Source organism: Diceros bicornis, chromosome 27 (assembly GCF_020826845.1).
Source record: "Diceros bicornis minor isolate mBicDic1 chromosome 27, mDicBic1.mat.cur, whole genome shotgun sequence".
NCBI lineage: Eukaryota > Metazoa > Chordata > Mammalia > Perissodactyla > Rhinocerotidae > Diceros > Diceros bicornis.
In genome coordinates, this window is record NC_080766.1 from 37,687,623 (window position 1) to 38,264,338 (window position 576,716).

The window sequence follows — 576,716 nt, forward strand, 5'->3', positions numbered from 1 at the left end:
ATTGAAGTTTATATATGTATAACTAACTATATATAAATGAATAATTGATTCACAACTTACACTGCATTATGAAATGTTACAAACAAGCCTCCAAGAAAGGCAGAATTACCAGATGTAAGTGTATAAAACTTGACACAGTTTGTTTCTCTTCGTCATCTTCCCTTTGGGAGGTGGGTTGATGTGACATCCTATCAGTAGCTCTCAGATGTCCCATGAGAATGGCACATGGTGAGTTTATTACCCAACAGCAGGACTGGGGCGTGCTCCTTCTAGCGCCATCTCAGTCTCACGTGGTCTTTCGAAAGACTAGTGGGGTCGTTCTCCTGGGCATGGGCCGCCTGCCTGGTCTGAGAGTGCGCGGGTTGGGGAGGCCCCGAGGTGTGGAGGCAGCGGTTGTCAGCTCTAGAACTGGTTCAAATCCTTGCTCTTATCCTGAGCAGGTCGTTTGACTTCTGTAAGCCTCACTTTCCTCTCTTGTAAAATGGGAATAACTGTAGTATCCACTCTCTGGTTTTTATGCAGGCTTCAGTGAGATAATGTGCGGAAGAATCTTCGCACAATATGGGAAGTGCTTGATAAATATAATTTATATATAATATATAAATAAATAAAACTAAATATAGAGCTTGAGTCCACAGCATGAATGGATCTACTTTTTCTCTATAATGAGTGTGACAAACGCCATGTGGGGAAGCTAGGTGAGGAGTATTTCCTGTGAATGATCACACAGGATATTTTCCAGTTCACCTTTATTTCTGGAACCTGCAACTGGATGGTAACATTCCTTTACTGCGTTGTTTTGCTACTGCACAGCACCTAATCTATTTTAGAATTTTGAGGTTGTGTGTTTTGTAGTTTACTTTGCTACGACGTATGATATTTAAATATTTTGTAAAGGATGATTTTTAGTAGAATTTTTCTCCACAACTTCAAGGAGGCTGGCGGAATAACTTTGGAAAGGACCTATTTTAACAAGCACTGTCATTAGACCTGGTCATCACGTGTCCAGTGGCCTCTCCACCCGCCCCCCCCGAACGCATCTGTTACGTTTTTAGCCTTCAGAGATGTGACTTAGATCAGAGAGAAAGGAGGATACGTAAATCAGTTCCCAAGTTCAGAAACAGTGATAATATCGGGGAAGCTTTCAGAACTTAATTGGTTCTAACCCACGTTTTAAAAGCATTGAGGGGCTAGCTGCTGCTTTTCGGTTTGTTTTTATTTAATTTACTTTGTTGATATGTTAGGGGACTCTACATCCTCTAGCTTGGGGTCCCTCCATGTAATTCCCTTTGCTCTTCATTCCTAAGGTATCCTCCCTTCCTTAGAGCAAATGTAAGGACAGAAATTCTTAGGACAAAAAGACTGTTCGTTTGTGTTGGAATATACATGACTGATGGTACCTCACAGGAACACTTGCATTACAGTGTCCTGTGGCTTTAGCTGGATAAAGACAAAAACAATGGATCTGATAATGTGGTTTTAAGGGTTCCCCTGAGGGAGATAAAAATACTTTGGGGAGATAAAGTTCCCCTTGCTCCTAAAATTCCAGTAACATAGACAACTTTCTACTTGTAAACCAAATTGGGCTGGCTTTTGTGCCTCTTACTGGCTCTGGGTCTTTCCCCTGATCTCTTTGCACATCTTTGCACTGTGGACATGCCTTTGACATGATGGGCCTGGCCAGCGGGAGTCCCAGCGCTAACTGCAGACCCTGGGATCAGAATAGGGTCGGGCCTGAGTCTCCCACAGCCCTGGATTATCGCGAATAGTGCTTCTAGACCTGAGTGATGCTCTGCTGTTTAGAGAGTGCTTACACAGCTTTCATGTAATTCTCACCACCACCCTCTGACTCAAGTCTGACTTTCAGCCGGGTCTTACTCCACATGCAGGAATGTGGGCACTGGGGAGACTGCTTATCTCCTTCTTGTAGACACTTTTCTGAAGGTATCTCCCACCCACAGTATAATGGCAGTGACTTCGCCTCTGTAGTAGTCTGGAAGAATTCAAGTCAGGAACTTGTCCCATAAGGCTTCCCACGTGGATGCGAGCTGTGGTCTCTCTCCCCGGTTCAGTTTGGTCTTCGGATCAGAGTTCTGCCTCGATTTCACTGGAAGAGGGGGCTCGCAGTGAGTAGATAGAAGAAATGAAGCAGTCACGCTCCTTTAGTGGTCGACTAAAACAGCGTGAACTTGAAATATCTCCCCTACTTCCTGCAGAAGACACTCCAAATCAAAGAAAGCAAGCAGTAGTAATTCTGGAAACGGAATTTAAAAACGGAAAGTCCTCCTTGGAAGAAAAATAATATCTTACTAGCAGGGATCCTGGGGCAGCTGACATGAGGACTATATGAGTGAAATCATGAACCCCTGTCATGTCAAGAACCTGAGCCACATCCTAGGGATGACACCAACAAGCACGTCACTGTTCTCAGGGGCGGGGCAGACAGACGGCGAATAACTCCAAATGAGCGAAGTGTATACGAGTTGGGGTGTGAACAGGACCCTATTCTGGCCTAGGGGTTGAGGAGGGTTTCCCTGAGGAATTGAGGTTTAAGCTGATATCTAATGGGAGAATGGGAATTTCCAGGTGGTGGGGGGAATGTTCTAGAATCTGGGAGAGGGAAACTGTGTTCAAAGCCTGGTGTGCTGAGCACGTGAGAGTTCTCACCAGTGTCAGTTCCTAAGTGGGCAGAGTCCGGAGCTATTTAGGAGAGGGAGTCGGTAGACCCTGTGAATTGACAGGATAGAGTGAGGGATGGCGAGAGGGCGGGCGTCAGGCTTCCTCGCAGCTTTTCAGCTTGAGCAACTCGGCCAAGGGAGGAGCCGTTTACTGGTGTTGGGAACATTCGAGGTAGGGCAGATATGCCAGAGAGTCGTGCGTTCAGTTTTAGGATTTTGAGTGTTAAGGACTTACAGAACATCTAAGTGGAAATGTCAAGTAGATAATTTGACGCAAAAGAATTGACTGAATCGGGAAAGTCAGGCCTGGGACAGTGGATTTTTGGTCTTTCTCATTATAGGCAAATGATGGTGACTGAGACCACTTAAAGGGAGACGAGAGGAGAGCCTGGGCACTTTAGTAAGAGAAACCTCCACGTTCTGAAAAGTTAACCATCACGCCTTCCTTGACCCTTTGGATGTTTTAGATCTGTCATAGAGGTCTCCAGTCCCTCACCACTCAGCATGGTCTGGGGACCGGCCACATCAGCATCACCTGGGAGCCTGTTAGAAATGTAGAATCTCAGGCCCGGCCCAGACCTGCTCAGTCAGAATCTGCATTTTGACAAGGTCCTCAGGTAATTCACACATGTGCAAGCTTGAGAAGCACTGACCAACAGTGAGAAAACCTAAGAGTTTAAGCAACTTGTTCAGGATGAGGCAACTGACCAGTGAGGGTCTTTGGCTTCTGGTCCAGGCCTCTCTGCAGGTTTCCATGCTGACCACAGCCTACAGCTGGATGATCCCTCCAGCTGTTGTGACCGCCAGAGCAGAGTTATGGGTGAGACTAACTTGATATCAGCTAATGTAGACTCCTGGCAGATGGGCTAGCTGAGCTTAGTTATTTAAGAATGACTGTATTGTCCTAATGAACCACAACGGTGCCTAAAAAATTTTTATTTTGACAGGCCTTTCATGAATTTGGAAATGTTGAATTGAATTGTCTCTGATTTTCTTTTCATTTAACTATGTAACTAAAATAGCTTCCAGGAGGCTCTGAAGAATCAAGACAGAGATTCTGCTGCTTCCTCTTCCTCCTCTCTAGATCCTGCTCCTTTGCCCCCTTTCCTGCTCCCAAGGTCATTTTCGCCCCTTCTGGTTTCCAGGGTCCATAATTCCTGTCCTGGCTTCGGCTTTCCCCAGCAGTGTTTCAGGCTGGTGTCTGTGGCACCAGCCCCAGGAGTGTCCTGACACAAAGTTGGGTGACCCTTTGCAGTGACAGCTTCTCCCATGTGCAGCCACAGGCCCCTCTTGTCTCTCCCATCTGTCCCCGACTCCAGGCTCCATATTTTATTCTTCATCAAGACAAATCCAGGGGCCTCACCTCTAAGAGAAAGGCAGGCTATCCAGGACCCTCTGAACAAAGGTAAAATTGGGTTGTAACTGGACAGTCACTACTTTCTAGTGATTATCAGGGAAGCCTACTTTTCGTCTCTCTGAAACATTTCAGCTTGCTTTCTCGTTGCTGTTGTCACTTGCATTTCCCCAGTTGTGGCTGGCAGGAGAGCCCTTGGCACATCCTTCCGGGGCCGTGGGCCCTTCAAGAACGGGGCTCTGGAAAAGCAGGGATGATTTTGGCCTCTGCTTCCTGTCCATTGCCATAGATTGGGTGTCCGCAAATTATACTCACCCTCCCGATTTGTATGGCTCACCCAGCTAAGGATGGTTTTTACATTTTAAATGGTTGAAAAACATTAAACGAATAATATTTCATGGCATGAAAGTTATATGAAATTGAAATTTCAGTATCCATAAATGACATTTTATTGGAATACCACCACTTTTTTTATCTGCGTACTGTCTATGGTGGCTCTTGTGCTATGATGGCAGAGTTGAGTAGTTCCTACAGAGAGCACGTGTGGCACACTCGTTTTGAACCATTTTATTTTTTACTTACCAAGGTACTGTACTTGGCTATTTGCAATGTTTTCAAAACCAAATGTTTCTTTTTGTGTGCTTTTAATCTTCAATACTTGGTGTAAAGATGTGCCACTTTATCTATGAAATGGAGTTTTGTGTACCAATAAATTCTAGTTTAGAGACAAAAAACTACAAGTTGCAGTGACATGATTATAACTCAACAGCATTTCGAGTGCCACTTGTATTTCCATGCCCCAACGTTTTATTTATTTTTTATTACCAGTGTATACCCATCATGCCAAAACAGGGAAAGAGGAAAGTGGACTTCAAATATCACTGTACTTTTTTTTTTTTTTCAGAGAAACCCATTTTTTTTTGCTAGGAAAGATTCACCCTGGGCTAACAACATCTGTTGCCAATCTTCCTCTATCTTTTTTTTTTCCCCTCCCCGAAGTCCCAGTACGTAGTTGTATATCCTAGTTGTAGGTCCTTCTAGTTCTATGTGAACTGCCGCCACAGCATGGCTACTGACAGATGGGTGATGTGGTTCCACGCCCGGGAACCAAACCTGGGCAGCTGAAGCGGAGTGCGTCAAACTTTAACCACCCGGCCGTCAGGGCTGGCTCGAATATCACTGCACTTTTAAGGCACGGTGGAGTATGGATGATGATGATGTTGAATTAGGTGGTCAAGTGCAATGATATGGTAGCTGTCATAAAGAATACAATATATATTGGCATTACTAGGCTAAACATTCGTCAAAATATTTCTAACTCACAATAAAGCAATGGTCAGAAAAGTTAGAAAATTTGGAATGGAATATCTCATCACGGAATTTCTTCAGGAAAATGAGGCTGCAACCAAAGTCATATGTTAGCCAAGCAAGGAGAACCACTTACCTATGGTGAGTTGACGAAATTATGGTTGATGCAGCAGCTGAAGAAACATGCCCAGAGAAGGTAAGCTTGTTCAGGACTATCAGCCTTTCGATGGTAACAGTTGCTCCAAGTGTTGAGGACATTAGGAGCAACGTCAACAGTCAATTAAAAAACAAAGCAATTGATTTTGAGTGGTTTTCCCTGACCTGTGTTATCAACAGTGCTCCGTTGTTTATTTGAGGAGCCAGTGCCGAGTTGGAAGTAACTGAAGAATTAGCCTTTAGCAATAGTCTTGTGGAACAACTACAAAGTTGAGAACACTAATTCAGTACAACCTGAAGTGGAATCTGTTAAGATGTCTTACAGCTGATGGTGGAAAAAATATGTGTAGAATAGGAAAAGGCTTAGTAGGAGAAACGTTCAAAGCTTGTGAGAATAAAATACATTAAAGCTTATGATTATTCATTGTATTATTTAAATCAACAGGTACCGTCATGTGCCGCATAATGACGTCTCGGTCACCGAGGGACCGTGTGTACGATGGTGGTCCCATAAGATTAATATGGGTGTGTATTAAACTATCTCATCTAGGTTTGTGTAAGTACACTCTATGACGTTCACACCATGACGAAATCACATAATGACACATTTCTCAGTAGATGTCCCCATCGTTAAGCCGTGCATGACTGTATTCTGTGGAAAATGTTTGAATCTATCATGTGTTATTGAATCAGTATTGTCAATAGGGAGCTCCATTTGTTTGTGTGGACTTAACTATCAACAGTTCCATGAATTTTTGTCAGAAATAGTAGCCGAATATCCTGATGTGGTCTATAATACAGCAGTTCGGTGGTTTTAGTAGCGATAAAGTTTTATTTCAAATTTTGAGCTCAAGACCAAGATCGAAATTTTTCTGAATGAGAACTACCCTCAACCACTATTTTCAAACACTGAATAGCTTTGCAAATTAGCTTCTGCTGCAGACTTGACAATGTTTCTTAATGAATGCTATCTAAAATCGCAAGGCAAAACCATGTTTATATGTGAAACTCATAAACTCAAAGTCATTTCAACGAGAGCTAATGTTGCTGGAATCACAACTAATATTAAATTGCTTCTTATACTTCCCATGTTGTCAAAACTTAAAACAAAGGCAAGAGTTCCATTCCCACACACATTTGTAGCAGATACATTATCTGAGTTCAAACTACAGTTCCAGCGGCGTTTTATAGAACTCATTACAAACCCAAAAAAAGTTTCCATATTTCAAAATCCATTTCACTGCAATTGAGGAGCTTCCACCTAACCTTCAATCGAAGCAACTAATCTGCTAAAAGGCAAACATCAAGAGAAGAATCTAATAGATTCTATAAATGCCTTTCAGATGATAAATATGCTCAGTTAAAAATCCTGTGCTCATAGACTGATACCAGTATTGGGAAATGCCAATCCATGTGAAAGCCTCTTCAAAGATGAAACGTGTAAAATCTCACTACAAATCAGCATTAACAGATAAACATGTGCAATTTGATTTTGATGAGGCGATACTAGCTTTGAACCTCAATTAAGTGAAATGGTACCCCCCAAAAAGAATTCAAATCATTCTCATTAGTAGACTTGTATTACAAAAAAATGTACTCAATTATTATTATATTTGAATTTCACCATTTTTTTCTCTTTTATTATACAAATTTCTACACAATATCCTAGATTTTTGCCTCTTGGTCCAGAAAACATTTAACACCTGGCCTCTTAAAGAAAAAGTCTGCTGACCCCTACAATAGATGGAGCAAAGGAGGAGTGAGTGAGTTTAGCCTCCCGGTCAGTACCCCAAAGGGCAAGTTTGGGGCAGGGATCCAGGACCCTCTGGTATTAGGACCTTGTGTCCCAGGGACAGTCTCTGTTCCTCAGAGTCTTTGGGCCGTAGGAGGCCCAAACCTTTGTGCCTTGGCCTGTTGGTGCGGCTGCAGGACGTGATGCAGAGAACCACCAAGGGGACAGCTGCGTGTCCAGCAGCAAGGAGTGCTGGCCCAGGGACCAGTTTGCATCCCGAACCTCATCTGCTGAAGATGTCGGCCCTCAGATTCCTGATCTCCACTCACCAGTTTGCCTGCACAAAGGCGATTGAGAGGTTTATGTTTTCCTCCTGACACCCACCAATTCTCTGATGCTCTGTAGACAGACACCAACTGGGTGTCCAACAATTCAATTCTGACATTACCTGGAGTTGGTGTCAGATCCCACAAGTTAAAGGGCTCTGTCCCACAAGATTGCAGCCACTTCAGAAGCCAGCCAGTTGCAAGTCCTGGGCCACCTGTTCTTCTGACTGACCAGGTCTAAATTGTGTTCCCATAACCCCTTCTCAGGCTCAATAATTTGATAGAACAGCTCACAGAACTCGAGAAGGCATTTTACCTACATTTATTGGTTATTATAAAGGGTGTAAATGAACAGCCAGATGAAGGGTTGCATAGGGTGAGGTCCGGAAAGGTCCCTCCGGAGCTTCTGTCTCACGGAGTTGGGGTGCACCACCCTCTCGGCACGTGGATGTGTTCGCCAACATGAAAGCTCTGTGAACCCTGTTTTCTGGGGGTTTTTATGGAGGTTTCCTTGTGTAGGCACGATGTGTTATTAACTCAATCTCTGGCCCCTCTCCCCTCCTTGGAGGTTGGGGGGTGGGGCTATAAGTTCCAGGCTTCTAATCAAGGCATGGTTTTTCTGGTGACCAGCCCTCATCCTAAAGCTATCTAGGGCCACCAACAATCGCCAGAACAAGAGATACTCCTATAACCCCTGTCACTGAGGAAATCATATGGGATTTAGGAGCTCTGGGTTAGGAACCAGGGACAAAGACTAAAATCTTTCTAGAATACTCCAGCAGTCATTATTTAGACATACCCGTAGCTCTGGGCATGTTACATGTACTGTCTCATTTAATGCACATAACAACCTTGTGGGGTATGGATTCTGTTCTTACCCTCATTTCCAGATGGAGAGAATTGAGGCCCCAAGGAAAGAGATCTTGCCAGAGTGTCCATCTGTGCAGTAGTGAGGCCAACTCCTGACCCCAGGCAGACAGACTCCAGAAACTGCTCCTAACCCCTCTCATTTGTAAGGACTGTCAAAATTAATGCCCTGCACTGGGAGTCATTTCTCTATTCCTAGGACAAAATAAGTGTTCAGCAAATAGGCTTTGGAGCCAGGCAGACCCTATTTTGAATCGCAGATCTGTCATATACCAGCTGTATGGCATTAGGCAAGTTGCTTAGCCTCTCTGAGCTTGTTTTCCTCAAGTCTAAAGTGGGGATAACAGCACCCATCTTGGAGCATTCTTAGTGTTGGATGTAAGTACGTAAACCCTTGTGTGGTGATTGTAACACAAAGGGCCATCCAGGAATTCTGAGGCATTCTGTATGGTGTGCTCATCCAGGCCCAGTTGCTTGTGCATTTTGGTACTTACTGAGCCCCATTCTGATCTCCCCTGTGACAGGAGTGGTAGGGGGCCCCCAAACAGTCAAACTGCCTGATGTTGGAAGCAAATTCACTGCCAGTGTCACCAGTCTGTGGTGTTTCTGGCAAGATCAGAGGGAGGAGGAGGGTTAATGTCTGGGACTATAAAAATCCCGGAATCACCAGGTGGCATTTTACTGGATGGCAAATACAGGGTCACCACCACCATCACTAGAATATGTAGAAACCCTATTACAGCACAAAGTTGGGGTTCTCTCACCCGATGCGCATAAAGAGCCAATTATTACGGCATCAGCTTTTGAGAAAAGAATACAGCTTTATTGTGGTCTGCAAGGAGACGGGAGGCAACACTCTCAAATCTGTCTCCTCAATCCAGGGCTTGGGGCAAAATTTATGGGATGGAGGGCAGGGCAGTCTGAAGTGTGGAGATAGATGATTGGAGGTAAGGAGAAGTGAGGTAATTGATGATCTGCGCAAGCGTGGTCAAGCTTCATGGCTCTTCATAGGACGCGTGTTCACAAGATAGCAGTGTTAGTATGATCTGAGGGTGGAGTTTTCAGTCCCTTGGCATCAAAAGGGTCACTTATCGGGTGTTCACACGGGCCCAGTTAATGGGCTGGTGGTCTCAACTGAGCTGAAGTGGACAAGGGGGACTCTTGGATCCCAAAAAACCACTCTTAATCACCTTGTTGATAAGATGGGGTCAGTTGAACTGGTGCTAGTAGGTCCGTGGTTACAAGCCCTTTCTGGGGCTGGTAAAAATCGACAGGTTGTGCAATGTGCGCATGGCAGTGCGTGCATTCTTGTTCAGCCTCCTCTCCGTCCGCGCTGTCCGTGTCTTGGCCTGGCCTCTCATCATCGCTGTGGGGCCCGTTGATTAAGTGCTCTTGATGTGCTTGTCTCCGTGCTGAACGCTCCACTTCTTCCTGGCTCTGGGCCTTTGGGTGGGGTACACAACCTCTCTGGATCTCTGTTTCCTCATCTTTAACATGGGGATGAGAATATTACCCACCCTGTGCGTTATTAAGGGATTAGATGAGTTAATACACCTGAAACTCTTACAACAGAGCCTGGCACAGAGTAGAGCTTCATAAACGTCAGTTCTTATTAGTTGTTCTATCAGCCTGGGAGATGAGGACTGTTACCTGAGGTGTTAGTTTTGGAGGCAGGGTTCCAGCCTGGGTTTGCAGACTGAAGCAAGTTTGCTCACTTTTACCCCAAATTGCCTCCAAGCCCAGCGCCTCCCCCATCCTAGTCCTGTCTCCCTCCTCCTGTTCCCCAGGTCCTGATAGCGTTCCCACATACAAACATGGCCCTCTTCTATTTAAAATCCTACTCCTGTCACTGGCAGGATATAATTTAAAGTTCTGGAAAATTCCTTCAAGAGCTGCTGCCCACCCGCCCCTAGCTACCTGCAGCCTCCTGAGTTCCAGCCTCAAATGTGCCCCCTCCAGCCTTTGTTCCTGGCTTGACCTTCTGTGATGCCCTCCTGGTCCTCACCAGCGTCCCCTCCCTCTGTGACCCGCGGTCCTGTCTGTGCTGCGTGGCACCTGTGTGTCCCCCAGTCACCGCACCCAGTCCCTGTGTCAAGGTTAACAACGTCTGTCTGCCTCTCTTCCCAATGGCGAGCTCCTGGGGGGTGGGATCTGCTTCTCCTTCCTCTCCCCTTTCCCCTCTCCGGTGCGTAGTGCAGAGTAGCTGCAGGATGTTGAACGAGTGAAAGGGAGCACTTGCTTCCTGGAAAGGAAGAGAATCTGGCCAGACCAGTTAGGTTGCTTTCCAGAAGCTTTCTGAAGTTGTTTTTTGCTAATTGAGCTGGAAGTGAATCCCTCAGCAGGAAATCACTTGGGGAATCCAGACGAATCTGTCTCTGTCCCAGGCGAGAGGCCGAGATAGGGTGCAGGTGGCTGGGCATGGAGCTGGCCTGAAGGGGGCCAGAACCGGCATTTGACCACAACCTCAGACTGGGAAAGGGGGTGAAGGAAAAATGAAAAATAGGTGAGAATTGCACCAAGGGAATTTTGTTTTTGGAACCTAAAGCCATTTTTTATAAAATGGCCAAGGTTTTTTGGCTCTTCAAGTATTTAATAAACGGTTATATGTTTTATAAGCCTAAATTGGGAAAAATCCAGCATGATGAAGAGTTAGGGCTTGAGAAGCGTCCCATCTGGGTCCCGGTAATGCTCTCCTGCTAAGCAGGCATGGGACTGAGGCCCAATGTCACCCCACAGGCCACGTGTCACAAGGCAGCTTAGGGGTTTTTAAAAAAGAAAATAAACTCTCCAAGTTAAATATTTAAACCTCAGGCTAGAAGGTGACAGCAAGTGTCAGTATATTGTCAAAGGAAACTTCTAGGAGCTTAAAATTACCTCTAAGATATTGACTGACTCAGACTTTCTAGAAAGACCCAAGCCTGCAGGGGACCAGCTGGATGCCCATCTGTGACACCTCCTGTCAAGCTGAGTGGTGACCTTTGCCCTGAAAGAGGTGAGTCTGCGTCTTCTCTCCTTCCCTGGACTGACTTCCAACCCTGAGAAAGGATTTGTTCTTGCATAACCAGTTTCTCCCAAGCCGCACCAGCCTGGGAATAAAACAGGATTGTGGTGACAGAACAGAATTTCTCTGGTTCTGCCCTCGCACCCCGTCACTCCATGCCCAGCACCCCAGTGCTCCCCAGAGCTTGTGGGACGAGTCATATTCACAGTCCTTCCCGCTGCTGGAATGGCCCACGTCTCCAGGCATCCTGGTCTGCTCTCCAGTAGGACCTGAAACCACCTCCTGCCTATGCCGTCCCTCCCCGGCCTGGGCCTCACATCTGTAAAGGCAAGAAAGTGGTGGAGCCCCCTGGCCCCCATGTTCATTTCCCGGGGCTGCCCCAGATCCCCCAGGGCCGGGGGCTGGAAAAGCTCTGGGCACACACCCCCTTTACTCCTCCCCGACAGTCCCGCTGGTTTGCTGTCCGCAGGTCTGGCTCCTGGCCTCCCTCTCCTCAGGAGGAAGTATTTTCTCCTTTCGTTTTGCAAGTAACCCCCGGCAGCTGCCCTGGCTTGCTGACCGGCGATCCTGGCCACTTTGCTCGGGCACTAAACTGCATGAAGCACAGCTGGATGAGCAAATCCACTGGTTAGACTTTGATTCGGGAGCCATTTTTGTCATTTTCCAGAATGATATTTTCTCTGACAAAATTCAAACTAATTTAATGTAGTTCCTAACTGTGATGAGGACAAAAAGGCAATGAGCTTCCCAAACTAGAAGTATTCAGCGACTTCTTATGTTCCTACAATAATATACCAACATCACTTCAACTTAAATTTTTGCTAAAAACGTGATATTTCACCCCAAATTTCTTCAGTATGCATCTCTAAAAAAATGACGATTTCTTGCTTAACCATAATATATTTGTCACTCCAAACAAAATTAGCAATAATTCCTTACTGCCATCATATACCCAGTCCACAGTCAAATTTCCCCATTGTCCCCAAAATATGCTTTACTGCTGGTTTGTTCAAACTAGGATTTAGTCACGTCCAGATTTTTAATTTAGTTGTTCTGTTTCTTAAGTCTCCTTAGATCTACAATAGTTCTCTATATTTTGGGCAGTAGAAAAGTTTTCCCCATTCTAATATTTTTAATGGTTTCATTTTTTTTTTTTTCCTCAAGGAAGATCAGCCCTGAGCTAACATCCATGCCAATCCTCCTCTTTGTGCTGAGGAAGACCGGCTCTGAGCTAACATCTGTTGCCAATCCTCCTCCTTTTTTTTTTTTCCTCCCAAAGCCCCAGTACATAGTTGTACGTCATAGTTGCACATCCTTCTAGTTGCTGTATGTGGGACGCCGCCTCAGCATGGCCGGAGAAGCGGTGCGTCAGTGCGCGCCCGGGATCCGAACCCGGGCTGCCAGTAGCAGAGCGCGCGCACTTAAATGCTAAGCCATGGGGCCGGCCCCTAATGGTTTCATTTTTTACATTTAAATCTTTGATCCATTTGGAATTTATTCTGTTTTATATTGTAAGGCATGGATTCAATTTTACATTTCCCCAAATGGCTATCTGGGTGTCCCAAACCATTTATTAAAAAGTCCAAGATTTCACGTTTATCATTTTTCATCAGTAACTGTCATAATTCATTGGGTTTTCTGGACTTTCTAATGTGCTGCGTTAGTTTGTAAGCCTATCGACATGCCACAACTACACTGTTTTAATGATAGAGGCTTCGTGGCATGTGTTAGTATCTGGCAGGCTGGTACCCCCAATTTCATCACTCTTCTCCTGAGGGTTGTCCTGGTTATCTTTGCTTGTTTATTTTTTCCATATGGATTTTAGAAAAAATATATCTAATTTGAGGAGAAAATTCTGTAAATTATGAATTGACTTGGAGAAATTGACTTCTTTTGACGTTGAGTCATCTTATCCAAGAACATGGTATGTCTTTTCATTTGTTAAATCTACTTTTGTATCTTTCAGGAGTGTTTAGAAGTTTTTCTTATAAAAACTTTTACACAATTCTTTCAAATTTTACAATGAGGTATTGTTTCTTTTCTGTTTCTACTGTAAGTGGGATTTTCTCTTCCATTATATCTTCTAATTGGTTATTATATGAAGGCTATTGATTTTTAGGTTAATCTTATATCCTGCTATCTTACTAAATCTCTCATTTTTTTAGTAGTTTTGTTGCACAAAATTGAGGTTCTCTCCCCAACTCGTATTAAAAAAAGCCAATTAATTACGGCATCAGCCTTTGGGAAAAGAGATCAGCTTTATTCTGCGAGATCGATCTGCAGAAAGAAGAGGGGGCGTGTGCCCTCAGATCTGTCTCCCCAGTTCAGCATTTGGGGTGAAATTTAAGAGGTTAGGGAGAACAGGCTGGCACATGGATATTCTGGTGGAACAGGTTTTTAATTGGTGGCCTTCAAGCATTTCTGGTAAGGTTTTAAACATTTATGACAGGGTTCTAAACATTTATGATGAGGTTCTAAACTTTTATGATAGGGTTCTAAACATTTTTGATGAGGGGGGGGAGGAATTTTAACACTGGTTCTTCTCGAATGAGGGACCCCTCGCTTCTGATGAGAATCTGACGTTCGAGATCCGATCGTGTCCTGGTCCTTGGGTTCCGTGGGAAGGAGGCCTTTGGTTCTGTGGAAAGGCAATTGCTAATCACTCTGTTGATAAGAGATGGGGTCAGTTGAACTGGTCCTGGAGGGCCTGCGGGTACAGTTTGTCCATGGAATCTTTTGTAGTTTTCTAGTATACAATGACATTGTATGCAAATAGGAATATTTTGTATTTTCCTTCTATCTTTTTGTTGTTCTCTCGCCTAATTATATTGGCTAATAGTTGGTTAAAGTGGTATTTTTCAGGTTTCTCCACTGTAAATTTACCAGTTTTCCCTTTGTAAGTAATAAGCATTTTGTGGGAGATACTTTGAGACTATGCGTGTTCATTATTTAATGCTGTATAACGAATTACCCCCAAAGTTAGTGGCTTTAAAATAATAATCATTTATTATCTCACAGTTTCCTTGGGTCAGGAATTTGGAAACAGCTCAACGGGATGGTTTGGCTCCGGGTCACTCAAGCTGAGCTGAAGTCCATCAGGGACTGAAAGTTTCCCTGGGGCTGGAGGATCTCCTGCCCAGATATCTCCCTTCCAGACTGTTGGTAAGCGGCCTCAACTGGTCACTGAATCCAGGCAGGAGCCTCAGTTCCTCCCCATGTGGACCTCTCCCTCGGGCTCCTACAGTGTCCTCATGACGTAGCACCTAGCTTCCACCAAATCAAGTGATCCAAGAGTGTAAGGTGGAACCTGCGAACTCTCCGTGACTTAGCTTGACACTCCGCCATTTCTACACCATCTTCTTGGTCAGCCCTGAATGTGGGAGGGGCTACTCAGCAGCATTCGTACTAGGACTTGGGGATCCCTGGGGGCCATCTCCATGGCTTTTGGTTCCTCTGGGTTCTGGGCACCACTTTCTCAGTCATCCTTCCTTTTCCGTGAACGATAGCTGATGTTGGCTGCAGAATTGTGTTCTCAGCCTGCGTGTCAGTCAGGGTCCAATCAGAAGACAAAACCACACAGTAATTTGTACAGAGAAAGTTTAGTATAAAGGATTATTAACAGGAGTCTGGGGGAATTGGCTAATAAGAAGACTCTAAAGAATACAGGAACAGCTGATACAGGCAGCAGTCACCATACCTGGGACTGAGAGCGAGCCCCTCCCAGAGCTGACCTCCAGACCTCACCGGAGAGGGTGCGGGCATGACTCACCGGATTACAGAGAGGTTTGCCGAGGTGCCTCCCCAGCAGAACTTGCTTGAAATCCACCCTCTGCTGTGGGAAGCTGTCCAAAGGGAGGGCGGTCCCACGTCTCAGAACCCTCCAGGCTGCCTCAAGAGGTGCTGCAGATCCCTACAGGAGGAGGAGCCTGGCTGGCAGCTCTCTTGTGTGAAACTGCTTGAGGGAAGGTGGTTGATGGGCACCCCATTGTTGGCACTCCACCGTGAAGCCACTGAGGGGGTGTGTCCAGGGAAATCCATTCGTGGCTCTCTCACCTGCTGGCACTCTACAGTGAACCACCCGGTCAGGGGGTGTGCTGTGGAAGCCGTTTGTGGGGAATTCACTGCAAGCTGCTGGGTTACCTGGGAAGCCATCCAAGGAGAGGTGCCTTGCCAGCACTCATTAATACTGAATGAACCAAATTCTTAACATGGGGTCAAGTGTTTGTTTAATTTTGTAAAGAAGGAAAATAAAGATTCTTAGTTTCAACCTGACCACCCACTCATTTGCCCAATTCCCAAAGTACTAGTTGCACTCTAGCATAGACTCTCACAAATAGCCCGAGGGTACTGATGGCCATATTTAAAGTGTGCAATTTGATCAGTTTTGATGTCTGTTTACATGTGTGCAACCACCACCACTGTCAGGATAACAATCCCATCTCCTCCAAAACCCTGTTCCCATTCGTGGTCCATCATTCCTTCTGCCTCATTCCTGGGCAACCACTGATCTGCCCAGAGCGCTTTTAATTGGTTAAAACAATCTGAAAATTTATATAGAAGAATCAATGCCTGAGAGAAGAGCCGAGAAAGGCATGGTGAAGAAGAGCGACACGGGGCACTTGTTTTCCCTGATGTCAGAACATTCCAGAAAGCCAGTGCAATCACAGCGGTATGGTATTGGTTTAGGAATAGACAACTAAATCAGAGGAAGAATGGATGAGCCAGGAATCCAGCCCACTATCTGTGATGGGAATTTAAGTCATGACAAAGGCAGCAGTTCCGTTCAGTGGAAGAGGTTTCCTGGCATGGTGGACACTGCGTGTTCTCAGTCTAATGGGGGCTGACGCACAGAAATAATTATTTTAACATATAATGGGCACAATTCAAGGTTTTACAGGTTCAGAAGAGGAATGGAGTGGGTAACAGAGAATGTAACACTTGAGAAGGATTTTGAATGATAAATGAGTTTGTTTGAGGAACAAGGAAGTCCCATTTTGGACTCCTGACATCCAGAACTGTGAGGTGATACATTTGTGTTGTGTGAAGCCACAAAAGTTGTGGTGATTTGTTCCAGCAGCCACAGGAAACCAGTACCAGCAGCGAGTAGATCAGATTGGTGGCACATCAAGTCCAAGATGGAGTGGGTGAAGGCACAGTGGGGGCAAGATCATGGGGTCCTCGGATGTCACCTCAGGGGCTTGATGCCACAGGAGAAGGCAGTGACTCCTGTTTTAGGATCATCACGTTGGCAGAAGGGTTTTGAGGCAGAGAGGCAGTTCGGAGCGCATTCTTCCTTATCCATTGATGCATCTCGGTAAGCTCACTCTTTAGAACAGTCTCCCAGAGGACGTGTTGATGGGTATCAACTGTCATTGTATGTGAAGGATTACGTCTTCTTTCTATTTCAGGGTTTCTACCACGTTTCCCTTGACCTCCCCTTTTGCAGCCTGGCCTGATTCAGGTGTCACAAGGCAGGAGAGCCATGGGCAAGAGGGAGCTCCGAGTGAGTAAGAGCTGCCAGGAGAGGATTGGTGGAGGTGGCGGTGGGAGCAGCAGAGGCCATGCAGGGGGTACTGAGGGCCCCTCATACATCATCTGTGACAGTCGCTGCCCATCTTGATCCAGAGTCAAGGTCAAAAGGCCATGCCCCGCTCCTGTGGGGGCTGTTCCGTGGCTGTCAGCTCTGCTGTCGTCCAGGGTATCTGTGCATGGAATCCTCCTTTACTGGGGTAGCCCAGGGGTCTCTTCCTAGTGACCAGAAGAGCTGAAAACATTCTAATTATCCTCATTTATTAGTATTATTATAATCATTATATGTAAGTCTCTTGTTTAAAGTTCATCTGACCCAATTTAATTAATTCCAGGGCTCAGGCAGGTCAACTCATGATTATTGTTGTGTTTGCTCAAAAGGATTTTTGTTGCAGACAGTGAGCAACATGAGTGCTTGTTATTCGGTGACCAGTGGAGCTCCATGAAAGGCCCCATTAGGTCCAGGAGTTACTGTGTTGTGCAAGTATTAGTCTCTAAGTTGTAGTGGGCTGTGGACAAGGGCGCACGGCCTATTAAGAGGCTGCTATTTTTAAACCAAGTGAAATTCTCACTGTGCTCGTGTCTTGTGGTATAGGAGCTGGACGGACACGAAAGCCCTCCCAGCCCTCCTGACTCACTCCAGGTGACCCTTGTTGACAGCTGTGTGCTGAGACAGTGGGCAGTGGTGCTGTCATAGGTTCCGAAGCAGGTGGCAGGGGAAACTGAGTGCATGCTGCCTGCATCTACAGATCTTGTTTGAATCCCTCTTTTGTGAGAACGGAAGGGAAAGACGGTTGTAAGATAATGAGTTAGGATTTCTGTGTTCCCATCTGTGATCTGTTGGATGATCAAGGATGTACAAGAGCCCTCCCCTCCTGATGCATTTCAGTGTGTCTTTTGAGAAAATGCAAGAATTGAGGATTTTGTGTCAATCTGTGTTGCTGAAGGGTCATTCCTGTCGAGAGTAGTTAGAACTGGGGGGTGGATGTAGTAAAAGTGGAGAAGCTGAAGGCAGGGGAGGGGGGTGCCCTGGCCCTGCCTGTGGGTGGGGATGTCCGCTCATATGTAGGGTCCGAGGGTCCCTGCTGGGGCAGGATGCTATCACAGGCACCCTGAGGGTCGGTTCTATCATCCTTAGTACTTGGGAGGAATGTTGAGAAATAAATTGGTAAAATAAAGTTGACACGAAGCTTTTCCATGTCAGATATCCAAACTGCTCTGTGTTTCGGGAAGTCCGGTAAGCCCGGGAACCAGGCCTGAGATGTGGGAGTTTGGGTCCGGAAGTCAGAAAAATGTTGAACATTTGCATGGACAGCCAGACACAGGGAAAAAGCTTCTTAGTATCCGTGTTGTCTGTAATTAATATTTGAGCATCTCATTGAAAAAACTGCAGGGAAGGGAGTTGCTGAAATGTTTCTGTGGAAGAAGGGACAGTAAGTGGAGGAGTTGGCGGAGAACTCACTATGACTAACGTCCAGACTGCTTTCCACAGTGAGCTGTCCACACTGTCAAGTGTGTTGCCTTGGGTGTGCTATGAATATGGAAGTGCAGGGGAGGGGGCCTTCCCCTCAGGGCCTCTGACCTGGAGTCTCCTATCGACCTGTAGCTTGTCACCTCCCCATCCTGGGCTCAGGGTGTTGTGGGGACCGAGCATTCTCCCTTAAGACTCTTGGACGCGTTGCCTTTGGCTCAACACAGACCAAACGTGCAGCCAGCTCGCCTTTGGAGGGAACGTTCTTAAGATGCAGCTCTAAGGGGTTGGTGACCAGTGACAAGGCCATTAGAAAGAGGACACAGTGAGGAATTGAGCTCACTCAGATTGGCTTTTTATTTGCTTCCTTACTCAAAAGTATTAGCCATTTGTGGTTTCAGGGTAATAATTCTGTTTAGTGCAGTAAACAATTGTTTAATGCCTACTATCTTATGTCCTTAAGTCTCAGATACTGTCAGTGGTAGTAAGATGGACTGTTAATTTACAACAGTTGTGTGGGAAGAAACGCCATGACGTAAATGGACCCACTGGCTGTGGGACTAGTTCTCATATTAGAATCACTGTAATGTGAAAAAAATAAGTGTGTTTTTTAGAATCAAGGGAATAAGTTAAGTGTGATGAGGGAAAAAAGCGTTAAGAGGAGCAATAAAAATAAGGATTCTCAGTATCAAGACCCCTTGCTTCGTCTGATGACGTGTTAGGTAGACCCCGGTAGGTTACAAGTAGCAGAGATGCCTGGGGTGTCCTTCAGGCGTGGGAGTTTCTTACACAGGTCCTAAGGGACAACGGGTGAACGGGTGCCTCACGTGCTAGGCGTGGGAGCCACAGGACCCTGGGGACCTGAAGGCAGGTAGGGCCTGGGCAGCTCTGGCTGCAGCAGAGGCCGTGTGCCCAGCTCCCTGTCGCAAGACTTCCCCGCGGTGCCTCCGTGTCAGCTGCCCTGCCACTCCGGACCCTCTTTTCCTCCTCCCGTGCTGCAGCCCCCCGGAGCAGGCCCCTCACGTGGACCTGGCCTGGCCCCTGTGGCATTGGAGTTTGTGGCTCCTGAATTAATGTCTCCCACCCTTGTGGGGCCAAGCTCTTGTGCTGGCCACCTCAGAGGTCCCAACTGGCTCAAAGACCAAGTCCCTGTGGCTAGATGCCCCAGTGGCAGGTCGTGGGATCAACCTACCTCAGGGTGCGGCTTAGGGCCAGGCCCTCTGAACATTAGGCCCTCCTTTCCCACAGAGGGGTGAACCTTGATGACTGGTTGTCCGAGCTTGGGTTGCTGTAACAAATTACCGTAGGCTGAGGGGCTTAACCAAGAAACTTATTTCTCACGGTTCTGGGGCCTGGGAAGTCCAAGATCAAGGTGCCAGCAGACGTGGTGTCTGGTGAGAGATTCTTTCTGGTTTGCAGATAGCCGTCTTCTCGTTATGTTCTCCCATGGCAGAGAGAGATCGAGAGAGATCATCTCTCTCTTATCTCTTCTTATAAGGGCACTAATCCCATTCATGAGGGCTCTACCCTCACGACCTAAGCACTTCCCACAGGTCCGACCTCCTAATACCATCATCTTTGAGTTAGGATTCCAACATATGAATTTTGGGGGGACACATTCATTCAGTTCATAGCACACTGGTTGAGCGAAGTGTGAGACGGAAGATTTATTCATGAAAGTTCTTGTTTTTCCCAATTATAAAAATCATACTCTTATTAAAATAAAACCCCCCAAAGAAAGTGAATAAATGAGGAGAAAGTGAAAATTTCCCAGGAATTTCTTTAAAATAGTTATGATTAATAATATGGAGTATATGCTTCTAGAATTTTATATACAAGTATAAAAATGGGATACTAAAAAAGATGTTTAAAATGGGGCACTGCATAGGTACTATACTATACTACAAAAAATGGGATGTTAATACGAAGTTTTCTGAAGCTGTTTTGTTTTTCATTTGTCAATGTCATGAACATTCTTTTCAAAGGAGGACATATACCCTGATCTTGTACTTCTAATAGTGTGCTATTCCTCTGGGATGACATAACCTAGTCTATTTAACCAAGCCCCTGTTGATGGACATAGATTTTTAATGATTTTTTATTTAGTAAGTTATTAAAAGCCACAATGAAAATTTATATATAGTTATCTTACGTACTTGTGCAGTTATTTTTGTAGGATAAATTCCTACAAGTAGAATTTCCAGGTCAAAGTGCATGCATACTTTACATTATAATGCATTTTTGCAAATTGCGCTTGAGAAAGGGTTGTACCTTCCTCTAAGACAGTGTATCAGAATGCCTCTTTCCCTCTCCTCTTTGTGTCATCTTTGCTTTAATTTGCATACATTGGTGTCAGGAAAAACATACTCCCTGTGCGTCCCTCCTTTACTCTCACACTACTACTGTTACTGCACAAAATTGGGGTTCTCTTGCCCAATGCACATAAACGGCCAGTTAATAATGGCATCAGCCTTTGGGAAAAGAGATCAGCTTTATTCTCCGAGATGGATCTGCAGGGAGAACAGGGGGCGTGTGCCCTCAGATCTGTCTCCCCAATTCAGGATTCGGGACAAAAGTTAAGAGGTTAGGGAGAACAGGCTGGCACATAGAAATGCTGGTGGGACAGGTTTTGATTGATGGGCTTCAAGCAGTTATGGTAGGGTTCTAAACATTTATGATGAGGTTCTAAACTTTTATGGTAAGGTTTTAAACATTTGTAGTACGGTGGGGAAGGAATTTTAACACCGAATCTTCCTGAATGACGGACCCCTTGCTTCTGATAAGAGTCTGACTTTTAAGTTCTGGTCACGTCCCAGTCCTTTGGTTCCATGGGGAGGAGAATCTTTGGTTCTGTGGTCATTTCAAGTCAAGATTTCTTCTTCTGTGCATGCTCTGGCTATGTGATTTTGCAAATTTTCTGAAAGACAATTTCTTAATTACTCTGTTGATAAGATGGGGTCAGTTGAACTGGTCCTGGAGGGCCCGAGGTTATAGTAGCACATGAAAGGAGAGAGAAAAGATAAGTGTACTTTTGTAAGTTTCTTACATTATATGGGAAGTAGTATAATAGTGATTCAAGTAGATTGTGGTATGTTAAGGATATGTATCATAATCCTACAGCAACCACTAAAAACTAATTCATGAATAGCTAAATATGCATAGAGGAGAAAAAAGTGAAGCATGAAAAAATACTTGATTAATAAAAAAGAAGGCAGTAAGGGGAAAAGGAAATAATGAATATATAGGAAAAATAGAAAACAAACAGCATTATAATAGATTTAAACCCAACTGTTTCATTAACTGCAGTAAATATAAATGACATAAAAACTCCATTTGAAAAGTAGACATTGTCAGATACATACAAAAGCAAGATTCAGTGTTATACTGTTTACAGGAGACACGCTTTTAATATAAAGTCAGAGTCAGCTTAAGGGTTAAAGAAAAAGATATGCTATGCAAATCCTAACTATAGGAAAGCTGGAATGGCTATATTAATGCCAGATTACCAGACATAAAGAAGTATGAAGAGACATGATGAGGGGGCATTTTGTAATGATAAAGGGCAATACAACAAGAAGACATAACAATCCTAAATGTGTGTGTACCTAATAATAGCTTCAGAATATATGAAGCAAAACCCAACAGAACTATGTGGAGAAATTTCCAAATCCACAATTATAGTTGGAGATTTTAGAAATCCTCTTTCTGTAATTGATATAACCAATAGTGAAAAATATTAGTAAAGAGAGCCAGCCCAGTGACGTAGTGGTTAAGTTCCGCACGCTCTGCTTCCGCAGCCCAGGTTTGTGGGTTCAGCTCCTGGGTATAGACCTACACCACTCATCAAGCCATGTTGTGGAGCGACTCACATACAAAATAGGGGAAGATGGGCACAGATGTTAGCTCAGGGCCAATCTTCCTCAAGCAAAAAGAGGAGGATTGACAACAGGTGTTAGCTCAGGGCAGATCTTCCTCACCAAAAAAAAAAAAAAAAAAAAAGAAAAACATATATATATTAGTAAAGATAAAAAAGATTTGAATAATCCTATTGACCAACTTAACCCCTAAGCATTTACAAAGTGCTAAAGCTAGCAACATTTGAACACACATTCTTTTTTTTGAATTAATTACTTAGTTTTTTTTGAACACATATTCTTTTTAAGTGCATGTGGAATAGTCACTAAACTGGACCATAGAATAAATCTCAACACTTTAAAAAGTATTGAAATAATACTTTCTTATCCCAATAGAATTAATTAAAAATATAGAAAATCCTCAACTATTTGAAAACTAAGCAACATACTTTTAAATAACCCATGGACTAAAGAAGAAATCACAAGGAAAATTAGAAAGTAGTTTAAAGATACTTTTAAAAGGATTTTAGAATTTTTCAAATTCAGCTAAAATCATGCATAGAGGGAAACTCATAGCTTTAAATACATATATTAAATAAGAAGAAAGGTTTAACATCGATGGTCCATAAGGCTAAAAATAAAGAAAAAAAGTAAACCCAAAATAAGTAGAAGGAAGGCAATAGTAATATGAGCAGAAATTAATCAAATGAAAAATGGAGAGATTGTAGAGAAAATCAATAAAATAAAAAGTTGGCTCTTTGGAAAGACTAAAAAAATTTATAGACTAAAGAAAAACAAATTATTAACATCAAGAATAAAAGTGAGGCATCACTATAGATTTGAAAGACATGAAAAGGATAAGGAAATATCATGAACAGTTTTCTGCTAATAAATTCAGAATTTTTTTCCATATGGATATCCAGTTGCTTCGGCACCATTTTCTGTAAAGACTATCCTCTCTCCCATTGAATTACCTTGGCACCTTTGTTGAGAATCAATTGACCATGTAAATGTGGATCTATTTCTAGAAGCCGATGACCTATTTGTCTACCTCTCTGCCAATTCACACAGTCTCAATTGCTATATATTAATAGTAAGTCTCAAAATCAAGTAGTGTAATTTCTCCAACTTTATGCTTTATTCTTATTTCTCAAAATTGTTTTGGATATTCTATAATATTTCTACAAAAATTTCAGAATCACCTTGTTGAGTTCAAAAATTGCTTTTCAAAAAGTGATGCCACTGAATTATACAATGATTATGAGAGGAAGCAAGAGATAATTTGAGAAAAGATATGTTACCGCACAAAGGTCATGATCTGCTCACCGCAAGACAAGAGCCAAACGTCAAGAGGCAAGATGGTGGAAAAGAAAGGGCAGTTTATTACAGCTTGCTAGCAAGGGGGAAGATGGCTGACTCATGTCTGAAAGAACCATCTTCAGGGGCCACAAAATCTTACAGCAGTTATATGGGTTGGTGGGTTATAGGGGAGGAGATTAGGAATATTGACCCTTGAGTATTACAGACTGGGAGTGCCACACCAGATCTTTGATCTTTCAGTTTTCATTCATGATGGCTGTCAGCATAGACTTTCTGTTCGGGGGTCATCACATTCCTAAGGAACTCAAAAGAACAAAGTTTTCATCTTATTGCTCCTGGGAGGTACAAGTAGGGGTTGTAAAATCTACAGAGTAGTTAGATCTCCTGGAGGGTGCATATCAGCTGGGTTCGTTTGTCAGATGCCATTCAAAGTTACAATAGGGTTTCTTTTCTACAATATGGCTTCCCGTACGTCAACCTTGTCTTGAGCCAGTATCAGATACAGGGCTATGGATAGTTTCTGAGAAAGATTTGAGAAGGTCAAAGGCAGGTCAAAGGTCTACGGTGAATCACAACACATTCACTCCACTGACTTCAGTTATGTAATGAAGTGGAGGGGGTCCTTCCACATTACTTATATTTATTATAGAATTATCTAACACAACAAATGTAAAACAAATCTATCTAAACTAAACCTTTTTCTCTGAAGTAGGGTTGGGAATCCGCAGTCCCTTAATGTTCAGGTGGGGTTGTTATAGGTGTCCTCTCTCCAGGATGGCTGTGCATCAGATTGGATACTGTGGATCTGATCCTGTCTGAAGACTCTCCACAGGGAGAGATCCAGAGCTTCTGGCCAAGGACTAGACCTACAAGGGTGGAGAGAGTGGCGGGACTGCAGCATTCCTGCACGGGAGCAAGTGTTCCTGTGCTCTGAAAGCTCAGAGATTTTATACATGCTCCGTCAACCCTATCTGTTGGTCTTAGACGTGAATAACGTTATTCTGACCCTGGTTTCCCCAACCATCTAGTTGTAGGTTTAAGTGTATGCCAATTACGCATTCCTAAGGGTTCATCCTGATAAGATGGGATAGACCTTCCCTGGACGTAGGCAGCTCTTGTGCGTTGGTACCCATTAGGTGCTGTGGCCAGAACTAAGATTTGGAGTCTCAATTTATACTCTCACATTATCCACCTGGATTGAGATCATTGCATTACTATTTCACAATCTAACTGAGCAAAGATACTGCAGCCATTGAAGACTCACCCTGAGAGGTGCACCTGGAGAAACACTGGGCTGTTGCCAAAGACAGGGCGGAAAAGTATATAGAAGGAAGAACAGTGCCCTCTGGCTGCGAGGACAGCCTGGTGCTCCTGCAGGAAGGTGCCCTAGGACCCAGGACCCCAAGTCCTAAGCTGGGGTTCGCAATTTTCATGGCGTTCTGGGGGGTGTGTCTTGCCTGTTTTGCATTTCAGAAAGAAAGGAGGAGAATGAAATAGATTCGGTCCACAGCAAATTCCAGGCCCATTTCTTCAACCATTATGATACAGGGGCTGTTCTTCTGGAAGCCCTTTGAATTACAAAGGCAGGAGGTGGTGGAAAGCCAAGAATGAGGGGCCTCCTCCAGTGGAGCTAGAGCAGAGAAGAAGGAGGCTTTGGGGGAAGCTGTGCTATGTCCCAGGATATACTCTTGTTATTGCCTAATATTTTTAATATCATAGCCTTCTGGTTCACACACTTTATCTCATTAATCTTCAAAACACTCCAGGGAGATAAGTAGGATTATTCCCTTTTTATAGATGAGGAGCCCAGAGTGATCAAGTGGCTTGTCCTAGATCCCACAGCCACAGAGTGGGAGGACAAGGCTGTTGGGGAATTTCGTGGACGTATGTTCTGGGGCTGCCCCGTGTTCTCCTCCAGTGCAGGGAGGGATGCTGACCTGACAGGGCCATTGATCTTGCGGGAGCTTCCCGAACTACTCCAGCGCGAAAATCTTCCAGAAGGATTCTCCACAGGGCAATGAGGCAAGAAATTTATGGCTTGGCCTGATTAATGGGCCAGGCAGTTAAGAGTTCTTTGCCAAGCTATGAGCATAATTTAAAGGATCCAAGGCCCCATAACTCACATCCTTAAAGGGCTCTTAGAACTAGAGACATGTCGGATCATTGAAAACATCTCTGCTCCTCATGCCGGAAAAGACCGGCGTGTTTCTGAGTATTTCAGTCAAAGAACAAGGAGTCTGGGTGAATATCCACAGCAGAAAAAGTAAGGAAAATATTTGCAGGTCATAAATTTCTGGCTGATGTTAACTTTGTTTTCTGACGGGCTTGGTATTTATTTAGCCACGCTCTCACTCTTCATGCCTCTCTCACCACCTCGTAAATACCATCCTCTTAGCCGAGTCATTTTTCATCATATGGAATTGAAATATTGCCAGGAAAGCAGCTGCTGGGATCATAGAAAAGGTGCTATAGGAATCAGAGTGGCAAAGAGTCCTGGAATGGGAGTAGAAGATGTCTCCCGGCCCTTCTACTGGGGGCTGTGTGATTTTTGGAACATCACTTACTTCACCTGAGGTTCCTCTTTGGTGAAATGAAGAGTTTGGATGGATCGTCCTCTCTGGTTTGAAAGTTCTGTGAATTTCTTGCAATCATGTCAACCACAATATTTTCTTATTCAACATCTGGAAGTAATGCTCCCTCTGCTAAACCCCCAGAGCATTTTATCTACGTGTTAAAAAATGACATTTATCACTTTTTATCTCAAGTTCTAGTTATTTATGAACATTTCTTTTCTTCTTTTTTTTCCTCCCCAACTGAGTGAGTGCTTTTGGCAAGTGTCTTTTTCATCCTTGTACCCACAGCCCCAGCAGAGCACCTGGCACATGACTGCCATCCAGTAACACTCTAGTGTGAACGAAAAACGAGTGAATAAGTGAAGATGGCCTCTAGTCACGATTTCTTCTTAGGTAGGATGACTCGATTTAGAGCTTTTCTTACAAAAAGTACATTCTTTCTGTTTGATATAATTTAATATGCATGTTTTAAAATGCAGCATTAGAAATAAATTTCAGTTTTGCATCAGTTTTGCAAGATACTATTATTTTAGAAGAATCTTATTAAAATGTTCCCCTACAGAGTCTCTTCCATACAGACTTGAAATCAAAGCAACACGTTTCTCAAGTTTTCTGGAAGATGCTGCTCCACAAATTTTATCTCAGCTGCTCTCTTCTCCCTGCCCCAAGTTGATCATGTGGATCACTGTTCAGCAAGGGTCCCCCTCTCACTATGGACACAATATACCCATTGATGTTGAGCCTGACTGGGTCGGCTGGCTTTGGCCAATAGAATGTTAGCAAATGTGATGCAAGCAGACGTCTTAAATGTGCCTGCGTGGTTTTTCTTGACTCGTGTGCTGCTGCTGTTTATCATGAAACGATCATGGGGAAGAGACCAGAACCCAAACCTCAGCCTAGATCAGCCAAAGCTCAATCAACCTGCAAAACCATGATTACACTCAATAATAAGATACTGGGTACTGGGGTTGTTTGTTATGCACCACGATTGCAGCAATAGTTGACCGTTACCTCTGATTTCTGATTTCATCCTTGTGTGTGTTTCCTTTCCCCACAGTTCTTCATCATGTGTGTCTTTGTGGAAGAGAGATGGAAGCCCTGCTCAGACAGGTAGCCACAGGTCCATCGAGTAGCTGACTTCTGGAGACACAAGCCCATGTTTTAAGAACGGAGTTGAGTATCTCTGATCCTCTATGGTTGTGTCCTTACTTAATTTGTTGTGCTTTATATTTGGAGCATAACCTCTGGAAATTACATGATACACTAACTTTTCTTTACAATTTAACGTGTGTCACGTAGCACATTTTATGGAATCGGAAGTTCCAGTTTGCTCTTCCTTATGAAATCAACGGCTGAAATAAACACTTTATATAGGATTAAAAAATTAAAGTTGACTTAAAATAAGGCCATTCTTCTTGTGGTTTTTAATGAGGTGAAATTCACATAACATAAAATCAACCATTTTAAAGAAGAGCGTTATTCTTAATCTACACTAGTAAGTGGGCAGCTCCTTTCTTCATCTGAAATCTTATGGTAAACTCTAATTCAGCGTATGCCAGAGTCAGAGGGGGAGGAAAAAGGAGAAAAAGCCAAGAGAAGTGAGAGGACAAGGAAAGAAGGGGGACTGAGAGGCGAGAAGACGGGAAGAGAAAGAAGCTCCTGCGTGAGCGTTGCGTGGCTGCCCTTCTGCTCTCGGCCCTGTGCTCTGCTGGCTGGGGTGGGGGGTGGGGCACGCTCCAATGAGGACTCAGTTCTGTGTGTTGGGTGGGGGGTGCTGATGCTCCCCAGCATCCGTCAGTTAAATCAGTTTCTAATTGCATATAACCTTGGAACTAGTAGAGGAAACATGGAACTGACAAACAACAAGGGGTTATTTATTTATTTTTTCCATTTCTGCTCTTTTCTCTTTTGCGTCTTTAGGAGGGAGGTTGAGACGTTGAAAACCCTTGACTTTGACCTAAGTCTAAAACTTCTTATCTCTTTGCTCAGGCTTGGGGGCGTTTTTCTTTTCTTTTCTTTTCTTTTTTTCTTTTTTGTGAGGAAGATCAGCCCTGAACTAACATCCATGCTAATCCTCCTCTTTATGCTGAGGAAGACCAGCCCTGAGCTAACATCTCTTGCCAATCCTCCTCCTTTTTTGTTTTTTTCCCCCCAAAGCCCCAGTAGATAGTTGTATGTCATAGTTGCACATCCTTCTAGTTGCTGTATGTGGGCCACTGCCTCAGCATGGCCGGACAAGTGGTGCATCGGTGCACTCCCAGGATCCGAACCCGGGCCTCCAGTAGGGGAGTGCGCGCACTTAACCGCTAAGCCACAGGGCCGGCCCGGGGCGTTTTTCTAACTTGTGAGACTTGAATCGATTTGACTAGGGTGTTGTATAATCCTCCGTCACAGCGAGCCCTCCTCCCTGCTACCCCCCTGGGCACCCTGTGATCTGACCCCTGTCTAAGTACGTAAGCATGAGTCTATGGCCGTGGTCTGGGGACTTCTGGGAGTCCCCAAGACACTTCAGAGGCTGTGCAAGGTCAAAACTATTTTTCATGATAATTCTACCATGTTATGGCTTTTGTTCACTCTTGTGAATATAACCTGGGATTTTCCAGAGGCTCTGTGATGTGTGATATTGCAGAAGATCGAATGCAGAAGCAGACAGGAGCCTCCAGCTGGCTTCTCTTGAGCCAGACATTCAGAAGTTTTGCAAAAATTTAAAATAATAATGCCACTCATGCAATTTTTTTCTTTTGGAAAAAATATTTTTCATAAAAATATGTTATTTACATTAACATGTAATGAGTTAAATTTTTTTTTTTTTTTTTGGTGAGGAACATCAGTCCTGAGCTGACGTCTGTTGCCAATCTTCCTCTTTTTTGCTTGAGGATCTTTTGCCCTGAGCTAACATCTCTGCCTATCCTCCTCTATTTTGTATGTGGGACACCACCACAGCATGGCTTGATGAGTGGTGAGGAAGTCCAAGCCTGGGGTTCTAACCTGCACACCCTGGGCTGCTAAAGCAGAGTGTGTGAACTTAAGCACTATGCCACTGGCTCCTGAATTTAATATTTTAAAAATTTCTCCATTCTAATATTGATAAATATTGATAGCTATCCCCCACATAAACAAAAGCTCTTTGGGGTCTTTAAAGGGATGCTAAGACCGAGAAGCCTGAGGACGGCTGCTCTAGGGTCAGTGTATCCACACTTTCCCACCACGCATCCGTGCTCAGCATTGTGGGAATAAAAAGAGAGAAGATGGCAGAAGGAGCTCCTGGGCGGTGTTGGGCCTCTGTTCTGGGTGGGGGTCTGAGTGGGTCTGCACCGTGGGACTTCCCCATTGTGGGTCTGCTCTTGTGGGTGCTGAGCCTTTCCAGTGCTGGGCCTTGCAGACCACCTTCCCCAGACTATCCCTTCAGGCCCTTCCAGGTCCCCGGCCCCAGCAGTACCCTGAGACCCTCAGGAAGTGGCATTCGCACCGACGGACTGAATTTACAAACGGGGAACAGAGACCATATGTATAAAAATGGAACGTCTGCAGCAACCGGCCCAGAATATCCAGGACTCGGTTAAAGATTGCCAACTTCTCTAATTTTTGCCCCTACTTCCAACTCAGGGTCAACCAGCGAAAGCTAAATGTGCACTCCTAACCAATCACACAGGATGCTTGCTTCTAGTTAGCTGCCTCCGGCTTCCCCGTGCCAGCAACCTCCCATCAGGGCCCACCTGAGCCTTCCCTCGGGTCCACTGGAAAGCGTTCCCACACTCTGCTTTGCTTCCTTTGAGTCTCTGCCAGAGGCAAGTGGTATGGGTTGAGTTGTGTCCCCCAGAAATTCATATGTGAAGTCCTAATCCTCAGTATCTCAGAATATGACCTTATTTGGAAATAGAGTCATTGCAGATGTAACTAGTTAAGATGAGGTCATACTGGAGTAGGGTGGTCCCTAATACAACATGACTGGTGTCCTGATAAAAAGGGGAAATTTGGACACAGATCTGCACACAGGGAGGATGTCATGTGAACATGGAGGCATAGACCTGGGTGATGCATTTACAAGTCAACCAAAGGTTGCCAGCAAGCCACCGAAAGCTAGGAGAGATGCCAGGAACAGATTCTCCACAGCACCTTCAGAGGGAGCATGGCTCTCCCAATAGATACCATCATTTCAGACTTCTGGCTCCGGAACTGTGAGAGATCAATTTCTGTTGTTTAAGGCACTCAGTTTATGGTACTTTGTTACGACAGCCCTGGCAAATGAATACAGCACGTGATGGTGGCCGACTCTCTGGCTGTAGCAAACTCTGAATAAATAATAGCCTTTGCTTGCTCTCACTGGGTGGTCTTCGTCTATTTCCACAGCACCCACAGGCCTGCTGTGGAAAGGACAGGCCTTCGGATGGAGTCAGCAGGACCTAGGCTTTCGGTCAGGAGCATGGAGAGCGAAGCTGATGGAAGCTTTTTCTCAGGCTGCAGGTATTGGGCCTTAATACAGCCCGTGGGACGTCCTGACACAGTCTGATAGGCTCTGGACTGACCATCGGGTGGGCCTCATGGCTACTCTGCCATCATCTCTGTGGCTTGTTACCAAAGAGCTTCCCATGAGGCAGTGCGGGGCCTGGGCCTGGCTCAGGGAGATGGTAGGCAGACCACCGAGCAGGCCTCACCTCGACCCCCAGGCCCCGGGTGCTTACAAGGTGGCTGAAGCCCTGGAAATCTGTGCTGCTGTTTCATTCCTATTGTATGAAGCGTTTGGGGCTCATTCAAGGTATCTATCTGGCCTTAAACTTTGTGCTTGGGGAAGAAAAGCCTCTCGCTTCACACGGCAGGCGGAGGCTGACTGGAAACAAGTTATTTTGAGATCAGCACAGGCTGTACAGATAACAGTAATAGTATTTTATTGCTGAAGTAGTGTGAGAAATGTTGGGGCGGGGGGAGAAGAATGTAGATGAGTTTAAAAATAGCAAGCTGCAATTAGCCAGGCATGGATGTCTTCTAGAAGGCATCAATTACTACGGCAACCACACATCCTAGATTTTCCAGGACAGTCTCCATCCCGTGGAATCTGATTCTTTTCAGTGAAGGTGATCTGTTAAACGTCTAAATGCAATTTAATGTCATGGAGTTATCCGACGTTACACATAAATTAATCCACAAATCCAAACAAATGCTTTATCATGACATGACTCGTTTTTGTATTATTATGTGGTCTTTTCCTATAGGTTAAGAACTAGTTATGAAGATAAGAATTCAGGAAGGCATGTGTCAGAAGTGGGGCAGCTGGAAGAGTGTGAAGGGGAGAGATAGACATAAGCTTCTTGGTTGGAAAGCTTGACATTTTTTATTGGACGTAAATCCAAGGGGCCAGTTCTCAGGTTTTTGCTATATTTGGTATGTCTTGTCTCGTGGAGTACCAGATCATTCTGGCATGTATGTCGTGTTTACCCATGAAGCAGTGGATGTGTGATGAATGGGATGTGCACAGAGACATCCTTGCAGGGCCCAGAGCCCAGAGCTTGGGGCCAAAGAGACCAGAGCACCTTGGGGTGGCACCAGCATGCCTGGGGTCACTCTATGGGCAGGGGAGGTGTGCATGTGGATAAGAAACCATCTTTCGTTTTCCTGCCTCAGTTCTCAGAGGAGTGATGGTTGTGTTGGCCTATAGATGGAGGGGGTATGGAGGCCACCAGGAGTCTAGGAGGCAAGGACACTGGGGGTGGGGGTGAGGGGCACCCCTCATCCCTGATGGACGGTCATCTTAGCACCAGAAACCTACATTTTGGAAAACTTGCATGTTTGTTGCTATTTGTATTTTCAATAAGGATTCCCCTTAGTTTTCTGCAGCATTAGTTTTATTAACATTTTTTTTGCAAATATCAGCTACTTTTGATTATACTCAGGGGATAAGAGGAAAGAGACTTTGATCTAGGATTGGAATTTTGATGGGCATAATGGAAATCAGAATTAAAAAAATCCACCTCCAAAGGGAAGGTGAATGTTGGAGGGAAAAGCCGGAGAATCCTGGCGGTGAGCTGAAAAATACTCCCCTTTCTCCCAGCATCTCCTCTAGACCTCTTCTCTGCTTAAAGTTTGGAGGGGTTTGTGCTTTGGTTTTAAGAGGAAGCTGTTCTGTGCCCTTTACAGCTGACTGCACGCTGCCGTAGAAGGTGGCATCTTAAAAAACATGGCTCCAACACTACTTTGTGGTTGTAAAACAGTAAAACAGTTTCTCAAAGCGTGCTTTGTGGACCACCAGCATCCGAAGCTTCTGGGGGACTGTAAATTGCATAATTCCAGCTTCCTCTTCAGATGCACCATCTGAATCTGAATCTCTGGGTCTCGGGACCTAGGGATCTGCATTTTCAACACACACCTAATTGATTTTTAAGGACACCCAAGTTTAGGAACCACTGCTGCAAGATCTCAGAAGGTAGAGCTGAACTCTGAACCCAGTCTTACCTCTGCGGTCCCTAAATGGGGAGGATCGTTTCAGAGCTCCCAGGCCACATGCCTGAATTCCTTCTGCTTGAGTGGCACAGGCATGTGCATGCCTTTATAAGGCTAATGCCCTGCCAAGAGATAACCACAGGTGGACGTGCCCTCCATGAGACTCAGAAGACGTGCACTGGTTCCAAAGATAGCCACACCAAGTCCATGCTGATGACTCTATGTCTCTGTGTGTGCATGGCTGCACAGCCTTATATAGAGAGCAGAGGCCCCAGGAACGATCTGCAGGAGAACAGTGCGTTCATCGTGCTCCTGAAATGTGCCATGTTCTCAGAGCTCTGATATGTGAGGTCACCATGTGTCCACGTCTGTCTCTGGAGGTTGCCCAGCCCAGTGTGGTGAACAGCTGATAAATGCTTGTAGCAAGCAGAGCTGGGCAGCTGAGCCGTAACTTTTGCAGATGGGAGCATACATCTGGAATGGCTTCCTGTGGCAGTGGGACTGTCGTTAGCATTATCGACAGATGCAAAGGATAACACAGAACCTCACTGGGTTCTGGCAGAGATTTACCAGCGGTGCCATGATAGGTTAGTCACGGTAAGTCTCGCCCAGCTGTCACTCCCTCTTGCTCAGATGTTATCATCTTAGTCATTTCTTGATTCCTCCATCTGGAACAGCACACTCTTTCTTCCTTCACTCTGCTTTACTTCTCCTCAAAACACTCACCAGCCTCCGGCATGAATGCCTGTGTTCATCGTCATCCCCCTACTGGACTCGAGCCCGCAGGGAAGGCTCCCAGGCTGTCCTGATCATCACAGGATTCCCGGTGTCTAGCGTGGTCCTGGCACTTGAGAGGTGCTTGAAGAGTGTTTGTTGAATGAATGGATGATAGACAAGATATCTCAGAGGAAAAGCCCTGGGCTTCTCTCCCTCTAAGTGGGACTTGCTCACCAGAGCAGGAAATCTCCAAGTTAACACTACAAATGAGTCTGAGCGATGTCAGGGTGCCTGGCAAACCTAGATGGATACAACAGGTGTGTAAATCTGCAGTTGTGGATTGTAGACTTCTATGCCTCATCAGGGGGGTGAATCTCATCCACATGGACCCTCCAGCTGGTCTCCAGTGTCCTCCAACACACACGGTTCTCGCTGCCCTCTCAAGGCTTTTGTCCGCTCATCCCTCCCACTCATCAAAAGTCCTCCAATTCTTCGAGGCCAGCTCGAGCCCAGCCATGCGGGAAACACACTTCCCTCTGATGACACCAACCCATCCTGATCTTGCTGACTCCACCTCAGTGCCCAGCTCTGCCCGGCTCTGGGTCTTGAGAGGTGGGAGGCAAGTGGGATTGATCGACCCCTGAGTGCAGGGGCCCGGGCAACTTAAAAATCCCTCATAACACTTTGTGTGTGGGGGGCACACAGTAGGTGCACACGGAACCCCTGTTGACTGTTTAATTGTTCAGGCTCCATCCCTAAAGGTACTACAATCAGTTTTCTCCCATAGTCGTCCTCTTAGGTTACCAGGATGTGGGGGAGCCCTTGCTGAATTTAAAAACTTTTTTATCAAAGTAACAGATGCATATAGTCGAAGAATTACATAGAACTGAAAGGCACAGAATGTGAGGAATTGTCCCTCACTCCATTCCTCTCCTCCCCTAGTTGTGCTTTGCAGAAAACCCTTTCAACTCTTTTTAGCTGTTCCTTCTGGTCATTACCTCCTGCGTTAGTTTCCTACGGCTGCTTTAAAAATTATGACAAACTTGGTGGCTTAAAACAACATAAATTTATTATCTCACAGTTCTGGAGGCCAGAAATCCAAAATGGGTCGTACTGGGCTAAAATCAAGGTGTCAGTGGGGGCTGCGTTCCTTCTGGAGGCTCCTGGGGAGAATCTGTTTCCTTGCCTTTCCCAACTTCGAGAGGCCACCTGCATCCCTTGGCTCGTGTCCCTTCCTCCATCTTCACTGCCAGCAGTCACATCACTCTGACCTTGGCTTCCATGGTCTTGTCTCCTCTGACCCTCCTGCCTGCCTCTTCCATCTTTTAAGGACCCCTGTCATTACATTGGGCCCACCAGGATGATCCAGGTTCATCTCCCCACCTCAAGGTCGTTAACGTCATTACATCTACCAAGTCCTTTTTGTCATGTAAGGTAACACGCTCATAGGTTCCAGGGATTAGGATGAGGACATCTTTGGGGACCATTTCCCTGCCAACCACACCTCCATATGAGCTTATACTGTTATTTCCTGAGACACTCACCTTTTCTGCATTATCTGTTGATTTTCTCTGACAAGAAGTGAGGATTTCACTCTTGGCTTTACCCCACTTCCTCCCCTTCTACCCTCAAGATGTTAGTAAGACAATGTCACCATTGTTCCCTGCAGAGCCAACTCACGTCCTGTGACTTCATTTCCTTTCTTGGAGAGCATTTTCTCCCCTGGACTTCTGGTTGCCTTTATCTCTGTCCTGCAATTTAGTTTGATCATATTCCTGTGTTTCTCCTGGAACCTACCCTCCGAGAGCCCTCCGGCCTCGGCTCCTTTAGGGCCAGGCTGTCCTCTGGGACCCTCACAGAATGGTGGTTGGGTTTCAAGGGTGTGCATTCTCAGAAAAAGAGAGAGAGAGAGAGAGAGAGAGAGAAAGTGGAACCCCTCTGCCTTTCTGACCTGGTCTTGGAAGCCGGCACTGTTGCTCCTGCTGCATTCCAGCCATCAAATTCTCTTCATGAAGGCCCTCCTAGTTTCAAGGGGAGGGGGCAGTAGACACCATCTCTTGAGGGAGTATGGCAACATCCTGGAAGAACAGGTGAGACCAGAAATATTACACTGGCCGATTTTGGAAAATACTCATCTACCATCCAGCATCACACGATTTTTTCCCAAACAAGAAATTCAGTCTCTAAGAGAGAGACTGGTGCTAGCTGAATAAAAAACGATCTTTTACTCCACTCCATTCCTTTTCACTGAGTGACCAAACACATACATGTGGTTTTCTAGAGCACACAAGCCATGTCATCATGAGCCTGTAGGAGACCTTTCCTCTCATGTTATTCCCTTCCCTGTGCTTTTCATTTTATATGATCTTACCTTTTTTCTTTGCTTACTGTTAGAAAAGTTGCTTTTATATCTATTTTCTTCGGAGATACATCCAGAAACAGCTGCACTTCCTAAAAGTCCCTTAGCAATTTGTTTTAACCATCTGAGAAAATATAAAGGGTTTTTGACAGAGAGACTCTTGTTTCATGAGAAGGCTGGTGTTAGGACAATGGCCACAGAAACTGCGACCACTTCCTGTCACCCGCTTTGGCTGGTTCTTCTTGTCTTAAAAACCAGTCTTTTGAAAATAAGTTATTTTAGGCAACCTAATTACAGTATGGTATATAACATTTGGCCCAGCTGACCCAAAGCAACATTAAATCAAAACCTCAGATTATTTAGGCAAAAAGCAAACCAAATAAATGACGGGTAGACTCAGTACTTACAATATTAAAAGCATCATGCGATAGCAAGCAGGGGCTGCTTGCAAGCCAGGGTGCACACGGCCCCTCTGTGATTCTGTACTGTGAGTGCCCTTGAGGTCAGTAAAGGAAGCCCTACTTCTGTGAGACCTACTGATCAGGGGCTGCTCGGACGTCTGTGAGACCCCACTGGCTCATCTTAGCTTAGGTCCTGATCACAGAATAGACTGTGTGTTTGGTGCATGGGGAGCCTAAGCCTGATCAGTATCCTGTGTGACCCTCTGCCATGGAGGGTATCCGAGTGTGCTTTCCACTCTAGGCCACCCTGTACAGTACTGCATGTCATGCACTGAGCAACTTCAGGGACACCATTCTCATTAGGGTCATCCAAGGTCTTTTCTGGCAGACAGCAGTAAGGTATCTAGAGGAAGGGGTGCCTTTTCCTAATTGATGCAGAGGTGCATGCTGCCTGGGAGGGGAAAGAACATTGTGGCTGGAACCAATTAACTGGGGTACAATTCTGCCTCTTCTGCTCACTGGCTGCGTGACTACCCTGTGGGTATCAGTCAGCTCGGACTGCCATAGCAAAGTGCCACAGAGTCTTAAACAACAGAAATTTATTTTCCCACTGTCCTGGAGGCTAGAAGTCTGAGATCTAGGTGTCAGCAAGATTAATTTCCTCTGAGGCCTCTCTCCTTGGTGTGTAGACGGCCGTCTTCTCCAAATATTCACATGGTTCTCCCTCTGTGCACGTCTGTGTCCTAATCTCCTCTTCTTAAAAGGACACCAGTCATATTGGATTAGGGCCCATCCTAATGATCTCATTTAACTTTAATTACCTCTTTAAAAATCCTGTCTCCAAATAAGGTCATTTTCTGAGCTACTGAGGGTTAGGACAACATATGAATTTTTGGGAGGACACAGTTCAGCCCATAACACTATGCCTCAGAGTCCTGATCTCTCATCTGGGGGTTATAATGATAACCTTCTTGAGGGAAATTATGTGAAAGTGCTTTGTAGTCTGTAAAGTGCTGTGCAAATATAGTGTTGTTACTTCCTTCATCCTAATGACTTGTGCCTGGATCCCATGTGACCATTTAGATCTGGCAGAAATACCAGGTAGTCAGTCCCCTAGAAGGTGGGAAGAACCATAAGAGGTCATGGGGTTGGGGCATGAGATGGTGGCATGCTTTTCCTGCATTCAAGAGCTCCCTTCCCTGCTACCCTGGCTGTGGATGCTGATGCTTACCCAGTGGACATTTAGTGGCACCTGCTCTGCACCATGCCTCTGGGGTGCGGGGTGTGGAGGAGGAGGGCAGGGGAGGGATGGCCCATACCATGATGTAAAAGGCCCCAGGAGTTCTGGAGGCACTGGCCCTCCATGTAGTTGGAAGTGATGGCATCTTTATTGGGGGACCAACAAGGTTACTGGCTATAGGGAGAGGGCCACTTGCTCTCTCTTCACTGAATCACATCAGATTGATTCTGATCAGATATCCACGCAGTGTTACTCCCTGAGCAAGCATCTTCTGGTGGTCGTGGGGGCACTGAGCATGGATTTAATTTCCTTTGCACCATATGTTTCAGTTTGATGCTATTTCTCAAAATTTATGGAGGTGCTCTTGCTTTCTGAATCTACCCTTTATTTCTAGAAGGGTGAGGACAGAAGATCAGATCTCTTCCTCAGATGGTAAATGACCAACGCCCCTTCTGCAGCATCCACACTCCCAATCTGGGGCTTTTATCTGAAATCAGCAGGAGTCTGAGCGGATGAAGAGATATGAGTCAACGGCATGTCCAAACAGAATAAGTTTTCCCTTATTAATAATGTTTAATGCTCATGTCACCTCGGGGTTCTTAGTCTCTTCTTTAGAGCCATACACCGTTGATTTATTGACTTGTTTTCCTTTTTCCTTTGACTTAATGGCTTTTTCTCATTATTTTCTGAATATGGCTTTGTTTCCTGGACTGGGAAACAGAAATGGTTCTGATGAATCCTAGGAGAGGCCTGGTTGTGAAATCTTACTGTCTGCCGACATTGCTGCTCAGAGGGAAGTTTGGCCAGTAGAGAGCGTTGGGATTCCTGTTCATATCCCTGGAATGTGGCCACTCGTGGCTGTGAGCATTCAGTAGGTTCATGTGGTCTCAGAATCCCACCAAGGGCAGAAGAGGCCCTTCTAAGGCTCAGGGAGTATTAAGCGAGTTGGAAAACCAGGTCTTCTAACTTCCTGAGTGGTTTGCACCCAGTGGAGAGATCCCTGTTAGAGTCTCTCCAGAGTCCCTCCCCCTCTTTTGTGTCCTCTCTTCCCTCTCCCTGGGGACCCAACGCTTTAATTTACCTCCTCTCCTATCAGAAATGCAGGAGTGTAGTTCATCTATTAATGAACCTAGACAGGATGATTCTTAATCTCAGAATTGCTAATGGTGGAATTTCAGGCATTTCTACTGAGTGTTTTAAATGGAAGGGGGGCCTCTGACCCGCCTGTAGGTGGCTGAAGTACATTGGTTTGAGCCTGAAACAAATGTTCATTTGACATGAATGAAGATAAGTTGGGGCAATTTTAATATCCCCTTAGGAGTTCCCTCAAAGAAGCGTATCTGAGGGACCCCATTTTTCACTGTGGCCGGCTCTGTGGTTAAGAAGTGGCCGCTTCATAGCCAGAGCATTCTCATTAGAGCTGGAGTCCACGGTGGGCCTCCTTCCTCCAGGCCCAGGCCCAGCAAGGCACAGGGATGAAGGCTGGGTCCAGGGGCAGCACCAAGGCCAGAGCCTTGCAAGGGGCTCCGTGGGAACTGGTGACCGGCTGTGTTCTGGAGACCTGAAGGAGGCTGGGTTCTGCAGCTGGCACCTCTGGGACAGGGGATCAAGTGGGAGCCCATTCCCCGACAAGCCCACAGGGCCCTTCAGCCCAGCCGTTCCCCTCTGACCTCCGGGCCCAAGCGCAGGCCCGCGGCCGTCACTCAGAAGCAGCGCGTGGGCGTCCAGGCTGGAGATGCCACCCTGCTGAGAGGCAGAGCCTGGCTTTGTGCAACCTTGGGCGACTTCCTCAAACCCGTCTGAGCCTCAGTTTCCTCTAAAATGGGGACGCCGCAGCCGCCCCGCAGGGCAGTTATAGGACGGGTGAGGCCGTCCGGGGAGAGGCTGGCGCATTCGTGGGATGCGCAAACACGGGCGCTCCCATCACCACGTCTCATGAGGTCGACTCCGGCTTTCCTGCTGGACGTCCCCTCGCGCCTCCAGATTTTCAGTGGGTGGAGTGGTGAGTGGTGACAAAAACGCTGAAAAGCCGGAAAATCACGGGATCCGAAGCCCCCACTGCCGCCCGTGAACCCAGTCACTGCTCCCGGCCCCAGGAGGTGCACGTCCAGAGGCCTGGAAGCGCCTGGATGCGACAAGATGGAGCCAGGGCGGCGTGCGGCCCCGCAGCCTGGCGGTCTTGGCGGGGAGGGGCGAGCAGGCCGCAGCCCCCTCCGATGCCCTGGCCCTTGCCCTGGCGGGCGCCCTCCACACTCCGTACAGTAGCCACCACGCTTCGCCGCCTCTGCTCGGGGGCGCGACTCCAGGCGGCGCGGGACCGAGAAGAGGCAAGGCAGTCCTGGCTGCTCTCGCGAGAAAACCCTCGCGTGGGGTGGCGCCACCGGCCTGTCGCCGCCTTGGGCGGAGCTGCGAGGCGGAAGGCGGAAGAGCCTGTCCCCGGCCGACGGCCACGTGATCGCGCGCCCGCGGCGCCGATTGGCTGGACGATGCCGGGCCACGCCCCGAGGGCGGGCCCTTTGCTGCCCGCGCCGGCGCTGCCGCAGTGGAAGAAGAGTCCTCAGGCGCCCTTGGGTGTGGCCCCGTTGGGCATGTTGGTGTCCAGGTCGGAGTCGGGGTCTGTGCTGCTGGGTCTCGGGTGGCGGGACACCTTAGCCGTGCTGAGCTTCGCGTCCTGCAGGACTCTGTCCCTTAGCCCCCAGCAACGTGCAGGGCAGCTCTCCGGAATGGGGCTCTCCAGAGGGCTCCAGGGGTGCTCTAGCAAAGCAAGCCAGCCACGCGGGTCACATCCTCGCTGTCCCCTCTGTCGTGGTGCCTGAGGCCGCCCAGAGGGCACCCTCCCAGGAAAATCCTTGCAGAGGCCCTCTTCCCCTCCCCGCAGTATCCGAGCGGAGTCCCAACTAGCTTTTCACTCTGTTTAACCTGGGGAACACAGATCCGACCTCAGGACAACCCCTCCCCCGCCCCGGATTCCCCAAGGTGGATCCGCAGTGAGACCTCTGCGGTGACTCATAGGTGCAGACATTTCTCTCCTTCCTGGCAGAAGGTGGCAGGCTGCTGCTGGCCTCGTGCCTGTGTCTGGCAAGTCACAGATGTGACTCCTGAGTGAATTCACAGAGCAGCCTGCTCAGGATTCCCACGAGCCCTGCTGAATGACCGGCGGGTCCCCGTCCTCCGCATCCTCCTCCATCTCTGCAGCGCCAAGCACAATGTGAGCGCCGACTCACGGAGACCTGCAGAAAACAGGGAACCCTGCCCAATGGGGCTCACAATCTAGAAGGGGAGAGAACACAGGCCCTTCAACAATTATAGTGCAATATGCCGCAGTCTCCACTGCCAAGTGGCCCCAGTTAGGCATTCATTTGTCAAATACAATGACCCTATGAGTTTGATGTTATCTCCATTTCACTCAAGAGGACTCTGAGACTCATGAGGTTGTAAATTACTCAGGATAACACAGCTGGTTTGTGGCAGAGTTGGGATTCGAGTCCAGAACACTCTGACCCCAGAGTTCAGGGTCTTTCCCAGTCCAGCCTTTCCACTGACTCCTAATTAGCACAGAAAGAGCTAGGGGGTAAAGCTCTTTACTTGGCCTACAAGAGTCCAGGACCACTTTTATGGTTCCATTTGAACTGGTCTTTTAGGCAAAGCAGACTTGATGGATGTGGAGGAGTGGGAAAATGTTTCAGGCAAAGGGAACAGCGTGTACAAAAGTGCTTAGTACAAAAGAACAAGGCTTACTCCAGTGGACTTTGAAACCCACATGTGTTGTTTCAACTTCCTTCTCGTGCTTTACTGTCACATTCCCAGCCACTGCTTGGCATCAGCTGGTTGTCCTTTTGGGCACCTCGAGCTTAGAATTTCCCAGGCTGACTACTTCCCCTTCCCTGCCACATGTGGTCTATCCTTCTGATCTGGTCTCTCTGGTTAATGACCTCCCCCCACCGCAACATTCTTGCAGGAACAGGCTTCAAACACTAGGTTGTCTCTGAAGCTCCTCACAGCTATCGGTCTGCCAAACTCTGACAGTTTCCATTTCCATTACCTTGTAGTACTTGGACCATTGCAGTAGCCAGCAAACTGGTTTCCTTGCTCATCCACACTGGCATAGTGCCCTGAGGATCTAGTGCAAAGGAAACAGAGATGGTAGTCTAGAGTGGGAGAAATCTGTATGGGATCAAATTGATTATTGTCGAAAAGAAGACAATTTCATTTACAATGAGAGACTTTTCCTGTGGCAATACCATGACCTGGAGAAGTGACTTTCCAGTGGATCCTACACGTTTGATGTTTGTAGTGATGAAAATCTAAGACTTAAATCATTGAGAAGTACTAGCCAGAGTTCTGAAAAGCATTTCTAGAGCAAGGACATCAGAACCACAGGGTCCACTAGGCCATCATTTGTGAGGTGACACTATTGGGGAAGATAGTTGGGACAGCGTGGAGGTGTCCTGATGCCCTTCCCTAAGGTCAGGGGTTAGAATAATGCAGGAGAGCAAGCCTGTACCTGCTGTGAAGACGAGAGGCTTCCACCATGCTGATGGGGTGGATGGGCAGCCTGGGTCTACCCTAAAAGACCCCTGATCTTTAGAAATGGCAGAGGGATCTCGGCTTTGTTGAGTTATGTTGGGGAATGATGCTGATAGAACAGGAGTAGCTCATGTGTACAGCCAGTCAGTGCATACAACACTAACAGCAAACTTGTCTAGTGCACAGCATCTCCCAGGGACCATGCTGGGGAGAGAGGGTTACAATCACTTTCCATAGATTAAATATACCTGGATGTTGACTCTGAAGCCTGGCCAACACCCTAAAGAAATCCACAGAAGGGCATTCCTTTAGCATCATCATCTAGGGTCCATGCTTATGTTTTCCAGTGACCAAGAAGCAGGCATCTATAGAGGACTTATAGCTGAGAGTTTTCTCTGTCTCCTATCTTCACAGAATGTAATTCTATTCAATGACTCCCTTCTTCTTATGGTTTAGTACATTTGTTAATGGCATGGATGACAGAGTGTAAACCCTGGCACCCATCCTCTCCCACGTCACTAAACCTTTCTACAATCTACCACCCCTTATGTACAATCTTAAAATCCAGAAAGCTCTGGATTTTAAAGAAAGTGTTCCATAACTTTGCAGCAAACTCTTTTGGTAGCAAATGCTTGACCTGAACTGAGGCTACGTGTAGTCTTTATTTATCTTACTTAGTGTGAATTTTTATGTTTTGCTGTGGAAATGCTGATGTGTTTGATTACAGGGTACTGCTGTGGACTCACTGGGGCTGCTGTGAAATATAAGATCTGCACACCTTATTGTCTTTTGAAATCCAGAACATTCTGAATTACCCCAAGAGTTTCAGGTAAGGGATTTTGGACCTGTACAACCTTTATGTCCCAGGGCATGCTGAGCACAGAAACTGTGCTCCTTTGGGCCCCACGAGACCACATGTCTGAGACCAACACTGTGCCCAATTCAGCACAGGTCTCCCTAGGGATTTACCACGTGAATGAATGGGTGCTTGTAAATTCACATGCCTGCTCAGATTTACATGTGCCTAGATAATTTGCTCATCGGTTAAGACAGAGCCCACTAAATGTCCTTTGATCAATTTAGCCCATGCCCTGAGAATTTTGTTGTTGTTATCGTGTTCTCAAATATTTTTGCCTGAAGAGTTTTCCTGTCTAAGGACTTTTCTTACCTAGAGTAATGACTTTTCATTCTTTCTGTTGAAATTGCTCTCAAATCTTTTCTGAGAGAGTTGCAAACACACTGACAACTCCCAAATGATCTGATACGGGATCCTTAATAGGCCTGAGGGTGTTCACCGGATAGAGAAGTCCGCCCTTGCTGATCAGTGGGTTCTGTATTAGAAACGCACGTGGGTGTATGTTTGACAGGATCTGCCAGGAACTGCAGAATGACTTGCCTGATCTGGAAGAGCGACTCTCAGATATTTTACACGTTTGCAGGTATTTTAAAACAGTTTTGTAAGATGCAAACTTTACACTTACAATACTTTGGGGTTTTCCAATATTTATTGAAAGAAGAGCTCAGTCATGTTTCTAGTGAATTTCAGGGGTGCTCCATGACCTCCCAGTCCCCCCACCAACTTCTCTCTGGTCCTGAAACTCCACTCCCTCTGGTCCCCTGATGCAGATGACTGGCTGGTGTCCCTTAGGTTCATTCTCCGGGACCCATTCCTCCCCCTTGGTCTTTGGCCAGAGTCTTTCTTCTGCCAAACCAAATCTGCCACTTCCTTCAAGATTCTGTTCAAAACTCTCTCTTCCAAGACACCTTTCCTAAAAACTGGAGTCCATATGCTCGTTTTTCATTATCAGCCTCCCTTATGCCCTTGGTAAAATGAAGTTTGACAAACACGGCTCTATGGCAAGGAACATTTACATTCATCTACCTTGTCTCTTCCCTTGAATTATTCGCTTAAATTCCTGGGACTGAGTTTGCTGGATCAAAGCATATAGACGTTTTTATGGCTGATAGAGTCCATTCATTCAAAAAATATTTGTTGAGCATCTGTGGGGTGCCGGGACTGTGCCAGAGCTGGCGGTGTGACAGTGAATGAAACAGCGAACTCTCAGCCTTCCTGGAACTGACGTCCAGTAGACAGAAAAGACACAACCAACCAAACAAGTAGATATATAGAATATCTGATAGAAGACAGCAATGGGGAAAAACAAAGCAGGGTAGGAGGATTGGAAGTGCCTGTGGGGGTGAGGAGGGATAGGGAATTGAGGGGTCAGGAGAGGCCTCAGTGTTGGGGTGATATTTGAGCAGAGACCTAGAAGAGAAAAACGAGTGAGCCATACTGATAGATAAGGGAAGAATGACTCAGGCAGGGGAGGAGTAGGTGCAAATGTCCTGAGGCAGAAAACACTTTCAGGGACTTCCATTATGTGTGTACATGTTGGGACACTTGATGGTGTTTCACAGGTCTCTGAGGCTCTGTTCATTTTTTAAAAAATTCTCTTTTCTTTCTGCAGTGGACTGAATGTTTCTGTCCCCCCTAACTTCCCCAATTCATATATTAAAGCCTGAATCCCTAATGTGATGGGTATTTAGAGGTGAGACCTTTGGGAGGTAATTAGGTTTAATTGAACTCATGGGGATGGAGCTCCATGATGGGATTGGTGCCCTTATAAGGGGATGAAGGGACCAGAGCTCTCTCTGCCATGTGAGGACACAGCAAGAAAGCGGCTGTCTGTACACCAGGAAGAGAGCCCTCACCAAGGACCCAAGCATGCAGGCATCCTGATCTGGGACTTCTGGCCTCCAGGACTGTGAGAGATACATGTTTGTTGTTTGTGTCCAGTCTAGGGTATTTATTAGAGCAGCCTGAACGGACTAAAACACCTGCTCTTCCTCAGCCTGGACAATATCAACTGACCTGTCTTCAAATCCGCTATTGAGTCCTGCTAGTCAATTTTTCTTTGCAGTTATGGTACTTTTCAGCTCCAGAATTTATATATATGTATATTTTAAATAATTCCTATCTCTTTATTGATATTATCCATTTGGTGTGACATAGTTCTCACACTTTCCCTTCCTTCTTCAGACATGGCCTCCTTTAGTTCTTTGAATATGTTTATAATAGCTGATATAGCATCTTTATTTAGTAAAGTCAACACCTGGGCTTCCTCAGGGGGAGTTCCTGACTGCTTTTTATCCTGTGGGCCACACTGCCTGTGTCTTTACATGTCTAATAACTTTTTTGTTGAAAACCGGATGTATTAAATACTGCGCTGCGGTAGCTCTGGAAATCACACCTCCCAGGCTCTGGTGGCAAGAGCTGCTGTTTGTTTGTTTACTGACTTTCCTGAATTAAGTGTGTAAGGGCTGTGTTCTTCATGATATATGGCCACAGGGAGTTCCTAGGGAACTCCCAGACAGGAGAAACAGTGACAATGTCTGGGAATGGGGCTTTTTGGGGAGCTCCACGCCCCGACTGCCCCAGCTGGGAAGAGGAACGTAGGCCTAGGACAGGTTAAAATGCTGCAGAACTCACAGTTCTTACTGAGATTCAGTCATTTTTCTTGAATAAATCTCCTTGAATTGTTGCAAGCCTCTGGTTAATTTCCAGAGTTCTGAAAAAGTTGATTTTGACAATTTTTTCTGTCATTTGTAGCCAGGTCCGATTTCAACATTTGCTTGAAACTTACTTTTATAGTGCTTACATCCAGATTTGCAAAACTCTTGGCTCATTGTTCACTAGATTCCATCTTGAATCAACTCACCCGCATGCTGTCAGACCCTTCAGGTCATTGCCTCTCTGTGGTAACTCTTGCCTCAATAGAACGGTGGCCTTTTCCCAAGCCTTTATCACATCCAGGCATTTTATTTTCCATTTTCAGCTGAGACATGAAGACAGAAAGGGACTGTTTTCTGATCATATAATCATCATGTTTTCCATGGCTAACCAACTGGAGATTGACTGAAACTTAAATCTAGACTTCTGGGTCAGTTTTCTTGATACAACTTTTTAAAATTGAAGAACAGATATAAAGAGCAAACACTTTATTGGGTGTCTGTGTATGTGTGTGCAAAAATCCCAGAGAAGTCAGAGGGACAGATAAAGGGAGTGAGCAAGGAAGGAAGGAAAGCACACCGGGCGGTGTGTTATTCACCTGTCTTAGCTTCACCAGAAAGGCAACTGGTTGGTTGGCCCTGTGGACTGTCTCAGAGGCTCGATGGACATGTGGGTTCTCAGAACCATCCTTCAAGAGGGAGGCAGGGAGACTTTATCCACTGGATTGTCCTGTTCTGGCTCCCATTGTCAAAGGTCCCTTCACAGAGCATCAACTTCCCACACTTCCAGGAAGCCACCCAACCGAGGAGCCCCAGGGGTTGGAACCTCTCCTGGGGCGCCGTCACCCCTTCTCTGATCAGCTTCACTTATTTCTCTTAGGGAGCATGTGCTTTTTGTTCTGTCTTTCCACGGGGTCCTCTGATTGGTGGTGGAACAATTGTCATCTTCTGCTTCAGAAGTGGTCTTGGTGGGTGAAATGGTCCCCAGGATGCTTCCCACTCAGCGATGCTGTCACTTTCATTAACATGACGGACACTCTTCATCCTGGGGTGGAAGAGTCAAGGGCCATGAAAGCAGCACTGAGAGAGTAGGGCTCTGGGGAGGGTGAGAGTAGCCAGGTCTCACTGGTGAGTTAATCCTCATATACTTGGCTCTCCTGTCCTGGTCACTTCTGCCTCTTGTCCAGGGGACCCCCTTGGGCTGCCTTCCTTGAGGCACAATGGCTCCATCATGGTAGATGCCTGCCTGTCTATAAGGAAGTGTGTTCCCATGGTCTGCATCTCTCCCTTTGTTCACCTGCTTTATCTCCTACTTCTCTGACCTTTTCCCCTTTCCTTCCTTCTTAGCTCAGCTCTGGAAAGAAGCTTAGACATCATTTAGACAGTGGTTCTCAAACTTTAGCAAGCATTGGAATTACCCAGAGGTCTTGTTAAATGCAGAGTGCTGGGTCCCATCCTCAGAGCCCCAGTTTCTGACCTGGTAGTCTCTGGTGGAGCCTGAGGATCCGCCCCACCCCCCTTAGCCAGATCTTCAAAATTGCTGCAGCCACTCCAGTTCTACCAGTTACGAGGAGAAGTGTGACACGGGGAAAGTGGAAGTGGACAGAGACAGTGGTCTACTTCTTGGATCCATGTGTTGATGTCAATTCATTAGTTTTGGAAAAAAATTTCAGCTCATATCTCTCCAAATAGTTATTCTAACCCATTCTCTCTGTCTTCTTCTCTGGGACTCCAATTATAAGTATGTTAGACTGTTTGATATTATTTCATATTTCTCTCACCCTCTGCTTTTTTTACCCCTTACTTTTCTCCCGCTGCTTCAAGCTAGAGAATTTCTACTGGTATATTTTCAAGCTCCCTGATCCTTTCTTTTGTCCATCCAGTCTACTCGAAACCCACTCACGTGAATTCTTTGCTTTGGTACTGTATTTTTTATTTCTACGATTTCCATTTGGTTCTTTTTTGGGTTTTCATTTCTCTGCTGAAATTCTTTATGTTTTCACCATTTTGCTGATATTTCCCTCTAAAAATGTTAACAACTATGTATTAATAAATTTAAAGCCTTTGTTTACTTATGCCAATTCTGGGTCATCTGTGGGCCTGTTTCTATTGACTATTTTTTCTCTTAATTATGGGTCATATTTTCTGGCTTGTTTACATGTCCTGTAGTTTTTTGTTTTTTGTTTTTTTTTTAAATTAAATGCTGCAGTTTGTGTATAACAGAGCAGTGTAGACTGAAAGAAATCATAATTTTCCCAGGAAGTACTTGCCGTTTTGTGGGTCAGGGGTCTTGGACTAGGATCTGATCTTCAATCTAATCATTGGTTGAACTGAATTAGGACTCAGGTTGCCACTTTAGTTAACTTAGTTCACCTCTGGTTTTAAATGTCTTGAGTATAGGATCACTCTCCTTCCAGCAGGGCTGTGAGATCTAAGCACATGACACCACAAAATTTCTCTTTGCTTTCTTATGTCATCTCCTGACTTCCCAGCCACATTTACTCAGTAAGTTTCTGTGTGAGAGAATTGGCAGACAGTGTTGTCCAACTCTGTGTTTGGGACTCCTCCAGATTCGAGTGTACACGTCAGGTGTTAAACACCCAGTTTCTCCTCATCTCCAACAGTTTTCTCTGCCTGTAGCAGACCTGCCCCTCTGCCCATCTGTGCTCCCATACTTGACAACTTGCTCCAGGAATGGAAGGGGCCACTGGTTTGTGCTCATCTAAGGGCTCCTCTCTCTCTGCATTTTAGTTTATTTGGACTTCTTTGAATCTACAGCTCTTCAATGGCTTTAAGGAAAAATACAATTTAAAAGCTTATCCAGTGCTTTCTCATTGCTGTGCTGTGCTGGTGGTCTTTGTGATCTTTTACATCCTAACGAGAAGTGGAACCTCTTCATTTCCTTTTGATTTTGTAAAATTCCCTCTTTTACGTTTTATGTTTCTTGAAAGCCATTGTTTTGTTTACTGGTTCTGATGTCCCTTCTAATTTAGTTTTCAGTTCTGAAAATTTTTCCCTTGTACTTTCTCTTCTGTTCTGAGTTCTATCATCTGTCCTTTCGAATCTTATATTTCTGAATCATAATCTAATTATGATTTAAGTTAAACTTTAATAACATCTATCATTTTCTTAATTCCTTTCACCTCATTTCAAATATTAGGTTACATTTCCATCTGCGTTGTGTAGCATATCTTTCTGTTATGCTTTCATTGTCTGTAGGGAGAGTATTATGCTCTTATTCTCTTTTCTCTTATAACAACTTTATATCAGGCATGATCCTTATATGAATTGGACATTCCTACATGAATTGATCCTTTTCTATTGCTCTTCTTGTTTCTTAAGTGAAATGAGTTTTTCTGTATTTAGAGGAGTGACGGTTAGGTCAAGATAGGTTTTCTAGCTTCCTGACTCTAGCACTCCCCCTTCTGCTGCTTTTGCAAAATAATAATAAAAAAAAATATTTTCTGAGGTCTGGTATTCTGATCCTCTCCTCTACTTTTTTCTGTGCTATCTCTTTTTTCTGCACCATTTGTTCCTGTTCTTCTTATTGTGGAGTTTGTCTTGAAAGGTAGCTTCAGTGTGCTAGTTTTTTTTTTTTTTTGGTGAGGAAGATTGGCCCTGAGCTAGCATCGGAACCAATCTCCCTCTGTTTTGTATGTGGGATGCCACCACAGCATGGCTTGATAACCAGCCCCCTCCCAAAAAAAAAAAACCAAACCCAAACACCCTGATCTAGTTCCTTCACACCTTGTATTTTCTCTGTTATGGGCTGAATTGTGTTCCTTCAAAATTCATGTGTTGAAGTCCTAACTCCCAGGACCTCAGCATGTGACTGTGTTTGGAGATTGAATCTTTAAAGAGGTCATTAAGGTTAAATGAGGTTATATGGATGAGCCCTAATCCTATATGGCTGGCATCCTTACAGGAAGAAAAGATTCAGACACAGAGAGGTACAGAAGGAAGACCATGTGAAGACAGAGGGAGAAGACGGCCATCTATAAGCCAAGGAGCGAGGCCTCAGAATGAAACCAACCCTGCCGACACCTTGATCTCAGACTTTTGGCCTCCAGAAATGTGAGAAAATACGTTTCTGTTGTTGAAGACACCCAGTCTATGGTACTTAGCTATGGCAGTCCCAGCAAACTAATTCTGTCTCTCTCTCTCTCTCTCTCACACACACACACAAACACACACACTGCTTGTGAGACCTGCTTGTGAGAATTTCTCACTGCTCATGAGAATCTGTTCCCAGTTGACAAAACCTGGAGTTGGAAGACTATACCAGGGCTCTCTTTCCACTCTTGATATCTAAGAATAGCTCCCTAGACTTTTCACTTCTTTAAAAACTCATTTTGTGGAACGAACAAGCTCCAGTGATTTTCAGTTTATTTTGTGATCTTGGCTCAGGCAGAAGGAGGAGGTGAATGACCTTTTATCTGTTTTCTTATTATCTGTTCTTATTATAGCTGCACCTAAAAGTCTTTAAATTATGCTAAATATATTCTCTGCATTCTCTCTCTCTCTCTCAGAGTTTCACTCTCAAGGCTTTCTGGAGAGGGAGCATGGTAGAAAGAAAGGAAGCTTTGTTGGCAGAGAGAGGTAGGTTCAAACGCTATGGCTGCTGCTCACCTGTGGGATGTTGGGTGAGGCACCTAACATCTCTGAGCCCTTGGTTCCTCCTTTGTAACTGTGAAATGATGTCCCTTCTTGAAGGACCAGCATGAGGGTTACATGAGATAAAGCTGTAATTTGCTGCCTGGCACATAATAGACACCAAATAAATGCTACTTTCCATTTTTTCTCTTCCTTCTCCCAACCATAGTTAGCCAGAAAAAGCCAATTATGGACCAAAGGAAATTCCAGTGAATTGAATGTATGTTTAAATTTGTGTAAATTAGAAACATTACTCACTGCGCTCCAAAATAAGTGTCATCAGCAGGAGTTCAAAGAGATGCTGCTTCCAGACTCAGGAAGCACACTGCTAAACTGTTCCACTAACAGCTTTCTGAGAGTGGTCCTCTCTGCAGATACAGGCAGCTTCATGATTTCTATATGCACTGTATTTATTCAGCAACTGGCAAGCTGGTGTCCCACCTAGTGGTCAGCGGGAGGTAGCCCATTTCAGAAAGAGATGAGAAGACATTTCGTATTATCTTCTGCGGGGGGGAAGCCTGAGGAACTGTTATCAGTTCATCTTTTTCTCTCCATTGACAGAGGCTCGGGCAGGGTAAAGCCCAAGGTGTGAGACGTGGCAGAGGGTATAGGGTGTGCACACGTGCATTGGCAATGGTGGGACGGGTTCCACTTGAGAGAGAAAGAAAGAGTCATTAGATTAAGAGGCATACCTTTGAATGTTTTCTTAAAATGTGAAACATTTCAAATATGCAGAAAAGTTCATAAAAACACAACACATTTACCACCCAGCTCTATTGAGTTCTAACGTGTTGTCACACTTGTATCCTATTTCAGAAACAAAACAGCACAAATGCTGGCAAAGCTCCCAATATACCCTACCATGATCCTTTCCCTTACCCGTCCCCTACCCAGAGGTAACTACCATCTCGAATTTGATGTCTGCCTTTAATGGCATTTAAAAATTCTATTAACATCCCATGCGCAAGTCCATGTTTTCAAAATTTATTTTATTGATATCATATTGCACGTATCTTTTTCTATTATAAACAAATAATGCAGTAAGTCTCTCGTGCCATTTTCCCTATGGACTGTCTGCAAGAGTTTTCCTATTTTTTTCCTAGAAGTAGATCTGCTGGATCAAAGAGCAAGTATTTTCCTTCCAGAGGGATTGTACCAGATTTCCCTTCAAATACCCATGTGTAATTGGTCCCACTGCTCTGTAACTGCATTGATACTGAAATTGCTAGACTTCTAAATATTTTCCAATTTGATGGTTATGAAAGATTTCGTAGTGTTTTAATTTGTATTTTCCTAATTAGTATTTACATTGGGCATCTTTTTTTTTAGATTTATTAATTTTATTATTGATGTCATAATAGTTTATAACATTGTGAAATTTCATTTGTACGTTATTATTTGTCAGTCACCATATAAATGGGCCCCTTCACTCCTTGTATATTGGGCGTCTTTTTATGTGTTTCTTGGCCTTGTTTTTTTCCTCTTTTGTGAATGTCTGTTCATATCTTTTGCTTTTTATTTTCCTATTGAATTTTGTTCTTATTGAGTCTCAAGAGTTCTTTATATATTACAGATATGAATCCTTTTTTCAGTTGTATGTTTGCAAATATCTTCTCCCAGTCTATGACTTATCTTACTTTTTTAGGGACATATTTAAAATTGAGTTATATAATACATACTAAAAAAATGAACAGATCATAAATGTAGAACAGATCGTGTAAAATGAATTTTTACAAAGTGAAATCATCCATGAAATGATCGCCCAGATCAAGAATTAGAATATAACTAGCCCTCACTTCATGACCCTTCCAAGCTCTGCCACACTCTGAAGGTAAGTACTGCGCAGTCTTCTAAGTAATTTCGTCTTGTTTTGAACTTTATACAAATTAAATCTTATGGTATACACTCTTTTGTTTCTTTCACTCAACATTAAATTTGTGAGGTTCATTTATAATATGCATGCAGCAGTAATTGTTTATTTTCCATTGCTATTTAGTATTTCATTGTATGCATGTACTACATTCATGAATCCATTTGACTATTAAAAATATCTAGATAATTTTGGACAGTTATGAATAATGCTGCTGTGAACATTCTGGAACATGTCTTTTGGTGCACAAGGAGAGAAAATGCTAGGCCCTAGGGCATGCACATGTTCACCTTTAGTAAATACTTCCTGTAATGATACTGTGGGTGCCACCCAGACATTCTCTTCAAGACCGAGCACTCATTCCCTATCTGTCTGGCTGCTGATGGCTCTCAGCTGAGACCCTCTGCAGGCATTGCATTCAGCAGAAGGGAGCTTCCTGGCCAAACAATTTACCCCTAGCTCAGTGGCAGCCCAGATGCAATGACTGGTAGATATGGGGATAGAAAAGCCCAGCTGTCGTATTAATTCTGGACATTTCTGAAGGGCCATCGCAGCTTCAGAGCTCCCCAAGGGATCTCCTGAGGTCTCCATTACACAGTTCAATAGAAACAGTGCGGGTGAACACCTTCCCCTTGTTACCAATATAACGGGGAAAGCAACCTTGTATTCCTGGAATAAACTCCACTGTTCATGTATTATTATTTTTATATTTTCCTGGATTCTATTTGGTGTTCTTTTGTTAAAGATTTTTGAATCTAACTTTATGAGAGATATTGGGTTATAGTTTTCTTTTCTTATCTTATCTTTGTCATAAAATGAGTAGAGAAGTGCTTCTTCCCACTATATTTCTGAAAGAGATTGGTATTTTATTTCTATTTGATATAATTTACTAATGAAGCCATCTGGACTTAGTAATGTGTATATATATATATGTTTTCTATTTCTTCTTGTGCCAGTATTTTTGAAATATACAACTATAATTGCAGCTATGTCTATTTCTTCCTTCAGTTTTCTTATTTTTACTTCATGTTTTTTTTTGGTGAGGAAGGTTAGCCTTGAGCTAACATCTGTTGCCAATCCTCCTCTTTTTGCTGAGGAAGATTGGCCCTGGGCTAACATCCATGCCCATCTTCCTCTACTTTATATGTGGGACACCTGCCACAGCATGGCTTGATAAGCGGTGCATAGGTCTGCACCCGGGATCCGAACCTGCGAGCCCCAGGCCGCCGAAGCCAAGCGCATGAACTTAACCACTACAGCACCAGGCCGGCCCCTACTTCATGTATTTTTAAGCTTTGTAATTGGGCATGGTCACGTTTGATATTGCTATGTCTTCTTAAGTAATTGCTCCTTTTATCATTATAAAATTTCTCTCTGTATCTCAGGTAATATCCCTGGTCCTGACATCTACTATGTCTAATATTAAAATAATCATTTCAGCTGTTTTATAATTAGTATTTGCTTGGAATACTTTTTTCCATCTTTTTACATTTCACCTATTTGTGTCTCTATATTTAAAATGCATTTCTTGTGGATAGCATATAGCTGAGTTTTGTTTATTTTATCCAATCTGATAATCTCTGCCTTTAATTGGAGTGTTTAGACCATTTATATTTAATATAATTATTGATATGAATGGGTTTAAATCTACCATCTTGCTATTTATTTTCTATTTGTCCCATCTGTTCTTTTTTCTTCCCTCCTGCCCTCTTTCTGTTTGAGTTTGTGTTTTTGTTGTATTTTTTTTTTTAATATTTCATTTTCTCTCCCTTACTGGCCTCCATAGTCAAGCTATCTGAAATTTTCATTACTTACCCCTACATTGCTATCCTCCTTCCCTGTTTTATTTTTCTTCTTAGAATTGGCGCTATTTAAAAATACCATATATCTTACCTATTTAGCTTGTTCATTATTTGTCTCCCTGAGTAGAGTGTAAATCTAGACAGGCAAAGATTTCTGTCTATTTTGTTCACACTGAACTTTTAGCACCCAGAGACATTGCCTGCCACAAAGTAGGTACTCAATAAATATTTACTGAATTGAATTGAATTGCTAGACAAAGGTCTCAGTGTCCCATTTCTGCATGAAAATGTCAATGGCCACCTTAGTTGATCCTCAGAGGAGTGGTGTTTACAAAATTGACTTCCTCACTGGCTTTTGAAAGTGAACAACTGTGTGGTTAGGGACCATTTATAGCCGATGCACCTTCTTACAGATCAAATTTGAATTAGACCTCTCCTTTCCTTTATGCTGGAAGGTGCTGATCACTTCCTAAATTTCCATCTCCTGGATTGGTCTCTTTAGGTTTGTAACCTCATCACCAGTGCACACCTGGCTCAGAGCTGTCAATCAAAACAGTGTTTGAATGAAGAAAGCATAGTGACTCATAAATAATGACTTCAGGAACAACAACAATGCAATTATAAAAGATGATGTGGTCTGTAGAAAAGCAAATTGAAATTTTGAGATAATGATGTGGATAACATAAAAAATAAAACCACAATTAATTTTACCCAGGTTATCTAACTGAAGGAGGCTAGTTTTAAACCCCACTGTCCTTATAAGCAAACCTGATGAGCTCCCCATCTCAGTGGAATAAGTTTCTGGGGTCCCAGCTTCTTCACCTTAGAACATCACATTATTCCCATATCTTATTTCTTAGAGGCAGTTAATTTGCACTTACCCCACAGAGGTAACAAGTGCAGCTGGGGATTACAAGGCTGAATTTTATGTACATTACAAACCAACAAATCTGTCAGCCCAACACAGGTGACATTCCTCTCCTAATTCAGGGGCAGGAAGTCCTTGACTTCCTGGAGGTAAACACATTTTTTCCAGTTCCCAGAGGGTCTTAGAAATTGCCTCCTGGAATATAGTAATGTGAGGCATCTTGACAAATAAAGGCAGCAAGTTTTTTAGTATTATTGACAAAATTCTTCTTCATCGAGATAAGCATATGGCCTGCATTATGCATTTCAACTTTTATTTTACCAGTTGGAGGAAGGAAAACTAAGCCACATGTTTCCTGTTGTCTGTGGGTTTTCCCAGGCCTTCCTGTCCGAGGCTCCCTGACTTTAGTTCCCAGGCCTTATAACCATACTCTGGAAGTCTTGAACCTTTCCTTGCACCCTTCAGTGGGCCTTGGCATTCTTAAACTCATAACTGTCCCACCGTTGAAGCACCCCTTGCCTGCCAGGTCCCCTCAGAAGGCAGCACCCTCATTCCTGGGGGCTCCAGCACCTGTGCCTGCCCCCACTCCAGCCGCCAGCCAAGAGGAAGGAGTTGTGTATGAGAGCACAGGTGACAGGTTCCAGTCCTGAAGCCCGCTGGATCTGTTTCTCCTAGTTTGTGTTTGCTTGAGTTGCTATTCCGAGACCTTCCCCAAACTGAAGTCATTTGGACTTGGCCAGTTCCTGAGTCAGCAAAAGATGCTCATTTTAATCAAACTCTCTTGGCTGTCAGAAGACGTAGTTCAAGCAGAAGTTAGAGCCTCTGTAACTGAGAGGGAGAGGGCGAGATAGAGATGGAGGGAGAGGGAGAGGGAAAGAGAGAGGGAGGTCAGAGACACATACACACACAGAACTAGGCAGAGGGAAAGAGAGAGAGAAGGAGGGAAAAGAGAGAGGCAGAGGGAGAGGGAGAGACAGACACACAAGAAGAGAGAGAAAGAGAGAGAGATGGAGAGAGAGGGAAATAGGCAGAGGGAAAGAGAGAGAGGGAGAGGATCTGGCAGCAGGCTCTACTTCTTTCCTGATTCTAAGGATGCAGCGGCCTTGTGGACTTTTAATGGGAAAACCAAGTTTGCAGTTGCCCATACAACTTTTTAAGACCCATTTTGCCAGCACAAAAACAAACAAGACAACAATAATAATTATCACAGCAACTTACTATTATGTACCATCTCTCCTTTTCAAAGTCACTCTTGGGTGTCTAAGTTACCTGTAACCAAAAGAACAAAGGGGTACATGACACTTCTCAGTGGGATCTCCTGCCCCCTCACACGGGAGGTGATGCTGAGGCAGGAGGAGATGCGCTTCCATCTCGAGGTCTCTGAGGAGGAACTCATCAGCACTTCAGATCCCTGACAGTGGAGGAGCCTGAGCCAGGACTGCAGGCCCCTCAAGACAGTAAGTTTAGGGCTGTGTTTTTGTGATGGTTAATTTTGTGTGGCTATGACTGGGCTAAGGGATGCCCAGATAGCTGGCAAAACATTATTTCTGGGTGAGTCTCGGGAAGAGATTCACATTTGAATTAGTAGACTGAGTAAAGAAGATCACCATCACCAACACAGGTGGGCACCATCCAATTTATAGAGGTCCCAAATAGAACAAAAAGGCAGAGGAAGGTTGGATTTGCTCTCTACTTGAGTTGGGACATCCATCTTCTGCTTCCCTCTGACCTCGAGGTTCCTGGTTCTCAGGCCTTTGGACTTGGACTTGTTTGCACCATCAGCTCCCCTAGTTCGCAGGCCTTCAGACTTGGATTGAATTACACCACTGGCTTTCTTGATTCTCCAGCTTGCAGACGGCAGATCGTGGGACTTCTCAGCCTCCTTAATCATGTGAGCCAATTCCTATAATAACATATATATGTATGTATATATGTATATGTATATGTGTGTGTATATGTATATGTCTCCTATTGGTTGTGTGTATATATATATGTGTATGTGTATATATATATATATATGTCCTATTGGTTGTATGTCTATATCTCCTGTTGGTTGTGTTTCTCTTGAGGACCCTAACACAGTTTTCCTCTCAACCTGTGTAGACACCAAGGACCCCAGCAAATCCCCACCTCTCCAGGATTCCACAGGGCCATGGCTCTATGATTTAGAGCTTACGAGAGCAAGTTGGTAGAAACAGGTATCTCAGATATACAGTACCTTTTGCAGGCTCATTCCTATGTGATTCCAATCAGGTAAGATGCTCTTGGAGGAAAATGCTCATTACCGTCCAACTGGCAGAGCCCAATCAGAACTGGGGAAGAAACAGCTGCAGGATGATGCCAGGCGTGGGATGAGCACTGGGTCCTCCTACTGATGCATCAGCCATCCACAGGGCAGGAGGGATGTGGCCCCGGGTCCGGAAGTGGGAAGATAAAGGGCAGAGGAGGGAGGAGAAGCAGTAGCTTCTGTTTCCTAATAACGAAAGAAATGAACTCGATTCTCTGGCAGAGCCAGAAGGCTGTATTATACCTTCCTTATTTTACAAGATCTCTCTTAATTTATATAAAGATACATTAAAATTGGTGTTGCTTCTATTGCTATGTTTGAAGTCCCCATTAGTATAATGTAACCTAGGGCAGCTGTTGGTAAACTCAGCATTTCAGGCTTGAAAACTTTGAAAAGTAGAGCAATAGTCAAGCCTATGCAGTCAACTCTTATCCTACCTAAGAGTTCTGAACACCTGACCTTGGAGAATGACTGTTCCCAAATGGCACCTGTCCACTAGCCCACTAGGTAACAGAGGTCTCTCTCCTTGCACCTCATCCCTGTTGCTCTTCTCCATCTACTCAAGAACCTGCTTCTGGTTGTTTGGCGGTGGGTGTGGGCAGTGTAGGGAAAGGAATCAGACCTCGCTTTGAATCCCTACCTGTGTGCTGGGGTATGCCGTGGAGAGTCTTGGAGCCTCCCATGAAGGGTGATCATGCCTGGCTTGCAGGGTTGGGCTAAGGATTTGTGGCATAATAAGAAAGATGTTTGGTCTTTGTCCCTAGTTTCTGGCACAGGGCTCCTTGGAACCCTCGGAATTTTCTGAGTGATAAAAATAATAGGACCATCTTTTGCTCTAAAGAGGTGACTCTTGTTGGGGCCTTCCCTATATAGCTTCAGGATGGAGGCTGGTCGCCAGAAAGACCATGCCTTGATTAGAAACCTGGAACTTTCTGCCCCACTCCATGACCTCTGGGATGGGAAAAGGGGCTGGAGGTTGAAGTAATCACCATTGACCAGTGATTTAATCAATTGTGCCTACAAAATAGAACCTCCATGAAAACTCCTACACAATGGGATTCAGGGAGCTTCCATGTTGCTGAACACATTGAGGTGCTGGGAGGGTGGCATACCCAGAGAAGGCTGGAAGCTGCATGTCCTTCTCCCAAAAGCATTTCTTCCATGTGGTTGTTTCTGACTTGTATCCTCTGTAATAAATTGATAATAGTCAGTAAAATGCCTTCTTGAGTTCTGTGAGTCCTAGAGGATTATCACACCTGAGGAGGGGGTCTTGGGTACCTCTGATTTATAGCTTGGTCAGAAGATTGGGTGGTCTGGGACTTGTGACTGATGTCTGAAGTGGGGGCAGTCTTGGGGTCCTGAACCCTTTAATGTGTGGGATCTGACACTAACTCCAGGTAGATGGTGTCAGAATTGAATTGAATTGGTGGACACCGCATTGGTGGTGGAGAGTTGGAGAAGTGGTGTTGGAAGAGACACCACACATTTGGTGTCAGGAGGAAAAAACCCCTCAGCATTGTACACAATATACGTGTGGTGCCAATCACGGAGTCAGCAATTAACAAATTCGTTCATTTATTCCACAAATGTTGATTGAGCAAACTGCTTCATTCCAGATACTGTTTCAGGCACTTGGGTGGTGAATAAAATATAAAACTCCCTGCCCACTTGGGGCTTAGATTCTAATAAAAGGCACAGAAAAAATAAATAAGTGTGTACCAGGTCAGGTAGTGTATTAGTTTCCTAGGGCTCCCTTAACCAATTATCACAGATAGGGGCTTAAACAACAGAAATTTATTGCCTTGCAGTTCTGGAGGCCAGAAGACTGAGATCAAGGTGCCAACAGGGTTGGTTCCTTCTGAGGCTGTGAGGGAAAATCTGTTCCAGGCCTCTCTCCTTGGCTTGTAGACGGCCGTCTTCTCCCACTGTCTTCGCATCATCTTCCCTCTATTGGAATCTGTGTGTCTAAGTTTCCCTTTTTTATAAGGAAGCCTGTCAGATTGGATTAGGGCCCACCCTAATGACCTCACTTTAACTTGATTACCTCTGTAAAGACCCTACCTCCAAATAAGGTCACACTCTGAGGTAAATGGGGGTTAAGACTCTAACATATGTTTTGCGGAGGAGACAATTCAGCCCATCACAGGTAGGTATTGGAGAATATGGGGGGGCCAGGGTGGGTGGGTTTTTGTATATAGAGAGGGTGGTCAGGGAGTGCTTCCCTTACAAGGTAATATCTGAGCAGAGCCCTGAAAGTAAGGAGCAGGCCCTGCAGATGTCAGGAGGGAGAACTGCCAAGGCAGGTGGGAGGCCCTGAGACCCTTGCTGGGGGTTTGATGAGCAGCAATCAGGCCAGTGGGGTGGTGGAGGTGTCTGCTCTGGTATGAAGGACCGTATCAGTTTCCTGGGGCTGCTGTAGCAAAGGGCCTCAGTGTAGGCAGCATAAAACAACAGAAGTTTATTCTTTCACGGTTTTGGAGACAAGATGTCTGAAATCACGGTCTTGGCAGGGCCACACTCGCTCCCCGCTCTCTGTGGTTGCCAGCACTCCTTGGCATTCCTCGGCTGCAGCTGTATCACTCTGATCTCTACCTTGTCATCTCATGGCTGTCTTTCCTGTGTGCGTCGGTGTCGTCACTTGGCATCATTCACTGTGTGCATGTCTGTCTTGGTGTCTCTTCTTTTCTCATAAGGACACCAGTCATGTTGGATTAAGAGCCTGCCCTACTCAGGTATGACTTCATCCTAATGTACATCTTAATTCCATCTTCAAAGACCCTATTTCTACAGAAGATCGCATTCACAGATAGCAGGGGTTAAGACCTCAGCCTACCTTTTCTGGGGGCAGGCTATAACCCCCACAAGAACCTTGCCCTTATTCTGTGTGCAGAGGGGCCACTAGGCAGTTGGCATTCCTGTCTGTCTAAGACTCTGTTCAGTGCTCTTTCACTCCCAGAAGCAACTGCACAAGATAGAGCATTTAATCTTTTTAGTGACGCATCCCTTGCCTACTTTCAGAAAAGCTTGGATGCATTTACAAAAGTAAATGCAAAGGGGCTGGCCCAATGGTGTAGTGGTTAAGTTCGTGCACTCCATTTTGTCAGTCTGGGTTCACGGGTTCAGATCCCGGGTGCGGACCTACACACCACTCATCAAGCCATGCTGTGGCGGCATCCCACATACAAAATAGAGGAAGATTGGCACAGATGTTAGCTCAGCGACAATCTTCCTCTAGTTTGTATGTGGGTTGCCGCCACAGCATGGCTTGATGAGTGGTGTGTAAGTCTGCACCCAGCGTCTGATCCCCCAAACCCCGGCCGCTGAAGCAGAGCATGTGAACTTTGCCACTACGCCACCAGGTCAGCCTAATTTTTAAATAAAACATAAAAGCCGCAGGTTAGATGACGACCAAGGTCTTTAGCTATAGTTTAGTGAAGTTGTGGAACCTCCCCAGTGTCTGTTTCCTGTATTGACCCTCCCTTGGCCTTGCAGGGAAGTCAGCCCCCTGGGGACCAGCTGGGGGTGCAGCGTTGGTTCTCTGTGAAAGCTGAAAGCATCGCATTATATCTTAACCCAAGGAGGGCTTCCTTTGTGGAGAGTTGCAACAACATGCTTCCTAATGATTTATTTGAACACAGGGTTTGCATTTAGAAGCCAAGAGGGAGGGATTGCTAATGGAATCAGTAGGTTAAGCCTCAAATGTCAGATGCTCGATGAGCTGTTGTCCTGCACTGAATTGACCTCAAATCACTGTTAGACCGACTACACCTGTCACATTATTCCCCCATTCTACGTCACCCCAACTCCTGCCTCTTCTTTCCCTCCCACATCCCAGCAGTGCCACATCCTGGCCAGTCTACCTTCAGCACCTCCTGTGTACATCGCTCCTTATCCTCGCCCCAGCCACGACCCCAAATGGCCCTTTGTACCCATTTCTGGATGGTGGCACCAGCCTTTATTGGCCTCTCAGCCTCCTCTGCTCTCAGAGGAATCTTCTTAAAACACAGCGTGAGCCCGTCAGCCCTCCTATAAAGATTGTCAATGGCCTCATCCCCTTAGCCTGGTCTCAAAGGGTGAGTGGAGTTTGGAGTCAGACAGCCCTGCATCCTAATCCTGCCCCATGTTTATCCTCTCCAAGCCTCAGCTTCCCCAAGTGTAAATTAGCCAAGTTGGCTAAAGATGTCACCAAGCTGAGATCCCGCAGGCTGGCTCAACCCTATAACATCGAGTAAGGGCGCCAGGGTGCCTTGGGCAGCTTTGCTCTGCTACCCACTCATTCTGACACTACAGTTCAACACTCAGGGGACAATCTTACTTCTTTCGATTTTAGGTTCTTAGCGGGTGTACCATCATGCCCTATCTACGGTGTTGTAACGTTGCCAGGATTTGGGAGTTTTGGGCAATCTGGATTGAACTTGATGATGAAATGGTGAGCCCTGTGATTTCTCAGACGCATGCCATCTCATGCTCCATCCATGCAGAGATGGAGCGTCCATCTCTGGGAAGAGAACTCAGAAAGCAGAAGGTTGCTGCTTCTTTCCATAAGATTCTCAGTCCCTTTTAACCTAATATGTGTAAACTTCTCATTTTAGGAGCTGAATTAGCTAACATGAGAGCAACTTTTGGGAAGAAATGATAACTTTCAATCATGCCTAAAATATTCGTCTCGGGTGGTGATGAGCAGCAAAGGACTGCTAATGAACTCATTGGAAGTGGTTGCTCGAAGTTTCCTCAGTCTTAATAATGCTGACATTCTTAATTTGGGGTGACAGATGAGATTGACAGGCATTTTGACAGCCAGACCCACCAGAAACGATTATTTTACAGATAAATTATTGCCATTCAGGCATTCAAAGCTTCCAGAAATTTCTGTTAGCTAATGGACCCGGGGTGCATGGAAATCTTAGTTTCACACATCGGAGGGGTCTGAACATACACGTGGGGGGCACCCAGGTTGCTTTGCATGGATGTTAGATCAGAATGTAGACTAGAATCTTGGCTCCCCTGCTTATTAGCAGTGAGGCCTGGGACAGGTTACTGCAGCTTTCTGACCCTCAGTTTCCTCATCTCTAAATGGAGGATAATTAAACCTAGTCCATCAGCTGTCATGGAGAACCTCATGAATTAATGTACATGATGCACTTAGTGCCCGGCATTTGGAGGCATAGTAGCTGCTGTTTTTACTCAATGCACCAGGCACTCACCATGAAACTTCCTGTGTTAACCACGGTCATGTGGCCAGCCTTCTTTGCTTTGTCCAAATGACTCTCTTAGAAGGATAGATGAGAAAGGGGCTTAAGACTCCAGAGTCAGAGGAAGTTGCTTGCTCCAAGCAGGGTCTCCAGGAGACTGATGATATTAGAGTCTGGAAAGCTAGAAGGTCAGAGTGTGGGCTGGCTTTCTCCTTTTGCATGTTTCAGGGGGAAATATTTAACCACTGCGGATGCGTTCCCAAACTTTTCAGGGTCGGAAAAAAAATGGAGCTGCCTTTGAATTTGCAGTTGGGCAGACTCCATCCTCTGTGCTGTGCAGAGGGGTGGTCAGCCCCTCCTGCTGGGGCAGCGTCAGGGAGGACGGGGGCTGGTTGCTCCAAGCATGGTTTGACTTGGTCTCAGTTGGGTGATGAGGGTAGAAAGATGGGTTGTGGAAGGCGGACCCTGGGCTGAGACAGTAGCCATGGGTCCCTCTCCTGTCCCTTCTCCAGGGTTCTCTGCTTAGGTTCTCTGGTGGAAATTCCAGACGGTAGCTTGGATTTTTCCAGTGCAGTAACTCAAAGGGTAATTGATGATGATATTTCTTGACGTAATTGTTGAATGTTAGTATAGCCCAGGCCCTTAGCTAAGCTTTTGCCCACAGTATCTCATCCATCCTGGTGATACCACTCTAGATAGGTCCTGCTGAGGGTGCTGAGGCCCAGGGAGGTTGAGTAACTTGACCAGAGGTGCACAGAGCGCAGCAGACGTGAACCTACCTCCTTTGTGAGCCCAGAGCAGGTGTATGTAACCACTGTGCTGTGTCTGTCCTCCAGGGCTTTCTCCCTCGGTCAGTTCCCCCAGGAGGCCTCTGCAAACTCAAAGCAGACATCGACAGCTGGCCCTCCTTCCTGGGCCATGAGCCGCCTGGACCTTTTGTTTAAGGAGCTGATGGGGTCCATATGCACGGGTGCCACAGAACACCGTCATCCTGAGTGTGAGTGAGAGGTGCACGCAAGCATGGTTGGAGGACCGATGCCAGGAGGTCTGAGTCTTGCTTCTTACTGTCACTGCTGGAAATGTGACGTTCAGCCACCTGCATCTCCTTTGGCCTCCAGCTATGAAATGAGGGATGGAACTGTATCCTTCTGGTATAAATCCTTAGAATTCTAGATCTCTGTGTGCTGTAGGGTTTCAGGAGAAAAGGAGGCCATACATGACTAGGTGGAGTCAGGGATGCATCAGGGTCCTCTGCCAAGTGGTAGGTTGCATGGTATGCTTTCCAGACTGATCCGGGCTTTGTACCCTGCCCACCCCTCCTCCATGAGCCCTGGTTCTGCACCCTGGATGCACCCTGGTCCTACCCCAGGTGAACCCTGGTATTCCTGGTTGAGCCCTGCTCCTGCCCCTTGCACTGCCCCTGGGGAACATCTGGAGGCCTGTCATGTCCCAGTGCCACCTAAGCAGGGTGAGTTGGCCTAGCAATCCAGTGCCCAGGCTCACAAAGTCTGGATGCCTTTACCTCCCTCTCGATGAAGCTATTCCACTTGCCCTGCTTCCTCCCAGGAACGAAGAACTCCAGAAGGACCCCAGACGCATTCTCCGTCATGGGGGCCCATGCTATCTGTGGGTGAGAAGGGGGCAATTGCCTCCCACAGAGACCCCTCGTAGGCCTGTGCTCTGGCTTCATGCAGACAGCCCGGGACCCCCAGAGGGCTGATTGTAGCCAGAAGGGAAGGAAAACAAGTCTCAATGCTGTGTGCTTTTTCTTTTTAAAATGCACTGTGACGAGTGTAAGTAAACCCAAAGGCAGGCGGGAAGAACAGATAGCACTCCGCGGGCTCGTTTCTCTCTCTCATAATGCTCCTACCTCTCTGACTTGTCTAGTCATCTCATCATCTCCCTCTGAAGGATGGCAGCATGCAAAGTTTAGCACCTTTTCAAGTGCCGTAGATGTGGTTTCCGTTTAGATTGCATTCCAAGTTATGCAACATGTCCCCTTGGGTGGATAATGCCAATTCCTGAATCCCTTGTCCCCTGTCCCTTCCATCCCTCTCTATCTCCCTCATTCCCTCTCCTGGAGTCACAGAGGAAACTCCACCTGGGTGCCCTTTTCTCTCAGTGGCCACTGGGAATTCAAATGTGGATTTCAGTCCCTCTTCCTTTGAAATGCCCTGTGATCTGGGGACAGTAGCCTGGACAGTATGAGAAGACCCCCCTGGAGGCCAGCAGCTTGGGCTTGACCCTGGCATGGCCTCTAACTGACCTCTAAGTGGGCATGTCACTTCATCCCTTGGAGCTTCCATTGCCTTGCCGTACAGTGGGGTCATAATAGCTCCTGCCTCCTCTGTGGATGTGGGACAGAAAAGAGAAATGCTCCCTCGTTCATTCCCTGTGAAACACCAGGAACGGTGCCTGTTGTATGGAAAACTACAAAGGTGAACTCTTATTGTCCTGCTGTCTTCCTGCCAACTCAGGGCGCTACAGCGGTGTCTTCTGGGTGGAGCCCAGGCACAGATCCAATTGCTTCTATTCCGATTGGAGAATTATGAACCTTGCACCTCCCGAGATCAGGGAAAACATGGTAGGTTCCGGACCCGGTGGTGTGGCTAACCCCATCTTCGCTGTCATTCTTTGTGTGTGTGGTTCTATTTCCAGATCTCCTTTCTTTACTGATTTGACATGTGAGGGTTTGGGCTTTGTATTCAGTTCCTAGGGCTGCTGTAACAAATTACCACAGCCTGGGTGGCTTAAAACCGCAGACATATATTATCTCATGGTTCTGGAGGACAGAAGTCCAAGATCAGGGTGTTGACAGACCCATGTGCCCTCTGAGGGCTCCAGGGGAGGATCCTTCTGCCTCTTCCAGCTTCTGGTGGCCCCAGGCATTTGTTGTTCTGTGGCTGCATCACTCCAGTCTCTGCCTCTGTCTTCACTTGGCCTTCTTCTCTCCGTGTGTCTTTTCCTCTTTTTATCAGGACATTAGTCGTTGGATTTAGGGCCCACTCTATGATCTCATTTCAATCCTTAGCTAATCTTCAAAGACTCTTGTTTCCAAAAGGTCACATTCTGAGTTTCTGTGTGGACGTTAATTTCTGGGGCATACTATTCAACCTACTACGGGTGTTAATGTTGGGGTCAGCATTGGGTAGCAAGACATTCATGCCACAGCAGCCTGGAAGCTCCTTCCTCCGGGCCCTGAGACTGGCCCTCTGACATTGACGGGCCTGGAGAGTGTTCCTCTTTTTCCTTCCTCCAGCACCCAAGGGAGCTCTGTGGTTCTTTCTTGCTCTCCTCTGGCATTTCCTTGATTCTTTTTGCAGACTTATCTTTTGAAATCTTCCTTTTTTCTCTCATCTCAAATAGCCTACAATTAAACCAAAGCCATGGTCTCAATGCTGTGGTTCCTGAAAAGGTAAGAACATTTTTTTTTTTAATGTTAAAAATTTTAAAAACACACACAAAATATATATTTTTTATGAGGAAGATCAGCCCTGAGCTAACATCTGATGCCAATCCTCCTCTTTTTTGCTGAGGAAGACTGGCCCTGGACTAACATCTGTGCCCATCTTCCTCTACTTTATATGGGACGCCACCACAGCATGGCTAGACAAGCGGTGCGTCGGTGCGTGCCCGGGATCCGAACCTGTGAACCCCGGGCCACTGAAGCAGAGTGCGTGCACTTAACTGCTGTGCCACTAGGCTGGCCCAAAATAAAATATTTTTAATTTGAAAAGATCATAGAGATAACCACAATATATAAACCAAGTAATTGGTGGGGGTTGCAAAAATGCTCAAACCACCATCTTTCTGTTCTGTCCCCTCTCAGCTCTGTTATCAGTTTCTGCACCCTCTTGGGCTTTGTAAGGATTTCATTCTGCCTGCTTTGGGCATGTGTAACAGACTTCCAGGTCTTGGCAGCCCTTAGGGACCAGGATCTGGCAAGCAATTATGGCCAAGCCTCCCTTCTTTTCAGGAACTCGTGGTGTTTAGTTCATATGCCCTTGTGGGCTTGTGCAGAACATCAATGCTTAAAGGCAGAATTTGTCACCCACAGACTTATCTCTTTGTGTGCAGAAATGTTCATTGCAGGTGAATGAGTGTCCCTTTTGGCCTGGCCCCTGGGGATGGAGGCGTAGCTCAGGGTATTGGTGGCAGTATGGTTGGGGGTGGGAGGAGGTTCCACCTAATTTGTTTCTCCTGGGTCTTTGGCCCTGGCAGCCTCCCTTTAGCATTTCAAAAGTGGGCAAGGCCCTGGAGACTGTTTGTTTGGATTCCATTTGACATCAATTACCTTGGTCAAGCTGCGTCCCAAGGCCATCTGAGCAGCTGTCTAAGTGCATTTCTCATCTCAGGCTTCTCCCATTCAGGGCTTGTTAAGGCCCATTAGTCAGTTGCTCGTCTCGTATGAGTAAGGATCGTTTCATAGGGCAGCTCTTTGTGGTTCAGCACAGGTAAAAACTCCGGAATGGCATGAATAGAGGTCTTGACTGTTGTGTTGTCAACAGGGAGCCGCTATAATGCTCTAATTGGAATGTTATTAATATGATGAGGTTCTGTTTTTCTTGTTGCTATTTTTTGTCGGAGGAGGGATGTATGAACTTTGGGGGAGGGAGTGGAGGAGGTCCTCGGTGGGTGTTGCCCAGAGAGGTGTAGAAGGGGCTGGTGACAATGTCCAGTCTGGGCAGAGAGTTAAACCTTTCACCACGCCTTTCTAAGCCCAGCATCAGTCTGAGTGGAAGAAAATCACAATGTGCTTCCATGTGGCAGGTTGGATTTTTCTAAGGTGACCGCCATGGTGTAGTGAACTTGCCCTGCCCCATGGTGGAGTGGAGTCTCTGCCCCCTTGAATCTGGCATACATATGGGGACTGTGACTGCTTGGGCAAACAGAATGTGGTGACAAATCGCTCAGTTCCTGGTGCTACCCTTCACTGAGCAGCGGAGGCTTCTTGTCTCTTGGAAGCACTGTCCTGTAAGAAGTGGGATACCCGGAGGCATCTGTGCTGTGAAAAGCCGAAGTCTTGTGGATACCCGGGGCCATAAGCTGCCGCATGGAGACAGAGAGAACCAAGGAGTCCAAGACTCCCAGCTGATGGCTCACTGATCTGACACACACCATCCCAGCACGCCCTCCCCAAATTCCCGACCCACAAAATCACGAGAGAAATAGATGGTAAGTAACCATAGCTTCAAACAGAAGCGTTTTTGTTTGGGGTGGCTTCAAGTAACACAACACATGACTGGGACAGTTTGTCAAGACAAGGCTGGTCCTGCAGCCGGGTTGAGGAGGAGGTTGTAAGAAAAGTTGCCTAGTAAACAGGTAGATAAACATTTCAGCTACTCTTCCAGGTGAAGGTGAAGAGAGGCGTCTAGTGGGACCCAGCAAGGGTGTACGATCCCTGTGCAAGCCTGGATGAGGCTCCCATCTCACCGCTTCTGGGTGGGAGCAGGGCAGCTGGGACAATAAACACACACGATCCACATGCCCACGGTCTCAACGTTCATTTCACCACTTAGCAAATGTCTACTGAGCACATACCTATTAGGAGCGCTAAGATAGGAGGAGCCGAACAGACACAACCGGAGCTCTTAGGGACTCGTAGTGCAGTGGCTGGTCCCAAGAAATCCCAGAGTGGAGTCACGGCCCAGACATGGGGTGGTAGTGGAGTGTGAGGAGGCATGCTGGGAGTTTGGGTCCCTGGCTTATGCACCTTACTAGTGTCTTCAGACCTGCTCATGTCCTGGTCTGCCTGCACCATCTCTGCCAGCTGATGCTGTGTTGCTGGGATGCCCCACTTGATGGCCAGCTTGAAGAGAGACCCAGCCACGCCTAGTATTAGTGGAGTGACCCTGCTGAGGAGGCCACTGACACCCCATCAGCTAGTTTCCTCCATCATTCGCCAGCGTTGAGCCCCTGCTGGCCTTGACTTCTTGGCTCATGTTCCACTGCCCCCTTCTGGCTCGAGCCTAATGACCTTGTCACCACATAGGTTATGATGGTTGGTTCTGGTTTCAATTTCTTCCTCTCAACACAAATGGACGTATACGCTGGATCATCTCAGAGTGTTTAATATGTAACTGGCAGTATAACTTTCAACTCAATATTATAATTGCGTGAATATAATTGTAGTTTTCAATGTAATTTTGGACTAAGTATTATAATCTCTGAGCCTCCATTTTCTCATTTAGAAAACAGGACTAATATTACTGATTTTGCAGGGCTGTAAGGATTAAATAACATAATATACATGGAAGACCCTGCACCTCTATGTAAATGTGATAATGACTGGTTGTTGTCATTGTTGTGCCATGATACAACCAGAGTCCACAAAGGAAAGGAGTCATCTGCTTGCCTAGAGTCTATAAAAGTGGAAAAACAATGTTTTTTGAGACTGGCCTGGTGGGAAGGGAGTTGGAATGAGACCTACAGTGTATCGACTGTGGCCTTCAGCAAAGCTGCTCTGTTGTCAGTTTACCCAGCTCTGGTAATGACAAGCAAGGGTTTGAGGAGCTGGTCTTCTCATTTTCTTCGGGATTCCTTGATGCTGGAGTGCAGGAAGGCAGAGCATCCTTAGTTAGCCCCTAAGTCTTCCTTCTGGAGGTGACTTCAGGATTTTGAGAAAAAGAAGCATCAAGTTGTGTTTTAGGAATACTGTAACCCAAGCAATTGTTGAGAAGACTCAAAATAATGTATTTCTTTATAAGAGAAGCAAGATCATATTATATGAGCAAAACTTGCAAGAGGAAGCGTGCACTGTGCTGGCTAAAGAAAGCCTAAAGTGACATTCAGGAAAGCAATAGCAGTGGGAGAGGCTGGCTATTCAGGGTCCCCCCTCTACTGTGCTCTTCCAAGTCCCATTGGATACAATGTCCATTCCTCCTGATGGGACCTATCCAAGTCAGGAATGTGGACGCATTTGCCTTTCTGTGGGATAACAATTGCTTGGGTTACTGACCTCAGGTGGCTGAATTGTACCCTACTGGTTGTAAATATCTGAGTCACAGGAATGAGCAATGATCAGACAAGAAGACTTCTTTAAAAAATGTAAACTAGGAATTTCACAGATATCACCCATAAGGGTGTTCCAGGATGTGAGCAGTGCAGCATGTTTTGTCTAAACGTCAGATGATGTGATTTGGTAGAATAAACGGTTCTATCATAGGTGGAAGGAAGCACCAGATCATTCCTAGCTGGCAGAGAATGAGATTTTCAAGATATAATGCCACTATGAAAGCAATAATAGCAGTTTCTGTGGCTGCTGTAGTCACCTGAATGGCAAACTATGAATGTCCTACTTTTTCTATTCCATCCATCCATCCACCCACCTGACCACCCATCTACCTGCCCACCTATCTACCCATCCATCCACTCACCCATCCATCCATCCATCCACCCAACAAATAAGCATTGAGCACCAACTAAGTGCCAAGCGTTATGGAGGGTGCTGAGGACAAAGATGAGTGAGATAGTCTTTGGCTGTAAGGAGTTTGTTGTCTACTGGGGAAGACAGACAAGAAAAATTAGTACATAGTGCAGTGCTAGCTGATGAGCTCTGAAGACCTAGGTTCGGAAGCCTGCTGGGGTCACGGGGAGTGAGGGAAGGATGTCTGAGCTCCCCAGGTGGCTCTAGATTCACATTCCAGGAAGAAAGAATAATGTTTTCAAAGTCTAGGCAGCCTAAGAGGGCGTGCCCAGTCAGGGGAATGTAGGCATTTGATAAGGAGGGCTAGTGGGCTGGAATGTTAGTTGGCGAGGGACTCGGGGCCCAAAACCTGCCAATTGCTATCGGCCTAGCTGAGGAGTTTGGACTTAATGCTGCGCTGCAGTGATTATTAATCTGTGCTCCAAGGACGGGACCACAGGGCACTTGGGTTCGAGGGGCAGGGCTCTGAGCCTCCACCCCTACTGCCACAGGGCAACTCCACTTTTGTCTGATTTAAATATTGAGCTTCTGCTTGAGAGTTCCTTCAGAGTCAAATTTCTGCAGCTTAGTTTGAAAAGTAGATGAGGGGGCTCCAGGTATGGCTTTGACCAGGATGTGGCTTTAGATGATCCCTCTGGGGTAATGTGGAGAGTGGTTCCAGGGGAGTCAGCAAGAAGCGGAGATGGAGGCTTTTCTCTGGGACACCTGAAGGCATGGGTGGTGGGTTCCGGTTGGGCATGGTGAGTGCTAAGTGGGACAGAAGCACAAGGGGTAGGAGCATGTAGATGACAGGTTAGTAACGCTATAAGACACAGCAGGGGGGCTCGCATTAGGAAAAGTGGGATGAAATAGTGATGGTGTCCTGAGGGTTTTGTCTCACTATCCGGCAGCCTCTGGGAAAGAAGGCCATCTAGGTATATTTTTACACGATTTCTTTTAGTCGTGTTAGTGTGAGGTGACCAGCATGTCATCTGAAAACTGGGTTGAACTCAGAGGCTTCCTTCATCCTTCCCTAGAGAGGGCTGGCTGGCCAAGCCATTGGGTTTCTCCAGGGGTGAGGAGTCAGAGCTGAGGTCCTGTAGTCAGGCAAAGCTGACCCCACGCGAAACGGAAAACTGAGAACATGAAAAACGCTCTTAGGAATGTTTCTTTAGTTCAACATTAAACTTTATCATGTATTGTTAAACTCCTCTGGTTAAGGCACTTAGCATTGTGGCAAGTGGTGTGATGAATTACTGTGCAAATCCCTGAGTCCCTTTCTTTTTTTAAAGTTCCATGAGGTGCAAACTGCAAATGGGTATCAGATGGGGCTCATCTGGGTGGGCAGGTGTGGGAAGGAGCTGAGCTGACCCATTGCTGGGATCTGGCCATAGGCAAAGCATGGGGAGAGGGGAAGAGAGGGAGAGAGAAAGGGAGGGAGAGGGGGAGGGAGAGGGGAAGGAGATCATTCCAAACCCATCATACTATCCTTGGATTGTGTGGTGGGAGGTCCGCCATCCTGAGCGGTCCTGTGACAGGATACAGCACTTCAAAAACAATTCATGTTCCCACCTGTAGAAAAGGCTGACTTCTGTTCACACACACACATAAAGAAGAAACCAAGGCCGTATCAAATTTTTCTTTTTATTGTTCCAATCAAAAAAAAGAGGAACACTTCAATATGTAAACATTTTCCCTAACACAGCAAGTTCTTAAGGATATATTTTTTTATTCTAAAAAAAATTTGGCATTGTAGTGATTTCTCAATACATAATTTGTGCTTTCTCATTTAGCATGCTTCCTTCTCAGTGTCCGTGCACAGACATACTTGGAGTTGAGGAAAGGGAGTTACAAAAGGACCAAAAGGTGGTTCAGGAGCCAAACCAGTACTTGAGTCCTGCCTGGCTTTCCTTCTCAAAAAGCACGGTGGGAAGGTTGGCTACACCAACTTCAGAGGCAAATCTTAGTTCCTTATCATGAGGAAAAGTCAGAAGCCTTGGTAGGAGTTTTTGAAAGGTGCATTTCCTAATTTTCTTTCTGTTCGTCTCTAAAACATCATTGGTTTTGCTCAGATAAAACTTTATTTTGTGTATTGTATTGTTGAATATCTATAAATCTCTCGTGCAGTAACCTTTGTTTTCTGATTTTGCTGGACATGTAGTTTACTATTAAATGCTATTGAAATTTCACTAAGTTCTATTGAAATTCCACCAATGCTTTATTCTGTTTTTCACAGATTCACTGAACCATTTCAAAGTGCTTGACAGTTTTGTAGAGGACATTTTGCTTTTTTCCAGTGAAAGTTATTCTTTTTTTTTTTTTAAATTCAATCCTAAGACTTAAGAGCCTTTTACGTGCTATGGTGGATTTATCAATAAATGCTGCCATGCTATTCCTTCCTTAGTCCATATTCCTTAGCCTGGAATCTCAAGTCTTCTACAATTTAGCACCAGTTTTGAAAATGCATATTTTATCAAATGCCACTGTAAGCCGTCCCACCCCATCTAGGCTGGCTCAGGCACCACCCCCGAATCCTGCTTTGTGCATGTCTGTCTTGGGATCCTCTCGCGTGCTGGCTCCTCACACTGAAAAGAAGGCCCTCCCTCCTGAATCTCTATCTTCCAGATCCCACCCAGTCTCAAGGAGTGTCGGCACACACGTCCCTTCCTTCCCTGGGAAACCACTCCTGATTGCTCACATGGAAGTTGATCTGCTGTCTTTAAATTTCAAAACAGTTGTATGCTCTCTGTTAGGCCATCTTATTCCTAAAACTAGAGTAAGTTAATTTCCCTCTTTATGCCCCGGTTTCTTCATTTGTAAAGTGGGAGTCAGTATTTGCTCAGAGGGCTTTTGTGTGGTTCGATGCACACAGCACAGTGTTGTTACGTGGTAAGAGCTGGTAGCCATGACGTTGTAGGCTTGTTGAGGGCAGAAGAAGATGTCACTATTTATTAGAGTCTTCAGAGTAACTTGCTTAGGACATGGCCCACTCTACTACAAGTGTTCATGGGCCAATGCTTAATCAAGCCAATGTAGATTTAGAACAATAAAATATATGGCATCAGCCAGCTTTCAGAATATTTTGAGTGGAGTTCTGTCCTGGTCTAGTTTTGGCTGGCAGCTTAGATCCCTGAGAACGGAAATGCAAGTGCATGCCCGCTCCCCATATTGGTGAACTTCATGAGCTTTGGAAACGAAAAATTTTATTTCTCTGTTGGATGTGAGCAATTTATCAAGAACTCAAGTTCTTAAGAGAATTTCTGGGAACAATGTTAAAGATCAATTCTGTCTGTGCCGTGTCTCTTTTTGGAAGACTCGTGTTTTCTAGAAATGGATACTGGAACTGGAACACCAACATGTACCCCAACGACACCCCAGCCTGATGACTTGGTCCTGACAGTGGTTGGGCTTTGTTTTGCCTAAATAGTTCCTGACAGTTCTGTGTGATGGTAAGAATGAGAACTTCCAGGTCAATAGAAACATGAATGTCTACACACATGCAACTCTCAAACCAGATTAAGATTTATCAATTTAATAGAGTCAGGGTTTAAAAGACTATTGAAGTTTAGGCACTGCTATAGACTTTTGAACTAGTGAACTTTCCAGCATAATTTTCTCTTTAATTTAGGAAATGGCTCACAGAACAACCTTGTATTTTATTGGGTCATAGTAGATATTTTGGGCCTTAGTATTGTGCTGTTTTCTTAGAAAAGGCAAATACAATGAATTTTCTTTCAATTAATAGTGGAAAAGAGTGATATGGCTGAAATAAAGCAGTTGAATTAGAATGTTATTATGGTTTAAATTTTTTGCATCCCTAATTATGTTCTGCTTGGTTTAGTATTAATTTTTTTTTTCCTTTTGGCTGTGGTCCTAGATGTATACTTCAGGGAAAGTAGAGCATGATTCAGGTTAAAAGCAAGTTGCAATAACCTGCTAGAGCTGATTGAGCTGTTCATGGATGAGTTGGCAAGATGTAACCACAAATTTATTTTCTATCAAAGATACTAACCTTCCTGGGGGCTTTTTCTACTGTAGAGGAGACTATAGTGCTTGTTCAGTAACACTTTGTTTGTCTAGAAGGCACTTTACTCACAACTCGTCTATTTGCTATGGGGTTTAGTGGTGGTAGAGGAGAGAAGAGAAGGATGTGGTTGGTGAGGGGGTGCTGAAGGCAAGTCTATGGCTGGTAGTGAAATTTCACTGCTGCCAGCAAAGGAATCAGTGAAACTATTTAATACATCTGAGACTTAAAGCTAAACGATCTTGGGCCATTTAGTGTAGGAGTGGTGTAGACTAGAACTGATGGTGGTATAGACTGGAACTGATATTAGAACATAGAAGCAGAGACTGTGGGATTCAAATACTTGCTGAAAAAGATGAGGAAACTAATAGCAGACACATTTTTCTTACGTTCACACGGAACATTCACCAAGATAAACCACATTCTGGGCCATAAAACACACCTTAGCAAACTTGAAAGACTAGAAATCATACAATGTCTGCTGTAGACCACAATGGAATTAAACCAGAAATCAATAAGAGGAAGATAGATGGAAAATCTTAAAATACTTGGAGATTTGACAGCACACTTCTGAATAACACATAGATCAAAGAAGAAATCTTGAGAATTAAGAAAAATATTCTGAACTAAATGAAAATGAAAATGCAATTATCAAAATTTGTGAGATGCAGTGAAAACAGTGCTTACAGGGATTGGGAAGGAAGAAATAAAATTGTCTTTGTTTGCAGATGATGATTATCTATGTATAAAATACAAAGAATCAACCAAAAACCCTCCTGGAACTAATAAGCCGTTATAGCAAGGTTGCAGGATACAAGATTAATATGCAAAAAGCTAGCAATGAACAAGTGGAATATGAAATTAAAAACGCAATACCATTTACAATATCGTTTACATTAGCACCCCCCAAAATTAAATACTTAAGTATAAATCTAACAAAATACGTACAAGATTTATCTGAGGAAAATTACAAAACTCTGATGAAAGATATCAAAGAAGAACTAAAGAAATGGAGAGATAGTCCATGTTCACGGATAGGAAGACTCAATATTGTCAAGATGTCAGTTCTTCCCAAAGTGATCTATAGATTAAATGCAATTCCAATCAAAATCCCAGCAAGTTATTTTGTATATATTGACAAGTGGATTCTAAAGTTTGTATGGAGAAGCAAAAGACCCAGAATAGCCAACTCATTATTGATGGAGAAGAACAAAGTTGGAGGACTGACACTACCCAACCTCAAGGCTTACTATAAAGCTACAGTTATCAAGAAAGTGTGGTATTGGTGAAAGAATAGACAAATAGGTCAATGGAACAGATCAGAAAGTCCAGAAACAGACATCTATAAATATAGTCAACTGATCTTTGACAGAGGAGCAAAGGCAATACAATGGAGCAAAGACAGTCTTTTCAACAAGTGGTGCTGGAAAAACAGTATATTCACATACAAAAAAATGAATCTAGACATGGATCTTGCACCCTTCACAAAAGTTAACTCAAAATGAATCATAGATTTAGATGTAAAATGCAAAACTACGAAACTCCTAGAAGATAACCTTCAGGAAAACCGAGATGACCTTGGGTATGGCAATGACTTTTAAAATACAACACCAAAGGCATGATCCATGAAGGAAAGAATTGATAAGCTGGTCTTCATTGAAATTAAAAATTTCTGCTCTTCGAAAGACACTGTCAACAGAATGAGAAGACAAACCACAGATGGGAAGAAAATATTTGCAAAAGACAGACCTGATAAAGGACCGTTGTCTAAAATAGACAAAGAACTCTTAAAACTCAACAATAAGAAAAAATGGGCAAAGACCTGAAAAGACATCTCCCAAAGAAGATATACAGAAGGCAAATAAGCATATGAAAAGATGCTCCACATCATATGTCATCAGGGAAATGCAAATGAAAACAATAATGAGATATCAGTGTGCACCTATTAGAATAGCCGAAATCCAAAATACTGACAGCACCAAATGCTGGTGAGGATGTGGAGCAACAGGAACTCTCATTCATTGTTGGTGGGAATGCAAAATGGTGCAGCCACTTTGGAAGACAGTTTAGTAGTTTCTTACAAAACCAAACGTAGTTTTATCATATGATCCAGGAATCATGCTCCTTGGTGTTTACCCAAATGAGTGGAAAACTTTATGTCCACACAAAACCTGCACACAAATATTTACAGCAGCTTTATTCATAATTGTCAAAACTTGGAAGCAACCGAGACGCTCTTCAGTAGGTGAATGGATAAATAAACTGTGGTACATCCAGACAATGGAGTACTATTCAGCACTAAAAAGAAATGAGCTATCAAACCATGAAAAGACATGGAGAAACCTTAAATGTATATTACTAAGTGAAAGAAGCCAATCTGAAAAGGCTACATACTGTATGATTCCAGCTATATGGCATTCTGGAAAAGGCAAAACTATGGAGACAGTAAAAAGATCAGTGATTGCCAAGGATTGGGGGGAGGGAGAGATGAATAGGCAGAGCACAGAGGATTTTTAGGGCAGTGAAACTTCTCTGTATGATATTGTAATGGTGGATACATGTCTTTATACGTTTGTGAAAACCCATAGAATGTACAACACCAAGGGTGAACTCTAATGTAAACAACAAACTTTGGGTGATAAGGATGAGTCAATGTAGATTCGTAGATTGTAACAAATGTACCACTCTGGTGGAGGATGCTGATAATGGAGGAGGTTGTGCATTTGTGGGGATAGGGGGTATATAAGAACTCTCTGTACTTTCCATTCAATTTTGCTGTGAACCTAAAAGTGCTCTAAAAAATAAAGTTTAGCAATTAAAAAAAAGAGAGAGACAAGAAAACTGTTCCAGAGCAGTTCAATGATTTAGCGAAGACCACACAGCTCGTCTGGAGATGGAACCAAGGCCAGAATTCCGGTCTCCTCAGACTGAATCCAGGTTTCCTACAAAACGATGAAAAGAAGGGCTACTTTATGACCTGTTACCTGTGGGTTCAGGAAGCATATGGTACATTTTAGAAAGAACACCACAATGATGGTGGGGGGAAAGTGATGGTTATTCTTCAGGCTTTGGTTTTCTGGAAATTCGCTTATGTGGACCAGCTCGTACCTGATTAGGAAGGATAAGTGTGTGTGTGTGTGTGTGTGTTTATGTGTGCATGTATGTGTATGCATGTGTATATGTGCATGTGTGTATGTGGGGAGGGGGTTGCTACATTTGTTAGTTATGAAGGAGTGGAAACGCTATCACTGCATTGCATAATGTTCAGAAGAGTCTTCTTTCTTTTAGAAAAGGAAAAAAACTATATAAAGACACAAATAGAGAGGAACCATGCGGTATCAGGCCACATGTCTTGTTGATGCCTGTTGTAACAGAATTAGAAAATAAGACTGAAGTAAAGTCTTCCAGTGTGGTTGTTCATGTTGTGGAAAGTTCTCATGTATTCTCTAGTGCCCTATCTGGACATGGCCAGCTGACCAGGTAAGCTGCAGACTCTGGGATTTGATCTGGCCTGACTTGCATAGTGTGGGCATGACTCAGAGATATGAACACTAATGTCCTCATCTTGAGCCCCACCATGTCCAAAATTTCCCTAAGACTAGTGTCCAGTGGGATTGCTGCAGAGTTGTTCCTGGTTACCAAAGTTTATTCCTGCAAGATTCATGGGGCCAGACTGAATTTAACTCTGAAAGCTTCAGTGCTAATTTCCACTTCACCTTTTATGCCAACGTAGAGGCATCTATGCTGAGGTTCAAAGCCAGATGGAAGATGGCAAGTTCAAGGAGAAATAGTATTCTGGGGACTTTGCATCTTGGGGGCAAAAATGAACAGCTCTGATTTGAAATAAAATTTTCTAAGACAATCCGTAAGTAAATTTTTAAAATCACTTTTGTCTGTACTTGGGCTTATTATTGAAACGTGATTTAACTAGTTGTTTGGACCAATCTTAATTTTTTAGGCAGAGTTTATTTAATGATTAATAAAATGGCAGCTCTTGGACATTCATTACAGCAGATAATGTGAATTTAGTTTTGGAATCTTTTTTTTTTTTAAGGCAAATGTGATTTTGGTGTGGGCGTGTGAGTGGTCTGGGATGATGGCTTAAAGAGCAGCTTTTTTAGGAGTAACTTGGCCACCTAAGTTCATGCCATCCTAGGAGGAAGGGATAGGAATATCCTATACCTGGTGTGCTGAAAGAGTACCTATTTGCCTAGGCACTGCCCCATATCTCTTTGGTTTCCCCCAAGCCTGTCTGCAGGTGGAGCAGCCCTCAGGAGCCTCAGCCTCCTGGGGCCTCTGCCAGTTCTCCTCAGAGACTCCATGGAGAGGTCCATGCTGATAGGCTGCAGGTTGCCATGGCAGCAGCCATGCATGTCCTGGGTAACCAGGCACCACGTGGATGCTAGTATTTTTTTCCCAGAGCACAGTTTGTACAGACAGTGGGGGAGGAAAGACTACTTTGCCAATACAGGCAGATATTTGTGTCATCATTTCAGAATCCTGTACACATGTGCGAGGTCACCGTTGTCCCTGTGTAGCTCTTGTTTTAGATGTGGAACCACTGGGCTGAGTAAAGACATGCAGGACCATCTTTGGCAAGCTGGCTAGCCTAATCTTATACTTGCAAAGTACAAGAAGATTCCCCTGGAAAAGTCCAGCTGTTCCTTAGGCACAAGACCTCACTTTACGCTCTGCTTTGTCATGGGCTGATGTCATAATGCCCAGCCATCACTCATGGACTCTCAAGGTGTCTAAGGGGCAGGAACAAATATTCTACATTTTTGGTCTCAGGTGATCAAACTGTGAACATATAACATGCTCAGTTAAAACTGGGGTGGACAATTAAGTGGTAAGAGATAGAACTAGTCAATAATAGGTTCTTGGCTGCCACTCAAGAGTGGAATGAACACCCAGAGGAAGGTGCCATGGAAGATAACTTTTGGTGGTGAGCTGAGGGGTGAAATTCAGAAAGAAGAGCTGGGTAGAATACTTGGATGATAACCTGCAGTAACATTAAAGCTGTGTGGGCACCTGGGGACAGCATGAGCTGTGTCTCCCAGTGTTGGGGTCCAGAGGAGACTCTTGATATTGTTGTCCTCATTTGGTGGCTCTGTAAGAGGAAAGAGAGGGTATGTGAAATTTCCTGTCCAGGGCGGCATTCACGTTGGTTGTATATGTATGTGTGTGTGGTTGAACAGATCCCTACTTAAAAAGAGAGAACAGAGGTTATCTAGAGAGATGGCTGGGATTGTCCGATGAGCCAACCGAGTTTGTGCTCATGCATCATGATACCAAAAAGTGAGAATTTCTAGAGGTTGAAGAATTAGATATGTAAAAGAAAAAAAAGAATGAGGTAATCACCATGGGGAAATGAGAGCTTTTTTTGGACTTCCTTACACTTACTCCATTTATGTGTTAGCATGGTTTGATTTTGACTTATGTATGGGAGGGTCACCCCTGTGCATAGGGGATTCAAGAGGTCTTACTTCAGTTCTTTTAGGGAGACTCATCGTCCCTGACCCAGGTGGGTGCTCTGTGGGGTCAAGAGTGCTGATTAAGATAAGCTTGAAAGACACAGGGTTCCAGCAGACATTTCTGGGGGGTCATTGTCTAGATGGGCAGGAGCTAGACCTAGAGGGAGAGGCTCACCCAGAGTGGTGGGCATGGCCGAGCCTTCTGGACTACTGAAGGCTGAGCCAAGCGAGGGTGTTGCTCATGCTCACTCCCACAGGCAGCAATGCTGAGAGATGATGCCAGACTGGCACCTGCTGTGGCTGGATCTGAGAACAGTGCTCCTTCTCCATCTCTAAGAATGCTGGCTGAGGACCCAGAGGTTCCCGTCATGCACAGCTATTGGAAACCCAGCTCTCCGCACTCCAGCTGATCCAGTTCTGCTAGTTGTGTTTAGTGGTGATAGATCCAACACTGATCTACTCCATAAGGCATTCAGCTTAGACTGGAGTTTTAGTAGCTAAAGAGGTCTGATCTTAGGCTCCTGGGATATCTTGCTCTTTTGGATGGATATTTTACGATTTCTATCAGAATTTTAGAAATGATGATGAATTTACGTGTTTATTTCACTAGTGCCTGTTGGTAGCAGATATTTACATTGCCTGAGAAAAACAGCCCTTCATATTCTTATAAAGATTGGCTGGTTGATATCACAGTATTTATGATCAGTGTTAATACAATGGGTGCAGAGTCTTAATCTTGAAATGGTCAATTCCACTTTGACAGTAGGAACATTTCATTCTCTGATATCAAGATCTGTTCCCTATGTAGTCACAATTCTCTGGCCGACCACAGAGCACATTAGGATTCACATCTAGGGGGTAGTGTCTAAAAATAACTATAAATACCATTTTCATTAGTGATAAATTTCCATCACTTAATCATGTTGACCACCTCAATGAGTTAATCTTGCATGCCTTAAAGTATTTTGCCTTCCTTTCCCCATGACTCTCCTATTTGAATTAGGTGGATGCATGAAGCTTTCTTTTACCAAGGCAAAGAGGCCAAGTAAAAGTTTGACTCCTTTTACATTTATTTAAGTTTTATGGCGTTGAACTATGAAAATTTTTTTTCTCCCCCTTAGTTATTATGCTGTTCCATGCAGTTGAAGTGTTGCAAGCTTTTTGCATGATCTATACTGCAGATACCATTACTACTTAGTTTCAGACACAGGACCAAACCCATCTCAGTTTCCATCATTTCTCTGTTGGCAATACAACATCACAATGATTTGTTACAAAATTTTTTCTTTCCCACTTAATTTCCAGGAAAGCACTCATAAGAAAACTTGATATATTTTTCAATAGAACTAAAGAGATAAAAAACCTCGCTTGGCCGACCTATGTCTGGTTTTGGAAATGCTTCCTTAGAACACAAGTGAGTTCAGCTTAGTAATACTAAAGAATGTCATTTGATACTGACTCGTCTCCAAACCCCATGGTCTGGACTTCTTCCATGCAATATTTCTGTAATTACCAATCTTCACATTGTGCTTTGGACTCAGAAAGCAGCAAACAACTCAACAACCCTTTACTCCTCTTCTGTTTCTCCCTGAGCTCTTTTCAAAGAACCTGTTGGTTTTCCAAGAGAAGCATTTAGTTCTTTAAATAAATATAGTTCTTTAAAGTTGAAGCCTGTTAAACTTTTAGTTGAGTGGCTACAGGGAGTCAGAACCAGTGTAGTTAAACAAGAGCAGTAGTTCAAAGTTCGTCCTATCACGTTGATCAACTGTAGGCTAGAGAAAACTAGCAGGAAAACAGAGAGAGACAGCTTAGCAGTCTATTTAGTTCTCCTGCAACAGAGTATAAGAGAGAAGCCATGTGGGGGAGGCGGACCTGGTTAGATGAGTGGCACCGCTGCAATTTAGTTCACCCCACTGAGCAGAGACTCCTGACCCAACTATCCACATGTTTAAACACCTATGGGTACCAGGAGAGCAATGGCTCAGTTGCTGGTCTGGGAATTCCCATTTCTTTATTGTTCACGAATGAGTAGTTTTACTGTATCACTTTCTGAGTTGACTACTGAATCCTGGCTGGCTGTTTGCTTTATTTACCACTCCAGGGGGATGGTTATGAAAAGGAAGGAGTCTTTTTTTAAGACCCGACTATATGACTGGGCTCTCAAAGTCTTGTGAAGCAGTTGTCCCTCTTACCAAAAAATGTGTTATTTTTTCCCTGAACAGACCTATGAGTGACTGCAATAGATTTATACTGGAAAAGAACATCATTATTCTAATTTGCCAAGGAATCTCTTAACGGTACAGTACAATACTCAATAATTAGTACTTAAAGGTACTAATAGTACTTAATAGTACAGTACAGGGGTCAGCAAACATATCCTATAAAGGGCCAGATAGTAAATATTTTAGTCTTCTGGCCATATGGTCTCTGTTTTAGTTACTCAACTCTGCTAGCGTAGTGTGAAAGCAGTCATAAGCAATAAATGAATGGGTGTGGCTGTGTTCCAACAAAACTTTATTTATGGACACTGCAATTTGAATTGCATATAATTTTCACATGTCACAAAATCTTCTTCTTTTGTTTTTTTCCCCCTCAGCCATTAAAATGTAAAAATCATTCTTAGCTTGCAAGTGGTGCAAAACCCACAGTGGGCCAGAGTCTTTGAGCAGATTTGGTTTGCCGACCCTTTTTATAGTAAAAAGATCCTGTGGCTTAAGCCTCAGCATCTGGATTTGAGAGCAGGATCTATGATTTATCAGCCTTGTAACCTTGGGGAAGTTATTCAGTTTGCCCAAATTCTAGTTTTCCATCCATAAAATGTAAATTATAATACTCAGTTTCTCATGCTGGATTATAATTCAATGAGAAGCTCTGAATGCTTCAAAACACCACACAATGTAGGGTATAATGTTGTTTTGTTATTATTTTAATACTGTGCTTTGTCGAGACTCAGAGTAGGCTGACAGAGTTTTGACTTCTAGATGACACTCTGCATCAGAAGCTCTCCAAGACATTAAGGGAAGAAATATTAGAAAGAGATATGTTTTACTTCATTTTAAATTAAAGGATAACGTTTTCTTAAATACAGGTTGGCCATAAAGTCTAGAAACAAGATAATATTATTTTACTATAATGTAATACAATATCAATGAATCATCTACTATGTATATGTTGCCTATGTTTTTCAACTTTATAGCCATCCATTGAAAGTAAATCATAGAAGATAATGTTTATCACATATCCATAGGACAATTAATTTTAAACTACATTTTTGATTCTTCTGAATCGCATCGAGTATCATCCAAGTCAAAGAAAGAAAGACTGAAAACTGGTCAGACTATTGGCAAGCTGTCTTGGAAATGACTATGACTATTTTAGTTTTTTAAATCTTGAATCACTCAGCTAATCAAATGATTTCACATTCTTCTGGTGAGTTCAAGTAGTTTTCTAATGGCATTTTTATGTCTGTTTCTCTGTCCACCAGCTCCCACCTGGATAAACAGTTTCTGAACATCCCAAAGATACTGGCTTAAATCTAAATAAAAAAGCAAAGGGGAAAAAGTAAGAAAATGTAGAGAGGGAAAGCATAAGAACGTTGCTCTGGAGACTTCAAAATTTAGACTTTTAAATGAAGTCATAAATAATTTTTAATTAGAGTGCAATGAAAAATAGACATTTCAGAGCCCTAGTTTGGTTAAACCTGCAAGAGAAAATTGTGCTTCAGAAATAAGTTGACATTTTTAGAGACAGTAGCTGGATTTCTGTTAGGGAATGTAAGATACTGACTGAATCAATGGATCTGGAACTGGAAACCTAAGGAAACAGCAAAAGAGAGGGACAGAGGGAAGAAGACAGTGGGGGAAGAGAGAGTTCCTTCTCATGGATACAGAGTGGCTATATGTTGGACCAACCAGGCTGGAATGCCATGTTTTAAAGGAATGGAAAACCAGTGACCTGACATTACAGTGATTGCAAATGTGTTAATCCAAAAGAGTATGGTTCACCCAGGGGACAGCCAAAAATATAAGCAATTTTATTAGTTACATAAAGTTGACTTATAAACAAATAGGTGTTCTTCCAGTTGGAAAGCATGTTGGAGAGGGTGGAAGTGAGAATCTGAGGGTCTCTGCAGCCCCTGGGGAGGTCATGCTTCCAGCTGAATCTGCTCTTTTCTCCAGATTGGGGTCACCTGTGGGAAACTATAACCCTTTAGTTCAAAGTTCTTGTTTGGCTAATGGATCCCACCATGATTTTATGGAAAAGGGACTCAAATACGCCCACCAAACAGACCAGAATGTCAAGTTGAGAAGAATCCTCATTCATTATGGACATTGTTGCATTAAAATAGGCTTTTTCATTTTCGTAGCACTTAATTTGCTAACAAAGTGACTGAGTGAATGAGGACTGGATGTTGTGGAATAGAATGGGTAGAAATCGTGGGGTCATCTTTGTTGAACTGTCCTAATGAAAAACACCATTCAATACTTGCTGCTCAGAAAATTCACTCTTAATAAACTTCCTTCAGTTCCAGATTTTAACAGTTGACACAAAATACACTGTTAAACTGTGTTATCAATAACTGTAGAAAAATAGACATGTTTGATAGGGACATTTTAGTAAAAGGTTCTTCAGGAGCATCCTGGTTTAAAGACTCAGAGGCTCACGTTACAAAAACGAGATTTGGTTCATGTTCTGTCTTCAACTACATTGACACTAAAGACAGTGAGAAACAAGGAGCGAATTCACACCTGGGTGCCCTGTCACAGGTACAGAACTAACAGTGTGTGTGTGTGACCAAGGGGTTGTCAAGGCTCTTCGTTCAGTTGTGCTAAAGGGCCCTGAGCTGCTTTTCCAACCAGACAACAGGGTGTGTGTTGTCCTTTAAGCCTTAGTAACAGATTAGAAAAAGCCCATTGAGTCTTCAAGAGCTAAATTAGCAGACTTTTTGCAGCCCCTGCTTGGTCTTGCTTTGTGCTACCATGCCTTCCTTGCCCTGCAACTCTGGTGATGCTGCAGGGTCAGCGCCCCCAAGCCAAGAGTGCCCTTCATAAGGCTACAGCGAGGTAAGGTGACAGTACCTCCCCACAGCCTGGCAGGAAGTGTGTGGGGGCTCCCTCCTCCCCCTCGACTACAACCTCCTCCTTAGGTTGTGTGGAATGAACAAATGATTCAACAGATAGTCAATGCAAAAAGTGGAATGTTGGCAAACAGGCAGGGGCTATGGCCGGCAGTTTTGTTTTCTGTAAAATTAGTGCCACAAAGCAATTGTCCTGATACAAGGTGTCAGAAATGGAAGAACGGAGACCTCCATGTTAAACTGAGGAGCCACTTTCCTTATGATGGGGACATGCTTTTTAGTAGACAAGGTCGCCAAACTATAGCAAGGCTTGTGCCATCTGGTCAGGGAAGGCAAGGGCAACAGGGAGGGATAGCTAGTTTGAGTCTTTCAACCTCCATGGTGCAAAGCCTCAAACTAAGCACAGCTGTAGGAGCTGAAAATGAACTTGGATCTGGTCAGTGAATATTTATGATGGACAACCGTGTTAGGAAACAAACAATTTATAAATGTGAAATTAATGTTAAAGATCTGTTACAGTGCAAAATCTCCACCTGCCCCTTGAGGTTTTCTCTAAGATTCTCTTCCTTTTCTTATTTTTTCATTTGAATTTTTTTCATTTTGAAATTTAGATTTTCAGTACAAAATACCCTTCCTTTCTTCCTTCCTTCCTCCCTCCCTCCCTTCCTTCCTTCTCTCTTTTCTTCCTTCCTTCCTTCTCTCTTTTCTTCCTTCCTTCCTTCTCTCTTTTCTTCCTTCCTTTCTCCCTTCCTTCCTTCCTTTCTTCCTTCCTTCCTTCCTTCCTTCCTCCCTCCCCCCCCTCTCCTTCCCCCTCTCTCTCTTTCTCTCTTTCTTTCTTCTTTCTGTCTTTCTACATTTATCTTTGCAGATTGAAATGAATTAAGGCTGCAGTTTTTTGTTTTCTTTTGATTGGGAGACACTTTGGATTTGATTTCTAACCTGTGGCACACTCTGGAGAAATTTCTTAGTCACCAAGATTGTTGATCTAATCTTTGAATATAGAACTCTGGCCATTTCATAATAATAAAAGAATAATAATAATAAATACCTATGCAAGAAATGCTGATGGATAAGCCCCCAGGGACAGGAAGAGTGCCAGATGGAGTCAAAGTGTGTGAGGTGAGTGATTACAGTATGTATCGCCCACTACATGCCTTCATGAATTTCATGGCTTTAGACCCGAACTATCTTCTGCTAACTTACTATGTCTCATTTATTTTTAACAGTCTGTAGTTTCTCGTGATTACAGAATGGAATAGCTGGAGAATCAATGGTTTTGCAGAAGGAAAGTTTCTCAAACTATTGTACTACAAAGGGTGAGAGCTCATGTGAACACATCATTGGTGACATGCCAGAGAATGTCCTCCTCCTGGAATTCCCCCCAGGCTAGTCAGTGAGGCCCTTGTTATCTTAAAAAATAGACCTCATTTTTGTAAACATTTCACAGTATATCAGTGTATTGGTGGTGGATTTTGCCATCTACTGGACCTCCCAACTTCTCCCAGACCTATGGCTTATTGGATTCAATGAAAGGATCAGTGAGGGAACAGTGAGGTGCCCAAATGGATTCCCATCTGGGACATGGAACAAAGGCCATGCACTAAAGGGCCAGAGGTCAATGGGACCAATGAAATTCAGAAAAGGCATCAGAACAGAAATGCTTACTGTATGTTGGGAATCTTTTTTTTTTTTTTTTGCATCTTATTTCTAAAGTTATGTATCTAAACTTACATTAATTATACATCTATGTACAGTATTTAGAAGTTCTGTTCTACAGTACTTTTGTACATGCTGGGTTTTATTACTAACTGCAAAAGAAAATAATTACATAAGGCATATATATGTACAGTGCTTTGTCCTCCCCTCACCTGGGTCTTATAACAGCCACGCCCGCATGGGACAAGCACCTCGCCCTGTCGATGAAATTTATTGGGATCTGTAAAATTGAGGGCTATACTCTATGTCTCACTGCACGGATAAGTAGGCACCGGAGACCTTCCTTATCGTATCCCAGGTAAAATCTTTGATGCACTCTTTTGAGTGATCTGGTATTGTACGACACATGCACACTAAGTCGCTTATATCTTCTAGGAGTTGGGTGTGTGGTATTTAGGGAGGAGAGCAGGCTTGGGCCACAGATGAGGCCACATTGCACCTTAACCAAATCCATGTCTACCTTGTCAATCTGAATAACTGAGAGAGGGCAGGTAGATATTTTACACCTTGAAGATTTGTTTTCTAGTAATGCCAAAATTAAATAGAAATAAAGAAAGAACAAAGGAAGAGAGACAGAAAAGAAAGAGAATGAGACACAAGGAAACGCTGTGTTGGGGGAAAGGAGAAGGAGTTGCCCGGCTAGGGGCCTACACTTTGGATTCGTTCTCTAGGTTTGCCACATCACCATTCCTTTCTGTTTGTTCCTCGAGGTTTTTCTCCTCCTCCTCCGTCTCCAGTTCTGCATGTTGGTTGAGTTTGCTGGATACAGACCAACTCAGGGGCAGCTCTGCCCTGCTGGCTAGCTCAGCCAGCTCTTTGGCACTGAGAGATGGAGTGCTGGTCTCATAGGTCTCATGAAAACTGTTGTAGTCGACTTCGTAGAACCCGTCCTCCAGCGTCAGGACAGGTGTGAACCGGTAACCCCACAGGATCTCACTGGTGATGTAGGAGCTTCGAGCTTGGCATGTCATCCCTGCAGAGGGGAGAATGTAGGCTTTAGTACATGTGAATCTGGGCTTTCCATTGCCAAGGGGACTCAGTGAGCTGGGCAGGGCTGCTGCATGCAGCTGTTCAGACTGTGACCTGCATAGGGCTCCACAACTAAGGAGGTGTTGTTCATGTTGTAGACGTATGCTAACATGCACAAGAGCATGTGGTGGAGATTCCAGGCCTCCCAGTGGAGTCCTGGGAGCAACGTGAGAGTTCTGGCTAGCATCAAGCCACATTTGCCCTCAAGACCATGTACACACATGGGAAAGCATGTGCACACATGCACACGTGCACACTCACGTGGTTGTACTTTGTCTACTCTTTGCTCTGGGAGAACCCTGAGGTCATGACTCTTGCTTCTCACTGCTTTTAGAGGCTTTACCTGAGTCCTCCAGGGACTCGAGCTCTATTGCCATAGACTTGGAATGAAGTTTGGCTTATGGAACTACACCTATGGTGCCTTTAAACTGGAGACCAAGGATTAGTGTTACCCTCCCACCACCATGCCATGTAGGCCACCACTGTGGCCGCCAAATGAGGTTGGAAAGGATGCCTGCCTGAGTTTGCACTTCCCCCAGGCCCAGTGGGGATAGTTGTTCTCCAATGCACAGAATGCGCAATAATATAATCCTTTAAAGGCTTTCCCCCCTCTTCTTAAATATAAGAATCTTTTTTCCTAATTTGCACAAAAATGCCATATGAGGTACTGGCAGCCCAGGAGTCAGGAGTGGCTTTCTTTTAAATGTGAAATGACAGAATGAGAGAAACTCCACCCATCTCCTTAGAAAAGAAAACTAGGCAACAGGCTTGGTATAAAATATGGGGAATGTCATTGGTGCATTTTTTCTGAGGTCAAGAGGTTCTCTTATGAAACTTCTCAGGATACAGAAGCATTTGTTCAGGTCATTCCCTGAGGGCTGACTTCTCCATTACCTAGGTCGGCCCAGTGCCTAGGCCCACAATTCTTTTAGGGGCCCACGAAAATTTTTAATTTCTTTTAAAATCAGAAGAAAAAAATGAACTTATAGGTAGAAGAAAATGTTAATATATTCATCTTTATACTAATAGAGTTGTAAAATATAATTTTTAATTTTTATAGATGGAATAAAGGGCTCACAAAGGTAAAACTACCTGGGACTCACAAAAGTCATACTGTGGCCCTCTGGTCATTCATTCAGGGAAGCAGTCAGCCAATCAATTAGTGTGTTATCTGTTGGGACAGCTAATAAGATACAGCCTAAGATAATTAGGCAACTGCTTTGTGCCAAATGCAGGTGGGATAGGGAGAAGAGGACACATGTGGGTGTTTACACAGAAGAGTTTAGAGCTACAAAATGTTCCCACAGCATTGCACTTGCTCCTTGTGGCTAGAAGAAACTGGGATGGCAGGAATTTAGGTGATGGACCCAACTGCAGCCATCAGAGCCTGAACCAGCACCACCATCCCTCCAGCCCTGTGCTCTTAATCTCCAAACTGAATGCTACTTGTCTTCAGTGGTTCCCTGGCTGATCGAGAAAAGCCTCTCCCCGCTCCCCCTATGCCTCTAAGACAAGTGTTACAGGGCTTCTAGGTATTGAAAAGAAAAGAGCAACACTGCCTTGCTTTTATTTCTCAAACAATGTTTCTTTCTGAGTTACCAACTCTTTACCTGTGTTTGGGAGTGATGGAGGAAGACAGGTGATGACAGGTATATAAGGAATTAGAATGAGGCAGAAACAGGAAGTCAAGGGGAAAAGGTGATAAAATAACTTTATAGCTTTTTTTCATAAAGGAAGTACATGTTTATTGTAAAGTGCCTAGGAAATAAACATAGAAAAATAGAATAAAATCCACAAAGATGTTCATTTCTTGTTGTATAAATAACCAAATAGAACTACAAATAAAAAATACAATCACTGAAATTAAAATCTAAATGAAGTTTAACATCAGATTGGAATTGCCTGAAGAGAGAACTGGAAACTTGGAATCTAGGTATGAAGAAACAACACAGGATGCAGCCAAGAGGACATCATTGGGAATAGTGGAAAAAGGACCTCCCCAAACCCTCTCCTCCATAAAAGCAAAGAGAACACTGGCAAAAACTGACAAAACAAACTCTTTCAGAAGTCTGTAAATTAACTCCAGGTGTGCTTACTTGAGAAAAATTGATGAATTGCAGGAAGAACCCTGAGCTTCGTGGAGTTTTAACTGCCCCTTGCTCAGCTTCGAGGTTGCCTTGAAAACCAACAGTCTGCAATCATGGTGAAAACCAGCAGCCTAGCCCACTAGAGGGGTCAGAACAGGGGTGGAGCTCTTTCAAAGCCCCAGTCTCAGAATTGTCATTATTTGATGTATCTGGAAGTTCCCTGGAAAACCCCACTTGCAAGGCTTGTCTTTGTTTGGCCTGGCACAGATCTCACCCAGTGCAAATAGCTTTCTCCCTTGGGTCATTTGTCAGAAACAACCAGTGGCAATTGTTTAATATTGCAGCTGCTTGGGGCAGTGATAACAGTTGGGGAAAGCAACAAGCTAACCAAAAAACAAAAGGAAAAGCTGGAGAAAGATGTCCATAGGAGACTTTGAAAAACTCTGACATATTCTTGAGAATCTAGACTACATGCATGTTTAGGGTTGTGCACCTGCCCAGGAAAGATCTGAGAAGAAACTGAGCTCTCACTTCTGGCTGACCTTGAGGCTCTGAGCAAGCAGGAAGTGAAGGTTAAGGTGGAGTTGTAAAGTGCCTGCCTGAATGTTGAAGGCATGCCCCACCATGCACACAGAGCCTCTTAGCAAAGACTGGGAGACTTATTGGTTCCAAGCATTTCGGGAAATCTTTGTTCAGTCATTAGCTGATTACTGAGCTAACCGAGCAGAAACTTCAGGAGCTATACACAAAAAGTATACAGACCTTACAGAATCTCAGGAAAGTCACTAAATAAGCAAATAACCACAAGAACAAAAAACTCTGGAGAGGAGGAGAATCTGATTTTCAAGGTTGCCACATTATATTATTTAAAATTCCAGTTTCCAACAAAAATTTATGAGACTGTGAAGAAACAAGAAAATATGGCCCATACACAAGAAGAAAAGCAGTCAATAGAAACTGTCCAGGAAGAAGCCCAGACATTGGACTCACTAGAAAAAGGCGTTAAATCAGCTATTGTAAATACATTAAAAGAACTAAAGGAAATTATGAGACTGATGTCTCACCAAATGGAGTATATTAATAAAGAAATATAAATTAATGTAAAAAACCAAATATAAATTCTGAAGTTGAAATGTATAATAGATGAAAGAAAAATTTACTAGAGGGACTCAACATCGGATGTGAGCTGGCAGAAGAAAGAATCAGTGAACTTGAAGATAGATCAGTTGAGATTATCTCCAGTCTAAGGAACAGAAAGAGGAAAGAATGAAGAAAAAGGAGCCAAGCCTCAGAGACCTGTGGGAAACAATCAAGCATACTATCAGATGCATGATGGAAGTCCCGGAAGCAGGGTAGAGAGGGTAAGGGGCAGAAGGAATATTTGAAGACATAATGGCCCAAAGCTTCCTAAATTTAATGAAAACCATTTATCTACACATCCAAGAAGTTTAAAAAACTTCAAGATTAACTCAAAGAGATTCATACTTAGACACATCACAATCAAACTGTTGAAACACAATGACAAAGAGAAAATCTTGAAAGTAGCAAGAGATAAGCAACTCTTCACTTGCAAGCGATCCTTAATAATAGCAACAGCTGATTTCTCATCAGAAACTATGGAAGACAGAAGACAGTGAAAGGATATATTCAAGGCACTGAAAGAAAAAGACTGTATACCAAAAATTCTATATCCAGCAAATTTATCCTTCACAAATGAAGAAGAAATTAAGACATTCCAAGATAAACAAAAACTGAGAGAATTCATTTCTATCAGATCTGTTCTACAAGAAATACTAAAAAGAGTCCTTCAGGCTGAAATGAAAGATCAGATAGTAACTCAGATCTAGAAATAAAGGATACTGGTAAAAGTAATTACATAGGTGATTATAAATGTTTTTCTCCAGTATAATTTTATGGTTACTCCATTTTTATGGCAATTATACTATTCCATTATATGGATATACAATAGTTTATTTATTCAATAAAGCAGAGTGATTCACATGTATGTGGTGGGGCTATTTGTTGAGGAAAATGTTAAAAATATTGACTTGGTTTAGTGGAAGTTGTCTTTGTGTACTGTTATGGACTGAACTGTTCCCCTCAAAATGCATATGTTCATGTCCTAACACCTGGTATTTCAGAATTTGACTGTTTTTGGAGATAGGGTCTTTAAAGAGGTAATTAAGTTAAAATAAGGTCATTAGGGTAGGTCCTAATCCAATATGACTGGTGTTCTTATAAGAAGAGGAGATTAGGACACAGACACGCACAGAGGAAAGACCATGTGAAGAGAAAGGGAGAGAATGGCCATCTACAAGCCAAGGAGACAATCCTCTGGAGCAACCAACCCTGCTGACACCTTGATCTTGGACTTCCAGCCTCCAGAACTGTGAGAAATAAATTTCTGTTGATTGAGCACCCAATCTGTGGTACTTTGTTATGGCAGCCCTAGCAGACTAATACGCTTATTGAATTCCATAGGGATAGTAAAATACCTTTCCATAGTATCAATTTAATGGGATCATTTAATTTATGTAATAAAAGATGAATAAACAGGATTTAAATAATGCTCATGGATGCGTTTCAAATTTTTGTTCATTTTTTGCTGTCCTAGGTCATTTAAAAAGGGATAAAAAAGAATATTAATGTATTTGTCTATCAGTACAATATTAAAAACTATTCCTAAGGTAAATTGATAATTTTCATTTGCTTCAGAAAGATTCTTGTCTTACATATTGACATCAGTCTCAGTCCATTTTTTAAAAAATGTGATTTTTTACTGAATTTGAAAAGTAATCAAATAAAACCAACTGGGTTAACATCATAAGAAAGGTGGAGCTGCCAAAACTGTATCAGTGTGTATGCATGCTATATTTGTTTTCCATGTCAGAAAGATCAGCATAGAGTCCCCCTGAGGCAGGCTTGTTTAGTGAGTAAAGTACTCTCTGGAAAAAGAGATGCTTATTTTGGTGAGGAGCAGAGCGTGGAAAATACGATCGCCAAGTTCTAGTCACACCCTATTCTCGGGGCATGCTGGCTGTCTTGCCATTTGCATTCATATTTTTATGCCTGTGTTCATACTATTTGCTTTATCTTGAATGCCCTTCCCCCAGTGGAATCCTGCTCGTCGTTCAAGAGCTTACTAATTTATTATCTCCTTTCTAAAGCACTCTGTAACCCACCAGTCTCTAGTTGGAACTATTGAGCCCAGGGTTACTATAACACTTCAGTTACACTCTATGACAGTCTTTATTACATTGTTTGCAGTTAGTTCTAAGTGTCTATTTTTCTTGTTGGACCGTGAATTCATTGAAGTTCATTTGTTTATTTCCATATTCCTGGCATTTAGCACAGTGCTTCAACATTGGAGGTTCCCAATACATACCTGTTGTTAAGTGAAAAAAGTGGACTTTTAGGAAACTATAGAAAAGCAACTTAATATTGTTGATTGGAATGTCTGAAATGCACTATGAAATAAGAAGATGGCTTGTGAGTCCTTAGAAAGGAAATGGGAGAGTTCTGCTTCTAGAATTATGTCAGACTAGCCATGAAGGACCCTCAGCTAAAATACAAACTGGATACTGGAAAATGACAACATCCATAATTTTAGTAGAAAATAAATTCAACAAAAACTAAGGGATGGGACTTCTGGTGCTAGGGAAGATGAAGTAAGTACAGCCTATCTCTCCTGCGGATTACAACTAAGACCTCCAGACAAAATACAAACACCTGAAGACTCTGGAAAGTTAACACTAGCAGGAAGATTGGGAAGGAGTACCAAGACCTGAAGAATGACTTATTTGGGGATAAATTTCTTGTTTTTCTTTCTGTTTTTTCCTCTTTTATCATCTGACTTTAACTTGAGAATGCCCCAGTGTGGAACTGGGCAGCAGGTGCTGACAACAGAATCTGAGAGAGAAACCCTGTGTTTCTGACCAAAGGACTGGTTCAAGGTGCCCCTCTGAGCTGGAGGATGGGAGTGGTGAGTCCCTGTTAATTTTTTTCTCTCTGCGCGCAGCCCTCAGTGCTGCCCTGTCGAGAACGGCTCTGCAGTGCAGTGGTGGCACAGCCACTTAAATTCTGGGGGAAAATCTTTCTGGCCAGTGGACGAGGAAAAGGAGACTCTGTGGACCAAATGGTTTGTGGCTGTGTTTTCCTCTCTTTTCTCACAGGTCAGGGTCTGAGAGTGACCCCAAGTGTGTGAAACCATGCAGCAGCATGAGTGGCTAACATGTGGAGAGAAATCCTGTCCTTACAGACAGAACACTGAGCAGAGGGGATCCGGGAGCTGAAAAGGGTGGGGAATCTCACAGAGGGCAGAACTGGAGAAGAGGATCCCCTAATTCTGTGGATGAATTGATGCAAGTCCTGAGCTTTACATGCACAGGACAGCTAACATAAAGAAAAGAACTTAAAAAATTACCATGTGTTTCTAGAGCAACTAGAAGGATGTACAGCTATGACATACACCTATCTACTGGGGCTTTGGGGAGACAAGAGGAAAAAAGGAGGAAGATTGGCAACAGATATTAGCTCAGGGCCAATCTTCCTCAAAGAAAAAAAAATTACCATGTGTTTCATAATATATAATCACACTTCTAAACAACTTCAGTCAAAAAAGAAACCGTAATGGAAATTTAATAATACTTGGAATTGAATGATATTGAAACTCCAAATGTCAAAATTGTTGGATACATGGAAAGCGAGAGAAATGTGTAGGCCTAAATGCTTATATTAGAAAAGAAGAAAGTCTGAAAATTAACGTGCAGAAAATCCAACTTACTTAAGAAATTAGAAAAAGAACAACAGGTTGAATCCAGGGGAAATAGGCAATAACGATCAGTGTATAAACTAATGAAATAGAAAACAAATGAACAACAGAGAGGATCAATAAAGGCAAAAGTTGGTTTTTTGACAAGCATCTTTTCTGACCACAATGGTATGAAACTAGAAATAACTATAGGAAGAAAATCAGAAAAGCCACAAATATGTGGAGATTAAACAAAATGCTACTGAACAACAATTGGGTCAATGAAGAAATCAAAGGAGAAATCAAAAAATACCTGGAGACAAATGAAAATGAAAAAACGACCTGCCAGAATTTATGGGATACAGCAAAGTATGTATGGGATACAGTTCTAAGAGGGAAGTTTATAGCAATACAGGCCTATCTCAACAAACAAGAAAAATCTCAAATAAACAATGCACCTAAAAAAACTGGAAAAAGAAGGACAAATAAAGCCCCAAATCAGTAGAAGAAGGGAAATAATAAAAATCATAGCAGAAATAAATGAAATAGAGACTTAAAAAACAAGAGAAAAAATTAATAAAACTAAGAGCTGTGAACAAAGGTAAACAAAATTGACAAACCTTTAGCTAGACTCACCAAGAAAAAAAGAGAGAAGGCTCAAATAAGTAAAATCAGAGATGAAAGAGGAGAAATTACAATGGACACCTCAGAAATACAAAAGATTATAAGAGAATACTATGAAAAGCTATATGCCAACAAATTGGACAATCTGGAAGAAATGGAGAAATTCTTAGAATCATAAAACTTTCCAAAACTGGATCAAGAAGAAATAGAGAATTTGAATAGACCAATCACCAGTAAGGAGATCAAAACAGTAATCAAAAACCTCCCCCAAAATAAAAATCCAGGACCAGATGGCTTCCCTGGTGAATTCTACCAAACATTCAAAGAAGACTTAATACCTATCCTTCTCAAACTCTTCCAAAAAATTGAGGCGGGGGGAAGCTCCCTAACTCATTCTATGAAGCTGACATTACCCTGATACCAAAACCAGACAAGGACAACACACAAAAAAAGAAAATTACAGGCCAATATCACTGATGAACATTGATGCAAAAATCCTCAACAAAATACTGGCAAATCTCATACAACAATACATTAAAAAGATTATACACCATAATCAGGTGGGATTTATTCCAGGTATGCAGGGATGGTTCAACATTCACAAATCAATGTAATACACCACATTAATAAAATGAAGAATAAAAATCACATGATCATCTCAATAGATGCAGAGAAAGCATTTGACAAGATTCAACATCCATTTAGGATAAAAATCCCTGAATAAAATGGGTGTAGAAGGAAAGTACCTCAACATAATAAAGACCATATATGACAAACCCACAGCTAATATCATCCTCAATGGTGAAAAACTTAAAGCTATCCCTCTAAGAACAGGAACCAGACAAGGATGCCCACTGTCACCACTCCTATTTAACATAGTACTGGAAGTCCTAGCCAGAGCAATCAGGCAAGAAAAAGAAATAAAAGGGATCCAAACTGGAAAGGAAGAAGTGAAACTCTCACTATTTGCAGATGACATGATTTTGTATACAGACAACCCTAAAGAATCCACCAAAAAACTTTTAGAAGTAATAAATGAATACGGTAAAGTTGCAGGATACAAAATCAACATACAAAAATCAGTTGCATTTCTATACACTAACAATGAAGTAGCAGAAAGAGAAATTAAGAATACAATCCCATTTACAATTGCAACAAAAAGAATAAAATACCTAGGAATAAACTTAACCAAAGAGGTGAAAGATCTGTACACCGAAAAGCTATAAAACATTACTGAAAGAAATTGAAGAAGACACAAAGAAATGGAAAGATATTCCGTGCTCTTGATTGGAAGAATTAACATAGTTAAGATGTCCATACTTCCTAAAGCAGTCTGTAGATTCAATGCAATCCCTATCAAAGTTCCAACAACATTTTTCATAGAAATAGAACAAAGAATCCTAAAATTTATATGGAACAACAAAAGACCCTAAATAGCTAAAGGGATCCTGAGAAAAAAGGACAAAGCTGGAGGTATCACACTCCCTGATTTCAAAATATACTACAAAGCTATAGTAACCAAAACAGCATGGTACTGGCACAAAAACAGACACACAGATCAATAGAATAGAATCAAAAGCCCAGAAATAAACCCACACATCTATGGACAGCTAATCTTTGACAAAGGAGCCAAGAACATACAATGGAGAAAAGAAAGTCTCTTCAACAAATGGTATTGGGAAAACTGGACAGCCACATGCAAAAAAATGAAAGTAGACCATTACCTTACACCATACACAAAAATTAACTCAAAATGGATTAAAGACTTTAATGTAAGACTTGAAACTATGAAACTTCTAGAAGAAAACATAGGTAGTACGCTCTTCGCCATTGGTCTTAGCAACATATTTTCAAACACCATGTCTGACCGGGCAAGAGAAACAATAGAAAAAATAAACAAATGGGACTACATCAAACTAAAAAGCTTCTGCACAGCAAAGGAAACCATCAACAAAATGAAAAGACGACCTAACCATTGGGAGAAGATATTTGCAAACCATACATCTGATAAGGAGTTAATCTCCAAAATATATAAAGAACTCATGCATCTCAACAACAAAAAAACTAACAACCCAATTAAAAAATGGGCAAAAGAACTGAACAGACATTTCTCCAAAGAAGATATACAGATGGCTAACAGGCACATGAAAAGATGTTCAACATCACTAACTATCAGGGAAATGCAAATCAAAACTACAATGAGATATCACCTCACGCCTGTCAGAATGGCTATAATTAACAAGACAGGAAACAACAAGTGTTGGAGAGGATGTGGAGAGAAGGGAACTCTCATACACTGCTGGTGGGAGTGCAAACTGGGTGCAGCCACTATAGAAAACAGTATGGAGATTCCTCAAAAAATTAAGGATAGAACTACTATAAGATCCAGCTATTCCACTGCTGGGTATTTATTCAAAGAACTTGAAAACACCAATGCATAAAGATACATGCACCCCTGTGTTCATTGCAGCATTATTCACAATAGCCAAGACTTGGAAGCAACTTAAGTGTCCATCAAGGGATGAATGGATCAAGAAGATGTGGTATATATACACAGTGGAATACTACTCAGTCATAAGAAACGATGAAATCCAGCCATTTGTGACAACATGGAAGGACATTGAGGGTATTATGCAAAGTGAAATAAGTCAGAGGGAGAAGGTCAAATACCGTATGATCTCACTCATTAAGTAGTAGATAACAACAACAACAACAACAAACTAACACATAGAGACAGAGATTGGATTGGTGGTTACCAGAGGGGAAGGGGGGAGGGAGGAGGGTGAAAGGGATAATTAGGCACATGTGTGTGGTGATGGATTGTAATTAGTATTTGGGTAGTGAACATGAGAACATGATGTAATCTATGCAGAAATAGAAGTATAATGATGTACACCTGAAATTAATACAATGTTATAAACCAATGTTATTGGAATAAACAAAAAATTTTTTAAAAATGTTGGTTTTTTGAAAAGTCTAATACAATAGACAAGCCTTTGGTGAGATTGGTCAAGTAAAAAAGACAGAAGGCAAAATAAATGGTATTGGAAATGCAAAAGGAGACATGACTATAGAAAGAGCAGAGACTAAAAACACAAAAGGATATTATGAATAACTTTAAAAACTTAGATAAATGGGTGATCTTCTGAAATCATATAACTTTCTGATACTTATTTGAGAAGAAATAAAAAGCTGAGATGTCCTATTACCAATTATGAAATTAAGCCACAGATTAAAAATTTCCCATAGAGAAATTACAAAGCCCAGACAATTTTAAAGATGAGTTCAATGAAGTATTCTAGGAAGAGATCATGAGGATTTTACATAAATTCTCCCAGGAAATAGGAGAAGGATCATTTCCCAACTCATTCTATACAGCAAATAATCTTGATAATAAAGTCATACGTATAGTACAAAGAAAACAAAATAAAAAACAAAAAAGGAAAATGACAGGTCAATACCATTCACATGTATAGGTACAAAGATCCTAGAGAAAATATTAGCAAACCAAATCCAAAAGTTTCTAAAAAAATGATACATCACAACCAAATTGAGTTTATTTTAGGAATGCAAGGGTGGTTTAATATTAGGAAGCATATCATGGAATTTATCATACTAACAGATTGAAAGCTTATTTTAATATATGCATAAGGGCCGGCCCCGTGGCTTAGTGGTTAAGTGCGTGCGCTCCGCTGCTGGCGGCCCGGGTTCGGATCCCGGGTGTGCACCGACGCACTGCTTCTCCAGCCATGCTGAGGCCGTGTCCCATGTACAGCAACTAGAAGGATGTGCAGCTATGACATACAACTATCTACTGGGGCTTTGAGGGAAAAAAATAAATAAATAAAATTATTTAAAAAAAATATATATGCATAAAATTTGTTTGATAAATTCAATGCCCATTCATGATAAAACTTAATAAACTTGGAGTATAAAACTAAAGGTATATACCGAAAACCTAAGCAAATATATCCTTAATGATAGTGATCAAAAGTTAGGATTATTTCATTTAAAATTAGAACCAATATATAAATGCTTGCTATCTCCTTTCTGTTCAACATTATACCAAAGGCTTGCCAGTGCAAATAAGATAAAACAAGGACATAAAACGTTTTAAATCAGACAGAAAGAACAAAACTTTCATTAATTGCAGATGGTATAATTGTAAACATGGAAAATCTACAAGAATGGTCAAACTTTTAGAATTACTAAGAGTGTTCAGCAAGGTGACTGGATTACAAAATTTGTACAGAAAACTCATTTACATTTCTACATACCAGCAACAAACAGAAAATATAGCAACAACAACAACAACAGCAACAAAATCTCACCATTTCCTCTATCAACAAAAAATATATAGGAAAAAATCTAATAATAGAAGTACAAAACCTTTATGAAGAAAGTTATAAAATTTATTGAGAGACAGTAAAGAAGATTTAAATAAATGGAGAGATATACCATGTTCATGGATAGGATGATTAAACATCCTAAAGATGTCAGTTTTTCCCAAAATGCTTTATAGATTCATTGCAATTTCAATAATATAATTCTTAAAGTTTTTTTAAAAATGGAATTTGACAAATGGATTAATAACCTATGAAAAAGTGCAAAAGTGCTCTGTCTAATGGAGTTAAACAGAAATTCATGATTGTGTTTCCCACTTTTCAACCAGTTGTTCATGCATTTTTATTTCCTTGACAGTGAGTTAGAAATTGGGTCTAAGTAGAGTAGGAGACTGTCTCCATGGAAGTCTTGAGTGCTTTCTATGCAAATAACCATGGAAAATTCCACAATTGTGAGTCAATTTAGAGGCGGGCAAGACTAAACTGGGGAGACATGGCAGGTAAGACCTATGCTTTGAATTTTTCTTCTTCTTCTTCATTATCATTGTCAAGACCATCTTCATGTAATATTCCTAAGTAGTTACTAAGAGTCAGGGGATTTTCTAAGCCTTTTAATTTCTTTGTTTCATTAAATCCTTGTAACAACCCACAAGTAGATGCTATTATTATATCCCTGTTTTATGGATGAAGAAACTGAGGTGCAGAGACTCCCCAAGTCACATTCCTGGGGAATCTGGCCTCACAATCTCAAAAGAAATGAATAGACATTGGGTGGTGCAGATGTCGCTGCAAGATAGCATTGAGTCTAGGCGGGGGTGGGGGAGGAAGGGGCCTGTTGGGGTGTTGTCAGGTCCAGGCATGCATTTGGCTTTATGCTTGGGGACACTGCTTGATTTCCATAGCACCGTTGTCTGGTCTAAGTTATTTCCCCAAAGCCCGAAGGTGTGTGTGTGTGTGTCTTTTAAAAATCATTTCATTTTGTAATTTCTCCACCAAGAGCTTCTCTGTTTGGATCTCTGGTTAGTCTTCCAACAGTTTAACTTGCAGAGAAGGAGATAGAAACAGCTCATATTTTTTGGTGGCATTTCATTCCTTGAGTTAAGACTATGTAAGAAGTAAGGAGGTGAGGAGAAGGGAGAGCATATTTTTGGTTGGGAGTGCAAGGCCCACTGCATCTAGAAGCCAGGAAACCAAGCTGAGGCACAGTTCAGGAATCTGTAATAGGAACTGGGCAAACACAGGGTCAGGCCCTGCAAGATGGGGATGTAACTGTCAAAGCCCTATTTTTAGATTCACAGCAGCAAATTATGACGGGAGACGTTTTGTGCAGAATATCAATACTATGAAAGCCATCCTCAAGAGAGAGCCCCGTGGAAAAAGCCAGAGATATTCACTCAGTAGACAGATAATACATCAAAATTGCCTGAAGAATATGATTCCAATAAAATAAAATGGATATAAACCACCTTCACCATTTTTCAAATACTGTAAAATTAATCTATATTGCCAATAATCAGAAACAAAGAACTGACTGTAGACACTTTGCATTTTTATGTCAAATACCAGGCTACGTGATGTGATGTTTTCCTTTACTCCTTGTTCTCATTCTTAACGAGTACTGCACTGAATTAGCACAGTAATCAAGTGTTCTTCACTTATGTTTATAAGTCTTCATGTGGGAGAACAATGTTGGTGATTTACCGGGCCCCATGTCAAAAAGAAGCACGGTAGTGTAATCCTGCCATAGTGTAATAGTGAGTTTAATTTAGTAGGTTCGGCCAACTGCTGATCATTTTAATAACAATGAACCCGGTCTCATGCTTAGTTTAAAAATCCCTTCGATAAACAGTTGTGCTTCTTCTGTACCCAAATATTTGTTGGAGGTCCAGTGACGTTTTCCTCCAGTTATGTAAAAACAAATGGAAATGTGTATTTTTTTAATGTCTAGAAAAATACATTCTACATGTTTACTCCTAATTCTACTCTCACCAAAGTAGTTACTAAATTCACTAAGTAGTGAATCAAGTAACAAACGTTATTTATTAAATGTTTATTGTGTACCAGCCACCAAACACTTTATGTGCATCAACCATCCGATCCTGACAACAGGCCTCTTAGGTGGCTGCTGTTAACGATCTCTATTTTACCTATGCGGTAAAATTAAAAATTTCCTTCCAGTCCTTTTTAATTCTAGAATGTGCCCACTGAGCTAGGACAATCAAAGTACTGTGTTCAAAAGTTCCTTGAATTCATTGTTTTTTTCTATGTGGCTATGTTATCTACATTATATCTAGTTAGGTTCATTTGTTTCTATTTGTATTTCCTTTTAGGATTTATTTTTGTCATCTTTAAAAAACATTTGTAGGGGCCGGCCTAGTGGCGCAAGCTGTTAAGTGTGTGCGCTCCACTGAGGCGGCCCGGGGTTCGCCAGTTCAGATCCCGGGCGCGCACCAACGCACCGCTTGTCAGGCCATGCTGTGGTGGCGTCCCATATAAAGTGGAGGAAGATGGGCACGGATGTTAGCCCAGGGCCAGTCTTCCTCAGCAAAAAAGAGGAGGATTGCAGATGTTAACACAGGGCTGATCTCCTCACCAAAAAAAAAAAAAAAAAAAAGTTAAAAAAAAATTTGTAAACTATTTAAAAGGTTCAAAAATTAAGTCAACACGAAAAGATATATTCAGAAAAGTCTCTTTGCCATCTCTACCCATTCTGTCCCATTCCCAGCCACCTCCTATATGTGGCCATTTTCATTAGTTTCTGCTTTATCCTTCCTGTGTTTCTTTTTGTAAAAATAAGCGAACATAGAAATAGGCATGTTCTCATTTCCCATTATGACCCTGTGGAGGGAATATGTTTCAGGACAGGAAACTGAGTGATGGTTTCCTTCTGCTCAAGTAATTTGAAATCACTGGATGTGCTCATTCCCTTTTATGGTGCATGGGCTCCTCAATGATAGAGCAGAACCCACAGTGGGCACTGCGGGTAGACAGGCCCAGGTTGACTCTGGGCTGCTCAGAGTTGCAGTGTGACCTGGGATGGGCTACTTAACGTCTCTTGACTCCCTCATCTGTCATAACTGGGAAAATAATGACCAGAGTGGAATCACGATGACGTCTGCAAGAAATTTCACATGTGAAAGCACTTAACACAGGGTTCTGCTGGAGAATGCCACTGGCAATTCTCTGAGTTTCCTTCCTTTCCTTGGTCAAGTATAAAAGCAATAAGGATAAAGGCTGACTTTTCTATAGAATCAGCAGCATTGATCAGTAGCATTTGTCCCTTATATCAAGGGTTTTGTTGTTTGTTGATTCTTTCAAATGGAATAAAAACCCTACAGGGAATGATCTGGAGATGTCATGTTTCAGCTTCCTATTGATGTCAGGGTTTACTTTTTGCTTTATTGTTCTTTGAACATTTCAGAACACTCTTTGGTGCTTGATATTTGAAGAGTCACTCTTCTCTTTAATGTCTCCATTATTCTGTATTTTTCAGGCAGTGGTTCTTAACTTTTTTTAGTCAAGCACCCTTTTGAGAATCTGATGAAACTCATGAATCTTCTTCTCTTAAAATACACATACATACAAAAGTTTGCAAATGGTTGGGTGCTCATGGATTCACTAGAGCCCATGGGATCCCAGGTTCAAACAAAACGAAAAGAAGCAAAAACAAAACAAGGAAACAATTCTTCTTTAGGGGGAGGTGTGTGCATGCATGTGATGAGGAAGAAGTTTAAGGAAAAGTGGAGAAGGATAGGAAGAGAAGATTTACTTAAACTAAGTGGGTTATAGGCTGCTAATGTGCTTTCACAGTGGCCAGTCCTCACTGAATTGCAATTGTCAATATTTGTTCACACGTTCTCAAGTCTGGGCCTGGGGGTTCTTGTGGGCAGGAGCTCTGTCTTGGGCACCACTTTATCTCCATCCCCTAGTACAGCGTTTGGCAACAGTGTTTGGCAATGTGCCCAACAAATATATGTTAATGGCTAAATGAATGAAAGGACCCAGGTGATAATAATTAATTAATTAATTCATCATATATTTGTCGAGGACCTATTATGTGTCAGACACTTTTGATGGGTTCTGGGGGGTATTATGATGACATGGTCCCTGGGTTCATATGATTTTCAGTCTACTGAGAATGAAATAAACATCTAAATAGATGTAAAATTACAGCTGTGATAAATGCAATAAGGAAAAGGCAGATTCTTCTATAAGACCATAAAAAAGAGGCCACACTTAGTCTGGTGTGGCAATTAGTGAATGTGTTTCTGAAGATGCGACATTTGGGCTAAGATTTGAAGGATGAGCAAGGGATGGGTGGCCTAGAAGTACACTACAGCAGAGGAAACAGCACTGGCAGATGGGGGCTGTTGTAGGGTCCCTGAGGGTGTCCAAGAAACTGAGAGGGGACCAATGTGTTTGGGGCACAGGTGAAGGGAGTTTGGTACCAAATGAAAGTATTGCTCTGGCTGCAGAGGGGAGGAGGGAAAAGTATACGTGGGGAGAATAGATAGGAAGCTGTTTCAATAGTACAAAGAAGAAATTATGGTGTCAGAACTAGCAGAGAATCAGTGGATATGGGGAGACTGAAATAGACTCAAGATATATTTAGGAGGCCAAATGGATAGACCTCTGTAATAAATTATTCACGAGAGTGAGTTAGAAGGAAGAGCCAAGAATGATGCCCAGATTCTGGATTGAGCAATGGGATGCATTATGGTGCCATTGGGAATCTTGAGTGCAGAAGGATTATGTGTTTGGGTTGGGGCATGTTAACTTTATTGTGAGTTTGAGACATGCAAGAATATTGAGTAGGCCAGTGGATTAACCAGGTCTCAAACCCACAGAAGAGGTCAGGGTTAGATATATATATTGGTATGCCGGAGACATATGGATGGAATTGAAGCCTGGAGGAAGATGAGATTGCCAAGGGAGGGGTATGCAATGAGAAGGAAAGGCTGAGGATGAGACTAAGCCTTGCAAAAATTTAACATTCAATGGGCAGGTGGAGGAGGATGAGCCTGCCCAGGATACTGAGAGAGAGACTGGCTAGAAAGATAGGAGGAAAGCCAGAAGAGTGGAAGGTGGAAGAAGCCAAGTGAGGAGAATGTGTAAAGAAGTGCAAGTGGTTAACAGTGCCCAAACTGATGAGATAAAATCGCCCAAAACTGAAAAGTGTACGTTGAGTTTCAGACATGGTGGTCATAGTCAATTTAGTGAGAGCTGAGGGGTAAAGGAGCCAGTGAAGTGGTTTGGGAAGTGAGTTTGAGGTGAGGAAATGGCGTGAGTGAATTTAGAAAGTTTTTCAAGAATCTGGCCACGAAGATGAGGAGAGAAGGCAATTGTCAGCAAGGGATATGGGATTGAGTAAGTTTTTAAAGAGATGAGACATCTGATCATGTTTAACTACTGCTGAAAAAGGCTTTGGTTGAGTGGGCAGGGCTTGATCTACAGGTAGGAGAAGAGATAATCAATTGCTTTTGGTTCTGAAGAGATGGATGAGGCTGTGAAAGCAAGGTGGAGGGGGCCCTCTGTCCTCACAGACCATGGGTGCTGGTCATATTTGTGATATGGTGGCAAAGAGCTGAGGGAATTTCTGTCTGCAAGTTCCTATTTTCTTTGTGAAGTAGGAGATGAGGGGGAAGGGGGAAGATTTGAAATTTTCTGTGGAGAGTGGGAGAGTGGGTTATCAAAGAAACAGAGAAGGATTTAGACACATGGGTGATCATGAATTTGCAGTGAATATTTGTTGATTATATACCCCCACATCCATTTCCTTTCCCCCTTCCTAATAGTACTCAGAGTTTTATTAGGTGCCCCCCTCCACTGTAGCCCATGAACTTTGAGGTCCGACTTGGCTTAAGCTTATTGATATAGTCCATTTCCTTGGACACAGTCTTTGGTTCTGGAAGGTACAAGAGGCCTTAGTGGTTCAGGGTGAATTTAAAGACCATTGCATAAACTGATTGGCAGAAGTTGAGCTCTCCTCATGATTGTGAACCAGGCACATACAGTCCTGATGGCTGCTGGCCACCATATTGGGACTGTGAGAGCAGACAGCCAGGGAAAGATGACCAGGAGCAGACACATTATCTGTCCATGGGCTTTGCACTTATGCGCGGCAACAGACTCCATGATTGTTCGAACCTGGTTCTCGCCAGCATTCTAAAACAATCCGTCTGACCCCAGCACCCATTTACCTTCTTCAGTCAGACTGCTGGGGTTAGGGCATGGCTCCATTGACCTGCCAACTAGACCAAAACCAAATGGAAATTAATATATTCATTTATTCAACAAGAATTTATTGAATGCCTTTAAGGTGCCAGACTCTGTGCTTAGTGATGGGGATTCAGTGGTGGGTCCTTGACCTCAGAGAGTCCACCATTCAGTGGAGGGCTACAATCGGTCCAACAACCCACCACCATTGACAGTAAATTCTCCTTAAATTGGAATGAATGAATGAATGAGTGATTAAGCTTCCTATTATCACTAAGACAATTCAGGATGATTGGTCCATATTCTCCTGAATGGCATATTGCCTTAAAAAAACCCCCAAATTTCAATTCCCCATCACAGGTGTTCTTGATGTTCATTTCAGTCTACTTTTTGTTTTATAAAAATACTGATTTTGAGCGTGTTGCGAAGGAGATAATGAGAATTTTCTCTGGGTCTAGCCCTACCTAGAGGTGACATCAAACCCCCTAAGGATAAACCTGTCCTGATGTGAGTGTCCACAGCAGGGAGAAAACCTTCAGGACTCATTGCCCATTGGTTAAGGAAACATCACCTTAGAGATGATTCCTGCAGTCGGGATTTTCCTGGAGGGGCACATGGACATGCAGAAGGAAAAGAGTTTGGAATGTTAATGGATGTATTTTTATTCCTGATGGTCTAGGTTTTTCCTGACTGCCCGTGTCTTCCCACCCACTGAATCAGTGCTCTTCATGGCTTCATCGTGTGGGTGGAGAGAGGCTGGAACAAAGAGGTCAGCTCTCAGCTTTGACACCCTTTAAATTACACATGTTAAGTCCAAAGTTGCAACAGTGGTCTGGAAAGCAGGGCTTTCATTTACAAGAGCAAAACTTTGTTGAGAGAAAATAAAAAGGAGTGGGAGTGCCAGAAGCCATGGCTATGAGAATTGAAGTATCTCTGCACCACAGGGAAAGCAGTAAAAGTGAGACCAGCCGGGGAAAGAGACAGGGGGTGTTGGGGGATATGACCAGGGTTTGGATCCTGCCCAGGTTTCCAAGAAGAGGCTCAGCAGCCCCTGCCCTGGGCCTGACCTAGGTGTGGGAAGGGGGCCAAGAAGAGGAAAGAACCCCAGTTTGTGGGGGAACCGGAGACATCAGGGACGTGAGGCCCTTTTCTGGAGCGCTGGTGGATTTCAGGCATCACTGAGCACCCCTGGTTGGCTGGGCTCCAGAGCAGCCTGGCCACCAGCGCTGGACGAGTGTCGTGAGGGGAGTGTCTGGGTGGTGGCCTGGAGCAGGCTCCACAGTGAGTGTGTGTGACTGAACATGTGTGCACTCGCGCGTGTGTTAGTGTGTATGCACAGGCGTTTTTGCACCTATGCGTGCTCCCCTTGTGTGTGCAAGTGCGTGTGTTCACGAGTGTGTATACAGGAGTGTGTGTGGGCAGGAATTCCCACATCCCTCCACTGACAGGGTGGGGGTGCTGGCAGGACGACTGGGGAGAGGCACCCAGCAACCTCTAACCCAGGAGCCTGGTGGGCACCTGGCCATGAGCAGTGACACCATGTGACACCTCAAAGACCTTGAGGGGAGCAGCAAGGAGACAGAATGTACTTGGGCACACCTCCCCTCCCCCAGGCCAAAATGATGTGTAACCCACTCCAATTCAGATCACTCCTAGGGTGGGGGAGGGGAATGTCTTGAATGACAGTTTAGATCCGAATTAACCGCATTTAAAGCTGGAAGTGACTAAGTTATCTTTAATTGGCAAATTTAAGTTTTTTCCTACTAGTAAACAGAAAGAGGGCTTAAGAGCAGAGTTAATTTCCGTTGCAGAGAACTAAAGTCAGATCTATCTCTACTTATCTGAGTGTCCTGTCTATAAGCTATAAAATCTCCTTGAACATATTTTTAAAAGTTGACTTAAAATTCTTAGAACTTCTGCTTCTCACATTAAGCAAAAAATGACATTTATAACTAAAATGCCTTCACCTTGGAGGAAAAAAGTGGACAGAGCCTGTGATTCTGAGAATGCCCTCTGGTGAGTTTTCCACGCTTGGGAAAGCCGATGTGATTCTACTATTCTTTACATAGCTGAACAAAAACATTTGAATTCAACTAGCTTTAAGATTCTAGTAAAAAAAACAGATATCCAAGTTTTGAGTTTGATAATTAGAACAATATAGACATATGGGAGGGGGGCTCAGTTTTAGCAAGAGACTTAGGATCTTTCTGATGGTAAAGGATGTCCAGATGGGCTATTTGGATGGACCTGTGGGCTGCTGTTCCAGCACATTAATTCATTGGTGTGAGAAGCAAGTATTGCACTTTTGAGAAGAATAAAACTTATGTGAACCACTGACTGTATTGTCTCTGTGGCAATCAAGAGTTAAAAATAGTAGAAGCAAACAGATGATGACTTCATACGACTCATGTAGCGCTTCATAAATCGAAAATTCAGGAGAAGCCACTAACATGGGTAGGCAACAGATTGACAATTATGTCTTATAAGAATTGCTTCAGTGGCCTTGGAGCTCCTGCTACAAGCAAGGTTGTTGAATTGGCTCTACAGCTGGGCCTACCAGCTGTCTCCCCCTTCTAGGTCCTCGTGGCTGTCAGGGCCCTCTCTCTGGGGCTCCAAGGTCCTCTGTCTACACTCTCTCCCCGGATGATCTCATTCACTCATGTGATTTCATGTGCTGCCGACTTTCAACCACCAGCCGAACCACACGGCTGATCTCCAGATCCATACGTTCACTTGCCCACTGGGTGTCTTCCCTTAGATGTCTCATTAAATACCCCTAATTGAGCACGTGAACACGTATCACTTTTCCCTCTAAACCTGCTCCTCTCCCCAGGTTCCAGATTCCAGTCAACAATAGTGCTACCTGGACAGAGTTCTCTCCCTCCCCAACATCCACTCCCTTACCCCTAAGTTGCATCTACCTCTGAAATATCGCTTGAATCTTGGCTTCTCTCTCGCCACTGCCACCACCCTGGCCTGTGCCACCCTCATCCAGCAGCAAGTCCTGCCTTCAGCTTTTCCACCCTCCTCTTTTTTCTCTTCCGGCCACCAGAGTGGCTGTGGAACAAAGCAGATCTGATTATATTTGTGTCTGGCTTAGAGCCTTTCAGTGACTTCTTATTACTCCTGGAAGAAAATCCAAAATTCTTATAGCAGTCTCTCCGAGTTTCTGCTCCCCCTGCCCGACAGCCATCCTCTTTCCATCTGGCCGACTTGTAGACCTTCCTCAGTAGCCATGTCGCATCCTCCAGGGGGCCTTTCCTGATCCTGCACTGAGTTAGGTCTCCCTGACACATGTGCCCATCACACCCCACCTGTCCCCCTTGAGACCCCCACTGCATCTGTAATTCTTTATAAAACACCTGTATTACCTGATATAACATAGATGCCGTGACAGCAGGGACTGCGTTCATCTTATGTTTCTGGAACTGTGCCCAGAGTGGGATATGGTAAGTGCCCAATAAAGATTTGGGAAACTAAAGACATGAGAGGAAATTACAAAGTGTAACCAGCATTTCTTACGCTGGTAACCCTTACAACACACAAATCCAGTTGGAGCGAGAATGCCTTCGCTGATGAAAAATATAACGGAATAGTTAGAGGCTGTGTATGATCAAGGCTAAAAGGGGCAGCCCAGGGAAAGTTTCCAAGTTTAAAGGCTGTGGGGCTCGCTCTGGGCTGGGGCTGGCTGGGAGGGCTTCTGGATTAGGATGTCTGTAGGTAGGCCCTCAAGAAGGGGCGGGAGGGCACTTCAGGGTAGCAGAACTCATGATGTGTCTTGAAGTCTCCATCTGTCACTTGCAAATAAGCTCTGGACTCAGTGATGCCATTTAGAACTAGACACTTCAAGAAAAGCTAAATTTGGCATCTTGTGGAACCGTTGGTATCCTGGTGACCTAGGTCTCTAGATCACCCTTTGCCGCAGATTTGCATCTAGACAATTGTCTGCAAGTGAATAGGGGCTGGTTGAAGGCAGCGCATTACCAGACAGAAAGAATGTCAACCTATTTGCATTTGATCTGACAAAGAATACAAAGCCATTAACACCTATCAAAACAACTTTTAGTTTCCCAGACGGAGATTTGTCTCTGCCTGTAAGATGCATGTGTACAATGTGATTGTTCTTAGCAACTGGGTGATTTGCGTATGTTAAAGGAACAGAACTTGTGAAGCTCCCTTCTGACTTTCCTTTAGGTCTGTGAATCCATCTGCTCTCTCAGAAGTGTGCAGACACTGGAGAACTTAAACGGAAACTTAAGTCTAGCTTAGGTCTGGCCTAGACATAGTTCACTTTTATTGCCTTTTCATAATTGTTTATGTTTTCATTAATTTTGTACCTTGGGAGCCACCTTTGATCAATTCTCAGAGTGATACAATTTCCATGTTCTCGGAGGACCAGTTTGTACTCAGCCTTGTTAATAGCTTGTCAAAAGGAAATGCCTTGAGAAAGACAAATACTGTATGATCTCACTTATATGTGGAATAAAAAAAAAAAACCCACCCAACTCATAGAAAAAGATCAGACTTGTGGTTACCAGAGGCAGGGGTGGGGGTTGGATGAAAATCATCAAAAGGTACAAACTTCCAGTTATGAGATAAATAAGGCCTAGGGATGTAATGACAACATGATAACTATAACTATAACTAACACTGCTGTATGGTATATTTGAAAACTGTGAGGAGAGTAGATCCTAAGAGTTTTTATCACAAGGAAGAAACATTTTTTCTTTTTTTTTTTTGTACTCATATGAGATGATGAATGTTAACTAAACTTGTGGTAATCATTTCACAATACATGTAAGTCAAATCATCATGCTGTACACTTTAAACTTAGAGAGTCCTGTGTGTCAATTATATCTCAATAAAAGTGACAAAAAAAGGAATGCTTTGAGCATGTTTTAAATTCTTCTTAAAGTCAAAGGCATACTCGCAAAACAACAGCCAAACTCCCTGCCCTCCCTCCTCTCCTCAAAATTGTTTCCGGAAAGCTTCAAAGGTATTGTTGGGGAAGAGGGAGAATCTCTCTCTGCCCTTTCCCTTAAGGTTCTTATTGCTGGACAAATAATTAAAAAGACAGGTTAGCAGGAGAAAATAATACCAAGTTTAATAACATGTATACATGGGAGAAACCAGGGAAACTGAGTTTCTCAACACAATGGCAGAGATTCTCGTCTTAAATACCATCTTCAGCTAAAGACAAAGGAGGATGTTGGGAGTGGGTGGTGTTTTGGGATTTCAGAGGGGAAGAAGACAATTTACATGGAGAGGGAAATGTAAATGTTTGTCAGACAATGCTTTGCAGGGCCACCTATAGAGAATGTGGCTGGAGAGACAGGAATTATAGTAATCAAGAGTATGTATATTTAAGTCTTCTTCTTCCATCCTGATAAGAGTTTTCACAGATAAGGTCCTCCCCCCCTCTTCCCACTACACAGGGGGAGATACCTTTACAAATGTAAATATTTGGTAAACAGAACTTGGTTAAGAATGGGCTTAGCAAGGACCCTGCCAGTCTGTCTACACCCAGAGTTAAATTCCTTTAGGCAGTTTGGGGGAGGTCAAATGTCTGTCAGAGAAAATAACCAAGGTAAAGAGATATATTTCAGGGTGGCCAATTTTGATCTCCCACAGTACCCTTTCCACAGGGGGAGGAGACCTGATGAGCAAGGGAGGAAGCAGCAGGTATAAGAACCGACTGCAAGAAAACAGGTGTTTTTCTTTTGAAAAATGGACTTTAAAGGATTTTTAACTGAAAGCAACAGATTTTTAAAAACAAAGAAGACCTTTGCAAATAAGACTGACTCACAAATCCAGTGCCAAGAAGGTAATTAACAGAGACACGTATTTATAAAAACAAAGGCATTTTCTTATAGGCTGTCTAATAACTGTGATCCTAGGTTGAAATATTGGGCAAATTTTAGAAAAGCGTAGTTGGATCCTGCATGTTTGTAAAGGTTTGGACCTTGATAAGAGTGAATTGGTTGAACCACATTGGATAAGTAAGCCTTTGTCTGAAGGTTTCCAAGTTATTGGGCCTAGGCTGCCTTGGGACTGTAGAACCCGGAGAGCAGGTGGGCACCCAGTCATCTCTCAAGGCATTGGTCTTCTGGGGGCAGCTGCTAGGCTCGAAAACGTCATGTGGAGAGGCCCTTGGGAACCTTTTCTAGAACTTCCCCATAAATCTAATCCTATTTTACTATCAGAAATGTCTCAAGATGTCCAGAGTCTAGCAACAACATACAGCTTTTCTTGTGATCTCTTTGAATTTCTTGTTCTTCAACAAACAGTGAACAGTTCATGAAATTGGGATAAATTCTTCTTATGACTCTATTAAGGAAACTGCATCCTTTCTTCAGATTTGGAATCTTTCCTGACTTGTCAAAAATGTGGTTTGGTTTGTAGAGTGTAAGGCGAGCCTTCGGAGTGAGCACATCCTCGTAAACATATGTGTAATGCTGTGAAAAATAAGAACCTGCTTTAGTTTAAATCTGGGTTTGAAGTATTGATTCAAAGTAAATATATCAAGTCATCTCTACATGACTCATTCCAAACCATTTATGGTGAAAAATGTAACCCAGGAGGGATTGATGTTTTGAATACAGGTTTTTGATGTTTAATGAGAATTAAACATCTTCAAGGAACAAATGAAGACTTGGTGTGGCAAAATAAACCCTCACCACACTCATCCTTTGGCTCATGAATCTCCACCAGGTGTCCCAGTTCTAGCCTGACTGTTGGATTTGGGTAGAGACAGGATTATCCCCTCACCTCGTATTGACACCTCTAGCTTGTTTTTATCCTGGAGTGATATGATCTTCTTGCAGATCATCATTTACTTGGCTCTGCCTTTTAAGGCAAGGAGGAACTGAATAACAACACCGTGTTCCTCTTTGAGCTAATCTCTGCCATCTCATCTCACTGTTCCTTTGGGAGGGAGGGCAGTGTGTTCCAGCCGGTGTGCCGAGAGATGTTCAGCAGAGTTCCTGAGAGAGCAGGAACAGCAGGTACCAGGATTCTGGGTCACAGCATTTTTGCAATGAGTTCAGACTAGTTGTAACAGCAGCACTGGCACAGTAGTGGAATAGATTGTGTGCATGGGTCAGATCGAAGGGGAGGGATAGAACCACTCATCTGTCCCAGTTGGAGGAAGACAAGTCATGTATTAGATGGAATAATGCATGAGTGTCTAGCACAGTGCAGAGAACATGTTCCTATTCAATGATACCATTTATTCAGCACAGACTATTATAGTTATCCTTATTGTATCCTGAAGGTGCTGATTTGATTCTTACATTTTGGTTCATTTCTGTGGATCCCGTGAGATTTTTGGTCTTTTTAAGAGTGGCCTATTAAATATAAAGACCTGGCCAACGGGTGTGTGTATGAGTAGGTTCAGGATGGGATGGAGGAGCAGTGTTTGTGGCTGCTTCAGAAACAGCTTGGTTACATTAATGTATTAACCATATCTTATTATCTGTAGTCTGATGCTTTGACATCTGGGGCCTTGCTGACCCTGAAGGGCCTGCCCCTCCCAGGTAGCCAATCCCCATAGACAGTAAACAACTTGCCTGTGAGAGCGATTTTCAAATACTAACCAACCGGCCCAGAGCCCACACTCCCAACCACCTCCTTTATGGGGCTCTTATACTCCAGGGCCACTATCCACCTGCCCTAATCACCTGAGGCACAGATATCAGACAACCAAGGGCAGCTCCTATACCCAGAACCCACTGAAATGATTCAAACTGGACCACCCTAAGCCTGCTTACCCTGCATTGCCCCTTCCTTCCCACAGAAACCACAATAAAGACTCTTGCCACAGTTTTCCTGTCTCCCTCTGCCCCCTGACTGACCCTGGTGCTTCCCCGTGTGGTCCTGCGTGGTGTGGTGTGCCCTCTCCTCTTGGGATCTGTGAGGAACAAACTGTCTTTGCAATGGCAGTCATCTCCTGATCCGTCTGCCTTACTGGACCTCAAATTTTCTATTAATACACTATATTTTAAAAGAGTCAACGTCTGGTGGAAATAGAGGGTGGGGTCTGTGGCTTGGTTTACATTGATGTAGTGTGAGGAACTAACAGCACAGCTAACAGTGATTATGTTTCCTAAACCTCAAATTGGGACATGTAGTCTGAACAAGCATGATGTGTCAGATGTCATGTGTGTCATCTGTAACTCTTTTGAGGCTGCCAGGAGTCCCTTCCGGTCTGGAATAGCAAGGGTTGAGCTGGGCGGCTGCTTCCACAGACCCTCTTCAGACAGTCCTGGGAGGAGTCAGGGGCTCATAGGGGTGGCATCTTTGAGTATGTCCTCTGCCTTTCTCAAATCCTTTCACAAGAATTAAAAGGCTTCCCAAAGGAGCTAGGACTTGAGGTTCAAGGCCAGGAAGGGGCCCCCAGAGGAAGGGGCTTGCCTGTGAGGGTGGAGGCTGGATTGCTGAGATCAGGCCACACTCTCTGCAGAGCTGTGGGCTGTAGTCTTGAAAGTAGCAAGATTTCCTCACTCAGACCTCCATGAGCTGCCCCCTGCTTGCTCAGCTCTTAAAATGCACCTCAGAGGAGCGATGCGGGAAGCCACCAGCCTTTGAGGGTCAACCTTTCCTCTGGCTAGTAGCACACATCATGCGCATCAACATTTGAGTTGCTAACCCTGGAGAACTGGTCCATGGTCTTAGGGGGATGCCGTCTTGCTAACATTTACACTGGGAGATAAAAACTCGAATAGTTTATTTTCCTTTGTGGATAATTTAACTTCACTCTTCTAGCATTTTCTCCTAACCAGATTGTCAATAGCTGCACATTTGAAGTGACTTCTCTTGGAATAGATGGTCTCTATTTCATTGTCCTGCTTCCTGGATCATGGATGTCAAGGGACCTTTCTCAGCCCAAAAAAATGATGAAAATCACCCTCCTTTCCTATTTCTTGTTACTTCCCAGGGTGGGCCATTTCTATAGTCATATCAGACTGGATTCATTTTTCTGGGTTCTTAAGGTTTTTGATTTTAAACTGGAAATATTTGTCAGGTCATCTACGAAAGGAAGTTTATAAATCACTGTGTTTCTCCTTTCCCTCCCCTTGACTTATATTTCAATTTTGCAGGCTAACCATGATCTGTTGGGGAAGAGACCGGAGAAGTTTTGACCCAAGGAATGTTAGCATGTAGATTCCCAGGAGGAGGGTTTGTGGCCTCTTTTCCTCTGGCACCCACCTCCAGTTTTCACTAATTGCTCAATACTGTCCCACAGAGTCGGCATTCATTACAATTGTTAACTTCTCAGTAGAAGTTATGAAAGAATATAGAATGAGAAATTGATGGAGACGTAAAGAGGAATTTTTTGGAAAGTCACAAAAGCCCTCCACAAGAATCCTATGATGGAATCAATCAGAAATTGGGATTTCTATAGTGGGAGGCCGTGGGGATGACAGTAGCCCATTGCCAGAGGCTGTCTGATGCATCCATGGAGATGCAGCCATAAACCCCGATCGCCTTTGGGAGACTGCACTTGCTGATGTTTCTGAAGGGGCTGTTTCCAAATGGACCAGTCCGGGTTCTGATTTAGCCCCATTTACCATAAATGTTCCTTTGATACTGAAGCACACAACTGGGAGAAGCTGAACTTCACTTATTTCCTATATGTTTACTCTATGTCACTAAATAGGAGGGTGACAATGTGGCATGAACATGATTCAGTGAGTGTTTTCTATATGTGTTAAGGATGTGCCCCTACCAAGAGCTTCGTGAGCTTCCGATGGGCTTTGTGGCTTTGTTTGTGTCTCGCTGGTGGCCCTTGTGGTGGAGAAGGGTTTGGGGACTATTTCTTAGTTCATTGGAGGTCCTGTATTCCACTTTACAACTCACGACACTTCATAAGGACTCCACTGTGAAAATACTGATAATGGGTGCAAACGAATATGTGTGAAAGTAATGAATTATGACATGATCTGCATGAATCGGAAAATGTATAGTGGAAGGCCAACTTTGAAAAACGCTAAAACGTTTGCATAGAAGGATGTCAGCTGGCGTGTTCAGCCCGGGAAAGGAGCGGAGACAATGCCGAGAGGAAGAGCATCCATAGGCATTAGTATCAGTCAAGGCAAAGGCCCTGAGCGCAGAAGGCTGGGCTGTGGGACCCCCGTCTGGGGAAGAGATCCTGATGGCCTGGCTATCACTTCACATTCACACTTACATCCATTGAGTGACTGAGCCATTGGCCATTGGCCATTTGCTGGATCTCTTCCACATGGGGATTCTGTATGAAGCATCTGCCTCTTTGCTTCCCTGCCCAGGAAGCCAGGATGAGGCTCAGACCTATTTTGTCATCCCAGGATGACTCAGATATTCATGGGCACTAAAAGAGCCAGCTGGCTAAGTCCTTCCCTCCAGGTAAAAGGATGGGGAAGAGGAGAGAGACATTACATGCAGGAAGCCCTGAACCTCCATCTTCGCTCAGGTTTGCCTGTAGGAAACAAATGGGAAATATTTGCCAAGCAGGAAAGTTAAGGAAAAACTTACTTCGAGTTTTAAAATTCAGACGCATCATGACCCTTTCTCATTTCCTGTTTGTTCCTGCACAGTGGTTGGCGTATCTTATTTTCCCTTCCAGATTCCCTTTCCCTTATTTTCCTTTCCCTTTATACCTCGTGCAATATTTCAAGTGCCTTGAAAATAGTAGGTGCTTAATAAATTAATGGACAGATGGAAGCATGAAAGAACAAGATGAGACAGACAATCGAGGAATGGGCCACTGAGGTCTGGAGTGGAGGTGAGTTTGCCCTGGTGTGCACAAGGGTTGGCGGAAGAGGGGTCAATAGGAGATGCCACTGGGGGTCCTGCAGGTACTCATCCTAAGCCCAGGTCCCAGAAGTGGTGCACTGATGGGCTCCATCCTCTCCAGTCTCCATCCTCCCGCCTGCAGGGCACACCAAATCCTCTGGACCATCTCATCAGGTGCATTCACTTTCGCAAAGGCTTACTCAACTCTTTATGGGACAGTTTTTATCTATGGACAGTCTCCATGGTTTGAAGTGTTTACATTGGACACGGCTCTCCCTTTCTGCTCGTTTCCAGCTCTCCTTTTTAATGAAGAGGCAGAGTAGACTTTTGGTTGCATTATTTTTCACTTGACCCTTTTTATAGTGTCTTTCTTCGGCTACATGTTTAGAGCAAAGTCTTCACTTTTTTTTTTCCAGTTAAATATTTAGTTGGCTCTGAACTGTCCATGCATTCCTCCATCATGGAGGTGGAATCCACATTTTAGCTGGCAGTCCTTCAAATGTAATTTTAAGATGTTTATGATCAATCTGGCCTGGGAGCTCTCTGTACCTCACTGATTTAATGATCTTATAAGAAGTTTGTGTTTCACAAAAGTGACAGTGTCACTCTCTCTAACAGGAAGAAATGGAAGGAATGATTGCTGGGTCAGGGAGAAAAGCCAGTGGCTTGCTTGGTTTCCATCAACCCCCTCTCTCTCTTTCTCTCTCTCTCTCTCTCTCTCTCTCTCTCTCTCTCTCTCTCTCTCTCTCTGTCCCTGGGGACTAGGTTAGCCCCTGGATGCTTGTAGATTGAATATCTTCAAACCACCAGGTGAAGCACAAAAATATTGCCAGGATTCATGGCATGGTATGAAAGGGAGACATCTTCCTACTTGATCTCTCTCTGGACTTGGCAAACGAATGGGTGTCTTCACTTGTGAAAGTAATCAAGGAACTCTCATTCCAATCTGTCCAGTGTGTCTGCACTGTAGAAAAGTAGTGTGCAAAGATGTGGCTTTGATTCTGCCTGGCCCGTAGATAAACCTGACTCCACTCTGGGCCCACCTGGAATGCCTGGTGCCAGTTCCCTCCTGCCCTCTCTCTGCGCAGTCTGTTCCCACAACGGGGTCTGGTCAGGGAGGAGGCGGTCCATAGTCCTTGTTGGGAGCTTGGGCTCTGGCAGTAAGCTACCCCTGCCTGCCTCTCACTCTCTGTGTGACTTGGGGCAAGTTACTTCATCTCTCTGGGCCTCAGTTTCTTCATCTGTAGAAGAAGAAGAGTAATACCTCCCAGGTTGTCGGGAGGTGTACCATACAAGACATGTAGTGAATTTTTACCTGACCTATCGTAGGCTCTCAATAAAGATATAAACTGGATGGCAGCAGCCTCTGCACTTTTGTGCTTGCTCTTCCTCTCTTCTAGAATATCCTTTCTCCTCCTGTGTCTGTCAAAATTCTATCCAATGCCCGTATGAGATGCTCTGAGCACTGCAGCCAGCTGTATTCTCGGGAATCCTGATGCATTTATTGTCTGTACCATTCACTAGGTACTTTTCCTGTTCTGTCTATTGCTTTTCACATGATCTTTTTTTTGGTTTTATTTATTACTATTATAAAAAAATTAGAGTGTAAGTCTTATTTCCTCAACTAGGCTGTAAGTCCCTGGAGTGTAGTCAATATGTATATTTTTAACCCCCATTTCATCCCTTAACCAGATAACGTGAATAGGATTTTGTATCTTTTGCAAACCATAGGCTCAACAAGTACTTGGTGATAACATCTAAATAATATCTCAAAAATGGGATACTTAATTGATTCTATTGGCACTACATGAGTCCTTTGTTATTTTGAAGTGTGTCATAAACCAGGTGATATATATATAAATCAGAGAATGCTCAAAAGCATTCAGTAATTCAGCAAATATTAGCGCCTACTCTATGAGTCAGGCACTGTGTTGGTTTTGGGAAGAAGAATGAATAAAATCTTCCAGCAATTCCACTTCTGGGTATTTATCTGAAGGAAATGCAATCATTACCTTGAAAGGATATCTGCACCCCCATGTTCACTGCAGCATTATTAGAGTGGGCCCTAATCCAATATGACTGGTATCATTATAAAAAGGGGAAATTTGGACACAGACACCGACACCAACACAGACACACACACACGCACACAGGGAGAATGCCATGTGAAAATGAAGCCAGAGATGGGGAGATACATCTTCCCAGCCAAGGAATGCTAACGATGGCCAACAAGCCACCAGAAGTGAGAGAGAAGATGGAACAGATGCTCCCTCACAGCCCTCAGAAGGAACCAACCCTGCCAACACCTTGATCTCGGACTTCCAGCCTCCAGACTGTGAGACAATCCATTTCTGTTGTGTAAGCCCCCAGCCTGGGGTACTTGGTTACGGCAGGAAACTAATACACATGGGATTGGAGAACTTCAGTCCGCATTTGAGATGTTCTCCTCTTTCACAGTCTCTCCCCTCTTCCCCTATTTGGCATTCTGAGCCAAGTTTTCCTTTAACTATCTTGCCTTTCTTATTCTCGTGTGCAATATTTTTCATTCTTAACAGACTACACTAGGTAAGACTATATGACCTGTATTAGATACGAAAATACTTTCCATAGAAAGTCAGAGAAACATATTCTTAGATATAACAACTTCTGGAAAAATTATGTGAGATGACTCCACACTATAAAAGACAGTACTCAAGTACTAAAGTAACCCCACTCCACCACAGACCCCATGACTATGAGGTGGCTCAGGCATGGAGACCCAAAAATGGCCTGGAGCCAGGCACAAGAGATGCCCAGGTAGGACTTCTGGCAAGGACGTCCTTGGGCAACTTTCACCACCTCTCAGAACCTGATATTCCACGTTGTGGGGTTTTTATGAGCATTAGAGATCGTGGACGTAAAGCATCAAGCACAGTGCCTGGTTTGTTGGCTCATTGTCCATCTTTTCGTTTTTCGATTCATTCATTCATTCATTTACTCACTCATTCACTCACTCATGGGGTTAGTGAGAAGACATCTCTCACTGCTGCTGTGTTCTGAGCACTGTGAAGGTGCTGGGAGCATGAAATGGGAGCCGAGTCCCCCATCCCCGCTCAGGGCACTCAACAGACCACAGCTGCCGTGAGCTCTTCTCTGTTACCCTCTGGTTCTTCTACCTTCCTGATTTAACATTTCTCTGCTGGATTGAAAAATGGGAAAAAAAGTTTGGCATCTCCTAATAACTCCTCCTGGCTTTCTCTCCTTCAGTGACAATCACAGATCCCCGTCCCACTGTCCCTGAATGCAGCAGGTGCAGGAGAAAGGGCACCGACTGGGCGTCAGAGCCTTGACCAAGTGTGTCCGTGGGCGGATCCACGTGGCCTCTCTGGCTTACGGTCAGAGCCTGTCCACACCTCCCTCCCATTTTCATTTGTGTCCTTTGATCTTCTCAGCCACTCTGGGAAGCAGCAGGCTAAGTAGTTCTTGCCACTCCTGTTGTACTCACGAGCAAACATATGAGATTAAGTGACTTGCCTGAGGGATAGGGGGAATTCAGGGAAGAGCCCGGATGCAGTGGGCATTTGTGGTTCGCCTCCCCAGCATCTACTTCCTCATCCTCTCCATACAGTGTTTGCCTTTGGGGATGCAGCTGTCTCCCTGGGGCTCTGGGCGAGGAGTTTGCAACCAGGCCTACACTAATCCATGTGGACATTCCCAAGGTCAATCACAGTGGTTCTCAGAACTTACGGGATCTACAAGGAAGAACCACAGCCCTTTCCCATTGAACTTGAACTGAGAAGGTATGAGAGAGGCTGGCAGAGACAGAGGCAACACAGAGGAAGTGGAGCTGAGAGACGGAAGAAAGGAAGGTCCTGGTGGCATCATCTGAGCTCTTGGGTCAAGTCACATCTTAGCCCTCCTGGTCATTTAACATGTCTCCTTTGTGTTCCAGCTCATGTGAGTGTGTGTATTTGTGGCTGTCACTGGCAAGGAAGAGGGTAAGTGATGCTCAGCGCCAGGATGTGAACCTCTCAGCTTCTAGACCGACACCCTCCACAGTGGTAGCCAGACCACTTTCTGAAGTAATTACACTGTCAATCTCTGAATGTGACACGCAAATCAAAGCTGCTATTATTTTTAAAGCTGAATGAACTCACTGGCTGTTCTTTATGAGAATTTCAACAGTCTCTTTATTCCAAGGGAGAGCTAATTCTAGATTTTGTGTGGATGTCTATGTAGGCTGTGTGAGTCTGAATGTGAACGTGTGAGTGTGAGAGTGTGTGTGTGTGCCGTGTGAGAGAGAAGGTGGGACATCGGTGGGATAGGATGGACAAGATGAATGATGTGAAAATTCCTTGCAGAGTTAAAAGTCTTACTCAAACATAAAGTGATCTTCGATTGCTGTTCAATTGATTCTTGGCCTCTGAAGTCTCCATTTAGCGCAAGGGACTTCCCTTGGTTCTTAGTGATGACTGAGGAGTTCCTGTCAGCAATGACTCACAGTGGGGGCAGCATTTCTTCCTTAAAGATTGTGACCTAGAGCCCAGCCTTGAGGTGGAGGAGAAACAAGACAGAACCCAGAAGGAGGCCGAGCTCATATGACGGGACAGTGTTGGGAGCAGAGTTCTAGAGGAACGACCTTCCTCCACCTGGCCTCTGCTACTGTCACCGTCTTCTTCCAGTCCCGTTTCTGTGGTTGGCTGACACCACTACACAGATCCAGGTGTAGGTCTCTCCTTCTCTAACACACACACACACACACACACACACACGTGCGCGGAGCCTTGGGAGGGCTACACAGGACATCGTGTCACACCACCACCTTTTTCAGCGTTCCCATGGCATATGGGGAGCCCTTGCTGGACCCCCCTGGACTTAGGGATTTTGCTGTGATGGCCGTCATCATGGCAGTGCTGGCGGGGATTGAGACGGGCACACCACAAGCCCATTGCATCAATGGCAGCAGGACATGGCACCTGGATGCAGCGTGATATGGCTGTGCCCTCCCCAAAGGACGCACGCCTGCTCCCCACACTGGCATCTGCTGCCCACTGCCCCCTTCTCCTTGCCCCTGCATTACAGGAATGATGCTTGCTCCTGGAGGCCAGTGCCTTCATCTGATTGTTCAGGGGCCCTTCCATGGTGTGTCCAGGGTCTAGGGGATCTTGAATATCTCCTCCCAGGAAGGCACTGCCTAGTTTGAGCCCGCCAGCTTCAGACCCCTCATGACAGCTAAGGGGCCTGCCTTGATGTCGCCACTGGCTCACCTCTCTTTGCTGGGCTCTACTGAAGGTGCAGCTGCAGACCTGGGCTGACTCCAAGTGGTTGGTTTGTAGGGTAGATGATGAGCTCTTGCTTTGGCAGCCCTCCAGCTGGGCTGACATCTGGCCCCAGAGGAGCAGGGAGTGGTCGAGGAGGAGCTCTGGGCAAAGTCGGCACTGGACCCAAGAGCAGTTTCATCTTTGCCCTTGCCCGGCCCACCTGAGTGGATGCTGGCCTGGAGAACAGACCCTTGGTCTGGCTTCTGGCTGGGATGCTGTCTTGGTTGGGTGTGGGGTGAGGACAGAAGAGATGCTCACGGAACTCTTGGCCCCCAGGCCTCTCCTCTCAGGGGAGGTACAGGTGGCTTTCGAGTTTTCTGATCATTGTTGGAAAAGACTGGAAAGAATGGGGGTGTTTTCTTCTCTTTCAGCTCTGGGAGTTGTCGAAGGTGCTTGTGCCTCCTTCTGGCCCCAGAGAGAAGTTCCAGGGAGCATCGAGGATGGCTGTGCTCTGCTCTGCTTGAAGGTCCAGGGGCATGGTAGGAGGCTCCTTCCGGGGTTGAGAAGGTGGACTGGTTGCCCCTGTCCTGGTACCTGCACTGGCCTTCCTCCGTTGGGTGAGGAGTCCTAGGGCTCCATCCACCCCCATCCCTCACCCCCAGCCAATCCCCAGGTATCTGGGACCTGAGAATGCCCTTCCCAAATGGCCCTGATCTGGCTTCCAAGGTCTGCATAGGCTAGAGCCGCAGAGTTGACTGTGTGGGCTCCCCTGGGCCTGAGGGGCTGTGGGTGGACTTGGATATACCTGCTGGGGTGAACCCATAGGCGCCCCCGAGGACCCCCACTGGATGAGTTAGGATATGGGGACAGAAGAGAATAGGTGGGCCCTGGTGGCTCCATTTGTGCTCCTGGTCTGGCCCCACAAATCTTAGGGGTGTGCCTGGGATGAGGCCCAGCCACTGGGGGCCTGGGAAATCTCCTCTGACGTGAGGATAGGTGGTTCTGAAGTGGACGAGGATCTCCCCCACTGTCCCCAGGAAATAGCCCCACACCTCCGTTAGCAGCAACAGAGCCTGCCCAAGCTCATGGGAACAATAGGGCCCTCCTGCCCTCCTCCTCTTCTCCTTCCTTTAAAGAGACCCTGTCCCCTGGGCCAGGGGTCTGTTGGGGTGACCTTAATGAACGAGGGGGCTCCCCTAATTTTCTAGATTTGGCAAAAATCACACTCCTCTAGTCTTGCCATATAGTTCCTGATGAAAAGATAGTTAAATGAGGTCATCATGGAAAGACAGTTAAACAAAGTGACCATTTCTCATAACTGACCCATCTAGGCCACCACCTGGTTTGGAAAAGTCCCTTCACCATGAAGTGCAATTTGGGGGGAAATGGCAGCTTTAAGTCTGTGTTTTATGACAGTGTCTTTCCCGTGATTGTTTCACAAGCTGGTGAAGTGGTGAGTGGGGATTTGAACTCAGATCTGCTGGCCGTCCAAGTTCATCGCACCACGCCTGGCTGGACCTAAGTTTTTAGGGTCATTTTTGTAACTTGGATGCTTTCTCTTAAAACGGCGTTCTGTTCTTATAAATATTTACAGACTACTTTATTCCACATGGAACGGAATTGCTTTGAACGTGGTGAGAGCAGGGGACACAGCCGTCTGCAGTTAGGGCGCAATTAACTGATTTCATAGCAGCCACAGCATGACTGAGCACTCATTTTCGAGATTAAGTGAAAAATAAAAGCGAGATCAGAGCATCGCAAGCATATGGCAGGAATGCACAGCAAATCAAACAGAGACGGAAGCATTTGGTCCCCGAAGACAAGCATGACGTTGCAATTTAGTTTGGATGAGAAAACTGAGATCTCTTGGAAATGCCTTCGCCTGAGTGTCTCTGTCAAGTTCCCGCTGCTGTGCAGCCATTTTAAATTGGTCCTAAAATATCTGCAGTGCAGAACATTTGAGAAGAGCTTTTCATTTGCTAAAATGTTGCAGCAAGCCGGCAGAAGTGCTGTTTGTGTGCAACTTTCTGATGGTTTAAAAAGCTCTGCAGAAGTGGGTGGTGGTGATAGAGATTTTTTTTTGGCTTGTCTGCAGAATGGATGGAAAGAGAAACTGTACCCAAATACTGTGCTCATTCCCAAGGGCACACCAGGCAAGGTAAACACCAGAGGCGGGACTGGTGGGAGGGGAAGGGATGCTGAGGCCAAAAGAATTCTCTGTGCACAGAATCCTTGCCCATCAGGGGTGGAAGGGACTTCACAGTTCATCCCCACTCCTCTTTCTACAGATGGGGAAACAGAGGCAGCAGCTGCTGGCCCATGGGCCATCCAGCTAGCTAGTGGCAGAACCTAGGGCTTATCTAGACCCTCCAACTCCCAGGCCAGGCTTCTCTCCATTCTGCTCCTCTAAAACTTCAAGTATCTGTCTAGAAATATTGACTCCCACATGTCAAAACATAAAACTCCTTGTTCTCGCCTCCCAAGCGAGTAATTTATTTTCAGTGTTTACATTAGCTGGAAACTGAGTTGAGAATGCTCCTAACTCAGTTTTCAAATGAGCTGTATTTTAATCAAGTTCCCTGGCCTCCAATGCTTTGCTGCTCTGTAAGGGCTTAGGTTGGTTAGAACCCACTTCACCGGAGTTCCCAGACCCCTGGTGGAGCTCAGAGGAAGAGTTGTAGGCAGGCCCCGGTTTTGGTTTTCCCCCGGTGCTCCTGGAAACCGCAGCACCACTGGATCACGCTGTTCCACAAGAAAAATGTGTAACTGTGAGGCTGCACTCCTGACCGTGAACTGGGCACCAGATAAGTCATCGATGTGAACCAAAAAGATGTGATCAGGGCGGGCAGAGGACCCTTGAAGAGTTAACCCCGGGCTCTCAGGATGCCGTCACGGACAACGAAGCCCTTGTTCTAGGTGGGGTGGGGACAGTGGCCACCCCCTCACACATGGGCAGAGCTTTTGTGATCCCAAGTGCTAGGGATGCTATCAGCACTCCTTGGCGTGTACAGGTATGAGAAGATGAGAATGGAAAAAGGGGAGCATGAGGAAGAGGAAGAGGCGGGAATAAGAGAGGGAAGAGCAGAGGAAGGACTGGAAACCAGCCCACCTGCAGGGGGAGAACTTGCTCTAACCACTTAGCGCCTCAGCACCTACCCCAGGGGAGGGCACCGAGTGGCACCCGCAGCTTTCTCACCGTGTGAGACTCAAAGGAGCCAGCGTCTCCAGCCACACTCATACAGAACCCACGGGGGCTCTCGCAGGCGTGGTGCTGCTCCCTCAAGTTTGCGACTTCGGGACTCGAGCTTGTGCGTTTTGGCTTCTCCCAGCCCTCCCCGACGGGCAGGGATTAAAAACCTTTGGTAAAACTACTGAAGCACTTTCATTTCTGGCAAGATGGCTGTGTAGAGAATCCAAAAAACTATCCCCCTCCAAGATACTGAACACATGGGCTGCATGATAAAATGTGGGAACCAGTACAGGGGAAGCTGGAGAGAAAGGGAAGTCCCGAGAGGCCAAGAGGAGAAATGGGAAGGAAGTCCAGGTTGCTGTGTGAGGCCGCACCGGGCAGGCGCTGACCCCATGCCTCCCGAGGCTGCTCTGTGTCCACCGGGGCATGTGACTCCCCCGGGGGGCTCTGTCCAGGTACCCTTTCCCAAACACATCTGCCGGGGCACACACCTGCCATCCCTTTTCCCTGCTTCTTTCACAGTTGGTCCCCTTGCACTTGACCAAGAAGGGCCACATTCCACCTGCACCAATGCCCCAGAATTCAAGAACATCCCGAGGCCCCAGACAAAGGGGTGATAGGAAATATCAGTGCCAGTGGACACCCTGGTAATTGGGGCGCCAGTGCCAGAGGCGGGCTTCCAGGTGCTGCCCTGAGTGGGAAGCACCAGCTGCTTGGTGGTCTGGCCCAGGTTGCCATGTTCTGAAGTCATGTGTGTGCGCTACCAGAAAACGCCTGTTTTCCCTTAGCCACCTTGCTCCTTCCATCCCCTACTATGGTCACAGTATATATTGTACCCAGGAGGACAAAACAAAGACTCCTGGACAGTGGTGCCTCATGTCACCCAAGCAGCAGACATACGCAAGGCTCAATGCCTCATCCGCTTCCCTGAGTTAGAAATATTCGGGATTGGGAGAAGGCAGGCTGGGAGACCCCAGTGGCTTCAGAGCATGCCCTCTCTGCATTTTCACCATCCTCGGAAATAGAAAGAGCTTGTTAGCAACGAGGCTGACCGTACACTGGGTACTGACACCAGGAATCGCCCACTTTGTCTTTATTAACCCGCTAATCTTGGTGACTCCTGTCTTTCACTGGTGTCTCAATCTGTGGATCATTTGTATGATTTTAAGGACGAGAAGGTGAACATGTCCACACTGAGCAGATCATTACAATGTCTTTGAGAGAAAGTAACATATATCAGAGGTAAGAGAGTGTTTTAGAGTTTCTTCAACTTTTATTGAGACTTACAGGGGAAACATTTTCATTATCTTTTGCCAGAATTTTATTGAATACCCTATTCAACTTTTCCTTGGTAAAGGTCTATTGAAATGGATAATATTTCTGTTTTTCTAAAATTTTTTGAAAGTAGGCTAAAAGAAATGCCTCTGAGAATAACTGATATAATTAACAGCTATTTGATACGTCTTGATAAAGCCCTCCCCTTTGTGTATAATTCCTTGGATCTGAGAACATGATTGACTAGAATGATAAGTGACAAATCCTTTTGTAAGTCGGCTGGTTTCCAATGATTTGCTTTCAAAAAAGCTGAAACAGGACCTAACTCATTTATCAGCTTATGGATCATTTAAAATGGTTTTTGATGATAAATCAATGTGAGCTTTTTAAAACAAATGACTCCAAAGAAGTTCAAAGAACTGAGTAACATGCCGTATCGATACTTATTCTATCCCTTATAGGTATTTATAGGAAAAATGTTTACCAGTAATTATAGCTAAACTAGTAAAAATTGGAATGGAAGTAATGCTGAAACCTGTCAGATGACCAATAAATAACATTAATCTATAGCTACATGTAAAAAATAAAAACTCCACCTATGTCCTTAAGAGATGCATTTTTAATAATAAAAATGGCTATTTTTACTTAATAATTATTTACCAAAAATTAATATATTTATGTTTTAATCTTTTGTTCTACTTATGTTGTAATCATAACTATCTAAAAGAAAACCATTTAATCCTTGCAGTCTTATGATTAGAGGAATTTTTTAAAAATTTGTTGATATACATATTCTTGTGGCAAAGAAGTCTGAGATTGTGATGAAAAAAAGATTTTGAAGAATAAAAATGTAACATATTAATATAATTCTGTGGGGGAGGTGAAATGAAAATATAAGTTCAAGGAAAAATATGACATTGTAAAATTTGAGGTATTTAAAGAAAACCTTGTCTTGTATCTTTAAAGTGGAGGATGATGAGCATTGAATTGCTGGATATTTATAGTCCATGGGATATATTTAAATGAATTATGTAATCATTTTATAGTTAATGTCAATATTTACAATATGCCAAAAAATCTTCTGCAATTACTTAAACTTATGATAAAAATCTTAGATGTCAAATTAAAACTATATGAGAGGCCTAATAGTTTGCCAGAATTTCTAAGTATGTGAGCAAAAAAGTTGGATAAAGTCTCCTTAGACCACTGACCTAGAGCCCTCAACTAATTCTTCAGTAAAAAGACAAAGATGGTCCTACTGAATTTTTAAAAAATCCAACTACATCCTGTTTATAAGAGGTATTCCTAGAACAGAAGGCACAGAAACGTTGAAGAAAAATAATAGGAAGAGATATATCACGCAGATAGTAAACAAAAGAACACTTGTGTAGCTCTATTAATATGGGACAAAATGGATTAAGACAAAAAGTATTGCAAGAGATGAAAGATCACTTCATATTGATAAAATGTTCTACTCATCAGAAGAGATGAAATGCTAAATTTATGTACATCTAATAACATAGTTTCAAAAAAAGAGCAAGAAGAAATGGACACATTCACCATCATAATAAAGGCTCTATGAGTAACTAATAGATTAAACAGACAAGAAATCAGTAAGAAAACATGTATGTATAAAAAGAACACAATTAACAAGCTTAACATCATGAACACACGGCAAACACTGCACCCAATGGCTGGGATTGTACTTTTTTTAAGCACATACAGAATATTTATGAAATTGACCACGTACAAAGTCAGCAAACAAGACTTGATAAATTCCAAAGAAACTATCATTCAGTTCACATTCTCCAACCATAATGAAATTAAATTAGAAGTCAATAACAAAGAAGACTAATAAAATGCCATACTTTCGGAAATAATGTCTAAACAATTTATCAATTTATGGATAATTAATAATCCAAGATCATAGAAATTAGATAGCTCTTGGAATTGAACAACAATGTAAAAAAACTCTACATATAAAAACTTGTGGGATGAAATTAAAGGGACTCTTAGAAAATTAACCCTAAGTTATATTAGAAAAGAAAAAGAAGACAGAAAATTGAGTGAATTATCCAATTTAAGAAATTAAGGGGAAAAAGTAACAGAATTAATCCAAAGAAAAAGAGGTAAAGAGACAATAAAGATGAGAGCAGAAAGCAATGAAATAGTAAACAATTATAAAGGAAAAGATTAAAGCTGATTCTTTGGAGGGTTAATGAAACTGACCAACCCTGACGAGGAAAGAAAGATAATTTAAATAAAAAGTATTAAGAATTAAAAAGTGTACATAACTAAAGATTCAGTAGAGATATAAAAATATAATAAGAAATATTATGAAATTATACCACTAAATTTGAAAATTTAGATGAAATAGACAAGTTCCTAAAAATTATATAACTTCCCCAAACTGACTCAACTAGAAATAGAAAAACCTGAAACTAAAATCGTAAAAACTGTTAAAGAAACTAAGACAGTAGTTAAAAGATTTCATAGAAAGGAAATACTAACTGGAAAAAACCAAATGGCTTTCCTGTGGGTTCTTTCAAACATTTAAGGGATAGATGACTCCAATCATGCAGAGATTGGGAAAAGAGGGAATACTCTTTTTAAGCTTTGGTTTAGTCATCTTTTGAACGGGATAACAACAGTACAAACCTCACAGGAACCTTGTGAGGATTAAAGGAGATGATGAAGGAAATCACTCGGGGGAGTATGCATTAAATAAATGGTAACTATGATTATTATTATGGATCATGCAACAGTAAAACAGGGGGCTAATACAGGGAGATTGTTCCCAAGAGAGTCTAGCTGACAAGGCAGCCCACGGTGGGGAAGCCTGCAGTCATCACAAGAGTCATTTCCTTGAGGATGAGGTAGTCATTACTCACTCCAGTTTACAATAAACCTTTAGCAATTGGCAGGATGCAGACAGACCTCATGGGAATCAGAAGTAGTTCTGAACTGTCAAGTGAAATAGCAAGATTGGGTGGGAAGGTAATTTTAAATTATTCCACCTCATTTCAAAGGAGGAGATGGCCACCCCGGTGGGTGAGCCTCACTGCTAGTAAGAGTTGTAGCTGGGATTCAGACGTATGAACCCTGCCTGCCTCTCTCAGCGGTTCATGATGGGGAGGAACAAGACTAAAATAGGGTTTAGATGGACCCAAGTGTCTGTGGATGAAATCAATTCATCCATCTAACAAGCATCATGGACAACTTTGTACTTCAAAGTTACTGCCTTTTAGTAATTTAAAGTCTGTTTCAGAAACAAGATATCCCGACAGAGTTGGCCAGCAGTGAGGGTGATGTGTGAGCTGGTGCTAAATGTTTGGTGGTTTAGTTATTCCGAGAATGGAAGTGTCAGATGTGGTTAGGGAAGGCTTCCCGGAGGACGTGTGAGTTGAGTCCAGAGAATGCATTGATGTGGGTGGAAGGAGGAGACAGAAATGAGCACATGAGAGTGTGCAACGATGCCCAGGGACTTAGCTAGTTGCTTTTCATGTGTGATCTTATTTCATACCCCACCGCCACCTGGAGACCCCAACAGCAAGATATTATTACTCCCCATTTTGTAGGGAAGAAGACTGCGGCTTGCACAGGTTGATTCTCCACAAGCCACACAACCAGGAGTGGAGGGATTCTAACGCAAGGCAGAGGCTCAGAGGAAAGGGAGATGATGGTGTACGAAGGTTAGATCCTCCAATGAGCAACGTTGGCTGCTGTGACCCAAGAGCCCCTAGTCTTGGCTTCCTGTTGAGTAGTCCCAAGCACCCACCTCAGGATTCTTTGGGCTGACCCCAGGCTGAGCTGGGCCCACAATCTGGACAGGATGACATGGCTTGGGGGTGAGATGAGGGGAATGAGCTGCTAAGAAGGTGCTGAGTCATCCAACTTGACCACCACAAAGCCTGTGTCACCTCAGAGACACACTTTCCTCATCTGTAAAATGGGGATCCAATACTAGTACTTCTTTCATTGTTTTCCCCTTAAAAATCAAATGGGACAACATAAGCAGAGCACCCAGACCAGAGCTGGGTGTTTAACAAGTGCCAATAAGTGCTAGTTCCTTCTGGGTCACCCCTCCTATCTCTAGGTCAGGGGTCCTCAACCGCACGCCATGGGCATTTTGAGATGGATAAATCTCGGTTGTGGGGGCACTTGGCAACTCATTCCTCTCAGCACATAGAGCCCCAAGCCATGCCCATCCAATCTGGACCAGGAGGTCCCGCTCAGCATTGGGTCAGCCCAAAGAACCCCAGGGGGAGGGCGGCAGAGGACTTGGCAGAACAGGAAGCAGAAGGGGCTCTTGGATCAACATGGTAGGCTGTCAAGCAGCACCCCAGCCTCTACCCAGCACCCCTCATCCCTTGTTGTGACAACTAAGATGTCTCCAAACATCACCAAATGTATCTTGGGGAAAAACTCGCCCAGCTGAGAACCACTGTTCCAGGTCCATCTTGTGTAGCCGGGCCAGAGCCAAACTGGGCTTGGGCACAGAGAAATAAGCATGCCTGGGGGAGGGGTGTTTCTCACCCCCAGATGCACATCAGAGATCCCGGGAGCTTCTCAAAAGAACGGGTGCCTGGGCTCCACCCTGAGATTCTGATGTCATTGCCTGTGGGTGTTTACTCAAAGCTCACCAGATGGTTCTGACGCAGCCATAGCTGAGAACCACTGGTGACAGGCTCCCAGTGGACGGGAGCCCATGCTCCTGGGAGCCTGACCTCAGCTACAGGCGTGCTGCCAGTTCTGTGTGTGCTGGAAACGCGATGAGCACCTGCTGTTGTTAGGACACTCCTGAGGTCAGGAGGGGGTGTTGAGATGGCTTCCTCCTTCTCCTCCTCCAATCCTGCTTCTTTCTAGGGAGCAGCCCCTTGAGCTCATCCATCCTCCCTCCTGGAGCTACAGTCATCATTTTCTCAGGCACAGGAGTCATCTCCAAGCCTCAGAAATGAGGATGTGTCTCAGAGTAGCACTTTTCCTGGTCCAATGGCTTGGCCCACCTGTTTCTGTGCTTGGATCCAACTCACTCATCTCACACCCGTTACGGACTGGATGCGTGCTGGGTACCATGACACAGGGATGGGTCAGGCATGTGCATAGTAACTAGATACATGGGCGTGTTTAATTTTAGAGGTGTGTCAGGGCTAGAAGGGGCGGACAGAAGGGAGGGATTCGCTGGGTGGAAGTGATGCAGGGAAATCTTCAAAAGAGATAGGCTGGGCTTTGAAGGATGAATAGGAGTTTACTAGGTGGATCAGTGGAGGCAAGAAGAGAAGAAGCTCTCGCTGAGACTTGTCCTGGCTGCACTTTGGAGACACGTGGAGGAGCCTTGGAAGGGAAGGTGGCTGAAGAGCAGGGTTACTTGTCTGCTTTCATGCTGTGACTTTCAGCTCTGTGGTTTCCCTTTGTGATTACAGCATAGTCCACTCATGTGAAGTCACCTCCTCTCTAGCCAGGGGACACGGAGACAGCGAAAACAGGCTATTCTGCAGTGTGGCGCTGGGGAAGAACCCATGAGTCCCTGAATATGCCCAGGTGCAGGCTACGGAGCTCACTGGCCTCTCTCCCACCTTCAACCCAACCTGCCCCCACATGGCCTCTCACCTGAGTTATTGTAGCAGACTTCCCCCACTACCAGCTGCTGTCCACACAGAGGGTCACCAACTTGTCCAGGCTTCCCCGTGACTCTCCCAGATTTAGCACTGAATGTCCTACCACGTCCTGGGAAAACCCTCAGTCCCAGGCAAACCTGGACGCTGGGCATCCCAGCTCACACACCAGCCAGACGATCCTTCTAAAATGCATGTCACACCTCGCCACTCCTTGCTCGCACCCCCGACGTCTCCCCTCTCAGAGCGAAAGCCGCAGTCCCTACACTGGCCCGCGAGGGCTCTGGGGTCTGGTGCCCGGGTCTCGCTCTCCTCTGCTCTGCTCACTGCCCTCCTCACCAGCCACACGGGCCTTCTCTAAGTTGCCTTTCACCCCAAGGCCTTTGCACTCATGTCCTCCCTGCTGGGAACACTCTCCCTCTGCTCTCTCCGTGGCTCACACCCTCTCCCGTCCAGGCCTGCTTTAACATGACCTCCTCAGAGAGACCTTCCCTGGGTCCCTGGTCCCCATACAAGCCATCGCCCCCCGCCCCGAGCCCTGATGCCTTTTCCTTCGTGCATGTCCCACCCCTGACATATTTGCTTTCTGGCTTAGTCCCTCTCTCCTGTTCACTTGCACGTAGACGCATGAAAGCAAGGGCCTGGTTACTCACTGCCGTGTGTTCACCACCTGGAACACTGCACAGCATGTGCTCAATTCATGACAAGTGAATGAATGAATGAAATCTGGACAACTTGCTCAAGTAGCGTGGCTAAGGAGCTGCAAGGGCTGCTCTTTCCAAACAGCCCTTCCCTGCCCCCTAGCCTTGTGGATGGGCTCAGGTAGGCCTGCTCCCGGCTCCTGTGTTATGTCTTGGATTTAACTCAACGGACGCCCATCGCACCACTCTAAGTGTCTCGTTTGGACTGAGCCCTGGAGCCATGAACAGTGTTGTGTTCATCATCGTCTAACTGTGTCTGGCAATAGTAGGTGGTCAACGTTTCACTGTTGGTTTCAACCAACAGTGAGTGCAAACCCCAAAGTCCTTCCCTTTGTTTCAGAGTTTCAGAGATGATAGCTATACCTCAGAGATATAAATGCTGCACAGATCAAACCTCAGAAGGAAAGGAATAAAGCTGGGGGGTGTTTTACAGCCAGTGGCTGTGCTGGTTTTAGAAACTGCCTGTCTGCCCCAGCACCGGGAGTTCGTGGCCAGCTCGGCCCAGCTGTGCGGCCGCTGCACCACCAGGTGGCGCTGGCGCTTGCGTGTCTTTCAGGGACGTGCAGACCGCCCAGGTGGCTTTCTGGTCACTGCTGACAGTGCTGGAGAAACAGCACCGGCCGGCATCGCAAACGCCGTGTGGGAGAGTGCCACCCCCGGGACGCCTCGCTGCCCCTCTGCTCTTCGGAGGAGCCCGGGAGGGGCTGCTCCTCGTTCTTTCCTGGGACACTGGACTTGAGAGAGGGAGGGCTGTGGTGATGACTTTAGCCCCAGGGGCGCACCTTAGTCCCTGAATGCCTCTGCTCTGGCCCAACCTGAGCAGAATTTTCAAGCCCCGAGGAGAGGACGTGTGATAAGTGGAGATCGTGACCTGGCAGACCTCTAGATTCTGACCCTGGAGGCTGTCACTACGGGCTTTCACTTCTCCTGGAAGCAATTTCAAACCAACAAGTGGCTCTTACACGACTGGAATGTGGAGGTCCACCCCGGAATAGTCCATCACTGGGTTACCTGATCCCCAAATTCCTATTGCTAGGGACATCTTTAGGGTGAATGCCCCTGCAGTCCCCACGTCCATGGGAGGCGGTGCAGTAACCCTGGTGGTGCATTTGTCAGATTTCCTAACCTTAGCGTGGCCCTCCATCCCTCACGTGTGGTCCTTGGACCAGCAGCATCAGCATCCCCTGGGGGCTTGTTGCAAATGCAGAGCCCAGACCTATGGAATCAGAGCCTGCATTTTCACACCATCTCCAGGTGATTCCTGGGCACCTGAGAACTTGAGATGTGCTGGTGGAAGGTGGGTGGGAGGGCCTGTGGTCTGAGGGCAGTGAGCAAAGGCTGTGGACCTCATCAGCCTGGGGCACTGATCGCCTGTCAGTGGCTGAGAGGGAGCGCTGAGGGGCTTTCATCCAGGACTTGGTCCTGCCATGGGTCAGGCGTGTGTCTTGTGACCTCAAGACACGCATGGTCGGGTAGGCACGATGGGCTCTAAGCTCCTGAGGGCAGGATCTGCACTTTGCTCACCATTGTACCCCACTACCAGCCAGTCCTGGGCGCCTGATAAATCGTTGTGGAATGAAGCATGCACGTGGACAACCCCAGTGTCCTGTGGGAGGGTCCCAGGTGGGAGTGCTGGGGCCCTAGGGCATGTGCACCTGGTGCTGGGCAGCTGAGGGCGCTGGCACATTGGCAAAGGGTCTGGGCCAGGGCCAACCTGCCTGGGAGGTGACAAGTGAATGAACAAAACACAGGAAAGCAGAGGGGTCTACATTCCTGCTGGAGCAGTGGTTCTCAGCGGGGCAACTTTGCCCACCTGGGGACATTGGGCATGTCTGGAGACACTTTTGATTGTCACAGTTGGGGGAGGGGTGCTCTTGGCATCTAGAGGGTAGAGTCCAGGGATGCTGAAAAACACCCTACAACGCACAGTTCGGCCCCACAACAAAGAAGCCCCAACGTCAGCAGAGCCAAGGTTGAGGAATGGTGAGAGAACACAGAGGGGCTCTGTCCATGCTGTTGATTTCTAGTCTCACGGTGGCTCTGCCTCCCCGTCACGACCTCTACCATCCCCAGCACTGGGATCTGAGGACTTATAGAAGTGACTGCAGTTCTGATCCTAGCTGACTGTAGGGACAGGGCTCCTGGCCAGGCTGATGTTGTGCTCGGGAGCTCTAACCCTCCAGTGGCGGAAATCCAGAATGGGTTCAAGTCCCTTCCAGATGTCAGGATGCCGGCAGTGCCCACCGCCCTGCTGGCCTTGAACTGTTTCCTCTGACAGCAGGACCTGTCCCTCCTGTGGCTTAAGGCAAGATCTGACCTGCTGCAGTGTGACAGGCTGGGGGTGGGGGAGGGAGAGGACTCCTGTAAACACAGCTAGGAGATGGTGGCTTTTCCATGGCAACAGCTCAGGGCTGGGTGTGCAGCCCCCGCCTGCCCTGATCCTGCTGCACACTGGGTATGTGCAGCCCCTGTGTCCTACCCAGAGAGCAAGTTGGCCAAGAGAGTTTATTTTTAACCCTTTGGGGGAAAAAGAATAAAAACAATCTCAAATAGCCTTACTTTGCTTGGGAGAACCAAATCCTTGGGTTTGCAAAATACTGGTGCTTTTATTTGCCCTTTCCTTTCTTCTCCTGTCCTTTCCTTTCTTCCTCCTCCTGTTTTGTTGTTGTTTGTATTAAAAATTGATGCTTTGTCTTTCATATGGTTTTATCCTGATTAGACTATTTTCCATAACATTTTTCTTTAGTAAATTTCTCCAGAATATGCAGTTAATTTTATTTTTATTTGACTATTGTAAGCTCCATGAGATCAGAAGCCATCCATCCACCGACGCGCCTACCCATATACCAACCCACCCAACCATTCATCCACCTATCATCCATCCATTCATCCATCTTTCCATCCACCCATCCACTCATCTATCTACTCACCCACCCACCTATTCATCAACCCATTCATCCACTCATCCATCCACCATTCATCCCTCCAGCCAACTATCCGTCCATTCATCTGTCCATCCATCTACTCATCAGCAAACATTTGCAGTGCCTGCAGTCTTCCTAGCCCACATGTCTTACATTCGCAGAGATATCCTTCCAGTGGAGGCTAGAAATTCACAATACAAAGTGTTAAATGCAATTTGAGTGGTATGTACAAAGTCCTATAGGACCAGGGAGAAGCTGACTAACTTGGGGGGTAGTCAGGAAGATCTCAAAGAGGAGAGGGCTTATCAGGAGAGCCTTGGAGGATAAGTGTAGGGCCGTGGGATCAGCATTAATCTAGAGGGAACAGCTAGTGAGTGGTTCATTGGGACTGAGGCATGGGTTGTTGAAGTGAAGGTGGGGGCAGGAGAAGATACCGGACAGGTAAGTTAGGTCTACACTGTGAAAGTCCTTCAATGACATATCAAGGAATTTGCATTGAATCCTGTAGACATTGGGGAGCTATTGAAGATCGGAGCAGGTGAGTCGTGTGGTCAGCATGTGTTTTCCGTAGATCCCTCTGGGAGCAAGCATACCATGCTGGGAACTATGGCTTCTCCTCAGCAAAATCACAGAGAGGTGGGGATGCTCTCCTAAGTGTCTTAAAATTCTCTGGGAGCTTTAGAAACCTGTGTTCTGAGCTTGTGGCTTGTTGCACAATTCCCAGCAACACCCAGAAAGCCTCCATGATAGGCGGTGGTGCCTGGTCCTGGAAGGGATACTAACTGTACTAGCCACAGAGTTTTGCACGTAGGGTTGGGAGACCCATGTTATACGGTAAACTCAGAGATCACGACCATAATGGTGAAGCACATGGCCTTTGGAGACAGACTGAGTGGTCCAAATCCTAGCTCCACCATTTACATACTCTGATACTGCCCCTTCAAGAGCGGAGCCTAATTTGCCTCCCCATAAGTGTGGGTTAGACTTAGTAACTCATTTCTAACGAGTAAGGTAAAGCAGAAGCGATGGTGTGTGACTTCAGAGACGAGGTCATTGAAGGCACTGTGGCTTTCTCTCTGTCTTTCTTGGATCACTTGCTTTGGGGAGAATTATCTGCCATGTTGTGAGGACACTGAAGCAGCCTATAGACAGGTCCAGGTGGCAAGGAACTGAGGCCTCCAGCCAACAGCCATGTGAGGGAGCCATCTTGGAAGTGGAACCTCCAGCACCGGTCAAGCCTTCAGATGACTGCAGCCTTGGCTGCATCTGCAACCTTGTGAAACACTGGGAGCCAGAACCACCTAGCTTAGTAGCTCCTGATTCTTGACCTACGGAAACTGTGAGACAACACAGGTTTGTTGTTTTCAGCTACTAAGTTTTGGGGTAAGTTGTTTTGCAGCAATAGATAACTAACACAGAAGCTATGTGCCCTTGGACAAGTTAATGAAATCTCCTGTGCCTCTGTTTCCTCACCCAAATAATTAGGGTGATATTAATGGTGTCTACGTCATAGAGGATCAGTAAGCATTTTGTAAATTAATTCATATAAAGTACTTAGAACAGCATCTGGGCATGCAGTAAGTGCTCAATACATGGTAGGTAGTTTTAACTATTATTGGTGGTAATTGCATGAATTCAGGCAAAAGTAGAAGAATGAGGAAGAAATAGAGATCTTGCTGAATGAATGGAAGATGGAAAAATCAACACTCATCTTAACCATTTGGCAAGCTCCGCCAGCCTAAACTCAGCATAAGGATTAGGATGTTCACTGGCCAGTGGGGTTCCAGGGAACTGACTCCTCACTGTGGGAGGACCTTCTGTGCATGGGGATTGCACTAAACTTGGCACTCGTTTATCTAAGTGAATTCTCACTTTTGCATTGATTCAAGACATCACACCCCCCTTGCTAACTTGGTTGAAAGAACTCTATATACTAACCAAGCTTTACCAAACATTCTCATAACTCATTTTTGAAGCAACTGAGAGGATCCAGGAGCATCGGTGTCCAGGGAAGCCCTGAGTCAGCAGAAGTGCCAGTGACCATTGTGACTATTTTTATTAAAATTATTATTTGATTATAGCTAGGTATTTGTATGTGAATAAATGGCATACAGATTTTTCTCTGATACAAAAGCTAGATGTGTAGATCCCGTTCACTCTCTCTCAACTGTTTTCCTCTATTGGCCAGAAGTATACGTAAACAACAGCTTGTTTTCAGTTGTTGTTGTCTCATTTTTTTCTCTTTTGGGGTGAAAAAAGGTTATGAAGATCCCAACTTAGCACAGAAATTGCTAAGAAAGCAAGCCCTTTCAAGATAGATCAGAGAGAACTGTGTGGCCGAGAATGATGTGTGTAAAGGTGACAGATCTGTCCACACCACAGACCACGCATGACCTTGGTTGGATTAGCCAGGGCCCAGGTGAGCAACTGACTGGTGAATTTCTAAGGGCAGCTGCAGGAAAGGCAGACCAGCATGCATAGCAACACTGTGTGCTGGCTTCCAGAATATCCAGCTGCTGTCAAGGACATACCCATTTCAGTCCTTGTGACAGGACTGTTTCTCAGACTTGTGCTACCCGTGACCCTCCAGCATGTTTCACCCACCCCCCACCCCAACCCAAAAGTTCTGAGGCTGTGCCAACATCCAGGGGTGCTTGCTGCCTGAGCCACAGAACTGCCGACCAGCCAACTCTGAGTTGCATGTGGCTGCCATTGAAACCCGGGGTATCCATACTGTCATGGGTAATTGTACATGTCAACTTGACGGGGCCACGGGGTGCCCAGATGTTTGGCCAAACATTATTCTGGGTGTGTCTGTGAGGGTGTTTCTGGAAAAGATTATTTGAATTGGTAGACTGAGTCAAGCAGATTGCCCTCCTGAATGTGGGTGGGCCTCATCTGATCTACTGCAGGCCTGAACAGAACAAAAAGGCAGAGAAAGAGAGAATTTGCTTCCCTGCCTGTTTTCGAGCTGGGACACTGGTCTTCTATCTTTGGACTGGACTTGGATTGGAACTTACACCATCCATTGGCTCTTCTGGGTCTCTAGCTTGCCAACTGCAGATTGGGACTTCTCAGCCTCGATAACCACATGAGCCAATTCCTTATAATAAATCATATGTATATATATTATGTTTCTCTGGAGGGCCTAGACTATTACACATACTGCATGCAACACTGCAGCCACCATCTCCATGACCCTTCATGGAGTTTCTTTGACTCACACTTCCAGGACCTCACTGCTCACTGGAGGGTCCATTCTCCAGAGGGGCAGCACTCACCACTGCCAGCCAATCTTGTGTTTCTGCAGAGGTTCCCATCAAGGGCACTGGGCTGAGGATCGTATCGATTGTGGAGGCAGCTATGGCCCCGAGAGCTGAGAGCAAGATTTCCAACTCGTTTCAAGGAATCTGTCTGTCAGCTCTCGAGGAGTAAAGAGCTCAGGTCACCACGGCCCCAGTCAGAGGTAATGATGCCATGGTCCACATTCGCTCTTGTCTCTCTAACTCCCCAGGCGTCGAGAGCTCTTATGCTTTGCTTTTCCTGGCATTTTTCATTTGATGCCAGCAACTTGAAACTCTCAAATTAGAGGGGGAAATCCCAAGGTGTAGGCAGGGATAATGTGATCTAATGAAGGATGATCTAGAAATAGCCTGATGGTAATTTGATAACTTGCCAAGCCTCTCAACATAGTTCTTGTGTTGGTTTCGGTCTGGGAGGAGAGTGACGGGCGCCTATCGGTGAATTCAGCATAGGATCTCGCATCGTCCTGGGCTAAATATAAACCTGTAATTTGATCAGAAGCTTCTGACAGGTGTGTGCACACGTCTGGTGGCTTCGCTCTGATCTGTCCCAGGAGGGCTGGCTTCCTTAGGAATGTCTGCACGAAGTTGGATTCTTCATAACGTTTTTTCATTCCAAAAGGAAAAGCATGAGTAATGTCTTCTCATCTTGCTATTCATTAAACTCTCTCTCTGTGAATGTCTATGTGGCTGGTGAATTATGCTAGCGAAATCAGCTGGCAACAAAAACAAAAAGAAGAGAAGGGAAAGAGGGGGTGACCGAAACCAAGTTTTCTGGAAGGCCGAGATTCTGGGCAGCCACCTAGGCCCACTGAGAACACCCGCCATGGTGCTCCCGTGCAATTCGAGGTCCAGGTGTGCGATGCTGGCCTTGGCTGACTGTTGAAGGTGATGAGCACCCATTGCTCTATTTCTTTATTAAGGGGAAAGAGGGCTGGTGTGCCCACATGCTGAGGGACTGGCCTTGCCATGCTGCATTCTTGTCCTGCTGGTTCCTTCATTCCACAAATACTATTTGTTTAGATGGTCTGAGGAGACAGCAGAAGGTGAGGGGTTACGTGGAGGGATGGTGTATTAGTTTCCTGTGGCTGCTATAACAAATTACCAGAAACTGAGTGGCTTAAAACAATAGAAATTTATTCTCTCACAGTTCTGGAGGCCAGAAGTCCAAGATCAAGGTGTCAGCAGGGCCGTGCCCCCCTGAAGGCTCTAGGGAGGATCCTTCCTGCCTCTTCCAGCTTCTGGTGGCCCGAGGTGTCCCTTGGCTTGTGGCAGCATCACTCTAGTCTCTGCGTCCGTCTTCACGTGGCCTTCCCCTCTGTGTCTGTGTTTCCTCTTCTATTTCTTAGAAGGACACTCGTCACAGGATTTAGGGGCCACTTGAGTAACCCAGGATGATCTTATCTCGAGATCCTTAATTACATCTAGAAGACCCTGTTTTCAATAAGGCCACAGTCAGAGGTACTGGGGCTTAGGACGTGAACACATCTTTTTGGGGGTCACCCATCAGCCCACTACAGATGGGTTGGTGCCTGAGCAGTGGCCAGAGTGGCCCTCTGTCGACCCAAGAACTACTGAAGAATGGTCCATCTGTCCCTGCAGCCTGCTTGGAAGGTGCTGCAACCCAGCAGTTTCCACCAGCTCTGGAGTGATGGGGAACAAAGGCCGGGCTGCCTCTGGAAGCAGCAGGCCCTCGGGAGCAGGGCTCCAGCCAAATCAGAGCACCACGTTCAGGCCCGCCTTTGTTTTCCCAAGTGGATCCAGCTTGCTCCCACCCACTCACTGCTCTCTGTCTCTGGCGTCAAGCTAGGGAAGCGTTCCTGGAAAAGCATGTCCTCTGAATCATATTACCGTCCTGATTTACATTATAGTTTCTTCAGCTGTGTGTTCCCAGAGGGAGGAACTCGGCTACAAGATGCCACCAAAAATTCACACATAAGCACAAAGCAAGCCTGAAAGAAAAATCCTATTTGCAGAAAAAGAAGGAGCCAGCATTACAAATGTGGATTCCCCGGTGACAGAAGTGGCCGTGGACGCCAGTGCCATGTGGCAGCTGAGGAGCCCCCATTCCCGGAGGGATTTTTTGAGTTTCTTGCTTTTTAAAAACAGCATTTAAAGAGAGCAGCTTTAATCCATCCTTCTTCAGCGTTCCCCGAAACCATCATCTTTTCCTATCCCTCTGCCTCCTTCTTTTAGCCCGTTGTGCAGGTAATAATCCTTCCCAGCTGAGGAGGTGCAGATGCACTGTCGCTTTAAGGGTCAGAAGGGTCTGTTTTCCCAGCTCAGCATGTTTGCTTGTTTGCAGGAAGAGGAGAGGGAAGACCAAAGTCTGTGGACCAAAGCCAGCCCCAGGAAGGGAGATGGGTGGAGTTCTGGTGTGGGGAGCTGAGCGTGGGTGGTCTGGACCTGGGGCTAGGGCCCTTTCCTGGGGAAAGGGAAGGAACCATTACTTGGGGAGGTGGAGTAATGTGAGCTGGTTGCTTGTGGTGCCACACTGCATGGAGTGGCTGTAAGTGAGGCCAGGAGTGCAGTTCACTAATGGCCTGTGATGCAGTGACCTCGTCTGTGAGGCTGACCCACACACGGGAAAGATATTCTGAATCCTACCTGCCCTGACAGCAAATGACCTGGTCTCCAGTCATAATAAGAAATCATAAAACATTCCCTATAATTGTTGCATTAGTTTGTCAGGGCAGCCATAACAAAGTACCACAGACTGGGGGCTTAAACAACAGAAAGTTGTTGTCTCACAGTCTGGAGGCTGCAAGTCCGAGATTAAGGTGTCGGCAGAGTTGGTTCCTCCTGAGGGCTGTGAGGGAGGGATCTGTTCCAGGCCTCTCCCCGCAGCTTTGGGTGGTGTGCTGGTGATCTTTGGCATTCCTTGGCTTCTGCCGCATCACCCCGATCTCTGCCTCCATCTTCATATGGCGTTCTCCCTGAGCACGTGTCTGCCTCCAAACTTCCCCTTTTTATAAGGACGGCGGTCATACTGGATTAGGGCCCTCCCTGCTCCAGTGTGACCTGATCTTAGCTAATTACATCTGCAATGACCCCATTTCCAAATAAGCCCACATTCTTAGGTACTAGGGGTTGGGACATCATCATAAGAATTTTGGGGAACACAATTCAATGATAACGATTGTGAAAAATTGTGTGGGCATAGGCAGCCTAAGGCAGCCTAGACTGATATTTGAAACAGTCACTATAGCCCAAAGGCCCGTGTTACTTATTGACTTTTGGGTTTTTTTGCTGAAGAGCGTTGTGCAAAATCATGAAGTTCAAAGCTGAGGAGCACTCAATCAGCAGAGAAAAAATGGATTATTCAGTGGACAGTGTTAGAACCATCAGCTGGTTATTCAGAGCAAAATGCAAGCTGGCTCCTGGCAGAGTCCAGCTGGATCAAAGATCTCAGTCTAAACATTAAACTGTTAAAAGGACTACAAGAAACAAAGCAGGATGATTTTGTGTTAATAATATAGGAATAGGGAAGGCCTATTCTTATAACATAAACTATTCCTATATTCCTAAAACATAATCAGTCCTATGGCATAAAACTCATATCTCATAGAGGAAAATATTGATAAGTTTTACGACATAAAATAAAATATTCTGCAGGAAAAGATAAAAAAATAAAACTACGATTAACAAAGAAAGCCATGAGACAAAGGACAGACAGTGAAAAATATTTGTAAAACGTAACTAACAGAAGGCTAATTTCCTTTACATAATACAAGCCTTTCCAAATCAATAAGAAAAAGATGAAAATCCATTAGAAAAATGGGCAACGAGCAGAAAAAGAAACACCAATAAATATATTAAAAGATGCTCAACTACACTCTAAGAAATATAAATGATGCCTACTTTTCACTTATCCCACTGGCAAAGATCAATGAGTTGTTCATATCCAGTGTGGGGGAAAGTTGAGTATGCAGGCTCACTCCCCTCTGGAGGTAGAATCGTAGATCGACACAACCCTATATAGGGCAATTTGGCAATATCTTTAAAAATAAAATAAGCATATCCTCTTTAATCTCGTCAATCTCACTTCTAAGAATCTGCCCTGTGGAAAGCAAAGAGGTTCCTTGTAGTTATTTGTAATGGAAAAAATGTAGGAAGCTATCTAAATATTCATCAATAGAACACTAGTTATATAAATGATCATACACCCATAAAATGGAATATTATTTTGCAGTTTAAAAAAGTGTGTTAATATGGTAAAAAAGATTTACAGTACACATTACATTTTAAAAAAGCAATAAACCATGGGCCAAAATGCATGCTCCCACTTATGTAACAGAATATAAATATGTAATAATGCTTGTGTATGTATGCTTGAATAAGTATAGAAGGTTTCTGGAAGGCATACAAGTGAATGTGAGCAGTGGTTCTCCTGGCAGAGGGATGAAGAACAGAGGGTGGGAGGGGGATGTATTTTTCACTATACATTCTTTTATGCTGTTTGAATTTCTTGCCACGTGCAAATATTACTTTTAATGTAAAAACATCCAAATTACAATACAAAAATGAGGAACAAGAAATTGATTCTTCTCTGGCAATTAAGAGATTTTGCTCCGGGCTTTGCTTTCCCTTAGCAGGTAGCTGAGGACAGTGACAGGCAAAATTTCATTGCTTTAGACTGAAGCAAATAAACAGAGATTCATCACCCAAGTCAGACTGCAGGACGTGCAAGACGAAGGCGGCTGTCGTCTGGAAGGAAAGAGTTACTATGATTTAAAAAATATGCATTGACTCTGGTGTTTCTAACTTGCGACCTCCAAACAGACTCTCTCTTGTGTTAGATGCTAATCAGGACGTGAGTGTAGACCCGGACCTATGCATCTGATCATAGGCCTCAAACTCCTTTGCACCCAGGTGCCAGGACACAGACATGATACGGAGGAAAGGGGAGGAATGTGAGTGCTGGGGCAGGGGTGGTGTGGCCTGCGACAAAGCCCACAGTGCATGCCCTTCCTAAAGGCAAGCAAATTCAAGCTCCTAAGAAATGCTCTGCCACGTAAAGCTCCTTTCTGTGGAAAGTGAGGCCCAGAGTGACTCATGTGTGGTCCACGCTGGCTAGTGCCAGGGCTGCCAGCAGGAGCTCTCTCCTCCAGTCCATGCAGTCCTCTCACTGCATACACCTTTAGGAGCTGAGAAACATGGCAGCCAGTAGAGTTGTCACTGCATGCTCACTCCGCGGAGCCTGCGTCCACAGCTCCCAGAAGGGCAGGGTATCAGCATCCTTCTAGGACATAGGACACAGGGAGGCCCCTTAGGGCTGAGGGCATCATTCACTCACACCACTTAAAACAATGGCTCCAGGCCCTTAGAGGTGCTTCAGTTGTTGGCTTTGGTTAAAACAGCAGGCCAGGAGTGTCATCACTTGGGACAGCCTGGGCTGGGGATATTGGCTGCTGGAAGCACTGAAGGCTAACAGTTGGGCCCCAGCCAACATCACAGCAATGTGGGATTATATGCCACACGATGGATTTTCCAGATGACTGAAGTTTTTGTCTTTAAATTGCAATATAAATAGACAAACACTTCTCAATTGAGGCCAGAAATCTTTCTACATGGTGGCAAACACTCCGCTTTCTTCACAAGCAGACTACGCTGAGTATAATTGAAGTGTGTTCTTCATGTCTCTATGCCATCTTGCCATACCTCCATGCCAAACCTCAAATATTGTTCTGCTCTTCAGTGCAGACCTGACATCAAGAGATTGGAAGGTAGGTAGGAATGTTAGCTTCTCTCATAAATAGTTCCAGACAGCTACACGTTTGGGCTTTTTTTCTTTGACTTATAGTTCTGGGCTTTTTTTGCTCACTGCCAGACCCAACTCTTGCTGCTTTCAATGTGCCAGCTTTTAGCAAATCCATCTCCTCCCTTTATTTGCTGCTTTCAGTCTACTCTGGTCTGGGAATCCAGTCAACTGAACTTGTTAGGATTTCTTATTAGAAAAAATAAAGACACAGGCTTTGCTTATCTTCACATCAGTCTTAGCTACTGTGCTAAAATGCATGATGTTTAATCAATGGACATTGTGGTATCCTTCGTGGTTGCCTATCTCCTCTAGTTGTATTCTGGAATCTAGATGGATCAAGTTGCTAGGTAAACAAGCGCCAGATGGTAGAAAAGTTTCTTTGTTCTATTTATAGCATATTCAATGATTCTGGATAATTTAATTTTTTTGTGGTTTTTATTCACTGAGTCCTACCATCCAAGATGGAAGGCACCCCTCTTGTTTGACCTATTTCAGATGTAAAACATACGAATGAGAAATAGAGACCTCTCTAGTCTTTAGCTGATATTTTTGTAAGGGCTTGGCAGACAGGTATTTTTTTTTCCCACTTCTAAAGATAATTTTACAGCTAAAGTGTTCTAACGTATCTGAATTATATGTGATTGGATTCCCAGCTCATCTCGTTGAGATTCGACCTACGAAAGAATTGGCAGCTAATAAGTAGGATGAGCGCTTTTTCTAACTTGACATTTTTAGAAGTTTGAACCATCTGTCATTTTACAGGAGAGTAGAACCTCTGAGCAACAGAGATACACAACTATTTTAAAAGCGATGTTTTCTTTTTTTTTTTTTTTTCTTGATTGTCTACTACATTTCAGATTCTATGTTAGGCTCTTTTATATCATCTCACTTAATAATCATCTAAACCAAGCCAGGCAGATTACCCCTCTTATCAGATAAAGGAACTGGGGTCCAGGTAAACCAGATGTCTTGGTCAAGGACACAGCTAATGAGCAGCAGGGTCAAGACATGAGAATGTCTTCTGATCACAAGTCCAAGGCTTTCCCTGGGGAGCCTCACCCTCCTTTGTCAGCCTAATGGAGTGTATAACATGACCCATTGCTGGTGATAAAGACTATCCTTGACCCAACTTTAGTCAGGCTCCTCTGAACCCTGTTCCCAACGAGGCCTTGACATTTGGACTTCCCTGTTTGTCTGTGCATGGCCCAATTTTAGCAAAAGTTCTGCTAAGTGGGTTTAGCCAGAATCCCCCACTCTTGACATCTGATCATCCTCAGTATCTGATTGGGTTCCTCACCTTCCACTGTCTTCCAGGTGATGTCTGATCACCCTCTTCTGTCTTCAGCAAGAATCCTGTTAGGTCAGTTTAGCCAGAATGCCCCCCGACCCCTGATGTTTCCTCTTAGTATTTTTCCATCCACCAATGCCCCCCCCACAATAGCTATAAATCCCTGCTGGTCCATGCTGTATTTGGAGTTGAGCCGGGTTCTACGCTGAGATCTCTTTTTCTCTATTGCAATAGTTCCTGATTAAAATCTGCTTTTACTGCTTTAGCTACTGTCAGGCTCTGGTTTTTCTTTAACACTGGCAAGGGTTGTTCTGGGATATTGAATTTTAATGGCCAAAGAGGTGGGGATGAGGGTGTCAGATAAGACACCGGAGATTATTGATTAGTGAGACCTGTCTGTGCAGATACTTGGCTGGAAACCAGACTTGGTTGCTTAGTAAGTATTTTCTCCTAGCCCTACTATTTTAGGAAGGGTATTTAATAGACACAGTGACATTATGGGTGGAAGAGTTGGCTGAAATATCAGACCCAAAGAAAGCATGATAGAGGTCAAATGGATAAATCTTTGAATATATATTGAACTAATATAATTCAGTTAAATATATATATATATTTATATATCATTAAATATATGTATTATAGATATACATAAATGTGTATATATGTATATTTGTATGTGTATTTGTATATTTGTGTACACATATGTATGTGTGTATGTGTAGTATATATTTCTCCTTTTCTTGAAAGTATAATTAAAGGGCAGGAGGGATTGAGAAGTCTCATTTGCAGATGAACTCTCAGGGTCTATAGCTTTTAAAAAGTGATCCTTTTCTAGTGGACAGAGCCATAGAAATAAAGAAAATGATGCTCTCCTACCCTCCACCATCCTTAGTGAGATGAAACGACGGATTTTCTGCTCTGGAATCACTTCAAAATCACAAATATTAAAAGGTCTGATGGGTTATAAAGGAGAAAGGTGACAATGAAAATTGGTAGGCAAAGTATGTTTTCCTGTTCTTCTCATTTCCCCCTTCAAAGGTGTTCCACTGTGTTTTTCTCTTTCCTTTTAAGGGGCTCAGTGTTTTCATCCGGTTTCTTTGTTATCAAAACCTCTCAAGAAGAAGGAATTTATAGCTTAGGTTGAATTTTTCAGGGTGTTATCTATTCAGATAGCCAACCACAGTCCCTAGTTCATAGTACACAGTAGGCACTCAACGCATCCCCATCCTCCATCCCTCCCTTCCTTCCTCCCTTCCCTGCTCTCAAGAATTACCCGGCCCATGCTGCTGTATCCTTGGGAACTTAATTTCGGATTAACAATTTGGAAAGATGAAAGACATCCACTGCCATCAACTGGAGACTGTTCTTATAAAACCCTTTCCTTCTCAATATAGTATTATGCAATTTAAATTGGGTTTAATCAACATATAATTACTTTAAAATATCCACGTGTATGAAAAAATTACCAGTGACTGTAATTTTTTATGTCATCATTATAAATTATTCTATATCCAGAGGTTTACCATTTTCCATTTATCATTGTTATTTTTTACATCCAAGGCTGTCCACACTACAGCATACACCTGGCAGTAACCGTTTCTCCCTTGAATCTTGTTTAAGTCTGTAAAAGTTTAAGAAGTGTAGACCGTAAGACTTTTAATTAAGTGTCTGTCTGCACTGAAATAACTGGGCACTCCGTGGGGTAAGTTTTTGGCTTCAGCAATTGTCTACAGTAGAGCTACACGTCTTCGCGTTTATAATAGGCATTGGTAGGATAGAAGGCCATTGCTGTGGGAATCTTAGGAAACCTCAAGATTTTTGAATTTGCCAAAGGCCTATGAATATTTTTCTGAATTTGGGGACAGGACCACAGTTACCAACAACAGCACCTGGCCCAGTTAACAGCCTACAGCCGTAGTCAGAATACAAACATGAATTTTAAAAAATCCACAGAGCCCTTTGTTTTCCAAACAGAAAATGGTCAGAAGCACGCATAAATCAAAGTAACTTCAGGGAGAAGCTTTGGCTTACTTTTCAATTTCAAGCCAAGCACTCTTAAGCCACATCTTTGAGGAGGAAGGATGAAGATGGAGAATTGTGTGGTGGCGGAGAGTGCAGTTTTATTAGCCCTTAGCCCGTTAACCACTGCGGGAGTGTGGGCAGCTGGTCAGGTATGGGGGTTGAGGTGATTTCAAATCATGCTCTCTAACCTTAAATTTCTGACTCTTTTGATGTGGGTGAAGAGTTGGGCCACCAAACTGGGTTCTGACCGCTTGCTTTGTGCAGACTGCATGGAGCCCGGCAGCTCTTGTTGGAAGCTGGAAGGAATTGACACCCATTGGGTGGGAGCACCAGCCACACTTGACTTCTAAAGAATTCTGCATGGATGTCCTGTTCCACATCTGATTCGCAATTTTGCCTCTGGCTGAAATAGCCTCCAGGAACAGCTTCAGCCCACTGCACTTTGCTCAGTTTTTGGCACCAGTTGAAATCCGATAATGTTAGTGGGGTGTGGTGAGACATGGTTGGAGGCCACTTAGCAGGGGAGGATTCTGTATAGTTACTAGCACACCTTTGCTTACCCAGAAAGCACAGCCATTAGAACTCCACGGACCCCACAGGATCCGTTAAGTTAAACAGCGGCAGCAACATAAATGTATTCATTTATCCGATGCCCTTTTGCTATGATCCACCACGGTGGATCAAATACCTATTTTGAGATGTTTTACTGTATAATTAAAAGACAACTTCTCTAACCCCAGCTGATTGCCTACTTATTTCATGCAATTTTTGATGTAGTTGAATTTTAACACACGTTGATAGTCACTTGGTGTTTGTGGCAATGGAATTCGATGTGTCCACTTCCAGAGATTAAAAAGCATTGAGCGGCACTCACATTTCCATTTAACTTTTGTGTTTCAACTTCCTCTCCCTCTACTTTTGAGAAATAAATGCAATGCACTATTTTTTTCTCCTTTCAGAATAATTTCCAAGGAGCTGTATACGGGGTTTGAATTGTGTTTAAAGCTCGTTGGTTTAAAGCAGAATAAGAGCAAGTATAACCTCGTCAGCTGTAGCAACCCCAATTCCCACACTTATTGGTTGTATGGAAAATGCCCCTGTCCATGAGTCCCATTTTAGTAGAAAAATCTGGAAAATTATAGGACTATGGGGGCCAACATGAGTCATGTCTTGATTGGACATACTACCTTCTCCTGGTTTTGACAGGACTTTGAGGCCCAGTGTTCAAGCTCTTCCCTCTCCCCAAAACGCAGTTTAGAACCTGGCTTTCAAAGGAATCAGGAAGATGGGAGAGCACTTACAATTCACTTTCAAAGAGATATAGCATATCGACAATTTGACATTCTCTAAGAGACACATTTCCCATTGAGATCCACAATTACCCAGTGACATGCCAAGAAACCATCTATTTAGCCCAAATTGCTGAAGTCGCTTCCCTGAAATAAATGGTTATTTAGTTGAAGTTAGAATAAAAGAGCTAGATTAGATATGTTAAATTTTACTCTTAACATAGACACCAAGAAAGGATAGCTTTTTATACAAGTCTTTATTTGTGTTGTAAATAACCACAATGAAACTAATTCTGTAAGCAACCTTGTAAACACGGTCTCATTAATGACTAGCTACACTCTGTTTATGTTCCCTCTTGTTTTCCAGCTTTTATTAAAAGAGTTAATGGATAGGGAGAAACATTCTTGTGACACTTTCTATTTTGACAGCAGGAAATTAATAACATTAATTCAATTAGGAAATCTATCAGATCAGCTCTTTAAATGTCATAATTTTTCCTTCTGAAATAGATAGTACTGAGGGCTGTGTTGTAGGTATTTTCTCACTTCTTGAAGATAGAATTGATGTTTTAGGCAGTGCTCAGGAAATGACTAGTTTAACAACCTATAAGTAGTGGAATAAATACTGTTGTCTCTTGATTGTTGTCACCAATTGTGGGATGATATCTCAACTTCCTCTTTGACAAGGAGGTGTTCCTAGGGTCTGCCTGAACTGAAGAATGAGGGAGCATGTAGGTCCAGGCCATGATGGATGGGCCCACAAGACAGAACCTCAGGTGAGGGCTTGGAAATTATAGCCACAGTACAGATAGCCAAATCCCATGGGCAAGAAGAAGGTCTGAGAAGAGGCCAGGCGAGTTGGGCTGTGTGGCTCTGGGGCTGGACAGGAGATGGGTAGGGCAACTCTGTGGGTGGGTGGGAGCTTTGCGTGGGGCCAAAGCTAGGGAGCAGGCACTTGCCCTGAGAACTTGGAGCCCCTCAGACAATAGTATGCAGGAAAGATTGTGGGAGGGTGGGTGACGTAGCATAGTTGATAATGCAAAATGAATCGATATGTGATTTTGGAATAAAAGCAGAAACATTATTGGCTGAGCTGGAAGAGAGCTCACAAACCCACAGATGAACGATGCTACCTAGATGAACAATGCCAGCCCCTGGGCAAACAGCACCCTTCCTGTCAGAGGGCCATGGAAGGTAAGTGTAGAGAAGGTTCCAGAAGGAGAAAGGTGCAAGCTGGGGGACAGATGCGATGTGCCCTGGATTCCAGCCTCAGGTAGCCGTGTGCCCTCAGGTTTCTCCTGAAGGCATTTTCTGTGATGATAACTGGATCCATGGATGGCCTGCTGTGTGTTCATGTCACTGGTTCTCACCAGGACAGTGATGCAGCACCTCTACACAAACCCTTGAGCATCTTACCCTGGATGGCTCTTTTCTCAACGATAAGTTCAGATGTTCCAATAAAGAGAGAAGGAGTGTGGACAGCTTTGGGGAAGGGACGATGGGGCACTTTAGGATTTTTCCATACTGCCTGATTATGGAATAACGAGCCAAGTTTTAGTACATTTTGCTTTACATAATTTTAGACAAAAGGACAATTAATCAAGTCATAGGCATGGCCCTTATTCCATTTCAGCCAGCAGAATGGTGGGCTCTGCATTCTGGGTGTCAGTGGAGTAAGGGGAATGTCTGTGAAGGCTGCAGACTCCTAGTGAGGATGGAAATGCTATGTCCATTTATTATGACTCTGATTTGGTCCACAAAGAATATAAGCAATTTACATAGTGTTATGGACTGAATTGTGTCTCCCTCAATCCATATGTTGAAGCCCTAACCTCCAATGGGACTGTACTTGGAGATAGGGCCTATACAGTGGTAATACGGTTAAATGAGGTCATAAGGGCAAGACCTTAATGAATTAGGACTGGTGTCCTTCTAAGAAGAGGAAGAGAGCTCCCTCTCCAAGCACACACAGAGGAAAGGCCACGTGAGGAAACGGGGAGAAGGTGGCTGTCTGCAAACCAGGAAGAGAGCCCTCACCAGAAACCCAATCTGCCGCCACCTCAATCTGGGACTTCCAGCCTCCAGAACTGTGAGAAAATAAATGTCTGCTGTTTAAGCCCCCCAGCCTGTGATATTTTTTATGGCAGCCTTGGGTGACTAACACAAATAGCATATAAATAGCAACCATCATGATGGGGGTGATGCTACGAAGGGAAAACCAGCTTGGATGAGGTCATAAAAATCAGCAGGAATGAGGCATTATGAAAATGTACACCATAACGCCATGCAGCCTTGCTACACGTGCCACAAATTTGGTTCTAGGCATTACTGCCACCTCAAGGGAGACCTGGCTAGTTGTAGAATTTATAGCATCCATCACATAAAAGGAAATCAATTGCTAAGCAGAAGTTCAACTATTCTTAGTGTTATCACATGGTGAAGTTTCTCCTGAGAATTTGCAATAAGGTGGTGGGGTGTGTGTGGCGGGAGAGCTGTGATCTGTAGTCAACACCACGTTCTAGCAGACACGGGTCAGTTTCACAGGGCTGGTTTTACACCAGGCAGCTCAATAAAAGCCTTCTGTAGTGGGCTTCTAAGTACAGGGTCATTCTCTGCTCCTCTGGTGGGTGCAAAAGCTGGGTTTTGGACCCTCTGAAAGAATGTAAGGACTGTGTGATTGCACGCAGGCTTCCCAAAAAAGTCTCACTCTAGACCAACGTTCTGATAAATATTGGAGGTGATGAGCCTGGGATTTCCCCCTGACATGTTCCTGGAGTGCAGTGTTTTTGAGCTACTGGTTTAGCTCAGATACATACACTTAGCAGCCTGTGGAGCCGGGGAAGAACTGACCTTCTCTTTTGTAATTGGAGGAGTCTAAAATGAATATCTGCTCTGCACACCTAGGGTTTAGGCCTTGGCTTTTAAAGACCATTACCTACTAAGAGGAATGAGGAGTCTTTGGAGAAATGTCTGATTCCACAGCTGGGACTGAAAAATTACCAGGTGAGCCTGGAACATCTTTTTGTGCCAGAATGGAAGGAAGAGCACAAAAAATGACGGGGAAAAGTTCAAATGACAAGAAGCCTGCCTGAAGGGGATCCCATTTGTCAAATATGGGATAATTGGAGCATCACAAATAAATAATGATAGTAGCATATTGTAATTCATTGAATAAAATGAGACTCAATGAGTACATACTGATATAAATCAATAGATAAGTAATAGAGGGAGAAAAGCTCTTCTTTAGAGTTGAAAACCAATATGTAAATGTAGAAAGAAATGTGGAGTTAGAAAATCACCTATTGGTAACCATCCTAGTAATAGTTGATTCAGGCAAGAATCACCAATAGGTGCTAAAATGAAAGTTTGAGGAGGAACAGGGTGTTTACACCACCTCAAAGTATCTACCCACAAGGTACTTTTTACAAAGTGAAAAATAATAATTTTACAGTGGAGAAACCTGGTAGGTATCCCCTTAACCAGTGGTTGAAGTTAACATCACCCAAGTTGGGAAAAGCAGACATCATGTGCCTCCTGATATGATGCACTGAGAAGGACACAGCATCCCTTCTATTGTATTCTTGTCAAAAACACATAACTTGAATCTAATCATGAAGAAATATGAGAAAAATCCTAATTGAGGGACATTCTATAAAGTAAGTGGCCTATACTCTTGAAAAAAGTCAATGTCATGAAAGTTAAAGACAGACAGAGGATCTCCACTAGATTATAGGAAATTAAGAGACATGACAACAAAGTATGATCTGGGATTTTCTTTGACAATAAGAGAAATTATTTGGAAAACTGGCAAAATCTGAATCAAGTCTGTAGATAAGATAATAGCATTATATCAATATCGATTTTTTGATTTTAATGATTATACTGTGGTTTGGTAAGATTGTCTTCACATTTACAAAATATATGCTGAAGAATTTAGGGGTAAAGTGGCATCATGTCTACAGTTTACTTCCAAATGATTAAAAAAAATCTAAGATGCACATACATGTATACCCACATATATCTCTGTTGGTATCTGCATCTAGATCTAGAGAGAATGATGAAGTGAATGTCGTAGAATGTGGAATATTGTTCCTGCTGTTCCTGACTGGTGATATAGCAGTAAGGCTGACAGGATCGATTTGAGGATCCGAAATGGGTTAGCTATGTTGAGCATCTATAGCTGAACTCATAACCAATTCTGGTCCCGACTCTTGTCAAATTGTCATCAAGAATTCCTGGCATGGTTTAGATCCACAGGGGCAGGTCAGGAGGTACGTTGACAGGTCTCTGAGCTGTCACCAACATGCATTGCAGTGTTCATGTGCCCAGCATGGTGCCAAGGGGACAAGGGAGAGAGAAGACCAGATTAGGGTCTTACCACTATGTACTTACTGTCTACTTGGGAGATGACAATGACACTTGGGAAAGTAGGAGACAGTGCAGGACCTGATTAGAGGAGGGAACACAGGGCCGGCTGCATCACCTGAGGCCCTCATGGAGGAGGTGGCACTTGTCTGACCTTACACGGTGTGGAGAATTCCGATTGGTTGGGGAAAAGGAGCCACAGAAAGTAGTGTGGCAAAGACAGAACAAAAGTCAGCAAGGAGAGAACTTGAGTTTTTCCTTTGTGTGTTTTCTAGCAAAGTGCATTCTAGGGAAAACAATTTTTATTAAGAAAAGTTCCTATGTGCTACTGTTATTCAGGAGTTTGTTGTAATTATTCTGATCTGAGATCCTGAGATTAGATAGAAATACCGTCAAAGCACATCTGTGGGTCTTTGGGAGGCCTTCCCACCTCCCACAGTTGGTTCGGTCAGTGACTAGAAAGGTTGAACAATATCACTTGAGTGCCGTGTTGACGGCAAGCTGTTCCGTATGATTGGAGGCGTTTCCGATGAGTTTGTTAAGGACATCTTTCTGTGTAGACGGAGTCCCGTAACTGGCTGATAGAGGCAGGGCTGTGTCGTGTGGATATGTAATTTATAGCAAAAGTTGAGTGTCTTCATTGGTGGCCACATTGACGTTCCATTCGGCTTCTAAGAAAATGGAGGTGGAGGCAGAGGGGAGATTGGACGAAGAAAGGCTTTTTCGGGTTGGAATGGAGGTTAGGTGGATTGGAGTTTAGGACTTTCAACCTCCAAATGAATTGATTTAAGAATAAATGTTGCAGTGAGAAGAGTTGGGAAATTTAGTTAGTGGGAATACTTTTCACCCAAAGAAAAACTGAGCAAGCAAAAAAAGCAGTGGGAGAGTCAGTGCACACACTCGTGAAACAAAAACACTCACTTTTTTTTTCTTTAAAACACGATGTTAATAATAGTACTGTTTACTGATGAGTCTGCTTTTGAACAGAAGTTCCATTTTAGCTCTCTCTCAAAAGTCAGGAAACCTCTGCTCCCTATTATATTCTCATTTTGGGGGGAATGCAAATGCCAAGTGCAGATGCAAATAACTTCATTTTTTTCGTGGATTGTGGCTGCTTCTCCTTCTCCCAGGTGGTGTCATGCTTGCTGCTGTCGCTGCCAATGATTACGTGGAGCACACCCAAAGTGCAATTCTGGCTGGGAGTATGAGAGGAAAGATCCTGTACCCACTGGCCCACCTCCCCATTTAAAATGTTCCTCTTGTAGACATAATTCCATTTTGTATTGTAATTTGTTTTTATGTCAGTCCATCATCTAGAACAGGGGAGAGCTAACAGTGCTTTTGACATTTTTAAATGGTTGAAAAAACCCCAAAGAAGAATAATATTTTATGACACATGAAAATTATAGGTGTCCATAAATAAAATTTTATTGAGACACAGCCACGGTCATTTTTAAACTTACTGCCTGTGGCTGCTTTCGCACAGAGTCGGCAGAGTTGAGTGGTTGTGACAGAGGCTGTCACAAAGTCTAAAATGTTTACTACCTGGCCCTTCACAGGAAACATTTTGCCAATCCCTTGCTCTAAAATGCGAGTTCCCTAAGGGCAGGACTGTGTTTTTCTAACTTTGCACAGATGCCAGGCACATGGAATGTTCTGGAAAATCCTTGTCTGCAGACTGAGTACACCTCAGCCTAGGATGCCTTGCCTGTGGAGTTTTTACCTTCAGAGAGGCCTCTGAGAAGACTTCGGAGGTGTGGTGGGGTCCAGATTCAGCATCTGCCTTCATCTTTCATTACTGTATCGGGTGAGGGTTATATAGTGAGAGACCCCTTCTTTATTTATGGATTAGAAACTTAGGTAGAGGGGTCACCCTTCGCCACTCTGCTCTTCTGAGAGACTTGCTTGTTCCCTTGGCAGGGCAGAGGAGATTTGCGAGCAGAACCAGACATGAGAGGGAAATTTCCATGCAAGGAATGAGAGGGCACGAAAGCTGTGAGGGACACTTGCTCTGGGAGTCGACTCCTGGCCCTGGCGAGTCTCCAGTGGACTAGACCTGCTTTAAAAAGGGGCACAGGGCTATTTCTACTTGGCAGAGCCTCCTGTGTGTTTCGAGACCAAATTCTGGGACGTTTGCCTTTAGGATCTCCTCTTTAATCTATTTGTACTTATATCAGATGGAATTTATAAGATGCATGGTGAATATTGCATGGGGGAAGAATCCTGTAGAATAAACAGGCTCTTTTAATCAAACATGTCTTTAATTTTTAAATTAAACAGCATAACAGCCTACATAGGGAAGGCAGGTGTTGCCCTCGGCAGCTGGTGGAATGTGGTAACATGGCGCCAGGTGAAAAGAAAATGCGTCAGAAGATCTGAGACACTCTAGGAAGGTCAGACCTTGCTTTTTACAAAATCATTTATGTATTCATCCTTTTTATGGAGCACCTACCACATGCCAGATTATGCTAGTCATTGGGAATAGGAAGAAAGAGATAATCTTTATCCACAAAAATGTAGAGTCTGTTGGCAACACCCAGCCATGCGATCGATCATGCACAATGCAGTGGGACATCATGGAGATTTGTAGAAAGGTAGAGTAGCAGAGAGCAAGGCCTCCTGAACTTGCCAAGCAGTCAGAGAGGTTTCAAGGGGGGCAGCGTTTGCAGACAGATTTGGTGGGTGCGTAGGAGTTATGGGGAAGGTAAATGAGGGAGGATCATCTAGGCAGAGATAATGTCACAGCACATGTGCAGGCCAGAGGCAAAATGACCCACAGTGTATTCAAGAATTGCAGAAGCACGTGAACGTAGTGGAACAAGTGACAGGGCACCCGGACGGGTGGCATGACTGTGACATGAAAGTGAGACAGATCTTTATTCTTCAGCTACTTGGAAGCTACTGAGAATGTTTGAACTGGGGAGTGAGGGGATGGGATTTGCAGGTTACAAAGTTTATTCCGACAATTGCGAGGAGGGGAATTGCAGAAATGAGAGTCTACAGTTAGGGAAGCTGGAATGGAAGCAGTGTAAGAGTTTAGGGGGAGGGAGTTGTGGCGTGAACCAGAGCAGAGGCCAAGATGCCGGACAGGAGAGGACGTTTGGATACTTGAGACAAGTATGAGATGGAATGAACAGGCTTAACCAGGGCCACCACGTACGGTTCTGCAGGTTGTGCACTGCACAACTCACTACATTTAGAGGGTTCAGATTTGTATATTTATTACACAAATTTCCCAGCAGATGGCAGTAGAGTGTCTTAAGGAGGGATGCCTTGTCCTCATTTGCACAAAGCAGCCCTATGTGCTAGCAGCAGTCCAGGGCTGGGGGAACGTTGGGAGTAAGAAGACTGCGGAGCCCAAGGGACGGAAAAGCGTAAGATGACAGCCAGTTTTCTGACCTAAGCAACTGGGAGACTAGTGGGGTTCCATTCATCAAGGTGAATGGAGCAGGAGAGGGAGCAGATCTGAATTTAGGAGAAGTTATAATTAGGGAACCTGAGAGCCAATCAAATGGAGACGTCCAGGACACCGTTAGCTGTCTGGGTCTGGTGCCAAGAGGCAAGGATGGGTTGCTCTGGGAGGATGTGCAGAAGGAAGTGATGAGGGCCCAGGATAGAGCCCTGGGAGCCACATATTTTCAATGGTGGGTAGAGGAAGGGAGCCTTGAAGGAGACTGAGAAGGGGTGGTTGGAACTGGTTCCCAGAGTGATTCCCATTGGCAAGAGGGAGAGCCTTCAGGCTGACCAAGGCCAGGTTGATTTTTTTTAATGTAATTTTAAATGACTCCAGACTTTCTTTCTCTGGTGCTTAAGGGACCAATCTGGTTTGTGACCATATAGGATATTTCATTCATTCATTCCTCCATTCATTTATTCTGCACCTACATATTTATCCAGTGCCTACTATGGTCTAGGGACTGTTCTAGGTGCTGGGAATATAGCAAAGAGCAAGACAAGCCAAAGCTATCACGGAGCTTACATTCTAACTGTTAATAAACAGGTCGACAAGATAACGTCAGCTGGTGACAAGTTCTACACAGTTGACAGATGCACAGTGATCCGAGCTGGTTTCTATCAGGTGGTCAGAGAACACCTCCCTGTGCAAGAGCTCTGTGTTCAGAATGGAAAACCCATGTGGCTGCCACATGGTGAGTCAGGTGGGAAAGTGGTTGGAGGGGAAACCAGGCAAGCAGGCTGGAGCCAGTCAGAAGGGCCTTGTAGACCATGGCAAGGAAGCTGGATTTTCCAAGTGTAGAGGGAACCCACTGGAGGGTTTTAAGCATGGGAATGACTTGCTCTGGTCCACATTTTATTAAGAAGACCCTGGCTGCTGTGTGCAAAATGGACTTTTGTACAGTGGTCAAAGTAAAGCTGGGAGACCTGGTTGAATGCCATTGCCTCTACAGTATGACAACTTAATCTGGGGTGGTAGCCATGGAGATAGACATATTTTGAAGACATATCTACAGAACTTCTGGATGGTAAGGGAAGGAGATGAATCAAGGATGCTGCTGCAGTTTTTGATGTAAGTCACTGCATGGTTGATGATGACAATTCATGAACATAGGGAAGATGGAGAGGGGAACAGATTCTAGGGGATTCTAGAATCTCTAGTTTCTGCTTTGCCCATGTTAGTTGTACAAGCTCGTTAGGCAACTAAATAGGGATGCCATGTATGCAGCTGGATCTTTGAGCACAGAGCTCAGGGGAGAGGTTAGGACTAGAGAGAGAAATTAGATGTCACACGCAAAAAAGATGGTAATTAAAGCCAAGATCCTGACTGAAATCACTGAGAGGAAAAATGGAGAATGGGACTTTGGATGGAATGTGCTCTGAGGTTTTGGGAAAAGGAGAAATAGCTTGCAGAGGAGGATGGAAAAGAGCTTTCATTGAAGAAGGAGGAAAAGCAGAAGAAGTGATGAATGCCAGGGAAGCAAGCTTGGGGGAGGAGGCAGTGGTCAACTGTGTTGGTGCAGAGATGCCAAGTAAGACAGGAATAGAGCTGTGGCCTTTGGAGTTGGCAGGATGGACACTGTTGGTAAGTTTCAGTGGTGTGCTAGGAATGGAAGCCCATTCGGATGTGAAATAAAAAAGTGTCAATGGAGATGACAGACAATTCTTTCTAGAAGTAATGTGGGAAGCAGTGTCGAGAAATGGACAGGACCAGAAAGGGACATAGTACCAAGAGAGGTATAGTTCTGTTTTTGTTTGTTCTTGAAGATGGGAGATATTAGAGAATGTTTTTATGTTGATGGAAATAAACTATAAAGAAAAAAATTGATGATGGAGGAAAGAAAGAAGATGGTGCAGCCTACAAGTGGTTACGTAGGTTGGAGGGATGGGATCCAGACTTGGCCCTGGATTGAACAGGGCTCTACAGTAACAGGAAGGAAGACAGACAGTGGTTAAGGCCCAGGTGGGGTGGTAATATGGCCCTGTGAGGCTGCCAACGTTCCAGTCTGATTGCTTCTGTCTTCTCAACTAACTGGGAAGCCAGGTTGTTATTTAAAAGGGAGTATTGTTGGAGGATTGAAGAGAGAGGAGAAAGTGGAAATCATGATTTTGGTGGATGGGAAAATAAACACACTAAGCATTTAAATTTAAATGCATACTCCTTGGATGCATCTATGGATTTTGTTTCATCATCAAATGAGACTCTAGGGTGAGACATGTCAGAGGTACTGAAGGAAACTACGTTTTTGTCTAACATCTCTGTCTCCTGTCCACTGGGCCACCGCCTTCCCAGGTTATGGATGATCACTGCTCATGACATGCCCCCTTCCACTTGGTTGAGCATGTATCAGACTGAACTCAAGGAAAGAAATGCCACTGTGTCATTCTACCCTTCAATGCGGCAATAGAAGACACTTTGCTGACAGGGCAACCCAAAGTGCCCACAGCTAGCCTCTTCACTGTCAGGAACGGGCATTTCCAGCCACAAGTGAGGCATTTGCTAACTCACCCACCAAACACAGGGTGTGACTCTGTGCCAGATCCCCACAGCAGCAGAGGCTGTGAAGTTGTATTGGAAACATCCCTGCCCTTCCTTGCTCTTGGCCTGGTTTGTCGATGGCCGGTCAAGCTGCCTGTCTCCTCACATGTAGTCGCGACCCATCTGTTGCTGGCCTAACGAACGTGACCTCTTTTTTCCCCTGGCCTTGGGGGCTGACATGGGGTTTGTAGGCCAGGTTGAACCGGCTGAGGTCCCTCTGGGTGACCACAAAGGAATCATGCTGGAAAGACCCAGGGAGGTGTTTGGAAATCTTTCTTGTCCCATGTTGGTCCTTGTGGATTCTCAAAAGCTTCTGAAAGAATCATGGGCCAGCATCATTTTTGTTTCCCTTAGGTTTCAACCTTTTCCAACTTTGCTTGGGGAAACAGACAATATATATAACCAAGTATCTAAAGCAAATAAAGGACTTGATTACCACTTTAGCTCACTGAGTGTATTAAACATACTTAATTTTGGGCCAGTGTGAATGTAGCATTAGTCCATTTGAGACTCAATCTTTAGTCTTGTCTTCTCGGTGCTCCCTGCTGTGTATTTTTTGCTAATGTCATTACCCACCAGCCCCTTCTTTATCCATCAGCTTTCACAGATTTCTGTCAATATTTATCCTATATAAAATATACTTGAGAAAATGTAAAAAGGAAATGTACTTATTTTGAAAATGTTTAATTCAAATCTTCTAAAGATGGCTTAAGTGACCAGAAAAAAAATATCATCATCATCATCAAACCCAGAAGAGGGTCTTGTTGGCTGTTTTGCAGTGAAATGGAAACCCCAACAGGGTTTAATTAGGCTGGTCAAAGCCTAAATCTTTTTATTATAGTGCTTTTCAAAAGGGAGTTCAGAGTCAAAATTGATTCTTCCCTTTCAATGGTAAATTTTATTTTTTCCTCCCCGGGGGTGGGGAGCTGGCTGCTTGGTTGCACATTGGGTTATACTTGGCATTTCACAGACTGTTTTGGATGGGGTTGGCCCAGAGCATCAATGGACATGGTTACCTGGTAATGTTGAATTGGGTAGAATCTGAGAGGATGAGCCAGTAGGTGTCCTTTCAAAAGACTCACTGCCAACTGTTATGCAAGAGCAGATGGCCCCTGCTTGTCTCCTGCGGTCTGGTGAGGTGAGCCTGATGGGGAAGCCAAGGCTAGTAAAAAGAATATATTATGGAGCCATAATTGTCAGTGCACTAATGAAATTTAATCAACCACTACTACTTTAAGTGTGCTCTTGTGTACTCTGGAGCGTGCCTCTGGAGAGGCACAGGAGCAGACAGAGTGGGAAGGTGGGCAGCCCTGAGACGGAATCCTGGCTTTACCACTTCACTACCTGGGTAAACTTCGGCAAGTTACTCTCTCTCCAGCTCCCCACTTGAGAGTCAATCTCCCCGTTTGTTAAACGAGGATGGTAGCTACCTTTCAGAATTGTTTTGAGGATTGAAAATAATCTATGTAAAGCATTTCATAAAGTAATTGGCATCCAATAGGCTCCTAATGAATGATGGTTGAGAATAGTACGATTCATAGAATTATAGATTCACTCTCTAAATTTATTGAACATTTACTATGTACCAGGTCCCATGATGAATGACTTGCGTGTATTATCTCATGGGATCTTCTTGTAAATATAAGGCTCATTCCCATTTTTCAGAATAGAAAAAGAGCTTTGGTGAAGTTAAGGAACATGCTGTGCCCAGTCACATGCATAGTCGGGAGGGGAGACAAAATTTGAATTCAGTCTGCATGACCTCAAAGACTTAACCAGTGAAGACAGAATTTAAAGAAGGGAGGAGAAGTTCTGCAAAGTAGCTAGCCACAAATTCATTTCATGGCAAGTCTGGACCTATTAGCAGTATCCAACAACCAACTTGTTAAAATGTTAGCGTGACATTTTGTATCAGGCAAGGTAGACTAGATTTTACCTTGGAAATGAACAACCCAAATTTCAGTGGCTTAACCCAACATAAAGTTATTTCTCAGTCAGGCTACAAGTCCCAAGTGACTTGGCAAGGGTCTACTCTTCAAAGCCAGTCAAGGTCCAGGATGACAGAGGCTTCACTGTGACACGTGCTTCAACGAGAACCATAGAAGTGGGAAGTGAACATCACACGTTAGCTTGTAAAGTTTCCACCGGAGTGATATTCATGGTTAACGCCTATCCTGCTGAGATGAATGTGAGTCACAGGGCCATGCTCAACGGGAACAGAGAAATGTGATCCTAATCTGGAAGATGAAAGCTGCACGTACGTGGTGAACAACACCAATGACCACCACACATTTTAACCCCTAACTTACAATAAATTTTCAACTCAGTCCACTGGTTTTCAAAACCACTTGGGTATCTGTGGTAGACTGTATTATTTTGTTCTCAATTATTTATTCCAAGTCCCTGTGAGAGAATTATATTTCCCCATTCCACGGACATCGGGCACTACCATATGACTTGCTATGACTAATAAATGGTGAGTGGAAGCGATGCATTCTGCCATTTCTCTTTTTCCCTCCCTGCCATGAGAATGGCCTGTCCTTTATAGGGCTGCTCCTTCAATCTGCATCCTGGAGTAAACAGGATGTGAAAAGAGCCGCAGCTGACATGTAATGTGAACGAGAAATAAACCTTCATGTTTTAAACCCTTAGAGTTGTTTGTTACTGCAGCACGACTTAGCCAAAGTAGACTGCTACAGTATCTTCATCATTCTTGGTAAAAAGAGAACAATGGGATTGGCAGTGTAGAAATTCACATTTATTGTCCACTTTGTTGAAGTATATCTATACATTAAAACATAAGTATCTGTAAGGACTTATTATGTAAGTAAATATTATTTAGTTGAGTTAACAGCACAAAAATACATCCTGCAAATTGGGGCATTGACTGATACCTCAGAGTTCTTATGAAAAACCTAGGAGAGGAATTGGGAACATAGAAATATTGTTTTCAAATGCAGACTATTGGTCCTGTCCTCACTGAGCAGTTGCCTTGGAAGACCTGAGAATGAGCTATATTCATGTCTATTTTGGGCAGAAATTATAATGATGAAATGTTACTATCTATAGCAATGCAAAGTCTTTTCTGAGTCTGGTGATCCTCATTAATTCAGATCCCATTGATTTGTAATTCACCGTAGGTAACTGGGGCAGAGGCCAGGCAGGCATTTACTCTTGTGTTGTGAGCATGCATTTCTTGCACTGGCTGTTAACAGGTTAACATTTGCCATTTTGACTATTGAGAGTGCCGTCAGAGGGTAGTCCTTTGTTACTCTGTAGAGGGCCAGCAGCGAGGTGCCTGGAAACAATGGAGCCACTCACTGGGATTGGCCCTCCCAACTGCCTGGCTTCCCATCCTCACGAAGCTTTGCTCTCTACTGCCTTTCACCTGTGCAGTCTATGGGGGAAGAAATAATCTGATCTGATAGAATTGGGAATATTGAAAGGTCACCAGTGAGGTAGGTACCATTATTGTTCCCATTTTAGAATGACAAAATTGAGGCACAGAGAAGTTAATTAAGCAGGCCAGAGAGTATAGCAGCTGTGGTTTGAACCCAGGATGGTCTGACATTATAAATGACACAAGGAAGCACAGATAAGCCAAACTATAGCTAAGAGAGATTGCTTTTAAAAAAGAGGTGTACTAAATAATTTATGTAACAAACCAGGTTTGTAAGTGGGTTGGTGTAGGACAGAGGAGCAAGGGCGTGCTTAACTGGGGAAGAAGCACTTCTGGCTGTTTAGTTATTTAGCAGAGGTTGTGTGTGAATAATTTACATGGTTTTCCCTAAAGATCCTCTTCCGGTCATTAGAAATTGTTGGGTAGAACTGTTTCACTGGCAACAAGCTGTCAGCACTCATATTACTGAATGCCCTACAAAATAATAAAATTATATTTATTTAAGGATACACTAATTAGAGGTTTCCCACTCTTTGACACGCATCTCTTAATTTCAATGGTGCAATTTCTTCCCAATATGAGTATTGACTTTAGAGTTTGAGTCAGAGCTAACTTTTAGATGCTAGTCCAATTTTTCTCTCGGGTTTGAATTCTAATTTGTATATATTGTGTAACCATCACTGCCTTCTACTGAACATCTATTTTAGTAGCTCCTTATGGCCTATTTGGAGAAGGAAGAACAATGAATTTTCTGGTACTGGTGTCGTAATAATGAAAATTTTATAATTATTCAGTATTTTGTCTTTTCAACCACAATATATATGGTGACCTCGAAGCACTGCCTTCTAAATTATGGGATTCTGAGTGTCTCCTAAATTATGGGAAACGTTTAACAGAGTTACAGTACTCTTCCTTTTAGAGGGTGGTGGAAAAGTTTAAAACTATGTGTGTGCTTTACAGCACCCAGCTTCAGATTGTTAGGACATTTGCTGAACCAGAACACAGTGTCCCCAAATTGCTGAGGATCACAAAAAGTTTGCCATATTTTGGGAGCAGGTGTCAGTTTTTATCCAGTCAGTGACACTGCTGGGGTATATTATATTGAGGTGGATTTTTTGGAAGGAAGCCCTGAATAAATCTCTTGAACCTAAAGCTTAAAGAAGAAAGAAAATTTGGATTTTTTGATGTTGATGAACGGTAGATTTCTATCTAGGAAAAACAAATTCACTTGTTTTTGAATTTTTTTCTATTACTCCTCATAGAGATTTACCAGGAGATCTTCACTCAAGTTCTTAGCACTTCAGATCTCATCAATGGACTCTTTTCTCAGGCCAGGTAGTTGGAGTTATAACTCTTAAGAGAAAAATGGTAAATCCAGAGATAACAGCTTGCTAATGAAGGGATTAGCAGTAACTTTCAAAAGGAGAAAATAAGATTTCAAAAATGTAATGGCTACGAAAGATCATTACTAGAAACAGCTTAAGAGTACTGTAATACTAACCCTCAACCATCTTATAAGAAATGTCACCTTTTCAAACGCTGTGATCTCATATTCTGCCTTATTATAGTGAAGTGGCATTTTGATTACAGCAAAAAAATGGTACTTGGAAATCAGATCTGACAGAACATTATATTCTTCCAGGGGTATTCTTGTAGACGACGCTTAATTCATTTTGATTTCAGAACTGTTTTGTGGCTCGTCTCATTTTAATATATGGTTGTTAAAAATTCACGTGAATGCATAAAGAATTTTAAAATGAATTGACAACATTGGAGACCAACATAGAAACCTTAAAGAAAAAGAGGAACTAATGGTGGGAGAAAAGGGAAGAGATCCTGTCTGCACATTAAACACCAGTCGTCTTTTTTTGGGTGCATTTCTCCACAGAATCCTCAGGAACCAACAGAATTCATGACACAAAGAGCATTGAACTTGGAGGCTGGATGACATCATCAGTGGTCTTGGGTTTCAAGTTCCTGCTCTGCCAGTGGTTATTTGACTTGAGCCAAGAAACTAGTATTGCTGGGCCTCCATTTCCTCATCTGTAAAGTAAAGGTTGGACAAAGACTCCTTTCAACTCAAAAATCCTGTGATCTGTGATGTGACTTATGCGACTAAACTCTCCTCAGGTGAATAACGTCATTCTAGAAATGGAACTCAGCTTTCCTCTGGTGAAGGACGGTTTGACCTCATCTACTTCCGGTCTGGTGTATACTCCTCCTCCTTCTTGGTAACCCACAGACACGAGTCTTGGAGAGTCAGCCCTGCTTCCTCTATAAAGTATTGTCTAACATATCTTCACTAAGTTGGCTTCCTCCCATCCTCCATTTTCCCCAGTTTTCTATGCAATATTTAAATCTTTCACAAGTTCTCTTCTTTAGGGAAAACTTGAAAGAAAAAAACCAAAACACAGAGACAGAAGGAGAACTCATACATTAAGAGACTTAAAAGAGATCTCAACCAATCACAGCATATTAACCTCGTTTGGGTCCTGATTCAAACAAGCAGATTTAAAAAAAATTACAAGAGACGTTTATGAGACAACTGGAAGTTGGAACAGTTAGTAGATATTGGATCTTAAGAAATGATCATTAATTATTTTAGGTGTCATAACAATGTTGTAGTTATGTTTTTAAAAGAGTCCTTATCTTTTAAGGACATATAATGAAATATTTTTAGATAAAATGATATGATGCTAGGGGCAAGTTAGTGAGTGGTGACATGGAACAAGTTGGGCTGTGAATTGACAATTATAGAAATTGAATGATGGGTACATGGGAGTTAATTATACTATTTAGTTTACTCTTGTATAAGTTTTATAGTTTCCATAATAAAAAATGTAAAAAAAAAAAAAAAAGGCTTAGTGGGGATTCATCCTAATGAGGCACATTTGCTGAGGTGTTAGAAAGGGCTGCTTGTCATAGTTGCATAATCACTGGGGGTAAATATGGAAGTTCATCAATCAGAAAGGCTATGGTGAGGAGCTGGCTGGCAATGGTCCCAGCTCTGTGTAGCTGTCATCTAGCCTCTAGGCCAATTTGCCCTCTATAAATAACAGTCTCTATGAATGCTTTACTATTTTAATGCACATTTGCCACAGCTGCTGAGCATGTTTGTTTACGTAGCTATGAACCCTTCTGTAAACATCACTATCTCAAAATTGCCCATGTGTCAGGAACATAAAGGGCCCCCTTTAAAAATATATTTGCAGGATGAGACATGGCCAGTTCCCAGATGTCTGAGTGGCTGGTGTCAGAATTTTCCAGGTTTGATTCATTTTCAAAAATAGAATCACATGACTGGAGGGTTCTTGAGAGGTCACCGTGCACATCCCTCTGACGCTGGGCAGGACCAGAGAGAAGCCATCCACCAAGGATGTGGGTCTGTCTTTTGTGGGTGTGAGTCTGTTTTTTATGAGACTAGAGAACTCATTGAGTGAAGGACTGGGGCCAGGCATCAAAGGTGGGCAAGACTCACATCCTGCCTTCAAGGAGCTTACTTTCTTTTTCTAGAAATGAGCCTGACTCTGACTGATGTGACAAAGCAGGCTTGCAGTGGTACAGCTGGCATTGGAATATAGTGTATCAACAGAGCACCAACTGGCCTGTGCTGTTCATGAGCACCCAGTAGACTGAAGGACCCCAGCGGCCAGCCTACTGCAGGATAGCTCAGATCTCGAGAAAACACCATGTAGGATCACTGTGTGCCCACAACATGCATGACAGGAAGAGGGCACTGTGTCGAGATGGCTGCATGGGGCTCATCCTTGAAAGAGGTCCACTAAGTGAGATCACTGATAATAGTTTAAGGTCAACTAAGACATTTTTGAAAGAAGGGATGAGTAAAGTGGAAGCCATTTTGTGTCAGCTTGCTGTTTCCATGGCTCCTGATTTCCCATGTAGCTCTACAATGAATAACAAGATCCTTGTGAATTTGTTTTCCTTAATGTGCATTCAGTCCACTTTTATTTTTTTCCTGTGGCTTTGGCTCAGTGAAGCATTTCCTCCCCACCCCCCACCCCGCCCAAGGGCCTGTTTAATGCCTATAAATCCCAATTGTGCTTTTCATTGAGAACAAAAAAGCATACTGCTTAAGAGATCAGATATGCTGGAAGTACTAAATTGCATGAATCTCATCAGGAAAGGCTCAAGACATGTCCAGCTTCTAGACAAACCCAGAACTTTCTAGAACACTCCTCCCTCCACTTTCCAGAAATCAGAAAACTTTTTTTTTTTTTTTAAGAAATTAATAGTGGTTGCATTTTCCCAGGAACAAGGGTAAGTGTTTTGATTCTTTTTGCTGGCAACTACCCAGTTTTCTCCAAGAAAGTGGTAGAAAGGCCGCGGAATGCTCAGAGGCAAGTCTCACTGTTAATTACCAAGAAAACAATGTTCCTCTTTTCGGAAAGGCTCACTCATTACAAGCTGTCATCAGAAAGACAGGTTCTGCCCCAGGGAGAATTCTGACTCAGGGACATCACAAAGATAATTCTCTTAACTCTGCGTTCATTTATTTTTTGAGTTTAGGCTTTCCTTTGAGGGAACATGAAGCTGCTGCAATTTGAAGCTCAGATTAACACCGGTAACCAGAGGGTACATCTCCAGTGGCTTTTGCTTCTTCAGCTCAAAGACCCAATGATAACAAGGCTGGTCCATTGCCCTCCCTCATGTCCTACTGGGAGAGTTTACAGTGAGAAATCTAATATTAAAACCATGTCACGAATGGTCAGTTTATGCTGCCAGAGGCTGTACCTCAGTGGCCACCACTAGAGGGATCCAGAGTCCCTGTGCTCAGCCGAGGTGGGAGAAGTTTCCAGTCTGTGGGAAAATGACAGGGCTCCCTGTTTGAATTGTTCCTCCTCCTCTAACCCTCCCTCATCCTCTCTCTTCTCCCTCCCACTCACACAACTATTGCCTCACGAGTACACTCAAAAGTCAGGCTCAAGGTACAGGCAACCCTGTTCACATGTGCAGTACCTGTTTAGAATTTCACAATAATTATTTTTTTATTCTTTAAAGCCATTTTTGAATTAGGTCCATATTCCTTTTGTTCTCTGGAAGGGAGCATACTCATATCATTGAGCACCATGCAGAGCCTTTTGCTCACATTTTCATTGTTTGCTGCATTTAAAAAAGCTTTTGCAGAAGTTTCCACCACCATAAGAGAAATCTATTAGAGGTTATAACCTTCCTGTTGGACATAGAGACATGGGACCAATGACTTTCATTTGAAAGGATGACTGGGGTCAGGTTATGGGTTGATGAAGAATTTGGGGCCAGGCTGTTGACCATGCATTTTCGGATGACATAAAGCAACCCTGAGCCTCAAGTTGAAGACTTCAAAGCACAGAAGGGCAGATTGTATAACTAAAGAGGATCCAAGGCTAATATTAATAACTCAGAAGAACAGTAAAGAAATTAATGAATTAGTGTTCTAGTTTATACTTCTCCTGTGGGGCGCTATTGTTAGCTTAAGTCAGAGTTTATGGCTCTGCTTTGTGGAATGTTACAGATTAACATGGGCAGAACCTGCTTTGCTTTTGGGATGTATAACACATGTCAAGTTCAGATATGAGTGAAGACTTCAATAAAAACAGACCATTTCTCTATTCTGAGAACAGATCATCTTCCCTAAAACACACCAATGATTAGCCATTAACAGCAGAAGGGTCAACAGGATTTTGATGAATGGATCTTCAATTTTTTTTCTTTCCTGCTATTTACTGGGTCTACAGTATTATGCCTACTTGTGGTTCAGCAGGTAGAGTATGGAGAGAGACACCAAGCACTCACTTGATATAACAGAAACACCAATGCTATGGGTCTTGCAAATGCCTCCCAAAGGAGGCATGAAATCGCATTTTTATTAAAGCAATTTGTCAGGCTTCCTTTGAAAGGCTTAACTTCTTCCTCCTGGCTTGGCAATAAATAACCTCAAGTATTAAACTAAGTGATGTTTTAGAGCTATTTAAGAGGTGCTTTAGACACAGATGAAATTTTAATTTAAGTAAATATGTGGAAATTTAAAATATGTGTTGTTTTGAATAACTGTTTATTTTAATTTTCAAAGAGCTTTTAAAAAGCTAAATGGTTAGACTTCTTGATAGATATACTTAAGGTTATAGGACACATAGACATACTATTTCATGAAGCAAGGGGATGTTGTTAATAGTGAGTGAGGCTCAGTTTTCCATATTTTGACAGAAATAAGAACATCAGTCCCAGTTTAAAATGAGCATTGATCCCACAGATATCCCAGGATGGAGCATGCCTTACCTGTAGCTTCCACCATTCCTTCTAGGATGACCACAATTTCCAGTTCCTCTTTGGGCAGCTGGGCTTTGGAGATCTCCCAGAAAGGACTCTGTTGGTTAATTTCGTGGCTGATGATGAGTGGTGACACCAGAAACAGACGGTCATCCCCGGTATAATAGCCTACATTGATATCCGTCTGGTTCAAGGGGATGAACTCCCCCTCCGAAGTCTGTTTGGATTTGATCAACTTGGCTCTTATGGAAGCTTCCACAATGTGGGAATTCCTAAGATCCCCTACTCGGAACATCAGGCACAGTTTCCCATCTCGCATGGAGATCACTGCGTGGGTAGAAAAAACCAGGGTCTCTGCCCTCTTCTTGGGTTGCGATATTTTTACAAACATGCATCCTACCATGAATGCGTTGACAATGGACCCCAACACAGACTGGATTAAGAGAAGAATAATTCCCTCTGGGCACTTGTCCGTGATGACCCGGTAGCCATAACCAATGGTGGTTTCTGTCTCTATTGAGAATAAAAAAGCAGAGACGAACCCATTGAGGTTGGTGACGCAGGGAGTCCATGAGGGGTCCTCTATGTGGTCCATGTCTCCTCGGATGTATGCGATTAGCCACCAGATCATCCCAAAAAAGAGCCACGTCACTGTGTAAACCATGACGAATATCAACAAGTTGAATCTCCACTTGAGGTCTACTAAGGTGGTGAAGATATCAGTCAGGTATCGGTAGGTCTCCCTCACATTGCCATGATGGACGTTGCACTTTCCATCTTTCCGCACGTACCTCTGGATTTTCCTTTTGGTCCGGTCTCGGCTGATGTGTCTTGGCAGGTCGTCCCTGGCCTGCTTAGGCAACTTTGGCTGGTGAATGGCCACAGGGCTCTCAACATCCTGATCCATGGAGTCGCCCTCCAGGACGTTAGCTGGTGGTTTGGAGAAAAGAAAAGAAAAACCAAATGAAATGCTGGCTCTTTGGGGATCATGGAAACCGTACTATGTGTGGTTGGTATATGGTAGTGAAACCAAATACCAAATATGTAGCTATTAACAGAGTAGATGAAGCCATTTTTATTTGTTGTCATCTGGACAGGCCTCTAGTTGACTTGGACTCCTGTGCTCTTCCATCTAGATTGTGTAAGTACTTCACCACCCTTCCCACCAGGACAGAGCTTACTGCTGTAAGCAGTAGATTGTTTCCCTGCTGGCAAGTTCTAAGAGGCAGCTCTCACAGCAAGATGTGTCCCCTCTTTATCTGACATGCCATGGCACTGGAGAGGCAGTGCAGTCTGGATAAAGAAAAGTGGATTCAGACAGTCTTGATTCTACCACTTATTTATTGTGGGCTCTTGGACAAGCTACATGTTATAGACTGAATTGTATCCTCCCCAAAATCCATATGTTGAAGCCCCAACCCCAATGTGACTATATTTGGAGATAGGGCCTTTAAGGAGGTAATTAAGGTTAAATGAGGTCATAAGCGTGGGGCCCTAATGCAACAGAACTAGTGTCCCTATAAGCATAGGAAGAGACACCAGGGGTGTGCACACAGAAAAGGCCATGTGAGGACACAGTGAGAAGGCAGCCATCTGCAAGCCAGGAAGAAAGGTCTTCCAGACCAACCAAGGTCACCAGAAACCAACCCTGCTGGCACCTTGACCTTAAACTTCCAGCTCCCAGAACTGTGAGAAAATAGATTTCTATTATTTAAGCCCCCCTGTCTGTGGTATTCTGTTATGGCAGCCGAGTAGACAAATACACTATTCGAATTCATTGGGCCTCAGTTTCCACATTTACAAAATAGTGTTCACGATACCCAATACGTAGGATTGTCATAAGGTTAAGTGAAGGCACATACATGATAAATAAATAAATATCCCTTTGTAATAAATTGTTCTTTTGCTACTCTTCTTATATCTGGGGCAAAAATTTTGAGCGAGGTCTGTAAATTGTCAATCAAATTCCAAAGTTTAAAAAAAAAATTCTGGTTTTTGTTGGTAAGTATGCATACATTATACCCTATTGGCTGATTCAATGCCAAGGTTAAAAAAATAAACTTGTGGGGAAATGTTCTCTCTCTTTCTATGTGCTTACACGTTTGATTTGGTTTGTGCTTCACCATGTAACATCTGTAGTTTTGGCTTGTGGTTGATTTCTCTCTGATGGCCTTCATGATTAACGCATTGGTGCAATCATTAGTTCACGATGCTTTAGGAAAACTCTCCTACAATCTGAGTGCAAAGGGAAATTTGGAACTGATACTGCTTTTAAACACATATACACCACTGTATGAAATTACTTGTTCAGCCAATAATTTTAAAGCTTTCTACAAGCTTTATAAGATTTCTTTCCCAGGCTTTCATTCTGTGTCCTTTGACTCTGCCATGCATTTCTTCTGTGGTAACTATGCTTTTCCCTTGGTTAATGGAGAAATTCAGTCTGTTGAGAAAACATTTATCTGAATAAGAAATAGCTGGGGATGGGACTTGAGTGGTACCAACTTAACTTATGCATTAACCTTGCTCATGGTTGGTTAGTTCCCTTAAAAGTCAATCCCATAGATCCGTTCTTATATTTCAGCACGAGGAAGAGACGGCGTCTGCTCTGCAGAGTCTGCTGTTTGGTTTGATACCTTTGACTTTTAGATCACAGCCCTCTATAGCCCTTCATTTGTAAATGAGAAACTTTGCTGTTTTCCCCTTCTTCTTTTTAGGACAGATGCCAGCACAGGAGTCAAAGAGAAGCAGCTGAGGTTGGGACAAGATGGAAGTGGGTGGAGTATCTGGATGGAAGTCAAAGGCGATGTCCCTGCCCATTTCCAGCACCCTCTACAAGGTGGGATATTTTTGGCCTAGAGTGGTCACATTTGAGCTCACACAACTAATTTTGCTCTGAGTGGGTGTCTCTAAATATGACTTCATGGAGGACAAACTCTGGGCTCAAACCCTGCCAGGCTGGGGAGGCCTTGTCCGCAGACCTGGTCTATGGTCTTGCCTTGACCAAGGTGGTAAACGCTTCGACTGCGCAAAGCCACCCTGAGCCCTTGTCTCTTTGAGTCCTTCAGTGGAAGAAAGTTTGTCAGATTAGCTGCTTTTTCACAGTCTTCAGGGATATTTCATACTTTAAAATGTCGTGGAGGAAATCTACACCCACTCCCATCCCCCAGTTTGAAGCTGCCTTCCGCCTTTTCTGGCTCAGCTGTAACCTTCCAGCTCTAGGTGTTTGTCCTGAGCTGGAAGAACCTGTTTGAACGGTTGATGAGCAGGTAGAGTTAAGTGCTCTGGGCAGCCCTTGGGAGCCTGCCAGTTGATCCTCCAAATCGTTTTTTTCCCTTTTTCTAGCTCAGGACTGAACCACATTTCCTGGCCTCCTTTGCATTGGGGGCGGCCACGTGCTGAGTCCTGGCCCATCTAGAGTGGGTGTGCCCTTCTGGGCCAAGGCCTTCGATAGTTGATGTGCCCCCTCCTATGCCCTTGTCCCTTCTACGGGGGATGATGGAGTCACGAGGTGGAGGGGTCTGAGTCCTCAGCTGGTGGCAGAGAGTGGCTATCCAACTAGAAATAAGAAAAAAAGTAATTGCGTTTGAGCCATCATGTACTTTGTGTCTGTTATCTAATTAAGCCTTATCTCTAATGTTATGGACAGCCATACTGACACGGATAAGCAGATAGAAGCATTATCGGGGGGACTGGTGTGGGAAAGAGCAGGGAGAGAGGAGGAGAGTGAAGATGGAATGTTGAGTTTAGTGTCTATAATGAAAGAGCATGTGGGTAATGGAATGCCTGTGTTTGGTGTTGGGGGAAAATGTAAATACCTATGCTACTTCAGTGCCTTTTAAATACAAACAAAAATGAAAGCAAACAAAGAAAGCCAAACCTTCTTGGGAGTGTGGTGGGAAGGTGGCCTCAGAGATGCTCCTGCAGGTGAGGCAATGGTGCAGGCAATGTACATCCATGGGAAGATGGGGAAGGGGCTCAGAATAAGTCACCCCAAATATACCACTTTGGCATATGGATTATTTTGAATTAAAGGTACTTAAGAAACAGCTGGTGCAAGAAGGACACTCTGACCCTCCTTTGTCCTGAAAGCAGGAGATAAATCTCCCAGGTGAAAGGTACCCTCCCTGTACCGGGAGGGTAGAAGGCATCCTTATCAGCAGAGACAGGGAATTTAGGGCAGAAAAGGCTGTATAAAAAATCTCATTAAACTAATCCATATCTTCCTAGTCACTTCACCTCTACTACCCATAGCCCAAACCCCTTTGTCTTGCCAATTCTTCACAAATTTATTATTTCTCTGTCTAAATGGTATAAAAGCTTCCTGCTCTGGTCACTTATTCAGGTCTTCATTCTCTTGTGAAGGCTCCCGTGTACATGAATAAATTCAATAAAATTTGTATGTTTTTCTCCTGTTAATCCATCCCATGTCAGTTTAATTCTTAGGCCCAGCCAGATACCAAAGAGGGTGGAGGAGAATTTCTCCTCCTCTAAAATGGGGAGATAAGGCTGGTCCATCTTAAGAGAGATAGGTTGGGAACAGGCACAGAGTTCAGAGAAACCAAAACAGCCAATGACATGTGAGAGTACCAGGAGAGTAGAAGAGACTAAGATAGGAGGCCCAGGGGGCAGGAGGGGCGAGGCCTGTGAGGAGGAGGGGGTGGGTGTGGCGTCGGCAGAAGAGGGGCGGACCCTCGAAGCTGTATCCAGAGCAATGGCAGGGAGGATCTGAGGAGGGAGAGGGGGCCATCCAGGTCTGGGCTGTGAGCACGCCTCTGCACCACGTCCGCACGAATGCAAATACGTGCTGGGGAAATACAGAGGGAGTGTTAATGATGCCTCTTAACGCTTCTTCTTTCCCAGGTGTGAATCTGAGGGGGTGATCTGAATTGCATTTGCAAGAGCATTTTGAGCTGCTCAGCAGGGCGAGCTGCAGCTGCGGGTGGGAAAGCAGATATTCCTCCCCACGTTCCTGCAAGCCGGTAGCACAAACGGCTCTCACCACCCTCGACCCCCGCGGCCCGCAAGCCCGCTGGGTACTTTGCCCTGGAACTCCCCACCATGCGCATGCGCGTCGGCCAAGGGGTCAGATCCCTCCAGCGTCGCTCTGGTCCTCCAGCATCGTACACGTGGCTGGACCAGAGATCATGTAGAGGAACTCTCTGGTAACTGTGAAGCCCTGTGCAGCGTGTAAGAGGGTGGGAGGAGCGGCGCCGAGGATCTTGATTTACTTGACTCTAGTTGCTTTTTTGGATATTGGCTTTGAGTAAATGTGGGTCTGTGTGAAAAAGTAAATGTGGGTCTGTATTTTTTCTTCCTATATGGTTTCTTTTTTCTTTCTCTTTTAGAGAGATGATCAATTTACATAAAACTAGCGAAAGTACAAAATAGCCTGGTGTTGAAGTTTAACCTGAAAGAGATAATAACAGGTGACAAAGCCACAGGCTGGAAGGGGCTTGGTCCCTGAGTCACTGGAATCATGTTGTCAAATTTTGGGTGCAGAGCTTGTGGGGGGAAGGCTGCCATGGTGGCCCTGGACAGTATACATGTTCTCCTGATGAGAAATTCTTGCATTTCAAATTGTATGTGAATTTTATGGGTGAAATCACCAGTATCTAAGAAAATGTTCAAAGTGTACTTCGAGAATTTTTAATGTCATGGGGATAACCTAACAGAAAAACAGGATAAATCTCAAAAGCATGCGCAAGATCAAAGATTGGAAGGAAATGCATGCAGATGTTAGGGTCATTCTGGGTGGGGGTGCTTATGGGGCTTATTTTCCTTTTAAACGTTCTGATTTTTCCAAATTTTCTAGAATGCATTTATATTACTTTTATAATCAGAAAGAAAAAAATGTATTTTCAAACAGAATATTGAAACTCTTCTGGCGTGTGGTTTATGGAATTTAGCACACAAGGAACTAGATAATTATAAAGTACTTGATCTGAAGATGTCCCATCCCATATATCTGGCAACTTAGAAACAGACATTTGCTTTACCTGAATCTAAGAAAATCATAACTAAACCCTATGGGTCCTGGTGGGGGGAGGAACAGTGGGCACGCAGAATGCCTGTGGGTCTGAGACCACTGGAGGGACAAGTGCTGTATAGATTAGAGGCAAGGCTCGGCAAATTTTTTCTGTAAAGGGCTGATAGTAAATATTTTAGGCTTTGCAGGCAACGTAGGTCTCTGTTTGAAACCCTTTGAAACAACCCTTTGAAAATGTAAAATTATTCTCAGCTCGTGGGCAGTACAAGAAGAGGCTGAAGGCTGGATTTGAATCACTGGGGAGTAGTTTGCTGAATTCTGGGTTAGAGGGATGCCAGTAAGAAGGAGAAATGGCTAGGCGCTGAATTAGGGAGTAGCTGTGAAGATGAAGAGGATGGATCCCCAATGGATTTGGGGTCGAATAAGAAGCAGAACTAAAGTAATCTGGAGATTAGTGACTGCAGAGAGGGATGGCAGGATGGTTGAGACATGGGGCCGAGGATGAGGGCGGTTTGGGCTGGTTCAGTTTCAAGTGTCTGCAGACACCCAGGTGAGCTGTCCTGTGGGAAATCAGGTGTGTGGGGCTGAACAGTGACCTGGACGAGGTTCCAGATTTGGAGGTTGTCAGTGCAGACGAGTGGAAGTTGTAACTATGGGGATGGATGAAAGTTCCTGGGGAGACTGAGCAGAGTAAGAAGAGAAGATAGAAGACGGGATACTGGAAAACAGTTACATGAAGAAGTCAGAAGACGAGGGGCTGAGAGATGTGAGGAGAAGGAGGAGAAGGCCAGGGCAGGAAGCCATGTGGGGCTGGCATCTCAGGGGGCAGACAAAAGGGGCATTATTTTGCCCATGCTGTGGGGACAGCCGTATGCCCACTGGGAAGAAAAGTGATAAGTCTCTTCCTTATTCTTTACATCAGAATAAATTCCAAGTGGATTAAGGATTTAAATGCAAGAAAATATAAAAACTCCAGAAGGAGTAGATGTGAGTATTTTTATAATTCTAAAAGTTGAGAAAGCCTTTCTAAGCATGATAGAAATCCAGAAACTATTTTAAAAGACTGGTATTTTTGTCAACAGGAAAATTTTAAACGTTTGTAAAAAAAGTAAGAAAACAAACCAGGAAAAATATTTGCAACACATAACATATATAACCCTGATTTACAAAAGCAATCAATACCCCCATAGAAAAAATCATCAAAGGAAATGAATGAGTTTATAAGAGAAGAAATACACAGAGCTAAAAAGCATATGGAAAGACCGTTCAACCATGGCAAAGTAAAAGCAGTGCAAATATAAGAACATATTTTACCCCAAAGTTGGCAAAATTAAAAATAAACGACAAAAACAGTATGTGGAGTGTGTGTGTTGGAAGAGACAGTGGAATTGAGAACTTGTGTTTATTATCGGACATGTAAACTGGCAAAGTCTTTCTGGAGGGCAGGGTGACAGTAGGTATCACAATTTAGAAATGAGTAGATGCCTTGGCTTAGCAATTCAGGGTCTAGGCATTTATTCTAAGGAAATAATTTCACAAAAGCTCAACAGTTGTATGCAGGGGACATATGGCAGCCTCTTTTATAGTAGTGAAAAATTAGAAACAGCCTAAATGTCTATCAACAGAAGACTGGTTAAACCTATTGTTGCATACATAATCAATGGAATACTATGCAGTCATTAAAAATGATTTTCCAATATTTTAGGGTCTTCACCTCTTTGTGCAAAGATCACCTTCTTAATGAAGCTGCTATTTGCCCCTCTTTTGAAAACTGCAATCACTGCTGCCCAGTGATTTTTTTGCTTTTAACCATTTTTAAGTTACAATTCTGTACAGTTGGAGTTAAGTATATTCAGATTATTGCACAACCATCACCACCATCCATCTCCAGAACTTTTCCATTTTCCCAAACTAAAACTGTACTCATTAGACACTAACTCCCACTAACTCCCTTTCCATCCTTTCCCAGCTGCTGGCCCCCACCATTCTAGTTTCTTTATCTACAAATTTGACTACTCTTGGTACCTCATATAAGCGGAATCATATAATATTTATCAATTTAAATAAATTTGGATTATCACATCATTCTTGTGCTATTTAATTTTTCTGTAGCACTTTTCACCTTCCAGCATGAAAAAGGTTATTTGTTATGTTAATTTTTTATGGTTGTTGGCCCCTGTCTGAAGGTAAGTTCCCCGAAGGCAGAGATCCATGTGTGTTTTATTCACTGATGGATCTCAGGCCCTGGAAAAATGCACGGCACATAGCAGGCCCCCAGCACCTATTCATTGAATGGATTGGTATGTGTTTATTGGCCTGACAGGCTGTCCATGCTATAGTGTGAAGTGAGAAAGCAGAATAAGAAACATGTAGTCTACTTTGCACGTATTGCCTTCTTGCAATGATGTGTGTGTGTGTGACTGTACGTGTGTGTTTGTGTGTGTTGAAGAATGTCGTCCAAAATGCTAATTTTGATCCATCTCTGAGTTGCAGTTTGCGGGTGTTTTTGCTTTCTCTTTCTATTTTTCTATATTTAAATTTTCTCTTAATATGCTTCTATCATCTAAAAAATCAGTAGGAAATGTAAAGCTATTTCTGTTTTGAATAACCAAAACAAATGCTGCATAGAGCTGCTGAGCGAGGGCTGTTGGGCTTGGCAGCTGGGATTCACTAGTGTAGTGGATTGAGCAGTGTCTCCCCATGATTCATGTCCACTCCACACCTCAGAATGTGACCTTACTTGGAAAGAGGGTCTCTGCAGATGTAACTAAGGGAAAGGTCAAGATGAGGTCGTACTGGATTAGGATGGACCCTAAATCCAATTAGAGCATCCTCATAAGAGACAGAAAAGGACACAGAGACACAGAGAGGGCTGTGTGATGACAGAGGCAGGGTTTGGAGTGATGCTACCCCAAGCCAAGAATGAGTGGAGCCGCCAGAACTGAGACAGACAAGGAGGGATTCTCTTCTAGAACTGTCAGAGGGAGTGTGGTCCTGCTGACACCTGGATCTCAGACGCTGACTCCAGAACTGTGAGAAAATACATTTCTGTTGTTCTAAGCCATCTAGTTTGTGCTCACTTGTCGTGGCAGCCACAGAAAACTAATACAAATGGTGACTTTGGAGAGGGTGGTGTCAGTCGAGTGGTGGGGTCTAAGGCTAGACGGCAGTGGGCTGAGGAGTGATTGATCTGGAGGCGGGTGATGGAGAAGAAGTGCAGACAATGTGCTTAAAGACAGAGGGAGCTGGAGGGAGCTGACAGAGTGGGCCTCGTCTGTGTGTGTGTGTGTGTGTGTGTGTATGTGAGATGTGTTTAAGTGAACTGCGGGGATTTCGAGCATATTTACATGCTGAGAAGAAGCCAAAGGGGAGAGGTCGACCCTGTAAGGAAGGGGCAGGGGTGAGTGAGGTGTTTAATGAAGTGGAAGTCAACACAGAGTACTGTCAAGAACAAAGCTGGAGGGATAGGCAAATACAGAAACAGGGAGAAAACTTCCTCCCGAGAGGTGGGGATGATATGGGAAGGAGGGGAGGAAGATGGGAAGGGAATGTTGGAGACATCTTTCTCAGGCTTGTGTCATGAAGGAGCTTCAAACTGGCTCATTTTCCAGTGTGAATTTCAAGAAAACCGTATTTCAGCAGACTCATTGAATTGAGTCTGCATCTAGCAATGCAAGTAACCAAACCCAGCATAATCGCGGATCAGGCAAAGCTTTCTCCGTCCTGACTGGTCAAGAAAAGCACATGTAAATAGATATTCCTACACCCATGTTCACAGCAGCATCATTCACAATAGCCAAAAGGTGGAAACAACCCAAACGTCCATGGACAGATGAATGGACAAGCAAAATGTGGTACATACATACAATGGAATGGTATCCAGCCTTAAAAAGGAAGGACATTCTGACACAGGCTACAACAGGGATGAACTTTAAGGACATTATGCTGAGTGAAATAAGCCAGACACAAAAGGACAAATACTGTATGATTCCACTTATATGAGGCACCTAGAGCAGTCAAATACATAGAGACAGAAAGTAGAATGGAGGTTACGAGGGCTGGGAGGATGAGGAATGGCAAGTTAGTGTTTAATGGGTACAGCTTCAGTTTGCGAAGATGAAAAAGAGTTCTATGATGGATGGTGCTGATGGTTGCACAACAATATGAATGTACTTAATGCCACTGAACTATACACTTAAACGTGGTTGAAAGGTAAATTTTATGTTATGTATATTTGACCACAATAAAAAAGCAAACTGTGTTAAAAAAAAGAAGAGCATATATATTTTCTAAATGAGAGGGGAAGATTAGCTTCTAAAATGCATTCCTGTCTTACTTCTGGAAAACGTTTGTGAATAGCAATGGATTGCAGGCTCTGATGCTGCAGACTGAGGACAGGGTAGGACTTTGTTATATTCTCTACTGCATTTTCCCATCTATCCTCGCATTTTACCACCGAAACACATTTGAGAGACAACTCAGAGCTGTAGTTACAAGTGGTGCCTCAAGTTCAAAATCAATAATTTCCTTTCAGCACCTTGCTCTGATGCTTATCTTCTTGCAGAAGTCCTTATCTGAAGATTTTTCCTCACTGGGGACAGGTGCGATGCTTGTCATTTACATCTGATGTGTCATGGGAAAGGGAGCTGGTTTTTATTTGTCCTTCACCGTGAGCTATTGTGACTGTGGGAGACTGTCATAACCAGAAATCCAGACTGCGAAGTTCAAAGTCATAGGTGCGTGTGGAAGAACAGCTCCTACATTCCCCTGAGAACACATGAGAGCTACTGAAGGGCAAAGACTCCTATTAAAATTTTAACTTGGGGGCCCCACAACATGAACCTAAATTTAGAATCTCTAGTACCCACTGCAAGGTCAGAGGACCAATGTCGCCAGCTCTGCGCATGGATATGACTTTGTAAAAAGTGCAATTTCAATGCTCAAAGGAGAGAAATGACAGGTCACTTTGGACTGGATGAAGGAGACTGACATTCAATACTCTGATTTCTCCTCTCAAAGGATTTCAAGAACCAGAACTTATGACAGAATCATTAGGAACCTCTCAGGACCACCGAATACGGTTGTGCAGGTTGTCTACTGCACAAGGGTGCCCAGAGGAGGGGATCAAGAGGGCTGAAATCCAGTCTATGCTCTGCCTGCCAAACCCCACGGCCTTTCACAGGCCTGAGTCTGTTCAGAGGAAAGGACACCTTTTGTCACTCGCTCAAGTCATGCTATGGGCTAGCAGCAGTCCAGGAGCCGTGGGCATCTTTGATTTCATCCTTCTCATTTTGTATTACACACGAAGAAAGTGAGGCCCAAGAAAGCCAATTGACTTGCCAGGAGGCGGAGCCAGAGCGAGCTCCAAGACATTGAATTCCAGTCTGGGCTCTCCCACCTTCACTGTTCTCTGATGTGGTGGCTGCTTTGGGCTTTTCTCTCCCTCAGAGACCTTGGATTCAGTGGTTTCCTTCTGGAGCAAGAATTCCTCCACTGCTCTTGATTATTCCAGTGTGGGGCTCAGAATCAGCCAGATCTGGGGAATCCTTGCTCTGCTGCCTATTAGCTGGGGGGCCTGGAGCCACAGGTTCTTCATTTGCAAAGCAGAGTGAAATGCCTCCCCTGCTGGGTTGATGGACAAATTTGATGACCTCACGTGTGTTGGGCAGTGTAGCCTGGGGACAAGGTGTTGGGCTTTGGCGGCAGGCAGGCCTGGACTGGAATCCTGCTCTCCCACCTCCAATCTGTGTGCATTTTTTCAGGCCACTTCAGTCTCTGAGTCTCAGTTTCCTCTATTGTAAAATGAGAATAATAAGACCTTCCTTGAAGGGTTACTGCGAGAAAGAAAGAAATCATGCAAGTATAGCACCTGTGCATAGCAGGCATTGAACAAAAGGCAGCAATTATGATAGCGTCTGGGTCGAAGAAGGCACACAATTTGTAACTATAGTAATCACTACTTTTATAGGCTCAACATTGTCCTGGAAACTGTGGGAAATTCAGAAGCAATCTAAGACACAGAAGGGTAGACCCATCTGGAAGCTAAGACCCTGCTTGGTAACACAAGACCTGCATACCATCCTATATCAATGTGCAGTTGCATTCCACATTGTGGACAAGGACCAGGAATGTTCTAGCATGTCAGAGACAGAGGTTGGCAGTGGCTGGACTGATTGGCAAGGGCATCATGAAGGAGGTGGGAAATGGTCATGGCCCTCAAGTGTGAAAGGAAGAAAGCCAACCCTTATTGACTGTCTACTGTGTGCCAGGTACTGGGCCAGCACAACAGCCCATGGGAAGTGTCGACCCATCTTACAAATGAGGTGATGGAGGTCAGTGGGGTTGAGTCACTTGCCAAAGCTTATACATCTAATATATGGTGGAGATAAGACTCTGTCAAGTTGGCCCAATTCTGAGGCTCATATTCTCTCCCTCTGCCATTGCAGATAGAGGAGAGGCAGTGTGTGCATATGTGCATGTGTGTGTGAGCACATGTGTGTCGTGTGCGTATGTACAATGTGAAGTAAAGAGTGGCGACGAGAAGGATCTTGCCTCACTCGTGTTCCAGTGGCATGTATCACCCTAATAGAGTGGAAGAAGTAGAAATAAAGGAGTGATGGATTTGAGGGGCTGTGTCTGGGGTGAGGGTCAGCACTAGGGTGGAGGTGGTGGAGATGGAGGAGAAGAGGCTGGGTGAAAACAAAAACTTTCTAGGACTTAATGCATCAGATTATAGTCTAGTTAGGTGGGAAAATTCTGGTGTCTTTGTGAAATCTTGATTTGGGAAGGAGACTGGCAGTTGGAGGGCGGAATGAACACTAATTGACTCTCACTATGTGCCAGCATTGAGCTCTGCAGATTCACATGATATTTCGGTTTATTCCCTTCCTTCATAAATGTGTGATAGACTGCATGGTTGATTAGAGAAAGGCTGGACACCCTGCCCGAGGTGGCACAGCTAGAACTGTGTTTGGTCCAGGGTGTTTGACTCCAAGTCTGGGGCTCTTTCCATGAACCAAACAGCATAGAAACACAAAACACCTCAGTGGTGTTGAGAGGGATGGATGGGCTGTTTCAGAGAATGAGAGTATAGAGGGACCACTGAAGAATCAAGACCCCAGATACTGAGGGGGGCATCCGCAGAGAGTGCTGGGAAGGAGCAGAGGGTGCAGGAAAAGAGAGGAAGGAGTTAGTGGAGGTGAGGGGGCCCTGCTGACGGGGAGGGGCCGGGTCATGGAGGCCAAGGTGGTGCATTCAGCAGAGGAGAGGCCCTTGGGTTTGGCAGCCGGGAGACCACTGGTCACTTTGAAGAGAGTGGTCAGGATGAAGGTCAGGCTGCAGGGGAAGAGAGTGACGATGGGCTGAAGCTTCAAGAGACAGTTTGTCTGTAGGCAAAGGAAGGAGGTGGCAGAATGGCTGGGAATAATAGCACAAGACCTGGTCTTTCCAAATAAGGGAGAGAAGGAGCCAGTGGAAATGGAGCAACGGGAGATTCTGGAGGGAAGCCCAGGTATGGGAGTGAACAAGATCTCTAGGTGTTGGGAAGGAACGGAAATGCAAGGCCCAAGCCTTGCCCTCAGAGAGCAGACCAGCCCCTTCCTGTCTGCTGATGGCACCGTGCAAGGCACAGAAGAGATGACAAGGCTGTGCCCAGCTCAGAACTGTGACAGCTGTTCCAGTCTTTTCTTCTTCCTGTCAATGGACTGTGGTCATGCCCCCTGGAGAGCCCCCAGAATAGATCTGATTTTCAAGTCTTGAGGAGAGCCGAGGAGGGGCTGGGAGAGGTGAGAAAGTGGTTTCTTGGTTCCCTAGAAGAGATGAGACACAAGACCCCCTCCCTTAGGTTCTAGAACTGTGAGATGCCAGATCTTCTACAAAGGGTTTGGTTACCTCTAGAGTGAGGAGAGGGGAAGCTTTTTCAGAATAACCAAGCCCTCCCTGACTGATGGGCAATACATTTTCTGGGCCATTACCTATACATTCCCTGGAGCGGACCAATTTGGCTTGCTCAGACCACACCACGTCGTGGGTTTTCACAACAGAGAAAAGAACAGTCCATCCAATGCTCCCATCAGCCAGAGTTCCAATTTTAGACAAGTATTTCGGCCCACTTCCCACAAGCCCCTTTCTGTTAAGAATTCTAGTGAGTGGAAAATTGAATTTCATTTCCTCTGGTGTCCCTCTCCTGGAGCTGACAATAACTGGGTTTTGGAAGGAGAAATGTCCTGGCTAATTCACCCTGAGCAGTGACCATGTAATTGAGGGTTCAGGATAACTGATCCCCACAAGGAAACACCTGTTAGGCTGCTCTGTGTGCTACCAGCAAAAAAAGATGGGGCCCGCAGAACAGGCACTCGGAGTGTTTTCTCTGCTCTAACAAGGTTTGTTCAATTTTATGAGAAAACTGCTATTTCCCTGCATTGCTTTCTGCCTTGACTTCACGTTTATGCACCATCTACAGGCATCATGTCGTTTAACTTTGCACTTGAAGTTGAAGTGTTAGCATTTTGAACAGATTAATGCCAATTTCCTCTTTTCCTACAAAGGCTGTATCCTTGGAATGCATTTCAAGGATTGCACTAATTCCTGCATCAATAAAATAGAATTACTTTTACTGAGATGAAGTTTAAATTCCTAGCGAAACTTGATTGGAATGCAAAAGGCCTACATTTTGCATTTCATTAAATCTGTTTTTTTTTCTGGAGAAAACTGCAGTTAGTATTTCAGAGTCCTTTGAAGAGAAGTCTGCTCCCTTTAGTCATTGTCTTAGCACTCAGAAATGGGCATTTCCATGGCCAGGGTTTTGTGCTGGGGATATGCACTGGATTGGGAGTCCAAAGAGCGCAGTCCCTAGATTACCACGTGGTCCCTTATCTTGGGCTATAAGCTAATTTCTCCATACCTCAATATCTTTCCTCTAGGGACAGTTGGCAGACAACTTACCCTACCAGCTTCCGCTTGATAAATATTCACTACGTACAATTTGTTTTAGGATGAAATAAGAAATTTCTTTTAAAAGGAAGCTTGATGTATTTTTGAATGGTCTCTGTCCAATGATGTAAATTGCATCTTCTTTTCTCTGGAAAGTAGATGAAACATAATTTTGGCCCTAAGTTCTCAAAAGGCTTCAGCAGCTTTCAGTGGATGTGAGATCAATGTCTCACCATCTACTCGCACATGTGACTGCGTTCCATGAGGCTCGTATTCCCCGCTCGTTTCAGAGAAGAAGATGACTGTCTCCTCCTGCATCAGACATGTGGGTGTGATCCGTCTGTCACCTCCACCTTAATTTTCTGGGTAGCGGGGTTTTCTATAAAAGTGTACTGAATTCTGGGTTCTCGTCACAATGGCCCTTGATTGAAGCTGGCCTCTGCCTAGTGGGAGGGCATTCAATCTCACTGGCTTCATTTTCAGCAGTCTCTTGCATTTTAGAGCTTTTGCATTTGTTTGAATCATTGTGTATTGCCCGCCCCAGGCTCTGAGGTGCTGACGAGAAGAGGTCTGAATCTTTAGGACGGATGTGGGTTTCTGGTTCTTTATGTTGCCAGGTTCCAGGAATATCATTTTTCTTCTCAAAATTGTTTCACTGGCTGGGGATGCTTCATAAACAGCATGTGGTGAGTTTCCCCCCATTAGGGCTGAGAGTGGGGGAATGGTTTCAATGTGTTCCCGTCGGGGAGGAGTTGAGTGGAATGTGGCTCCATGCATGCAGCTCCCCCCTTCCTTTGAGGCCTCAAAAGGCTTTACAAAGGGGAGCTGGTCCAAGGATTCTACAGGGGAAAGAACAAGATGTGAGGAATCCTCAGACCCCCTGAGGTCCCCTCCATGTCCAGGAGACTCTCTACACTGGGCTAAGTCCAGTGGTGCGCTGATGAAGTGGCTCTACAGAAAAATTTTTTAAAAAAATCCCTCATCTGAGGATTTGCCAATTTCTGTGGTGTAAAAACTTCCACCAGGGCTGATTTCAAACTATCAGCTATTGACCAGCTCTCAAAATTCCCGAATATTTAACACTCAGCTCTTGTGAGTTGGTAGCAGCTTACTTGAGCCCCCTACTGGATCAAATCCTACATCCTAGAAGTGGGGCTGAAGGGATCCTGTTTTGTTGAGAGGTGGTGGGGAGTGAGGAGGGAGGGGAAGGGAAATAAAGGGATAATAGGTTTAGAAAATGTTGCCTACTCTGTCTCCCTCTTGGAGAGTTCTAGAACAAGTTAGTATATTAAGATTTCTGAGATATCCACATATATATATTACAATTTTATATGTATATATATATAATATATAATTGCTTAAATTTGTTTCCCCCAGAATTCCTCAAGTTCATTTAAGCTCAAGACAACCTCTGCACATATAGGCTCTGCAGAACATGTATTTGAAATACATTTGGTTCGATGGTCCCTGGAATGAAGATGGGAATCGGAGACTGTCAGGACCACACTTTACATTCTTCACCAACTGCTCAGGACAGGCCCACCTTGCTCTCGGCTTCCCTCTGACACAGCCCAAAGATGCAGCCTGTACACAGATTCTCAGTGTCCCCTATTGTTCTCGCACCCACGCACCCCACTCCTCCCCTCGCCTGGCTTAGTAAGGAGAGACGTGACTCAGTCAACCAGCATGAGGGAAGACGAGAGTGACATATTATCCAAATAGAGGAAGATTCTCTGACACAAATGGGAGGTTAGCTTAGACTCTGTTGCTAGACTCCGAGGGGAGGATGAAAGGAAAGCTTCTAAAATAGAATCACGTAACCAGAAATGGGGGCAGCCCAAGGCTGGGAATTACCTGCAGACTCCTTGTGGTGCATTTTTTACCTTCACCTGGGCCGTTTTTCCCCATGGGCTTGAAAAAGGAATCATTCTGTGTTCGAGTGTGGTGCTGCCCCTCAGGACGCAGGGAGCCCCCAGACCTTGGCACCCAGGCTTTGGGTGTTTTTGTGTGTTTATCCCCCTCCAGGCTTTTCCCCGAAGCTCTCGGCTCCATGGAACTATGATTTGGCAACTAGGGAGGCTGGTGCCTGGGCCAACGCAGTGTCTAGACTAGGCCCCAGCCCAGAGGCTCAATGCAAGTCCCTGAGCCTCCCCAGAAAGAAAAGTGTGGGGGCTGTGGGAGGAAGGGGTGCTTGAAGCCTGAAGTGACTTAAAATCCTTGACGTGACTTGTTTGGTGGAAGCCCACAGCTGGAGGCAGAAGACACAGGGACATCTGCTCTGAATGAGGCCCAAAGCAGCCTCACTGGCGGAGGCTGAGGGCGAAGCCCCATCTTTAGAGCAGCAGCTAAAGCTACTGTTGGAGTTGGATGGAATTCTTAGAGGAAAACACGGCACAATCAAACGCCCTTCCCTGAGAAATGCTTTCTGTCCCTGCTGTGAAGTTATTGTCCATTCCAATGTCCCATGGGCCACCCACGGCTGGGTTTCCAAGGGGAGAGGGAATGGTGTCGCGGAGCTCATCTATGGGATACGCCATTTGTGGTGCACTTGGGGGTCAGGACTCCATAAAGGAAGGATCTTCCTCTTCTCCTGGTTCTCACTGGCTTCCCAGGTAGCTTAAGCCTTGGGTGAACTTCATGTGGAATCTAGAGTGAAGTGCAGCTTCGGGGCTCGCCTCAAAACAGATGAGCTGAAATATGCCTCCCTGACGCCTGAAGTGCAGGCTTAGCGCCCTGTCGCTACCATTTTGTTCCTGTAACTTCAAATGGGTGCCCACCATATGCCAAGCACTGTGCTAGGCCCTGGGGGTCCAAAGATGAATACAATATCACTCCCTGCCAGGGGAACTCCATGTTCTTTTGTGGCTGGAAACTGGTCTGAAGTCAGGGTGGGAATGGGGGGAGATATTTTTTGGAATTAGATATTCTTTTAAAAGTTGTTTTGGAATAGGCAGTGACAACTTAATGGGCATAGAATTTCTTTTTGGGGTGATGAGAATGCTTGGGAACTTGATAGAAGTGGTGATTGCACAACGTTGTCAGTGTACTAAATGCTACTGAAATGTACTTTAAAATGATGAGTTTTTATGTTATGCAAATTTCACCTAAAAAAAAAGTTGCTTTGGATGGTAAACATCCAGAAGTCAACCTCTTCCGAAGGTCAGGTCCCCCCATCTGCCTAAGGCTGAGAACCACACAGGCAGGTGGGAGATAGAGCAGGTTAGGACATCTGCCCAGGGCCGCTGACCTTGTGGGGAGATGGAGAGAGGCAAGGGCACCAGGCAGGTGGATTTCTCCATCATGCTCCCTGTTTACATACCACTTACCTCTACAGTCCGCAGGGCCAACAATCGCACCCAAAGCCAGGCTGGAACATCTGGCAAGTCATTAATAACAGGTGACTGTGTGATGAATGCCTACGAGCTTCCACCGACTTGAGCATTTCACAGTCACTAGACTGGAGGTACCATCCTTAATAATACTCTTATGCAAATTAGACACGAGTTGCCACACTGGGCAGTTGCAACTGAGTGGGTGACACAGAGTTTTTCTTCTGAGATCAATTTCCCAACAAATTACTTCAGGTGCACCACATTTTTCCTTTTGTGAATTGGACTTTTCCTTTTATTCTTCAACACTCTCTTCCCGTCTTGGCATGGATACACCACGGGCGGAGCTGCAGAGTTTTCTTAGAAAGCACTCCTTGAGGCCCCCCCTCTATGTCAGGGCCTGATGCCAAGAGGAGACCTGTTTCATTTTGCCTCTTTTTGGTAGGTTTGCTAGATGAGGAAGTCTCGCTTGGGGTTAGAAGGGCCAGAAATAAGCTGGATTTGAGCCTATTGTTCATTCGCTCCTTGAGGTGATTCTCTGCTTTAACCTGCAGGACTTTGTGGATTTCCACCAGACACTGGGAATATTTGGATTTTCCTTCTTCTCCCAGCTCAGGCTGCGTGTCTCTCTTGGAAAATTACGTGCATTTGTAAAGTGAAGCACAAGGAAAGGCAAGAGGGTGATTTCTCTGCAGTTCTTTGCCAGTTTTGTTGTTCGGTTGGTTTTTTTTTTTTTGGTGTCATCTTGCTAAAAGGAAGAAACAGTTTTCCCAGCAATAACCTTGCATTTTGGAACAACTTTAGGCAGCTCTGGGCACAGTTCATCTTGAACTGAGTTTTCTGCCCTGGAAGGGAGAAAAGTCTGCAAAGGGGGCTGTTGATTCTCTCCTGCCCACTCGTAGCCTAGTGAGCGTGAGGACTGAGTGGGCTCTGGGGACAGGATCTGAGCACTAGCAAAGACTCCAGGCTGGTCATGTGTCCACCAAGCCTCACGCCCTGGATGGTTTCTGTACAGAAAGGGGCAAATTACTGCATAACAAGCCAGTATAGCCCTACAGTGGCTCTGCCTGGGGACTCAAGCCCATTCTAGCCCTGGGTTTTTCAAATCTACATTTTAAGCCAATTGTGCATGAACTTGGGTTGAGATGGAAGGATCTGTGGCTGAGATGCAGTTCTCCTGCAAGATGCCTTTGGTAGAAAGGGAGAAAACCCTCACCTTCAGCGTAGGGAGCTTGTCATTGGGCTCTGCACCTGGTCAGCTCTCGGGGAAGCCTGAGTGGAGAGATGGGTTCCAGGACAGTGGCTTCTGGGGCTTTCTAGGGCTGTGTTTGTTCAATGTTCACATCATGCTCCTTTTTAACAGTGAGACTGAGCTCTTTCTGATTCTCTGCCCACACAGACAAGTGGCATGGTGACAGGTGGCCCTTGGGGGTGACTGTGATGCCCCATTTGGTGTTCTGTATCTCCTGGAGCCTGCTTATTAATAGCCCATAGATTACAAATGGCCTTGTGCCTCCCTACCCCTGTGCTCTGTTTGCTGCAATGCTGTTTGGGTTTCATGCATTTGGGATATGTTCCTTTTAAAATTACATTTTCTCCTGCTTCTGCACTCCTCCCCTGGGGCCCATTGGCACTGCTGTGTGCTTTGCTCAGCCTCCCACTGAATCATTCTTGCCTTTCAGTTCTCCAGCAAAGGTTTATTTGATTTCTTTAAAGTCCCTTGATTGAATTCTCAACACAAGTACATACACTGAAGTAATCACATCTGCTCTTTTTTAAAGGAAAAATAGAAATCTGTGTTCTTCTCTCAACTTTGCCTTGCCTGTGGAACACAGCATTTGCAAATGATGTGTCCTTGAAAAGTCATGTTTTATCCAGTTCTGCAAATTTTTGGCTTACATCATAAATTCAGAGATGCTGGTGCTCCCAACCTTGAACCCAATATTCCTATTTGTGTTCTTTTCCCTGAGCTCCAAGAAATATTCCTCAAATAAATTCTCAGGTGGACCAGGAGAGATCTTGTTTGTGTGTTTGTTTTCAATGGACCCTGCATTGACTTGGATAGCGCTGTTGATGACACAGTATGGCACGATGGATTATGTGCCAGTTAACTGTCCTTCCAGCACTGGCCCTCTCTAATAACTTCCTGATACATACAAAACACAGAGATCCTCGTTAGCCTGCAAGCTCCTTCTTGGATGGGCTGATAGGCTCATTTTGTCTGGAAAAAGTCAGTACATTTTGCTGGAGGGTATTCTGTGGTGGTCACCAGGGAAAGGGACAGGAAACTCCCTGGTCTCTTATGATCTCGCAGATCTGCACCAATATGGCAGCCATTGGCCATGTATGGCTATTGGGCACTTGAAATGAGCCTGATCTGAATTGAGATGAGCTGTAAGTGTAAACTTGATGGGAGATTTTGAAGACATAATGTGAAAAGTAACAATGTAAAATATCTCATCAATGGTTTTCATATTTATTACCTGTTACAATGATAATACTCTGTATGTATTGGGTTAGATCAAATATATCGTTATGTTAATTTCACCTGCTCCTTTTTACTTTTAAATGTGCATACTAGAAAATTTAAGACCACACATGTGGCTGGCATTATATTTCCACCGGACAGGGCTGCTATAGAACATCCAGTACTCAGCAATGCCCACTCCTTCTAGTGTGTTGGAAATGGAATTGATGCCAAGGAGCAGCCAACTTATCGGCCTAAGTCAGAAAAAAAGTGTTGCCTATGGAAGGAGCTAACTCGAAGTCTCTGTAATTGGGAAAAAAGTTAATAAAAGTTTGGAACCAAGTACAACTAATTGAAAAAGGGTTGGGAGATTGCTGAAGTCTATGTGTAAACAATTTTCTATCTTAGTTTGGTAGCTGTGGCCATTTAGCCAGCTCGTTCAAGCATGTGCTGGCTTTCTGCACAATGACAATAATCTAACTTGTACATGGCTGGAGAAACTAGACATTGATGTCATCTTATGTCAATGCTATGCACAACAAGGTGGGGAGGGAATAGCTCATGGAAAAATGGACACTTGCAAATGGAAAAAGTGAGGTAAGAGAAGGTAGTATGTCTTTTGGTTTAGGTGAATGTATGATTTATCTATTTATTTTTAATTTTTTGTTCTTTAAAAATTCCTTAGAGATTTTTTTTTTTTGAAATAACAATAATTACCAGGCATTGACATCTAGTGCTGAAGGAATGAGTCAAGGTCCCAGCTTTCAAGCACCGGTGACATTGCCCGTGTTAACAATCATGCAGCTTGTCACCTTGCTCTATCCCACCAAGTCAATTACTCCAGAGCAGCTTGTCAAGGATGCTGGCTGGGACTACTTTAAAGTGTTTTCAAGAAAGTGGAAACTCTAGGATCATCAGTAGTTCTTCTCCCATTGCCCTTCCTCTAAAGCCCGCAAAGACCGTGGACTTCAAGAGTTATCTGTGTTTGGTTTCAGTCTATACCTTTGGTTTAGGTCTTTGCCTAATCTACTGGTAGACTGCACTGCTGAAAAGTATGACTGATAATCTGATGAACATTCTGGTTCTTGCTTCTAGGTCTCTGACTCCTTCTCAGTGACTTTCCCCTCCTGCCCTCCCACTTCAGTGTTGGGGTCCCCCAGGGTTTGTCCTCAGGCTGCTTCTTTTCTCATCTCTCACTCTTTCTTGGGAAGAGGTCACCTGTGGCTGAAACTCTCCTTACATTTAGATGGCTCTCACATCTAGCTCTCTGACTCAGATCTTTCTCTCAATTTCTATGCTGCTATATTGAGTTGCTTGCAGGACATCTCTACCTGCATTTCCCATGGGAACATTAAAATGAACATTTTCAAGATGGAGCTCAAAACCCCCGTGCTGTCTGGGCTAAGTATTCTCCATCTGCCCCTGCAGAGCCTCCCTGAACCCTTCTTGATTCTCTACATCCCAGGAGAATGACTCTTATGGATGTACCAGGTCTCTCATGTCCTCTGGCTTCCTGGTGGGTTTAGCTCGTGAGAGGCACTGGCAGGAGATGGGAGGGCAGGTGGAGCATGGAGCCTTCCTGTAGGCCCTGGAGTGAGTTGAAACAGACTGAGCTCCTTTTTCTACCACCACAGTCCCATCCAGTGGCCCTCTATCCCACAGCTCTTTTTCCTCCCTTTGCACCTTTAGGCTCAGGTGGCGATGGCTCCAGCTGTTCCCAGCTCTGGGGTGCCTTCCCATCCCTGGTTGCTTTCCCCTAGCCTTTCATATTTCCACAGAGTCTCTCTTCTAACCCTCCTCCACCCCCCGACCCATATGTGCCTTCTGTGTCCTGCACACCCTGACACACACCTCTCCCGTGCGTTCCTTCCTCCACTTGACTCCACGGATGGCACCAGCATCTGCTTAGAATCCCAAGTTAGAAGCAGGAAGCATCCTTGCATCTCTCTCCTTCACCCCACTGCCAGTAGACACCAAATCCCATGCCTTCTCCTTCCTAAAAGCTTTTCCTCATGGCCCCTCTTGACTATCCCCACTGTACCAGAACTGTTTGGATTGTGAAAATGAAACTGAGGATGAAGGAGTTCAAGTTTCCGTGGATTAGGATGAAACTGCTGTACCCACAAGGTTAACATGGGAAACATAGTAACCAAAGTTTCTGAACTTGCCTTGCAGAACAGCAGGGGGACCAATGATAAGAGAGTAGCTTGCTGACAGCCTTCCATCTGACTAAGCATTATTGAGAAGCTAAAATGACTGATTGTAAACTTCACACATCATAGACTAAAGATCCACTGCATGCAACACATAGAACTCCCCCAAATTTGCACATGTGGCCCACGAAGAAATGTGAAAAACAGTCGTCCCTGCCACAGAGACCTCTTAAAACTTCGGTCCCCAAGGCCACATGCTCCCCTACCCATCTTGTTCTCAAAAAGTGCTTTGGAAAAAGGCTTAGAACTGCACCTAGGCAAGCTAATATGTAACTGGTAGAAAGATTAACTTGTTAGCAGAAAATTTACGGCCTCTGCCCAAACTGTTCCTTCTGTCCCAGATCAGGAAGTAACTGAGGTTTTCTTAGATTCCTCAGGAATGTTGCATTCAGCAGATCCACTACAGAGAGGTGCCCAACGTTCTGTGGTCATCTGTCACCTGACATTTCTGAGCCCCCTCCCCAACCCCATTTGCCTTACGTAAGTCATTTCCAAGTCAGTTCCCTTTAAGATGGGTTTATTTTTTTAGGACGATAGTCCACCATCTTCCGATTTGCTAGCTTATCGCTTATTAAAGTTCTTTCTCTACCACCACTTGCTTGGCCTTTTATCTTGTGGTGAGCAGATTGAGCCCTTGATCCATATCAAAAATAAACGAAGACCACTCAAATGAGAAAAGCAAAGGCATTTATTTTGAGCTGGCTGCAGCAAGGAGTTGGCCACCACCACTTCATCTTGGCAGAGACTCAGAAGCAGGCAGAGAAGTGGGAAAGCTTCAAAGTAGAGAAAAGGAGAGGCTCAGGTGGGCCCTGATTGGAAGCTGTGGGTCTGGAAGACTGTAGGCGGTTAACTAGAAGTGGGGGCCTATATGATTGCTTAGGGGTACAGATTTGGCTTTCTGTAGTTGGTACTAAGTCAAAGCAGAGACAAAATTTAGGAAAGCTGTCAGTTATTAATCAAGTCCTGGCCATTTTGAACTGATTGTTATGGATGTCATTGTTTGGCTTCCTGGATTGTTACTAGAGATAGTGGCTTGGCTTTCTACACATCTGACTTATAGCAGGCTGGCTTCCTGCATTGTCTATTGTAGATAAGGAGTTGGTTTCCTGGGTGGGTTGCTGCAGGTTGTGGGTCAGAGTTCTATTTCTACATATAATCTTGTCATTGTCCATTTGTATATTCATTCTCTTAAGGTCATTGTCAGTTTTTAATAAACGACCACAAAGCTTTTTTTGTGTGTGTGTGTGAGGAAGATTAGCTCTGATCTAGCATCTGTAGCCAATCCTCCTCTTTTTGCTGAGAAAGATTGGCCCTGGGCTAACATCCATGCCCATCTTCCTCTACTTTATATGTGGGACACCTGCCACAGCATGGCTTGACAAGCAGTGCATTGGGCCATGCCTGGGATCTGAACCTGTGAATCCCGGGCCGCTGAAGCGGAGCTCACACTTAACTGCTATGCCACAGGGCCGGCCCACCCACAAAGCTTTTTTTGTTCTTGCTTATAAAGATAATATCCTCATGTAGAAAATTTTAAGCAACTCAGAAAAGTATAATGAAGAAAGCAAAAACTCACCCCATACCCTGCCAGCGGAGGTAACCATTGTTAACTTTTCAGTGAACATTTTTCCAGCTATCTCTGTGCATCAGCACACATTCACACACACGTGATCAGCCCATGCATACTACTTTGTAGCCTCTCATTGGTTTTCATCTGGATCGCTGCAGTCATCTCCAGGTCTAGATCCCCGCTCCAGTCTTTCCTAACTCTGCTTCCTGCGTCACAGAGCTTCAGAATGGGCTCTCACCAGTTCAGATGCGATCACATTCCTGTCCTGCTTTAAATCGTTCAGACGTACCACTGATAAAGTCCGAGCTCCTTAGCAAAACTCCCCATGCCACTGGTGATGTGACCTTCTGCCTGAACCTTCTATTTTTTCTCCACACTGGAAAGAACTCAGGTTTCTCTAAGGTGCTGTGTCTTTTCATATGACAATTCCATTGTCTTCCATGCTCTTCCTCACCCCCCACAACTTACCTAAATCCTCAGGACTCAGCTCAAACTTCCCCTCCCCAGGGAGCTCCCAAGATGGTTGGTTCCCATCCTCACCACCCAGTGCCAGCCCCAAGGGCAGCACTCAGCACGTCATATGACAGTGGCTGGCTTCCGTGACACTCTGCCCTGACAGATCCTGAACTCTCAAGGGTAAGTGGCTATATCTCACTCATTTTCCCCACTGATCAGTGTCTGTGATGGTGTCAGAAACACGGTGGAGGTACAGCAGACATCGCCTGAATGAATAAGCTAGTGGATGGATGAAATTATATGAATGCGTGTGTGTTTCTGCGCACACATCTGTAGATGGACAGGTCCCACGTCAGGCTGATGGACAGTACTGAACTGAAAATGCAACACCTACTTTCCACAGGCCAGCCACTTAAACAATTTACAAAAAACTCTCAATGATTACCTTAAAATGTGGCCAGTAATTCTTCTATATACTTTGCCTCCATTCTTATTCCTCCTGCCTATAATCCCACACAGACTTTTTGAGGAGTAAAATGCTATATTTATGAAAATGTTTTGAACTTTTTGCAGGAAAATTCACTTTTCCCCACATCAACGAGGGAGCCACACTACCTTATAAATAATGGATAGCACAGATACCTATTTTTCCAGTTGAGAGAACTTAAGGAGAAATGACTGGGAAGCAATGAAGATGATCTATGATTCATTGGAAACAGAAAGAATTAGAGGTCCAAAGAGCTAAGAATGCAGATCAGGTGCAGGCCTCTTCCGGGGTTTCCCATTCATCAAGCCACGACCTCTTGGGAAGGGGGAAGGGGCAAGAAAAGCGGCAGAACCCCATTCCAAAGCCTTTCCCGAAAGCCTATACTTCACTTACAGCAATGATTTAAGTGAGAGAAGTGGAGATTAAGTGGTTCCTGAACTAAAGACCAGCAAGAAATAATTCAAGCATTGTAGGACTCGTAATTTATCTCCTATGCAATGTTTTTTAGAGCGAGTTCCTGAGATATTCAAGACTGGAGACCAGCTTACTGGGGATATGTGTTTTAAGGGATGGCAGCAGGAAGAGGGTATTAGGATTTTGCTGAGTTGCAGGCATCACAAATTAGCACCTACGCTTTTTCAAACCTCTTTGTATGGCATGTAGGGGGCAAAATAATGGCCCTAATGATGTTCACATCCCAGTTGCTGGAACCCATGACTATGTGTGTTCCATGCCAAAGGGAAACTGAGGTTGCAGATGGAACTAAGGTTTTTAATCAGCTGGGGTATTGTTCTGGGTCCTTAAAAGTGGAAAAGGGAGGACCAGAGAGATGGCAGCATAAGGACCTGGCCCAGCATTGCTAACTTTGAAGATGGAAGATGGAGCCACGAGCCAAGGAATGCAGGTGGCCTCTAGAAGCTGGAGAAGGCAAGGGAACAGATTCTCTTCTAGAGCTTCCGTAAAGGAGCACAGCCCTGATGACTCCTTGATTTTAGCCCAGTGAGACTCATGCTGGACTTTTGACCTTCAGGACTGTAAGATAATACATTTGTGTTATTAGTCCAACAACTTTGTGGTGATTTGTCATGGCGGTGACAAGAAAATTCAGGGCAATGGGCAAATTCGGTTCAATTCAATCTAAAAACACTGAACACTTGCTACACATCGGATCCTGTGTTGGTGAATGAGGACACAGCCCACCCTTGTGGGCTCGCAGCCTTGCAGATGAGATAGGTACACACGGCCACTAGAGCAGTGATGGAGATCCCAGTACGATGACGTCTTAGTCAACTCAGGCTTCTACAGCAAAATACCACAGACTGGGAGTCTTAAACAACAGACATTTATTTCTCACAGTCCTGGAGGCTGGGAGTCCTAGATCAAGGCACCAGCTGATTCAGCTCCTGGCGAGAACTCTCTTCCTAGCTTATGGATGATTGCCTTCTTGCTGTGTCCTCACATGGTGGAGAGAGAGAGAGAGAAAAAGAGAGAGAGAGAGGGATAGCTTTCTGGTATCTCTTCTTATAAGCACTACACCCATTCATGTGGGCTCCGTCCTCATAACCTAATTACCTCCCAAAGGCCCCACCTCCTAATTCCATCACCCTGGAGGTTAGGATTTCAACACATGATTTTTGGGGGAGACGCATTTCAGTCCACGGCATATGGGAATGCAGAGATGGTGGACTAATTGTCTGGGATGTGGTGTGAAGGGGGAGGTTAAGGAAAGCAGGGAATTTTTAGATGGAAAAGCAAAGTCTTAGAAACATTCCAGACCCAGGGAGTGGTTTAAACAAAGCATGGGGTTGCAAGAAAGCCACTTCCCTCTTTCTGCACAGCAGTCTAGTGATCTGGGATTGTGGAGTATGTTCTCTGAGATGAGACGGTAGGGGAGAAGTGGGGTGTTTACTGAGTGTACTCTGTGTGTGCAGTTCAATCTGCCGCAAAACGCTGTGAGCAGAAGCCATTGTTATTACCATTGTTATGATATAGGGAAGAGGAGTTTCCAGAAAGTTCAATAACTTGCCCAGGGTGTCTGATCTCCTGTCTCATGTCAAAGCCCGTATACTCCACGATACTCACTGTACTCGGAGTAATTCCCCCTCTGATTAAACTGTGGAGAAACAAGAGAGACCATGAGGTCTCCTGTGACTCTAAACTTGGTGCTTAAAACAGAGCCTGGCACATAGTAGCAGCTCAATAAATGTTTCTTGAAGAAATGAGTGAGTGGTTTCCTTTCCTTCAAGACTGAACATTTGGAATGGTAGTCTACAACATTTACATGCTCCCTAAGAATACTTTATTCTCTCTGATTGCTTAAGGGCTTGTTTTTTTTTCTTAAATATAAACATCCTAGCACTCAGTCCAAATAGATCTCAAGCAAAAGTTTTAAGTTTTCCAACTAGAGGATTTTGTTCACCACTGGAATTGGTGGCAAAGCCCTACATTCTTCTATATTTTGATGAATTTTGTAGCCTTGCCCAGATAAACCTAAAATCTCTACCATTGCATGGGTTGGTGTGAAATCAATGAAATGTTTGAACATGTGTGCAGAGCACTGTGTTAGGCTGGGTGGAAGTTTCTGGAGTTATAGGATGTGGTCCCAAACAAGCAAAATGAGAGGAAGAGGCACAGTGCAGGTCAGGAGACACAAGAAGGCAATTGCTGGAAAGACAACTGAGAAATTGGCTCTCTTTTCTCCCTCTCTGAAAGGGGCAGGTATTTGCCCCTCTGGAGAGGGCCAGAGGGATTTGTGTCTAGCCTTAGAGGAGTTCTTTAAGGGTCTTTTGTGTTCCAGTGCCTTGGCTCTGGGAGGCAAAGAGTTGGGTTGTTCTAAAGCAGTGAAGCTTTGGGGTTTCCTCAAGAAAAGGTCCCCAAGAAAAGCTGGCAGAGGCCTTACTAGGGGCAGGGAGGGAGCCCCAAGACCTGGAGAAGGGGGCTGGGTTTGAAGTGCAGGGACCTGAAGGTCCACACATTACACAGGGAAGTGCAGGAGCTCTGAGGGAGTGGGTGATAGGCAGAATAATGCCTCCTTCCCCCAAAGATGTTCATGTCTCAATCTTTAGAGCCTGTGAATATGTTATGTTATATGACAAGGGGGAATTAAGGTTGGAGATGGAATTAAGCTTGCTAATCAGAGGACCTTAAAATAGGGAGGGTATCCCGGATTGCCCAGGTGGGCCCAATGTAATCTCAAGGGTCCCTGTAAGTGGAGGCAGAAGAGGGACAACAAGAAATGGCAGCACAAGAAGGATCCAGCCCCACGTTGCTGGTTTTGCAGAGGCAGGAATGGGGCCACAAGTCATGTGGGCAGCCTCTAGAAGTTGGAAAAGCCAAGGAAATGGATTCTCCCCTAGAATTCATAGAAGTGATGCAGTCCTGCTGAAAACTGGATTTTAGCCCAGTGAGACCTGGACTTCTAACCTACAGAGTTGTCAGATAATGCATTTGTGTTGTTGAAGCCACCGAGTTTGTGGTGGTTTCTTACAAAAGCATTAGGAAACTAACACAGGGTGATATGAGGGTGCCTGGAGACTAAGCCACAGTGCTGAGACTATAGGAGACACAGAGAAGGTCTTGGTGGCATTACTGGATGTGGAGGAGTGAACTTCATGCTCTCATGGTCTTGTGTCTTTGAATGGATCATGAAGATGGTCAGGAGGCAGCTCAAACCAAGAGCAGAAGCCCCTTCACACATTTTGTGGACTGTATAAGCCTCTTGGGTTGTTTGTACAACCCCGGGGAGAGGTGATGTCCTCGATAACGGCTGATACAGGATGGCTCCCCAACCTTGGGCAGCAGTAGCTCAGAGCCAGACTAATTTGATCTAGGAAAATCTAGAGTTGTGATGTGTCTTGCAACCTGAGTGTTGTGAGCAGATTCACAACTACTAAGCTAATCAAGACTTTTCTAAAAGAATACGTTAATTTCTGCAGAATTGTACTTGTCAGAGCAAGCTCACAAAAGAGATGGGTTTTTAGTTGTGTTTTGGACAGGGTGGGAGTGGGGGGTCGGGCAATGGGACCAAGCTCAGCGGCTTCAAGGATGGGAGGAGAGAAGACTTTCAGAAATGGATGTCAGGAGTTCATCTCTAGAAATCTCCATAGTGTTTTAGGTTTTCTCAGAGCTTGGTTTTACGTTGGTGAGAATATGACAAAATTTGTATACTGGTGGTAGAAAATGGATGAGTTCATAATCAAAAGGGTCGGCTCTCAGCAGAAAGTTTCCAAGGTCCAGTTTCTTTCAGTAATTAGACAGGGTCTTTTGCTTCTCCCATTGGCTGTTGAGTCCCAACATGCTGGTTGGGTGAGACAGCTGCTCCAGGAACTCGCACTTTATTCTTTTTCTTCACTTTACTCAAGTTCACACCTGGCTTTGTAGTGTACAGGACAAGTCCAGCGGGTCTGAGTACCCCCACTGGGGTTTTGTTGACTTAAAACTTGGGAGCCCATGAGGCTGCAATGACCAGGGAAAAGTGTGGAGATAAAACTGTGGGAGGGACCTAAACATTTCCTATTCCAAGGTGATCTTTGCATTGTGCTGTTTTACTAGAGCAATCAATCGTGCGTGGGCAATGTGTATATAACCCTCAAATTTCATACATATACATCGCACACATGTATACACACTACAGACAATTTCTGATGGGAGACACTAATTTTAGAAAGATATAGATTAATTTCTATAATTTCTAGTTTTGGAGCTGCAGGATGGGTGGTTTAGATGATAGGTGGGAGGTGAGTTGGGTACCACAGCAGCAGGTATACAGACTCCCATTAGCTGATCACAGAGCATCTTTGCCCAGAGAGAGATGGGTGGGAGTGGGCATTGGCATCACTTCAAGGAAGCTGGCTTTGCACCAAGAGCAACTTTGCTTGGGAAACAGTTGAGCAGAGAATGAGTGTGTGTGGGTAAGGCTAGGCAAACACAAATATAACCCAAATAAACATCCTCTACAAGTGGACAGAATGTGGCACTGTGCCAGGGACCCTGCAGGAGCTGCTTAATCAATACACATGAACTTGATTTGTGACTAGGCTGTGTGAGATGGAACTTTTAGAGTGCCCACGCCTAAAAGCTGGCTGTAACTCTCCGTGCTGTGGAGACAAAGTAGAGATGTCAGGGCTATCCTGGCCACCTTCCAAGAGGATTTAGACTCCAGTGTAAAGGGAAGCTTCACCTTTAAGCTCATCGTATTGCAAGGAACTAGAAAAGTTAGGTTTGTGGGTCACGAAGTTAAGTGACTTCTACTCTATGAGATTAAGGATTGAATCTACAAGATGTTGGAGGGTGAAAAATGGCCTTAGGCAAGCCCTCCAGCTTGCTGCAAGGGTATAATCTATTGAAGCAGCGTGGGATGCAGGACCAACCACTGCCTTTAGAGCCAAAGTGCCAAAGACTGCATGACATTTGGCAAAGGGCAATGATCCTACCTGCCTGGTCTTTTGCCAAGAGAGCTCCAAACCAGTGTGAACTGATTACCAGTAGAACATTATTTTAGGAGAGGTAAGGGGTGGGCTAAAAAGTCAGAGATCTGAATCTTTATCTGTGGGGTAAAACATTTGGATTTATATGTTAAAAATAGTTTGCTGCTTTATTGGTAGCAGAGCATAGAAACCTACATTTATGCAATAGTTTTATTAGAAAGTAAAACTTGGTAAGAACCGGAAGATTGTCTAAAGCTGAGATCTCGTTACACACCCAAAAAGCCCTTGTTAAGGGTTTAGAGTTAATAAAATGAATAAAACTAACCACACAGACTTTGAAAGGAGAGAATCCTGTTTGTACTTGGGTTTCATGATGTCCTTTTGGTAAAGCTACTAAACACTTGAGGAGAGACCGTCTTTGAGAGCTATGAAAAAATAGTCATTTTTAGAGGGGGCTGCTTAAGCAAGTTCAAGAAAAAGTGAGACAGAACCAGACACACAGAGAGACTGCAATGACATTTACCTTCAGTCTCATGAAAATTTACTAACTGTCCAATCTCTCATTAGAATTCTTCATGCCTAAAATAATTCACGATGTGGCTGTAGTGTGAGCTGTTCTGGGCTGCTGGGCATTTTTTTTTTTTAGCAAAATGCGGAAAGTGTTACCTGCTGAATTGCTAAGGTGCTCGGGCTTGTTCCCATCTCTTCCCTTGGTAATGTTGGACCCAGGGAGAGTGGGAGGGAGGTGGCACACTTATTGTTGTTGTGATGATGTGCCTATTTTCACACCTACACATAAGAGCGCTCTGGGAGTGAAGTGCAAGGTTGGACATTCTTGTGTTTGGAGTGAGTTTGCACTTGCCCAGTGCAGTGAGAAGTTTGAGAATCTTCTTTGCTTAGCAGACCCAGCAGGCTGGAGTTGTAGAGAATTCAGCTGTTCCAGGATGCTCCAACTTGGAGGATGACCTCTCCTTTAAATGTAATGCTTATGGTGCCACAGGAGAGTCCTGACTGAAAGCAATTCAGGTGTTGTATACTGAGTTTAAAAGTGTGATTGTGGGGGCCGGTCCTGTGGTGTAGCAGTTAAGTGCACGAGTTCTGCTGCTGGCGGCCCGGGGTTTGGATCCCGGGGTGCACCAATGCACCGCTTGTCGGGCCATGCTGTGGCGGCGTCCCATATAAAGTGGAGGAAGATGGGCACAGATGTTAGCCTAGGGCCAGTCTTCCTCAGCAAAAAGAGGAGGATTGGCATGGATGTTAGCTCAGGGCTGATATTCCTCACACACACACACACACACACACACACACACACACACACAAAAGTGTGACTGTGGCACCTTTTAAAACACTTCCTCCCAAATCTTCGATAGAAGGGAGAATGATGTGCAAAAATGATGAACACATCACAAACCAATACAATTTAAGCTCTCTTACAATATGAAGTCTTTGAAGACAGGAACTGTGTTTTGTTTTCTTTTTTTTTTGGTGAAGAAGATTAGCCCTGTGCTAACATCTGTTGCCAATCTTCCTCCATTTTGTGTATGGGAGGCCACCACAGTATGGCTTGATGATCAGTGTGTAGGTCCCCACCCTGGATCCAAACCCACGAACCCCAGGCAGCGGAAGCAGAGTGCAGGAACCCAACCACTACGCCACTGGGCTGGCCCCAGAAACTGTCTTTTCTTGATTTCTATACCCTCAGGCCCCAGCACAATACTTGACATATAGTAAGTCTTCAGTGTATTCTTGGTAAATGAATGAAGGAAGAAAGGAAGGGAGGAAAGAAGGAAGGCATTCCCACTGTGTGAACAAAATGCATCAAGTTCAAAAGAGTGTATTAGCGCAGTTAAAGAATGGGCAGCAATGGAAAACTATCTACAATGTAGAGTAATCTTGCTCCTTTGCAAATTCAATTCAGCCTTCAACAGCTGCTGGAAGCAATGTCGCTTCAAGAAGAGCCCTCCAGGAGTCGCAAGGATCTCTTGCTCACCAAGTGGGAAGCAGAGAAGCATTGCACTGCAAAGCAGGCTGCTCTGTGTCCTCACGAGACCTTGCACACCAAAGCCTACCATGCACACAGCCCCCTTCAGAGAGATTTTCCAGGGTAAGCTGCTCTGATTCATCCCAAGTGGCCTTGCTACTCTGCTCACAGCTGATTGGACCAGAGATGGACATCTGACCAAAAAGGTAGCTGTGATAGCCTCACCAGCAGCCTATGAGGTGGCCTGACATGGAGCTCTGTCCAATAGGAGATGACTATGCTAGATGGTGGCCATGACCTGTTCAAATCTTGTCTCCCCAGAACTCTGAATATGAGCTAGGTTGAGAAGTCGTAGGTGGCACCAAAAGCTGAGAGGGACACAGAGAGAAGACAATGAGAGGAGGCTTTGAGGGAGGAGGAAGGAGAGGAGAGGAGAGCAAAGCCAGGAGCCAATGTGGGCAGGCAGAGGAGCAGAGGTGGAGAGGTTGTGTCCAAGACACGGTGGACACGCATCTATTGGGTCACCAGAGCCACCAGAACCCAATGGTGTGGATAAATCCTGATGACAAATGAGGCTCAGTTCCCAGGAAACCTGCCTAGGTGGCCACAGGCGTATTTAAACAAACTCCATGACCCCAGGCAGCCTGATAGGCCTCCTGAAACCTCAAGGAGCCTCATTTCCGCATCACTTCTCCAGGCCTCGGGGTCCATGCAATGAGCCAGGCTGGTCTAGGAGATGCTGTGCCAAACCTGTGATTTTAGGGGAACTGAGAAGACTCTAGGAAACTTTAAGACTTTGTCTCTGCCGGGGAAGGAATTTATATTCCAGTTGGGGATGCAAGAAAAGGTGGTATATATTAAATTGGGGAAGTGGGAGGAAAGATAAGGACTTCCAGGAGTCAGAAGTGGAAGAAGACAAAGTAGGAGGGGTAGGGAGCAGGGAGGAGGCCTCTGAGAAGGCCGTCCCTGAGCTGGGGCTGAGGGTTGAGTATGGGTGGGAGGGCTAGGTAGAGAGCACCGTGCAAACAGATGCTCATGAGTGGCAAATGCCTGCACCATGGTGGGGAAGGCAGCCTGGGTCTCTGCACCTCCTCTGGGGCTTCCTGATGCCCAGAAGTGGAAGCATGACGCTCTGAACTTCTAAAACAACCAGAGTGAACAGTTAGGGCCCCAGATGGCATTTCCTGGCTTGGGTGGCAGCTGTAATCTTGGATGTTCCCTAGTGCCCTGTAATCAGAACATTGAGGGCACGTCTGTGTTGCTTCCTGGGGACCACAGACTTCTGATGGAAGATAGACTATGATGTGAGAAACTTCAGCCAGGCGTAAATTGCAAAGTGCTGCAGAGTGTCCTGTTCACACAGCGAGGATATGTCCTAGCCTTATAAACAGAATAGAACCAGAGGGCTGAATCTGCAGACGTGGACAGTAGACTGCCGGGTAACCATGTAGGAACACAGAGTTCTCGGCTGGGCTCTGCTTCTGGGGCTGAAAAGGAAATCTGGAGAGAAAGCAGATAAAGACCTACTTGGACAATGTTAAGGAAGAATGCTCTTCCTTGGAGGGCTCTCTTTTCTGCTTTCTCCTGTTTCTTTTCACCATTTGAAGTACCTGTTATCTGCAGAACAAGGGAACACTATCACTGTGTTGCGTTTTACAGGGGAGTCTTTGTGGAGTAAGAGACTACACTCAAAAGAATCACAGGGCCCTCCAATTGTCAAGGCAGAGGCTGGCCTCAGTCCTCACTCTCCTCGGCCTCACTGCCCTCATCTGGTGGGATGCTCTCGCCTTCCTTTTCTGGTTTTGTTCCACTGGGAACAGGGCTGGACCCATGAGCATGTGCTAAATAACTGCGAAGCATGGGGCCACTCCCTTGGCTCTGAGACAGTTTTCACGAATGTTTGAAAACACCTGGGGCCGGGTAATACATAAGATACTGCAACCAGCAGAGAATTAGACATGGGTGTCATCTGCAAGCCATCCTCTAGGTTTCGCACATGAGACGGACATCACTAGAGGAAGAGAATCTCTAGGGCAAGGAAGGCCCATGCCAGGCAGTTACTGAGGATGTGTTCTTGGTTTTCTTAGGACGGTGAGGCTTCCCCAGACAGGAGGGCTTCTGGGATCCCAATGAGACCTAGCATCCTAACTCTCCAGTGTTGCTTACTTGAGCAAAATGAGTAGGCTTTGTAAGAAACCAGGAGGTGGCTGAATAAGTCAGAGGCCTTTATCAGGCTTTTTCTAGCTCCATAGTTTGTTAGCAGAACACAGAACAGGTCATGATAGCTAGAAGCCTGTGGTGTGTACCGATGTGTCTTTCTAGTGCTTGGTACTTAGTAGGCACCTGATCAGTGTCACTTAGTTGAATACATAAATGAAGGTTTAAAATGAAAGAAGAAACACACTGTGTCTTATCTCCTGTGGTTCTGACTTATATGTTTTAAGACTGTGCTGTAGTAGATAGGACACTGGACTTAATGCCATCATATGCCTCAGTTTACTCACCCATTCAATGGGTTGTGTGAGATTCCAGTGATAACGCATATGAAAGGGCTGTGCACACCAGGAATTGCAGCACAGATGGGAGGTGGTATGTGCTGCGGGTTGAAATATCCTGGCTGGGTTTGCCTTGCCCCTAATTTTGGTACATTTCCTGCATAGGATAGGAGGAAAGGCCTAGACGTCTTCCTTTTAGGGTTAGGAGCAGCTGGTTTTCCTGCTGGGGGCTATCCCTAGGACTTGAGCCACAGTCTCAGTGCTGAGGGTTACAGGGTTTCTGACCACAGGGCTGGCATGTGTGAGCACATCTGAGCAGGGGTGCAGTTGGGATGGGAGTGGTTGAGGTATCTTAGGGCTTCCAAAGGTTCCTGAAGGACTGAGGCTTCTCAACCTCAGGTTGCGAAGTGACAAAATCTAGCCAGTTCTAAGATGTGTTCAACAAAACACCTAGACTGCAAGTTGGCCTGAGAAACAAGTCTTAATTCCTTAAAGACCCATGTGAGACCCACTTGTAAATCTAAGACAAGAAGCATGTAACTGGCTTAGTTGATTGAAAGTCAAGAAAAACAGAATTTTCTAATGCCGTGGAAGGAGCAGAACAATAAAGAAGAAATAGAATCAAAAAGAACTTGGCTGACTTTTATAGTCCCTGGCTTCCTAGTTCTGGGACATCTATGTTCAGTGGCATAAGGGAAAAAAAGTACACAAACACACATGCAAAGACTCTCAAGGGGGCAAGAAAAAGCTGTGCTCCAGGGAGAGAAGGTACTTTTCCGCGACTTTTTTCTTTGTTATCGAAGTCCTGCAAATCTTCAAATGCTACCTAAGAGCTTTTCATCTCTGTAGTTGAAAGCCTTTTTTTTTTTTAAGCAAAACCAAAAGTAAAGCAGAGAGAGGCCAGATTTTCTTGAAAACAAACACACTGGCTTTAGAGAAGCAAGTCTGTGCGCACTTTGTCAGGATCAGCAGTGAAAGGACAGAAGGCCCTGAGCTGTCCATGGTTTAGATATTCACAATTGAGAGAACTGTGGAGGTGTCCTCTATCTGCCTCGGATCAGAGAGGGAGCCCAGCCACCTTGAGTTCCTGGTCATTTCATGAGAACCCATGTCAGGGAGAGGTGGGTGCTACCAAGGGGCCCGCTTCGGAGTGAGAGGATGGAGCGGAGGATGTGGTGTGGGCCCTGGGAGCTGAGTGTTGAGCCGAATGGAGGCTGCTGGTCCACCCAAGCGCGTCTTACACTGCACCTGCTGGCCCTTGGTGGAGCCATCCACTTCTGGAGACCTCTGGGTTGGGTGAACGCTTCACCCAACGCATGGACTGCCTGAGGTGTTTATTCAGTGGCTCTAAATGGTCACTGAGTAGAGATGGAGAGGGAAAATAAATACTCAACAGGGTTAGTTTCATCAAAATGCTTTTGGATTAAAGCTCTTTTGGGTTCTATGGATTGACAGACGGCACCACAGCACCCTCATTTAGAAACAAGGATGGTGGCATACATCTGGAGGCTATGCCTCTAGAGTACTCAGTGAGATATGCTTGTCAAGCTCCTAGCTCTCGACTCAGTGCCTGCCGGCTTCCTTGATGACCTGGGCAGAACCTTCATTAAAAATGAACAAAAGTAGAAAAACCAAGTCAAAGAAAATAAACAATACCAGAGGTAATTGTTCATTCCACTTCAGAAATGAAAGGCTGGACATTGTTTGATAATAAACATGGGGAGCAGGAGACCAACCCTTGAAAGACTATGTGGGCCACAGACCCCACTCTCAGAGAATGTGTCCTAGGAGGTGGGCTGGTTTGGGGCCCTGGGAGAAGACAGCTGATGGAAATAGAGGCACAGTCTGGGCTGTGGGGCTCTAACCGTCAGAGCTGCACCAACGTCTTTCTCCACCCTGTACCCAAGAGGGCAGCCTGCTGGCATCTACCACTCCTGTCCTGCTCTGCAGCTATGAGCAGTGGTAATGCACCGGGTAGAGTGTCTAGTCCATAGTGAGTGCTCAATAACAGGAAGATAATCTCGTTTAGGGTCAAAACAATCATTCCATATTACAGAAAAGAGAAAAACGACCTTGACTTGAATGAGGTCACACGTCTGGTAACTGGCTGGCTTGAGCCCAGGTCATCTGACCTGAAATCCAATTCTATCACAAAATGCTCCCCTTAGCGAATGATTCCTAATTAAAACAACAGCAACAACAGCAACAATAAGGCTTCAGCATCTCAGATCTTGGGGTCAGGTCAGCTTTTGATCCCTTGTCCCTGCATTAGCTCACCCCCTGTGAACAGCTCCCTAGCATTATGGGCTGGGAAGTTGCAGGATCCAGGTCCTAAAGGGGCAGGAAGAGAGTGTGGGGTGGTGAGGGAGGAGACCCTCGGCCCCGTTCTGGGGGGCCGTGGTGGAGGGAGTAACCGGGAGGCTGGCTCCAGCTGTCTTTCCTCTCAGCGCCCCTGGACAGTCAAAACATGAGGGTACAGAGCAGGGGGTTGCCGCAGAGGTGGCTGTTTGCAGATATCTGCAAGAGTGATGGAACGTGACTTCCCGGAGGTCCTGTAACTGTATTGTCTTTAGACTCAGAAGCCGTTCTGAGGTCATTACGTTTGCGTTGGTGAGCATGTGTGTAGAATAACAGCAGCTGTTTGGGGAGAAAGTATCATGTGCCAGGTACTATAAATAGTATCTCCTCCTTCAGTTCTTAAAACAAGAGCATGCGCAGTGGCAGGCTGGGAAACCAGCTCTCTGGAGCGAGGTATAGAAAAAAGACCTGGTTTGTAGTGTTGGCCGATTTCCACGGTAGGAATGCTCCCACCGCGGCTGACTTCAAGCTTATCAGCAGTTTAACCACCAGTTCACAAAACCCCTGAGTATTTACCAGGCAGCTCTCATGAGCCAGAGGAGCGGCTCTTGCACATATGAGGTAAGTAAGGGGCTTTACAGACATAGGAGGTAAGTATTAGAGATTTTATAGGTGAGGAAATTGAGGCTGAGAGGTCACGTGGCTCGCCCACGTGGGTTGGCGAGAACTGAGCCCCAGTCTGAGCCCTCTTCTTCACTGACCCCTGGCCACCATCTGACCCTCAGCCCAGTGATGAACTGGTCTGTGTTCAAGGCAGGGGAGGTTGTCTGTCAGTTCGGCTTCTAGCTCTACCAGGTCAGGTGGGGCCAGCCGGCCTGGGACATGATTTGTTCTAGCCACATCCCGTGGCCCCACGGCTCCCTCTCACCTTCCTCCTGTCTGCCAACTTGGAACTGGCTTGTTGCTGGTGCCTCTGTCTTGTCCTCAACGATCTTGATGTCTCCTGGTGCCCTCTCCCTGCTCACACTTCTCTGGAATGTGCTACTCTGTAACAAGGGGTGAACCGGCACCAAGTGGCAGAACATTTGAGGACTTGGAGATAACCTCAGGGGGAGGAATGCCACCAGGAAGAGAGTTGAAATGCTGCTTCTCTATCCCTGTTCCAGCAACACTCACCCTTGCTCATCCGGCTCCAGTCCCCAGACCTCGCAGATGTTCCAGAACCCCGAAGGTCTTTCTCTCCGTGGGCCCTTGAGCTTGCTGTTCCCTCTGCTATTTTCATCACTGGCTTCTCCTCATCCTTTAGAAGGTCTTCCTGGATCATCCCATCTAAATAGCTCTCCTGGTCTTCTCCGTATAACACCCTATTTCTTTCCTTCCTGGCATTTGTACTTAGTGCCACATCGTGTGTTGCCCACCCTATGTCACTCTTCCAGTGGCTTCCTGGGGAGGAGGCAGACACTTGGCCCATGGAAAACAACTCATAAAAGGAACAAGTAGAGAGGCTTCCTGCCCAAGTTAGTAGAAATTAAAAAAACTAAGGACAGAGAAATTAAAAAAACTAAGCTGTCCACAGGGTCACCAGTCCTGAGTTGACAGGCTGGCTGGGCCTGAGCCCCAGGGTGGCAACGGGCTCCTCCTCCCGGCACTGGCCATGCAGGACTGCTTGCTACTTTGCTGGAAGCACAGCTTGCTGCTTTCATGGGTCCCCTGAATAAGAGGCCAAGAGGACCCCGGCGAGATCGACACTTGCATGCCACCAACGCCCGCAGCCATGTGCACCCGTTGACAAGAGCTGAGAGGGCTCCCCACCAAGATGCAGAATGGGCCCCTGGGAAAGCCAGCGGGCAAAGCCATAGCCTGGGGCACCTTTTGAGGCCCAATGTGAGAAAGAGCCATTCACCCTCGGATTCTTGGGGACTCATCCAGCTGCGTTTTATAATTAGTGCTGCTCAGCTATGGTCCCTGGCCCTGCTTGCACATTAGGAACCCTGGGGGCAGATTTTAAAAAATTCCAGCATCTAAGCCCCACCCCAAAGCAATTAAACCTCAGTCTCAGGGGTGGAGCCTGGGCAGGGTCCGTTGGCAAAACTCCCCAGCTGTTTCTAATGGGCAGCCCGGGGTGAGAAGCAGCAGCTGAGAAGAATGACGTTCAGATCTCCTTTCAGCAAGGGAACTCTTTCTTCCACCGGAGTCTGCTCAGAGGAGGAAACGTGGGCAGATGAGGACAGGGCTGCTCTGAGTGACGTGCAGCTCCCTGTGGTTCCCTGGGGTTCTGAGAAGCTCCGAGTCATCGAAAACCACTGATCTGTGGGATCCAGCGATGGACTGAAATCGTGAGAGAGGAATTTCCCAAAGTTTCTGGGACAGCGCAAGGCCGGCTGTCACCCACCCCTGCCTGTGTGCCACTCCCAAGGGTCAGAGCCTGCCACCCCGTCTCTGTACTGCTCCCCACAGGAGGGGCCCTGCAGACCCCTTCTCCTATCCCCAGGACTTGAAGGCAAGGGTGGAGATTGGGGGGGGATTCGAGCTGACTGTCTTCATGTGATAAGGAGATGATTCTCATCTGAATGGCCAGGAAAACGTCATTGCTGCCCCTCTTACATCCTCCTGCCCAACTTCCCACTCCTGATCCCCTAAGGGCCTTGGAGCCCATCCTGGCCCTTCTGGCTGCTCTGTGTGCCCAGGCGTGCCAGCAGGGCATGTGGCTCTGGGTGTCATGAGGTCCTTGCCAGGCCCACTCCTGGGACCTTTGCCCACTGGCAGAGGAAAGACTAAGGGAGTCTGCCCCTCCCTCACTTCCCCTCACCCTGGTCCTGACTGAGGCATGGTGGAACCCAAGGTATTGGGGAACTGCATGGGCTAAGCCCCAGTGCAGCGAGGCTGCCCGGGCCCCCGGACCCAGGCACCCTGGCCCCCTCTGCTGGAGAGACTTGCAGAGAAGAGTGACTTCTGGGCACAAGGGGGCCGGGCACTGGTGTGAGCTGCCACCTGCTGCCCACACCTTCTGTTTCCTGGCTCAAAGCCACCTGGCTCTTTGTCTTTTGGAAGAGCCACTCTCTTCATTTCATATCAGAGTTCTGCTGCAGACCAACCGTGCTTCTCTGTCTCTGAAGCCAGGTTCCTCCGGGTGGGGATGTTGGTCAGCCCCCAGGATGACCACTGTCCCCTGCCAACACCCCCATGACTGGCAAGGGAAGCAGGCAGAGGCCTGTGTGTGGCAGCAGCTGGCTGAGATTCAGGGTCACCAAGTATTGGAGGGCGGAGTCTGGAACAGCTGGTGGACGAGTCTGCCCAGGGCTGCCTCTGCTCCTCTATGCTCTGTCCCTGTGGTCCCTTCAAAGATTTGAGCCTGACCCACAGGGATTCCTGGAGGCCTCATATCACATCATATCCAGCAGGATGCCACTAGCTGTGACCCCTGTGCTGGGTGGAGAGAGGCCGGGGTAACTCATGGAACTCTGCTCCCCTCATCCCTGAGCACCCCAGGTGTCTTCACCCTAGAGCTGTGTGCACACCACCTGCAGGTATGGAGGTAGACTGAGCCTGTTTCCAGGAAGGAGACATTTGCAAATGGTCCTAACATGTGTGGATGCTGTTTCTCAGAGCCAAAACCCAGGTCATCCCCCTGAGTGTGACAACCCCCTGGACAGAGAGGCCGGCTGTCACTTAGGGCATCTGCGATCTACACGGCCCTCTGGCCTAGTGGTCATGGACTGGCCTCCCCACCTCAGCTGTCCTGGAGACCTTCGTGGTCAAGGGTGTGAAGTCTGGTTCTTGGGCCCCGTCCTGTCCTGCCCAGCCAGGCTATCTTCACAGGGTCCACAGGGCATCTGCAGGATGAACAGGGACAACCAGACCTCTCAGATGAGCCACGCCCATTTTACTGCCTCGGGAGGAGAGAGGGTCTCTGAGTCCCTGTCCAGAGAGATTATTTTCCAGTGGCCAAATGCTTGACTTGGCCTCCTGCAGGGAACCAGCAGGTTGCCATTATCCCTACACAGGGAGGAGCCTCCCTTTCAGTCACCATGCATGGAATAGCCAGGCAGACCCCAGATCACCTTTTGCCACACAAGAAGAGCAGTCATGTCCAGTGTTTTATTTCTCTCATGGCTCGTGTTGGCTGAGAAACCCATTCCTGCCAGGACAGACCAGCCAACTGACAGGTTTTCTCTGAGCACAAGGCTGCCCTCCCCTGATGTGAGTGGGATATAAATCAAGGCTGGCACAGCCAAATTCAGGCTCCTGAGACTTCCCTAAGATCTTCCGAGGTGCCATGGGGAGGGCAGAAGGGATGGTCAAAATTTGACCTCCGGACTTCCTGGCTAAACCATTCTTTTTCTGTGAGTTGCTGAATAAAAGTGTTTCTTAGTAGATATGACATTGGGGGTCTTCCCATGTGCCTCCAAAACCATCTCCTTCTCATCACCCCCTGTGTTATTTGTGATGATGTGTTTGATGGGTTGTTTGAGTGACAACTGGCCCACACAGTGGAGTATCCACTGCAAGAGGGGAGGGATGTGTCTCTATGACTCACGACTGTATGTGTGATATCTGGTATCTGGACAGTGCCTGGCCCACAGGAAGTGTTTAATGAATGTGGTTTAAATCAATGACGAGTCTTTGTTCATTTGGAAACATTTCTTCCCCAACTCATGTCATATACCACTATACACTCAGAGGCCATGATTGACAGGAAGTGCAGCCAAGTCCTTGATCGACAAAGTGGATTATTATAACACAGGTTGTGTTTCAAATGAAGTTGGATCATACGTCAAATGCCATCTATGGAAACTGACAGACACTATCCCTTTACGAAGACGCTGATGAGTGGGGTTGAGGGCCTGGTGTTGTGAGAGGTGTCATGTCATGGAAATGAGTAGAGAAGCAATTGGCTTGAAGGGACTTTCTTCTTCCAAAGTAACAGGTTGAGAAAATGGAACCCTGTGAGCCATTAGCAGAGTATCTGGGAAGCATGATGGATGAGGGAGAGAGCAAAGGAAGAGGGAGACTTTAGCTTGGGATGTTCAGAAGAACATTTTGAAGGAATTTATTACTTTTTGATGGGACTTTCTGAAGTGAGTTTCCAGGCAGTCTGCTGGCAAGTTGATCTGTAAGGGTGAATGTGTGCTTGGTCACCCTGTGATCTCGTGATTTCAGAACATGCCTTCACTGAGGGGAGAGCTGGGGAGAAGCAAATCATGCAAACAAACCAGAAGCTCTGCTCCAAGGTGCAGGCCTGGAGGCACCACAAATATTTCACTCTAAAACTGCACCTTCTCATAGGGTGGGAACAGTGGTTGTTGGAGCCAGCAGTACTGGCTTGCGAGAGCTGATTGTTAAATTTTCAGGAATTTTTATGAGCCTGTTGTCAAACACAGTCATTGTTAAAAATTAAATTATGTAAAATTACAATTAAATTAATTATATTAAAGGCAAAGGCAAAGATGTTCAAAACTCATCGCCTTCCTCATTATTTTACTGTGTCTATGTTCTTCAGGTGATTTTTGTCTATTGTATCTGTGTGGTGGAGATACTGCATGACGGCAGGCTACTGCGCATCTCTTCCCAATCTTGTGTTGGTGACATCACTTTGATAGCTGGAAATTGGCCGCAGTGGGAGTATTGATACCATGGAAAATGTCAAACACAGTCAATCAAGGCTTGGTTTATTGTTTCGTTGATTGAAAGATCAGTGATTTTGAATTGGGGGCAATTTTGGCAATGTCTGGGACACTTTTGATGGCCACAAATGGGGGTGGTGTAGGTGCTACTGGCATCTAGTGGGTAGAGGCCAGGGATGCTGTTAAATATCCTATATGCACAGGACAACCCCCACAACAAAGAATGATCACAGTCCCTGGTCTGAAATGTCAATAGTGAAGTTGAGAAATCCTGGTCTAGATTCAAGGTAATAATGTAGATTAAACATAAAAGTGTGTTATGTCTGTACCCATTTCATTGTGAATACCACAAAAAAACTGAGGAAATATTCTTCCAGTATTGGAAAACTAGTTTTCAATTCAGCAAAGAAGTTGCTCAAGTCTTTAATGAATTGAGTAAAGTTCTGACGTGCATCTTTATCTTCTCTGTTTCCCTAAATGAAGATCTCAACCAACATTCATGTTGGAACTATACTCATGTCAATTGCAACCATAGGTTGGCTGCAGAAACAACAGTTCAGCAAAATTCAACAGAAACATTCTCTAAGAATCAATTGGCTATGTGGAATTTATAATAAAAATTATTACATATATTATTCTTTGTAAATTGTGTGCTATACATCCTTTAAATCAGTAACATTTCTTATAAATATGTGTGTACATTATTTTTCCTGGAGATCCCGTTGATAAACATTTACCAACACACCATTGGTTAGAAGCTGCAAAGTTAGCTGATGTTAAATGTAATGCTCTCCTTCTGTGTCCTACACAACGTGTTCGTGAATTTTGCATCTAAAGAAAGCACAGTGCAGTTCTGGGCAGCTGTTTTCTGGGAGAAGCTGGAGTAGGGATGAATGCAAATGTGTGCCTGGGCTGGTTCTGTGGGTGGGTGGAGTAGGATGCTCTTGCAGTGTGATTTGGGCACACTGAAAGCCTACCGGACACCCTTCAAGCAGCCACTCCACGGGCCTGTCTCCCGTGTTTGACATGGGCCTTTTGGAGACAGGTGGGTTGTCACTAGGCTAGAAAGGGATAAGTGCAGGGACAGAAGGCATGGGGCTGGGCAACACAATAACTGCCTAGATTTTTGGCAGGATTTTGATTATGCATTTAATCCATTAGATCCCATTACAGTCCATCTGGGCAGCAGAAGGCAGAGGAAATGGCAGACTGGCCTGGTAAACTTTGATAGCAGGAATGGGATGGGAAACCCTGGGTATGAGACGTCAATATGGGACACTCTGAGAGACCCAGAGGAGGGCTCCCAAAGGAAGGGAAGAGGCCAGCTTTATCTGCTTTTTGGTTGCACCAAAGGAAGTGAAGACTGAATCGGGACAAATGGGATCTAGCTCTCATAAAGCCCACTTTGATATCCTGAGGGTCACCCCATGCCCAACATACCACATCTTAGTGCTGGGCACTCTGTGTTTGGGATCAGGATCATTCTGAATCTCATGCCTGATAGCTTTTAGAATTATGGGACACACATCTACATCCAGGTGAGAAAGAAGGGACATGGAGAAATTCAAGTTGCCTCATCCTCACCCCAGAGAAATCCTAGGTATGTGTCATTGTTTGTGTTCACATATTGGCTTTCAAATCTGTGAATGACAAGGCAGGATGAGGTAGAAGCATCAAAAAGAGAGTAGAGTTGGGGTATGTAAGATCTGCAAGGGACTTTCAAACCCTGTAGTTCAAATCCCACCCCTCATGGAGAAGGAAGCAACCAGATCAGTTTAGCGACCTGTTCCAGGGGAGGGGCTGGGCCACACTTGGGAGTCATGGCTGCCAACTCCACCCTGTCACCACTTCCCAGACACAATGAGAAGGATGAGGAGAGGCAGGAAAGTCAGAAACCTGGATGAAAAAGATAGTGGTCAAAAGGTTTGTTTTTCCTCTCCCTCCAAAAACTCTGAAGTTGCCTTTAAAAAAAAAAATTCTGAAGTTGCCTTTTTAAAAATTCTGAGATGAGAATTTAAGATTATTTTTCATGTTTCCATTGAAAGAGTGGATTGATTAGATTTCAGTTTAAATTGGTGTTTGTATTTTATACAACACAGCTTGGAACATGATCTGTACTTAGAGGGAGACAAGAAGTCTGGAGGTCTGGTAAATCATATGTGAGAGCTGAAAACCTTTCTGGAAATGTGGGCTTTCATGCAAATCTTATTTCCAAAGGACTTGGGTAAAATTTTTAAATTAAAATACTGTAGGTGAGTGTGTATGGATTTTTTATTTTCAAGAGTCTGTATGAGTCATCAGGGTGTCTGACTTTTTCTTCTCAGCCATATGTCAGCCTAATCCTCCCTCCTGAGCTGGTGGTTAATAGGGTTGATTCTAAGGCCACCCCATCCAGGTCACTGTGACATGGCAGTCAGGGACAACTACTGTGTGACAAGTCAAGCAGGGACATCTACCACGTGACCCGGCAGTCAGGGACATTCGGGGAACCCTCTGAGGGACCATGTGCTTTGATTTTGGCTTCTGAATTTGCACACGAATAACAGCACAATAGGAGGACATGTAAGCTAGTTCAGGAGTCACTGCACTTGTATCTCTAAAATTTCTGGCAGTCCCTTCTACTTACCAAATCATCCAGCAAAAGGAAAAATTAAGGAAGAAGAAAAATGAAAAACTGAACAACCAAAATAAAACAGTTGAAATTACAAGACGGAAGGTGGTGTTGGCGTTACAGTACACACCGAATTATGAGCCTTCTCAATTTTCCTGCTGTTTTGTAAAAGGCAGGAATGGATCTTTAAGATGTGCCATAGGCACTGTGTTATGAGTTTGTCACACTTGATTTATTTAATACGTATACACTCTTTGATGTAGGTATTATTATCTCCACTAAGCATAGGTGACAGGCTCAGAGTGGAACTGTCTCAGGACTTCTAGTATGAAGAATACTAAAAGCCTGGAATTTACAAATTGGGCCTGGAATTCACAAATTGTCCTGGAATTCACAAATAGGGCCTTTCTCTATGCCTCTATCCTTTTTTTTTTTTTTTTTTTTTTTGGTGAGGAAGATTGTCCCTGAGCTAACATCTGTGTAAGTCTTCCTCTATTTTGTGTGTGGGATGCGGCCATAGCATGGCCTAATGAACAGACCCCACGCCTGGACCCAGAACTCACGAACCCAGGCTGCCAAAGCAGGGTGCGTGAACATAACCACCAGGCTGGCCCCTCTCTATGTTTTTTAATTCAACTGCCTCTTAGCACAAGGTGGATGATTCAAGCACATGGCAAAAAATATTTGAACGGAAACAAGCATTCAACTTTGGAATTGGTATGCAAAAATATTTTTGGGAAGCCCAGCTATTTGAAGGTGAATCCACAGCTCAGGTGGAAGTTTACCTGTATGCAGGTGTAGTATTTAGGAGGAAATATCAGCCATGATGAATCAGCCTGAGCAACTCAATCCTAGGAAGTGATTATGAAGGTAGCATAGATGGTAACTGATTTAACCACATTTTGGTTAAAGACACTGTTCAGCTCTTCATCTCTGGACTACTCTGGTTTCCTTAACACAATTAATGTAGTTACCTCCTTTGTGGGAACCTGGGATCATCGGGCCCTGATGTAGTGTACCATGGTTGGGTTGTTCCAAGGTCAGACCGATGCTGACCAGCTGACTAACAGTGGTGATGTGGTCCCCAAAGGGCACAAGACGATGTGGGGTGGAGAGATGGCACTAGGCTGAGGTTAAACTGCATCGATGCTATGTTAGTTTGGACAGCCCTGCATGCAAAAGTTGTTTCCCCTAAGAACTTGTGCAGTGTTAGAGGAAAACTGAAATCTCTACTCCTCCTGAAAATGCATGGTCACAATCAAAGGTGCTAATGCATGTATGCCAGCCTCTGACTGTCAATGAACACCTCCTCAGATGTACTGCCTTGCTTTCAGTTTCATGCAACTGTAGACTGTCTTAGCTGAGAAAGACTTAAGACCTGATTTGATCCTGTTTTCAATTTCTTTTTAGTAACAGAACTTTTTTTCTTTTTCCAAATGCAATTTTACATAGAAACCCAGTGTTTGCAATAGATGAAAGCCAAGCATCTCTGGCTGAGGTGGGAGCTAGGACCCAAAGCCTGATCCCTTATCTCTTCTTTCCCCTGGAGAAATTCCAGAGCTCAGAGATAGAGTTTGGAAATTGCTGTAAGTTAGGGAATTGATTGGGAAGCTATTGGATCCTGAAAATTGGAATAGGGACATACGAGCAGATCCTTATGAAACTGGGGCTGTCAAACCCCTAAATCCTGCCCAGTCTTCTTTGCCAGTAGAAGCAGCCTTTCTACCACTGTCTGAGGAGGTCCACCTTGCTTTCTCTGAAGAATCTGTAATGGCCTTTTCCCAGGTAGTTGCCTTGCAAGACACTGCTGATTCTCTTCAAGATTTACCCTCTCATTGATATAGGCCAACTAGGCAGAAATTTTGGATTCAATATTTTATCTTGAGGGTTAGAAGGGACTCTCAAAGTTTATTTGTTTGGCTGAAACATGGACTCAAAAGTGGCCTAAATGAAATGAAGTTGAAAGGTCAGAACTGCCTCAGTATACTGTTGGGGAAGCCAACCACAGGCTTAGAGAGACTGGAATGTTAAAGAGGAATTATCATACAAGATCAGCTCACTCACTCAGGGAAAGTCCACAGAGAGTCCACATATCTTTCACCAGGAGTGTGAGAAATAAATTGGTGTGGGGATCTGCAGCATCCTTGATGAATTCTGTGCTCACTCTTCTCTGTAGGGCAGAAATTACAGTGGTCACTGCTACCATTGAATGGAGATCCTTAAGTGCAATGAGGATAATTGGATCCCAGGGTGGCAGGGACCAAGTGTTGGCACTTAATTGCAAAATACAAGGTGGTCATGGTTACAGTAATGGATAGCAGAGTCAATGCAGTAATCATTATCGTCTGACTCACAGAAACCTGTGGCATTGGCTGGTTGACCACGGTGTCTCTAGAAAAAAAACGAACAGTCTACTAAATTCTTACTTGATCTTATAAGTGGAAGAGTTCTAGGTCTAGGGAACAGAAGTCTAATTTGACTCACCAAAACAGTCATGGGTCCTCAGTCATTTCCTAGATTTGGGCCAATTTATAGACTCAGAACCTCTTTAACGAAGAGGAGGCCAGGTCCTCTTGAGTAAGGATCCCAGCACATTGCCAAAATTTTATACTGTTAATCTTTCTCCCAGCCTTCCCCAGAGGGACCTACAGCCATTTACCAGGGTTATTATGCATTAGGGACAGGAAATAATTAGACATTTTAGAGTTTACTGGATAGTGGGTCTGAAATGACACTGATTCCAGGAGTCCCAAAACATCACTGTGGTCCACCAGTCAGAGTAGGGGCTTGTGGATGTCAGGTGACCAATGTCAGGTCCATCTCACAGTGGGCTCAGTGGGTCCCTGAACCCATCCTATGGTTATTTCTCCAGTTCTGGAATGTGTAGTTGGAATAGATATACCCAGCAAGTGACAGAATCTCCACATTGGTTCCCTGACTGATGGAGTATGGGATATTATAATAGTCAAGGTCAAGTGGAAACCACTAGAATTGCCTCTACCTACAAAAATAGTAAACCAAAAGTAATATTGCATTTCTGGAGGGATTGCAGAGATTAGGGCCGCCATTAAAGGACCTGAAAGATGCAGGGGTGGTGATTCCCACCACATCCCCATTCTACTTGTCTATTTGTACAGAAGACAGATGTATCTTGGAGAAAAAAAAGTGGATTATCATAAGCTCAATCAGATGGTGATTCCAATTGTGTCTGCTGTTCCAGACGTGGTTTTGTTACTTGGGCAAACTAACACATCCCCTGGTACCTAGTATGCAGCTACTGATCTGGAAAATGCTTTCTTCTCTCTACCTGTTAATAAAGACTGCACCAGAGACAGTTTGCTTTCAACTAGCAAGGTCAGAAATACACTTTCACTGTCCTACCCCAGGGACATATCAACTCTTCAGTCTAATGTCACAGCACAGTCTTCAGGGGCCTTGATCACTCTTCCCTTCTAATGACATCATACTGGCTCATTAAATTGATGACATCATGCTGATTGGGCCTAATGGGCAAGAAGTAGCAACTACTCTAGACTTGTTGGTAAGATACATGCCAGGGGTTGGGAAATAAATCCCATAAAAAGTTCAGGGGACTTACACCTTGATGAATGTCTAGGGGGTCCAGTGGTGTAGGGCATGTCCAGATATCTTTTCTAAGGTGAAAGATAAATTGTTGCATCTGGCCCCTCCTACAACCACCAAAATGAGGCACAATGCCTAGTGGGCCTATTTGGATTTTGGAGGCAGCATATTCCTCACTTGGTGCACTACTCTGGCCCATTTCCTGAGTGACCTGAAAAGCTGCTATTTTGAGTGAGGCACAGAACAAAAGGCTCTGCAACAGGTCCAGCCTGCCATGCAAGCTGTTCTGCCACTTGGGCCGTATGATCCAGCATATCTGATCACGCTTGAAGTGTCAGCAGCAGATAGAGATGCTGTTTGAAGCTGTTGTCAGGCTTCTATAGTTGAATCACAGTGCAGATTCTTACCATTTGGGTAACTATACTCCTTTTGAAAAAAATCTGTTGGCCTACTACTTAGTAGAGAAGGAACACTTAACCATGGGCCACCAAGTGACCATGTGAACTCAGTTGCCCATCATGAATTGGTTATTGTCTAATCCACCAATCCATAATGTTGGGCATACACAGCAGCACTTCAATATCAAATAGAAGTGATATATGAGACAGGTATATACAAGAGTGGTATAAACTTCAATGAGCGCACCTGGTTGTTCATTTTGTCTGGAAGCAGAAATGGCCAGAGGTATGAGGCTATAGAGATTCATGGGCTGTGGCCAATAGTGTGGCTGGATAGACAGGGACTTGGAAGGGACATGATTAGAAAATTGGTGATAAGGAGGTCTGGGAAGAGGTGTGTGGATAGATCTCTCTGAATGGGCAAGAATATGATGATATTTGTGTTCCATATAAATGCTCACCAAAGGGTGACCTCAGCAGAGGCAGATTTTAATAGTCAAGTGGATAGGATAGCCTGTTCTGTGGATACTAGTCAGCCTCTTTCCCTTGCCGCTCCTGTCATTGCCCAATAGGCTCATGAACAAAGTGGCCATGGTGGCAAGGATGGAGGCTATGCATGAGTCAGAAACTCACAAGGCCAACCTGGCTACAACCACTGCTGAATGTCCAATCTATGAGAAGCAGATTCGATGAATGCAGATCCCCCAGTATGGCACCATTTCATGGGGGTGATCAGCCCACTACCTGGTGGCAGATTGATTATATCAGAATACTTCCATTGTGGAAGGAGCAGCACTTTGTTTTGACATAAGTTGATACTTAGTCTGGATTTGACTTCCCTGAGCGCAATGCTTCTGCCAAAACTACAACACATGGATTTAGAGAATGGCCCATCCACTGTCGTGATATTTGACACAACATTGCTTCTGATTAAGGAATTTACTCACAGCAAATGAAGTGTGGTAATGGGCCCCTGCTCATGGAATTCACTAGTTTTACAAGTTCCCCATCATCCTGAAGCAACTGGCCTGATAAGGTGGTGGAATGGCCTTTTAAAGACTCAGTTATAGCACTAGCTAGGTGGAAATACCTTGCAGGCCTTGGGCAATGTCCTGTAGGATGCAGTATATGCTCTAAGTCAGTGTCCAACATGTGGTGCTGTTTCTCCCATAGCCAGGATTCACAGATCTACTCACTATTACTCCTAGCTATCCACTAGCAAAATTTTTGCTTCCCATCCTCTCATCCTTAGGCTCTGCTGTTCTAGAGATTTTAGTCCCAAAGGAAGTAATGCTTCCACCATGAGACAAAACAGTTACATTGAACTGGAAGTTGTGACTGCTGTTGGACACTTTGGGCATCTCATGCCTCTGAATCAACAGGCAAAGAAGGGGGTTAACAAACCGGCTGGGGCAGTTGATCCTGATTACCAAAGAGAAATTAGATTGTCACTACACAAAGGAAGTAACAAAGAGTATGTCTGGAATACAGGAGCTCCTTTAGAGCATCTCTTAATACTACCTTGCCCTGTGATTCAAGTCAATGGAAAATTACAAAACCCAATACTTGCAGAACTGATAATGGTCCAGACTCTTCAATGAAGAGTTGGGTCACTCCATGAGGCAAAGATGGTGGTCTTTTATATCATATCAACATGGCTAAGCTACAGTGCCAGTTATTCACTCAGAAACCAATTTTAAAGTTGCTGTGAAGGTATTCTGTAGATGTGATTAAAGTTCAGAATCAGTTGACTTTAAGTTTTAAAGCAGATCATCCTAGATAATCTGGTCATGTGACCAGTTGCAGAAATGAGATCTGTAATAGTTATGAGTATTTCTTCCTAATTTTTTTGCTAATATATTTGGATATATAGTAACCAAATATTTTCCTTTTCTTCCTCCTCTTATTCCCTTATCGTCTAACATAAGATGTATTAATAATAATTAACTTTCTGTCTCAACATTTAAGGTACAGAATATCCAAGAAGACAGAACATCACCCAAGGGTTTTACATCTTTTTCTGGGGAGAAGGTAAGTGTGTTTTTGGTTGTATACAGGATATTTGTTTCATATTTGGTGGAATTATGACTTTGTTACGGTCTTTATTTGGAAATTAAGTATGGTTGAAGGAGATATGTATGGCTTCCAAGTTGACAAGGAGTGGACTGTGGTGGTCTTTTAGATATATCAACATCCAGTTATTCACTCAAACACTAATTTAGATGTTGCAGTGAAGGTATTTTGTAGATGTGACTAAATTTCATAATCAGTTGACTTTAAGTAAAGGAGATTATCCTAGATAATCTGGATGGCCTGATTCAATCAGCTGTAAGTCCACAAAATCAAAGCTGAAACCTCCCTCAGAGAAGAAGAAATTCTGCCTGTGGACAGAAGCTTCAGCCCATGCCTGAGAGTTCTAGCTTGCTGTACCCGATGGCCTCCCCTATGCATTTCAGATTTGCCTCCACAATTAAGTAAACCAGTTCCTTGCCGTAAATATCTTAATATATGGCTCCTACTGGTTCCACTTCTCCAGTAAACCTTGGCTGACACACTTGATCTAACCTTCTAGTGGGTGTGCGGATGGGTATCTGCCCGTCAATCTCAGAAGTGGGGCTCAAAGCATTGCTGGATCCGGGAGACTTTCCAGGTGGTTAATTCTGATGTATAGTAAATAATATTGTAATGACCATCTAGTTTATAATTAATGGTTTTTGGTTGAGTTAGATGTAGTTCTATGTGAATCACTTTCAACTTCCCAAAGTATGCTTTTTGGGAAAAAAGAGGCAGAGGTTTCTCTGGGCAGATAGGTTTGAGAAATAATGTTCAAGAGATCTCTCTATTTCAGGATTTCTCATAGCCTTTACAATGCCACTGGGCATGGGCGGTCCAAAAGAGAACATAATCCAAGGTGTCTACTAATCTTATTTGAATATGGAACATTTTTCCTCCCTGCTGGGTATTGCAACACTAGAATTACATGAGAGCTATTTTAGGAAACACTTATCCACACGTCTATGGTTCATAAATAAAATTTTGAATGGGAAGTCTCTTATCTTATTAGCTTGCCTTTTACTTCACCCGGGAAAAATTATAATTAGACCATGATTCCACTTTTTAAGACATTTTATAATGAAAACAAAGAACCAAAAACTAAAGAGTGCTCCAAAACTATATTTGAAAGAGGAATTTTCATATCCTAATCTCACCAGGACGCCTAGTGGAAACAGAGCATGCTGAGAGAATTTATTATTAGTTATATGTATTATGTTTATACCCAGTTGGTGAAGTAGAAATCTTCTACTTTGTACATTTAGGATTGCTTGTTAGACACACACACAGACACACAGACACACACACACACACATGCACACTTTACAGTAGAAATTCAACCAGTTTATGGGTTACAGCAGATGGAAATTACCTGGTTTTTATTCAGGCACTTAATATTGATTTTAGAATCATCATACTCTTAAATTCTCTATGATTTTTGCAACAGTGAAAGAAAGAAACTAAAGCAATGCTGTGAAGTTAAATATTCTAAATGAGCTTAATTTTAAAAGACTAAATTATAAAGCTGAAGAGACTTGGATAGAATGTCCTATAATGATGCTACCACCTTAGTATTTTCCACTTTTTATCTGTATAGCATATGTTTCTCTTGCTCTTTACTATTTTCCAGCCAAATTTTGAGGAGTTTTATTTGGCTTTCTTATTTTTACTTTTACATTTTTTACATTTTACATCTTTTACTTTACAATCTAAAAAATTTTATTCTTCACCAAATCTGGTAAAGTACATTTAAAACAATATAAATACACAATTTACATATTTCAGTATATGAAGGTATCTGTTGTCAATTCTTTATGCTATGCCATGTATATGCTATACCACAGCATTAACTCAACAAGGATACTGTGAAATGATTGCATCTTCTCAGGAAAAATGGTGAGTTCCTTTTGAAATACCTTTTTCATCCACAATACATTAACAAAGTCATAATTAGTGAGAAAACCTATGTTTTTCTGTGCCCATCTATTGCTCTAACAAGCTGTTTAGCCATGCCAGGGCAGTCTAAGGGCCTTATGGGTTTGTGTCCCTGGGGTGTTGTTGCACAGTGGACTGTACACAATAGGCACTAAATAACTGTTTGTGGAGGATGAGCACTGTTGGTTGTTTCCTTCAACTCATGTTGCCTAGGAGGGTTGCCTTCATGGGATGGGCCTCGAAAGGTTGGGCAGTGGCAGGTGGGTCAGAGGCTTTGGGTCTCAGTGGACATTTCTGTAGCATGCTGGGTTCCATCCTGGGCAAGTCACTCCCCCTTCTTGCCTTCATTTTCAAGGGCAGGCGCCATGTCCTATCTCTCTTTATCTCCCCAGGACCAGGATAGTTCCCAGGAAGGAACATGTAGTCCTAGTTTCCCCTTCCTGTGAGTAGAGAGTGGAGCCAGGATGTAAAAGCACTAAGGCTGTCCTTCATCCCACCCCTTCACCTCTCCCATCCCTCCCTAGACAATGCAGGGCGGTGCATCCATGTGGAGGTGGGTTCTTTGGAGGGGAGGATAGATTGTCAACTTTTCTTTGTAATTGCATTCTTGACATGGAAACTGGAATCTAACATGTTGCACGCTGAATTCATCATCTCTATTTCTTTCCAGCCGCCCCATGTGGGTACCAAATTGCCCCCTGCCTACCGCCTGCATCAGGGCTGACAGCACTGGGAATATCGTCCCCTCACAGTCCTGGAGTTACTGCTGCTCCATCCCTCCTGAGTTCCCCAATCCGGTCTTGCATTCCTGAAGAGCCTTTCTGTAGCTCTGGTTTGCAGCATCCCCTCCAATAGGCTTCCTTCCCCTCTGGCCACGCTCTCTTTATTTCACATGGGGGCTCCCAACATTCCTGTACCCTCTGGGCCCCTCTGGGTCACCCTGGTGTGGTGATTTTCTTAAACACTGTTCTTACCACATCATTCCCTGCTTATCAAACCAAATCTTATCTCTGCGGCAGGACACTGAAGATTTGGATTACCCATGTCTTATCGTTGTTTATAGCATAGCAGTTAAGTACAAGGATTCTGGAGTAGGGAGGCTGGGTTGGAAACTCAGTTCTGCCCTGATAAATGTGTGACCTTAGGCAAGTTTCTGACTCCCTCTAGGCCTCAGTTTCCCCATCTGTAAAATGACAATAAAGTATTTATTTTATAGGATTGTTAAGATGCTAAATAATTGTTTGCGGTTAGAATTTTAGAACACAATAGCAAACGAAGTCACGCTGCCTGCCACTCCTCCACATCTGCTCGGTCCTGCCCTTGCCATCCTTTCCCAGTGAACAGCTTCACCTTCCCCAGGTTCTCTCCGATTGGCCATGGTCAGCAATGACCCAGGTCTTGCATTTTGACCTTAGAACCTGTGCCTGGTCTGTATTCCTTTATCCTTGGATTGTTGTGTTTGCTACTTGCATTTTGTCTTCTTATAGACATTGTCTATGTGGTGCATCCCAGCACTTAGAATAGGGCTAAGCGCATGGTTAGCATTTTTATTAAGAACTAAGTACTAAGTATTAAGCTTAGTTAATTAAACGTGAAGAATTGGCATCTCTTTCTACAAATTGAATTGCATTTTTAAAGATTAACGTAAAGTGGAGTTAACGGCCACATATCAGCTGTCACTTTTGGGAATCCTATAACACAAATCTTGTCTATTCATTTGAAAGAAATTAAGCATCTGGTGCAGACTTCTCAATCTGGCTCTTTCACCAGTGTTTCTGGTATCCATTGATAGAAAGTGATGCTTAGGGGTGCTTGGAAAGGAATCTCAACCATTACAGAAGAAAGGGAAGCAACGGGTCCCCACATGTGGAAACAGGAACACCACCCTTGACAGTAGCCCGGCACACCCGGGGCTCATTGTACCAGGAACCCAGGGCATCCTCACTCTCTGCCGGTCAGAGACCCAAGAATGATGCCTCCTTAGAAGAATAGAAAAACCTTCCTGATGTTCTTAAGCATCAAGCTGGTAGCAGACATTTGAAAAGAAGAATGGAAAACATGACCCTAGGCATTAAAGCCATTCTGCTTTTTCCATGCTGGAAAAAGAATCGTGTTTGATCTATAGCAGAGGTTTTATTTGAGCAGAAGCTTCCTAGGGGCATCTACTGACACAGGATGCTGATCAGTCCGATTTTGTATGCCAGGGCTTGCGTGAGTGAGAATTCCCAAAGGAAGGACCTATTCCCCTCACCCATTGCCACTTTGCTTTCTCAAAGCCATTATTTCCATATACCTGGCTTTTGAGCCTCCTCTAAGATTGTTGCACTAGCCCTACACGCATAACGACCTCTTCCTAGAGAACATCTGTTCCTAGAGAATATGGAAAGAGAATGTATCACAATTCTGGAAGGGTTCTTCTTTTCCTTTTTTGTATTTCTCCACTTTTATAGAACGAGCTTGTATTATCTTTATGATGGAAAAAGAAGTCTATATATATAGAAAGGCACCAACAGCATTGCTTCTGTTCATCAGCTCTTGCTTTTGAATTGATGTTAGAGAATTCTGTGCTCGAGAAACTACTCTGGCTGTCTCATCCATCCCAAACTGTTTGGTGAAACTTTCAAGCCCCCAGACTCTGGTCCTTCTCACCATATTCCGTTTTGTGTTTCAACACTCATCTTCTGTTTGAATCAAGACAATCCCTCCCCATCTTCTGCATCCCCTCCCCTCAGCGTGAGTGTCTCTTTGCCCTCCCTTGCCCATCCCTGGCCCCCGACCTGGAGCATACCATCCTCACTTCCACCTCTGTAAACCCCCCGATCCGCCTACTAAAGCTCATCTCTGATTCATGACACTTTCTTGAACCACCTGGGTCCATCCAGACACAGCTGTCTTTTCTCTGAATTGTTACTGCCCTTATTATCTGCAGTAATAATATACTTATAGTAATAATACCTTGCATTTGAGAAGCTCTTTGATGTTTTCAGAGCACATTCACACTTATTATTTTACCTTAGGGCTGGGATTAGGGTGAGGAGAATGAGACACTCACTCTTACGGTTGTGCCCAGGACCTCTGAGTTGGAGTCTACCTTTGTTTAAAATGTTGATACTTTGTTCACCGTGAATTTTTTTTGCATTCATTTTAATTTTTAAATATATTGCATTTAAACACTATTTGTCTAGATTCCTGAGTTTTTTCTTTTTTGCAGGTGAAGATTCACCCTATGCTAACATCTGTGCCAATCTTCCTCCTTTTTTTCTTCCCCCTACAAAGCCCCAGTGCATAGTTGTGTGTATAGTTGTAAGTTATTCTAGTTCTTCTATGCAAACTGCTGCCACAGCATGGCTACTGACAGATGAGTGGTGTGGTTCTGCGCCTAGGAACTGAACCTGGGCCGCTGAAGCAGAGTTTAACTGCTAGGCCATCAGGGCTGGCTCTGGATTCCTGGGTGTTTTGGTGCCCTCTTAAATTTTGCACCCGAGGCCAGCGCCTCACGTTCCCTACACCAATCCTACCCCTTCTTCATTCAGTTCTTTAACAGGACTGTGAGGTATGTGTGGGGTATCACAGGCCCATTTCATACATAATGAAACTCCTCTTTCACTTGATTCCAAGCTTTGTGAGGGCAGCTCTGTAGTGCACCCTCTCCAGTCTTCCCAGGTCAACATGTAGAGGTCCCTGCTGATTGGTTTACTTAAAGTTGTAGCAACGCGATTGGGAGAAGCTGGTTATTCGGCCATGTGGGGACCTCGTACCTGCAAAAAGCCCAGTCATTGCCCCTGACCTGCCCGTGAGCTTGTCTGCCTGTAGACCCCACTGCACATCTAAGGAATGAATTTTCTCTGCTTCAGAAGTTTGCCCCTCATTTGCTAGGAGAGTCACCGTGGTTGCCTGAGAGAGAAGAGTTTGACTGAAAAAAACCCACTCAGGGGACCTGAGGGAGTTCAAAGATTGGCTGGGTCCCAGGAACTTCTGTTTCAAGCAGGAATGAGCTCCTTAAGAAGAGGCTAATATTTCTATAAAAGAACATATGTTATTGATCGTGGGATGACTGTGACCTTTTAAGATTTGCCTATACAGTTGTGTGGCACCGAGATGAACTTTTTGGAGTCACAAATGAAATTGCATATACTTACAACCTTCTACTCTTGAAATAAAAATGTAACAGTGGGTGCCTTTGAATGTGGTTCTGTTGGATTCAGTGTGATTCAGGTTGGCCATGAGTGGGAGATTTCTTGTGTCATCTCTCTGCACAGGTGTGTGTGTGTGAGGGGGGTTGTTAGAGAGGGATGGGGAGTCCCTGACTGCCTGCTGTTCCTCTGTTGGTCTGGGGTCATTCTGCCTGTTTGAGGATTGGAGACAGAGTATGGATCAGAGTGATTACCTTGAGAGAATAAGATAAAGAAAGAATGTGAATATTATTCAGCACTAAAAAGAAATGAGCTATCAAGTCATAAAAAGACAAGGGAGAATCTTCAATGCACATTACTCAGTGAAAGAAGCCCATATGAAAAGGCTACATACTGTATGATTCCAACTCCATGACATTCTAGAAAAGGCAAAACTATAAAGACAGTAAAAAGATCAGTGATTGCCAGGGGCTGGAGGAAGAGAGGAATGAATAGGTGGAGCACAGAGGATTTTTAGGGCAGTGAAATTATTCTGTATGATACTATAATGATGGACACATGTCATTATACAGTTTTCCAAACCCACAGAGTGCGCAACAACAAGAGGGAACCCTAATGTAAACTGTGGACTTCAGTTGATAGTAAAGTATCAATATTGGCTCATCAATATTGTTACAACTGTAACACGTGTACCACACTAATGCAAGATGTTACTAACAGGGAAACTGTTTGTGGTGGGGCTAGAGGGAGTAGAGTATAAGGGAATTTTCTGTACTTTCTGCTGAATTTTTCTGTAGATCTAAAACTATCCTAAAAAATAAAATCTATGAATTAAAAAGAAAGAGAGAAAGGAAGAAAGAGAGAAGAACAGAAAGAAGCCTGTTTGTCTCATTTTCCAACAAAGTGCCTTAGCTCCAAAAAGCGTGTTAGGGAGAGAAGAACATGGGGATGGCGTGAGGCACGGCTTTCTCACGTGTTGAGTCTATTGCACAGCACGACGAGGCCCAGAACAGCTGGATTCCCTTTTCTAACCCACCACCCATCTTGCATTTTGTCAAATGGAGTTTTCAATAATGTGGGTCATGACAGAAGCTTCCTGATGTGGCAGATGTTCCCCCGGGGATGTCAAGTTTGATGCTTCTCTTTTGCAGAGTATCTGGGCTGCCTTGATTGTGTGACAATTATTTTCATGCACAAGCATAATCCAAACCTTGGCAGAGGCAGAGGGGTGAGGAGCAGACAGGGAAGTGTTCTCAGAGCCTCGAAACGTTAGATTTAGAAAGAAGGAAAGCGTTTACATCCTTGAAACAGGAGCACTGAGAGGTCACTCTCCCTGCTGTAGTCATAGCTGGAATTTACTGCTACAAAAAGGGATAACTCCCACTTATAGAGGGGCCTCCAGTGCACTAATGAAAATTGTGATGACGATAAACATGATGACAGTAACATCTACCGATGGTTCCCATGAGCCATGCACAGTCTAAGTACTTTACAAACATCAGCTTATTTAATCATGATAACCACAGAGGTAGGGTTTACCATTATCCCAATCTACAGATGAGAAAACTGATACTAGAAAGATTCAGTCACTTGGATAAGATTGCATAGTCAGTAAGAAGCAGAACAGAATTCATCCAGTCTTCCAGCTCAAGATTCTTTGCCCGAACATGTAGCTTCTGATTGGCTCTTGCCAATAGGTGACAGTTGCGAGCCCAGCACTGCCCAGCCCGTACGGGCAGAGAGCACATGATTTTTGCCTGGAAACACCTATATACATAATACAAACATTCCTGCTGTGGTGTCGGGAATAAGGGCCTCCCAAAGATGTCTACATCCTAATCACTCGAACCTGCGAATATGTGATCTTGCTTGGCAAAGGGGACCTTGCATTTAGTTAAGTGCCTTGAGATGGAGAGATTATCTTGGTTTATTTGGATGGGCCCAACTTAATCACTACGGTCTTTATAAGAGCAAGGCAGGAAGGTCAAAGTCAGAGAGAGAGAGGGAGAGAGAGAAAGAGGGAGTCACAGAAGGTAGAAGCTGAGGTTAGAATGCTGACAAGCCATGAGTCGTGGAACGTAGGTGGCCTCTAGAAGCAGGAAAAAGTAAGGAACCAGCTCTACTGACACCTTGATTTGAGGACTTCTGACCTCTGGAACTGCAAGATACTAAACCTGTGTTGCTTGAAGCCACTAAATGTGTGGTAATTTGTCGTAGGTGCAACAGGAAACTAATACACATACATAACACACACACACACACACACACACGTAATCCACGCACACATATGTACAGACACTTAGGGCTGTGCTTGCTGACTCTGACTCCCAGTCCTTTCACCGTCCTCTCAGGCCTGGCTCCTCAGTGTGGCTAGCCTCCCTTCATGCCCGTAACTCCTCTCCCCGCCCTCTGGCGTTGACCTGGTTTGGATGGTAAGTTATACGGTTGCCCCATCTCCACCCACCTCTTGGTTGCCTGCATGTGACTTAGTCCCTGAACATTTTTAATTCCAGGCTGGCTTCCTCCTGCCACCCAGCACATCCCTGATACCACCTCCTTGAATCACAGGATTGCACAAAAAACTGTCAAGCCCAACCCCTTAATTTTACACAGAAGGATGCTGAGTTCTCAAGAAGTTAAGAGGGATCTGCTCAAGGTCACGTGAAGTCAGTGCCAAGCTCATGCCTTGAGCTCAGGAATCCTCTAGTGATGCTTCCATGAGAAGACTCTTCCCCAACGAATCACAGAGCTCAGGGATCGCTGGATGGGGGTGTTGACCCAACAGGATCCAACCACAAAGGAGGTTCTGCATCAAAACATCTGTGTAACCTGCCAGGCCTGACATCTGAACACTTGGAGTTCTGTAGTCTCCTGACTGAAGATATTGTTTCCCTGCTCAACAATCTTTGCTATGGTTATGGACTGAATGTGTGTGTCCCCCCAAATCCATATGTTGAAGCCCTAATCTCCAGTGTGGCTGCATTTGGAGATGGGAAATGGGACTTCTCAGGAAATAAATAAGATTAAAAGAGGTTATACAGGTGGGGCCCTGATCCAATAGGATTAGTGTCCTTATTAGAAGAGACACCAGAGGGCTCTCTCTCTATCTCTGTCTCTCTCTCTTCACTTACAAGCACCAAGGAAAGGCCGTGTGAGGACACAGCGAGAGGGCAGCTGTCAGCAAACCAGGAAGAGAAGTCTCACCAGAAACAGAATGGGCCGGCACCTTGACCTTGGACTTCTAGCCTCTAGAACCGTGAGAAATAAATGTCTGTTGCTCAAGCCACCGGTTGTGGATTTTTGTTATAGCAGCATGAGCAAGCTGATACAGCTGTCTCCCTTGGAGTCCACGTTTGCCCAGCGTCTTAGCCCCTCAACATGTGCCCCTTCCTTTCCAGCTTTCTCTCACCCTCCCACTCACAGCTGTGCTTCCATACCTAAACCCTGCCCCACCAACAGACAGAGCACCGATGTGTCTAACCGTGGCCTGGCCGGCACTGTACTTGCTGGCTGTTGGTGATCTTTTACCCCAGAGCCACCCCTCCCAGCTCCACAAGTTAAAAATCCCAACCCCTCTATAAGGACTTGCTGCAAGACTGCTTTGTCCACGGGCCTTCCCACCCTCAGCTAGACCCATGCCTCTGGCTCTGATGCTAGAGGAAGTTTGGGCTTCACCATGGCCATGTGTAGGGGAATGAAGAGTGTCCCCCAAATTCATGTCCACCCAGAACCTCAGAATGTGACCTTATGGAAATAGGGTCTTTGCTGATGTAATTAGGCTAAGGTTCTTGAGATGAGGTGATCCTGGAGATAGGGTGGATCCTAAATTGTCCTTATAAGAAGAGGAAGGAACACAGAGAGGGAGGGAAGAAGCCATATGAAGACAGAGGCATAGAGTGGAGTGATGCTGCCAAAAGCTAAGGGACAGCAGGAGCCGCCAAAGGCTGGAAGAGGCAAGGATTCTCCCCTAGAGATTTCAGACGGGGTGCAACCCTGTCGACAATTTGATGTTAGACTTCTGGCTTTCTGAACTGTGATAGAATAAGTTTCTGTTGTTTTCAGCTACCAAGTTTGTGGAATTTGTTATGGCGGCCCCAGGAAACTAACACCCCACAGTGTTCCAGGTATTTGATTTCATACCTGCCCTCAGGACAGGTGCCTCCTTCTAGTTAGCGTGGAGCCTCCCTTAGCATCTTGACACCCAGTGAGCTTGGAAACTATTACCCTGTGCTGAGTCACAATGGATGTCCCCAGGCCACTCTCTGTCACCGGTCCTGCTGCTCAGAGGTCCAGAGTCTGGCTCTGTGCCTCTCAGCACAGAGCGTGTGCCTGCCCAGCTCGGGGGATATGCAAATTGCTGGCAGAGCCAGATGTTGAAATTCCCAACCAGCACCCCAGTTTCTCCATCTGCTTGTTATGACTTGTCTCTTAGAAATGCTCTCAGGATTCTCATAAAACGGTTCTTCTAGGCGAATTTAATATTTTCCTCCAGAAACTCACTGTATGTTTCTTAGCTCTTCTAAGCCTCAGCCATCAAGGGGACATGTGACTCTGAGCACAGTTGGGACTATTATATGGGTATATCTCCTAAGAATCCCCAGACTCATATTTACCCCCATTTTTAATTTTTTTTATTTTTTGGTGAGGAATATTAGCCCTGAGCTAACATCTCTTGCCAATCCTCCTCTTTTTGCTGAGGAAGATTGGCCCTGGGCTAACATCTGTGCCCATCTTCCTCTACTTTATAAGTGGGATGCCTGCCACAGCATGGCTTGATAAGTGGTGCATGGGTCTGCACCCAGGATCTGAACCTGCGAACCCCAGGCCGCTGAAGCAGAGCGCATGAACTTAACCGCTATGCCACCAGGCTGGCCCCATCTACCCACTTTTGAGAGCAGGTGTTTTAGTAAAACTAGAGGAGCAGAGGAGCCACCTCCTGAGACCGCAGAGCCCCAGGGCAGCAAATTCCCCTGAGATTGTCAATTGTCCCCTGGATAGCCCGAGGGGCACTGATGGAGGCTGAGATCCAGCATGGGGTCCTGTAAGACCATGGGTAAGAACCAGTGGATTCAGGTTATCATTGTTGATATGGCTCTACATGCACCCAAGAGTGAGGAGGACCAGGAAAACTTAGATTACAAGTGAGTTCTGAGCATTACAGAAAATGTTCAAAACCCCCTTAGAAGATTTTAGACCAGCACTGTGTAAGCCCAGGGAAACCTGCTCTGTTGACAAGGAAACTGCACGGCAATTTCCAAAGACCCCCGTTGTACTCCCATAATTAACAGGCATCCATGTCTTCACATCCCGGAATGACAGTGCATGGAAATTGCGTTATTTCAGCGCATTGGGTTTTCGCCATTGTTACATTTTGTTTATATGTTGTTAACACAGGATAGCTTGTGCATTAGTCAGGACGCACTATTAACAAATAAAAACAATATCTATCATTGTTGAGTGCCTACACTAGAGAGTAGGAAGGGGATGTGCAAAGTGCTTTATATATTTGTCTTAGTCAGCTGAGACTGCTATAACAAAATACCCTAGTCTGGGTGGCTTAAACAAAGACGTTTATTTCTCACGGTTCTGGAGGCCGGGAAGTGTAAGATCAAGGTGCTGGCAGATTCAGTTGTTGGTGAGTGCCCTCTTCCTGACTTGTAGGCTGCCCCCTTCTCGCTGTGTCCTCACCTGGTGTCCTCTTCTCTTCTTATAAGGCACTAATCCCATCGTGGGGGGGGGGGGCGTCTACCCTCATGACCTCATCTAACCCTAATCACCACCCAAAGGTCCCACCTGCCAATACCATCACACTGGGGGTTAGGGCTTCAACATATGAATTTTGTGGAGACACAAAACATTCAGATAGTCCAATATATATATTTTTAAATCTCCAAAACAAATCTTTGAAGAAGGTTTGTTCATTTTACAGGTGAAGAAACTGGGGGTCAGAAAGGTTGAATTTCCTTGCTGAGGGTCACACACTTAGGAAGTGGTGGAGATTTGAACCCAGGTCTGAGTGGCCATCATCCTAGGATTATGAACTAGGTAGTACATATGTGACGACTCCCTTTTCCCTCTTCCCTCTTCCTTGCAGACACTGCTAATGATCATGGCACTCTCTCCTAACCAGCCCTGATGTGGCCTTACAACCCTCTTCAGCCCAGCCCTCCAAGCAGTCAGGTTTAGTCAACTGGAGTTGGTGTTGACATGGGAGACAGAACCTCTTTGCCTCCTGGTGATGTAACACTTCCCATCTTGATAAGATGCTGGCCCATCGTGCTTAAACCAGAAATATGAGCTGCCACAGGGAGGAAGAGGTAGGGAGGAGGGTCTTCTTTATTAAAAAAAATTAAAAAAAAATTATTTTAATGTGATCAGAACACTTAACATGGGATCTACCCTCTTAACAAATTTTTGAGCATATGGTACAGTGTGGTTAACTGTAGGTACAATGTTGTACAGCAGATCTCTAGAGCATATCCATCCCGCTTCACAAGGGGTCTTCTTGAAATGTGGCCAGCACTCAGGTGGATCAAGTCAGAGGGGTTGGCACCTGGACCTCACATGCTCCTTCCTGTTCCACTTGGGGCATCAGAGTCTGGTCGCCTTGCCTGCCTCACAAGTCAGCTGAGCAATAGGTCAACAGGTATGAGGGCAACTGTGGGGGCTTCGAAGGCCATGAGCAGAACCTGAATCTACTTCTTCACCCTCTTCGCCACTTGGCTGATGCCACCCGTCATTCTGGCGTGGAGGAAAGAGACTGAGCCTTAGAATGAGCTTAAGCAGAGTTTGGTTCTTGGGTCTGCCACTTACTAGCGCTGTAGCCCTGGACATTTTATCTAATTTCTTTAGTTGTGGTCCCTTCATTTTAAAATGAGGCTGTTGTGCGGACTAGATGTGACGATATGAATAAAGTGCCCAACAGATCTTGGCAGATGATAGGGACCCAGTAAATGATGGATAAACCTTTTAGCTATGAGTGTTGACAGTTACTTTCTCTGTGTCTATATTTTATTTCTTTGAGTAGATGGTAAGTTTCTTACAAGTAGGGCTTCCCTCAGAGCACTTTCCAGAGATTGCTTCACACATAGCAGGACTTAATAAACAAATTCCCTGAATTATGGCTGACGTACTACTTTTTAATTCTGATCTCAGTTGACATGGATTCTGTTCTCTTTTGTCCTCAACCTTGAGTCCAGGCCAGCATCTCAGAAAATAGTTTAAAAAACAACAAATGAAGCCAGCCCTGATGGCCTGGTGGTTAAAGTTTGGCGCTCTCACTGCTTAGGCAGGCCAGATTTGGTTCTCAGGCGCAGAGCCACCTCACTTGTCTGTCAGTAGCCATGCTGTGGTGGCGGCTTGCATAGAACTAGTAGGACTCACAACTAGAATATACAACTATGTACTGCAGCTTTGGGGAGGAAAAAAAAAAGAGGAAATTTGGCAACAGATATTAGCTCAGGGCAAATCTTTCCCAGCAAATAAAACCCCCAAATGAACAGGGGTTTAGAAATTTAACATTTCCCATCATCTGTGTATGAAACGAATTGTCTACGGCTGTATAAAAACTTGCCTGGGACCTCCCTGGGAAGAGCTGAGCCTGGATAGAGCTCGGGGTGGAGGGCGGGTGAGCACAACAGCTTCACATTCTGCACAGAGCCCTGCATCCCTCCACATAGTGGTTCTCACGTCACACCTTTCACATGCTTATCCTTCCTCTAACAGGGATTTTGTAAAGCCTACTAACTATTTTCACACTGATGAATACTAAAGAATATCAAGAAACTTCGTTTTGTTCTGAAAGAAGGAGATGGTTTCTGGCAGCCTTCTCCATTCTGAGCCACATACATGGAATTTTTATGTGGCATATCCAAGAGGAGGGTCTGCTGGTCTATCCTGGAATCCCCAAATATATGACCATATTTCTTTGGGACTTGCAGTGAATTTTAATGGACACAGTCATGTTGGGGGTAAAACAGAAAAGATGGTGCCTAATGCTCATGGGAATCTAATACTGATTATTTTTGAAAGTATAAGGGAATTGGCCTACAAAAAAATCAGCTCACAAATCTGAAATGGAGTTAGAACGAGCTGGCAGAAGATCTAAGAGGAACATTAATTAAAGATACAAGCTTGATCCCAGTCATGGAAAGGTCAGAAATGTTTTCCTTAAGGTTGTGGGTCCATCAGCAGTGACTTTAATTAAGAATAATGGGATTGGAGAGCCTCTGCCCTCATCCCCGTGTCATTACCATCCCAGGTGGAGAGACCTCTTCTTTAAGGTCACGGATAGAAAGCTAATGTGATTATGGCCTGGCTTTCACATTTCTCAAGTACCACAGAAGATGAGAAGAAAGATCTGTTATTGCTCAAGGCATTTGCTCATGCAGTTTTAATACCATTCAGTGCTTATTGATCACTTAATGAAGCTGTTCATGGATTTCCAGTTTTCCTCCGTAGTCCTGCATTAATTTTAGACAAATAATATTCATCAAAGGGCTTTGATGAAAGGTGAATGTGTGAAGATTTAACAGAGTTTGGGCCCGATTCCAGTAGCTGGTCATGGAATATTGAGCTTCTTTTTGGTATACTGTAGAATATTCACTTTAATTTGCTTTGGGAGTGGGTATTAACATAACTCAACAAAATACTGATTTGGAACATCTTTCTTATTCTTACCTCCACATTTGTTCAGCATACTTCCTATAATGTGACCAATGTACCTGTGATAGGTTGTAAAAATGGCCACAATCCTCCCCCTGTCTCTGTATTCATCATCTGTGCAACGTGACTTTGCAGCTTTGTCCAATAAGAGGTAATGTCTGCTTCCCCACCCCTTGAATCTGGGCTGACCTTGTGATTTGCTTTGGCCGATAGAATGTGGCAGAAGTGAAGCCATGCCACTTCTCTTCCTCTCTCAGAGACCTGCCCAGGGGCCATGTGAGGAAGCCCAGGCTAGCCTGCTGGAGGATGAGAGGCCATGTGGAGCAGAGACAAGCCATCTCAGCCAGCCTCAGCCAACTTGGTAGCTGACCTGGTTGAATGTATGAGTCCCACCAAGACTAAAAGAAGAATCATCTAGAGAAGCCCAACCCAAATTGTCGACACACTGAACTACTAACTTCTGGGGATTTTGTTATGCAGCAAAAGTTGACTAATATAGTGCCTAAGAGAGGTTCTTTTGTTAATTTGTCAAGAATCCCTTAAAGAAGATAATGACCCTCACTGTAGAGTCATCATCAAAAAGATTGAAGCTTCTTTTGGAAGCTTTACCATTTCACTACTGTCAAGAAAATCATGGTAAACAGTTGCATCAACCTTGGCATAGCATACACAGCCAATTCCAGACTCTTTCTCCCCAGTCACCTCCTTCTCACTTCCGAGTCTTCCTCGCAGCAAGGATGACCTTGGGACATAAGTAGAAGTCAGTCAAGGAGTTCTTTCCTGAAAAAGGGACATATATTTTTTGCACTCCTTTTTCCCTTCTTCCTAGCAGAGATGCAATGCTTGGATTACAGCTGCTACTTTCTCCCCCTGCTATGAACTGAATTGTGTCCCCCCATAATTTTTATGTTGAAGTCCTAACACCACAATGTGACTATATTTAGAGATAGGACTTTTAGGAGGCAAATAAGGTCAACTGAGGTCATAAAGGTGGGGTCCTAATCTGATAGAATTAGTGGCCTTGTAAGAAGAGGAAGAGAGAAACATCTCTCTCTCTTTACATAAGCACACACGGAGGAAAGGCCATGCGAACACACAGCAGGAAGGTGGCTGTCTACAAGTCAGGCAGAGAGCTCTTCTCAGAGCCCACAGTGAGAAGGCAGCTGTCTACAAGCCAGGAAGAGGGCCCTGCCCAGACCCACCATGCTGGCACTCTGAGTTTGGACTTCCAGTCTCCAGAACAGTGAGAAAATAAATTTCTGTTATTGAAGCCACCCAGTCTAAGGTATTTTGTTATGGCAGCCCAAGCAGACTAAGACATCCCCTGAGATGACAAGCTTGAGGATGAAAGGTTAACTTGCTAAGGTTGGCAGAGATGAGAGGAAGAGCCTAGGTCTTTGGATGGCATCTTTGGACAGTTGAATCAATACCAATTACTTATACCACTGATTTCATATTATGTGAGAACAGCATATTCCTTCCTATGGTTTAGTCCACTGTCCATAAGCTTCTCTGTTGTTTGCAGCCAAGAGCATTCCTAAGTGATGCAGGTAGATATAGCTTTCTTTTGGCTGAGGACTTTGGGTGTCTTGGGCCCCTGTGGGCACATATCCATCGGTTTGTGGTCCTAGTGGAAGACTAATGGCTCTAAACACTTATGCAGCACTCATGAACTCAAAGGCCACTGCAAACCCAGGTGTGAGTGATGGGGTAGGGGAAGGGCTGGAGGTCAGTCCAGGGTGGAGAAGGACCATCTGAGGTGCTGGTGAGTCTGGGCTGGACTACTGCCTAGTCTCAACTGTGACCAGTCTAGCTTTCCATCTCTGATGACTGCATTTGAAATCAGCGACTCTTTGTGGCTTCTTGGGGTACAAGGTTGCAACTCCTGGAATTGTGACCAGCAGACATGTCTTCAGCTTTGACCGCATCAGGGAAAGGATACCCATTCCCAAGATGTTCTTATCAAAAGGAGATGAAGGGAAATGGGGAAGCAGGAAGTAGGGAGTGGTGCCGGTCTGCATTTAATGCTGCACAAAACTGGAAAACGGTAACTAACATTGACTGTTGCCCTCTTTTTGCCAGGCAGCATCACTGAATATTTTACATGGATTCTCTCCTTTAGTTCTCAAAGCAGCCCTATGCTCTAGGCACAGTTGTTATCCCCACTTTATAGATGAAGAGCCTGAGGTTTAGAGTGGTTAAGTAGCATGCCCCAGGTTGTGCAGACACAGATAGAAGAGTCAGGATTAAACCGTCTAGCACCTTCACGCTGCATAGGTTTATACGACAAAACCAAGTGACTTAGAACTGATGTGGATTTCTGATACCTGTAGGTGACCTACATATGACTCAGTGGTAGATTGTGGCTCTAGTCTCTTCAAATTGCAAGAGTAACGTTTTGCTGGATAACGTCTTCATTTTTTCCTATTTTGCAAGCATTTGGAGAAAACTTTGTAATCAGGACAGAAACAGTGAGGCTAATCAAATCAAAATCATCTCCCCCCCTTAAAGGATCACACTGGTGTTTGCTAATGTGAATCCTTTCTGTTCAAAGTTTAATACCTCATCCGAGGGTTCACAATTACATTTCCATTATTTCCCACTGTTTATCACAGTTGGATCACAAAAGCCAATTTATGTTGTGATTTCTCCCTTGCTAGATCTTTACCGTCTATTTTTAAATCCAATTGGGTGCCTCATCGCAAAGTGTTGGCGCTGTGATGCTGTTGGAATGCTGGCCCTGAAAGGGACCTTGTCCTCCAGCCACACCGCGTCCTCTGGACTAGCCATAAGGTCACGGGAAGACTCTGTCCTTGAAAATATCATCAGCTCTTTCTCACTCCTCTAAGGCAGTTTCTGATTAACTTTACGCTAAAAACAAAGCAACATAGATCTTCTTGTGTATTCTAAAATGAAGCGAAAGGATAGCGTTACTCCCAAATTCCTCCTATCTGGGGTTTGTGAACCCAGACTCACTCCTAGGAAAGACAAGTGCTTTTATCATCTGACTGTCATTCATTGTAGCTCTCCTGGTCCACACTGGAGTGACCTGGCCGTTGAGCTGGAGACCGGGCTTGCCAGGGCTCTGGGTGGGGACAAACATATTGTCTTTTGACAAGAAGAAAGAAAGGTTTTGATTATACCTTTAGAGATGGGCCAGCAGCCGGGCCAACAATATTTTTATTGGCATAAATTACTTCTAATAAAAGAAAGAACCAGGGTACATAAAAGAAAATATAATTCTAGAATGGCTTTGACCACAGCTGTCTAATATTTGAAGAAGTTTTTCTTGATGGGAGATTTTATTGCCCAGCTGTCTTTGTTTTTTATAGTTCTCCAAGGTGACAGGCAGATCAAACAGGCCTATCAGCGTTGTTTTTCTAATCTCTTGGCAAAGACTGAAGTATTTTCTTTTTTTAGCCTGCATTAAAAACATTCCTATTTCCTCCCACCTTATTTTCTTCGTATGAATTGGGCAGAGGCTTTTAACTGGTATTAGAGAGATATGACTTTATCTATCAGTGGTTGAGTTGTAATGTGGTCTGTTTAATTGCCAATGAATACATGGAGGTGTGCATACTCCTAGGCCAGCAAGTTCATCAGAAGATGAAATAAAAGAAAGCAAGTGAGGAAACACTTCAGCCCATGAGCCACGAATGCTGGTGTATCAGCTGCCACCCTCCCATTTGCTGCTCTATGGTTAGTGGACCTTTGGCATGGACCCCGGGTCTCCAGCAAACTCTGCCCCACTGTAGGTGGTATTCTGGTTCTGTGGCCTCAGCTCCTACACTGGCTGAGCCACCAGCTGCCCGGATCAATCACCAAGTTAACTATTTTTGTTTTCTTTGAACTCAGGTCCCCTCTCTGCATTTATCCCTGTGGCCGACTGTGAAAAGCACAACACTGCCTCTCTTTGTCCATCTCTTTGAAGAGCATAATGTTAAAACTTTGCAAGCAACAAAGTAAACCTTTGTGCAATATCGTGGGAAGAGCACAGATTCTGGGGTCCAGTAGGGTAAGGAGGGGGAACGAGAGGGAGTAAGTAGCTAAGATTTATTGAGCACCTACGACATGCAAAGTTATCTCATTTAATCCTCACGATAGGTTTAGTTATTACTGCATTTTGCAGATAAGGAACAGGAGTCCTGGCGAGGGTTAGTAATTTCCTCCAAATCACCCAAGGACACCAAAGCCCCCGCTCTCGTTCCTCTTCCTGCTCCCTTTTCATCTTCTTGACCATGAGAATATCTGTCCACTTTAATCAAGGGGCATTTTTCAGCCAAGTTTACACGAGACAAAACACACAAAAGCATATTTGTAAACTCTGAAGCACTCTACAAAAGCTACCTGCCCTTGCTTTCCACATGGAAGTTCTCTTGGTTCCTGGTGGTTCAGCCACTTCTACAAAGTAGGCTGAGCAAGGTCCTATGATGTATGAGGTGTGGCTAAAAGGCAAGGTCACAAAGCCATGGGCCACTTCTCCGAAGGTGTGACTGTCACACGAGGTAAGAGTGTCCTGTGGGAGAGTTTGCTTGTTCCTTTTAGGATCACTGGGAGACTTACTAGGAAAGGCCTGTCAACTCCATGTTGGTATGCCATTGGAACCTGGAAAGAGTCATTCTTCCCATTTATTAGGATGGGATGGCCTAATCCTGAGGAAGCTAGGATTTAGGGTTAGAAAATCTTCATGGTTTAAGAGTTATTTCTAGAATGTTCTCAATCCATTAATGAACTGCTCCTTCTTTTTGAAAGGCTGGTTTCTCATGACTTGTCAAACAAAGTAGATTATTTCAGTTATACATGAAGGAATGGCATAGGCTGTGAATGGGTGTCAATGCAACCAGAGGGGCCGCCCCATGAAGGTGACCACATTTGTGACACTGTGAGTCACCTTCCTCTCCCCACACCCCCCAGTAGTGGGCTGAGAAGAGTTGGGCTTCACAGGCAGACACCGCAGAATTCAAAGCCACCACTTCCTGGGCACATGTGCTCTGGAGTGAAGTATGTGGTCAAAGGAGCAAGAACGGAGTCTCAAAGACTTACTAAGTCCAAGCTCGCTGTAAACATGTGGAGTGCATGATCTCATTTACTCCTGGCCGGAATCATGCCAGGGAGGTGCTTGTTCTGGAGAACATGATCCTCAGGGAGGTTGAATAGTTTGCCCAAGGTGTGCAAGTGGGAAGTTCAAGAGCTGGGGTTTAAAGTCAGGTTAGTCTGATTCCAGACCCTAAGGTCTTAAACATGTTGTCACCCAGCTTAGGCAAGGGCTGGTGCCTAACTTGCCATTTGAAGTGAGAGTTTGCTAAAAGTAAATTAATACCGCCCTCCTTTATCATAAATGGAAGGCAGGAAATGATACATGTATGAGGCAATTAAAGGGTAATTTATCCATTAAAAAAAGAACGAAGTGGGGGTTGGCCCCATGGCCGAGTGGTTAAAGTTCTACGTGCTCCACTTCAGTGGCCCGGGTTCGCGGGTTCCATTCCCAGGTGTTGACCTACTTCACTCATCAGCCATGCTGTGGAGGCATCCCACATACAAAATAGAGGAAGGCTGGCACAAATGTTCGCTCAGGGCTAATCTTCCTCAAGCAAAAAAAAAAGGAAAATTGGCAATGGATGTTAGCTCAGGGCGAACCTTCCTCACTAAAAAAAAAATAAAAAAGAAAGAAGTGGTGTAGTTGAGTGCATTCCTTTTCAAAATTTTTTGACACTATCTCACAGTAAGAAATATATTTTTCATGGTGACTCAGTGGGCACAATCACATATGTGTGCGCATGCACGTCTGTGTGTATAGACCCACACCAAAATTTCACGGAACAGTGCTTTCCTCTTTACCATGCACTCTGCCCTGAAAGATTTTCTGTTCCTTTTATCTCTATTTCATGTTTTTCAGTGCTACTTACATTCCTTAAATTCATTTCATTTCACCCTCTGTAGGCCGTGACCCCTAGTCACAGACACTGGTTAATGGGGGCTGTGTCTCTGGAGCAGACTGTCTGAGTTGGAAGTCCGCATCTTCTATGTCTTAGCTATTTGGCCTTCAGAAATCTCCTTAATCCCTCATGCCTCAGTTTCCTCATCTATAAAGTGGGCATAATAAAATAATACCCACCTCAAAGAGTTGTTATAGCAATGAGGTAAAATGCTGCAGATGAAGAGCTTAAACCAAAGACTGGCGAAAGTAAATACCTAATTAATGTTAGTTATTATTTCCTAATTATTACAAATGACTTCAATAATGTATTTATTTTGCTAAGAGGGGCATCTGTATCTGAAAACAGCAGATATAATGACCTTTTAAGAAATTAAGGCAGTGGGCACCTACGGGGGGACGCAATTCTGTCTATGAGTGAGTTAGAAGTCTAGGTGATGATCACGTAAAACCCCACCTTTCTAGGACTTAGAGGCAAATATGGCTAATCTGAAGTAGGAAACAGCAAAACTAAAATTCGAACGTAACTTTATGTCTTAGATTAAAGCATGTTCATAGTACAGGTAGGAAGTTGCAGAGAGAAGGTTAAATTATACTCAGCCTACGTTCTACATAAAGAAGGTGGGGAAACGTGTACCACGTTCTAGAAAAATTTCCATCAAGATAATAAAATGAAACCAAAGTGTTGGCACAATTAAGGGGTAAATTCTGTTCTCTGGAGGACCGATTAGTGTGGAGACATTTTCCCCATGATGCCTGTGGGACAGCGAAAGGTCGCCTTATGGAACCTTTCCCATTTGTGATTTACAGTTTGTGCAGAATGAGACACTGGGGTGAAGGAAATGAGGACAAGCAGAGGCTACATTAACCCTCAGGGTGGGCCTCTCTTTTTAAGAAGAGAATTTCCTTGGGGTAGGCCCTTGAGAAGGTGAGATCACCACATGAAATTCAACCACAATTTTTCAGGGCTGAAAACAAGAAAAGAAAGAAAATTAAATAATCTCTTTGGGTCTTAAATAATCTTCGGAGTGGGAATTATTTTATTATGCCCACTTTATGGATGAAGAAACTGAGGCATGAGGGGTTAAGGAGTCTTCCTTAGGCATTACGGTACATAGGCATAAAACCTCTGGGATTTCTTCCTGTTTTGATGTAGTATGATACAGTCTCATCTCGCGCCTTGCATTGAAGATGTAGAAAAATTATAGGTTCTATGGGGAACTGAGGTGAAGGGACGACCCTTTAAGAACATGAGAAAGACCACGAGTCTGCTGTGACAGAACAGAACTGTGACTGGCCACTGTTCATGCTTTGGGGCCAGAAAGTAGAGTTGACGTTTGCCCTTGTTAACCAAGACCGCATCTAGATCTTTCTTCATGTGTTTTTTTATGGACACTGCATGGAGGTGAAAAGGCTAAAATGTGACCAAGACAAATGAGCAAACCTGATGTCATTTTTTCTTAGCTGGATCAATGGCCTTTGCTTTGCCCTTTCTTGGGAGCTTGGTGTGTTAGAAACTAAGCAAAATTAAAGTGATATTAAAATGGATTAAGCCTGTGACTCCAAGGAAAGATTGACTTCAGTGTCAAGGGGTAAAGTGGCTGGTTGTTTGAAGTCTAAGGTGGCAGGTTCAAGGCCAGTAGCCTGACCTGAGTGGCCACAGACAGGACCAAGCTTCATTTCGTTTTGAGGTATTTGGGTCTAATCCTCTTTCCTATACAATATGATGTACTTGGATAAGACGGTCTCTGAGATCCCTCTTGGTTCTAATACTGAGATTTAAGGTAGTCAAAGTAGGACCCTCCCCACTCCCTACCCCCACCCCTGGCCTCAATCAGGCATCCTCAGAGATCACTTTCCCACATGTGGCTTTCATTACCATACACCACAGTCCCTATGTTATTTGTTTACATGGTTGTGGTTGGCAGGAAGGTGGCCTCTCTGGATTCTCCTTTGTGTCTTTTGTAGCTACCATGCAGAAGGCTTTGGGTGTGGGTGAAACAAGGGAGATTTCTTGTATAACCAAGACAATCTGTAAAACCCACCACCTGGAGTGAATGGCAATAGAATACTAAGTTTCAGAGTCAATAATTTGCCTGGTTGCATTTCCATGATATGGAATTATAACAACCATAAAACCAAGATGGCGACACTATTGACTTGCCACCAACAGGTATTTCTCCACTTGTTTTTTTTTTTTTTCCTGCCAGTCTACCATCCACAACAGAGTTTGCGAGTGCAAGATACCCACCTTTCCAGCCTACCTCACAACTAGGTGTTTTCCAATACTGAGGGGAAGTCAGCAGATGAAGTGGGTAGAGAAGTGGGTGGGAGATGAGAGAGGAGAAGACTCTTCCTGCTCCATCCTGCCTTGAAACCTGGTTGAGGCAGGATATGATGTGTGGAACTGTGGCAGCCTTCTTATGTCCGAGAGGAGAAAGCCAAGAAAGACAAAGGGAAGTGGACCCATCATAGCCCTGAGAATCTAGAGCTGCTGAACTGGCCTAGTTACCTTGGGACTTCTTGTAGGTGAAATTTATTAGCAATCTCCCAATATGCAAGTCCCTTTAGTCAGACATTCTCTCATTTGCCGTTTAGAGCCTCCTAATTGCTAACCTATAGCAAACTCTTATGAAATAACTACTCTATACTGGGCCTTGTGCTCAGGGCTCCCTGTTTTACCATTCTAATAATACAACAATCCCATAAAGTGCGCCTATTATTAGCCCTGTTTTAAAGATGTACAAACGGAAGCCTAAAGACAGAAGTAAGTGTCCTTTGAACATGTGGTTGGCAAATGACTGAGGCAGGATTTGAGCTTGTCCTTCCAAAACTCTTACTCTGTGCTTGAGGCACAGGTGGTGCAGGCAGCCATCCACACGGGTTCTGGAGAGACCCAGAAAAGGCTCTGTTTCTGTCTTGAGGTCTCCTCCCCATTGGCCTCATGTCCCATGAGTCTTATCCCTGGTATCTCCTTAAGGAGACTTTTGGGGATCTGTGCACTTGAATGTGGTTAAATCACAGGGCTGCCCCAAGAGAAATCGAACAAAACTCATATAAGAATGTTCGTAGCAGCATTATTGACAATAGCCAAAATGTGGAGACAACCCAAATGTCCATCAACTGACGAATGGATAAATAAAACATGGTCTATCCGTATGATGGAGTATTATCCAGCCACAAAAAGGAATGAAGCACTGATATGTGCTACAACCTGTATGGACCTTGAACACATGCATAATGAAAGAATCCAGTCACAGAAGACCACATGTTGTATAATTCTACTCATATGAAAGTCCAGAACCGGGAAATCTGTTGAGACAGACAGTAGGTTTGCGGTTGTTTAGGGCTGGCGGTGGGGGGACAGAAGGGACAGAGGTGATAGCTAAAGGGCATGGGGCTTCTTTTTGAGGTGATAAAAATGGTCTAAAATTGACTCCAGTGATGGTTGCACATATCTGAGAATATACTAAAAACCAATCAATTGTTCACTTTAAATAGGTGAATTGCATGCTATGTGAATTATATCTCAATAAAGGTGTTAAAAAAATCCTTTCAGTTAGTCATCAAACATAGGTGGCTCAGGCTCCTGCAGCTTTGAGGGGGGAAAGAGAATAAGAGAAAATGGGGGATGTTCAGGAGAAGCTGGAAGCAGGGAGACAGTCAGCCCAGTGGGACAGGGATCTGGGCAGTGACGACGATTCTCTCCTGGACAAAACTCTACTCAGCCTTCTCTGAGCTCTTGAAAATGTGGTTTTATTAAGAAAGGCACCCAAATGCCTTCATCTGTTAAATCTTGGACTCCTCTCCCCTACGATAGTACCAAGAGCTGCTGACAAATTTATCCTAGGCATTGGTAGAAAGAGGCTCACTCCTTACCCATAATCCTTAGCCAAAGTCCTAGAAGAAATTAGAAGTGGAGCATTTACCAAGAGCAAAAGGAAGATGCGGCTGGAACAAACTGTGCCCAATTCTGCTGGAGCAGAGACTTCTTCAGAGGTGCCTGGGCAGAATGTGAGCTGGCAGCACACCAAGGCGCCCACTTATTCCACACTGGAGGGTGGGCAGGGAGGATGGAGCGTGAGAAGCCCTCATTAGGTTGAGGAAAGGCCGTGAGGGGAATCCACTTGAATAAAATGGGGACCGAAACTTCACGCTGAACAGTGGAAAAAAAAAGATATGGTTGTTCAACTTTGTCTTGAACACTAAAGCAACAACTATGAACATAAGTTTATATTATCTTCTATTCAACATGATTTTGGTTGTAATTACAACTATGCATGAGTTCTGAGGAAAAGAGCAGGAATTAAGTGTGTATTTTTCATCCGGGTGATTTTGCTGACAACACTGCATGTTGGTATGATCAGACAGCCTTTACGCACCGAGCTTATCAGGAAGGTCATAAAGAGGGCCAGTTCTACAAAAATATGCAGGGGCTGTATTTCCCCAACGGCCTCTGATAAACTTTTGATGCTCATCATTCTCTTTGAAGGCACATACTATTTGCCGTCTTTTGATCATTTCCTCCCCTTTGGTTGTCAAGGGCCCATCTCTGCCAGATCATCATACACCAGTGACTTCTCCAGAGATGGGAGGAGACCCCCGACCTGATCACGTTCAATGGACTTCATGAAACTGTGCACCTATTGCAAGATCTCACAATTCCCTTTGTAATTCACTTGTGATGGGTCAGCAGGCAACATCTGTGACTCGGAGAGAGACTGGTCTACAAAGGATTTAATATCTTGGTGGGGTGTTGATGAGGAGTGGGGAAGAGAGGTGTTGGTGATAAAAAAGGAAGAGCTGTGTTTAAGAGAGAACCAGTTGTTAAAAGTAGCCAGTTTTGGGGGGAGTCTTCTTGTTTATGACAACTTCTGCTTCCTCACTCAACCTTCCCACTTCTCAGATAACCAGAATCCTTTCTACATTATCTGGATATTTGAAACTAACCCTTTGGCCTCAGTGTCCTGAATTCTTTTGGTGTCAAAGTACACCCCCATTTTGCTTGAGTAATCTTGCAAACAGTCCCAATTTTCTGCTTCATTTATTGTCTGTGGTTTGATACCAAAAGAACATTTTTTGAGCATCCACCGTGTACAAACCCTAAGACAACAACTAGGATTCTACAAGCCCACGTGTTTTCTCCTGGACACCATCTAGAGAACTCCATCCTTCTCATACTCAATGCAGCACTTTGGGAAGTTTGGTTATCAGTCGCCCTCCTGTCTTCGGTGTAAACTCAGCCCATTATCACTTGCCTCTACAACTGTGGTTGTTTATGTGCAAACGTCCCTTGGCCCCACCACCAAAGGCGGAGCTGTAGGAGGGCTCACCTCCACCTGGTTCCGTAACTAACTCTCGTGCTTCTCTCCAACACTGAAGTGGGGATGCATACCGTCTTCCTAACTCATAGGGGCGTGGTCAGGACAAAGGAGATAACTAATGTCGAACAACATACATTTATTTGGAATTTTATTTCTAAAAGCCCATTCATTTAAATTATCTCAGAATTATTCCTCCCAGACACCTTTTGTGGTAGGTATGATAGATATTGTCTCCAAAATGGGCTAATAAAATAGTAGCTATAGAGGCTATGCTCAGAGAAGGTGCGATTTGCCCCAAATTACGCAGCCTGTGATTGGTGAAGCTGGAGTTGACGACAAACTTTCAGTTCTTTTCATAGACACAGAGCAGGTTTAGGGCTTGGACATCACTATATTTCAGGGCCTATTACTGCCTCTGGTGAGAAGGGTAAACCCTGGCAGAGATGAAGTGTCTAAGCATCCTTCCATTGTTTACTCATCAGGTGGCCTTTTCTCAGTCTCCTCCCTAAGCAAGAAGCAAACTCTTTTGCTGGGAAAAAGTCCCCGAATCCCCTGGTGTTCAGGTCTGGGAGACTGTGGTGGGCTGAATAATGCCCCCTCAAAAGATGGCATGTCCTAATCCCCAGAACATGTGAATATGCTAACTTACATGGCAAAGGGACTTTTCAGATGAAATTAAGTTAAGAATCTCAATATGGGGAGATTATCTTGGATTATCTGGGTGGGCCCAATGTAATAAGGGTCCTTATAAGAAGGATGCAGGATGGTCAGAAGAAGGAAAAGGTGATGTGATAAGAGAGAAAAAGAGATTGGAAGATGCCACACTGATTTTAAAGATGAAGAATGAGGCCATGAGCCAAGGAGTCTGGGAGGTTCTAGAAGCTAGAAAAAGGCAAGAAAATGAATTCCTCCCTAGTGCCTCCAGAAGGAACTTAGCCAGGCCTACCCATTTTAGATTTCTAACTGCAAGAACTATAAGAGAATAAATCTTTATTAGCATTGTGTTGCTGCTGTAACAAATTACCACGAACTTGGTTTAAAACAACATACATGTAGATGTTTTGTAGCTAGCCCTCTGGAAAAGAATGTTTTAATCATTTAGAGGTTCGTATAGACCATTGCAAGAGAGACCTACTCAGAACAAATAAATAGGGAGAAGAGAAGAGGTGTCTGCAGAGTTGAAGGACCAATTCCACAGTGCAATAATAATGTGCATGTGCAGACACTAAAATTTCCCACCCAAAGGCAAATGGGATCTGCTGCCCCCAGCAGACTCACTCAGACCATTCATCTTGACTTGTTTCACCCAGGAGTCTCAGCAGGGCTTTCAACTCTACCAGACTCTAAGAATCTCGAAAACCTCTTGAAGGCAGTGAGTTTCCAATAGGCAACTTTCTTGGTTCATTGTTGTCATAGCAGAGGGATCTCATTAAGCTTCAAGCCTTTGACTCTTTTTGTTTTTTGTGAGGAAGATCAGCCCTGAGCTAACATCCATGCTAATCCTCCTCTTTTTGCTGAGGAAGACCGGCTCTGAGCTAACATCTATTGCCAATCCTCCTCCTTTTTTTTTCCCCCAAAGCCCCAGTAGATAGTTGCACACCATAGCTGCACATCCTTCTAGTTGCTGTATGTGGGACGTGGCCTCAGCATGGCTGGAGAAGCGGTGCATCGGTGCGCGCCCGGGATCCGAACCCGGACCGCCAGTAGCGGAGTGTGCGCACTTAACCGCTAAGCCACGGGGCCGGCCCCAAGCCTTTGACTCTTATATTGAAGATTGTATTTTTCTCTCCAGGGCCGGTTGGAAGAGCAGGAGTGTGATGGGGAGCACAAAAAATCAATCCACAACTCTGCCAGGACTGTCCTTCCACCCCAGTGGCCACAGAGCATCTGAATAGACTGTGAAACTGAATTTCTTGTTTTAGTGCTTTCCTTCAGGCAACAGTTCTGGCTGAGAGTCTATGACCTCAAATCCACAGTTCCCATAACACAGCATTTGAGTGATCTCAAAATGTACTTAAGAGAACAAGACACCATTCCACCATAGAAATGTCTGTGGGATGCGGGGGCCAGACTGGGAGCAGAAGATTCATGGGTTATGGTCGGTCTGCCTGAATCACAATTACAGCATTTGTCATAATTCCTGCCACTCTAATTGGCTTAAGAGTCTCTTCTTAGGACAACACTTGACAGAATTTCATCGTGAGAATTTGCTTTCTGAGGTGATTTTGGGCAGACATCGCCACTGTGGCTGGTGAATGCTCCCTTACATTAGTGGAGAAGCGCCCCCTCCCCCACAACCCCCTGAGCTCTGGAGGAGCTGGAAATCCTGGAGCCTGGATTTCTGAGCTCCCCCACGTTAGGCAACAGACCAGAGGCACAGCGACAAGACAGTGGCATCTTGTTTGTTTCAGATTAAAATGAACAGATGACATCTACTTTCTACTGGAAGAAATAACAATGTTCTACCTACATCTGTTTCCCTCATAGCATTTGTGCTGGGCTCATTTTTCGACTCTGTCCTCTCCATCGAATTCTTGACTTCATGGTGGCCAGGGGCGTGGAGGAAGGAGGTGAGACCTCAGTGAGTTGGGGCTCCTTTTGGGGGAAAACTCTTGCTAATGTTGTCTGCCCTTCACTTCTTTCCAAATCTCCCTCTTTGGATTTTATTTCTGGGCTCAAAATTTGTGTGAACAAAAGTGCTGTGTACCCAATTAAAAAGTGGGCAAAGGATTTGGATAGCCATTTCTCCAAAGAAGATATAAAAATCGCCCATAAGCACATGAAAGGATGCTCAACGTCGTTAGTCACTAGGAAAATGCAAATCAAAACCTCGGTGAGGTACCACGTCACGCCCACCAGCGTGCCTATAATCAAAAAGAAGGACAATACAAATGTTGGTGAGAATGTTGGGAAATTGGAACACTCGTTCGTTGTTTGTAGGATTGTAAAATGGTGCAGCTGCTTTGGAAAACATTTTGGCAATTCCTCAACAAGTTAAACATAGAGTTACCATAAGACACAACAATTCCACTCCTAGGTATATATCCAAGAGAATTGACAACATATATCCACACAAAAATTACTACATGAATGTTCACAGAAGCATTATTCTTAACGGCCAAAAAGTAGAAACAACCAAATGTCCATCGATTGATGAATGGACAAATATTATGTGGCATATGCATACAGTGGAATATTATCCAGTTATAAAAAGGAATGAACGTGGATGAACCTTGAAAACATTATGCTAAGTAAAAGGAGCTAGACATTAAAGGCCATGTATTGTACAATTCCATTTATATAAAATATCTATAACGGGAAATCCACAGAGACAGAAAGGAGACTAGTGATTGCCAGGGGAGGAGGAATGACTGCTAATAGATACAGAGTTTCCTTCTGGGGTAATGGAATGTCCTGGAATTAGGTAATGGTGATGGTTCCACAACTTTTTGAATATATTAAAAACCACTAAACTGTACACTTGAAGTGTGAATTTTATGGTATGTGAATTATATTTCAATAGAAAAATTATATGAGAAAAAAATCACCTCTGAGAAGTGATAATGGGGTTCCACGGCAGTCCTACTCTTCTGCCTGAATTTTGAAAATTATGTTATTTTAATAAAGATAATGATGACGGTAAAAGGAAAAATATGCTTTGCCAATCTCAGGTGTCACCTCCAATCTGTTGGCCTTCAGTACCCAATGGTCACTCCCAGAGCACACAAGCTAAGGGTCACTTGTTGCCCTTTGCACTCTGAGTGTGATCAGTTTGCTGTCTGAGCCCGTCTCTCTGATTGTGAGCACCTTGAGGGCCTTGGTCACTGCTGTATTTCTCCTTTGTTGTGGGTTCAATTGTGTCCCCCAAAAAGATACAGTCAAGTCTGAATCCTCAGTATGTGTGAATGTGACCTTATTAGGAAATAGGGTATTTGCAGAAGTAATCAAGAGAAGACAAGGTCATAGTGGGAAAAGGTGAGCCCTAATCAGATGACTGGTGTCCTTAGAAGAGGGAAATTTGGACACAGAGACGTGCACAGAAGGACGACAGTGTGAGGACACACAGGGAGAATATCATGTGATGCGGAGGCAGAGATTGAGGTGCTGTATTTATAAAACACGGGATGCCAAGAATTACCAGCAATCACCAGAAGCTGGAAGAGACAAGGAAGAACTCTCACCGGCAGGTTTCAGAGGGAGCACCGCCCCGCCGACACCTTGATTTTGAACTTCTAGCCTACAACACTGTGAGAGAATTTGTTACGGTCGCCCCAGGAAACTAATATAATCCTCTAGTGCGGAGCCTGGCACACAGAGACCCAAGCACGATGGCTGAGGGAATGCACCTTCTGCTTCCACACGAGCTGTCATGGCTGAGGTGGGGAGAAGCCCCAGCAATTGGCCAGTAAAAAGTTGAAATGTTAGTCCTCTTTTTACAGGTGAGGGATCCAGAGAGAGAGGAAGTGGTTTACCCCAAGCAGGGAGCAGAGTGGCGGAGGTAGAATTCAATTTAGATCTTTCAACTCTTAGTTAATGAAAGAAGATGGAAAAGAGAAATGAGCCTAATCAAGAGTCTAATTTGAGTCAGGAGCTCTGTTCGTGGTCTAATTTAATTCTCTCCACAGCCCTGTGTGACCAGAATTCTTCTCCACGTTTCTGAAAATTAGGCAACTGACATGAAAACAGAGATTAGGACGCACGTCTGAGATCACAGTAAAGGACAAAGCCAGAATTCCACCCCGGGTCTTTAGATTTCAAGGTCTTGCTTCCCCCGATCTTGCTAAGGGGATCTATTGATCAGACAGCTTTCAAACCTCAGGAGGGCCTTTCAAGTTGATTTGGCAAATGATCAGGATCTAGTTACCTTATAAACTCAAGTTTTGAATGAAAAATTCAATATCCCCATTTTCTGGTCACTGACTATAACGATTTTGATCTCAAGTCAAAAATATGAAAATTTTCTCTTATCAATAGAACAAAGATAATATTTTAATATATGCAATATATTTTTGCCTTTTTGAGAGAAATGAATTGCTAAGATGAATACTATAACCAATCAATGAAACATGCATAGCTAAACCTTAAACTTAACTAAGAGGTTTTTGTATTCAATTTTTGCAGGTGAAGTGGCTGATAAACATTTCTGTAAAGGCATATAAGATAATTGTAGGTTATGTTCTTTTACTATTTTGGGAGTAGTAAATGGAAATAACTTTTAATAGGATATGCAAGACTTTTTCTTTTGCAGCATAATTTCTTTAAAATATTCTGTAACAACTTAGAAAGATTGTTTTTCTTTTCTTTTTTTTTTTTTTGTGAGGAAGATCAGCCCTGAGCTAACATCTGTTGCCAATCTCCCTCTTTTTTTGCCTGAGGAAGATTCTACCCGAGCTAACATCTGTGCCAATCTTCCTCTATTTTGTATGTGGGTCGCCACCACAGCATGGCTGATGAGTGGTGTAGGTCTGTGCCCAGGATCCTAACCTGTGAACCCGGGCCACCAAAGCAGAGTGCACTGAACTTTAACCACTATGTCGTGGGGCCAGCCCCCTGAGTTTTTTTTAATGTAGCATAGCTTATCCTACCGTGATTAGTACAATATCTTACCATCAGAAATAACAACATAACATTTTAGTAAATATAACTCCAGATATCTCTTTATGAGTAATGCAGGTATGCCTAAACACACACAGACACACACACAAACACAATTTTTTCCTAGTAGGATCATACTATACACAATATCTGTTTCACTCAACTATTTCTGGGGCAGATATTTCCATATTTTGTGTTCATTAATATATATTATTCTTGTAAAGGGCTTCATGCTAGTCCATTGAATGATTGTATCACAAACTAATTAGTCTTTCATTGAAAGAAATTTAGTCTGTTTCCAACTTTTCATTAACATAAATGACTTTGAGATGAACAACCATGCGTACATCTCTTTGTGCACTTGTCCAATTATAGCATCAGAATCAAGTGTAGGAAAGAGCATCACAAGAGTGAGATTTGAGCCACATTGCTACACTGCTCTCTAAAATTTATGATAATCCACTTGTCAGCTAACAGGCAGAGAAAAGCAGCTGTTTTCCGCACTTTCATCCACCTGGTATTGTCCAACTTTAGAATCTTGGCCAGTATAACAGGCAAAGAGGGCTCACATTGGTGATTCATTTGCATTACTTTTACTACTGTTGTTACCGACCTTGTTTTCACACATGTACTGACCCTTGAGCATTTGCATTTCCTCTTGTGTGAATGATTTGTTTGCGTCTTTTGACAATTTTTCTACTGGGGACTTTGTCTTGTTCATACTCATTTGCAAGAGCTTGTCTTTTTCTCTTCGTATTGGTAGGTTTTCTTTTGCAGGTGAAATGTGCTTTGAAACTGACATAACCACCAAACACTGGAATTTAGATGATCTTTGGGGGCTTAGGAGGGCTTCCTGTCAACCTCAGACTTGTCAGGAAGCAACACATTTATAGCAGTTTCGTGGCTAATACAGCAGTGCTCCCCTAGAGAGAGCTGAGAGGTGATTGTGCGATGAAAGGGGAGACACGGGGAAACCAGCCAAGAGACATAACATTGGTCAAACATTTTGCAAATAGAAAGACATCTCAGAGGGATGAATCGCAATGCTGCCAACTCTGTGAGATGATTAAATGGCAGGACTATTTAGATTGCTCAGGTGGAGAGAAGAGAATAGTCTCCTGCATTGGAAGAGCTGAGACACTGAAGGAACTCGACCAATTTGGGGTCACTCCTCCGCCATGAAATTGGAAAGAACATAAAATTACATTCTGAATTATAAATAGAAATGCTTTGCTGGTACAAAATTTTCTGATGAAATCATATCAGGGCTTGTCACTCTAGCACTTGAGGAATCCTCCTGGCTAAAATGACTCCCTGAGCCCCATCACCACCCTCAGTCTTGCTGGAGACTCACACCCCGGGGTTCCTCTCAGCCAAGAGCGTTGAGCAGAGTAAGGCATTATTCAGTCTCAAGAGTCGGGTTAGCTGGAAGAAGAAAAAGAACAGCATCCATCTAACCTGGTGTTAGAGCTGGGAATTTAACCAAAGGTTTATCTTACTCTGCTGTTAAGGAAATGGATGTGAAAGTCAAGGAGGTCCTGGCGCCCTGTGATGTGACTGCCGGACCTCGCCTCCTCAGCCTCACAAGCCATAGGGGGCAGATGACAGGGCTGAGTCTCCAGACTGGGGTTCTTGCCAGTTGGTCCTTCGAGGGAGGTCACGGAAAGTCGGAGCTCCAGGGAGCCCATCGAATCCAATCGGCTTTGCCTGAGACAAAGCAGGTCTTTAAAGCAGCCCCAGAAGGTTAAGAAACAAAGCTGGTGAGTGTGCATTCCGCTTCCCATAAACTTGGGGCCTGGGTGGAGGGTGAGGGAGCACTAACAAGGGCTTTGGGCTCCAAATGAGCAAGCGGCTTAGAGTGGGCATGGGTGTGGGGCTCTGGGGAGCAGAGAGAACCCCTCTGACTGTGTCAGGTGAGGGCTCTGAAGAGTACCCAGAGCCCAGACTTTGTGGAGCAGGGATCTTAGTTCTCTGGAACTGCTCCTCTTGGGGGTCTGGTAAAAGCTTAGAGCCCTTAGCTTTACCCCCAGCATGTAAATAGACATGAGCACACACAATGTTTCAGGATATTTCCAGTGATTCACTGAGGCCAGATGGACCCCCTGCACAGGGCATGAGAGGCGGCGGTGAGACCCCGATGGGAGCCAAGGCAGAGGGAGGAGGGGGTGGCATCCTGGTGAAGAGGGGCCCCCTGCACGCCCACCTCCAGTCCCCCTCTCCTGTCTCCTCATTTGAAAAGGTGGTGGCCACACTGGCTTCAGAAGTGTGCAAAGCCAGGTGCAGAGGCCAAGCCCAGAGCAGTGCTGGCTTCCCTGCCCTGTGTGCCGTCCTAGAGGGTCTCTGGGGAGGATCCCGTGCTGGCGTCCCAGTGCCCCCTGCCCCCTCAGAACACCTTCATTGCCCCTTGCTCTGGGCCAGGCACTGTGCTGGACGCCGCAGGGACCACGGACAGATAAGGGTCCTCATGTTTCAGGAGGGTGGGCTGAGATTTCTAATGCTCAACTCTAAAATGCCTAGCAGGGAGTTGGGGGGAGTTATAGAAAGGGCCTGGGGGTGCTTCTATGCACTAAGTACCCACTATAGATAAAATAAATAATTTTCCAGTCATATCTGTGTTGCTATTGTTCCACATGATCTATGCTGTGCTGGTAACAATTACACCTTCAAGGATCAAGTTGGTTTTCAAGTTGTGTCATAATGTATCTTCTCACCTTTCCCACGCTCTTGTGGGAATTATGAACTGTCTGAGGTTATAAAGTCATCTCAACACTGGAAAAGGTTAGGCATCAACCTGAACCTTGGCGGCAGGGTTGGCAGAGGGTCACCTCCGTGGCTCTAGCAGTGACATCTGCTGCTGATGAATCCCTTAATCCGGGAAAGGATGTGGAGGGGGCTGCCCATGCTGAGCGTTGGGGGTGGGAAGGCACAGTGGACTGGTTTGCTGCTCTGGCCCTGAGAGAAGCAAGCTCCTCACTACGCCAATCTAACTCACACAGCTGTGCTGAATCCAACCAAGAGATGCCACTCTGACCCCGGCCACTGGCCACACATGCTTCCACAGGCTGCCCCCTTTCTGGAGGTTTCTTTTGCCATCCCTTCAGATCCTTGATCCTTATTGCTCTGTAGCCTGAATGCAGGAGTTCAAATTCCAATCTCCTCACATTCTAGCTGTGTAGCTTTGGGCAAGTTATTTTACCACTCTGTGCCTCAGTTTCCTCATCTGACAGTCTATTAGCACCAACTTCACAGAACTGTTAAGATTAAATATATTAATACATGTAAAGCACTTAGACTAAAAATAAAAATATCTCATAGCATCACAGCAAAGTGCTACAGTATGGAAGCTAAGCAACTGGGGTTAGAGCTAGGTGGCCTGGGCTTGAATCCTGACTGTTCCTTCCTACCTGTGTGATCTTAAGCAAGTTTCTTAACCTCTCTGTGCTTTAGTCTCCTCACCCACAGCATGAGGATAGCACTGTATTCATCCCAGAGGGTTGTTGTGATGAATCATTGAGAAAATAAAGTGCTTGGAAAAGCCCCTGACACATACAAAGTGTTGTACAAATACTAACTTACTAATTTTGTTTTATAGATAAAGAAACAGAGAGATTGAGTAACTTCCCTGAGGTCACACAGCTAATAAATGATGGTGCTGAGACCATGGGGAGACTAGATCCCCAAGTAAAAGGGGAAATGCTCCTACATTTCTCCAAAATATTTTCCTTATTGTGAGAACTAGAGGAGTTTCTACCACAGGCCTGAGATTCCCATTAACCTACACACAGCGCTTTCCAAACCAGCAGACAACAGAACCCCATCCTGGTTCAGCAATCATCTGTGAGGCATGGCTGTTGCTGCTGTAGTTTTGGTCTGAAGTGGATTTGCTGATGCACGCAGACAATCCCTCTGGGAAGGGATTCCCTCTCCCTGGCTCACGGGGCAGCGTTGTGGCTTTAGCTCCATGCCAGCCCAGGCCTCCCCGCCCTCAGAGGAAGTCTTACCCACTCAGGGACAGCCGTCTTTTCAGAAGGCCCAGCTGCCTGTGCCCAGAATGCAGACAAAAGGGCATTCGCTTTTCATGCTCTGCTAAACCCACAATTCAGAGGTTACAGAGGCGTAAAAAGGGATCTCCCCCCCAAACATTCCTCAATCCTATCCTTATTCTTCAAACCCCAGTACGCTCTTTCAATTATCTTACAATTCTTGCTATATATAACCAGTTTGTCTAACTGGAAAGTGTGCGTGCGTGTGTGCATGTGTGTGTGTGCAGGCATTTGTGTGTGTGTGTATGAGTGTACATATGGTTATGTCTGTATGTGTATGTGTGTGTACACGCTGAGCGCCGGGGCAGTTTCTTTCCTTTCTGCAGGGAATACCAGCCAAGCTCCAGAACATCTCCATGGAAACCAGCCTCTCAATCCACCGGGTTTCCGGGTGTGGAATACATCCTCTGAGAGGTGGGAGGAGACTGATGAGGCAACTTAACGGAACACACAACCTGCCGGTTTAGAAGGCAGTGTCCCTTCCCCAGGACTCCTAATAGCTAGTAGCATCCTGATGATGACGGAATCCCATGTTTTTACCCCATGAAAGCTTAAGTGTGCGCGAGCTTTGGTCGCCATGCAACTTTTGGTGGGTTCACCACCCCCTGTCATGCCATTAAACGAAGGACTTTATCGTAACCTCATAATTACTCCATCATGATAAGACTCCCCTCCCCCAACCTGGGTCTCTTGTGTGGTCATGCCATGTTTCCTGTTGTTCTTTGTTCACAATGATCTTTTTCAATTCACTGAGAAACACGAGGAGTGACTTCAAGAGGAGTAGTCCCGTTGTTTTTTTTTTTTTTTTTTTACCTTTCCCTCAACTTTTTCTTCCTTTTCTCCATTACAGGATGGATATTAAGGCCCTAAACCAAATATATTCTTCCTTTTGCATTTCTGAAAGGGGTCAAAATAGTTATAAATCCTGCAGGTAAGAGGGGTAAATTGTTGGATATTAGACTTCAAATGTTTGTTAGAAACTTATAAATATTAACAGATGGGATAAAACAGATATGTGATGAGCCAAAAAAAATTAAGTACAGACATTTTCCACAGGTATATTATGTTACTTCTTCCTTCATATGAAAGCTATTTTTTGTATCATTATAATTGTCTGGATCTTTGAACCATTTTCCAAATGATATGATCTCATCCACACTGGGCCAACTAGATATTTGCCTCAGGGGGTTATTGTTTTAGTTTTGTTTATAGTTTCTTTCCTCGTTCTAGATCCTTCTGGGAGCAAATAGTGAAAGATCCCAAATCTCTTTCAATTTGACCATTTTGCCTAGAAGACTCTGGGAAAAAAATGTAGGATGAGATCATTTCAGAAGCAAATTGTGCTAAGTTGTCTGTGATTTTAGGATTGAAATTGGAATATCTTTGCCTCAAAACCTGAGGCTGTTCTTTTCTTTGCTTCTTAGACTTGTTAATTTCCGGCCTTTAAACACCATCATTCCTTATTATTATAGTGATTACGGCAAGAGATTGCGGTCTGAGAATGTTTGGAGATTGAAATTCCATTCAACAAATCTGAAAGGAAATTATATATTTAAGGAAAAAAAACTGTCTGAAACCATATTCCCTCTCAAATAATGTACTACTTATAAAATTATGTGGTTATGTTTTTAATAAATTTGTCGGTCTTCTTAAAACTTAGCCCTTTCTTGTATTTTTATGCTCCTAGTTCTCATGTAAGTAAAGATTCCTAAAAGAAGGCAAGTATGCCTTTCAGAATTGCCAAAAGTTGATTCATTTATCTTTTATATTTGGCTGTCAAGAAAGCCAGGTCACCAAGAAGGACATTAGTTAAATTCTAAGTAATTTCTCTACCAGAAAAATCTGGAAAAAATGATGAGAGGAAAAATAGATTGAAAAACCCATCTACTTTTCTAATTTTGTGTGAATATATGCGATATTTCTTCTGCTTGAAAAAAATAAAAGGGACAGAGATAGCATTAGGAATTCATAATTCATAATTATGGATGAAAATAAGTTACATAGTTAAGTTCTGAAGGAGGTTTTCCTGTTTTGGTTCCCAAAGTTAAAGTGTCAGAATTTTACCTGTTTGAGTGTGTTTCTCATTGTTTGGTAAGGGAAAAATTGAAATATGATATATATAAATGGATATAATCTGTTTCCACCCTAACTGGCTGTACTGCAACTCAATTCTGACACCAACCACCTGGTGATGGGTTCAGTTCCCCACAACACTGCCCTTATTTAAGACGCCAGACACACTTTGGGGGTCCCCAGGCCACCTGAACTTCTGACTTATATTTCTGACCACACTTCTGGCTATAAATTCTGGGGTTTCCATAACCTCTTCGGGTTTGATAATTCATGAGAATGACTCACAGAACTAAGGAAAGTGCTATACTTTTGATTACAGTCCTGGTATAAAGGATACATGTAGGTAAGGTCTGTGAGGGAGAGAAGAGCTTTTGTGCCCTCTCCCTGTAGAATCAGGGCACGTCACCCTCCGGGATGTCAATGTGCTCATCAACCAGGAAGCTCCACAGAGCTTGGTGTCCAGAGTATTTATTGGGGTTTCACTACATAGACATGATTCACTAAGTCATTGGCCACGTGATGGAACTCAATCTCCAGTTCTGATGACCAGCCCCCATCCTGAAGCTACCTAGGGGCCCATGATGAGTCATTTCATTAGCAGAACAAAGACACTCTTATCACTCAGGAAACTCCAAGGGGTTTTGAAGCTCTGCACCAGAATACATAGAAAATTGATAAGACAAGTCACTCACAATGTCTGCTCTTGCTGCTTTGTGTACACCATCAACAAATTTGTCACTTTCCCTCTGGCGTTGTTGTCAAGTGCCTAATCCTTTATCTGGTTATTTGTCTTGATTTCTGCCAAAATACATCAAAATGTCATGACACTTGAGTTCTGCCCATCTTCTAAGTTGCAGTTTTAATCATTTTTATTCTTTTACTCCACCTCTCCCAACTCTGACTTTTATGTAAAAAATTGTTCCCTCAGTACAGAAATTTGGAGGCTTCTACTTCAGGCTTGCTTATTCTCTTTGTTTTTTTTCCCCCATCTCGGGCCAATAAATTAACCAGTAGTTTACTTCAGTGTCCTCACCAACAAAATGGGATTTTTCTCTTATGAAAAGAACTATGGTGCCCAGGAAATTTAAGGATATAATAGTCTTTGCATTTTGGGGACTCCATGTTTATGAGACAGGCTCCAAGCAGTCTAGACTCAAAAATGCATATTCTAACTTAGGTCATAAATTGATAGGGCAAATGGAAAGTACTTTTGTTTTATCAAGTAGTTTGGCCACATAAAAGCTTGTCGCATGCAGTGATTTATTGGTCTATGGACCTTTCTGCTTCTTAGTCTCCACAAGCACTGTTGCATGCTTTTGTGAAGATGTGACTAAATTTGTTCTGTCTCTAGGATATCAGGACATAATATGGAAAGTATTTTTTTTTAAATTGAGGTGAAATTCACATAACATACAATTAACCATTTCAAAGTGAACAATTCAGTGGCATTTAGCACACTCACAATGCTGTGCAACCACTACCTCTATATAATTCCAACACATTTTCATCACCCCAAAAGGAAAACTCCCACTCATTAAGCAGTTATTCCCCTTCAGAGGGTAATTATTTTTCAATGAAATCTCTGTTTTCAGTTATCACTTAACAAACATTTATGCCTACTGTGGTAGGGATATGTGTTGAGTACTTTTTTTCCCTTGTCATTTTCTCATTTTTCCTAAATGTATTGTTCTTGGTTGTAGGAAGATTCTAGTCAACTGGGTCTGGTTAATCAACTAGTAAATTCTACTCCATAGATAGTCTATATCCCCCATTTTATTCGGCAAAAGGGTGGACACACAGCAAATACACAGGAAATGTTGAATGACAGCATTTTGTCACAATCGTAATGGATTAGAATTATATTGTCAAACTGTTGTATCATCTTAAAGATTTCTTTAAGCAAGCATAAATCAGGAGCAACCAGAGATGTGGTTTCATATCTGAGTCAATGCAAGGATTCAAACAGGGGAGGAGAATCAACACATGGGAACTGTCACACTATTTGTTAAAAATGCTTGTTATTCACAGAGTTTCAAATGAGACCTTTTGAACTGAACTGCAACTTGCAGCTACTATTCGTGGATGAACATGTCACCCGAAAGTTGCCCTTTTGAGAGGCAGTTGTAAGAACTATCGGATGCATGTGGAGGCTAAGTCCCTTGTTATACAATGTCTGGGAGTTGGGGAGTGGATCTCAACACCATTTCACAATGAAGAGTGTGTAAGGATATGGCGGTCACCCACCTCCTTGTGGGTAGGGAAGGCGGGGTACCCAGGTGGCCAGTTCCATTGCCCCCAATACCACTCAGCAACCAGCATCCCTGGACCAGGGGCTCCTACAACTTGGGAGCTCTCATTTCTGAAAACCCACAGAGCTTCTTTGCTTCAGCCTCTAAATGACCACTGGCTATTGTTTTACTTGGGGGTTATCAGCCCAAGGAACCTCCTTAGTTGTGTTTTCCTCCTCAGCACTGAGAGGCATGTTTTTGCTGACAGGATGCAGGACACGAGAAAATGCCTTTCTTCACTTTGGATGTTGGAGTCCATGGCTTTGCTCACATAGACCACTGAGGGGGGATTTCTCAAAGAACTCTAAATCTCTATGAATTCTTCTCTCTTTTATAAGCATGTAAATCCCACACAGGTCTTAGGTTCACTGAGGGATGGCTGCTCTGTCAGGAGCCACAGAGTCGAGCCATTTATAACGAACATTTAGACTATGTCTTATACGACAGCACAATTACTTTAGTGGAATTGGCATAAAAAAAGGGGCCCTTATACAAAATAGCGCGTATTTTTGTTCTGGTCAATTTAGAGGGTCAGTGAGTATCAGGACATTTCAGACTTTCCAACTGATAAATCCATTATGTCTCATCCAGGCCAGATCTTTTCTCTTCTTAATCTCACATTTAAGACCTTTGTAATTTTTATAATAATACAACTGTTAGACAAATGTAATTCTAAAGCAAAACCGTCATTCGACTAATATCTCCCCTTGTTTATTTCCTAGGGCTTCCATAACAAAATACCCAAACTTGGGTGGCTCAAAACAATAGATTTTTACTCTCTCACAGTTCTGGAAGTGGGAAGTCTGAGACTAAGGTGTCAGTAGGGCCCAACTCCTTCTGGAAGCTCTAGGAGAAAATTCTTTTGCATCTTACAGATTTTGGGGGCAGTTGGCAGTCCTTGGCTTGTCGCTGCATCACTCTAGGCTTTAAAGCCAGCATCTTCAAATCTGTCTGTTCTGTCTTCCATCTGCTGTGTGTGGTCACATCTCCCTCTGCTTCCCTTTTATGAGGATATATGTGATTGCATCTAGGGCCCACCTGGATAATGCGGGATAATCTCCTCACGTCAAGATCCTTAACTTAATTACATTTGCAAAGACCTCCCCCCACTTTTTCTCCATAGACGGTAACATCCACAGGTTCCAGGGATTAGGATGTGGATCTCTTGTGGAGGTCCATTTTCAGCCTACTGCAGAAGTTAATTAGATTTCTTTACTACAGGGGGTTTATTTATTTTTATTTTTATTGTGGGTAACATTGGTTTATACCATTATATAAATTTCGGGTGTACATCATTATATTTTGATTTCTGCGTAGATTGCATCATGTTCACCACCCAAAGACTAATTGCAGTCCAACACCACACACACGTGACTACGGGGCGTCTTAAAGCCTTTATTATACTAGTAGGCATTGGGTATCTCAAGGGGAGGGACAAGTACTTCCTAACATTGTTGAATCACCAATACCTCAAGTCAACTCTGGTTTTTAAAAATTTATTCTGAGGATATCATGGGACTAATGTTCGTAGGGATATATTTCAGAAAAGGGTGGTCTACAGGATAACTCACAAACTTCTTATCCAGCTTTCAATGCCTACTGACCCCATCTACCACTCCTAGACTTTTCTCTTACTATTTCCCTACTTCAAATGTCCAGCTTTAGTCAACATGTCCTGGTCATTGTTCTCCAAACACATCTGTGCTCTCCTGCCCCCAGTGTTTTCTCCTAGGAGGATGACCACCCACCCCAGCCCAATCCCCTAAGCTCCCCACCAACCCCCTAACCTGCAGCACTGTTACCCCCTTCTTCTCTCCTTGTTAGAGCCCTGTTTGTTCTCTAAGGACCCCCTTTCCCAAAGCCTTCCTGGATCCCCCGTGAAGGAGTCTGTCCCTTCTCAAATCTCAGCTTCAGTGTTGGGATACTCTGGGGTCAATAATAACCAAATCCAGAAACGTGCAAATCACTATTATTTTGTAATGAGCAGATTCAGGGTTATCCCTGTAATGACCTTGTTGTCGTTCTAATATGGAAAGACAGGGAGGTGAATTATAACATAAACTTGGGGTTCCTCCAGGAAGTGGGTAGTTGTGAGTTGAACTTCATCTGATATCGTGTCATGGTTAAAAAGAAATGAAAGGTGGGGTCTGTAGGTGTATCCCGCTCACTTGGAATTTTATTATCTACTTCTGTATCACAAGACAAGAGTTGTCTTGTTGTCCAAAGTAGTGTTTAACTTTTTGTGCCAGTCTTAAGGCCATGGCTCTTGTTTTATAGCTTACGTCTCCTCCCACACACACCCACTGTGCCTGCTGGTAAGTACTTATTGATTACTTATTGGTTATTGGTTACATTGGTAATTACTTATTCCTTATTGGTTAATTATTTGTGATGTGCTCACACTTGATTTATAAAAAAAATTCAGATTTCTTTTTAAGAGGATGCTGGGAAGAATGGTGTAAAATAATTTTGAGGAACACAACTCTTGATTTACTCAAAAAATTACTTCTTCCTTTCTTGATGGTCGTGGAGTAACATGTACAAGCCAGGCAGGAGAAAATGGTAATAAAACCTTCTCCATGGGAGAGTCTTAGAGATGCATCTGACAATGACATTTTATTAAATCTATGGAAAGAGAATGTGGAATATACACAGGAGGAGAATATTCCAGATTAAAAAAAATCCAGATTAGCATCATGGACTTAAAAAAAATCCAGATTAGAGGGCAGCTCGGTGGTGTAGTGGTTGGGTGTGCGCCTTCTGCTCCAGAGGCCTGGGGTTCGCAGGTTTGGATCCTGGGCGTGGACTGACACACCACTTGTCAAGCCATGCTGTGGCAGCGTCCCATATAAAGTAGAGGAAGGTGGGCATGGATGTTAGCACAGGACCAATCTCCTTCAGCAAAAAGAGGAGGATTGGCATCTGATGTTAGCTCAGGGCTAATCTTCCTCACACACACAAAAAAATAATCCAGATTTGTTTCTTCCTGTCCATTATCTTATGAAAGTGTTCTTGTTGAGAATGTGTGCTGGAGAAAGGACTGCAAAGACATGTCCCTGTAGGTTAGGGGCTCAGGAACGTGGAGGAGAAAATAATTTGGGGAAGAGAGTTATTTCAGAGTCAGAGCTTTCCTTTGATTTAACTGGACATTTACTCCTAGGTGACAGCTACGGCCATAGTCTGAATAAATAAATATCCACTAAGAAAAAATCCCTAGTGACCAAGCAGGGAGTGATGTTTGTTTGGGTTTGACTTCAGGAAATCAAATGCGAGGTTTCTCTCTCTTAATTCTGTGAGCTGGACCATGTGAGTCCAGGGAGTGAACACCATCAGTATCGCATCCATTCCAGGGGACAGTCGATGATGTTGGAAGGGAAGTGTCTGCATATTGAGTTGAAAGGATTACTGATATTTGCAATGAAACCCATAAGTAGACTCTTTGGCAATGATGAAAATTCAAGTGTGAGGTGCAGTATTACTTGTCAGAACAAAGGTACTACAGGTAACAAACAACACATAATAAAATCCCTGAAGTAGCAGAAATCCATCAACAAGAATTCTTTAGTATCTAATGCCAACTTATAAAATCATAGAGCCATGTCATAACTTTTGGATCTTTAAGAGAGTTGAATATATACAAGGGGACAGAAATCAACAATATGAATATTCTTATAATGGGCTTGAGAACAGTAAGTAAAGTGAGGTGCAGGGATAATAATAATATTTATTTTTGCTTTTTTTTTTTTTTTTTTTTTGCTGAGGAAGATTTGCCCTGACCTAACTTCTGTGGCCAATCTTCCTCTATTTTGTACATGGGTCACTGCCATAGCACGGCGGATGAGTGGTGTAGGTCTGAGGCCAGGAACCAAACCTGGGCCACTGAAGTGGAGTGCACTGAACATAACCACTAGGCCACCAGGCTGGCCCCTGTTTTGGTTTTTGAGTGCCTGATATGGGACAATTGCTGTGTTATATGCTTTATATGTATTATATATTAGCTTTCATGTATTATATACTAGCTTTCAATATGTGAATATATATTCTATATATATATTAACTTTCAATGTACCTATTAGCTTATACACACACATACATATTCAAATGCAATTATTTACACATATTTATGTACATGAATATACATATTAGCTTGTATATACATATGCATCAGCTTTACGTATATTATCAACACACTGCCAGGTAGTTGTTATGCTCAGTTGCAGAAACTCAGAGAAGAAGGGTTAAGTAATTTGCAGGTGGGCTCGCAGCTAGGAGGTGGCTGAGCCGCTGCCATCAGACCCTAGGAAGATCACAGTGAGTGATAGACTTCTTCCTAGAAGGGCTGCACTCGCCATGCATGTCAGGGATGTTTTGCTAATTGTGTAGAAACCTTTGTGAATACAGTTCTGGGCTGGAGAGCAATTCTCTGAGTCCATATTTAAACATCAAGATGCCTCCTCCTCCTTTAACGTCTTTGAGCCTGAAATTTAATATCTTGTGAGGGAGATTAAATCAAAGCAGAACAGCACAAGAAATGTAGGCAGCGATGCCCTTACTGCTGCACACCCCTCTCTCAGCCCTTTCCTCCTGGCGAAGCCAAGACTTGGTGAAGTCTGGGAAGTGACCTTCCCCCACCAGCACCATCCACCTTCACCGGATTTTGATCTGCTCCAGAGCCAGAAACCAGGGTGCTTCCCCTCCCTGCCGCCCCTCCCCAAACAAATTTGGGGGGCAGAGGGAGGAGTGGGGAGACCATGGGCTGTTGCTGCTCAAACACCTGTCACCAGCAGGAAGGGCAGGGCTGGGGCAGAGAGAGGGGACAGCAGCCCTGTGAAAGAGAACAAGTGGGTGACAGATGATTGATGGAAAATTCCCTGAAGGGATCCATTCCCTTTCGCTGGGAATATAAATGAAGCAAAGAGGGCTGCACCGGGTCAAAAGCAAATTCCTCCGCCCAGATGTTTCCATCAGCCCAGGTCTGAGCAAAGACCCGTGTACTCCGGGGTGGCAGGGTCCCTTCTCCAGCCTGGGTGCCCTGCTCTGGGGAGCTGGAAGCTTCAGAACTCAGTGTTCTCCGCTTCTTCCTCTGACCATCTGCTCGCTCGCATCTCTTGTGCATTAGCTTGGGCTCAGCGCCTCCTAAATACACACACATCACATTCTCCTGCTCTGGGTTGGCCACACTTGCTTGCCCAGGTGGCCATCTGTCCCCCACCCTCTGGGCTTTCTCACAGCCATGGGTCTGGGCAGGAGACCCTTCTCTCTGCAACCTGAGGGCACAGAGGAAGCTTGAGACCCCAAATTCCACCTCCCAGCCTGCTCCGGGCTGCACCATCCCCATGGACATATCCTCCTACTCCCCCTCTGTCTTCCTTGATGAAGCCTGTTGTTCCCAGAGGCACGGAGAAGGGGGTCTGTTGACTCGAGGAGGGGGAGGAGCCAAATGGTGGGAGGAGGGAGGGGAAGGATCACGAGGAGGGTGGCAGGTGGTGGGAGGGTGGAGCAGGCTCTGGGAGCCAGGTGGCAGCCAGTGGGAGGAGGGAGGGAAGGACAGCGAGCTGAGCCGGGGTGGCAGTTGGTGGGTGGCAGGGAGGGTAGTGGAGGAAGCGTGAGGCGAGAGAGTTTAAAAATGTATTTGTTTACTTTTTTACTTTGGGCTGGAGCAAAGGCAATGGGGCAGGCGTGTTTCATGTTCCCTAAGGAAGCTGTGCCCCCCACTTGGAGAGTGGCTCTGTACTCAGCTCTGGAGTGGGAATTGGGGCTCCTCCACAGCCCCGGGGCGTCACCTGAGCACCCTCCTTGGCTTGGCAGAGAGGGCAGGAGGAACGAGGCTTACTGGGGTGTGTGTGGGTTGGGGGGTGGTTGATGGACAGAGAGACAGCGAGATTTGGAGTTCATGGCCCCAGCGGATAGTGGTGGCAGCCTGGCTTGGGCGGCTGCCTCCGAGTTGCCAAGCTGGGCTGGTAGTGCGGTGACTCATGCCTCGAACATCTGCTTTGCATGTAATTACCTTCTGTAAAAGGAGTGGAGACCCAGGGAGGACCAAAGTCCCTGTGATTCTGAATGAGTGAAATGCCAGTGAAATGCCACTGACACTGGAGCCCCCTGAGATGGGAGCAAGTGGAGCCGGTGAAGAAGGTCCCAGAGGATGTGGCTGCCCCAGAGCTGGGCTTTCCATCCTTAATGACTCAGAAAGGCAAAATGAGTAAGTAAAATTATTATTGAGGAAGTCATTGAGCAGGTCCTAAAAACTACTGTTTTGGAAGGAATGACACTCCCACCAGCTTCCACCAGAATCGGGGTCTCCACCTCCTTTCCCTGTTCACGTTCCAGCTCCCCCGTTTCTGTCAGTCCCAAGGGCGGTTGTGGTATTTCCAACTCTCCTCTTGAACATTATCACATTGAAAAAAATCACTTCGTCTATCTGAGCTTCAATTGCATCATCAATAAAACAGAAATACTAATGGCTTGGTTGTCCCCAAAGTCAGGTGGCTGAGGCAGATGGACTCTCTTGGGGGCCACCAGGACTGGTTCAGGTTGACCATTCCTGCATTAAGTGTAGTGGAGGGGGGCTGTAGCATGGACTGATATTGGAGACGGAAGCCTCGGGAGGGTCTGCGATTGACTAGCAAATCCCTCCACTGCTGCAGAAAAATAAATGACTGGCGTCTGCTCAGCTTTCCTTCTTCCTCCTGCTTTTATCTAGAGCAGTGATTCCCAGCCTCTCAACAGGGGGTGACTTTGCCTCCTAGGGCAAATTTAGTAACGTCTGAGGGTATTGGTTGTTACGTCTGGGGAAGGTGCTACTGGCATCTAGTGAGTAGAGGTCAAGGATGCTATTAAACATCCTACAATGCACAGAACTTCACAGTGAAGAATCACCCAGCTCCAAATGTCAATGGTGCCCAAGTTGAGAAACCCCCATCTAGATCTTCCTAGTGCCAGAGATAAGATGTGGGTGTCAGAGACGAGTTTCTCATTGACCAAGTCATTGACATCATTCAGAAGGTGGGGGTCAAAGTGATCTTCAAGATCTTAGAAGGAAGGGAAATGAGTTTGAGAAAACAGATCTAGCCCTATTTCTGTTTGCATGAAGACCAGTAATAATTTACACAAATGTCAAGCACATTAAGCTGCAATTTACCCACTTATTTTGCTGTTTTGGACATTCCTGTGTGTTTCTACCAGGAAAATCCTTTAGACTACAAGCTAGACTCAGAGATAGCAAGAGAGGAAATTGTATTCTTATTTGAAGCTGGCCATTAGGGTGAGGGGCCTTGGCAGTGAGTGCAGGAGGCAGCTAATGGACACCACAGAAGGAAGGAAGTCCTCACCTTGAGGGACATAGGAGGGAGGAGAAGGGGTGATCAGGCAGAGCGTGAAGCCCACCCCCAAGGAGATGTGGGTCACACCATTAGGCTGCATGAGGGTTATAGTTCATTTCAGACCCTTCAACCTCAGAGCCAAGATCTCTGATTCCAACTGAATTCAGCCATAATCTCAACCAGGGAGCAATTATCCTTGAATCTGAAAGATGTTTTCCGATGAGGACAAGTATGGTGAAAAAATAACAGATTTTCAGAGGAGTACAGGCAGCAGAGAGCCTGTTGGCTCTCCTCTGCTTTGGATCAAAGGAAGCTTGTCTGCCTAATGGTGGGACTGAAATGATATATTGTGTGGGGACCAAATGTGCAACACGATCTTCTGCAAGGATCTGCATCCTGCTGCCCCTCCAAGCCGGCCCCTCTTGGCATCTGCTCTTGTGCCTCCCTCCCCTTGTCCTGCAGGTAGCCCAGGAAAGAATGCACAGAAAGGAGGCTGCAACAGTCAGAGTTACGAGTTGAGATGACAGAGCCAATCTGGTGAGTGTGAGCGAATGGGGATGCTTAAGGGAGATGATGGAACTCCCAGAGTCACGGGAGAAGGAGAGAACCAGCCTGTTGGTTGGGCTTCCAGATCCTATTCCCAGAAGTACATGGCAGAGCAGCTCGGTAAGGGAAGGGCTGCTTCTTTCTGTACCTGTACTGGTCCATATCCAGCCCTGTCACTCATCTGTATCAGTCCACCTGCAGGAGGGAGGGTCTTGTACCCCACGGTCTCAGGCTTGCACCCCATCTTCAAAGGAGGCTGGGAGATGTGAAAGGAGGGGAGAGATACCTTGAAGAGATACCGGGAGACCACAATGACACATGCCCTCTATCGAGTAGGAAGGCAAACGAGAAGAGAGGCTTGACAGGAGGGAGAAGGACAAGACAGCAAGGACAGGTCGAAGGCAAACTGCCAGGGGGAGGTGACAGTGACAGGGTCCCAGGGCTCAAGAATACTACTCAGCCATAAAAAAGACAAAATTGTGCCAGTGTGACAACATGGATGGACCTTGAGGGTATTATGCTAGGCAAAATAAGCCAGACAAAGACAAATACTGTATGATTTCACTCATATGTGGAAGATAAACACATGGATAAAGAGAACAGATTAGTGGTTACCAGAGAGGTAGAGGGGCTGGTTGAAAGGGGTAAAGGGGCACATATGCACAATGGCAAATAAAAACTGGACTGTGAGTGGTGAGCACGATGCAGTCTATACAGAAACTGAAATATAGTGATGTACATCTGAAATTTACACAATGTTGTAAGCCAATATGACCGCAATAAAATCATTAAAAAAAAAAAATGAAGACCTGAAACCTCCCTCTTAAAAGGACCTTTTGCTCCTGGTTCAAGACATAGCAATGCTTCCCTCCTGTCACGGGAGCTCATTTAGATAGCAATCAGAAGTAACGAAGCGATGATTTCGGTTGTGTAATGGCAGGAACCGAGTAGTCAAGAGCAATGAGTTGGACTTTGTTGGGTTACTTTTGAGACGATGCTGTCTCTACCTGCATGAGACTGAGCCTGAGAGACAGAATTCTGTATGTAAAGTGTCTTGAGTTTTATTGGAAGGGAGAATGTACGTTTTAAAAAGCACTGTCTGGTGGGCTTTGTATAGCTTTAGTCCCAATGATAAAGTGTCATTTAGCTCCCTAACGACCTCATAGAAAGAATAGCTCTGCCCTGCCTGGAATGATCCCCATGGCTCTTAACTCCCAGTCCAGCTCCAGGGTCTGTTACCAGCCATGAACAGAGCAATGTCTGGGGACCACGTCTGCTTGGACCTGCGACTATTGCTCTTTCCCATTGGGGGAGGGGGCGGCAAAATTGTGCTATGTTGTGTTAAAATCCTACACCCTGCCCAAGAGGCCTGGAGCGGGGCACCGGCAATAGTGTGCTTAAGAGAATGGGTGAGCATTTTCCCCGTGGGGATAAGCAGCTTACAATATCCCAGCAAGCAGGACAGGCCTCATGGGTTTCATACAAAAGGGAATCATGCTTCTGCTTTCTCTCTGTCAGGAACCCTAACACTGAGGGACAAATGGGCTCCCCTGGAGAATTCTGGTACATGCTTCCCTAGGATCCTTCTCTCGGTTGTTCCAACCTGAGCTTCCTCTTCTTAGGGGGATGGTCCTGGAGCCACAGGGGCAGTCATTCGCACTCTCGTGGACTATTCTGGTTTCCCCTGGGCCCATCCTGGCCCGTGTGCCCTCACATCCCTGCCTCATCTTCCCCTCTCAGCTCTTTATCACAGGGGCCCCCGCTGGCCATGTTTCCTGGTTCCCTTGTCAGCTGACTCCCAGACGGGCTTCCTGGAGGTCGGAGGAAAGTGAGAAGCCAAGACAGTGCTCTCCCTCTTCTCAGCCTCAGGAGGAATGTCTGGCAGCAGTCACACCTGTGGCTCCAAGTTTTCACCTCCTTCCATCCCCCTGAACTAGGGGAGGCAGTGGTCCCCTGCCATTGCTAGTAAGTGGATTGTCTCTCTGTCCCTCAGTCTGGCTTCTCAGCATTTCCAGCACACAGTTCAGTCCCTCTGTTTTCTGGTTAGAGTTGACCTTACATTCCCCTTCCAAGCACAGGACAGATTTGTACACCCCACCTTTGGAAGTTGGATGTGGCTACTGACTTGTTTTGGCTAATGCAATGACAGCATAAGTGACATGTATTACCTCTGGGTGGAATTTTCAGGTGCAGTGTCAACAAGCGATGCTCTCTCCACCCCATGGCAGTGAACGTGAAAACACAGGTGAAGGTAAGGTGAGGTGAGATGAAGCCTCCGACTGCTGGGGGCCGAGGCGACCTCAAAGTACTGAGTGCAAGGCTGACCAGTTTGGACAAGTGGCCTGAGGGAGAAATAAATATACACGTGCACATATGTGTGTGCATGTGTGTTAAGCTGCAGAGATGTTTTATTGTTACTGCAACGTGACCTGCCTCTCCTTCTGATATACTCACACCTGCCCCATTTGCACTCTTGAGAATAGGTGATTCTTTTCCTAATGGCATGCTAATGGAGTGCTAAAAATGACTCCACACAAAGCCTGTGTCCTACCATTGTGCATTTCCTCAAGTCAATACATTCCAATCTGAACCCATTGTATCAGCTCCTCAAATCACTCTACCTCCCACCTGCATTTCCATCCATGGGGGGTCATGGAAGCTTCACCAGCCCCCTCCACTAAGCTCAAAGCAAGGGCAGCGTCCCCACATCCTTCCTTCCCATCTCCACCACATCCCACTGGTCACCACCTCTTTCACGCATTTCAGGTGCATCCTCGTCTGGCTCTCAGCTCGTTTGCTGTACCAGCTCCTGGCTGCTTCCCTGTACTTTGCCCCAACCTGAAATCCACCCCACGAGGCCTTCGTGCAATTGTTCTAAAATGCTGATGTCTTTAAAAACCTTAAGTGCTGCCCCATCACCCACAGGAAAAAACCCAAGTGGCACACTGGTCCTTTTATGATCTGACTCTTGCCTACATGCCCAGCTATCTGCAGTCTTGCTGCCCCAGTTCCTTGCTGCTGCCACATCAATGCTCTGTTCTTCCCCCGGCCTGCTATGTCCTCACACCTCTGTCCTTCCCATGCTGGGTCTTGGGTCTTGGGTCCTGGCCCTCACAATCTCACCAGCTGTCTGGTGGAACTTGCATATCCTTTGGGTGCCTTTATGATGCATGCCCACGTTGGAAGTCTGTGGAAGGAGAGCCTTGCTAGCATGCGCCTCCAGCTGCAGTACTTGTCAGGGGCCTCTACAAGAGCGTGTTTCTCTGTTCTGTAGCTGAGTCTCCTGCCTCCTTTGCCCCCAAACGTTCACTTGGTGCAGTCAGGGACCTGGTTTTCTTGTCTTTCCATGCCTTAACACAATGTCGGTGATAACAGCGGCTCCATAAGGAGGGAATAAATGATTAAAAAACCACTGCGATTTAATGGAGCTAATTTAACATGCGGGGATTGTAATTGGTTCTCTTCATTTCATTTGACAGTAGGACGTTTCAAATCTGGGCTAAATTCGAGCCATTTCTTTAATCGTAGGATGAATTCCCTCTACGTCAAGGCAGACAGCCAAGACCTCTAAGCGCCTCGCAAAGCAAGTCCTCGGTTCTGGGCTGTGGGAGGAACCGCGACCCACTCTTTCTGCCCTGGCTAGGAAAGGACGGATCTTTCTTGTGCGGATGGATTATGGTGGTGATAACCATAGGGATGACCTGGGTAGAAGGACTGGTGGGGAAGACTAGAAGGGGTACTCTGGCTGGCAAAGGGAAAGCTTGTGGCACGAGAGGCTGGACAGATGGCAACAGAATGGAACAGGCATGCAGGGAGTCAACTCCTCCCACAGCAATTCACAGTGAGCCGGGGCGGGACACATGCTCCTCAGGTGGCCACCATCTACCGCTGCAGTGATGCACAGCAGACATACGATTGGTGCGGAGAAGGAGGCACAAGTGCCACTCCAGGGGGACTCATGAAGGGGCCTTGCAGCCTGGAGAAGGCGTCAGAGCCAAGCCTCTCTGCCTGTCCCACCCTTGCAACTCCATCACGAGGCACAACACCAGGTATTTGATCCACAGCATGAATGACCCGTGTGGTGAGAATTCCTATGCTGCATTGGACATGTTCCTGGACGTGGAGGATGATGCATCAGTAGGCAACGACCATGAAATGAATTACCTACAGAAGTTAATGTAAGAACAATCTATAAAGGCGCCCCATACAGACCATGATTCCAGAGCCCCCTGGGCTATTTGCACACCTCCAATTTGTCACTGTCTGACTCAGATTCGAGTGACTGGGATGGAGCCTGCCTGCCCCAATGTCACTTCTAATGACAGCACAGTGCAGGATTTGGTTTCCTTGTTTGGGTCACCATATGTCTATGTATAGACAAGGTGGGGAGTCTCCACTTGGGTCAGGCTTTCAGCTCGATGTTAATTAGGGAATGGTGTAATAAAGTGCTGGCTATTGATGGGCAAGCTCAGGGTAACTCCCTCTAACGTGGGCCTTTTGGCTGTCCGCTTTGGAACTGGGCTTCTGGTGGTTTAAGGATGAAAACATCCACTTCCAAGATGCAAACAGAGATTAAAATGTCAGGGGGCAGTGGAATAAAATCAATAGCCTTTGGAAGATTCAAAGTCCACAGCTGGTAAATGCGAGTGTGCAGTTTACTAATTTTAGACTCCCCTGAACCTGTCTCTGTCAAGACCTCTCCTTGCCTCCCCACCTTCTGCCTACTTGTCTTCTCTTTGCTCCTTGTGATTTTGTCCCTTTCCTCCTTAATGGCTCCTTCTCTGGGTCTTTTTTCATATTCATTTTTTCTATGTACTTTTCTTGTGTGTATTTTTGCTGTCTCTCTATTTCTTCCTCCACCTCTGTTTTTCTTCCTTTTTCCGTTTTTTTCTTCCATATCACGTCTCCTTCTCCTTTCAACAATGTGACATAAAAATATTTTGAAGTATCATTTTGTATTTATTAAATAAAGTTGCTTTTAATTAAACACTTGAAAACCTGTTAATACTTTTGTGTCTCTTGCTTGCACTTTAAAAAAATAACTAAAATTGTTTTTTTTGAAATGGTTGATTAATGGAACTTGGTAGAAAGAAATGCTCCTCATCCCTGCTCTAGAAGTTGGAGAAGATACCCCATCCCCATTATGGTTCTTGCATATCCATCGACAACATTTGGACCCCTATGGTGATACAAGAATCGATATCAGTTCTAGTTAAACATAGAGATGTTTTAGTAACCAGATGGTTTTTGCTTGGCAGTTTAACAAGCAAAGTGTTTACTGGCTCTGGAAACCCATTCAGTGCACTGTGTCCCAGGCATTTGTGGTTCTGTTTATGTCCCTTTTCTCCGGTGGCCATGTATTTGATACTCCCATCGAATTTATTCTGTAATGATTGTATGTTAATTCTTTGCTTAGCCTACTGACAGAATCTCCTTACGCAGATTACATAGATGTAGATTTCCTATGTAGAATGAATGTACAGTTGTATATAACATTATTCATGAATTTAATTTTGATGAAATACTTATTTATGTTGACCACATGATTACCATTTCACAGCAAGCACTGAGAAGAATTATAGCACTTCTTATACTTCATAATGTTCTTTATCTTTGTAAGGATTAGTGAATTGGAATGTGGGGTATGATTCCAAGGTCTGTTCTCAAACTTTAAATTTCCTTGTGCATTGATCATATCTATGTGATCTTTTTCATAAAGACAAAGCAAATTAATAGAATGGCTGTACCCTTTCATCTACGCAATGGTTGGAATTCAATTTTGACAGAATTTTCTTGAGCCAATAGATTCACAGATCAAAGTCATTAGTATTATTGCAGAGGCAAACCTGAAACCTAAACTCAATAAATCAATAATCCAGTGAGAGTTTTACTTAAATGCATTTGAATCCAATAGAGATGAAAAATTAAAATACTTTTATTGGAAATATTGACCAGTAGATCTCTTATAGTGCCCTTAATTCAATTAATGCAATTCAGGTGAGTTAAAAAAATATTCACTGAACTAGAATATCAATTTCTAACATGAATCTTATCGTAAAAATTGTTAGCATCACAACTCATGTGCAACACTATCTAGTTTAATCCATCCATACACTCTAGACTCTATTCATTGACAATGATGCTAGGTTCCAAGCCACTGATCTTTCTAGCATTCGGAGAATCTGTGGGTTATTTGTACTGGTGAATTTGGGTTTAGAGATTAGAACTAAATCTGCTAATGTTCTGTGGATTGTGAATTAGTTGGTGTTGTCCAGATTAGCAGACATTTGGTCCTGTCCAATATGTCCATGTGCATATTTGGTCCATGTCAAAATGTCCTTGATATCTGGTCATATTTGGTCCTGTCTAAAAAATCCATGGAGGCTTTGGGTCCACACAAAAAGGTCCTTGATATTTGATCCTGTCCAAAACCACTTGGCATGGACTAAAGAAGCTCATGGACATTTTGGAGAGGACAAATTGTCAAAGACCTTTTGGAGTGGACCACATGTCTGCTGGACATTTTGGATAAGACTAGATGTCCTACAATGACAACATAAGCACGTCAGTTTTGCTGTGGTACTGGTGACCTCACTATGTCATTCTAGATCTGAGAAGAGCACATTCTGTGATTTTAAGATCCTTTCTCTCACAGAGAACCAGTTTGAGGTTCTTCAAACCAAGTGGCAAATCCTTTGAACATTTTTCAGGCTGTATGACTAGAGGTAGAAAGAAGGGTGGAGCAGGGAGAGGGCAGGGGATTATACAGAAGTGAGAGCAGAAGAGAGGCATGTAAGTATTGCCAGGTGGTTGTTCTTCACCTAATCCCTTTGAGTCATCCTTTACATGGTGAAATTAGCATGCATTCAAGACATACGAAATTAGGCAGAGATTTTGGGTCAGGAATTAAAGAAATGCAATGTAAATAACTTTTTTGCATTATCTTTTCTTGGGGTGGGGTGGACCTTTGGGGATAAGGGTTCATTGACTACGCTACAGAAGAACACTTGTATTTTTTTTTTTATTATCTTTTTTTTTTTAATTTTTATTTATTTTTTATTTTTTGTTTATTGCAGTAACATTGGTTTATGACATTGTAAAAATTTCAGGTGTTTGAGGGTATAATGCAAAGTGAAATAAGTCAGAACACTTGTATTTTAATAGTCTCATGATTTGAGGAATAGTAGAAGTAGGGGCACAGGTAAATGTGGGCAAGATTAATGGCTAATTTTGCAGGCCAAATTTAATAAGGTGTTCATGGCTCTAATGATAATGGAGAAGGGTTTGCAAGCTTCCCTTGCAACTTTAGGTATGAAATCTATCACCAGGAACAGTGTATATTTTCAGAGGAAAATATTCTGCATTGTCTGTTTATTTCACATCCACATGGTCTTTAATATTTAAACTTCAACATAGGAAATTGCATTTCTCATTTTGCAGGAGGATTTATTATAACTAATTCTTCTTTCCTTTTAAAAATACTTTGTGTATCCTGTTTTTTTTTTCTTTTTTTTTTTAGTTTAAGAGCTTAGAGCATTATACCACTGATATACTCAAATCATTACATGTTACTTACAACTCAAGCACTCCACTTTTTAATAATTCTGTCTGAAATTTCCGAACTACTCCTGAAATATTTAACAGTGGTAAACCATTCTTTCCTGTCTGTAGATTATCCAGTCTATGGAATATCTGCACATAAAACTTCAGCTGACTTTGACCAAGTCCCACAAGGCAAATTTGCAGACCCCAATCCCCAATACAGTGTTACAAATAAAATCCTTTTTGATTCTTCAGCTCTATACTTTGGGTAACAATTTCAGCACAGAATTCGACCCCATACAAGACGAATTTTGAATCATGCATAACGTAACATCAACACAATGCACTATATGTTAAATAAACCCTGGCTATTGCAAGAGTGAAAGAGAGAGATCGGATAATCACAAGGGGATGTGGTTTTTGCAAGATTTCATGGTTTCCATTCAAAACCAAAAATAAAGAATAAATTTCAAGTTACTCACTCATGGATTCTGTCAGCTTGGCCATCGTTGTGGTTTCTTCTTTGTGCTTTTTCTGGAGATGAGAAGAAAAGACAATTGTGTATAAAACACATCTTAGATATGAACTGACACAATGGGACTGTAACAGCTCTATCTCTTTCCTTTCTTTTTCCTACATCAGAATTTGATCACCAATGATGACATGAATTTAAAAATCTCACATTATAGCTACATGATCAGTCAGTGCCCAAAAAGAGATTTTTAGGACATTAAAAAACTTGCCACTGCTCTTGGAAATGAGCGCTGTCGCCCTGATCTTGGTTATATATAATTGGTGACGCACGACCAGTTCTCAAAACCTCTTTGACACTGGATTTTTGACATCCATATGCCAATCTTCTGCTCTCTATTTTCTTCCTGTTGAAGCTTTTTCAGTATTTTTGGAGCTGACATTTTCAGTCATTTGATTTCTTTTTTTCCTAAAAGCTAATTAGATTTTATATATTTTTCTTTGTCTTACTTTTGTGAGTTCCTGTAGTCTTTTGAAAGTCATCATGTTTTTATTTTATTTTATTTTATTTTTTGGTGAGGACGATAGGCCCTGAGCTAACATCTGTTGCCAATCTTCCTCTTTGTGCTGAGGAAGATTAGCTCTGAGCTAACATCTGTGCCTACCTTTCTCCTTTTTGTATATGGGACGCCGCCACAGCATGACTTGATGAGTAGTGCATGGGTCTGTGCCTGGGGTCTGAATCCGCAAACCCCAGGCCGCTGAAGCAGAGCACACGAACTTCACTACACCGCTGGGCTAGCCCCCAAAATCATCACTTTTGATAAGAGTATAACTTTACCTATTTTAGGCTGAAAATATTTTGTTTCAATCAGTATATAAGCTATAACCCACTGAGTTTGAGAGCCAGAATGATACGTGCATAAATTGAATCTGTCCTAATTAAAAAATTACTTTGGAGATATTAAGAATAATGGTCATCTCTATTAAAAAGTTCTCTTCAATTTCTTCATATGCTTTAATTTCCTTGGGTTCCTAACATGTAGTAACTGAAACATTGGCCACTATTATTCTACTTTTTTGCAGCCTTATTCCTTTTTTAATTATGAAATTAATACATGCTCATTATTTAAAAGCTCATAAAATATTAAAAAATTATAAATCAGAAAATATAGTTCTCTCATAATGCCAACCCCAGAGGAATCTACTGTCATATTTTGGTAAACACCTTTCTATTCCCATTTCTATACCTGTGAGTATACACAAAAGGAAATATGATCCCAACTTCATGTATATAAATATCTATACAGTAATCCCCCTTATAGGCGACTTCACTTTCCTTGGTCAGTCAACCGTGGTCTGAAAATAGCGCTATGTCACAATGCTGACGTCGTTCAACTCACTTGATCTCATCACATAAGAATTGTATCATCTGACGTCATCACAAGAAGAAGAAGGATGAGTACAGTACAATAAGATATTTTGAGAGAAAGAGAGACCATATTCACATAACTTTTATTACAGTATATTGTTATAGTTGTTCTATTTTGTTATTAGTTATTGTTGTTAATCTCTAGCTGTGCCTAATTTATAAATTAAACTTTATCATAGGTATCTATGTATAGGAAAAAGCATAGTATATGTAGGGTTTGGTTCTCTCTGTGGTTTCAGACATCCACTAGGGGTCTTTGAATGTATCCCTTGTGGATAAGCAGGGACTACTCTATTCTACATACAATTTTGTAAGCTGCTCTTTCACTTAATGCCATGTCATCCATCTTTCTTCATTGCTAGAGGTAGAATACATCATCATTTTTTTAATGACTGCATAACATTCATCATGAGTTATACCATAATTTCCTTAACCAGATTCCATTTAATTTGCTTACATATTTCCACTGTTTTATGAAATGTGGTGATGAACTCACATCTTTGTGCACTTGTCCTATTAATTGAGGATAAATCTTAGGGTTAGGTATGACTTGGTCAAAGAGTATGAATATTAAGAATTTTGACCATATTGCTCAATTGTCCCCCATGGAGATTAGATCTGAGTGTATAAAAGTGCACATTTCCTTACAGTCTTGCCAACTTGCCAATGGCATTAGTGCTTTTCTGCCCTCATTCTTCACCAAACTGATAGGCAAAAAATGGACTCTTCTTATTTTATGCTGTTATTTTTCTTTCTCTGACCTTTTGCATATGAACCACCCCAGCATTCCTTCACATGCCATCAGTATGTCATTGACTCTTAGTTTCATGCTGTGGTGCTCCAGCTCCTCCGCCATCAGTATTTTAGTTCTTAGAAGCCAAAAGTGGCATTTATTTTTCCCCATGGCCATAGTAGAGTGCTCAGCACATCCCAGCTGTTTGGCTAGCACTTGAGTGGCTGTGTCACAGCTTGGGTGTTGAAGTACAGTTAACAAAATCATTATTCATCCTCCTTGTGCCGCTATTCCCAAACTGAAAGAGTCTGCTTTGAGTGTCAACAGACAATTTTGTATACCACATGTACATTTCATTTTCCCAAGCTCTGTATTTATTCACAGCAATGAAATCAGGGCACTGCCTCTTACTTAAACTAATAATTACCCTTGAGAACAGAAGGAGCTAAGGAAACGTAATCCACCATCCTACCTGTGTGGGCATTGAACCCATGATATTTAGTCTGCCGTGTGGCTTATGTCAAGATGCAGAGAAACAACACGGCTATTGAAGAGGCTAAGAGCGTCATGTAGCAGAGAAAACCAAACCGGCAAAGAGAAACTTATCACAGCAAGGCTGGTTTGCGGGAGTGTGCACAGAAGCTACTTCAAAAGCGGGTCTCCCCGAGTGGTTCATGATAATTCGTGCACAGAAGCCACTGCATGGTGAGAATTCAGTGAAGTCTATTCCTGACCTGTAGGAACCTCGTTTTGTCTCTGCCTGCTCTGTCATTAACTCTCCACCTCAGCTCTTAGCCTAGCTCTGCTGCTGATTTGGCCCCTCTAGTTCCACTCTCTCTCCTTGTCTCCTGGTCTGTGACTTGCTTCCTCTTCATTCTCTGGCTCTGTGCTCATCAATCCTCATTCTGGATCACTGACCTCTGATCACCCTCCTCAGACGGCCCCAGTGATGAGTCTCCCCAAGCCACAGGCTCCCAGATTCCAGGCATTATATCCTTACAAAGCCTTGTCAAGTTTGTCCGTCTTCTTGTGTGCGTGTCACCTCTTTACCTCTTGTGACCCAAGGACCCTACCATCTTTTGTACCCTGGTCTTGCTGGTGGGTTGTCCTTGCAGATATTTTTATTCAGATGTGTTGGGTATCCTAGTCCTGGAGAAATCACCTACTGCCTGTATGAGCATTTTTCTCTTCCCAGTAGTTAAATGGAAACTTCTGACGTAGGTGGGGGAGGGGCCTTTAAAAATCCTAAATTTAGCTCTCTCAGTTTGACTCATCTATATCACAACTTATGGTGGAAATCATGACATATGTTTCTGTGTAAGTAGTTTAGTCATTCTATGGGATGTCTTTAAACTCCTTGTGTCCTTCCCTCATTATCAGAAAGTTGAAGTTTGCAGTTGCATGGCATGTGCCCCGATAAAGCATTTACATTCCATTCTCGGTCCCAAGCAAATTCTCCTCCTTTTTCTGAAGCCAAGAGTTTCCTCCAAAGTAAATTTGCTAGTTATTGGGTTTACAATACTGACAAGAACTTTAGAATTATAACCTATTAAACCTGGAAGAGATTCTTTTAGAGATGTCAAGTCCAACCCTATAGTGATGCGGTTGATGAAACTGAAGCCCATGCCAAGAAAGGAATTTCCACCAAGCTGGTCTCTTCCCCTTATCAACAACCTCTACTCTGCCAGAAAACTCAGGGTCCACTGTACATGAACATATGGAGACAAGATTCCTTATACAACAATCCTGGTCCTGTTTTGGAGTTTCCCAGATTTGCCTTCTCTGTGTTCCTTCTTTAAGCAGTCTTATCCACAACAATGTCTCTATTTTCCACAAAGGGCTGATGACTTCCTAATTTGTATATCCAGCTCTGACCTCTCCATTGAACTCTTGTCATCTACTAGACAGCACCACCCAGATGTTCAGTGTCTGTTCCAAACCAATGTGTTCAAAGCTGCTCTCTATTCCCCACAGACTTTCCACCAGTCCCCCCACCCTAGCCCCTCACACCTGGGCGTCCTCTTCCGTTCTCTGTTTTTGGTTTATGGGATCACCACTCACATTGTGCCTAAGCCAGAAATGTGGGAACACCCCACCTCCTTTTCCTTCCTCACCCTTGATATTTTATGTATCTTATTTATTTATTTATTTTTTTTGTGAGGAAGATCAGCCCTGAGCTAACATCCGTGCTAATCCTCCTCTTTTTGCTGAGGAAGACCGGCTCTGAGCTAACATCTATTGCCAATCCTCCTCCTTCACCCCCACCGCCCCCAAAGCCCCAGTAGATAGTTGTACGTCATAGTTGCACGTCCTTCTAGTTGCTGTATGTGGGACACGGCCTCAGCATGGCCGGAGAAGCAGTGCGTTGGTGCGCGCCCGGGATCCGAACCCGGGCCGCCAGTAGCGGAGCGCGCGCACTTAACCGCTAAGCCACGGGGCGGGCCCTATTTTATGTATCTTAAATCTGACTTCCCTTAGATGCTGTCTCTTAAAGGGACTATTGATGTTGCTTCCACTTGCCTCCATTCTCACTTGCAACACTGAGGCTTTATCTTGAAACAACCACGAGTGTTCTATTTAAAATGCAAACTTGACCCAGGCACCCCCTGCTTGAAATCTTCCAGTCCTTTTCTGGCAAGTAAGCATGTGATCCTTGTCTTTTAGCCAGGGCTGGTTATCTGGAAGGTTCTGTCTTCTTCACTCATACTCTAGTTACAGGTACCTTCCTATCTTGGCAATCACTGTTCCCTCTGCCTAAACATCCCAATTTCTGTTTCTTCTTTGTGCTCCCAAATTCATCCCTAAGAACTCCACTTGGTACCATCAATCTCTACAGTTTTCCCTACTCTTCCTGGCCGTCTTTCCTGAGTTTTATTTCTAAACACGTTCAGGTTCAAATGTGTCCATATATTACACTGCACAATTTATTATGGGTATAAGAGATTCTGAGACCTTTGGAAAAGTCAAGTCCCGCCTCCCTGTACCCTCATCTGGAGGCTCCCATTGGCGAAACCATCAGGACTGGGAGGTAGTGCCTGGTAGACCAGGAGTCTCTGCCACTGAAAAGCCCCATGAACCTGAGAAAGTCATTTTACTTTTTTGGCCACAGTTTCATTTCAGACATGGTTTGCTGTTTGCTGAGGGCCCCTCAGCAGTAGTCAGCAGCAGTCAATCATGTGAAGAGGACGCCTGTACATGCTTAGCTTGGGAGAGAATGTGAGTATTGGTGATATTTTAAGATGAAAAAGACATGTTTGCTTCAAGAATTTTCTTTAAGAAATATCTTTCCCCTGGGAGCCAAGGGTTTTGATATTTGAGATAACCAAATTGTTTTCTCTTTGTAAAATTAAAAGAAAACGAAGAATATGGGAATCTTACTGGTCTGGAGAAAAGAGCTTACTTTGACCTGAAAATTTGCTGTTCTTATTTTCTGTGTCTTTGCTGCTTAGATCTTCTCATTATTTTGAGAGAGAGAAAGAGAGAGACAGAGAAATGTAGAATCTGGAAGGAAGCCTGGGTCTAGAAATGTTTTTGTCTTGGCTTTACTACTTCTTAATCATGTACTAATTCATTTCTAGGAGCTTTAGTTTGTTCATCTGTAAAGTGGGGTAGATGGTGTCTATCTGCGTCCCCTCATTCTTAGGCCTGTTGTCAGAAAGAAATGAGAAAATGTGTACTAATACACACAAATGTTATATCTCTGTCTGTTTGTAATCATCATTCCCTTTGGCTACTGTGTGGGAGCCAAGGGTTACAGCCTGTTCTTGCTGTTCAAGGGCAAATACTGACTTCTGGCATTTGTGCAAAAAATAACAAAGCAAATTTCCCCGAATCTAGTAAGACCCAAGGCTGCCTGCCTCCCAGGGGACTACTCGTCATGAGTGTCAACAGCTGGTGACCATGCACCCCACACCCCCATTTCCAAAATCCTCTACCAGAATAGAAGGTTCAAGAACCTTGGCATGCCTCTTTGAAGAGCTGGGTTCTTTTGCTCTAGGAGGCACTCCACTTATAATTAATGGAATAACAGAAACATTGAAAGTTTTGGGGAATCATGATGACATGTTTGAGCAAAATATGCCCACAGATGCTGAACAAAATCCTAGGTGTCTTGTTAAAATCATATTGAACTCCTTGGGTAGAGTATTGATCCTCAGGGGCAGTGGGTATTTAATTTTCATATTGTTTGACTGTGTTCTCTCTACCATACCTGGGAATGCAAATAAAAGCCCAGTGGCAGTGGTTTCCTTGGTCTGTGTGTGTGTGTGTGTGTGTGTGTATGTGTGATTTATACCCACACTCTGTTTCAGCTAAGGAGAGTGTGGCTTTCTATTGGGACCATGCCAGATATATGCTTCTCTCTGACTGAAATAACAGAGGAGTTTTTAATGAGGGCAATTATAACCGAGTTTGATTGTGGCTCAGAGCTATGACTAAGACACTGTGTGTGTGTGTGTGTGTGTGGGTGTGTGTGTGTGTGGGTGTGTGAAAGAGAGAGAGAGAGAAAGAGAGAGAGAATTGTGAATGCAAGGCTTCTAGAGAGGGTGGAGGAAGTACTTTTCTGCTGCACGGGGCTCCCTCACACACTTTTCTGCTGGCAGGGCTGAGTGAGGTCAGCATGTTCAGCACCGAGGCTACCTTCTTTTCTGCTCCCCAGAAATGGGCTTTTAAGGATGAGGAGGCAACTCATCATAGTTGATGTATTTCAAACCAGTCATATTTGCATCTTGGATATTTTTATCCCTCTAAAATATGTGTTTATAGTAATCAGAAAACTGATTTTTTTTGAAGTTACAACCATTTAAAGGAACATTTATATGAAGTGGGAAGTGAGAATGCTATTTTATGTACTTGTATCCTCAATTGGACCTCACCTCCAGGTTGAAACAGGGGCCCTCAAGTTTCCCACGTTGTTCTTAGGGTTGTCTACAAATGGGCCAGCTGTGGCCCTCTCTGTCTTTCCTGACATGATGCCATAGCAGGTCACCTGAGGACTGACTTAAAAGGAAAATGCCACATCCTCAGATAGCCAATCAAGTAAGTGTTCTTATAATATGGTACCATGTATATTGCCTCGAGTTGCTGCTGAAAAATACAAGCCAGAGGATTTAAGAACCACTGATTAGCTTTTTGCCTAATGAAAAACTAATGGAAATGAGTGGTCTGTATGCAAGTATGGTTTGGGACAATAAAAATCATAATTTCTAACCTTTATTTCACATTTGTTATAACCTGGCACTATAAGTGCATCACTAGACCATCTCATTTAATTTTCACAATGACTCTATGAAACAGGGACTGTCATCCCCATTTTGCAGATGGAGAAATGGGGTACAGAAAGGTTGAGCAAATTGCCCCAGGTCACACAGCCGGTAACGAACAGAGTTGGGTGTCAAACTCACAGAAATTCTAACTCACAGAACCAGAGCATGCTCACAGAGGAAGAACTTCAATGTGTCAAGAAGTGAAGGAGAGTGATGGGGAAAGGGGAAGAGCAAGGAGAATATTCCAGGTGGAGAAGCAGCACACGTAGAAGTGGGGAACCTTGGTGCCTGAGGAACAGCAGGTGGCAGGTGGACTGAGGCCACGTGTGAGAAGAGTAGCAGAGAGCTAGCTCAGAGAATCAGGGCATAAACCATGAAGGGCCTTGATGCCAGGCTGAGTCGCTCAGGAGGGAGACTCGGGCTGGAGTTGGGGTGGTGTTTGAAGCTATGGGAGGAAGAAGGAGGCCAAGGCCTGAACCTGTGTGAGCACCTTGGGGAAACCCAGAGAGTGTGCTCTCTCCTGGAAGCCAAGAGACATGGAGGTTTGAAGAATTAAAAACTTGCCCATCTTAATGTGGTACAATTTCACTTAAGATAGTTTTTATCCTAGATTTACTCAGTGAAAGTCTCCTAAGGTGATCTGAAGTTTTCATAATTTGGGGTAAAAAAATCTGAAGGGGAGCGTTTGAAGGAGGGGGTAAAATTCTTACCAGTCAGGCCATGCAGGGTGCTCTTGGTGATACAGCCTCCTTGGCAAAGGGCTGAGAGTGCTTGCCTCACACAGACACCCTTTCTAATGTCCCTTATGTACACATCACCTGCTTGGTTCCCTATGATGCCCAACTGTGGCCATGTTGACCAGACTAGAAAGGGTCTTGATGCCCTGAGGTATTAGGATGTCTTACAAAAATTAATCAAATCAGATTTAAGGTTGTGCATGTCATAATATCTCCTCAATTCACCTGTGCTTCAGGATGAGTCTTAGGTGGGAGGAACGGGCTGGGAGCATCTCCCTGGGTGCTTTCTTGGAAGCATGTTGAGCACATGAAATTCTCCTGCCAAGAGGAATGGGTTGTGGGGCTAAGAGAAAACTGCTGGACCGCCTGGCTGCAGAATTTCTCCAAAGCCCACCTCTGCTTGTGTCCTCCCCTGCTTGAAACCCCATGGACTACACTCCAGACTCCCCACATCAATATCCAGGCAATGTTTCATGAATGCCCAGTGTGGTCGGTTTCTTGGAATATTGATGAGTGACTCATTCCTCCTTTCCTAGAGCTCCTGGAAATACCATAAAATATAGGACAAGCATTATTACCAAAGTCATATCAAAAAGTTTCCTTTAAAGAAAACACTGACCTAGGCTGCAGAGAGCACCGAGGATATCTGGGCAACTGAAGCATGCAGAGTCTGTTTACTACCGGCAACTATCAGCAGACCTTTTCCCAGAATGCATCTGTGCTGGGTTTGGCCACTGGCCTCCCAGGACTCAACAGCAAAGTGCTGAATCTTGGAAGCAGTGGGGAATCGCCTCTCAGTCTCATTTCACTCAATCTATTGCCTCTCGTCTGGGCCAGCATCTCTCTGAGGATCTTTTCTAGCCTCCAGGGCTATCTTCCAGAAATCTTAAAACTTACCTGGCTGACGCTTCTCTTACTTAGTTTCATCAGAGGCACAAGCTTTGCTAAACTCTCTCTATTCACAAGAGGAAAGGAAGCAGATGACATATCATTTCCTTTCTTTTCCCTTTCCTTTTCTGGTTTGCCTACTATCCAAGTTCTGGGCACACTGAGTACTCCAATAGCTGCTCCATACTTCCAGTTCTGCCCTGTTCCATAGCAAATCAGGATCCTTCCCTTCAAGACCTGGCTTCCACCTACCTCTCCAGGCCCATTTCCCGTCACTCCTTGCTTCTCAACTATAGTCCAGCCAAACGAGCCCCTTTTGATAACTGAACAACTTGCATTGCTCCATCCCTCTTCCTGCCTTCTTCACCTGCAAACTCCTGCTTGTCTTTGAGGACTCAGTTCAGATTTGACCTCCTGCTTGACATTGTCCCTGGCTACCCCTTGCCTAGTGACCATTCTCTCTACACCCCAGCACCTGTGCAGACTTCTGTTGTAGGACTTGTCATTCTTGGAGCCATAATTTCCAAAATAACAGAGCAAGAGACAATAGTCATGACCACTTCATGAATAATTGGAAAACTAAAAAGGATGACTCTCTTTGTTTCCAAAGAAGAAAAAACAAAATCCCCAAACATAACTAAAGAATGAATAGAATGAATAGAGCATCCTTGAGCAGTCATGAGTTTCCTGACATGGGATGCTGACTGATCATTTGTCTAGAATGTTCCACAAGAATTTCTGCTCCAGGAAGTAGTGTAAGGAAATGACCTGTAAGAACCCTTCTAAAATTGTTTCAGGGATGTGGTCATAGTTCAAGGAAAAAAATCCTCAATTCCTTTCGTTTTTGTTTATATGGAGTTGTTTCTTTTATTCTATCAAAGGTGAGTGATGGGGGTACTGATGGATGTGAACTGGGAATGATGATAAGGATAGACTGGCAAAATAACTAGTAACAGGTTAGTTACTTTGACATATAAGAGATGTTTAGAAAATAATCACCTGACCAAACAGATGATCCTATTTGAAGGAGTCACTCAAGTCCAATGGTGAGATTGATATGGTCACTAGAATGCCTTATGTTTGTCTAATGATACAATGTGGTATTAGGGAGCCCTGTGCAAAGATACTGTGGCAGGCTTTTGGTTCCCCAGAGAAACAATTGTTCAGTGCCCAAGACTTTCCTGCCTTTTAACTTCTGCCTATAGTTTTCATCGGCAGGAATGAATCAGCTTCCTCCCCTAGGGCTGTGTTGTGCTGCCGTGAGACAATTTGTCATGTTCCCCCTCAAGAACTGGTTGGGTTGTAGTGAAGAGCAAGGGATTCATTCTTCATTCATGGCTCAGCCTTGTGAGGTTACGATAATGAACAGTCTTTGCGAGGGCCATGAGCAAGTTTTTAGACAGGAGATTTCTTCAGTGGTAAAATTTAAGACTAAGCTGCCCAACATTGGAGCACCCATGTGGAGATCCCTCAATTAGATGGAGAACCCAATGGAGCACGATAACAGCTCCTTTCCAAGCCAGGCCACTCTTGGGCACTGTCAGCATCCAGGGAAATGGTGTGGATGCTTGTTCTCAAAACAGAACACCATCCCTGCTGGACTGGGTCACAGGGGAACAAAAAGGGCAGCTGAAAGCCCCCGTTATTGGAATCACCCAGAAGGTCAGCCTGTTACTTATGCATGCAAGAAATGGTATAAGGGACAAAGAGATGTGATTCTTTAACCTCTCATCTGTGTCAATAGTTATTAAAGATACTAAGTCGCAGGAATATTTTTAAAATGTTATTTTGCAAAATCCAATTTCATAACCAAATGCGACATTTACTGGGCTGGAGAACGAGAAGCACTTATTGATAGAAATCATATCATTTTCTTGTGCTTCTTGCAGTGTATTTGCAGCTTGGATTTCTGTTGGGGCTGAAGAGGGAAGGGAGAGAAGGTGACCCCTTCATTAGGTACCTCACAACTGGTTCTTGGCAGCACAGATCTCTGAGAAGAAAGAAAAACTTCATTCCAATCTCCCTTTTTTGTTGTTCTTTTGTCCATTCTTTCTCTCTATTTAAAATTAATTTCCTGATTTCAGCTTCTGGGAAGATGAAGTAGATGTACTTTTTTCTATTCCTCCCACTAAGTAGAACTAAAAATCCCTGTACATTATACATAAAACAAACTCAAAAAGTGGAGAGAAGAAGACAGACCAACCAACGACCTTGGGGCCTGAGGAACAACACGGTGGTGGATTCTCTGTTTTTTTGATATCCCATACTGGGTACTAGAGAAGCTGGTAACTTGGAAATTTCAATGGATACAGATAAAAACTCTCCAAGAAAAGTCTGCCCTCTCTCACCAAAGGACCAAGAAAGAGGCAGCCTAGAAAGACAGAAAACTTTTAGACAATAATCACTCTACTCCAGCCAAACACCTTAGAAAAAACTGCAGCCCCACCCAGAGAAAAGGATGAGTGGAGAGCCTAGATGACCACCCTTGCCAGGCTGTAACAAAGCACCCCAAACCTGCCTGGGGGTGTCAGAGAAAACAAAGTGGGGACCCCAGTTTGATCCTTGCTAAGAGGTAATGAGCCCTCCCAGAGACGACACGGTGACCCTGGACTTCTTTCCAAATTCAGCAGTAATGAAGCAGCCTTCCCCATCCCCACTAGGGTAGTGTTAGAAGAATCCCCATGTAGAGTCAGGACTTCTACTACCACTCAGCAGTAACAATGCCACTCCCTCCAAGTGTAGTGGAGACCACATGGGAAGCATTAACAAGATGCCCCTCTTGTTCCAACCAGAATGGTATCACTGGAGGCCCAGTGGGGAAGCTGAATTCTCATCCTCATCCAGTAGTAACAAGGATCCTCCCCCACCCTGGTGTCAATGGAGACTGACATCCACTAGGCAGTTATGAGGTGGTACTCTCCTTCACCTACCTAAGTGGTATCAGAGGAGGCCTTCTGTAATATGAGATTTAAATAAGATCCAGAGTCTTATAACACAACACCCAAAATGACCAGATTTGAATAAAAAATTCACTTGTCACAACACAAATCAGAAAGAGATCAAATTGAATGAGAAAAGACGAACACTGACATTGACATGACACAGATTTTAAAATTATCTGAGGATTTTAAAGCAGTCATCACAAAAATGTTTCAACAAGAAATTACAAACATGATTGAAACAAATTTTAAAAAGTCTCAACAGGGACCGGCCTGGTGGAGCAAGCAGTTAAGTGTGCACGCTCCACTGTGGCGGCCCTGGGGTTCGCCGGTTTGGATCCTGGGTGCACACCGCTGCACTGCTTGGCAAGCCATGTGTGGCGGTGTCCCATATAAAGTGGAGGAAGATGGGCACAGATGTTAGTCCAGGGCCAGTCTTCCTCAGCAATAAGAGGAGGATTGGCAGATGTTAACACAGGGCTGATCTCCTCACAAAATAATAATAATAAAAAAAATCTCAACAAAGAAATAGTAAGCCTTAGCAAAAAATTTTAGAAGGTAGAGAGAAGAACCAAATAAAAATTTTAGAAATAAAAATTACAATACCTGAAATGAAAAAGTCAATGAGTAGGCTCAGAAGCAGAATGAAGGGGACAGAAAAAGAAGCAGTGAACTTGAAAATAGAAAATAGAAATTATCCAATCAGAACAATAGAGAAAAATAGACTGAAAAAAAAAATGAACAGAGCCTTAGGAAGATGTGGAGTTATAACAAAAAGTTTAACATTTATGTCATAGAGTACCAGAAGGAGAGGAGAAAGAGGGTGGGACTGAAAGGTGTTCAGAGAAATAATGGCAGAAATCTCTCCAAATTTTACAAAAAAATTAACCTACAGATTCAAGAAGTTGGGTGAATCCCATGCAGGACAAATCCAAATAGACTCACACAAAGACACATCATAATCAAACTTCCGCAAACTAGAGAAAATCTTGAAAGAGTCCAGAGAAATGACACACTATGTACAGGGGAAAAATAACTCAAATGACAGTGGATTTCTCATCAGAAACCATGGAGACCAGCAGGTGGTAACACATTATTTTTCAATTACTGAAAGAAAAGAACCATCAACCTAGAATTCTATAACAGCAAAAATATCTTTGATGAAGTAAGAGAAAATCAAGGCATTCTCAGAAGAAGGGAAAAAAAACTTGTCAATAGCAGACTGGTGAAAGGAACTTATCTAAACAAAGAGGAAATGATAAAAGAAGGATTTTTGGAGCACCATGAAGGGAGAAAGGACATGGAAAAACAAATATATAGGTAAATACAGTAGATTTTCCTCCTCCTCTTGAGTTTTCTAAATTATATTGATGGTGGAAGCAAAAATTATAATACAGAGTAATGTGATTCTCAGTGTATCTAGGGGAAATATTTAAGACAATTATATCATAAATTGGGGAGGGTAAATGGTCATAAAGGGAAGTAAGGTTTCTATACTTCGCTGGAACCGGTAAAATGTTGACATTAGTTGATAAGTTATGTATATGCAATGTAATGCTTAGAACAATCACTGAAAAAGGTAAACAGAGACATACACTCCAAAACGCTAGAGATAAATCAAAACTGAATTCCAAAAAATTGTTCAAGTAGGCCACAGAAATTCAGGTAAAAGTAAATAGAGAATCCAAAAACAGAGAGAACAAATAGAAAATGAAAAACAAAATTGCAAACTTAAGCTTTAACATGCTAATAATTACATTAAGTGTAAATGGTCTAAATACACAAACTAAAAGAGTGTATAAAAAGCAAAACCCCCAAGTATATGTTGTGTAAAAGAAACTAACTTCAAACATAAGGATATTGCCACTAGCAGACCTATTCCAAAAGAATGGTTGTGGGAAGTGATCTAAACAAAGAGGAAATGGTAGAAGAAGGATCTTGGAACATCATAAAGGGAGAAAGGACATGGAAAGAGCAAATGTAAATACAATAGACTGTATTTCCTATAATGGTATAGATAGGTTGAAATTTAAAAGATGGAAAAAGATATATAAAGCAGGTTTGGCTATATTATATGAAGTAGACTTTAGAGCAAAGAAAATGCTAGGGATGGAGAGAAATATTACAAAATGATAAAGAGTCAACCAACCAAGAATAAATAGCAATCCTAAATACATATGCACCAAGTAACAGACATGCAAAATATGTGAAGCAAAAACTGATAGAATCGAAAAGAGAAAACACAAACCCACAAATACAGTTGAAAACTTCAACACCTTTCTCTCAACAATTGCTAGAACAACTAGAAAGAAAATGAGCAAGAATCAAGAGGAACTCAGCACCACCATCAGCCAATAGGATCTAATCAATAGTCACAGAACACTCCACCCCAACAACAGCAGAATACACATTCTTTTCAGGGGCTCACAGAATAAATACCATGATAGACCATACCCTGGGCCATAAAACAAACCTCAACACACTTAAAAGAGTTAAAGTCACACAGACTATGTTCTCTGACCACAATGGAATCAAACTAAAAAAAAAAACCAAATCTTATTTTTCTCTATTTCTTTTTTTTCTCTCTACCCATTTTTTTCTATTCCTTTTTTTCCATTTTGTGCTACCCCCTTCCTGTAACCTGCCCCTCTGGCTTGCCCTCACTCCAGTGTTGCAGTAAGAATGCAGTTCATGGGAAGTTTTTGGAGTGGGATGCGGCTTTCATGCCCCAGGGCTTTAAAGGAAAGAGGGAAATGGACTTTTCTTTCTTGTAAGCCTCTCTATTGGAACCCTCTCTCTCCTCTTGGAGAATTACCACGACCCTCACCTTGCTCTGTTCTGACTACCCCTCGAACCTTTCCATATAAACCCAGAGGAGAGAGGAGGATGGGTGAGATTCTGAGTGTGTGTCACTGAAAATGGGCTTGCATCGTTTGTGCAATTTAAGCAGTTTTGTGACAAAAAGATTAAATGGAGCAGAAAAAAATAGCTTTCCTTTTGCTTTATGAGACCTAAACATTCAACTGTAAACTTCTAATTCAAAAGGCAGAAGTTGAGAGTGACTGCATCTGCTGGGGAACCTCTCTCCCTATGGACCAGCCATTGCATAACCATGTGCTATGTTCATATGACCCTCTCAGTGTTGCTGAGCCATGAAATCCAGCTCTGCTCAAACGTGGTGAATCTTTCTCAGAACGAAGTATTCCCAATAAACGAGCTGCTCGCTGACAATTCAGTGGTCCCTAATTGTTTGATATTTCTCCATAGGAATGGAAAAATAAATCCAGCCACCATTAGTTACAAGATGGGCTATTGGCCAAGCATGGCTGGGAGCCTTGGTCTCTCTGACAGGCAGCAGCTGTTCAGGCTCCCTGTCCCGAGGACAGCAGAAGGCAAGGGGGAGGGAGAGGAGGCAGGATTCAGGCAGCTCAAGGCAAAAATTCTTTCCTAAGGCTTGATCCTCTCTGGGACTGGTCGCTGGGGCAGATGGTACTTGTTTTCTCCATCAGTCAGGGAGCCATGGCCAGGAGCATGGGGGATGGGGGTGTCCAAACATTGTTTTTTGAACCCCTTCAGGCTCCATGCATTTTAAAATCACATAATTCTGCTTTCTAAATATCACAGAGGCAATTCTCTACAATGTTGTGGCGTTCACTGGGCCACATTCCCTAGTGTGGGAGTGAGGATAGAACTACTGTGCTTAAAGCAGCAACCAGCTTGAACACTTTCATTTCCTTCTTGTGGCTTGGACCCTTCCCCTGGAGACCCTGCTGTCATCTCTCTTGCACTCTCACTACTCCTTGCTTTCACTTCCTGAACTCAGGGTGACTTGGGCTTCTGGTCCCTACGTGGGAAGTAGTTTAAGTACGGACAGCCTCTCTGTTCCTGGCTCTCTATTTCTACCTAGATAAGCAAATCAGCCCATGGACCAGGTGGACGTCAAATCAGTGAGGATAAAGTCCTTGTTCTCAGGAGATACATGCTCAAATACTTAGAGGTGAAGTATCCTGACATCTATGACCAATTCTCAAATGGTTCAAAAGGGAGAGGTCACAGAAATAAGGCAAATGTGACAAATGTTAATAGTCGAGGAATCTAGGTGAAGGGTACAAGTGTGTGCATTGTATTACTCTTGTGACTTTTCTGTTGGTTTGAAATTTTTCAAAACTGAAAAACAAAATGGGAAAATCAGCTCCGTGAAGATAAGCCACCTCTCTTCAGCCTCAGGTCACGACAGCGGTCTCTGCATTGGGGAAGAATGTGGCTAGGATGCTGATACGGATAAATACAATGGTTACTTGATTTCCTTCCAGTTTGAGATCGTCTTACATAATTCATCAGTCAATACTCTGCGTAGGAGTAGCACTGAGTGGTATCCTAAATGCTCCAAATTCATTGCTTGTGGGCTCTTTCCAAATCTGGAGATGCCTACAATCCATTGCAGATACACTGAATTGAAATCTCTGGGATCAGAAGCAAAGAATAGGTATTTCGTTTTTTTTTTTTTTTTGTGAAGGAGATTGGCCCTGAGCTAACATCTGCCAATCATCCTCTTTTTGCTGAGGAAGACTGGCCCTGGGCTAACATCCATGCCTATCTTCCTCCACTTTATATGGGACGCCACCACAGCACGGCTGGCCGAGCGGTGCATTGGTGCACACCCGGGATCCGAACTGGCGAACCCCGGGCCGCCGCAGAGAAGCGTGCGCACTTAACTGCTTGCACCACCGGGCCGGCCCCAAGACTAGGTATTTCTTTAAACCACTCTTTCTAAAGATACCTAATTTTGAGATAGTAGGGCAAAGGCTTCTCTGCCTCCTTCAGAAAATAGCAAAGAGATCAGGAAACAGAAAAGAAATCTTCAATTTTATGAAACTAGGAAATGTGTGTAATCCCAAACTATCTATGTGGGGGGATATGATGCACCATAAGCAGCAGAAATTGGGCCAGGATGAAGACAGTGAGAAAGGATGATCGACACTGGAGATCTATGGCAGAGCTGGCAGACCCCCGCCCTCTCCATCCTGGGGACACATCCATCCCAAGGCATAACCAATGTTTAGAGCAATAAGATGAAGGCATAGGACTGGCGGTGGGAGCATCCCTGGACAGTGTGTCACACCACAGAGGGGCCAGAGGAAACAGAAGGAAACGAGAAAATACTCGGATCTGTAAGAAGCAGTTTTTCTATGTGACTGAATGAAGGAGAAACTGTGATGGTTAACATGTCTGTGGCTGCCAATATTTCCTAGCTGTAGTGACGTAAGGACTAAAATCTCTAACAAAATCCAGTATCACAGCTTCACTTTGAGCCAGAGAGATTCCTGAATTTGCAAGGCTCTCTTGGCCCCTCTCAAGACTGTTCTTTCACAGATAGCTGATCCAGGAAGAACTCCTCTCATTCATGAGAAATGAGCAGAGGGTCTCTCCAAAATATCGCCAGAAAAAAAGACAAACTGGAGGCTGTCGTGGAAACACACAAGGAAACATTTTGTAACAGAGTAGATGAAAAATACAACAAAATGATTCTCCATAAACTCAAAGAACTAGTGAAAAAATAATCTCAGTATTTCAAGAACTAAAAACAGACTCAAGAGCTGGAGGAATAAACAATAAAACAACAGAATTAAATTATTTGACCTAGAAGAGGAAAGTGAAGTGACTATACCAATAGAAGCCACATTTGATTTGGCCAAAAGAGAAAAGACGCTGATGGAAATACAATCAGGGACATGGAGTACAGACTTGAGAAAATAAAGCAAAATAAAAAGAAAACAAACAAACAAAAATAGTTAAAAAAAAGATTGAACAGAACATGATGAACATAGAAGACAGACAAAGGTGACAACATAAATTGTGTCCTTGGAGAAGAAAACAGAGTAAATCCATAGAAAAAATATTTGAACATGTCATTTAAGAAAAATTTCACATAAAGCTCAATTCTTAACACTGATAGGGTATACAATATCCTGGAGGAAGAAGGAGATTCACAGACATTGATACATATCTCAATATGGTTACTGGACTTCAAAGAAAAAGAAATAATTCTACAGGCTTCAAAGCACAAAGAACGCACTGAGAAGGGGAAGAACCAGACTGCCTTTAGACTTCTCTCTGGAAACTCAATGGTAGAAGACAGTGGAACATGGCCTAAAGTCCTTAGGAAAAGAAAATGAGACAAAACAATTTTAAACACTGCCACATTAGTGTCCAAGCAAAAAGATACCTGAGAGATATCTTTTAAAGGTGCAAGCGCTCAAGAAATATAGTTCTCCATGAGCCTTATTTGATGATCTCATGAGGACGTCAAACCTCAGCCGCCTAAGAGAAGGACGGAGAAACAGTGAGAAAAGTTTGTGTGAGTGACGAACCCATTTACATATAGATCTAAGGATTATACAGTCATGGAAATTACGATTACAGAGAAGAACAGAGAAGTGGAAACCACGGCAGTGTTAAAATAATGGTACAACTAACAAAATCCAGGTTGTCGAGAGGAAGAGAAGAAGAAGGTAGGGAAAGATAGCTAAGTTCCTTACTTTACACAGCAGGAGGATCAGATATGTTTAAAGCTGAAACATCAAGTAGAGAAGTATAAGAATATTACTTAAAGAAATAAAAGTAAACACTAGATGAACTAGGAATAATAGCATCACCTGAATTTAAATATCGTTTACAGTGGGGAGGCAATAGGTTCTATCTAAAGAACAGAGATATAAGTGTAGTATATATTATAGAGAACAAAACGAGATGATTGGTCTGCCAAATTTGCAAATAATTCCAAAAAACACACACAACAAAGCAAAGCAAAGCAAACACAGAACATAAAATGAAAGAGAAAGAACAATAAGGATATTTTTAAGATTTGAAAGCTTAATGTAAATAACAACTCTAATAAACAAAAGACCAAAATATAGCTCTAGGTAATTATTATGGAAAAATCTCCAAGATATATGGTTAAGTGAAAAAGCTATTTATGGAAGATAGTGTATGGGTAGTGCTCCACTTGTGTTTAAGAGAATACGTGTATATACTTCTAGTTTTTACAGGATGTGTAACTAAGCAACATGTGGGCACACACACTCGTGAGTAGAATATCTCTGAGGGACACACATGAAGCTGGTGACTGGCGGCAGTGGTTGCCTCTGGGACAGAAGGCTGGGAACTGGAATCTAGGGAGGATTTTCTCTGTCCATGACGTTGTGCTTTTTATTTTAATTATGGGGTTTATTACTTTTTTCAAAATGTACTTAACACTTCTAAGCTCCACAGGTAATTCCGACCTGCTTCCGGGGCTGAGCAGTCCTGGTTTTTCATTTTAGGGCTTCTGACAACCCAATGACTGTTTTATTGTATCTCAGTGGTCGGGAGAAAGATGGTGATTGCTCTCTCTCTATTTCATGTGAGGTTTTGGCCGAGCAGCAAATGGTCTTATTGATTTATTTGTGTCTGAAATTTCCTGTTTTCAATAGAAGGTTACAGTCAACTGAAAGAAGGTAAAAACAAAATCTCAATTACGATTGTAGAATGTACTGGGGATTTGGATTCTCTATGATGCCATTTACATGTTTGTCTTAATGCTAGAGGGTCTCCATTTCCACTCCCCTGAATTAATAGAACGGCTTCTTAGCTTATCTCCTGGGCTTTGTCTCTTACTTCAATTCTCACTCTTCCTCATTTTTCCCCCTGCTGATCCCTTCCACCTTAGCTCCCTGTAGGCCCTCCATCAAGTACACTGTGCTCTCTGGCTCTGAATGTCTGCAGTAACATGGCCCCAGTCTACCCATCACACTGTCCAGGTGGGCTGTTTGCCACATGTATGATCCTTATTTCCATCTTGGCTCCTATTGTCTCCCGAGTTGGGAATAATCCCAAACACCCCTCCTTTTCAGTACTGTGTTGATTCCTTTGTCTCCTGAACCCTATTAGACTCATGGTTAATATCTCACAAGTTAGCCTTTAATTGTCCTCCAATGACCTCGTCTGTGATAATTTTTGTCCAACTTGAGTGTAAACCCTTCAAGGGGGAGGCTGTGGGGCTCTATGTTCTAGGTAAATCCCACATCTGACCATTTCCCATCATCTTCACAGGAGGTGCCTTAGTTCAAGGTACTATCACTTTTTATTTTATTTTATTGTTGTTATATTGGCTTATAACATGGTAAATTTCAGGTGGACATTATTATAGTTCAGTTTCTGTATAGACTCATCGTGTTCACCACCAATAGTCTAGTTTTTAATCCATCACCATATATATGTGTCCCTTTACCCCTTTCACCCTCCCCCGACTCCTTCCCTTCTGGTAACCACTAATCTGTTCTCCTTATCTATGTGTTTGTTTATCTTTCACATATGAGTGAAATGATATGTTATTTGTGTTTCTCTGACTTATTTTGCTTAGCATAGTACCCTCAAGGTTCATCCATGTTGTCACAAATGGCATGATTTCATCTTTTTTATAGCTGAGTAGTATTCCATTGTATATATATGCCCCATCTTCTTTACCCATTCATCTGTTGATGGGCATTTAGTTTGCTTCCATGTCTTGGCTACTGTGAATAATGCTATGATGAACATAGGGGGATGTAAATCTTTTTGAGCTATCGATTTCATGTTCTTTGGATAAATACCCAGTAGCGGAATAGCTGGATCATATGATATTCCTATTTTTTATTTTTTGAGAAATCTCCATACTGTATTCCATAGTGGCTGCACCAGTTTGCATTCCTGCCAGCAGTGTATGAGGATTCCCTTTTCTCCACATCATCTCCAATACTTATTTTTTTTTCTTATTAATTATAGCCATTCTGATGGATGCGAGGTGATATCTCATTGTAGTTTTGATTGCATTTCTCTAATAATTAGTGATGCTGAACATCTTCTCATGAAGGCACGATCACTTTTTGCGTGGTCTATTGTTGACTGGTCTCCTTGCTGTCCTTCTTGTGCCGCCCATAGTTCAGTCTCTCCATGGCAGCCAGAGTCATTGTTGGCTTTGAGCATAAGTCAGATGGTCTCACTCCTGGGCTTAAAACCCTTCAAGGGCCATTCAGAACACTTGTGACACAATCTGAGCTTCAGACGACCTGCAAGTCCCTGCAGGATCTCCAAGCACGCTCCCCATAACTCCCTCCCTCCTTCTCTGGTTTTGTTGCTCTTCTTTCCACACGCCAAGCTCATTCCTCCTGGCGCCATTGCACTTGCTCTTTTTTAGTCCTTGCAGGCCTTTCTCTGTCACATCATTCAGGTCATGGTTAAAATATCACCTCCTCCAAGGCCTTCCCTGACACCGTAGAATAGAGCTCCTCTCCACCACTCATCACTTTTTAACCCTTTCCCTGCTTAATTTATCTTTGCAACTTTCATCTTCACTACGTATGAGAATGGAAAATGTAACCTGGGGTCAGAATGCCTGTGTTAACATCTCAGCTCCACTACTTAAGCTGTGTGACATCGGGCAAGTCCTTAACTTCCCCTTGCCTCACTTTCCTCATCTGGAAAATGGGGGTAGTGTGATACCTAGCTTATGAGACTGCCGTGAGAAATGAAAAGCACTTAGAAGGGTGGCAGGACTACGTAACTGTTTGTTATTGTTATAAAATCGGTATTTATTTACTAATGGCTGCCTGAGTCCGCACCCTAGACCGTCAACTCTGGTGGATTAGTTTGCTAAAGCTGCAGTAAAAAGCACCACAGACTGAGTGGCCTTAAACAACAGAAATTTATTTTCTGACAGTTCTGGAGCCTAGAGGTCTGAGATCAAGGTGTTGGCAGGGTTGGTTTCCTCCGAGGCCCATCTTCTTGGCTTGTAGATGGCTGTCTTCTTCCTGTGTCTTCCCATGGCCTTTCCTCTGTACCCATCTGTGTTCTAATTTCCTCCTCTTATAAGGACACCTGTCATATGGGATTAGGCCCCCCCCCCAAGGACTTCATTTTAACTTAATTAGCCTTTTTAATACCCTATCTGCAAATATGGTCACATTCTGACGTATCATAGGTAAGGACTTCAGCATATGAATTTTGGGGAGACACAATGCAGCTCATACCATCTGGAAGGCAAGGATTACAACCTGGTGAACTCTGTATCTCAGTAGTTAGAAACGTGTTAACACATTTCAGTTTCTCAATAACTATCTCTTCAACGAATGGGAGTGTCTCTTACCTCCTCTCTCTTACTACATCTGGTGTATTCAGTTTCTCCATAACTATCTCTTGAAAGCACGAAGAGTGCCTCCTGTCTGTGTCTCTTGCTCTGTCCTGTGTCCATGAAGCACAGGGCAGCTGAACACTGAGTAGAGGATGCATTTAAGGAACGTGCTGAGTGCTTGAGAAGCACCAAACTGGTGCTTAAATGACGCCTTCACAGTCCAGTGGCAAATAGGGGTCCAATAGCCTCATTGAGGGGTCGATCTTGGGCTCTTTGGTGACTTAGGGACTGGAAAGGAAAGGGAGGAACAGAGTACTCTGAGCTTTTGGTAGCAGGGCTGCAGGTCAGCATACAGTTAAGTTGGTGGTTCAAGCCCCACAGCAGGACAGATCTTCATTCTAATCAAACAAACACATCAATGTGCATTCATTGGTCCTGCGCCTCAGCAACTTGACTGGAACCAGCTTCCAATCATACATAAGGTGTCAGAATCTCCAGTGGCTGGAATTTCTCCTGTGAGTGCCGTAGAAAAGGGCTATATTTAACTTATTTACAATAGGTAAACCTCACTCTATAGTATAGTTAAATTCCCCAAAGTTTGGTTGTGAATTTTAAATCCAAGTCCACCTATTTGCATAATGTGCAGGGTGGGAGGGGTCACTATTTAAAGTAAATAGCCAGTGTGCCTCTTTGGCAAGCAAGGAAGCTTGCTAATTTATCTTCTCTGTTTTGTAAATGTGACCTTATACAAGTATATACATACACATACACCCATTTTTGCCTTAACCTCTGTGAGGACCAGTGTCTAACTCGATTTAAAAAAGGAAGGCTTTATTAAGTAGCTCAAACTGTGGAGAAAATTATGATCCTAGTTTAAGCTAAAATATCATGGAAAACCTGGAGACAGAATCTGCCAGCTTTGGGAATCCTGCTTGAGTCTGGGCACTAACCTGGTAAATTTTGACTTTGCCACAGAAGCTGTAGAGACTGTGATTACAAGGTGCCAGGTGTGGATTGTCAGGGAAATGTGAAGAAATCAGCTTTCTTCCTCTTATAGTTGTGCTGTCTGCTGGGTTGATTTTGTTGAACGTATTTTGGCGGTTTTGTGAAAGAGTTTAATGCCCTAAAAATGTAAGTTGCTTAGTCATCCCCACAGACAGCCTGGGGGTTTAATAGGAAAGAGCTAGGGCACATATCTTGACTGGCATGTGACATCATTTGTTGCCACTATAAAAAAAGCAGAGTTGAGGCAAAGATGAAGGGGTCAGATTTACACAAGAATAACCACAGTCAGGAGATTTTCCAGGAGGCAGAACAGAGATTCTTAAAAAGGCAAAAAAGATTCTGACAAGGCGAATTCAAGACAACTAATAGCAGAGCGATACTCATGAGGAATTCAGACACTTGACGTCAACACTGGGAAGAAACTGTTGTAAAGATGAATCCAGTAAAATTGAGGGATGAAGCAAAACATGTTTTGTATTCTTTAAAGAATTTGCTTTATTTTCTAAATAAATCTATTATTTGATTCATTGATATTTTAGAGGAGTAATTCTTGATTTGTTAGTTTGTCTTTGTTTAAATTAGTAAGAACATGAGTTAATAATCTTTTATTAGGTTATTTAGGTTCAAAGTTTTTGAAATTCATAGAATATAGTGCTGGACTGTGCCTTCAAAAATAACCAAGACAGTGGCCTCTGATGAGGAGGAGAGACTGAATGGCTTTTTGGCCATATGCTATACCCTCAACATCTTCATTTTGATGGAGATACCACAAGTACCAGCTTAAATTTATTGTAGATCTGGTTTAGTGTGGGTGCAGAGACTTGAAAAAGGCTATGTCTATTTTATTATTGTGTCCTTGAGAGTTTATTCTTCAGGAAGTATATCTGGTGCCAGATATTCATATTTTTAATGTTTTGGACTCAATTTTGCTTTATTCACAGTATGTAGTTGACATCTAAAATAGATTTTTGTGCATAAGGAAATAATATTATTAAACTAGGTTTTCACAGGCACTTTGCTACATGTGACAAAATGCATAATTAGTAGGAATTAAGAGCTAAAGGATTTATAAACCCATTATACATAAAGGCTCCGCTTCTAAAATAATGTTCAGCTGATGCTTATATGCACTGCTGTGATTTGTGTAAGAAACAAATTGTTCTATGGTTCACAAAAGTCTTATTGCCATGTATTATTTCTTAGGCAATTAAAAAATATGGAGCTTGTTATTTTGTTGGCAGGGGTGGGCGGAGCTTATATTATATTGACAGTTTAGAGGTTGAGCATAAACTGCCTGAAATGATTGGAGAAGAGGAGATCCTCTGCAAATGTGGGCTTTTCATAGTCAATGAGTCACCCGGCATCACAGCGGTGTGGAGGGCTGAGGCTGGTGTGGAAAGAGTCTGCATCAAGGCATCAACCCATCCTCATGTTTGACAGAGATGCAGGAGAGGAACGTCAGATTCTTTAATAGTTTTCCTGTTTAAAACATCAGCATTCAAATTAAATATTTGTTTGCCTTTGTTCAATACATTGCAAAACAAGTCAGGGAAGAAGTGAAACCTAAACTGAGGTAAACAACAACTTACCCAGACTTGTAAGCTCTGCTTATGATTAAGTATCTAAAAATGCAAAGATTTGAAAATATGACCAGGATTTGGGGGTGGGAGGGAGTCAGACTCTTCTGCTGAGGTCATGTGATTGAATTGCCTTAATTGGGACTGTCACAGGAAAGGTCTCTTCCAAGGCACCTGCCCCCAGCAACGTTCCCCTCTCAAAATGGAGAACATGACACTTTGTTTTACTTTTACTGAAGTGAAGGCATCAAGGGGTGCTTTCAGGGTCTTTAGCATCTCCATGATTCCTTCAGCCTCCAGTCTCCCCCAAATAAACAGAAAAGTCAAGTAGAAAAAAGACACTTTCTCCGCTCGTGAAGCTTCGAGCATGCTGGTTTCCTTGCCTTCACTGCCGTGATCTAGACTCCAAGTGTCTCCTGGATAGAGCCTTAGCCCAACTCCTAACCTAACTTGTGCACAGAAAATCTCTATAGGAGTGTTAGAAAAGCTGGAGTCACCATTGACCAGGTGATTGATACATAATTAGAATATTTGAATTCAACTGTACATTGAAAGTGTTGGAAAGTGTGTGTCAGGTGAGCAAGAGCTGCATCTTCAATGTGATGCTGAAATAGCTAAGACATTCTACTTCAGCGGATGTGAGAAACAGAAGTGGCCATTGTCCAGAAAAAACATGAAAGAGGCATTGTGCAAACATTTTCAGAGGACTGTGGATATTCTTCTTTGACACCCACCTGCCACCCATGTCTGCCTCCAGTTCTTGGCCATTTTATAGGGGACACGAAGAGAAGAGGAAAGAGAGAGGGGCAGGGTAGAGGAGGAGCAATGTGTCTGACCTTTCAGAATTTGTTCACTCTGTAGAATGAGGATCCCAGCTCCTCTGTTGGAAAGCCAGAGGTAGAACCAGCAACCCTAGCTTATCGAATGAATCATTCCATAAAAGGAGGAGTTAGCTTGGAAAGAATCTGTCCACATTATCTTAGAGAGAGTTGGATGGGCTTTAAAGAGCAATACTCTTGCTGACACTTTAGCATATAATGACTGAGGACCTTGACCATTCCTTGTCTGTTTGGTTTTTATGGCGTGTCCTATAATTTAGTGACTGAGTTAAAAGATCAAGGCCCTGTGTTGAAGGGAGTGATGATATTTATGTTGAGGGTAAGTGAATTTTATCACACTAGGACTTATTTCAACAGTGGATTCTCTCAGTACCTTAGAGATGAATGCGTGAATATCCTCCAATTTGATCAAACTCCACTCTCTTCTCATGCAGCCTGATGAGGTTAGTAGAACCATACGGTGGAAGTGTTAGCTGTAATTTTTCATAATTAAAGAAATGGAAGGAGGAAAAAAACCCTTCAACCCAACTGTGTGGAAGCCAAATTTTGCAACATGCAATACTCCAAATTGAAGGATAAGTATTTCCCCTTCTTAGGAGGCATATGCTCACAATCTTTGAGCTTCAGGATAGGGGATGTGGGGAGTAAGCTTCTCGTTCTGTTTGGTTGGTATTTGCACGTCATGGAATTGAAGTGAGCTTCCACAAACTTGGGTTTAGAATTTCTTCCTGACTCCGTGTATCACTGTTCTGACCCTGAACATGTCAGAGGACAAAGGAATGAAATACTTCTGCTGTTGGACTTCCAGTTCTTGCCCTCTCCTGCCAGGTCTAACAGCGATGTCCTCTCTGCTAGTTCACTCCCGCTGTGACACAGATTACATTAAGGTAATTCCTTAAAGCTTGAAGATGTTTTATTAAGAGTAAACTTGAAGATACACACTACATTTCCACTTAGTTTCCAATACACATGTCAATAAAACCCTTCGCAAATATAAACCATCATGCCCTGACCAGCTCACAGACCAGGGAACCTCAGTAGAATAGGTCTGCCAATTTTACAAATGAAGGAACGGATGTACATGGAGGCTGAGTGGCTCCAGTGTTAGAGCCAGGTCTAGAACCAGGGTTTGTGACTATTATGAATCAAGTGGTTTTTTTTTTTTTCCACCAGAGCACAACTTAGTTTGTGTCATTAACTCAATTGTTCATTTCCCCAGTGGTGTGTCAACTTGGCTAAGCTACAGTTCCCAGTTGTTCACTCAAACGCTCATCTAGGTGTTGCTATGAAAGTATTTTGTAGATGTGATTAAAGCCCATAATAATTGACTTTATCCTAGATAATCTGGGTGGCCCTGACTCAGTCACTTGAAAGGCCCTAAAGATAGGGCTGAGGCTTCTCTGAGGGAAGCAATTCTATCTGCGGATGGCGGCTTCAGCCTATGCCTGAGAGTTTCAGACATCCCTTCTTGATGGCCTGCCCTTTAGATTTCTGACATGCCTAGCCAGCCCCTCAATCATGGAAGCCAATTCCTTCCAATAGTCTTTTACTATATATCTCCTCCTGGCTCTGCTTCTCTAGTTGAACTTTGACTGGTACCTCAAAGGAGCAATTGTAAATAAAAAGTAGATCTGACGTGCTGGGAGCATATCATGATGTTTCCATATATGGATGGAAAGAGAAAGTAAGACTTTGGGTGGCCACAGGCCATTGATTCTTACTTCATGGAACCAGGAGCCTGATTTTTCAAATACTTTCAGGCAGCTCTTGTTGAAGGAGCAGATCTGGCCCCAGCTGGACATTGAGGCCAGGGTTGCATTCTAATGTAATGACTGATTGAACTATTGGCTCACTGCCCACCAGCCATTGGGTGGAAGCGGGAGGGTGGGCAGGAGAGGTGTAGATCAGAAACTCAGTACAGAAAGGAGTTGAAATGGTTGATTGGTGACTCCTGGGAAACCAGAGCATCAGCAGGTTTACTTGCCACCATGCCATGGTCAAGATGCGAGGTCACAGGATGAGCTGGAGACAGCCAATGGCTGCCAGAAAGACAATGGATGCCGCAGGATGGGAAGCCAAGCTCTGTGTGCATGGAGAATAAGCAATGAAGATACTGGAAGTTTTCAATGGAAAACTATGCATTATTTAGAGCACACCTTCTAGATTTTCTGATTCTAGCTGTTCATTGCTATGAAGCTACTTTTATTACTTGTAAGTTATAGAGAACTGATGGCAATGCAATTATAATTACCAATGCAAAATAGTGCTTATCTATAGACCTGCAAACAAATTCTGTCAGGAGGAGGTTCAATTGATCTCCTTCCCCGTAGAAAAAAACATTTCAACATTCTTTTACTCCATATAAATTTGTAGATCTTTGACTTTGAAACTGCTGTGACATCTGTGTGATTTCCTTATTTAATTAACGAGTTAAATAAAATGTTTGGCATATGTTCATTTTATGTTTGTATGAGAGCTGCGATTTTATCTTTTCTCAAAAAAATTTATCCTTTAACAACACCTCAGGTGTCTTGGGTACACACAGGGAGGGATGACACAGGCTTCATCGTCTTCAAAGGCAAGGGACAAGAATCTGCCCTGTCAGGAGAGCCGGGGGGTCACAGACCCCCTGGGAAGGTCCATGCAGTCATGCTTGCAGCAAGGACAACATGAATAAAAGTAAATGTTTTTATTTTGATTTTTAAATTAGGGTAAAATACAGATCCTTCATCTTGCCCTTTGAGATTGATATCAAGAGATGCTTTATAGTTTTTGGAAGAAGAGTTAAATGCACTCTCTGTGTCTCAGATTTATACAAACATTTGTTTATGTGTGTGTAATTTATATCTTACCTGCTTCCAAAAACCACATTTGAAATGGATCAAATGGTAAAAGGAGAGAGAATAATAGATTGTGTAGCAGGTCAGACCTTCCCTTGCAAAGAGCAACGTCATCCGTAGAACAACAGAGCAGATGGTGAAAAACCATATCATAAAAATAACAGAAGGCTACATGGTAAACATATTACAACAACAAGCAGGCAACTAATGAGACTGATGAGCAGAAAGGAAAAGACGGGGGAGGGGGATCATCCAAGGTCACTAGCTCTGAGATACTAACGGACCTTGCACTTTGGATTTATACGTCAACAGTCTCCAAAGAGCCAAGGGTGGTTCTCTTTCAGGGGACAGGAGAGTGCAGGCCTGGGGCAGCAGAAATTGCTAGTTCTCTTGTGTGGGTGGAAACACTGGGGCAAGGATGGGGACTGTCCCTTCTCTAAGACCTCATAGCCAACTGGGAGAGGGAAAATGGAAGCCCAGGTCTCCCACTTCCATGATGTCCTTTCAACTTGGCTGTGTTGTCTCCAGCGCCATGGTGATGGTGGGGATGGCAACATCAGGGGTCGACGAACATTTTGTGAACAGTGCATTAAATGGAGTGGAGGGAGGCACAGGCTACCTCTTCTTAATGTATGTGACTGTGACTAGAGAGATAATGACTGCAAATTTCAAAGTGAGTTGTATGAGATCTGTGATTACAGAGATTTGTACTGTCCAGATAATTCTAAAAAAACTTCCTAATGGCCTTTGTAAGGAAAATATCACAGAATTAAATGGAATGTGTATACTCTAAAAAAATAGTGTACCTTCAGGAAGTAAATCACACACTTTTATCAAGAAAAGCATTTGGGAAACAGATAAACTATTAACTCTCTTACTATCTAAGGAATGCTGTTAAGAGAAGGATCCAGACTACAGCTGAGCTCAGACAAAGGAAGAAGGAGCATCCCCCAGCATATGTGAGGAAAATACAAATGGAACTTGAGAAGTCCTGAGGCAGTGGTGGTCCACGTGTTTAGACAAAGGGAAGAGGGACATAAACATAAATAGTAGGGCATAGACGTTGGTCAGTCAGAAAATTCAGAGGACCAGTCTCAGAGCCCTAGAAATAGACCAGTCAGGGAACCATCACTGTGTGAATTCACACAGCTCGAGACCTGTGTACTATCCTACCCAGAACAAACATGGGCTCCCACGATAGGAGCGGACAGGATGGAGAGGGAAGATGAGCTGGCAATTTTCAGATAAAACAAAAATGTCCTTCAGAATTCACAGTACAGAAAATTCTTGGAAGTTGTTTATGTGGGTGACAAGCTGTGTGTTTGATGTCTCACTCATAGTTTAGAAGAGGGAAAAATGCAAATAGGGAACAATGATGGAGGGCCCTTTTGCACCGTTGTGCAAGAAATTCACTGTGGCCCTGGGATGGTTTCGTGGATCCGTGGGTTGAGCACTAGGCTGTGAATTGTTTCTTGGGATTATCAAACCAGCCTGAGTCATCGCCTGGAGGATTCGGGAGTAAATAATGAATCACACGCTGTGGGGACCTGGAAGGAACAGGAGTTCCTGCCCGGGAGGAGCTACTATTGATACAAGGCTGCTGTTGACATTTCCATGTCCTCCAAGACACATTTCTCATACGGGTGACCCCTATGCTAATCTTAATAATGGCTAACATTTATTGAGCACCAACTATATGCCAGGCATTGCTTTCCATGTATTAACTCGTAGAAATAATCCAAGAGCTGTTTTTACAGACTTGAGTGGAGAAACTCGTCAGGTAAATTATCTAGAGTTCATGTTTTAAACCTACAACATTTTCCTGACTTGTCAGTTTCAATAATTCTTGAATCTGGTTAGGCTGGATTCTGATAGGAACATTTGCCTCAGGCCTTCACATGTTTGTACCATTTGGATTTAGCTCACTCTGCTCATTTCAAACCCCGCCAAGAGTTGGAACAATTTACACATAATGATGTAGGTGGTTGATGACCTGTAGCGATTTGAAGGAAGTAAACAGGTTTTATCTAACCCTTTATAGCCTCTCCCACCCTTCAGGTAATGCGGCATTTTTATCCTTTTACATGCCTTAAATCTACTGTGTCATTTGTACTTCCAAATAAGGCAGCAAAGTCCTATTTAGGATCCTTTAAGAGGTGAGACTGGAAGCCTACCCATCGTCTTCCATTAGCATGTTGGTTGACCAGATGGCTGTGGCCCCTTTAGTAGACACTAAGTGGTAATATCTGAGCTCCAGGACACGGCAGTTTCAATGAGGGACTGTGTTCTCCTGAAGTCAGGCTTGAGGAGTGAGGCGCTATGGATAATAGGAGTCAAAAAGCGAAGCTTCAGCACAGGCAGAGGTGAGCCAAGACAGAATGGCACAGGTACCCAGGGAAGATGTAGGGAAGAGAAAACGAAACCACAGTTCTCCAAAGTGGGAATCGTACATAGTAACTTATATCCTGGAAGCGTGGGAGGCAAGAGCCTTCCCTAGATGCTGAGTTATCCCCACACTGTTGCTCCTGTGTGTTGTGATAAGTAGAATGGCATGCAATTGATGGCCTTTCTCTGGCCTGCTGAAACACAGATGGATATGTGGCATTATACGTCTGGTGAGATAAATTAAAGATTTGAAAGCAATAGTGCCAGCAATAGCCACCATTAAACAGAGATCTCAGGAGCAGAACAGACCTTTTAAGCATCTGTTTTACTTGAAGCCCAGTATTTATCTCTTTGGCTCAGGCCCAAGTACCTAGCTGGCAAGGACCCAAACCCATCGCAGAGTTGCCTCTTGGGATCTAACAAATCCAGTCTGCCAGAACTGAGAGCTGTCTCTCTGAGCTTCAGAGCTCTGTTAGAATAATTCTGAGATATTCCAGATAGTGCATTAAAAAAACTGAAACAATTCAAGAATTTTTTGTGTTGTTTTGTTTTCAAAATCAGCTCTTAGGAAGGGACTTAAATGCGTTATAAATCATTTCAGAGAGAATGTGTACCCAGTACAATGTATGCCTGAATGTTTTGGTTTCTTTATTATCAGGTGTTTACATTGAGGAAGAAGTTTGTAAATTTTGGAGTGACTGGTCAAGGGTGTCCTTCACTAGAATCAAAGGGTGATCTGAGGAAGCCATCGTCCAGCATGCTTCTTTCTGTCCCTACATCCACTGCACCTGGTGCTCGGCTAGGTTCTGCTTCTGGCACGCAGCTTGGCCTGGACATGCATGAGAGCCTTGTAGCATGATCTGGGGAATTCCTTTTCCATCTCACAGACTCAGACACCAATTCCAAGTCTTGGGAGGTGTACCATTATCTCTGTCTCCCCGGATTTTTTGTCATACTCAGGGCTTCTTCCTACTTTGCCAAATCTTCTTTCTCATTCACTACCTTCCATTTCCTATGTTCATTCTCCCTCCTAACATTGAGGGCTCCACTGACTGCCACTGGCTATCCACCGACACATGAGTTTAATAACAGTGGAGGGGACAGTCTTGAGTTGATGGAACTAACACAGAATGACAGGATAGGTGGACTCAGGTAAGCCGTGGGTCTTGGTCTGAGGACATGGCTTGGGGGACATGACAGCAATGGTTGTCATTGGATGTGAGTTGTGTCCACTTCTCTGATCCTGGTGTTCTCCTCTGCCTTGCACCATAATCTCAGACTAATGCTAGAGCTCAAATGGAAGCCTGGGGCTGAGTGTTCTGGGTGGATGGGAATTGTGACGTGAAATGCAAGGCTGATGTGGACCCTGTGCTCCTCCTGCCCACTTGTCTAGAAGAATGTTCAGGTGGAGGACTGGGAGAGGGCCAGAGGAGGGCCAGAGGCCAAATCTACTCTTGACAAGAGGACAGAAGCTTGGGCAGAATCACCTTCTGGGCTCTGAGACTTTTTCCTGAATAACAGCAGGATTTATATCTTGGGTATTCTTGCTACTTGACTCATGGTTCCCTCCTCAAATCTGGAAGAAGCCTTTCAGAGAACAATATGCTTCTGCAGACAGATGAGTGAACTGGCAGACAGATGCGGGGACTGCTAGATAAACAGTGACGGAGAGAGGTGAGTCTGTAGCTTGAAATGTGTCCAGAGCAACAGCAGTTTGGTGTTTGGATGTATTTCCCATTCACAAAGTATAACCACCTGTTTCTTCTTTTACTTTTTAAGGAAAAGCTTTTAAAAAGACTATTAAGAAACATCAAAATGATTCTTGGGCATCAGGCAGCTGTTAAAGTGTTTTGATGGATTTAGAATAAATACATTGGAAAGATAGAAATTTCATTTTTCTTAAATTAGATGTGTAGATTTTTAAATAAAAGGCAATTTCCCCATGAAAATATAGTTTAGCGCTTTTTTTTGGAGGGGAGAGGAGTTTAATTATTAAACAAACAAATGTTTACATGCAAATCAAAATAAATATGTGTAAGGCACGAATATCCTGAGGGCTGCTTTGATCAATCAATATGGAGTTAGGCGGACATCTGAGGCTGTCCTTTGAGAACTAAGCTGGTTAGTTTATACTTAACATGTGAACATACGTAATACCTGCAGGAGTCATCAAGGAAGAGTATATCTTCCAGGTTAAAGCAGCAGAACCTCTGCCTAGAAGCCTAATCAAGGCTCCTGGGTGTTGAAGGGGCCATAATGGGTAACGTTCCTAGAGAGGATATGGGGATGAACCTAAGGGAGCTGGTTGCCTGGCATCTGGACCATGAAGCTCAAAGGGCAACTCTTCCTTTGTGTCACTGGCATTAGTTAGGGAACAGGGCACTCTGCCTACCAAAGGAAGGTTTCAGTCTACCCAAGAGACACGATCTGTAGAGGCACAAGGTGAATGACTGATTACCACAGCCTGATAACATTCATTCATTCACTTCATTCGACCAGATTCTTTGGCAGGCCTTCTGATTATAACTTGGCTCCTTCAGTAGATTCTCCTCCTGGCAGTGATGTTTCCTCAGTTGGCTTTCTGATTTACATATCAGTCTGCTGTGTGTTTAGTTCATGTGAGTTTGGCTCCTTGTGCTCAACCATCTTCACAGACAAAATGAAGTTGTTGTTCCTGGAGCCTGAGGGCCAGATCCTGGAACACGGTGATGGTTCAATCATCACCTGCCAGGCTCGTCCAGGACAACATCACCATCCCAATTATGCAGGCACCAAAGTTATTTATATAATAATACCAAGAGTGATGATGATGCCTACCATTTATTCTTGGCTTATCATGTGCCAAGCACTTTTTTTATTCGTAAATGATTCACTTTATGAATTCTTCCAGTAGATCCCCACAGTGACCCTACGGGACAGATACCATTATCAGTCTTAGATGAGAAAACTGAGATTAAGACAGGTAAATGATTTTTCCAAAAATCATGTGGCTGGCCATCAGTGGAGGTGCTTGGACTGAGGCCAGGCAGGGCAGAATCTATGTGCCCAACCACACACTGACTCGACCTCCTAAAGTAGCTCGTGAAATGTACCAGGCCTATGTAGCTAGGAGAGCACTCTTAGGATACGCAGTCACTTAATTAACCTTGATCTATAAGTTTTTTATTTATGCATTCAAGAACCTTTTTAAGAACCCACTATGTAGGGACTGGAGGTAGAAAGATGAGCAAATTATCCACCCTCCCACTCTCCTTTTCCTCTCTCCTCAAACTCCAGCACCTTCTCCCCATCCTCACTCTCAGCGGAAGACCCAGCTTCCTCTTTCACCTGGAAAGCTGATGCCTGATGAGGAAAGGCCCAGGGTTACCAGATCCCATCCAGCACCTGACGGCATCTTTGCCTGTCTCCTCTGTCCTCGGTCCTGTTATGGCCGTGAACTACCCAGTTCCCCAGCCAAGGCAGCCCATCCCCACACTATACCTTAGATCCTGCACTTTAGCCTTATAACCGATGCCATGGCTCAGTGTTTCCCTCATTTCTTAGCATTTTCCAGCTCTTTCCCATTTGCTGTCATTACTCCACCCTGAAAAGAACAACTTCTCTTGTCCTTACACCCCATCAGCTTCTACCTCCATTTCTTAGCTCACTTTTACAGCAAAACTTCTGAGAAGATTCACCCATATTGCCAATTTCCTCACCCTCCATATCTCAAAAACTCATTCTCATCAGGGAGCTGCCATCTCCCCCCAATGCTCCTGGGAGCTGCTCCTGTTCAGGTGCTCAATGGCTCCCTCAAGTAGAGATCACCACTGGTAAATGAGTCCCCCTCCTGCTGACCCATCAGTGGCAGGTGACACACTGATCTCGCCCTATTCCTGGACAGATCCTCACTATTGGCTTCTCACTGCTGTTCTTTTTCTTTCTTTGCTGGTTCCTCATTATTTGGGATGCTCCAGGGCTCAGCCCTCAGACCTGTTCTCTATTCCATTCTCACTCTGGTTTTAAATACCCAACTATGTGCTGATGCTGATGGCCAAATTCGTAATTTATATCTCCAGCCTGGAACTCTCTTGAACTCCAGACTCATACATCAGACATCCATCCTTCCTATGAATTCCGAATGGCAAGCTCTCCCCTCCAGCCCAGTGTTTTTGTTCTCCACCCGACCTGGAGAGCCGGAGGTAGAGGGTCAGGGGTAGATCCCCCTTGGGGCCAGGCCACTCCAGGCCCCCCGCCTTTTGCTCTGGGCTTCCCTGGGGTTCACCGACTGCTCGTTTATGCTTCTGAGGTTGCTGCCAGATATGTGGCAACTAACAGTTCATTGTTTCGATATTCCCTTATTACCAGCCTCACACTTCCATGCTTATGTGAAAGTTACAGCTGAGTAATTTTCTCTGAACCAGGCTCAAAACTTCAAATGATAACCTCGGCCATTTCCATAGCAGCCATCTCAGGGCCAGTGCCCATCAGCAGCTTGTGCCCCACGTCTGGCGGTCCTCTCAGACCCTAACTAATTTTTTTATTACTAAATAATGCAGAGCCCTAATAGCGTTGCTGGGTGGTTTATATAATTAAAAGGTAATTAGTAAAGATCCGTAGTTTTGACTGTGTGTTGAGTTTGGAAATAATGAAGAACCAATGGGGATGATTGATCATATCAACTAACATTTACTAGGCGCAGGACCAGCTACATAATTTGCGGGGCCCAGTGCAAAATGAAAACAGAGGGTCCCTTGCTCAAAAATTGTGATGAATTTCGACAATGACAGCAGAACGTTAACCCAAGTGTGAGGCCCTTCTGAGTACGGGGTCCTGTGCAAACGCATGGGATGGTGGTCCATGACCGGGCACCGCCTGTGTGAGGCTCTGAGGTTCATGCTTCACACGTACGATCTCATTTCACTCTCCACAAAACGCTTCGAGACAGAAACTCTTCTTATTTCCATTTTACAGATGAGCAAACTTAGGCTTTTGGAGGTTAAATTACTTGCCAAAAGTTACCAGACTAACAATCGGGAGAGTCAGGATTCAAATCCAGGCAGTGATCCCAGAGAACAATCCTCAAAGGTACATCTATCTATCTATCTATCTATCTATCTATCTATCTATCTATTTATGAAAACTCAACACCCCAATCACAGTTGCACATGCACATGTCTGTGGGTTGGTAATGGAACATACATGCACTACGAAATGTACATGGGTAGACTCGTGTGGATGCAGTCTGACAACCCAGAAGCAAACGGCAACTTGGCCAAGCCCAAGTTCAGAGCAGGGAATTGGATAATTTCAGGCATGAAGTCACATATTTTGGAAAGACCAAGCAAGAGCCCAAACACATCAGACCTGAGGCAACCTCGGTTCAACTACCCCAGAAATCATCGAATGCAAGTGCTCAATGCTTGACCAGTCTTACCTGTAATTACCAACAGCTTTACCAGTTGGTTTATCTTGTGCGGTCCAAGTCTGAGTCAACTTAACACTTTTATTCTTACAAGTCATATCCCAAAGTGCTCAGCCCTTGAGTTGATGGGACATGGTTTAATAGAAACTGTTTTGCACCTGGGTGCCATGCAAACACTATTTGCACATACTATACTTTACAACAGTGACTCCACAGTGGCAGCATTAAATAAAAAGGCAAACAGACCAAAGCCTGGTTTGAAAACAAACACTGACTCAATTATGATGATTAAACCATGAGCCCCTCTCTTACTCACCTTTCCTTCCCAGGTATCTCCAGGCAACTCTGAAAGTCTAGAGCTGGAGCAACCTTCTTCCCTGCCGTTGGCATTATCTGCAATGTCTATCATGCATACACCAGTTGACGGCTGATGGGAGAATGAACTGCATGAGAATATTCCTGTGATTTTTATCTGATGCGTCAAAACGGCTTTCTGAGGGATGTGCATGGAGAAAACATTGCTGATCCGTGAGATGTTCCTTCCCCCAAATATGAAAACTTGAGGATCAAGTATGAAATACAGATGAACAATTTGTTTTCCAAATGAAAGGAAAAGAGCTGGGATGTTTTATTAACTCATCAAACCTAACGTGGAGTGAGTAACACTAAGTTCTGGTGAGGCTAACCGGCCACTGAGATTTAAACTTAAGCTAAGTTTGCTCTTCCTTACAGAAGGTGGGACAGAACTGTGGCTGGACCCCATGTGTTTCCACCCATCCCCAGCCAGACTGGCCGGAGTTGCCTCCCTTCCTCCCCTTCTGCAGAGGCTTATTTCCTGGGACTGTGGATTTGGACACTGTTGTTTTCATTTGAACTTAATAGAATCCCAGGTTTCAGAATGGAAGTGGGCGTACATTGTCTGTCTCTTTCTCTGGCACGCACCAGAAGTTCAGATACTTAATTTGTTTGACATTTTGCAAGATACAGCACAAGTTGGAGAAGAGAAAATTCAAGAGAAAGAAAAGACATCACGAGATCTTCTTAAAGAAAGCGTTAAATCAAAGAAATGACTGAAGTCTGAAAATACCCTCCATTGGAGAGGATGGCTGAACGGTTTCATTGAAGGACTGAGAGCTTTTTGGGTGATTTCCTGTCTGCTGTCAATCTGCGTGGTGAGAACAATAAGCACTCAGCTTTGAAGAGCTGGGCCTCGAGGGAGAAAACACAGCAAAGTGCCAGATTCAAACTCAGTAACCTTCGAGAATAACTGAATTATTCCTAAGCATGGAGTTATAATGGCATACCCCATTGTGACTCTTGCTGCGTTTATGGGGATATTTTTTAAAAAGAATTGCCTTCTTTAGAGAGGAACAGAGCTAATAAGTATCTCTTATAAATATGCTCTTATTCTACTTCTTTCCTTAAACTGTGCCTTGAAATTCCAAGCAAATAGCTTGGTGGGGTTGCAATGATTTGTTCAGCAGCGTTCTGAGTTAGGCAAGTGGAGAAGCAAAGCTTAGTACACAACAACTCTGTAGTCAGCTCTGAATGGGTCAGGCTGCCTTCCAGCAGGCTTACTGGTCAATCAGCCTCCTCCTTACCAAGCAGAGCTCAGCCCGGTGGCAAGAAGCCAAGACTGGCCAGGATGATGGAAGCTGTCAGCATCAGGCCCTTTCCGGGGGCTGTACCCAGCATCTCAAACCAGGGAACCTGTGTTTTCCGGTTATGTTTTCCTCTCAGTTGAAACCCTATCAGGGCACTTAGTATGTCAAGTAAACTATGCTTACCATTGAATCACAAAGGGATGGGGGTAGTGGGAGATGGAAGAAGGGGAGGTGGAAGTGGCATGTTGGGCGGAGGTCAAGGGAATATGGAGGACCAGCACTGATGCTCATTGTAGGGCTGTCTTCTCTCTCACACGCCCACTCTGAAAATGGCAATCCTCCATGATGCTCCCAATATGCTCACTTCTGTCACCCATACCACCTAGTTTTATAACTGGTTGTGTCTATACTTGAATCTAGTACTAGATTGTGAACTCTCTGAGGACAAAGACTATCTATTAATCGTCTTTCGTGCTCACATATGGCTCTTCAGTAAGGTTTGTAGAAAGGATAATTGAGAAGCCAAAAGGAATCTGATCTTCAACAAGTCAGCTCAACATATTTTGATTACATCCTGCTATGGGCCAACTACTGATAATCAGGTGAGTCCTGAGTGATGGGAAGTGAGCAAGAACAAGACACTGCCCCTTCCCTCAAAGTGCTCACAGTCCAGATAGGGCCATAATAGCTTATGACCAGCTCTATAGAAAATTTACACAAGTCAGGGTGTTAGCCACAGTTGACTCTGAGGAGACAGGAGCATGAAATGTCTCCAGAACAAAGTTGGGTTGCATTGTTGGACTGCGGTGGCACTTATATTCCCAATGGCTTCCTAGTGATGCTCTGTTTAATACTAAGCTCTTAATTACAAGGCTTCCCTGTACTGGAACAAGGCAGTTTAGCGGGCAATGGTGAGAGGGTCAGCTACGACAAATATTGGCTGCTCCTGACTCCACCGCTGGGTCAGTTAAGTACAGAACAGCTTTAAGCTCATTGTGCCATGGGTCAACTGAGGTTACTGCCAGGTACAGAGAAAGACCTATTGCCCAAGATAACATCTCCCTGTCTCCTTGCTGAAGCTTGGGCTCTATTACTTGTTTTGTAGCATTGCAGACAAAGTGACATCATAGAGCTTGAAGCTGATGCTCACTTGTTGGAAAAAATGTCAATGCCTGCCTTGCAAAGAGATGTGTGTATGTGTGCACGCACACGCATATGTGCATGTTGGGTTCGTAGGAGAGTTGGGTAGTAGTTCTAGGTTGGATAAGACCAAGTTAAAAAAGAAGCAGAACTCTCACAAGCTTGGATTTGAAGCTGGCCTGGTCCTTGTAGAGCCCCAAGCAGCAGCAGAATGATGTTTTGACTAATGTATAGGCTTCTTGGGGTCCTGAAATTTCTTATTTCAAAAGGACAAAATAGGGGCCGGCCCGGTGGCGCAAGTGGTTAAGTGCGCGCGCTCCGCTGCGGCGGCCCGGGGTTCGCTGGTTCGGATCCCGGGCGCGCACCGACGCACTGCTTGGTAAGCCATGCTGTGGCGGCGTCCCATATAAAGTGGAGGAAGATAGGCACAGATGTTAGCCCAGGGCCGTCTTCCTCAGCAAAAAAAGAGGAGGATTGGCGGATGTTAGCTCAGGGCTGATCTCCTCACAAAAAAAAAAAAAAAAAAAAAAAAAAAAAGGACAAAATATAGGCATTGTCCAGGAAAAATGAGTCACACCAAGTTCTGTCAAACACCTCATATATCACCTTCCACTTCTGGAGAGAAACAATGAAAGTCAGTCCTGGTTTGAGGGAAACCCAGACTTTCGTGTACAGGGAGGCCTTGGAACACTCCACGGCTATGAGCCATGTCATTATCTTCTTCCCACTCAAGGGAAGTGTAGAAGGTGGGGAGGATGCTCCTCTGGACTTTAAGTCCCCCCAAAATGTAAACCTGTTTGGGAAACTCATGGAATATGCTCCTGCCAACTGGAGGTTGGCAATAGTGAAGGAAGAAGAGGCTGGTGTACAATCAAGCAAGGGTTAGCCAGATTGTTCTGAGTTCCATGTTACACCAGTCCTTCGAAGATTAATAGATAATTCACAATAATGGAGTTCCTTGGGCAAATACATTTAGAAAATTCTGGGTTCAACAAAATAAGTGTTTTTACCTGGGTCTCTCCACTCGTGGAGCATTTCCCAAGATGGTTTGACTCTGAAGTCTTTTTTGTAGAAGTCTTAATGATAGCTCATGGACCTCATGCTCCAAAGAAAATAGAGTGAGAACTTGGCTCTAAGTTTTCAGAAGGCAAACTCCAAAAGAATTCAGAGAATGTATGGATAAGAACCCATGAGCAGAGACGCCTCAAGAGGGAGGAGGGTTCTGACGAGATGCTCAAACGAGGAATGAGCATCAATGAGGAAGAAGATTTAAAGCCGATACTGTTCGTGAAAACTTGAGTTAACTTAGAAAATCTGGGGGGAAGGCAGGTAATCTTCCCTCTGTACTTTTCTTTTACAGATTCATTAAATGTTTATTAAGCCCCTTCTCTGTCTCAGGTGCTGAGCCTAGTGCTTGACACACACTGTAAATAGGACACAATTTTATGTTTGCGTGTGTATTTGTATGCTTATGTGTGTCTGCATGTGCCCTCAAGGAGCTCCTGGTCTGGTTGGGAGGACAGAGTAGGAAATAAGGAGTCTACCGAAGCAGGTATCATTTCTGGTGGAGAAATATGTGTGCATCATTGACAAGCTGGAGCACACCCAAAGCAAGGCAGCAGAGTGGAAAGGTTTGGGATTCTGGTGTGGAGAAAGGTTGTAGAAAGCAAACATATTTAGTCTGTGTCTTAGTCAGCTTGAGTTGCCATCACAAAATACCATAGACTGAGGGGCTCAAACAACAGACATTTATCTCTCAGTTTTGGAGGCTGAGAAGTCCAAGATCAAGGTGCCAGCAGGGTTTGGTTTCTGGTGAGATCCTGCTTCCTGGTTTATAGACAGCCAGCTTCTCACTGTGTTCTCACATGGCTTTTACTCAATGAAAGAAAGTGAGCTCTCTCTCTCTTCTTCAAAGGCCACTAATCCCATCATGAAGGCCCCACCCTCATGACCTCATCTAACCCTAATCACCTCCCAAAGTCCCCATCTCCAAATACCATCGCATTAGGGGTTAGGGCTTCAACATATGAGTTTTGGAGGGACCCACCATTCAGGCCATAGCAGGCGGTGAATGAGAAGACAGTTGGATCCTGAGATCTGTCTTCAGATGAAGAGTGATAGTGCAGGGCTAAGACAAACAGGAAGAAGTTTCAGAAATGTGCTCTGGTGGGGGGTCTCACAAGGAAAGCTGCTTAAAAATAATAGAGCTTCCTTGTGAGGTAGCAAGCCCCCCATCTTTGGAGGCATCCAAACAGAGGCTGGAGGTTTTCCCTTATGATTTTTGCAAGTGGGTTTCCTATACAGGTGAGAATTCAGTTAGAAGCTCCCAGACCCTCCACTTCTAAAATTTTATCTGGGTTCACTTTATAATAAGCTTTTTCTTCATTTTCTATTCTCCACTGTGTGCCCAGGTTTCTCCATCCTGTTTCCAAAGTGGAGGGGGCAGGAGGGCTTTGCTGCATTGGGTGGACAGAGCGTGCTGAGTACGTAGTACGTGTGCTCAGAGTCCACACGACAATCTGGGATTTCTTGGTGACAGAAGTGCTGGGGAAATGGGGCTGTTCTGTTGAAGTCTAGTTTAATAAAACCTATCTGCTGAGGGAGATGAAAGCTACAAGGCATGCGTGGGTGGTGTCTGAAACCCAAAGCATGGCCGGGCACGGGCTTTATCACACTCTTTAGGATTCCTGTCACTGCGTTTCTCCCCAGGCGACCTACAATCAGAGAATCCCAATCACTGTCTTTCTACTCTCCCTGGAGACAGGTGTCCCCAGACTTCTCCCTAGCAAAGTCATCCATTCATGGAAGGGGGCAGACAGGTGTGGTCCTGCGTTTCTTCTCTTGGCCAAGCTCCTCATGGTTTGTAGAAAACAGCAAGAGGCAAAGCTTCTGAGGACAGATGAGCTCCTGCTGACAAAGGAATCTGTTGGTGGGGAGGAGGGGAGGGAGCCAGAGGGGACAGTTACCACTTCCAGTACATATTCTATGGCCAACACTCTATTGGGACTACTCTGTTGAAGTCTGACCGTAATAAAAATAGTCTCCGCCTGAGGGCATCTCGGAGTTTGCACACTGCCTTCCTGTACTGAATGTTTCCCAGGCCACAAAGAAAAAGTAGTGTCATTATTCCATAATCATAGGTCCTGATGCAAAGTCTTCATGGGGTCTATGGGGCCTGCGTGTGCATGAGCCTGTTGTGTGTCTATGATTGTGTGTACACACATGCGTGCATGTATGCAAGTTTGTGTATATGTATGTGCATGCATGTGTGCGTGTTTGTACACATATGTGTGCCTGTAGGTGCATGTGTATGTATATGCATGTAAGTGTGTGTTCACACGCTTTACTCCTGTGTAGGCCCATACACTAGATAATAGAAACAAGACGCTTGGGTCCTAGTTTCCAGCTCTGCCTCCAAATAGCTGGGAAATCTAGATGTCTCTCCACCTCCCTCGGCCTTTGGAAAAATCTTTGGAAATTCAGTCCTGCCCTGGAATCTAGAGGTTGGCAAGCTTCTTGTGTAAAGGGCCAGCTATTAAGTATTTTAGTCTTTGCAAGCTACATGTAGTATCTATTGAATATTCTCCTTTATTTCCCCCAAACTTTACAACGTGTCAAAGCCATTCTTAGCTCAGGCTTTATAAAAATAGGTGGTAATGTGACCCTAGTGGGCCCCTGCAGGTGACCTCATTCAGCTCCAACAGGGCTGGGTCCCCTGGCCAAGTGAATTAGCTGCCACCAGCATGGAAGTTTCACCCTACTGGGGAGTTTGTCATCTGACGGTCCTGCTCAACCAAGCAGTCAATACAGGGGTGGTGGGGACATGGCTCTGATTCGGGGGCCAGGAGGTTGGCACTATCTTTGCCTCTGTTCCTAGCAGAAGAGGCTGAATGCTCATTCTGCTGCTTCCTAGTTGTGCGGCCTCGGGCAAGTCATGTCATCTCTCCAGCTGTTTGGGCAATTGTGTTCGAAACTGTTCAGATTCCTTTCAGATTTGGAATTGTATGATTTACCCTTAGTCATGCTTGATAGCTAAGCCTTTTGAGTTCCTTTGTAGGCAAGCATTCAGCTCTTCCAGTCTCTCCAACTTTGCAGCCTAAGTGAGCCCCTGTGTGCTGTCCAGGCCTGTAACCTCAGAAGATTGGCAGCCGAGGACGCTGCCTGTTTGCTGGAGGTCAACCTGCAATCCACAGAGGTGTAAATGCTTGTTGGTTCATCCGTTGTTCATCTTTGTACGTCATAGGACGTCTGTGGTAGAAAGATTTTCCAGGAGGGTGGCATCTATTTAAAATTTCTAAAGCAATGAAGCCATGTTACCCCTTTGCTGGTGTAGAAACCTTTCTACTCAGGGAACCGCTTGTCAGGACTCTTGATTCCCAGCTTGTCTTGGCTGAGCAGGGGCTTGAAGTGTCAGAGCAAATACGCCGGGCGCGTCCTCAGGGCTCTGTTAATGTATTCCTACACCTCAGCATCCACCTCTCTTAAGAAAGCATCTGGATGTGCAGTGATGGAAACGCCTTCCATGGCTCTGGAGAGTCAGTGTTCACTTGTTCTTGCCCTCAAGTTCACAGGTGCGCTCGACAGATTGAAGGGTTACATGCGAATGAGCCTCATCTACATCTCCACCACTTCCTCTCCGAGCTCTCTGCATCTCCAACTGCCTGCTTCCTCTGTTTCCATTACTGCCGCGCGTCCTCCAGGGAGCAGCAACTCTCTGCCCTTGCCTTTCAACTTTTTTCTCTAGTCCACTGTCTACTCTGTTGCCAGATTAACCTTTCGAAGGTGACAATTTGCCCACTGATGTCACAAGTTGCCCTTTACTCAGAAGACTTTCATGACTGCCCAAAGCCAAAAGTAAAACCCAAACTTCACTAAATCTCAGGCTTCCACACTCTCCCTGTCCCCGGTCTACCTTTCCATGTTTATCTCAGAATAATTTATGCAGAAATAGAAGTATAATGATGTACACCTGAAATTTATACAATGTTATAAACCAATGTTACTGCAATAAACAAAAAATTAAAAAAAAAAAAAAAAGAATTGTCATCACAAATAAAGACATCTGGGTCTTGTCCCGGACACCTGAGCTCCATCAGTAGGGACTGGAGCCCGGTTACGGGGCTGAGAACCACAGCCTGCCAGAACCCTGCTCAAACCAAGCCAATCTACTCATCGGCCCTTGAATTTGCTAAATGACAATGTGTGTCATGTCTAAAGTCAGAGTCGAATAGTGACCGTCATTATTTATAAATAACCCAAACTATGCTACGTGCTCTCCTGCCTCCCAGCCTTCTGCTGCAGTCTCTTGCCCCCACTTTTCTCTTGTTATTCTCTTCCTTTAATGCCAGGCTAGAGTTTCCAGTCCTCAGAGAAACCTCCTTCCTATTCATCTCTGTGTCCGTGGCCCTTGTTTTTTCTGCCATGCTTCCTAAGCATAGTAGATGGTTCCATGTGTTAGATTCCACACATCCAGCATATCCATCTCATTCTGCCCATCCCAGCCCCCACTCAACTGCACCTGGACAGCTTGGCAAGGGGATGGGTTAGAATTAATTCTAACTAATTGAATTGAGAACCAGTTCCTGGAAGAGGCCCCTTCAACACACAGCAGGGCTCACTGGGTCTTCCATTCAGGGTGGGACTGGTGAGGAGCAGAGGGAAAGTCTGAAACAGCCACCATTGGTTGGTATCCCACTGAACCTAGAAGGTATGGACAAAGGTGCTTGTGTCTTATGGTTAGCAGAAATCCCACGTGGTCCCCAAGATCCCTACTCTCTGGTGTACACACACTTTCTCCCAGTTATCCACTCAAATGCTAAACTAGATGCCTCTGTGAAGGGATTTTGCAGTTGTAATTAAAGTCGGACTTTAAGAAAGGGAGATGATCCTGGGTGGGCCTTACCTAATCAGGTGAGCACTTAAAAGAGACTGGGCTCTTCCTTACAGGAGAGAGCTGAAGCAAGAGAAGGATTCAAGGGTGAAAAGGCACATGGAGGGGGTTACATGGCAAGGAACTGTGGGCAGCCTTTAGGAGCCAACAAAAGAATGAGAACCTCAGTCCTAAAACCTCAGGGAATCGAATTCTACTGACAACCACGTGAGTTTCTAAAAGGACCTGGAAAGGAATGCAGCCCCACTGACACCTTGATTGCAGCCTCATGAAGTCCTGAGCAGAGGACTCTGCTAAACTGTGCCCAGCTTCTGACCCACAGAAACCATGAGATAACAAATGGGTGGTGGTATACACTGCACCGTTTGTGGTAATTTGTTACACAGCAATGGGACTACTGCATTCTTTCTCCTCTCCAAACCATCCTTTCTCAAGATTGTTTTCCTTTGTGATTTATTAACACTCTGCCACCGCCAGGCTCATGAATCATGCACAGGAGTCCTGGCAGGGCTGCCATCTCCTGGCAGATGAGGTAACATGAGGGGCATGGTTTATTATGGGTAAGACATTCTCCCAGAATGGAGTGGGGTGGAAGGAAAGAGGGCCCTAGGTAATTCCTACAGACTCTTTTTGCAACCTGCTGCCAAAATTCCTAACCTGCTGGCCACAGCCTTCCAAAAAATTGAAAAAAAAGGTTATTAAAAAAAAAGACCCTTTATCATTTGTTATCAGAGCTTCAAGATAATCTAACACTACATCAGAGCCCGGGTCACATTTTTTTTTTTTTTTTTTGTGAGGAACATTAGCCCTGAGCTAACATCTGTTGCGAATCCTCCTCTTTTTGCTGAGGAAGATGGGCCCTGGTGGGCCCATCTTCCTCTACTTTATATGTGGGTTGCTGCCACAGCATGGCTTGATAAGCAGTACATAGGTCCACGCCCAGGATCTGAACCCACGAACCCCCGGCCGCTGAAGCTGAGTGCGCGACCTTAACCGCTACGCCACCGCTGGGTCAAGTTTTAATGGTGGGCTAGGGTATGCAGCTGCTCACCCTCTTACCGCCATACCCTTGGTTCCCAGTCCTGTCTGGTGACACCCAGCCACTTGGGCAGCGTCTCTAGTGTCCCCACTCTGCTGCTGACCGGTGGCTTTTCCCTGAGGGCGAGAGCAGAGAGTGAACAAGAATGTGGGTTTGGGGGTGGGTCATCTGGGTCTTTTCAAGTTCCTTAAAGAATCTCCTGTAATTAGAGCTAACCTGTCCCAATTTCAAATCAAAAGGTAACATGATTAATAACCTCTAAAAATAGTCAGCGAAAGGCACTTTTAATAAGGCATCACGCATATAGGCTACTTTTAAATATAACCTATGATTAAGTCTGCGAATGTGCCGCTGGAGGAAGCTGCAGTCAGAGCCACTCCGAGCAGAGGAGAGCTGCCTGCCGCTTCTCCATTTTTGCTTTGCTGCACTTCTGCCTCCTTCAAAGTCTAACTGGATTCCCAGCCATTTCTAGAACCTCTGGCTTAAGCTTCTTGAGGACTGGAATCATGACTTTCAGGTGTCTTGTCCCCAGCCCCTAGCACTGTGCTGATCTAATTAGTTAAAATTCACTCACCTTTTTTGCTGCCTAATCCAACCTTGAGCTTCTATTCTCCCCTAAATTCTACTCTCCCTCTGCCCAGGTTGACAGCAGGCAGTGTGCCCCCTCCCCCTCTTACCCACAAAGCAGCTTCTTTCATTTCCCACCCTCTCGGGTGCTCTGAAGTTCCTGGGCTTGCTTGAATACTCAGCCGTGGTCTCCTTGTGACTGAGGAGTCTGTCCTCCACTGCCGGGACCCTCGGTGAAGTTCTGTGTGTGGGAAGCTTCCAAAGGGAAATAACTCTTACGCCAACTTTGAGGACTAAAGGAGGATTATTCTGTTTTATAATCATGCCTTGCCCCACGGTTGGCACTGTGTTTACTAAGATATGCTCCCCCTTAGTTATTAATCCTAAACTGGCTTGTTGTAAAACCAAGCCCCCTTCAAGTTTGGTTATAATTTTCAGTGGTTGCTGTCACTATTCATTCAACAAATTTTTATTAAGTGGCTACTCTATGCCATGAACTGTTCCAGGTACTGGGAGCACAGCAATGAATGAATGAGATAAAGTCGTCACCCTCATGAAGTTTACATTTTGGTGGGAGATAAAGACAGGAAGTAAGAGCTGCATGTTATCGATGTAATGTAAATTTCAGGAAAAGGCATGTGCTATAAATTAAAGGAGGGCAGGAAGATACAGAATGATGGGGGGGTGGTGGGTATTTTAGGGTGAGATTGCCTCTCTGATGAGATGACATTTGAGAAGAAATAGGATGCACGTTTCCTGGGAAAAATGTGATCTAGGCACTGGGCAGTCGGCGCTCGGGCGCTGTGTGGGGCTGAGATAGCTGGCTGGGTCAGCCAGGCCAAGTGTTCATCTTGTTGCTGCCCTGCCTGGGTTTCTGGGGACGGGGTAGAAAATCTGGTGGAAGGGATGGGGTGAAGTCCATGGAAACTAAGGTAGGCAGTTCTCAGTCCCCTCCGTGGCATGCCCGTGAGAGACAGGGTTGGCCCTTCTGGGCTCAGCTGGATTGATGGGGGGAGGGACGGTGAAGGTATTGCAGGCAGCACCTCTACAGGATACGGTTTTGGGGAGCTGGTAAACCTTTATGACTCCCCGCAACACCTCCCTTCCTGCCTGCTCCTGATGCTTCCAGGGCATTCTCAGCCATTCCTCCTTGTCCTTTGTCTTCCCCCATTGAAGCCACAGGTTGAAGCTCCCTGGTACAGGGAAAGATGACATGAAAGAACACTGCAAAAACAAATGGCAACTGTCTTGGCTTTGACATCTGAAACAGTCTTGGGAGCCAGGGCTTCATAATGCCAGAGCCGGACAGATTTTTCTTTAAGTTCTCCAAAGTTTGGCTTCAGAGACCAGGCACAAAGTCTGGGGATTCGGAGGAGCATAAAGTTTATAAATTTCAGATTTGGAAAGAAGATATGATGACATAGCAGCAGTTCTCTCACCAAATAGGAGATAAGAACCCCTACTCCGGTGGTGGGAGGAAGGTGGAGGAGACTTGGCAAGGTGACGAGGAAGTGTGGGGCCACACGCAGCAGTGTCCTTGAGCTTGGAAACTGGAGGGAGCAGAAGATAAATCTGGAGATCACAGTGCAGAGGAGATTTGCTCCTGGTTTGCTCAAGTTGGCCCAGAGAGCTTGCAAACCTGTTAGAGAGTCCCACATCTAGACCTAGACTTTCACTGGGAGATGGAGGGCCTGGAGGGGTATGGGTCAGCAGAGACCATGTGGTTTGGATGAGGAGCCAGGCCCTGTGGGGACCAGGCAGCAGATGCAGCAGAGATGGAGATCATCACTGTGTCAGCCTTCCGCAAACCCATGTGCATCAGCAAGGGAGAAGGGAGGAGCTGTGTGGGCAGTAGCCCCAAGCACAGATGTGAACCGTAAGTGACTGAGTTTACCGTAAATAGGCAAGAGTTTTTCTGCCACTTCCCAGAAATGGGGGCTTGTGTGGGGCGCAGGTCTAGGGAAGTGAAGTTTCCCCTCTAAACACTTTAGTTTTGCAATTTTGAGAATTATATCTGTGATTTCTTACAAATTATTTCAACAGGCAGAAGAGCCTTCCATTTCTCAATGAGAAATAGGGCTCAATGTGCAACAAGTTCGCTAGAATATCCATGTTGGGGTCCTTGGAGAAGGCGGGTTAATGCAGAAGGAGGGGCAGAGGGGTGGGGCAGGGCTGTGGGGACAGATGGCTGCACCTCAGTATTTTGCTCAGGGCCGGCTCACCCAGAAAGGAAGATTCTGGGTAGTGTATCTGTTTCCCCAGGGCTGCTGTAACAAAGTTCCACAAACTGGGATGGCTTAAGATCACAGAAGTGTATTCTCTGACAGTTCTGGAGGCCAGCAGCCCAAATAAGGTGTTGGCAGAGTGGGGAAGGCTGTGGGGAAGACTCTGTTTTGTGCCTTTCTCTCAGCTTCTGGTGTTGCTGGCAATCCTCGTCTCTCCTTGGATTGTAGACACATCACTCCAGGCTCTGCCTTTATCTTCATATGGCCTCTTCCCTCCCTGTCATCACATCATCTTGCCTCTTCTTATAAGGACATCTTTCATACTGGATTAGGGCCCATCCTCATGACCTCATTTTGACTTGATTACATTTGCAAGAACTCTGTTTCCAAATAAGGCCATTTTCATAGGTACTGAGGTTAGGACTTCTGCATATCTTTTTCGGGGACACAATTCAACACATAAGAGTGAGCTAGCTTGCAGAAATCTGTTTGTTTTATTTGCTTCCTGGTCCTGGATGCCGGATTTAGAGAAATCAGACTGTGGAACTTAACATATTTCTCAAAAGCGTTTTATAGTCTATTCACATTTCTAAGGCAAAGAACTTAAATCTGTTCATAAACTCTTCAGGAAAGGCTCATTGCTTCCTGAGAGTAGTTAATGGACTACATACCATCCTTCTGCTTCCAGGCCCCTCCTGTGTTTCTAGAAGACACAGCTCCAAGAATCTCGACCTGTGAGATGTGTATGTCTGTACAGACGCCCACTCATGACTGGACACAAACTTCCCATGTGTGACACACACCCTGAGACTCCTGATTTTTTGGGTTGAAAAGAACCATGCAAATGTAAATCAGGCACAAAGGAATAAAACTTGGCAGCTCTGTGTGTCAAAAGGTTTTCCCCTGCACATCCCTCAGATATGGAAAGCCTACTATGTTGGTGCAATTCAGGAGAATGCTGACTGTAATTCTACCCACCTCCTCCAGTCCAAGCAAGTAGCAAGCAAAGCGGATCTCCTGTGAAGCTGTAACCTACTGCATTTTTCCCAAAAAGCTTTACAAAATCGAATAAAACAAGATGGCATATGGGGGCAACTTTATAAAAATGTTTCCTCTAAAATAATGTGTACTGAAAGTCTGTTAATAAATTCTAGAAATTTCTCCCTGAAGTTAAACACAAGGAATTCTGAGGCTATACCCTGCTCTCCTGAATCTAAGTAAATAAAGTTCAGTTATCCTAGAAAGGTGATTTATACAGGGAATGAGAGGAATGGGAGACATGGGCAGGACGTTTTCCTCCTTTTTGTTTTCATAGAATAGTTTTGTGGGCTGGAGCTCTCAGCAGTGGGCTGGAGCTCTCAGCAGTATGCTGGAAAGATTAAAAGGTGAACACTAGTTTTTCAAAAGCAAGTTAGGGGGGCTTACTCACACATACACACACACACACAAACACACTTTCTCTCTCTCTTTCTCGTTCTTTCTCTCTTTGTCTCTCTGTCTCCCTTGTACAGTATGTCATTTTAGTTGTAACAAAAATACATTTTCTACATTGGTCAAAATTTGGCCTCACACTTATGAAGGGTTCATACTAACTGGAAAACCAAGGATTATTAAGCATTGCTTAGAAATGTGTCCCTAAAAGCTACAAAAGAAAAAAACTTTAATACGTATTTTAATTTTGTATAAAGGGAGGTTGATAGGTTGATTACTTATAGGCTGTTTGGATAAGAGGGACTATTTCTAGGGTTTCTTATACCTACTTAGAGCTAGAAATACCCTTGGGGGCCCAGGTTGCAGCTGATTTTTGCTCCCAGCTACCCACCCGCCGAAGACTCATATTAATTTAGAGATTTGAATACTCAAATACAAAAGTTGATAATTTAAGATAAGTGCCTCAGCTCTGGATTTTACTCTTTTTTCTTGTTGTTGTTAGTGGTGGTATGGTAGGGGTGGTGGTAATGGTGATGGTGGTAGAGGTGGTGATGTTGATGGTGGTGATGGTGGTGATGGTGATGGTGACGGTGGTGGTGGTGATGGTGGTAGCAGTGGCAGTGGTGATGGTGGTGGTGGTGATGGCGATGGTGGTGGTGGTGGTGTTGATGGTGGTGGTGGTGGTGTTGATGGTGGTGGCAGTGGCAATGGTGGTGGTGGTGGTGATGGTGATGGCGGTGGTGATGGTGATGGTTATGGTTGTGATGGTGGTGGTGGTGATAGTGATGGTGGTGGTGGTGATAGTGATGGTGGTGGTGGTGATGGTGGTGGTGGTGACAGTGGTGGTGACGGTGGTGATGGTGATGGTGATGGTTATGGTTGTGATGGTGGTGGTTGTGATAGTGATGGTGGTGGTGGTGATAGTGATGGTGGTGGTGGTGACAGTGGTGGTGACGGTGGTGATGGTGATGGTGGTGGTTGTGGTGGTGATGGTGGTGGTGGTGGTGGCAGTGGTGGTGTGTGGGTTGAGGGTGGTGGGTGTGGGATAAGGAGGAAATATAGAATAGTAGGGATGGGGATACATATTGCATGACTTCCATATAGTTCTTGGCAATCAGAAAAAGATAAAAGATTTTCACGTTGGGAGCTTAAGAATTTGCTGGTACCTTTTTAAAGCATCTTGATGATTATTCTTTAAACCAAAGGTTCTTAACCCTGGTGGCTCAGTAAAACTATGCATGGAGATTTTAAAACACACCAATGCAGAGACTGTTCCTTGCTGTGATTCTGATTTAATTAGTTTGGGGTGAGCAGCAGACATGAATATATTTTAAAATCTCCCCAGGAAATGTTAATGTGCAGACAGGGTGTCAAACCACTGCGGGACAAACAGAGCATCCCAATTAGGCACAGGTAATGGTAGAGGGAGACTCAGGCGGTGCCATCTCCTCTGAAGGAACAACCTTGTCATCACTCTGGTCGATAACAAAGCCACTCACTTCATTCCTTAATAGTTATTACAAAACATTTCAAAAATACCAGAAAGGACACAAAATACCAATGATTTCCTCCAGATTTAATGGATATTAGTATTCTGCCATATTTTTTCTGTATCAGTTTTGAAAATGTGGCTTTTTAAAAAGTATCTGGTAAATATGACTGAACTGGGAAATTTGGAGTATATTTGGGCCAGTGTATTTAGAAGGCATGTTGCTGATTTAGGTCCCCACTAGGTCATTTATACTTTAGAATAAGGGAGAGAACTGGGTGGAGGCAATGGTAGAGACTGAAGGGTGGGCAAAGACGGGGAGACAGGTAGGGAAATGGGGTGCAGAATGGGCATAAGGTTCAGGACATCTAAGGCAACCCCCACCTCTCTGGTTCCTTTCATAGCTTTTCATTAAGTTCCTGAGACTTGTTTTTAATCTTATCCCTCTTTTTGCAGAAAAGTGTAGATTTCTTTGCTCAGAGCCTCCTCCAGTACACCCTGTATAGATGGCAACCTGTGGGCTCTGTGACCGATGGCAGAGGGAGGTCTTTCTTTTGCTCTGCTCTGCCGACTGCCCTCTCTTATTCGGAATTGCTGCTTTTTGACGTTTCCATCCAACAAGCACTACCTTGGGTTCTAAATTCTATTCTTAGGAAGCAGCGGAAATTTCCTTGGTCCTTCCATTTGCAGTTGGTTATTTTAAAAAGATGGTAAAGGTAGAATTTAATTCTAAACTACGTCAATAAATAACCTCTTCCGAGTTCCTGTAATCCACTTTGGCAGAGAGACGCCACATACATAACCCAGAGCAATGTCAAAAATAGACACAAACAAGCCGAGCTCAATGCTGGCCTCTCCCCTTCCCTTTCTTCTCTTGGATTCTCTCCAACATCATGCCCTCTGAAATCTTAAAGTGATCTGTTAAATTATGGTGTAATCAAAACCCTGTCATCCTCTATTACTTTTTAACTTCAGGAAGGCTTATAATTCTTGCTTAACCATTTGAAAAAAAGAAAACAATATAAAAGGGATGGGCTGGGAAGCTCAGTTCTAGAAGCTTATTCATCCTTCCTTGATGTCTGTCTACACTCATAAAAGAAACGAGGCAAATAAGCAAATAAGTGGAAGTTACTTATACCCTTGCAGCATCAGCATCACCAGGGAGCTGGCCGGAAATGCAGAATCCCAGGCTCTGCTTCAGACCTAATGAGTCAGAATCTGCATTTTACAGCACAAAATCAACACTTGTACTTCTTAACTCCCACAGGCAATATTAACTTACCTGCCTGGAAAATTTAGCTTACAACCTTTGACATCACTCTTGGATCCCCTATATGTAAGATAGTTTTAGGGAAAAAAAACCATCACTAGATCAACATTTTCTCCAAATTTCTTTTGTTAACTTGGGAGTGATGATTCCAATTTCATGTTTTCCAAAGAACCTAGAGGGGCTGGCCCCGTGGCATAATGGTTAAGTTTATGCACTCCGCTTCGGCAGCCCAGGTTCACAGGTTTGGATCCCGGACGTGGACATGCACACTGCTGATCAAGCCATGCTGTGGCAGCGTCCCACAAAGAAAAAATAGAGGAAAATTGACACAGATGTTAGCTCATCGACGGTCTTCCTCAAGCAAAAAGAAGAAGATTGGCAACAGATGTCAGCTCAGGGTGAATCCTCCTCACCAAAATAAAGAAAAAGAACCTAGATATTATCACTTTATTTTTAAATTATGCTCACAATGTCATATTTGCTATTTTCTAACTAAAATTATACGCGCCAAGCAAGGAAGAAAAATACACACAACTTCCCTGTTATAGCAGATCAGCTTCTTTCTAAAATCCAAATAACAGTCCTGGTCTTTAGAGATGAGTAAGAGAAGGGCTTTACCTAAGTGTTCATAAGGTAACATGGCTTTGTCCTCAAAGACCCTGAGGATCAAGAACCACTAGGTTGAGCTGCTCCAAAATGGTAAGGGCTGAGAATCAGGCAGGAGAGAGTGGGGAGCAGGTAGTCTTAACATAACCCCATTAATGGCCCCTTTGGGGAGTCTGCTCCCATGGGGATGCAGTACCAGACTCTTGAATACATCCAGCTTTGTTTCTGACTGAAGAAGACATCCCTGCTTTAGTAACTCTTCTCCCCATGACCCCCTCCCACGACCCAACATCTCTGCGCCCTCTAGGCAACCCCCCCACCTTCCATTGGTGCTGCCCCTTCCACCCTGTGGACGTCACGCTTTGAACAGCGCCTATAGTTAAAAATGCATAGCCCTTTCTGTCTCCATCCCTCCCCCGCTGTGAGAGGCGGACTTTCCAGTACATCGTCCTTCTGATTGCTTCTGTAAGGGGGCAGGGGAATTGGAAGGAAGGTATCAGAGACAGAAGGCTCTGAGGTAGAGACAAAGGGTGTCAGAGACCGCCCCCCACCAAAAGCCTGACGGTGATGCTCCCCGTTCCAGTTCCCCAGTTGAAAGATGGAAATACCAGGTGAAGCCTTAATGTAGAATCTTATAGTTTCTCAGGTGTTCCCAAGGTGAAATCATACCCCTAAAACCAGGACCGTTTCTCACAAAAGTCTGATAAATATCTGTTGGCCATGATAATGGCTGGTGTTTCTGAAGCACTTGCGATGGCTGGTGACCTCATATGCCTGTTTCCACTTGAAACAATGAGGCTTGTGTGGGGCTTGGGGCTTCTTACCAGCCTGACAGAGGGGTTCGGTTGTGCCTCAGCTAGATGGTGGCTGGGGTGTCCAGATGTGGGACATGCATTTTCTTGTGGGCCTTGAAGATGCACAGGTGACCTATCTTGGGCCTCAAGATGAATCTCGAGACCGCAGTATGGCTAAGAGGGCAGAACCCTGCCCTGCTGTGTCCTGGAGGAGACTGGAAGACAACATGCGGGCTTGGGGGTGAACACACTCATCCGAAGCCTTGACGGAAGACTCAGGATTTCTCTCTGGCAGGAGCTAGCGTCTGTCAGGGGAGCAGACAAGCTGACAGCCTTTGGAGAGAATAAAGCTGGGCCCCAGTGGCAGTGGGGAACACCATGCTGGAAGATAACATCCCTGCCCAAAACAGAGGCGAGCAAAGACAGTGCCGGGAGCCCAGGGTTTGCCTCGGAAAATGCACTTGAGCTTCAAAAAGGGAAAGAAGTGACTAGTGTCTGCCGCTGGGACCGCTGGGAATTCATCTTGGAGCTGAGGCACCGCTGCCCAGGCTCTCTCAGAGGGAGGGCCAGTGGGCTGGGATGAATCACAGAGCCAGGAGGGAATCCGGTTACTGTGGAAGCTGGAGACTCGCCTGCAGGAACCAACTCTGTGGCTTCATCTTGCTAAGGGATTTAAACAGAATGTCTAAATGCTGGGACTGACAGTTTTTGGGAGGACCAGGTCTTCTCCACTCTAGGAGGCTACTTTGGCTTCAAAAATCTTTTGCAGACAGCTCTAAAAGGAGGCCTGCTCTACCGTCACCTTGCAGACCCCTGGTTGGGGTGTGGACCCATCCTGTCTGTGTTCGGCGCTATCCAAGGTGCTGCCCAGCAAGGAGGAAGAACAGTTAAGTGAGTCAAAGGAATGTGTGAGGACGGTAACTCTCCCGATGAGAGCCAAACTCAAGCCCTGATGATGGGGTGGGGGAAGCCCGGGCCAGTGCTGCCCATGGCTGGAAGAATGACCTGCCACACCATGCCGAGGGTGCTGCCCACGTTAAACCACCGTGTGCATGTTTCCTTACACACTTAAGCCCAGTAAGAAGCCCTTAGATGTAGATCACAAAGAAACTGCCTCCTGGGTATGGGGATGGGGCCAGCTGGAGGTGCTAGGAAACGGTAGTTCTAAAAATAAGCTCTATTATTAATATAATATAGCTCTAAAAAATAAACTCTCTGTGTTAATATAATATATATTATTATTATTATATCACAACTGTCTATCTCACTGACAAACTAAATATTGCAACTGACATCACCATTGGATAAATACAATGATTATTTGTCTAGGAGCAAAGTTGTCCGTTTCACTGCCTTGTCTAAAATCTTGCTTTGGCTCCCCACTGGGATGAGATCGAAGATCCTGGTCTGGGAGCACCGGGTCCCTCACCACCTCCTCACACCTGTTCCCTGGGCTGCACCTCCTTGTCACACTGCTCCCTCATCCCACCAAGCCTATGTCCTTCCTCACTGCTATCTTGATTGCCTGTGTTCATCGGAGTACAGCTCTGCTTTTAACCCTTGGTTCCGTCAGACATCTGTGCAGACTCCACAGCTGCATCATACCCATCTCAGGGACAGCCCCAGCACTGCAGCTGTGGTACTCTGCTCCACCCATCAGTATGAAAAGCCCTTCTCAGCTGGTTCCTGAGCCTTATCACAGTGCCTAGGACCCAGTAGGACCCAACTTCTGTTTGCTGAGGGAGTGAAGATCAAATGAGATGACAGATGGGACAGGACTTCCTGAGCTGGAGCTCATGAGAAAGTATAAGAGAAGATTCCTGTTATTGTCATTAAAGCAAACCTTGAATGCTGGGCTGCGATATTTGCTATTGTGGGTTCTCAATCCTGGCTGCCCTTTTAGTTCACATGGAAGGCTCTGAAGACATACCAGTGGGGTACTACAGACCTGTTACAGCTGTATGGCTGGGCTGACCCAGGGTGTCCTAGAGCATTGTTTGTCCAAGTATCTTCGGTTGCTGATTCTAGCTTGATATCCATGGAATCTGTTGTTTTTCATTTGAGTGGTCATCAGATTGGCTCTAGAGTCTTTACTGTTCACGGAAAATTCCATTCCAGATGGGCCACTGCAATGTGACTTTAAAGAGTTGTTCCTAGTGGATTTCATTTAAAAAAATTTAAAAATGCCGATAATGTGTTACCGTTTTTTTTCTGATTGCTCTAGAAAGGCTATTGATGGTGCATAGAGTTACAGATTAGAATCCACAAACTTCACACATTGCTGAGTTGGCTTAAAAGATATTTCCTTCTGAGCTGTCTTCCCATCTGTAAAATGTGGCTAATGCCAAAGCATGGGATATCAAAGGTATTGGAAGAAATGAGTTGTTAAAATACCTATGAAATTGTATCTTTTAAAAGTGAAAGACGCAGCCAGGAAAGAGATTTCTTTTACTATTAGTTCACGTATAATTTATAGATGTTAATGACGATTGTCATCGCTTTTTTATTTCTTTGGTGAAGTTTTGAATGCAGACAAAACTTTCAACTATCCTGTTTTGACAAGAAAGTATTTTTCAATGTTTTAAAATACGACAGGTAAAAATCTTAATAGTAAAAAAAATCAAAACTTTTTTTCCTTATGTTAAGAAGTAAAAACCTTCACCCTCTGATGAGTATACTTTTCTTATGTTTTAAAGAGGAAATCAGCTAATAAAAGGAGAGATGACTGTCTATGGAGAAATATTAAGCTGAGATGCTCCTGGGTTGGGGTAGAATGGTGGCGGCAAAGAAGAGATTTTTGTCTTTGTGTATAATCTCAGTAGAAATCCTGACATCTCTTTAATGATATTCTTGCTAATTCACAAACTAATAATAGTTTGTGAATTCAGAGGGAAAAACGGTTTTGGTCCTGAAATATGGCCAAGTAGACTACGGAAGCTATTGGTAAGAAACTGCCGTTAGCTGGATTGTTCTCTCTCTCTGTCTTTCTCTCTCTTTCCCTCTTTCTCTCTCTCTTTCCCCAACTTCCCTCTCTTCTCTGCCCTAAAATCTAAAAATTATAACTGTATTTCAAGAAGCTACTATGCTAGCACAGCTTTGCTAACTTGCTTAAAAAACTCTTCTAGGGGGCCGGCCCCATGGCTTAGCAGTTAAGTGTGCGCGCTCTGCTACTGGTGGCCCGGGGTTCGGATCCTGGGCGCTCATCCACACACCACTTGTCCGGCCATGCTGAGGCAGTGTCCCACATACAGCAACTAGAAGGATGTGCAACTATGACATACAGCTGGGGCTTTGGAGAGAAAAAGGGGGAAAAAAAGGAGGAGGATTGGCAATAGATGTTAGCTCAGGGCCAGTCTTCCTCAGCAAAAAGAGGAGGATTGGCATGGATGTTAGCTCAGGGCTGATCTTCCTCACACACACACACAAAACTCTTCTAAAGAACACATCTTGGATACTCACAGCCAGCTTGAATACTGATTGAAGAGTGGATCTTAAAGGAGTCTGGGAGATTGTTGAAAGAGCAGAGGTGAGAAGAGTTAAAGGCCAGATGTCAGGACTGCTGATTCTGATTACAAACCCTGGTTATCTTGCATGACCTACCACGTGTACATGGCTTTTGGTTCACCATCTACTAAACGGGACAACAGCGTGAGACATTCCTTACTGGGTTCTTGTGAGAATCAATTGGCTTATAATGGCTGGGACATTATTTCTGAAAACTCATCCGATATGAGTTCCACCAGAGGAAAGTTTTTGCCCAATGTCTGATATTAGAATTCCTTCTTCATAATTGGCCCAGTCTTGTGGCTGAGTGAGTCAAGTGAGCATCAGTTCTCATAGCTGAGAAGGACCTGGTCCAGTTTCTTTGAACATCCTTGCATCCAATTAGGTTGCTTATGTGGTCAGTGGGTTAGAGAGTGCTCTTTTATTGGTCTCTGGTAGAATGTAAATAGATGCAGCCTTTCGGGAGGGCAATTTGGTGAAATACAACAAAAGCTTTAAAAAAGTGCCTACCCTTTACTCAGTAATTACATTTATCATACTTTATACTAAGGAGACATTGTAACATGGTATGTACAAAGATACAGTGTGAGTAGGATGTTTATAATAGCAGTGTTGACAACACAAAAAGGAAAACAACCCAAATGTCCCAAATGAAGGAGGTAATAAATACACACTAAACGTGCTTTAGAATTACTTACAGTGCAGCCAATGATATTCTATTTTTATTCAACAATATTGACTACTTACTATGTGCTGGATGATGTTTGCAACGCTAGGAATACACCAATGCAATAGTTAATTTTATGTGTCAACTTGACTGCACTACGGGGTGCCCAGATTATAAACATTTCTGGGTGGGTCTATGAGAGTGTTTTGGGATGAGATTAGCATTTGAGTTGGTGGGCTCCGTAAAGTAGATTGCCCTTCCCAATGTGGTAGACCTCATCCAATCCATGTAAAGCCTGAATAGAACAAAAAGTGGAAGAAGGAGCAATTTGCTTGTTTTTTCCTGCCTCACTGCTTGAGCTGGGCATCTCGTCTCATCTTCTTCTACCCTCAGACTGGAATTTACATCATCAGCTCACTTGCTTCTCAGACCTACTGGCCTGGACTGAATTACATCACCAGCTTTCCTGGGTCTCCAGCTTGTAGACAGCAGATCATGGGACTTCTCAGTCTCCATAATTGCATGAGCCAATACCTTATAATAAATCTCTTCATCTATATCTATATCTATCTATTGCAGGAGACAGAAAATAACCAAAATCAACACCTAATTTATGCAGCATGTTGGAAGAGAACAAATACCATGGAGGAAATTAAATCAGGGAAGGAGGGTGTGGTGGAGAAGGGTGGAGGATCTAGGCAATCACAGATGTAAAGAGAGTGGTAATGGAAGCCCTCCCTGAGAAGGTGGCAATTGTGTAAGGATTTGATGGAAGAAATGGAAATCTGGAGGAAGAACATTCAGGACATATGAAACAGGGAGGCCTTGATGTAGCGAGTACTTATCATGTTCAAGGAACAACCGGGAGCCATCAGCAAGGTGGTTGAAGTGTGGAGAGTGAGGCTCACAGCAGAAGGAAATGAGGCCAAAGAAATCTACGCCCACCCATAGCTACTGACTTGGAGAGAAGTCAATGATGTACCATCAGGTAAGGAAAGCAGGCCACAGAATAGTGTATATGATGATCTGATTTTAGTTACAAAATGTAAGTAAACCCATATATTTCCCCTCTGTGCTGTTTCTTCCCTCTCTCCCTCCCTCCTTCCTCCCTTCCTTTTTTTTTTAGCTTATTTGAATTTTCACACATTTCTACATTGAATATAGCTTACTTGTGCAATGAATAAATGAGAAATGTCCAAGTAAAATAAATGGACTGTGTTTTATTATCTTTAGTCAAGCTGTATGAGTACAGGCTTCATTAATGTCAAAATTTATTTACTTTTCTGAATTAGCTATAAACATTCCTTACTTTGTAGAAATGTTAAAACAACCAGAGGGTTAAAATTGACAAGTTGCTTTAGAGGTAAGTGTTATGTCAGAGATAGAAGATTGGTTTCCAGAAGTCAGGCCAATCCAAGATACACTTTCACTACATTCCTATTGATAGAAGTTTCACCAGGGTGGATCTGAACAGTGCCACTTGTAGGGAAACTACATATGTAACTATATGGCTATGTAGATATACATGCGGAGAGCTTGCCCCACCCATGCACATAAGCCTACATGCAATTTGAAGCTCATTTGTACTCACAAGATTCAGTATTGACTTTGCTGGAACACTTTGAAGATTGAAGGTGCTTCAGGAATGGGGTGGTCTGGTTTAACTTAATTGTTTGGATTATCTATTCAACCCTGGAGTAAAAAGAATTCCAACCTAACATTATTAGGATTTCAAAAATCCTTCTAAGCCATGAGCTCACTTTCCTATGTTGGTGAGTGTACCATGCTGGACACATTTCAGTCTTTGATGATGTGGGTGCCCACAGTGTTTCTGGGCGTTATTCTGCCTGTATACTTACTGGTCCTTTAAAGGTCTACAAATGAAGCTGTAAGTAGCATCTGCCTCCTGAACATGTACATTTGGCATTTTAAAAAAGTGTAAACTCATTAAATTGCTTATTATAATTTTCCATATCCTCTTAGAAGGAGGGGATAGAAAAAATAGCTTACTAATTTATTGAGTATATTTCCCCAAATTATCCCTATTTTATAGCTGGAAAACCTGATATATAAAAAAGTTAAATAACTCATCTAACAGAGCTCAGCGTCTGTCAAAGCTCATCGTACAGAACCTCATGACTCAAAGCTAACTCCAATCTCTCAGGTTTCTTGAAAGGAAATGTGGTTTTGGCTAACGGCACAGGGTTTAGGTTTTGAAGATCTTTAAAGCAACCCGGAAGGAAAATACCAACACTAACAAGTTAGAAACCAATGACCCAGAAATGACTGAGCTCCAATTTCTATATGACTCAGAGAAGTGAATGTTACTCGCCTTGTCCCATCTGAAACACACATTTATTCCTTTATCTCCATCACTCAAAGTTGTGTTTGAGTGACATCTAAGATGGATGTTTTCACTAGCAAAAATTACTAAGAGAAGAAAAAAGCTCTTTTCCTCTTACGTCTGCCCTCTGACCTTCATATATAGAATTTGGGTGCTTTATTTCTTGTTCAGCGGGTCCTCGCTGAACTTTTAGAGATGGCTGCAGTTTGATTGCATGGAATAAAATAGTCTGTATTCATTTTCCAAAGGAAGCTATTTTTTAATAGTTTCCAATAGTTCTATTGGAATCAGAGCACATTAGGCATTTTAGAAACATTATTCAAACACCATCTATTGAATGGCTCTCTGCACTCACAGAGGGAATGCAGCAATGTCCAGGTCTAGCCCTGTCGGTGAGCGTGTTGGACCTGGCAGGGAGGTAAACCATGCAGGAATGCATCAGCCTATAACGTGGCTGCGCCAGGAGGCACGGAGAGTGCCCACAGTGAGAGGGAGAAATCTCAAGCATGAGAACATGACTTTGAATTTGGGCGGCATTTTCAAACATACTCTAATCGACATCTCAAGTTTAGTGACCTGGACATATAACTCAAGGAGTCACCTAGTTTATCCTTTTGCTTTCTCTAAGATGACAGCAAAGAAATTACCCTCCCTCCCTTTTAAACTTATTCCAGGATGTCAGAAGCTCTGATTTCAGCAAGGCCCTCTTGCCTACATCTCAGGCCCATTGTCTCCCTCTCTCTCTTTATTAGAAACTACTGTCCTTTCCCCCCTCACTGTCTGAGATTCTTCTCTTGTGCTAAGGGCTTCCAGGATCTACTCAAGTTTTTCCTTTCTTTGTCAGCTCGATGGGATTTCTCTTGTTTTTTCTCAAGTAATTAGTCATTAATGAAATCTTGGGGGTGCTGTAAGGGCACAGAGTGATTTGATCTGTTTTGTGGTTGGAATATGAAGCACAGATGACTCAACCAGGTCCACTATGTCTGAAACCAGGCATGAGAAGAAGCCAGGATGGGTCAAGAAGCCAGGGCTTGTTACTTAGGTGAGAGCTCTGTTGACTGCCCTCCACATATCCAAGGTTGCTTTATTTTAGCAAAACCAACAGCTCATCTGGAAATTTAACAGAGAAAGAAGAAACTGGAGTCCAGATTCCTCACATGAAGAAAGGAATGAACTAGAACAATACTTGCACATTGCAAGAGCTCGAGCAGTCAAATGAGTATTACAATTTTTCACAAGGACACCCAGGGTCTATGCTCAGTCCTAACAGCCTCCTGATCCTTCTTTTGCAATAAAAGGACAATCTACTTTGGATTGGTTGAGGGTAACCAAAAAAAGTCTAGTATAGTTTAACAATTGCTTAGTTTAAGAAAATCTTATTAACTAGTGACAAAAATTGGAGGTTTATTTGAAAGTGATTGGTAGATTTCAATTAAATTCTCCTATCCCAGACTAGTTTTGTGTGTCACTATAACCACAGAGTCATCTTCTCTATCCATTGCTCTAAAATTCAGGTTTTACACACTTTACGGGTGGGCTATTGTGGATGATTTTGGTACAGTTTTGGTAATTATTTATAACCAGGAATTTTCAAGTGAGATATACTTTCTGATCCGGGAACCCCATGTAATAGCCATTACTAACTTTGTGCCCAATGTGACCTCTTTGTTCTCCCCATAAGAGCCAAGTCTCACAAAAGATTCAGCATTGCTAATTTAAAATAAACTCCACTTATGCACTCAATAGGGACAAAGAATCAAGACTCTTATCTCAATGGTGCAAGCCAAATAAACTAGTTCCTGAAAAATAAAAATTCATTGAGATCAAGGTGTTTTAGCTGGTTATTTTTATTTTGAGGTCTTGTAAAAATGATCTTCATGTATTTCACAGTTTTAGAGCTGACCCACACCTCACATTGTGCAGAAGTACGTCATATCTTCGAGGCATTCTCAGACTAAGGCAGGTCCACGTAGCCCATTTTCTATTTTCTCTGGTGGTAACTCAGTGGGAGCTCTGGGTTAGTGACAGGTACTGAGAAGCCTCACCTAAGACTCCATGTTTCCTGGGGCTTCCACTCATGTGCTTCAGAGCCAGGCTAAATCCCCAGAGACTTCCACAAAGACTTAAGCGAGCTTTTCTCCACGGGCAGAGAAAATGTTGTAGTTTGACATACATGACTTGGAACGATGATGAGATGAATATCAAGCAACACTCTTTTTGTGAATGAGAAAAGAGTCCTGTCTCCTCTCTGCTCCATATCGCAAAATAGAACGGTCCCATCATCTTCAGTATTAACCAATATCCCATTCATAACCCTGTGCACACTTGTCCCCCACAGAGCCTCAGGAAGGACAAATCCCCAAAGGTATGCTCTAAGACACTGGCAACCAATTGCTTGCACTAGAAGGTGACAATAAGCCGTGGCTCTAACCTCAGCTCTAACTCACTGCTGCAACCCTCACTCATCCTTCTCCCCAACTGAGTTGTTTATTCACTGGAACAAGCTGGACATTCCACATCTGCACTGTGGTCACGTGCAAGACCTCTTGTGCATGGAGTGCGATGTTAGAGCTTTCTTTGGGCTGAATCCATCATGATCCTGGTCTATTGGCTCATGAGTGATTTTCTGATGACAGCACCACCGAAGGCACTAAAGCAGGGCCATTTTCTATTGCTAGTTTACTACTGTGAGCATGCTTCGGTCTTCTTCCCTTCCTATCAGCACCCAGCTGTCTGTTGACCCCAGCATTTCCTTTCAAGTCCTCCTTGAACTGCCAGATTAAAATCTCTTGTGTATCCACCCCCTCACCCCCAATCAAAGCAGTTGCTTCTCAAAGATTTATGACCTCAAGTTCCATGTCAACGCATGGCTCTTTGTTTTTTCCATGACATGGTAGACCATACCCCTGCCTGATCAAGCCCCACTGCCAATACTCCCCGGATGCACATGGATTCCTCATTTGGAAAACACTCCCTTTCCTCTTTCCCCACCAGAACCCTACTTCTTCCAAGACTCCTTCACGTTCCACTAGATCCTTAGATGTTTCATACTGACATGAGCCTTTATTAATGTTCCCCTCCCTTACTTAAAGTCTGGCACTCTTTCATTTAATGCAATGCTTCTTTGAGTTGTACATTATTGTTTCATTGATCCTCTTATTTTCTTAAAGTCTAATGCCTCTGAGGCTGGAATCAGCAGATTTTTTCTTTTTCTCCCTCTGTCTTCTTTACATAATAAATATTCATTAAAGATTTGTTGACTGACTGGTCTAAGGAGCCATGGAGACACAGGGTGTAGCTATTAAAGGTCAATTTCTGGAAACATGCAGATGGTCAAGAGATGTTCTTAAAAGTGAACATTATATAACTATAATTGTTCTTCACTTGACTGCATGAAGGTTTTCCATGATAAGCCCTCTATTCAATTTTCGTAATGTGGCTTTTCTCGAGAGTACACCATTCTTATTTCACTGATAGTGTCTTTTATTTGAAGGATAATAGATGAGACTGTTAATTTCAAATAAGAACTAGGAAACTTCTGGAGGATTAAGTGGAATTCTAAAAGACTAAGCAGTTTATTTACACAATGAGAGCAAAAGAGAAGCTTGCTTCCTGCCCATAATCTTTGCCACTTGGTGTGATTGTGCATATTTTATCTGTCAGAACAAAAGCATTTTGTTACTGTCTTTTTCCCCTAGACACTGAGTCCAGGTTGGATCTGCTTGTGCAGCGGAAAATAAGGGCAGGCATTCTATCACCAGCTCTGGCTTTGTATGGCTGCCAAGTGAGCACACACTTGGAGGTCTTCACTATGGGAAGAAGCCTACAAGAGGGGCAGCTGTCTCAGAGTTCCTCCTCAAAGCAGATTTGACGAAAACCTAAGCCAGTGGTTCTGGAACTTTCTTGTGCATCAGAATCCCTGGAGGCGATGTGCAGATGGTGGGCCCCACCTCCAGAGTTTCTGATTCAGTGGGTCTTGAGAATTTGCATTTGTAACTAGTTTCCCCGGTGATGCTGTTGCTGCTCATTTGAGGACACGCTCTGGGAACCACTGACCTAAGCTGACTTCAGCTCTGATTCTTCCTCCTGCCCACATACACCCACCTGTGGCCAGAAAGGAGACACGAGAGTGTTGGGGCTCAATACTCCTCAGCTGCTTATAAGAAAGGGGGCTACCTAATTCAGCCTCCTTCCCGATGGAGGAATCCCTTTTATGGCAGCACATCTATGACAGGTTCTTTATTTGCCTCCCTATTTGTATCTTCTCTCCTTATATACTTCACTGTGGTGGGCTTGGTCACCCCAGGGGGGCTGATGAAACTCAAGGAGGAGAATCTATATTTAGGGTATTCACTGGGGAGACTTGAGGACACAGCAGAAAAGGAGGGGATCCATTCCTTCCTTCCTATTATTGAAACTGGATACCTTAAGAGTAGGAATTTTATTATTAGCACCATATTTTGCACATAAGAGATGTCTACAAATCTGCAGTGTACTCTGGCTGATGTGTCATGGGATCCTGACTCTGAAAGGAACATGAAACTATTTACAAATCAGAAAGTTCAGAGTGCAGTGAAAAGCTTCGATGAGATATTTCATTCTCTATCTATTGATTGAGGTAGAGTTGTATTGACAACATAAAGCAGAAAGGTAAGTGTTTTCTGAGGGTGGGGAATCCCATAGACCTGTAGCCTAGTCATGTGGTCACTGCGTTCCAGGCCTGCTCTCATTGACCACACATTTCGTGTATGGACCACAATGTCAATTTGCTGCAATGTGACTCCTTTCTTTTATAGAGAAATGATAGTTACCCAATAACAAAACCATGGCCTCATAGAGCGATGAGGTGCCATCTGATTTGTTGACTGAAACTGAAGGTCTTCACTGCCCTCATGGGGATTGGAAGTGTTTTGTGATGTCAGAGACTCAAAACACACACACAACAACCCCATTACTTAGCTCTCCCAGCTTCTCTGTGCTTTCTAGTGATGGGGAGTTCAGAGCCGTGCAAATGCAGAGGACAGATTTTATCACCTCCACCCAGCTCTGACTATAGAAAATTCCTTCTTACGTTGAACCAAAATACGTCACCTGTAACATCTACCACTAGGTCCTAGTGTATCACTTAGAGACCAGCAGAACAATTCCAATCTCTTTTTCATCTTCAAATATCAAGATACCTGAAAACAACTATCAGGTACCCGCCCCCAAGTATTCTCTGGGGGAAACATCCCCAATTCTTTCATCTATTTCTTATATTACATGGTTTGGACTTACCTACCACTCTGACTACTCCCTTCTGCACATGACTCAGTTGGGTTATATCCCTTTTAGGTGGAAATGATAGAAGGTGGCAGTGAAATACACCATCTCCTCAAAAAAACTCTCTTCATTAAACAGAAGTTCCGCTGTAAAACATTATTCACCTTGGAATGGCAAGATATTTAAAGTGTTCAAGAGTTCGCTAATCCAGTATAACTGCCCCACGGAAGGATTAATGCATATTAGTGGTATTCACTATTTCAGGTTGGGAACCTTGGACCCTGCATGAATGGACTGTGGTTTTGGCACCCAAGTTAGAGGAGTGGGAAAAACAGGAGAGAGCTGGCAGCATTGTGGATCACCACTATATTTCTTTTGGCTCTTTCCCTCATAGCTTTCTCTTATATCTCCCCCTGACATTTCTCTTTTCTAAATTGTAAGTTTAGCATTAAAACTCGTCTCTCCCTTCTAGTGAAAAGGTATAGATTTTAGATTCCATGGGCACCTGTTCTCCTTGAGGCAAGCAGGAGTTCTCAAATACTACTTACAAATACATGGTCTATTTCCAGGAGAACATGGACTACTGTTAGATTAATTCAACCCAAACTTAGGGCATGTGTCTAACATATAGATGTTTACATGATTCAAAGCAAAATGCAAATTGCTAGTCAACAGCAAGTACCAGATATTGGAAGACAGCATCTAATTCTTCAGCATTCTTAGACACAATGTGGGTGTAATTGTCAGGATTAGAAACTTGCTCCTGAGCATGAGTTGTGAAGTCAGCTCTCCTTCTTTGTGTCTACTTTAACAGTTCAGCTACCAGAAGTCAAACAATGTGGATTTGCATCTCTTTTGTAAGCATCAAATACACCCACTTCAAAAGTCAAAGATCTCAACTGATTTATTTAAAAATATACACTACCAAAGAACAATTCAAGGGCTCAACAAAATAATATTTCCACCAGAGATCTTTTCACCACTGGGGTAAACCATTTGCTCTGCTCCACTCTATTCTTGACCCCTACTGGCTATATTTCTTTGATGCCAGACATTTATATTAAAGCAGCCAGATGGGCATGTATAACATTGGGTATATATGCCAAAGACTCAAATGTGTTCACCCTACCAGTTTACCTTCCTCCTAGACACAGAGCTAACTACGATTTCCTGCTACCCTTGCAGTTAGGTATGGCCATAGAATATTTGCAGAAGTGATACGCATTACTTCCAGGCCTGGATCATTAAAAATCTCCTGCATAATCATCTACTCTCTCTTCCCTATCTGCCAGCTGGACATCAACACTCATGAGATCGTGGAAGCCAGGTGTTAAAGATGATAAAGTGTCCATCATCCCATACCTGGTTCCTGTATGGCATTAGCCAAGTAGATTTACTGGAATGAGAAATAATCTTCTATTTTGCTAAGCTGCTGAGATTTAGAGATTTTCTTCTGCAGCAGCTATCTAATTAATACAGTCCACATCGCCTCACTGAGGACCAAACTTAATGACACATCGTAATAAATGAATAACAGCATCTATTATTCATAAAGTGCATACTTTGTGCTGGACATTTTGCTAAGAACCAGACATTATCACATCAATCTTCATAACATCTCTGGGGTAGACATGATTATTATTTTCATTTTGTAGATAAGCAAACCAATAGCTTAAAGTAGATCAAGGTTACACAATTAGTGTGGTGGGTTATACAATCGTCCCCAATTATTCAAATACTACTCTCTGTAAGAAGTTCTATGTCTCTACCTGTTGCGTTATGACTTGCAGTGCCTCACTGTGGGAGAAATATACATCTCCATCTCATTGGCCCTTGGCTTTGGTGTGACATGTGACTTGTTTTTGGTCCATGGAATGTGAGTGGACAACTTGTGCCAAATCCGAGCAGGACTTGCAAGAGCCATTGCTTAATTTGACATTCTCCTTTCCCTCTGACACTAGAATGCAATGTCCCAGATCAGACTGGTCTTTCAGCCTGAATTCCAGAATGAAGAAGACAAACCAGGGCAGAGCCACTACTGACCAGCAAAGGCATGAAGCTTGGTGGAGAAATAAACCTTTGTTTTGTAAGCCACTGAGATGTTGGGATTGCTGTTACTGCACCAAACCTAGTAAAAGCTGACTAATATACCTAGAGCTTGATGCAAATACAGTTAGTTAGACAACAGAGCCTGCACTCTTTTTCACTGAGTAACATCTCCCAAGCGCATTGTCACACTCACACAAATTCCTGTTAGATGATATGAGAGAAATTTAAAGCATCATAAAAAAAAAATCAATTCTCATCCTGGGTAGGAAAAAAGTGGGTGCCTGTAAATTTAAAGAGGAAACTGTCACAGCACCAAGATTCAAACTTTACTCATAGATTTGTCTCTCATTTGCATATAATATGTTCATATTTAGTCCCACAAAACAATTGTTGACAAGGATGTGGATCTTATTGCCTATAGATTCACTTGCTTGTTCATTTTGTAAAGTTTTCATCAGGGAAACCACTTCTCTGTGACTGGGAATATGACTGGTGGTGAATATTAGTCACAATCTATTCACTAGAAGAACCACCAGCACTGCATGGTCCCTGGTCCTAAGCACAGCCATAGCGAGGAAATGCAAAATGTGAGACTGAAGGGGTTATTGAGATTAACCTGTTCATCTGTAAAGACATGAATTAAATAGCCATTTGGTTAAAATGTAGGGTTAAATTTTCATAGGTTGTAAGTAGGAAAGTTGATTGATGGTCTCAATGCAGTTTGACAAAACAGAGATTTGAATGTCCATTTGAACACTGTGCACAGAGCAAAATCATCCTCTGAGGTTTTGTTTAAATAACTATCAAATTCAGTAATAAATAAGTAAATGAATATCTACAATTAATTAGCATGGATGGTTAGATCAAGGCTACACTTTGGGGAATACCTAATATTCTTTTTCAAAGGACATTGTCCTTCTTTATTTGAGGGAAATAACTTTGTGTTACTAATTAGTGTTAATAAAATGATATCAAGTATGTGTATATTACAGTACTTTGTCAGAGGAGAGTCAGATTGGCATTAGAGCACTAACTGCAATTATGATGATCTCTCCTTTCTGTAGAATCCTAATTGTTTCTAGTACTAATTATTTAAAATGTATTTTTACTTGGACTGCAAATGACTGCAGTTTATTTTTCTATCTCCCTCAACACTTTAACTACAACTAAAGAGAAAACCTTCATTCAACAAAAGTGTCTTGATGAGTTTTCAACTTAACTACCAATTCCCCTTTTATTGATATTACCAAATTTAATACTTTTGTAAAAATCCAGAGTGAATCAATTCTCTTTTGGTACTTAAATGACAATTATTGAAAATAAAGGAAAGAAACAATAAATGCCATCTCAATAAACTATAAACCCAAATTCTTTGAATTTAAACATCTCAAGTCCACCAACCACAAAGTTTTAATACAGTGAATTAAAAGAAAAAACCTTTCTTTGAAAAGTATCATCACTTTAAAGTTGATAAAAATAAACAAGTACCTTTTCCCCTAGCTTCCTTCCTTCTTTCCCTTATTCTGACCCTCTCTGGTCCATTTCCCTTATTAATCTACATGTTACTTACATATCATTTGATTAAGGAAGAGTTAGCGAGAAAGAGGAGAGCTTCATCTTGCCTACCTGCCTATCTTGATAAAGAGAGTTTATCTTGTTTTCATGAAGATTCATATAATCAACATTTGGCCCTTGAGGAAAGCAACACTTTCTACCTGTGAAAATCAGTGAATGGGTTGGTTAAGCTTTCATAAGGCTATATTTACTTATTTTTAATCTCCAATGAATTTTTTCTATTCCTTAATAAACATCTATTCTCATGTCTTATTTTCTTTTTAGCATGTAAAGTAGAGATAGTTTGTGGGAAGATAGAGAGGAATATGAGAGTGAATTAAAGCATTTTTGTACACTCAAAGGAAACAGCCTATGTAAGTCCTATGTATTAAGTAAAGACCTGGGTCGTACAAGTGAATATATTATTTACTCGTGTTTAAGAAATACCAAGGTGAGGTATAAAAATGATTTTTTAAGAAATTACAAAATGGTTCCAAGTGCACATGGATAAATTTTAATTGCTTTCCTTAACAAATCTTACTTGAAATGGGTAAACCAATTATTTTTGAGTATGCTATTGACTGCCATGAGGATATAACGACACTTTGCTCAGCACTTAGCCACCCAGGAAGACAGCAAGTCCTAGTTGGGTAAATTAGCACTGAATACATGAGCATGGAATCTACCAGAACTAAAGATTATTGATTGAGCAATTTCCTATACCTAGATTATTTACATTCCCATCTTTTTTTTTTAAATTCCTGAGAGAAGTTGAACTTTAGAACTCACAAATGCGTTACTTTGTTTAATAATCTATATTCTTACATGGCTTTATCTTCATAACTAACCTCTACTTCCCTTCTGCTAATAATATCAGATGGAGCAAAGCCAGGGTACAGCTGCTTTGGATAAGTCCTAACGATACTCCACACATCACTTCTCTCTACTATAGGTAGCAACTCTGCTGTAAATTAAATCATGGATAAACTTGTCAATATCCACCAGGAACTAAAATGTAAGAAATAGTGTAACATCAAACCCTTTCACCCAGGTCTGAAATAGATTGGTTCTGCCTTCACCAGTGATCACACACACACAGAAAGACTGGAAGGTACAAACACACTGCTTTAACCACGTCCTGAGTGCTCTGCACACATCATCTTTAGAAAGCAATGACATGCCCACAGTTGGAAAGTGCTGCAAGGAAAACCAGGAAACATCTTGTTTACCTTCATAAATAACAAACCAGCAGCAGCTTAAGACCACACATGCAGAAGTGCATCTTCATAAGAGAAAAGCAGCCAGGGATATTGTAGAGGCATTGTTAGCATTTCCAAGCAGTTGCCAAACCCTGGGAACTGCAATTCAAACTCTGCCTTGCAACACCTGGATGCCACTCTTAAAAGCTTTCTACTTGAAATGCGACTGCCACCTTCCTCTATTATTTTTCTTCATCAGTATCACTACAGGGGGAGGGGGATGTGGGGATCCACGACCAAAGATGAGGAGAGCAGGACAGAGACCAGCTTCGCCTAAGGTGAAGACAGAATTGGTGAGAGCGACTTACCTGTTTTCCCGGTATCAATGTTGAAACGGAACTCGAATGATAATAAATCCTCCCCTCTTGCACAGTGTCTTCCTTGTTTCTCTTAAGAGAAGTGAGTCTTCCTCTCAGTTTCCTATGCCAGCAACCCTGGAAATGTAGCTGCCCTGCACACACTTGGGCTTGGAGGTACAGTCACTGGGTTTCATTGGGTTAACACACCCTCTTCCCTTTCCTGGAGCTCATCAGCTCTGCTTAGGAGTCTGTCAGGTCTGGACTAAGAATACACTGTTTCTCCACCCTCCCGGGTCTCAAGACCCCTAGACAGAACCTGGTTGGCTGGTGTCTCACGGACCAGGGTGCTCCCACAGCACCTTTAGTCTGCCATCTATGCCGGATGAAAAGTGAAAGAGGAGAGGGAGAGGGTGAGGAATGAATGGACGCTTTTGAAGCCAAAGGGACTCCGTTGAAACTAGACGACTCTCGTCAGGAACTGATCGGGGTGTGTGTGTGTGTGTGTGTGTGTGTGTGTGTGTGTGTGTGTGTGTGTCCCTTTTCTCCCTTGAGGACGGGATCTTTCTCCATTCTCAGTTCAGCGAGAATCGTTTGCTGTTTCAGTGTTCTTAATTTTGAATAGCTACTCTGATGCACCGCCATGCGTGAAATGGACGATTTGCAAGCTTCTCTGTCCCACGCAATTTTGTGGATAACAGATATCCAGATTCTGCAAGGGCAAGGGAATCTTTCCTTTGTAGAAAGTGATTGACTGACTTCCTGCAACAGAAGGAGCTAATATTGCTCCTTGGGGCCCCGGCCGGGGAGGGAGAACCTCGGCGCCTGTGCTCTGGCCTTGGTGCTGAATCCGGAGCCCGCTGCCCCAACCATCTCAGCGGTCCCTGGGCAAGTTTGGGAGGTTTGCAGCGCAGAGGCCAGTTCTAGGCGCCCCCTCGCGGGTCGCCGGCAGGAAGATGGGCAGAGCCGATGCGATGCCCTGGGACCCTCCACAGGGCGCTCGGCTGGCTTATTTCTCGGCCTGGAGCTGGGAAAGTTTTGTCCAACGTTTTCTGTAACTGGAGCTGCCTTCTCCCCTCCCACCTGGGTCGCCATGGAGACTCGAGCTCTTTCTCCAGGCAAAATGGGCGAAGCTCACTTAGCTTAGCCCTGACTGGAGCAAGCCCCTTTTTCTTTCTAAGCAGCTTCTGGGCATCCCCCTCCTCCGTTTTTCAGCAGAAGAGAGGGAGGCAGGGAAAGATGCTAGCTGGAATAGGGCAATGCACCCTGTTCTGTAGGGGCTCCCTGGGACCATCAGACTTTGGATAAAAGCAGGCAGGAGACATTCTAAACATATAATGAATATCCATCTCCCAAACACTGGAGATTTTTTTTCCCCTCTCTTCCTTTTTTTGGGAGTGGAGGCGGGATTCTTTGGAAAATTCTGGTATTTTGTTTCACCACTAACCTCACCCCATTTCTGTGGCTGTTTCTATTAAGATATGTTTCCTCCTAAGAGTCTCTCCATATTGAGGCTGGTACAAGAGATATACCTGTGGATCCACCCAAGGTTTTATTGGGTTTGGGGAATGCTAATGTTATATCTGTTAAAAACTAATCCAAGCTTAACGTCTCGATGCAAATGAAAATATACCCAAGAGGAAGCAAAGTCCGCAGATTCATCCAACCCCTTGAATATCATAAACATCTCATTTTATCTGGAGTGCTTTTTTTTCCTTTTCTTCCAATTACAAAATAATTCAGTTTACTTTTAGAGTTTCCCATTCACTGTTTGTAGTCATCATGTCACATCTCTTGTTTTATTGACACAGAGCAGCTCGGAGATATTGTTTCCCATTCTCTGCTTGTTTCTCCCCATCCTTCACTTTTCCTTTACCTCCTTCTCGTGTTCTCTCTCTCTCTCTCTTCTGTGCAAAGAGGAACCACAAAGACAATGGGCTTTTCCCAACTGTAAATGACTACACCACAAGCCGTCCCTGTCACTTAATCAGTGCATTTCATCTCTGCCAACGGCTGTAGAAATTATGTCTGCAATAACTGACTGGATTTCTCCGAGCCCAGGGCATGCAGACCCCTTCTCTCCCCGCCCCCCTTGCGAGTTTTCAGTTGCTAATGAAAACCGTATGAAACAGATTTCCCTTCTGTTATGTAACCGGCTTCTCCCTCGCCTTTCCCTTGACTTGGGCATCATGTTTCTCATCGGAGTGGAGATGCATGCAGCGGCGGCGGACACTGGGGAGGGGGAGATGGGGACCCGAGGGCACGGAACATCTTGCCCAGATTGATGCCAGCTTCTCGCCTTCGAGCAACTCAGCGCACCGCTTACCTTGCTGCGGACGGGGTGGTTTCACTCAATCATGATCTCCTCTCTTGGAACGGAGCAAGATTTTAATAATTCACTACACGATGGATGGCGAGGGGAGGAAATAAAAAAAGAAAAGGAAAGGAAAACTGGAATCAGATGGTCAAATTTCACATCAGCCCCGGGAGGCTGTTAGGAGACTCCATTCTCCTCGCGTTGCATCCAGCTCCGGGTCTGGCTTCCCAGTTCCCGCTGATCCCCACCCCTCCGCCTGCCCAACCTCTCCGGCCAGGTGCGGCCGTCTTTAAAGTGGCTCCTTCTGGCCGAGAGCGGAGAGGAGGGCTGGGCGCGGGGGCCAAAGGAGGGGCGGAGGGGTGTGCGTTTGGGCAGGGACGGGGGAGGGAGACTGGGTAGAGGGAAGGGGGAAAAGGCAAGAGTGGCGGAAAAAAAAAAATCCCCAGCTGGGAGAAAAGTGATGGACCACGCAGGGAGACGTCATGAAAGCCGCAGATTCAATGAATGCTACTCAATTCCAGCCGACTGGCTGAGCCCCGCTGTCACCGCACGAACCGACGCGGTTCCGAGGATAAAAGTGAGCGCAGCGCCGCGCGCTGGAGAAAAGCGGCCACACAGCCGGCTCTAGAGAGGCAGGGGGCGGGGACCCGGAGGGATCCAGCGGGAGACCTGGAGACGCCTACCTGCCGCCCATCCTCATCATCGTTGTCGCGCCGGATGGACCAGGTTGGCGGGTTGGAGGTGAGGGAACACTCCACCGACCCTCCCCAAACCCGAGCAGGCGCAGAAAACAACCAAGCCAACCCTCACCCCTCCAATACGAAACTGGCAACGTGGGAAGCTCCATGCTGGGGAAACCTTATGGGTTTAAGCCTCCCGGTTCCCACCTTTCCCCTCCAATGTAAGTTATTCCCGGAAAACACCCTGGAAAGCAGGAAAGAGCCGAAGCTGGGGGATCAGGTTTTGTCTTCTGGTTGGAGGGGCTCCTTCTTTAAGGTTTTGTGAGACCAAGAGAAAGAAGGTCTTGTCGCGGTCTCCCTCTGGGCCGAAATGAAGGAGAGTCAGCCCAGGGCGCGGGAGCTGGAGCGCTCACCGTCCTCGTGGCCGGGAGGGGGCGCAGCGACCAGCTGGGCGGGAGCGGAGGGACTGCGCCCCAGGGCTTTGCTTGTACCCTACTCTTCCATTTAGTCCGTCCTGTCCACCGCAACTGGGACGGGGTTCTCGCTGCTGCTCCCACTCCCACTTCCACACTCACCCTGGTATCTGTGTTCAGGAGCACTTGGAGATAAAAGATGGCCTTTTTCATGCATAACCCAGGTTGCCTTCAAAGTTGACTTTGCCAAGCTTGGACAACTGCATATTCCCTCCTTCGGTTTTTAACTTGCTTTGTATTGTTATTCCAGGGAGCGCCTTACAGTGCTCCCCTATGCACCCCTTCTTTTTCTTAGGGTCATCAGAAACAATATTTCCACATTTCCAAAAGCTTTCCACAACTTGCTTCTACCTCTGCACAGTCCACTCTTTTATGCCATCTTTTCCCTAGGGTTAAATGGGTTGACAACTAAATTACGAGAGCCGTAAGTACCATTGGCTAATAATTTTGTAATAGCCCTTTCCATAACTGCTTATTCTTGTGCCACTTTCCTTGCACAAGGCACAGAATCTCCATCTCCAAGAAGGTGACCCTATTCCAGAGAAAGGGCTGATCGAGACCTCTTATTTCTAAGACTATTTTATTCTACATCCATGCATTCTAATTAAACAGCAGTTCAGCCCCTCAAGCATGCTGTCTGCTCTCTAAAGACGTCTTTGGTATGGAGAGGTGTTTGTCTCAGTTTGCATCATCAGCTGTGTACAGATCAACCACACACACAGCTTGTGAGCTCCTATTTGTTGTTGATTTTCCCTGGGAGGTTGTAATCTCACTTGCTTTTACTTCTGAGTCACATCAGAAGATATTAGTGTATGCTCCAACTGTGTCAGAGACAAAGATAAACAAAGGACGACTGGACTCAACAATCCCTGAGGGATCCTGGAGTAAGGATGCAATACGTAGGATTTTGGTGGACACAGCCCTAAAACATTAAAAGAACTCACATTGACTGTAGTTGTCTAAAGAGCATTCTATTTAATCCGTGAAGCTGCTAAGGATATGCCTGCTAATTTTGATTATATACATTTCTACCAGTAGAAGGATTTCACAAAATTTCTTTCTGACAAAACATCAGACTAAATAAGTAAGTCAAGAGAGGGTAATAACCTATTTGTCTCCTTTGAACACTGTGAAAGCTCCCCTAACTTGACACAGCTGCCAGGCTGATGTGGGCCGCAGCTATTCCTGAATGGGGTAGGAGCTTGTGTTCAATGAGATGGGTCACGTAAGCACAGCATAGGATTTGATTAATGCCAGAGTCAAGAGCAATCGGCTTAACTGAATTCATTTATTCCCAAGAGCGCTCACAGTGATCAGCATGGGTGTCACTAGAAAGAGTCTCGGTGACATCGAAAAATCAGGCAAGCTGTGCTTCAGAGCTGTACATTGAGGCTCCTCTGAGCTCCCAAGAGTCCTGTCTCTCAGGCCACACTGTGTTCAACATGTCTGGAATGTCACTTCTACTTCTATTTTGTGATTTCAGATAAAGGCAAGGCCTGGGGAGAGGCGGCTCTCAAGACTTGAGCTCTTTCCGTCTCTGGGTAGGTCAGTGCTGCAAAGCTGACAGGGACCGCGGCTTCTAGGATTGAGTGATCCTTTTATGTAAATGAGCTGGATTCTCCCTCACATATCAAACTGTGATAGAGGATTATTAGCTAGCAAAACTGACAAACTGAATTATCTCAACTGGGTGTCATTGGCTGCGGGTAATCTCATTTTTCTCCATCATTGATTGGGGCAATTTACAACCCAATCTATCTCCCTCGCCCACACGCAGCTCTGGCCCAGCTTTGGGCAGGCTGACCCTCTAACTGAGGTGGGTGGCTGTTTCTGGTCTCTGTTTTGTTTTACTTCTGTCTACTTGTTTTATATTTAAGATCTTAGGCTGTTGTGGGGACCCAGTTTCTCTTCCATTTCACATCCCCATCCACCTTACCAAAAAAAACCAACAGAAAGAACATCTTTAAAATGCAAAGATGGGTGTATAATTTATTTATTTTTTGGTGAGGAGGATTAGCCCTGAGCTAACATCTGCTGCCAATCCTCCTCTTTTTGCCGAGGAAGATTGGCTCTGGGCTAACATCCGTGCCCATCTTCCTCTACTTTATTTGTGGGATGCCTGCCACAGCATGGCTTGATAAGTGGCATGTAGGTCTGCCCCCAGGATCCGAACCTGCAAACCCTGGGCCACCGAAGTGGAGAGTGTGAACTTAACCACTATGCCACCGGGCCGACCCCTCGTGTATAATTTTTAAATAATTTATTTTAACAATAAAATGACATCTTTAAGAGTGTCAAGAAAGGGAAATTTTAAAATTATTCTATAGCACCATTTCCAATGGACTAAATCAATTTCATTCATGTTCTTATTTAGGGAATATCTATAAAGAGCTATTGTATTTTCATTTCAGATTTTGATTATAAATTTGGAGATACTTTCTTAATAAATATCTCCAGGTCTACAAAATTAAGTACTTTTCCTAAGAAGGGGATTTCAGATGGTTTTTAGCTCCGTAGCATGCTAGGGATTTCAGTGCTGATCTTTAGCACTTTTATTCTCCAATTATTCAGTTATTACTTTCCTTTTTTGGGATACATTTTCATCTCCTACAAGTTTTTCTTGCTTTGGAATTCCATTCACTATTCCTAGTAATCTTAAATTATAAGGGCTTATAAACATTTTGAAATTTACATTTTAATTTTTGTTCCATGACCTGATGAATGAGTGCAATCTGAAGACTCATTTGATAAATTTTTTCTTATAGAATGCTTTATTAGTTCATCGTTTAGTAGATATCATTCTTTTTAATCACTGTGTCCCCCAAGGAATTCATTAAAACCCAATTTAAAAAAAAATCACAATAGCTTCAAATATAATATTTCAAAAGACCACGGGAGGTGATGATTACAAACTGTTGCATAAATTAGTCTTCTTGTACCTCTTACTGGAAATAATTTTAATTAACATGAAATCTGTACAACAGAAACATTGAAGGCCAAAATAAAGGAATTGAATTTGTAAGATGCTCTTTCTGTGGTTAACCATTTGCTAAGATGCCCAGATTCTTTGATTTTTACTGGCATTCCTAGCAGAGGCTATGAGTTGAGAGAATGAGATAAAGGTCCTTCTTTTGTATGCAACTGTCTGTGGGTCATCTCCTACAGCCACCCTGCACACCCAGCAATCGGTAATGGACTGGACCTTGCTTGCTTCCAGTAGAGGTGGAGCTCCCACCCAGCATGCTCAGGCTTCCTCTGCTCTCCCAGTGGGGCCCTACCATCCTTCCTTCCTAGAAACACAATCTAGAGTCCAGTTCCAAATTCCGGATCAGCCTTGGTGGTTTTAAGCAGGATTTGTATACTTAGGCTGCCTTGGCGTCCAGCGTCCATGCTAAGTGATGGGTTTAGCCAAGGGACTCCTGCTTTATTATTTTCTTTGTAAAATGGTAGAGCTGGTGGGTTCTTCAGGGAGCTGACTCTGAGATAGAGTCTAGTGTGCTGGGTGTTTATTAGGGACAATTCTAAGGAATGTTATGTCCGTGAAATCAACACCTATGGAAGGAGGGTAAGGAAGTATGAGTGGCAGAGGGGGAAGCAGAACTGACACCAGCCTTGGCTGATCCCACGGGGAACTCTAAGCTGAAAGGGACTGTTAGAGTTAGCCTGTATTGAGTCAAAATAGCCCCTGCCTGATAGGTCCCTGGATGTGGGTTCTAGGTAGTCTGCATTTGAGGGCTAAAAGCTATCTTCTGACAGCCTTCTAGCAACTAGGCCAACAAGTCCTTTCTTGAAGGGGGATCTTGGTGACACACCTCTGTGTCCACTGCAAATGAGGATGATCACATTACCTCCTGCAGAGGGTTCCTGTCACTGTTATAGGACCTAATCTATGTCAAAAGTGGAGCACAAGGTCTGGCAGATAGTAACTGCTTTATAAATGTCAGCTTCTTAATAATGGATGATGCCTGTCATTTTTACGATTAAGCAAACTCAGGATTGTGTTTTCAAGTAGCTCCATATTTGTATCTACCTGGTTTCAAGTCCACTGGGACTTCAACCCAGTTTCAGATCCCCCCTCAAGCACCAGTAAAATGCTAAGAATGCTTCTTATTGTTTGTGATTAGTCAATGAGCCCCATCCCTGAATCAATTACTGTGGCAAGGAGGATGCTACGCTAGACTGTTGGTATCTAGCATCTATTTCCACCCACGTCTGGTACCATGACTCAGGAACAGGGCACATCAATTAATGTTCAGAAAGGGATCAGGTATCAGAGCAGAAGTCAGGACACCCCCATTGTACCACTCTCCAAAGCAGGAGAAACCCAAGGCTCTGACATCAATTCCTTCTCCTCCAGTCTGAAAGGGAAGGGGTCTAGAGAATAGTCAATGTTCAGTAAATGTTCCACAACCTTCTAATTACAATACAAAGAAGTTTGGTTCTGTCTCTCTCTGTTGAAAACAGATAGTGATAAGAGTTACCTTTTTGTGGGCTCACAGGAGACTTCGGTAACCATGGACAATGGGTTCGCTTTCCCTTGCTATAATAATTCTTAACACTCAGTAATTTATTTAGGTAGCTATTTCCTCTTATTTTCTCTTTATTTAGAACTAAGTAGAAGAAGTGGAATAAAGAGTCAGTAAAAATTCCAAAGAGTCCACAAGGAAAACAAGTATTGCAGTCTGGAAGGTACAGTGATGCTTCAACTTAACACTGGGATCTGTGGAATTGATTGCTTGTGGCAAACGAAGAAGAACAGATCTCATTTGAAGCCTCAAGTCCCCAAGTTGCTGTTACTACTTGTATTTATCTGCTGACTCAAGACCCACCCAGCGGCAGGAAAGAGAACCACTGGTAAAAAAAAGACAAAATAAAGATGATAGAACCACAAACTATAGAATTTGGAAGGCACCTTGGAGATTAGCTGGTCCCTTTTCAATATCCAAGAACCTTTCTAGGACCCCAATCAAGACGTCCTAGGCTGCCTTTACCATCTAAACATGTTGATTGATTTCCACTTTCCATCTCTTGATTTGGCTGCTCATTTTGATCACATCAAAGCCCTTGACGCTAACTCTCAGATCTTTAGCTTGTTTCCTACGTTTGACCTCACTGGAATAATTTCCCCTGTCCTCGAAACTGTACGTTCTCAATTTTGACCCCTGTTGACTCATTCCTTGTCCTAGTTCCTATCTTCTCAATTCTGTCTCATGCATTAAAATTATTAGTACCACCGTAAACATGAAAGGCATAAACTTATTGCCTGTAGAGTTATATGATCCTTTTCAAACAAATATAATTCAGGAGATAAAAATGATACAAGATCATAAGATAATACTGGGATAGATTTTTGCCCAGATGTTTCATGAGGTAACAAAAGAATAATAGAGCCTTTAGAAATTTAAGCAATCTTGGGCGAATTACTTAAATATTTAGGCCCTCTAAAATAGGAATAATAATAATACATTGTATTAGTTTTCTATTGCTGCATAAGGAATTACTGCAAATTTAGTAGCTTAAAAAATACACCTTTGTTAGCTCATAGTTCTGTAGGTTAAAAGTCCAGCGGGGTGTGAGCAGATTCTCTACTTAGGATATCACAATGCTGAAATCAAGATGTCAGCCAGGCTGAGTTCTTTTCTGGAGGTTTTGGGGAAAAATCACTTCCAAGCTTATTCTTGCTGTGGGCAGAATTCACTTTCTTGCAGTTCTAAGACTGAAGTCTCCATTTTCCTGTTGGCTGTTAGAAGGAGGCCGTCCTTTGCTCCTAAAGCCTGCCTGCATTCCTTGTCACATGTTTCCTCCGTCTTCAAGCCAGCACATCGAATTCTTCTCATATTTCAATTCTCTGACTTCTCTTTCTGCTGCCAGCCAGAGAACTCTCCGCTTTTAAAAAGTTTCATGTGATTAGATCAGGCCCACCTGGATAATCTCTCTATCCTAAGGTCAGCTGATTTAGGACCTTAATTATGCCTGAAACATCCCTTCACAGCAGCACCTAGGTTAATGTTTGATTGAATAATTGGGAGAAGGTGTGTGTACACCAGAGGCCGGGAATCTTGGGGACCTCTTAGAATTCTGCCTACCACATACCTCCTTCATAAAGCTTTTATTAAATGAGATAGTACATGGGTAAGCCGTATATTAAAAGTGAGGTCTTGATGGAAACACCAAGAAACACACATGGTTTTGCTGATCAGCTGATTTACCTCTTTGACGTGAAGGAGCAGCTGAGCCTGCAATTGATCCACCATTCTCTGCCTTCTCCTCCAGCTTCTCTGACTCCTGGGCCTGGTGGGTGTGTTTAGCTTGGTGATGAAGGACTTTTGCAGGACGCTCATGTCACCAAGGCCAGAGGCAAAAAGAACTGACATGAGGTTCAGTTCATGCTTGTGAGTTCCAGCCTGTTTGTACCACATTATGTCATTGCTATACTCCCCACATCTCTAGCTGGTGCAAAGGGCTAAGATCTTAGTAGTAGCTACCTTTTTCTATCATCATCTTGTGTTCCCCTTACTCTCTGTCAGCACATGGACAGAATGGACTTTACCTGGACAGGTAACTCCAACCTTTATTGGTTAGAATGGGGGAACTTGGTGGTACTATCATTATTAAGTTGCCACATTTTTCTAGGACTATTGAGCAAGGGAGTAATAAGAGGTGCCCCAGTGAATTCCTGGATTCAAAAATAGGCCTCCTTGCCCATGCTATGGGGTACCGACTCAATGTCTCTCTGGTAATCAGGATTGGTTACAACAATCAAGGACTCCTTTTCCACCCGTTGGTTTAGTAGCATAGGGAGTCCCAAAAAGCCAGGGTGCCATCCCAGCTTCCAAAGCATCAGAGCTGTTACTATGTTTCTTGGTAGATGCCTTTCTCCCTTGGACACTAGGACCTCCAAACCAATGAAGCCAAAGCAGTAGGGATGAGAAGCAAACAATGTTTGGTAAAATAGTGATGGGGCCAGTCCCTCTCTTCACCCCATTGGTTATTGGATGTGCGTTCCATACCTTCTGGCTATGGCAGTGGCAGCACATGTACTGGTTGCCAGTTTAAGGCGTTTACTACATCCTATAAGACAGAATCTCAACCTCACAGGGTGCTGTCTCCCAGCTGGCGCCATGACAGAGCCTTCAGAAGACCATTCCACCATTCCACCAAGGTAGCTCCTTCTTGGTGATGGGACACATGATAAGACCAGTGAATTCCATTGGCTTGAGACTATTGTCACACTTAATTTACCACAAAATTGACCCCTGTTCAGAGGGACACTATGGTAATGGATAAGGGAGAAGTTGTTCAAGCAGTGAAGGCTTGTTCAGTGGAGGAGGTTCAGTGTGGTAAATCGACTACCAACGGCCTCCTGGTTCTCTCAAGGAATGGTGCCACATCAGGTCCTCTGCAGGGGATAGTGGCTTTGATATAAGACACAAATATCTTCATATTCTATGCTTATTCACTGAGGCCCATACATGTACTTTTTCCCCTGACCTCAGTATTACCAATTTTCCAATTCTGGTGACGTGAATCAGGGTACAATTATGCGCTGCACAACAATGTTTCAGTCAACAAGGGACCACATGTATGATGGTGGTCCCATAAGATTAGTACCATACAGCCTAGGTGAATAGTAGGCTATACCATCTAGGTTTGTGTAAGTACACTCCATGATGTTTTCACAATGACAAAATTGCCTAATGATGCATTTCTCAGAATGTATCCCCATTGTTTAACAATGCATGACTATATATCTGTTCTTCAGTCCACCTTTCCTTCTCCATTACATATAAAATTTAAAACACCACCCATACACCTGCCCGTGGAGGGATTTCCCTTTTCTGAGGGATTTCATCTTTTCTGAGCACTGTCCACTTCTGTTTGGTATAAACAAATCAGGCCCTGGATTTTTCGTCCTTCTTTAACTGGTCATAAGAAACATCCTATTAAGCCATAAAAATGTGTTGATGGAAAAGAGGCAGAGCAATACGATTGGGTAACATGGAAATCTGGCCAACTTTCTTGTGCAGTTTACTTGGACCTTACAATCTGTTTGGACCCCAAGTCTTATATACCTGTGCTAGATTGTTACACTAATGGTCCCTAATGGCTACACCAAGTCCAAGTCATGTCTGGGTGTCCAAGTTCTTGTATATTTCTCTCTCACACTGACTCTGCTTGGACAAGTGACTTACGTTGGCCAATGGGACATCAGCAAGTATGATAAATGCTTGTGTATTGGAGCTGACCCTCTTGGAACACTGCCCTGAGATTGTGTCTGGCCTCCTTGAGAATGAAAGACCACAGGGAGAGAGAGGCCCAGGCTTCTCAGCTGTTCCAGCTAAGCCCAGGCCCCTGCTGACCCTTTGGCTGAAAAACTAAGGAAAAACCAGCAGGAGAACCAATCATATGAAATCAACAGAATCATAAGAAATAATAAATCACTGTGGGTTTTTTGCTTGTTTCAATTTTAAGCCTCTGTATTCTGGGGTGGTTTGTTATTCAGTAATAGGCAACCAAAAGGAAAATCGGTACCTAGAAGTAGGGTGGTGCTGTAATAAAAACCTAAAAGATGAAGTATTGACTTTGGGACCAGGCTGTGAGCACAGGCTGGAAGGGAAGTGAAGCTGCTATTGGAGGCTGAAAAGAGGGCAATCTGAGTTTTGATGTAGCTAAAGAATTTACAAAGCTGTCACCAGCTGTAACTTGGAAGATAGAAAATGTACTTGAACTTAATGGATCTGGCTAAAGGGATTTCCAGGTAGCATATTGAAAGTACCAAATGGCTTCTTTTAGCTGCATATAATAAGGACCGTTTAATAACAAGAGAGAGCATTCCATTTGTAAGCAGAATTAGGGGAAATATAAAAGTGACAGAACTCGCTGGTTGGAAAATAAAACTTTCTCATTCTTAGTTTCTCCTACTGGCAAGTGAGTCTCAAACTAAGGACTAGTCACAGGGTAAGGATCAAATGAAGGCTGTGACTGTAGGATCTCTGAAAGATTTGAGGCGGTGCCTGGTTGCTTCTTCGGCTGACAAAAGGGCATTTAAGAATCTTAAGGGCATTATCCTCCAGAAGTTCTACATGAGGCCGAAAGTAGAGAGCATCTGTCTTGAAAGAAATTATGACTTTAGCTTGGCGCACAGGGTGAATATCAATCATGTTAGGAAGCTCACAATGTTTTTAAAGAGTTTTGCCAACTTGAACGAAAAGAGTCAGAGTCAATTCAAAATGCAAAGAGGCTCTGGACTTACTTTGGGCAGGAAACAGTTTGAGAGAGATACTCATGTGCAAACACTGGCCATTTCACATGGGAAGAAAAGATCTCTGAGAAGGTAAAGCTAAGACCCCCAGAGAGGGGAGCCCAGAACCATGAAGTATTGCCAGGGGCAGAACTGGACTTTACTCGTGGAGCACTTCTTGCCCCAAGGAGGCTCTTACAACACATTTTTGGATATATTTCAGAATAGCTGTGGGCCAGTGAGTGCTATATTCCTCTCATTACTTCACTTTTGAATGGGAGTATTGATTGCAATGATCCTATTCTTGTCTCAACACTGTATGTTACATGTATGGGGGAGTGTCTAGATCAAGAGTTGTTGATCTCAAGAAGCCTTGTTTACATCAGAATTTCATGCAGATAAAGAGATCATGGGCCACATACCTGATTGGGTAAGACTTTAGGAGTCTTGGGAAGGGATGAATGTATTTTGCCCACAGGAAACACATGAATCATTGGGTCAGAGGGTTGGGGGAAAGGAGCTATGGAAGGTTGATCATAGGGAATTCCCCATGATGCCACAGGTGCCAGTTGATGAAGAGGTGAAGAGTAGTATCAACTATCATAGTAGTCTCGGTGATTTGCTTGGGCAGATTTCTCATACTTTCCAGACCTGATTGGACCCATCTCATACATACACATGGTGCATTGTTACACCAATAGTCCCTAGGGAGTCACACCATGCTCTTGTGCACCTGGTGAAACCAGCGGAAGAGTGCAGCAATGGAGAGCTGATACAGCACCATTTCCATTTTACCATGGAATGCTGCTATGAACATCCAGTTTTGGGTGGTTCAGTGGATCAGATACATCCAGTTAACGAGGAATGGTTTAAGTTGCATGGTTACTTGGTGATCCATGGTGGACATTCCATCTTTACCAGAGCCTCAAATCAAGCAATGAGTTGCTTGTCAAATGGAAAATTGCTGTTAGTAGAGGAGAGCATGGCTTTACTCCTAGAGCCTAAGAGTCTGTTCTGTGATTCTCCTATAAGAACTTTCCAGAGTCTCTATATATTTCTCTGATGTCTGTAGCCACAATGCAGGGCTCTTCCTCAGAGAACCTGACCTCCACCTCCTCCTTTCATAGAGCTGACTTATGTCCGGGAACTGGACAAGAGGCTATGAATCTTCACCAAGGAGTTAGGATTAGATCCACCCTCCAGATTAGAGTTTTTCTGATTTTATAGGCAGAGCAATAACATCAGGAAGAAGATCTGTTTCATTCCTAAGGATCCCATCACCAATCAGATCCCTGTAGGCCAAAACATTGATCACCACTCCATTCCTGAGGCTTATAATAAAACGGAAGTTCTGGTCATAGCTTTCAAAGCATTATTATTCCCATGTAGGTTTACGATTTGTTTTATTTTGGATCCTTTGTTATTAGTGAATTCTGGGAACTCTAGATAACCTGCTTATCTTAGTAGGAACAGAAGGAATCTTGGAAGAATAAATTCTTAATTATGAAATGACTAACTCAGAAGACAAAGAGAGAGTTGCAAACATCAGGAGACACTAGGTAATGAATTCTGTTATAGTAATATTGGAAATTCTAAAGGTTTGGGGGTGTTGGATTCATGCAGGTACTGAAGCAGCTAGACTTTTTCTTATAATAGGGCAGTCTTTAAAAGTGTGCATTAGTCTTTGTTTTTTTGTTTATTTGTATATTTTGCTTTATTAGCCTTTATACCTGAGAACGGAGAGTAATAGGATACATGTCCTGCTTCTTTTATGTGACCACAGTTCTTAACTCAGTGTGGGACTCTAAAGAGTATTCAGACCATACTTATTAACAAATCAATTCAGACCAATGGGAATACCTTATAATAATGGAAATAACTTTGGAGCATATTCACCTGAAGGAAAGTGAGAAGGAAAAAAGAACCCCACTCTTTTAGGTAACTGTTTATAAACCAAATAAAATGTGAAATAAATTGCTAGATGGTGAAGTGCCCAGTGGAATCAGGCTCCCATCATTAAATGACTTTTGCTCATCACTGGCTTACAAGGATCCAGGAATTAGGACTAAGTCGAATGTGTGGCTTCTGCAGTGGTACCACAGTTGAAGACCTCAGAGTCCAGATTGTCACTGTCCCAGAGACACAGATCCTGACCGTCCAGTTCCTGGAGGAAGCATAAAATTATCTTTCTACATTTTTATTCTGTCCCGATTTATGTGTTTTTCCTTTACATGCTGACTTCACAGCCACAGTTGTATGATATGATTTGAAACAGTGTTAGCTATAAATCACTGGATTTGTAGAAATGGGGAATTCTAGTTTAGTTTCCTTTTCCTTGAAATGAAACAAATCATACACTGCTCCTTTACCTCGAATGATAAATTCTGTCAGAACTGCAAAGGAGTTAGAATTATTAATTGGTCTATTGAAATATTCATGGTGTTTTGGGATGAAAAAATATACTTGGGGGATGTGTTTTGAAGCAGCTCTGTTTTCTTGATAATTGAAAAAAGCAACACAGTTGTATAAGAAAATTCCCCACTCCTCTTAAGCAATTGACTGCAATCTATCAAGCAATATTTTCAGATGGAATTTAGGTGCTGTTATAGTGTTATATTTTTAATTGGTATAATAGGTCAGACTTTTTCCTTCCCTCCAATTATGGCTATGAAGAAACAAGGCTCTTGGATAAGAAATCAAGTCATTATTAGCAAAGTCTTTTCAGAGGGTCTCTGTGCGCTGAGGGAAGAATTGTTTCCATGGATGTGGAGCCATTTTTACTCTGCAAAAATCCAGATGGAAACCAACTTAGTGACCTCAGATAAGGGAATTGTTCAGATTGCTAGAAGGTATTCTTCCTCACTGTGTAATTAATGTTATCCCTGAGAATGAGTGTTTGCCTCAGAGGAAAGTGTGTGTGTGTGTGTGTGTGTTTGTGTGTGTGCATGTGTAGTATTGCCACAATAGATAGATGTCAATGATAGAAGCAGGTATGTACGCAACTTGAGCTGACACCACCCCTGAGGTCAACCCTTGAGGGGCCTAAGCCCCTTCCATCAGACTATCTACGGAACCTGGAGGGCTGAGGACCAGCACTAACATCTGGCTAGTACTGAACCCCAGGCTAAATGACTCAAGTTCAGGAAATGCATTAATAATGGTAAAAGAGGAATTGATGACCTGTGGTGCTGTGTGTGTTAGATGATTTCCTTTGGGTAGGGGTGATGTTCTCCAAGCGGTGGAAGGACATTCAAGAGGGGAAAGTTTGACAAGAATTTTTGGAGTGAAGTACTTTTCTGATGGCAAATAAATCGCTTGAGAACCACCCATGAAGATACTGTTTTGAGCATACTTTAGATGCTTTCTCTCTGAATTCTGGGAAACATCTTATTTAGCACCTACGCTCCCCCGTCCCCTCATGTGTAGTATTTTCTTTTGTAAATGATCCCAGCCTTTCAGTAGAGATTCAGATATGCTGGTATAGACATCTCAGTTTTAGACAGATGAAAGGACAGTTGGACCATGAAAATAGTCGCTTGCTCTCTCCTCTTTTGACATCTGTGGAGGAGGAAGGAGTGGTTTCCAAGTGCAGACCATTCTCCTGGTCCCAGAATTCTATGTGGTGACGGTAGCCAGGCACAGTGGCCTTGAGGAGTGAAGTTGTGGTGCTGAGGGACAGCTTTCAGGGGACAGCTCAGGAGGATTCAAGACTTGTTCTTCTCCTTTCCAGCCAAGACACATGAGGACATATGAAAGAAAAGATCTCTGAAAGGTGTTGAGAGTGGAAAGTAGATTGACTGATGTTTGGTTAAATCCAGGGTAACTAAATCAGTTAGCTATTGTTGCATAAAAAAACTAATTGATGGAGCCAGCCCTGATGATGTAGTGGTTCAAGTTTGGTGCTCTCATGGCTTCGGTGGCCTGGGTTCATTTCCTGAGCGTGGAACCACACCACCTGTCTGTCAGTTGCCATGCTGTGGCAGTGGCTCACATAGAAGAACTAGGAAACCTTACTAGTGGGATATACAACCATGCACTGGGGCTTGGGGAGGGGAAATAAAAAGAAAGAGGAAGATTCGCAACAGATCTTAGCTCAGGGTGAATCTTTCCCTGCAAAAACTCCCCCCAGACCCCTGAATGGATGGTGATAAATATATGTGTGGATCAGAAAAAGATTTAGTTGGACAAATTTACAGAGTTGTGAAAATATGAGGTGTACGGCAGCATTCTATGTATATATTCTTATTACCAGTGCGTAATCATCATGTCAAAATAAGAAATGGAGAGAAAAGTTAAGTTTGAGTGTGGATTTTTTTTGTTATTGAGTTAGATGGCAAAGCACTGTTTTTGTTTTTATTTTTTATACAATGAATATAGCTGTGCCAAAAGAATACAATACACATCAATATCACCAAGCTGAGCACTCAATTAAGTGAAATGTTACCTCTTCTAAAAAGAATTCCATTCTTCTCATTAGTATCCTTATATTGCAGGAAAAATTGTACATAATTGTTAGTATTATATTTTGAATTTTGTCAGTAAAACTTTTGTGGAAATTTGTTTTCTCTGTTATATAAGTACCAACATAATATCTTTGGTTTTGCCTCTTAGCACTCAACACATACAATATTTCTACGTAGTCCTTTGCAGACAAAGTTTGGTAACTCCTGACCTAAATATATATAGGTATATATCATTCTTATGAATTGGAATAGTCAATATTTTTAATATGTCAATTCTTCTCAAATTGATCCATTGATTCAATGCAAGCACAGGCAAAATTTCAGCAGAGATTTTTGTAGAAATTGAGTAGCTGACAAGTCAAAGAAACTGGAACATGCAAAACAATACTGAGAGAGAAGAAAAAAGATGGAGTATATATACAACCTGATTTCAAGACTTACTATAAGGCTATAGTAATCAGGACAATGTGATATTGTCAAAGAAATGGCATATATATTAATGACATAGGATACAGAACCCTGAAATAGACCACACACTTATGGCCAATTGCTTTTTGACAAAGCTGCAAAGGCAAGTCGATCAAGAAAGCATAGTCTTGTTTTAAATGGTCATGGAATAATTGAATATTGTTGAGTAGATTGCTATGTGCTGATTATCAATCCCAAGGGAGTAAGGTACTGTGGGTCAGTTACCAGTCCCACGGGAGGACTTGAAACACTTCTAATCCATTGCATCTTTGTATCTGAGTCGCCAAGGAAAACACAAGGCAGTCAAGCACTGAATGGAACAACGCCTTACTTACCTAGAGAAGAGACTGTGCAAGATTAGCTTCAATAGTGGGTGTCAGCTCCCCATGTCAGCAGGTCTCACCCAGTGGGTGACTTCAGGGCAATTGTCCTGAGTGCACCCCTCTCATGCTGCAATGGAAGGAACCCTGTCCCCTTCCCTCGGAGGTTAGATATAGCAGTGGGATTGGACAGGTTCCATATCATGCACACACTCTAAAGAGACAAAAGAGTACTGATTGAGCCTGAAACAAGGGAAGATATTTCCACACAAGGTGATAACCCCACACAGGCTGTGTGGGCTCTTTAACTCTTGGTAAGGAAGTGTCCCAGGTCCAAGGCCCATTCTAATGAAGCCAAGTGGGGGAAAGACTGTGCTCATGAGACTGCCGTTACCAACAAATACCCATCTGCAAAAAAAAGTAAACCTTGACCTAAACCTTGCACCATACACAAAAATGAACTCAAAATAGATGATAGACTTAAATATAAAATCTAAAATTATAAAGCTTCTAGAAGAAAATATAGAAGATGTTTGTGATTTTGGACTAGGTAAAAAATGTTTAAATATGATGCCAAAAAACATGATCCATAGAAGATAATATTGATAAATTTGAATTCATTAAAATTAAAATCTTTTACCCTTTGAAAGACACTATTAACAAAATGAAAATGCAAGCCACAGACTGGGAAAAATTCTTGCAAAGTGTATGTATATGATAAAAAATCCTTTATCCAGAATATATAAGAAACTCTCAAAACTCAATAACAAGAAAATTCCAGCAACTGGTTTTAGAAATTGACAAGGTGACTCTAAAATTTATATCATACTTTATACTGTAAAGTACCTAGACTAGCCAAAATGATTTTACAAAAAACAAAGTAAGAGGAATTACACTATTTTATTTGGAGCTTACTGTAAAGCTACATTACTTAAGAAAGTATGGTCATACAGATAAATGAAATAGAACTGAGAACTCCAGAAGTAGACCTACACTTACACAGTCAATTGATTTTTTGACAAATGTGCCAGGGGGATATGCCAGTCTTTTCAATAAATAATGCTGGAGTAACTGGATATCTGTATGGGTCTCACCTCACACACATATGAAAATTAATTCAAAATATGTTATATATGTATATGCTAAGACATAAAGCCTGAAAACTTCTAGAAGAAAACTTAGGAGAAAATTCATATGGTCTTGGGTTGGGCAATGATTTCTTAGGATATAAAGAGCACAAACCACGCAAGAAAATATTGAAAAATTGGACTTCATTAAAATTTAAAAATTTACTCATCTAAAGACATCATTAAAAAAACGAAAAGACAAACTTCAAACATATATCTGACAAGAGACTTGTATCAAGAATATATATAAAAAAGTTTATAACTCAATAGTAAGACACACAATCCAAGTACAAAAAAAGGAGCAAAGATTTGAACAGATGCTTCACAACACAATGTACACAAATACCAACAAGCACATGAAAAGATGTGACCATCCTTGGTCATTAAGGACATAATTTAAAACCACAAAGAGATAAGTAGCTAAAATTAAAAAGAATCACCATACCAAGTGTTGGTCATCTGGAACAACTAGAACCCTCATATACCACTGGTGGGAATGTGAACTGGTACAACCATTTTAGAAAACATTTCACAGTTTCTTAAAAAGTTAAACATACACATACAGCAATTTCATTCCTAGTTACCTATCTAATAGAAATGAAAACACATATCCACACAAAGACTTGTACATGAATGTTTATTGCAGCATTGTTCATACTACCCCCCAAATGGAAACAACGTCAGCGTCCATCAACCGGTGAGAAGTGAAAATGTGGCATACTATTTAGCAATAAAAAGGAATGACCAACTGTCAACATGCAACTACATGGATGAATCTCAAGAACATCATGCTAAGTGAAAGAGGCAGGCATAAAAGACTCCATATTGTGTGATTCCACTCATATGAAAGTCCAGAAAAGCCAAACCAGTGTGTTAGAAAGCAGATCACTGGTTACCTGGGACTGGGACAGGAATTGACTGCAAAGGGATGCAGGGGAACCTTCTGGGGCAATGAAAATATTTTAAACCTTGACTGTGGTGATATTTGCACACCTGTATACATTTGCCAAAACTCATCAATCTGTACATTTAAAATGGGTGAATTTTAAAAGATCTTAAAAGTTCTCATCACAAGAAAAAATAATTGTCACTATGTGAGGTGATGAATGTTTAAACTTATTGTAACTATTTGGCAATACATACATTTATCAAATCATTATGTTGTACACTTTAATACAATGTTATATTTCAATTACATCTCAATAAAATTGGAAAAAATAAAATGGGTGAATTCTATTGCATGCAAGTTATACCTCAATAGGGCTGTTAAAATTATAGACCTCTCTAAAAAAATAAAATAAGCCAAAGTAAATAAAATAGTTCAGCATTGTGATGGTCTTTTTTTTTTTTTTTGGTGAGGAAGATTGCGCCTGAGCTAACATCTGTGCCAATCTTCCTCTATTTTGCACTTGGGATGCTGACACAGCATGGCATTGATGAGTGGTGTGTATGTGCGCACCCAGGACCCAAACCTGCGAACCATGGGCCACCAAAGTGGAGTGCACAGAAGTTAACTCCCGCGCCTTGGGGAAGGCCCTGTGATGATCTTTAGATGTGTCAGCCTGATTGGTTAAGTCTCCATTTATTTAATCCAGCACTAATCCAGGTGTTGTTGGGAAGGTATTTTGTAGATGTGATTAAAGTTCGTAGTCAGTTGACTTTAAGTAAGGGAGACTTTGCTAGACAATCTGGGTGGGTCTGACTCAATCAGCTGAAGACTTTAAGTGCTGAGCTGAGCCTTCCTTGAAAGAAGAAGAAATTCCACCTGTGGATGGCAGCTTGAGCCTGTGCAGAGAGTTCCAGCCAGTTCTTGTTGTTTTTTTTGTGAGGAAGATCAGCCCTGAGCTAACATCTGTGCTAATCCCCCTCTTTTTGATGAGAAAGACCAGCTCTGAGCTAACATCTATTGCCAGTCCTCCTCCTTTTTTCTCCCCAAAGCCCCAGTAGATAGCTGTATGTCACAGTTGCACATCCTTCTAGTTGCTGTATGTGGGACGCGGCCTCAGCATGGCTGGAGAAGCGGTGCGTGGGTGTGCACCCGGGATCCCAACCCCCGCTGCCAGTAGAGGAGCACGCGCACTTAACCACTAAGCCACGGGCCGGCTGAGCCAGTTCTTTCTGCCAGTCTCCTCTGCGAGACTTCTAGCCTGCCTCCACAACAGTGTAAACTACTGCTTTGCAATAAATTCCAAATGCAATATTATTTTGTCCCATGAAACTTCTTGGAGTTGTAATTTTGCTTTGATTTTGATTACGTGACTGACGTCTGTCTTGAAGGGCAAGAGTATTGTTTTCTTCATTCATCACTGATACCCATCTGGTGCCTGACCTATAGCACGCACTCCATAAATATTTGCTGAATAAATAAAGTATGATCCTGGGAATGCATTGATATTTGTCAGACCATGTGTTCCAAATGTCAGCTTGGAAAATATTGTCATGATTTATACCGTAAAAGAGGAGTTGGCAACATTTTTCTTAAAGGGCTAGATAGCAAATATTTTTAGCTTTGTGGGCCCTACAGTCTATGTCTTAGTTACTAAACCCTGCCATTGTAGGGCAAAAATAATCATAGGTAATATGTAAACCAATGAGTGTGTCTGTGTTCTAATAAAACTTTTTGGGGCCGGCCTGGTGGCCTAGTGGTTAAGTTCATGCATTCTGCTTTGGCAGCCCGGGGTTCACCGGTTCGGATCCTGGGTGTGGATCGACTCACTGCTCATCAAGCCATGCTGAGGCAGCATCCCATATAGAAGAACCAGAAGGACCTACAACTAGGATATACAACTATGTACTGGGGCTTTGGAGAGAAAAAAGACAAAGAGGAAGATTGGCAACAGATGTTAGCTCAGGGCCAATCTTCCTCAAACAAACAAAGAAAACACAAAGAACTTTATAAAAACAGGTGACCAGCTCATGGGCTATAGTTTGCCCACCCTGCATAAAGTTCTGTTTATCCAGAGTAATAGAGGAGTGTTGTGTAATGCATCATCTGATCACCATGTAAACTATTACAGACCAAGGTATTATATTATAATAAGATAAACATCATAATTATACTGAATATGATGAATATGATTTATCTGATGGTTCATAAGGTACCCTAGCTTTGCCTCCTCCCCACATAAAAATTCTCGTTGCAAAATACAAGGAATATAGATGCAATAAACGCAAAGGTGTAGAGATTGACCTAAATCACCACCAAATCCAGGACAGTCTCTGCAAACTTGTTATATTTAATAAGCATCTGAAATTTCATTATTTATAAGGCTTTGGTTTCTTTTGCATAAATATATAGGCTTTGGGTCAGAGTTCTAACACTCAGTGGTGAAAGCGTGACTCTAAGGCAACACTTACTTGCCTCAAGACCCAGTTTTGAGAATTAAAGAAAGCACTGCATGAAAATCATTTTTATTACAAAATTCTGGGAAATTATTGTTGTTGTTATATTCCCTATATCCCATTTATCTGGTGGTAATATTCTTTCCATACATATCAATTTTCTAGAATCTGACCCTAAATGTGCAGATAAAAGGCCTTTCATATGGGAACAATTGTCCCCAAAGCCTTTGGTGCTAAAGTCGTGCACTTTACTCATTCCTTATTGACTTTTACTTTATGTACAATCCTAACAAACTTGATTATTTAGACTTCCAGCCCACAGCAGTGAGAACAAGTGAGGTCTTGGGAGAATACCCACTAACAGCAGAAATACTGCTGATAAAAAAACACAATGCTGTATTTAATTAATGTACTGTTTTAAATAACCATGATTCATCAAGAAAATTCTAAATTATGTTCATTGTTCTCTTTTTAGAAAGAAGGGAACCATGCTGTGCATTTTAGGATAATTTCCATTCAAATAGCTCATTTATTTAAATTAATTCTGATACTAGCTGAGAAAGTTTTGATTATCTGGAGATAACGCACATGTAACAGCAGCTGATAATGCCAAATGACCAAGATATTAACGAAGGGCGTGTACCTATTTTTATCTTCTCCACTGTAAACATTTTATTCATGCTGTTAAATTTATTTGTATAACATATAACTGCCTTTAGAGCCAAGATTCTGGCAGGTATTTTCCACAATAATAGGTGTCTTTAGGTCTTCTGCAGAGAACTCCCTCAGACAGTATGTGGATTTTGAAATGAAAGGGTTCATAGAAAACATTAATCGTTGCTCCTGCTTACAAAATTCCAACCAGAGAAGGGCTTCTGTTCAGAAAACAGAAGGGGAATCATAAATGCCAATTGGAATCATCAGCCTAGATGTGTTTAGACATTCTATCCCCCAAGGTAATGTGTGAGAGACTGTTTGTCATTAGCCCTAAATACTGTGTTATGAGCTGCAGGCTGGGTTGCCAGTTTGTTGAGAAAGGTGGGAAACCACACCTGTCCTCCTGCAGAACAGCAACTTAAATGGCGCTCTGGGAGGCTCAGAGACCTGGTCTTGGGCCAGATGCTGCTATGAAAGCAAAAAAAAGGTGAAGAAGTTCATGGTTTAGGCTGGCTACCTTTACGGTGAGAACAAGATCCCTGAAATGTGTAGGGTGCCAGCAGGATAGATAAACACCCAGGAGGTGAAACCAGTAGATCCAATTCTGCAACCAGGCTACATGTGGGCAAAGTGAGAAGTGGCCCATCCTCTCCTGGCCCACCGTCTCCAGTCTTTGAGAACAGGTAACACCTACCTGTACATGTATAAATGACTCCAACATTGTAAGACTGAAGAGTGAGGCAGGAACCCGACCAGACAGGGTATGTATATGCCATGGTTACTTAGTTGGTTATCAAATGTGGTCCACTTCCTTCCAGAGGTGGTTAAAAACATAGACCTTACAATCAGATCCAAGCTCTACACTGTAGTTGGGTGACTCAGGCAGGCACATTTATATCTCTAATTCCAGTAAACTCATTTATAAAATGTGGTTCATAATAGTACCTACCTGTAAAGTTGCTATATGAGATTAAAAGAGACAATTTTTTAGCATGTTCGAGCACATAACCCAATGTGTGGCACAGAACACCCAATACATGGTGGGAGTTGTCTGTTTATATGTGGTCTAACTCTGGACTCTCTATTATGTTCTATTGTGTTATTTATCTATCTTTATACCAGAACCACATTGGTTTTGGTTACGATAGTTTTATAATAATTCTTTGCCCTTCTTCTTCAAAGTTGCTTTGACTGTTCAGGATCAGTTTATCAATTACTGCAAAAAAGTTTTCTGTTATTTTGATTGAGATTGCATTGACTCTATAGATCAATTTGGGGAAAATTTACATTTTAACAATATTGAATAAAAGATGCTTATCTCTCCATTTATTTATGTCTTTAATTTCAGTCAGCAATGTTTTATAGTTTTCAGTGCAGAGGTTATTCATATCTTTTGTCATATTTATCCCTAATGTTTCTTATTGTTCACTGCTGGTATTTAGAAAAACAATTGGCTTTTGAATGTCATTCTTCTATCCTGAAACCTTGCTAAATTCATTTATTAGCCCTCGTAGCTTTTTTGTATGTTCCGTAGGATTTTCTACATATGCGATCGTGCTGTCTGTGAATAAAGACATTTATACTTCTTCCTCTCCAATCTATATGCCTCTTGTTTCTTCTTGCCTGATTGCACTTGCCAGAACCTCTAGTACAATGTCAAATACGAGTCACGAGAGTGGACATCCTTGACTCATTCCTGACCTGAGGGATAAAGCATCCTGACTTTCACCATTAAGTATGATGTTAACTGTGTGTTTTTCGCACACGTTTTTGTCAGGTTGAGGAAGTTCTCTTCTGTTCCTAGTTTCCCGAGTATTTTTTTTTTTAATCAGGAATGGATGTTGGAGTTTGTCAAATGCATTTTCTGCAACTATTGAGATGATCATATGGTTTCTCTTTTTTCAGTTTGTTAATATGGTGAATTACATCATTTTAAAATATTAAACCAATCTACATGCTTGGGATAAATCCCACTTCATCATGATTGTTATCCTTTTTATATAAGCTCCATTATGTTGGAATCCATAATCCTCGAGGATCATGAATCTTGATTAATCCAAAAAGCAAAGAAAGAAATGGTGGATGATATTTTTGTCTGGTCTACTTAATATACAGGAGGGTGGCTGGCCTTGAAGAGAAAGTGAGCAAACAAGCTTTTCCCATCTCCCTTGTTATCTTCATTGGCAGCGATTCTCCCTTTAAGGACTCTTCCCATTGATTGATATGATGAGCCTATGATGGTCAGTAAACGATAGGGATGTTATGACTGGTTATCTTGTAATCAGTGGTTCTCACATTTTGACGGCCTTCAGAATCCCCTGAAAGGCTTGTTAAGACGCAGACTGCTGGACCCACTCTTAGAATTTCTGATTTATTCGGTCCGCGGTGGGGCCAGAAGGAAGAGAAGCCTGCAGGACTACCACATTCCTGAGCCCACAGACTGTCAGAAGCTAGGACTCTCTACGGAACAATGTCTCAAATCAGTGAAACTGTGCAGGTTTCATACTTGGTAACCATGGTTATCACTGGCTCTCTCTGCCCCTTTTGTGATAACACAATGAGAAAAGCTTCAAGCCAAAGGAGTGAGCAGTAAATAGGGATGGAGCAGCCTTCTCTAACCACCTGGAGGAGGTCTGGGTAGGGGGTGAGGGAGAGTCAGCAGAGTAGGGCAGGCCTCTTGAATGGTTACCCAATTGGTGGCTGGTGTAAATAAATGAAATGAAATCCATGCACACTGCCTCCTCTGAGCTCCTGGTGGCAGGGGCGGAAACCCCAGCACTGGGAGACAGCTGACCCCTTCTTCCAGTGTGGGGACCTCAGGAAACTGGCTTGAGTTGTTAGCGGTTGTTATAGCCTGCTGCCTCGGTTGTGACCTCTGGCCCTTGCTGACATAGAGAGGGTGGAGCCCACCCCCAGGGGTTAGGATGGGCAGGCAGGGGAGCCCCCAGAAGGCCATGCCTGGGCGGGGAGGCAAGTACAAGGGCCTTGGCTCAGCATCCAGAGTTTCCTGTCATCTGGCAGCTCTCACAGAGAAGGACCACGCACAGGCCCCCAAATGAGCCACCTGGGCCATGATGCTGCGCTTGGCTCTTTCCTTTTACAGCACAGACACTGCCTGTCCCTGCTTTTATGAACTGGCTACCAATTTCCCATTTCCCTTCCGCCTTGTGTGATGCTGAAAATCTCTCAAAGGAGATCCTAGGTCTTCTGTTCTAGAAACAGCTTGTTCTATATATACTTAAAAGTAAATCCCTTTTACTCTGACAACAAAAGTCAACCTGGGCCACTGTTCCAGATTACCTTGAGTCCTTTTAATTTTTCAATTCTTTCCCAGTTCATTCGGCAAGCACTTAATGAATGTCTCCTGAATCTTAGACACTGTGTTGGGAATCAATCAAAAAGCCGCTGACCTCAGGTAGCTGAGGGAGCTCACAGTCTAGCCAGAGACCTGGGCATGGGCAGATAATACTACTGTAATGTGTAGGAACTATGATAGAGGTAAGTTCAGGGAGCTCTGCTCTGGGAACACAGAGGAAAATCTAACCTCACCAGGAAGGCTTCTTGGAGATGGTGGTCCCTGAGATTAGCCTGGAATTATGAACAGGATTAGCCTAGTCCACAGTGGGGATAAGACATTCCAGGAAGAGGAAAGAGCATGAACGAAGCCATAAAGGCAAGAAGCAGTAGTGCGGGTGGTGTGTGTATGCATGCATGTGCATTCGTGTGTGTGTGTGCATGTGTGCGTTTGTGTATGCATGTATGCATCTCTGTGTGTGTACATGTGCGTCTGTGTGTGCATGTGTTGTTTCTGCACGTGTGTCTCTGTGCATGTGTGAGGGTGTGTTCATGTATGCATGCGTGTGTGCACGTGTGAACATGTGTGGATATGCGTGCAGATGTTTGTGTGCATGTGTGTGCACACGTGTGTGTGAGTGCATGTGTGTGAGCTCATGCATGACTGTGGTGGAATTGGCCAAGGAGAGGCAGAAGTAGGGGATATGAGTAATTCCACATTTCTGAAAGGGCAAGTGCAAAGAGTGGCAGGAAGATGAAGGTGGAATCAGGTCATGGAAAGCCTGAACACCACACTGGGGAGCCTGGCGTGGGGTTTTCCTTCCAGGGACTCTCTTGATGATATTCAGGGAGTGAGCTGTATGATGAGAACAGGTCAGAACAGGTAGCTTCTTATGCCTTTGGAACAGGTCGGGCTCCCCAGAGGCAGAGCCTGAGGCAGGGATTCAAGAGCCCTGGTTTATAGAGGCTGTGGTCACAGCAGAACGAAGCAGGATAGGACAGGGGAAGATGCTAAGCAAGGCTGTGGGCCCATGTGGACACCTACTTCAGACCTGGGGAGAGACTGCCCCTCCCAGGCCTATCTCATTCTTGGGGGTAGTATACAGCTTGCCTGGAACACACCTGTCACGGGCAGACTGGCTGATCCAAGGCCATGCCTCCACCCACCTTCTTATCCAACTCTCAGACATCCAGCCTATATTCCTCCACCCTAAATCAACCCAGGACCAGGTACCAGACAGTTAGAGACACCCCTATAGCCCAAAGCCTGCTGGAATTATTCAAACTAGCCAATCCTAAACTGTTTACTCTGCCCTGCCTTGCCTTTCCCGTGGAGACCCCAGTAAAGGCTGTGGCCTAGGTCTTCCCCTCAGTCCTGCTTCTGCTTCCTGACCCAAACCTGGGGTCCCTCCTGTGGCCCTGTGTGGTGAGCTGTGCCTCTCATTTCTAGGGGAACTGTGAATAACATTTTTTTTTTTTGGTGGGGAAGATTGGCCCTGAGCTAACATCTGTTGCCAATCTTCCTCTTTTTTTCATTGAGGAAGATTAGCCCTGAGCTAACATCTGTGGTAATTTTCCTTTACTTTGTATGTGGGATGCTGCCACAGTATGGCTGATGAGTGGTGCATGTCCACACCCAGGATCCGAACCTGCAAACCTGGGCTGTGGAAGCGAAGCTCACAGAACTTTAACCACTCGGCCACAGGGCCGGCCCCTGTGAATAACATTAAACTTTACTGTCATTAGCATTGTGCTCTCCGTGTTGTCATCCAGTCATCTTTATAAATTAAGACTTGCTGGGCACAGGACAGTAGGATTCTTTGCTAAAACTGGGCTTGGCAAGGATGGACGTGGAAGGCCAAGATTGGGCCTAGTTGAAAGGGCTCAGAGGAGCCTGACTAAAGTCTGGTCCAGGACTGCCTCTTTGTCACCACCATACCCCACAAACATCCCAAGAATGTGTTTCTGAGCCTTGGGGCTTAAAAAGCAATGGGGCTAATAATTAATAATCATAAAGTAAGTTAGCCTTGAGACCCTGGAAACATAATATGAGGCAGACAAAACCTAAATGCATAGCATCCCTGACCCAAATGACTTTGAGGAAGAGCAGGACTCTGACAGTATTCAGGAATACCAGAGATGTCATATTACCTCAAGCATTATTCAGAATAATGAGGTGGCATGAAGAATGAGCATCTAAAGGGGTTGAAATACCATAATATAGCCTTTCAGGTGTATATGATCTTAACTTAAAAATTTTCCAGTTTTAATCCCATGTTATGTTGAACTTCATGTATTTCGAGAAGCAGGGTTTGCTTGTTAAGCAGAGCACAGGGCATTGATGGCAAAAGGGCAGCCACAGTCTTGCCATGGGGAGGAAAACGTATTCCAAAGAGCCACGCAGCTTTGTTGAAAATTTCCAGAGAAGGCTTAACTTTAAACAGCAAGAAAATAGTATGATGTAAATAATATCCACCTCTTCCCCAAATCTATTTTTTAAAAAACACCCTGAAAACTCTGTCTTAATCTTCATTTCTTTTTTTAGAAATTATCCTTCTCAGGTTGCATGAGAAAAATAACTTATACTGCACTTAGTCCATGGGAATAAGAGCCTGTGATGGGGTTTATTTGCTGCTTTCTATTACCCCTCAGCCAAACAGCATATTATCAGTTGTGTACCCAAGGCCTCCAGCGGTCAGGCAAGTCATCACCACTAATTCACCCAGCTAGTGACTGAAAAATGTTGAATTTAAGCATTGATGTTTCCAAGATGCATGCACTGATGCATATTCCTACATGAAAGAAGCCAATCTGAAAGGGCTATGTACTGTATGACCCCCACTAGATGACATTCTGGAAAAGGCAAAACTATGGATACAGTAAAAAGGCCAGTGGTTGCCAGGGGTTGGGGGATGGGGAGGGATGGATAGGCAGAGCACAGAGGATTTTTAGGGCCCTGAAACTATTCTGTAAGATACTATAATAATGGATACATGTCATTATACACTTGTCCAAACCCATAGAATGTTCAACACCAAGGGTGAACCCTAATGCAAACTATGGACTTTGAGGATTATGATGTGTCAACGTAGCTTCATCAATTGTAACAAAGGTACCACTCTGGGGAGATGCGGATAGTGGAGGAGGCTCTGTGTGTCTGAGGACAGGGGGTATATAGGAAATCTCTGTAACTTCTGCTCAATTTTGCTGTAAATCTGAAACTGCTCTAAAATGTAATGTCTGTTAAAAAAACGTAAGCAGTGTATTGTGTCCATGGATACTGGCCTGTGGAAGAAAGCGAGACTGGCCTTGGCTGAAACCCGCAGGAGATTTGCTTCTTCTTTACCTCCCATGTTGTCATGCATGGACTCGATGGCCCAGCCCAAGTCTGTCCCGGTACAACCCATTCTCCATGGTAGTTATGTTCCCTAAAGTTGTTGTAGACACTGAATTAGCAAATAATAAATCATTGTTCCTGAAGGATATATAGGACTAGGTTCCTGTGAGCCTCTGGTCACATTTTTATCAACCGATCTACCTTGATTTATGTATGATTCTATTTAAAGACTCTTTATTTAATATATATTGTTGATTCATTAACATTGAACTCATGGCCAACAGCACCATCACTCCTGCCTCAATGAAGCTTATCTAACACGTATTTTCTTCGTAAGACACATCACAGCCTCCTTGCACTTAGGGACACTAAACAGCACTACACATGGAGACCATTTTAAACAGAAAAACCACCAGCAAAATGCACAAAAATGAAAAACAAAAAAGTGGCACTAAATAGTCTGAGAAAGGGACACTTGTTTACAGCATGAGAGCTGAAACAAGAAAGCAGTGTTACTTTGTTCAACCTCAGCTGGGAACATGCATGTTAGGAGATGCAAATTTTTCACATGCCCACATATTAGAGTATCAATTTGGGGGCTGCAAATAAATTTTAAGGAGTAGGAGAATTTCCAAATACTGAATCTGTGACTAATGAGGCTTGACTGTCTATTCTTTTGGTCCATTAAGGGAACCTTGGCATGAGTCTAGCTTGGAAGACTCAGAAAACTTTGGTAACTTGAGAATGAGGTTAGAACATTGTGTGGGGGTTTATTTGGAGATGAGAACGTTTTGGCTCCATGTCTCTGTGGGCCATGGAAGGAAATCCAGCCCACACCCTGAGAAGGTCAAGGCTCGTGGCTTGTATTGACACAGATTCCTGCTCATTTCCCTCTCTGTTAGCACAAGCGTCCAGATCAGAGAGAAACCACTGCGTTTCTCTGACTGCCCCTCAGTCCTGACATAGCCCCCACCCCCATGCCCCTTCCACCCCCTGCCCGCCACTACTTTTCATTTGTTGAAGCCTGTTACTGTCTTGACCACTGGGGAGCTTTCTTACATACCAGTGACCTTTGCTTTGTCTTGGAATGTGATCCTAATTCACCTTATCCAGACTCTGCTCATCCAGGGTGGCTAGGAGAGCCCATCTGTAATCCTGGCGTTCCATCCCACACCACCTCTCGGAAAGACATGAAGTGAATACACTGAAACTAAAGTGAGACTTTGAATAATATACATTGATAAAACAAATTGCAATCAAGTAAAGGGACACAAGGAAACTTTCGGAGATGATGGATATGTTTATTACCTCGATTGTGGTGATGGTGTCATGGGTGTATGTATATGTCCAAACTCATCAGGTTGTATACATTAAATATGTGCATTTTTTGCATATCAATTATACCCCAATAAAACTGTTAAAAAATTTCAATCAACAATTTTTTTGGGATAAGTATGTCCCGTGCAACACTTGAGACATTCTTATATTGAAAAATTATTCATTATTTATCCGAAATTTAAAGTTAACTGGGACCTTGTATTATTTATTGCTGAATCTGGCATTCCCTTCCTCTCAGGAACCCTACGGGGCACTGGCCAGAGCTGAGAGTGATGTGAGAATCAGGGAACCACTCTGCCAGTGACGGGCTGTGAGGTCTTGGGAAAGTTACCTCCCTATGGGCCTCAGTTTCCCCGTCTGTGAAGTGGACATGATTTCTAGTATCTGCATCTCTATCCTTTCATGAGTTTGTCACTGAGGACCAGAGTCTGGGCCCCCATTTTCACATTCGTTTTTCTTGCCTGATAATTTTTTTTCCCCCCAAAGCCCCAGTAGATAGTTGTATGTCATAGCTGCACATCCTTCTAGTTGCTGTATGTGGGATGCAGCCTCAGCATGGCCGGAGAAGCGATGCGTCGGTGCGCGCCTGGGATCCGAACCCAAGCCGCCAGCAGCAGAGCACACGCCTTAACCGCTAAGCCATGGGGCCGGCCCCTTGCCTGACAATTTAACAGTTTATAAGGTCCCAAAGAGAGCTCAGCAAATAAATGTGAATGTACATATTTATTTCTGAGTAAAACTTTTCTGTTGCTCAAAGAAAGCCCACCCATCTGGGCCAAAATACCATGCTGCCTTGGCAGGAAAATAAATTTGCTGAAAATCATTAAAGCACTTTCTGCCTCACCTCCCTGCCAGGCCCTGGTACACTGGCTATTTAGAGCATGTTCTCTGAGAAAACAGGATGCCGAGGTGCAGGCCCAGGGCTGTAAATCACCCCTTTCAGTGGAGTGACAGGCTGAGTCACCACGCTCCACGTCCTCATCAGACTTTGCTCCTGTGCACATGGGGTGGCTTGTGAATTAGGTCTCCGGGCTGCGGGATTTGGGATGGCAACAACAACAGATTGGTTCTGTGCCTCCAGCAGAGCAAGGCAAACCCGGGTCACACACCGTGTCTACCTTCTCAGCCATGGGAAGTGCGTTTCCCCCCAACCATATTCACAGAGTTGGCAACCCCTGGCAAATCTGTGGCCTGCATTTCTATATTTGAACAGAGGCACCCGCCTGGTGGTGGCGGGTGTTGGCAGAGGCAGAGTGGAACTTGAAATGGGGGAGGGGAGTAGACGCTGTCATACATCTGTTCCAGCAGCCCTCATATCAGAAGCCTCAGACAGCGCTGCCCTCCTGGTCTGACCACAGGCCCACATCTTCTGGGAAGATTTTGAAGCTGGGTACCTGAGAGTTACTGTAAATATTCAGTAAGAACACGATTACCCTTCAACCTTGTTCCCAACACAGACACAGATGAAAAGAAGTTAATCGTGTTAATTTGCTGTTTTCTTGTTTAACCTGAGGGGCGACTCAAGGGTCGCAAGGATTTATGAGCTTCTTTTGAAGAAGAAAAAGAATGCCTTTAAGGAAGTTATGATCACCAGATAACCAGCCTCCAGCTGCTCCCAACACCCAGAAGTCAGGTTGCCCAAAGGCTTATCTGGAGTGAAAGGATCACGGACTTCCCATTTGTTTCTCTGAAACTCTACCTCCCAAGCCCCATAGCTCTATAAACCCCCCTGCTTTCTTCTTTTGTGAAGGCAGATTTGAGAGAACCTATTCTCTGCCTTCTCTACCTCCAAGCACCTGTGTCTCAGTGATTGGCTTACTGTGCATCTGGCACACGAACTTGAGATTAAGAGGTTCAGTATCAACTTCTTAGCAGCTCTGGTCCACAGAGCAGGCATCTTCTGCAGGTGGAACTCCCACCTGTGTGTGGGGGCTGGGGCACTGCAACCACCAAACAGTCGACACCTGGCTCTGTTTTTGTTGGCCTTGAACCTAGTTCCAAGACGGATTTGAAGTCCACAGGATCCCTGAAGGCTATAATTAGCAAATGCTCTCTGACACCCTGTCTGTCATTCATCTTAGGTAGTGAACAGGTGGGGTAAGATAAACAAATAATTTTTTTAGTATAAGTATATCTCATGCAATATTTGGGACACATTTATACTAAAAATTTTTTTGTTGCTAACTGAAGAATGAACCAGTTGTTTCCACAAGCTTTTCTTTCTTTCTTTCTTTCTTTCTTTCTTTCTTTCTTTCTTTCTTTCTTTCTTTCTTTCTTTCTTTCTTTCTTTCTTTCTTTCTTTCTTTCTTTCTTTCTTTCTTTCTTTCTTTCTTTCTTTCTTTCTTTCTTTCTTTCTTTTCTTTCTTTCTCTTTCTCTCTCTCTCTCTCTTTCTTTCTTTCCTTCTTTCAAGGAAGATTGGCCCTCAGCTAACATCTGTTGCCAATCTTCCTCTTTTTGCTGAGGAAGACTAGCCCTGAGCTAACATCTGTGCCCATCTTCCTCTATTTTGTATGTGGGACACTGCCACAGCATTGCTTGATAAGTGGTGCATAGGTCTATGCCCAGGATCTGAACCCATGAATCCTGGGCCACCAAAGCAGAGCAAGCAAACTTAACCACTATGCCACCAGGGTGGCCCCCAGAAGCTTTTATTTTGATGAAGCACAATTATCAGTTTGTTGTTTTTGTGTTGTGTTAGCTAAGAAATCTTCGCCTTGCTCAAAGTCACACAGATTTGGATTATGGTGTGGGTCTGAGATCTATTTTGAGTTAATTTTGGTGTATGGTGCAAGGTACACATTGTTGTTTCTGTTTTTGCATATGGTGATCCAGTTGTTCCAGCACCATTTGCTTAAAAGACTATCCTTTCTTCACCAAATTGCCTTGTTCCTTTGTCAAAAATGAGTTGTCTATTTACGTGTGGGTCTAATTCTGGGCTCTGTTCTGTTCTATTGTTTTATTTGTCTAACTGTATACCAATACCACATTGTTTTGGTTACTGTAGTTTTATAATAATTCATGAAATCAGGTAGCATTAGCCCTCCAACTAAAGCAGCAAATCAAAGCCCACAGGGGCAGGATGATCCTGCACTGGTCCAGTACTGGGTGGTCTTCAGAAAGGAATGCTGAGCCCTGTTTTACATTTAAGAGACCAGAAGCCTAACAGAGGAGGGACTGGCCCAGGAGCTAGTACATATTGGAGAAGAATGTAGAACCCAGCTCTCCTTCCTATCAGAACCATAGCAAAATGCTCTTCCCATAATCAAATAATGATGATAATAATTAGAGCTGCCACATTTTTTTGAGTACCAGCTATGGTGCTAAGCATTTTATGTATGGTATTTCATGTAACTCTATGGCTATAACTTGATGTGCACGTCTGTGATGCAATACTATTATTATGGACATGTTGCAAGTGTGCCAACTAAGGCACAGAGAGGTTAAGTGATGTGTGCAAGGTTGTACAGTTACTAGGTGGCTGGACTGAGATACAAATCCAGGGAAGTTCATGGCAAAGCCTGTGTTCTAAACCAGTAGTTCTCAAAGTGTGGTCCCTGAACCAGCAGCATCAGCATCAGCATCACCTGGGAGCTTGTTCTAAGTGCAAATTATTACACCCAGGAGATTCTGATGCAGACTGAAGTCTGAGAACTACTGATGGAACTAGTCCATGTGTGGCCTCTGCTAACAGGTAGCTTATGTATGTTTAAATCTCAATTGAGATAGAAACAACTGCAGAGGCTGGAGTGTGTGTGTATCTATGGTGCTCTGTCTTGGTCATACTCAATGGCAATGACTTTGGGGGAGCGAGTAATATATGGAGAGGGCAGTATCACATACAGGTGAAGGGCATGGGCTTGTGTGGGTTGGGGGCTGGGTTGGTCAGAGGCCCGGGCAACTGATTTAACCTCTCTCATCTTTTTCCTCCCCAGCAGAATGCTGAAAACAATATACCTACCTCCTATGGGGGCTGTAGAGATGAAAGAAAGAACTCAGGAATGTACCTAGCATAGGATTTAACCCATAAAAACAAAGACTCAATCAAATTATATTTCACATTATTATTATTTAGGTCTGTTTAGATACTTACTTCAAGAACCGACCATAGACTGCAGGCCTTCCGTGGAATTCTTGGTGTAGGTTTGGGCATCTCTGCCTGGTAGGGTTGCCATATAAAATACAGGATGCCCAGTTAAATTTAATTTCAGATAAACAATTTTCTTTTATTAGTATAACCATATCTCATGTAATATTTGGGACATACTTATACTAAAATTTGTTTTTTCTTGCTACTTGAAAACTAAACTTAACTGGATGTCCTATAATTTTATTTGGTAAATCTGGCAGCCTCCACGACCTGGACAACAGTGGGTGTTTCAGCAGAAGGAATTCCTCTGGGTAGTGGAGGACAGACATCTGTGTGGATTCTAAATCCTGTGTGTTTGCTTTTGGGTTGGGGGCTCAGGACGTGTTTGTGCCTCCTACAAAGAGGCAGCATGGCTAGAGACCAGCAGAACGGCTCTCACTTCTTTCCCCTTTTACAATATTCAGCCACATGTTATGAAACAACAGAGAGAGATCGCAAAGAATAGGGCGGTTAAGGGACCTGTTGAAAGTGACTACAATCTGGCCTACTCCTGCTGCAAAACAAAAGCAAACAGGCTGCTTTGTTCTGGGAGATAAAGAAAGAAAAAAGCCCACCAGCAACAAAACAAGCCCACAGATACATTTAACCAGAAGTGTATTTATTTAGTCCTCCCGCAATGCCCTAATATGGGGCTAGATGTTCTGTTTATAAATCTGTAATTACAAGTAACCCGTGTTGCAACAACGATAAAATTGCAGGAGATTTATGTGAGGATTCAATGGCATTAAGTGGAGAGTAGAGCCGTGAGTATTACTTAATTAACCTGAGAATATAGGCTTCTGTTAAAAATCCACCTCTTCCAGGTAAGCCCGTGTTCCAGGAACAGTGGAGTTTAAACATTTAAAGCCTGTAAATTATTGATGGCAGCAGCCAGTATTTCTGACAAGCAGTAAACTGGACGACTGAGTGTCGGGAAGTTGGAAAGCATTTGATCCGCGTAGGTGGAAATGTTCAGAGTAAAAATAGAATTGTGGTAAGTTCTTTTCCAGAACTGTAAGACCATCAGAGAGAGAGACCTATTGGCAGCTCTCCCTGCCTCTCCTGGTATCCTTTCTCCATCTCCTCCCTTCACACCTCTTGGCTGTGTCCATGCCCTAGTCCTCAGTCCTCTGCTCTGTCACAAGATGGGAGGAAATCAAGCAGGCTGAGAATTAAATGGACATCTGAGCAGAAGCCATTCAAGGCAGAAATGAAAATTCACAAAGGATAGCTTACATTTCATCCCCATCCATTATTCTCTTCCCTCCCTATTCCAATGGGGATTTTGTTTTTAATGCTGATTTTTTTCTTCCTCGCTGGAATGATCTTACGAATTTTAGCTAGTGAAGTAGTTGAACTTAATTTGATGGAAAAGAAATATGCATCTGTTTTCTTAAAAGGAACAAATGTTTGCCATTTCTTGTTTATGAACTCAATAAACCAGGCTCCACTGGGGAGAGAAGTGGACGGGAAGCAGCAGATGCATGGAAAAAAGGACATAATATTGATAACGTTGTGAATGAAACGTTAAAAGTGGGCAAATTAAAGCAATCCTTCAGCAGAAGGGACATATGTATGGCTAGAAACTCATATGCACATGTTCCAACCTCTTCTTTGGAATCGCGCTGAATGGTATTGGGAAAATTTTATGTGAAGCTCATGTTTTTAAAGGAATCATTGTATGTGCTCATACATGAGTAAAATACAAATGAGGACACCATGCAGCATCTCACTTCTGGAAGCTTTTTAATCAGAAAATGCTGTTCTATACCTGTCTCAGGGGTGGATACTATAATCAAAGGAGAGGATGTTAGGAGAGGATGTTATGACTTTAAAATGCAATGTGAGTCACCCAGCAATTCCACTCCTAGATATTTACCCAGAGCAATGGAAGCACATGTCCACAAAAAGATAGGCTCAAGAATGTCCACAGCAGCCAAAACCCAAGAAACAACTCGGATGGCCATCAACTGGAGAACGGATGAGCAACTCGTACCTTCATACAATGGAATATTATGCAGCGATAAAAAGAAACAAACTTCTGACGCCCAGAAAAATGTTAAGTCTTAAAAACGTTACGCTGAGCAGGTGAAGCCAGACATATGTCAAATAAGAAACAAATCTGGACCTTGTATGGAGAGACTTTAGTCAAGAGGCTGTTACAAGAGGGGGAAGGACCGTTGCCTGGGGACACCCTTCTGACCAGAAGATCAGAGAGCATCTCAAAGATAGATATAAGTTTTTCTTTGCAGAGAGGAGGGAATAAGGCTGGGAAGAAGCAGGTAGGAGGAAGTGGGGTGCACAGGGGTGCTTGGACAGTAGATCAGGAATGTTTGACCCTGAGACCAGCCTGTTTTCGGGAGGGGCAGTGAAGGCAGGCTGTTTTCTGGGAGGGGCTGTCTGCTGGCTCAGGCTCGGGGGGCCGACGTTCACAGGCCTGGGGAAAGAGAGTCTCTTGACCCACATTAATAAGGATTTTGTTCTGATTGGTTAGTGGGCACAGGCAGCCCAGCTAATCATTTATAAGGCAAAGAAGGGGTATTTGCAGGGTCTGTGTCTGGCCCCGTCATACATAAACAAGAGGCTTCTGGGAGTCTTATTAAGTCATTTGGGGAAGGATGCTCTTCACAGTAAGCTGTTTCCCAGAACACAAAAGGGTGGAGGACTCCCTGAACCTATGCTGTTTTCCAGGAGCACAGGGCTCCACTAAAATTCAGCCTTGTTTGGGGCTGGCCCAGTGGTGTAGTGGTTAATTTCAGTGCTGCTCCACTTTGGTGGCCCAGGGTTTGTGGGTTTGGATCCCGGGCACAGACCTACACCACTCATCAAGCCATGATGTGGTGGTGTCCCACATACAAAATAGAGGAAGATAGGCACAGCTATTAGCTCAGGGACAATCTTCCTCAAGCAAAAAGAGGAAGATTGGCAACAGGTGTTAGCTCAGGGCCAATGTTCCTCGCCAAAAAAAAAAAAAAAAAAAAAAAATTCAGCCTTGTTACATGAAAGAATATCATTCCATTTATATAACATTCTAAAAAGGCAAAACTAACTACAGTGATAGAAAGCAGATGGGTGACCCCCTGGTGGGGGTGGGGATTGACTGCAAAAAAGCACAAGGAAATTTTGGGGGTGATAGAAACATTCAAAGTGTTGATTGAGGTGATGGTTACATTGCATATACATTTCCCCAAATCCATGGAACTATACACTTAAAATGCGTGCATTTGGTTGTATGTAAACTATGTCTTAATAAAACTGATTTAAAAAACTGTAAGGTGGTTAGATTATAGTGACCATAGCTCTCAGCTCTCAGCTCACTTGCCTGAGAGCCAGGCAGGTCTGGGTTTGAATACCAAATCTGTCACTTGTGAGCTGTGAAAGGCATATCAGACAATTGTCTATCCTCATTAAGCATCATTTTCTCCTCTAGTATCCCTCTCCTAAGATTGCTCAGAGCTTTAAAGGCAGGCACCTGGTAAGAACTCAACCATATTAGCCATGATTGCTGTTACAATGGTGACTGTGCTTTTCCCTTCACGTGTGTCTCCCGGGCAACGGGATACAGTGGAGAGCGAATGGAATTTCCAGGCAGAATATCTGGGCTGGAGGTTCTTTAGCTTCAGTGTCTTCAGCTGTAGAACGGGGAAATACAGTAACCACAGCTCAGCTATATTCCAGTGTGCTTACGAAAATCAAGTCTGAAAATCGGTGTGAAAGTGTGTATAAGCTAAAACACTATCACAAGTGCAAACAAGCTAATAAATAGGGTCAAGTGTGAGTTTTCTTTTTCTTCTTTATGCCTCTCTATTTTCTGATTTCTTTCTCACAAAGTAGGTGAACTATCCTTATAATCAGGAAAACACGTAATTTCCATTCAGAAACAGATGCTAGAATAAATACTTAGATATTTATTTGAAAAATAGGTACAAAGAAGAGATGATTATATACTTTATCTTTTAGGGAGGTCACTTTTGAAAGTGAAAGAGGATGCTATCACTAATACACCAGGACAGCTGGCGTAAACCAGGACTGTCTGGGGAAAACCGAGATGTTTGGCCATCTCTCTATAAAGGGTATGTAAACAAATATTCATTCACAAACGCCTCTTAAAAATAAATAATGTACCACCTAAGAGTGCTTCCCTTGGGAAGTAAAGATGCCTGGATGATTCAATGTGTTTCTTTAGTCATTAAAAAAATATCAAGTATTCTACTTCAGACTGTTGATTAAAAGTTGTTGCTAAAAATACCTTGAAACTGTTTGCATCTTGACCATTGTAATTAAGATTAATTTGGACAAAAATCAATGGTTGCTAAATTTGTGGAAGAATGTTTGCATGGTCTCCAAATGTTTCCCTATCGATTGCTTATTAATTGTAAGGGTAAAATTATTAGTTGTACAATGGAGATACTAGACAACTCCTTGCCTGGGTGATGAAAATCAACATCTTTCTAGTCTGTCTTAGTCTGGAAGCTCCACTGAAACCTGTCCCCCATGGGTGACCCTGATAGTATTTGAAATACCAGTGGCATAGCTTTCAGTATCACAGCAACATGCAGCCGCCACAGTATGACAACTGACAGATGGGTGGTGTGGTTCCCTGATCGGGGAAATGAACTCAGACTGCAGTGGTGAGAGCACCCAATCTTAACCACTAGACCACCAGGGCTGCCTACATATACATATACATGCATGCATATAATATGCATGAAAATATTATATATGTACATACATAATGGTGAAATTTATTTGTAGTCAGAGGAGAATGAACCTATTTTCCATACTAGACAGTGGAGAGCGTTTGGCCAAGCTTTAAAAGGAATTCTACGTTGAAGAGTGACTTTTGGTTAGCTGTGGAAATGGACTGTTTTTCCTCCCCAGAAGACATACTCATCAAGGTTAAGTTAACTCACCGTGGAGTTAAAAGTGGACACTTCCCTAATGTCAGGAAGGGAGAAATGGAAGGTTGTCATAGTCTAAGTTGCTGACATTCTGTGCACACACATGCACACATACTTGCCTACACCCATGCAGGAATCCCAAGCTGTGTTATGTGGGACTGGGGCCGTGATTCTTTCTAAGACCTCCTCTCTTCCAGGCTTCTCTTCTTCCCTCCATTCTTCTCTCCTTCTCTTCTTTATATTCCTCTCATATTTCCCTTTTTCTGTTTTGCCCTTTTCTTGTGTTTATCTCTTGCTTCCTTGGTGTCTACGTTTATTCGTTTGAGAGTCTAAAACAAGGTGAGAAGAAAACTAGTTTGTAACGTAGAAGTTGTTTATGCTGGAAAAATCTGCCCTTGTTCAAAAATAGCCATCAAACTTGGTTCACATGAAATACAGGACTTGGAAAAATACGTTTCTACTTAACGTGTTGGTGGTGACTCTTTTTTTTTTTTTTTTTGGTGAGGAAGACTGACTCTGAGCTAACATCCATTGTCAATCCTCCTCTTTTTGCTGAGGAAGATTAGCTCTGAGCTAACATCCGTGTCCATCTTCCTCCATTTTGTATAAGGGATGAGGCCACAGCATGGCTTGATCTCAACCCACAAACACTGCGCCACTGAAGGTGAGCACACGAACCCAACCACCATGCCACCGGGCCAGCTCCTTGGTGGTGACTCTTGAGGTCACCACATCAATGAACTGCTGAAAACAGAAGGAAGGGACAGCAGGGAGGCGTGGACTGTTGCTGTCCATCGAGAGAGTTTCTGGCATGTTCCATTGCCTCCATCAGCACACATAAGACTTGGCTCTCCCTCTCTCTCACTCCTGCCATGGGTGAAATGTCCTCCTCACACCCAACTTCCACTAACAAGCTCTCAGTTTGCTCCAACCTGCCATCATGTCCTGCAGAATTCTGAGCATAGAGAAAGATTTCCACTCATGGTGAGTTTATGGAGAACTTGGTCACGTAGGATGAGAAATGGAGCCTGTTATAAGCTGATACTAACGAAAATGGCTGATTTTGTTGTTTTGTAGAAAAAGTTTTCAAATCTTACATCAGAGTGTTTGATGAGTATTGCAATGCACTGGAATGATGGACCCACATGCTTTTTAATTTTTTTTCTTCAGAATAAGTTTCATATAAGATGTACTTCAATAAATTGGTGGATTTATTTGGAGAAAACATTCCACATGCCAATTGAAAAAAACCCATAGATATGGGAGGCTGGCCCCATGGCATAGTGGTTAAATTCAGCGTGCTCTGCTTCAGCAGCCTGGGTTCTCAGGTTTGGATCCTGGGCGTGGACCTACACCACTTGTCAGCCATGCTGGGGCGGCGACCCACATACAAAACCGAGGAAGACTGGCAACAGACGTTAGCTCAGGGCGAATCTTCATCAGCTTGAAAAAAACACAAAACAACAACAAAAAACCCATAGATATGAAGATGGAATGTAGGAAGAAAGGAGAAGTGGAAGAGGCACTTTACAATACTTTGGATTCCAGTAACTCATATTTTGTACATAGAAGAGAACTAATTTTGAATTATATTCTTCTATTATTATTATTATTCTTTTATTATCAAACATTGGTGACGAAGAGGTAAATTTAGTGGATTTTACTATGGTAGAAAATGAAAATCTTCCAAATATCTTATTCATCCTATTTACTCAGTTGCTGCCTATTTATATTCATGGCTACAGAACCAATTTTGGAGTTGACTGAATGTGACACTCAGTTCAAAATGATAACTTGAGTGTCCACATATCTGATCACCGAAGCATAAAGCCAAGTGTAATGCCTATTATTCAAAACAGTGTGCAAGGAAACCAATTACTCTGCAGACATAAGTATATATTAAATGTCTTCGTACCAATGTCACCCACGTCTGGTGACTTTCAAACGCAGTTGTATTAACACCACATGCTTACATTTGGAATGTATTTGAGGCATAACAGCTATCATTTTCTTGAAAGTGCAGGGTTTCCTTCCATTGCTTTTCCTTAAGTGTGTTCCAGGGTCTTGCTCATAATTTTTGGTTTCCTGAGCGTCCACCCTGAAACCGACTTTTCCTCCCACATTTATGGAGCACACGTAGCTGACCAGTTAGTACTTTACTGAACGACTGGGACAGTCACCTCACTGTGCTAGGTGACTCCTCAGACACTAAATATCTGATCGGGGACAAGTCACTCGTGGCCAGAGTTGGGAAGACATCCTGCATGTCCTGTCTCTTCACACCAAGTCCCATTGTCTTTAATGTGGATGGCACCTGAGTGTACTGGGGACACTGGGACTAGGTTGGACAGGAGAGTCAAGTTTGGATTTAAAGTCTGAATAGCTGGGCTATATATATTGGAAATAATTAGAACAACTCTGTGTTAAGCTCTTTACGTTTTTATCTTATTTTAATACTCACAAAAACCCCATGAGGTAGCTCCTGTTGTTATCATAAGAAGACCTCATGTGAGCCAGAGATTGAGAACCAGATAAGGCACAGGGGTAGAAGGATTGGGCAAGAGTCTGCAGAAACGAGGCAGAAGGGAATGGTGGGCTATCTCAAATCTGGAGTATCTGGGTTCATGGGCCAAGGGAACAGAGAGCCGTCAGGAAGAAGTGTGAGCGAGGAGAGGCCCAGCGCGATCTCTGATTCCAGGGCTGGGTGGCCCTCTGCGGGTGGCTTGTAAGGATGGAGTAGGGGGCTGCTTCCAGTGGTGTAATTGACCGCTGCAAGGGTAGATGGAGAAATCAGCAGGCCATTAGCTCACCTGAGGAGTGGCCAGGATTCACAGCGTTATGCACACATCCTCAGGCTCTGGGAACAATGGAGCTTCCCAGGTCTCCTCCACAACTCGGACCCAGCCGTCCCTGGACTCCAGCTGACTCATCTGCCTGGCCAAGGGGCCCCCTTCAGAGGGGCTGATGAGCAAGCAGATGCTGGTTTCTTCACTGCCTTGCCATCTCAGTGCATCACTGCAAAGCCAGGAGCTAATGTCCTCAACATTTTCTTTGGTGTTAAGAGACAGCTGAAGCTTTCCAAGAACAATGATGCTATCGATAGTGTTTTGCCATGATGACCTAACTCCTTGCTGATCAAGATATGACATTTCTAAGTACTATGTGTTTGTGTAGCTGGTTTTCATTTCTGAATTGTCTAGGGAGGGGATGACAAATCTGTGGCATGACACTTCCTATTCTTACAGTCAACTGGATGACGTGACAAAATGGTGATGTCATTCCAACTCAGCTTCAGGATCTTTCTCAACAGAAAAGTTTGGCCAGCCTCTTCCTATTGATTGTGATAAAACCCACCTGCCACCTTCTGGTCTGGAGAATGTGATGACAAGATCTGAGTAGCCAGAAATTGACTTTTAAAAAACATTGGCTTGCAGGGGCCGACCCTGTGGCCTAGTGGTTAAGTTTGGCGCACTCCGCTTCAGGGGCCAGGGTTTGCAGGTTCAGATCCTGGGCACGGACCTGCACCACTCGTCACATCAGCCATGCTGTGGTGGTGACCCACGTACAAAATAGAGGAAGGTTGGCACAGATGTTAGCTCAGGGTGAATCCTCCTCAGCAAAAAAAAAAAAAAAAAAAAAAAAAAAATTGGCTTGCAGTGGCTTCTTGGACTACAGTGTTTCAACATTTAATTGTCAGTAGATATTTTATCATTGATGTGGGCATAGTTTCTTGAATATACTATTCCTGCTGATTGTACCCTTTCTTAGAACATCCTTCACCTCCATAGCAGCTCTCATTTCTCATGTAAAGGGCATGGAGCTGGGTATGTGTGTACAGCGCAGGTCTGGGAATTGTCATGTTGCATTTGCTGGTGTGGAAGGGATGCCCCTTTACCCCCATGCCTTTCTCCAGGGTTGTGCTGTGAGGTCCAGAGGCTTCTCTTATCTTCACTGCCTTTGTGATCACCCCAAGCAGAGAAGATTCAGAATCAACTATAATATTATTAGAAGAGCACTTCTGTTCTAGGCATTCTGCTAAATGCTCCAAATCCATTTTCCCATTTGTTCCTCACAACAACCTTGCAGTGTAGGTAGTAGTATTTCCTTCACTGAAGAGATGGGGAAACGGAAGCTTAGAGAGGTTAAACAACTCATCCAGAGTTACACAATAAGTGGCAGAGGCGGGATTAGAATCCGGGTCCATCTCACTCCAACGTCCATGATTTGCTCTATAATCTTAAACTCAGCTTGTTTGAAAAACTCATTCTTGTGCTTCGGGAGGAGACTGGGCCATGCCATCATTCATGGGACCAGTCTGCTGGGATAGCCTCTTCTTCTCATCTTCCTGCATGCCAGGCATCCCAAGGATGGTCCAGGACGTCCGTACATATTGACTGGGTTAGAACTGGTATGAATAGACCCAACCAGAGTAAGAGGCGGGTCTAACATAAGTTTTGTGTGATGGGGAGGGTGGAACAGCAGACATGCAGCTTTGGAAACCCCTGGCTGCTGCTTTATTTGGGGCATGCTTACTTTGTTCTCTTTCATGGCAAAGGAACACGTTTTGGTTTATTTTAGACGGGGAGAGATTGAAGGAACTGAGGGTGGCTGTGAAGGGGATTAAGAAACTTAAAGCTAGATTCAGTTTGGGCTGGATTTTGGAATTCAAGAGGTTAACAGAATCTGAATGTAGGAGAAGTTATCCTCTCCTCCTTGCTCAAAATATTGTGCTGTTGTGTGTGTGTGTGTGTGCACTAAAAAAATCAATGTGAAGTCACCAGTGTTAATATTCATAATAAAACTTAATGTCTGTGAGGCTCTAATGGTCCAGATTCCCTTTTTTTTTAGTTATTAACATCAATTTAACCCTCAGAGAAGTTATTAGACTCGCCCTCCTCTGCCATTGCTATCGTAATAGGAATAAAAGCCATTTTCCTCTGGATGTAAATTCAGCTTTTAAAAACAGATCCTCAGTAAGACTCTACCTGTTAACAATCCCAAATACTAAGTGATCACAGCCTTGGCCAAGAAAATGAATATTAATAAGACCATGTCCTGGTCATTGGTACAAATGCCGCGGGCTTCAGGCAGAATTACTATTAATGATCTAAATCATAAGCTTGGGTTGGAAACAAATAATTTTACTCAAAACCTCATTGCCGAGATTATGAGGAACATTCTTCATTTTATTTAGGACATGTTGACAGCCTGATAAAGGACTCTGGCCACCCACCATATTTCCTCATCTGATCAGCGCCTGACCCTCAGGAGTTTTCTTGGTCTGGTGGCAGAGGGGCTACCACGGGACTGGTATAGCTGTCAGGGAGAAACAATTTAAACTGTTTTAATTTTGCTGTGGTCCCTGAGTTTGAAACTGCCTTTCAACGTAAGCCAGTCTGGGAACCTGTGCCATCCTCCGCAGTCAGCCCTTTGTTCCCAGAACATCTGCTAATGTGTAGCTCAGTGCCAGCTCAGACTGGCACATTACATGCTACCCAAAGATTAGGGGGTGACATGCTTCTTCTGGGCTATACCTGATTGTTTTTAAGCCTAAAATTTTTAAAGCACCTTGGTAGAATTTCTGGGACACCAAGAATGCTGACAACGATGAGCATGTTCTCTACTCCAGATAGTATTACTGGACGTTCAGCTATGGTGACATTAGTTGCAGCCCTCTGCTTGAGAGATTATTTTTTGATTGGATATGGGTAGCCCTTCTACAGTTTTAGTGGGGTGGATGTCGATGACTTTATCCACTAGTGGGTGGATGCTTCAAAGGGCCATGTCCTGATCTTGTTTTTGACCTGCCTTTGGGCTAGGGTGTTGAACCTAATCCTATAGCTCCCTTTCCTCCCTTGAGCTGGTTCCACTGCAGAGCCTTTTCTCTTCTGTGGGGTGCACTGTAGTAATAAGGGAAAATTCAGCACCTTTTTGTTAAGCATCATTGAAGCATTACGTGCTTTTTGTGTAGCAGAGTGTGTAAATTATTTTCTGAAGAAAGGACTCACATATCTCAGGGTCACTTAAGTATACTCTGACAGTTTGCTGGTTACAGCAGCTCCTCAAAAGAGAGAGGAGAACAATGACTAGTTGTGGAGCAAAGATTAGGGAGCTTTGGGACTATAAAGGGAATTTGAGCAAGGATCTCCTGGCACACCAAGCCAAGTCATATATTGTTTGGTGCTCTGAGAAGCATGTGTCAGGATGGGATTAAATGCACACAGGTTTTGTTAGGGGAAACTACTGTGTGAGAGAAAATGGAGAGGTAATCAGGGAAGGCTGGGAGGATGCATCCTGGACTGCCATGCTGTGGTCTCTGGAAGGTTCCACAGGGCAATTGGGGAGCAAGCCTACCTGGGTCATTGGCTGGGAGCACCCCAGGGGGAATGGCCTTGTGCAAACATGGCAATGATGGATTTCAAAATGCAACATCTTTAGGCCTTGGTCAATTACACTTCCTGCAATTGGGGGTGGGTAAGCCACCTTCAAGTGGCTGCCATAGTTTACTCCTTTGAACTTCCACCTCCTTAACTTAAAACAGAGAGCTTTCCTTCGTTAAATACAAATTTTGTTCATCATCTAATCCACTGTGGGCCTGAATAGAACAAAAAGACAGAGGAAGGAGGAATTCTCTCTCTCTACCTGACTGCATGAGCTGGAACATCCGTCTTCTCCCGCCCTCGGACTTGGACCAGGCCTTGTATTATCAGCCCCTCTAGCTCTTGGGCCTTAGGACTCAGACTGGAGCTCACACCATCAGCCCCACCGGCTCTCAGACTTCTGGATTGGACTGGAACTACACCACTGGCTTTCTCGGGCCTCAAGCTTGCAGATGGCTGAACTCTCAGCTAATTTTTTTTCTATTTTGACACCAACACCAGTATCCAATACACAGTCACAGTACGGACATCTCAAAATAAACTCTCCTTTAGTTTTCAAGGGCTGTTTTTCTGGGCAATATAATTTATATGTAGAGTAGGCAACCATATTTGTGACTTAATTTCAGAGGCATGATAAATATCCCCTACCTAAAATCTTTACTTATCTTATTAAACTTTAAAAAACTCTTGAAATTGATTTCAAGTTTGATTGGATTGGTTTTCATAATGAGGGACTGGGAGCATACTGCCCTTTCCTCCATAATTCCTAAAAGATTGACAGTAGATAGGTTAAGACTGAAGAAGGATTCCACAAGCCAAGATATGACCATGCTATACTTCCATAGAAGTTGAGAGCTGCCTACAGGGCCTTCCTTATCTGGATTGGAAGAATAGGGAGCAGGTAGTCTCAGGGGAAACCTAAAGGGTGGTTTGTTGGGGTAGGACTGTGTGTCACCAGTCACCATCACTTCTCCCTTATCCAAAATACTTGAGCTCCAACAACATAATAGAGAGACAACAGACTCAATAAATAGAATAGTGTATGCCTAAGGAAATGGAATTAATAGAGCAATCAGGATATATAATTAATACATCAAAGAGGTAAGATTTTTTAAAAAGAACTAATTAGATAGATATCTTAGGAATAACTGTCAGACTGATGTAGTGATATTTTTAACAAGTGCTTTCTTATACCTGGAAAACAAGATGAGATGGAGTTGGTTTAAGGAAAACAAAACAAAATGAAGCAAACAAATCAAAATAGGTTATTTTTTTTGTGGGGGGAGGATTCCACCATCCCATTCACCCATTCATTCATTGAACACATATGTTGAGAGCCTTCCATGAGTCATACACTGTTGTAGGCACTGGGATATGATGAAGAACTAGACAAATGTGGTCCTTGCTATCATGGAGCTTATAGTGGAAGGACGGAAGTAGATAGACAATCAGTTAATCAATGAAGGAAACTACCAATAGTGATGTCTGTAGAGAACTGGAGTGATACAAAGGAGAATGACTGTGATGACTACTCTGGATCCATAGATCAAGAAACTTAAGTGACATCTGAAGGTCAAGAAGGAGTCAGCCATGTGAAGGCAAAGAAAGAAGAGGAACAGTGCATGCAAATTCCCTGGTTGGTCTGAGGACCCATTAGGCTGACATGCTTGAAACCTAGTGGTAGAAGGGAAGAGGGTTATGAAGTTAGACTGGGAAGACTGATAAGTGGCCAGATCACAGAGGGCTTTGGGAAATGAGAGAGCGCTCCTTGCACCATCCTATGCTAAGTTGTCATTACTCTAATATTTTTCATTGTGTGAAGCTACTATTGTGACAAATGCAAGCTTAGTGGAAGTAAAACTCACCACAGGCCACAGAGGACTTGAAGTAACAAGTTTTCAGGATTAAGTAATGAGAAGAACACCACTAGATGAGGACAGAAGGACCTCTTAATTTAACTTAAAGAACGAATGACGGCTTAAAGTAAAAGCAATGCATACAACCGCAATGGCAAAATTAAAAACTGCTGATTATTAAAGGAAACCAATAAGGAAAAGCAAAGGCAAGCCACAGAAAATATTAGCAACACGTATATTTGACAAAGGATTTACATCCAGAACATACAAAGAACTCCTGCAAACCAATATGAAAAAGAAACACAATCAAATAAAAAATTGGGCAAAAACTTGAACAGACACTTCACACAAGAAGATAGAGGAATAGCCAAAAAGTACATGAAAAGATGCTCAACAACATTAGTCATTAGGAAAATACAAATTAAAACCATGAGCTTCCATTTCACACCCACTAGAATTTGTTAAAATTAAAAAGACTGGTAACATCAAATGTTGGTGAGGGTGTAGAGCAACCAGAACTCTCATACATCATTGATGGTACTGTAACATGGTACAACCACTTTGAAAAACTGTTTCACAGCTTCTTATAAAGTTAACCATGCACCTTCCTGATGACCCAGCAATTCTACTCCTAGGTATAGGCCCTCCCCAAATGAAAACATTTATCCACAAAAAGACTGTACAAGAATATTTGTAAGTTTGTTCCTATCAGTCAAACTGGAAATAATCCATGTATTCATTGACAGGAACATGGATACACAAATTGTGGTCTCTTCACATAAGTGATTACTACTGATGCAGGCAACAGCATGAATGAATCTATAAAATGTTTTGTTGAGAGTAAAGGAGCCAGTCACGGGGAGTATCTGCAGTGTATATATGGTGTATATACAGAACAGGCAAAACTAACCTGTGCTGATAGAAATCAGACCAGTGGTTACTCATCAGAGTGGAGAAGACTAGACAGTGACCTGAGAGGGCTTTCTGAAGTGATGGAAATGCTCCATCTTGTTGGGGGTGGCGGTTATATGGGTGTATATGTGTTTAAAAATTCACCAAATTATACACTTATGATCCATGCATTTTACTTTTTTGAACTTTTACTCCAACTGAAAAAAAAAAGGAAAGACTAGGAAGAGAGAAATTAGAGAAAATGAGAATATTTTGCTCTTTCAAGGAGTTTTGCTTGGAGGAGAACAGAGAAATGTGGTGGTAGCTAGAGGAGAAGTAAGGTCCAGAGGTTGTTTTTGTTTGTTTGTTTTTTGCTTTATACCATGGGAAAAGTTACACCATGTTTGCATGCTTGTGAGATAAATTAGCAACAGAGAGGAAAAATGAATGGCTCAGGAGAAAGTGAGCAGAGCTACAGGAGTGATATCCTTGACCAGGTAAGAGGGAGGGAATCTAGAACACAAGTTGGATTGTTGGCCTTTGCTAGCAGTTGGGAGAGTCTACCATGAGCACAGATGCGAGATTAATATCAGAGAATTTAAAACAAGGCCAGTCTTCAATGTGGAGTTTTCCTCCAGTCTTAGCCCTTCCAGGGCAGTTGAGCGATGAGCGTAGACTTGGATTTAAATAGTGTTTTGGTTTTGCTAAGTAAGTAAAACAAAATGAGAGGGATGGTGAAGGAGAGAGGGAGTAACTATCCTGATGATCATGGACTCCTTGTTGGGGACAGTAAGGACAAGAGGGTGGTGAGGGACAGGAAAAGGTAGGATTAATAGATTGTCGGAGCCATTGGGGCTGAAGGATTGGAGGAGCTGAATTAGTAGAAGAAATGTGTTGGAAATGCAAGGTAGTGCTGAGAGAGTGAAAAAATAAAATTATTGGGAATGACGAGGTCTAGGAAGGGAGAGGTTGAGGATGAGTGAAGGTAAGATCTTTGCAGGAGAAGAGGTAAAAGAGTACTGGAAAATTTATCTCCATGGATACTGAAACCTCAAATAATTACATTCTCAGGAGTGCTGATGAGAATGCCAGTAAGCTAGGAGCTAAACTCTCAAGGAATAAGTGGCAGTGAACTGGGGGTCAGTTAATGATGCTGACAAGCAAGACAAGTAAGTAGCATAGTCTGATGAGATGAAACTCAAAGCTGGGTGTTTTGATGGATGAGAAAGGAAGACAGTCTGGAGGGAGGGAGGGAGCAGCCGTGTCAATGCTGCAGATAGATCATGCCCACATCTAGGCAGGGTGGTGCAAACGAGGGGTGCAGAAGAGAAGACACAGCACTTGATGGGGCTGGCAGTGTCCTGGTTGGGGAGCAGGTTCCCATGAAAGAAAGAGGATGCAGAGACAACAATGAGGTAAGGACGGACTTCGGTATTATGGTGCACTCCATCTAGCTCCATATATCTTTGAACTTTGATGGCATTTTGCTTCTTCTCATTTTTATCCATCTGGAAGGATCACACAGCTCTTACGGACATTAACATGTTATCTGGTTGAATATGTCATGGCTTTGTCCAAATGTGTGGTCACACAGTTCTAAGACTTGTCAAATACAAGAAGGATGATCAAATGACAAACAATGAGCAAATCTCATTCCACATGTGTTTAAAACAGTCTCACACTTATAGCAAAGTTACAAGTATGTTACAAAGAAGAGAAAGAATGACGTATGTGTACTGTATTGATCTGGAAAAATGTTCAAGACATACCATGAAATGGAAAAAAAAGGTAAGTTGCAAAATAGTCCATTTGCATGAAAACCTTTGTCAATAACAAATGTGTAGAAAATTAACGGGATATTCCCAAAAGTATACCTATAGTTATCTCTACACGGTAGCATTTGAGGGGACATCTCATGTCCTATTTTTTAGCATCTAACAAAGTGCCGAGGGTGCCAATTCTGGATCAAAGTGCCTGGATTCGAATCCTGATTCTTACACCTGCCAGCTGTGTGGCTTTGGCCAAATCCCAAACTTCTCTAAGCCTTGTTTTTCTTCACCTATAAATTAGGAATTAATAATACCTACCATTGTGAATTGTGAAGGTAACATATGAAACTCCTGTGAATTATCATAGTAAGACACAGAGAAATCGCTCAAATTAATAATTGCCAATATGACTAGTGTATTTTACTCAACAGACATGGATTGCTTCTATATTCAGAAAAAAATAGGTTTTTTTTTTAAGGAACTTAGTTGGAACATAGCCCTGTAGAGATGTAGCCTCAACTCTGCACAGAAGTGGCTGAAATTAGTAAAAGAATGAACGGAGCGATCGACGTTGGTGGAGAACCAAATGGATTCCTGTGGTTATTCATTGATTTGAATCTAAAATCAATGAAAGCTTTCTTTTTAGTTCACAGAGAGCCAAGCAAGCCAATTGCTTTTTATGATGGTATTTTATTCCTCATTTTAGAAATTCCTGATGTCTCTTGTGTGCAGTAATTTATACCTTGTGGTATGGAAGGCAGGTCCTCTGAGCTTCTCCACCTGCGGAATTCCCTGCCTGCTGAAAACCAAGGTGTGTGGCAGGGCTTTCAACCCCGGAGAGGAGGCAGGTGACTGAGGTGAGAACCGAAGTTGTAGCCACTCCTATCCTCAAATTCACCCGGTCACAAGATGGGCCAAAGGATGGCATCTCCAGGGCTAAAACAGAGACTAGATGAGATAGTCAATGGGGCAGGCTAAGACATACCGACACTGGACCCAGGTCCCTTAAATGACAAAAGATGTCTTGATTTTCAGTCCCACATCCCTACCCCCTAAGAATCAGGGAGGAATTCCTTTCCATTTTGCATCTCAAATCAGAGTAGGAAATGGCACCTTTCTCTATGGAGACCTGGGATCTGGAGGCAATTCTATTTATGGAATAAATTTTGGACACTAAACAACTCTGTGCTCTGGGGTACCAAATGAAAATTTCAATTGTCTGATCAAGCTTGAAGCCTTAGATCTAGGCAGACCTCTCTCTGTTCTCTCTTTCTGTCTCTCTCTCCCTCTCCCTACCCCATTCCTCCGTGTGTGTGTGTGTGTGTGTGTGTGAGTGCACGCGCGCGTGTGTCTTTCTCTCTCTCACTCTCTCTCACTCCCTCTGTCATTTTTCCCCCTTAGGGAAAGCCTGGTCTATGGTCACAGCCCTTGTCTCTGAATCACATGCATTAAGAAAATGTGTGTGCAATCCTTTTAGTAATTTAGACCCTACGCTTTTAGCTCCTTGGACATCAGTAAAGGCATTTCAGTTCAGATGGTCACTTGGGAGGGGGCTGGATGGAAGAGAGGAATTCCCAATATGTAAGAATGGTTTGAAACAACAATTTCTCCCCAGTTCTTTGTCTCTGCTTGTCTATCTGTCCTCTACGTTAAACAAAACACATAATCAACAACCCCTCCTGCAAATTATGCTCCTGTGGCTGCTGGCATGTGCCGTGGTGTGTTGTTTTACAGCCTCCATGTTTGTGTGGATGTCCCACATTGTGGCCTTCTTGTGAGCACAAGGACTGTGAGTATTTAACTCAGCCCAGGGTAGAACACTGGCTCATGTATTTTGAATAAAAGTCTCTAATTACTTTTCTTGGTTTACACTCAGGAGCCATTTTTCTTGAGTCCTGTATGATACTAAATTCATTTCCTCATCTCTCTTTAGCCAAAACAGCTTTGGGCAAATATATTCGGTCCCTTTCATCTAATTATGGAAGAAAGAAATTATGAATCTGAAGGCAGTGTGATTTCCTGCCCTGGGTAAACTATCAACCTAGGACACATTTATATGCTTGCTTGACCTCTAATCCTTAGAAAAGATCGAATTCATGTCACCCAGGGCCAATCAAAGCTTATTTTTCTTTATGTGTGTGCCTCTTGGTGTTATTTTTCTGTAATGCAGTTTCAGTTTGTACCTTGTATTAGCTGAAACTATTGTTATAGAAGAAACGCTATTAAAGAAATAAAGTGATTCCTCCAGTCTTAGATATTGTTGTTAATATTAGACTGATTGTGGATTTGTAAAGTTTGAGCTTTTTTCTCTTTTCTCCTGTCTTCCTCTCTTTATCATCCTCTCTCCCTTCCTTCCTTCTTCTATATTTCTTTCTTAGAAGGAGTTAGACATACATTTCAGACAAAATATTAGATAGCCCCAGGACCGTCTTTGGGTATTACTTATGATTTTAGATAATTTAGATGATTTTACTGTTTAGATGCAGAAACAGATCCATTCAGTGCCATTCTATGACCTCACAACCGAATCACTGTGCTGGCTTCCTCATCTGATATCCTGCCTTCAATTTTTCCACCCTGTAAGGAACCAAGCACACAATAGTGTTAAACTTTCTAAAAGATCAGTTTCATGAACAACTCAAAGGTTCCTTCAAGGGAATCCTTATTACTTGATGCACAAAATCCTAAGTCTTACCTTCCATTGAAGACTTGTAATGACTGACTCCCACATTCCTGTCCACTCCTATATTCCAGAGCTGCTTCATCTGGAAGCAAGGATGGGCTCCTGTGGTCCCCACCAATCAAGTACATTTCTAACTTTAGACATGTGCTCACACTTTTCCACCCCTGGAATGCCTTTGCTCCTTGTCCCAGCAAATCCTATCCCACTCATCAAAAGTTCAGCCCTTTTTTCTAAAAAGCCTTTCCTAATAGCTTCCGTTCTCACTGAATCTCACTTTCCTGACATTCCTTCAATGTTTATTACTTAAAACATCCTCAGGTATGGGAAGCCAAAAAGGACCTATACCCACCCATATACTGTCTATGTTGACCTTGACCTGCCTTTTCTATGCTATTCTCTTCATCAACATGCTTTACCATGCCAGGAAACTCTTTCTCAGGAGATTAAACATTGCATTTAAATTTTTTTGCAGGAAGTTCAGGAATTCCTTAAAAAAACTTAAATGAACATAAAACTGTTAGACTTTGTAATAGATAACATCAGGCAACTCTTTATTCTTCAAGACTTCATGAAATGCTCTGTTCAAAACCTTCCCTTTTCTGTACCCACCAATCTAAACTATTAGATGATGATCATTTTCTCAGTCCTAATTAACACTCCCCTGCTTGGAAAGATCCTTCTTAAAGCAAACCCTAAACCTCATCAATATCCTTGCCCAATCCTCTGCTAATTTCTATGCAGACTCTGTCACGACTGTGGCAGAGTTAAGAGTTAATAAGGCTTTGCCTTATTAACAGATTGTTTTGAGGGAGTCAGTATTCAACAGATACAATGTGAATTCCCTTTTTGTGGTCACCCTGCATAAACAGGGTGAATCTTGTGCCCAAAACTTGGTTTGGATGTTAAGACTGATGAGACCACACACATCAAGAAGGTATGATGAGTTTATTACTCACATAGTGAGGGTTTCTGGGAGTCTGGGGCAGGCTTCTAAGCAGGTCTGATAATGGCTTGAGAGAGCAGGATAAGCTTTTATGGCTTTTATGGTGGGCAGGGGATGGGGCTGGAGTGAGGGTTCCTGTTCATGGGCTAGAGCTTGCATGATTTGACGTTTTCACTGGCACCAAAGGATGGAGCATGTGGACTTTCTTAGCTGCCCTGATGTGGGGCAAAAGAGAAAGAGGGTGTGATGGGGCCTGAGAGCTGTCTGCAGTCAAACACCAAAAGTGGAGTCCGACTCTGTACTATACCCTTTTTCACCCCCTCCCATTTTTCCCTCTCTATCACCTTCAGAGTCTAAAGAGTCTCATAAATACTCTACTCACACATGCAAAGGGTATTGAGGGCATTAAAAGACATTAAAAGTTGTTATACTCAATGTTTATAAGAATTCAGTAGAAATACTAGTATGTAGTACTAATTTAAAAAATAAAACACTAAGCTATGCTGTGGTGGACAGACCCTAAGGCGATCCCCATTGACCTCACTTCTGGTGTTCATGCTCTTGCACAATCCCCTCCCCTTGAGTGTAAGCAGAACCTATAACTACTAGATTATGGCAAAAGTCAAAGTATTTTGAGGATGTAATTAAGATTCCAAATCAGTTGATTATGAGTTAATCCAGAGGGAGATTATCATTGGTGAGCCTCCTCCTCTCCCTTTGTTGGCTTTGAAGAAGTAAGACACCATGTTGTGAGAGAGTCTATGGAGAAGGCCCCATGGCAGGGAACTGTGGGAGGCCTCTAGGGGCTGTAATCGTCCTCTGGCTGACATTCAGCAAGAAACTGGGGAGTTTAGTCATACAACTGCAAGGAGATACATTTTTCTGACAACCCAGGTGAACTCGGAAGTGAATTCTTCCCAGTCAAGCCTCCAGATGAGAATGCAGCCCAAGCAACATCCTGATTTCAGCCTGGTGAAACCCTGAGCAGAGGACCCAGCTAAACCATGCCTTAAATCCTGATCCACAGAAACGGTGAGCTTATAAATGTATGCTGTTTAAAGCCATGAAGTTTGTAGCCATTTGTTATGTAGTAATAGATAATTAATACATATGTATTAAAGTAATAATTTATTCTCTCAAGGTAAATAATGGAAACTTACTATCAAATTGCATTAAAAACATAAGAATAAGGGCAGTTAGTGTATTGAAAAGAATGGCCTTATTATAAAAAAAAATGGATTGGGCCACTGTTTCAGTACCTTGTGCATTTCACTCTCTAAGGAATACTGTCTCTCCTGATCGGGTTTTCCCTTGCTGTCCAAGTCCTCATTACCTTGCCTGTAGTGTAGGCAGACAGCCGGGAGCATCTGGCCTCCTGACTCAGTTCACAGATGTCACAAATTTTATCTCCCTATTATGGGAAGACTCTCTAATTACACACTGACTATTGGATCCATTCCAGTCTGCGACTTTCCAAATTATCTGCATCAGAACACAACCCCTAAGAACCATTTCCAGGTATATGGCACCATAAAACATCACCTAAATTAACTTGGACAACAGCTTCATACCCCGTAGCTGAATATTTGCTAGCTAATATTTGCACAACTCATTACTACCCATTTTGCGTGTTTAGATAGCTTATTACTCATTTTCCCTTCTAATTAGCTTTTTATTTAGATGCTGTCTTTTCTCTGCTATCTGGCACAGCCCTTCAGGCAGGGGCTCGGGGCAGCCAATTACTCTGTATTGTTTATGGGATGAATGATTTGCCTGTGGCTGCCTTCCAGGTTGCCTGAGGCAGTGACTATGTATTCTGGAATAAGTCATAGCTAAAGGTTTTCTTTCTCATAAGACTCTCTCTACCTGCTTGGGAAAATAGTAAGCTCTTCCTCTTTCAAATTCTTTTATAGTTTGCAAGGGCAGCCTTCTCAATCTGCCCAACACTGTTGTGATAGATGCTACAGGGAAACATAGCTTGAAGCTTCCTTTGCCTACTCGAAATTGTATATATCCTTACTCTCATTCAAGAGCATCATTTCTAGGGAAGGTCTAGGGAAGAACACATGTTCAGTAAAATTATGAGTGGGCGTAAAACCCACTTTGTGACAAAGCTTCTTTTGTGACAATTTATTCTCTGTGGGAAGCCCTTTGGCATCTGTATTAGTTTGCTAGGGCTGCCATAACAACATATCACAGACCAGGTGGCTAAACAACAGAAACTTATTTTCTCACAGTTCTAGAGTTGGAAGTCTGAGATCAAGGTGTTGGCAGATTTGGGTTTCTTCTGAGGCCTCTCTCCTGGGCTTGCAGATGGCCACCTTCTCGCTGTTTCCTCACCTGGTCTTTTCTCTGTGCGTGTGCAGGTCTGTGTCCTAATCTCCTCTTCTTATAAAGACACCAGTCGTATTGGATTAGGACCCACCCTAATGACCTCATTTTAACTTAATTACCGTGTTGAAGCCCTATCTCCAAATACAGTCACATTCTGAGACAGACTCAGGGCTCTCTGGCTTTCAGAAGAGATCTTATTTCTATACCAAAGGGCTGGAGTAAGGGGGATCCTTTAAGGAGGGGAGCTGCCTCTTTTCCCTCATAAGTGGAGAAAAATCATTTCTCTTTGTCCTTTGCCTATAGGGTATTAGGCCACCTGTGTAGGATATATTCCCATTGGCTCTTATCAGGCTGACTCTTGGGTAAGCACTGGGGCGGGGGGCGGACACATATTCTTTACTGCAAGGTGTTTAATAAGAAATCAGAGTCTGACCTAGAACATCTTCTGTACACGTTTAGGATAAAATGAATGAAAATGAATATTAGAAACCCAACAATAGGACACAGTCTCTCCTCTGTCTCATTCTCTCTTTCTCTCTCCTCATGGAGGAAAATCTTTTTTGAAACCTCTCTTGCAGAATTTCCCTTAGATCTCATTGGCCAAAAAAACTGGATTATAAACCCAATCCTAGCTGAGAAGATGTGTCTCTGGCATTTGTGGTCTATATTTTGGAGCCAGGGTTGGCCAGAAAGGGGAAGTTGTTGTGTAGGCAATCAACATCGTTTCCACGTATTGTTGATATGAACAGTGACAGATGTGGTCTTTCAACAAAGTCTATGTTTTTAGTCAATTTTAGAAAATTCATTACTTTTTGTTTATGGCTCAACAATACTGCATTTTATTACTGTTCCAATTTAATTTGTATGATATTGAAAATTACATGAGGAAAAGTTGTTCCAACAGAAGAATACAATATTGATGGAAATAGCAGTGACACAATTACTCTTTTGAAAAAACATCCAGGCTGGTTGCGGTCTTTCTGTGCTCTGAGCTTGCAAGACAAGCCAAGGATACCCTTTCTCTCATGGCAGCTGAGTTCTGCTTGTAGCTAAGGTCAGTTCACTAACCCAAAATTAACTTCTAGCAATTAAAATACTATTACTGTGTAAGACAGATGTATGTCTGCCTACCAAAATAAAATAATTCACTTGATTATTTGTGTCTGAGGGAGCTCCAACGGGTGCTATGATTTAAAGATCTTTGAGAGTCTCCCTGTTCTCTGATTGTGATTATAAGTGCATGAAAGTCACCAGGTTTACGTCATCCTTGGCAATGGCTGTGTTGTTTACAGGGAAGACTATAGAGAAGGTTTCACGTCTTTTCTGAAGAACTAAAATAAAGACACTGGTAACCTAGGAAACACACACACACACTCATGCACATTCTCTCTCACACACTCAATACCCTCACATACACACGCTCTTACACACTCACACACTCTTTCTCACCATATTCCAAGCCACCGAAGAGAAGGACAAAGCTGTGGCTTGACGTATTCAGTTGGAATATATGCTAAATTTCTCCAGCTCCTTTTTCCCTCATTACTCAGATCTGAATATAGTATAGCAACTATAATTGGGACAGATTAGAAGAGAACAGAACTATCATCTCCTTTCTCTTAAAAACATAATTCTGTTCGTACAACTTAATTTAAAATTTATTATTGGATGCTTCAGATCATGTCTATGATCTCCTAAGACCTTTAGATTTTGTTTTTTAATCCTCATTGTTGTTGTTAAGCCATGTCTCCCAAATTAAATTCAAGTAGGTAGTTGGGTCTTGGACTTTAGCATAGGACATTCTGCCAATCTCTCTCTCTCTGCCTTTAGCTGAGTTCTTCATCTCCCTCCTATGCTCTAGACTCAAATTCACCTGCTAAACTAATGGCTTCTTTTGTATTTCTAATTGATATCTACAGCATCACATGTTATAATTATTGCTCACCAACTGTCCATGTGCTCACTTAGACAGAGCTCCTGACAAAAATGCTAAAAGAGGAAGTGATGGGTGTCAGTTCTAAGCCAAATCCTGTAAAAGCTCGTGCCTGACCTTTCTGCTTTCCACACCAACGTGACCATGGATGCCTTGTCTTCCAGAAGTGCAGAAGGCGTGAGTACTAGTTATGTAATTAAATTTTTCATTATTTGAATAGTTTTATGTGCATCTACAGATGCACATAAAAGTCAAATATACTAAAGTAGTCAAATATACTAAAATTCTTTATATCGAGCCTAATTGCTAATCATCATATATCTATCTAGTCTTTCACTAGTTACATGTATCATGGGATTTATTCTTAGTAGAATATTTTAAATTAATGTTGGATTTTAGTTAACACCAATGGACATTTTCTTCTCAAAATTGAAAATGTTTCTGGTATAAGAGTTGGATAAATATGTTAAGCAGTAAATGATTTCTTTGATTTGTTTTTGGATCTCCTCCATGATGATAAGAATTCCACTTAAACTTTTTGGCTGTCTACAAAGAGTCATGAATTATAAGAGCTTAAGTGTTAGCCTCTTTCACTCGTGATTATGATTCATCAATAAAAATGCTATAGAGTAACATTTTCTAGATTGATTAACATCACATAAAAGACTTTATTAGGTTGTGGTCATCTATGATTACATCACATAGTATGAAGCATTGCTTGGGCAAAAAGGTGATGATTTCCAATTTTCTCAAATCATTGCATAATATTCTTCCACCTAAATAATTGCTCTCTGCATTGAGGGAAAACTAGGAAGAAAAGAAAATAAACTCTTAATACTTAGCTTGTTATCCAAAGTTCCATCTTCATATTTACTTGTGGGCTGTCTATACAAAGTTCTCTTTTTTATACCCAGTCTATCGAAGATGATGGAACTGAATTTGCTGAATTGATGGGATAGATGAAATATGAGAAAAATAAACAATGCCTTCTATTGGTTGTCTTTGAGGATCTTCATTGGGCCATTGCATTACTGCTAAAAATTGGTTAGGAATAGTGTTTTGGAAGATTTAACTTTGTAAGGCAGCCAACAGTGTACTATATTTCTATCTTATTGTATCAGAATAAATTAATAACCTTATTCACTAAAGTAAGAAAGACTAACACTTATTGAGTATTTAATCACTCTTCATGTATGAGCTCATTAGTCTCCAGCAAATCATTTGGCTTTGCAGCCAGCACATCCTTGCATAGGTGGTTCTTGTTCCAGTTCCTTCCTGTGTTATACCTACCTTTTATTCCTTGTCTGTGGCTGTCTTCCTGATACAATGGCAGAGTTGAGCTGTTGCTGCAGAGATCATATGGCCACAAATCCTAAAATATTTACTATATGGCCTTTACAGAAAATGTTTGCCAACTCTAGTTTAGGTAAAATTCATGGAGTCCTGAACGAAAATTGGTATTATTAGCATCACTCTATTTCCTAGTTTTCATGAAATGACAAAAGACTTCCCCCCATTATCTTTGACTTCTATAAATCTCAATTCAAACCAAATAATGCTCCTCACCATGGTGCATATTGTTTCTAACTCATTCAACCTTATTTTGAGTTAAAAGATGAGATAAATGTCTGATTACCACAGTGATGAATACTATGGGAGTTTTCAAAAACATACAACAAAAGTACCATTAGATGGTAGCAAATGTTTTAGGTTTCAAGCCTGTGTAATCTAGGACCAGAACAAGGGAAGATATTTTGATGCACATTCTTGGAAATAGGTTTTGAAAATCACTGAGGCATAAGACAGGCCACCCCAATTTGCCTTTACTGGAGAACAGTGAACATTGCCAAGAAGTGCTCAGCATCCCTCTGTCTTTTCATCCCCCAGACAAATTTAGCCTAATAAAAATGACCTAATTCCCACATCTATACTCTATTACTTTTAAGCTTTTTCCCCTAAGAAAAAAGAACAATGATTTTTTTTTGCAATTGCTTTAAAAAGTGAGTCTGATGGCAAAATCTACAACAAAGTGACTTTTCTTCTCTTAAAGTCATTTATAAATGATCTCATCTTATGATCACACATTTTGCATATTATTAGCAGAATATGTGGGTTTAAAAGAGCATCTGGAAAGCAACGAGGAGTTCCAGAGACTTCAGCCGCCTTGGTAGAAGAGATATTCAGTGGGGCTCAGGAGGCCAGAGCTTGTTCAAGCTGGATCTTCTGAAGGGTCAGAAGAAACCTCTGAAGATGGGCATGGAATGATAGGTTTAAGGAAGAACTTGCCTGAAGGACAGTGTTTCTCTGGAAAGGATATCTAAGGATGGTTGGGGGACTCTAATCTTAAAAGTTCTCTCAAAATAGGATCACAACCACCTTCCTCGGAAGGTATAGCTATAGATTCTCTTAGAGTCAGGGTAGGGTTGGGGTGTATGGATACTTTCAGATGGGTGGCTCTGGACTAAGCTGTAGAAACCAGACTGAGTTGTCCAGATGTGTTGAACTTTTAACAAGAAGGTATAAATACACCTTGGTTCATCACCAAGGGGAGAGACATGGTCTCTGCGGTGGAAGGTGACTACTGGAGTAGATTTAACTCCTTTTTGTTGTTGTTGTTTTGGTTTGGTTTTGAGCTTTTATTTATTTTTTTGGAGGTAACATTGGTTTATAACATTATATAAATTTCAGGTCTACCTCATTATATTTAACTCCTAATATCTTAGTTTCCTAGAACCTCTGTAACAAGTTACCACAAACTGGGTAGCTTAAAATAACAGAAATTTATTCTCTCATAGTTCTGGAAACTAGAAGTCCAAAATTAAGGTGTCAGCAGGCTTGGTTCTGTTTTGAAGTTTCTGGAGGAGAACCTACTCCATAACTCTCTCTCACCCTTCTGATGATTGGCAACAATCCTTGGAATTCTTTGGCTTGCAGATGCATCATTCCCATATCTATTTCTGTCTTCACATGGCATTCTCCTCTCTGTCTGTACCTTTGTCCAAATTTCCCTCTTCCTATAAGGAGACTGATCAATGGAGTACGGCCCGCCCTAATCCATTATGACCTCATCTTAACTTGATTATATCTGCAAAGACCCTATTTCCAAATAAGGTCACAGTCACAGATCCTGGGGTTAGGATTCCCTATTTGTTTTGGGTACACAGTCCTGCTCACTACACTTAGCATGGCTTTATCATGGGGGCATCTCCTGGTGAGCCAGAAAGTTTATCCTATAGCTTCTGTAAAAACTCCAAACACATCATATGCTCTGCATGTTTGTTCTTCTGGGGCCCAGTACAGTCTGGGAAGTCCCTCTCCCTTCTTCCCTGAGTGACAGTCTCTGTCTCACTCTTTCTTCCTGTCTTCCCTTACTTCTTTCCTCCACATGGTTGGGTCTGGGGTCTGGTTGGAAGCCCCCGAGCCGCCATCAGCTCTTCTCTTTATCTTGCCCTCTTGGCTTTAGAGAGAGCAGGGGATGTGAAGGGTGGTTTGAAATTCTAAAGACTTTACTAAATGACTTAAAATCTTAACCCATGGGTTGTGGTCTATATTTTGCAATAATTAAGAGGAAATCATGGGTGGTGGCAGAAAGTCTAGGACGTGTCTCCTGTGGAAGGGTGTGTTTGGGTTTCCACACTCTTAGTCTGAAAGAAGATAAAGAAAGCTGGGAGGAGAGCCAGCTGCAATGAGCATCTGCAGAGCATTCCAGAACCTGTGATTACTCCAAATGGCACAGCATACACACAGACACCAAGCCATCAGTAAGCTCTGTACATAGGCATTCAGGGAGTGAACAAAAGAATGGTTGATTTAGAAATCCGAACCAGTGGGTGAAGTCAGCTTCCCAAGCAAAGGCTGTGATGAGACAATGTGAGGAGATTTGCTGTAGTCTTATCCTTCACAGAAGAAGAACAACCTTAAATTTTAAGCTAATTTAAGGTTGGGATCTAGAAGCTGGTGTCATCTCAGCTCTACCACTTACCAACTGTGGCTTTTGGAAAGGAGCTGGTGGAGATCTATCTCCACTTTATAGATGGAGAGGATGTAGAGAAAGGTCTCAACCCTGGGTCACAGTGGGACTGGGACCGCCTGAGCAGGGTCCCCTTAGAGCTATTTCTTCCCTCCTGCTGCCTCATTTCACAGGGAGAGCTGAGGAGGCCGTGTAGCTGCAACTCCTGCTTGATCATGCCTGTCTCGATTCTTAGGGTAAAACAATAGCAAGGCAGCATTAAACAGAATGCTTTTTGAGGTCAAAAAGTGAAAAATGCAGACTAAGTATTTATCGGATTCCATGGAAACTAAAACATAACCAACCCAAACCAAACAAATGGAAAAGGAAAAACTAGAACATCCACCAGTTCCTTCCTGGACCCCGTCACCAGCAAACAACATGAAGTCAACCGTGCTGAAGTCAGCCTGTGTTTGAAAAACTGAATTCAACCAGGTGGGTTAGCAAGTAGACTAAGCCTGAGGCTGTTACCTCCAACCTTGCATTGACCTGGACCTGCGGACCACACTGTTCCTTCTCATCTGTGAAACGGGCATAAAACAGATGTCGTCCTCACAGGGCTTTTGTGCAGGTAAAATGAGTTACACACACAGAGCTCTGAGAGCATCTCTTGGCCCATAGTGAGTGCTTATTGTTATGGTTGTTGTTAAGTGCAAAATCTCTTCATATTCCTCACACGTACCAGTCTCTTATTTAAAGGATTTCTACCCACACTTCTTTTGTGTATTACGTTTGTTTATTGTTCACATTGTAAAAGTAATGTTTGCTCTCAGTGAAAAATTTAGAAAACATAAATGTAAAAAAAATTGAGCATACACACTGTTCTTTTTGTTGTATTCTATTTTAATCTTTTAAAAATGCATGCACATTATTATTTTTGTAAAATTGGGCTCATACGACTGTTTTGTGTGCCTATTTTAAAATTCAGTATTATGTTCTGAAAAATTTCGAGGTCATGAGAAATCCTTTGAAAATAAGCATGATTTGACGCAGGCACAGGGAGGACCCACATGAAGATGAAGGCAGAGATCCGGTGATGCATCTACAAGCCAAGGAACAGAAGCTAGGAGAGAGACCTGAAAGAGATTCTGTCTCATAGCCATTGGAAGGAACCAATCCTGCTGATCCCTTGATCTAGGAATTGTAGCCTCTAGAACTATTTTGATTCAAGCGTAATAGAACATCACACCATCATGATGGGGCTTGTTAAGAGCCAAATGGATGGAGCATTGCGTTAATCTCATTTGTCAATAACTTCAGCTGTTATCTGTGATATATTTACTTTCCAGCACACCCCAGCCAAGAAGGTAGGTATTAAGTTAGTGCATTCTTTATCTTTCATCTTCCTGGCAACGTAGACAGATTTTATAACTAGAAGATCAAACAATCAAACATAACAACAAATAAGCAAGCAAACAATCAAAACTAACAGTCGCCAGAGGCTTGGAAGGTAACATCTGGATGATCTGGAGAATCCTGATGAGAGAGAGAATTTTGTGGCGGGTCCAATTGCATTTGTTTTTACGTGACAAGGTGACTATTTAAAATTCCATCCCTCCTCTGATGTGAATCAATAGTCATATATGGTGTGTGTGTCTTTCTGAGCTTTTTAGTCTTTTCCATTGGTCTATCCTGTAGAGGTTTTGCATATCCTTTAGCAGATTTCTGGATATTTGATTGGTTTTTATTAAGAACATTTAAATTTTATTTTGAAACTCTTTGTCATTGGTATATGGCAATACAATTGAATATATATATATATATATATACACACACACACTCAAAAATATATATATTCAAAAAATAAATATATATATATCCAGCAAATTTTTAAAGTATTACAAATCCTATTAAATTATCTGTAGACTTATTTGGATTTTTTACTTATCTTATTATCTGTGATCAAGGAGGATTTTGTTTCTTACTATACCACTCTTAAAGCTTTCATTTTTTTCTCTTGCCTTGATGCAATGGATGAGACCCCCAGTAAGATGTTGAATAGAAATTGTAACAGTGGGTATGCAACCGTTCTGGATCCCAAAGCAAAGTTTTCAATAATTTATCATTAGGTGTTTCATAGGTACACTTTATCAGAAAAAAAAAATGATGCTGCCTTCCTTTGCTAATTTGCTATGAGTTTTTTTTTTTTTTTTTAAATGACTTGGTGTAGATTTCACCGGAAATTTTTTTCTGCATCTGCTGAGATGATCGTATTATTCTTTTAACTTATTGATGTGATAGATTAACGTTAGTTGACACACAATCGTTAAACTGAATTGTCATTCCTCAAATAAACCAATTTGTTCATGATGTATTTAAAAAAAATAAGCAAGATATTCATTGTTGCATTGTATTCCATTGTATAGATTAGTGCTTCTCAAACTTGAGTGTGCCTACAAATCCTCCAGGGTCTTATTAACATAGACATGCTGATTCACTGGGTTTGGGCTGGGGCCTGGCGGTCTGCATCCAGTTCCTATGTGATCCTGAGGCTGGTCCATGGACCATACTTTGAGAAGCAAGTCCATAGATATAGCATAATTAATGTAAATAATCTCTTATTTATAGATATGCCAATTTATACTCTTTTTGGCTCTTTTAAATAACTCTCTGATGACTCATGTATTTAAATCTCTTCCTAATTTCCTGGACATGGAACTGGTAATTCAAAGACTCTTAAAACTTATTGTCCAACGCTTCTGATAAAGGATGCATACATTATGATCCCACGAACAAGATTAAGAGCTCCTCTACCTAGCAACTGAAAAGCTTCTAGAAGCTGACTGTAAGTCCTTCTGATTGTAAGTCCCCAGTGATATTAGTTTTCTATTATTAATTTTCTGTTGCTGCATAACAAATTATCACAAATTTATCAGCTTAAATCAACATGCATTTATTATCTTGCAGTCCTGTAGGTCAGAGTTTGCACGCTGTGGCCGGATTCTCTGTTCAGAGACTCATGAGGTCAAAATCAAGGGGTTGGCAAGACTAGACTCTTAACTGGAGGCTCTGGGGAAGAATTTGTTTCCAAGCTCATTCAGGTTGTTGGCAGAATTCAGTTCCTTGGGTCTGTGGCACTGAGGTCGCCATTTCCTTGCTGGCTGTCATATGGGGACTGTCCTTAACTCCTATAGGTCACCTGCATTCCTTCTCACACAGCCCTTCCATCTTCAAAACAGCAACGACTGGTGAGTCCTTCTCGTACTTTGAATTTCTCATACTTTGAATACCAGCAGCTGAAGAAAACTCTTTTAAAGGCTTGTGGAGATTCATTGAGCCCCCTTGGATAACCCAGGATAATCTTCCGATTTTAAGCTCAGCTGTGCCCTGATCGTAACATGGTCATTGAAGTGACTATCTCATCATATTCACAGGTTCTGGGGAGTAGGGTAGGACATCTTTCGGGAGCCCATTTAGAAATTCTGCCTACCATCCCATCCAAGTAAAATTTGTCATTTTCTCTTTACTTTCTCTGTTTTTAACTGGTTCTATTCCTCTTCCTCTGTGATCGTATGACTCTGCATTCCAACATTTTCAACTCTGTTTTTGCTTTCATATTTACCTGACATGTTGGGATTAATGATGTTTCTAAACACTCAAAATAAGAACTGAAACCCAGCAAACAGATTATAAACTAAAAATCTCATCATCGGTGAGATTTTGATGAGATTCTGCTCGGAGTTTTAATTTTTTTCTATTTAATTTTGCAGGTTCATTAGGATGAAAGTTGATACACGGGATGGAAGACCATTTTCCCAGTATGCCTGGGATCTGATCTGTTCCAGATGAATGACATTTCCAGATTTTTGATAACTAAATCCAAAATAGTGAACTCAGTGATTCTGTTACCCACAAAATCATATCAGCACCCAAGGAAACATTGGTTGTTAGGATTCAGGCCACGTTGTCTTTTTTTTTTTTTTTTATGAGGAAGATCAGCTCTGAGCTAACATCCATGCTAATCCTCCTCTTTTTGCTGAGGAAGACTGGCTCTGAGCTAACATCTATTGCCAATCCTCCTTTTTTTCCCCCAAATCCCCGGTAGATAGTTGTATGTCGTAGTTGCACATCCTTCTAGTTGCTGTATGTGGGATGGGGCCTCAGCATGGCTGGACAAGCAGTGCATTGGTGCGCGCCTGGGATCCGAACCCTTAACCGCTAAGCCACAGGGCCGGCCCAGGCCACACTGTCTTGACATCCCCAGCTGGAGGTGGCATCACCACATGCCACTCACTAGAAAAATGTTCCTTATTGGTTACAAAACCTTGCTTTTTCTGAATGCATGATTATACAAATTCCCTTTGAAATAGTTCTATTGGCTAGATGCATTTGTCTTTGCTTCCAGAAAGGAAGGAGCTTCTATGTTAAAGGGTCTCCATTTTGTCACAACTTCATCAACCATCAAAATTATTATGGAAAGAAACTTTGTTAGTTTGATAGATGATAAATGATATCTCAATTTGAGTGAAGGGGAACATTTTATGCTAAGTTAATCATTTATGTTTCCAATTCTGATTCTGTTCTTGTCCATTTTTCACTGAATTGTAACCACTTCATATACGCAGAGTATTAATTGTATCTGCGATAGTTCTGATCTACATCTTGTCTCGCACGCTTGTCTCATTGTACGCTTAGTGTGTCTCATTTCACATTGTATGTGAAATGTAAGCACTTCACATTTTTCTGGGATAATTGGTTTTCATCTGTGACTTCTCCAATCACTTTTGTATGCTCAGAAGTTTGCTTTTTCATCCCAAGATCAGATACATTTTTTTCCAGGCTTTTCATTATTGATACATTTTTTTTGATCCGCTAGGAATTTCTTTTGGAATACCATATGAAGTTGGAACTCTACAATTTTTATTTCTCTAAACACTTCACTAGTTATTCTAAACAACTTCATCAAATTATTATTTTCCTGTCTGTAATGATTTTTATGCTATCTTACACAATATATGGAATTCTCATTGATATATTCAGGACTGCTTAAGGATGTCTATTTTGTTCCATTGATCTGTCTGCTGATTCTTCAGCCAGAATCATTATTCATTAAGTTATAAATTTATATTCTCAAATATCTGATAGAATATAAGAATCATCCTTTACTATTTTTATTTTTCAAAAACTACTCTTATTTTTCCAGATGAACTTGAGAATCAGTTTTCAAGTTCCGTTTTAAAAATTCTATTACATTGAACATATGAATTAATTTGGAGAGCAAATTGACATCTTTACTACATTAAGTCTTTGCATCCAGAATTATAAAGAATCTATGTAGTTACTTAAGTCTTTTTATGTCCTTTCATAAAGTTTAAAATTTTCCTTGTATTAGTCTTATACATTCCTTGTTAATGTACATTAATAGATTTCCTATTAATTAATTGGTATTTTGTTTTTTTGCTATTATGTCTGAAATCTTTTCCCAATCACGTTTTCGAATTGGTTATCAATGATACTTAGGAAAGCAATTGATTTTAGAATTTCTTTTGTATCAGTTGTTTACCTTTTACCTACTTTACTCTTTATTGACAAAAAAAAAAAAGAATAATTCCTGTTCTTCTGTTAAACATGAATGAAGTCATAACCCTGAAGATTCTCCTCTATAGGATGTGTTTCTGTTTTCGGGTAGAACTATCCTCATGAATACTATTTAATTGTCTCATTTCAAACCTTCATTCATTCACTCATCCAGGTATTCATTTACCTACCACTACCAATTTTCTTTAGAGCCTGCTAGGGGCTGAATAAGGACTTCCCAAAGTTGTCCACATCCTAATGCCTGGCACCTGCAAATATGCTACCCGACGTGGCAAAATGGACTTCAAAGATTGTGATTAAAGACCTTGAGATGAGGAGATTATCTAGGATTATCAGGGTGGGCCCAATGTAATCACAAGGACACTTATAAGAGGGAGGCTGGGGGGTCAGAGTCAGAGATGGAGATGGGACAATGGAAGCAGACAGATTGGAAGATGCCACACTGCTGGCTTTGAAGATGGAGGAAGGGGCCACAAGCCAAGGAATGCAGAGGTTTCTAGAAGCTGGAAAAGGCCAGGACATGAATTCTTTCCTAAAGCCTCCAAAAGGAACACAGCATCACCAACACTTTAATTTGAGGACGTTTGACCTCTAGAACTGTAGGAAAATAAATTTGTGTTGTTTTAGATCACTGAGTGTGTGCTAATTTGTTACAGCAGCCATAGGAACTTAATATAGGAGCTCACTGTGGACGTATAGAGGACTAGAAGACACAATCCATACTGTAAGTTATTTACATAGTTGTAGTTCCAGAAACAACAGAAAAGTACAAGTATTTAAGAGGAAGATAACAGATGACAAGTGTGTGTTTTAAGAATAATAACTGACTTGGAAGTCTGACTCTGGGTTTTCACTGCTTGCAATTCTTCCAATGGTCATTGTCCCAAACCCTTTCCTGTTCCTTAAACTGTGCAGAGAACCAGCTGGGACACACTGGATTCTGCCCCTCTCCTCCTTAAGGCCAGTGTTGGGCTTAAGCAGTGACCTTTGATCCGTGGGTCTGTCTTTGGGGGGCCTCAGTGCAGTGTCGGGAAAGGGAGGAGGAGGAGGATGGGTCACCTGCGACAGCCTTCAGCTTCCCTCAGTGGTCTTGAGGGATTCTCTCCTGGTTCCAAACATTCCCAAATCTGTACAAGGAAACCCTGTGGACAAAGGGACCCAGGCCACTTGGTGGGGTGCAGTTTACCTGAACATTGGGTATCACATCCACCTCCCCTGTTCCCTCAACACCTATCCAAGAATCCTTTCAGCCATGCATGCTACTCGTTTTGAGAAGAATTCTGGTAAATTCAATTGTCTTCATTTCCTTCCTTTCCAGAGAGGTTTGCCTCCAATGATAATTGGTGCCCCATGTAGATCAGAGTTCCATGTGGCTCCCCAGCTGACCCACCACTTCACACGGTCCTGCTGAGGGTGCAGCTCTGCCTGGTCAGGTTATATCCCCTCAAAGTCTCTACAGGTGCTGGAAACTCGGGCAGCATCAGGAAGCCCACAACAACCCTATGGCTGGGAGCCTGTGGCTTGCAGCTATTAAAATAATAGCTGGATTTATGAACACCATAAATCAAACCTCTACATTCTCTGTCATTTTTTAATGGGGCAGAACTGTGTTTCCAGAATTCGTGTGATGCCAAGCAGCAGAGTTCATACATTTTCACATCCCAATTCGCTAATAAGGCAATATAAGTAGTAACGTATTCCTCATATGTTCCTGCCTTTTTTCACAGATTCCTCATGCTTCCAGATTAACTAAATACTAAGGTTGGGATTATTATTTTTTTTTGAGTTTTTATTTTTAAATAATTATAGATCCACAGGAAGTTGCAAAGATAGTGGAGAGAGTTCCCACATACCCTTCACCCAGGTTCCCCCAATGGTTACATTTTACATAACTGTGGTTCAATATCAAATTCAGGATGCTGACATTGATACAACTTGTGTGTGAAGTTCTGTCATTTTATCTCATGTGTAGGTTCCTGAAACCACCACCACAATCAAGATACAGAATTGTTCCATCCACACAAAGACCTCCCTCATGCTATCCCTTTATAGTCACCCCCACACTCCCTCCACCATCCCTAACCCACACAAACACTAATCTTTTCTCCTTCTCTATAATTTTGTCATTTCAAGAATGTTACACAAATGAAATCATACAGTATATGACCTTTTACAATTGGCTTTTTTCACTCAGCATCATGTCCTTGAGATCCACTCAAGTTGTAACATGTATCAATATTTCACTCCTTTTAATTGCTGAGGAGCAGTCCATGCTGTGGGTGTACCACAGTTTGTTTAACCATTCACCAATTGAGGAACATTTTGGTTGTTTCCAGTTTTTGGCTATTACAAATAAAACTGCTATTAAAATTCAAGTACAGGCTTTTGTGTGGACATAACTCCTCCTTTCTCTGGGATAAATGCCCAGGAGTGCTACTGCTGGGTTGTATATAGAATATAATGGGAAGAATATATTCGTTTTTTTTTTTTGTGTGTGTGTGTGAGGAAGATTGGTTCTGGGCTAACATCCATTGCCAATCTTCCTCTACTTTATATGGGATGCCGCCACAGCATGGCTTGACAAGTGGTACGTCAGTGCGCACCTGGGATCCTAACCTGCAAACCCTGGGCTGCCAAAGCAGAGTGCGTGCACTTAATCGCTACACCACTGGGCTGGCCCCCTCAGTTTTTAAATGAACTGCCAGATTATTTTTCAAAATGGCTGTACCATTTTACATTCCCACCTGCAATGTGTGAGAGATCCAGTTTCTCCATATCCTCACCAGCATTTCGTATTATCATTATTTTTTTTTTTTGGCTGTTCTGATAAGTGCATAGTGATATCTCATCCTGGTCTTAATTTGCATTTTCCTGATGGCTAATGATATTGAACAATTTGCCACGTGCTTTTTTGCCATCCTTGTAGTCTGTTTGGTGAAATATCTCTTCATGTCTTTTCCTATTTTTTAATTGGATCTTTTTCTTTTTTTTTTACTGTTGAGTTTTGAGAGTTCTTTATATATTCTAAATATGGGTCTTTTCTCAGATATGTGGTTTGCAAATATTTTTCTCCCAGACTACAGCTTGTCTTTTCATCCTTTTAATGCGACATTTCACAGAGTAAGAATTTTGAATTTTAATGAGGTCCAGCTAATCGATTTATTATTTAATGCATTGTGTTTTTGACATCATGTCTAGAAATCTGCTTACCCCTCAGTGAAGAAGGTTTTCTATTCTTATCCTCTAAAAGTTTTATAATTTAACATTTTACCTTTAAATCTATGGTCTATTTTGAGTTATTTTTGTATAAGGTGTGAGTTTTAGTTGGGGTTTGTTTTCTTTTGACTATGGATACCCAAGTTTTTCCAGCATCATTTGTTGAAAAGACTATCTTTCCTGCAATGAATTGCTTTTGCGCCTTTATCAAAAGTTTTGAATTTTGCCTCTTCTAGAGCACATAGCCCAAATTCGGATGCAGTGAAACCATCACTACTGTGCTCTCAAATGTCCCATCCATCGAGAAGCCACACTGAGCCTCACTGGCTGTTTCTTGCACTTGTTGATGTTCAGTGTGTCGGAGAGAGAGCCTTACATCAAGAACAAGTTGCTATCAAAGCAGTATACAACAGTCAATTTACTGGCAGGCTGTGCAGACGGGGAGAAATAGAGAATTACGGTTTTTAGGGTGGAGAAGGCATTCTCACCAAGACGCATTGAGTTAGATGCAAGTGGCCCTATCAGACCATAAAACAGCCAGTTTGGGAGTGCTTGCTAGGTTCACAAAAATGCTGGTGCATCTTTGAGTCAGTTCTCGAGATGCAGCTTAAAACTGGTGAGATTTCTATGTTAACAACACTTATCCTCCTGGTCCAGAAAAGACAGAACTGTGATTTAAAAATGCCTCTTGCCCTAAGATCTCCCCAGAGAAGTGACAAAAACAGGCAACCATATTCTTTTTGTGCAGTGTGTGAACTGATTCAAACTCATAAGCAGGAGGCAGATTATTTGCTTGAGTCAAGGGTCTCTGAATTTTCTGGGTGATAAGATGTGGCCATCATAACTTCTCCTTGGGAAGTCACTCCTTCAAATAAGGCTGAGGTCGACTTCCATCTGGTTGACTTCTGCTCCTTTGCACACATGCCTTGCTCTAGACTTGGGGACACAAGATGACTGCATAGGGGCAGGATTGGCCAAGTAGAAGGGTCTGCAGACTTTCTGCCGAGGGATTTGACTGAATGTAAAACGAAATGGTTACCAGCTGGCCTCTGGAGTCCACCAGCACAGTCGGCTCCATGGCAACCACCACCAGCCTCTTGCTCAGTCCCAGAGTGGGTATCTGTTTAAAACAGGCTCCCAGCAATATTATACCTGGCTGGAAAATTAAAAATGTTTATGACCTGGGAGGTGGTCAATTCAAGGACCCAAGCGCAATTTAATTCCCCATGAAACAAAATCTAGAAAATAAGGGGGAGACTGTCCACTGGAGAAGGAGAATAAATTTGAAGGACACTGAAGGAGAAAAGCAAATCATAAGAACAGCTGCTTTGTCTGGTCCGCCGAGGGCCCAGCTCATTGTCATGGGCTCATGAGGTGCTGTGCTTACCTGTCACAAATAATTTGTGAATTCCTGCAGACTCCTGCTCCATGATGTCTTCAGCAGCTTTTGTGTGTTCACCATATTTATTGAGTTCACTCCATGGGTCTAATGAACAGACTGCAGACCATACGGTAAAGGGATATTGGTGTGACTAGGAAAGAGACAGCCTTTGAAGATTAAGCCAGACTTTTTTTTTCACTTTCTTTTTTATTTTGGTAAAATGCACATATAAAGTTTACCATCTTAACCATTTTTAAGTGTCCAGTTCAGCGGTATTAAATAAATTCACATTGTTGCGCAACCATCACCATCATCCATCCCCATTACTCTTTTCATCCTGTAAAACTCTGCCTATAGGAAGCTCTATTCCTATTAAACATAACTCCCCATTCTCTCCTCCCCCCAGCCCCTCGCAACCACCATTATACTTTCTGTCTTTATGATTTCGACTACTATAAGTACCTCATGTAAGTGGTATTTGTCTTTTTGTGACTGGCTTACTTCACTTAGCATATGTCCTCAAGGTTCATCCATGTTGTAGCATATTGCAGAATTTCCTTCTTTTTAAGGCTGTATAATATTCCATTGTATGTGGAGACCACATTTTGCTTATCCATTCATCAGTTGATAGACACCTGGGTTGATTCCACACTTTAGCTATTGTGACTAATGCTGCTATAAACATGGATGTACAAATAACTCTTCCAGATCTTGTTTTCAACCCTTTTAGTTATATACTTGAATTACATGGTAATTCTATTTTTAACTTTTTGAGGAACCACCATCCTGTTTTCTACAGTGCTGCACCATTTTACATTCCCACCAACAGTGTACAAGTGTTCCGGTTTCTCCACATCCTCGCCAATACTTGTTATTTTCTGATTTTTTTAATAGCAGCCATCTCAATGGATGTGAGGTGGTATCTCACTGTGGTTTGGATTTGCATTTCCCTAATGATTAATGATATTGGGCATCTTTTTGTGTGCTTGTTGGTCATTTGTATATCTTCTTTGGAGAAATGTCTTTCCAAGTCCTTTGCCCATTTTTGAATTGAGTTGTTTATTTGATTTTTTGTTGTTGAGTACCAAGCTAGACTTTTAAATGGGATGATAGGACTGTTTAAAAAAATAATAAATACTTAAAAATTAGTGTGGCTCAGGGAGCTAGGCCTGAAAGGGGAGGTTAAAAACCTGTGCCAGCCTCAAAACCAAGTTATCTTTTGAGATTAAGCCAATAATGTGTCTTCTGTGAATCTCAGATTCTTTAAAGGCAAGAAGATGGGGATTTAACTTGTATTGCTGTCTGGAAGTGGAGGGATGTTTAGAGGTGTCTGGAAAACAGCCACATGGAAACCAGCCGAGCACCCAAGCTTAGTGGAAATCAGACTACAGCCCATCCCAAATGGAATGATCCACTGTTTCAGCTTCCCATTGGTTTTATATGCTTCATTTGAAAAGAAGCTGCTCCCAACTCTACGTATATCCCCACATATTTCTATGACATGTCATGGGTGAGTCTGAAGGAGTAGGGGATGTGCAAGGGGAGGCGGATGGTGGGTTTAATTCATTAAGGGTTTGCTGGGCATCCACTGGGAAGCTGGCGCTGGGCCTGGTGGGCACTCTGAAGGAAAAAACAGAGAACGACAAGATGTCAGAATGATAAGAAAACTCTGAAGAGCTTCCAAGCTCGCTATGGGGAGAAGATGCTGGCCCAGGTACAGTGAGATAAAGACTCAGCGAGGTGTAATGAAAGGACAGGCAGGCAGAGTTATGAGGGTCCAGGGGCGTTGTCATGTTGGTCTGGCTCACAGAACCTTAGCAGATTGTACTGGCCTTCGGGACAAGTGTCAAGTAAGACATAATGCTCATTCTCATTCTTACAGTTCACTCCCCTTTCTCAGTTCCTGTCTTCTGCCAGAGGGTGGCCAGGAGGCTAAGGGGGAGTTGGGAGGGGTCTGTCACTGACTGTTATGATAGCAGCTGCTCAGTCAGGGAACTCTCCTTTTGGGACAGTCAGTATACCATTGTGGCTGCAGGGTCCTTTCCCAAGGTCTAGTATCGATGGAGCAGAAGGATATAAATGCCACCTATCAAGCAGAAAGGTGAAGGCAAAATTTTCTTTAACCAACAGGGATTATAGGTAATCCTGGTAATTTGTTTTAATAGTTAAGCAACTGTGGGGCAAGGGGCTGGCTGTAACACCCTCCAGCACTGAGGTATGTATGATAGGAATATTAACCCACGCTGTTTTAATTTCAATCCCTTATCATCTTAATTTTGAAGCCCAGTATAGGCCTCTCAACACTCATTGAAGATAACTTCTAAAAGATGAGAGGATTGGCGAGGCCGAAATACAGTTAAGAAAGTGGACTTTTACAGACTTAGATATTTTCAAAATATTTGTAAGATGGATGTCTCCAATAAATCTTTCATCGTTCCCACCATTCAAATGGGAGTTGTTTCCTGCAAGACCCTTAATAAACCTGTACATTCAACCCACTCTCCTGCTAAAGGTGAAGCCAGAAAGAATTGGAGTGTGGTCCTGTCACTCTAGTTGGGTCTTCTTTATGTCCCACCGGTGTTTTCTGATGATGCTGGGGAAGAGAACCAGGGGCTACATTCTGACCCCTCCATGGCCAACTTTCCTTATGCTTCCCTCTGGCTGACGGTCTGTTGGAGGTGAGCCCAGGATCCTAAAGGCTGTTCCAATTATGCCCCTATGTCCCTTCAATGACTACCTGACAGATGCTGTTTATAGTTAACTGCAAATCAAAACCACAATGAAATACGACTTCATACCCACTAGCATGCTATAATCAAAAAGATAAATGGTGACAAATATTGGCAAGGATGTGGATAAATTGGGACCCTCATTGATTGCTGGTGGGAATGTAAAATGATGCAGCTGCTTTAGAAAATAGTCTAGAAGTTCTTCAAAAGGTTAAACATAGAATTACCATATGATCTAACAATTCACTTCTAGGCATACCAAAGAGAAATGGGAATGCGTCCTCCTCTACGGTGCTGGAAAAGCTATTCAGGAGCCGTTATAACGGTTGGCAGCCAACACGTGGTCATTCATGTAATGAATTCATTCAACAGATATTGAGTCTACCGTGTATCAGGCACTGGGAAACAGTAGTAAACAAAATAGATAAAAAGTCCTGCCCTCGTGTACCCTGCAAGCCACTGGGGAGGAGGACACAGGATATTAATTACATAAGTAAAATATGTAATGACTTAGGAAGGGGTATGGGCTCAGGGGAGATATTGCAATTTTAAATAATGATTATCAAGGAAGCCCTCACTGAAAAAGGTAGAATTTGAATGAAGACCTGAAGGAGGTATGGGAGAGAGTCAGACAGATATCTGGAAGAAGAATGTTCTGGACAAAAGGACAGCAAAAGCAATGGCCCTGAGATTGGACTGTGCCTAGCACATCCCAGGGGCAGGAAGACCAGAGCGGCTGGATGTGAGTGGGTGGGCAAGCGCAGCTGCTATAAGTGTGATGCCTTTTTCTTTAAATGAAATGGAGAGGCGTGGAGAGTTTGGGGCAGTGGAGCGACATGACATGGTATGATTGGGCGTTAAAAGGATCATTCTGACTATTTTGTGGGAAGTAGAGTTGCTTGTTCATTGGTCCTCAGGACGAAGAGGGAAGCATGAAGACCAGTTAGGAGGATGTTGCAATAATCCAGCAAGAAGCAATGACATCTTGGACCAGGAGATCGCAGTGGAGGTGGTGAATTGAAGGATTTCTCAAGTGCCCCTGGAAAAGAGGAGGTGGATGAAGTCATGTGAGGTTTTGTCGTAGAGTTAGAGAGAGAATCTTGGAGAATAAGATCAAGATAGATCAAAGAATGGTGAGAGAAGATGTGGGCTTACCTGCGGGTTGCTGGGTGTTTGGAGGGAAATGGCTGGTGTCCTAGTCAAAGGATTGCAGCTGTCAATCTACCATAAAATTACAGAATTAATCCAGTTGCTGGGTTCATTATAAATGATGGCAGAAAGCAACATAAGTAAATTGAGAAGATAACATGGGTTTATTGATTTTGTTTCCAAATTACGGAAAGAAAAACACCTCATCAGTTCAGTGAGCAAACACACAGAGGTGCTTCTGAACCACGTGGCAGAAAACCATTTATGTGTACTTTCGTAATTGGTTTTCTGGATTGGCCGAGAGTTTAACACCATCCTTCCCTTCTACAGCGTGAGGGAAAATTAAGACTCCTTTTCTGTCTTATGTGTTCATTTTCTTCCTCCTTTTTTTGGATTGTTATAATTGGCACTTGGTGGAAGACAAAGCGAGAAAAAATACTATGAAAAAATATAAAATAGGCAGATCTGGAAGAAAGTTTTTTTCTAAGGGCGTGTCTTGAGAAGGACGTATTTACTTTAGGAAATGTGCCGTTGATTGAATTTAAAATATCTTTTGAATATTGGAAATTTGATTCCCTTGTAGGTTTTTAGGAGCACAATTATTACTTCAAATCCTATGAGCCTGTGGTAGGTGATGAGGGTACAGCTTGACGGAGATAAAACCACAACTTGATGGAGTTATAGCCTGGTTGGGGGAGACAAGAAATGGACCGATAAATAAGGATAATATGTAGTATGTCGGGGTGATGAGCTCCACAGAGAGAGACAAAGCAAGGTGGGGATGAGGAGCTCCAGGGTAGAGGTGTGGTTGCCAGTTAAATAGGGCAGGCAGGGAAGGCTCCTCTGAGACACTGGAAGAGAGGAGGGAGCCATGTGGATATCTGGGGGAAGAAGCAATAGCAGATGCAAAGGCCCAGAGGCGGGAGAGCTTTCCAGGAGGCCTACATGGTTGGAGCGGACACAGTGAGCTGGGTAGTAAGAGATGAGGTCAGATTGGTAATAGGGAGGGGGCAGGTCAGATCGGTGCTCATCAAATCTAAGTTCTCATCCCGGCCTTCTCTAGTGAGAAGGAGTGCCAGTGGAGTGACAAACATGTTTACATGGATTATGAAAAACAGAATGGGCAAAAATATTTACAAACCATATATCTGATAAGCGACTTATAGCTGGGATATATAAAGAACTCTTATAAGTCAATAATGAAAAGATAAATAACCCCATTAAATTGGGTAAAGGATTTGAATAGATATTTCTCCAAAAAAGATGTACAAATGGCTAATACACGTTGCATTTCCCTAATGGCTAATGCTCAACATCATTAGCCATTAGGGAAATACAAATCAAAACCACAATGAGATTCTACTTCACATCCACTAGGATGGCTGTAACGAGAAAGACAGATAATAACAGGTGTTGACAGCTATGTGGAGAAGTTGGGACTCTCATAGATTGCTGGTGAAAATGCACAATGGGGCAGCTGCTTTAGCAAACAGTCTGGAAGTTTAAAAGGTTAAACATAGAATTACAGCATGATCCAAAGATTATACTCCCAGGTACATACTCAGGAGAAATAAGAACATATGCCCACACAGAAACTTGACCACAAATGTTCACAGAAGTATTATTCACAATAGTCAATAAGGAGTAACAACACAAATGTCCATCAACTGATGAATGGATAAATAAAATGTGGTATATCCATAAAATGGAATATTAATTGGCAATAAAAAGTAATGAGGAACTGATAAATGCTACAACATGGATGAACCTTGAAGACATTATACTGTGAGAAAGGCCAGACACAAAAGGTCACATATCATATGATTCCATTTATATGAAATGTCCAGAACAGGCAAATCCAGAGACAGAAAGCAGATCAGTGCTTGGGGAAGAAAGGGGTTAATGGCTGTGGAGTGTGGTGTTTCTTTTTGGGATAATGAAAATGTTCTAAAATTGATTGTGATGGTGGTTGCACAGCTCTGTGAATTGCACTAAAAACCATTGAACTGTACGCTTTAAATGGGTGAGTCGTATGGTATGTGAGTTATATCTCCATAAAGCCGTTAAAAGAAAAAAAAAAAAAACACAAAAAGGACTGCTATAGCTGCTTTCTTGAGAACCTTCCACAGGGATGCAAGCAGAGTACAAGGATCCCAGTGAGGAAATTGTTACACTAATCCAGGCGCAGAGATGGTGGTGGCTGGACCAGGGTGGCGGTGGAGGAGGTAAGTAGGATTCTAGGTTTATTTCATAGTACAGTGGGGAGGCTTTGCTGATGGACTGGATATGGGGTGCTATTACTGTGGGAACAGATTGTGCTATTACTCCATTGAGAGGACTAGGGAGCACTGAGACAGAGAGGAGCCAAAGATGAGGAACAAATCCATAAATGAGCAATCTCATGACCCACCTCTACAGGTAAGGTAGTGTACTAAGTACTCCGGGACGTGCAAAGTGACCCCAACCCTTGCCTCAGCAAGTTCACAGTCTGAGTGCAAATTTCAGCACAGGAACACAGAAAAAGGTAAATGAGTACAAGGTTTTAGTAAGTGCTCCAGATAACACAGGAAAAGATAGTACAGGGGCATAAACTAGTAGTCACCATAGGAATTCAGATATGACTCAGGGCTGAAATAGCCCCCGAGGCAGGGCTGAAAGGTGGAGAATGGGACTGGAGAAGAGGGAGGGAGCCCCAGGAAACCCTGGGGTTTTGGGAATCAGGAAATAGACAACTGTGGCTGAAGTCAATTTCACTTGGAGATGTCGAGGGAGATATGATTGGAAAAAGCAGAAAACAATTCTCTTTTAAAACACAGATGGGAAAATACTTTGTCATCATTTGACTGATTGTAGGAAGGAGCCAAGCAATTTTGATCCAGATCGTAAATCGATTGCCCTCTTGCGCAAGATTAACTACTCGAAAGACCTACTGTCTTTCTCCGATGATGGGACGATGAACAATGCACATGACAGATTGCCTGGAAAATGAGACATAATGACGAACAATGCACATGACAACATCAAACACTGTTATTAAATCCACGTAGAAGGAGAATCAGGAGGAGGGGAAACTGCTGTTAATTATGGCGAGAAAGCCAGATCACAAAATGGCCAGAGGGGCTTTTTTACAGATGTTAGAATTCAGTACACTATGAGACTGTCAAAGAGGCACATTAAAACCATTACATATGTTCAGGCTACACCGGGAATTAACTACCTGCTCTTTTTTCGGAGGAAGTAAATAAAATGGCCATGTGATATTTTTAGTGACTAAACAACATTTCTTTGATTTAGATTTTCTTTTCTCTTCTTGGGAAAGATAGATAGCCCATCCTCAGGTATTGGAAACGATCCTCTTTATAGCCCAGATAGGAGTTTGTGTTTTAGAGTGAGGCTTCTAAGGGGCTGTGGGAGGATTGACTGAGTTTCTGTTTGTACAGCAGTTTGTCAGCACTCGGTAATGTTAGCTGTGAACCCAACAGTCTGCTTTTCTGCTTATTCTTCGCTTTCTGTTCACTTTTATTGTACCTAAGCAGTGTGTTTCTTCTTTCTTACAAATTTCCTTGGGCCTCCGGTTGCGTGGTCACCAGTCCTTCTGGGAGGAGGGCCTGCTTTTTCTTTCCAGCAGCCTGATCTGTGGCTGGAGGAGGGATGGAGAGACCTTAGACAAAACCCACAGGATGCACACACATGCTGGAGAAGGGCCAGGGGTTTAGTCACTCATCCCACAGCGTGTGGCTCAGCGCAGCCCCTGGGAGCCTCCTGAGTATTGACTGTGACAACAACTGGTTAGAACTGGAGCCACCAGGAATGGTTTCCAAACCCACTGGGTGAATCATTTTGATCGACTGTTAGGCTGAACTGTAAAAATTATCATTTATGTAGGTCAGAAATGATGAACATTGACAATTTTGTATGATTCAACCTAATATTTCAGGTTTCCTACCTCTGTTGATTAATGGATATAAATAGTTACAGCATTTATGATTTTGTAGCTGGAGCTTCCAATGTCAGCAGGCTACATTAATGAGCCCATGGGGAATAAAAGGACAATTCCATTCTATATCCCACCTCAATTCCTTGAATAAGGTACCATCTGTAATTCGTTCAATAACGTTTACTAGATGCCTCTATCTGGGCATGAGACAATACTTAATCACCTGGTATTCACAGTCTAAAATGATTTAAGGGTTTGTCATGATCATTATCCTCATCATCAACATGATGTCATATGTAGAAACACTCAGCCTTACGAGACAGCCTATAGGAAACATTCCTAAGCATTTTGGGATGTCATAACAGAACTCTAGGTGGAATATGAAGTATAGGGATGGTGCCAACCTTATGTATGGGGTGACTTTGGAAGCATATGGAGTATGATTTGGATATGTGGGGAAGAGAGAGGAGAGCTGAAAAAATCCCGTTGACCCAACTGTCCCATTTTGTCTCTGGTCTCACTTTGGGAGCAGGAAATCCTAGGTTAACCACAATTAGCATGAGTGAGGAACTAGCCTTTATTCTAGTCGAGTCTAAATGTCTCTTGTCCATGGGTACTGTTCTGGGGGTCCTCTTCTGTTCACATGCCATTCTTGCCTGAGAATGTTCAGCTTAGAATTGGTTGTTTCTTCCTTCGTGACCCTTAGGAATAATTGCAGAGAGTTTTTAGATTTTGTATCTCAAATGCTAGAAGCCTAATTTCTTCTTTGACAATCATCTTCTACTGAAGGTTTTGCTTCCCTTTGAGACACTGCCAAATGCTGGATAGCAGATACAGCTTTAGTAATAGATCAGTCAAGTTAGGCTAGGCTATGCTGCAATAACAAACAACTCCAAGATCTCAGAGACTGAAACAACACAGGTTTATTTCTTGCTCATACTGCATGCTCATTGCAGTCCAGTGGGGGCCTCTGTGCACACTACTTTCATGGAGACATGCTGGCTGTGGAGGCTCCAGTTCTCTGCTTCCACAATTGCTTAGGCAGAAGAAAGGAAACGTGGCAAATTGCACACTGGTTCTTTTTTTGGGGGGGCGGGGCTGATAATAAAGATTTAATGTCTCACAGTTCTGGGGTTAAAAGACTGAGATCAAAGTGTCAGTAGGGTTTCTTTTATTGTGGGCTGTGAAGGAGAATCTGTTCCATGTCTCTTTTGTAGCTTCCGGTTCTTTGCTTGTAGATTCTGCATCCATCTTCACATGGTGTTCCCTCTTGTGAGCGTCCTCTTGTGAGTGGTGTCTTTTTATATGGACACCAGTCAAATTAATTGGATTAGGGGTCCACCCTACTCCATTATGATCTCATCTTTACTAATCACGTATGCGGTAACACTGTTTCCAAATAAGGACCCATTCAGAGGTCCCGGAATTAGAATGTCAATACATGAAATGGGGTTAGCAGGTGACACAATTCAACCCATAACAATGTTTCCACTGTCTTTGGGCCCTTCTTGCCCTTGGGGACTCTGCATGTTGGAGATGGATCACCAAGCTCTCGGGAATTCAGATGGGGCATAACTGACTGTCCAGAAAGACCCCTGACCCCCCAAATCCCATCACTGTGTCTAGATGTCCAGGCTCTGTCCTTGCTCTCTGACATCACTAGAGTGAGCAAATCTCTGACACATAACAAGAGTGATCTCCATAGGAACCAAACCAGGCCATGGAGGAAGCAGATGGAGCATCCCCACCTCTGTCCAAAGAGAGACCTGTAGGAGTCCACCCTACTCCAGTACACACTGGTTCTTAAAGCTTCCACTTGAAAGTGACACATGGCTTTACTGCAAGTCACATGACCACGTGTAATTTCAAGATGAGGCAGAAAAATGCAGTCAATCACGTATGCAGAAATCAGAGGGCTGGGATTACCTAGTGAAAAGCAATAATGACCACCACCAGTGGACAATGGGAATGCATGCATGATGTTTGAGCTTTCTTTCATTACCCTAAGCATTCTGTTCTATATCCTTGTTTGCTCGACTGGTTGTGCTTTTTTGAGTTTTCTGCTAAGACAGAAGGAGTTGCATTCTGCTTCCTTTGTTGGAAAGAGGAAAGTGGAATATGACTTCTGATACTCAGTTGTATGAGATCATAATATTCCCTGCACAATTCCCTGAAACACTAATATGTAATGGCAATGTTTTTTGTTTATTTATATATTTTTATTGTAGTAAAATATACATAACGTAAAATTTACCTTTTACCATTTTAAAGTGTACAATTCAGTGGTACTAAGAACATTTACATTGTTTTGCAACCATCACCACCATCCATGTCCAAAACTTTTCATCTTTCCAAACTGAAACTCTGTACCCCTTAAGCAATATGTCTCCACACTCCCTTCCCCAGGGCCCCTGGCAACCACCATTCCACTTTCTGTCTCTATGAATTTGACTCCTCTAGAAACCTCGTATAAGTGGGGTCATACAATATTTATCCTTTTATGACTGGCTTATTTCACTTAGCATCAAGTTTTCAAGGTTCATTCATGCTGCAGCATGTATCAGAATTTCGTTCCTTTTTAAGAAAATAGTATTCCGTTGTATGAATACATTATATTTTGTTTATCCATTCATCAGTCAACCGACACTTGGGTTGCTTCCACGTTTGGCTTTTGTGAATAATGCTGCTATGAACATGGGTGTACAAATATCTGCTCAAATCCCTGCTTTCAATTGTTTTGGGTGTATTTCTAGAAGTGGGATTGCTGGATCATATGGTAATTCTATTTTTAACTTTTTTGAGAAATGCAATGGCAATATTTAACCCAGTGTTTTTAAACCTATTTTCCGTGGAACTGTGGCCCCATCTTGGTGACTCACAGTGCATTTTAGCCTAGTGAAGTTCCAGGAATTTCTACAGGAAAGAAATCTCTTTATTTTGGATTAACACAGCATTTACCAAATTTGTTTAACCACAGAATCCCCACCCTGTTTTTGATTGGGATATCTATTAAGACCGCATGGAATATAATGCAGTGTGGGAAATATTAATGGACCGTTCAACTCTCGGTATCATGTGGGCTGTGCGAGAAATGGCTAAATGATCTAAGGAAAAACCTAAAATGTGGAGAACAAAGATGTCATAGTGTGACTGGTCAGCTCACTTGCCAGCATTCTTGTTGGCTAAAAATCGCTAAAATGTCTACTAACACCAAAGCTGAAAAACACTGTTGAGTAAAAGAAATGAAAACTAGCAGGAGGAGAGGAAGAAGAAGAGAGCAAGGGAAGGGGAAAGAGAATGCATGTCTATTGAAGATCTGCATGTACTGGTGCTGTGCTGGCTGCATTCACCTCCCTTGTTCATTTAATCTGCACAACATTTTGAGAGTAGATATTGTTATTTCTGTCCTTCCAGTTGAGGAAACTGAGGCTCAGGACCACACAATTGGTAAGCAGTGGTGTTGGGACTGGAGTTGTTCTTGTGACTCTGAAGCAGAGAGAGGAAGCGGTGGCTTTCAGTGGACGCTGAGGTAGCACAGAGTTGCCTGCAGAGGAGAGCCACACCTGGCTGTAGGAGGAACATGGTGGCCTGGGGGCAGTCAGTGTGCAGACAGGTAGCTCCCCAACCACAATGGACCCTCATGGGGCCATCTTAGGTGGAACCTCCCAACATTTTTTAGATCATAGTAGATATAGAAATGATAGTATTTGTATGATAACCTGAGGTGAATGGGATAAGGCTCTTTGAGGGATAAGGCTCTTTGAGGCTGGCCACAGACCTGGGGACCCCATGAGACCTCCCCCAGTTTCCCTATGGGCTGAGTGGATCACTCTTTATGTATGTCTGTACAGGGGCTGTACAGGAGCTGCACCCTGTTGGGAAGCTCTGCCCCAAGTGTGTTTTCTGTTACAACATAGAACATGGAGTTGTGAGAAAAGCTGTGTGTGTTGGAGGGGGTGAAACCTGCAAACAGTTAGCCATTGATGATTAAGTAGCTAGGAAATAAAGATTTTTTTCCTTGTTGCAATTACTGGTTATAGCTTACCCACCCATTGTTAACTGTGTTGTTGAGGCAATATGCTGTCTGACTCCCACTAGCTTCCTATAGATCACATCTCTCTGGAGCCTGGGTCACCATGGTAATGGGTATTTGAGCTGTTTTTCAGGAATTAGAAAGCCTTGTCCACTTCAGGTCGGTTGAGACTGCCAACCCATCAACTGGGCCCACGCAGATGTCCGATAAGCGACGCTTTGACGTCAAAAGGCTAAAAACTCCACCCTCAGGTCATGCTAATGCTGCCATTTTGTGAACATGCGTCCTATGAAGAGGCATGAAGCCTGACTACACTTGTGCACATCATCAGTTACCTCACCTCTCCTCACCTCCAATCATCTATCTCCACACTTTAGACCACCTTGCCCCCTACCCCATAAATATCCCTGAGTTCCCATTATCGGAGAGGCAGATGTGAGACTTGTTCTCCCGTTTTCCTCACTTTGCTGCCTTGTGATTAAACCCTTTCTCTGCTGCAATCTTGTCATCTTGGTGTTTGGCTTTCTGGGCAGCGGGCAAAAACAAACAGGGGGAGTGGGAAAAACTAAAATGCCAGCTGCCACGGCAAGGCTGAGGACACCATTCTATCCATCCTCATAAAAGGTGGTTTCACGTTTTTATCAGTGGCCTAAGGAAAAGACTTTATGGGACTGAGGTGTGTGGAAGAAAAGGGAGATCTGATTCCCTTTAGTGTTGGGAACAGTCTGTTCCTCAGAAGCTTTGGCCTCTGAAGTGGAAACTGAGAACTCCATGCCTGAGAAGGGACTTTCTGGCAACACATGATGACCTTCGAGTGTAGAATTGGCACCGACTAATTGCCCTAAGGACCTCAAGGGTGGGTTTGGAAACATTTAACTGTTTAAGAGATGCAATCACCAATCACCCTGAACCAGACCTAGCGCCACCACAATAGCAATGCCTATGAACCTTTGCCTCACTTTTAATGCTAAGATCTCTCCAGGAGGAGCTTAGGCCATATTACCATAACCTGTAGTGTATGTAGAAGCATGTTTTCCAACTGAGCGAATGCCCACCCCTCCCTCTTGAATATTTATTCCCCATCCGAAATAGAACGTCCCTGCTTTCCTTTGTTCCCAGACAGCCACGACTTTGGAAATGATTCCAAGTGGTCTCCTATTTGCTTCAAACAAGTTCTACTTTGTGTGACAACTACTTCTTGTCCAGAGTCTGATTTTAACTCTGCCAGGAAGCGAACGCACTCGGTTTGGTAACAGGATGAAAGAGCTGATAGGGGTGAAAGTATGCCCAGTGATGGACACCCATTTATCCACCAGAGCTATTTCTTTTTATTAAACTAAAACTGAAATGGATTTTATCATAAAATATAACATCATTATTTTCTTACAAGAGTAATACATTTCTATTGTCTAAAACCTATAAGGTAGTCTAAAAATAAAGTATGAAAAAAAAATTGGTGGATGTTTATAAGAAGCATGCTTTTAAGAATGACCTTTCTGAAAACTAAATTTGGATCAGGACACTCTGATTTCTTAGACATCAATGTGTGAGATATATGTTAAACAATTTATAATGAAAATCGTTAAAATAGTTTTGCGTTTCCATAGGCTTAGTCTTTTTAATAAACAAATTTTTAAAATTTGAAATAATTGTTGATTTACAGAAAAGTTGTAAAGATAGTGTAGAGGGTTCCCCTGGATATCCTTCATTCAGTTTTAGTTTCCCCTAATTAACATTATCATCTCATATTGACATCATTAACATCATCATCTCACGTTTCCATGGTACATCTGTCAAACCTAAGAAACCAACATGGATACTTTACTATTAACTAAACAGACTTCATTCAAGCATAGATTTCCTTTTAGGTACCTGCAATACTTCCCTCTGCATCCATTTTCCAGAGTAGTTATTAGATATCTTAAGTTTTCTACCTTTCATTCTTGAACACAATATAGCTATTTGATTTAAATCATCTGCCTCAAATTTCTGACACTTTGGCTGTGAAAGAATGCTACCTATTATTATCAAATATGTGATTTTATATGCAGTAGTGGGAGCAGAATTATTAAGCCACAATCCAATAGGCCCTCCGTATAATGATTACAGTCATCTTTATTGAGTAAACCCACATATTAAGGTTCCTAAAGAAACTGAGTCTTTAAATGCCTTAAAATTATTCTGTTACTCCTCTTTCCTTATCCCATATTATTAAAAGAAAAAGAAAGGGAAGCTGTATCAGTCAGTCTTAGAAGGAAACAGATGACAGGCTCAGATGGAGTAATTGAGGACACTTTCATCTATTTACAAAGCTATGGGTAAGCTAAAGGAGACCCTTGGGGTCAGAGCCATACTCTGGAGCAACAACAGTGGGGACCCATTATGACCTCTGGGCTTGAGGGGCCGGGAAGAGCAATTGTAAGAAATAATGGTGACATAAATACCAACAGAAGTCAACAGTGAAGTCTGTATTCTGAAACAGACTTTAAAAGTAATTTTACTACAATTGTTTATGTCATGCAGTCTAGACACTATTGTCCACATCAGCTGTGCAGCGAGGAACAAAGAGAGAAATCAGAATTTCTGGTAAAATAAAGGGAAAACATGTCTAGTTCAACTTTAGGATCAGAATTCCCCTGCTGTTTCTGGTAAATGCTGTGCCTAATGCTAGCTGTGTCAGAGCTTTGCTAGTTTTCTAGAATTAGATGGTTAGCATCCTGCCTGCAGAATGAGCTGTCTGGCTTCCTTGTGTTAGCTACACTGAGAATGCACACTGCTACCTGAGGCACCCTCCGCTCTGCATGCTGGTGTTGGTTTTGCCTGCGGTTGTCCTTTTTCTGTGTTCGTGTGGTTAGTAGTTGTTTCCTGCCTAAGAGCACCGTAAGCAAGTTCACGTCCTCATTTCCCATCTAGTTCTCCTTTTTTGAGTTGAAGGAATTCCTAATTATATTCCTTATCAGACACTTCGTATATCAGGTTAACCTCATTAAGTCCACCATAATTTTTTAAATTTCTTTTTTGATCTCCAGTGTGTGGACAGGGATTTTTGAGTCGTCATTCCAGCCAGGAAGAATACACTCAATTGCTTGTCCAGACTAATGACAGGCTAGAATGAAGAATGAGTTCTTTTTCCCTTCGTTCATTCTCACATTCATGTTTTGACAAAGACATTTTGGACCAGATAATTGATAACTGGCTGAAGCTCCATTTCAATTGTCATCATGAAAAACTAATTTGCAGAACAACTTTATTTTAGGATTTCATTAGTAGGTTATGAGTCTATGATGAAAACAAAATAATTTAAAATTTTTCAAAAGGTTGAAAAAGAAAACATTACTAGGCTTGCAGATTAGAGAAATATGAAAATATGGGTCATATTCAAAATGAATTGGGGAAGTTATTTACGTTAAATGACTGAAAAATGAGTTGATGTCTCCATGGAGGAGTTTTCTCTTGGTGTGCTACGGTGTTTGTCTTCAATATTGTCAACCAATACTCTGGAAATGGAAATCAATGACATCCAAAATATCATCATCAGCAACTATAGTAAATACAAGTAACCATGAATGAGTGCTAACTATCTGTCAGACTTTGTGCTAAACATTGCACGGATGATCTCAGTTAATATCCACAGGAGATAGGTCTTACAATGAGCCCATTATCACAGAAGCAAGTAGAGGCAAAGAACTGAAATATACCTAAGATTGTAAAGGGTGGGAGCCACAATTTGGACCCAGTTTTTCTGATTCCACTGCAGTAGAGCCTTAACTATAGGACTCTGCTGTCTCTCAGTGATTCAAATTCATGCAGAATTGAAAGATGGGATGGCTTTGAGAATCATGACAGGCTCAAATGATGCTCAGAACCTTGCAAAATGAAATGTAACAGGGTTAACTTCTTAACGAAGATGCACTCACGTCCTAAAACTCTCTGTGCAAATAGGGAAAGGGAAGAAGTTTTTCAGTATCAACATCTACGAAAAAGACTAGAGGTTCTAATTATTAGCGTTTTTTGAAGTGAGTCTGCTGTGTTGATTTCGCTGCTATAAATGCTAGACAGCATATGGAAAAGTGTTTTGTAATTCACAAATCACTACACAATATCACACGTGTACATGCCTGTTCCATTGACAGATACTGATTCTTAGAAGAAGGAGGAATTGGGATCAATTCTCCCTGTTCTTGGCTGAAGCCCTCACTCTGTGTCTGGAGCATGGCAGTCATGGCTTGGCTCCATACTTTACTCAGGCTCAGAGAAACTGGAGCATATGAGAGGAAGGTCTCTGGTTAGTGAGAAAGATAAACCCAGGTCATATGACGAAGAATGAAAGACTCATTGAGGGGTGATATGTGCTTTCAAACAGCTAGAGCTTCCTTGAGGAAGGAAAATCAGGTTTGTTACCTGTGACTGGAGGGTTAGAACCAGAGTTAGTAGGTGCAAGATGGAGGGTGAATTTTGCTTCATAGGAGGGAGAATGAACAGATTGGCTTTACCCAAGTCAGAACGGGCTGTGTGGAGAGGCATGATGTTCAGCCACAGGCAGGATGAGTTGATGGCAGAGGGTGGTTGAAGGGGATGGCACATAGACCCTTGAGGTCCACTGCAAGCCTTAGAGATGTCGGGTCAGTGGCTGCTGGACAAAACCACCAAATTAACTAGCTTATCTGAGGCTTTGCCAAATCCATCAATGAACTCTCTCTCCCTAATTCCAGGATACATTTTTATACACATTTGGACAACTAAACTCTTGCAATGTAAGCTTGGGTATCTCCAAGGGGTGTCCTAAATTGACGGATAGGTGAAGTCAGGTAACTGTATGCGCTGAGTGGTCTGCAATGATCTGGAAGTGTCCCTCCAGAATCACTTCACAGACTGTGGTTAGACCAGAAAGCAAGGGGCCCTTAGTTCTAGAGGCTTCTGAGGGGTCTGTAGACTTTCTAGACAGATACCTATAGTCTGTTGTTGTCAGAGTTCAGCCGGCCAGTGGAACTTCCATGAACTGTTTTCTTTTTCCTTTTGGCGAGTGGAGCTGGTAGTGGTTATTTATTATTGTAATTGGAGGAAACATGATAAATGGGACAATTTAATTTGTTCTCCCTGTACCACTTCAGCTTTTCCTGTTTCCCCTTGCCCTTGGAGGAAAATTCAGGCCATTGCATATTTCCAGTCAGTCTTAGGTATTAAAAAAATCACACAGTCACTTTAAGTCATAGGATCAATTTTGTACTGGGAAGGATAAGTCACATGTAAGAGTCTCAGCCCCCACCTCCATTAGAAGGTACAGGTGTTTCCGTACTAGGTGTTAGTGCACAGAAAGCCTTCAGCTTGGGAAAGGGGTTTGGATGGATTCTCTTCTCCATGATTCTCCTTCCTCATTTATTTCTGAAACTTTTGGCATGGCCCCTCTGGACCTTGAGAGTGGGGAGACAAGAGTGATAAAGGATGGCAGGAAAAATCTTTCTTTCCAGGTGCTGCTGAAGGCTGCCGTCATATCCTCGGAGCCCGCACAATGTGTAAAGCTAATATCTTTCTCCAGTGAGTTGCTTTGTTCAGAGATTGTTTCCTCACTGAGTAATTCCCTCAGTACAGGTGAGGTCCCTTCCCACAGCTCATCACTGACTCTTTCTGCAGACCCCAGGAACACTCGATCCCTGTGGCTTACCTCTGCCAATGGCAGTTGGCCCAGGCATCTCAACCAGTGTCAAGGTCCCCTGCTGGGGCAGATGGAGCCCCACCCAAAGTTTGTTTTGGATGTCCAGATTGACGATGCCACACACACACCAAGAGGGTATGGAAAGGTTTATAACCTACATAATTGAGGTCTCTGGGGAGACCAGAGCAGGCTTCTCAAGCAAGGTCCCAAATGGCTTAAGAGAGCAAGGAAAGGAGCCCCTAGGCTTTCTATCAGCTCGTCCAGGTGTGGGACACAAGTAGAAGAGTGGGGTGAGGCTTGAGGGCCGTCAGCAGTCAGGCGCCAAACACAGAGTCAGATTGCTCTTTACAAGCAGGCTCTACACCAGCGCATTCCGGCCCAGATAAGTCTAAGGGAGACCCACGTGCACGCATCCTTTCTCTCTTGAGCTTGGGAGGCAGCCAAACCTAACATGGCCACATGTTCTTAGAATCCTCTGTGAGCATCCAGCCAGCCAGTCTCCAGAACTTCAGGAGTCTCAGGAGGGATAAGACATGTGTCTGCCCCCTCCACTGCACCCCAGGTACAGGAGTCCATGGCAAGCTTTTCTGGTGACCCCTCTAGACTCTCTCATAAAGTTCTAGGTTAGGGGCAGGCACCCCCACCCCTCACCCTTGGGGTGAAACTCACAGTGTAGCTCATGTCCAACAAATTCTCTTCAAAAATCCTTCCTGTCTCCACTCTCACCTTCCAGCTTTTTACACCTGTGGTGTTGAGAGGTTCATGAGTATTGCATCTACTTGTAGCTTTGGGGATAAATCAACTGAGATTTGCCTCTGGTGTTTCAGCATGGGACTGCACATGTATTGCACCTGGGGGGTACCTTTAAATATCTTGCTTCATTTGTTTGTTTACTTATTACTTACTCACAATATGTGCTTCAATTACTTCTCAAAGGGTTGTGAGAAGATTGATGGTATAAGTTCGTGTTCTGTCCGCTAGTTTCAAATACAGTCAGAGACCTTGTTACTTCAGTCCTAAACTCCCTAAAAAGCACTCCATCCCCACGTGAAATGTCTCTAATGTTCCTCATGGTTTCTCAGAGACACTAACGAAGGCACTCAAGAGGGTGGTATTATGTCTATAGAAAATATATTTCTTAAAGCATTAAGATCAATGATTTTTTTAAAATTTCTTCTGGTATTTCTTAAAAATGTTCTTTTTTTAATTTTTAATTTTTTAAAAATGATGTCATACTAGTTTATAACATTGTGAGATTCCAGTTGTACATTGTTATTTGTCAGTCATCATATAAATGCCTCCCTTCACCCCTTGTGCCCACCCCCCAACTCCCTTCCCCCTGGTAACCCCCAAACTGTTCTCTCTGTCCATGTGTTAGTTTATATTCCACATGTGAGTGAAGTCATGCAATGTTTGTCTTTCTCTGTCTGGCTTATTTCACTTAACATAATACCCTCTAGGTCCGTCCATGTTGTTGCAAATGGGACGATTTTGTCTTTTTTTGTGGCTGAGTAGTATTCCATTGTATATATATACCACATCTTCTTTATCCAATCATCTGTCGATGGACACTTGGGTTGCTTCCACTTCTTGGCTACAGTATGTAATGCTGCAATGAACATGGCGTGCATAAGCCTCTTTGGATTGTTGATTTCAAGTTCTTCAGATAAATACCCAAAAGTGGGATAGCTGGATCATAAGGTATTTCCATTTTTAATTTTTTGAGGAATCTTCATACTGTTTTCCACAGATGCTGCACCAGTTTCCATTCCTACCATCAGTGATGGTTTTTTTTTCCATTTTCTTTTCACACATCCCTTTTCTCCACATCCTCTCCAACATTTGTTATTTTATGTCTTGGGGATTATAGACATTCTCATGGGTGTAAGGTGATATCTTAGTGTAGTTTTGATTTGCATTTCCCTGATGATTAGTGATGTTGAACATCTTTTCATATGCCTATTGGCCATCTGTATATCTTCCTTGGAAAAATATCTGTTCATATCCTCTGCCCATTTTTTGATCAGGTTATTTGTTTTTTTTTTGTTCAGTTGTGTAAATTCTTTGTATATTATAGAGATTAACCCCTTGTCAGATATATGATTTGCAAATATTTTCTCCCAGCTGGTGGGTTCTGTTTTCATTTTGATCCTGGTTTTGTTTGCCTTGTAGAAGCTCGTTAGTCTGATGAAGTCCCACTTGTTTATTTTTTCTTTTGTTTCCCTTATCCGAGTAGACATGGGATTGGAAAAGATCCCTCTAAGACCAATGTCAAAGAGTGTTTTACCTATATTTTCTTTTAGGAGTTTTATAGTTTCAGGCCTTACCTTCAAGTCTGTGATCCATTTTGAGTTAATTTTTGGGTATGGCAAAAGATAATGGCCTACTTTTATTCTTTTGCATGTGGCTGTCCAGTTTTCCCAGCACAATTTATTGAAGAGACTTTCCTTTCTCCATTTTATGTTCTTAGCTCCTTTGTTGAAGATTAGCTGTCCATATATGTGTGGTTTTATTTCTGGACTTTCAATTCTGTTCCGTTGATCTGTATGTCTGTTTCTGTATTGGTACCATGCTGTTTTGAATATTATAGCTTTGTAGTATATTTTGAAGTCAGGGATTGTGATGCCTCCAGCGTTGTTCTTTTTTCTCAGGATTGCTTTAGCTATTCAGGGTCTTTTGTTGCCCCATATGAATTTTAGTATTCTTTGTTCTATTTCAGTGAATAATGTCATTGGGATTCTGTTGGAATTGCATTGAATCTGTAGATTTCTTTAAGTAGTATAGACATTTTAACTATGTTTATTCTTCCAATCCATGTGCATGGGATATCTCTCCATTTCTTTATGTCATCATCAATTTCTTTCAATAATCGCTTATAGTTTTTATTGTATAGGTCTTTCACCTCCTTGGTTAAATTTATTACTATATATTTTATTCTTTTTGTTGTGATCGTACATGGGATTGTATTCTTGAGTTCTCTTTCTGTTAGTTAGTTGTTAGAGAAGAGAAAAGAAACTGATTTTTGTAAGTTGATTTTGTACCCTGCAACTTTGTTGTAGTTGTTGATTATTTGTAATAGTTTTCTGATGGATTCTTTAGGGTTTCCTATATATAAAATCACATCATCTGCAAACAGTGAGAGTTTCACTTCTTCATTGTCTATTTGGATTCCTTTTTTTCGTTTTTCTTGCCTAATTGCTCTGGCCAGAACTTCCAGTACTATGTTGAATAAGAGTGGCAAGAGTGGGCACCCTTGTCTTGTTCCTGTTCTCAGAGGGATGGCTTTCAATTTCTTCCTGTTGAGTATAATGTTGGCTGTGGGTTTGTCATATATAGCTTTTATCATGCTGAGGTATTTTCCTTCTATACCCATTTTGTTGAGAGTTTTTGTCATAAATGGATGTTGGATCTTGTCAAATGCTTTCTCTTCATCCATTGAGATAATCATGTGGTTTTTATTCCTCATTTTGTTAATGTGGTGTATCACGTTGACTGATTCGTGGATGCTGAACCATCCCTGTGTCCCTGGTATAAATCCCACTTGATCATGGTGTATAATCTTTCTAATGTATTGCTGTATTCGGTTTGCCAATATTTTGTTGAGGATTTTTGCATCTATGCTCATCAGTGATATTGGCCTGTAATTTTCCTTGTTTGTATTGTCCTTGTCTGGCTTTGGTATCAGGGTGATGTTGGCCTCATAGAATGTGTTAGGAGGTGTTCCATCTTCCTCTATTTTTTGGAATAGTTTGAGAAGGATAGGTATTAAATCTTCTTTGAATGATTGGTAAAATTATCCAGAGAAGCCATCTGGTCCTGGGCTTTTATTTTTGGTGAGGTTTTTGATTACTATTTCAATCTCTTTACTTGTGATTGGTCTATTCAGATTCTCTATTTCTTCTTGATTCAGTTTTGGGAGGTTGTATGAGTCTAAGAATTTATCTATTTCTTCTAGGTTGTCCAATTTGTTGGCATATAGTTTTTCATAGTATTCTCCTATAATCCTTTGTATTTCTATGGTATCCATTGTGATTTCTCCTCTTTCACTTATAATTTTATTTATTTGAGTCTTCTCTCTTTTTTTCTTGGTGAGTCTGGCTAAGGGTTTGTTAATTTTGTTTATCTTCTCAAAGAACTGACTTTTTGTTTTGTTGATCCTTTCTACTGTTTTTTGGTTTCAATTTTGTTTATTTCTGCTCTAATTTTTATTATTTACCTCCTTCTGATGACTTTGGGCTCTGTTTATTCTTCTTTTTCTAATTCTGTTAGGTGTAGTTTAAGAATGCTTATTTGGAATTTTTCTTGTTTGTTAAGGTGGGCCTGTATTGCTATGAATTTCCCTCTCAGAACTGCTTTTGCTGCACCCCATATGAGTTGGTGTGGTGTATTTTCATTTTCATTTGTCCCCAGATACTCTTCGATTTCTCCTTTAATTTCTTCAATGATCCATTTGTTGTTCAATAGCATGTTGTTTAGTCTCCAGATCTTTGCCACTTTCTCTGCTTTTTTCTTGTAGTTGATTTCTAGTTTCATAGCATTATAGTTGGAAAAGATGCTTGTTAGGATTTCAATCTTCTTAAATTGATAGAGATTAGCCTTGTTTCACAACATATGGTCTATCCTTGAGAATGTTCTATGTGAGCTTGAGAAGAATGTGTACTCTGCTCTTTTTGGATGGAGTGCTCTATATATATCTGTTAAGTCCATCTGGTCTAGTTTTTCATTTAAGTCCACTATTTTCTTATTGACTTTCTGTCTGGATGATCTATCCATTGACGTAAGTGGGGTGTAAAATCACCTACTATTATTGTGTTGTTGATATCTCCTTTTAGGTTTGTTGTTAGTTGCTTTATGTACTTTGATGCTCCTGTGTTGGGTGCATGTATGTTTATAAGTGTTATGTCTTCTTGATGGCGTGTCCCTTTTATCTTTATATATTGCCCCTTTTTGTCTCTCATTACCTTTTTTATCTTGAAGTCTATTTTGTCTGATATAAGTATGGCAACACCTGCTTTCTTTTGTTTACTATTAGCTTGGAGTATTGTCTTCCATCCTTTCATTCTGAGCCTTTGTTTGTCTTTAGAGCTGAGATGCATTTCCTGGAGGCAGCAAATTGTTGGGTCTTGTTTTTAAATCCATCCAGCCACTCTGTGTCTTTTGATTGGGGAGTTAAATCCATTTACCTTTAGAGTTATTATTGACATATGAGGGCTTAATGCTGCCATTTTATCTCTTGTTTTTCAGTTGTTGTGTATTTCCTTTGTTTCTTGTCCTGTGTATTTTGGACTGCTAATTCAGTTTGGTGGCTCTCTATGATGGTTTTCTCAGTTTTCTCTTTATTTATCATTCATGTCTTTGTTCTGATTTTTTGTTTAGTGTTTACCATGCAGTTTATATAAAAGATCTCGTAGATGAGATAGTCCATTCCCTGATAGCCTCTTGTTCCCTTAGTCTAAGCAGGTTTCATCCCTTTCCTCTTCCCCTTCTAAGTTGTTGTTTTCACAACTTATTCCATTATATTTTGTGAATTTGTGGTTAAAATGAAGTGATAATATTTATTTTTGATGTTTTCCGTCCCTTTGTCTTGAGAATTATAATTGTTTGCTGAGCTGTTCTGATAGAGAGTTGAAGTTTTCTGATTTTGTCTGCCTGTTTATCTGCTTGCTCAAGGCTCTGTAAACCCTTTCTGTCTTTTTTTTTCAGGTATGAGGGCTTTCTTGATCAAATCTTGTAGGGAGGGTCTTGTGGCAATGAACTCCCTCAGCTTTTGTTTACCTGGGAAAGTTTTTATTTCTTCATCATATCTGAAGGATATTTTCACTGGATATAGTATTCTTGGCTGAAAGTTTTTGTCTCTCAAAATTTCGAATATATTATTCCACTCTCTCCTAGCCTGTAAAGTTTCTGCTGAAAAATCTGTTGAAAGCCTGATAGGGCTTCCTTTGTAGGTTAATCTCTTCTGCCTTGCTGCCCTTAATATTTTTTCTTTATTGTTGCCTTTTGCCAGCTTTACTAATATATGCCTTGGAGAAGGTCTTTTTACATTGACGTAATTAGGAGTCCTGTTGGATTCTTTTACATGTAATTCCAGCTCCTTCTCCTGGTTTGGGAAGTTCTCAGTTATTATTTCTTTGAACAAGCTCTCTGCTCCTTTTTCCCTCTCTTCTCCCTCTGGATTACCTATAATCCTTATGTTGCATTTCCTAATTGAGTCAGACATTTCTCGGAGAATTTCTTCATTTCTTTTTAGTCTAAGTTCTCTCTCCTCCTCCATCTGAAGCATTTCTGTGTTCCTATCCTCCAGATTGTTAATTCTATCCTCCATGTTGTCAGCTTTGCTGTTTAAGGACTCCAGATTTTTCTTTATCTCATCCATTGTGTTTTTCATTTCTAACAATTCTGTTTGGTTTTTCTTTATAGTTTCAATCTTTTTTGTGAAGAATTCCCTCTGTTCAGTAATTTGGCTCCTGATTTCATTTAATTGTCTTTCAGAATTCTCTTGTAGCTTGTTGAATTTTCTCATGATAGCCGTCTTGAATTCTTTGTCATTTAGATGATAGATTTCCGTGCCTTCAGGATTGGTTTCTGGGTGTTTGTCTTTTTCCTTCTGGTCTGGAGTATTAAGATATTTCTTTATACCATTTGATGGAATGGATTTGTGCTGGCACATAGTGATAGTTTCTGGATGGAGGTTCTACCTGCTACCACTTGGTGGGGGGCAGGAGCTGTGTAATCTGAGGCCACTGCTGCAATACCTGTCAGCTGTGCCTGTCTGAGCCTGGGTAACTCCTTGGGATCGCACCAGCCCTGTGGGGTCTCCCACCGAATGGGAAAGTAGTCATGTGGGGGGCTCAGGGCTACTGCCACCTGCTCCCCCAGACCCATGGAGTTGTGCTCCCCCCTTCGGGGCCACAGCTGTACTATGGGTGTTCACGGCAGCTAGGAGCTTGTTCGCCTGGACTCGGAGATCAGCTGCCCTCTGTTCCTAGGTCTCACCAGCCTTTGTGCTTGGTGGGCAGGACCTCCCCTCTGGGACTGAGTCAAAGCCACTCCCTGGGACCATTGTGGGATTGTGATTTCTCCTACTAGATGAACGAGTGATCATATGGGGGTTCAGGGCTGCTGCTGCCTGCTCCCACAGTCATGCCGAGACATGCTTCCCCCCTTCGGGGCTGCAGAAGTACTATGGGCATTTGTGGCAGCTGAGAGCTTGTTTGCCTGAGTGGCTGCTCAGCTGCCCTCTGCTTCTAGGTCACACTAACCTTTGTGCTTTGTCGGTGGGGCTTCCCCACTGGGTCCAAGCCTGCACCATTTTCTGTGGGCTGTGTGGCCCTGAGGGCTCTCCCACTAGATGGAGAAGTGATCGCACGGGGCTCAGGGCTGCTGTCACCTGTTGTCATAGTTGCGCTGAGGCACGCTCCCACCCTCGGGGCCACAGCGGTGCTATAATCGCCCCAGCCATGAAAGTAGTCGTACATGTGCGCTGGGCCACGTGGGGTCCAGAGGGTGCTCTCCTATCTCCACCACCTCCTTGGGGGGGGTAGTCCATCCGCCTTCAGATGTATTGCTGCTCGGGTCTCTCAGGTGTCCTGATGAGCTGTGTGGGTATCCTCTGCTGATGAATGAATGTCTTTTTAGTTGTAGTTCAATGGGGGAGAGACACAGGGAACAGCTCACTCAGCCAAGTTGCTGAAGTCACTCCAAGACCAATGATTTTTAACTAGGTATATTCCAGAATCATCAATGAAGTTTAAAAAAAATTCACTTTCTGGAATCCACCCCGTGGCGTTCTATTTTAGTATACCTGGAGCATTACTAGTGTATCTAGATATTTGCATTAAAAAATAAAAGCTGCACAGGTGATTCTGATGCATACCCTGGTTAAAACCCATACCTCCACAAACCATATCTCATCTATTTAATCTCATCTACAGGACCAATCTTCCTTATCGTTTTTGTTTTTAAATACAGAATTCCACAAATAAAATGGAACCTCCCTCACTGTGTGTTGCATGTAGTGGGATGTGTTTATTCATTCATCCAATATTTATAGTGTTACCTGCTGGGTCCCAGGGCCTGGGCTAGTCGGACATCAGAGAGATAGAGGCTCCAAATGAAGTCAGAGTTAATGGCAGAAAGTGGCACCAGCTGAGAGTGAGGCCTTGCTCCAGGGTAGGCTCCCTGGGAAGTTCAATAATTTGTAATTCATTTCTGGAGTTAATTAACCCTCCAGGATGGAGTGCCCCAGGCAAAGGGCTAGCATGGAAGAGAACCTATAAATATGCATCCCACTGTAGAGTGGTGAATGGCTAATTTGATTTTTAAAAGAAAGCTTTAATTAAGAGCGTACTGAAATCCAGATGGAGGAAAGCTGGAGGCTGAAGAGAAGTTGGTTACCTTCCAGAATCATTCAGGTCTCAGGCAAAGGGATCTTTTCTAGGATGGGGGAGGTAGGAAGGGAACCAGGGTATAGATTCCACATACACTATAGAGGTAGATTACCCAAGTCTTGCAACGTTCCTCACTATCCAGGGCTTCTCAGCTTTTCTCCATTTGTTGTTAATCAATTTAAGCACTGTGCTTACATGATGCCAAAGTAAATCAATTCAGTTTTTTTTAAAAAGTGGGAAACCTAGAAATATATATTAATATAGCAAAAAATGCAATGTAGAAATAGCCTCAGAAAGTTGACAGACTGTGTTATTTGTCCCAGGGAAAGGTTTTCTGGAGATGGTAAATATGTCGGGGACTCACAGCTTGATGAGGTAGAACTATTGAGTTGTAAGTGGATGGCCCATTTTGTATACTTCGGTCCTTATCTGCCAATCCTAATGAAAAACGTCCTTCCCTCCAACCGTGTTATTCCCATCTTTTGCTGGGGTGATTTCTACCTTCATTCTCAACACCTTCTTGTTTTGTCTTGCAAGATTAATTACAGTTAAGGTGGGCAGACATTTCTAAAGACAGAGTGATCTCTTTTTAATGACATGTCACAGTTGGAAGCCGGCCTCTTGGGAAGTGCAAAACTGGGAGGCATTTCATCTGACTCTTTCCACTTGGCGAAATGATTCAAGGACCAATTTAGATTTTGTTGAAATTATAGTAACATTTTAGAAAATGACACACATAAATGCAAATGACGCACGTAAATGCAAACATTAGCATGCAAGAATCCTTGACCATCTGTGTTCACCAAATGAAATGCGCGTTTCTGTGATGATAATGGATAGCATTAAAGATTGGGAGTGCTGGTAACTCTGTGTTGGATTAATCTAGAAACTTCTGATTATTTTTAAATACAGTAACTTAGAACATAGTTGTTTCCCCTTGTCATTTTTATCACACTAGACGTTGCGTAATAAAGTTTTCGCTGTAGAAAAATTAGAAAATGTTAAACTATCAAAAAAAATTGCCCCAATACCACTGCTCACCAATAACCATTATAAATAATTTGGTTTATATTGCTATGTAATTGGTTGAAAGTGTATCATATTATGTACTATTTTTACCTGTTTAGTTCACTGAAAAAAACCTCATAGAATAGTCCTTTTAAAATAAACAATAATTCCAGATTTATTAATTGAGCATCTACTATGTACCAGGCAAGTGAGATACTGGGGATACATTGGGGAGCAAAACCTCTCTCCCAGAACTTACAGTGTAGCGGAGTAGCGGAAGAGACAGCCATTCAGGAAAGATCATGCCATATGTTGTTACAAACTTGATAATTGTATGAAAGAAGCATGCAGGCTTTGATGAGAGGTTAAAATGAGGATGGGGCTGGTTAATCTGGAGGGTGAAGGGGGTTCCCCATTAGGAAGGAAGCTTTGATATCTTAGGAATGAGTGGGATATAGAGAGGGGGAGAGATAGTCACTCAAGATGGCGATAATCTCATATTTATCTTCTACTTCTCAGGCGCTGTTTCCACCTTACCTTGCTATAATCTTCATGTTGTAAGAAAGCCCCTCTTCTTTCTCTCCTACCCCCTTACTTCTTTCCTCTTTTCCTGGGTAAGCAGCCTTGAGATCCATGAGTCCAGCTCTGTGTCTCCTTTGCTGCTCTGGCCTGACTCCCTGCTTGACGCATCCTTGCATCTCTGCCCTATTATGCATCCTTCTCTTTCCTACACAGGTAGCTCCAATGCCAGGTCCTTTCTCAATAGAGGATCCTGTGTTAGCAGACAAATTGTCTATTCTCATCACTGATTGCAGGAGGCCAAGATAAGATTGTTCTATAAAATATGTGGTGCAAATGTGAAGCCCCCTTGATTGCAGGTGAGAAGAACATTCTTCCAACAGACCCAGAGTCAAATTCACCCAGCAGCTGCCAGATGACGCTGCCATTGTGAGAACAACATAAGTAAGTGAGAGGGAAGGCTTCCCAGGCCCTCCAGTGTGTGTCTGAACAGCAAGTGTCGCATGATTTGGGAAAACCTGGCTCTTACTTTTACTAGGTGTGTAACTCGGGCATGTTGCTGAAACTCTGCTAATATCAGTTTTCTCAGTGATATAGTATGGCAATGACACTGGTGTTGGCTTCTGTTGTTTTGTCTGCTTGGTGTCTCTTTCCTTGGGGAATGGTCCTACACCATCTGGTTTAGGAGGAGGCTGCCAATCACAAGACCCACGTCTCTAACCGCAGAGGTGAACATGTAACTCAGGTTTGGCCAATGAAAGCTACCCATCCTCTTAGCTACAGACATCAGCCCCAGGCTGGGACTATGACTCAAATGAGGTCAATCAGAGTCCCTCTCTGGGGTCCTATTTTTGGATAATGAGAGAGACAAACTCTGTTTTCCTCCTTGTATCAAGAACTAAAGGGAGCTATGGGCAGCCATGTTTCCTATCACATAGGGGAAATCCTGTCTGAAGTAGGAGAAAATAAAGCCAAGAGAACCAAGCATAAGTGGGAGGAGGGAAAGAGAGAGAGAGCAAGAGGGAGTGTGGGGGGGTACCAGGCTGGTGACACTACAGGAGACCCTCCCCTTTGTCATCTCCAAATGACATCTCATTCACCCCTAAACTTCCCTGTTATGTGTTCCTTTAAAAATCCTTTTTTGTTGATATTAGTTTTGGTTGGGTTTCCATCACTTGAAACTAAAACTAAAAAAGTCCTGGCTAAATAAAATACTAACTTTATAGAGTTGTGAGAAGTAAATTAAATTTTGCATTTTTTTGAGCACTTAATTAGCACAGTATCTGGAGAAAGGCAAGTACTTAACAACTTATGGCTAATAGCGTTGGTAGGACTTACCTACTTCCTAGAAGCTGGTCAGTAAAGGGTGGTCTGTGTGATCTAGCAGCATAGACATCATCCGGGAACCTGTTAGAAATTCTGAATCTCAGTGCCCACCTCAGACCTGCTCAATCAGAAAATGCATTTGGCAAGGTCCGCGCATGAATTATACTCAAAATAAACTAAAAAGCACTGGCCTAGGCATGGTGATGAGTTCTTAGATAAAACATCAAAGGCATGATCCATGAAAGAAGTAATTGATAAGCTGGACTTCATTAAAATTTAAAATTTCTGCTCTGTGAAACACGATGTCTAGAGAATGAGAAGACAAGCCACAGGCTGGGAGAAAATATTTGCAAACTATGCATCTGATAAAGGACTGTTATCCAAAATATACAAAGAACTCTTAAAACGCAACAATAAGAAAACAAATGACTCGACCAAAAAAAAGGGCCCAAGACCTTAACAGATACCTCACCAGAGAAGATATATAGATAGCAAACAAGCATACGAAAAGATGTTCCACATTATATGTCATCGGGGAAAGGCAATTTAAAACAGCAAGGACATACGACTACATGCCTATTAGAACGGCCGAAATCTGGAAAACTGACAACACCAAATGCTGGCAAGGATGTAGAGCACCAGGAACTTTCATTCATTGCTGTTGGGAATGCAAGATGGTGCAGCCACTTCGGAAGACAGTTTGATGGTTTCTTACAAAACCAAACATACTCTTAACACACAATCCAGCAGTTGAGCTCCTTGTTATTATCCAAAAGACCTGAAGACTTGTGTCCATACAAGAACCTGCACATGGATGTTTATAGCAGCTTTATTTACAATTGCCAAAATTAGGAAGAAACTAAGACGTCCTTCAGTAGGTGAATGGATTAGTAAGCTGTGGCACATCCAGACAATGGAATATTGTTCAGCACTAGAAAGAAATGAGCTATGAAGCCATGAAAAGACATGGAGGAGTCTTACATGCATATTACTAAGGGAAAGAAGCCAGTATGAAAAGGCTGCATACATACTGTATGATTCTAATTATATAACATTCTGGAAAAGGCAAATCTACAGAGACAGTAAGAAGATCAGTGGTTGCCAGGGGTTGTGGGTGTGGGGAGGGATATATAGGCAGAGCGTATGGGATTTTTAGGGCAGTGAAAATACTCCGTATGATACTATAGTGATGGAGACACGTCATTACAAATTTTGTTCAAATCCATAGGAGGTATAGCATCAAGAGGGAACCCTAATGTAAACTGTGGACTTTGTGTGATGATGGTGTATCAATGTAGGCTCATCAATTGTATTACTCTGGTGGAGGATGTTGATAATGGGGGAGACTATGCATGTGTAGGGGCAGGAGGTATATGGGAAATCTCTGTATCTGCATCTCAATTTTCCTGTGAACCTAAAACAGCTCTAAACAAACAAAGTCTTGAAAAAATAAAAGCACTGGCCAGACACCAGAAGCACAGGCAACAAAAGTAAACTAGACAAATTAGACCACATCAAAAATAAAAACTCTGTGCATCAAAAGACATAATCCACAGTGAAAAGACAGCCTACGGGATAGGAGAAATTATTTGCAAATCATATATCTGATAAGGTGTTAATATCCAGAATATATAAAGAAGTCCTGTGACTCAACAACAAAAAATCCCTAAATAACCCAATTAAAAATGAGCAAAGTACTTGAATAAACATTTCTCCAAAGATGATACACAAATGGCCCATAAACACATGAAAATATGCTCAACAACCCTAATCATTAGGAAAATGCAGATAAAAACCATAATGAGATATCACCTCACACCCCTTAGGATGGCTACTATCAAAAAACCCCACAGGGGCCAGCCTGGTGGTGCAAGCGGTTAAGTGCGCGCTCCACTGCGGCGGCCCGCGGTTCCACTGCGGCGGCCCGGGGTTCTCCGGTTCGGATCCCGGGCGCGCACCGATGCACTGCTTGTAGAGCCATGCTGTGGCGGCATCCCATATAAAGTAGAGGAAGATGGGCACGGATGTTAGCTCAGGGCCAGTCTTCCTCAGCAAAAAAAGAGGAGGATTGGCATCAGATGTTAGCTCAGTGCTGATCTTCCTCACACACACAAAAAAAAACCCCACAAAAAACAGAAAATAACAAGCGTTGGTGATGATGTGGAAAAATTGGAACCTTTGAGCATTGCTGGTGGGAATGTAAAATGGTGCAACCAATGTGGAAAACAGTTTAACGGTTCCTCAAAAACTTAAACGTAGAATTGTCGTATGATCCAGCAATTCCACTTTTAAATATAAACTCAAATGATTTGAAAGCAGAGACTCTAACAGGTACATGTACGCCAATGTTCATAGCAGCGTTATTCCCAATAGCCAAGAGATGGAAGCAACCCAGGTGTCCATTGATGGGTGAATGGATAAACACAATGTTGTATATCCATACAACAAAATATTCTTCAACCTTAAAAATGAAGGACATTCTGACATATGCTACTACACGGAGGAATCTTGAGGACATTGTGCTAAGTGAAATAAGCCAGTCACAAAAAGACAAATACTGTATAATTCCACTGATATGATGTACCTAGAGTAGTCAAATTCATAGAGATGGAAAGTAGAGTGGTGGTTGCCAGCTGGGGAAGGGAGGTGAGAATGGGGAGTTGCTGTTTAGTGGGTTTTAGTTTTGTGAAATGAAAAAGGTCAGGAGATTGGTTGCACAACAATGTGAATTTACTTAACAGTAATGAACTGTATACTTAGAAATGGTTAAGGTGGTAAGTTTCATGTTATGCATTTTTTACCAAAATAAAAAAAAAAAAGAATAAGTGGCAAAGAATTAAAAGCATTGGCTTGATCAACCGAGTGTTCTTTGACGGAAGAGTCTGAGGAATGGAAATACTACAGGTGTTTGTCCTCCTAATTCCGAACAGACACTCAGATGTGTGCCATGGAAGTCACAAAGTCAATGACGTGAGACAAAGACGTCACAAACAAGTTAAAAGAGTTGGCCGCGGCAACATCACTAGCAAAGACTTTACAACTAGCAGCCTTAGTCTCTCGCCTGGCTTTCATGGAGCTTAAAAAAGACTAATTTAAGTTTGACTTGGCTCTTTGATAACTGTTACCTTGTTCTTTATAGTAAATGTAGTCAGAATTCTTTTATACCCTAACTAGGGCAAGTTCATTTCTGGAATAAATGCAGCCCTCAAAATACAGAAGGGCTCTGTTCTGGAAAAATTCATTTCTAGGTCAGTTGAGTAAAAGTTTGAACTCATTTGTAGTTTGAAAACAATTCTAGAAATGGTCTTTAAGTTATCAGTTCTTATGATACAAATCTTACGGAAGTACAATGATCTGAAAGTTCTTAGGACTGATTTCATTCACAACCAATGGCCATTTCTAATAGAAGAACCTTCCAAGGTTCAGTCAAGGAAACTGGATAAAGAGTTGTAGGCCTAAGACTCCTCCCTCCCTCTAGGATTCTGGTCAATGGAGTATAGACACAAAGACGACTTTCCAAATAGAGGCCAAAATATTATATTAATGGCTAGGCAAGTGCCTGATGCCCACTCAAATGCATGGCTTCTGGGAACCTTGATGGGGACACAGGTTTGACCTGTGCTCTGAGTAGGTCTTCTGTGGGAGGCTGAAAAAATGGTTCCCCTGAAGATATCCATGTCCTTATCCCTGACCCTGTGAATGTGACTTTGTATGGCAAAAAAGGGTCTTTGCAGATGTAATTTAGTTAAGGATCTTGAGAAGGGCAGATTATCCTGGGTTATCCAGGTGGGTCCTGAATGCACTCATGTGTATTCTTTATAAGAGGGAGATTTGACCACACGCAGAGGAGAGGTGACTTGAAGATGGAGAGAGATTTGCAGATGCTGGCCTTAAAGATTGGAGTGATGCGGCCACAAGTCAGGGAATGCAGGCAGCCACCAGAGGCTAGAAGAGGCAAGGAACAGACTCTCTCCTAGAGCTTCTGGAGAGAGCGCAGCCCTGCTGACACCTTGATTATGGCCCAGTGACCCTGATTTCAGACTTCTGGTCTCCAGAACTGTGAGAGAATAAATTTCAGTTGTTTCAAGCCACCGAGTTTGCAGTAATTTATTATAGTAGTCACAGAAAATGTATATAGCCCCCTACCTGCCACCTGCATCCATCCTGGGCACTCCAGTGTTTGTGCCCAGATACAGGGATTCCAGGTGACTAGCTGCAAGGAGACAGGAACAGGGACTGCAGGCAAACAGAAAGCCTGGTGCATTGATGAGGAGGAGAAGGGAGAGACCTGCCTTTAAGGCACAATGACCCTGCCCACTAGTAAAATATGACCCTAGGAATTCCACGTTTCTGCTCCCACTCCCTTTGGGAGGAAAGAGCAGGAAAGTAACAAGGGATTGAAATTATTGATTACAAAATGACCCCATCCCTGCCCCCATCACCTCTCACGCACTCATAATTGGGAAAGGGAGCTTGGGACACAAATGGTCGTCCTGTCCCAACCCCCACCATGTCCCAGAACCGATCATCATCTCCCCCTTTCCTTCTCTACCCTTCTTAACTTACTCTGCTTCCTGTGCCCTATTTCGGTTTGTGGCATTTTCACATACCCTATACACACCTGAGGAAAGCAGACCACCCCTGACTCCCCTTCTTCCATCATACCCTCATATCCAAGAGGAAATTTAAGCCCTTTTTATTCTCCACTGAAAATGTTTTATCAATAGAATCTCCTTTTTCGTTCTCGTTGTCAAGTCCGTCATTGAATTCCTCTTTCACGTGAGCTGTACAATACCCAAATCTGACCCATCGCTTCCCCGACGGAACGCCTCAGTGCCTCCCCCTTAGGTTTAGCGTAAAGCCCTAGCTTCCTATGGTTTTAAACTTGCTTTCTTTTGAGCTTCAGCTTTTTTTTCCCCACTCTGCCCTTCCTCTAAACTGTAAACTATAGTAGCCCTACTGAAGATGTTGCCATTTCCTGACCGTACCACGTGATTTCAGACTCCAAGTCTCTTCCTCAGTATGAGCTTCCATGGCTTCCTCATCAGAACTGAGGAGAACAAGGGTCTGCAGCCCTCTGTCGGTGCATCTTTCTAACACTGTGAGGAGGAAACATGGAGAGAGAGCTTCTGAGAGGACAGGTCACCCAGGAGGTTGCCCACCAGCCTCCTCATCACCTCAAGTCCCAGCATTTCCAGAAAGAGTCTCAAAATCAATACATTTGCTCCCAAAGTTTCCAGACTGCCACCTAAACTGTGCTGATTCACCTTCTAGTTATTCTTCTAGAATGTATATACATTCATTTCTTGTTTAGGAAAATTTGGTTTACTTTTTTCTTTCATATGCTTTTGTTTATAAGACACCGATCTCTGCATTTAATGATTTTTTTGGTGGAAAATTAGAGAAAACAATGCTTCTGCTCCAAATCTAGACCACCACTTCCTTCTGCCTCTTCTGCTCCCCTCCCCCAGTGTGTGAGCTTCTGCAGGGGAGCCCCTCCTGGCTCCCTCTGCAGCACCAGTTGCTCAGTGCTTCCTTCCCTGCTGGAGGGAGTGCAGGTGTGCAAGGACTTTGCTTGATGTGTAGTAGATGTCTTGGAAAATAGTGTATTCCTGTATCCAAATGAGTCTGATGATATGCAGCTGTTGATTAAGTGCCAAAACTTTGAATTGTCTGAGCATTTGCCCAGAAGTTTTAAACCAGAAGTAAATGAGCTGCCTGGAAGAGTCAAGACTACATATTTTTTCCTCACTACCAGAAGAATGAGGGCTCATGAGCATGTTGAGCTCAACTATGGAGAAATACATGTTGCATCTCTGCACATGTAAATTTTGTTTTTTTTTTTTTTGAGGAAGAGCGGCCCTGTGCTAACATCTGTTGCCAATCTTCCTCTTTTTCTTTTTTTTTTCTCCCCAAAGCCCCACTACATAGTTGGATATCATAGTTGTAAAGTTGTAGCTCTTCTACATGGGACGCCGCCTCAGCACGGCTTGATGAGCAATGAGTAGGTCTGCCCCCAGGATCTGAACCGGCGAACTCCAGGCCTCCAGAAGTGGAACGTGCGAACTTAACTGCTACCCCACCGAGCCGGCCCCCAGCACATGTCAATTTTAACCTACTAACATCTCTCTTGGCAGAAGCCATGCCTATCCCCTGGGGAGCAATTGGCCTCCCATCTACATGAACCACACTTGTACTTCAGGTCAGTTTCTGGGCTGAGGTCCAAACTGTTGCTTCTGGGAAAGCAAGTTTGGTTTTACCCAAAGCACTCTTCATGAGCTATAGCAACTTTTGCAGGAAAAGTCTATGTGTGTGGTAGGGAATCTATAGTCCATCCCACGTGTGCCCCATTGAAGAAAGCCCTTCTGCATCCTGCTTTCTCCTACTGTTGCTTAATTGGCATTTATCACCAGCTATCTCTAGGTCAGGGGTAGCCTGCAGTTACAGCAGCTCCTTTTAATAGATAATATAGGAAATTTTTCATACTTTATGCAAACATAGTGGCCATTTTAATGTATAAGCCAACAGAACCTAAGATTTAGGTCTTCCCTGAACTTTTTACTGAGCTTACCATTTTACACACACTTTGTAAATGCAGGAAAGGACATGATGATGATGAAAAAGACTTGGAGCTTCATCGTTATAAGCTTTGAAAGGGTCCACTCTATTGAAGATCATTGACATTCCCAGCATGTATCCTATTTGCTATCACAGTTTGCAAGCAGCCATTGGTCAGATGGCAGACGGGCCTGCCTGCCCTCTTTAAGTGGTAAAGGGGGCCGCAGCCACAGTGAGTGACACTTGCTGAATGCCTGCAGTGACCTCACCTCTTATAGAAAAGTCATGGAGATCTTTCTGGTCAGCTTTATGAAAGTTAGACCACTAGCCTGGCAGCTCTGAGAAAATCTGCAGTGTGCCCTGAGTTCACCTTTTGGGCTCTGTAGCATCTTGGGTACTGTCTAGGGAGTGAAGCAACCTCCCTCTGCCCAACCAGACATCCCAAATTGTGCTTTAATTTGCTGATGTAGAAAATCACTGGAATTAGAGCCATACGCCCTGCCCATTCCAATGTCGTCCTTCGTCCAGCCGAGATCAGTACCTGCAGGAAAGAATAGCAACCAAGAATCACCGCCTTTCAGAAAGTTTTCCATCTACTTGCAAAGCCACCCACATCTGTGCCATGGCCACATTCCTGTAATCTGGTCTCCCTTTGCGATTGGGTCCTTTGATCTCCTGTTTCTATTTTCAGTGTGTTCCCCCCACAAACACCTAGGGGAGTGCTTCCATCCGTGAAAGCATAATGAATACTTATCTACAGAAGTTCTGGACATCTCCGGAAGTGTCAGCAAGCCAGTCCTTCGTAAACAAAGCCCAGTTTCCTATTAATCATACTCAGAAATGTGACTCATATAGAAGGAGCACAAAACCAATTGGAAGAAAATTAGGCATGAGGAAGCAAGGGAGTGAAATCATACAAAGGTAATAGGAGAAAATAATAGCCATGGTGATGAGACTGAATTAATGGGATAGAGTGGGGGGATGATGCACCCAGGAAGTGATTATAGAGGGTAAGAAACTTAGATGGAGATTAGCACTGACAAATGAGTCAAGAGTATATGGAAGAACAAGTTTCATTTTGTGAGATGAAATGTCCAACCAATTTAGACCACCAATTGGTTTTGTTGCTTTTTTTTCTCCCCCTGGGAATCCATTGGCTTTCAGATTCCTTTTTCCTCATTAAATTGCCTGGGTTACTTTAAGAATACAACTACCCTGCTCCTAAAGACAGATGGGAAGACTGGTGCAGAGGAGAGAGTCGTATCCTGGAAACATGGCAGAATTTTCTCAGGTAGGATGGCAGGGGGCCTTTCAGTAGCATAAACAAGGAGGGGAAGGTAACAAAACACAGTGATAACATTTATAAACTGATGAATTAGGGTGCTCCTTAGCTTGAAACATTCTTTGCCCCAGGATTATATCTTTCTGTGTACTTACCCTCCAAGTTGGGAAACTGAGAGTTAGGTTACCTATCTAGTCTGATTCCACAAGATACAGGAAAAAAAAAAAAAGAATACGGAGCAGATAGAGAAGGAGAATCCAGGAAACCAGGTCTTCCTGGCCTGATGGTGAGGTTTCCTACTTCCAGCAGCTGGTTCCTTCAGCAGTGGTGTCTCATCGTTGAGCGCCAAGGGTTTCCCCAGCACCATCTTCGGTCACTTGGAGCCTGAAAGGGTGGGTCATAGAAGCATCCCTCCCAAGGCCCCGTAGGGCATTTATTGAGTGGCTATCATATTCCAGGCACTTTACATACAGCCTACTAATCCTTACAGATGAGAGAACAGAAGATGACAGAAACTGAGTAATTTCCCCAAGGTCTGGTAAGTGGTGAAGTTGCACATTGAGGCCATCTAATGCCCAAGCCTACATTCTTTCCAGTGAGCCATGCTGTCTCCTTCATGAGATAACATTTTTTTCAAGCACTTATTCAGATAGTATAGTTGCATTAGGAAAACAAGCCTATCATGATACACAGTGTAACACTACTAGGATATTTTTAGTTTCTACTTTGATAGAGAACCCAAGTTTGGTGACTTTTCCCTGGATCACTTTCTAAGTTTTAAGGCAAACGTCTTGAAGGATATTTCATGTAGACCCTATGTCTCCTTGAAAATTTATTCCACAACCCTTCTTGAGTACCTGCTAAGATCAGTTTCCATGTGAAGTGTTTAGGGACGATAAAAACACATCCCTGCCTATAGGATGCTCAAGGTTAAATGAAGAGGACAGCTGTGGGCCCAGTGAACTCTATGTGACCTAACGAGTGCAGAGTGCAGCTGAGCACCAGAGCCGAGAACGAGCCTCACACATCTGACAACTATTTGTTGAGTACCTACTATGCCTCTTGTTTCTCTCTGTGTCTCTCTGTCTCTCTCTCTCTCTTGCATGCCCAAGTATGCTATTTCCAAGATTTGGATTTTGGGGTATAGTGGATATCTACTGTTCTTCCTGTTCCCTTTCCCCACTCTTGTGCTGGCATCACACCATTTTTCTTCCGAAGACCGTCCTTTCTCCACTCCTGGACCATGTGACTCTGGCATGGCTTGACACATTTCCTAGTATGGACACATGAGCGAGTCCTGGCCAGTCAGCATATTCCACACTCTTGTCCAGTGACAGGTTTGAGAAGGGGCATGTAATCCCAGTCAGACCAGATCAGAGTTAATCTCAGGACATTCACTGGACCTACGGAGAAAGAAAACTCTCTTCCACGGTGGCTGGGCAGGTGGGATGTAAACCTGAATACACTGGGCTCCCACAGCAGAGAGCCTGCCTGAGAATGAAGTTGACCGAGAAAAAAGACAAATAAAAGGCAGAGACAGACAGGGCCCTGGTGATAGTTTTGCATCTTGGGCCCAGCCATGTCTGACCAGATTCGTGGACGTGCAGATACATGATCCCCAAAATCTCCAACACAATCTTCATGCTAGGTCATAAACTAGAGCTTGAGCAGCTGTTAGTAACATGATACTCTGATTTTCATCTGCTGTTGTTCTTGGGTGAATAGCTTTTTTGGGAAGCCCATTGGAGTTGGGGTGACTGGCAGTGTAGCATCCAGGTGTTCCTGGGTCCGTGGTCATAATCTCAATCATAATACTGTCAAACGTCATCAAAACTCTCAGCAGAGGTCACACCATCATTTCCTCACTTGCAGTCAGATAGAATTTAAGTTCTCTAGGAGCTTTGTGTCAACAGCTTCAACAGTTATTTGCAGGGTCATGTTACTGGCTTTCTCATCTATGAAACTGTTAATAGATGGAGGCTACAAAAGCTGAAAAAGTGTGAAATGGAAAAACACTCAAACCTCTATCTCCTGTGATGTCTGTGTACAACCAATTACTTGAAATTGTCACCGACTTCAAGTTCGTAATCAAAATAAAACACCCTTTTGTTACACTTTAAGAATTCCACTAATACCACAGTCCTGTCTTTCAACTAATATAAAGCGTTAGTTGAGGAAGTAAGCTTGTTAACTTTCCACCCCATTCGCACAGCTTGCAAAATACAAGATATTGCACAAAAGAAACCTAAAGACCCATCTAAAAGTTCAAACCACAGATTATGCTTTGTCCCTACTGGCTGCACAAGTATGGGGAAGTGTCATTTTAAATAAAAATGACAATACACATGAAAATACGTTTATAGTAAGAAATTTCAGCTATGATGGAATAGATCCTTCTGCTGTAAATTATACCACATTTTTCCTGCTGGCTTAAAGAAATCCCAGCCCTGGAAATGACCCTAGATTTAATTTTTGCTCTTCTATGTAAACTCCTGAGCAGAACATATATTTCTTCATAAACAAGAACATGCCTCTATGCAAGCTCTCCCTTCCCCAGGCTCTGTGTAATATTATGTGCCCAGTGGCAGGAATAACACTTAAGCCACTAGCATCATAAATTGCTTAGGGGACAAGGTGTGGGTGATTTTAAAGATATATCAAGTGGAACTGAGTAAATTAAGCCTGCTCCTGTTGTTTTATCTACATTTATTAACGGCAATAATTCTGTCGTAATCTTCTGTACAGCACTTTATCAATTATGTGGCATGTAAAGCTCTTCAAAAGTTTTTTGTTGACTTTATCCTTCTTCTCCTGCACAGGCAAAGATGCAGATGGCTCTAATTCCTTAGAATGAGGTCATGAGGTCAACAGATTCTTGTGTTGAAGGGTATGTAGAGACTCATCCTCTCCTCCCCGGAACAAGAACTCATAATTGACAAAGTAAGAAATAGACAGATCAGAGCAGATGAAGGTAAAGTCATTTTAAAGAGACAGAGTAGTTTGCAGGCATAGGGATTGGTAACATTAATTTTGTTGAAAGCATGAGCATGTTTAAAGAGATAATGTGTCTAACAGAAGAAGAGTGCCAGTCATCCCCACAAGTAATGAAAAGAAAAGTCAGCAGAGGAGTATGAGCACTGTCCATCTAAGCTCTGGGGCCTGGGGAGGAACCAGTCGGGTTTCTAATTGTCTGGTTCCACTGACCTAGCCCTAGCATCTGAGGAGATGCTTAAAGGGGTAAAGAGCCAATGGACCCATTGGTAAGACCATTTCTACTAAGCATTTCTCTCATCCTCCCACTGGCCTCTCTCTGGTCCAACGCCGTCATCACCTAGCAACCTTCTGATTATGGGGTGGCTTTTTATGTAGGTATTCTAACTATAGGAAGAAATGGTTTGGCCATGTACATTTTGAGTTTTAGTGTTTTTGTAAAGTAAATTCTTTCTTTTAAAAAAATTTTTTTTATGTGGTAAAATACACGTCATATTTATGATTTCAACCATTTTTAAGTGTACAATTCAGTGGCATTCTGTATACTCACAATGTTGCACTACAATAACAACTGTCCATCTCCAGAACTTTTTCATCATCTCAAACAGAAACTAGGTGCCCATTAAACAATAACTCCCCATTCTCTCTCCTCTTAGCCACTGGTAACTATTATCCTACTTTCTGTTTCTGTGAATTTGCCTATTCTACGATATCTCACATAAGTAAAACAATGCAATATTTGTCTCTTTATCTCTGGCTTCTTCATTTGGTATAATGTTTTCAAGGTTCATCCATGTTGTGGCATGTATCAGAATTTCCTTCCTTTTTAAGACTGAATAATATTCCATTGTATGTATATAGTGCACTTTGTTTATCCATTAATCTGTTGATGGGCATTTGTTTCCACCTTTTGGCTACAGTGAATAAGGCTGTTATGAGCATTGACGTACATCGGTGTATCTGTTTGAGTCTCTGCTTTCAATTTGTTTGGGTGTATGTTTAGAAGTGGAATTCCTGGATAATATGGTAATTCTATGTCTAACTTTTTGAAAAACTGCTAAAACATCTTCCATAGTGGCTGCACCATTTTACATTCCCACGAGTAATGCACAAGGATACCAATTTCTACTCATCCTCACCAACACTTGTTGTTTTTCTTCTTTTTTTTTTTTGGTAATAGCCATCCTAACTCATGTGAAGTGGTATCTTATTGTGATTTTGATTTGCATTTCCCTAATGATTAATCATTTTGAGCATCTTTTCATGTGCTTATTGGCCATTTGTATATCTTCTTTGGAGAAATGTCTTTTCAAGAACTTTGCCCACTTTATAAAATTGTGTTGTGCAATGTAATTTTGTAATGTGAATTTGTGTAAGTTCTTTTTTAATTATTTAACTCCTGGTCAACTTGGCTGTAGGGAGAGACTGTACTGATCATATCGGCTCAAGAAGCTTGGCTTACTGCATGGTAGTTATTTCTACTATAAATTAAAACAAGCCTGTGGTTTTATACTTCAGTCTACTGAGCCTAACCAATGTAAGCTCATGCCTAGCAGATAGATTAGCTTTTGAGATGCCGGCAAATCAGATTCTGAACTTGTGAAGCAGAGGCCTAAACCCAGATCACTGTATGTTCCCCACTGTGATGAAAGACACACTCTGAGGTTTTGGGGAGAGAGCTATTGGCTCTCCATATTTTCTAGATTCATCTAAAAGCTGCACTGTCCAGTACAGTAACCACTAGCCACATTAAAAATCTTAATGGCCATTTAAATTAAGTGGCAATTTAGAATTAAATTCAAATTAATTAAAATTAAGTAAAATGAAAAATTCAGTTCTACAGTCTCACTAGTCACATTTCAACTACTCGGTACCACACGTGGCCAGTGTCTCTTGTATTGAATGATACAGATATGAAACATTTCCATGAGCTCAGAAAGTTCTATTGGATAATGTTGGCTTAGAAAATAAGCATTTTAAAAAGAGCACTGGAAACAGATAAATAAAACAATAATAATAGAAAAATGAGTCTTGGATTAAGGAACGATATTAGAACAGAATTGAAATAAACTCTATACTTTAACTACTAGGAAGGAGTCCATTAGTATTCTCTGTTATAGAATCATTTGTAAAATGAGCTTAATACTAGTGTCTATGTCATACGGCCGATGCGAGGATTAACAGCCTAGCTCATAGTAAGTGTTATATAAGTAAGTGGCCACCATGAAAATGCACTGCTCAGATCTCCTGCTAGTGGAAGGGTAGTTGACTGTGGGATTCACACTGAGGCCATGCATCCTGCAGACAGCTCCCAGCCAATAATAGAGTGTGGCAAGATGTTAATGCACCTCCACTGGGCAAGATATGGATTCTTCTAACAGATGACTTTGACTTGAGGACTCCCTATTGGCCTGGCCAAAACCTGTTGGAACTGTGCTGTAGTCCAAGACTCTTCCTTATCCAATCCTCCTTCCTTCCTGCTCTCCTTCAAATCTGCAACATGGTTTGAAGGCTTTCCCCATCTCCATATTCTGTTCTTTCCACCAATGTATCTTGCATGTCTAATCTTGTCTCAGCATCAGCTTTACGGCAGACCCAAACTGAAGAAAGTGTTTGCTACTATGAGTGCTACTTTCTAGGAGATATTTCTTTTTCTTTTTGCCACATGAAGCCTCCCAGCAGACTTCTTACATTAAAACTCCCACATCAGCTGAGCAACCACTGTTTCTTCTATTTCTTCTGAAACCTGAACGGTGAGAAGCTCTTGTGAGCTTCCCAGGTCTGCCAGCACAGGCTGGTAAGAGACTTTGTTAGTGTCCTCCAAAGGTCACTCTACTTTTGGGCTCTTGGAAGGGACATTCTCTATGTTATATTCAGCTCTCTGAAACATATTCAAAATCCAGATATTATTTCTGCCTTTTGGTGTAGGTTATCTTATTTCCAATTGCTCTGTACTAGAAGAACACCATGCATTTTTAATCATCAGTTTCATGGAAAAGCTGAAGTTCCAGTTTTTCCCAAGTTCCTTCTTGTCTACTTCCTAAGCTTGATCAAAGCCCAAAACAAAATCTTGTGAGCACTGGACCTGAGCTCTACTTTTGAATCCGTTGCCCAGTCAATGCTCAGTCCTTTCCTTCTATAGAATTTTACCCCTTCAGGTGTTCCCATCTCCTCTCCCAGGGCCACATCTATCCAAGTTGTCACCATTATTTACTGGTACAAAACCCGACATAGATGCCAGTGCTTCCCACAACCCAAAACACAACCTGCATGTTCTGCAAGGTAAAAAAGTGTTTGTAGCAAATGTTGGTGTCCTGCCAAAAGCCCCTTGGTCTGGCCATTTTAGTAGTCTGGCTTCCGATTGTTAACATCTTTTGCCAGAGGGCTTTTTCTTGCCCCTAAGCTCTCTGCCTATGTGGGCTGCAGGCCAGACATGACTGAGGATACTCATGCTCTACACTGGTTCTCAGCTCCCCAACAAGAACTGCAGTGGTGACTTGCTCGATGACACACACTTTATTGGCTGCGTTCCCTTCCCTGTCTCACTTCCCACTCTCCTATTGGTGTTTCCTTGGATCATTTCCCAAATAAACTTCTTGCACTAGAACAGGGGAACCCAAGTTAAGATAGTGTTCTATTAAGAAAAGATGTCCCATGGCCAAATATGTTTAGAAACTGCTAGATTAAACAAAAGTGAGTAGGTTTCCTAACTGTAAGACTTCAAAGAGCATTTGATATGTTAATTTACTTAGTGCATCTCCAGGGATGAGAACTAGGCAGGCTATCCAAAGGTATTTGGTGTTATTGTGGAATACAGCACCATGTGTGTGCACATGGGCATCCTCCATCAAACACGGCTTAAGAATAGCTATGATGGGTAACTGAACCAAGGGTTCTGGGAAGGACAAGGTTTTTGGCTTTTTTTGTTGCCTTTTATAGCACTATTTCACACAAAACATATAAAACACATTAATTCAAGGGCAGACACACACTAAAAGCATAAACACATTTTTAAGAAGCAGTAGACAAGTTAATGAGTGGTGCTAACTTTGCATATGGGTTAGTATGAAACGGAGGCATCTGGGGAATGGATTAGAAGGCAGGCTGGCCCAGGACTGGCACATTCATCCTGTGAGTCAATAATAGAGTTTAGCTCGATGCTTAATTAAGCGGTTCTGATTGTTCTCCAAGTATGAGAAAACGCATTTGGAGATTCCTGCTGGTGGTTCTGCCCTCCTAATTAATCTAGTTACAAATAGGTCCTTAGCCAATTCACTTTTTCATTATTAAGAGGACAAAGCATAACATAGCATGAACTAGAACTAATTCAGCATGGTAAATACTTCAAAACTTAAGTAGAGTTGATATTAAGTTCATTTAAACTCCAAGAACAAGTTTACTTCCTGTTTCAAGACCCTTGTGTTTCCCGGCGGCTAAACGAGCACAACTTATTCAGTATCCGAGATGAGCCTCATCAACAGGTCTGGTGTTTGGCCACCTCTGGTTGGGGCTTCAGGATGGTCTCACCCAATCTGCCTCTGCCCCTGATGCTCCAACTAAAAGAGCAAACTGTGGATCTACAGGTCAAATTTAGCCTTTAGCTGTCTTTATTTGGACCAGCATATGTGTTTGTGTGTGTGTTTCTCTCTCTCTCTCCATCCCTCCTTCCTTCCCTCTCACTCTCATTTCTCATTTCTCAATCTCACTCTTTCCCCCTCTCTCCTTCTTTTCTCCCCCCACCCTCTCTCTCTGTCTCTCTCTAGGTCTCTCTTCCACTCTTGAGAGAGTTAGAGAGAGAGGGAGCACTCCTCCCCACAAAAAATCGTACCTAAAAGCTAAATCAAATAAGCATATGTATTTAAATTTAACAAATGGATTTAAAATCGCTAAACTTCATTTAAAATATTTTTAAAAATTCTTTTCAATTTTATTTCTCTGCAGATATTAGAGTTTTTATAGGTGACACATTTGCATGGTTTTGAGCAACATTTGCAAACATCCATCTTCTTTCCTTCCTTCCTTCCTTTCTTTTTCTTTATTTCGTTTGTTTTTTATCTCTACCACCAAAGTAGGTTTGGAAAGAAATTTTCTATTCCTATCTCTCTTCAAAACATAAACAAACGCAGTTCCCAAACAGCAAAAGTTCTTTTCATAATTTGTTCCTTGAAAGTGGTAGATAATATTTTGTTGTGTTGGTGGGAATGGGAATGGAGGACTTTTTCTTTTCTCTCTTTTGTTCCCATTTGTTTTCAGCTTTATAGTTTATTTGCTCCTTCTCATTCTTATTGATTTAATTTTATTTTTAAAAATCTATTGAACATTAACATGTTTCTAAAAGTCAAAAGTGTACATAAAGTTAAACTCAGAGAAATGTTACTCTCTCCTAATTATCTTCTTCTTGTGTCCTCTACACCTTGTAGATCATCGACTTTCTTGTTTTCCAGTTTATCCTCCCTGTGTTTCTTTATAATCATTAAAGCATCATCTTTATTTTCAAAGGGAACATTAACTTTTCTTTTTCAAAGCATTCGCTAGGTGGTAAATCATTGTCAGTTATTTTTCTGGAACACTTGTCATTTCATAAAGAAGACATACTTGATTGTTTTTTAATTGTGACAATCCTCTTAAGTATTTTGTCATAAAATAGCCATTGAAACTCTATCCTAACGAATGATTTTCCTAGTCATTCCTGACTCATTACAGAGTACTATAGAGATTCTCTTCCATTTTACAGATTGTGGCAGGTAGACTCTAAGATGGTCCCTACGAACCTGACCTCCTGGTCCACACTTCAATGTGCGATTCCTCCCGTTGAGTGTGGATAGGACCGGTGACTTCTTTCTGACCAACAGAATATGGCAAAGGTGATGGGCTGTCACCTCCATGATCATGTTACATAGGATTGAAACTTCTGTCCAGCTAGTGACTGTTTCTCTGACTCTCTCCCTTGCTGGCTTTGATAAATTAAGCTGGTATATGGAGAAGCCCACATTGCCAGGAATTGAGGATAGCCTCCAGCTGACAACCAGCCAGTTACTGAGGCCCTCATTCTTGCAGCCAGTGAAGAACTGAACCCTGCCAACAACAGATCCTTCGCTGGTTGGGCCTCATGAGACCATGGCCCTGGCCTTCATCTTGATTGCAGCCTTTAGAGACATAGATGCATTAGACTCAGCCAAGCCATGCCTGGACTCTTGACCTAAGAAAATATGAGATAATACCTATGTGCTGTTTTAAGTCAATAAATTTGAGGTAATTTGTTATGCAGCACTCAATAGCAAATGTGCGGATTTTACCTTTATAAATGCAACCAATCTTTGCAGCAATAGCTTGCTTTTGAAGAATGCAGTGCATTCTTCATGTGGGGCTATCTCTGTAATCTTCATCTAGAAATTGTTTTTAAAATTGCAGTCAAAGCATCCTCTCCATCAAGGGTTCCACTACATTGTTTTGCCATCAAACATCTTTATTTTAAAAATTAGTCTTATGAAGATGTTTTCTTGAATAAATCTTTCAGTTGGTGGCTCATAAAAAAAATGTCGTTTATGGTACATCTCTTTACTGGAACAGAATCTAGCAAATACATAAGCCAAGGTATTGGAAACATCTTCTTACTGGAGCAGAATCTAGCAAATATATAAGCTGAAATATTGGAAACATTTGTGCTTTCATCCAACTATATAGCTAATATTCTCCACTACATAATTTAATTTAATACTTTTGTCTCTAAAATTTTAGTGATGTTTCCTAAGTCTCTTCCAGATTTGTTGACAAAGGAAAGCGTTTTAACTTGTTGAGATATATTGGTTCCTATGTATCAGTTTAGCCATTTTTCTTCAAGGGAATGAGTGAAGGTTTTCCTAATGAAGGTTTTGCTACTGAGTAAGAGGCTTCAAAGGAACTTCTAAACAATTATCATTAAGCTTAGTGGAATTTTTGAAGTATTGAGTATCCAGTAATTTTAAACATAATGAAGAAAAATTAAGCAGTTGTTTTAAAGTATCTTAGTTTTTTAGTTTCTCAGTGTCTTGCTAATCATGATGGCGTCAATAACTACTAGCTAAAGCCTCAAGTATACACCTAGAATGAATGTCACTATTGAAGGAAAGTGGATATATATCTACATTGCAGATGCAGTGGCCTCCTATCTGATCTGCCTTCCTCATTCTCACTCCCTGTTTGTCAATTCCCAGCCAGAGCATCATTTAAAAACACATCCTGTCACATCCCTGTGCAGATGGTCCAGAGCCTAAAAGCCCGAGTCCTTACAGATCCCTACACGACCTTCACCCTTATCAGCCCCACTACGTCGCCCCCTGCTTTCCTTCTCACTTACTCCTCCCCCACCATGCTGGCCTCCCAGAATGAGCTAAGCAAGCTTCCACCCTCAGGCATTTGCAATCGTACCTCTTCTGCTTGGAACACTTTTCCTTCAGTATTCATAAGACAATTTCCTCACTTCCTCTAGGGTCTGATCAAATGTCTCCTTATCAGAGAGGCCTTCCCAGCCCTATATATACATACACACACTCACACATATATATGTAATTCCCCAGACACTCCTACTCACATCCTGCTTTTTTCCCCTATTGCATCTCTCACACCTGACATTTTCTATGTCTCTACGTGAGAGCAGAACTGTTCTGTTCACTGTTTTAACCCCAGGATCTAGACTGTGTCTGATATATAGAGGGTGCTCAATAAATATTTATTAAATGAAAGAATACATTCTAATAGCCTTCTCCATAACATCGAATTTTTCCAATTGTTTTCGTCTCCATTTGGGTTAGGCTGTCATTGTTTTTATCCTGTAACACAGTGACAAAGAGGTTACACTTGGGATAGACATGGCTGTCGGTGTGTCATGGTTCTCTTGTGATTGCATTTTTAGTATTTTTTTTGGGGGGATTGATTTTTAAGACAGTCACTCATTTTGTCAGGGTTAGTTTAGCTTAAACGAGATAATGTAGTCCCTACATTAACCTAGTTGGGTACATATAAATGCAGTATGAAGTAATACATGGAATCAAACTATGAAAGAATGCCTTCAGCACAACAGGCTTACTCCCTCAGGACATCTCGCTATTGTGTGTGACACAGGAGACTCTGACATTCACCTAGAAGGCAGGGTGCATTAGTCACAGGAGGTAGGTTATGCTGCAGTAACAAGTAATCCCTAGATCTCAGTGGCTCAACACAATAAAAGTCTATTTCTCACTCTCAGGAAGACCACTGTGGATCAGGTGGACCTTCTGCATGTCATCACTTCACCTCTAGGGATCACTGCAGTAGAAAAGAGAAGACTGTGATCAGCCCTACATGGCCAGTCCCATTGGCCAGAGCCTAGTCACATGACTCCAGCATAACTGCAAGGGAGGCTGGGAAATATAGAGAAGCCCATGGGTATTTGTTGAGATTAAAAAATGTCTTCCACACAGTTTCAATCCATATGTATTAAATAGTAGTAAAGTATAATTTTTTCCTCTTTCCAGTATAAAAAAATAAATATACATATTTCCTTTGCCTAGTTTGCCAGAGCATTTTTATGTGTACACCATATTCTGGAGATCACAGCTAAGATAATCATGACATAAAACCCATATTTAACCAAAATGTGATATATCATCTTAATTTGTCATTTTCTTCTTTGTCCTAAAATGGAATAGAAAAAAATATCTAGTTAATAATGGTGTCTTTTAAGAGATTTTCTGGATACTCAAGATTTATTGCCATGTCCACACAGACATTTGTCACCTGTGTTTCAATAGGCTGGTCAATAATGTGAGCCAAGACCATCTTTAGGGAGGAGATTAACAAAGAAGGAAGAAGGCAAAGGCCATGCTCATGCTTACGTATTCATGAGGTTCTGTTTCAAGATCAGGTCTGTAACTTATAGATTAGAAAAACTGCTGACAGATTTTATTTGGGATGATTCTGCCTATCAAGGGCAAAGAAGAGGAATTAAAAACATCCTTCTCAAGGAAATGGAAAACAACAAGCTGAAACTATTTGCTGAATATGTGCTAAGTGAGTGTTAAGTGGAGGTTCTGGGTCCATTACAGGCAGCCCCAGTCAAAGGAGAGAGTGATCAGGGGTTGAATGGGTGGGAAACAGAGCTGAGAGTAAGTAGCAGGTGATGAAAATGAGAACAAAGCCCTTTGGTAAAAAGGGTCAAGGAAGTTGCCACACACAGTGTGGGCCTCATGGATCTTTGAGGGCAGATGACCCCACCCCCTCAGCACCAAGCTCACCCACGGGCACTTTCTCTTTCTCTTGGCTTTCCAGGATCACGTTCTTTGTTGAGGTGATCATCTCTATACATGGCCTCCCCAAATATGCCTGCAGCTTAACACATGACCCAGCTTCCAGTCCCCAAGGGAGTCCACATCCCCAGGTTTGGACAACTTCTCCCATTAGCCCTGTTTCCCTGTGGAAGGTTTGGATGCTTCCAAGGCTTGGCAGAACTCCCTTCAAGGGAAGGGGGCATGGCTCTGTGCTGGAATGCTGATTTAACCTCCCAAAGAGAGTCCAGGTGACTTGCTCCTGATTGTCTTCAGAAGGACTTTTTTCTACCTAAACTTCTGGAAGAGTGTACTTCCTTGAGTTGGGTATGCGATGTCAGCCTATTCCCAAGATGTGCAATGAAGTCAGTAGAACCATCTATGATCTCATGAGCCAAATGCATTTCTATATTTTCTGCATTAGGGATGTGCTGGTACCAATAGCAACAACAACCACAAAATCTTCACCTCACCCCAACAAAATGCAACCTTTGTTGTCACCTACCAGCTGCTACCCTGGGTTATTAATGGGCTGCCTTCTCCAGCCTCTCATTACATCACATGGCCCATCCTACAGTCTTTGTTTGCATTTCTTACCTAACTCCTCTGATTTCTGACAACTCTAAATATCTTCCTACTGGTCTCTCCCAGTTCGTGTGTCCTCAGGCCAGGTAGGCTGCTACCTACCACCCTCCACTGATGGCATCTTTCCTCTTTCTAGTGACCAGTTCTGCCTTTTCTAACACTACTTGGTATCAGCAAACTGTAATTGAGCAAAGCTGTAGTAAACAGGGAGAGGGGAGGAAACAACTCCTCCTGGGCTAGCCTAGACCCCTATCTAGGAAAAAACACCTGGGCTAATGGTTCCTGCACAATGGTTTACTAATGTTATGATCTTGGACAAGTCATTTAATATATCTGAAACTCAAGATTCTTCATCTATAATTGTGGATAATAAAACCTGTCCTGCCCCCATATGGCTGTTGTAAGAGTCAGGGTGAGTCCACAATGACATGCAAAGGATCCTGAAAATGTGAGCTAATGTCGTTGATCTGTTATCAAGAAGGTCTAGGTGTTGGTTTTTAGTCTCTTTATTTTACAATGTTATAAACCAATGTTGCCACAATAAACAAAAAAAAGAAAAGAAAAGAAAAGATTAAACTAAAAACTAACTAAACAAAATTTGCTTGTTAGATTATTTATACACAGCTTGCATTTATTATTTAAAAGTGTCCCCCTCCCTTTTCTGTGTTGCCTAAAAACACAGATGTCAACTGATCTTCTAGTTACACTTTATTGTTATCGTAAGCAAGGAATGGTAGATCAGCTACCTTTCTTCTAGGTATTGACCTGGCACACAACTATGTGCCTGGCACAGTCTTCACCATTTCATTCTTCCACTTGTAAGAATACAAAGTATTCTCTACTCTGCTCATCTGTGGTATTAAAGTCCCTTCCAGTGAACACACTTGGGATGGAGGGTGGTCTGCAGATTTCAAGGTTAGGGGAGAGGTTAGAGCCAGCTGTCAGGATGAGTCTATGCATGAACACACCAGCTTTTTGCAGACACAAACTCTTAATACCGAAAATAAATGTCACTGGGTACAGAATCTCACATTTTTATGACATTAATATTGATCTTGTGTTTGTATATCAAATAAAAATGACTGCACAGCATTTTAATGTAGTGGAATGCTTATTGAGTCTCTGCACCCAGGGAAGTACATTTGTCTAGTCTACAGGATTAATTAGAGTAAACTAATTTACACATAGAAGAGGTGAAGTGCAAGTTTAATGTTTAGAATAAGAGACAATCTGGAGCATTTATTAAGCTACTACCTCTAGTAAGGGAATCTATCTTTATCCAACTTCTCCATTTGTAGAATAACTGTCCCTACCCCACACACAAGTCTTGGAGCTCTGCTTTAAATGACAAAAGTCAGTCAAGAGGACTGGCTGCTATATTCTCTTACACAATTGTGCCAGGCATTTGATTCTTCACTGGGCAGAGGAAGAAGCTGATCTCAGGAGAAATTGGGATTGAGGGGTGAAATTTAAAATGATTGCCAACTTACTTGTCACAACCCACCACAACCATTTTGAAACTTATTAAAATTACTCATTTTGCATATTCATGTGGTAATGAAAGTCAATCACATTGGCATTAATGTTCCATAAGTATTTACAGAATTATTGAATTGAAGTGAGGTTTAGAAGGGAGAGAATGTGTAACTATCATAGACCAATTCATACTGGCCCTGTTGGATCAAGAACAAAATATCAAAGCTATCTTGCAGGGGAAACAAGCAAAAACTGCTAGTCATGTAGCAGGAGCATGTGCAGAAGATGGGAACCTTGTCTTCAGATGACCTCGAGCTGCCTAGGAACCAAAAATTCCCTAACTATGGAATTCAACGTGATGTGAAAGTGGCAATGGGGAACTTAATAAGAAGTGAGAGGTCTCTTGATTTGTAGCACCCTGGACTTATGAGACCCTTATGCTCCTGTCATCCAATCAGATTCTGCGAAGCTAGCATTTTGCATAACCAGTCACTCCCAACTTCTAAAGTCTGTCCTGCTTCAGCTCTGGGACACAGATTTGAGCCTTGCCTCCTGTTTCCTTGCTTATCAACCTTGCAATAAAGCTCTTTCTTTTCTCAATAGCCAGCGACATAGTACTGTATTCTACTTGCATTGGGCAGTGAGCCCTTGATCAGTACAAATGGAGTAAGAGTATAAGAAGCATTAGTTTCAGATATCCATTTGTGCCCATTGTCGTTCTCCTTTCTCAGTGTGCTCAGAAAGCACTGAAAGGCTTGATCTTCCACAAAAGGAGGTCCAAGAGGGATTTGAAGTCCTGGGTGGGGTCCTCAGGCCCAGAAATCAAGCATCTAGGGCTTCTCAGACTTATTTGCGTGTTTTGCCCAGTGTCAAACATTGAATGGCCTTAATTTAGGAGACAAATTCCTGATTTAGGATAAATGTTTTGGATATAGAAGAAAGACCTTGATTTTTAAAAAGATCATTTATTATTTATTAATTAAATGCATGTTCTTTTCAAGACATCAGGCCAGGTCCTATGCGATGCCTTATTCTTTTCACTCAGTAAGTTTTTGATGTGCCTGACAATGCATGATAGGGTTATGGGAAGAAAAATTATAGATTAAAAATAGTTAACAACAGTCAGTACTTAGCACTGAATCTTTTTTCTGAATTAACATATGATTCTTTTCGTTCTTTATTCTTAGCTTTACCATTTTTTTTCTTTGAAATATTTGTTTTTTGAAAAATGGGTATTATTCAAACACGGTACAAAATTCAAGGTGGACAAAGGGTGTACAGTGACATTCCCTGCTACCTGTGTCCCCCAGCTCCCGTCCTTGGAGGCAACTAAATTATTAGTTTTTTACTTATCCTCCTACAGATATCTTCTAAATATTTTAAAATAAAATGAGAATATAAGAGAAGAAAGCTCTCAGTCATAGACGCCCAGTATTTCTCTCCCACGTGTTCTTTGTGGGGTCTTATTTCTCTTCTCCAGGGGTCTTGGGGGGGCTGAGAACGTCTAAAATTTGAACTCTTTTAAGGGTAGGTTCTAAGAAAGCACATTTTTCCCCTTCTTCTGGGAGCTCAGGTCAGAAAAGTGAACGCAGAGGTGGAGACTGTGGTGAATGTGAAATTTTTGGGTCCATAAATGGCTCTGAGAAAATAAAACCTCTCCTATACCCAGGAAAATCCCTCTCCAACATAGGTTGAGGGTCAAACAACATGTGACCCAGGGGCACAGCTGGTGGTGCAAGGACTTACAGCTCTTGGGCTTACAGTCCAAGTTCTAGGGTCTGAAGATAAGAGGGTCTTTCTTTTCCTGTTGGTAGACTCCTTGTGAACTTTCAGATCTCACTATGATTCAGTTCTCACCAACAGCTCCCAGGAGTGTGAGATGTGAGATGTAAGTGTGAGATGCCCGGGACACACAAGACGTGTTGTCCAGTCTCCTGGGTCTGTCAGGCTGATTCTTTTTGATCTATTGAAACTTTCACTCTACAGATTGTCAGAAATGCTGAGGTGGCTGCTGACTGTGGACAGATCTAAGGTCGTGTGTCCTTGAAATTTTATCATCCTTGGCTTCATAGCCCTCCTTCAGCTGGGGCTGCAGCTCCTGGATTGGAAGGCTCACCGTCCCAACTGGAATCAGGCTCAGCTTTGATCTTGGAGAGATCTCAGGACATCAGGGACGAGACACAGCAACACCCTGGAGGGTCTTCATCTCCAGGTGGTCCATAGAATGGTGGCAGAGTTTGTGTTCCCATACCCTGGACATGGGCTTCAGGAGGTGGTTCAGAGAGATGGGTTAGCTCCAGGTTTCTTGCAAACTTTCAGCCACGGCCTCCAACCTGGATCAGGAGCCCCCTCTGGCCACATATTGGAGAGCTTTTCTGTCCCAGTCCTGGGCCACACTACTTAGTATCACTTTTACCTAATCTTTCCTTGATTTCAGAGAATGGACTTAAGGGTAAAAGGGAAGAGCATTCACTCCAATGGAGACTCAATCACGCACCCCTTTGCAGTTTACATATATTTTCCCTTCTAATATTTTACAATGTTTAAACCATTTTTATTAGGAAATATAGCACACTACAAAAAAGTATACAAAACATAAATGTGGAGCATAATAATGCATCATAAATTGACCAGGACCAACCATTACTGGTACCACGGAAGCCTCCTTCATCCCTCCCAATCACCGCTCCTCCTTCTCACGCAGAGACCACCACCATCCTGGCTTTTTTTTTCTCTTCCTTGCTTTGATTTATTCTTTTGCCTCTTAAGCATGCATCCTGAAACACAGTCATTTAGTTTTGACTTTTATATATAAATAAATTATACATAATATGCATTCTTTTGTATGTGCTTTCTTTCACTCGTTAGGATTCTGAGATTCTGTGTTGTTCCATGTGGCTGTTGTTTGAACATTTTTATACTGCTTACTATTTGTCCATATTTATTACTGTCTACAATATACTGCAATTCACTTATCATTAGTAATGTTTATGGATATATGGGTTGTTTCTAGTTCTCTACTCTAAGAATAACATTGCTAAAAACATTATCTTGGTGCAGATGGATACATATTTGCATTTGGTATATACCTAGAAGTATAATACCTTAGTCACAGATATTCATGTTTACCTTTAGTAAATAATGCCAAACAGTATTCTAAAGTGGTGGCACCAATTCACACTCCTACCAGCTGTGTGTGACTGTTCCCATTGCCTCCTGTCCTCATCACCACTCGGCATCATCCATTGTTTTCATCTTAGCCTTTCCACAGTGGTGTATGGTGCTTCCACATTGTGGTTTTATCTTGTATTTTTCTGTCGAATTTCATGTATTTGTCAGCCACTTGGGTACATTCTATTCAAATAAGTCTCTTGCCTACATTTCTATTTTGCTGTGTTTTTATTCTCATGGATTTATGGGAGCTCTTTATATATTCTGAATATAAACTCATTGTTGGTTTTATATGTTGCACACTCTTTGTCACCTCTGTGACTATAATAAAGATAAGCTATTTTTTAGTTTTTAAAAATTCTTTTTTTCTCTATTATGAGCTTGGAATCTGTATTAGTTTCCTAGAGCTGCTGTAGCAAATTATTACAAACTTAGTGGCTTGAAACAATAGATATTTATTCTCCCATAGGTCTGGAGGCCAAAAGTATGAAGTCAAGGTGTCTGCAGGGCCAGACTCCCTCTAGAGGTTCTTGGAGGGAACCCTTCCTTGTCTCTTTCAGCTTCTGGTGGCCATTTGCATTCTTTGGCTTGTGGTTACATCACTCCAATCTCTGCTTCTGTCTTCCCACTGTCTTCTCCCTTGTGGGCCTGTGTCTTCTCCTCTTCTATCTGTTAGAAGGACACCCATCATTGGATTTAGGGTCCACCTAGATAATCTAGGAGAATCTCATCTCAAGATCTTTAACTTAATAACATCTGTAAAGAGGCTTTATCCAAATACCATCACGTTCACGGGTTCCAGCAGTTAAGATTTGGACATATCATTTTGGGGGACGCTATTCAACCCACTACAGAAGTTATGCATTCACTATTATTCTTTTAGTGATTACAATCAACGGTAAAACACACACCCTTGACTTACTAAAGACAAAAAAATTAGTGCCTCTAATCCTTTCCCAGAAAATGCAAGGACACTAGAATACTTTAACTTAATTTACTACCCTCATGAACTACATATCATTGCTGAATTTTAGACATTATTATTGCTTTATATAGCTAATACATGGGCAGTTCAGTCATGTAGGCAGAGTATTAATTTTTGTTGAAGTATTTATTTAATCAATGAAGTAAGAACTATTTTTTTCTAACACGGAAAAAAGTGGGTCTTATTTATCTATCCATTTATTTATCCCACAAATGCTTATTTAGTGCCTCTTAAATGCCAGAGATTGGGAATAGAGGAAGAAGCACAGCAGACAAATTCTGCAAAACATGGGTTATAAAATTGTTAAACTGGAGTTTTAGTCTGGAGAGGATCTCTGAGGTTATCTGGTGCCTCAAACCTTACTGCACTAATAAGGAAACTGAGGGTTAGTAGGTTGAATGACTTTCTGTGCCTGAAGGTCACATAGTCAGAACACTAGGGTCCTTAAACTCCCGGTCTAGTGCTCATGATTTCCAGAGTGGACTTGAAGTCCCAACCCAGTAGCTGCATTTAAAGGAGACGAGGCTAGATGGGCATCTAAGAAAAACATGCAGAAAAATGTTGTTTTACAGATACAATGCATCTCTACCCATTGGAAACCAAATATTTGGCCAAAATATAATACCCATCGCCAATTCTGGGAAAAGACAAGATCTGTGGAAAGTTTCTGTAGTGAAAAACTTTAATATGTTATTAGTAATGATAATAAAGTTTAGTATCTCTTGATCACTCACAATATGCCAGGTATTGTGTTGAGAGCTTTATGAGGAAAAGAAGCCCATGTAAGTCTCACTGTAGATTTATGAAGTTGATGTTATTATCCTCATCCCCCTTTTAAAGATGGAGATACTGAGGTACAGAGATCAGGAACTTGTCTGTTCAGGGGGTGATGTGGTGAGCGGTGGGGCCAGGATTCTAGCCTGGAGAGCTGAGCCCCTCTGATACTCCATGCAGCTCTGGACATGGGCACTGAGCCACAGAAGGGGCAGCCATCCTTCCCAGGAGTTCCCAGTGGTGTTCAAACTGTCTCCCAGGACCACACCATTTATCCCCCGGAGAGAAGGGGAGAGAAGAGTGACTCAGTCCTTTTCTACCTCCCCTAAATCTCTTACTAGAATACTGCTATTGGTGGTTCCTCCTGTGTAGAAGAAATAACTACTATTTTCCACCCAAAATATGGCCATTGTGTCAGAAAGAGGGAGAGCCATGGAAACAGTCGATGTGTCACATGTGGTGTGTCCACATGATGTTGGCATAGTGACACAGTGAACGGGGACAGATTAGAGGAAGACAGCTGGAAATGTCCTATTTTAACAAAGCATTCTCTCTTCAGAAAAGATTACCCCAGAGTGTTTGCTCTGCAATCAGGCAATCACTTGTTAAAAATGCCCATATTTCTAGGAGGCATTAGGGACTGACAGAAACATTATGCCACCATCGCTTGTGATGAATATGAATGAGAAGGAGCAGGAGTTCTAAACGGATCCATGTAGACTCATCGCAGCGTTCCTGACATTTGACAAGCTGGTTTTCAAGGGGGACTTATGGGCGCGGGTTGGCAGTTTGTGGTGATGATGTGGAGCCCCACTTGGGACCAGAATCTCAACATCAGTATTCTCTGCAGGGAGGATGCCAGCATCCGTGTCTAATCACAAAGACGTATAGTTGCATCTCAAATATCATTTTGGTAAAATTAATTCTGATTGATCAGACTCGATTCTTGCTTTTAGTTCTGGATTTTCTTGCTCTGTCTGTAATCGGATTGAAAGATACATAATGGCATTGTGGGAGATGAAGATGGGTTGTCATACACTTTGTCACCCTGCATTAGAACCATAAATAACATTGCATATCTTCTGGGAAGGACAGATAGCAACATTATGGGCACTGATTTTTTTCTTCACCTTTTCCAAATTAAACTTCGTAAAATAAGCTTTAAAATGTTAGAAAGTGAAGGTCCAAGAAGTTGTGAGGGCCACTTTCTACCTTTGTTAATGAGGGAGACTGGAGGTAATATCTGAAGTCTCTTCAAGTCCATTTCTATGACTCTAAGATAGTCACAACATGTAAAAGTTTGACAAGCACTTATTCTATAGCACAGAGGAAAAAGTATGGGTGCTTTCCCTGTTGTGTCCTTCTCTGAAAACTGTGTTAGGAATTAAAAGTAAAACTAACACATACCATCTAAGAATTGAAATGCCTGAAGTCTTTTTTAAAAATTCAGAATTTTACATACAAATGATGACAACAATTGTCCCTTAACATCCCCGTGAAACAACTTGGAGCCCAGGAAGGTGAGAGGCTTGGGTGAGGAGGACCATGAAGAAGGCTTCTATTGTATCAGTTAGCTTTTGCTGTATAACAAGCCGCACCAAAATAAATGGCTTAAAGCAGCAATCATTTATTTGCTCATAGTTTGGTAGGTTGGTAATTTGGTTTGGTTCAGCTAGGACAGCTTGTCTCTGCTCTACGTGATGTCAGCTGGACTCACTCATATGTCTGCAGTCATCTGGTGGTTCTGAGGCCATTTGGTAGAGTAGCTGAGGGCTGGCTGGTTCTGGATAGCTTCACTCACCAGGCTACCAACGGCAGGGCTGGTGGAGGTAACCGGGTTATGTGTTATTGATCATCCAGCAGGCTAATCTGGGCTTTTGCACATGGTGGTGGTTCTAGAGGTCCTATGAGCAGCCGGAGACGGCACACCTCAATGCACATGCACTTTCCAAGCCTATGCTTACATCACCTTTGTAACATTCCATTGGTCAAAGCAAGTCACATGGCCAAGCCCAGGTTCAAGGGATGGAGTAGATTCAGCCTCTTGATGGAGGAATTTGTGGTGGTTCTAAAACACGTCCACAAATTCTGTGGTGGTACTCTGGTGGATTGCCCAGCTGAGCTCCCAACCGACAGCCAGCATCAGCTGCCAGTCATGTGGAAGAGCCGTCTTGAACATCCAGCCCAGGCTGAGCCTTCAGATGACTGCAGCCCTGCTGACGTCTGGCTGGAAACCCCTGAGAGGCTCCAGCAACAACTGCCCAGCTGAGCCTTCAGATGACTGCAGCCCTGCTGACGTCTGGCTGGAAACCCCTGAGAGGCTCCAGCAACAACTGCCCAGCTGAGCCTTCAGATGACTCTTCCAGAATCCCTGACCCACGAGATCATGAGAAAAACTAGATGGCTGTCATTTCAATCTACTGCATTTTGGGGTACCTTTTTTACTTAGGAATAATAACAAGACCTAATGGTTTAAAATTTTAAATGTAAATAATGTAGCAGTAAAAACAGTAGAAGAAAATCTGTAAGACTAAGTATACAATTTAGGAATTGAGGAGATCTTAAGAAAGCTGGGATACATAAATGTATCCTATATGTATATACATACGTATGTACATGGAATTGTATTTTTATAAGTCTGTATACACACATATGCATGCATACATATAAATATATATATAACATATATTTGATTTTATAAAAAGAAAAACTATATAATGATATATATACTATAAGGAGAATTTTAAGAAGCTATAGATTTGGAAAAAATATAAAATATTCAAAAGGTCTTAAATTGATAAGAAAAGGTAAATAATGTAATAGAAAATTAGGCAAATGGTGTGAATAAGTGGTTCACAGAAAAGACAATTCAAAGGAGCACCAAACATGAGGAGAAAGATACTCAAACTCAATAGTAAAGTTACAATGAAATACAACTTTAAATTGACAAATATTAGAAAGCAAAGCCTCTACTGTGTTGAGAATGTGGAGAAATGGAAAATCTCTAATGTTGTCAAGGGAAATATGAATTGGTTCATCCTTTTTGGAATGTGCTCTGGTATCACCTATTAAAATATGTAAAACCATGTATGTATATCTATTGTAAAACCATATTATACTACATGTAAAACCATATATCCTTTAACCCACCAATCCTAGTCTTGGGAAACTACTCCAGAAAAAAAAGATCAGTATATGCAGACATAGTTACAAGGATGGTTAATGTAGCTTTGTTTCCATGATAAAACATGACAATCAAGTGAATGTGCATTAAGAGAGGAATGGCAGAATAAACAATGGGTTTAAGCACCCTAGGGACTTCCATGCAGTTATTAATAAACAAGTTAGGTCAATAGCAGTTGACTTGTAGGAATCCCACGTGTCATCGTTGAAGGAGAAAAACAAAGTGTGTGGGTGTGTGTATAAAGCAATTGCATTTAAAACAAAACAGACAGTAAAACAACTGTGTGTATTTGTATATGATTAAATGAACAGGGAGAAAAGCACAGAAGGAGATATGACAGGGGTGGGAGAGGCAAGCACAACATCTTAAAAAATACACTAAAAACATCAGCACATATGCTATGATTACCTTCACATAAAATTACTACATATGTGTACATAGACACATAAAGAAGTGAGAAGATGAAATATAGATCTATATCTACTTATGAGATGTCTTTGATATATTTATAGAAAAAACGTTTTGGTAAAAACAAACAAAAATCCCCAGATTGTGTATAAATACTTAGAAAAGTTTTATAGGAATAGGAAAGACTGTGACAGCAGAAGCATGAACTATTAACAGTAGGCCTCCCAGGAAGGTAGAGTTGGAGAGTGGTCTGGAGGAAAAGATTCTCCTTCTTAACATCTTTGCACTGTTTTAGTTGTTACAACAAGCACGCATTACTTCTGCTAACTGAAAAAGAAAACTTAACATCAAGACTTTGAGTGTTGTTGATTTTCAGTAACCACTTGTGACACTGCCCATTTTGTAGTCTGCCTTGGTGACAATGAGTTTTGAGAAAGTAAAAACGAGATTTAAAATCATTTTGCAGAAGATGACCCCTGGCTGTTGGAGTTAGTCAGAGTTTTGGCCAATGGTGAAGGACCACTTCCTATCCCGCCCTTCCCAGGTGGAGATTGATCATTGTATCAGTCCCATTGTGGTCATCCCTGGGATTGAGATGACCCTGTCTTCATCTCCATGGATGTCCCTTGGTCTTAGCCTGGGCCATTTGTTCTGGCTGAAGTTGGTATTTGGGCCAAACAACTTTCAGGCTGACATTTAATATATGCATATTTAAACTCTACATGTGGATGGGGAAAATTCATATAAGCACGATGGAAAAGTTAACTCTATCTCCCTTTGCTGGTTGTGGGCTTATCCTTTCCGATCTTTCCTCCACCTTTTGCATGGCAGGCCATTTGGCGACTCCATAACCTCAGAGGTGCCAAAGACCCTGATGTCAAACAGGAGCTCTCTACCATCCATTTCAGGAGTCCTACTGTGATGGTTAGTTTCATGTGTCAACTTTGCCAGGCCATTGTCCCCAGTTATTCAGTCAAACACTAATCTGGGTGTTGCTGTGGAGGTATTCTGCAGATGTGAGTAACATCTCTCAGCAGTCGACTTTATGTGAAGGAGATCACCTCCATACTGTGGGTGGGCCTCATCCAATCAGTTGAAAAGCCTTAACAGCAGAACTGAGGTTCCCCTGAGGAAGAAGAAACTCCATTGTGTGCTAAAACCCAGAGTTCCCAGCCTGCCCAACTGCAATCGTGTGAGCCAATTTCTTGAAATAAATGCTGTGTATATCCTACAGGTTCTGTTTTTCTGGGGAAATCCTGACTTCAACTTAACCTGAAAATGGGATCTCTGAGTCCTTGTTTCAGGAAGAAAAGGAGGAGCAAACAGCCTCCCACACTCCAAGGAGGAAGGATCTATCTTTACCTTCTCCTGGATTCCCTTGCATGGACCTTGCTCTCTCCCACGTTATGAGACTAGGACTGCCCAGCCAGGGGACCCTCAGAGCATGCCTGGAGGGTGAGTTACAGCTGAGCACCACCCCTGCCCCTCTCTTGGCCCATGCAGAACCTCGCTCTCCTTTCACAGTGGGCGTGGATGGAGAAGTAAGTGGGGGATACTGATCTCCTTCAGTATCATTGTTTGGACCAAGAAATCCAGAGGAATGGTTACAAAGGCCTGAACTAGCAGTGAGAAGGAAAAGTTAGGAATAGATTGTTAGCAATCTCACCTCACTCTAGTGGGAGTCTGACTCACACCTGGAGGAGCTCCAAGGAGAGGCCCAGGGATGGGTCTCGTACCCACAATTCATCTCTTCCTCAGAGGGTTCTTTTCCGTTTGGTGTCTTGGCTTTGAAACAAAACCGAAGCTGAGTGTTCAACAGCACAAGCTTTATTCAACGGCCAAAGAAAGAAGTGGGAACTAAGTTCACAAATCAACTTCTCAGCTCTTGGGGTGATTAAGCAGCTGTTATGAGGGGTCAGGGTAATGAAGGGGAGGAATATTCACAGGTGTTTGGGGAACTGGGTAGGATTTTCAGAGGAACAAGTATGCTACCTCTTTTCTTTCCTTATGTGGTTATATCCTGCCATTGCCACGATAGTTGTAAACTGTCATGGTGTCAAGGAGCGTGTCCCATAATATGGCAATGTATTATAATGAGTATATAATGAGCTGTGGCTCTATGTCAAGTCAGATTGCCATGTTGCCTTCAACAGATTTTAACTGGTTTTGACTGTATGTCCCAGCCATTTCCTCCTTCCTCTCTTTGTGGTTTCCTGTAAGCTAAAGAGAACATGTTAGGTATGTTCTAAGCAGGGCTGTGGTTAATATCTTATGGGGTTGGTGGGCCGGGTAACAAGATGATAGAAACTTCATTATTTCATTATCTTTTTTACAATAAAAAATTTAAGTAATATTGCTAAGAAATTTGTAAGTACCCCAAAAAGTGTTGTAGAAAATAACTAGAAGACAGACATTTCCTGGAGAAGAGGGCTCCCCTCTAGATGCAATTAATTAATATCATGTGGTATTTCTGGGTTTCACTCTCTTCCAGATGTTCCCCCTGGTTCATGATGGGTGAGAGTTTCTTGCATCTCTCTCCACTGCCACTTTCTGCTGAGGCAGAGGGGTTTTCCCCTCCTTTGTGTCTGCACAGTAAGACCAACCTCTAGGTTCCCAAAGACACACACACACCCCTCCCAACCACCCAGCAGCTCTCTGTGTCTGCCAGAGTCTCTGCCCCTCGGAGGCCCCCTTGGCCTTAGTGAGCAGCTGGTACCAGCAGGAGTCACAAGAAACCAGCACAACCTCAAGGCCTGGGCTCCTGACAGATCCCCTGCTGCTCTCGCCACCACATCATGGCTGTTGGTTTTCCATATGGGTCCACACAGCCGCTCAGCAGGAGACACATTGATGGGATTTTCAGAGGTCTGTAAATAACATCCCTCTCTTTCCCACCGGAGTTGTGAGCCAACTGAAAGGCAGACACAAGAAGCAGACAGATGAAGATCAAAACGTCAGCTTAGCTGCTGGTCAAAGGGAGGTCATTGGATGCGGCTTCTGCATTCGCCTGATGGGCTTGCTACCTCTCTGCTTGTCCCTTCTCTCATCTGGTTTTTGGAGCAAGTCACAAAGGTATAGCGGGGACCTCTAAATCAGACAGTTTACCCAAGATTGCTGCCTCTCATTGGTCCTGGGTGGAGAGGGAAGAAAGGTGATGGAATCCCTGTTGCTTGCAGACTTCTTGTAGATCAGCTCCATGCAGGCATGGAACATAAGTCCAGGGCCATGACCCACTCCTGTATGGCGAGTGATCAGTGAGACTGGAACAACATTGAGTCGAGAGAGTAAGTCAAGTGGCATTCCCTCCACATGTTAACATGATGGGGAATTAGGAGCACTCCTTTCTGTTCTCTTAATGCTTACCCGCTGGATTTAAGCATGAGTGCCTGGTCGGCCCGGGGGTACTGTCCTTCTCTGATGGGCTATCTATCAGGCTAGCCCTGCTCCCACCTTCAGCAGCCCACTTCCCCCTGGGGCACCTTCCTGGGACTGCTGCTTGGCAGTGTATATTTTGCTCCCAGAAGCTGTCAGTTGAATCAGAATGGTGAAATATTCAAATTAACTTTGAGCCACACTGGAGTCAATGCAGGAAATTTATTCTTTTTTATATTTCTTTGCATTTTTTCCAGCCATATTGCCCAATGTAGCTTATCTGATATTCTGCAATGTGATTAAAAGTCAACATTAAGAGGATCTTGGAATAAAATGTCAACCACCTGGAGATGATTCAAAGTTGAATGTAAAGCCCTCTTTTATTAAATTTTGTTTTAGTAGGACAGAGCAGGTTATGCTGCAGTAACAAACAATCCCCGGATCTCGGTGGATTAACACTGGGAAGGTTTATTTCCATGGACTTCACTGGTCAGCTGGGGGCTCTGCTCGCAGCACTATGGTCTTTACTCTGGTAAAGCTGAGAACGTGGCTACCATCTGGAATATCGCTGGCCATGTGCCAGAAGGAATGTCAAACTTAGCTAAGCACACATTGGTGCCTAAAGCTTTCACCTGGGAGTGACAATGTCCCTTCTGCTCACATTTCATGGGCTGAAACAAGTTTCATGGCAATGACTGAGTTCAAAAAGGGCACAGAAGCGCGATGCTCCCACGTGCCTGGAGGACAGGAGCTGAAATAATGTAAACAGCCCTAGGGACCAGCACAAATTTTCAGAGAGAAATGAAAGGCCACCGACACTGAAAACTCATGTAAGTTCAAGTTCAACTAATTTTGTGTCTAAAGTAATTAACGCCCAAAACTTGATACTCTTGTTCTTGTGAAGTCAGGTCCAAAATCTATAGTTCCTAATTTTAAATTAACGTTTAATAAAATTACAGCCCTCTTTCATTTCTTTTTCGCTCATTAGAGTCTGGGTTTCTTCGTCAGTCACGTGTGAACTGGGCTGCCATCGATCACAATGGATTTAATGCCTTCAGTACTTTAGACGTTGAGCTAGTTCGATTTCTCTTTCCCCACTTTAGAATATAAAGAGGTTGCAGGACCCACAGCACTGACCTTATATCGCTAACTAACCCCAGTGCCTAGAGGAGCTACCCCAAGTGAAGTGTGGTTCTCAGGACATCATACATGGTACTGATGTCAAATACGAAGTGGAAGCTCAGTGGGAGAGCTGAGGGCGGGTTGGTGGACAGAGAAGAAAAATCACCCTTGGTTTCATGTCTGCGGGATACCATTGGTGCCAGGGCACCATGACCTGGGAAGTTAACTCCACCGCAAAAAATCTCTCTTCAAGAGGTCAACAATGGCACCGTTTAACCTACATATTGTCTCCTCTATCAGAGGAGGTATTTTTGGAGACATATTTGAGACAATGCTATCTTCTTACAGAATGCAGAACTTTGCAGTGGTGGCAGCCTTTCTTTCGCATCTTAGTTTTCATTTCCCCTTTGAGTCTGGCGTTTGGAGTCCCTCAGGCTACTTTGAGGGTTGGCTCTCTCCAGCGGCATGGTTGTTACTGAATCTTATGGACATACATGTTCTGTCCTGTGACATAGTGACTTGCTTCCTCTTGCTGTGGAATTGTAAAGGTCTAGGAAATCCAGCTTCTGGGGATGATTTCCCTCTGGTACTCACATTGGTTTTCAGTGAATCAAAGAAAGTTCCTGAACTGAACCTGCTGTTGATGCTTCAAAAGCCTGTGCACCTAGAGTATGGTTCTCACCTTTGGCTGTGCCTTAGAAATTTGAGGGGCTTTAAAAATCCTGAGGCCTAGACCATACCCCAACCAATTACATCATAGTCTCTGCGGTGGTGTGGTGGTTAATTTTATGCATCAACTTGGCTGGGCCATGGTACCGAGATATTTGGTCAAATACCAGTCTGGATGTTGCTGTGAAGGTATTTTCTGATCAGATTAACATTTAAATCAGTGGACTTGAGTAAAGAGATTGCCTCCACAATGTGAGTGGGCCTCATCCAATTAGTTGAAGGCGCTAGTAGAAAGAGGCTGATCTCCCCTGAGCAAGAAGGAATTCTGAAACTCTTTCCTGGGTATCCAGCCTGCAGATTTTGGACTTGCCAGCCTCCACAATCTCATGGGCCCATTCCTTAAAATAAATCTCTCCCTCTTTCATACATCTTGTTGGTTCTGCTTCTCTGGAGAACCCTGACTGACACAGGTGGGGCTGCTATGTCATGCACTGGTATTTTTTAAACCTGTCCTAGTGATCCAGAGTGCAGCAGGGTGAGAGCCACCTCCCACGGGGATCTGTAGAGGATACTTTTCACAGTGCTCCTCAGGATGCTCTCCTTCCTCTTCCGGATGCTCCGGGCCCTGGGAGCAATTCTATCTGCCGCATTTTTTCCTGCACTAGTAGGAGTGCCTCTCATGTGTCACCACCCCCTCCCGCCTCTGCTGCTCTCAGGAAAGCCCAGCTGCGTTTCTGAGTTCGACCTGCTTCTAAGATTGTTTCTTTCCTTCTCAAATGCGTTGCTCTTCAACATCATGCTCCACAGACCAGCAGCAGCAGCCTCACCTGGAGCACGTCGGAGATGCTTAGAGACTGAATCTGCTGCAGGCTGATGCTCAGCGGCTGCACTCTCCTATCTGGGACCGTCTACAGCCCCTCCTCACGGTCACACCTGCCTATCCTGGCTGTTAGGATTTCATCTCCCCCTCTTTGCCTGCCTAGCTTCTCCTGTGAAAGGGAAGCTTTCCTTCTAATGGAATCACTCTCTCTCTCTCTAGTTTAATTAGCCTGGTTTCTTTTTTTTTTTTTTTTTTTAATTTTTCTATAGCTCCTCCTCTCATAATGAAATGAAGCACATTTTCAAGGCATTCTAGCTCCTCCTTGATTTTTCTAGCAAACTTGAGTAAGCCAGACACAAGACATTTCACTGTACTTTGGATGTTTGGATTTACAAACACTGAATTAAGTTGTTTTTCTCCGCTCTCACGCAAAATGACACTTGAAAAAAAGTGCTGCCATTCCTTCATTTTATTTTGAGGGGAGATTCATCTAAACCTTATGATTTATTTTTGTCTATAATTTAACTATAAAAATAAAACATGCTCTTATTCCTCTTTTGTTGGCGAATCACATTTCTGTGAATAAAACCAGTCTGGATCTCTGAAATAGAAAATCGGGGTTAGAGTTTATACAATAAAAATTGCAGATCCAACTTGAGATTACATGGTGTAGGGCGGTAATGCTGGTGGTAATGTGATCGTAGCAGTGGTGGGGTGATTGTGGTGGGCGTGGTAATGGAGCAGATGGTGGTAATGTTGGTGATGGTGGAGGTGATAGTGGTGGCAATGGAGGTGATGGTAGTTCTGGTGACGGAGGTGGTGGTGGTGGTGGTGGAGGTAATGGTGGTGGTGGTTATGGTGATGATGATGGAAGTGATGGTAGTTTGTGGTGATGGAGGTGGTGATGGTGGTGGTGGAGATAATGGTGCTGGTAGTGGCTATGGTGATGGTGATGGTGGTGATGATAATGGTGGTGTTGATGAAGGTGGTTGTGATGATGATGAAGGTGATGGTGATAGTGATGGTGACGGTGGTGGTGGTGGAGATGGTAGAGATGGTAGTGGTGGGAGGGAAATGGTGATGTGACACTCGAAGCCTCTGGACAAGGTACACGGTAAGGGGAGATTAATCCCTCACTTTCTTCTCAATGCCTGAGTATGCCTAATGGAGTTTGGGACAGTGAAGTTGCCGCTGTCTGGGTCTGGCACTCCCAATTTAAAACGGGATCCCAGTGTCCCCAGACACACAGAGCTTACTGATAATAATTTAAAATCCCCGCATACAGAGCTGGCTGAGATAATCCAGAAAGCAGCAAATGCCATTCCACCACAATTGCCAAGAAAGCATTGAATGCCTAAGCAAGCTGCACTCTCATAGTTCAAAATCAAACTGCAGCAGTCTACAGAGTGAGGCCTCTGTTTCCAGCTTAATGGAAGATGGGTGTTATTAGAAGCATCTCTGTCCCTGTAGACACCAGCTGCTGGCCACAAGTCCGGGCCGTGTGGGATTGCGGAGGTGATAGAAATGGCCATTTGCAGCAGTTCCCAGCAGCTACTTACCTTGACTCCACAACCTTTTCAATTTCTCCAATTCTCATTTACTACTCAAGGTTCCCAGCTTACACACCACATATCTACACCAAATGCTCTCTATACGTCCATATACCAAATGTGGGGATTTCAGGGGATCAATAAGCAACACCCCTCTTTTCTCACGTGATTTCTGAACCAACAGAATACGCAGAACCAGACTTGCAGGGATGAAAATGTCAGTTTATCAGTGATAAGCACTGGGTAGGAGGACCTCGCTTAGGTAGGTGATCAGATACGCTGGTCTTGCCCTCCACTCCAGCCCTCTCCTTCCGTGCTGTCTGGCCCTTGGCACAGCCCACTCCAGCTTCATTTGTGTCTCTCAAACAGATTCACTCACCCAGGATTGCTGGCTTGCCCTGACCGTGAGAGGACAGAGAAGAAATTTATTCATTTATTTACATGTTCGTTCATTCATTTACTTGATGAATATTTATAGAGCACCTAGTAACTGCCAAGCATGAATAAAATAGAAAATAATTCTGCTCTCATAGCACTTCTATTTCAGTTAGAAAAAAATCCCCTTTGTTTATTGCCTTTTATTGGATTTGTTCTCATGAAACTCACTTTTTATCTGGGAGGAGAAGTGATAAAATGGCACTGATGGAGCTTCCTTCTCATGAAGAGTGAGGTCCACATACTTCTCCCTAATCATTCTGAAGAAGTAAAGTGCAGTTTCTCTTTGGTAGGTGATTGGACGTAATGGAGGAGAGCATGCCCACCTCTCGTGCTGGTTGGGACATCTCATGTCTGCAGATCCGTGGACACTTCTGAGTTCTGACGCCATGGCTCGTAGCACATTCTGTGGGATGGATTTCTGACTTCCCCACCAGGCTGTGAGCTCAGTGCTTAGAGGTTTGTGAAATTAGTGAGTGACTTTGAGGTTCCAACCCCGGGGAACTTGGGATGTGATAGAGTTTGTAAATGGAAATAGAGACGTTGGGAAGACATTTGTTTTTGAGGGAGAACCTGGTGGGTCCAGGTTTTGACCTTGTGAAATGTTTAGAGGAAACAGAATATTACTTGTGTCACTGGATTTAACGGTTATTCTGCATCCCTTTGCCTTGTTGAGTTGATAGAGGACTCTAAAAGCTCTCATCCAGTGTTCACCATCACACCATACATCAGTTAGTGTATATCTTTGTTGTTCCACCTTTTTTTAAACCGATTTCAGCCTTTGAAGATTTTAACCAATCTTCAGTCTTTTCAGTTCCTCATTATTCCTTCAACTTACAAATGTTAGGACAAATATGACATCCCCGAATCGACACATGGATATAATTATGCTGTCACGGCAGGGAAGACGCTCTCTGAATTGTCATCAGAAAGATTATAAATAAATCCAGGACAGACGAAGCCTATTTGATACCAACAAAGATAATACAAACTCGGACTAAAGGAAGGTTAGGAAGTCTCGCCAATCTAACAGCACAAAGAGGAATGAGGAGAATGTATTTGCGTCTGTCTCACTCTGAGGCTTGGGCTCCTTTATATAACATGGTTAGACTGTGATCTCACTTCCTAAGTCACTGTTTATGTGCTTACACTAAGGATCTTCATGTAATTAACATCTCTGAGAAAATGACATTTTGTCGCCTAAATGTATATATTTCACTGCAAAATGGGAAGAAATAGCCAAAGAGGATGATTATTATGGCTCCATATTGTGAGTTGAAAATTTATACACACTTGGGCCTTGTTTTGGTGCCACTATTTGAGATACAAATTTAGTTCTCTACAAGGTAGACATTTTAATAAAGGATGCACCTTGTCAGGGTGAAAAGGTTTCTTTGGGGGAAAAATTTGCTTGAAGTTGCAAATTCCACCTTAAATTTCTCCAAGCTCTCTGCCGGCAATGACTTTGTCTTGCATACCATCCTGACATACTCTGTTAATGTATCAAACAACAGAAGACTGAGAAGAAACAGATTCCTATCTTGTAGAGAGAGTTGGGTCCACTCAGGTCAAAATTTTATTGGCTTTTGACTTAAAAGCTATTGGAAAAACTTGTAGAGTGAAGAGTAGTTACAATGTGATCTTTAAAGCAGATTTCAAAGATGAAAACAAAACAGAATTGGTTTCTGACTGTAAAATGTTCTTCTTTTCAAAAACCTATAAGTTAAATTGGCACACAGATATGTTTCCACACTCTTTAAACTATTGGGTAGAAAGTGATCAAAACTCCAAGTCTTAAAAAGAAAGACTTTGCAAATATTAAAACACTTGATTGTAGTAAAGTTCCTTTGGGGTGTTAGATAAGTAATGTTTTATAGTGTTCCTACAGAAAGAATAATAAATAAAATTATCCTTTGTTCATATCAAGTTGGGGTTTGTAGCAGCAATCTCCTCAATTAGGCATGCCACTCGTATTGGTTTCCTGGGGCTGCTATAACAAAGCACCATAAACTGAAGGCTTGAAAAGCACAAATTTATTGTCTCACGGTTCTGGAGGCAAGAAGTCAGAGGTGAAGTTGTTGGTGGGTTGGTTCTTTTCGAGGACTGTGAGGGAGAATCTGTTTCATGCCTCTCTCCCAGCTTCTGGTGGTTCCTTGGATTGTGTCAGCATAACTCCAATCTTCACACGGCACTCTCCCTGTGTGTGTATCTGTGTCCAAATTTCTCCCTTTAATGAGGATACCAGTTATATTGGGTTAGGTCCCGCCCTACTCTGGTATGACCTCATCTTAACTAATGACGTCTGCAAAGATCCTTTTTCCAAATAAGGCTACATTCAGAGGTACTGGGGGTTAAGACTTCAACACATGAATTTTGAGGGACACAATTCAACTCATGGTGATGCCTGGGCACCTCAGGAAATGCCTGATCCAAGCTCTGCATCCCAGTCCATCACCTCATCTTCTCTACCTGGTCTTGTTGTGCTTTGCTTCCATCTCACTGCCAGGACTCCTACATTGGCACTTAGGTTGGACTGTCAGCCTTATCCTGAAAAGCACCTTCTAATTCTCAGGAGCCCAGGTTGCATGAACCCAGGCCAGGGGTCTGACTCCAGGCACCCACTTGTTCAGAAAGGAAATGTGTGTGTGCCCTTAATAAACCGCTGTCCTTCTAGACACATAGGGGAACAGAAAGTCTTGAAGAAAAAGCCAGGAACAAGGGACACAGAGCCCCAGCCAGGATGGCTTATGGTGTCCAGGGACTCATGCTTTGGACCATGATTTAGGGTGCATTTGTGGGCACATCACTCTAAGGGTCCCTCAGAGGCTAGGAAGGTAAGGTTGGCACAGTGTAATATTTTGCTGAGATCACTTTTTTTTTTTTTTTTGTGAGGAGATCAGCCCTGAGCTAACATCCGCCAATCCTCCTCTTTTTTTTTGCTGAGGAAGACGGCCCTGGGCTAACATCTGTGCCCATCTTCCTCCACTTTATATGGGACGCCGCCACAGCATGGCTTACCAAGCAGTGCGTCGGTGCGCGCCCGGGATCCGAACCAGCGAACCCCGGGCCGCCGCAGCGGAGCGCGCGCACTTAACCGCTTGCGCCACCGGGCCGGCCCCCTGAGATCACTTTTAATATCTCATGCCACCTAGGAAAAAATTGTGTCTAAAATATCCAGCCTCTCAGACAAAGAGCTTTGCCTGAAGATGCAATCACTCCACAAACCCTGCTGACAACGTGAGCTGTGAGCTCTTGGGGAGGGAAGCAGGAGGGATGTGTCAGAAGATTTAGAACCCAGTCCTTACACTTTGAATGAGGTGTAATTTTTGACAGGAAGTTCTCAGTGGAGCATTCCATTTTTCTTAAATTTTTGATCAGGGTCTCATGGACTCAGGCTCTAAAGGAAAGGAATCTATCTACTCACCTCCTGGTGCTAGTGGGTAAATGCAGTGTTTTGCTTTATAAGTTCCCCCAGTCAGTGATGTGTGCTCTCTCCAAACATCTACCTCTGCTCTGTGAAGAATCTAGGTCTCTCTTGAGTATGCAAGAGTTTGGTCTGAGGGCAGGAAGTGAAGAGAGGAAGAAGGTTAAAGTAAGCACACACAATATTAATTCTGCACCTGAAAGGTGAACTCAGCTATTGTCTGGCTCTAGTTGAGGTAGCTTTATCCAGGTAGCAGTCTGGTATCTGTATTAGTTTCCCAGGGCTAATGTAACAAATTACCACCAGCTGGGTGGCTTAAAACAGCAGAAATTTACTCTCTCACAGTTTTGGAGGCCAGAAGTCAAGAATCAAAGTGTTGGCAGGGCCGTGCTCACTCTGAAGGCTCTAAGGGAGGATCTTCCTTGCTTCTTCCAGCTTCTGGTGGCTGCTGGCAATTCTTGGCGTTCCTCGGCTTGTGACGGCATCACTCCAATCTCTGCCTCTGTCAACACATGGCCTTCTTCCCTGTGTGTCTGCATCTCTAAATCTCCTTTCATTATAAGGACATCAATCATTGGGCTTAGGGCCCACCCTATTCCAGTATGACCTCATCTTGATTACATCCACAAAGACTGCATTTCCAAACAAGTTCTCAATTACAAATGCCAGAGGTTGGACTTGAACATATCTTTTTAGGGGGCAAAATTCAACCCACAACAGTCAGTAGCCAGGACGTATGAGGCACTTTGCTCCCACACACCACAAAAGTCTCTCTTCAAGGCTTAGTTGCTGTCCACCGGTCCCTGGTGATGGCGATGTTGTTGCTGAGTTGGATTTGCCAACAGCAAGGCTGCCTTGCTGCTTGCCCATCCTCACCACTTACTTTACCTTCCTGCGTCTTTTTCCCTCCTTTCATCTCTATTTTCCCATCAATTCTCCTTGTCTGCCTGATTTCACCACTGGTGGCTAATCAAACCCCACTTTCCTTTCAGGTAAAGATGCCCACCCCATTCACTGAGCATGATGTCTGAGTCGTTGGATCTTCCTGGTGGTATTCATTTGCTGCCAGTTGCTCAGGAACACCTTCTAAACGGCAAAAGATATTTTCTTCCAAGTGCTTAGATGCCAGGGGGAATCTGATGTTTCCTGAAAAGTGGACTTTAGATGGCCAAGTTCTGCTACATTAATAGCTCAGAGATACAGCAGTTGGGATTGTTTCTTTTTCAGATGTCATCATTTTGGTTTTTAATTCTTTTATGAACAATAGCCTTTGGCGAGCCCCGAAGGTAAAGATAGTAAGAACTTATAGGCATCATGTAGAGAGCAGGGAGTGGAGTTGCCAACTGAGGAAAGAAAAATACTGGGCCAGAAAACATTTTAATTAGACAATGCAGAAGAGTCTGTGAGAAGAAGCATAGGACATGGGATCACTTCCACCCTCAGTCAGTGCTCAAGATCCTGAAACTCTGGTCTTGACCTAACTCTGGTGTTGCTGGAAAGATGCTCAAGGAGAAATACAAAAAGACCATCAACACCAGAGGCAAATATTGGCACTCAAGCCATGTTTTGTTGGTGGAGCCAAAATCTTTATTTGCATATATGAAAGCTGCTTGAGTATATGGAGCAGACTCTCTAAACATTCATAAGTCACACAATGAAGAGCTGCATAACAGTTGATCATTGATCTCAACCCTGTGTGATAACAGGTGGTTGGAGCTGAAAGACGTGGGCTGACTTTCCTCCAGCTTCTCACCAGGTTAGCGTTTCCCGTGCAACTTGGAGGTTCATGCATACAGTCCTTTGAGAGATGTTTCCCTAGGTCCTGTTTCTGCCCCTTTAAAATATTGACAGGTCAGTTCTCAACAGGAACACTGCTGTTATCCATCTTGTTTGAGATTGCTACTCCCCTTTCTCTCTCCCAAAATCTTCATCCCTCTTCCATGCTTTATTTCCCTCCTCAGCATAATAACTTTCAAATATACTTTATATTTACTCATTGATCTTGTCAATTATATGTCTCCCCTCCCCATAATGTCAACTTCATGAGGGCAGGGCGTCATGTCTCTTGGTGCACTGCTGTGTCTTCCATACCTGGCACAGCACCTGGACCACCTCCACTTTACCAGTCCCCAACACACACATGCTTGTTGTTACATTGGGTGTGATTTTACTATAGGGAACCAACTGATGCTACAGGCATCAGGAGTTTGTATAATGGGGATGGCAGTAGCTCATGTAGTTGCTGTGAATTAGTACCTGTGAAGACTTAGAACAGTGCCTGACCCAGAAAAAGGGCTTGGCAATGTCCCCTCCACTCACCGTGCCCCACTGGGCTGTGTTTGCTTGGAGCCCTAGTGTCCTGCTACTAAAAGAATTCATGTTTTTTTTTTTCCCATCAAACCTCAAAATAAATGAGCATAATATGTAACATTTTGTCAGTGTTCATTTTTTGCCTCCCGTTTATTTTCCTTAATCTTTTGGTACTTGGTCTTTGCTTCTTTTTTAGGAAAACTGTTAAAGGAAGATGGAAAAGAAGGAAGGAAAGGGAAATGATAATTCTTATTTCAATAACTTGCATTTTCATAGATGTATTTAAATATAGTTTTGTTTTCTTTAAATGATTCCAATTTAATTAATCCCTATACTTAATTTAATTAAATATGTCAGTGTTTCATGGTCTTCCATAATTACAACATGCCCTCAAACTCTCAATCAATCCACTCACTAATTTAATTGGTTGTTGTCTGGCTATCCAGGCAAACCCATACCCTTTGTGGGCAATTACTTCTTCCTCGTGGGTTATAATCTGGAGGGACTGTGTTATGGATTGAAAGTTTGTGTCCCTCCACAATTCATACATTGAAGCCCTAATCCCTAATGTGGTGGTATTTGGAGATGGGGCCTCTGGGGGGTGATTAGGGTCAGATGAGACCACGAGGCTGCGGATCTCATGATGGGATTAGTACGCTTATAAGAGGAGACACCAGAGAGCTCTCTCTATCTCTTCCATGTGAAGACACAGCAAGAAGGTGGACATCTGCAATCCAGGAAGAGGGTCCACACCAGAACTCCACCATGCTGGTACCCTGATCTCAGACTTCCAGCCTCCAGGACTGTGAGAAAATAAATTTCTGTTGTTACAATCACCTAGGCTAAGGTATTTTGTTATGGCAGCCTGCGTTGACTAAGATAGACTGTAATACAGTGTTTTACTCTGCTCTACATAAAGGTCAAGTGTGACCTAACCCATGCTAATTGGACACATTATTCTTGGAAGTGGATCTTGAGCAGGAGGAAGAAAATAAAAATAGTTGGAGTTCATTCATTTGGGATGGAGGTCTCATGATCAGACCCTTCCTGCTGTGGGACATTCCTACACTCTTGTCTCTCAGAGGAGCCCATCCTTTCTCTTTCCAAGCCCAAGTCTCTAAACTCTCCCACTGATACAGTGAGCTCTTGACGTTCTTCCAATAAGTACCCTCCCCTCCCCGTTTAAGTTAGATAGAGTTAGAGTCTGTTGCTTAGGATCCAAGAATCTTGATTAATATATACACCTGATGTGCCAGTTAATGGGTAAGCCTATATACATTATTAGTTCTCCCTATATAAGATATTGTAGTCATATTGCTACACTTATCATTGGTTAATAGGCTTATGAGATGAAGTTGATAATTTGATGACTGTTGACATATTTGAGTCATTGGTTATAGCTTGAAGGAGTAACCCAAAGATATTACCAACTAAAATTTTATTCATAAAGAAATATTTGAATGAATCATCAGAGTCATCCTTCCCTGTGTCAAATTGCTCATTATATTTAGGGGATGAGGTCCGGGGGAATGGTAGGATGGAGAAATGTTAGGTAAGTAAGCTTACGCATAGGTTAGAATTAATACATGTTGGATGTTTTCAGCTTTGCTATAGATTATAAAACTAATAATAATTTGTATAAATGAGTGTAAGACTACAAATTACTTTATGGTTAGGAAATTCTGAATGACCTATAGTATTGACTTTCACTAAGACTATGTAATTGGAAAAAGTGAGGTGATTTAAGATGAAAATTGATTTACATAAATGTTTATCATAGCCTTTTATTTCCAGGGAGAAGGGCTATTCATGTATTACTTATATTTTCATTTCCACAAACCCTAGTGAACATTCAACTTTCACGTGATACGAAAATGGATTGTGGCAAGTTGGATGTCAAGCCAGATTGGTTGATGTTTCAGTCCCCAAAATTGGCTAAGCCAAGAATTGTTGAGGTGTTTGGAGCAAAGTAGATGTTTATTCAACTAATTAACTCAACAAATAATTATTGTGCCAGCTCTGTTGCCGCTGCGGTGCTGTTTGTTAGGCACACAGTGTACAACATGGCCCTTTGCCATCAAAGAGGATATGGTCTAAACAAAGACATAGAGGTATAGAAATAAGCACAAGAAATCAAAGGCACCAAGACAGCCCCAAAGAGAGGCTGCTCAGTCCTACAAGTGGAAGGAAGATGGGGAAGTATCCAGGAAGGGTTTTAGAGGAAGTCTGTGTGTGGGCGTGTGTGTGTGTCTGTATGCGTTTTTTTGTGTGTAATAATTCCAGGTAGAGATCTCCGTGTAAGAAAAGGTTACAGGCAGGGCAGGTTGATAAAAGCAAGAAGCTCAGTGTGACCCAAATATTGAGTATGAGGTGAGATGCAAAAAGAATCAAGGCTGGAGAGGTACGTTGAGTTAGTCCTTGGCAGGCCCTGTAGGCCAGGGCTAGGCATTTGAAATTGATCCACCGGGTACACATGGAGCCATTAAAATATTTAACTGGTAGATTGAAATGATCAGATTTTTGTTTTAGAAAAGTCACTTTGAAGCGTGAGAGAAAAGGAAAATCTAGAATCCTAAAGACCCAATAAGAGATGGCTCCAGTGATTTTTGGGCACATGGTGGTCCCCTGAGTGAAGGCAATGGCAGTGGGGATAAGAGAGGAGGAAAGGGATAGAAGAGATGTTAATGAGAAAAACTTGACCCTACTTGATCCCTGATTTGAACTGAGGTTTGGAAATGGTTGTGCAAGAAAAGGACGAGCTAAGACTGACCACCAGGGTTGGGTCTTGGGTAGATAGTGATGCGTTCATTAGTATAGAGAAGAAAAAGCAAGACTGCGGATAGGAAACAGGATAAGAAGCTCAATGTTAGATGTATTGAATTTGAGATACTCGAGGGATGTTCACATAAATGACCAGGAAGCAACTGGACATTGAAGTCAGGAGCCCAGCAGGGGGTCTGACCTACATAAGTACTTCTGGAAGCTGCCAGCATATAGGGAAAGTCAAAAATAGAAAGTGAATACAATTGTCTGGGGAGAAAATGTGGAATGAAGAAATACCACCACTTGTGGGTAGGCAGGAAGAGACTAGTTCACAAATGAGATGGGGAGGAAGTAGTGGAGGGGGACACCAGGAGAAAGTATGTCCTGAGACCAAAGGAAGAGGGGCGTCAGGAAGGAAGAAGTAGCGTCAAATGCCACAGAGAGGGTCAAGTGGATTTCAACTGCTATTATGTGTTGCTTTGGAAAAAGGATAAGTAAACTATTATGAGTTACTTAGGCTGAGGATGCTAATCTCAAAGTCAGCTATTGCAAAGAGGAGTAAAACTCTGGGTGCCATCTCTGAGTAGACAAATATACCTTTGCCGCGGTAGTTTATCCTGCCCCTTCTCAGCTCTGCATTATGCTGCCAAGATATAACTGAGCACATGATTGAGATGTGCCCTTTCTCCCGCTAGCACAGGATTTCTCAACCTCAGCACCACTGACATTTTCGACCAGGTACTTCTTTGTTGTGAAGGATGTTCTGTGCATTGTAGCAGGTTTAGCAGCATCCCTGGTCTTCACCTACTAGATGCTAGTACCACCACCCCTTCCCCTAAGTTGTGACAACCAGCAATTTCTCCAGGCAATGCCAAATGTTCCCTGGAGGGTGAAATTGCCCCAATTGAGAGCCATTGCTCTAGATCTGTAGCAAGGAAGATCAAGCTGAACCTTTTGAAACATTTGTCAGGATAGGATCACAGAAGGTAGAAATAGATTTTAGATGAAAACTGATTCAACCGTAAAGTTGTCTCAGAAAAGATGCATGTGGTGATGGAAGCCAAATAACCAAGCAATATAGGTCTTAACTGTTTGAGTAAAGCAGTTGTTTTCTTTTTCTCAAGCAATGAACAAATTGTCTCTGGAAGGACAACACAAAACTGTAAAAGTCAATAATAAAAAAGATTGCACACAGTCACATCCACATGCTCTTGTAGACTAGGCATGGGGAAGCAAGAGCTCACGGAAATAACTATTTATTGTGGGCCGGTGGTGAGCAGGACCCAGCTGTCCTTTGATAACAGTCCTCATAGATCTTCGGTAGTTGATTACAACACCAGCTCAGAGTCAGGCAATTTTTTCTCTACCTCACCTCTGCTTTCCTCACAGCAAACAGTTCAGATGCTCTTAGTTCTTAAGGCAGAAGCAATATTTTCCCCCTACCTATTTGATTTGTTTTTTTGCTTTCCTGAATCTAGGCACTATTCATGGTTATTAGCAGACTTATTTTCTCTTGCTTACTCTCATAAAACAATGGCATGCATAAGCCCTCTAGTGAAGATTTTCCTCTCCTACTGAGTATGCAGCTGTGGCTCAGACTCAAGTTTTGGTGAGTGGTCATCATTCATTGGTTCATTCAGTCTGTCAACAAATAATTGTCACTTGTCTACTGTGTGTGAGGCACTGAGCTACTCAATGGAGAGAGTGGACGACACTACATATAAAATGGTTGCCCTCCATTTCATTCAACTGGGGGAGAGAGACAATAAACAAGTCAAATATAACCAAAAAAGATAAAATAAATAGAAATTGTGATCACTGCTATGTAGAAAATAAACAGAGTAACGAGATGGTAATTGGAATGGGATGAGATCAGAGGTTTGATTTAGATGAGATGGTCAGGGAGGGAGGAGCTGAGGAGACAGCATGTGGTCTGCTGCCTAAAGGATGAGATCCAGCCAAGCATTTAAAGAGCTGGAGAAAGGTAAAGAATCTTCTAAGAACAAGAAGGCAACAGTCTAGTGAGCAAGGCGCTGAGTGGTAGGAAAGAAGACTAGAGGCAGAGGCAGGTACCAGGACACTAAGACTTTTTGAATCTGAATTTAAGTCTCAACAATAAAAGGAAGACAGTGAAGGGTTAAGATGGAGATGGGAGAAGATTGTGTGTCTAAGTTTTTAGAATACCTTTCTGCCTACTGTATGGAACCTGCATGGGGAAGAGTAAGAGTGGAAGCAGAAGGAACAATGAGGAGGCCATTGGCTCAGCCCAATGATTGAGGATGGTGGCTTGCTGAGGGTGGTGGGAGTGGAGAGAGAAATGTGAACTGATTTGAGATGTGTGTTGGGTAGAGAACAGATGGGATGTGGTAAGCAAAATAATGAACCCTGAAGATATCTATGCCCATTCCCCAGAACCTATGAATATGTTACCTTACATGGCAAAAGGGACTCTGCAGACGTGATTAATGGTACAACCTTGAGATGAGGAGATTATCCTGGATTACCCAAGTGGGTCCAGTTTAATATATCCTTAAAGGCAGAGAATCTTTCCCAGCTGAATCAGAGAGATGCATGGAAGAAGAAGAGATTCAAAGCACGAGAGGGACTCCACCCACCATTGCTGGCTTTGAAGATGGAGGAAGGGGGCTGTGAGGTAAGGAATGTGGATGGCCTCTAACAACTGGGAAAGGCTCTCAGCTGGCAGCTAGCGAGGAAACAGGCTTTCAGTCCTACAAATGAAAGGAAGACAATTCTGCCAAAAACCTGAATGAACAAGAAAATGGATTCTCCCCTAGAGGCTCCAAAAAGGAGCATGGTCCTGCTGAAACCTTAATTTTAGCCCAGAGAGACTCATGCCAGACTTCTGGCCTACACAACTTTAAGAATAAATTTGTGTTGTTTAAGTCACAAGTTTGTGGTAATAAGAATACAAATAGGAAAATAATATGTGGAATACGAAACTAGTAGTTTCCTATTAGCAACAACAGGAAACTAACACATGGGGCTTGGTGGCTGATTGGATGTGGAGGGTAGGAGGACAACAGGGTAGATTCCTAGGTTTCTACCTTGGTCAACAGTTGGCAATGATCTCATATACCAAGGCGCAGAAAATGCAGGGAGAAACAGACTATGGAGGGTGGAAACCACACTGATGTTTTAGTTATATTAAGTTTGAAATGCTCGTAAGATATTTAAGTGGAGGAACCAAGCAGGCCACTGGTTATGTAAGTCTGGCGTGCAGAAGAGAAGTCTAAACTAATGATAAACTTTTGGACTAGAAAGAGCACAGATGAGATTTACAAACATGGGACTAACTGAGCAGACCTAAGAAGGGGGTATGGTTGGAGAAGCAAGACTAAGTCCAAGTCCAGGACACTGCAATATTCAGAGGTTGGGTAGAGAGGAGCAGGAGACAGCAAAGGTGACAGAGAAGGAGTCCCAGAGTGGTAGGGAGAAAATCAGGAGAGCACAGCATCAAAAAGTCAAGAGAAGAGTATGAATTGTGAAGGAGGAAGGAATTGTGCAGAATGCTGCTGAGACGTCTATTGGGAGGATAACAGAGAAGAGCCACTGAATTTGGCAATGTGAGCTGGATCATGGTCGTTGGCAAGACCACGCTGCTAGATTGGTGAGAATGGAGGACAGACTGGACCAGGATGAAGAGGTGGGGGCAGTGAGGGGATTAAGTTCAGTCAGCGAGTCTTGCAACTTGTGTCACAGGACAAGAGGAGCAAAGAATGGAGAGGCCTTAGCTGGAGGTGGGTAAGGGGTCAAGAGGTGCCTTTTAAAGATGGATCAAGTTTGTATACTGGTCTAGTAGGGAGGGAAATGTTGATCTGGGAGAGAGAAAGAGAGAGATTGAGAATAAGCAAGGAGTAGAGTATGTGAGAAGGGAATAGGACATAGGACCTAGCACACAAGCAGAGGAATTTACCAGCTTTGTTCACTGTAGCAGGAAAGAAACAGAGAAGACGGATGGAGATGCTGGTATATTTGTGGGTGGGAGGATGAGGAAGAATAAAAATTCCTGGCAGCACATTAGCCTGGCCTTTCTACATTAGTATCGCTTTAATAACAACTTGGGAGTAATAATTCCCAAATTCAGAGGTGGAGAGAGAAAGGACACTGTGTCACATCGATCCAAATGGCATTTTTATGATTGTACTGAATATGTTTATGACATCTCTAAGAAGAAAGTCTAGAATGCTAAGCAAAATGACGCCTTTGGGAAAAGACATTAACAATTTTACGGACAACAGTAACAACCATACTTGCCTCCCTTACTCTCCTGGGCCTTGTGCTTCATCTAGTCCTTTTGTTATCAAGCACCTGAGAGGTTGACCAGCAAGCTGGTGTCAAGGGACCAGGGTCTTAGAGTTGTTATCCCAGGAGTGGTAATGGGATCTTTTTGAGTCAATCCGCTTGTCTTCCCAGGTGAACTTGAAACTAGAAATAGTGATTTTTGAGCTGATACGATAGCGTCAAAGAGGATGGCTCAGATTCTAGAGGTAGTTTTTTTTCCTGGGACCATCTGGAATGATTAGTACCATGCATGGTCTTCAGGGGTCCACAAGAAGAAAGAAAATACTAGAATTTCTATGATGGTAACTTTTATATCATTCTTTAAAATTTTTTGTATATTGTAGTGTCTACAAAATATTAATACAATAATATATATGTGCAATTCATGGCTAAACAAAACTCCATATAGTAGTGACTGTGCTCAAAACCTTTGTCCTGAAGGAGGAAAGTTGCCAAAGTAGTGTGTGGACCACTCCTCTAAACAGCTAAGTCATCTGACTCACACATTTTTTGCACTACTTTTTTTTTTTTCATTCAAAAATTACAGCTAATTTTAAGTTGAAACATGACTGTTTAACAACCCTAAACACAAACACACACACTCTTGTGCATGGTGGTTGTGGGATAGTAGAGCAGTGGATTTTCATCTCTGTTACCTTTGTTGGTGGCTCTCTTCCAAGAGTCTCGCCTGATGAGTTTGGATCATAGAGGACCTTTCACAGAGATTGGAGTACACCTTGTCCACCTTCTGAGCTGAGTTGTGAGGGGCTGGCTGTTGGAGGAAGGGGGTAAGGATTGGGGGAAATCCTGCCAGAGAGGGAGAAGGGACATCCCTCCCCACTCCTGGAGAGTGGTGGGAGGGATGGTGGACATGGAGGGGACACTCCTCTTCTACGCTGAAGTCCTGAAAAGGAGTGAACAGTGGAGGAAGAGAGCAGGAAGGATGTTTGGATGGCTCCCCAAGGGATGTCACCAGTCAGCTGGAAGGCTGGTGGCTGGAGATGGTGCTTGTGGCTCTGTTCCTGGTGCCTTGATTTGCACAGAGAGTGAGAGCAGAAGGCTGTGGACCAACAGAGGCTGGGGACCAGATAATTAGGCTGGAAAAGATTCAGACTTGTCAAACAGCACAAACAAGAAGGATCACTGACCTGATCAGTCAGTTTCAGCACAGGTCTCAAGGAGCAGATGGGCCCAGTGGACTTTGTGGGCTCCATTCCAGGCATGGATCAGACCAGCCTCCTCTAAATGGTGGTGGTAGCACAAGGCTGCCAATCTGAAAGCCCGAGTCTTCACCTAAAGGAGAGGGAGCCATCTCACCCACTGAAAACAGAAAACACTGAACAATTGTTTTGCAAGTTTAAAGCTTATCGCCTTGTGCGTCTCCCCAGCTCATAAGGATGATTATAACAATTAATAGAAAAGGAAGAATGTTTGCACCTCTGCAGAGCATTTGAGCTTTTATGATGATCCTGCAAGATTAATACTACATATTAATTGACATATACAATGTTATATACACCTGCGGTGCACCTTTCTGTACTGGCTGATTGGCCCAGAGAGATGGCTTCTCTGCAGCAACTGCCCAGAGGCTGGGGAGCTGGCATACATGGTGCATGGCTGGGGCCTTAGGGAGACACTGCATATTTCCAGGGCTCTGCACTTTCTGGTCCTCAGCAAGGCTGTTTGTGAAATGGGGTTATCAATATCCCACCCACCTAAACCCAAGGGGCTACACCCAACGATTTCTTAACGGTAACAGCTAGTAGCCATCGTGTCTTACTCTGTGCCAGGCACTGTTCTGCACCAACATTCAGAACAACCCTTGGACGGGTAAACTTATCTGAAAGATGAGAAAACGGAGACCAGCTGGTTATGATTTGCTCCCAGCTAGTAAGTGATGGACTCGGGACTTGGTTTCATTGAGGCTGTCTCCAAAGCCTGCATTCTGAAGCATTGTGCTCTAATGCCTCATGCATTCCAGGCAGCTTGCAGCTACACACACAATGATTCTGGACTTACAAAGCCCCATAAATTAGGACATCTACACTTACGTGATAATTTAAGGAATTGCTGATGTCTGGGAAGAGCTATTCTGCCCACCTGGATTATCGAGATTGTGGTCTCAACTTTCCATTTCATTTTGCGTATGTGCACGTGTTCTCAGGTAATTTCTACAAGCTAAACTATCCTGTTACATATTTAAAGGTTTAAACAAAGGAGATTGTGGCTTTGCTTTTGCCTTAATACCCAAAGGAAGGAGGATAGTAAGTGAGTGTACTGACGTTGCTTACTTGCATTAGGAGTGCTTTTTGGAGAAGTATTTTCATGTAGCCGTTTGAAATAGTTCTTTATTTTAAGTTAAGATAGATGTTTCATCCCTTATTTGTTTCACTTTATTTGCAATTGAGTTAGCTCAAAATAACCTCCTATTTGACTAAATGGCAAATGTCAGTTGCCTTGATGAGTTTTTTCCTGTTTTTTATTTTATTGTGACACTAAGTACTAAGCCAGGAGTAAGACAGGAAAGAAGACACACAGAATTTTCAAAGATTATACGTGTGGGCCCTTGGGTAGGACCTCATAGATGGGAGCTGGCTTGAGGTCGCAAGCTTTCAAACCAAGTGATAAGCACTTAATAGAAGTCTCGTCTTCATGACAAGGATGAAATACAGAGTGGATTACACATGGTGAACAGAGGCAGGCCTGGGCCTGAGGTCATGTCTGACTCATGTTGACAGTGTCCTGCCCGGAGACTTTTACGGTCCTTTTGGCCCCTCTGTTTGACCTAGCTTGGTCCAGCTCTAGTCACCCTCATAACATGTCACACATTCCCATTCATCTTTCTCTTTATCTGCACTCCTTCAACTTCTATAAAGGAAACCAGCTGAGTCAGGGCCCTACCTGGAGCCCCTAGCAGGCTCTGGGAGTAGAAATCTCCAGCCATTCTCAGTAGGTTATGTCTCCAGGCTGTGCAGGATGGAATATTGTTTATCCATAAAGGGGGCAGCCAAAAACCCACCCACCAAGACCAGAAGGAAGGGGCCAAGGCATCCTTTCTTCACCTGCTGTGGCTTATCCCATTTTAACAGTTGTTTGCACACCTGTGTGCATACCTTAGGCAGGTGACCAGCATACAGCACAGGTTCTCCAGGGATACATAATTAATCCATGTCCTCTTCAACTTAGACTTAGTGGGGGAGAATTGGCAATTCCAAAGTACTCTCTAGGAGGGGCTTATGAGGAGGTACCTGGTTGAATGGATAAAGGCACCAAGGGAGTTGTTCTGAAGATGTGTTTGTATAGCAAGCACATTGGTTTTACTTAGATCATATGTTTATTTGGGTGGCTTGGAGAAATGCCCACCCAAGCCACCCTTTGGATTGTGCACTGATGGAGGCAAGAGGGTCCCTCTAGAGAATTTGGTGTGGGACAATTAAAGAAAAGCTGTTATTTCAAAGCTTTCAGAAGTGTAGGCCCAAGGTTGACAATACTGGTTTAGGACATCCCCCATGGAGCTTTGTATTTATGCAGACAGGAACCTGGTACCTAACTATCCTGGAACAAGAGTAGTTGAAACAGAGATTCAACTTTCTGTTTTTACATGGAGGGCCAAGGAGTTTGCAGGCTCAGGGAGGAAGAGAGCTGGGGGCTGAGTCTAGATCCAGATGGTGGGAGCTGGTCACAAGACAGAAAGTGTCAATGCTATCCACGGCTCCGATGATGTACTGTTGAGTAACAAAGCACCCAAACCTTGTAGCTTAAAATAATAACCATTTTATTATGTTCACAATCTGCAGGTCAGGTGATGCTTCTGCTCCATGAGGACTTGACTGAGGTCACTTGATGGAATTCAGCTGACTGCTGGGCTGGTTTGGAGGGTCCTCCTGTTGGGAGGCTGGGCTCTTGTCAGCCTCTCTCTCTCTCGTGGGTCTCGGGGCCTCTCCACAGGGTCTTTTCTACAAGGCCGTTGGATGTCTTACATGATGGCTCAGGCTCCAAGCGCAAGTGCTCCAAGACACAGGGAGCGGAAGCTCCCAGCTCTGGGCTGCAATCTGGCACAGTGCCATTTCCACTGTATTCCATGGGTCAAAGCAGTCACAAGCCCACTCAGACTCAATGGGAGGGGACAGAGACCCCATCTCTCCATGGGAAGAATGTCAAAGACTTTGTGGCCATCTGCCATTCTGTTTAAAGCTGGCTTTTGTCCTATGCTTTGCTTTGGTCCATCTCTCTCTTCTCCAACACTTAGTAAAAGTGAGCAGAAGAAAGAGAAGAGGCCATGCTCTTGTCTGGGTTGCAGTGGTGTGGAGAGGAGGCTCAGCTTCAGTGGAGGGCCAGGAATCTACTCAGCTGTAAGAAACGATGAAATCCAGCCGTTTGTGACAACATGGATGGACACTGAGGGTATTATGCAAAGTGAAATAAGTCAGTGGGAGGTCAAATACCATATGATCTCACTCATTAAGTAGTGGATAATAACAACAACAAACAAACACATAGAGACAGAGATTGGATTGGTGGTTACCAGAGGGGAAGGGAGGAGGGAGGAGCGTGAAAGGGATAATTAGGCACATGTATGTGGTGATGGGTTGTAATCAGTATTTGGGTGGTGAACATGATGTAATCTATGCAGAAATAGAAGTATAATGATGTACACCTGAAATTTATACAATATTATAAACCAATGTTACGGCAATAAACAAAAAATTAAAAAAAAAATAAAAATAAAAATGATAGCAGTAAAAAAAAAAAAAAGGAACAGGAATTGAGAGAGAGGTGACCAGAAGACCCTAAACATCTGAGGATCTTCAGGAGTATTTGGGAGAGCTCTGGATGTCCCATAATATATACAGTGAGGGTGGGCATCAACTATTTGGATAATAATGGAAGACTAGAGGACTGGGGGATACCTTGTTCCCACAAGAGAGTACAATAGCTATCATTTATCTTTTCTGCTTCTTCCCCACCAGAAGGTGCACTTCACAAAAATAGGGATTATATCTGGCTTTTTCTCTGCCATGTCTCAAGCACACAGCAAGTGCACAATTACTAGTTGTTGAATAAAGGTACAGCTGTGAGTTGTGATATGCTATTCACTCTGTTGGAATTTTATGTACATTACCACGTTTAACATCATGAGAACCCTATGCTGCTATTACTCCTATTTGACAGATAAAGATAATAGCCTACCCAAGATCATTCAAATCCAGGCATAACCAACTCCAAGCCTTCCAACCAGTTAGGCATTTTGGCTCTCCATTCAAAAATGTTTATTCAACTCCTACAATACACACAGCGTCAGATCCATCCCTATGGAGATTATAATTTATTTAACTGGGAAAGTGAGGGTAAACTCACAAAGAGTGAATTTATGGCAAGAACATATGTAAACAATGATTGAAATATGTCACAGGGCAGTGCAGGAGAACCAACCGCTAAAAACGATAAGGATAGTAAGTTCTATGAGTCCAGAGGACCCAGAAATTTATGAACTGCAGAAGCCTGAAGAAGCTTCATGGAAAGAGATTGAGACTCCCAGGATGGATAAGATGTGATGGATCAGGCAAGGGGTAGGATCAAGAGTATCTGCCATAAGGTGGAGGGAGAGGATGGGGGCAGGGAGAAAGGTATGAGTCAGGATGTGGAGGGAGGAAACATACGAGGCACATTGGCGGAATGGTGACCAGATTCAAGAGCAGGCCCATGCTAGGTTAAAAATGTTCCCATAAATAACACTCACATGAGAGGTAGAACTCTAAGAAATGGAAAGATGATCATTGTAATAGGATTTTAGCATTAAAAGACTAACTCCAGTTGATTGTTTGTAATCATGGGATACATTTTTAAAAGTTTTACCTACAGTAAAATTCACCCTTTTTCATGTACAGTTCTATGAGTTTTCACAAATGCATAGAGTTATGCAACCACAATTACAATCAAGACACAGACCTGTTCCATCATCCCCAAAACAACTTCCTCGTGCTGATCCTTCATGTCAACCCTAATCAAAGGATTGTGACCACATATCCAGTTATAGATTTTTGGCAACATTTGAAATTTCCTTGCACATTTTTCTTCACTATCCTGCATAGCTTGGTGGTATCCAGACTCTTCTAGGCTCTAAGATAGAGGATGAAAAAGAGTGGCTTGGACTTTCTGAAAGGCAAAAGTCAAAACAAAACAAAAACTCCTGAGTCAGACTAGAAAACAACTATTGTGTGGTTCGCTTCATTCTCCTTCTAGGAAAACACAAGTGTGCTCTTTCAGGAGAGAACAAACAGGAGTTCTCTGATCCAATGTTCTAACAACTTAAATTATAATTATTATGTTTCAACAGGGAAGAAATGGCTTAGGCTCATTTTATGAGAAGCATCACCCAATCGCCATAAATCTTACCTAGAAAACTCACTACTTACTTAAATCACACATTTATTTTTCACTTTTTGTCTTTGGACTTGGGAAATGGTTAAACAGAAGCCAGACCAGAAGTACTGAAGCCTGAGGTTGGGACGTTAACAAGTCTCAGGGCGCAGAGCAAGACAATAAACTTCTTTGGATTTTCCTTTTGGTCTCTGCAAAATGTGGGCATTTGATTAGGACTTCTAAGTGCCCTGTAATCAGGAACAAGAACTGAGTGGATAACGTATTTTGGGCAACAACTCATGTGCAGTCCTTTGGCTGTCACCTTCTATCACTTATAGATTTCCTTCCTTCCCTGACCCAATGCCACCCTCCTCCCTATCTCTTACTTAGCATGTTGCCCCTGCCTAATTTCTAACCCCCTACTTACTCCTTATCCCAATTTAATGCCCTGATGAGTATTCCACCCCTTGGGATCTCTCTCCATCCTCCTTCTTGGTGTTGGCAGCCCTCCCTTTCCACAGACTAACTCTAAAAGTTCCTTTCACTGTGAGTTGTGGAATACCTATTATCATGACTGGACATTCCCACTCAGCTTTCATGACTTATCTACCTCCTCATCTTAACTGCAACCTGGCCCCCCGATACAACTTTCCTCAACCCTCTACCAGGGAGGTCATGCCTTCTCCCAATGCTTTGTTCCTAGGGTGCCTAGTAGAGGTCTACAGAGCTGGTTTTCATGATTGTGGTGGAGGGAGACCAACAGTTTGAAATTTGTAAAAGTTGTTAGAAAAATTATCCAAAATTTGGAAACACAGCAAAAATGATGGGTGGCATGTTCTTCAATATCATACAGGGCAGAGGTCACTTAAGGGTTGACTCAAAGAATGCACTTAGTTCATCTCATTGTTTATTCCTGATCAAAGTAATAAAGTTACTTGTTCACTTTTTTTGGTCTGATATAGATGCCAACAATTTCTGTCTGGTGGAACAGACGACCCTAAAGTTTTATGGCCTGTTGGACATTTACCAGTTTCATATCCAACTCAACAATCTTATTCTAACATTACTTTATTAAGTTGCCTATAAATATCTTAGCTTCTCAGATGTTCTTTGAGCTGGTCATAACATCTGACTGGTTCTCTCATTAATTAATGAGTTATATAAAATCTTTAACATATGTTCATTTTATATTTGTCCAAGAGTCTAATTTTGCCTTTCTGAAAGTTGTACTCTAACAGAGTAAAGCCCTGGCGGATGGAAAGTGCTGTGCCCTGCATTTGGGAGACTGCATTTGTTTAGCTGAGGGCAGGTGTATGTGGGAAAAGTGGAGGATAAAGCTGAGGAGAAAGGCTAGGGTCTAAAGACAGTCTTATGTTGAGTAATCTGTGCCTAGTTCAGCAGGTAATGGAGAATTACTGAAGTTTTTTAAAAAGAAGATTGACTTGGTTCGAGTTGTGTCTTCACTCGGTTTACCTGGTAGGCATATGTAGGACGAACTGAATCGAGGAGGGAACAAATGGAAACTGATGAGGGGATTGTGGAGGTCATCCCTGTTGGCAGAAGGAGGGCCTGGATTAGGGAGTAGTGGTGGGATGTCATGGTCTGGACCTAGAGGACCAGGTAGATAGCCCATCAGACACTAGGCATTATAAGGTTAAACCATCTTTCACTGACTCATTAGCCATGGTACCATGATTTTGGTCGTTACCATTCCCAAAATTTTCTGTTTTTCAAACCAAAGATTCCAACTCTGCCATGTTTTCAAATGAATACTCCATGTTTCTCTCATGTCTCAATTTATTGAAGATGTTAAATTAAACATGTTAATTTCAATGACACATATTCATTTTAACTCCAATTAACTAATATGTGTCCATTAAATTCCATGACACATGTTTATCTCAGGGTGGTACGGATGAAGGACAAGTTGAGAACAAGAAGCCAAATGGTCATCAAGACACAATCACAGGAAATAAAACAGGAAGGAAAAGGAAAAGTCTGGACCTGCAGTGAAGAGCCAAGGAGAGAGATGGCAAGCCAGAAGTCCTTAAGAGTTCAATATCGGGACATGTAGCACCTCCACTCCCATGGAACATATTCCCAGGGATTCCATATTGACAAGTCCTGAGTATCTATGACTCACTTATGTTTGTAAGAGAGCCCTAACTTTAATGGAAAAAACAGATTAAAAAGAATATATTCTACTCGGGTCTATTGGCTTTTCTCATCTAAAAAATGGAAATGACTCAATACCATTGCTGGACTTTCTCATTCTGTTCCTAAGAAATTTCAGGTTGTTGGCTACCCAGGCATTGCATTCCAGACCTCTTCCTCTCATCCCGCTGGATGGAAGGACAGCTTGGTTTCCGTGTTCAGTACCATAATGTCATTTTAAGGACAATCACGTGATCCGAATGTGTTATTATTTTGGTTCAACATTTAAACTGAGTAAGCCAGCCAAATGCTGATAAAGCAACACATCTGAGCTTCCCACATTTATTCAGAACCCAGCGGCATTTACTCTTGTCTATCGAGAATATGAGAATGATCACAGTAGGACACCTAAGTCAGAGACAGCTCTTTCTATTTAACATATGTAGACACAAAAAGATTTGCATTTGGATTTAAATGGAATCGCCCCGAGATCTTTTAATTCCAGCAGTTTGAGGAAAGTGCTCCTGCGATCAGGACTATTTCTCTTAGTTTTAAACATGATGAGTGACAATAACCGACATTTGTATTTCTCTCCTCAGCAGCCTAACTCTACAGGACAGCGTCGCAGTCAATGTCAGAGCGGGTGCAACCAGAGGCACGGTTTTGGAACTTCTGAATGCAGCAGGGGACAAATCTGCTGAGCCACCACGATTATTAACAAAACAATAGGGACTTTTTAATCTTCTGAGAATCTTAGCAGCATATTAAACATGAGATGGTCAGGACCACGCCTTTGCAAAGGAGAAATAACCATTTTCATGACAACCCCAAACATCCTATGAGCTGCATTTCTCACTCCTCCCATGGCCCTGTGCATCAGTCACTTCAAATCCATCAATGTTGTCTGATTGCTCTGTTTTCTCTCTTCCTGGAAGGCTCTTCCCCTCCTTTTTACCTGTAGAGATTTTATCCATTTGTCACAACAAAACTCAATGCTACCTCCTCTACCAAATCTTCCTTCCCTAACGCCTCCTTCCCCTACTCTGGAAGGAATGAGTCTTTTCCCTATAACTCAGTGTTTCCACTTAACTTGCATGTGGGTTTGCACGCCTGTCCTCTACTCCCAGGCTAGACTGTCATTCCCTTGAGGGCAGAGCCCTCCTTGTTAGGGGAAACTGGAACAGCGCTTTGTACTACCTTATGCGTTCAACTCGTGTGGGGTTGAGTCTGTTGACACACACATGGCCTTTCTTGCTCTCAGAACCACTCTCCAGTCTCTGGCTTCTCCCTTGAGAGGTCTCTGTCCCACCCATCAGCCTGCAGCTGGCAGTGCAGTCTTCTCTGAGTCGCAAGAGGAAAGATAATGTTTCTTCCTCAGCAACTGTAGAAGATGCAAAACTTCTTCAAGTGCAATGTGTGTGAGTGTGCGTGTGTGTGTGTGTGTGCGCGAGAGAGAGAGAGACAGAGAGAGAGAACATCTGTGTGGTACTGGAGATGTTAGATATACTACCTATCTCACATAACTGCATGCTAGACTTAAATGTTATCAGTGGAAGTTTTTAATTTTTAAAACATTTTTATTTTGTGCTTGTCATCTAATGGAACCCACCGTCATCCCCTTAACACACACTATTGCTGTTAATTTGTTCGGACCAGGGTCCCTGACTTGGAATCAGAAAGTTGATCTCTCAGTAGAAAGGCATTACCTCCACTCTAAATGACAGTAGTGGGCTGTTAGCTCTTGAGAGGAGTTGAGGACCTGTACTGGAACACTGCTCTCTGTGGCTTAGAGTATAGAAAATGTGTGATATTTTTGAACATTTTTTTTGCAGGCAATGAAGACTCGGTCAGTCCTACTTCAAGAAGTCATAGACCGTGCAATGGCAAAGGCATCTATGCTTTCTTACTTACAGCCGTGACGATGCGACATCACTCTTTTACCTTTTATCCTTGTGCGAGGTGGACGTGTTCCAGGGTGAAATGAAGAATGAAGAGAAATGCATAATATTACTTGCAGAGTTAAGATTTCCAGTTTCTAGTCATCTTTTAACAGCAAGAATAATATACTGAATTTCAATGAATTCAAAACTGCCGTCATGGAATTACCTTACCTGTAGAGGTCTATAGACTATTTCAGTTTCTCTTAATTATAAAATTTTCTGCTAGCACAAGTGGCATCTCTCAAAGTGTCAGACGTTCACCTTTAACTTCAGGTCACGCTGCTGGTGGGATGTACCACTAATGCCCATACTGGGGACATGGCAGGTTTTAGGGGACCCCTTCATGGTTTGTGATAGGAGGGAACACTTCCCATGTGTCCCAAACAAAAATGGGTAAAACTCAATGCATCGGCATATATGCAAATACACACAATTAGAAAAAAATAGACATTTACGTATAGTTACAGGGCACCTGCTGCAAGCACAGCCCAGCACTAGCTGCCAGGAGAGAAAGAGTCAGATATGCTGTCTCTGCATGAGCTCAAATACGGAAGGAGCTTCCTGATCAAATGTTCAATTCCACTTGACTTGTTACGGATTCTGAGCTGAATGCTAGTGAGGAAATCAAACATTGGATCCTTCCCTAATTTGTAAACTTTATTATTGATAGTTTTCAGCCTATCTTCTCATTTTCACTCATGTTCTAATGTTCAAGTCACTGTGCTCTGCCCAAGAACCCACTCCAGACTTGGTTACGAGAGACGACAAACCAGACCAGCCAAAATGTGGCGCTGACCAGCTTCTGATCCTGCCCGCAGCACGTCTTGGGCAGAAAGTAAGCCTCCCTCAATGCCTCTTCTCTCCCGGAGATGAGGCTGTTCATCAACTTGAATGACAAATCCTGGAAAACCTAGATGGAGCGTGTTTCACAACCTCACTGCGTCATTTGGTATTTTGTTCTTTGGGTAGACCAGAAGGACTCAGCAGATCAATTCATAACGTGGCTATCAATTCATAACGTGGCTTGTTCCTGTTTGTTCCCTGCCAGTGAACATTCATGCATTGTTAGTAATGCCCCTCACCCCCACCCCCGCCACACAAATACACACCTGCACCCCTCCACTTGGGCAGTGTCTATGACTTGGGGAAAATCCACAGGAGTTCTTCATAACACAAAGTGCCTTGGGCTGTGTGGACCTATGAGAAGGTGCAGAGCCCTGGTTCTGGGCTCAAGGAAGAGCTCCACGCTCCCTCACTCACCTCCCTGCCACAGACAACCACACCCACACTGAGCCAAGCAGCCTTTGCCATCTGATACCTGCCTCGCCCTACTTGGGAAAGGAGACTGTGTTTGCTAGGGCCAAGGTCATAAGCACGTAACACTCAGCAATCATGAGAGCAGCTGGATTTTGTGTTGATCCCTCTGAAATTAGGTTTTGAACCTTCTTCACGTACTCCTTCCCAACAGACAGAACTGTAATTCTGTCTGAAAGTTTTAATTAAATGACTCCTGAACAATCTGTCTGATTTCCTGAGACATCAGGAGCATCTATTGGATCAACAGTTCCATTGTTCGAAACATAAGGACTATAAATAGGAGCCAGGGAACTGACAACATGTTTAGTGTGTTTGTTTATGCGATGGTGAACATGAACCATGTGGGCACTGAGTGAATAATTGAATCTCAAAAAGGAAAGAATGCATTTGCCCGTAGCATTAATCTCTATCTACAGGCTGGCAGGAGAAAATCAACATGGCTTCTGGTGAGAGAAGGCACTCCACCAGGAGACGAGTAGCTTGAAAGAATTAGGACATTTATAGTGAAAATTAACCCATATTCTTTTAAAAAAATTTTAATTTTGAGATACTTTTAGACATGCAGAAGAACAGCAAAAATAGCACAGAGTTCTTATATCCCCTTCATTTAGCGAATCCTAATGTTAACATCTAACAAAATCATAGTGTAATGATCACAACAAAGAGATTAACATTTGTAGAATTTGTTGTTAGTGCTGTTGAGTCAATTCCAACTGCTAGCGACCCTGTGTATAGAAGGGCAGAACCCTGTCCAGTCTTTTTGTGCCATCCTCTCACCTTCCAGCGCTATATCAGACAATGCCTTGCTGCTATTCATGGGGTTTTCATGGCCAATTTTTTTGGAAGTGAGTGGTGAGGTCCTTCTTCCTAGTCTGTCTTAGTCTGGAAGCTCTGCTGAAACCTGTCCTCCATGAGTGACTCTGGTGGTATTTGAAATACTGGTGGCATAGCTTTCAACGCCACAGCAACACGCAGCTGCCACAGTGTGACAACCAACAGACAGATGGGTGGTGTGGTTCTCTGACCAAGGAATGAACCTGGGCCATGGCAGTGAGAGTACCGAATCTTAACCACTAGACCACCAGGGCTGGCTATTTGTACAGTACTGTCAACTAAACTGAAGACTTTATTCAGATTTCCCCAGTTTTTCTACTAATGTCCTTTTTCCGTTTGAGGTCCAATCCAGATGTCATCTTGCATTTCTTTGTCTTGTCTCCTTGATCTCTCCCAATCTGTGACAGTTCCTCCATCTTTCCTTGCCTTTCACGACCTTGACACTTTTGAAGAGTCTTGATCAGTTATTTTGTAGAATGTCCCTCAGGCTGGGTTTGTCAGACGTTTTCTCATGATTAGATTAAGCTTGTGCATTTGGGGGGTGAAGACCACAGAGATGATGGGCCTTCCTAGTGTGTCATATCAGCAGGTACATGATGTCTACCTGTCTTATTACTGGAGATATTAACCTTGACAACCAGGCCAGGGGGGTGTCGGCCAGGATTCTCAACTGTAAACTTACTGTTTTTCCCTTTGTAATTAATAAATATTTAATTTGAGGCAGATCCTTTGAGACTATGAAAATAACCTGCTTCTTCTTAAAATTTTGCTCACTAGTTTTAGCATCCATTGGTGGATCTTGACTGAGATTTTTACTGAGGGGTTCTCATGGTGATTTTCTATTTTCTTCATTCTTTCAATATTTACTAATTGAAGTTTCTCTAGAAGGAAGAGTTATTCCTTCTCCCTCATTTATTTATTTATTCAGTTACTTTTCTTACATCAGTATGAACTCAGAGTTATTTAATTACTCTTAGGGTTATCATCCAATACTATATTTACTTATTTTCTTGCTCAAATTGTTTCAGCTTTGGCCCCTGGGAACTCTTCCAGGTTGGCTTCTGCACCATAGTGTATGTTTCCATCCTTTTTATTAGAGAATGTCCTTACTTTTGGGCGCCATAAAGTCCCCATATTTATCTTGTATATTCTTTGCTGCAGCTGTGGAATCAACCACTTCTCCACCAGCCCTGGTTTATTTTATTGCAAAATAGAATTTAGGAACCAAGATCTGGGCACTGGATGTTCTCATTGCTTCTAGGTCTTTTTCAGCAGGCAGAACCAGGAAACACATGTGTTATACTAACTCATACATACACACACATGTCTATTTACTTCCGCATATGTTTATCTGTACATGTATTTTATAAAAACCTAAGTCCATATTGATACTTCTGACTCCAATCCGACACCACACGATTCCGTCTCGCCCCACACCCCCACCTTATTTGTAACTTTTCTCTCTGACTGTGAGAAACCTGACTCTCTTTATCTACAATACGTGTCTTATTTGTTCAGTCCTAGTACACATATGAAGTGGTTTAAAGTTGCTAACCCATGCCCCAGAGAAAAACAAATTTACCAAGTAAAGTACAGTGCCATGCACAGTTCTTTCTGTCTTTTATCTTGTGGAATCCAGTCAAACTAGGCTTCCAAAGGTGCATAGGTCAGCAATTTTCTTCCTCACTCTCAGTGAGCTTACGTGATTCACGTGTAACTCAGATTTCTTTCTCACAGCCTGCATTCCCTCCTGAATCTCTTCTCCACCCAACATGCTTGTTGATTTTTAAAATGCAATTTGCAGACAGAAAATTCACTCTTTGCGACCTACGTTTTTATGGATTTTTTTTCACAAATGCATAGTCATTTATTGACTGCCACATTTCCTTAGAGAACAATCTCATTCCCCACCTCCCACATTCTTTCATGATTCCCGTTTAGAGGTAACCCTTTCCACCATCACCCAACTCCTGGCAACCACTGATCTGCTTTCCTTCTCTGTAGCTTGGCCTTTTCCAGAATGTCGTATACATAGAATCATGCAATATGCAGCCTTCGGGGCTGGACTTCTTTGGCACAGCAAAATGCGTTCAAGATTCAGCCATGGTGTTGTGTAAATCAACGGTTGTTCCTATTTATTCCTGAGTAGCATTCCACTGTATGGGTGTTCCATAGTTTATCCATTCTTGTTTGGAGGTCCTATGGTTATTTCTAGCTTGTGGAAATGATGACTAAATCTTCTATAGAAATTCACTATCAGGTCTTTATGTGAACATAAGTTACCTTTTCCTTGGGTAAATAACTAGGAGTGGGATTGCTGAGTCATATAGCAAGTGTATTTTTAACACAGTAAGAAAATGCTCAACTGTTTACCAAAGTAGTTTACTATTTTGCATTCTCACCAGCAAACTAGCAATCTATGAAAATTCTAGTTGCTCCACATTCTTGCTGGCATATGGTATTGTTAAGTTTTTTGGTTTTAGCCATTCTAATAGGTGGGTAGTAGTATTACATTGTGGTGTCATTTACATTTCCCTAATGACAGATGATGTTAATCATTTTTAATATGCCTATATACCATCGTTGGTGATATATCTGTTTAGATCATTTGATCGTTAAAAATAATATTTTACAATCAGCTTTTCAAACACTACAAATAAAACTTTCTTGGATTTTTTTTTTTTGGTGAGGAAGATTGGCCCTGAGCTAACATCTGTGCCAGTCTTCCTCTACTTTGTATGTGGGATGCCGCCACAGCATGCCTTGATGAGCGGTGTGTAGGTCTGCGCCCAGGATCTGAACCTGCTAACCCCGGGGTGCCAAAGCGGAGCACGCAAACTTAACCACTATGCCACTGGGCTGGCCCAAGCCTTCTTCGATTTTGATTGGGGTTGTGTGGACGCTATAGATCTAATTAAGGAGAATTGACATCTTAACAATACTGAGTCTTTTGATTGTTGAACATAGTGTACCTCTCAGTTTATTTAGATCTCCTTTAATTTTTTTCATCAGAGTTTTGTAGTTTTCAGTATACAGATCCCGTATGTATTTTTTTAGATTTCTAATTTTTAAAAAATTTTGAATTACAGTGGTTCATTTCTAGTATATCTAAATTGACGTTTATATGTTGACTTTGTATCCTGTGACCTGGATGAACTCACTTACTGGATCTGGGAGTTTTTTTTTTTTTTTGGTAGATTTTTGGAATTTTCTATGTAGACAATAATGTCTGTGAATGGGGACAGTTTTGTTTCTTCTTTTCCAATCTGTGTGCTTTTTATTGCACAGACTAGGTGTCCAGAATGACATTGAACAGGAGTGGAGAAAGAGGACATCCTTGCCACGTTGATGATCGTGGGGGGAAAGCAGTCAGTCTTCACTATTAAGGACGATGATACTTAATTCTTTGGATATTCCCTACTGGTTAAGGATAGGTTCCTAGGTGGCTAAAAGTTTTTATCATGAATGGATTCTGACTTTTATCAGATGCTCTTTCTACATATATTGAGAAGATCACATGTTTTTTCCTTTTAGGTCTGTTAATGTGTGAATTACATTGGTTGACTTTTGAATATTTAACCAGCTTTATGGTTTTTGGAATATACCCCACTTGGTCATGATGTTTTTTATGATTGTTTAGCGGAAAAAATTATTGGTAAAATAGATGTACTGTTGGCCATAAAGATCTCCATGTTCTGCTACAAACCAAAGACAGAGGTCACAGTACTGTTGGGAATCAAACTTCTCCTCTCTGAGAGCCACACAGAGCAGGGTCACTGGAAGCAGAGGGTTAGAGGGTTCTAGAAGAGAGAAAGGCTGCACCCTTTCCTACCTGACCTGGATGTATCTGAAACAATGCCAGTCTCCCCTGACCTCATTCATTTACTACTATAGGCAGAATTCTGGAGCTATTTCCCCATGACGCCACCCCCTGGTTATTTAATCAAACACTGATTCAGGTAGTGCTGTGAAGGGACTTTGTAGAATGGAATTAAGGAGGCTAATCTGCTAACTTTAAAATACAGTGATTATGTCATGGATTATCCAGGTGGGCTCAATGTAATCACGAGAGCACTTTAGTGCAGAAGAGGAAGGCAGGGAGATGCAGCAGGAGGGGTGATTGGAGGAGCATGAGAAGCACTTGACCTGCCATGGCTGGTTTTGAAGATGAAGGAAGCTAGCCACAAGGCAAGGAAAGCTGGCAGCCGCTAGGAGCTGGGAATGGTGACTGGCAAGCAGCCAGCAAGGAAACAGGGACAACAGTCCTACAACCTATGATGCTTAATTCTGCCAATAACCTGAATGAGTTTGGAAACAGATTTGTCCCCCAAACCTCCAGGAAGGAACACAGCCCTGCTGATACCTTAGTTTCAGCCTAGGAGACCCAGAGCAGAGAAGTAGCTGAGCCACGCAGTGCCTGGACTTCTGACATGCAGAACTGTGAGGTAACAAATGGGTGCTGTCTTACGCTGCTAAATTTGTGACACTTTGTTGCAGAAGCAATAAAAAAGTCATGCTTTCACTTGCCAAACATCCATTGAGGACCTTCTGTGTGTCAGGGGCTGCTAGGTGCTGAAGACACAGAGATGCAAAGGACAGTCTCTTCCTCCAGGGAGCTCACAGATAAGAGGGAGAATCTACCCCCAAACGAAACACTGAGGTATTCTGCATATATACTGGAAAGGAAAGTTTCTCTTGGCTACAAAGAACAGAAAGCAATTTGGGCCAACTTTAAGCAACAACAACAACAACAACAAAAAACAAGGAGAGAGGGCGAACAAGAGAATTCTTGCTTTTAATTTTGGGAAGGGAGATACTGGGAGATTCTAGTCAATTGAGGAAACTTTAAAGATATCAGATTTGAGGAAGAAAGGACCAGCACAGTTCTAGGACCTTCAATAATAGAAGTTTGTAGACTTTCTGCTGTTACTGTGACTCTGCCCCCACAACTCTTGGTCTTCACCTCTCTTTCCCAAGTTTCGTATCATAAGGGAGAAGCAAACATGGCCTAGCTTGGGTCAAGTATCTATCTCTGGATCAAACTGCTGTGGCCAGGGGACAAGTCTTGTGTGCGTGTGTGTGTGTGTGTGTGTGTGTGTGTGGACCTACCCACACTATGGGGGATAATCTGCTTACTCAATGTCCACTGATTTAAATGTTAATCTCATCTAAAAATACCTTCGCAGTGACGTTTAGACTGGTGTTTGATCTAATATCTAGGCACCGTGGCCTAGCCAAGTTGACCCGTAAAATTAACCATCCCATCTTGTGGCATACATAGCCACTGGGCTCTAGATCTGTGAGTCAGGGTCTTGTCCCCAGAAAGGAACCTCTTTATTAGCCCAAAAGCTCATCCAACAGGTTCCCACACGACTCCAATTAGCTCTCTACTTCACTTTCCTTACCCCTAAAATGAGGATGGCAATACCCACAGGGCTTTGTTGTATTAGCAAAGGATTATGAAGGTAAGATGATTTTGTTAGCTGTTAAATGATATGTACTTGTGAGATTGGCATTGTGTGTTTTGAATTAAAATTCAAGGAAAGTTGGTAAACTTTGAAATCTAGATTTTGTTCTTGCTACTTAAAATGAGTAATTTCTAAGTGAGACTTCGAGAAACCCCAGAGCCTCTTGATGATTTCAATGCTGTCAGGAACTCCTCAAAGCAAAATTACACTGTGGTGCACTTTGAATTGAAAAGTGACATCTCAATTATACCTCCCTATTAGGAGCAGGCACGGCTGCTGAATTGCATAGGGGTCAGGGGATCCCAGCCCCCGATGTTTGTCATTTTGTCCCTGAAGGACAGAAGTGGGAATGAACCTAACCAAAAATTACAGGCTGAACCAGGGATGTTTATGACCAAACAGAATAAGAGATTTTCATTTTTTCTTATGCCTTTCTAGTCTTTGCATAGCAAAACGCAGAGTTGGGCATACTGATTATATTTTGACAAAACTACTAGAGGCCTTAATGAGTCTCACAAACTTTATGTACCTTTTATGGCTCACACCATCCACTCTGGCTTCACAGCAGGGCTGAGTGCTGACCTCATCCCGTATTGTTTTTTTTAATTAGGATTGGTTAAAATTGCAACCCTTTTCCCATCCATCTGTCTTCTCTCTCTCCCTCCCTTCTACTCCTTGCAGATGTAAATTAGGCCAAGTTCTGATATTTGTGTATCTAGACCTGCCATCGTCGGCATCATTTTGCTTAGTGATCCTTATCATTTCCGAGGGGTTGCATCAGGCAAAGGCGTCCGCTTTCTCCGAGCAAGGAAGCCCCTAGCCAGACAGTTGCCAAGGCAACAGAAAATGCACACTGTGAGCTACCAGGAAAAAGCTCTTACTGGCTGCTTACTGTCTGTACGATGTGGAAGCGCAAACAATTTTCAGGCTTAGCAGAAAGATCTCTTTTATGGCTAATTATAAAATGTACCCAGTGTTATTAGACTGGGTGATAGACGATTGCCTGCTAAATGTGATGTGAAAAATTAAGGCAATTTTCAAAGTGGAGGAACCTAAATTAAATGTGCCTAAAGAATCAATCGCTCATTTTTGTCATTCTGCATAAGCTGAACAGAACAGCTGAGTGTGTGTGTGTGTGTGTGTGTGTGTGAGTTTCCAAACTCATATTTATTTGAGTCAGATCATACTTTTCACTTCCAAATGTATTCGAAAGAAGGTAGGAGGTACCCTGCCCATATTAAGATCTTTTGGGGGAGGGAGACTTTAAATTAAATCCCTACTGATTAGCATTAAGAGTTTTAAATTACTTCCAGCAAGCAAGATTATAAAATCAGAATTTGCATGCTAATTTCAGATGGTTAACTGATATTATATCTCCTCCTTATTTTTTTACTGCTATTATTTTCTTCCAACATACTTGCTTGCCAAAAAACTTCAAATAAATGCTAACATATTAATTTGATAAAAGGTGTGGTGACTCGGGATTGAAGGGGTCAGGATGAAAACACTGATCTAATAATCTGCTGTCTTAATAAATGTGTTCCTTTGAAAACAGAAAGTCTCTAAATCTGATTTTATATGAATAACTGATCCAAAGCCTGATGGCCCATCTGAGAGTGATGGGAGTTCAAGTAATCTAGCTGTTGAATAACCTGATGTAAGCATTCATTTTTTCTTTCTTAGGTAAGCCCCACTCTTTGTAAACAAGGTAAACTTGTGTTGAGGGTGACATGATTAGGCATTGAAAAGAGGAAAGGAAAACTGAACTTCCAGCCTTTAGAAGATGAAATTAGATTTACCTGAGGGAGAGGTAAGATCTTTCATTCTTATAGACTCAAACGATTGACCATGGATTAAAATTGTATTTGTAGTCCTCATGCAGATACAGAAGGCTACTGAGGCTGATTTTCTAGAAGATGGAAACTAATTATCTCTAGCCTTTAATGTATATGATATTTACTCATACATGTTAAAGCAGCATGTCTCTAGCCTGAAATGCTCTTGGTATTTCATTTTATATGCTAGGTGCATCTTTACAGCCAAAGGGATGGGAAAGGTAATGATCTGGTAAACAGACATGTCAACCAGGCTTGTTTGGACAACTTACAGCAATAAACCCAGTTTTTTGTTTCCCCTATAGCTTTTGGGGATATTATCATTTCTCTTTATAGCATTTCCATGTGTGTTTAAATAGGTCCTCTAAGTAAGTGTTCAGGATATTAAAACTAGAGCTTTGTAAAGGATTGAGTCAAGACTCTAACTCTTTACTTAAGCTCCTTTTCTGTTACATTTCTGTCTCTGGTGTGGGGGTAGTGGGAAGCTGTGAAAGGGAAGAATGGCCCAAAATAAAAAAATGAAATGAAATGAAATGGCTGAAATCTGTTTCCCAATAATGAGCTTTCTGAAACTGTATGTAAAATGGAGGATATGTATGTACAGTTCCAAAGGAATGGATCAATAGCTTTCATCAGTTTCTCAAATGAGTCCTTAACCCAGAAAGATTAATGATGAACACAACCCAAGAGTTCTGAAAACATGCAAATGGGCTATAGAATGCCACCAAAAGGCACTATCTTAAAGGAGGGTGTCAAGCTGAAGTGAGCCTAACCCAGTGAGTAAAGGAAGAGGAGAGAAAGGTCCAGGCGGATGTGAAACCCCTTATCTTTTAAGCTGGATGTCCAGTACAGCTCTTCTCAACTCCATCTGAGTGCCCCCTCTTTAATCTTTCCCCAGTATATACTTCAATATATGATTGTGAGAATCAAGGGAAATAACATGAATTGAGAGTTTGTAAAATCTAAAATGCTCTACGAATCTTTAGTTATCATTTAAAAAATGAGATTTGGCAACGCAGTTTAATGCCACATAAACATTATCAGTTCTGCCCCTCACCTTTGGAAATATCTGTAACATTCCAAATGCCTGTTGATGTTACAGTTTACTAATCCTTTTTTTTTTTTTTTAATTTTTTTGTTTATTGCAGTAACATTGGTTTATAACATTGTATGAATTTCAGGTGTACATCGTTATGCTTCTATTTCTGCATAGATTACATCATGTTCACCACCCAAATACTAATGACAACCCATCACCACACACATGTGCCGAATTATCCCTTTTGCCCTCTTCCCTTCCCCCTTCCCCTCTGGTAACCACCAATCCAGTCTCTGTCTCTATGTGTTTGTTTTACTAATCCTTTTGCTAATGAGTTAGCACATAAAGTTAATATGCCTCAGACACTAAGATCTGTTGTCAATACACCCTGACGCCTTCCTCCTAATTCAGGGCTGGGTAGGATGCCCCTTGAGATGACCCTGATGGATGGTTGAGTGACTCAGAGGTGGAATATGGACTGTAATCCAGCGGCTCTATAAAGCAATTCAGTCAGTTAGAAAAAACGTCCAACCTCCCAGGGCAGCTTAAATGATGTTGAATTAGTTGCAGTGTGGCAGCACAATTATGTTTCCACCTCACTATGATCAATCTAACCAGGGAGAAAGTTCTGTGTGCAGACAGCAATGGTAACAAAAAGGTCTAATAGGATTTGTCAGATTTGTTTTGGAACTGAAAAAAAAGTCGACATATTCTATATATTTGAAAAAATTTGCTGTCACCTTTGTAGCTGATTTGAGAAATGTGGACACATGATTTACAGCCCGGATGAGAACTGGCTTTTGAGCCATACAACTGATAACAGAACTGATGGGGTCACATACGAAGAGATGTTGATAGAATTGGATTCCCTGCATTTAGGTTTCCAAGATGAGGAATAAGAAAGAACTCTCTGGTAAAAGTGTGTAAAATAGCCAGGGGTGATTTAACTTTAAACAAATTATCCATCAAAGATTACTGAATACATTTTTATAAAAGGCGGCTTTTAGGAACATGATGGAACAGAAAATTAAAATGATGCCTTTCTTAAATGCATTATTTAAGAAACAGATTTGATTAGGGGCCTCAAATAAGCAGATGAAATGAAAATGTTAGAATGATTGAAGGTGAAACTATCACTTGTCTATTGCGAAGGTCAAATAAGGAGTGTTCTAATGACACAGGAAAAAGACAAAAACAAGTAAAACAATAAAAAAACCAATGTGGGGTCATGCAATGGACTGGGTGTTTGTGTCCTCCCCCCAAATTCATGTGTTGAAATCCAAACCCCAATGTAATGGTGTTAGAAGGTGAAGTCTTTGGGAGGTGATTAGGTCATGAAGATGAAGCCCTCATGACGGAATTAATGTCTATATAAGAGGGGCTCCAGAGAGCTACCTTGCTTTCTTTTCACAATGTGAGAACACAATGAGAATGATACCGGCTCAACACAAGGTTGACGTAAGGGAAGACATATCGTAGAAAAGAAACCCTATTGTAAGTTTGAATGGCCTCTGATTAACTAACCCAGCTGGATCTGCACCCTCCAGGAGATCTACTTGCTCTGTAGATTTTACGACTCCTGCTTGTGTGTGTACCTCTCAGCTGCGATAAGACGATAACTTTGTTCTTTTGAGTTCCTTAGGAAGGTGATGACCCTTGGACAGAGAGTCTCTGCTGATGACCATCATCAATGACGACTGAAAGATCTGGTGTGGCATCTCCCAGTCTGTAACACCAGTGGGTCAGTATTCCTAACCCTTTCCCCTATAACCCACTGGCGTATATAACTGCTTGAAGATTCTGTGCCCTCCTTGAGATGGTTCCTTAGGACACTAGTTCCCCCATCTTCTGATTTGCTAGCTTATCGCTTAATAGATGCCCTTTGTCTGCCACCATCTTGCCTCTTGACAATTGGCTTTTGTCTTGCAGAAAGCTGATTGTGCCTTTGTGCAGTAGCAAGATGATAACAGGTTTCAGGTTCCAGTCTGCAACCTGGAAGAGGGCTCTCACCAGAACCTGACCATGCTGGCACCCTGATCTCGAACTTCCAGCCTCTAGAACCCTGAGAAATAAATGTCTGCTGTTGATAAGCCACCCAGTGTGTGGTACTTTGTTATAGCAGCCTGAACTGACTAAGACAGTGGGGAGTTAGACTCTCAGACTCTCTAAGTCCCAACCCTGGCATTCAATATCTGTGGGATGACAGGCATGGTGCTTCAGAGAGCTGCACCAGGACTCCTAATCTGGAAGAGAATAAGTACAATTGCTGCTGCCTACCTTACAACGTTAGAGATCAAAGATAAAGCGAGATAATTGCACAGAAGCATTTTATTAACTAAATGTTATATAAATAATTCATTTGGATATGATCTTAAAAAAATGTCTATGGAAATTTTCTGTGCTTATCACTGCTCCCTCCTCCTACCCTTATCGAAAAATATTTTCATTAGCTGCTTGGTTCAGAGTTTAAAAGATAGTGGCAGGGAGAATAATTATTCAACCATAATTGATGTCAAGCAAAGTCAGGAAATATCTTAATTTATTGGAGCCTAAAGGCCTTTGGTTACAAAACCTAAATGATACATTGCATGTGAAAGTTTTATGTCAATTCTAATGCTCAATGCAAATGTATTTATTTTAATTCCTCTCTTACTAAAGCCTGTTTTTCTAATCTTTTTGCTGCTGGTATATTTTTGCTCTAGTAAGTTCAAAAAAATTAAAATTCATTATTCCTGGATTCAGATACTCCCTGAAAATTCTGAGATTATGTATATATATATGTATACATTTCCTGCCTGATTCTAAAGCATCTCAGTTGGTTTATGCCCACCATAACCATTTACCTCATGAGCTAGTATCTCATCCTCCTCTCACCTTTTGTATTAACTTTGCCTTGGAAACATCAGTTCCATTCCCATCAAAGCCAAAACCAATATCTAATTTTCCATCCATTAGGGTAATGCCTTGTGATTCAAAATACACTTCAAGATTCTCCCTGCTGAGAAAGCTTATTTCAAGGTCCTTGGAATAGTGATGAGGATGTAATTTATTAACAATTGTAACTCTTCATATTTAGAAAATGATGCAGTTAAAAATGCTTCCTCATTCATATATGACCTTATTTGATCTTCACTTATATAAAGAAGAAAGAGATACCTACAATGAGATGTTTTTACGTGTATCCTTTCGTCCCTTATATAAGCGAGAAAACCACCAACCTTTAAATGAAGTAAAATCCGATATTTCTTGGCTAGTAAGAAGGATAGATAAACCTGCACCCATTTCTGTTGAAACCCAAGTCTTTTGCTTTCAAGATTTTCTCTTTGTCTTTGGTTTTCTGCAGTGTGGATAGGATATGCCTACATGTGTTTTTTATTTGTTACTTATTCTGCTTTATATTCTCTGAGCTGCCTGGATCTGTGGTTTTGTATTTTTCATTACTTTTGTAAAGTTCTTGGCCATTGTTACTTCAAGTATTTCTTCTGCTCCATTGTGTCTCTCTTCTTCTTCTTGTATTCTAATTACATGTATATTGTACCTTTTGAAATTGTCCCATAGTTCTTGAATGTTCTGTTCTGTTTTGTTTTTTGTTGTTGTTGAGGAAGATCATCCTGAGCTAACATTTGTTGCCAATCTTCCTCTTTTTGTTTGAGGAAGGTTAGCCCTGAGCTAACATCTGTGCCCATCTTCCTCTGTTTTGCATGTGGGTTGCCACCACATGGTGTAGGGTGTAGGTCCACACCCTGGATCTGAACCAGCAAACCTGGGCCACTGACGTGGAGCTTGCTGAACTCAACCATTATGCCATGGGGTTGGCCTCTCTGTTCTGTTTTGTTTTTGTCACCTTTTCGTCTTTGCATTTCAGTTTGGGAAGTTTTTGTTGACCTATCTTCAAGTTCAGTGATTCTTTCCTTGGCTGTGCCAAGTCTACTAATGAGCCCATCAAAGATGTTCTTTATTTCTTTTAGTGTTTTTGATTTCTAGCATTTCCTTTTGCTTCTTTCTTAGAGTTTCCATCTCTCTGTTTACATTACCCATCTGTTCTTTCATATTGTCTACTTTTTCCATTACAGCCTTAACATCTTAAACATAGGTATTTTAAATTTCCTGTCTGACAATAAGTATCACAGCTGAATCTGGTTCTGGTTTTCTCTTCAGATTGTTTTTTTTCTTGTCTTTTGGCACTCCTTGTAATTTTTGGCTGAAAGCCAGAAATGTTGTATTAGGTAATAGGAACTAAGGTAAATAGAGCTTTAGTATAAAAACGTATGGTCATCTGGCTAGAAGCATGGCTATGTTTAGTGTTTGCTGTAGTTGTATATGCCAGAGGTCTCAGATTCCTCCAGTGTCCTTGTTTTTGTCTCCTCTCTTGACTTTGGGCTCCCCGAAGTGCTCCTCCTCAGAGACAGTCTGTATCAGTTCTTTCAGCTGTTATTATACTGGAGCCCTGTTGATACGGTGGTAAGTTTAGGGGAGGAGAAGCATTCTGTAATCTCATGAATAAATTTCAGTCTTTTAATGGGTCTGTGTCCTGGATCTGTGACCTTCACAAGTGTTTTCTCTATTGGTTTTTTTCTCCCTGCCTCCTACTCTCTTTCCTGGTTGCAGCATTCCCAATGTTTTTCCTTGAAGCCATGATCTTTGTTGACTACAAGGTTTTTTCTCTCCTATTCAAGTAGACAGGAAGTTTAGAGGGCACTGGAATGGGAGGAATATTTTCCTACCTGGGTTATGGCTCCAGAAAGTCTTTTCCCATGGAGCATGGGCTTTTGTTATGGACACATTTCATAAAGATTACTCTTCACCTCCTACCAGAGCCATGAGTGGATCTCTCACATCTTCATCTTGAGGACCTGTGAGTTTCCTGAAGGTTAAGCCCACGACACCGTGGGGCCCTCCCAAGACTGTGGCCTCGGGAGTTTGTCACTCTCAGGCTAGCCTACACTTAGCCTGGAGCAATTCATCAAAATTACCAGTTGAGGGTTCCTACCAGTTCACGGCTCCAGTAGCTTCTGCTCCAGCTGAGCAGATCGAGGTTGTCTCTCTCCAGATTTTGGTGTGACAGTTTGCCCCGCATTCTCAATTCTCTTGTGAGTCCAAGAAATGTCATTGATTTTCTAAGATAAAGTTGAGGTTTTTCTTATTGTAAGGATAGAATGATTTCCAAACTCATTACATGTCAGACCTGAAACCAGAAGTCCCAAGTCTTTCCCTTTACCTGAGAGCTTTCATTGGGTTCCAAGAAAGAAAAAGCAAAGTCTACAAATAATCCAGCATCTACTCATTACTAGTTAGTAAAGCCATTTGTGTCTCAGTAAAGAGGAATTTTAAACTTTCCTATCTGCCCATCCGCTATGGAGGAAGGGGGCCAATAGCAAGTAGAAAAAGCTTTGGGGCATAAAAACTTAGGTGTGCCATACTGGAAGGGGACAATAATCCATCCAGCCCAGAACCCTGTCTTACTGTGGTAATCAAGGGCCTTTTGTGGGGAGAAAGACCCTCAGAGATTAGGGCAACCCCCAAACATTTCCTGCTTCCTGGCCAGTTATGGATCTATTGTCCGCAAAATCATGGGAACTCATAAAGTCGCAAAATCAAAGTATGTTGGAACTGGAGGGAAGACTGAAACTAATCCTTTATGTTGTTATTTAAATCCTGTAGATTTTTATGTGAATGTCCATAAAAAGAAAAATATAGCAGTAGTGAGGATGGGAACAGGAAGGCAGGCAACACACATTTGTTTCATTTCTATCTTATCATCTTGGCATTTGTGAATGTGTCATAAAGTATTTATCTCATAAAGCTGCTATCACCTCTGTTATCCCTCCAATTCACCTGAGACAGTGTTAGGAAAAGAAATGAGAAGACATTTATGCTCTTCTTGTTGATGGGTTCAAATGATGAGGAAAACTGCAACGAAATGGACAGAAAGAGAGATGAGGCACAGCAAGAATGAACTTGTGTGTAATAAGAAAATATTTATGCAAGACCTCAGATTCCTCAACATGGGTCATCTGAGGATACCTTTAAAATGCCATTTTTGTTTTGTTTGTCTGGAATGTTATATAACTTTCATCTTGTGCTTATCTATCTTAGAGTCTTAGCTGTCGGAGTAGAAGCGACCTGAAAGTCAAGCTAGTTTACCCCTCCTCGGGCTGTGCTTGAATCTTCCGAATCACCAGGGACCAGCTGACCTGTACTGTGCACCACAGTGCTAGGAGGCTCATTAATCCCCAACCAACTTACTTTATGTTCCAGAGCTTTGGTTGTTAGAAAGTTCTTTCTCTTGTTGCACACAATACTATTTTCTTGTAAATCCGTGACTTTGTCAATTGCACGAAATAGATATACTTGACAATTGAGGTATCAGTCCACATATAAACCTTGTGCTTATTGGACATAGCTTTTCTGAGAAAAAATCTTGGGAGAAATTTAACAATCTTTTCTTTCATTTTCATGAATCTCAAAATAGATGAATCAAAATGCCCAGCCTCCAGTCATTTAAGGAGGTCAGTAAACCGACCTATAAATAAAGTCGGGTGAAGGAAAGTTTGGAACATAGCACATAAAAATGTCTTTATTTCTCCCCAAGGAATGAATGAACATACGTCCCCGTGGGCTCACAGGGCAGGAATATGCCTCCAATTTGTGAAGATTAGAGACCACCTTCTCATCTAGAGTGGTAAGTGCATATTAATTCTGGGAAAGTGGTGAATTGCATTAAAGGAAGCATTTTCAATTCCAACTATTAAGATACACATGAAATTTGGCATCTGTAAATATATTTATTGAGAGTATATTGCACTAGATATTACAGAAAGAGTGTCATATGAAATTGTGATAGGTGGGAGAGAAATTGGCTCTCTGAGTTTGCTTTTTCAGAAGGACACTGGGCATTGAATTAGAAAAACTTAGAAAAAATAAAAGGCGTGGAGACACTATTGTACCGAATGTGACTCCAGGCAGGCTGTTTGTTCTAAGCTCAGTTGAAGTCTGGCCCCAGTGGGGAGGCAGCAAGCTGGTAGCAGAAGGAGGAAGGTAGAGAGAGGAAGGCTTGGACGAATCAAAGAGAAATGGCCTTGGGAAGCAAGGCAGAGGTTTCTTTTTTTTTTTTTTTTAATTTTTTTATTGAGGTCATATAGTTTTATAAAATTGTGTAAATTTCAAATGTACATTATTGTATGTCAGTTTCCGTATAGACTACATTGTGTTCACCACCAGTAGTCTCATTTTTATCCATCACTGTACATATGTGCCCCTTTATCCTTTTCACCCTCCCCCAACCCCTTCCCCTCTGGTAATCACTAATCTGTTCTCCTTATCTATGTGTTTGCTTATCTTCCACATATGAGTGAAATCATACAGTGTCTGTTTTTTTCTGTCTGGCTTATTTCGCTTAGCATTATACCCTCAAGGTCCATCCATGTTGTCACAAATGGCACAATTTTGCCTTTTTTATGGCTGAGTAGTATTCCATTGTATATGTATATATATACACCACATCTTCTTTATCCGTTCATCTGTTGATGGGCACTTGGGTTGTTTCCGCGTCTTGGCTATTGTGAACAATGCTGCAATAAGGCAGAGGTTGTTAATCTCCTCCAACTGGGAACAGCTATGAGCAGGGACAGCAGCAGTGGCAAAATGAAGCCCCAGCCTCCAGAAATCAGCAGGGAGTGTTGAGGAAGAGTCTGTGAACACAGCGACTTTATTTTGTATATTTAGACTCTAGTACCTGAGCTCTGTGTATATACAAAATGGAAATACAAATCGAGTAACAAGTGATTAGACATCCACACACACAAGCAAAAAGAGAGAAAGACCAATTTACAATGCAACATCACTAATTAAAGAAATTCAGGGTTGGTAGGAGGGATCTTACTCTGGGAGATTCCCAGAATCTTTATGTTTATTGACTTTTACAACTAAAATGTGAGTCACTTTGTTTAAAATATGAAATGTGATATGAATAATAATGTCTTAGTGATGATTCAAATTCAAACTCACTTGTCATAAAAAATGCCTAGAAAGATCATGTTTGAAGAAAATAATGATTAGATGACTAAAGATAGTAATTGCTTTCTGGGAAAGAAAATGGTCCATCCACCTGTAAAATCTTCTATCTTCATAGAAAAGACATAGCCCTATTTCATTTCCTTAAGCTCACTTTTGACAGGACAAAGCAAAAGTAGTCTTTCTTTATCGATTCATTTGCTTTAATTAATAGGCATCTAGAAACATCAGAAGCAAAATTGTAACAAAACCTAACTGAATTTCCGTTGAGCTGTTTTTAAAATGAGATTTTTCCATCTTATCATTTTCAAAACTTTCATAGGCAGACAAAAAGGAAAGTTCTTGGTGCTTTACTTAGAAGAAAAATTCTTGATTTCAAATATGTAAGGAAAAGAGATCTATGTATATTTTATTTTATCACATATACATACAGCTATGACTTAGTTTCTTTGTAAAGTTCACAGTTGGAGTGGCAGATTCATGATCATTTGATGTACCACACTAGTTTCACTACAGTTGTCTAAATGAGTTATTTAACTCACAAATATATTCGGAGTCTCAAATAGGTTATGTGTTCATTCTCTCGGTCAATCTGCAATGGTAATGCAAAGCATAATGTCACTTAGTTTAGAAGTTTCTTGGGAGGGTGGACAGTGGGCAGGGACCACTCTCGTTTCTCAAAGAGCTGAGCTTGTAGTGAGAACTTAAATTTAAATAATAATAATAATAGATTACAGAAAATTAATCTCCAATTTCTAACCTAGCTGTTGGCCAAATTATTTAAAGTTTTTGGTCTCTCCTTGTCCAATGTTGATATAGTAGTTACTTAACTTTGCCACATCATAAACAAGAGCAAACGTTTATAGTATGCTCTTCCAAGTTAAAAAGCACACGGCAGCACCCCCCCAAACCTGCTCCCAATAGCAGCTACCTAAATGTGACTCTCTCTACATATCCTTCAAAAAGCGTACAGATCAATGAGGATCGAAAAAATAAGGTCACCTATAACCTTCATCTACAATAAAACTAGGAGACAAAGAATAATATAAACTGGACGTGTAATGGGGGAGAGCTCTCCAAACTAGCAGAGCCAGTTCCGGGTTCAAGGAATCACTGGAAGAGACAAGACAGCAGTGGGGAAGTAGCATTTGTTGGGGAGGAAGAAGTTTTCTTTGACCCTCTTGGGGTCCCTGGCTGGGTCTGAAAATTAAACTGACAAAGACAGAATAACAAGAGAAAAGCATACAAATTTATTTAATATAAGTTTTAAGTGACAGGAGAGCCTTCACAAGGAAATGAAGAGCCAAAGAAACAGTTAGAGCTGTGTACTTTGATGCTAGGTTTGGTGAAGGGTGGACGGTCATGGAGGAATATGACAGGTTGAGGAGTATGAGGCAGTGTGGTAAACCGGGGGACACATGGCAAGGCCTGTCTGTCAGGATTCTTCTTGGTGTCCCTTTGTCTTCTGAGATACAGATGCTCCTTTCCCCCAGGCATCCTCTGGATATACAGAGGGCACCCCTTCCAAGAGAGTTTTATGACCTGTTTGAGGGGAGAAGGACAAGGGGAGGGGAAGTCAGTGACCTTCCTGCCTCTGCCATTTTCTCGAACTCCTTCAGCCCAAAATATTCAATCTGTCAAGGTGCCATATTTTGGGGTAGTATGTCCTGAACCCATTACAGTGATGGAACGATAAATCTCCCCCAGGAGAAGAGGGCCTCTCCTGAGCACGGAGATTCTGAGAACAGGTCTTAGACCTGGGGGCTTGGAGCACTGGGCATCATGGGATTGAAAGGAAGAGGCTTGAAATTCCACAGGACCACAGGTGTACGTCTTCCAGGAAAGAGGAGGCAGTGGGAAGGCCTGAGGATGAAGGAGAAAGGTAGCCAAAGGCAGACATCACAGGAAGAAAAGATCATTACACAGCAGGAGGCACTCTGACCACCCCTACAAATTAGAAGAAGACCATGAAAAAGGAGACCCCACTTACAAGGGGGAAAAAAAAGAAAAATATTTAGAAATAAATGTTATAAGAAATGGACAAAAAACAAATGAAGAAGACTATAAAACACTCCTGAAAGATGCATAATAGACTTGAACAATAAGGAAGAGGCTTCCTTTTCAGGAACAGAACAACTCAACATTATAAACCTGTCATTCTTCTAAATCAATGAACAAATGGAATACAATCATAATAAAAATACTAATAAGTTTGTTTTTTTCTTAGGCTAGATGTTTGATTCTAAAATTCATATGGAATAGTAACTAAGGAAACTCTGAAAAGGAAGATGAATGGGGTGGAGAGGGTCTTAACCCTATAAAGTGTTATTGTACACCTTGAAGCTTCTGCAGCTGAAGCAATGTGGAAATGTTCCATGAATAGACAGACAAATGGAACAGAATAGAAAGTCCAGAAGTAGATCATGTATATGGAAAGTCTGTATATGATAAAGGATATATCTCAAATCATCTGTGGAATTATGAATTTTCTTGTAAATCATGTTGGAATAGCTCGATTCCTTTGTCTAAGAAAATAAAATCAGATCTATACTTCACAAAAGAAGGAACCCCAAATGATCAGTGATCTAAATGTAACACTGAAACAATGTAAATACTCAAAACATAATCTTGGAGGTAAGAAAAAACTCAAAATCCAGATAGAATAAAAGATTGATAAATTCAACTTAGTGTGTGTTTTAATGTAGCAAATAGAAAAAAAATAATTATCAAAGTTAAAAATGAAAAAATTTCATTTCACCCCAAGAATTTAAATCTGAAAACACTTTACCTATTTTCGGATGAATAAAAACAGAGATCAATATCTAGACACAACTTCGTGAAATTTATAGATCTCAAGGCAAAAAGCCCACCCTCTAAGTATTCAGGCAGAAAAGTCAATTTACCTATACATTAGGAAAAATAATCCTTGTCTCAGACTTTTTCGTGGTAATGAACTTCAGATATAAACAAGAGTAACATTTACAGAGATTTAAAGGGGAAAGGTCATAACCCAGGAATCTAGACTAAGCAGGTTTTCCTTCATCTGCAAAAGCAAAGTAAATAGTCAAGGCTTTAGAAAGTAATTTATTTCCATGCCATTCTTGAAAAAAAAAAAACAAATACGTATTGCATCAAAGCAAAGTAAAAAACTTGAGAATGTGGAAACTGTGACAGATAAAGAACACTCAGATACATTTTAAAATATTGTAATAATTATCTGAAATATTGTTGAAAACGTAGTGCATGTATTTTAAAAAATGATCCTGAAAATGAAAACAGCCTTTGTCTCTCTCTTCTCTCTCTCTCTCTCACACACACACACATTTTTTAAATCCCAGATTATTGCAAAGTTAAAAATTAGATGGCTGAGAAGAGCAAGGAAATAAAAAGCTAACTAATTTTCTAATTTTGTGTAAAGAAGCATCAACAGAAATTGTCTTTACTTGACAATAGTAAATAGATGAATATCAATTCAAGTGCATATTTTAAGATTTAAAGAAACTTATCAGATAATTAAAAATATATATACACTCAAGTTTCTAGTTAAAGAAACCTCTTTCTAGAGGTAAAAAAGCGTTAAAAATAGTCAATTTACAAAAAAAGAGAAAACAAGAAGCAAAAAAGCAGGCAAACAGGAAAACAAAGACATAAAATGCCAGCTCCCTAAAGTTTATTTCCTCATCTATAATGTGGGTTATTCTAAACCTAACTCATAGGCTAATTGTGAGGATTAATAGAATAACACTCGAAAAGGACTTATAGTGCCTGGCTTAAAGTTCAAAAGATGTTGATTATCATTATTACTACTTACAACAAAGTATGACAGTATATATTTGCTACCAAAATAAGTTTAAATAGATGGAATTTGATAGAATATTTTAACTTTTCTTATCAAAAGGAAGAGATTAGTATTGTTAAAAGATAAACTGAGACATATTAAAAATTTCGAGTTCGTTTGTGCAAAAATCTATTCCAATCTGGCAGGGACAAACGGGAAGTGGTTAGGAGTGCTCCAGCGACAGGAGCCGGGGGAAAGACTTATGCAGAGAAAGCACAGAAGAAAAGTAAGGAAATTGTTTAATTGGCTACAGCTTAAAGCCCAGGTGACTGCTTGTGATTGGTTCTCCATAACGTTTTGAATTTGTAATCCGGAGGCATTTACAGACTTAGGTTTTGGTTTGCTTACACGGGACGCCATGGCATCGGAGCCACCTCTGTCCAATGGCCTCTTGTTTAATTAATTTAATAATAAAGTAAGTAAAAGAACCAAGAGAATGGAAAATTAAAGCATGTAAAAAGATATCAAATAAACGCAAACCAAAAGAAAGCATAATAACATAGCACCCAAAGCAGAAAAGCATAGAACAATGCAAAGATGGTTATTTTACATGGACGAAAGAAAAAAACCACAGTGAAGATAAAATTGTCAAAAAATTTAACACATTGAAAAATGCGTGTTTAAAATAAATAAAATAAAAGCATTTGGAAATATAAGAAATAAGAGAAACTTAAACACATTATTCTCAATATTCATAAATTAAGAAGACAAAAACAAAAGAAAAGGCTGTAGAGGATGTTAATAATGTAATTAAGATTTAATTAATAGATATTAAACATTTTACATTACAAAGATTCAATACACCTTTCCAAGTTTCTGAAAAACATTAACCAAAACACATATCTTATATTTATAAGATTTTTAAAATGTTTTATTTGTGCATGACACAGTTTATCACCAGAATGTGATAAAAATAAAAATTAATGCTGGTAAACCATTCAAGAAAATCTAACCACTTGAGAATAAAAAGTAAACGTTTCAAACCTTAGCTCAAAAGGAAATAAAATTTACTGACTATAAACCATTTATAAAGTGATGACCCTGAAAAACTTTATGTTAAAATTATGTGCCAAGACAATTCAATGGGAAAGAATAGTCTTTTTAACAAATGTTTCCAGAACAAATGGATATCCACATGCAAAAGAATGAAATTGGAGCTGTATCTCATATAAAAATTAGTCAAAACAGATCAAGACCTAAATGGAGGAGCTAAAACTAAAAAATTTTTAGAAGAAAATGCAAGTGTAAACCTTCATGACTTTGGATTAGGCAATGATTTCTTAGATATGACCCCAAAAGCACAAGCAACAAAAGAAAAAAACAGATAAACTGACATTGTTGAAATTAAAAACTTTAGTGCCTCAGAACATGCCATCAAGAAAGTGAAAAAAAAACCTCACAGAATGAGAGAAAAATTTTGAGAATCATGTATCTTATAAGGGACTTGTATCCAGAACATATAAAGAACTATTACAACTCAATAGTAAAAAGATTGATAACCCAATTTTAAAAATTGGCAAAAGATCTGAATAGACAGTTCCCTAAGGAAGATATGCAAATGGCCAATAAGCACATCAAAAGATTCTTGACATCATTAGTCATCAGGGAAATGCAAATCAAATCCACAATGAAATACCACTTCACACCCCCATAAGTCTACAATCAAAAAGACAGACAAAAACAAGTGTTGGTGAGAATGTAGAGAAATTGAAACCCTCATACGCTATTGGTAGGAATGTGAAATGGTGCAGCCACCTTGGAAAAACAGCCTGGCAGTTTCTTGAATGTTTAAACACAGTTATCATATGACCCAGCAATTCTGCTCCTAGGTATATACCCAAGAGAAATGAAAACATACATCCAAACAAAAATTTGTGTGTGAATATTCATAGCAGTATGTTTCATAATAACCAAAATGTGCAAACAACTTAAATGTCCATTAACCAATGAATGGATAAACACAATGTGGTCTATCCGTACAGTGGAATATTATTAGCCATAAAAAGGAGTGAAGTATTGACACATGCTACAACATGGATGAACCTTGAAAGCATTATGCTAAGTCAAAGAAGCCAGACACGAATGATTGTATGTTGTATGATTCCATTTGTACTAAATGTCCCAAATAGGGCAATTTATTGAAAAACACAGTAAATTAGTGATTGCCTAGGGCTGGAGGGGATGAGAAATTGAGGGATGACGGCTAAAAAGTTTGAGTTTCTTTTTGGTGTGATGAAAATGTTCTAAAATCTGTTGTTGTGATAGCTGCACAACTCTGTGAATACACTAAGAGCCATTGAATCATACCCTTTAAGTGAGTGAATTGCATGACATGTGAATTACATCTAAATAAAGTTGTTTAAAAAAAACAACCTCTTGTGCTGTGACTTCAGCTTCGAGGTGGGATGCAGATTTGCAACAGGCCAATGCTCCCAACACAATGACTAGAAAACTGCCAGATAAATGACAAAACTCATATTTTTAAAGGCATCATAGAGTTGTGGAAACAACAATAATTGGATGACCTGGAAATTCAGGGAGTGGGGTGCTCCTAAGGCAGGGCTTCTGCCACTTATCAATAGGGACTAACGATCAGACTTGGCCCACACAGGGGGACAGAGAACTGGAGAAGATTTTGGTGGTCACTCAGAGCTGGTGCTGGCAGGAGCGATTGTACAACCTAAGAAGCCCCAAACACGGCTGGTGTTTTCCATGAGGCATTTCCTGTGTTCTGGGCCGCGTGTGGAAGATTGAGGTGCCAGGCCAAGGTTTCTAAAAGACAGAGTCAAGTCTGCCTTAACCTCAGAGTTCTTGGGAGATTACCTTTCCTCAAATGGACAGGAATGACCAATGGTCCCCTTAAGATTTTTGCCACATTTTAAAACTGCAGGGGGTAAGAGCTAGAGAACCAAGCTGGAACCTACAGAGGTAAGAAGTAATTTGTCCCAGTCTTCTGTGGTTGAAGAGACAGTCACCCACCAGGCTTTCAAATCCCTAGAGCGTCTTGCCTGACAAACAGGGAAGAACCAGAGTTAGACCGAGTCTTATTAAAACTGCACATGTATAATTGGAGTACAGGGAGAGAGAGGGAGAGAGAGAATGGGTAAAAGCAATTACTGAAGAGATAATGGCCAAGAATTTGACCAAATTGATAAAATACATCAATCCACAGATTCGAGAAACCCCAAGTAGCTCAGCAAATCTCAAGCAGTATTTATTTATTTTTTTGTGAGGAAGATCAGCCCTGAGCTAACATCCAGGCTAATCCTCCTCTTTTTGCTGAGGAAGACCGGCTCTGAGCTAACATCTATTGCCAATCCTCCTCCTTTTTTTTCCCCCAAAGCCCCAGTAGATAGTTGTATGTCATAGTTGCACATCCTTCTAGTTGCTGTTTGTGGGGAAGCGGCCTCAGCATGACCGGACAAGCGGTGCGTTGGTGTGCGCCTGGATCCGAACCCGGGCTGCCAGTAGCAGAGCGTGTGCGCTTAACCGCTAAGCCACGGAGCCGGCCCAAGCAGTATTAAAAAGAAAATCATACTTCGGTACATTATAGTAAAACTGCTAAAACTTAGCAGATGAAGTTAAACTTCTTTTCGGAAGCAAATTCATATCCTTATATGTCATTATTAAGGAATAAGTATTAAAAAATTTAAAAATACTTATTCATCAAAAGAAATTAAGAAAATAATATCAAAACAAATTTAAGGTTCACAAGAGAATGGATATAATAAACAGAAAAGCTGAAATCAAATTATCAGTGAGGGAAGACATATAAATGGCCAACAGGTATATGAAAAGATGCTCAACATCATTAGTCATCAGGGAAATGCAAATCAAAACCACAATGAGATATCACCTCACACTTGATAGAATGGCTATTATCAAAAAGACAAGAAATAACAAGTGTTAGCATGAATGTGGAGAAAAGCAAACCCTTGTGCACTGTTGGTGGGAATGTAAATTGGTGCAGCCACTCGGAAAACAGTATGGGGATTTCTCAAAAAATTGAAAATAGAACTGCCATATGATCCAGCAATTCCACTCCATGTATTTATCCAAATGAAAAAATCACTATCTCAAAAAGATGTCTGCACCTCTATGTTCATTGCAGCATTATTTACAATGGAAAAGAGATGAAAACAACCTAAGCATCCATCAACAAACGAACAGATAAAGAAAGTGTGTCATATATATTTACATATATATATACAATGGAATATTATTCAGCCATATAAAAGAAGGAAATCCTGACATTTGTGACAACATGGATGGACCTTGAGGGCATTATGCTAAGTGAAATAAGTCAAACAGAGAAAGACAAATACTGTATGATCTCACTTTTTCATTGAATCTAAAAAAAACCCAAAACTTGAACTCACAGATATAGAGAAAAGATTGGTGCTTGCCAGAGACAGGCAGTGAGGCAGTGGGAGAAATGGGTGAAGGGGGTCAAAAGGTACAAACTTCTAGTTATAAGATAAGTCATGAGGATGTAATGTACAACATGGTGACTATAGTTAACAATACTGTATTGTATATTTGAAAGTTGCTAAGAGAGTAAATCTTAAAAGTTTGGCATCACAAGAAAAAAATTCGTAACTATGTGGTGATGGATGGTAACTAAACTTATTGTGGTAATCATTTTGCAATATATAAATATATCAAATCACTATGTTGTATACCTAAAACTAACATAATATTATATGTCAATTATATCTCAATAAAAATATTATCAGTGAGAGGTATCAGAGTACGCTACCGCAAAATATACCTCTTTGACATAGGGATTATTTTGAGCTAAAGGCCACTGAGAACGAGCAGACACAGGAAAAACTCTAAAAACATGGTATAGATTTCCCTTTGGTAAGGGAAATTTACATTTATAAGGGAAGTTTCCATTTGTAGAGATGTCTTCCTCTCCTATACCAGGAAGGGGAGAGTTGAGTGATGGAGAAGGCACCAGCTGAAATCTGCATAACAAACCCTTCTAAACAATGCTTGTTGACCACACTTTTCCTGATTACCTTACCACGTCATGCCTCCCCTGCCTGGAAGTTCCCAAACCTCTTTCTGCTGGTGTTTAAATGCAAGTTCTAACCACTCCTTTGGATTAATGACTGCTCCCATGTACACATATGTGATGTACATCTTAATAAACTTCTGTTTGCTCTTCTCTTGTTAATCTGTCTTTCGCCAGTCTAATTTACTGCCCCCCAGCTGGAGAACCTAAGATGGATGGAGGAAGGGGTTTTTCTCCCTAAGATCAGGAAAGGGGAATACAGTTGATAGATTAATAAATCTGAAAGCTAGTTATTTGAATAAGAAAAGCCCAACAAAACACATGCATTCACTTTTAATTTTTACTATTTTAATTAACTAAATTTGATTCAAAAAAAAGTACATAAATGTGGAAGAGAAAAAAATGACGTGGCTACAGATTCAGAGGAAACTATAAAAATAAGGATAACTTTAAAAATACACATTCTATAAATAAATTTGATATTTTTATGAAAAGGACAATTTTCTGGCCGAGTATAAACGATAAAACTTCACTTAAAAAGAAACAGAAAACCCCAATAGGCCAATTACTATGCATATTACTGAAAAGATTATTCAGAAATTTAAAATTTTACTCCAAAATTTTTCAAGTTCAGGTAGTTTCACATAAAATACTTTATACTGTATATACTATAACACATATGAATAATATATAGTTATATTTAAACCTCAATTTATTTTTATGAAGTTAGACTAACTTGATACCAATGCTTGAGAAAGATAACACCAAAACCATGCAACTAAAAAAAATGGCATATGAGACACTCTCACTATGAATATAGGTGCAAAAGTTCTAAATGAAATTCTAACAAATCTATTTTTGTGCTAAATAAAAATGAGAACATGCCATGATTAAATAGAATTATTCCAGGAATATAAGGATCATTCCACAGTAGGAAATCTATCAACTTAATATATCATATTTACAGTTCAAAGTAAAAGCTACACAATTATCTCTACACATGCTGAAAAAGATTAAGATACATTTTAAAAAAATTAATAGACAATTTTTTAGAGCAGTTTTAGGCATACAAAAAAAATTGAGTGGGAAGTGCAGAGAGATTCCGTATATTCCCCACCCCCCGCCACAGTTTCCTCTATTAATATACTGCATTCCTGTGGTATATTTGTTACACTTGATGAGCCAATATTGATACATTATTATTAACTATTAAAGCCCATAGTTTACATTAGGGTTCACTCTGTGTTGTACCTTCTATGGGTTTTGACAAATGTATAATGACGTGTATCCACCACTACAGTATCACACAGAATAATAGTTTTACTGCCCTAAAACCCCTAATGCTTCACTTATTCATCTCTCCCTCCCCTAAGCCCCTGATCATTTAACATCTCCATTTTGAATTTTCCAGAATGTCACATAGTATGAAGGGTAGTAGAATATGCCACCTCAAAATATGCTGCTTTGGTACCTTGCTTATTTTGAGCTGAAGGCACTAGAAAAACAGCAAATTCAGGGAGAGGCTTTCTCTGAACTCCCGTTATCTGCCTAAAGACAGATTCTCCAAGGAACTCAATTGTCATCAATCCCCTTCATCAACCAGGGAAGATTGACTCTCATTACAGGAGAGGACACTAGAAGTTGGCACCACACCCAGACAAACTTTGTCACAAGCTATCATATCTCCCATCTAGTCTTCTAAGGGCCCCTTCATCTTCCCTAAAAATCGTCTTCTCTCCACTAAGAGGCCTATATCCTCTCTCCCTTTTCCTTATTAAGATGGTATTTAATCCTGAATTCTAAGCCACCTCAGGGAGTTACTCATTTTTCGCTGAGTATCTCTCATGTATACATGAGGTAGGCATGTTAGTAAATTTCTATTTGTTTTTCTCTTGTTCATCTGTCTTTTATTACAAGGGTCTCACCTAAGCACTCAGAAGCCTAGGGGGAAATTAGTTTTCCTCCCCCACAGTAGGAATCTTACAGTATGGTAGCTTTTCCAGATTTTCTTCTTTGACTTAGCAATATGCATTTAAGGTTCCTCCATGTCTTTTTGTGGCTTATAGCTCTTTTCTTTTTATTGCTGATTAATATTCTATTATCTGGATGGACCACAGTTTATTTACACATTCACCTACCAATGATTTCTAGATTGCTTCCACATTTTGGCAATTATAATTAAAGCTGCTATCAACATTCATGTGCAGGTTTTGGTCTGAACGTAAGTTTTCAACTCATTTTCGTAAATACCAAGGAGCATGACTACTGGGTCATAAAGGAAGAATATGTTTAGTTTTGTAAGAAACTGCCAAACTGACTTTCAAAGTCGCCCTACCATTCTTTATTCCCACCAGCAATGAATAAGAGTTTCTGTTGCTCCACATCCTCACCAGCATCTGGTGTTGTCAGTGTTTTGGATTTTGGCCATTCTAATAGGTGTACAGTGGTATCTCTTAGTTTTAATTTGTAATTCTCTATAATCTTGAGCATCTTTGCATATGCTTATTTGCCATCTCTGTATCTTATGTGGTAAGGTATCTGTTCAGATCTTTTGCTCATTTTTAATTGGTTGTTTGTTTTCTTATTGTTGACTTTTAAGAGTTCTTTGTATATTTTGGATAACAGTCCTTTATCTGATATGTTTTGAAAAAACTTTCTCCCAGTCTGCGGCTTGGTATTTTTTTTTTTTTTGTGAGGAAGATTAGCCCTGAGCTAACATCCGTTAGCTAACATCCGTTGCCAATCCTCCTCTTTTTTTTGCTGAGGAAGATTGGCTCTGGGCTAACATCCATGACCGTCTTCCTCTACTTTATATGTGGGATGCCACCACAGCATGGCTTGATGTGTAGGTCCACGCCCAGGATCTGAACCTGTGAACCCCAGCCTGCCGAAGCAGAGCGCACGAACTTAATTGCTACACCACTGGGCCAGCCCCTGTGGCTTGTTTTTTTAATTCTCTTAGTGTCATTTGCAGAACAGAAGTTTTTAATTTTAATGAAGTCCAACTTATCAATTTTTTCTTTTATTGATCATGTTTTTAGATCTAAAAAGTCATCATGAAACCCAAGGTCACCTGGATTTTCTCTTGTTATCTTCTCAGAGTTTTATAAGATACACTCTTTAGTAAAAGAAAAAAAAGTAGAAGCTCGAAATTAGTCAGGGTCCCCATCAGATTTCTCTTTTCTTTTTTTTTTCTGGGAAAGATTCGCCCTAGGCTAACATCTGTTGTCGATCTTCCTCTCTCTTTTTTTTCCCTCCCCAAAGCCCCAGAACATAGCTGTATATTCTAGTTGTAGGTCCTTCTAGTTCTTCTATGTGAGCTGCTGCCACAGCATGGCAACTGACAGACGAGTGGTGTGGTTCCACGCCCGGGAACTGAACCCAGGCAGGTGAAGTGGAGTGCACCGAACTTTAACCCCTAGGCCATCAGATTTTTCAAATACAGACTTATGAGGGAGAACTTAAAACAGACTTAGCAAGTCTATGGAAACAGACAAGGTCTTGAGGCCCCTAGAGACAACCCAAGGTCAGCTATTACCACCCCGAGGGCTGAGAGGAAAGGAGAAGAGAGGGTGCTGGAACCTAATGCTGAAGCTACGGTAAAAGAGCTATTATTGTGAACTCAACTACTACTAAAGATTTCATGTCTACGCAGCGAGAGAGCAGAGGAAGAAATATCCTCAGCTCCTCTCCTTACCTTCCAATGTCATGTCAGTGACCCTATTTGGTCAAATCCAATCAGAAGACAGCCAGCAATGGAGGCTAGGGAGTACGGTCTGCAGAGGTTATCCTCTTGGGGCACAGAGCAGAGCAGAGATGGGTGGGAAATCTATGCACGAGAGGGCACATAAAGAATAACAACCACAAGCTCTTTGTATAACAAAAAATCGGTATTTCACTCTCTAGACTATTACAGACCAAGGTTCAAAGCTGATCTCTAGCACTTAGCAGCTGTGTGACCAAGGACTGGTTAGTTAACATCTTTAAGCCTCTGTTTCTTTATGTTTAACTGGGGATAATAACAGCTCTACATTATAGATGTTGAGACGATTATATTAAATGTCTATAAAGTATTGCTCAGTGCTCAATATATGCAAGCTACTGCTACTGTTATTATTTTAGTCATTATTATTAGAGGGAGAGGAGCAGCAGGCAGCATAACCAGGAACATAAGCACTGTTTCTCAACACAAGACAGAGGCCCTATATGAAACTAACAGCCAAAGCCATACCTCCCAATGGAATATTAACATGTTCCCACTAAAATCAAGAACCAGAGAAGGCTGCTTTCTACCATCATTATCATTTAATGCTCTAGAAGTTTCAGCCAACACAGTAAGATATATAACATTGGGAAAGAGAAGAAATTTACCTTTTCATTCCTTTTAGATAGTGACAATTCTCTGCCTAGAAAGTCCCCTAACCCCCAAATTTAAAAATTAAGTGGCTATACACATAATAAATATTAAGAACTAATGACTTTTCTAAAATCCAGGAAAAAAAATCTAAGTACAATATTTAATGGAAATAATTTCACATTTATATTGGTCACGCAAAATATTAAGTGCCTAAATAGTCTTATAAAGAATTTTGCAAACACTGTGAAGGCAACCAAAAAAATCTGACAGTTACATGAAAAAAATTGTATTGAAAGAAAATCACCCCATTTTTGAATATTGGAGATGTCAGTTCTTCCCAAATTCATTTATAGGGTTAACACAATTGCATCTAAATCCCCAGTGGGATTTATTCTGAAACACGCTCAAGTAAAACTAAATTCATCTAGAAGAATAAATTCCTGAGTAGAGCTGAGAAAAGTTAAAACAGAAACAAAATAAAAAAAGATTAACTTGTGATATTTGTCCAACCAGATATAGAAACATAATTTAATATTAATATAATCAAAATAGGTGGTGGTGACAGCACAAATAGTGGAATGAAATAGAAACTCCGGGAACAGAATAAATACATTAATATGATTAAATAAACTTAGATACGTGTTCTGACACATTACCTTCATATAAATACCAGGTAGATTGAAGATTTAAATGTTAGAAATCAGCCATCATAAAAATCCTGGAAGAAATATGTAGCAGAATATTTGTGTACCTCAGAATGGAAAAGGGCTTTATAAGTATAAAATAATACAAAATAGTCATAATAGAAAACTGATATAACTAAATGAAAATAAAACCTTTTTTATTTTGAAGTCAGCCTCTTTCAGCTTTTCCTAATAAGGCCCCTTGCTGCTAACTATGGCGTCTATGTTTCTAGACTTGAATTGGGACAGGATTAGAAAGTGTATTATACTACAATGGGTTATCTTATAAACAGTCACTAGGATGGTTTCCTCTTGGAATGAGATTTAGAATATCATAGTTGCACTCCCATGGAGCGTTGATGCATTAAGTCATTGATAACACTTCCCAAGACCCTGATGCAGACAGGTCCCTGTGTCTTCAGTACATTGCCCTTGGAATTCAGGGCGGCCCGAGTTCCAGATGCGGATGGGAGTGGCTGGTCCAATAAATGATAATAGGCACTCTAATTATCCCCATCTGCAGAGGAGGAGTATTGTGCTCCTTTATGAACCAACGTTTACTTTCTCTGAGAGAGGTTTTACTTGTTTCTTATTCATAGGAATTAGAGACTAGCTGGACAAACTTTTTCTCACGGTTTCTGAGATTGTGTTATTATATACAAAATAGTTAAATTACACTCAATCTAGATCAATCCATATTTCAACAAGAATATAGGTGCTTTATGTCTAAAAATTAAAGACAGTTCATTCTGTCATGGTTTCCATTCCATTCAAATGTTTTTCCTAAAAAAATAACAACAACACACAAAAACCCTAATATCCTAATAGTCCATTTAGCTTTCATTTCATGCCATTTGTAAAGTTTAAGCAACACAGACCCACATTACTCATATCCCAGGCCCAGAACCACTTGGCTAACTATGGAAATGCTGAGGGGCAGAGCAGAAAAGCCATGTCTTTGTGGTTGGATCTGTTGAGAGCAAATGTCATCACCACTTCTTAACAACTATACAACCTGGGCAGATGTGCTGGCAGGCTCTACTGTGTTGCAGTCTCACCCAAGTTGTTAGGATTTGCTGTAAGAATACAGCAAATTCTGAGCTGGATTCTTCAAGTGCACTCGCTCTCCCTCCAGCGCCTGGAAACTCAGCCAAGGCTGAGATGTTGCTTTTGGTCTTGGGTCACTATTCTCTCTGTTGTTCTTCTTCCGTTAATATGTCATGTTGTTTCTCCAATAGCTACCAACTCACTCATTCTCTGTCTTCTCCTGTTCAGATCTTAGTGGCAGAGAGTCTGTTGATCTTAGATAGTCAGGGTAATACCTTTTGAGCAGAGACTTGGTGTGGAGGCCAGGCCACTTTGAAGGTCACTGGCCACCTGATATACTGGCTGCGCCTGGTTCAGGTCTCTGACCACACCTTTCTCAAGGATCGCTTAGTGCTTCTTCCTTCAACATGCTGCAGAGGGCAGGGTTTCCCTTAGACAAGCACAGTGGGAGGGCAGCCACAGTGGGCAACATGCCTATTGCAGGAATGCTAATCAACACCATCATGAGAGGGAACATTTGCAAAGTCTTGCCATGTGCCAGACATTGCATTAAACATTTAAAGTGCCTTCACTCATCAGAGTCTCACAACCAGAATATGAGGTAGGTGTTGTTGTCAATAGTATTGCTATTCTATAGATAAAGAAAGAGAAGCTTACAATGGTAAACAACTTGCTCAAAATGGTAAGACCAGTAAGTGGTATGGTCTCTTGGGTTCCAAAGCTTATGTTTTTAGTTGTTAAGCCATACTTGATCGTACTATATCTCTCTGAGCCTTGATTTCCTCATTTATAAAATGGGAACTACATTGCAAGGTTGTCTTTAGATTTACAAGCAACATATGTAATGCATTTATCACAGTAAATGACACATAGTAAAATAAAACATGGAAATTAAGAAAATAACGAAGGGGGCTAGCCCGGTGGCACAAGCCGTTAAGTGCGTGCGCTTTGCTGCGGCGGCCTAGGGTCCGCTGGTTTGGATCCTGGGTGTGCACCGACGCACCACTTGGCAAGCCATGCTGTGGCGGTGTCCCGTATAAAGTGGAGGAAGACGGGCACGGATGTTAGCCCAGGGCCAGTCTTCCTCAGCCAAAAAAGAAGAAAAAAAGAGAAGGATTGGCCAACGTTAGCTCAGGGCTGATCTTCCTCACAAAAAAAAAAGAAAAAGAAAATAATGAAGAACAGGGGCCGGCCCAGTGGCGCAAGCAGTTAGGTGCGCGTGCTCTGCTGCGGCAGCCCGGGGTTCGCTGGTTCGGATCCCGGGCGCACACCTATGCGCTGCTTGGCAAGCCATGCTGTGGCAGTGTCCCATATAAAGTGGAGGAAGATGGGCACGGACGTTAGACCAGGGCCAGTCTTCCTCAGCAAAAAAAGAGGAGGATTGGCAGATGTTAGCCCAGGGGTGATCTCACCAAAAAAAAAAAAAAAAAAAAAGGAAATAATGAAGAACAATGATAATAAAATACATATGGATAAATCTAGATAAATATTAATTTTATAAATAATAACATCAATGTCATGAAATTTAAAGTAGAAAATTAAAATATACAGCAACAATGACACTTTAATAAGTCAAGAATGCATGTTGTAATCTCTAGGGCAAATATCAAAAATTTTTTTTAAAAACTGTAATCAGTAATCTAATAGCAGGAGAAATGTAATTATAAAATATTAAATAAATCCAAAAAATCTTAAGAAAAGATAAAAAATCATAGAAAAGTCAGGGCAAATAGAAAATAAATAGTAAAATGGTAGATTTAAATCTAAACTACAATAAATATAAATAGACTAACTATTCCAATTGAAATATAAAGATTGTCAGACTAGATAATAAAATAAAACAAAGCTGAACAGGCTGCTTATAAGAGACACACCTTATATATAAAGATATCAATAGGTTGAAAGTAAAGGATGGGAAAAAAACTATGCAAACAAAAAGCTATGAAATCAGAGCTAAAAGTGGTTCATTTCAGAATAATAAAAGTTTCAAATTTAAGATGAAACAATCTTAGATTTGTTTGCACCTAATAACAGCCTCAAAGTGTGTAAAATAAAAATGGACAGATCCACAAAGAGAAATGAACAAATCCACAATCATGGTGGGAGACTGTATAAGTTAGTTCTTCAGAGAAACAGAATCGAAAGGATGTATATATGTCAAGAGATTTATTTTAACAAATCAGCTCACTTGATTGTGGGACTGGCAAGTCCAAAATCTCTAGGGGAAACCAACAGGCTGAAACTCAGGCAGGAATTGATGTTGAGTCTTTAGGCAGAATTTTTCTTCTCTGGGAAATCTCAATTTTTGCTCTTAAGACCTTCAACTGATTAGATGATGCCCACCCACATTACTGAGGATAATCTCCTTTACTTAAAGTCAAGTGATGGTAGATGTTAACCACATGTACAAAATACCTTCACAGCAACATCTAGATTATTGTGTAATTGAATAACTAGGTACAATAGCCTGGCAAGTTGACACAGAAAACTAATCATCATGCAAACTTGAACACACTTTTGCATATACGTTATACTTCAATTAAAGACAGACAACAATTAACAAAAGTAAGCCAATGGCTTGGTAATTGTTGCAGGTTGGGTCCCCTGGGAAGCAGACTGAGATGGAGATTAGCATGCAGGACGTTTATTAGGGATCAATACCTGTGGAGGGTAGAGGAGGGAAGTAGGCTTTGGAAAGGGAGAAGTTGAGCTGGAAGGCAGTATCTTTTTCTTTTTTCAATACATTATTTATTATCAATTTCTTGTTCTTCTTTTTCTTTTTTTGCAGAGAAGGATTCGCCCTGACCTAACATCTGTTGCAAATCTTCCTCTTTTTTTTTTCCTTCTCCCCAAAACACCAGTGCATGGTTGTATATCCTAGTTGCAAGTCCTTCTAGTTCTTCTATGTGAGCCGCCACCATAGCATGGCTACCAACAGATGGGTGGAATGATTCTGTGACTGGGAAGAAACCTGGGCCGCCGAGGTAGAAAGTGCAGAACTTTAACCACGAGACCATCAGGGCTGGCCCTGCAATGCGGTGTCAATAGCAACCTTGGTCAATCCTCCAGGGAGATGGGATGACCATTCAGAACTGTGCTGAGTTAGGGCAATTAAGGAATCACAAGCTCATGAGTCCAAGCAGAATCCTGACTGGGGTTCCAGAGGCTCCAGTGTGTTGGTGACCCTCATCTCTGTCTCTTCCCTGGGTCTTGAACATGGAGTAGAAATGCTCTTCTATCAGCCACAGACACTCTGTGGCCTCCTCTTGCCTCAGTACCTGGAGGAGCCACTGTTGGCACTCCCCTCAGTCTAAAGGGTGAATTATGGAGAACAAGAAGAGAACAGTTGTCAAGATAATTTGGTGGATGATCTCTTCTGTTTCGTTAGCTCCACCTCACTGAGCAAGACTCATCTCTTTTACTGTGAGAAAGAGGCTTCGTTCTTCAAGGCGGCATTTGTTCAGCCCTTACTGTGAGTATATGCTCTCCTACCTTATCAAAGACAGCTAACGGCTCCTCAGAACAATGCTTCATTTACAGTCATTGGTTACGAGTAATTCACATTCTATGACTGTAATCCTTCCTTGGAAACTCGTCTTGGAGGAGACAAGCTGGCTCATCCATTTCCCAGACAGGAGTTAGGCTGCCACCAGAGAATTTGGAACAACTAAGAACTCCAGAAGATGAATGTACAAGACGATAACGATTAAATTAAAAATTAATATGAGCAGGGTAATAAAATGTCCATGAAATATTTTGTGTAAGCACAGATAACTAGTCATTTTCTTCATAGAGTTCTTATTCTTAAACAATTTAGAATACTTTGTCCTCCATGATGCATGATGGGCAACTATATTATGATTCTCTGAGTGACTCAATTCTCTTATTTATTTATTTAGCTTTTTACACTTAATGACTTTATTTCTCCTAAGTAAATGCATAAATACCGTATTAGAAACAGATTCAATAGGATATATATACAGAGATTTATTATCAAGTATTGGTTCTCATGATTTTGGAGTCTGAGATGTCCCACAATCTGTAGTCTGCAAGTCAAGACTCATGAAAGCCTGGGATGGAGTTCGAAGGCCTGAGAGCCAGAGAGACTCTGGGATGAATTCCAGTCTGAATCTGAAGACCTGAGAACCAGGGGCACCAAGAGCAGGAGGAGGTCGATTTCCCAGCACAAACAGTTAGGCAGAGAGAAACGCAACCTTCCTCTGCCTTTTTGTTCTATTCGGGCCCTCAATGGATTGGATGATGCCCACTCATCTTGGGGAGAACAATGTGCTTTACTCAATTTACCCATTCAAATGCTAATATCTTCCAGAAACACCCTCATGGACACACCCAGAAATAACATTTAATCAGATATCTAGGCATTCCCTGGCAGAGCCAAGTTGACACATAAAATTAACCACCATAGATGCAAATTGAAGTTAAACAATAATAATTTGGACTTTTGGTAAAATGTATTTTAAAGCATGATATGTTATGAACTAAGTTTAAGAGCGTCGGATAAACAACACAGTAACAATGTATTGGGCATTCTGTGTTTGCCCCTCCAGATCCGCTTCCGCCCCTCCCCACCATGTTTTGAGCCCCAGGAAACTGACTTCTACAAACAGCACCAACTGGGCCCCTTTGCTCCATGGCTTCCCAAGGGATTTGGCCCATGGAGGCACCAGAGCAAGCTGGGGCAAGAGGCCAGAATGGTTGGGGTATGTGTGCTCCTCTCAGGCCACGTGTTGGCAGTGGCTGTATTCCTGTGCTAAAGGCCACCGTCCCCCAGGCCTCTCCTATAGCTGCAATCACAGCTCTCTCTGTCCTCTCCCAACTGTCCCCTCTGTCCTAGGGGAAATCACAGCTCTCCTGTGGTTGCTGCCCATGCATGTTTCAACATCCTTGTTGGTCTCCCATTGCCCTGCCCACACCTTTGTAAACAGTCCTCTCATTAAACTCAGTTCAGTGATGTGATTTGAGTGTGCCATCTGTTTCTTGCCGGGACTCTGACTGATGAAGCATTTTCTGGTATTGGTCTGTGCCACATGCATTTACCTCATGACCCTCTCTATTCCTCAGGGGAGGGGTCAGGATTGTGAATCTTTTCTTCCCATAGCACTAAATTGATCTTAATAAAGCTTATTGACCCCAAAGTTCCAAGAGGGCAAAACCAGAACTAGTTTCAGTTTTTTAAAGAGGATATGACACAAAAAGTCGGGAAATATTAAATACAAGCATTTATATATGTTCTCTTCCTACTCTGCCCCAAGTAAATAAACACACACACACACGCACACGCACACACACTTCCTGAAAACCTGTATAACCCCACATTGTTTCTCGTTCCTAGAGCTGGAAGTGCTGATTCAAGCAATGAGCTCTGACTCAGCAATTTATTGAAATCAACATGAAGTGTTCACATCTCTCATTACCTCTGGTTTCCATTTTGCTTTTGGTTAAATTGAAGTTTTTCATTTAATATAAGACGTAGAGGTTTCTGTCTCAGAGCTTCCCAAGACTGGCTATTTTTATCTGCTCTTATTTTTATCTCAAAATCTGGATTCATTTATAATTCCAAATATTGACTTTAATTTTGCTTTTATCTTCCATTTCACTGAGTGAGAGTGGGTGTCAAATTACTCTTTGTTTTACCTCTATCTTTTATATGTAATAGAACATTGCTCTTCTTATGTTTCTGGAACTTTTAAAAAAATTTAGTTTTAATCTTTTTAAATTGTGGTAAATATGTATAACAGAACATTTATCATTTTAACTATCATTAAGTGTACAGTTTAGTGGCATTAAGTACCTTCACATTGTTGTGCAACCATCGTCATGATTGAGAACTTTTTCTTTTTTTTTGTGATTTACATTTTTTTTTAAATTTTTTGTTTATTGCAGTAACATTGGTTTATGACATTGTAAAAATTTCAGGTGTACATCATTGTACTTCTATTTCTGCATAGATTACATCATGTTCACCACCCAAATACTAATTACAACCCATCACCACACACATGTGCCGAATTATCCCTTTCGCCCTCCTCCCTCCCCCCTTCCCCTCTGGTAACCACCAATCCAATCTCTGTCCCTATGTGTTTGTTTATTGTTGTTATTATCTACTACTTAATGAACTTTTTCATCTTCCTAAACTGAAACTCTGTCCCCATTAAACACTAACTCCCTATTCCCTCCTCCCCCAAGCCCCTGGTAACCACCATTCTACTTTCTGTTTCTGTGAATTTGACTACTCTGGGTGCCTCATATAAGTGGAATCATACAGTATTTATCGTTTTTTGACTGGCTTATTTCCCTTAGCATAATGTCTTCAAGGTTCGTCCCATGTTGTAGCAGGTATCAGGATTTTCTTCTTTTGTAAGGCTAAATATATATACCACATTTGGTTTATCCATTCATCCATTGATAAACATTTGGGTTGCTTCCACCTTTTGGCTATTGTGAATAATGCTGGCATAGCCATGAGTGCACAAATATCTTTTCAAGACCCTGCTTTCAATTCTTTTGGGTATATTTCAGAGGTGAAATCCTGGATCATATGATAATTATATGTTTAAGTTTTGAGGAACTGCTATGCTGTTTTCCATAGCAGCTGAGCCATTTTACATTCCTACCAGCAGCGCACAAGGGTTTCAATTTCTCCATATCCTTGCCAACACTTGTTATTTTCTGGTTTTGTTGGTTTGTTTTGTTTTTAAAATATGGAGCATTCTTATACATGGTTACAGTATCTGCCATCATGGCAGTCTTCATCAAATTAGAAAAAGTGTTCAGGGCCGGCCCCGTGGCTTAGCGGTTAGGTGCGCGCGCTCCGCTGCTGGCGGCCTGGGTTTGGATCTCGGGCATGCACCGACGCACCGCTTCTCTGGCCATGCTGAGGCCGCGTCCCACATACAGCAACTGGAAGGATGTGCAGCTATGACATACAACTATCTGCTGGAGCTTTGGGGGAAAAAATAAATAAATAAAATTATAAAAAAAAAAAAAGGAAAAGTGTTCATATCACTCATTCTTCCAGGAAGAGAGACATTTGTAAAATATCAAATTCAATGAACACTGCTAAATATCTTCAACTTTGAAGGGGTTACAACTGGATTTTACAACTACTTCTTATCCTTGCAGATGACAAACCCCTTTTCCAATGAATATTTTAAAGAACAATTTAATTCATTTCAACCAGTATTTATTGAGGGCCATTATGTGCCAGGTCCTGATCTAAGTGAACTGGCACAGCAAAACCTCAAAGAAATTACAAACCGTCTGGAAGCCCAGTGTTATGGTGGTTTCTTTAGAGATGATATTTTTTCCCCATATGTTAACTAGGAAGTTGGCTCCCTCCTGACCACACTGTTACATCTCAACCAATGAGTTCATGGCTCAGATAAGGCGAGAGTGAGACAAGAGCTAACAGATGGGCCTTTCTACAACCCATAATTTGTGCTCGTCTGTGGCACTTACCACTTAGTATGTGTGTACATATTTTATTTTCTTACCAGACTTTGAGCTTCTCGAGGGAAGATTTCATCTATATTTGATTGCCCACAATTATCTACAGTGTTTTGCATATAAGCATTCAAAAGGTGCTTACTTTTCATTTGCTGAATATTGGTCAACAGGCCTGAGACTCCACAATTTCTTGGTCATTTCTGAAAAGTTGCAGCTCCCATGCCAGGGAGAGTGGTGATTCTAGACCTCCAGAATCAGGTGAAATGGGAGGTCCAAGTCGCTTTCTTGGCTGCTCCTGATTTGGGTGGCTTCCCCTGTGGGTAGGGTTGTTGGTCTGCACTCTGGCGCCCTCTAGGCAAGAACGCTGCAGAGACCGTCTGTTCTCATTGCTTTAGTTGGTATTTTTGTACCAAAAAAATGAGCAAGCTGAACTCTGTCTTGGAGTCCTTCAGGAACTAGAAGAGAAGCCCACTCACTCTCCCACAGCAGGCTTGATTAAGGCTCCACAACACCCCCATAAGCATGTCTTTGCCAGGTAATACCATGTGGCTCGCAATCACAAAGTGTGAACGTGGTGAGTAAATTCACTCTTGTGAAATGCAGCTCCACCTTCCTCTAATTTGGCCTCCGGTGTCGTTTTGCTGTTTTATGAGTCTGAATGTAATTAGTCACAATTAAAATCTGAAATCTCTAAGTATATTTGCAGTTCAATTTCATCAGAGGCAATAAAAAAATAAATAACTCACAGTGACTTTATTACTTATGTTTTTCAGATTTGAGGAGGTAGAATAATGCCACAGGTCCATGTGACAAGTAGAATCTGCAAGGTGTTGTTCAAAGTCCCCATAGTTCAAGTTCATTTTGCCTGGTCTGCCACACTGTCTGTAAATACGAGTCAGGGCATGTCTCATGGTAGGAATGCCCCAGGGGTCCTTGGTGAGTGAAGATTTTATTTCATCCTTCTCCATGGGAGGAGAGAGGCTGTTGTTTCAGACAAACGACTCCCAAACTAGTTGTTACCATTCCACCTCCAGTTCTGAGATCTGATGTTGTTTATTTCATTTATTTGTATTCCAAATGCACAATGAGTATGAGATACTGCCTGAGATCTAGTAACATATTTCCAGTTGATTCTTGAGAATCAAGAATATATGTTAAGCATTGTTGACACTGAGGGCTTACTCTCTCCCAAATGGTTTTCCCTTCTAAATTCCTGTCTTTCTCCCATCCTTTCTCTCTCCCTCCCTCTGTAACCTCACTTGGTCCTTCCTTTCTCCACTCTCTGCTCACATTTATTGAAAACCTCATACTGAGGGTGGATACAAGACAAGATGGTACCTCTACTCATGGAATTTATATACTACTGCATCAGCTGCTACAAAAACTATTGAGCACTTGCCAAATAATATGCAGGTTTTTTCTCACTTAGAAACACGCAACACTCAAAATCTACATCATTTTCTCCTTCCCATCACTCAAAGCCACATCAAAAGAATTAATCGATTCGGTCCTCAGAACACCTTTTCATCTCTCCTCATATTTCCTTTCCCACTGACTGCCCTTACTCCAGAATTTCATGAGGTCACCTCCAGGGTTATGGGTTGAATTGTGTCCACTAAAAAAATATGTTCAAGTCCTAACCCTCCATACTTGTGAATGGGACCTTATTTGGAAATAGGGCCTTTGTCAATGTAATGAAGTTAAGATGAGGTCATACCAGATTAGAGTGGGCTCAAATCCAGTAATGGTGTCTTTACAAGAACAGGGAAATTTGGACGTGGGGAGAAGGCCATGTGATGATAGAGGCGGAAATTGGAGTGATGATGTGTCTACAAACCAAGAAATGCCAGCAATTGCCAGCAACCACCAGAAGCTAGGAGAGAAGCGTGGAACAAATTGTCCCTCAGAGCCTCCAAAAGGAAACAATGTTGTGGTCACCTTCATCTAGGACTTCTAGCCTGCAGAACTGTGAGAGAATATATTTCTGTTGTTTCAAGCCACCCAGTTTATGGTGATTTGTTAAGGCAGCCCTAGGAAACTAATACACCCAGTCAGTTCAATAACTCTTAAGTTGTTCTTCTTGCCTCCAAACACCCCATCTTCTCCCATCATTGATCATTGTGGCGTCTGCAGGTTGCTTTCAGGGATAAGTCAATGCAAGCAAAGAGAACTCAGTCATGGGAGGGGAGATAAGAATTTGGAGAGGGCGATTCTGAGACTGGAAGGAGATGATGATCATTTAAACCACTGGAGGTGCCGGCCCCGTGGCTTAGCGGTCAAGTGCGCGTGCTCTGCTACCGGCGGCCCAGGTTTGGATCACGGGCGCACACCGATGCACTGCTTGTCCGGCCATGCTGAGGCGGTGTCCCACATGCAGCAACTAGAAGGATGTGCAACTATGACATACAAATATCTACTGGGGCTTTGGGGAGGAAAGGGGGAAAAAAGGAGGAGGATTGGCAATAGATGTTGGCTCAGGGCTGATCTTCCTCAGCAAAAGAGGAGGATTGGCATGGATGTTAGCTCAGGGCTGATCTTCCTCACACACACAAAATAAATAAATAAATAAAACCCTTAAAAAAATAAAAAAATAAACCACTGGATACTTGCAGAAATCTTGGGGTGGCCACAGGACTTCCTCCAGACATGAAGTGGAGGACTCAGAGCATGGAGAGGCTATTGCTGCTATCTGGGTGACATAGACACCGTCTCTTTGAATCCTCTCTGTTAGTGCATGGGCTAGACCACTACCTGCACTTACAGTGAGGAAACTGAGGCTCTGTGGGGCCGAGATGCTGAGCTGGTCAAGTCCAACTATGGAATTTGAACCCAAGAAATTCTGTTCTATTGTAAGTATTCTTCCTTACCGTATCTATACCTCTGCATCAGCCTACCAGGTTATTTATTTTACATGGCCCTACCTTGCTCTTCACTTGTCTGGATTTCTCTCTGTTTCCCTGTGCTCATCATTCAAAGTCCAATTTAAATCTAATTTTATCCATTATATTTTTTCCCAAGCACCTCAGCCTAAATAGTTCTGAACTAGCTCCAATGAGCAAAACTTAATGACACACATATAATTCTATTTGGCACAATTGAGCGCTTCCTGAGTTATGTCTTCCGTTATTGTCTTTGTCTCTTTGCATCTTTTCTTCCTAGTTAATTTTTTCAGGATTGTTGTAAGCTCCTTGGGCAGAGTCTGTAATTTATACTTCTTTGTATGTCTAGCAGGTCTCAGAACAGTGCCTTGTACAAAGAAGATGCTCAATAAGCTCAGATGTCTTGTTCTCAATGCAGTCATCACTCTGGAATTGTTAACTCTGGGACATCCGCTGAATCTCGTGAACATCCCCAGTCTCAGTTCTTTTCTCTTTGACATGAAGCATTTGACCTGACAAATTTCAGTTTCCTCCAGTCCTATTAGGATAGGAATCTGCTCTTTTGGCCTAGAGCTATGTCAGAAAGATGGGATGTGGGACTCCTCTGGCCCAATTCCCAGGCACATGGGGCCTCAGCAAGCTTCATCTGTACCAGATTCACCAGATAGTCTGGCTCCGGTCATGACCTTGGTGTTGGGAGGAAATGAAGGCCAGGTGTGATGCCGGCAGTATTCCTGTGTGGCTCAGGTGTCTGCCTGACATTCTGTCTAGGATACACGTTGGGAGATGCCAGATCTCAGCAGGAAAGATCTGTCTTTCCACTCGTGCCCAGAAAAGCTTTGGCGACATATTCACACAGGAGCTGTGGTCCACAGGGTTCTGGGGAATGATATTCTGAATGGTGACGGTAATAAGTGTACCTGGCCTTGTTCAGAGTGCCATCTCAGAAAACATGTGACATAGGGTGACATAGATGCATTAGTGTGTGTGTGTGTGTGTGTGCGTTGGGAGGGTGCTGGAATGGAAACTTACAGGGGGGATTTGAAGCTCTGTTTTACCTTTTCTTATTGGAATGACCCCCTCCTCCCAAACACAGTGTAATCTGAATGCCTTCCCCAATGTAGGCTCATAAAACCCCAACCTCTATAGATGAGAGGTATGGACAACTGAATTTTTATAAACCCATAGAAAAATTTTATAAAGTTTAAACCATAATTATATATATCTAGATGCTGATGGTTTGTGATGGTTTAGGAAGTCAGAATATTCCTTTGCTGGGTGTAATAATATCTCCCTTTACTAAACTGCATTAAAATCCCACAACCAACCATACGCTCCAGAGAGAACCATCTAGACATGGAGAGAAAAATTCTCAGTTTTGGCTGTAGTTAGCAACATCTGGTAGTACCCACGTAATATTACAGCCAGAGAAATTTGAGGGGAGAAGAGGATGGAGATTTTGTCCTTAAAGAAGAATCAGTTAGGGGCCGGCCCCATGGCTTAGAGGTTAAGTTAGCGCACTCCGCTGCTGGCGGCCCAGGTTCGGATCACAGGGGCGCACCGACACACCGCTTCTCTGGCCGTGCTGAGGCCGCGTCCCACATATAGCAACTAGAAGGATGTGCAACTATGACATACAGCTATCTACTGGGGCTTTGGGGAAAAAAAGGAGGAGGATTGGCAATAGATGTTAGCTCAGAGCCGGTCTTCCTCAGCAAAAAGAGGAGGATTAGCCTGGATGTTAGCTCAGGGCTGATCTTCCTCACAAAAAAATAAATTTAAAAAAAAAAAGTAAAAAAAAAAAAGAAGAATCAATTAATTGACAATCATGCATAACTCTAGGTATAATTATATAGAAAACAGGCAACATGAGATAGTTCATTTATTTTTATGGGGACCAATTTTATTTTATGCTCATTGTACAGAGACCAGTTCCTTCTTATTTTCCTAAGAAGTAAATGCAAACACAGTCATCATGTGTACTCTTAGGCAAAGAATTCAAACTTTATGTCTTTGTTTCAGAGGCAAATGCTACCAATATTACTATTTCAGAATGACTTTTATAACAGTTATAAATATGACCATTTATATGCAAATATATTAAAAGAGAGAAACAAAGGAATATTTGGAGATGTGAATAGTATATTTCTAACTTTAATTACATGTTATATTTAGAATTCAAAGGTAATATCTACTCCATGTCTTTCACATTTATTCAACTTGAGGACACATTATTCTAGGGTAGTGGTCCTAACCCAGGGTTGATTTTGACCCACATCCCTCCTTCCAGGGAACATTTGGCAGATTCTAGGGACATTTTCGATTATCACAACTGGGAAGGGCCCTACTGACATCTCGGGGGTAAAGGTCAGGGGTGCTGCTAAATACTCTGCAACACACAGGACGGTCCCCCACGCCAAAAAATAGTCTGACCACAAAGATCAGAAGTGCTGAGATTGAAAAGCACTGCTCCAAAGAAAAAGAAATTATATTTCTCCTTGATGATAACCGATAGTTAACCTTTGAGCCCCATTTTGTCCAGAACAGCTGAGATGTCACGACCTGAAAGTTAATTTCAGAAGAATTTCACATTCCTGTTGGTGTGGAACAGAGAAATTGTGTCCAGGCAAGCGTGACTTGTTCCTTTAGCACTCCGTGGTGGGTTGGCTGACACTTCATGCTTGCTTGTCTGAAATGCTCCCCTCTCGGTCTGCCTTGCTGACACTTGGTAGGGGCTCTGATTAATCTTTGACCGAAGAAGCTAAAATGGTGATCAGGTTTTACTGCGAAGGCCACTACCACCTGGAAGCCAGGAAAAGGAAAAATGAGGAAGAAAAGAAAAAGAAGTATATTTTCATTTTAAACATTTCCAAAGCTGGATGGGGCTCAAATAGGTTATTTTTAATTATCTCAGCTGAAAAGATAAAGCAAATGTTAAAAACACAGCTATCAAATGTTGTAGCATCTGGGAACCCTAGCAGCGGCTCCCTAAAATGATTTTTGAAGATAATTCTATTGTACTTCAGCATAATAAACTAGAGAGATGTTAGGAAATCTCATGTCTGCTCCTCTGGCTTCACCCTTCTCTGGGGAAGAAGCCCTGAAGTCTCTAATACCACACTGTAGTAAAATAAATCCAAACGTCGTGCTCATTTGGCAACATTCGATTGCTATGCCATTGGACATTATTAGTTAGAGCCTCTCTATGGTGCTTCATTAAGCCTCTCTGATACCGGATGGGGAAACTGAGCTACAGGGGATGATTAAAAGAAGGAAGAAGTCCGATGAAATCCAATTCCGTGGGCTCCTGGAACAGCGTTCACCTTAGGAAAAGAATCCCTCATTCGCGGTACACAGAAGGAACACATTCCAGACTTCTCAGTGATAAGCCGCATTTCCTAACAGTGTGAGGTTAATGAACCTCCTTATTTTTGGCAGGATGAGTAAGTGGAAAGTAGGGAAATCTGAGACAGCCCGGTTCAGAGGCTTTAACTGCTTATGTGACAGTTAAGAAGAAAGCCCCCTCCTTTCAAAGCAGAAGGGTGCAGTTCTCAGAATCCAAACCTGGCAGCCATTCCTCAATTATGTAAGGAAGAAGGAAATTAAAATTTGATGGATTAAATAAGGGAGCGAACTGGTACTTATTTCCTAGTTAGAATTTACCATTTTTGCTCTTTTGAATTGATAATATCAGGACCACAGTTTATTCACTTTTGTAATGAGGTCCTTCTTTTTAATTAAAATTGATATGCTTTCCATTTCTTGCCTTCTCTTAAGAAAATCTTTCAAGTGTTTAAGTCCCTGATATTGGAAAGCTTTAACTACTGCATGGAAAGAGCTGGAGGGGGGTTGTGCCTCTTCATTTCCTGTAAACATAATCACGCCAAGAACTCAGGCAGGTTGGGTGAATATGTCAATTTGCCAAATATTGTGTTCATTAGAGGCCAGAAAACATCCCTGAGAGACTATGTATGTAGGCTCGTTTCCAATCATTTTACTTGTTCTGCCTAATTTCAGAACTCCGTCATATCATCACCAAGCTTCTCATATTGTCCTAAAAATGTGCATAAAAAATGTCATAAAAATCAAGCCACAACAGCCACCCAGATACACAGATACACACCTGTATCCCACACCAGTGGGAAACCTGTTTATATTGAAATAAGCACTGTATTAGTCAGTGTTCTCCAGAAAAACAGAACCAATAAGAGAGAGATACGTGAATGATAGATAGACAGATAGACAGGTAGGTAGATAGATAGATAGATCATAGATAGATAGATAGATAGATAGACAGATAGATTGATAGATAGAGATTTTTTAAATTTTATTTTTGAAATTTTTAAAGAGCTTTATTTTAAGGAATTGGTTCATGTAATGTAGGGACTGGCAAGTCCAAAGTCTGTAGGTCAGGTGGGCAGGCTGGAAACTCAGGCAGGAGTTAATGCTACAGTCTTGGGGCAGAATTTCTCCTTCTTCGTGAAACCTCAGGTTTTGCTCTTAAGGCCTTCAACTGATTGGATGAGGCCCATCCATATTATCGAGGATAATCACCTTTACTTAAAATAAAGTGATTGTAGATGTTAACTACGTCTAAAAAATATCTTCATAGCAACACTTAGATCAGTATTTGATTAAATAACTGTGTACTATAGCTGTGCCAAGTTGACATATAAAACTAACCATCACAAACATCAAGCTTGAATGTTTGTTAGGACAGTGGGCAGTGGATTAATGCATATTTCACTGAATGACACCAAAGCCCTGAGCTTCCCTACCAATCTCATTCTGATTTTGATTCTCCTTCTGTTTTGAGGGTCTGACCACTTACTCTGGTTCTGATTTGCTCTATCTTCTACTCCTTGTCCTTCTGGATCAGGAGTACAGTGGCAAGTATGTTGAATGAGAGGATAGACTTCACCATTCCTTGAATGCCTACAGCTACTCAAAGTCTACGTCCCATAATTTTTCACTTGATTCCCATTTTTATAATTTGGTTTATGTGGTTTAACTTGTCTCTCCATTTGGACTATTGATTCCTGTATGGTAGAGAATATTTCATCTCTTTTTGTATATATGGTTCACAATCAGAGTTCAGGTAGATACTCAGAAAATACATTCGGAACCTTACAAGTGTATGGGATGGAGAAACTAACAAAGCCTAAATTGTTCATTCTAAATGATTAAGTCAACCATTCATCTAGTCTTAGTCCATCCTCCTATCCATCCATCCTTCCATCCATCATCCATCATCGATCCATCTGTCCATCTATCCCTCCATTCTTCCATTCATCCTCCATCATCCATCTATCCATCTAGCCATCCTTCCTTCCATCCATCCAACCATCCATCCATCCATCCATCCATTCACTTATTCACTCAGTACATATTTACTGTGTCTCTTCTTTTGAGAGGCCTATGACCTAGACTGAGAAATATGGAGGTTATATGACTTGTGGAAGACAAGAAAATGTTTTATTGGAAAGGTTATGCCTGTCTCTTAAATTTTAGTCCTTTTCTTCTTTGCATTTCTTCTGCTTAGATGCCTTAGAGGGGGTATTCTTCTTATGCTTGGAGCTCAATGTGGTTGCCAAAATTTATAACTCAAATAAAAATACATGATTTCTATAAATGTGTCTCACTTTCTTACTTCCAATGTGGGTGTCAATTTGGTTTTCCTGCCACTAAGTTTGAGTTGAAATCACAAAGAAGTGATAATAGCTCATCAAGGATAGGACATTTGCAATCAAAATTTGTGAAATGGTTGGGATAGCTAATTGAATAGTCAAATCACAATAGGAGGAGACTTCTTAAATTACCCACATAATTTTTGAAAGGCTGGTTTCATTTATTTAACTATACTAAGCAGTAACACCTTATGTTTCCAACTTTGTTTTGTCCATTGAGATCTGGCTTAACATCCCTCAAGGAAAAGTGGATAATTTGGGAAAAATGTATTTTGAAACCATGCATACATATTTATGTCTTCATATCCAGAATGAAAGAGTTTAAGTAAAAGGGTGGATTTTGTGTATTATCTATTTAATTAGACCATACACAGACCACCACTGACTTCAGACAATATCTTTCTGGCAAAATCAGAAGAGAGTAAGGAAGAAAAGTGGGTAGGAAAGTGAGAAGTTAGGTGGGTAAATGTAGGTTGTTTCTAGTAAAAATGGACTGGGGCCCCCAGGACTAATGCAGCCTAAAGCTGATGTCCTTCTGCTGAGGCCTGTGAACAAAGACGTAAATATAGCAATTAAGCATTACTCAATTTAGAGCACTTTTGGCAAATACGATATTTCAGAATTGTTCATCTGCCCTTGGCAAACTTTCAGAGAATCTCCTCCTGCTATTCACTCTTGTGGTAACTTGCCAAGAGGAAATTCCACAAAGAACATGTCTATTTTTTTCTCGAAACCAAGAGAATGGGGAGGTATTGCAAGATTGCAGTAGGAGCGGAGGTTCTGCCTTCGACAGCCAGAGTGCAAATTCTGTCCCCACCTCTACCTGCCAGGTGATGACCTTGGCTAAGGCTCTGAGCCTCTGGGTCCCCTCTTGTGAGATGGCGTAATAACAGTCCTTACTTGGCAGAGTGGTTGGGAGACTAGATGAGACTCTGCTGAAGAAGTGTTCGGTGTATAGTAAACTGAAGAAACACAAGCTATTGTTCATAGTGGAGGGATAGAGACTTGTGCAACGGATGGGAATATCCCATGACCATTGAAATTGCCATCACATCAATGATAATTTTATTTCCAAGGCTTTTCTTTTTAACTCATAATACCTTCAGATATTTAGCTGAAACTCTCAACATATTTTACAAAGTAGATAAAGTAGGCTGCACTTTAATAAAGATATTTATTTTGTTTTCTTATCTTACAATCAAGTGGAGATATCTCTTGGTCTTATATATTTAACCTTGTCTATAAAAAATTCATACGCTTTTATAATGATTCCAACTGTCTTCTCCATCACTACTCTAGTTATTGACCCTGCCTAAGCACGCTCTAAAAAGTCCATAAAACATATAAAAGTCTATTCCTTACTAGGTATCCATCAACATGAGGAGAGAATTTAAAACAACTTATCCCCTATTCTTTCATCCTGATATATTTTCTTCAAAACACCTGTCTCTATCTGAAATTACATTACACATTTTTTATTTTCTTACTTATTCTCTGTCTCCGTTACTAAAATGTAGATTTGAGGAGGGCACGGATTTGGTATTATTTACCAGTGAACCTCCAGTATCCTGACAGTACTCCATAAATACTTGTGGTATGAGTGTTGAATAAATGAATTTGGAAAACAAGTATTTATATTGTCAGAATGAGTATGTGTTCATGGTTTCATGTAATACCCACCTGCTTTTACTATTTATCTTGTTGTATGAGGCATTTTCAACGTAGTCCATGCCTTATTGAAACCGTCCTTTGCTGAAGGTGTAATTTTCATCAAGCTGTACTCTAATATTAATCAAAATGAAAAGAATACTTTTTGAAATATTTGTTGAACTTGAGCTTGTATCATGTTTGCATAGTGAAGTTTTTCAAGTAGAAAAGGTACACGGAGCTATTTTAAGGTACATTTCAAGGTGTGCAGAGGTATTCTTTTATACTCTATGTCATGGGCAAGATACAAAAGACAACCTCAGATTAATGAAAGAAGACAAATGAAAATAAAGAAGACAAAAGATCAAGAAAACTGAAAGCTAGTTTTCTGAAAAAGTTAATAAAATGGACAAACCCTGAGTGTCATTGTCCCAGGAAAAAAAATACATAGGGCATAAAAAAACAATATTAAGGGGCTGGCCCCATGGCCAGTGGTTAAGTTTGGTGTGCTCTGCTTTAGCGGCCTGGGTGTGGTTCCCAGGGGCCGGCCTACACCACTTGTCAGTGGCCATGCTTTGGTGGCGACCCACATACAAAATAGAGGAATATTGGCACAGATGTTAGCTCAGAGCTAATCTTCTTCAGCAAAAAAAAAAAAAAAAATTAAGAATGAAAAGGATATATAACTATAGGATATAATAAATATTTTTAATATCACAAGAGAACACAATGTCAATAAATTTGAATCTTAGATGAGATAATTCTCTAGCAATTTTAATTTTGCAAAATTCACTCAAAAAGAAATAGAAAATCTGAATAAACCACTAATTGTTAAAATATTATATACAAACTCATTCTAAGCTTAGATAAAATCAGAAAAAATCCTCAACTCATTCTATGAGGCTAGTCTAACCTAGATATCAAAACTTGACAAGGACAAAAAGCATAGATTAATCTCTCTTTATAAACGTATATGAAAAAATCCTAAATAAAACATCAGTAAATTAAATGTAAAAAATCAAATACATTATGACCCAGGGATGAGGTCTACCTAAACATCAGAAAAATCTATTAATACAATCCACCACGTTAGTAAAGTAATGTAGGAACACCATATTATTGCCCCAGCAAATGATGAAAAGGCAATAAATTCAATAGTCATTGCTCATAAAAACAGGAAGTGAACTAAAAACAGATGGGGACTTTCCATCTGATAAAAAATATCCACCAAAAACAAAAATAAAGGCAAATATAAAACAAATAAACACATACAAAACTGCTGTGACGTCGTCCCCCTTTGGCTGCAGATGAAGAAATTCAGGGTCTTTGGCAGCTGAAACATCTGAAACAATCCTTATCCTTTAGTAGGACTTTGAACTTGAAGTACAAAGGTTGCAGATAAGTTTGACTGAACAATTCAACACCAGCTTTAAAAGAAATTGAGCCTTTATCACGACCCACTCAGCTTACTAAGTAGGAATCTTGTTATAAGATAATTTTTTAAAAGGATAAAATAAGGACTCATATAATTTTAAAATAAACGTGTTAAAGCTTTAACTCATTTAACTCATTAATTAATGAGGGAACCACAAAGATGTTACAATCAGTTCAAAGAAAAATTCAACACACACACGCACACACACACAGAGGAAATTGGAGATGCTAAAAGGAATTTACAAATAAAAGCAAAATTGGTTAATATTTCCAGGGCAATAATTAACTGCATCTCCACTGGACACAATTCGTTTGAGTTTCTACAGACAAGCGTCAGTTGTGTTTTCTATAACTTATAGAGTTATAAAATAGCCCAAATACAATGAAGGGCAGAGCCAGCCCAGACAGGTGCACCGGACAGGACACTCAGTCATCTTACTGCACATTTCAAAGTCTTTTACAACATGTCTTGACTGTCTAAAGTATATTTTGGTGATGACCTCCTTTAAACACTTGATTTGGGAATAACCTTCTTTATTCTTTGATGTTGCTGATTGCCTAGCTTAATAAAAAGTTTTAATTTCTTCTTTTTATTTTAAATAAGAAATCAGCGGAGCAAGTATACCAACATCAGTGAGATAGGTCTATGGGAAGCCAGACCATATCCCTGGTGACCTATTACCAGTTTATCTCAAGTGCTAGCAAATGCTTGCAGGGAGCTGTATGAAGACTGCCTCAGCTAAAGAAAGCATCTTCTTTTCTGACAACATAAGTTTTCGAAACAGCATTTAAATAAAATATAAAGTAAATCACTACAGCCTTTCTCCCAGCCCATCTTACTCCCAGATCATGCCCTCATTGCCTGTAGAATGATATCTCAAATGTCCCCATGTGGGAGCATTCCCTGTGGATTACAGTTACATATCTAGGAGTCTCCACTTTTATGAAATGCAAACATTCCTTGATTGCCATTGCAATGTCACCAGCTGTGCTATTTGCCTGAGGTTTTCCAGGGACAAGAGGCTGAGGTCAGAGCCCTGAGGTTGCAGGATGCAAGTCTTGACAAGCAGGAGATGGGAAAGGCAGTCAGGTACCTCACCGTGGAAGGGAGCATCAGAGACCCAACAGCATGAACTGAGGAAATGGGGAACACAGCGACCCTAAAAAGAGATGGGAAGGAGTAAGGACACAGTTCATCTCTCGGTCTGTTCCAAGGCCAACTAATGATTGCCAGAGTTATCCAGTTCATTTCAAATGCCAAAGGCAATGAAGAAATATTTCAGGCTGGCCTCACCTAAGTTGTTTGTTTAGGTACAAGACCTTAGTTCTCTGGACCATTGACCTTGTATAGAACAAGTAGCATTTACTGCCTGCCAGCTCTAGATCATTCCAATATGCTGCAAACATCAAAGAATTAGCCTCTTGTAATAAAATCAGCTCTTTAAACCACTCAGAAGCCTTACGATAGGGATCACTACCCAGATTAATTTGCTACCAAATAGAGAATCAGACGCCAAGATAAACAAGAAAGAACAGCCAGCTGGTAGAGTTTGGAAAAAAAAAAATGCAAGCCTTTCATTCTCCTTTTGTTCTGGTATTTTCAATTGAATTAAGATGGTTCGTCTTTTCTAAACTGATATGTGCTAAATTTTTAATGATTTAAATGTGCTCATTATATTTCTACGGGGTGGTTCTCTGAATAGCCAGCTCCTGTCAGGGTACCATGATGGCGTTGCACAATTCTCAAGGCAACCTTCCACAGTGGCTGTTGGCCTGGGTTGTGCCCTTTATCTGCTGGCAGTAAATGGGGGTCTCCAGGTTTGGCTACATAATTTGAAGGGACCAGAGCAAAAAGGAAATGTGGGCACTTTGTTCAAAACATAGTAAGACTTTCAAGACAGCAGAGAATTAAACCAAGTGTGGACCCTTCTGAGCACAGAGCCCTAGGTGACTGCACAGGTCACACGCCCTTGCAGCTGGAACCGGTGGTCTCATGAGGGGACAAGCAAATCATTTCTCACTATCCATCTAGTAACTTGTCATGCCAGAGACTTGAGGTTTACAATTTGGGGGCAGATAAACTGTTTAGTCCAAAAAGCTGACTCTAATAAAAGTTGTGCATCCAGAAGAAAAGTCTACTTGTAAAGAAGGTTTCACCTTGGACTTCTTGGAATCTACAAGGTGATCTGAGTTACTTTATAACTATATTCCTAGGGGACCCATGGGGATCTCTCTTTGAGAAGGTTTTTCTCTTGTGGTTTCATTTAGATTCTGTCTACCTTTATATATTTATATTTATATTATAGATTATTTGGGTAACAGCCTCATGCATCTCCATGATATTTCAGTGTCCCCGTTTGTGTTGGGGTTTATGATTCTGTCAGCATGAAGCAATCACCTCTACTGACAGTGTTTAATACTTAATGCAGCATTTCTCAAACTGGGTTCTGCAGAAGTGTTCTTGGGTACCCTAGCTTTCAAGTTTGGGAAATAGTACTTTAGGTCCTTGTCAAGTATTGACCGAAATGTTTTGAAACCTTAAAGATTAGTGAGAAGCTCTGTGCCCTTTCTAATGATCATATGCAAATCAAATGTTTAAAGAACAGTTGAGGAAAAGGGAAAATGGCAGTCTTCATTCAGATAAGATTTGGCTTACTGGTTAAAAAAAAAATCCAGGTAACCAAATATTGAGAAAGAATAATGTTACTAACAAGAATAATAGTTTTGAGTGTTCATTGTACAACCCACACTTTTGATGTACTTTTTCAGCCCTTTGAGGTGGGTCCTAGTTGAGCCTCTGTTTTGAAGATGAGGAGATTATAGCGCAGAGAGGTCCAGTAACCATCCAGCTCTCCAGCAGAAGGGGCAGAAGTCAAACTCAAATCCCCAGAATCTGATTCTAAAGCCAGTGCCTCACCCTCCACCCCGTTTCTTTACATACTTGTGCTAGAAAATCTTTAAATGCTTGAAGGTTTGTGTCATTTTGAGGATCTGCAGAACTTATGGGGATGTGACTGTTTTAAAATGTAGGTTTTATTATTATTCAAGTGTGGTAAACACAACAGATCAGGAGCTGACTGCCATTGAAAAGATAGCTTGTTACTTACAGTTCCCAAGAGATGGGAGCATGTCACACTATGCAGAGCCACACAGGGAAGCACAAGGGTCGGTCAGGAGGCAGAGAGCGAGGGAGGAAAATGTGGGCAAGAGCCTTTATTGTGGTTTCATGAGCAGGAACAGATGGGCAGGGTAAGCAGACATAGGGTTGGCTAGTTTGAATAATTAAGCAGTCTCTGGGGTGTAGAGGTTACCACTAGTTGTCTGGTACTGAGCCCCAGAGTAATTTAGGCAGGGGAATAGTGGCTCGGAGTGTGAGAGCCCTGTAAAGAAGGTCATTGGGGTATGGACTCTGGATTGGTTGGTTCACATATGGAAGGTGAGCTGGCAGGTGAGTTATTTACTTTCTCTAGGAAATGGCTAGCCCTAAGAAGGGCAGTCTCTCCAGGCAAGCAGGGCCCCAAATTTAAAAGCATCAGAACACAAAGACTTGATAATATAGTGCCCTGGAAGATCCAGGCTGACGAGAGACCCACAGGACTGCTGCCTGTTCTGAAGAGTCACCTCTTGGGAGCAGTGTTCTGTCTTTGTTAAGAGAAGATGGTAAGTCCTTGAGGAATGATGATAACAAGACAATGCAAAAGTGCTTGTGCAGCTTGTGGAGACAGCCCATTCATCACAGGTGCAACCACACGTCTCGAAGACATAGACTTGTGAATAAGTGACACTGGAGACAGAAAGCAAATGTGACACTTAGTGACTGTAAGTAATCATGATGATGCTTCTGGGTAATTAGGCAGAGATGATAAGCAATTCTAAAAAGTTTCAAATGCATATTACTTTTGATTATCTTTTCTCACTTTGTTAGTTTCCTAAGGTCAATAAGAAAAATTAGTGTCTATGAGACACGGTGCAGGCTTGAGTTCCTTAGGCCCCACATCAGGGGGTCATTCCACTAGTGCCCTATCCTAGTCTACCAGCTCTTGGGTAACTAGTTCTTGAGCTGAACTTCTAACTGCTTTCTTGTCCCTGCTGGGAATCTGGGAGTCTTGGGGGATGATGACTTAAGGCACCAAGATGTCTGGGCTCAGAGGGGAAGAGTCTAGTGTTCTAAGAAGGGGTGCTAAGAGACAAGGACGAGGAGAGGGACTGGTATGGTGAACAGACTTGCCAACCAGCCAGCTCAGGTCTACAGCTGCAGGAGGCCCAGAAAGTGAGGGCCAGCCTTTCTCAAGGAGTGAGTCTGCATCAGCCCGTTTGAGGCTCTCTCCTCCTTAATAGGCAGGAGAATGTTGGAGCGAGGAGCATGGAGGTGAAGAGCTTTTAGCCCCCAGGGCATGTCAGGCCTTGTGATGAAGTCTCCACACCTAGGATCTCACTTAGTCTTTATATAAACCAGTGAAGGCTTCCAAAAGCTTGGGCGCAAGCACATCATGTCTTTCATTTTCTTTCCCAACTGAAAGTAGATTCACCCTTCAAGGTCCATCTTATCTGAAAGTCCAATATCTCCCCCTGGAGGTTCTCTCCTCCTCAAATTGTCCAGGAACGTGGAGGGTTGAGGTGGTTCAAATGGGCCAGATTTAATCAACCTCCACACACAGAGCTGGGCTTGAATTGGTGCTCGCAGCCATATGGCTCGGGCAGACCCCTGGTTCCATCTGCGTGAAGGACTGCTGGACAGCAGCTGACCTCAATATTTGCCCAGGTCATTGTGTTTCTTGAAGGGTGGGCGATGACACTCACTCAGAGGTAAGCTCAACTAATGGGAGGCCAGGATTTGACTCCAAGGGTCTCAGCCTTTAGGGCTCAGCTCACTGGGAAAATGGGTGCCCCCCTGCCCCCTCCTCCTAAGAGTATACCCCTTACTGCTGCCAGGGAGCCCGGACCCTCAAAATCCAACAGTCTGATTAGACCTCTTTCCCCAGAAAGTGGAGCTGCCCCCTGCTCACCCACAGGCAGCTACACCCCTCTCTTGAGCTCTTTCAGCATGTTGAAGTTGCTCTCTCTCTTAGAAAAGGCAAGGGGACATTCCAGTATCAGTCTTGCTAAAACGGAGAAAGAAAGAAAAAAAGCCAAAAAGAACATTGACTCTTCCCCAGGGCATCGTCCCTCTCTTTCTTACCTTCTGAATGGTGCTAGAATTTTCCTCACCCCTCTGCTTTCTACTCCCAGCACAGATACCGTTAATAGAACTTTAGGTCAAAGTCAAAGTCACTTTGTTCCATGTACACACCCCAACATCTGGACTGCCTCTTCTCTGCTGCTTAAGTCCACTTGTAAGTGGAGACAAGGTCTTTCTTCCTAATCTTGACTTGGTTCCAGCTTTATGATAGGCTAGCAGAAGTAACATGCTTCACCCCGAATTCTTAGACTCGTTCTGCAATTTTGTCTCAAGCTAGAGCCTGTAATGGTCTTGATCAGGGGTTGGCAAACTATAGCCCAACGGTCAAATTCAGCCAGTTGCTTATTTTGTATCATGCACAATTGTCCATAAAATTCTTATTGGCACACAGCCATGCTCGTTCATTTATGTCTCTTCTATGGGTGCTTTCTTGCTACAAAAGTAGAGGTGAGTAGTTGCAACAGAGAATGTATCGCCTGCAAAGCCTAAAATATTTACTAGCTGGCCCTTTACAGAAACGTTTGCTAACCCCTAGTCTAGGTGATGTGGGGTTTGGTTTCTGGCTCCAATGCTTACCCATGGAGTGACATTGAGCTAGTAACTTCACTTCTTTGCAAGTAGGTTGCCACATCTGCAAGCTGGGCATAACCACACCAACCTCAGGGATGTATGAGAAAAAATCATCAATGCTTGGAAAATGCTCAGTGGTGTGTTGCACCTAGGAAGTGCTCCACTTAGTAGCTATTGGCATAAGAGTAATATGGCGATAGGGATCTTATGGAATAAAATGGTTGACTTTGGATAACTTCTTGAACCTCTCAGTGCTCGCAGACAGCCTGGTTACAACACCTCTGCTCGGACAGGATCTGCCCTGAGGTTTTCCCTGTCCAGATCATGTCTATACATGTATCTTGCACATACAGATGATGAAAGAGTACCTATAGCCCTGAGGAAAATACGTATTTCTGAGCATCTGAGTTGATTGTCAATACTGTACAGACTGCAGTATTTGACCTTTGCCTTGCTAATGACATGAAGTGTGACATGAGGCGAGGGGACAAGAAGAATCATTCAGGAGGAAGCCAGGGGGCTCCTAAGATAAAAGAAGCAATTAAAATGCGACTTTCAGATGAGCGCAAATGCGTCTGTCTCCTACTTCTCATCATGGTGTAGATCCAGGCTTTCTTAATTAAGGGGGTCAAACTACAGTTCTCTTAAACAAAAGCACTATAGCTTGGGGAAATCATACACTTTTCCAAATTTTAGGCCCTGTTTTGTGCTTCCTGTGTCACCATCCTCCTGAACATTAAATAACAGAACATTGCTACTTATAAAAACTTTTATTTGAAATATCAGCCTACAAAAGAATTGACAAAAATGAATTGAAGTTCTTTTATGCTCCTGCCAGGTGACAGCAGTGCTGCCAAAGCAGGGTGTCTTAGCTCTCTCATTACCCCTTCCCTTGGAAGTGGCAGATGCTTCTCATGGCTTCACAGGGAGGCAGTGTGGTGGTATGTCATGCTGACTGGGGAACCAGAGGACCTGAGCTCTGGTGTTGGCCCTGCCATGTAACCCTGGACTGTTGCATCAACCTCCCTAGGACTTACACTCTTGGGTTGGTTTGTTTTGTGTGTCAACATGGAGGGCATTTTTGGATGAGATTAACATTTAAATTGGTGAATTTGGGGTAAAGTAAATTGCCTTCCATGATGTGGGTGGGCCTTATCCAATCAGTTGAAGACCTGAATAGACTGGTTTCTCTGAGCAGGAGGGAATTCTCCAGCAGACTGCTTTCAGACTTGAACTGCACCATTGGCTCTCCTGGGTCTCCACACAACAGATTTGTTTTTGCTGGTCTTCATAATCTTGTGAGGCATTTCCTCCTTATAACCTCTCTCTCTCTCTCTGTCTGTCTGTCCATCTGTTTGGCTCTCTCTCTCCATCTCTGTCTCTCTCTATATATGTATCTCCTTCTCTATCTACCTATATGGATATAGATATATATGTATTTATATCTATATATATCTACCTATAGATATATAGAGAGATATCCTATTGGTTCTGTTTCTCTGAGAACCCTGACTAATACAACTCCATTCATAAAATAAGACTTTTAAAAAATCCTATTAACTCAAATAAAAAGCTACTATGGACTTCCGGGGTTGAGTCATTGACTATCATGTGTAAACATGCTTCACCCTAAACAGATGGCTTCGCTTCGCTTCCTTGTTCAGGCGAAGGCCTTCTCATCATGGGAGTGATTGAGAGCACAGGTGCTGGAGTCAGACTCTGTAGGTTTAAATCTGAGCTCTGCAACTTGGTAGCTTTGCAGGTAAAGTACTTAACCATTCTAGGCCTCAGTGTCCTCATTTGCAAAAGGGAGATAAAAAAAGTATCTAGCTTATAAGATTATTGTGAGAATTAACGAGTTAATACAAGTAAAGTGCTCAACAAAGTGTCTGGCACCCAGTAGTGCTTGTCTCAGTTAGGATAGACCTGGTTATACTGCAGTGATGAATACATCACTTGTGCTTGGAACTTGTTGGCTGGAAATACTTAAATAGTCGAGTGGGGCCTCAGGGAATCAGGAAAAAAATCAACTATGTGCCTGGAAGGGGAAGAAATGAAATATTTGAAGAACAGAATTAATAACTTCCACAGTTATTATTATTAATATTATGTATTGATATGTATTCATGTACAGACACATTTAATTAACATTACGTATTATGTGGTCAACTTCACTTCTCTTCCTTGCTCAGGGCAAAGGACACTTTTCAACATTGGATTGATGCTTTCTGCAGGAAGCGTCTTTTCAGTCTTGCTTAGCAGAGACAACATGGTACTGCTCCTCCAATAGACACAGCCCTGAGCTATGAGATCATCAGTATCCAAGCAGATAGACAGAGTTGAGCATCTTGGGCTGATATCAAGGAGCTTCCATATGGAAGCAATTACTCCCTTGGTGGTGGTGGGGAATAGTTAAAATGAAAATATCCCATTATTTACTAGCTCTTGGAGGTCATGCCTCATGCATTTCATTCTGAACTTCTTGCACAATGTCTTTCAAATCTCCCCTGCTAATTTTGGTTCCTCAGAAATAATTCCACCAAGGCAGAAAATTGGCAGTCAAATAAGTTTTATTGGCCTTTAGATCATTTTATTTCTTAACTTGTAATTTTCCACTGCTCTCTGTTCTCCGTTGACTTTCCATTGCCAATTACATTACACATATAGCGTGCAGCATTGATCTTGACACTCGATGTATGTTCACTTATCAAGGGTTGATCCATTGGGTAGATTCCTCTCAGGGAAATGTGGGCTGTGTCTATCAATTTAAGAATGTTATATATGGACACTATGGTATTATAAATAACTTTTTAAAACACATGCATGGAGAAAATTCTTCTCAGGAACATTTAAAATGGATTTTCTTTATTTTCAGCTGAATCCCCATTAAGAGTTTAGGTATATACTAGGTAAGTGGTTTATGTCCTCAATAACCTGGAAATTTTGGAATTTTGCTTACAACTTCGCCAGGGTCTTATGAATACAGCTAGCAAAGGGAGAGAATATCCTAAGAAAATTAGCTAACTGTGCCTCTTGGAAGCTCAAGGTGTCTGAAGAGAGGAACAAGGCAATCCAATTATGCCTTCAATCCCTTTTTATAGAATGCCTACTATGTGCTAGGTGCAATTCTAAGCAATGGAGAGTGGTAGTGAACTAGCTGATTAAGCCCTCTTGGAGTGAACATTCTAGTGGAAGACATGGATAATCCCAAAGAAATTTGATAAATAAACAAGAAAATTTCAGATAGTGACAGGTATCATGAAGAAAAATGAACAGCGTAGAGGGGCAGGAAAGGAGTGGTGTGAGGAGCTATTTTAGATGGCATGGTCTGGAAAGTCATATCTGAGGAGGCCATTTTTGAGCACCTGAGTGAACTTGAGGAACAAGCCATAGGAAAGCATAGAGAGAAAGCTTTGTGGGCATAGAAAATGAGAAATGCTTCCAGGATTAGGACAGTTGACATTGGAACCTGAAGTAAGCTGAAAGGAATGGCTTAAGTTTCTAGTCAAGACGACGAGAGTGCTTAGAGGTCAGGAATACCAGCCAGTGAGACTGAGAAGGTGGGAAAACAATCCAGAGTGTGTCATCCTCTGAAAGTCAAGGGTAAGAGAGAATGATGATCTGTGTCAAATACTGATAAGAGCTTTAATAAGATGGAGTATGAGAATTGAGCACTGGATTTGGTCAGATGGAAGTTGTAGGTGACTTAACCAGAGCAGTTTCCAAAACCCTAAATGGAATGGGTTGGAGGGAGAATGTGCGGTGAACAGGCAACGAATGAATTTACACAACCCTTTTGGAGTAGTTGTAATGTAATATAAAGACAGCAGAGAAATAGCGTAGCAATTGGAAGGTGATGCAGAGCCTGGGAAGGAATTTTTAAAGAAATACCCTATTAAAGTATGTTCATGTTTTGATGAGAACGATGTGTGGTCACAGAAGTCAACTTTAGAATGGAGCAATCAAGACTCACATTAATTGGCAGGTTATAATCAACATGATAGGAATCTGTATTCTGATCCCAGATTATACTTAACACTGTGATGTTTTTAAAGAAGACACAGACTTGGCTTTCAAAGAAATTACTGGACAGTTAAAATATACACATATGCAAAAACGGAGGAACAATTTCCAATAAAATGTAAACAAGCTCAATATTTTGTTTTATAAATTATTTCTATAAGAGCTGGAGGCAATAAATAAAGAATAAATTACAAAATTTTGAGCGAGAACGTAGAGGAATACTTTTTGAAATCTCTCTTCTATCAATTCTTAAAGAAGGTTAACAGGGAGAAGAAAGTATGGCTTAATAATGATGCAGAGCAAGGAATCAGCAAAACGTTTAGGAAATATCAAAAGAATCGACATAGCTGGAGCAGGGGGGATACAACTGGGGGACCTGAGTAAAGGTCTTGGCTTTCACCCAGTGGCCAGTAAGAATCCACTTAATGGGTAATAGACACTAGGTTCTTGAATGGGGTGATATAATGACTGACTTTGCCCATATCAGTGGATCCATGAATCATTCGCTCTAAAGCAACGTTGTTTTGTTTTTCAGGCAAACCTTGGAAATCAAGGAAGTTCTTCGGGAATAATGAAGTGTCTGTGCCAAGACCTAAAGTTTCAGCCCAGTATGAGTCCATCCAGTTCATTCTGTGGCAATTTCCTTGGAACTCTTTATTCTTAGTTCTCATTTGTTTCCATATTTAGTGAACATGCATTTAATTGCAAAGCTGCCATCAATAAAAATTCTTATACGACCTCATTGCACAAATATCTTTCATGTGTGCTAGACATTTTCAAAAGCTTAATAATTCTGCATCTGATTTGCATCATCTTATTTAACAAAGACAGTGTTGGCCATACTGCCTACCAAAACAGGTTTTAAAAAATTACAATAATTTTGCAGCTGTGTAGCACCATCTATTTCTCCGTTTCCAGAAACATTTCTGCTATATGTGCTCTTATGAAAATTGGGACATTGGGGTGGGGAGAGAGTGGTTGAGAAATGCTTCTAGGAGTAAGAAGGTTGAAGTTGACACTTGAGGTAAGCTTAAAGGAATGGCTTAAGTATTTCTGTCAAGACATCACAGATAATCTCATTATAATGACCATGTCCTCTGGTGAATCTTCACCCATGTGGCACAGAATCCTTTGATTCCATTTCCTATCATTCTGGGAAGAAACCCTGAGGGGCTCATGCTTCTGATTCATCAGCCCATTTCATGGAACGTGGAAGCATCATTCTGAGTGTATTAGTGAACAAGCAGCGACTTGAAAGAAAGGATAGTGGTACAGCTCATTGAAAAGCTCAACGAGTGGGTGATCGATGCTCGCCCTTTCTTGTTTTCTGTAAAATAGTAGAGAACGACTCCTCCACCCTGTGGCATGTTGTGTTGGCAAACAATCGTAATTTTTCAGGCTTCTTGGAGGATGGGATGGGATTTTCTGGAAGTTTAAATTTTGGAGGGGTAGTGGGTGGTTGAGCAATCCAGAGAAATACAGATGCAAACTCAGGGAAAGGAGATGAAAAATGCTTCAGGGGGACAAATGATCATCTTCTACAGAAAATGAACCCACACACGCACTTGTTAAATAGCATGAAAGCAAACTGGAGTCCATAAACCCCTAGTGCACAGAGTTCTGGAAGGGCATTCTGTTACCTTAAAGGGAAAAGCTAGTCCTCTATAATGAACACAGTTTAGATTCCTGCGGGTACTCAGCGACTGTGCTCTAAGGATGTCTTGCTGAACTTGAGGATCTTTGGGGCACAATATGCTGAGCTTCCGGACACCGGGCACTTATGCGAAGCGAGCTCACACTGCTGCCCCATTCAGTTCTAGGACTGTTTTAATGGTGCCATTTTATTCCACATCCAGTGATTTAGAAAATACAGAGCTCTGAGTTTTTGTTCTATCTAACGAATCCACTGGTGGTTGCCATGGGTTTTGTTGATGTCTCACTGTTGATAGTTTGACTTGTTTGTAATGCTGATTCTGTTTGTGGTTTAAGGATGTGTATGGATTTTGGTTTGGCATTTGGTCAACCAGTGAGACCTCCCTTGGTTTGGGGTTCTTAGTCCGCTTGCACTGCATAGCCTCATTCTGGGTGTGGGATGAGCTTCGCCTCCTCGAAACTCCCGACAGCCACTGGGCTCTCACAAACGTAACTAAACGAAAGACGAATCTTTCAGGTGCAGATTTTCCTGCTCTGAAATACACAGTAGAAAACACCCCTCATTGCCTCCTTAGAATTAAACCGTCGTTTGGCTCTGGGCTCCTCTGAAGCCAAGGAGTGGATTTTCAAGCAGGTGGGTCTGTGTTGAGACGCCATCATCTTTCTAGACAGTTCTACCTGCTGTAGAGTTATGGAGCGTGCTGCTGAGAGGAGCAACAGCTCCAAAGATGTGTGTGATTTCTCTGTAACTTCCCGAGGCAGGACCTGTACCCAGTGTTTGCTCCCGGGGACTCTGGGGCAGGTGGTGTCTACGTGCTCTCAGCCTACGTGGCCTCTGCCCATCTTGGAGTGGGTAGACTCAGCCATCTTTCCTTGGCACCCTCCAAGGCAGAGCTTAGCACAACAAGTACCAACATGTCCTTAGCCTCAAATATGCCTGTCCCATCAAAATACAGTGACGCTGGCTCACTTTCCAGCATTTTCCTTCTGAAACTAAACTTACTTATGGAAGTAGATTTATGAGGACTCCAGAGCAAACCCCAGAGTTTTACATGGACCGTTTAACAACTGGACTTAGTTCTCACTGTTTACGCCTCTCCAGCTGCTTATTCTCCAGTTTCTACAGTGTTGAATGAAGCATTTTGGTCCTCACCCCTTCTATCAGGGTGGGTTATGTGAAGCATCCTATCAGATTCCCAGTATGCCCTAATTATAAATCACTGATTCAAAGCCATCAACACGTGGTCTCCACCACCCGCGGGATGGACTTGGCGAAGGTTTCAGCATTAAAATCAGTTTCCATACACACATAGACCATCAAAGGGGTTACTACAAGGATTCGAGGAAAAACCCATTGTATGTGACCAGCAACGTGGGAAGAAAAAAAAAGGAGAAAAATCTCTCTATGAGTGGATTTTTCTTCTAGAAGGAGGGAAAAACAACCCTGATTATCAAGTCAGCAGGTGCTGAAAACAAAATACTGCCAGATTATTTACCCCAAGGGAAACTGAGTCCTGAGCGTTCTCCACTGTGCTGGTTCTCTGGTGCAGTCAGCAGCTGTTTCAGGAAGGAGGTGGAAAAAGCATCAGGAGCCTTTGGCAGAGGGAAACACCCTGCATCATGGAACACAAGGGCACCTGCAGAGTCCCAGGCCATGCAGCTTCTCCCTGTCTCCATGGTGCTCTCACAGCAGCGCGCTCTTCCCCAGTCTCTGCCTTTCTGGTTGGTTTTACAGTGAGCTGGAAAAAAAGCATGAGATTTAGAGTTGAACCCCACTTTTCCAAGAACTAGCAGAGTGACTTTAACTAAATGACCTCACTGTGCTTCAACTACCCAACTGCAGAACGGGGTACTCACTGTATCTTTCTCGAGGGTTTTTATGGGTGTAATGAATAGTCCATGGGAG

General features: G+C 42.9%; 1 protein-coding gene and 1 long non-coding RNA gene across 2 annotated transcripts; one reads left to right on the forward strand and one right to left on the reverse strand.

Annotated features, from left to right (window-relative positions):
* Positions 1–10,812: 10,812 nt before the first annotated feature.
* Positions 10,813–27,632, forward strand: LOC131392870 (uncharacterized). The gene is made up of 3 exons (XR_009215798.1): positions 10,813–11,413; positions 13,269–13,346; positions 27,227–27,632. It is a non-coding gene; the product is annotated as an uncharacterized LOC131392870 (long non-coding RNA).
* A 57,989-nt stretch (positions 27,633–85,621) lies between these two features.
* Positions 85,622–349,847, reverse strand: KCNJ6 (potassium inwardly rectifying channel subfamily J member 6). The gene is made up of 4 exons (XM_058523101.1): positions 349,466–349,847; positions 275,971–276,022; positions 168,189–169,109; positions 85,622–86,699 (listed from the first exon to the last, which is right to left on the reverse strand). The coding sequence occupies exons 2-4, from the start codon at positions 275,993–275,995 to the stop codon at positions 86,374–86,376; spliced, it is 1,272 nt and encodes a 423-aa protein (XP_058379084.1). The 5' UTR covers positions 275,996–276,022; positions 349,466–349,847; the 3' UTR covers positions 85,622–86,373.
* Positions 349,848–576,716: the final 226,869 nt, after the last annotated feature.

Coding starts and splice junctions, on each gene's coding strand:
- KCNJ6 (XM_058523101.1), bottom strand. CDS start 275,995: ATGGCCAAGCTGACAGAATCCATGA. Junction 169,110..275,970: donor CAAGCTGACAGAATCCATGA/GTGAGTAACTTG, acceptor CCAAACCACCAG/CTAACGTCCTGGAGGGCGAC. Junction 86,700..168,188: donor AGGAATGGTGGAAGCTACAG/GTAAGGCATGCT, acceptor TCCCCTCTGCAG/GGATGACATGCCAAGCTCGA.